General features: G+C 45.4%; 6 protein-coding genes, 2 long non-coding RNA genes and 2 pseudogenes across 17 annotated transcripts; 5 read left to right on the plus strand and 5 right to left on the minus strand.

Annotated features, from left to right (window-relative positions):
* Positions 1 to 3666: 3666 nt before the first annotated feature.
* On the plus strand, positions 3667 to 160029 carry PAK1 (p21 (RAC1) activated kinase 1). 4 transcript variants are annotated; one of them, XM_039462227.2, is made up of 16 exons: positions 3667 to 3717; positions 4339 to 4504; positions 91758 to 91965; positions 104398 to 104498; positions 105052 to 105199; positions 110156 to 110193; positions 127410 to 127532; positions 130476 to 130650; positions 132723 to 132786; positions 135742 to 135790; positions 141042 to 141154; positions 144719 to 144836; positions 148112 to 148211; positions 149260 to 149456; positions 152938 to 153075; positions 158233 to 160029. In XM_039462227.2, the coding sequence occupies exons 1-16, from the start codon at positions 3707 to 3709 to the stop codon at positions 158317 to 158319; spliced, it is 1836 nt and encodes a 611-aa protein (XP_039318161.1). In that variant the 5' UTR covers positions 3667 to 3706; the 3' UTR covers positions 158320 to 160029. The 4 variants fall into 4 exon arrangements, with proteins under 4 accessions (XP_039318161.1, XP_039318162.1, XP_010329111.1 ...); XM_039462228.2 differs by lacking the exon at positions 3667 to 3717 and having other exon boundaries at positions 3967 to 4504; positions 91755 to 91965; XM_010330809.3 differs by lacking the exons at positions 3667 to 3717; positions 4339 to 4504 and adding an exon at positions 73220 to 73458 and having other exon boundaries at positions 91755 to 91965.
* On the plus strand, positions 73465 to 87297 carry LOC141584805 (small nuclear ribonucleoprotein Sm D2 pseudogene; annotated as a pseudogene).
* Positions 160030 to 166997: 6968 nt separating the features above from the next.
* LOC120360960 (mitochondrial import receptor subunit TOM20 homolog) lies at positions 166998 to 175171 on the minus strand (annotated as a pseudogene).
* Positions 175172 to 201691: 26520 nt separating this feature from the next.
* On the plus strand, positions 201692 to 284664 carry GDPD4 (glycerophosphodiester phosphodiesterase domain containing 4). The gene is made up of 16 exons (XM_003942963.3): positions 201692 to 201963; positions 204035 to 204138; positions 221619 to 221712; positions 223905 to 223964; positions 229033 to 229131; positions 229203 to 229296; positions 230126 to 230203; positions 231035 to 231180; positions 231545 to 231627; positions 240213 to 240369; positions 256878 to 257099; positions 258188 to 258342; positions 265991 to 266138; positions 269932 to 270014; positions 271252 to 271304; positions 284057 to 284664. Exons 1-16 carry the CDS (start codon positions 201775 to 201777, stop codon positions 284413 to 284415), a joined length of 2124 nt encoding a protein of 707 aa, XP_003943012.1. The 5' UTR covers positions 201692 to 201774; the 3' UTR covers positions 284416 to 284664.
* On the minus strand, positions 284505 to 379487 carry MYO7A (myosin VIIA). 4 transcript variants are annotated; one of them, XM_074400415.1, is made up of 50 exons: positions 377960 to 379487; positions 377196 to 377862; positions 375173 to 375236; positions 361301 to 361414; positions 353536 to 353688; positions 345747 to 345931; positions 345049 to 345170; positions 344827 to 344969; positions 344458 to 344571; positions 343430 to 343583; positions 342382 to 342458; positions 341621 to 341740; positions 340760 to 340902; positions 339544 to 339754; positions 338884 to 339019; positions 336538 to 336644; positions 329303 to 329440; positions 327283 to 327441; positions 326743 to 326835; positions 324594 to 324688; positions 322937 to 323021; positions 322137 to 322355; positions 321609 to 321716; positions 320486 to 320695; positions 319958 to 320161; positions 319515 to 319691; positions 318967 to 319056; positions 317433 to 317560; positions 313021 to 313147; positions 312340 to 312459; positions 311581 to 311754; positions 310514 to 310741; positions 306636 to 306806; positions 303643 to 303760; positions 302756 to 302882; positions 301570 to 301853; positions 299742 to 299932; positions 298951 to 299075; positions 298181 to 298338; positions 297202 to 297355; positions 295848 to 296003; positions 295335 to 295440; positions 294151 to 294264; positions 292698 to 292785; positions 292414 to 292520; positions 289912 to 290097; positions 289324 to 289440; positions 288233 to 288316; positions 287301 to 287420; positions 284505 to 286675 (listed from the first exon to the last, which is right to left on the minus strand). In XM_074400415.1, exons 3-50 carry the CDS (start codon positions 375188 to 375190, stop codon positions 286586 to 286588), a joined length of 6648 nt encoding a protein of 2215 aa, XP_074256516.1. In that variant the 5' UTR covers positions 375191 to 375236; positions 377196 to 377862; positions 377960 to 379487; the 3' UTR covers positions 284505 to 286585. The 4 variants fall into 4 exon arrangements, with proteins under 4 accessions (XP_074256516.1, XP_074256515.1, XP_074256514.1 ...); XM_074400414.1 differs by having other exon boundaries at positions 377196 to 379487; XM_074400413.1 differs by lacking the exons at positions 375173 to 375236; positions 377196 to 377862; positions 377960 to 379487 and adding an exon at positions 365993 to 366064.
* An 82-nt stretch (positions 379488 to 379569) lies between these two features.
* Positions 379570 to 436747, minus strand: CAPN5 (calpain 5). 4 transcript variants are annotated; one of them, XM_074400418.1, is made up of 14 exons: positions 436569 to 436747; positions 416025 to 416224; positions 413090 to 413191; positions 407932 to 408063; positions 393111 to 393319; positions 391520 to 391712; positions 390108 to 390301; positions 389396 to 389473; positions 387434 to 387629; positions 386628 to 386750; positions 384882 to 385078; positions 383751 to 383866; positions 383087 to 383223; positions 379570 to 382146 (listed from the first exon to the last, which is right to left on the minus strand). In XM_074400418.1, exons 1-14 carry the CDS (start codon positions 436717 to 436719, stop codon positions 381964 to 381966), a joined length of 2211 nt encoding a protein of 736 aa, XP_074256519.1. In that variant the 5' UTR covers positions 436720 to 436747; the 3' UTR covers positions 379570 to 381963. The 4 variants fall into 4 exon arrangements, with proteins under 4 accessions (XP_074256519.1, XP_010329107.3, XP_010329106.3 ...); XM_010330805.3 differs by lacking the exon at positions 413090 to 413191 and having other exon boundaries at positions 387434 to 387594; positions 389406 to 389473; XM_010330804.3 differs by lacking the exon at positions 413090 to 413191.
* Positions 397611 to 407633, minus strand: OMP (olfactory marker protein). The gene is made up of 2 exons (XM_074400419.1): positions 400132 to 407633; positions 397611 to 400014 (listed from the first exon to the last, which is right to left on the minus strand). The coding sequence occupies exon 1, from the start codon at positions 402824 to 402826 to the stop codon at positions 402335 to 402337; it is 492 nt and encodes a 163-aa protein (XP_074256520.1). The 5' UTR covers positions 402827 to 407633; the 3' UTR covers positions 397611 to 400014; positions 400132 to 402334.
* Positions 429296 to 433018, plus strand: LOC120360972 (uncharacterized). Its single transcript, XR_012518000.1, has 2 exons — positions 429296 to 429804; positions 430034 to 433018. It is a non-coding gene; the product is annotated as an uncharacterized LOC120360972 (long non-coding RNA).
* Positions 436748 to 436849: 102 nt separating the features above from the next.
* Positions 436850 to 459187, plus strand: LOC141584806 (uncharacterized). The gene is made up of 3 exons (XR_012518001.1): positions 436850 to 437721; positions 440302 to 440351; positions 459128 to 459187. It is a non-coding gene; the product is annotated as an uncharacterized LOC141584806 (long non-coding RNA).
* Positions 459188 to 459282: 95 nt separating this feature from the next.
* Positions 459283 to 468803, minus strand: B3GNT6 (UDP-GlcNAc:betaGal beta-1,3-N-acetylglucosaminyltransferase 6). The gene is made up of 2 exons (XM_003942973.4): positions 468695 to 468803; positions 459283 to 463942 (listed from the first exon to the last, which is right to left on the minus strand). Exon 2 carries the CDS (start codon positions 463940 to 463942, stop codon positions 462803 to 462805), a length of 1140 nt encoding a protein of 379 aa, XP_003943022.3. The 5' UTR covers positions 468695 to 468803; the 3' UTR covers positions 459283 to 462802.
* Positions 468804 to 478626: the final 9823 nt, after the last annotated feature.

The raw sequence follows: 478626 nt of genomic DNA on the forward strand, positions 1-478626 counted from the left end.
TTATTTAGAAGTTTGGTGATGTCTTGTGACCAGAAATACGCCACAGGAACTTAACTCTTGTTAATATAAATTAACCAGCCTATGGTAAAAGTGGTTTTGTTATACATAGTTTTGCCTAAAGTTGCAGAACCCATTGATGATGTTAAATGAGGACTTACTGTATACACTTATCCTACTTATTTATTCCACTTCTAGCCCATCTCTGATTTCAGCTGCAGCTTTGGTGGACAGTTCCACTTCTCTTCATCCTGCTAGCATTTCCTAGCAAAGAGGAGTCACCTTTGATTGGAGATTGTATTAGTTTCTCATGGATGCTGTAACAAATTATCAAACACGAAGTGGCTTAAAACAATACACATTTTTTTTTGTTTAATTTTTTGAGACAGAGTTTCACTCTTGTCTCCAGGCTTAAGTGCAATCTCCACTCACTGCAACCTCCACCTCTTGGGTACAACCGATTCTAGTAGCTGGGAGCTAATTTCACATTTTTAGTAGAGACGGGGTTTCACCATGTTGTCCAGGTTGCTCTTCAACTCCTGACCTCAGATGATCCACCTGCCTTAGCCTTCCAAGGTGCTGGGATTATAGACGTGAGCCACTGCGCCTGGCCAACAGTACACATTTATTTATTTATTTTTTGAGACAGAGTCTCACTCCATCACCAGGCGCCAGGCTGGAGTACAATGGCATGATCTCGGCTCACTGCAACCTCCGCCTCCCGGGTTCAAGCAATTCTCCTGCCTCAGCCTCCCAAGTAGCTGGGACTACAGGCGCTTACCACCATGCCCAACTAATTTTTGTATTTTTAGGAGAGATGGGGTTTCACCATGTTGGCCAAGATGGTCTCGATCTCTTGACCTCGTGATCTGCCCGCCTTGGCCTCCCAAAGTGCTGGGATTACAGGCGTGAGCCACTGTACACATGTATTACCTCACAGTTCTGTAGTTTAGAAGTCCTAACAGATGTCAGTGGGCTAAAATTAAGGTATCATCAGGATACCGTCTCCTCCTTTCCAGAGGCCCTAAGAGAGGATCCATTTTCTTAACTTTTCCATTTTCTGGAGTCTGCTCCCAAAGGCTGGTGAGTCCCTTTCCCCAAATCCTTAATTTAGTCACATCTGCAGAGTCCTTTGCCATGGAAGGCAACCTATTTATAGTTCCTAGGGATTGGCATGTGAACATTTTGGATGAGCCATTATTTTGCCTACTGCAGAGATCATGAAAAGACAGTCCAGATTAGAGTCAATTTACTGGGTTATTATCCTGGGTTAAGTTACTTAATCCCTCTGTGCCTCAGTTCCCTCGTCCATAAGATGGGTGAGGATAACAACAGAATCTACCTTAGAGAATAGAGGTTTAAAGACAGTGTAAGTACTCAGAACAGTATCTGGCACATAGTAAGCACAATATGAACATTTATTAAATACTTTTTTTTTTTTTTGAGATGAAGTTTCGCTCTTGTCTCCCAGGCTAGAGTGTGGTGGTGCAATCTCAGCTTACTACAATTTCTGCCTCCTGGGTTCAAGCAATTCTGCCTCAGCCTCCCAAGAAGCTGGGATTACAGGTGCCCACCACCATACCCAGCTAATTTTTGTATTTTTAGTAGAGATGGGGTTTCACCATGTTGGCCAGGCCGGTCTCAAATTCCTGACCTCAGTTGATCCGCCCACCTTGGCCTCCCAAAGTGCTGGAATTACAGATGTGAGCCCCCACACCTGGCCTTATTAAATACATTTTGACAACATATTAATTCCTAGTATATGTCAAACACTGTTTTAGGTGCTGAGGATATGGATAGGAATATGACTTGCTGTCAAGGATCTCAAGAAATTAGATACACAGCCGGGCGCGGTGGCTCAAGCCTGTAATCACAGCACTTTGGGAGGCCGAGGTGGGTGGATCATGAGGTCGAGAGATCGAGACCATCCTGGTCAACATGGTAAAACCCCATCTCTACTAAAAATACAAAAAATTAGCTGGGCATGGTGGCACGTGCCTGTAATCCCAGCTACTCAGGAGGCTGAGGCAGGAGAATTGCCTGAACCCAGGAAGCGGAGGTTGCGGTGAGCCGAGATTGCGCCATTGCACTCCAGCCTGGGTAACGAGCGAAACTCCATCTCAAAAAAAAAAAAAAAAAAAAAAAAAAGAAATTAGATACACAAATGCAGTTATTACCGTAAAAGACATAGAAATACTATAGGATTATAGTTTTGTTAAGGCTTAGGGAAACTTTAGAAATATGAGTCGAATGAATATGAATATGAATGACATTTGAACTCAGCTTTGTACAATGAGTAGGTGTTGGTCAGCCAGATAAGTAGGGAAGAGCTCGTAGACATGAAGAAATGTGTATTCAAATAACATTAGTATTTCAGTGCATCTGGAGCAAAAAATAAATGGTGTGAGACAAAGCTAGAAAGGCTAATGTAAGCAGTCAGGTAGTAAAGTGCCAAGTTCAGGAGTTTGGACTTTATCCTGAAAGCAATAAAATCCTTTTTGTGTTTAAACAGGAACATCATCAGATTTGTGCTTTTATAAGGCTACTCAGGTAACCAGTGAGAAAAAGAGATTGAATTTGAAGAGACTAAAGGTTGCTTCAGTTGTTCAGGTGGCGTTAGCAGAAGACACAGGCAAGGACTTGAAAAATATTTAGGAGAATCTCCAAGACTTGGTGACCAACTTGATATGGATGTTGAGAGAGGAAGAATGGGGATCTTTTAGCATGTCTAGGTTCCTGGCTTAGGGGACTGATGAATGGTGGCTCATTCATTGACACCGGAAAGGAACATAAGAAACAATTTTTGGGGGGCAATGATAATAGTAATAGCCAACATTCTAAAGGGCTTGTTACTATTACTATGGCAAAACTCAGGCTTAGGAAGACCTAGTTAAGGTACTATTTACTATTACAGAGAAATTACAGCTTAGAAATGTTACGGTCTCATCACTAACATTTGAACAGCAAGGACTTGAAGCAAGGCAATCTGATTCCGGATTCTTAGCCTTTCTAATGCTGTCTTAGTTTCGCACATATTGAATCTGTAAGTATGGTGGTAATGCTGCTCAGGAGGTACTGGGAAACACATAATCTGAGCTCAGGAGAAAGAAATCTTTGGGTCGAAAGTACCCTGCAAAGTAGGGGGAAAAACGTGAAAGGAAGCGCATTTTTTTCCCTATGTCAGTTTACAATAGTTCAAACTTCTCCGTTTTCATTTCTTTGCGTTTCTCTCTCCCCCGCCCCCTCTCCCACCTCCTACACAAAGAAAATATAATGCATGTCTGGCTCTGAGACGACACGGCCTCGAATAGTTTACAAATTCAGGTCTTGACAAGCTCATAGATGCAGTGGTGCTTTGTCATCCTGAAGAAGACCCTCAGCCCTGAAAGTCAGCTGTCTTTTTCCACCCTGCCCACACCACTAGCCCTCCCACAAATCGTCCCCAAACCGGCTGGTAGAAACTCCGCAGGGCAACAGCCCTCCACCGACGGCGGACCGAGAAGAGTGACGCGACACGATGACGTCACGCAGCAGCCGGGTGATTCCCCAGCCTCCGGCGTTACGCGCCGATGACGTCATCCTAGGCGCTCGCCCTCCAGCCTGCCAGGGTTGGCCTCGCTCTCTCGGGTCGGTCCGGCCCTCCCCGCCCCCTCCCACCTGCGGGAGGCGGGGCGGCCGAGGCTCCGCTGCAGCCACTGCCGCGCGGGGGATGGGAGGAGGGTACGGGGAGGAGGAGGGGGAGGAGGAAGGGGAGAAGGGGAAAGGGCGTGGGGGGGGAGGAGAGGCGGTGGGGGGAGGAGAGGCGGTGGGGAAGGAGAGGCGGGGGGGAGGAGAGGGGCGGGGGGAGGAGAGGCGCGGGGGGAGGAGAGGCGGGGGGGAGGAGAGGCGGGGGGGGAGGAGAGGCGGGGGGGGAGGAGAGGCGGGGGGGGAAGAGAGGCAGTGGGGGAGGCGGTCCCGTCGGCGGGGCGGCGTACAATAGCGCGGCTGTGGGCGGGGGAGGCGGCCCCGCCGCCGCGGCAGACGGAGCCGAAGGCGGCGGCCGCACAGCAGACGCCCCCTCACGGCTTTCCCCGCACGCTCCCGCCCCTTTTCTCGCCGGTCACGCCTCCCTCACCGGCGCCGCGGTCCTCCTCCACAGACGCTTTCCCCCCGGACTCTTAGTCCCTTTTTCTCTAAGCCCCGCGCCCTCGGGATCCCCCTCGAAGAACTTGGTCTCCGCATCGAGTTCCCACCTCCCGCCTCGGAGGCCGTCCGAGTCCCTCGCACCGCGCCCCTCCGCCCCCCGGTCTCCCCCGGGTGCTGCCTGGCTCCCTCCCGACCCCATCACTCCTTCCCTCGCAGTTCCCCGGTCCTGAGGGGCTCCCCAGCGCGGGCGGCGCTGCGGCGGCTGGAGGGAGCAAGTGAAGCGGCCGCCCGCGCACACTCGCGCGCTCACTCCCGGCTTGGCGGCACCCACCCCCGGGAGGAGCAGGAGCAGGAGCCGAGCGGAGCGGAGCGAGAGCGGAAGGTGAGCGCCGGCCTCCTGCCCAGAACCCCTCGCTTCCCGGGCTGCCTGGCTGGGTCGCGGCGGCGCCGGCGGGCCGGCCAGAGTCGGGGTCTGGGCCCATACATCCCGCATTGCGGGGCCGGGCGCCTGGGCGGGCGGGGGCGCCAGGTAAGGGGAGGCGGGCGTCGCCCCGCGAGGCCGGCCGCTCCCGTCGGGCCCACAAAGGCGCCCAGTGCGCGCTGCAGCGGGGCCGCGGGGCTCAGACGCCGGGCGACTCTGGAGACCGGGGAGAGGGAAGGGGCGGGGCGCGGCCAGGCCAGGCTGGAGCCGCGAGGCCACGCGGGTCCCAGTCCGGGACGGAGTACCCCCTAACTTCGCAGTCCCGCAGCGCTCGCTCTGTCCGGCTACGAGGCGGCACAGCAAAGCGTCGCCCAGTTCCTTCTGCATGGAAAAATGACCCTCTCCAGGTTTGGACGGTCACCTTTAGGACTCTACTCTGAAAAATAAGGGCTGGTAGGACTTGACTCACGCAGCCCCTCCCCCACCCCGGAATATTCTGTAACTTGGGAAGTGAAAACCGGGAAAGGAGAATTATAGTTATTTTATGTTCATTATTCCGTTGAAAAGACATGATTGTTGTAGCCATCGCTATCCTGTTTCAGCAGTACCCATTACTGGGAGTGTTTTGGAAGAATACTTGAGAAATAATGGTTGTTGGATAATTGTTCTACTCTTTTAGAAACTGTGAACAGTGAAGGAAGGGTTCTGTGGTTACTAATAAAAATTCAGATTCATTAGTCTTGACTTTAAGAATTGTCTTGAGAAAAACCTTTAATTTTATCTACTACATTTTTGGGTTCTCTTTCATCTCTGTCAGAAGAAAGCAAGAATTAACAGTACAGAGACACTTCATCCATCCCTCTTACCTTGTGGCTTCATCTACTTCCTGTGTGACCTTGAGCAGGTCACTTCCAGCCTTAAAAGCTCCAAAAGTTTTCGTTTATACCGCCAAATGGGCAGGTAGCAGGCACCTACTCAGCTTTCAAGAGCTCACTGAAGAATTCCCCCACTGTGAAGTCTTTGCTGGCCTTCATCCTGTCCCTCCTCTCAAGCAGAACTGACCTCTTCCTATTGGCCCAGTGGTATTTCTGCCACAGCACTTGTAACATTTTGGTTCTTACTTGGAAAATTCTAAATCAGGTGCATATGAAATCCACCCCACCTCGACTAGAAATTCAGCCTCTCAAAAAGAGTTTTGGGAACATGGACGCTGAAAACTTCCCATACTTTCCCTGAAGCTTATCCATAATCTTACCTGCATGAGCTCTTGGATCTACCTTGGTAAATTTGCTTATTCAGTCAGTTCATTATCCAAGGTTACTGGAGTTTGGAGTGCTACTATGTTTCCGGCCTCTTGCTAAGGTTGTGGGGATTCAGAGTCTGTGAAGATATTCCCTGACTTCAAAGAGCTCAAAGTCTAATGGGTGAGGTAGACAAGTAAACAATGAAGGTCTGCCCTAATCTCTGGGGGACTCTGGTTGTACAGGTGGTGTGCAATAATTGAGGCTGCTGGACCTGTTTTACAAGTCTTCTCTTGGCCAAAGTGAATCCTGCAGGGAAGGTGACCCGCCTCATCCATAAGAGGGCATTTGATAAAAAGCTTGTTCAGTTCAGCAAACCACCATGGCATGTATGTACCTGTGCAACAATCCTCCAGGATGCAGGATGTGCACATGTACCCCAGAGCCCAAATACGATAATTAAAAAAAAAAAAAGCTTGTTGAGTTCAATTCAATATACATTTATTAAGTACATGTTTCGAGGCCCCATGCTAGATTTGAAGGAAGCAGTGCCTCAAAGGAAGATAGTGAATCCAGAAAGATTCCTGTAAAACAAAACCGTATCAGCGCCTCTTACCCCTGACTCTTAATATTCTGAAGATAAATTTCAGACTTAACATGGAATGAGAAAGGGATCAGACCACTGCCTGCCTTTGCAGCCTAACGTTCTGTGACTCCCCTACCACTCTCATCTTCGCTTTTGCAGGTTCTGCTTTCTCCCTGGAAGGCTTCCCTCCCACGCCTTACCTGCCTGTGGAGATGTCCTTATTGGGCCTCTGGGATGCAGTCCCTTAGTCTCCTTTTCCTGCATAGAATGAGTTGCTCTTCCATCCTCTGGCTCATGTACATACCACTTTTATGGCCCTCTATAGCACCCTATTGCAATTACTTGAGTTTGTGCCTTTTTTCAGTAGCCTGTGAATTTCTTGAGGACAGGGTGTGTTTAATTATACTGCCTAGTGAAGCTCCTGATACTGAGTAAGTGATTGAATGAATGAACGTATGAATGAACGAGGAAGTCAAAGCCCATGAAATAGGGATTACCTAATCCTTTGGAGTTAGAACAATTAGTTCACAAAGTGTGGTTCCTGGACCAGCAGCATCACCATAATCTGGGAACTTGTAAACAAATCAATGGGTTCCATCCGAGACCTACAAATGAAAAACTGGGGTTGGGGCCCCAAAATAAACCTCTTCTTTAATAAGCACTTTAATGATTCTGATACTTAGTAAAGTTTGAGAACCACTGGGTTAAAAGATCTGCTCTTGATAAAACCAGCACCCTGCCAGTCCTGCTGTCCCTTGTTTTACTTCCATAGCACTTACTGCATGACATCCCATCCCATCCCTTCCTAACCCTTCCCTCTCTTGCCAATAGAATGCAAGCTTCCTGAGAGTGGGAAGTTTTGTCAGTTTGCCCATTGCTTTAATCTCAGTGCCTAGCATAGTGACTGCATATAGCAGGCACTCAAGTATTTGTTGAATGAGTAAGATGATTTAGTCCTATGTATTGCCAGCTACTACATTGAGATTTTGCTCGAGAACAGTTCTCAGCATGAATAGGAACCACACTCCAATATGCAAATCCAAGGGGTTCCTAACATTTTTGGGGGATTTATTTTAGGTTGAGCTTTTCTCCTTTACATCTATGTGTTTCCAGCCAAAGCCTGCAAGAATTTTTAGCTTAGTCTTCTGTTTGTTTGTTTGTTTTAACCACGACCTGAAAACTGCTGTGGCTATATCCCAAGCCAGGATTGTTTCCTGGGAGTTTGCAACTTGGTTTTGTGAGTCTAACTAAGCACTCTTAACTTTTGAGTCTTTTAACTTAAAACTGGCTCTTCCTGGTCTCCTGTGGTTTTTGTCTTTCTCTAGAGATACTTAAAGCTATGCAAGGGTCTGTTTGACTCCACACAAAGGTTTCTCTTCCTTGTGAAGCTCCTAAAATGCTTTGTTTGTTTCACTTTCTTATTAGCCCTAAGATACCATGCTCAGTTTTCTCCTTTCTTAGCTTCCTTCTGGGAGAGTGGCTTCACTTATTCATCCATTTACTGATAAAATTATTAGTCCTTTCCACCATGTGTCAGCCTTACGCTGGGACAGAATATTCAGCTACATACAGGAGTGCAGCCCAAGTCTTTAAGGAGCTAGAGATAACATGACATGATACGATAAGTGCTGAAATGAAGAGATGAAAAAGGGATGAAAAATGGGGGTATATTATCATAAAGGTGGGAGAAAGCTGCCTATTTGTTTCCCTCAATTTAGGAATAATTTGTCAACCATCATTTTGACAGGCAGACTTTTAACAATTTTTAAGAGGTGATGGACTTTGTTGGGGAAAACTAAAATAAAAATCAAGGTAGAATCAGCAGTTACCAATTTGAGACATCTCTTAATTCTGTTGTTGCTGGGTTTTTTTTTTTTTTTTTTTTTTTTTTGAGACAGCGTTTCGCTGTTGTTACCCAGGCTGGAGTGCAATGGCACGATCTCGGCTCACCGCAACCTCCGCCTCCTGGGTTCAAGCAATTCTCCTGCCTCAGCCTCCCGAGTAGCTGGGACTACAGGCACGCGCCACCATGCCCAGCTAATTTTTGTATTTTTAGTAGAGACGGGGTTTCACCATGCTGACCAGGATGGTCTCGATCTCTTGACCTCGTGATCTACCCGCCTCGACCTCCCAAAGTGCTGGGATTATAGGCTTGAGCCACCGCGCCCGGCCTTTGTTGCTGGTTTTAATGAATTTTGTGATCCCTCTCCATGTTATTTTTCTAAATACTAATCAGAAAGTTGGATAAAAATATTTCCTTTTGGTATAGTAAAGAGAGAAGTTTAAGGTTATCAAAATAATGTATCTTGCTACAGTTTATTGTACATTTTTGAAAAGCTATAAACATGCATCTAAAAACAAGAGGATTTTGACTGTTTATGATAAAGAAATGATAAATGTTTGAAGTGATGAATATGCTAATAATCCTGATTTGATCATTATACATATACATATCAAAGTATCACTCTATCCTATAAATATGTACAATTATTACATGTGAACAAAAATAAAAGGAAAAATGCATTGATTCAAAATTGATAATATATTCAAACTTGAAAATAAAAAATTTAAACACATTCTCCCACATCAATATTTGCTCCGTGTCTTTTTCTATGCCCATCAAAAAAGAAAAAAATACATCTCTTCACAGATGTTGTTTTAATTTCTAAGGGGTAATGTTGTAATTTGTGGTGGGGGAAAATAAAACCTGAAAAAGTTAGACCTTTATTAGTGTCTTTGTTACTGTATGACCTTGTGGAAGTAATTTTTATCATTGTGTTTTGTCCCAACTGTAAAAGGGGGATAGTAATAGTGGCTACAGCTAGTTTACAGGGTCATGAAGCAATTAAAGTAATGACTATAAAGGAATCTTTGAAAAGTATAATTTATTAGTTGTTAGGTAGTGATAAACTTACAAAAATGGCTTAACATTATTGAACACCTGTACCAGGCCATACATGAGATGTTTAACATGTTTTTTGTTTTTTGTTTTTTTTTTTTGAGACAGAGTTTTGCTCTTGTTACCCAGGCTGGAGTGCAATGGCACGATCTCGGCTCACCGCAACCTCCGCCTCCTGGGTTCAGGCAATTCTCCTGTCTCAGCCTCCTGAGTAGCTGGGATTACAGGCATGCACCACCATGCCCAGCTAATTTTTTGTATTTTTAGTAGAGACGGGGTTTCCACCTTGTTGACCAAGGTTGGTCTCGATCTCTTGACCTCGTGATCCACCCACCTCGGCCTCCCAAAGTGCTGGGATTACAGGCTTGAGCCACCGCGCCCGGCCTTAACATGTTTTTTTAACCCTCAGAATAACTTTATGAGATGATTGCTTGTACCTCTGTATCATAGGTAAGGAAGCCTGAGAGTTATACTAGTAAAGAGACTTTATTTAAGATTTTGCTGCAAGCATGTGGCAGACTGACAATTCTAGTCCATGTCCACCTGACTCCAGCAGCTATGTACTATTTTCAGTATACAGGCGGCTTTTAATTTTTTTTGCACAGAGGATATAAGAATGTTTTGCAAATAAATATAGTGTGGTGAGAGTTACAGTTTCCATTTGATATGCTCTTTTTGTATATTAGAAAGCTTGGTGAAGACAGGTTTACATTCATTTACTTCTGTCATTCAGGAAAAACAATAACATCTTTACTGGATGTAATTTTGTTCAATTTTCATAACAGCCCTATGAGACAGGTATTCCTATTTTACAAGTTAGGAGGGTAATGATCATATTAATTGAAGTCTTGACTTGCTTAGAGGCACATCATTAACAAATGCCTGAATACTGATTTTAAACCACATTTTAAAATTCTAAGTATAGTACTTTACTTTGCCCCTGTAACATACTGCCTTTTAAACTCTATCAGATAAACTAAATTTTGGGGCACTAGACACATCCTTTTAAATTGCTTCCTAATCTCTTTAGCTTCTTCTCCCTAAGAAAACCCTGACTGAAGTCCACAGTGTGAACTAGAAAGGATAATTGCTGATAAAATTGATGGTTAAGACATTGCAGGCTTGGAAGATAATACATTTTTACTGAAGCTGCAGTATCAGGCTTTATCCAGTATTTAGAATCACTTGTGCCTGAATATTCCCTGTGTCATTTATTAACTAAATGTACATTTTTCTACCCTTGTTGTAAACCTTTTCTTTCATGAATATCTTCCTCTTCTCTCCCATCCTTTTAGTTTTTGAGATGGGGAAAGTCATTCATATGCTAGGCTTCTCCGGATTATCCCTTCTTGAGCAATAGTGTAGTAGTAAGTCTGGAAAATCCAGAGGTTCATTGATACCTCATGAGTTTGTGTGGTATTGATTGACTGTAGAATTCATCTAATTCTTAGTTATAAAAAGTCCATTATGTCTTGGCTTTTATTCCTAGAGTCAGGGTTAGGTAATTTGCATGCAGGATTGGGAAATCCATTCTTGTTTATGGGCTGCTTTCTTTTATTTTCTACTTTCAGCCCTCTCCAATATCCCTTTCCTTTTCAGACTGTAAGTACTGAGGCCGGCAACAGCATTTTCTCCTTTATAGAATCTGCCTTTTGAATCTTTTGAGATGGGAAATGACATTGACAGTATGTACATGGCTTCTACCCTCATCTGCCTGCTTATATCTTTAAGGCCCAGCTTTCCTTATTTCCTCCTTGATTCCCACAAAGCTAGGATTGATGTCTTCCTCATTGGAACCCTTGTTTTCACAGTACTTAGTGTATTACTGCACTTTGCAAGGGAGGGTATAGGGAAGAGCACAAAATTTGAAGTTAGACGAAGAGCTACTTGGGCACTTATTTAAATCTCTATTTGTTCATTTGGAAGAAATGATACCTAACTCACAGAGTTCTTGTGAAGAATAAATTAATAATATATGTAAAGTAAATTGTAAGATACTGAGCTATGTAGATGTTAGGTTGAATAGTTGCAATTTTTTTTTTTTTTTTTTTGAGACGGAGTTTCACTCTTGTTAGGCAGGCTGGAGTGCAATGGCGTGATCTCAGCTCACCGCAACCTCCACCTCCTGGGTTCAAGCAATAGAATAGTTGTAATTTTATGCCTATGATTGTGTATAGCAGTGGTTTTAATTTTGGCTATGCACTTGAATTACTTGTGAAGATGTAAAAGAGTTGCCTTGGCATCTCTATTTTGAAAGGCTTATAGGTGATTCTGATATGCAAAGTTGAGAAACACTGCCTTATATTACAATGTTTTGCATAAATGTCTTACGTAAGTATTATATGAAAAGTAATATTTTTATTGCCGTTTAAAGTTCATTCATTTGCTAAATACATATTATGCATCAGGCATTGTCATAGGTTCTGAATAAACATAAATCACAGCCTCTACCCTTGAGTTTATAGTTTCTTGGAGAAACAGATATGTACACAGACAATTATACTACATTGAGACAGAAATGACAAAAATATGGAGATAAGTGCAGGTGCTATGTGAACACAGAGGAAGGGCATCTGCTCCACTTGAGATAGGGGTGGCCTGGTAAGCATTCTTAAAGGAGGTGACATCTAATATGGGTTCTGAAAAATGAGTAGGAGTTAACCAAGAACAGTCAGGGAGGGGTGAAAACAAAGGGGAGATGATGGACTCTCTTGAAAGAGAGAGTGATATGTGAGCAGAAGATTTGAGAGCCCATCTGGGGAGTCTTGTGCAGTTTAGTATGCTTAGAATATAGGGTATAATGTGGGAAGGGTGAGAGCAGAGAGGAGGCAGGGCCCAGATGATGAAGGGCCTTTTGTATAATGTACAAAATACTTCTGACTTTATTCTTTGGACAATCCCCTGAGTTAGCTGGGACAGGTGTTGTTTTATATTCATTTGAGAGAAGGAAACACAAAGAGTCTATCTGACTTGCTGAGGCTATACAACACTGAGATCTGAAGCCAGATTCTTTTGATTCTTCAGTTCATCGTGCTTTTCTATTATGCCATAGCCATCTTAGACCTTTGCAGTGTTGCAGGGATCAGGTAAGCTCTGTGGATATATGCACAACAATTTGTAAGCTGTAAAGTGCTAGACTGATGTGGGTGAACTCATTTTACAGATGAGGAAATTTAGGAGCAGAGACATCAAGCTGTCATTTGAAGACATTTTTAAAAATTATTACAATGTAACCACAGCAAGTCACTTAATCATCCTGAGACTCAGTTTTCCTTAGCTGTTATATAGATATGTTGAATTTGATGTCAACTTCTCCCCTCAAATATTTGACAGTGATTCTTAACCTTCTCACCTTCTCCCTGCCCTCACCTTTTCCCTGTAATACAGTAGGACGTAGTCTATCAGTAACAGTATTTCATTATGGAAGTAGTTCCCAGTGGGCTAGAGGAACAAAATTTAAATTTCCAATTTGGGGGAGTGGGTGAAGAGGGACTTGGTATAGTTGGAGGAGCTCTTGGTTCTCCACTTACCTGTTGGAGAGTTACTATTAACATTTTATTTATTTATTTTTTGAGACAGTGTCTTGCCCTATTTTGGAGTATGGTAGTGTCATCACAGCTCACTGCAGTCTTGACCTCCCGGGCTCAAGCAGTCCTCTCACTTTAGTCTCTGAGTAGCTGGGACCACACGGGTGGGCTACCATGCCCAGCTACTTTCTGTATTTTTTTGTAGAGACAAGGTTTTGCCTTGTTGCCCAGGCTGGGCTCAAGTGAACTGCCCACCTCAGCCTCCTGATGTGCTGGGATTATAGTCGTGAGCCACTTTGCCCCTCCCAAGAATTATTATTTTATTTTATTTTATTTTATTTTATTTTTTTTGAGACGGAGTTTCGCTCTTGTTACCCAGGCTGGAGTGCAATGGCGCGATCTCGGCTCACCGCAACCTCCGCCTCCTGGGTTCAGGCAATTCTCCTGCCTCAGCCTCCTGAGTAGCTGGGATTACAGGCACGTGCCACCATACCCAGCTAATTTTTTGTATTTTTAGTAGAGACGGGGTTTCACCATGTTGACCAGGATGGTCTCGATCTCTTGACCTCGTGATCCACCCGCCTCAGCCTCCCAAAGTGCTGGGATTACAGGCTTGAGCCACCGTGCCCGGCCGAATTATTATTTTATAATATTCCCTCCCACTTACTTTCTCATCTCCAATTATCTGACCAGTCCAGAGTTTGAGATTTTTTTTGGCATCCAGGGTAGATTTTGCTTAATTCAAGAAATTATATATGTAATTTGTAAAGTAACTTAAAAAGAAAAAAGAACCAGGTGAGCAAAATGAGAAAACCCATAGTGATAGACTTTTGAAAGCCCGAGTTTCCTTTCCGTGTAAGATTATATATGTAATTTTTGTGCTTTACTGTTTTCAAAACCCTTTTATATAGAGTCTCATTTAACTTTATTCTTAAGGCATCATATTTTTATAAATGAGCAGAAGTTAAGTGCAATGAGTATATAGCTGGGAAGTTACAAACTGTAATCTTTAATTCATATTCTGTCTCCAAATCTTGTCACCTGCTCCTGATCATTTGGGTGCTGCCCTGACCAGTGGCACTTTTTAAAAGATTCCAGGTTCCTAGGAGAATGGTGGAAGATATTTACAGTTCCCTCTAACTCTTCGAAAAAAATCATTTTTTTTTCTATTCATTGATACTTGCTGGATAATTGACTTAGTTGACTATGTGGTAAAGATTCCAGGGCAGTTAGGAATGTCTGCTGAGTATATTATTCTTTGTGAGCTCCAGTAGAAGCATCACTCACACACAGTTTCAAGACAGCACACACACACACACACACACACACACACACACACAAACAAAAGCATGCACACACGCGCGTGCGTACACACACACACACACACACACTCTTTTACATATGTACCAATCCAATACAGCTGCTCCGTGACTTACAGTGGTTCTACTTAATGATTTTTCAACTTTCTGGTGGTGTCAAAGCCATGTACATTCAGTTGAAACCATGCTTGGAATACCCATACAATCACTTTCAGTGTAGTATTTAGCAAATTACTTGAGATATTCAGCACTTTATTATAAAATAGGCTCTGTGTTAGATGATTTTGCATAACTGTAGGCTAATGTAAGTGTTCTGAGTGTGTTTAAGGTCAGGTAGGCTAAGCTAAGATGTTTGGTAGGTTACGTGTACTAAATGCATTTTTGACTTAAAATATTTCAACCTAAGATGGATTTAACAGTACGTAACCTAATTGTAAGTCAAGGAGCATCTGTACAACTCTATAGTACTTCTATTTATCTATTTCTTAATTAGACTACACATATTTATTGATTTCTTCCTGTGTGCCAAGCATTGTACTTAGTATTAAGGATACAGTGATAAATAATACAGGAATGGTCCTTGTCCTTGCTGTTACCAAGTTTTACATTGCAGAAGGTAATACAGAGAAACGTAAGTAGATATACAAGTGTACAGTTGCAGGTTTTGTAAGTACTACAAAAGAGATAAAGGACTAATGTAGGGAATTTTGAAGTGATAACACAAAGACCTCATTGAGGAAATGATGCTTTTAAACTGAGATCTGCATGTTAAATAGATTTTAGTCATGTAGAACATGGGGGAAAAAGTCTTGTCAGGCAAAGGGAATATTTTAAATGTGGAAAGGCCCTGAGAGTAGGTGAAAGTTTAGAGATGTGCTGCTCACAGCTATTTAGCCAGTGAGGCTGTTGAGCACACTGGCTCATTTGGATAGGATGCACTGTAAGTGTAAAATACATATGAGAGTTTGAAGACAATATTGAAAAAATAATGTAAAATAACTCATTAACTTTTTATATTGGCTATATGTTGAATTGTTAATATTTTGAATATACTGGGTTAAAATGTATTTTAAAATTAATTTCACCTTTTAAAAAACTTTAAAATATGGCTACTAGAAAATTTAAGATTACATATGTGTTTAAGTCTAAAATTATCTTTTAATTGGATAATGCTAGTTTAGCTCAACATAGAGGAACTAAAAAAAGGCCGTTATGGCTGTTGTATAGGAAGTAAGAGTAAAGGGTATGAGATGATGTTGGAGTGGTAGGAAGAGACCTTTCAAAATGCTACCCTGTGTAATATCCTAGTTAATCCTGAGGGACTGAGAGGGGATTACGAAGTCTGATTTTATAGATGGAGACAATTAGTAATTGCCAAAGCCTCTCTTTTCCTCTCTAGAGTGCTAGAATGAGGAGATGAACAAGCACTTTTAGCATAATACCTTGGGAGTAGAATGCTCAATCTATTTCATTGTCAACTAAAACAATAAATATTGATGAAGAATAAATTGATTAATACAAGTTTCCAAGTGGTCTTGAGACTGCCTCTGGCTATCTGTGGTAAGTGGACTTCTCAGTCAATGACTGAATTTTTCATAAAAATTTTCCAGTAGGGTGACTCTTTCTGAAACTGTTGTATTTGATACTATATTTCTTTAATTTTATGTATGTTAAAACATTTTTAAAATAAAGTATTGGTGGGGGAATATACCCATATACTCATTATTTAGATTCCGTAATATTTTGCTGCATTTGCTTTATTGCATGTCTATATATCATTTGATCCATTCATTAACCTATCTTATTTTGAAGCATTTCAAAATAAGTTCCAGGTATCAGTATACCCTTAAACACTAACATTCATATAATTATTTGCTTACATGGAACTGTACTCTTGCTTGATGTTCTGTGGCATTATCTGATGAATATCTGTCTGCCCTACTAGACCCTAAGCTCTAGAAAATCATTTCTTTTTCAGGCATGGCACCTTCAAGAGAATGAGTTTTAACATAGTACCTTTTTGCTTGAAATAAAAAGCACCCACTCACTTTTTTTTTTCTCACTGTTATTTCCACAGTGCCTAACCTATAGTAGGCACTCAATGAATATTTTTTGATTGAGTGAGTGAAAAGTGGAGCCAGCATTCAAACGGTGGCCCATATCCCATATGACTTCTTTTTTTTTTTTTTTTTTTTGGAGATGGAGTATTGCTCTGTTGCCTCGGCTGGAATGTAGTGGTGCAATCTTGGCTCACTGCAAACTCTGCCTTCCGGATTCAAGCATTTCTCCTGCCTTAGCCTCCCGAGTAGCTGGGATTACAGGTGCAAGACACCACACCCGGCTGATTTTTGTGTTGTTTTTAGTAGAGCTGAGGTTTCACCATGTTGGCCAGGCTGGTCTTGAACTCCTGACCTCAAGTGATCTGCCCACCTCGGCCTCCCAAAGTGCTGGGATTACATGCGTGAGCCACTGTGCCTGGACCATATGACATTTTTACTAAGAACTGTTGTTTGATTTTCTCAAGTTCAAAGAACATTGAAAAAATGTCCTTTCAATATCCGGTGCTGGGCGATGAGAGGAGAGAAGAAACCTTACTGTGTTAAATGCTGCTCAGTGCAAATGCCTCTGACCTGAGTAAAAGTTGAAAGTATGTCCTGATGCTATCTAATGAGGTAGAAAATTCTTAAAGCTGATCAGCAGCTACTTTGCTACTCTGGATCTTTTTCATTTCCTGTAACCTGAGGAATTACATGTTACTAAAAAATGGCATTGGACTGACACCCTTGAAGGCCTATTTGCCATCTGGTGTGTCATCTCTTTTTAGTATTATCCAAGGCAATGTTTCAAAATTGGCAGAGTTCTTTTGGATTAGTATGGGTTTCTTTAAAGTGCCACGCAATTCTGATAAGGCTTAACATGTATAACGTTACTTTCTTCCATTAAAAATAACAGAGCTCTGTTTCACAAACTTGTAACATTATTGATCAATTTAAAATTTAGTTATGATGCCATCTTGACAAATAACTTTTCTGTTTCCTTTTTTGGTATATGTAAACATACATAAACATACACGTAGTTGTAATCGTAATGTAGACCTATGTTTGTTGTTTGCCTTTTTTTCTTGACTTATAAATGTTTCCCCATGCTACTCTTTAGTCTTCATTGTAAAATTTAAGATGATATCCCATAATTTACCTAAAACTACTGTATCAGTCAATGTTCCACTAGAGAAACAAAATCAGTAGAATAATTCTTTCTGAGGGAAACTTCAGTTTTGCTCTTAAAGCCTTTCAGCTGCTTAGATGAAGCCCACCCAGATTATGGAGGATAATATTCTTTACTTAATGTCAACTGATTGTAGATGTTAACCACATCTACAAAATACCTTCACAGCAACACCTAGATTAATGTTTACTTGATTAACTGGGGACTATAGCCTAGCTAAGTTGACACATAAAACTATCAGGCTTAGATTTTTCTTTTCCTATTATAAATTATACTGTAATTTTACCCATAACACTGCAGGTAGCTTTCCCCTTTCAAAGATTATTTCTTTAAAATAAATTTCTGTAGGTGGCATTACTGGATTAAGGGGTCAAAGACCTAATGGGCTCTTGATAGGATTTGACATTTGCAAACTGAAGATACTACTACAGCCTTTCTTTTGATGATTTCTTCAGAAATTGGCCTATTCAACTGACTCATTTACCTTTTCCACAAACCTAGTTTTCTGCCTGTGTTTTCCATCTCTGGAGATAATTGCATACTTTTCTTTAGGGTTGCCTTCAGTTTTTTCCTTATTCTCCTTCTGCTACTTTTCTTCTGCCCTTTACCTCTCTCTGCCCCCCACCCTCCAGACTTTACCTCATATACCACAGATAAAATAGAAGCTTCATATTCTTATTTGAAATTTACTTGGATTTTGCACCCATTCCTTCTTTTGCCCCTTCCTTTACAATGAAAGAAATGATTCTGATCTCTTGCCTCATCCCTTCTTTGCTTGCTCCTCCACATGTTTTTAGATTGTTTCCCATGGTCCTATCTTAGAAATCTCACTTTATGGCATTTTTTTTTTCTTTTTTGAGATGGAGTCTCGCTCTTGTCACCCAGGCTGGAGGGCAATGGCATGATCTTGGCTCACTGCAACCTCCACCTCCTGGGTTCAAGCAATTCTCCTGCTTCAGCCTTCCAAGTAGCTGGGAATATACACACGAACCACCATGCCAGGCTAATTTTTCTATTTTTAGTAGAGACAGGGTTTCACCATGTAGACCAGGCTGGTTTCGAACTCCTGACCTCATGATCTGCCCACCTTGGCCTCCCAAAGTGCTGGGATTAAGGGTGTTAGTCACTGTGCCTGGCCTTTATTGCATCTTTAAATGGTGCCTTCTACTGAGTTATCATAAGCAGCATTCAAACATTCTACTTAAAGGCAAATAATTTTTCTTTTCTTCACCAAAAAAAAGTGTTCCTGAGATTCCATGTCAGCTTCTAGATAAACCCTATCTCTGCTTTCCCTCAAAGCTAGTCTTTAAATAGCTGTTTACAACTTCTGCTTCCAGTACCTTACCTCCTATTTATTCTGTAGCCTACTCCCCTCCTGTCTACACAACTCCATCATAACTGTTCTTGCTAAGGCCATTAATGATGCTCATGGTGCCAAACTTACTCTAAAAAACAAACAAACAAACAAAAAACAGCCAAAAAAAAAAAACAAACCCCTCATAGCCACAGACATACCCAATAATCCTGTACCTCCATGCCTGGCTGGCTGGCTGACTCCTTCCTTCCCTCCTTCCTTTTCTTCCTCCCTCCCTTCTTCCCTTCTTTCTTTTTTTTCTTCTTTCTTTTTCTTTTGTTCCTTTTGATCTTTTTTTTTTCTTTCTATTCTACAGAATTTGAGAAAGTCTGTCTTGACTCAGGGCCTTCACACCGGTTCTTTTCCCCTGTTTGTTTTTGTTCACAATTCTGGCTTCTCCTTCTCTCGGTAAACACATATTCATTATCTACTGTAAACCAGGACCTTTCTAATTTGAAGAAGAGCCCCTCGATTTTCTTCTTACGGCACTTTGTTATTTTCTGCATTGGCATTTATAATGATTTGTGATTCTATATTTATTTGACTGTTGGTTATGTCTTGGCTTTCAGCTCCATGGAGTCAAAGGTCATTTCTTTTGGTCACTGTTGTACCTCATGACTAGTACAGTGCTTGGAACACAGTGAGGCTTGTAAATATTTGTAGAATGAATAAGCTCATGCTATCAGTCCAGTAGATTATCAAGCCTTGTTTGTTTTAACTCAAGTTTTTTTTTCCCAATTTATTTTTATTTCTCTATCCTGTGTGCTCTGATTTAGACTATAATCTCTCTTCCCTTGGATTTTAGTAACCTCTCAACTAATGTCCTGGCAACCAGTCTTTCTGCCCTCTTATTTATTCATTATTCTTCCTGGAGTAATTTTTCTAATCCTGTCACTGTTCTGCCCAAAAGCCATCAGTGTGTCTCCATTGCTTATAGGATAATATGTAAATTAATTATTCAGGGAACTTAACAATTTGACCTCACCTACCTTTTTAGCATCATTTCTTTTAACCCTACTCTATCTCTCTAAATAGGTGGTTTCAGTTTCATTCCATTTTGTGTCATATTACCTTCTTCTCTCAGCCTGGAATTCTGTTTTCCTCTATGCTTTTAACGCTCTTTATTGTTCAAGATGCAACTTGGATGCCAGTTCTTCCATGAAGGCTTCCCCAGTTCTCATCCTCCCATTCATGATTTTAAGTTTCTAGAAGGTAGTACTTTGTTTTGTTCTTTGCTATGTCCTCAGTATCTTCATCAGTGCCTAGCATGTAGTAGGCTCGTAATAAATATTTGTTGAATGATTGAATAAAATAATTTACTTTTGCACTCCCTCAACATATATTCATCAAATTTTCTTGAATTTTCATAGTACTTTCCCCCTCCTTTGCACTGTAATTAGTATTGAAGTTCCTTTGTTAACTATAGGGACTTATAAAATTAGCCCCACTCAAAACATTCCTCCCTGCTCGCCAGTAAGGTCTGTATAGTCACACCTCTTTGCCAGCAAGTGCTTTTCTAATAGTAGGATTATTAACATTGAACAATGTAATGCAAATAGATTCTAAAATGAATAGTGAAGAATTTTAGGAAGTTGAAATAAAGCAATATTGGATAATGGCCTGAATCATGCACAAAAAAATCACTGACAAATGAGGATTAGGTAAAGTTAGACCAGTTTAAAATTGAAGGGAAAATTAATGTGGGTAAAGACATACATAACAGGACATTTCAGAGGACGGTGATTTGAGTAACAAAGGATTAAAAGAGACCCTTGGGGAAAATTGATGAAGCTCTTGAATAGTTCTATAAAATTGATCCTCTTGTCAATATGTTTTGAAAGCCAAATGTGAAGTGACAGATGTTCTTTGTTCTAAGAATTAGCTTTGTGGAAAATATAACAAGTTTTATTAAATTAAGAATTATAAAAATTTTAAAATGTTTGTCTTGGTAAATTAAAGGCCCCATCAACATTTTAAAGACATTTACTAAGAAATTTTGGTTTCTTGTCATTAACTTTAAGTGGTATTTTTGGTCAGTAGTTATCCTCACATGACAAGCATCCCCTCTGTATATGCTCATTCCTCCATTAGATTTGATTCCCTGAGGTTGGGATTGTGTTTTTTAAATTATATTCCTATGATGGCTGCCTCAGAGTCTGGTACATCAGAGATGCCTAATAAATGCATAGGGATGAGAAGAAGTGAATAATAATTGAAGGGACTTGGTAAAGGTCCTTAAAAGGTCCTGTGTTGGTACAGAGCTTATACAGCAGGTGTATGGTAGCATTTGATTGTCATACTTTAAGAACAAAAGGAAAACCTCTCTTATTCTTCCTTTTGCCAACTTCTGCCTAGTGTGTACTTTAATATTCAGAATCTGTTCTCTGCCTCAATAGCCCTTATTCTCATTGTAATTCTTCCTGGAGATTGAGATGGAAATGAGAAAGGCTTTGGGCTGCTGCCTGGGGGTCCACATTCATGAGAACTTAGAAATGCAGAGGCACCAAATGCCATGCCTGACCTAGACAGCTTTAGGTCAGCCAATTATTGCTTTCCTGCCTCTCGCTTTGTTCCCTGTGCCTCTTGCCTCCTATCTGCTGGAGGTTTGTGCTACAGCTGTTTATACCAATTAATGTAATGCTAATGTGCCCCTTAATGAAGCCTTGGAAGCACATGGTCCCAGCCGGTGGGTAAGAACTGTAGAGCCACAGCCTTCAAAGCACCTTTTTACTAACAGTTGGACCAGGCACCTGAATACCTTTTGACATTGTTTTTGAAACCATGGAAACAGAAGTTGAACATGACTTTATCCTTGAAAGTCTAACAGCTCATTTTATAGAATAAGGAAAAGCAAACCACAGAGAGGATGACGTTCACGCCAAATTAATAATTCCAAACCTCACATTTCAACAAAGATAACATCTAAATATAATTTTCTCCTCTCTCTATATTGTGTAGCTGTTAAAACACTCTGCTACTGACTTAACTTTGAATCCTGTGGACCTGCCATTTCCTGACTGTGTGATCTGGTGGAAGTAGTTTTAATCTGTATAGTTTTGGTTTCCTTATTCTTAAAATGGTACTGATAACAGTACCTGCTTCATATGTTTGTTATTAGGATTACATGAGGTAGTAGGTGTAAAGCACTTAGCAAATTTTGGCACATAAGAAGTCCTCAACAAATGTCGCCTATCATTATCATCACAGAGTAGAGAAACTAAAATGATTTTAAATGACTTGTGCTTTAGTTTATAGCCCTGCCCTCAAAACCTTTGTTCCTAATTTTCAATTAGAATGTAAGCCTTGTGAAAGCAAAGAGCTTCCTTCTCCGCTTGCTTCTCTGCTGTCCTCAGCACCTAGATCAAATTTTAGCACATAGTAGATGCCTAATAAGTATTTGATGAATGAATGAATTCTAGGGACATTTTCTCTGAATAACATCTAGGTTTAGATACTTCAATTACTTGAAATTTTTTTTCTTTACAGTTGTTTATATTAATTTGCACTTAAAAATAATTTTTATGTTGTATCTTTGATCTTTTTAGGTATCCTTGTTTCTTTTTTTTTTTTTTTTGAGACGGAGTTTCGCTCTTGTTACCCAGGCTGGAGTGCAATGGCGCGATCTCGGCTCACCGCAACCTCCGCCTCCTGGGTTCAGGCAATTCTCCTGCCTCAGCCTCCTGAGTAGCTGGGATTACAGGCACGTGCCACCATGCCCAGCTAATTTTTTGTATTTTTAGTAGAGACGGGGTTTCACCATGTTGACCTGGATGGTCTCGATCTCTTGACCTTGTGATCCACCCGCCTCGGCCTCCCAAAGTGCTGGGATTACAGGCATGAGCCACCGCGCCCGGCGGTATCCTTGTTTCTATGTTGTAAGTCTTCAAGACTGGGAGACTGTGTTCTTTACTATGGGAATCTTTCTATAGCTTCTAGTATGGTATTTCTTTTTCTTATTTTTTTTTTAAATATATACAGTTTTATTAGTGCTTAGTAATTACTGACAACTAACTGTAAAAATATCTTTTATTCAACATTGGTTTTTTGAGCAAAAACAAATATGTGCAATGGCATCATTTTCAACTAGAAGAAGTTGTGAATTTGTAGGTGTAGGTGCAGTCCTTGGTGGCAAGAGACACGTTATTACTATTGGGAATGTTGATCTTTGCACTTGAAATAGCCCTGTCCTTTCTCCCTGTCCCTTTGTGCCAGATCACATACTGCTCATTCTTCAGGGGTCAGTCTCCTGTCAAGTCTTTCTTCCTTTACTTTTTGGTTCCTCTTTATGTAAATCTCTTCATGGAGGAAGTGGATAACTTTTGCATATGAGATGATTTTGAATAACTTTTGCAAATGGGCTGATTCTGAGGGAGGACTTTCCACACTGATAGAAGAGCTGATGCAAAGACATGGTAGGAAAGGGCCAGGTGTTATGGGAATGATAGTACATACTATATTATATTTGTCATGGCTCTTATTAATAGGGGCAAACAAAAGAGTATTCTAGGAAGTTTAAGCAAAAAGGATTTATTAAAGGATACCAGTGAGATTAATGGGATAATTGAAAAAATGGACCCAGGCTGGGCTTCCAGGAACAAACTACCCAAACTACATTAAATAACTGAGTCCCCAAGGATGCTGCTCTTTGCCAGAATCATGAACCTGTTGCTACAGTTGCTCGATAGAGAACTATGCTGCTGCCTCTGCTGCAGTTTGTTCCAGCAAAAGGGATGTCCTGTGCCAGTCTCTGCCCTCATCCAATTTAGTTCCGATCAGTATCTAGCCTGAGGGCATCTGATTGGCAGAACCTAAGTCACATTTATAAGGAAATCTGAGGAGTAACATTTTTTTCTTTTCAACCTCTGTAGTACCTGCTAAGCTAGAAAGGGGTTGGAATAGGTGTTGAGCAAAGCAGTGTATACATACATTGTGCCCTAGAGAATGTTCAGGTGGCTGTACCTTCTTCTAGTAGCAAATTGTCTATCATTGGAATTCTGTAAACAGAAATTCTGCCTCAAATTTGGCTTAAATCATGTTGGAATTTTTTTTTTTTTTAAATGAGACGGAGTTTTGCTCTTGTTACCCAGGCTGGAGTGCAATGGCACGATCTCGGCTCACCGCAACCTCCGCCTGCTGGGTTCAGGCAATTCTCCTGCCTCAGCCTCCTGAGTAGCTGGGATTACGGGCACGTGCCACCATGCCCAGCTAATTTTTTGTATTTTTAGTAGAGACGGGGTTTCACCGTGTTGACCAGGATGGTCTCGATCTCTCGACCTCGTGATCCACCCGCCTCGGCCTCCCAAAGTGCTGGGATTACCGGCTTGAGCCACTGCGCCCGGCTGGAATTTTTATCATACTTGTGTTACCTTTATCCACAAGCTGGCTTCCATCATGGTAGTAAATTGGCTGAAAAGACCAGCTGGGGAGGTGAGCTTCTTTATTTACCAGTGAATGAGAGAAAGAGACAGAAAGAGAGAGAGACTGACTTTTATTTCACAAAATGGACAAATTTCTTCTCTTCAGTAAAATTGAACCAATATAGATCACCTGCCCATCCCTGAACTACAAGAGTTTCTAGGGACATGCCAGGTGCTGACTGAGTAAACCTAGATCTGATTCAAGAACTAATTACTGGCAAGGAGAATGGAATTACCATTTTGGTTTGGATGTACAATCAGGACCTACCCTTGGAGCTTGGAATGGGGTCAACTTTCTCTGAGGACAGTGGTTCTTAAAGTGTTGTGTTCTGGGAACTTGTTAAAAATGCACATTCTTGAGCCACATCTCAGACTTATGAATCAAAAACTCTGGGTGTGGGACCCAGGAATGTGTGTTTTAACAGACCCTCCAGATGATTTTGATTTCATGCTAAAATTTGAGAACTGCTTTAGAAACTGGTTGATGAGGGATGAATAATTGATTTTAAAAAGTCTGGGCTCAGTTAGGAAGGGAGAAGAAGGGAATGGATGCTGGTTAGGCAGCCAGTAGCATCCATTTCAAAACTAGAAAGATGGATAGGGACCAGTTCATGAGGAATCTTGAATGTCTAGCTCACAAGGTTGTTGTGATATATAAAACTGGATAATGTGTGTCTGAGAGACCTGTACAATGAAGGAGACAGGTTATAATAAAGATAAAGTATATTGAACTTGGAGCCAGAGTTTGGGTTCTCACCCTGGTCTTTTTACCTCATTGAGCTTCCAACTCCCCTTCTGTAAAATAGGGAAGATAACCACTGGGGTGTTGAGACAAATATATGTGGAAGTGCCTAGTTCATCATTTAGCATATTTATAGATAAAGATCTACAGAATCTGAATGATGATACTTGGCTAAAGTAGTATGAATTTTATTTATTTATTTTTCGAGACAAGGTCTCATTCTGCAACCTAGGCTGAAGTACAGTGGCCTGATCACGGCTCACTGTAGCCTCAACCTCCTACCTCAGCCTGCCAAGTAGCTGGGACTACAGGTACATGCCACCATAACCAGTTAATTGTTTTGTATTTTTTTGTAGAGGCAGAGTTTTACCGTGTTGCCCAGGCTGGTCTTAAACTCCTGAGTTCAAGCAGTCTGCCTGCCTCAGCCTCCCAAAGTACTAAGATTATAGGCATGAGTTACTGCACCCAGCCTGATATTGGAAATCTTTGATCATATTCAGATCAGCTCTGGTTTAAATGCATGAACATGGGTTCTGCCTCTGCAGTCTTACCCTGGGGCATTATATGAATTATTTACTTCAGCTGTTACAGGGATAGTACAGTTCCTCTTGCTCTTATAACTAATATGTATTCAGCTTCCTGCGACCATACATATTTTATGTTCTGCTCTGGCACTATAATTCATTCCTTTTTATTTTCTTCTGTAAGGTAATTAAAATTTGTGATGCTATGCCCTTTTACTTCTTTTTGTTTGTTTTTTAAAAAAACTCACATTTTCTAGATGTAGAATACTTAGAAGTTCATGTTAAGTTTCAGAATCGGTTTGGACTTGCTGCCTTGCTTGATATATAAACTAGGATAAAGAAATAATTTTTTCAAATATTTATTATTTGAGACTGAATTTTGCTCTTGTCGCCTAGCCTGGAGTGCAATGGCGTGATCTCGGCTCACGGAAACCTCTGCCTCCTGGGTTCACGTGATTCTCCTGCCTCAGCCTCCCGAGTAGCTGGGACGACAGGCGTGTGCCACTCACCCGGCTAATTTTTGTATTTTTAGTAGAGATGGGGTTTTGCGATGCTGCCCAAGCTCTGGTCTCAAGTTCCTGTCTCAGGTGACCTGCTTGCCTCGGCCTCCCAAAGTGCTGGGATTACAGGTGTAAGCCACTGCACCCAGCCTCCGTAATCTTATATATCTCACTTCTTCCCTCTTCCTGTTTCTTGGCATGAAAGAATTTACATCTGGGGCTTTCATTTTTTTGTTCTATAATATTATTCAAAAGTTATTTGTAAATTGTTTAGATCTGATTGGATTTAGTTAAAGTCATAAGCCTGGTTTGCTGTAACTGAAGCAGGGCTGATGTGCCAACCTAGGAAGAAAGAAAGCTAGTGAATAGAAGTGTTGGGAATCCAGTGGAGGGAAAAAGGGCCCTACCATGAACACAGTGTTTACTCCTACGTGGCATGTTATTAGATGTGCCAACAGTGTTATTAGGTGGCTTATGGCTTTTTCTTTGTTTATATCTAGGGTGTTTGAGGAAGGCAAATATGAAATTGAATGGGTAATTTCTACTCTTTGGTGCTGAGCATTTTCTATCTGTCTATACTGTAAATAACCAGTCATTTTTTTTTTTTCTTTCTTTTAGAATGTTACTGCTTGGGTGACAAGGAAACTAAAGAAACTGCTTCTCATAGACTAGTTGGGTTGCTGGCTGAAGGTACCCTAGGAGATTTCTAATTCAATACGCTTACTTTATGGATAAGAAACTGAAGCCAAGAGAAGAAAAGTAACTCGTTCAATATTATGTAATAAGTTAGTTACAGAGTCCAGACCACATCTTAGCACTTCTGACTCCCTATTAACTATATTTTCATTACGCCTCTCTGCAAGGCAAGTGTAAGAGGAATTGTGGGGTAGTGTAAAGAGTGCAGATTTGAGGGCGTGAGATCTAGGTACAATCTCTGGCTCTGCTACTTATTGACCTGTTTCTCAGAAAGTAATACCACTTTCTTAAGCACCAGTTTCCTATTTGTAAAATGAGATTATGTTACTCTGCCTCAGAGTATTATCATTAGAATGAAATGTGAGATGCAGGGGAAAAATGAAATGAAGCCTTTAAAGTGGACATGGCCAATTTACTTATGAATTTTAGCTCCATCACTTATTAACTGTGTGATCTTGGGCAAGTCACTTAATTTCTGTGAACATAGTTTTTTCTTTGTAAACTGTAGCTCTCTTACAGGGTTGTTTTTAGGACATTAATATATATAAATATAAGGGAAAAGAAATCTTTTTCTCATTGCTATGTTCATGGCTGAGGCTCCTATAACAAAATATATTAACGAGAGAAAAGCATACAAATGTATTTAATATAAGTTTTAAATGACGTGGGAGCCTTCATAAGGAAATGGAGACCCAAAGAAACAGGCAAACTTGTGTATTTTTATGTTTAGGTTTGATGGAAGAAGTGGGTAGTCATGGAGAAATGTGATTGGTTATGATATAATGGTAATAAATAGGAAGGCCAGGCGCGGTGGCTCAAGCCTGTAATCCCAGCACTTTGGGAGGCCGAGGCGGGTGGATCACGAGGTCAAGAGATCGAGACCATCCTGGTCAACATGGTGAAACCCCATCTCTGCTAAAGTGCAAAATATTAGCTGGGCATGGTGGCGCGTGCCTGTAATCCCAGCTACTCAGGAGGCTGAGGCAGGAGAATTGCCTGAACCCAGGAGGCGGAGGTTGCAGTGAGCCGAGATCGCGCCATTGCACTCCAGCCTGGGTAACAAGAGCGAAACTCCGTCTCAAAATAAATAAATAAATAAATAAATAAATAATAAATAAATAAATAGGAGTCAGGGTTAGAGGGTATTTAGCAAGGCCGGTTTGTTCAGATTTTTCTTTACATCCCTGTGTCTTCAGACATAAGGATGAGCTTTTTCTCTGGGAATAAGGATACTTCTTGAATGAGAATCTAATGACTGCTTCAGGGAGAAGGGTAAGGAGAAGCTGAGAGTGAGAATACTTTCCTATTTCTGCTGTTTTCTCAAATGCTATGATGTCATATTTTGGGGGTAGCATGTCTTAAACCCCATTATAAAGCGTTCAGAATGGTGGTTGGAACATAATAGGTGGTCAATAAATGTTTGAGATATTTTCAGAAGACTTAGTTCTATCTTCTCAGAACTGTTCCCCTAAAGTCTTAAATATGTTAGAACTTCTTGTTCTGTGATTTTAAAGTGTTTTGTTGAGTTTGATTTCAGAGGCTGTAAGTGGTATAAGATATGAGCTTTGCTGTTAGTCAGATTTCCATTCTAAACTCCTGTGGCACATAGGCAAGCTCTTCTGCCCAGAGAAGGGCCTCTGGAGATGGCAGGTTTTGTGGATTGAAAAAGAGAAGGAGGAAACATGGTAACTGGGAAACTTGGGTTACTTCTGCAGGCAGCTGCAGCCCACTGAATAGCAGTACGTCAGGACGTTAGTGGTGAAACCATTTTTCATTGTGATCTCAGTCTCTGATATTCTAAGTGTCTCAAAAGCTGTATCCATGTCTAAGTCCTCTGCTGCTTCAACATCTGACCCACAGTAGATATGCCAATATATTTTTGATTGAAAGACTATCTATCTAAAGTGGAGAACTTCTGTGGCCCATAAAGTTCCATAAATCCCTAATGGCTCCTAATTATTCACTCCAGCTTCACCTTGCAGAGATATTGTATTTAACAAGGCTTTTCTAAAGTCTTTAATCATAAGGATTTGCAGGATTTCAGGTCTTAGGTTTTTTAGGCTTTGCTCTGCTGCCTACTTCCCTTTGCAAATATGATCAGGCCAGACAGCTGTTTCCTTCATCCCTAGTCATTGTGTGGGACCTGCCAGGTTCTTCTTTTGGGATTTTAATGCTGGGGTGGAGTTTGTGGTTTTAATGCACGAGAGTTGGGGAACATGAAATCCACATGATCAGGCAAACATCATTTCCTCAGTGGGTCCAGGGTTATGGGAAAACATAATGCTGGGATGTTCTTTCTTCCCCTCTACCCCTAGAATTGATATTCTTAGGTAAGCCATTAATTCAATAAATACATTCTTAGCAAATATACTGTGGATCAGACATTCTGCTGGGTGCCTTGATAATTATCTTTCCAAATACACAAGTTAACACTTTGAGTTAGACTGAGGGTGTTGCCTTCAATTTCACAGAAAGGAGTCTTAAGTTTAGATGAAAGGAAATGACTTGCCTTTGCTAGTAAAGGGCAGACCCAGGATTTGAAACCAAGTCTTCATGACTGAAAGATAATCATTGATTGTCATGCTTGTTTGCACTATCAGAATGGGATCTCCTTGAAGACGTTTGTCTGATTGAATCTTTTTTGCTCCCTGTTCTCAGCCCAGGGGCTGAAACAGAATTTTTTAAAAATTGAATATGTAATACATTGGAAAGTCCTAGATAGAATAGGGCAATTGGGGTGAGGGTATTGAGAAACTGTTTCCTAGTCTACATTATTTTCCTGGAGAAGCTCCAATCCTTAAGGTAATTTTTTTTTTTTTTTTTTTTATCCATGGGATTGAAAAGGAAAACATTATTCATTCCAGCAACCCATATGGATAACTAACACAGATATTATAATTCTTTAAAGATCTTTGTGTCTCATTGGGAAAAGAACACCTCCTTCACTGTGTTATTTTGAGGAAAAGTGAGATAATATAAGTAAAAGAGTCTACTTGAGCCGGGCGCGGTGGCTCAAGCCTGTAATCCCAGCACTTTGGGAGGCCGAGGCGGGTGGATCACGAGGTCAATAGATCGAGACCATCCTGGTCAACATGGTGAAACCCCGTCTCTACTAAAAATACAAAAAATTAGCTGGGCATGGTGGCGTGTGCCTGTAATCCCAGCTACTCAGGAGGCTGAGGCAGGAGAATTGCCTGAACCCAGGAGGCGGAGGTTGCGGTGAGCCAAGATCACGCCATTGCACTCCAGCCTGGGTAACAAGAGCGAAACTCCGTCTCAAAAAAAAAAAAGAGTCTACTTGAACTGGAACTTGTTAAGTTGTTTTCATACCTGGCTTTTCCTGCCCTATCCCCTTTTTGGGCTTTAGTTTCTCTATGGGTACAGTGAGATGTTGAACTGAATGGTCTTCCTGCTCTTACTTCCTTCATTAACATGAGAACAGATGATGCCTCTGATATTCTTAGCCCATTGCCCCTTTCTCTTTAAGCCCACTGCCTAATTTCCTTTAAAGTCTGTTGCCTGCTTTAGTTTTCTTTTTAACTGTTTCTGTGTGGGCTAGTGTTCCCTTTTGAGGTTGAATTGAATTGTGTAAGGCCTCAGGAAGTGGTGGAAGCACCTTCCTCAAACCTGGTTGCACCAAAGGCCCATCAAGTCAAGTCTTGTCCCCAAAGGGGAAGAGAAAGCCTGGGGTTCTTAGCCCAGGCTAAAATTGAAGGAGTTTCTCTTTTGAGCTTTCTGGGTAAATTTCAAAACTTACAGGAGGGACATTTTCTTTTAAATTCCAGACACTTCACTCTGTATGTCATTAATATTCTTTGGCCATTTTTGTATAATATCATTCTTTTTTTTTTTTTTTGAGACGGAGTCTCGTTCTTGTTGCCCAGGCTGGAGTGCAATGGCGCGATCTCGGCTCACCGCAACCTCCGCCTCCTGGGTTCAAGCAATTCTCCTGCCTCCGCTTCCCTAGTAGCTGGGACTACAGGCGTGCGCCACCATGCCCAGCTAATTTTTGTATTCTTAGTAGAGACGGGGTTTCACCATGTTGACCAGGATGGTCTCGATCTCTTGACCTCGTGATCCACCTGCCTCGGCCTCCCAAAGTGCTGGGATTACAGGCGTGAGCCACCGCGCCCGGCCAATATCATTATTTAATTTCTATCCACCTTCTTAAATCTGTCCCTTGGGTCAGACAACATGAATTCAAGCTCTCCTTCACATGACAATTCTTTATAATCACAATGGTGATTTTATTACTGTTCTCCTCCAGCTAAATATTTTCAAGAGTTTCTCAGATGACCAACTCTTTTTGCCTATTATACCACTTTTTTTTTTTTTTTTTTTTGAGACGGAGTTTCGCTCTTGTTACCCAGGCTGGAGTGCGATGAGATCTCGGCTCACTACAACCTCCGCCTCCCGGGTTCAGGCAATTCTCCTGCCTCAGCCTCCTGAGTAGCTGGGATTACAGGCACGCGCCACCATGCCCAGCTAATTTTTTTTGTATTTTTAGTAGAGACGGGGTTTCACCATGTTGACCATGATGGTCTCAATCTCTTGACCTCGTGATCCACCCGCCTCGGTCTCCCAAAGTGCTGGGATTACAGGCTTGAGCCACTGCGCCCGGCCATACCACTTTTTTCTCCACAAAAACTTCCCATGGGTAGGCTCTTCCTCATGCTGGTCTTACTTCTGGTTCCGTATTACCTATCACTTCTTTGTAAGTTTTCACACTAAGCCAAACATTCTTTCTCATGTTCCCTTAGCTTCTGTCATAGTTTTTTGTTTGTTTGTTTAACATGTTTTCCTTTGCTTGCTGTACTTATACTCAACAACCTTCCAGACCCAGTTCAAATACCTCTGTCTCTGATGCCTTCTCTGACACTATCCTCCTGTCCCAGGCAGAATTAATATTTCTTCCTTCAATGTTTATGTGTTACTCTGTTCTAATGTTTCTAATAAATGACATTATTTATTATATTATACTTGTTTGTAATGTGTTAAATTTTGTGTGGTACTGTATTGTAATTACTTGGTGTGTCCTGCCTCTCCTTAAACAGTTCTTCAAAACAACCCTTCCACAGTTAGAAAAACGTAGCAAATACCAGGTGGTCAATAAAAGAGGAAAGTAACATGCATTGAGTGCCTTACTGCTGTGCAAGTTGCCTAATAAATATTCTGAATCCTTACCACAGGTCTCTGACATATTTTCCCATTTTTTCCTGTATGAGTCTCCCATTTTACATATAAGGTAATTGAAGCCCAGAGAGATTAAATGATTAATTTCTGATCTCACAGCTGGTATCTGAGAGAATTGGTATTTAAACCGAAGTTTGCTGACTCCATAGCTTGATTTGTATTTGGAACACTGACTCTTAATTTGCTATTCTTTCTGTGCATATCAAAAACACATAAATTGAGTATATAGGTATGTTTAATGCAGTGATGGACATGAGTTCAAGTGGGAAGTATGGTGGAATGGGAAGCAAATAGCTGTGGCAGTCTCATAATTGTTATTCAGAAATAGCCCTAGATTTATTAATGCCTTAATTGCGACTGTAGGCAATTCTGTAATTTGGCATTTAAAAATGAATCTGTTTCGGCCAGGCGTTGTGGCTCACGCCTGCAATCCCAGCGCTTTGGGAAGCTGAGAACAGGAGTTCGAGACCAGTCTGGCCAACATGGTGAAACCCCATCTCTACTAAAAATACAAAAATTAGCCGGGCATGGTGGCAGGTGCCTGTAATCCCAGCTACTTGGGAGACTGAGGCAGGAGAATCGCTTGAACCTGGGAAGTGGACGTTGCAGTGAGCCGAGATTGTGCCACTGCACTCCACCTTGGGCAACAGAGCGAGACTTGAGACTCTTCAAAAAAAAAAAGGAATCTGTTTCAGCTGGTTAGCAGATGTAACAACACCTACCTTTGGGCATGTTCTATTCTAAAATGGGATGAAAAGCTGCTTCTCTCACACTACCATGGGCAAGGTGGATGAGCTCAGCTTTGACTTGAAACAGTGTCAGTGCTTTTGAAATTTTTTTCTCCTCCAAGCTTTGTCATGTTTTTGTTAGATGCTGATGACCCATCTTTTCAGAGCTATAGAATCAGACAATGGGAATAATAGGATTCTTATCCTAGCTGTTTGAACTGGCTCTCACCAGGGAGAGCCCAAACACAAAGGACATTTTTGGAGTTGGTAAAGAAGGCCAAAATGCAGACGTTGGGAAACACCTCTGCCTCCTTGTTTTGTGGCATGGGCTGCTGATTCATCCTATATTCTTTTTAAGTCAATTAATAGCGGATGTGTTATAGAAAGTTAACAAAAATAGGATGACCTGGATTCTAGCTCTTATCTCTATGTGGTTTTGGGTAAGTGGTTTATACTTCCTATGTCTTTATGTGTTTTAATCTAGTGATTATTTCCAGGTGAAGGGATCCTGCCTAGGGACCACGTATCTTTACTGCTCAGGGACTATGCAATGCAAGGCTCTAGATTACAGCTTCCTTTGCCCTTCTTCTTCTTCTTCTTTTTTAAAGTCACAGCTCTCCTATTCACTATTATTCTAAAAACTTTCTGAAATTTCTTACCATCTGATGTCCCTTCACCTATTTTCTTTATTGTTGAGGTTTATATCTCTTTTATAGCTTTACTGTCATTTTAGAGTGATTTTGGGAGGGAACATAAGTAAATGTGTTTTGAATCTGCCACCTTTAACTAGAAACAAACTTCAAAGGAAGTTAAAGGCATAGAAAACTAACGTTTCTTTTTTTATATCTAGAGTTATAAAAACTTTACTGTGAAAGTAAATGAGAGGATAGACTTTCCAATGAGAATGTTCTGGATTCAAATCTCGGCTCCATCATCTATTAACTATATGACCTTGGGTCTGAACTTTTTTTTTTTTTTTTTTTTGAGCCGGAGTTTTGCTCTTGTTACCCAGGCTGGAGTGCAATGGCGCGATCTCGGCTCACTGCAACCTCCACCTCCTGGGTTCAGGCAATTCTCCTGCCTCAGCCTCCTAAGTAGCTGGGATTACAGGCACGCACCACCATGCCCAGCTAGTTTTTTGTATTTTTAGTAGAGACGGGGTTTCACCATGTTGACCAGGATGGTCTCGATCTCTCGACCTCGTGATCCACCCGCCTCGGCCTCCCAAAGTGCTGGGATTACAGGCTTGAGCCACTGCGCCCGGCCCTTTTTTTTAAAATTGAGATAAGAGTCTTGCTGTGTCACCCAGACTGGAGTGCAGTGGCATGATCCTGGCTCACTGCAACCTCCGCCTCCTAGGTTCAAGCGGTTCTCATGGCTCAGCCTTCTGAGTAGCTGGTATTATAGGCCTGCACCACCATGCCTTGCTAATTTTTGTATTTTTAGTAGATTCAGGGTTTCTCCATTTTGGCCAGGCTGGTCTTGAACTCCGGGCCTCAGGTGATCTGCCTACCTAGGCCTCCCAATATGCTGGGATTACAGGTGTGAGCCACCGTGCCCAGCCTCGGTCCGAACTTCTTAATAAAGGATAGACCAGCACAGGCTAGCACAGAGACAGTTAGTCAAACATTTTACTATCGTGAGCAACAAATATTGTATTTCTTATCTGTTATATGCTTGTGCTGGACCCTAGAGATACAAAGATGACTAAGATTCACTTCCTTTCTTGGAGAAGCTCACAGACTAGTGGCAAAGAAAGAGAAAATAATACTTGAGCAACTGTTGATTGAACATGTACCATGAACTGTGAAATACTGGAGATATAAAGATGAATGAGACAGTTTCAACCCTTGATGTGCTTATTGTGTAGTAAGGGGTGGGTGGTGAGAAGGAGCCCTGTAAATCAATAACTAATACAACAGACAAGGGAGAATAGGGCATTTACCATAAAAGAGAGAGGAGTTGTATCTGTAAGTTGAAGATACCACTTCAGGATTATACTACATGATCTTTAAGCTCTCTCTTGACCCTAAACAGTCCATGATTCTGTATGTGATACATAGTATGTATCTAAAAAGCTCATGAAGAAACATGTAGATTTTTAAATAGCTCACTGCAGTGTATAACAGAATTATAGAAGTAGAAATAGTGATTCTCTGGTTATCATGTTCTAAAACAACAGTGGTTGTTGAACATTTTCCAGAAGGTGATCAAGAGAATGTTTCCTGAATACCTTGCCTGAGGTCAGTCTTTCCCTGAGAATGGTAGATGATACAAAAGAAGTATAAAATAGTGTTCTTGCCCTTGAGAAACTTTGATTTCATTAAGAGTGTAGCATATGTACACTAAAAATAAATTGAACAGTTCTACCAAATAAACTGGGTACAAACTTCAGTAGTTTAGAGAAAGGTGGCTGTATTAGTTTCCTAGTGCTGCTGTACCACAGACTGCGTTACTTAGAAAAACAGAAATTTGTAGTCTCTCAGTTCTAGAGGCCAGAAGTCTGAAATCAAGGTTTTTGCAGATATCCACTTCTGGAGGAGCTAGGGTAGGAATCTGTTCCTGGCATCTATCCTAGTTTCTGTTACCCTCTGGCCTTCCTTTGTTTGTAGATGGCTTCTTTTCCCTTTGTCCCTTTACATAATCTTCCCTCTGTGTGTGATTGTCTCTTGTGTCCAAATTTCCCCTTCTTAAAAGGCTACCAATTATATTGGATTAGGGTCCACCCTAATGACCTCATTTTAGCTTGATTGTATCTGTAACTACCTAATTCCAAATAAGGTCAATCCTAAGGTACTGGGGAATAGGATTTCAACATACCTTTTTTTTTTTTTTAAGACTCAATTTAACCCAGAACAGTAGGCTGGGTGGTCAAGAAAAGAACTTGGTTAGGTAGGATTTGGATTAGCAGAGAGAAGAAGAAATATTGTAGGATATATCCTTGTAGTATTCAGACTTCCGTCAGAGGACACTTGAAATAAATTCATCTTGGTGGAACCAAGAAGTTTTGAGATCCCCGAACAGGGACATTTGGAGGAAAAAGACAACTTCCATTTTTTACTTAGTTGTTTTTGAACATAGTATACTATTGTGGGCAGCTTTTCTTTTTCTAGAAGCAATTTTGTTGCTATATGCCACATTTCTAGTCATGATCATTAAGAAGTTGATTGCATGGTGTATAAAAATTTATTCTTAGGTAACAGAAATTAAATTATTTTAACTTACATGGCCATTCACAATAATAGAAGATGTTTTGCTTCATAAATGTGATGAGTTTACAAAGAGTTAGATGGCTTCACTCAGAGAATTTCACATTAGAAAATGAGGGCGAATCAGGACATTTCTTAATCTGTAGCTGTGGGGATTAGGGCAATAGTTTTAGAGCATGACCATACCCCGGAAGCTTAAAAATATAAGCTTCCTGATAGCCAGGTCCCACCCTGGACCAAATAAGTTAAATTTGGGGGACGGTGATTGGTATGGGACCCAGGCGTCAGGTTTTTAAAGTGCTCCAGGTTTACATACCAGGTTGCAGCTCACTGGGTTAGGAGAATAAGAAGGAAACTGGATTCATGTCCATGCTGTGACCTTTTGGCGATTCCCTAAAACTTACCAGTTTCAAGTACATCTTTTCTGAGAATAAAGACATCTAGGTATATTATGTCTGAGAATAAAGAAATCTAGGTATACTGTGTCTGGTAAGTTCCAGCTGTTTAATAACTATGGGCAAGTCACTGGAATTCTTTTTGAGACTCAGTTTGCTCATTTATAGAGTAGAGGTAATTAAAACTGCTTTCCAGGGTTGCTGTGAGATAAAGTATTTACAGATATTTCAAGATGCTTGGTAGACTCCAGAATATTATATACAGTAAATGTGAGGGATGTTTTATTTTCATTGACAGACAACTTGCTGAAGATATTACAGCTGCTTGGTGCCCTAGACAGGTTTAGAATTCACATCTTCTGAATCTTTTAATTTTCTCATTAGTTCAAAATGTTATTTAGTTTCTTTTTCTTTTATTAAGTTGTGTCAGAATGCCATCTGTTTTGGATACTTCCGGGTCCCTTGGTGTCATGAAAAGTTTACTGAATTAATGGAAAAAACCATGGTCTTTAGAGTTGCATGGATTTGAGGTTCAATCTTGGCTCCATTAGTAACCAAATCATTTTAACTCTTAAGTTTCAGTTTTCCTATATGTCAAATGGAGTATTAAATGGGAAATATTGTGAATGTACTTAGCGTTTTGCTTGATACGTAATAAGCACTGGCAATTGTTGCTTCTTGTTATTATAAGGGGCAGTAATAGAGGGGGATACTTACTTACATTACAGTTGGATAAGTATTGTAGTAGAGGCCTTTCCATTTGACTTCACTGAGCAGAGCCATTGACTTTTGGTAGCTGTCGGGAACAGGCTTGTTGGGTAGCCTTCCACAGTATTTTATAACAATCTTACTTCTACAGTCTTTATAACAATTCTCTACTGTTTTAGATACTTTTAGAAACTATTCTCATTTTATCCTCACAATAATCTGCAAGCAAGGTGATACCTCTGTATCTTCAATAAGGAAACCATGGGTAAGAGAAAGATGAAATGAACTGTACAAGGTCACCTTGTGAATGAACAGCAGAGACTGTTGTTGTTTAAGGAAAAAGCCCCAAGCCTTGAGGCTTTGGGTTTCATTTCAGCTGGACTTTTTGTTTCACAGTGGGGCTTTCTGATGTTAACCCAGGTAACTTTAGTTTGGTGGTGGTGTTAGTTATCTATTGTTGTGTAGACAAATTACCTGCAAAACTGGCAGTTTTAAAAAAATAAACATTTATTATTTCACACAGTTTCTGAGGGTCAGGAATCTTAGAGTGGCCAGGCCGGGTGGTCTGCTTCACTGTCTGTAATGGGGTTACAGCCAAACTGTTGCCCAGGACTGCAGTCATCTGAAGGCTCAAGCAGGCCTAGAATGAACTCCTAAGTTCACTCGTGTCGTTCATTGTTGGCTAGCCTCAGTTTCTTCCTGGTTGTTGGCTAAAAACTTCCGTTTTTTTGCCATGTTGGCCTGTCCATAGGGCAGGGCAGTTCACAGCATAGCAACTGGCTTCCCCAAAGAAGAGATCCGAGAGGAGAGGAATCAAAACAAGCTGCTGTGTCTAATGTAATAAAACTTCAGGAGTGACATGTCATCACTTCTGTTGTATTCTTTGAGTCACATAGACCAGCCATGTACGAGAAGACTCTATAAGGATGTAAATACCAGGAGGCAGGGAACATAAGGTACTATCTTAGAGGCTGGCTACCTCCAAGTAGTGGTTTTCACAGTGGTAGAAAAACTTTGAGACCAGGCTATACATATCATGTATTAAGGAGTTAACATTAATAAACAGGTTAAGATTCTATTCCATGTTCCAGGCATGGTGGATATGAGGAGAATTCCCATGTCTTTAAGGGATAGTTTCTGAGGGTTCAGGGAGCAGGGAATCCTTCTGAAGCCTTCTTGGTCTCATTTTTCTACTTTTTTTTTTTTTTAAATTTTTCTACTTTTTTTAAATTTAATTTTTCTAAGTCGATAACACAACCATGCCTGTTTTACCAGCAACCAGACACTTCAGTGAGGGTTGGGAACACAAGAGGATTTCTTTGCTGTTAGGTGCTACCTGGTGAAATTGTCCTTGCAGGTCTGAGCATTTTGACTCTTGCTTGTGGAGAAAATTGGCTGATGAAATTGAACATTTCCAATACTTGATGCTTTTAAAAACTCACATTCAATTTTATATGATCATCTCAAAAGAGTAGTGATGAGATGGGACATCAGCTAACCTTGAAGTTAGTACATCTGGGTTGGAGTTCTTGCTTTGCCACTAACTGATGGTGTGATCCTAAGTCATGTTGTCTCTGTGGACTGCAGTTTCCTTAAGTATAACAAGGAAGTGTTGTATTAGAGTGTCAGGGTTTTGAAGCAGAGCCTTACAGGCTACCTGGGTAAGGGTTGGGAAGTGGGAAGAGGCTGAAGAAGTAGAATTTACCTCCATTTCAGCGAGAGAAGCTCTGCCATTCATCTGCTGAAATTTGGCATTACTGTAAGATTTGATTGGGAAAAGAGGTGGAGAGACTTTTTGAAAAGCTTGGAAACCAATGTATTAAGTGATTGAATTCTCAAAGGGCTTCTCAGTGAAAAGAAAGGAGTTGGCTTTTTGATGCTGTTGAGCAAGGGATAGCCCAAGGGGTATAGAAGTACCCTCCTTTTTTTTTTTTTTTTGAGACAGAGTTTCGCTCTTGTTACCCAGGCTGGAGTGCAATGGCACGATCTCGGCTCACCGCAACCTCCGCCTCCTGGGTTCAAGCAATTCTCCTGCCTCAGCCTCCTGAGTAGCTGGGATTACAGGCACGCGCCACCATGCCCAGCTAATGTTTTGTATTTTTAGTAGAGATGGGGTTTCACCATGTTGACCAGGATGGTCTCGATCTCTTGACCTCGTGATCTGCCCGCCTCGGCCTCCCAAAGTGCTGGGATTACAGGCTTGAGCCACCGCACCCGGCTCCTCCTTTTCATAGATAGAAATGGACCTAGATGTCTCCTAAGAAATTTAGGCCTTATCCTCTGTTTTTTTTGTTTTGTTTTGTTTTTTTAAAGACAGTTTTGGGAGAGATGGGCATTAAATATCCTGTTTCTACTCCAACTGAAACTTCTTCAGGAACAGGATCCCAGTCTGGAGGCGTAAAGGCCTTCCTTTGAAAGGCAGAGTATGGAACAGGCCTCTTGGGAGAGGAAGGGTCAAGTGAGTTAGCAGCAGGTGAGAAGGGCTGGTCTTCTAAGTTGGGCGCTGCCTCCTTTGGATTGATTATTTAGATGTAAACATACCAGCCCTGTCCTATATGGATCCCCAAACCCGACTATCTTTTGAAGAACAAACTAATGGAGGAGGTAGAGGTGGGAGGAATTCAGATGAATCTTGCTTCCAGCAGCATAGAAGGTCTCTTGTTTTTTGGTGGCTTCAGTGCATATTGTTATTTCCCTTGCTGTAGACAGCAGGTCTTTACTAGCTGATTGAAGCTTATCTCTAACTATCTTTTCCCTGCTCTCTATTTTCTTCCTTTCCAAGTAAATATTCTATTTTGTAATAGAGGCCTGGAAATTAATGATTTAGTAGAACGATGCTAAGAGTTCTACTTAGAATCAGCAGAGCTGAGTCAAGTTCCAGGTCTTCTATTTACCTGTGTGACTATGGGCAAGTTTTTAAAGCTTTCTCAGTTTGTTTCCTTATTTATAAAATAGGATTGATGTGAAGATGAAAGGAGATAAGCATGTCAAGTATGATACTTGCCCTTAAAGTAAGTGCTCACTGGGTGCTAAGTATTTATTATTACTTTTCTTCTTTATTTTATTTTTTATTTTTAGAGATGAGAGTCTCACTGTTTTGCCAAGGCTGGTCTCAAACTCCTGGCCTCACACTATCCTGCCTCTGCTTCCTCAGTAGCTAGTATTATAGATGCAAGTCCCTGCATCTGACTATTTTTGTTCTCATGTATTCAAAAATTTAAGATAGATGCTAATTAAATTCTAAAAAATACCATTTTATAGCAGAGTAACAAAATCAGTACTGAAGAAATTTTTCAGATGATCTTGTGTAATATATTCATTTTATACTTGCAATTGGTACATTTTACACTTGGAACTGTTCAAGCTCAAGCTCAGAGTGAAGCAGTGAATGGTACGAAGTTACCCACTATCGATTAAGTTTATAATACCTGACTCTCTGATGACAGAGGTGTCTTAGACTAGTCTGGGTGACTGGGGCTGAGTTAAATATCGATACTAGGTTTCTAACTTTATGCTTTGAGAGCCATTAATTTGTGTGACCTGAGAAGCCAGTGGCTACCTTGAACTTAGGTACTGTTTAGTAGAGCCAATCTTACACCTTTCCACTCTCCTGAGAAATTTTCCCTGATATAGACCCAGAGACCTGATGGTTCTTGACAATTTAAGTTTCCTTGACAATTTAGTCCTCCTTCCCTCTCCATACATTAAAACAAACCAAGAAAAGAGAAGGCAAGTACAGTATAGTCATGATGTCTCTGAAAGTGAATGACCCATTGTACTGAGGTAGAGACATAGAAGGAGGGCAGGAGAAAGAATAGGACCAGAAAACTCCTGGGGTATTTTTTTTCTCTAGACGTCTGCTAAGGGTTATTCTTTCTGTAATTGTATGAAAAGAAAATTGTAGAATATTAGGGACTGAAACTTCCCTTTAGGGGCATCTAACACAGCTTTTACTCCATGTTTGAATTCTCTCTGCAAAGTTCCTGCCAGGTAGTTTTCCAGTATCTGCGTGTGTACTTCCATGTTGGCGAGCCCTGTACTTCTAGAAGCAGCCATTTTCTTGGTTAGATATTGTGGCTATCATTTTTTATTTTATATATACATCATTTTGGCTTTTAAAACTAGAAGTAGAAGCAGTCATTTTCTTGGTTAGATATTTTGGCTTTTTGGTTTTAAAAGCCAAAGCCCTAACTTTTAAAAGATAGGAGAGATAGCATGCTCCTCTATAGGGCTTCTAGTTTTAAAACTCGAAGCACTCATTTTCTTGGTTAGATATTTTGGCATTTTTGTTTAGTTTGGCTTAAAAGCCAAAGTCCTAACATTTAAAAGATAGAGGAGATAGCATGCTCTTCTATGGCTTTGAATCACTAGCCTCTCACATGAAACTGAAGCTCAGACAAATGAAATGATGTATATCAGACCATAGGGTGTGAATCTTCCACTCTGTCTCCAACTAAGAGGATCAGGCAAAACAGAGACCCAGGCGCTCAGTTCTAGTGCCTCAAATTCATCCTCATGTATTTGTGGGTGAGTGGTTTTTATTAAAATAATTTATGTTAGCCGGGCGCGGTGGCTCAAGCCTGTAATCTCAGCACTTTGGGAGGCCAAGGCGGGTGGATCACGAGGTCAAGAGATAGAGACCATCCTGGTCAACATGGTGAAACCCTGTCTCTACCAAAAATACAAAAAATTAGCTGGGCATGGTGGCGCGTGCCTGTAATCCCAGCCACTCAGGAGGCTGAGGCAGGAGAATCGCCTGAACCCAGGAGGCGGAGGTTGCAGTGAGCCGAGATCTCGCCATTGCACTCTAGCCTGGGTAACAAGAGCGAAACTCCGTCTCAAAACAAAAAAACAACAACAAAATAAAATAATTTGTTTTCATGGACTTGCAGAATGTAGTAAACTAGAAAGAAACTTACTGATCATATAGTCTATTTTCATCACTATTTTATAGATTAGTAACTGTGTTCCAGAGGTAAAGCCATCTGTCCAACATCATACATAGAGGTTCTGTGACCAAACTGAAGTTAGGACTGTGGTAGCAAGGCCTAGATGTCTTTCCATAAATAGCACTTTTAAAGAAGGTGTTGTCAAGCTCTTAAACTATGTATTTTTAAAATGCCTTGTGATCTGTGTACCTTGAGATCATCTATTGGGAGCAACAGCATTAGTTAAAATTACATATAGTTATCTGATATACATAATTTCATTTGTCTGAGCTTAAGTTTCATGTGAGAGGCTAGATTTAAGTCTAAAAATATCAAACTGTTCTTCAGCCTAACACGAGAAGGTAAAGTGCTCCATCCACAAACTTTATAGAGTACCTAAAGGAGCTCATTGTCTGCTTTGGTGGTAAGCCTTTGATACAATTTGGGTATGTGTCCTAGGCCCAAATCTCATGTCTAATTGTAATCCCTAATGTTGGAGGTGGGTCCTGGTGGGAGGTGGTTGGATCTTGGGAATGGATTTCTCATGAATGGTTTAGCACCATCCCCTTGGTGCTGATCTCATGACAGTGAGTGAATTCTCATGAGATCTGGTTGTTTAAAAGTGTATGGCACCTCTTGCACCCCTCTTTCTTGCTCCTGCTCTGGCTATGTGATGTGCCTATTTCCCCCTTTACCTTTTGCCATGATTGTAAGTGTCCTGGGGCCTCCCCAGAAGCCAAGCAGATGCCAGCATCATGCTTCCTGTACAGCCTGCAGAACCATGAGCTAATTAAATCTCTTTCCTTATAAATTACCCAATCTCAGGTATTTCTTTTTTTGTGGTTGTTTTTTGTATTTTTAGTAGATACGGGATTTCACCATGTTGGCCAGACTGGTCTCAAACTTCTGAGCTCAGGTGATGTGCATTTTTAAATTGGTTTATTTGTCTTTTTACTATTATTATAAGAGTTCTTTATATATCCTGGATACAAGTTTTCTATCAACGTATGTTTTGCAATATTTTCTCCTATTTTGGATTGTCATTTTACTTTCTTGATGCCATTATTTATAGCACAAAAGTTTTTATTTTTGATGTAGTCCTGTTTGTCTAGTTCTTTTGTTGTTTGTGCTTTGGTATTATGTCTAAGAAACCATTCAAGGTCATGAATATTTTCACCTATGTTTTCCTCTGCAAGTTTTACACTTTTAGCTCTTACAATTGAAGCTATGATCCATTTTGAGTTAGTTTTTCCATATGGTCTGAGGCAGCGGTCCACTTTCCTTCTTTTGCATGTGTATGTCCAGTTGTTTTAGCACCATTTGTTGAAAAGACTATTCTTTTTTCTTTGTATTGTCTTGGCACTCTTGTTGAAAAATAGTTGACCACAAACATAAACATTAATTTCTTGACTCTCAGTTCCATTTAATTAATCTGTATTACCATTCTTATGCCAGTACCATACTGTCTTGATTACTCTAGGTTTTTAATCAAGTTTTAAAATTGGGAAGTATTAGTCTTCTTTGTTCTTCTTTTTCAAGGTTGTACAGGTTTTAAACTTCTGGGGTTTTTTTAATGCTTTTATAAATGATTTTTTTTTTTTTTTGAGACGGAGTTTCACTCTTGTTACCCAGGCTGGAGTGCAATGGCGTGATCTCGGCTCACCGCAACCTCCGCCTCCTGGGTTCAGGCAATTCTCCTGCCTCAGCCTCCTGAGTAGCTGGGATTACAGGCACATGCCACCATGCCCAGCTAATTTTTTGTATTTTTAGTAGAGACGGGGTTTCACCATGTTGACCAGGATGGTCTCCATCTCTCGACCTCGTGATCCACCCGCCTCGGCCTCCCAAAGTGCTGGGATTACAAGCTTGAGCCACCGTGCCCGGCCTAAATGATTTTTTTATTTTCAGTTTTTGGATTGTTATTGCTGTGTATAGAAATACAGTTGGTTTTGTATCCTGCAACCTTGCTGAACTTTTAAAATAATTCCAACATTTTTTTAATATGGATTTCTTAGGATTTTCTATATACAAGATTATGTTATCTGTGAATATAAATAGTTTTACTTTTCTTTCTTTTTTTTTTTTTGAGATAGGGTCTCATTCTGCCACCTAGGTAGGAGTGCAGTGGTGCAATCATAGTTCGCTGCAGCCTTTATTTCTTGGGTTTAAGCCTTCCTTTATCCTCAGCCTCCTGAGTAGCTGGGATTACAGGTGTGTGCCACCACAACCAGCTAAACTGCTTTTTTTTCAGTGTAGGGGCTTTTACTTCTTTTTCTTTCTTTTCTCTTTTATTTTCTGTTCTTTATTTCTTCTTTTTTCCTGCCCAATTGCTCTGGCTAGAACCTTCAGTGCAGTGCTAAATAGAAATGGCAAGAATGGACAGCTGTGTCTTCTTCAGTTGTTTACCAGGTAAGTATGATGTTTAACTGTGGATTTTTCATAGATGCCTTTTTATCAGATTAAGGAAGTTGCCTTCTAGTCCTCATTTCTCGAGTATTTTTATTGTAAGAGGATATTACATTTTGTCAAATGCTTTTTCTGTGTCAACAGAGATAATCATATGGCTTTTTCTCTTTATTATGTTATTATGGGGTATTAATGAATTGTTTTTTTTGATATTAAAACAACCTTTCATATCTGGAATTATGTCTTACTACAGGTACTTGTTGAGCACCAACTGTTTAAGCATGTGGGAGTACACCGATAAGTAAGATGGGGCTATTCACTTTAATTGAGGAGAAAAAAAAAAACAACAACCCACACAGGCTTAAATTTTAGAGCACAAGTGTGGGATAAAGACCGTACCTTGTGTTAATGTGTGACAAACAGTTACCAAATGAACTTTAGAGTGACCTTATTTTAAGGCCATTCAGCAATTATAGGATTGGCATATTGATACTCTTTATGAGAAAAGTATATCCTTTCTCTTCTCCAGGTATCAGCTTCACCTTCTGTATGTGGGTAAGGTAGACTTCACCTTTCTAGTTATGACATGTGAAATTACTTGGCTCTTGTGGGGGCTTCCTTCACTTAGGTCCTTATGAAGAATGCCATTTTGATAATTTCAATTAGGTAGAAAGATGACTCTTCCTGTTCTGGTTCAGAGTGGGGAAAAGATGCTTTACTTCCTTAGTTGGACTTAATTGCACTTTCATCTCAGAGAAATGATTGCCTTCTCAGTCTACATTCTGGTGAAGGAGTAACTCTTAGGAAAGACATTTCCCTCAGCATCACATAACTCCTATGAGAGGAAAAGACCACTGAAGAGGGTATTAGGATATGTTTTTCAGGACTAAGCTGTATATTTAACTCATTGTTAAACATTGGGCAGTTCAATTCATTCTGTTTATACTTTGGTTGCCTTAATTATCAAATTAAAAAAAGAATAACACTTCTATTGCATAATCTCTCAGGGTTGATATGAGACATAAATTATATCCTAGATGCATACAAAGCTGTATGCATGGGTTATTTTCATTTATTTATTTATTTATTTATTTATTTATTTTGAGACGGAGTTTCGCTCTTGTTACCCAGGCTGGAATGCAATGGCGCGATCTCGGCTCACCGCAACCTCCGCCTCCTGGGTTCAAGCATTTCTCCTGCCTCAGCCTCCTGAGTGGCTGGGATTACAGGCACGTGCCACCATGCCCAGCTAATTTTTTTGTATTTTTAGTAGAGACGGGGTTTCACCATGTTGACCAGGATGGTCTTGATCTCTTGACCTCGTGTCCACCCGCCTCGACCTCCCAAAGTGCTGGGATTATAGGCTTGAGCCACCGCGCCCGGCCTTGCATGGGTTATTTTCAAAAGGTTGAGTTGCATAATGTAGCAGAAATGCAAATTATCATTGTAAATGTTGTAAAATAATGCAGATAATGTAGCAAACACTAGCAAAATGTTCCAAATAATGTAGCAAAAATGTTCTAAATAAAGCAGTGATCCTCAACCTTTTTGGCATCAGAGACTGGTTTCATGGAAGACAATTTTTCCATGGACTGAGCTTGGGGGGATGGTAATGGTTTCAGGATGATTCAAGTATATTACATTTATCATGGGATTCTCGTGAGGAATGCACAACCTAGATCCCTCTCATGCACAGTTCGCAGTAGGGTTTGCACTCCTATCAGACTCTAATGCTGCCGCTGATCTGACAGGAGGTGGAGCTCAGCTTTGCTTGCTATTCTCCTGCTGTGAGGGCCAGTTCCTAACAGACCATGGTATTGGTCCTGGCAGTTGGGGACCCCTGAAATAAATTACTATATTTTAGGCTCCTACTGTGTTTTTGGCACTTTTGATATGTACTTTAAAGATTCTTTTTCTAACACTTCACAACAATTATTTGTCCCCAATTAAGAGAGGAGGAATTCCAGTTCAGAGAGATTAAATAATCAGCCCAAGGGAAACAGTCAGGAATCAAAACTGAATCTAACTCCAGAGTCCATATTCTTTGTATTATATTTTGCTACCTTTTGGTAAAGAGATGTTTTTCTCTATTCCACTTGTTTTGGAAAGGTCTTGATAGTATCGGTCACATTGGTTCATTTTAAGAAAGGATGAAATTTGCTTCTGTTGACAGCCACAGCTTGTCCCCACTGTCTAAATAGTACTAGACTTTGGAGGAGACAGTAGGTCTGAGACTAATTTAGTCACTGGTTATTTGGACACTCATAGGACTGGGCCAAAATGGGAACAAGGACTCTTAGAATAACAGGGTCATTATCTCAGTATTGAAGGAACATCTGAGGTCATTAAACTTTGTTCTCATCAAATGAGGGAGTTTGGAATACGTTTTTCCTCACCAAAAACCTGATGTCCTTTAAACCTCGGCCTGACTTACTTGAAGGCTTGTTATCTTTTTTATTCTGTAACCCCCAATATTTAGTCACTACCAGACACGTAATCTTCTAATTCTTAGAAGAGTATTTTTCTTGGCACCACACAAGCTCTATATAGCAGGAAGGAAATATGAGGCTCAGAAAGAGTCTAGTCTCAGTCTTACCTTTAACTTCACTGTGTGACCCTGGAAAAATATCTTTCTTCTCTGTTCCCACTGCTGCTGCTGTATTCTAGATCTTCATCATCTGTTTGGTTTTTCATTAAAATAATTTTTTAAAAAATGATATAAAACTTAGTTTTTCTGGGCCATTTGAAAATGAGTTGCTGACATGACCCTCCATCAACCCCACATTATTTCCTATATATTAAGATGGTTGTGTAAGCACAATGCAACCATCAAAATCAGGAAATAAACACTGTTACATTACTATCATCTAAACCTCACACCCATTCAAGCTTTGCCAATTGTCCAACTGTCTTTTATAGCAAAAGAATATAGTTCAGAATCACATGTTACATGTAGAAGCTGTATCTTTTTAGTGTCCTTGGTCTTTCCTTAACTTTAATAATCTTGACACTTTTGAAGATTATAGGCCTATTATTTTGTATAATATCAGATATAGCAGGTGTTTTGTAGAATGTCATCACCAGTCTTACGTTATACATCTTTGGTAGTAAATATTACAGAACTGATGCTGTGTTCTTTTTATTGCATCTTTTTAGATGGTGATGGTTTTAGTTTGTCCCATGACTATTGATGTTCATTTCAGTGTCTTGCTTAAGATGGTGTCTACCAGCCTTCTCCACTGTGAAGTTACTCTTTTCTCTTTTATAATTAGTAAGTATTTTGTAGGCAATACTATGTAAATATCCCTTTCCTTGCCAAACTTTCAGTGTATTTAGTTATTTTTATCTGTATGGATTCATTTTATTTAATGGGTAATAATCTATTGCTAGCATTATTTGCTCTGGTGCTCAAATTCTCTCTGATTTGACCATAGGAGCCCCATTCGAGTTGGCCTCTGTCAACTTTTGATATGTCCCTATCATCCTTTGACCACTTCCTTGTTTTCTGGCTCAATAAGACATTTTAGGTTCATCTTGTACTTTCTCTATACCAGCTTTGGATTAAGCCATTTCACCAAGGAATCCTGTTGTGTTTTTTCAGTGTTAAATGGCACTTCGACTCCAAAATCTGGTTCCTAGATAATGCTTATTGTTATTGGCCCATTGCTGTTCCCAGGCCCTCTCATAGACATAATGAGGAAATGAGGTTCTGACATCCCCATCACAGGCCCTCCCCACTGTGTGGATGCCCTCTTTATCCTGCTTGGGCTTTAGTACCCTATACCAGGCTGCTCTTCCATGACAACTCTTTCTTAACTATGCTTGGCTTCTGACACACTACACCAGGGCACCCTTCTCACCTGATATGGATGCCCTCCTTGCTATACTCAGACTATGATATTCCACACCAGTCTACATCCCTGCCCCAAATGTGGATGTTCTTTTCACCCTGCTTGGGCTCTAATTCTCTTCACTAGATTACTTGTCTCTTTTTCCTCCCCTTCCTGATGGACTCACCCTGCTTAGGTCTGACCACATGTTGGGGTACTCTCATCATCTCTTAACTAGACTATTATAACACAAAATCCTCCTGATGTCCCTGTTTTCAATCTTCTTATACCTTTCACATTTCTGCTAGAGTGATCATTCTAAAATATAAGTCAAATATGTCACTGTGCTGCTTAAAACTTTGTGATAGTTCCCTTTTGCTTAGAGAATAAATTTCAAGTTCCTTGGGCTGGCATTAAAGAACCTCTGGTACTGGCCCAATGGTACCTTTCTGCCTCATTTCTTATTAATTCCTTGGTATACTGTGCACTCCAACTGTGGCCACTGGCTACTCCTTAGACATATCCCAGTGCATTTACTTCTCTGGCTTTTTGCCTTTATCCTCTACTCTGTCTGGCCTAGCCAACTCTCTTCACTATTTTGTAAAATCCCTCAGAGTCCTAGTTCAGATGTCTGCTATGGATGTCAGAGCCTGAATACAGTGAGGAAGATATCCGTAAGAGGAAAGAATTGCTTTGTGAAACCTCTCTGACCTCTATGGTTGTAAACGGTCTTCTTTTTTTCTACTTTGATGGAATATTAACTTCATTCTCCCTCTTTTCACAATAAGCTTTTTACATATCTGTTGCTTTTGATTCATTGGCTGCTCCTTGAATGCACTGAACACAGGGCAGTGTATCTAGTAGACACTCAGGGAGTGCTGATGGAACTTGTCAAGGGAATAAATTTTGAGTGGTAAAGTTACCACAACAGTGAATCTGTTGCTTACATTTGAAGTCCATTCACAGGTCCCACTGAGGTCTGAGAGGCTCTGACTATGAGAAAGGGTTTGAACTCTGGCATCATTGGGTCTAGATATCTGCCCTATGCCAGAGCTCTTTCTGAGAAAATGATACATTCACACTATTCTCCTCTTTAGTAAATTCCAAATATGTCCTTTAAAAAATTCTCTACACTTTCATCCTAAATAAGATAATTCCTACCTACAGGAATATGGGTATTTAAAGCTGCAAATAATAGCAGTGACATCATCCTACCAAGAAAACCTGCCTCAAATTGTCTGGTCAGCATTGTGACATGTGTCTCCTGAAAGCTTGTCTCTGCAAAGATACTCAGTCTGTCTCTGCAGAGACACTCTGAAGTGTCAGTAAAGAAGGGTTTTAGATTTTGTCAGTGACTTTGCAGTCTGCACTTTTTGGGGCTGTGTGGGAAGCATCACAGGCTAGGTTCCTTTAAGCATGTGGGGTTTCTGGAGAGAAAGAGAAAGATAGGAGGTTCCAACCCCACTTGCTCCAGCCATAGCAGCATCTTGAACCTCTCTTTTTCTGCTCATTCATTCTTCCAGACCTTTGTCCAGGTTTCTTTTTCTCTCCTGAGATTGAAGTGTCTGATTTCAAAGCCTAGTTTTTGTGTTTCATAATCATTGCACTGAATGGTTTAAAAAAAAAAAAAGATTGCTCATTTTGCTTTTCCTGTCAGGTTTTCAGTCTCATTAAAATAATTTCAAAATTGAGATCAGAACATTTTCTAGTAGACAGATTCAATTTGTGCCCCCACAGGGGTCGAATTACGGTGTACTTACCTACAAGCCTAACTATTATTTTGATTTGGCCTGAGATACAGTAGAATGTTCCCAATTTAAGATTAGCACTATTCCATCTGCCTAGTGCTAATTGAAACTGAGGAGGAAGGAAAGCTTTTATTCTATAATTGTTTGGAGAGCAGCATGGAAAACTCCTTAGAATGTGATGAACCTGAATTTTCTAATTCTAGCTCTGATATTTACTACGTTTATAAGCTTTGGAAAGTGTTAAGCTCTCTGTGTCCCAGTTTTCTTATCTGCAAAATAAGGGTAATAAAGCCAATTTTTTAAGGGCTATTATTAGGTAAATGATAAGCTTCTTGTAGGGTTGACTCTGGTTTTGACTTTGTCACCAACAGTGAGAGGCGGGAGTCATCAACCTAAGCATTGTCCCTGGCTTAGTGTATGCCAAAATTTCACACTAAAGCTACTTTTACTCCCATTATCTTATGTAACCTTTATAGTGTGATCAGAGAAAAAAAGATGGTGGTGTTGTTCCTGTTTGACAAATAAGGAAATTGATACTCAGAGAAGTGGCTTGACTGAAGACAGAGATCTCTGACTCCTAGTCTGAGACTCCTTTTGTTCTTAACCAGTCTTAGGAGAGGGCAGTGTGATAAAAAAGGCCTTCAACTGAAAGTCAAGAATGGGCATGGTGCAGTGGCTCAAGCCTGTAGTCCCAGCACTTTGGGAGGCTGAGATGGGAAAATCCCTTGAACCCAAGAGTATTTTTTCTTTTTCAGAAACAATGTGTTGCTCTGTCACTGAGGCTGGAGTGCAGTGATGTAATCATAGTTCATTGTAGTCTTGAACTCCTGGGCTCAAGCAATCCCCTTGCCTTAGACTGTCAAGTAGGATTATAGGCAGAAACCACTGCACTAAGAATATCTTGATTTTATGGTTTTAGCTAGGATAATTTGGGAAACCCACCTCAGTTTCTACTTTATTCAAACAGAAATATGAACTATTCTTAACACACTTTGGCAAACAATTATCGAGCATTTACTGTTCCTTACACTGTGCTAGGCCTGTTCCTTCCCTCAAGCTGCTTATACTTCACTAAGGATAACAGACAAATAGTTTAAGTGAAGAGTATAACAAATGTATGTGTGGCAGAAGATAATGGTGGCTGTGGTGGGAGTGGTCCAGGAGGGAGCCACAGAGATAGCTGTGTGGCTGGGCCTTGCTTCTGAGGAGAAATCTCAAAGGAGGATATGTAAGAATTAAGTTGGATAATGGGTATGAATGTGCTTTATTAGTTGCCACACAAATGTAACTCTTTACAACTGTCAATTCTTACAGAAGTTGCCTCTTTTCTAGAAACCTTGGCTGACTTAGTACACCATAGCTGAAGTCTAAACTTAATTAAAGTGAGAAGAAAGATTTTAGTAGCAAGAAAGATTGGGATTTCATTAAAAAAGAAAAGCAAAAACCTGTGTCTAAAGTTTTTGGAGTCCAGGAGTCCTTAAAATGGGGTATGTGTGCCTATTAAAATTGTCTTCTACTTTGATGACACAGTGGACCTCAGCTACTTTTGAGTTTATAAAGGACTTATTTATTATCACTTTTAAAAAAAACCCCACTTCTGCAGCTGCAGCATATTAGATATTTGAAACAGCCTTGCAAACAAGTACGTTTCCTATCCAGGAGGATAAAATGAATCAGGACAAGACAAAGAGAAATTGGGCAGCTGAGCCAAAAGATATGTCATGTTTTTATTTTTTTAGATTTGTTTCGGTTCAGTAGACATAATTATTGAGAGCTTTCTATGTGTTAGGCTTTGTATGAACTACTGAGAGAACAGAGATGAATGAAGCTTTTCATAAACAAAGGGACATATAGTCTGGCTGGAGATACAAGACACCTTAAAGGTGGAGGACCTACTCCATTGGGTGAGGACTGCATCAGAGATGGCAAGTTAGAAGAGATGACACCTGAAGATGAAGAGTTTTGGAGGAAATAAAAGGGGATAACAGGAGATAATTGTCTTCAGTGCAGTGGTAATAGCTTGAACAAGGGATTTAAATAGTACCTGGTACTTAAGGTGCCAACATATAAGAGAAAAATTCCTCAGAATTTAATGCTGGCGTGTAGTCACTGATAAGACTTTGTGTTGTCCCCTTTTTGAAGAGATGGTGAGAACGTTTTTAGTTTGTTAGTGTTAGTTGTAAGATTTTAGAGTGGAACATTTGTTTTTACTGTACAGTATTTTGTGTTCCCCATTTTATAAGTTTCATTAGGGGCAAAGATGCAATCCCCTAAAGGAGCTAATTTAGGTACTTAATTCCCAAGCTTCCTTGCTTCTGGGGCATAGGCAGTGACCTAGGTTTCACCAATCTGATAGGCCCAGACCACACTTGGATTTAGCACTTAAAGACATGAAAGAGAAAGTAATGGGAAACTTTTTTTTTTGATGTCAGAGGCAGTAGCATCCCCTGCAAGGTTGGGTTCCTGGCATTGAAGTGGCATTGGTGCTTGTGGTTGCTGCACTGAGGTTAAATTCTTGATCCAGACGTGACAGTGGTACCCATTCTGGCATCTAATGATCGGAAGTAGCTGCAGTGGTTTCCTCATTGGACTAGTTCTGTGGTGTCCTTTGTGCTTTATTTTGGAAGTTTAGCCTTAAGCCTATTTTAACAACCTTCACCAAATTTTGTGAGCCACCCAATATTCTTTCAGTAAATTGATTTTCACCAGATTCAGATTGTAAATTGATTTTCACCAGACTCAGAGTCAGGTGCTTACATCCAAGAATGCTTTCGAGTCAGAGGTCATCAGACTACAGCCTCTGGGGCAAATCTGGCCCCATTGCCTGTTTTTGTAAATAAAGTTTTGTTGAAACACAGCTACACATGTTTAATTACATATTGTCAGTGGCTGCTTTTGTGCTACAAAGGCAGAGTTGAATTTTTGAGACAGATGATAGGGCCTTCAAAGCTAAGATAGAGATAGCTGTGGGGCTGGGCCTTGCTTCTGAGCAAGGCCTTTGACTCTACTTTTTGCCTGTCAGCCTCACAAGCATCCATCAGCAAATTCTATCAACTATTTGGCTTTTTGCAGAATTTTACAACCCTTACCATTTGAACTTTTGCAGAATTTACCATTTGGCCTTTTGCAGAGTTTTCCAACCCTTACTTTAATAAAGGTTGTCCCTTAACAACACTAAAATGTTTCCTTCATGAGACAATGAGTGTTAATTAGTTTGAGTTTTATTTTATTTTTTTTTTGAGACGGAGTTTCGCTCTTGTTGCCCAGGCTGGAGTGCAATGGCGCGATCTCGGCTCACCGCAACCTCCGCCTCCTGGGTTCAGGCAATTCTCTTGCCTCAGCCTCCTGAGTAGCTGGGATTACAGGCACGCGCCACCACGCCCAGCTAATTTTTTGTATTTTTAGTAGAGACGGGGTTTCACCATGTTGACCAGGATGGTCTCGATCTCTTGACCTTGTGATCCACCCTCCTCAGCCTCCCAAAGTGCTGGGATTACAGGCTTGAGCCACCGCGCCCGGCTAGTTTGAGTTTTATCCTTTTATTTTTTTATTTTTTATTTTGGCTTCCAGGATGCTCAGAGCAAAATTTGGTCATGAATTACAAAGTATGGACTGCTGATACTGTGTTGTAATTTTCTCCTACCTGTATTCCATTGATGATTACTATTGTCCTAAGGGATATATGTTTGTGTGTGTGTATATACATGTATATTTATATTTGTAAGCACCTTGAAAGCCATTTTTGTAGTAGACAGGTTTTACTGTGTGGTTTTTTTTTTTTTTTTTTTTTTTTTGGGGAACTTGGAGTGATTGTATACCTTATTGGGAATATATCAAATTGTGAAGAATATTCTCAGTCTTCCTTTCATATCTACTTAGTATTGTCTTAATTTGCTCAGATCTTTTTCATTCTCATGCTAATAAGAGGAATTTATGTTTAGAGACCAGTGGCTAATAAGGAATTAATGTTTCAGACTAGTAAGAAGCATCTTTTCCTTGATTCTCTAGTATGCTTCTTGTTTGTATCAGTTAGAAATATTTTCAGCTAGGCCGGGCGCAGTGGCTCAAGCCTGTAATCCCAGCACTTTGGGAGGCCGAGGTGGGTGGATCACGAGGTCAAGAGATCGAGACCCTCCTGGTCAACATGGTGAAACCCCGTCTCTACTAAAAATACAAAAACTTAGCTGGGCATGGTGGCGCGTGCCTGTAATCCCAGCTACTCAGGAGGCTGAGGCAGGAGAATTGCCTGAACCCAGGAGGTGGAGGTTGCGGTGAGCCGGGATCGGGCCATTGCACTCCAGTCTGGGTAACAAGAGCGAAACTCTGCCTCAAAAAAAAAAAAATATATATATATATATATATTTTCAGCTATAAGCAGTAGAAAACCTAACAGTGATTTAAATATAAGATTTAATTTTCCTCACTTGACAAGGAGGGTGGAGACTTTTTGCTTGTACAGGATGGGATAAAATACCATTTAGAACCCAGGCTCTTTCTGTTTTTCTACTCTGCGAACGTTTTCCACTTTGTCACTCTGCCAAACTTCGAGTGTGTGCCTTCCACTCTTATACTTACGACCTCAAGGTTAGGAGGCTACTGCAGCTCCAGAAAGAATTTTTGAGAAAGGAAGGGTCGGGCTGGGCGTGGGGATCACAGAATTAGCACTCTACCTGTGTCCTATATTATAATTAAAGCAACCATTTTCCCAGAATTCTTAGGAACTTACTTTCCTGGATAAAGTTAGGGTTGGCAGAATTGGCATGGATAAAGGGATGAATGGATGTTGGTTAGGCATTTGAAAGTCATTTGACTTTAGTGATTTTTTCTTTTTTTTTAAAGACAGAGTCTCGCTCTGTAGCCCAGGCTAGAGTGCAATGGTGTGATCTTGCCTCACTGCAACCTCCGCCTCCCAGGTTCAAGTGAATTCTCCTTGCCTCAGCCTCCTGAGATTATAGGTGCCCGCCACCATGCCTGACTAATTTTTGTATTTTTAGTAGAGACAGGGTTTCATTATGTGTGCTGGGTGGACTCAAACTCCTGACCTCAGGTGATTGACCCGCCTCAGCCTCCCCAAAGTGCTGGGATTACAGGCATGAGCTACCGTGCCCTGCCTTTAGTTACTTTTTAATATGGATTTAAAAAATGTATTTGTACTCTGTGTGATTTTATAAAAATGTGTGCTGGTGCCTGTGTTTTATTGGAGCAGCCTTATTTTGGGCTGGAGATACAGTAGTAAATGAGGAGACACATTACTTTTCCAGTCTAGAGGTAAAAAGAAATACTATCAAATATTTTCAGTAAATTGAGTAGGTGTTTGAGAAGACTTCTCTAAGGGCCATGTTTAGGAGTCATTAAATCTGTTTGAGTGATTATAGGAAGCCTTTGTAGAAGTGGTGACAGTTAAGCTGGGTCCTAAAGGATAGGCCAAAGGGAAAACTTAAGGGGTTATGCAGTAACTTACTGCTGTATCTTCCCTGCTGAAGGGTTGACTGTCAACGTTAATACCTCAGAGATTGTCCATTTTATTTTTAGATACCTCTGATTATTATAATGTTCTTAAAGATTTCTCAATTTCTTCCTCCCTCCCACTTTGTCTGTTTTTGGTTGGGAAGGCAAAAGGTGATTTGTATGACATGATGAGAAGAGAACTCTTGGATAGTTACTTTAGGCCACTCTAAGACTGCATCCGCATTCCTTTGGGATTCTCTGTAGTTTTTTTCCAACTGGTCTTTGCAGCTCCATTTATTCCTTCCTTCCTTCATTCCGCCATTACTTGTCTATCACCTACTGTGTGCAAGGCATAGTTCTGAGGTCTGGAGATGAAGACAAAGTCTTTGCCCTTGTGGAGCATTTGTTCCATTGGAGGGAGCCAGCAAATAAGCAAATCAATGTCAGTTGATAATAAGTGCCAGGATACAAATAAAGCAGGATAAGGTGGAATAAAAAGTGCTGATAGAGAGTAGAGGGGGATTTTAAAATCATTTTATAAAGAATGATTAGAGAAGAATTCTCTGATGAAGTGATCTTTCAGCAGAGACTTGAAGGCAGGCAGGGAATAAGTCATGTGGATATCTGAGGGGAAATGTATTTTCAGGCATAGTTACCGTAAGGTACAAAGGCCTGGAGGTAAGAGTATATGTAGGCTGTTGGAGAAAGCTTTGGTGCCTGGAGCAGAGTGAGTGAAGTGGGGAGAAGTCAGAGATAAGGTCAATGAAGTAGCAGGGAAAGATAAGGGGAAGAGGTAGAGGAAGGTAAGATCATATAAGGCCTTGTAGGTCTTTGTAAGGACTTTGCCTTTTATGTTGAGATTGGGGAAGCCACTGGAAGAGTTTAATCAGAAGCGAGTGATGTGATCTGAGACATATTTTAAATGGATCACTCTGGGAGGCAAGAATGGATCAGTTAAGAAGGATGTTGAAATAGTCTAGGTCAGAGTTTCCCCAATAGTGGTGGTGTTGACATTTTGGGCAGGATAATTCCTTGTCGTGAGGGGCTATACTCTGCATTCTAGTATGTTTAATAATATTGCTGGCTCCCACTTACTAAATGCCAGTAGCACTTACCCAGTTGTTTTAATACAAAATTTCTCTAGACATTGCCAAATATCCCCTGGGGAGCAGAGCAAATCTACACTCCCCTCCCCAATTCTTCTTCCCCCTATTGAGATCCACTGTTGTATACCAAAGTTGCTGATGGTTTGGACCAAGGTGATAACAGTAAATGTGATGAGAAATGGTTGGACTGTAGAACTGTTTTGAAGGTGGAGTTGATAGAATTTGCTGGTGGATGCTTGTGGGGCTGATAGGCAAAAAGTTGGCTTGACAACTGAAAGAATAGGATTGCCATTTATTGAGGGGTTGGGGGAGGAAACACCTAAAGGAGGAACAGATTTTGGACCTGTTAAGTCTGACAATCAGCGGCACAGCTTTGTCTCCTATTGTCTTTAAAAATGCTTTTCTTTTTGAGGGGAAGAACTAGATCTTGTCATCTTTGCATCCATGGTGATTGGCATTCTGTCTGACATGTAGAATATATTCAATAAATGGTGAATGAATGATGAGATTATTTACTATTTCCAAGAAGGACCAAGTTATTTATTATTTTTTAAACAGCTCATACTTTTTTTCTCCTTTGGCCCTTTGTTTTTGTGATTCACTCAAGGGAAATTTCAATATCTCTGTGAAAATGTTACTCTTTCTTCCATACCAATCAAAATACTGCCTCTTCCCTGAAACTTTTCCAAGTTCTGCAGATATAATTAATGTCTCCCTTCTCTGCACTTCTTTGTCTTGTTTGAAATTCAAGTATACTTTGACTTATGACTGGTGGCTTTGTGACTGACTACCACTAAATAAATTTATTAATATCTTTTTTCATTTCCATCTTTCTTTTGCTTCTTTACTTAGAGTATATTTGTAAGCTACTATTATTATTTATTTCATACTCCACCTCATGTCTAGATCTAAGGTGCTCTAGATCATCATTACTGAAAGTACATTCCAGAGAAAGTGACCTTAACAGGTAACTGGCCTTACTATCTAATTACTACAAGAAAATATGGCATCTCAGATGTTTTATTTATTTATTTATTTATATTTTATTGCATTTTAGGTTTTGGGGTACATGTGAAGAACATGCAAGATTGTTGCATAGGTACATAGATGGCAATGTGGTTTGCTACCTTCCTCCCTGTCACCTATATCTGGCATTTCTCCCCATGTTATCCCTCCCCAACTCCCTACACCTGCTGTCCTTCCCCTAGTTCCCCACCACAGACCCCAGTATGTGATGCTCTGTTTCCTGTGTCCATGTGTTCTCATTATTCAACACCCGCCTATGAGTGAGAACATGCAGTGTTTGATTTTCTGTTGTGTCAGTTTACTGAGAATGATGGTTTCCAGGTTTGTCCATGTCCCTATAAAGGACACGAACTCATCGTTTTTAATGGCTGCATAGTATTCGATGGTGTATATGTGCCACATTTTCCCTGTCCAGTCTATTATCGATGGGCATTTGGGTTGGTTCCAAGTCTTTGCTGTTGTAAACAGTGCTGCAGTGAACATTTGTGTGCATATGTCCTTATAATAGAATGATTTATAATCCTCTGGATATATACCCAGTAATGGAATTGCTGGGTCAAATGGAATTTCTATATCTAGGTCCTTGAGGAATCGCCACACTGTCTTCCACAATGGTTAAACTAATTTATATTCCCACCAACACTGTAAAAGTGTTCCTATGTCTCCACATCCTCTCCAGCATCTGTTGTCTCCAGATTTTTTAATAATCGCCATTCTAACTGGCGTGAGATGGTATCTCAATGTAGTTTTGATTTGCATTTCTCTAATGACCAGTGATGATGAGCATTTTCTCATATATTTGTTGGCCTCATATATATCTTCTTTTGTAAAGTGTCTGTTCATATCCTTCGCCCACTTTTGAATGGGCTTGTTTGTTTTTTTCTTGTAAATCTGTTTTAGTTCTTTGTAGATTCTGGATATTAGCCCTTTGTCAGATGCGTAGATTACAAAAAAAGTTTCCCATTCTGTTGGTTGCCAATTCACTCCAATGATTGCTTCTTTTGCTGTGCAGAAGCTCTGCAGTTTAATTAGGTCCCATTTGTCTATTTTGGCTTTTGTTGCCAATGCTTTTGGTGTTTTAGTTATGAAGTCCTTGCCTATGCCTATGTCCTGAATGGTTTGGCCTAGATTTTCTTCTAGGGTTTTTATGGTGTTAGGTCTTATGTTTAAGTCATTAATCTATCTGGAGTTAATTTTAGGGTAAGGTGTCAGGAAGGGGTCAGTTTCTGCTTTCTGCACATGGCTAGCCAGTTTTCCCAACATCATTTATTAAACAGGGAATCCTTTCTCCATTGCTTGTTTTTGTGAGGTTTGTCAAAGATCAGATGGTTGTAGATGTGTGGTATTGCCTTCGAGGCCTCTGTTCTCTTCCACTGGTCTATATCTCTGTTTTGGTACCAGTACCATGCTGTTTTGATAACCGTAGCCTTGTAATATAGTTTGAAGTCAGGTAGCGTGATGCCTCCAGCTTTATTCTTTTTGCTTAGAGTTGACTTGGATATGTGGGCTCTCTTTTGGTTCCATATGAAGTTTAAGGTGTTTTTTTCCAGTTCTGTGAAGAAGGTCATTGTTAGCTTGATGGGGGATAGGGTTTAATTTGTAAATTACATTGGGCAGTATGTTCATTTGCACCATATTGATTCTACCTAACCATGAGCATGGAATGTTTCTCCATCTGTTTGTGTCCTCTCTTATTCCATCGAGCAGTGGTTTGCAGTTCTCCTTGAAGAGGTTCTTTACGTTTTTTGGGTGTTTTCATCCTTTTTGTGCTAGCTTCTTCCCATCTTTGTGGATTTGTTTCCCTGTGATCTTTGTAGTTGTTGACTTTCAGATTGGGTCTCTGAGTGAACGTACAGTTTGTTGATGATGAAGTTATTCTTTCTGTTTCTTAGTTGTACTTCTAACAGTCTGGCCCCTCTGCTGTGGGACTGCTGAGGTCCACTCCAGGCCCTGCATGCCTGAGAATCACCTGCAGTGGCTGCAGAACAGTAAGGGTTGCTGCCAGTTTCTTCTTCTGCTATCTTTGTCCCAGAAGGATACCTGCCAGATGTCAGTCTGAGCTCTCCTTTATGAGGTGACTCTTAGTATATATGGGGGTCAGGGAGCTGCTTGATGACACAGTCTGTCCTTTATAGGAGCTCAAGTGCTGAGCTGTGGGCTCCATTGTTCCATTCAGAGCTGTTGGACAGGTACGTTTAAGTCTGCTGCAGCAGAACTCACAACCACCTTTTTTTCCCAGGCGCTCTGTCTTGGGAAGGTAGGGCTTTATTTATAAGTTTCTGTCCTGCTGCTGCCTTCTTTCAGGGATGCTCTGCCCGGTGAGGAGGCAGCCTAGTCACAGTCTGCCAGCAGAGGCATTGCTGAGCTGCTGTGGGCTCCGCCCAGGTGCCGTGGGAACTTCTCTGCAGTCCTGTTTGCAGAGGTATAGTTAGAACTGCCTTGGCAATGGCAGCCTGCCTCTGTAATGGCAGATTCTCTCTGTAATGGCGGACTGCCTTGGCAATGGCAGGCTGCCTTGGTAATGGCGGACTGCTTTGGCAATGGCAGACCACTTCAGCAATGGCGGACTACCTTGGTAGTGGTGGACTGCCTAGGTAATGGCGGATACCCCTCCCCCACTGAGCTAGACCATCTCAAGTTCAGCTCTTCTTGCTGTGAAACTCTCAATCCGGAGCGTTTCAGATTGCTGGTCTTTGTGGGGTTGGGACCGGCCGAGCCTGATCACCTGGCTCCCTGCCTCAGACCCCTTTTTTTTTTTTTTTTTTTTTTTTTTTTTCAGTTAAACAGGTGACTCTGTTTTCCAGGCATTCCAGTCACCAGTTGAAATGATGCCCAGATTTGTGTGAGTTCTTGTGCGGAGACCCACCGCACCAGCTGAAACAACCGCGCTGAAGACTTGAGGCGCTTTTTTGCCCAGGAATCTCCTGGCCTGGCTCCTTGTTTCATTCCGCTTTTTTAGTTGAATGGGCAACTCTTGTCTCCCAGGCGTTCCAGTTGCCAGTTTAAATGGTGCCCGGATTTCCATGAGATTTTGTGTGGAGACCCGCTGCACTGGCTGAAATAGCCACGCTGGAGACTTGTGGTGCTTTTCTGCCCAGGAATCTGCTGGCCTGGCTCCCCGTTTCAGTCCCCTTTTTATCTGTTGAATGGGTGACTCTGTCTCCCAGGCGCTCCAGTCACCAGCTGAAATGGTGCCTGGACCTGTGTAAGTTTTTGTGTGGAGACCCGCCGTGTCAGCTGAAACAGCCACGCTGGAGACCCATGACGCTCCTCTGCATGGGAATCTCCTGGTCTGTGGGCAATAAAAATCTGTCTGGAAATGCGGCTACCACTCTCCTTCCATGCTCTTGCTGGCAGCTGCAATCCAGAGCTGCTCCTACTTGGCCATCTTGGATACCTCTCAGATGTTGTTTTAAATCCAACATCATCACTGTTGACTGATGATGATCATTCCTTGTACATTTAACTGGTTGTGTTGGGAAATTTATAATTTTCATTTAGTACATATATTGTTTTAAAAGTTATTTGTTGTTGCAAAAGAACCCAATAAAAACAATCATTTTCAAACCTTTTAGGCACTTCAGTGACACTAGCATCAGTTGTAAGCCATAAGATTGAAAGCTGTAGTCTCTAAACAAAACCAAATTTTTGAATTAATATTGATCATTAGATTTTACAATAGAGTTAGCAGGAGTTGCAAACTCATATGCCTACAGAGGAGAGAGAAATGACTTAAAAAGGCCTGGTTAGGCTTAAGATGACTACAGAGACATAACATTGCTGGCCAACGTCCATGGGTTATAAGAATAATTTGTTAATTATTTACTTTGAAAACCAGAGGACTATTTAAATGAAAGGAGTTATTGTACTTAAAACATGTTAACTGCTAACTTGTGTAACTTCAGCAAGTCATTTGAGATCTCCAGTATTTAATTTCTTTGAATGTACAGCATCATCTCTAAAGTTGCTTTTACCTCATTTGATTCTGTCAGTAATAAATAAAACTGCTGGCATCTTACCAAGATGCCTCAATTTCATAAGTATTGTGTTTCATCAGAGGGAACTAAACTTAGCCAAGTTTCCTATAGCAGCACCCACCATTGAAAGAGAGAGAGACAGTGTATGAGCCAGCTAGTTAACCAAACCAGCATTTGGTTTTTAGGAACTGAAATCTGAAATAGAAGATGTCTGAATTTGATCCTTCCTGCTGAAGATAGTAGTGGTTTTGCCTAATACTGTTCATAGATGTTTTGTTGCTTCATCTACCTGATCTCATTTATTTTGTTCAGTCATTTTTCTAGTGCAGCACTTTTTAGTTTTATATTTGCCAACTTCCCCTGTTAGTGGTGATTTCCTGGAGACATAGGCCATTTCTAGGTCATCTTTAATCCTCAAAATCTGGAACAGGCAAGAGCACATGATAGATATTTGAAAAATCTTTTAAGAGATGGCATACCTATTAGCTTTGTAGGTGGCAAAAACTGAAAGAGAAAACTAATATTTAGATGGTAGAGAGTGAACTCTCTGAAATGATGGGCTGAAGCCAGCAAGATAAAATTTAAGAGGAAGACAGTGAAGTTCTGCATTTTAACTCTCAAAGAAATGGCAACATATGGGCAGACTGGAAGAGACTTAGCATGATGCTATTCTTATGAAAATGGTGCTTTTGGCTGCCGAAGCTCAATGTCAGCCAAAGGCATTGCAGTGGATAAAAATCTAATGCAACTTTGGACTGAATTCTTGGAGGTATTAAGTACAGTTAAAGGAGGTGATAGTTCCACTATGTTTTACAGGAGGCAGACTGCACTCAAGAGTATCATGTTCCCCTCGGTACCAGGCAATAAGAGGATCATTGCAAACAGGGCTCTATTTAGTAGAGGGTGCTCTAGATCATCACTACTGAAAGTATAGTGTGAACTGTTCCCAGGCTACAATGAGGTAAGCATAGAAATTGAGATTACTAGACAAATCTAGCAGTTTGTCAGGGTAATTTTATGTCTAATGAATCTAATAAAAAGGAAGATGAGCTTTATCTTGTATGTCTTTGTTTCTTTCTCTTTTTTCCTTGATACTTTTTTTCTTTTTTCTTTTAATAGACTTTATTTTTTAGAGCAATTTTAGGTTTATAGAAAAATTGTGTAGAAAATGCAGAATTGGGCCAGGCGCAGTGGCTCACTCCTGTAATCCCAGCACTTTGGGAGGCCGAGGCGGGCGGGTCACGAGGTCAAGAGATCGAGATCATCCAGGCCAACACGCTGAAACCCCGTCTCTACTAAAAATACAAAAAATAGTGGGGCATGGTGGCATGTGCCTGTGGTCCCAGCTACTCAGGAGGCTGAAGCGGAAGAATTGCTTGAACCCAGGAGGCAGAGGTTGCAGTGAGCTGAGATTGCACCACTGCACTCCAGCCTGGTGATAGAGCAAGAGTCTGTCTCAAAAAAAAGAAAGAAAAAAATGCAGAATTGGCTGGGCACAGTGGCTCATGCCTGTAAACCCAGCACTTCGGGAGGCTGAGGTGGGTAAATCATCTGAGGTCAGGAGTTTGAGACCAGTCTGGCCAACATGGTGAAACCCTGTCTCTACTAAAAGAACAAAAAGTTAGCCAGGTGTGATGGCATGTGCCTGTAATCCCAGCTACTCAGAGGCCAAGGCACAAGCATTGTGTGAACCTGGGAGGCAGAAGTTGCAGCGAGCCGAGATTTGTGCTATTGCACTTCTGCCTTGGCAACAAGAGTGAAACTCTGTCTTAAAAAAATGAAAAGAAAATGCAGAATCTCTGTTTCCCCATTTCCTCTATTATCACCATCTCATTAATGTACAGTTGATGAACCAATATTGATACATTATTATTGACTAAAGTACATAGTTTACATTAGGGCTTACTCTTTGTGTTGTGTAGTTCTATAGGTTTTGACAAATCCATAGTATTGTGTATCCACCATTATAGTATCATGTAGAATAGTTTTATACCCTAAAAATGCCCTGTGCTTCACCTATTTTTTTTTTTGAGACGGAGTTGGGCTCTTGTTAGCCAGGCTGGTGTGCAATGGTGCAATCTCGGCTCACCACAACCTCTGCCTCCTGGGTTCAGGCAATTCTCCTGCCTCAGCCTCCTGAGTAGCTGGGATTACAGGCATGTGCCACCATGCCCAGCTAATTTTTTGTATTTTTAGTAGAGACGGGGTTTCACCATGTTGACCAGGATGGTCTCGATCTCTCGACCTCGTGATCCACCCGCCTCGGCCTCCCAAAGTGCTGGGATTACAGGCTTGAGCTATCGCGCCTGGCGCTTCACCTATTTATTCCTTAACCACTAACCCCAGCCTTTCAAATCCCTAGCAGCCACACCTTTTTACTGTTTCTATAGTTTTGCCTTTTTCCGAATATCATGTAGTTGGAATTAGCCTTTTCAGACTGGCTTCTTTTACTTAGTAATCTACATTTCAGGTTCTTCCATGTCTTTTTGTGGGTTGATAGTTCATTTCTTTTTTTACTGAATAATACTCCATTGTATAACATACCACAGTTTATTCATTAAATCTTGAAGGACATCTCGGTCACTTCCAGTTTTTAGCAATTCTGAATAAAACTGCAGTAAACATTCACGAGCAGCTTTTTGTGTGAACATAGTTTTCAACTAATTTGGGTAAATACCTAGGAATGCTATAATAAGCACACAATATGATGTTTTAGTCAGTAATGGACTACATATATGATATAGCCATCATCACATATTAATGCAACACATTACTCATGTTTGTGGAGATGCTGGTGTAAACAAACCTACTGTGCTCCCACTCATATAAAAGTATAGAACACATAATTATATATAGTATATTCTGCTTGATAATGATGATAAATGACTGTGTTGCTGGTTTATATATTTGCTGTGCTTTTTTTTTTTTTTTTTTTTTTTAAGAAAGAAAGAAAGTAAAAAAGAATGAAAGAAGAAAGAGGAAGAGAAAGAGGGAGAGAGAACGGGAGTCTTGCTTTATTGCCCAGGCTAGAATGCAGTCTAAAAATGGGTATTTAAAAACCTTTTTTATGCCAATAATTGTGCTTAACAATGGAGACAGGAAGGAATAAGGGAGGAAAATAACAAACAAGCAGCCAACCAATATTTCATATAAACCTGTGAAATGCTATGCAGTTACTGAGGGGTGATTTACTTCCAATTATGTAGTCACTTTTAGAGTAGGTGTGATGTGGTACTGAGAAGAATGTATGTTTTGTGGATTTGCGGTGGAGAGTTCTGTAAGTGTTTATTAACTTTACTTGTTCCAGGTCTCAGTTCAAGTCTGGGATACTCTTGTTAGTTTTCTGTCTCGTTGATCTGTCTATTATTGACAATGTGATGTTAAAGTCTCCCACTATTATTGTGTGGGAGTCTAAGTCTCTTTATAAGTCTTATGTCTCTGGGTGCTCCTGTATTGGGTGCGTATATGTTTAGGATCATTAGCTCTTCTTGTTGCATTGATCCGTTTACCATTATGTAATGTCCTTCTTTGCTTCTTTTGATCTTTGTTGCTTTAAAGTCTATTTTATCAGAGGCGAGAATTGCAACTCCTGCTTTTTAGTTTTATTTTTTTGCTCTCCTTTTGGTTGGTAAATCTTCCTCCATCCCTTTATTTTGAGCCTTTGTGTATCCTTGCATGTGAGATGGGTCTGGAAGCAGCATACTGAATGGAGTTTGGCTTTTTATCCAATTTGCCTGTCTGTGTCTTTTGATTGGGGCATTTAGTCGATTTAAATTTAGGATTAATATTAATATATGTGAGTTTAATACTGCTATTTAATGCAAGCTGCCCATTAGTTGATGTAGATTCTTCATTATGTTGATGCTCTTTACCTTTTGGTATATTTTTGGAATGGCTGATACTGGTTGTTCCTTTCTATGTGTAGTGTTTCTTTCGGAAGCTCTTGTAAAGCAGGCCTGGTGGTGATGAAATCTCTGAGTACTTGCTTGTTCACAAAAGATTTTATTTTTCCTTCACTTATGAAGCTTAGTTTGGCTGGATATGAAACTCTGGGCTGAAAGTTCTTTTCTTTAAGGATGTTGAATATTGGCCCCCACTCTCTTCTGGCTTGTAGGGTTTCTGCTGACGGATCTGCTGTGAGTCTGATAGGCTTCCCTTTGTGGGTAACCCTACCTTTTTCTCTGGCTGCCCTTAGCATTTTCTCTTTCATTTCAACCCTGGTGAATCTGATGATTATGTGCCTTGGGGTTGCTCTTCTTGAGGAATATCTTTGTGGTGTTCTCTGTATTACCTGGGGTTGAATATTGTCCTGTCTTGCTAGGTTGGGAAAGTTTTCCTGAATAATATCCTGAAGAGTATTTTCCAGCTTGGATTCATTCTCTCTGTCACATTCAGGCACACCTATCAAACATAGATTAGGTCTTTTCACATAGTCCCATATTTCTTGGAGACTTTGCTCATTCCGTTTTATGCATTTTTCTCTAGTCTTGTCTTCTCGTTTTACTTCATTGAGTTGGTCTTCAACCTCTGAGGTCCTTTCTTCTGCTTGGTCAGTTTGACTGTTAAAACTTGTGCATGCTTCACAAAGTTCTCATACTGTGTTTTTCAGCTCCATTAATTAACTTATATTCCTCTCTACATTGTCCTCATTAGCATTTTGTCAAACCTTTTTTCAGGTTCTTAGTTTCTTTGCATTGGGTTAGAATATGTTCTTTTAGCTCACAGAAGTTTCTTATTATCCACTTTCTGAAGCCTGATTCTGACGATTCATCACACTCATTCTCCATCAGGCCTTGTTCCCTCTGTTGCTGATGAGGAGCTGCAATCCCCTGAAGGATGGGAGGCATTCTGATTTCTGATGTTTTCAGCCTTTTTGCGCTGGTTTCTTCCCATCTTTGTGGATTTATCCACCTGTCTTCTTTGTAATTGCTGACTTTCAGATTGGGTCTCGGAGTGGGTCTCTTTGTTTTCCTTTGGCGGATGCCCCTCCCTGACAGAGCTGGACCTTCCTGGGTTCAGCTGTGCTTGCTGTGAAACTCTCAACCGTCAGCATTTCCAATTGCTGTTTTTTTGTGGGGCTGGGACCAGCCGAGCCTGATCACTTGGCTCCCCGCCTTGGAGCCCCCTTTTTTTCTTTTCCTGATTGAACGGTGATTCTCTCCCAGGTGCCCCAGTCGCCTGCCAAAAAGGCACCGGGATCTATGCAATTTCCCATGTGGCGACCATGCCAGCTGAAACAGCTGCGCTGAGATTTGTGGTGTTTTTCTGCCCGGGAATCTCCTGGTCTGGCTCCCTGCTTCAGTCCCCTTTTCAATCAGCTGAATGGGCGACTCTGCCTTCCCAGAGCTCCAAACGCCAACCAAAAGGGCACCTAGTCCCACATACTCTGCACTGAGAACCGCCGCGCCGGGACACTGGCAGAACAGCCGCGCCAGCCAAAAGAGTCACGCTGGCAACCTGTGGGGCTACTCCGCTGGGAATCTCCTGGTCCTTAGACAACAAAAATTCATCTGAAAGCCTGGCGTCCACTCGTTCTCTGTGCTTTCACTGGGAGCTACAATCCTGAGCTGCTGCTAAACAGCCATCTTGGATCTCTCTCCTTGCTGTGCTTTTTGTTGTTATTTTACAGTATATTCCTACTTACTAAAAAAAGTTAACTATAAAACAGCTTCAGGCAGGTCCTTTGGAAGGTCTTTCAGAGGAAGTTTTTGTTATCATAAGAGGTGACAGCTCCGTGCATGTTACTGCCCCTAAAGAGCTTCCAGTGGGACAAGATATGGAGGTGGAAGACACTAATATTGGCAGTTCTGATCCTGTGAGGCTAAAATATATGTTTGTGTGTTAATTTTTTTTTTTTTTGAGATGGAGTTTCGTTCTTGTTACCCAGGCTGGAGTGCAATGGCGCGATCTCGGCTCACCGCAACCTCTGCCTCCTGGGCTCAGGCAATTCTCCTGCTTCAGCCTCCCGAGTAGCTGGGATTACAGGCACGTGCCACCATGCCCAGCTAACTTTTTATATTCTTTAGTAGAGACGGGGTTTCACCATGTTGACCAGGATGGTCTCGATCTCTCACCCTCGTGATCCACCCGCCTTGGCCTCCCAAAGTGCTGGAATTACAGGCATGAGCCACCGCGCCCGGCCTGTGTGTCAGTTTTTAACAAAAAGTTTAAAATGTAAAAAAATAAAAATAATGGATTCAGTGGCTCACACCTGTAATGCTAGCATTTTGGTAGGCCAAGACAAGCAAATAGCTTGAGCTCAGGAATTGGAGACTAGCCTGGACAACATCGTGAAACCTCATCTCTACTAAAAATAGAAAAATTAGCTGGGCATGTCTGTATGCCTGTAATTCCAGCTACTGGGAAGGCTGAGGCAGGAGAATCGCTTCAATCTAGAAGGTGGAGGTTGCAGTGAGCCGAGATCACACCACTGTATTCCTGCCTGGGTGATGGAGTGAGACTCTGTCTCAAATAATAATAATAATGTTTAGCTGGGCGTGGTGGCTCAAGCCTGTAATCCCAGCACTTTGAGAGGCCGAGGCGGGTGGATCACGAGGTCGAGAGATCGAGACCATCCTGGTCAACATGGTGAAACCCCGTCTCTACTAAAAATACAAAAAATTAGCTGGGCATGGTGGCACGTGCCTGTAATCCCAGCTACTCAGGAGGCTGAGGCAGGAGAATTGCCTGAACCCAGGAGGCGGAGGTTGTGGTGAGCCGAGATCGCGCCATTGCACTCCAGCCTGGGTAACAAGAGCGAAAACTCTGTCTCAAAAAAAAAAAATAAAATAAAAAAATAAAAAAAAATAATGTTTTAAGAATACAAAAAAGCGTATAGAATAAAGCTATAAAGAAAATATTTTGTACAGCTGTACAGTGTGCTTGTGTCTTTAGCCAAGTGTTACTACAATAGAGTCAAAATGTGTTTTTTAAAAGTTAAAAGTTTATGAAGTAAAAATTTACAGGATGCTAAGGTTAATTTATTGAAGAAAGAAAAAAATTTTAAATAAGTTTAGTGCAGCCTAAATATATACTGTCTATAAAGTCTACAGTAGTGTACAATAATGTCCTAGGCCTTCCCATTCACTTACCACTCACTCACTGACTCACCCAGAGACACTTCCAGTCCTGCAAGTTCCATTGATGGTAAATGCCCTTTACAGATGCACTTTAAAAAAAAAAATCTTTTATGGCACATTTTTACTGTACTTTTTCTATGTTTATGTAGGTTTAGATACACAAGTAGTATTGTGTTACAGTTGCCTAGTATTCAATACAGTAACATGCTGTACAGATTTGTAGTCTCAGAAAGTAGGCTAGACCATATAGCCTAGTATTATAGTAGGCTGTATCATCTAGGTTTGTTTGTGAAAACTCTGTGATGTTCACATAACAATGAAATCACGTAATGACACATTTCTCAGAATGTATGCCTGTCATTAAGTGACACATAACTGTATTTAGCTTTCTAAGAAACTCCTAAATTGTCTTTCAAAGTGGTTGTACTATTTTGCATTCCCACCAGTAATGAACAAGAGTTCCTGTTGCTGCACATCCTTATCACCATTTGATGTTATCAGTGCTTTGGATTTTAGCCATTCTAATAGATGTGTAGTAATATCTCATTGTTTTAATTTGCAATTCTCTAATGATATAAGATGCTGAGCATCTTTTCATATGCTTATTTGTCATGTGTATATCTTCCTTGGTGAGGTGTCTATTCAGATCTTTTGCCCTGTTTTTTCTTTCTTTTTTTTCTCTTCGTGTTGTCATTGTTTTTTGAGACAGAGTCTCCCTCTGTTGCCCAGGCTGGAGTGCAGTGGCGCAATCTCAGCTCACTGCAACTTTCACCTCCTGGGTTCAAGTGATTCTCCTGCCTCAGTCTCCTGAGTAGCTAGGATTACAGGCATACATCACCATGCCTGGCTATGTTTTGTATTTTTAGTAGAGAAGAGATTTTACCATGTTGGCCAGGATGGTCTCAATCTCCTGACCTTGTGATCTACCTGCCTCAGCTTCCCTAAGTGCTGGGATTACAGGCATGAGCCACCACACCCGGCCCTATTATCGAATTTTAAGAGTTCTATGTATATTTTGATATAAGCCTTTTATTAGATGTGGCTTCTTTCTTCATTCTCTTAACACTGTCTTTTGCATAATAGAAGTTTTCAATTTCAGTCAAGTCTAACATGTCAATTTTTTCTGGCATGGATCTTGCTTTTGGGGCTGTACCTAAAAAAGTCATTGCCAAACCATCTAGATTTTCCCCTACATTATATTTTAGACATTTTGCAAATGCAATGATCTGTGATCCATTTTGAGTTAATTTTTGTGAAAAGCATGAAGTCTGTGTCTAGCTTCATTTTTTTTGGGGATGTGGATGTCTAGTTATAGCACAATTGAAAAGACTGTCCTTTCTTCGTTGCATTTCCTTTTCTCTTTGACAGTCAGCTGACCACATTTGTGTGGGTCTGTTTTGGGCTATTTACTTCAATTCCAGTGATCTATTTATCTGTTTTTTCACCAATGCCACATTGTCATTATCACTGTAGCTTTATAAGTCAGTCTTCCAATAGATAACAGTATAGTTATATCTATAAAAATATATTGCCTAGGTCACATCCCACACTAATCGACTCAGAATCTCTGCTGCGACTCTAGTATATTTACGTATATTTAAAGCTTTCCAGGTTATTCTGGTGGACAGGGAGAATTGAAAACCACCATTCTAAATCATAAAATCATTAACTCCTTGAAGATGTGGTTCTGTTCACTGATGTGTCTATACCCAGTGACTTGCACAAGATGCTTAAATAGTTGTTGAATGAACAAATGACTTAAAGAACTGGGAGTATTTATCTTTCATATATATGTATGTATTTCAGCATACATAGTTGAAAGCCTTTAATGTGACTTGCCCTGGAGGATGTTGCTCCTGGAGCAGAACTGGACATTTACAGAGAGGTACCTGGCTGAATGTGAGGAAACACTGCCTCGTAGTGCTAGTGGAAAGTGAGCTGCTTGTTCCTGCATATATTTCAGAAAAGCCTGGAAGACCATCTATAAGAGGATGCTACATGGGGTGGGAAGTTGAGTAAGATAAGATGCTATGATTATTGATTATTAGTTTGAAAAGCTGTGTCTAAGACAGAGGACTACTTCTGGCTCTCATTCACCCTGTGTAAATTGGGATGAAGGACAGGGTGTGGGGTTAAAAAAAAATCTTAAAACGACTTTGAAGCTGAATTCTCAGACTACAGCAAGTCTTCCGGTCTCTATTACTGACCAATTCTTTTCCTTTCCTTTCCTTTTCTTTCTTTCCCTCCTTCATTCTCTTCTTCTTCCTTCTTTCTTTCTCTCCTTCCTTTCCTTTTTTCTCTCTTTCTTCTTCCTTCCTTCCTTCCTTTCCTCCCTCCCTCCTTCCCTCCCTCTCTCCTTTGGAGATGAGTTTCGCTCTTGTTACCCAGGCTGGAGTGCAATGGTGCAATCTTGGCCCACCACAACCTCCACCTCCTGGGTTCAAGCAATTCCCCTGCCTCAGCCTCCTGAGTAGCTGGGATTACAGGCGCGCACCAGCATGCCCAGCTAATTTTTGTATTTTTAGTAGAGATGGAGTTTCACCATGTTGACCAGGATGGTCTCGATCTCTTGACCTTGTGATCCACCCGCCTCGGCCTCCCAAAGTGCTGGGATTATAGGCGTGCGCCACTGCACCCAGCATTTTTTTTTTTTTTTTTTAAATGGAGTTTCACTCTTGTTACCCAGGCTGGAGTGCAGTGGTGTGATCTCGGCTCACGGCAACCTCTGCCTCCCAGCTTCAAGGGATTCTCCTGCCTCAGCCTCCTGAGTAGCTGGGATTACAGGTGCCCACCACCACACTCAGCTAATTTTTTGTATTTTTAATAGAGATGGGGTTACACCACGTTGGCCAGGCTGGTCTTGAACTCCTGACTCCCAGTGATCCACCAGCTTGGCCTCCCAAAGTGGTGGGATTACAGGCTGAGTCACTGTGCCTGGCTGACCAAATTCATTCTTTAATGTGGGTATCCTCATTCTCTGTCTTTTCTGTCAAATTGGGGACTTCTGTTAGTTGGAACAGCATGAGTATTTAGGGCCTGGGAAGGGTGAATGATACTTAACAGGAGAAGCAGGTTCTCTCTTTCTTCATGGAGTTCTTTCCTTACACTCCCTGCAATTACACTAATTTAGGCACATTGAATGGAGATGTAGACATCTGTCAGGGAAAATGAATAAATACCATAAAGTTTCTCTCTAGCACACTTAATTCATTCTTCAGGCTTAATCCTGGTTACCTGCTCTTTGTTGGCAGTAGAAAGAGGGATACAGCAATTGATACAGAGATGACTAACGGTGGTCTCTTGTACATAGTATGGCAGAGAGAAATAAATAAGAGAAATAAATAAATAAGTAAACATTGGCTTAGAAGTTAGACCAGGGACAGGAGGGCTGAGCACTTACCAGATATGTGGCCTTGGGGAAGTCACTGACTTCTTTCACCCATTGTATTCTGTTTTCCACCAAGTTCTGCTGTTACTTCTTCTAAGTGTCTTTAGAAAATATGCTTGCTTTTTTTTATGTTATCTTACAATGTGTTAGTCTAAATCATTACCATTTTCTGTTGCCTCAATCTCTGAGAGAATTTATTAACTTGTTCTCTTATTTCCACTCCTACACCCTTTCTCCACTAAACAGCCAGTGATCTTTTAAAAAATGTAAGTTAAAGAGTTTGTCATTCTGCTTTCAAACCTTCCAGAGCCTTCCCACTGCTAAAACTTGTGACAAAAGCCTAACTCCTAATTATGACCCAAAAGAGACACCACATAATCTGACTTCTGTCATGTCTCTTAAGAGCAGGGTTTGGGAAGGGGAGAAGTGAGGTAATACTACCTCCTAGGGAGCATTTGCAAAGGTGTGAAGGTGTGTTTTATTGTTTCAGTAATTGGGAGGCACTACTAGAGGCACTACTAGTCTGGGCCATGTTGGTTTCTATAATGTGTTCAGCTCGGGTTCCTTCACAATGCCTGATACACAATAGTTGGTTAAAAAATACTTATTGTATGAGCCCACATTTTCCCTGGACCTCTGTTTTGACATATATGAATTGGTATAGTGCCTACGTCATAAGGTTGTTTTGAGAGATATATAGAATTTATATAGTACCTGGTACACAATAGTTCTTAATAAATGATAGCAGTGGCCAGGTGTGGTAGCTCACACCTGTAGTCCATAGTGTGGGAGGCTGAGGCAGGGGGATTGCTTGAGAACAGAAGTTTGAGACCAGCCTGGGCAACATGGCAGACCCTATCTGTACGAAAAATACAAAAATAACCGGATATGGTGGTGGGCACCTGTAGTCCCAGCTACTTGGGAGGCTGAGGCAGGAGGATCATCTGAGCCCAGGGAGGTCGAGGCTGCAGTGAGCCAAGATCCAGCCACTGCACTCGAGCCTGGGTACACAGCAAGACTCTGTCTCAAAATGATGATGATGATGATGATGTAGCAGCTGCTGAGCTTTCATTGCTTAGAAGCAGCTACAAGGGCCCACCTAGCTCTTCCTGGAGCATTAGAATTAGAACCTGGCACGTTGGGGGAGGGAGGAAGTGTATCTCTCTCTGAGGCCTAATCTGAATCCTAGGTCTGACTTGAATCCTAGAAGAGACTCCTCTATACTCAGCTGCAGAAACTAAAGCACAGAGGAGCACTGGTTGCATTCCTTGACTCTGGAGCTCACGCAGGACTCTGTCAAGCCCTGGAAAACCTGGCTCTGGAGAGAAATTACCTCTTGCTGGAGACTGGGTGTGGGAAGCTAGCCCTCTCCCCGCCCTTAGCGCTGCTTTGCAGAAAAGGAGAAGCGCGCGGCTTCCTCCCGCCTCCTTCCCTCCTTTCTTCCCCCGCCCCTTCTGTTTCACCAACCCCGACGCAGCGCCTTCGCTGCCGCCCTGCGAGGGCGCGAGCGTGCTGCACCTCGGGAGCTGGCGGCTGAGCTGCCAGGAGCCCGGAGCAGCCCAGCCCAGCCCAGCCCAGCCCAGCCCAGCCCAGCCGAATCGAGCGGAGCGGAGCCGTTGGAGTCCGGGCCTTGCGGGAACCCGGCTGGGCAGGGAGAGGTGCGGCTCTGCGACAGAAACAATCGCCAGAGATGCCGGGGCCAGCCTTCCCCACCAGGTAATGCTGGCCCTGCGTGGGCTTGCGTAGCTGGGCCAGGTTCTGGGGGAATCTCCGCCGGACTTCGGAGAGTGGGGACACGGACTTCAGTAGATTTTGAGGGGTATCTTACTTTCCTCTTACCTTCAGGGACCCTAAATGAGAGAAGGGGCTGAGGGCGTGGAACCTTTAGATGAGCCCACCCAGAGCTAGGCCTGCACTGGAATCGGAGCTCTGCTCAGGGAAGGGTGTGAAGGGGAAGCTGCGCCTTTGGGGAACTGCTCTGCCTCAGGAACTCTGCTCCTTTGCAAGCCCGCTTCTGCTTGGTGGCCAAGGTGATGTTTTCCTCTGTCTTGGCTTAGCTGCTGGCCTGCTGGGATTGTGGGGCTTTTCTCTGTTAAGAGGTTGAGTGAACTGGGAGACAGGCGACCTGGGAGGACTGATCCTATTCGGACCACCCCTTCAGTTGCCTTATCTGTGCAGTGAAGGACTTGACATTGTTACTCCGGCTTTTCAGGCCTTCAGAACATGTTTTGGAAAGATGAGCTGGTTAAAAACGCTAAAATGGGCTGCAGAGATGTCCCCCTCAACCCTGTAGAAGAGAAGAGAACTTGGGAAATAGACCATCCGGTTTTCCAGCCAGCCTTTTGAATGGCATCTTGCTGGCTCTTCAGAGGCAAGGCAGAGACCGAGAATGCTAATGCTTAGTGTGGTGCGGAGGTGTGTTAAGTGTAGGGAGGTGGGGTTGGGAAGTAGAAGGTCAAGGTATGTTAATGGCTCTAAACTGGCCATTTTTTCTGTCCTTAGGTATAAAGTTGCTTGAAACTAGACTCTCTTCTCTGGAGCGCCTTCCTTATTCTGCTAAGTTAATGACAGACCTGGCTGTGGTACTATCTTAATCACTATAATTCCTTCCTTCTTTAGTATCTGGCACCAAGAAGCTCATGTCAGGCCTGATAATAACCTACTTTGATTATTCTGGACCTCCTTCCTCCCCCCAGTTTTTTTCATGGCTCTACGTCTTCTTCCTCTCCTCACTTTTCTATTTTCTCCTCCTGATGATTTTTCCTGCCTTAGCCCTGCCCCCTGCCTACCTTTTCTCCCAGCCGCTCTTCGCCCTTCCTCCTCCCCTCGTGCTTCCCCTTTCCTATTTCTCCCCCTCTTAGCCAGTCTTTCCTTCCTTCTCTCGGATCCTCCTCCTCTCGATTAGGCTGTCTTCTCTTTTCTTAAAATTTCTGGTTAAGCTTTCTCATTATTACTAGGTTACTGGTTTTTAGGGACCTTCTACTGTGTTGGTGAGGTCCAAACGTTGTTTTCTACCTGACTCACTTGGAGCTTTTACCTCCAAATTCTATCTTTCCCCAAGTACCCTTCTCTCTCCTTACTGCCTCTGTGCCTTGCCTTGGCCTGCCAACAAGCAATCCTTCCTCCTCCAGTTATTTCCCATCTTCTTTTCTGGTGGTGGTGGGGCAGCAGGTAGGCAGTAGGTAATAAGCAAGATGTGAAGTGCGGGGCTTGAGTGGGAGGAGAGCAAAAATGTCAGGTAGTGTTGGGCAGAGGTTCAAGTTCCCTTTAGTGAGATGAGTGACTGGGAGGAGCAGAGACTCTGGCAGCTGGGAGGTAGTGCTGATCTGGAGAAAAGGAGGTAGCCCAGGGAAGAAGAGGGAGGGTAGCAGAGAGGGGTTAGAGGGACAGGAGGAGGAGGAGGCCTGGGGGAGAAGACAGTGCTCTTTGAAAAAGAGGGTGGCCTGGACGAGATAGGGGTTATTTGGGGTCAGGGTGTGTGTAGAAAGAGAAAGATTATAGTCTGGGAAAGAGGACTATATAGGTTAATTATCTTCCCCTTTGATGACCGGCTTTTTGGACTGATTTCTACTCAGCAATTTTTTTGTTTAGTTAAAAAATTTGAAAGAATTTACCATGTTTATCATGTTTAAGTGTACAGTTCCCATTTTAATAAGGACATTTACATCCTTTTCTCCTTCTTCATTTTCACCACTCCGTTTCCCGGCCTTTGGTAACCACCAGTCTACTCTATCGTCATGAGATGCACTTTTTTACCTCCCATATATGAGTGAGAACACGTGATATTTGTCTTCCTGTACCTGACAAAATGGCCTCCAGTGTCATCTATGTTGCTGAAAATGACAGGATTTCATTCTTTTTTATGGCCAAATAATATTCCATTGTGTTATATATATATAATACACACACACACACACACACACACACACACATTTTCATTTTAGCTGTTATTAATAGTGCCACAGTATTCATGGGAGTGCGATATCTCCTTCATATATTGATTTCCTTTCTTTTAGTTATATACCCAATAGTGGAATTGCTGAATCATATGGTAGTTCTATTTTTAGTTTTTTAGGAACTTCCATACTGTTCTCCATAGTGGCTCTATTAATTCACATTTTCACCGACAGCATATGAGGATTCTTCTTTCTCTCCATCCTTTCCATCATCTATTATTGCCTATCTTTTTCTTTTTTTTTCAGACAGGGTCTTGCCCTGTTGCCCAGGCTGGAGTGCAGTGGCACAGTCATAGCCTCCTGAAGCTTTAACATCCCAGGCTCAAGCAGTTCTCCTACCTTAGCCTCTCAAGTAGTTGGGACTGCAGGCACATGCCAACATGCCTAGTTAATTAAAAAAAAATAATAATTTTTTTTCTTAGAGGTGTGGTCTCCCTATGTTGCCCAGGCTGGTCATGAATTCCTGGGCTCAAGTGATCTGCCTGCCTTGGCCTCCCAAAGTGTTGGGATTACAGGCGTGAGCCACCATGCCCAGCCTCTGCCTGTCTTTTTGATACAAGCCATTTTTACTGGAGTGAGATGATATCACATTGTGGTTTTGATTTGCATTTCTCTGATGGTTAGTGATGTTGAGCATTTTTTTCATGTGCCTGTTGGCTATTTGTACGTCTTGTTTTGAAAAATGTCCATTCATATCTCTTTGCCTGTTTTAAAATTGGGTTACTTGTTTTTTTGCTATTGTTTGAGCTTCTTATATATTCTGGTTATTAATCTTTGTCAGATGGATAGCCTACAAATATTTTCTCCCATTTTGTGGGTTGTCTCTTCACTTCGTTAATCAACAGAATTTTTGTGAGCAGTGCCCTTAAAGTGGGGGAATTAGAGGGCAAGCAGAGATGAGAATGACAAGGTTGTGGTTTTATTGGTACTCACTGTCTACACTAGAATGTGGAATGTATGTATGTACAAAAAGCTTTGACTATTGCATCCACCCATTATCAAATATCTCTGAACCATCTGTTCTAAGCTAGTTATGGTACTAGGTTCCTAGGGATACAAAAACTGAAATTGGACTCAGTTGCTGCCCTCAAATGCAGGTCAAGGAATATGGAAGCTCATGTGGTAAGTATTGTAGAAGGAAGCACAAGGGGCTGTGATCATGCAGAAGGCAGTTTTGATTTAGCAGGACAGAGCTGGGACCTCAACTTAAGTTTTCCCTAAAGGTGACATCTGTTCTCTTATCCTCTGTTATCTCCTGAGTTTGTGTGTACGTACGGTATACAAAAGAGTTTTCCTATATCTTCTTTTCTGCCTACTTTTGGGGCTAGACTGGAGGTACTACTGACAGGAAAAAAAGAACAATCCCATGTGGTAGGTCTCTGTGCCATGGCCAAACAAACACTCATTACCTTGGAAGGGAAAAGGCTTCTTCCCTGTTAACTTCTGGCTTGAGGCCACTTGGGTGACTATGTGCTGAGCTCCCTCTATGAGTCATTTGATCTCTTCCTTCCCTTCTTCCCCGCTCCATTTTCTTAAATTCACTTTCTGGCAGGCTGTAGAGTTCAGAGATCAGATGCAGCTAGGCTAGGCATTTTTACTTCCACTGGCCTCTGTAGGATAGGGATTTAATGCCTCATAGGGTTGGTGAGGAGCAGATGAAATAATGAATGTGTGAAAATGCTTTGTAAAATGCTATATAGATGTTATTGTGGTTGTTCCCGAATGCATTTTCAAGCTGTGAAAAAATGCTCAGATGCTATAGCCTGAAAGCCTAGGGTTGCCACTGACAGGCAAGAGTAGGCACCCAATATAGACACCGAGATTTACTAGACCCTTTCTCTGCCCTCAAAAAACTCACAGACTAATGGAAGAGGATTGAGCCTCAATCCTCAGTGAGTAATGGAAAAGGAGTGGGGTAGATAGGGCTTTAGGGACTAGTGATTGAGCTTCATGGTCAGAGACCACGAAGTATGTGCCTTATTTAAGGTCAAACAGACAGTAGGTGGCAATTATAAAAGATACTTTAATGACTTATGATGTAACAAAAAAAAACGGGAGGGAGCACTTAAAAGTAGATTGGCTTCAGTTCAAATTCTGGTTCTACCACTTAACTGTTTACCTGATTTTTAATCTTTTTAAGCTTCATATATAAAAATGGCAGATATTTATACCTGCTTTGAGGGGTTATTATAAAGCTTAAAAATAATCATATAAAAAAGAAAAATAATTATATAGTAGGCACTTACTAGCTATACTTACTCCACAAGTCCCCTGACTCCTAAGGCCCTCTCTTCTGGATTCATGCAGCACCTGTATCTTTCCTATCACCACCCAGTAATGGCACTTATCATTTTGTATTGTTATCGTGGTTAATATCTGCCTTTCCCAGTAGTCTGTAAGACTTTTGAGGGCAGAGACAGGGTCTAGTAAATTGCTGTCGATACTGGGTGTCTGCTCTTTTATTTCCTTTGAAACAGGGTCTCACTCTGTTGCCCAGCCTGGAGTGTAGTGGCATAGTCTCAGCTGAGTTACTTAAGCCTTGTCCTTTTGGTTCAAGCAATCCACCCACCTCAGCCTCCAGAGTAGCTGGGACTACCGGTGGTGTGTGCCACTACACCTGGCTAGCTTTTGTGTTTTTTGTAGAGACAGGGTTTTACCTCATTGCCTAGGCTGGTCTCAAACTTCTGAGCTCAGTTGATGCACCCACCTCAGCCTCCCAGAGTACTGGGATTACAGGTGCACCTGGCCCTGAGTGTGTACTCTTGCCAAGTCCTATTTAGTTGCCAAGTATACATTGGTAAGTCTGCTGTGCTTACCAGTGTATACTTAGCAACTAAATAGGACTTGGCAAGAGTAAACACTTTTACAAAGCATATTATTGCTCCTTTACAAAGCTTATCATTTATTAAGGAAGATGTATAAGTAAACAGATATAAGTACAACTCATGATGATGCTGTGAAAACCAGGAGTTCCATTTGGTTTTGTTAGATTTGAGATACTGATGAGAAACACAAGTGGAGTTGTCTAATAGATAGTTTTTAGGCTGAAAGAGAGCTGTTTGGTCTATAGACCAAAAGTTGGACATCATCAATATATTAATAATACGTAAAGCCATGAGAATGGAGGAAATAAACTTGGGGAAAGTGTAGTGTATCAGTAAGGAAGATTCCGAGCAAGGAAGGTTCCAAGCCTTGGATGTGTGGATGGTCGCTGGAGAAGGAGGGTTCTGCAAAGGAGACAGTAACAGACAGAAAGATAGAAGGAAAACCAAGTGAGTGTTCTTCCCTAGAAGCCAAGAAAGTAGAGTATTTGAAAGAGAAGAGAGGTCAATGACATTGAATGCTGCAAAGATACTGAGTGAGGTGAGGACAGAAAAATGAGCTTTTGATTTGGCAAAATGGGAATAACTGATAATTGACAAGACTGCTTTTGATGAAATGGTGGATTGTTAGTCGGCAAACCGAAGGGGAGGAAGTGGAGATAGTTTAAGTAGACAGTTCTTTTGAAAAGTTTTGCTACAAAAGGGAGCAGAGAAATAAGTGGTGTTTAGAGGAAGATGTGGGTGTCAAGGGTGTGTGTGTGTGTGTGTGTGTGTGTGTGTGTGTGTGTATATATATGTCTGTCTCTCTGTCTTTGAATAGGAGACACCAAAGCTTGTTTATATTCACCCAGTATTTCTCAGATTAGTCCAGAAATTTAAATATCATCTTAATTTTTCCTTTTTTATTACATGCTATATCTAGTCTTTAAACCATTTGATTCTACCTTCAAAATGTATCTGTCTTTGACTTACTTCTCTCTCCCTATTGCCAGTCACCTGAGCCACCATTAGTTCTCACCTGGATTATTGTAATAACTCTCTAATGGTCTCTCCACTTCTGCATTGTTTCCTTGCCACCTCTTCTCCTCTGCTGCTAGAGCGGTCTGTTTAAAAACATAGATGAGTGCTCAGAACCCTTCAATGTCTTCCCACACTTGCTGCAAAAGCCAAATTGTGGCCTATAAAGTTCTGCACAGTCTGATCTCTGGCTACATCTCTGATCTCAGTCTGTTACCACCTTTCTCTTTGTTTACTCAACTTTAGTCTTGCCAATCTTTCTGCTGTTCTATATGCCCAGTATATTCTCATCTAAGACATTTGTACTTGTTGCTCCCTCTGCTTAAAATGCTCTTCCAGATATTACTGTGATTTGCTGTCTCATTTAATTGAGGTCTTAAGTAACCGTTTCTCAGAGAAGGCTGTCTTGATTATCTTCTCTTATGTACCATCCCCCATGTCCCTCCCCCGACTTGATCGTGTGTGTTTATTTGCTTATTTCTCTGTCTGCTTCTCTTCCTAGACCATAAACTCTGTGAGAACAGGGCCTTTCTTATTTAACTAGATTAGTATTGGCACATTGTAGATACTCAATAAATGTTTGTTGAGGGACTGAATATATCTAACAGAGAGGGAGAAAGGTTGGCATAGCTGAAAGAGGAGATTATTCCAGATGAGGAATGAAGGAATACAGGGATGAGAGAGAATTGGCTTTGGATGAGAGGAAGAACACCTCCTTCATTGTAACTGGAAGGGAGAAGGAGAGCATAGATGAAGATACAGGGAGGCACATAGATTTGGGGGTAGGAAGATATAGTTCTTCTGCCAAGATTTCTGTTTTCTCATTGAAAGTAAGCTCAATTGCTGAAGGGAAGGGTTAGTGGGAAATCCAATTGAATTCCCATTTGAGGTAAGATAATCATATTTAGGAAAAGTGTCTTAGTCTATTTTGGGTTGCTATGATAGAATACCACAGACTAGGTAATTTCTAAAGAAAAGAAATGTATTTCTTCCAGTTCTAGAGGCTAAGAAGTCCAAAGTACCTGCATTTGGTGAGGGCCTTCTTGCTGTGTCATTCCATGGTGGAAGGTAGAAGGGCAAGAGAGCAAGAGTAACAAGGGAAGGGGGCTGAACTCATCCTTTTTGGTCAGGAACCCACTCTCTTCATAACTAATCCACTCCTATGATAATGACATTAATCTATTCATGAGGCCAGAATCCACATGACCTAATCACCTTTTAACGATCTCACCTCTCTCACTTGCAGTAAGGATTAAGTTTCCAATACTTGAACTTTGGGGGACACATTCAAACCAAAGCAGAAGGTAATTATAACTTTCAAGTGAAAGCAGTTAACTGGATTTTGTAATATTCTCTCAGACATTTGGCTGCTTCAGTCTGATGACAGTTGGGAGAAAGTTGAGTTCAATTATCCCAGAGTTGGGATTTTGCCAGTTAAATTTTGGAAGGGCAAGGGGTTGGTGGTTTTTGATGTTTGAGTAATTTTGACGGGCTATGATTAGATAAAGAGGAAAAAAAGGCAGAGGACTGCTGGATAGTTTATAGGAGCTCAAATTGAAGTCAAAGAATTATAGTGGAAATTCTTGAGCAAGTGAGCTGCATGGTTGTATTTGGAGTATATATGCTTTATTCTAGATATTGGAATTGTTGCACATTTGGAGTATATATGCTTTATTCTAGATATTGGAATTGTTGCACATTTTGGTGATAAGGTCTTGGGTGTAATCATGAGAGTAATGGCTAATTTGGACTGGAGGTCAGAAAATGAAGTGGCCACCAGGGTGTTGACACGATCATTGTTGTGGCTGTTGAAGTCACCTAGAATGGTGACTAGAGGGATTCAGAAGAACACTGAACCAGGAGCTAAAGCCTTTCAGTGACCAGAAAGTGAGTAGCAGGCTGCAAAGACGTGTGATAGCAGGCAGTGGAAGCTACTCAAAGAAAAATAAAGGTTTTTACAAGAGGGAGAGAAATACATGGTTTGGAAATGGCACTGAAAATTAAAGGCAACACTGATAGATGGGTTGTGACAGGGAAAAAAGCCTTCAACTGAAAGGGCTTCTAGAGAAGCCTCTTCTGGGCATAACCAGGTTTCTTTTATGGTAAAGGAGCAAAGGAGTGTTAGCCAGTGGGAAATGAGAAGTTCCAGAGGGAATAGTAGAAGGGCTCCTGAGTCAGGATGGGGGAGGGAATTTGGTCAGGTTTGAGGGTTTACAGAAAAAATTGGAGATAAGAGTTTCATTTACTTCTGTCATGGATGACAGTGCAGGAAATCAGGACATGTTCAGGCAGAGATTGGCTGGAAGGTCAACCAAGAAGGAGACAGTACAATAGATTCCATTGTTTCCTGAGAGGTTGAAGGAGGTGGCCCCTTCGTTGTTCCTTCCAGCTCTCAGATTGTAAGGACCTCAACTTAAATCATTGCAGGTCATCCAATGGGAGGTTTGGAGGTTTGAAGGTGAAATTTGAATTTTTGCCTTAATTATCGGCAATAACTCAACTGGGGTTGCAGGTCAGGAATTTCCTAAGATGGTAGGCAGAGGATAAGACATATAATTATTGGTTTCTGGAAGTAACTCTAGTGACTGTAAGGGTGTTAGGAGTGAGGAAGTTGTGTAGGTGTGGATGGGGGTGGGAAGAGTTAGAGGTACAGAGCCAGCCTAAGAGAACTTCAGTCTCTCACTCTAAATTTCTCTGCCCTTTCCACTTCACTTTGCTGTCTCTCTTTCTATTCTAATTGTAGGAAGCCTCCAGGTATGGTCACTTGCTCATTCTGTCTCAAATTATGTAATTATTGTAGAAAGAGTATTTTCAAGAGAATAATCAGAAGCTAGTCATATTTTTGCCACTCTTTCATTTAGTGATCTTAGGTAAATTGCATACACCTATAGGTTCCAGGTTCCCATAAAATAAAGATTTTTATTTTATAAAAATAAAACTGGCGGATTCTTCAGGATCCTTTTAGCTCCCTCTTTTTTTTTTTTTTTTCTAGCTAACCCAGGCTGCCTTAGTCAGTGAACTTTGGATAATTACCAGGTGTGTGCCAGCTCTGTACTGGGTCAGCTCTGGGGATATAGAGATTAAACAAACTCAGCTTTTTTCCCGTGAGTTATTCATGACTTAGTGAGGACAAGCATGGATTATGGTTGATATGATGAAATTTGGAAATTGTTGCATGGAAGTGCATATAAAATGCTGTTACATTTCAGGAATAGCAGTAGTGGGATCTGTTAAATTTTGGGGAGAGATAGAGGTGAGGGGCTTCTGTGATGATTTCATAGAGGAAGTAAGTCAGGTTGGGCCTTGAGGAATCAGTAGGAGTTTGCTTGGTAGACAAGTTGGGACATTTTAGGCAGAGAAAACAGCATAGGCAAAGGCAGGAACATGAAAGCATACTAAGCTGGAATGACATGTTTAGGGAATAGTAGAGACAAAACTAGAGAGATAGGTGGGGGAAGGGAACAAATATTTACTGAACATTTATTTTGTGTCAGGCAGCATGCTAGGTGCTTTTATATATGCTTGTTAATTCTCATGATAACTCTGTAAAGTAGGTGGTCTTATTTGTGTTTTACATAAAAGGAAACTGAGGATCAGAAAGTAAAGTAGCTTTCCTTAACAGCCCAGAAACAGCCAACGGTTTTCCTTCCCGCTGCTCTAGCAGTTGTTGCTAAACCAGAGCAAGTGGCCCAGGCTGCATAGTGGGAGTGTCTTTGACATGTTAGAAGGACATCCCTCAGCAAATTCAAGACTGCAGCATTCCAGTCCCCTGCCAAAGAAAACCTCCTGGCACAATTTAATTAAAGATCAGATTCTCATAACCAGGCATCGGGGGCATACAGTACTCCCCAGTTCTGGATAGAGTGTTGGTCATGCCAGTTGCAGCTGCTCTGGGCTGTTGGGACTAAGAAGTGCGATTAGTGTCTAGAACAGGTTTTATTTCTTCTTCTCGAGGTAATATTAGAGCTTATCTAGTCCATTCCTTTGCCTCTAGAGTCAACAGTGTAGTGTGGTATAGTGGTTCTATCACCACACAGACCTAATTTCAGGTGCCTGTCTGCTGCCCACTAGCTGTACGACTGAGTGACTGGCAGCATCTCTGAAACTATGCTCCTTCTGACTTGCTTACTGTTACATCTTCAGCATGAAGTGCATAGCTTGTCAAACATTAGGTAATATTTGCACAAATGAATAAGAAAAATGATACCAAATGGATTTCCAAGTTTTCTGTAAACTACGAAGTGTGATCTAATGTTAGTGATTATTTTAAAAAGCCCCAAATAATACTAAAATCCTAGTTGTAAAAATGGTTAGTCCTGGAGGTTTTCTGAGGAAACGGTTTCTTAGAATTTTAACAACTCTGTTAGGTAGTGTAGAGGACTCCCTTAAACTCCAGGTCTCATTGTGTGACTTAGACTAAGCACCAGAATTCATTTGTCTTCTCTGGTGCTTAATCCCATTTTGTGAACTCAAGGCATCACTGAGTCCTCACTGCACATGGGTAGCAGATGGTCTCCTCCTCCAGGAAATACCTCTTTTCTCACTGTTATCTCTCCACAGCCTTGTTTTTTATTTAAAAGCCCCGTCTTTTATTTTTAACACGAGGCATTTATTGCACAGTTCTAGAACTGCTTAGAATGGACCATTTTTCTGACTAGTGCTGTATATGATGCAGAACATAAAAGATCTGCTGTGATCTGCACTGTCCCACTTTTCCAGTCTCCCACTTTAGTCGTTTATGTTGCATTCAGCCACACTGTACTCTCACATTTATGTTATTCTGTGCTCTAGATGCATCACCTTTCTCCATGAAAATCACTCACTCATTTATTGTTTCTTTTCTTTGGACCAAGCACTATATACCAATGGCTGGACCTATCCCAGACCAATTAAATCAATGACTCTGGAAGTAGAGTTCAAGCATTAATGTTTTCCCTCTCAACATTTTATTAGGAAAAATTTCAAACATTGAAAGAACCTCATTGTGAGTACTTGTGTACCCACCACCAAGATTCTCCTACCATTAACATTTTCATATACTAACTTTATCATATCTATTATATATTGACATGTATATTATATCCCTATGTTCATTAATCTTATTTCTTAAAATGCATTTGAAAATGAATTGCAGATATTAATATACTTCTCCCTGAGTACTTCAGCACTGGTGTAAAACTTCAGCACCAGCGAGCTTTAAGCAGAAAGCTCACAGGGAATTCTAATAGCCTAGAGTTAAAGACCACTAGTCTGACCTTTTTGTTCTTTAAGCTGCTACTCTTACTACCACCTCTTTTCTGAAACTTCACTGATCATTCAGATACAATTTAACCTTTCTTTCCTTTGTGTTTGGACATTTTGCTCTTTGTATTGTTCTACAGCACTATTCACAATTGGCCTAGCGTTTTGGTTTTCTAGGTCCTGCCCCTTGCTAACTAGATGATGATAGTCTCTAGAGTCAAGTCGTATCTTATTCATTATCTATCTGTCTGTCTGTCTACCTACCTGTCTTCTTTCATCTATTCTTGGTTTCTAGCATACATAGCACCTTACATATAAAAGTTTATTGATTTTAACTGCACTTGAATGAAGAATCTGCAACTGCAGCAAAAGGTGTACATAACTTTCACATGTGTTTACTTACATATTCTGTATTTATATTTTTTTGATTGGAGGAATAAGAATTCATTTATCTTCTCTAGTATTTAGCTCATGGTAGACATTTAGTAAATGTCAGTCAAGTCCAGCCCAAATGTGCTAATATGTTTTTATATTTGCCATTTGCTAGATTTGACTGAACTAATCATAAATCAGAAGTAGCAGAACACAAAGGAGCTAGAATTACCTCAAGAACAGCATAGTTGGAAAACCCTTTGGCGGAGAGTTTAAAGATGAGGTCTGATTAAAAAAAAAAAAACAAACTAAAAATAGACCTACCATATGATCGAGCAGTCCCACTGCTGGGTATCTACCAACAAGAAAGATACCGAAGAGATATCTGCACTCCTGTTGGTTGCAGCACTATTCACAATAGCTAAGATTTGAAAGCGATCACAGTGTCCATTTACAGATGAAAGGATAAAGAAAATGTGGTACATATGCACAGTGGAGTACTATTCAGTCGCAAGAAAGAATGAGATCCTGTCATTTGCAACAACATGGATGGAACTGGAGATTATCATCTTAAGTGAAATAAGCCAGGGACAGAAAGACAAACATCACATGTTCTCACTTATTTGTGGGATCTAAAAATTGAAACAATTGAACATAGAAAATAGAAGGATGGTTACCAGTGGCTGGAAAGGGTAGTGGAGGCAGTGGGAAGGCAGGGATGGTTAATGGGTACAAAAAAATAGAATAAATAATACCTACTATTTGATAGCACAACAGGGTGACTATAATCAACAATAACTTGAACATTTAAAAATAACTAAAAGTTTAATTGGATTGTTTGTAACACAAAGGATAAATGCCTGAGGGGATGAATACCTTATTCTTCCTGATGTGATTATTTCACATTGCATTCCTGTGTCTCATGTACTCCATAAATAAATACACCTACTATGTACCCATAAAAAATTAAAAATTAAGGAAAGATTAGGTTTGAGTTTTGCTGGGAAGGATAATTAAAATTTCTGCCAGTTTAAAGAAAGTTCTATCTGTGAGATCTTAGGTGATTTTTTCTTATACTCTGGACTTCAGTATTCCTTCTGTAACATTAGGCAGTCAAGTTAGATGAAATCCAAGGTTGCCTCTGGTTTTGACGTCAGGCGCATCTTAAAATCTTTAACTTGGTTCTGTTTTATACCAGTGACTGTAGAATCCAAGGTAATGAGTAGAAAGAGGTAGTGGTTGGTGAGCACATTCCTTCCCTGAATCCCTGTCTACTTTGAATCAGTATGTAAAGTACCTTACACATAGTGGCTACTTGAAAAGTGTTTTCTTTACTTTCTTTCTACTGTAGCACTGTATCTTTATGCTTTTTATAGCATGCCTCAAAAGAGGCACAAATCACTTCCCCTCTTTGGTTGCCTCTTGACCAGTGTTAAGTCTAGAGACTACATAGTAAGAAATATCAAATTACAGGCCATAGATGATGGGACTTCTACAGGGGCAATGGCTTATAATGGCAGAGCCAGGACTTAAACCTGGGTCTCCTGACTTTATTTCCAACCATCTTTTAAAATATTGCCCTACCGAGCAACGCGAAGGAAACAGAAGTGAACTGAGAGCATAGTGACCAACATGAGCCTCCTTAACAAGCCCGAGAGCGAGATGACCCCACAGGAGCTGCAGAAGGGAGAGGAGGAGGAATTTAACACGGGTCCACTCTAGACAGAGCTCACTCATTCTGTCAAGAATAACACTCGAGCTCATCAACTACAGCAACAATAAGAAACTCCTGGGCCGCGTGAAGGTCTTCAACAGGCACTGCAACATGGTGCTGGAGAACTTGAAAGAGGTGTGCACTGAGGTACCCAAGAGCAGCAAGGGCAAGAAGTCCAGGCCAGTCAACAAAGACTGCTACATCTCCAAGTAGGTCCTGCGCGGGGACTTGGTCGGTTATCGTGGTCCTGCGGAACCCGCTCATCGCTGGCAAGTAGGGGCCTCCTATCCCTACCCATCGACAGAAATCACTCCCCTATCCTATGGAGACCGCTGCCGCTGGTGTTGAGAATAGTAAAGCTCTGTGGTTTTTTCTAAAAAATAATAATAATAATAATAAAATAAAATATTGCCCTACCTTTTGAAACCTCACAGTGCTCTTGCATTAATTATAGAGTCATTCAGTTGATTCATAATTAATACTTCAATATAATTAGTTGCTCATAAATTATTAGATTCCCTGAGCCTCTGGGGCATTGGTAAAATGTGATCACTCTGTCTTTCTCTCTGTCTGTTGTAGTCATTTGTTGTCCAGGATGAATAGAAGGGTGCTATCTGAGCTGTCATAATGGTTGGCCTCATGCCTAGCTTTATATTACAGCATGTTGGGTTTTCATTCTTCAAAAACTTTGGTTTACACAGACTATTAGAAGATTAAGGTATATTTGCTCTCCTTATTCAACAGTTGAGCATGTTTCTTATTTTGGATCTGTTCTCCTGTAAACAAAATTTAAAATGGTATAGGTTTAAAAATGTGCTAATTGTTATGGTGAGTGTAGATATACAAAGTGACTATTGAGGGGATCAATGAGTGTAAAAAGAGGAAAGAGAACCTATAGGAAAGGGCTGGTTGGAGGACTGCAGGAAAACTGGAAAGTAGTATAAAACCCTAAGTTAAGTAAGTTTAGAAGGAAGTAATTAAGAAAGCACAAAATTGTGTTCTGAGTACAGGTCAAGGTCGGTCCTGGAAATGTTTGGCACTGAGAAAATAGATTTGGGGGGTCTTGAAAGAGTATTTCAGGTATTTAAAATTCTGTCTGGGGAAGAGATAGTGGTCTTTTCTGAATAGCTGTAAGATATAGGATTTAGTACTAACGGAAGTAAGTTTTTTCTTTGTCTGTTCATTCATTTGTTTATTCAACAAATCTTTATTGATTACCTATTCTGTGCCAGGCCTAGTGTTGTGGATCGAGAAATACATAGGACATAAACTTTGAAGTGTTCATAGTCTTAAGTCTAGCAGGGGAGAGGGGTGAAAGGGAAAGCAAATCTGTAAACAGTTTACTGCAGTGCAGTGTAAGAGCTTATTATAAGTGATAAATCATTAACTGAGATGATCAAAGATAGAATAAGCAGTCTTTGGAGATTTTAGATTTCCTGTCCTTGCAACTTTTCAAGCATACTCTGGATGACCTAGGTTGGAATGTAGTAAAAGAATTCAAATTAGATTCCAACACATATTTTAGGTTTTAAGTAATAATGGAATCTCTTTGAAAGTGAAGGTTTACCACAGAATTCTCCAAACATAGTAAAAGGACTGAGAAATGGAGAAAAGCCTGTATCAGGAAGGTTGGCAAAAGCTTTCTTGGCATAATCATGGGCTGTGGGCCTGAAATGAAGTTACATTCAATGAAGCTGTTGGTTGAAGGATCTGTGCGGCAAGGAAGGGCTTGACTAGGGTATCGGGTGGCTGCAGGGAGTGTAATTTTGGAACTGGCAGCCTGGAGTGGGAAGGTACACTTGAGAACTGAGACGGTAAAAGTTCTCTTTGGAGAGCTGAGGGACTTGAGTTACAGCTGGGAGGGAAAACAAAGGTAAATCTGAGAAGTGAAACTGGAAGAAATGGATAAAAAGCACATCACTCACAGAGTTAATCTACATTAACAAGATTGTTTTTGCTTACTTGATTTCTTTTGTTTAAAAAGAGAAGGAGCAGTTGGTTTGCCAAAGGTGGGTCAGGATGAATTATGCAAAGAAGTGGAGTTTGGCTTTGATGGATGAGTAAAATTTTTATCTGTCAGGGAAGGGAGAAATCATTGACAGACAGGAAGCACGTTGGGGGGTGTGTGTGTCTATGTCTGTGTGTCTGCGTGTGTGTGTATAAATAAGTAAGAATACTTGGCAAGTAAGAGGAACAGATTTCTGAGGCGTGGTTTTAATTATGCTGTGCTAGGTGTAGTAACTTAGTTTTAAGGCAGGTAGATGTCACATAGTGACCTTGAATTTTATCTGTGTTAAACTTCCTAAAGGCAAGATATATATCGCTATGCAAAGTTAGATTAATTAAAATATTTGAGTTCACTGTGAGCTATATAGTATATAAAGCATTGTTGAATGGCAAAGATGACAAAATAGGGCCCACTATTTGAAGAATATTCTGGATACTAGGGAAGACATACCTGTAAACAATTAAAACAGCAATAATAAAAAGAATAACCTGGAAAGATACCATTGCTTTGGGAACATGGAGGAGGGGGCACCTAACTTCTTGAAGTGATGACACGTTTCCAGATGGGTTCATCAAATAGCAATTGAATTAAGTCTTGAAGGATGAGTGAATTCATAGTTGGAACACAGGGAAATTGGTATTCTAGGCGGAGGTATCAACATGCACAAAGGGGTAGAAGTGTAAAAGCTATGGGATATTTGAAGAAGTTAGAGAAGTTGGGTGTGGATAGAGTATAAGGGAAATTAGAGGGAGTGGTAGTGGTGGGAATGAGACTAATGGGTGAGTTTGATCAAATAACAGAGGGCTTCCAAAGGCAAGCCAAAAACTTCAGCTTTTATCCTGAGATGTCAATGAAGGGTTTTAAAAGTAGAAAAGTAGTATGTTTTAAGATTACTGACAGCCCCTGGATAAAGGATTAAGGAAAAAACTGGATGTGGGGGGAATCAGTTCTTTATTCATTAGAAATTGTTAAAAAAAAAAAAAACCTCCTATAGATTTTATTTATAGTATATAAGTAATTGATGTCTGAAGCAGTGGTATTAAAATCTGACTGGCAGTGGGATCACTAATTTTCCAAATACAGAATTTAGGCCTTAATTCAGGCATTCTGAATCAAAGTTTATGAGGGAAAACAGGATATCTATATTTTTGAAAGCTCTTGGTGATTATTGTGCTGGTTTTTTGAACCCATTGTTCACTAAAGCACTGTTGCGTTTAACTCCAAGGAGCTTATATTTTAAGTAGTCATGGTTAAATATATAATTTCTACTGTAGCATGGAACACTAATGAGAAATATTTTTAACTCTGGATATATTCATATCTATCCATTGTCAAGGACATTTATTTATTTAGTTATTTATTTTAAGATAATATATTTTCATTAAAACTATTATATGTGATAGGGAGTTCCCCCCGCCATCTTTTATTATTTATTTATTTAGAAACAGAGTCTCTGTCACTTAGGTTGGAGTACAGTGGTGCAATCTCAGCTCACTGTAGCCTCTGCCTCCCGAGTTCAGGTGATTCTCTTGCTTCAGCCTCCTAAGTAGCTAGGATTTTTACAGGCGCCTGCCACTATGCCTGGCTCATTTTTGTATTTTTAGTAGAGAGAGGATTTCACCGTGTTGGCCAGGCTGGTCTGAAACTACTGACCTCAAGTGATCCACCCGCCTTTGCCTCCCAAAGTGCTGGGATTACAGGTGTGAGCCACTATGCCCGGCCTATCCATCTTTTAGATTTTATTCCTTCTGTTTCTCAGAAGGACTGTAGAATTTGCCAGTAAATTCTACATGTATAGGGCAAGATGGTTATTGCATTGACTATTTTATATTTAGAAGAAGAAAACCAGGCACAGTGGCTCTTGCCTGTAATTCCAGCTGCTTGGGAGACTGAGGTGGGAGGATTGATTGAGACCTGGAGTTTGAGATGAGCCTGGCCAATATAGCGAGAATCCTGTCTCTAAAAAATTTTTTTAATTAGCTGGGTGTGGTAGTGCATGCCTTTAGTCCCAGCTACTCTGGAGGCTGAGGTGGGAGGATCTGTTGAGCCTTGGAGTTTGAGGTTGCAATGAGCTATCATTGCACCACTGCATTCCAGCCTGGGTGACAGAGCAAGAATCCCGTCTCTTTTTTAAAGAACAAGGTAGAATTTTAGAGGAGGGAGATACTGGAGAGATTATATAGTCTCAGGGGTCAACAAACTTGTTATAAAGGGCAAGATAGTAAATATTTTAAGTTTGTGGACATGCAGTCTCTGTTGCAGCTACTAAACTCTGCCAGTGTCCGATTAAAAAAAAAAAAGCTATAAACAATTCATAAATGAATGGGTGAAGCTGTGTTCCAACAAAACTGTTTACAAAAACAGCAGCTTTGCTGACTCTTGATACAGTCCATTCCTAAGAGGGGAAGTGTAAGTTGTCTAAGGTTATAAAATTAGAGGTTGGCAGAGAATTCACTATGTGGAATGTGGTTAGCAGTTTTATTTAATCTTCACATAGGTGAATAAATGAAACCTAAGACGTTAAAGAATTTCTCTAAAGTTAGTAGGCGGTACTGGGATTCACACTTAGTTTTTGCTAGGCCAAATTTCTGCTTTCAGCTACATCATGGTGGTTTTCCATGCTCTTCAATGTCTCAGAATGGGAATGCAGAGAAAAGCAAGATATTGTGATTTTTCAGCAGTGCTTGGCACATAGTAGGCATTTATGCATTAGTAAGTGTTATTGACTGAATAGGTTAGCAGTATCATGGTATGCAGTGGAAGGCTTGAGCTGGGCCCTGAAGGAAGGGCTGTATAATCTGGATTCTTTGCATTTTTTTTTAACATATATTTCCTTTTGGTTAAAAATAATAAGAGAGTTATATTGTTATTTCTGATTCTAGTAGCTGCTGCTGGTGGTGACAATGTCAAATAACGGCCTAGACATTCAAGACAAACCCCCAGCCCCTCCGATGAGAAATACCAGCACCATGATTGGAGCCGGCAGCAAAGATGCTGGAACCCTAAACCATGGTTCTAAACCTCTGCCTCCAAACCCAGAAGAGAAGAAAAAGAAGGACCGATTTTACAGATCCATCTTACCTGGAGATAAAAGTACAGTATTTGATTTCTTCTCATCATTTGTATGCTTTAAAAAAATTATTTTGAGTTACCTGGATAAAAGATCTATCATCTTTGACTTAATTTTCCTTTAGTGCTTTTTATTCTAGTTAAATATTTTCCTTTCTTCCTAAAGTGGCTGAAGCCAAATGGAAAATAAACCTATTTTTATACTCTATTAACTATATCTGAGCAAAATTATAAGAGAATAATTATGCTCCTGCCAGATTTGGGACAATTTGAAGTGATTTATTTATTTACTTTTTAAGTTCATAAACTGTTTATGAAGTCACAAAATGTAAGAAAAATTGAAATGTCTTTATTTGGAATTTTTTTACCCCACAATTAGTTTCAATTGGAAATGTTTTCTTTCCAAAACCTTGATTGCCTTTTCTTTATTCTGATTTCGTAGTCCCACTTCCAGGTTCGGGGACTGTGTATCAATAAGAATGGCAAGTAACAGCTGAGAAAAAGATGCAGAGATAACTAGGATTCAGCATGAGTTTACTATGAATAAATTATACTGGGCAGGCTTATTTCCTTTTTATTGATAAAACCTCTATTAATAGAAGAGTAATCAGGATTTTAACAGTGTGTATGAAAAGGTCACCAAGATCCTTGTGGACAAGGTTGTAAAATAAAGGTTTTTGGTGTCCACAACAAAAGATGTCTTTTGTTTGATACCAAAAATGTTGATTTAAGTGGCTGTTGCTCTGGTAAAGTTCTCTGTATATTTGCTGGGCCCTGTTCTTATGGCATGCTAAAGATACTGGCTTTCTGTGTGTAAGTAGTTTTCATGAGCTTATAATTTAGATGGAGCTGAGTCACCACTTACCAGCTTTGTGATCTTAGGCATTTCAGTTAACTGCTTTGACCTTTAGTTTCCTATCTTTAAAACTGAGATATTAGCTCACAGAGTTGTTGTGAAGACTACATACAAAGTTCCTAATAGAGTACTTCCTACACAGAAGGTACTTAAATGTTAGTTCTCTCTTTACTCCTTTGTTGATGAATAGAAGCTGGGAGGCATAGCTAGTAGACTATATGGTAAAATCTGAACTTAGACACGTTTTTTATATATAAGCTTGCCATAGTAGAGCAGATACAACTAGCACAATGGTGAACTGCAGAAAATATCTCATGCCTAACTACAGATCAGGGGAGATGGTAGATGGTAGTGTCATTAGCCAAATAGAGAACACAGAAAGAAGGAATGAATTAGAAGTGTTGGTGATTGGAGAGCAGGGAAGATGATGATTTTGAACACATTGCATTTCTGGTGTCTTTATATAGATACGTCTTATAAGCAGATCTCCTATATAGTAAATGTTTGTTGTATAAGTAAAATGAAAAATATTAAGGACTTTTAATGAGTACATTGGGCTTGTATCTTTATGTGTATAAGTCCTATTCTGCTTTCCTTGTGGATTTGTGAGATTGGATAGAAAAGAAGGCCAGGCACAGTGGCTCATGTCTGTAATCCCAACATTTTGGGAGGGTGAGGTGGGAAGCTCACTTGAGCTCAGGAGTTTGAGACCAGCCTGGGCAACATAGCAAGATGTTGTCTCTACTTTAAAAAAAAAAAAAAAAATCTGGGCATGGTGGTGTGTGCCTGTAGTACCACCTGCTTGGGAGGCTGAGGCAGAAGGATTGCTTGAGCCCAAAATTTGAAGCTGCATTGAGCTACGATCATGTCACTGCACTCCAGCCTGGGTGACACAGTGAGATCCTGTCTTAAAAAAAAAAAAAAGTAGGCCTGGCACAGTGGCTCACACCTGTAATCCCAGAACTTTGGGAGGTCAAGGCAGGTGGATCATCTGAAGTCAGGAGTTTGAGACCAGCCTGGCCAACATGGTGATACCCCATCTCTACTAAAATACAAAAAATTAGCTGGGTGTGGTGGTGGGTGCCTATAATCCCAGCTACTCAGGAGGCTGAGGCAGGAGTATTGCTTGAACCTGGGAGGCAGAGGTTGCAGTGAGCCAAGATGGTGCATTGCATTCCAGCCTGGGCAACAAGAGCAAAACTCCATCGCAAAATAAAAATTAAATTAAATTAAATTAAATTAAAAAGACATGGGTAAGGTGCTTAACTTTGATTTCCTGACCAATTCATTCATATAGTAGCTGCCAACTTCCTTGGTACAAGGGGTATGATCTGAGGCAGTGGTAAATGCCCTGCAATCTTCTTTCGCATGTATAGCCACTTTGTTTATCCCCCAATTTAGATGTGTATTTAAAAAAAATATTTTATCTCAACCAGTGTTCTTGATCTCTATAAATAAACAGGCTTTCAGCCCAAGTGTCTACATGTGGTGAAAGAGGACTTTTTAAATGAAAAAGTTTAAATTGTTCTTGCTGACTCAAACTAGGAAGGTAATAAGATTCTCTTCCAGTAGGCATCATCAAAACTGAAAACATTTATCTTTTAAAGGGCACCATCCAGAAAGCAAAAACACACAGAAAAGAGAAAATTTTCCCAAATCATGTACTTTATAATGGACACATATCTAAATAATATAAAGAAGAACTATTACAGGTCAACAACCAAAGGACAAATAATTTTAAAATGGGCAAAATATCTAAATAGACATAGCTCCAAAGAACATATGCAAATGACCAATAAACACATGAATAGATGCTCAGATCATTAGCCATTGATTTCCAAAAAGTGGAAATCAAAACCATAATGAGATCACTTCACACTCACTAGGATGGCTATAATAAAAAAGATAATAACAAGTGGTAGTGAGGATGTGGAGAAATTGCAACCCTCATAATTGCTGGTGGGAATGTAAAATGGTAGAGCCTCTGTGGAAAACAATCTGGCAGTTCCTCAAACAGATAAACATAGAGTTACCAGCAGTACATGAATGTTTATAGCAGCATTCCTAATAGCCAAAAAGTGGAAACAACCCAAATTCCCATCAGCTGATGAATAGATAAAATGTGGACTATCCATATAATGAAATATAACAAAGACATGAAGTTTTGATCCATGCCATGATGTGAATGAACCTTAAAAATGCTGTGTTAAGTGAAAGAAGCCAGTTACAAAGGATCACATATAGTATGATTCCATTTTTAGGAAATGTGTAGCATTGGTAAATTCATAGATAGGAAGTAGATTAGTAGTTGCCTAGGGCTGCAGAGAGGGAGAGGCAATTAAAACTAGGAGGTGATTGCTAAGAGGGGTGGGGTTTCTCTTTGTAGTGATGAAATGTTGTAAAGTTGATTTTGGTGATGCCTTTCCAGCTCTCTGAATATACTAAATGCCATTGAATTTTACACTGTATGGGTGAATTGCTTAATAAGTGAATTGTATCTTAATAAAGCTGATTTTTGAAAAAGAAGATTTTTGTCTGAAACAGCAGGTGGAAGCAGAGCCTTCAGACATCATTGGGACCTGAAGGGACACTCTTATGTGCTAAATGGGAAAGTGGGGTTCTAGATATTGGGATTATAATCTTGGTTCTACCATAAATTGGCTGTCTGATTTGGGTCAATTATTTCTCTGTATATGTCAGTGCCTTCATCTAAAAAAGGAGAGAGTCAGAGCAGTAGGCATGTACAGTTTCTTTTGGCTTTGGAATCCTATAATTACATAAATGAGATATTGCAAAGGTGTGGCTAGATCAGGCTTGTCTGTATAGGTGAAAACAAACTAGGCCATTATAACATACTTTATTCAGTGACAGAGCTGTAGAAAATCCTAGCTGAGTAACCCTAGGCTAAATCCGATCCGAAAATACATCTCATAGCTTCAAGATCAAAACTACATCTCTATAGGTTGAAAGCATAGAGGTAGAAAACATACAGAGTTAGAAGGAGTTCTTGCAAAATGATCTAACAATCTTTCATCCTTTGGCTATAGATTTTCTATATTTGCCCTGGGCACATGGGTTTTAACGCCCCTTTGCTTTAAGACCCTTGATGGCTAAAGTTAATGCATACATCAAAATGAAAGAAGTCCGAGATATCTTTCTTTTATTTGGAGACTTTGTTCAACCAGTAAGCTGCTCAACTTAGTCCTAGCAGGATACACAGCAATGTTGGTAGTCTTTGAAGTGGTATGCCCTACATGTAGTATTTGAGCATTTATGCCAGCTGTATAGTTACGCTTTTTAATTTCTTTTAATTGCAGTATCCTCACTTCCATTCATCCTGCATCATTAGTAGGCTTTTGTCATTTGACATAGTAAATATAAAAGCATTTTCTAAACTAAGATAGAATATAAATATGAGGATTTTTAAAAAATGGAAACCTCTTTTTTTGATATCTACAACAACTCATTTTTAGTTGGGGAGGCTAAGGCTTAGAGAAAAATAAGTTGCTCAGGGTCTCACAAGTGGAAAGTGGGAGGGCTGAGGGTGGTACTAAGTCTTCCTAAATGATCTGTTCCGCTGTAACATAACTATCCCTCTTAGTTGTTCTCAACTCTGATTACACTTTGGACTCACTCATGGTGCTTTAAAAAAATACAGAAGGTTGGGGGTTGCAGTAGTTCACGCCTGTAATCCTAGCAGTTTGCGAGGCCAAGGCAGGCGGATCACTTGAGGTCAGGAGTTTGAGACCAGCCTGCCATCAGGGCAAAACCCTGTCTCTGCTAAAATACAAAAGTTAGCTGGGTGTGGTGGCGGGTACCTGTAATCCCAACTATCTAGGAGGTTGAGGCAGGAGAATTGCTTGAACCTGAGAGGCAGAGGTGGCAATGAGCCAAGATTGTGCCACCTGCACTCCAGCCTGGGCAACAGAGTGAAACTCCATGACTGCCCCCACCCCCCTGAAAAAAAAATTGGCCAGGTGTGATGGCTCATGCCTATAATCCCAGCACTTTGGGAGGGCAAGGCAGGTGGATTACTTAAGGTTAGAAGTTCAAGACCAGCCTGACGAACATGGTGAAACCCCATCTCTACTAAAAATACAAAAATTAGTTGGACATGGTGGCAGGTGCCTGTAATTCCAGCTAGTCAGGAGGCTAAGGCAGGATAATCGCTTGAGCCCAGGAGGCAGAGGTTGCAGTGAGCTGAGATCATGCCACTGCACTCTAGCCTGAGTAACAGGCAAAACTCTGTCTCATAAATAAATAAATAAAATAAAAAATACTGATGCCTGGATTCCATGCAGATTTTTGGAGTCAGAATTTCTAGAGGAGTCATCTTAGGTCTCTCAAGAAATTTTTGGGAGATGAGAAAGAAGAGTTGTCTGTGGGCTGTAGTAATGATTGAGATTTGAGCTGCCAGTGGGTAGAATGTCTTTGGGCATTACCTAATGCTGACCTCTCCAGCATGGTCTCAGTATGTGCCTGGGGGATGCATAAATGATTGGAAAGAGAAGTTGTAATCGAGGGCCTGTAATAGGTTGCTGAGTTGCAGAATTCCATGTGGGAAAGCCTGGTTCCTGTGGTTAGGATCTGGAGCCTTTGGTTTATTCTAAGAAGTCTTTCAGCATTTAGTTTGAAATCTTCTTCTGGCTGCATTTTCACAAGCAAAGTGGAATTCTCTGAGCTTGGGAAGAGTTTAGCAAAGTTAATTTTAACATTGGACTATGTCAGTGTTTATCTTTCCAAGTTTAGAATGTTTTACTGCCTTGAGCTCAGATTAGCTTAGTGGAGCCAATGAGAGGTGCTGCTTAAAAATAATTTTTTAGAATTGGCCAGTGATTTGTGCTAAAACTTTGATGGCTATACTGAGACATGGGATTTTGCAGTGTCAGCCTCATTTCCCATGCTATCAGAAAGCCAACTGGTCTAGGTCAAAGATAGGGTTAAAGTTGGGATGGGTGAGGTTGGAAGCTTCTTTTCCCACTTTATTTTCTCAATCCCAAGATCTCTAGATACATGAAATCAAAATGATTCTTTCTTCTTTCTTGTCTCAACCAGAGTTTCTCTATCTTAATGAATGGGTTGAGAAACCTAACAGTTTTTTATATTAATGACAACTCATGTTTGTGAAGTTCTTTAGTTTACAAAGCACATATATTTTCTGTAACTTAGTTAAATAATTCTTTTTTTTTTCTTTGAGATGGAGTCTCACTCTGTCTCCCAGGCTGGAGTGCAGTGGCACCATCTCAGCTCACTGCAACCTCCACCTCATGGGTTCAAGCAATTCTCCCTGCCTCAGCCTCCCGAGTGGCTGGGATTATAGGTGCCCGACACCACCCCTGGCTAATTTTTGTATTTTTTAGTAGAGATGGGGTTTCACCATGTTGGCCAGCTGGTCTTGAACTCCTGACCTCAGGTTATTCACCTGCCTTGGCCTCCCAAAGTGCTGGGATTACAGGTGTGGGCCACCACGCCCAGCCAAGAATGCTTAATATAATAGTAGGAATTCTTATTTAGATATAACTCTTTTGTCAGTTATAGATGTTATAAATATCTTCTACTGTGCTCTTACCCTTTATTAGATTAGGTAAATTCCCCTGTAATCTTAGACAGATGCTTGGCATGATGAGATAGAATTTTAATGTGATTAAATTTATTAATTATTTCCTTTCTAATGCCTTGTGTTTCTATTTTTGAAATCTTTACCTACTTAGAGACATGAAGATTTTTCTTTTCTTTTTTAAGACGGAGTTTCGCTCTGTCACCCAGGCCGGAGTGCAGTGGTGCAATCTCGGCTCACCTCAACCTCTGCCTCACAGGTTTCAGCAATTCTCCTGCCTCAGCCTCCCGAGTAGCTGGGATTACAGGCGCATGCCACCATGCCTAGCTAATTTTGTTTTGTTTTGTTTTTGTATTTTTAGTAAAGATGGGATTTCACCAAGTTGGCCAGGCTGGTCTTGAACTGTTGACCTCAGGTGACCCCATCCCCAACCTGCTGCACCTCCCCCCCACCCCCACCTGGCAAAGTGGTGGGATTACTGGTATGAGCCACCGTGCCATGAAGATTTTTCAGACATTAGCACATTATCTGTAAATTGTAATAGTTTTGTTTCTTCTCCTTTTCTTTTTCTTGCTTAATTGCACTGGTTAATATCTTCAGCACTTAGATGAATAGAATAGTACTGAAGATATTAACTTTAGTACTATGATGAATAGAATAGTACTGAAGATATTCACCTGGTGAGGAGGAATACCCTTCTCTCATTTTTAATCTCAGGAAAAGCTTTCAGCATTTCAGAATTAAGTATGTTTGCTCCAGCGTTTTTGGTAATTAGTTTTTATTAGATTAAGTAAACTCCCTTTTAATCTTCGTTTACTAAGAGTTTTTAATCACAATTGATACCACATTTCAACAAATGCTTTTTTCTGCATTAATTGATTTGTTTATGTATATTTTCTCCTTTATTTTCTTAATATGTTAAATTACATTCACTTTTTTAAAAATTGAAATATAATTCACATGCCTTACAAGCCACCATCTTAAAATGTGCAATTTCTTGGTTTTTAGTATAGTCATAAGATTGTATAGCCCTTACAACTAATTCCAATACATTTTAATCACTCCAGAAAGAAACTCCATACTCATTGCAATCATTCCTCATTTCTCCCTTCTCCCCCGGCAACCACTAATCTACTCTCTGTCTATGGCAGGCGTCCCCAAAGTCCCCAAACTACGGCCCGGCCCGCAGGCCGCATGCGGCCCCCTGAGGCCATTTATCCGGCCCCCCGCCGCACTTCAGGAAGGGGCACCTCTTTCACTGGTGGTCAGTGAGAGGAGCACAGTATGTGGCAGACCTCCAGTGGTCTGAGGGACAGGGAACTGGCCCCCTGTGTAACAAGTTTGGGGACACCTGGTCTATGGATTTGCCTATTCTGGACATTTCATATTAATGGAATTACACAGTTTATGTTCCTTTTTGACTGGCTTCTTTCACTTAGCATAATGTTTTCAAGATTCATCTGTGTCGTAGCATGGATTGGGACTTCATTTCTCTTTATGGCTGAGTAATAGTATATGGATATACCACATTTTATTGATCACTTGAGGGACATTTGGGTTACCTTCACTTTTTGACTGTTATGAATAAGCTGCTATGAACATTCACGTACAAGCTTTTGTGTAGACATAAGTTTTCATCAGATTCCTGCAAGACATACTTCTAGTCATCATAAAAAATTTGCTACAGCAGCAGCAGTCCCAGGGATACTATAGCCTTGGCATATGGAACCATTAGGATCCTGGGTTTGCTTTATTTTCTCCTTTGTGTCTTCCCTCAGCTCATAGGGCCTTCCTGCCTACAATTATGTGCTTTGTGAATCTGGTAAAGGTTTATGAAGTTTGGTTGACTTGCTGAGCAGGTGGAAAGCTGGGAGAAAGAGCACACTGTTTACTTCTCCTGGCCTCTGCTTACTCTGTTTCTTTTAGAAATGCCCTTCTCATCTCAGTCTGGTTAACTCATATTCATCCTTCATGACTTCTTTCAGGTATTATCTTCTCCAGAAAGGTGGTTTATTTCTCACCTTCATCTGTACACAGAGTATATACCATTGTCTTATTTTGCAGATTGAAGACTTGAAACTCCCAGAGACTTTCCCAGAGTCACCCAGTGAGTTAATGGCAAAAATAATACTGAATCCTTCTTCCTCTGAGATTCTTTCCACTGACAGAGATTTCTTTTAATTTCCTGACCTCAGCTGTTTAACTCCTGGGTTTGTGGTGATGAGCCAGTGAGACAGTGACTGTGGCAGAGCTTGATGAAGGACTGTACACATGTGAAGGGGATGATTGTTATTTCCAAGAAGGGATTAATTGGGTTCCAAGTGGCTCTGGAACTGCATGACTTCTCCATTTCTCTCTTGTATTCCTGCTTCTGGAATCCTGTTTTCTGCTGATGATCCCCAGCTGGTGAATACTCAGTCTAAATATTACATGGTACCAGGCCGGGTGCGGTCGCTCATGCCTATAATCTCAGCACTTTGGGAGACGGAGGTGGGTTTCCTCCTCACTTGAGGTCAGGAGTTCAAAACCAGCCTGGCCAACATGGTGAAACCCTGTCTCTACTGAAAATACAAAAAATAGCCAGGAGTCGTGGCAGGTGCCTGTAATCCCAGCTACTTGGGAGGGAGAATTGCTTGAACATGGGAGGCGGAGGTTGCAGTGAGCCGAGATTGTGCCGTTGCACTCCAGCCTGGGCAACAAGAGCAAGACTGTCTCAAACAAACAAACAAAAAATTACACAGTACCCAAACTAAATCCTGTCTCCTAGATTTATTTTCCCTTTCTTTTTACTTCTCTCCTCTCCCACTTCAGCCAAGTCATTGCTTTTTTTGTACTCCACATCTAATCATCTATGCTAAAAACTATTATTTCAGTAGGTAATTGATTCCAGTCAAATCTCAGTAGGGATCAGGGATATAATCAAGAGTGAAAGGCTTGATCTCCTGAACTACAATCATGTGCTCTGTGAATCAGGACAAGTCAACTTACTTCTCTGGGCCTCTTTCCTCAGGGAATGGGATTACATGGTCTCTAGAGTCACTCCCTAATACTTTATTTTTTTGAGACACAGTCTCAATTCTGTTATCCAGGCTGGAACGCAGTGGCGGGATTTCAGCTTTCTTCAACCTCTGACTCCTGGTTCAAGCTATTCTCATGCTTCGGCCTCCTGAATAGCTGGGATTACAGGCACGTGCCACTACACCCAGATAATTTTTGTATTTTTAGCAGAGACAGAGTTTTGCCATGTTGACTAGGTTGGTCTTGAACTCCTGTCCTTGAGTGATCCATCTACCTCAGCCTCCCAAAGTGTTGAGATTACAGATGTGAGCTACCATGCCCGGCCACTCCCTAATATTTTCTAGAGTGTTCTTGAACTAAGTAAACCCTGTGCTAGATTGAAATTCAGAAGTATAATGATTGTAATTAGAAGTGATAATTTTGGTCCTCAAGAACCTTCACTTTGGATTTTTAAATTTGCATGGAATCATATAAGACAGGAAATGACTAGATGCTTGGTGGTGTAGCAGACTCAAGGCCTTGGGAATTAACAGGAAGAAGAAAGGTCAGGAAATCCTTCCTGGAAAAAGTGGGACCTGAGCCAATCTTTTAAAGATGGCTGAGATAGAAGGAGAGGAGAGCATTCCAAACAAGGAGAAGAAAAAGTGAGCAAAAACTTGAAAGTGGGACTATTTGAGGTATATTCAAAGGTTGCAGAGTGAAGAGTGCCCAGTAGAAGCAGAGCTGACTTTAGCATTACCCTGTGTGTTCATGTATTAAATGATTTCTTTTCCCTGGAACTCTTTTCTGTGAACTACCCATGCTTTGAGCTAACTTTATTTTTCAGTCTCCTTTACCAAAGTTTCTTCTGCATTTGACAGTTCATGCCTGTAATGTATTATATAGTATATTAATTATATATAATAAAAATGTATAAACATACATAGATATTTAAAAAATAAAAATCTAAATAAAACATGAATATAATTGTACTTCTCTAAGTGACTAGATCAGAGGGAATTTAAAAGCAGTTCCAAAGCCCTGCCACTTGTTCCATGCATTCTGACTATGAGAAAGACAGATGGACTTACGTCATAAATGACTGCTTGACTTGGGGCCCTGGTATACCCCTTAGTCTTCTTTTTCTCAAAGCAGCTGCTTCTGAGAGGGAAATTGCCAAGTGCATAAATAGCTTAAACCCTAGCACTTGGCATGTAGGCAATGGTTCTCATTAAGAAACTGAAGAGTGAACCTTTGGAATCAGACCTGGGTTCAAATCCCAGCTCTCAGTAGTTGTATGAGTAAATTATTTAGTTTCCTCATCTGTAAAATGACAGTAGTAGTATTTTTCTCATAACATTGTAAGAATGACAATAGTAATATTTATCTCATAGGCTTGTAAGAATGAGGAAAAATACTATATTGATGTCTTGGTATGTATACATCTCAAGTTCTTAATGTCATTTCTTATGACACTGAAGTATGTTTTCCTGATTCAACTTGAAATTTATAGAGGAGATAAAACAGAATGTAAAGGACCATGGCTTGGATGCCAGACTTTTTGGCTTTTAATTACTTAATGACTGTAGGCGAGTCTGTTCCCAAATTTTCTAATCTGCAAGTAAAAATTGCCTCAGGATTGTGGTGATTGTAGATGATATGTATAAAATACCTATTTAAAACTGTAGGATGCCTTTTCAGGAAGGAATCTTAACTGCAGAGCTTTGAGAAGGCATAGCTTCTTGTTTTCATAGACTCATAGAATATAGGAGCTGGAGGGACCCTTAAGATCATCTAACTTGTCCTTGCCATTATTTAGATGAGAAAGCAGAGATCCTGCATATATATATCTGTGTGTGTGTGTGTGTGTGTGTGTGTGTGCGTGTGTGTGTGTGTATGCACTGTGGTGAGGTAGAGGTTAAACTGGCTTGAACTCTAGACGTTTTTTGTTTTTTCCTTCTCATTTTGCTACCTTTTATCAGGGTTATGCTAGGTCTGTGGAGGTTTTAGAACTTCAGAATGTCTTTTGGTTAGTGTGTTGAGCTCCCAGACAGCAGGGTTTTAAAATAAGGTTCACAGGGGCTGGGTAACAAGTGTTGTGGAAGTCAGGCTAGAGCTGCTGAAATGAACATTTATTCATGCCCTGGACAGAATTTGTGTGTCTTAGGCAGATTCTTAAACTCCTTGCCCAGTTGAGGTAAATGTCTGGTCATTTGTTCCTTTCTTCGATTACTATCTGGGCACCTACTTTGTGCCAGGTGTGTGCTATCCCCTGGGAAGCTGTGATTAATTTGACATGGTCCCTGCACTTAAATTCAATCTGTTGTGGAAGATAAACACTTATAATAGGCAATGACTATTACGTATATTGGGTACTGTGGGAACAGAGAGGGTAAAGAACCACCCAACCTAGAGATCAAGGAGGACTTCCCAAAAAAGATGACTTACCCTATATCACCTGGCTAGTTACTGGTAAAACCAGGACTGTTAACTCTGACAGATGTTCTTTTGCCTCTCCCTACTTTATTTTATTTTATTTATTTATTTTGATACAGGATCTCACTCTGTCACCTATGCTGGAGTGCAATGGTATGATCTTGGCTCACTGCAACCTCAGCATCCTGGGCTCAAATGATCCTCTTGCCTCAGTTTCCCAAGTAGTTGGCACTACAGGCATGCACCACCATGCCTAGCTAATTTTTGTATTTTGTGTAGGGACAGGGTTTGTCACATTGCCTAGGCTGGGCTTGAACTCCTGGACTCAAGCGATCTGCCTGCCTTGGCCTCCCAAAGTGCTGGGATTACAGGCATGAGCCACCACACCTGGCCATCTCCCTTACTTTAATTCAACAAGAAATTAAGGTTTTAAACATGCGTTGAGTATCTGCTCCAATCTGGGTCCATAATTGGGCTCTTCTATATATGTGAAATATTAATAGATAGACTTTGCCCTCTAAAGGAGACTACAGCTCAATAAATAACTAAAATAAGCCTGAAAACAATGATGTTCCTGTTTTTTATTTCCTTTTCCCTGTTTCTCTTGCAGCAAATAAAAAGAAAGAGAAAGAGAGGCCAGAGATTTCTCTTCCTTCAGATTTTGAACACACAATTCATGTCGGTTTTGATGCTGTCACAGGGGAGTTTACGGTAAGTCCTGGGTCACAGAAAAGTCTTTAGTCTTTTAGAGTTCTGGCTGTGCAGCGCTAGATTCAACCCTTTCTCATCTTTCTGTGTACTGTTAGATTCAATCCTTTTTCATCTTCCTGATGTGTCTTCCTGATGTTCAGGCCTCTCTTTGCCTGAGACCCTGATTACAATTTTCTTACGTTCATGAGAGGTACACTTTCATCTCCAAAATTGTATTCAGAGAAGCTTTCCATCTCCATTCCTAAAATAAACCTCTATTAAATGGCAGGCTGGGTAGCAGGCTCTGTGTGGAGCACTGATCATGCAAGAACAACATCCTATTCTACCATCCTGGAGGTATAGCCTGGTGAAGAAGCAGACATCTTAAGAAATGACTAATAAAATAAGAAAGGTATTGTAAAAGAGGCTTGTGTAAACTATGAGGGTATAGAGAGAAAGAAATGACTAACAAATGCATCTTTTGCTGCTGCCAAGTGTCAGAGTTAGCTCTGATGTTCTTTCAGGGTCCCCTGTGACTGTGCCTTCCTGTCAGCCTTGCATGTGTTTCTTATAGGGAATGCCAGAGCAGTGGGCCCGCTTGCTTCAGACATCAAATATCACTAAGTCGGAGCAGAAGAAAAACCCGCAGGCTGTTCTGGATGTGTTGGAGTTTTACAACTCAAAGAAGACATCCAACAGCCAGAAATACATGAGCTTTACAGGTATGAGAACTGTGTTCAGGGCAGTCTCAGCAAGAGATGGTTTTAATCTGAGTGGAAAAGCTCACATGCCTATTGGTTTGGGTGAGAGAAGAAAGTAGTGGAAAGAGTGGAAATGGCACTCTAACTAATGTGGAATTTTGGAATTTGACAGCCAAGGTGATGGACTTTGCATCAAACTTGAGTCTTCACTCTGACACTGCACATGTTTTTTTTTTTTTTTTTTTTTTTTTTTTAAATAGCATGGTATTATATAGAGAGAACACAGGCTTTGTGCTAGAAGGTCTAGATTCTGACATTTATTAGGTTCTAACAGTCACTTCAGTTTTTTGCACCTCAAAATGGGAATAATAATTCCTATCTCAAGAGGCTGTAGTAGAAATGACTGGGTACAGTGGCTCATGCCTGTAATCCCAATACTTTGGGAGGCCAAGGCAAGAATATAGCTTGAGGTCAGGAGTTCGAGACTAGCCTGGGCTACATGGCAAAATCCTATCTCTACAAAAAATATAAAAATTAGCCAGGTGTAGTGGTGAATGCCTGTGGTCCCAGCTACTTGGGAAACTGAGGTGAAGGAATCGCTTGAGCCTGGGAGGTGAATGAAGGTTGCAGTGAACAGGGATCATGTCACTTGCACTCCAGCCTGGGCAACAGACTAAGACCTTGTCTCAAAAAAAAAAAAAAAAGAAGTTATAGTGAGAAATAAGTGAGCTGATTGATGTGAAAGTTTTTTATAAGTTGTAAAACAGCACCATAGAAATGTAACTATCATTATCATCATTATTGTTAATATTATTATTAGTTATTTAATAACATTAATGTATGGCTTCCTTAAGGAACTAATTTTTATCAGTCAAATGAAAAAAAAAAAGGTCAATAATAATAAATATACTTTAGATGTGCCCTCGGTAGAAGGGACTATATTTTCCAGAGTGTTTTTAACAGTAGAATTGGGATTTGAACCCAGGTCTCCTAATTCCTCTACCAGCACCTTTTGAATGTACTACTTGCCCATAGTAATGTTACTTGGAGGCTTTCCTTCCACAGCAGACCTTATTTTGCAGGTGTGAAAGCCAAAGAAGGCCTTTCTAATGTGCTAAATTAATGGTGGGCTAGTCTTTTAATTTCCAGTCCAGTGCTTTTTACTTATATTGCCTCCTTCAAAGGGCAGTATTGTTGGGAAGGTGAGAACCAAGATGAACCAGCAAATTTTGAAGGATGCTTTCCCCAGCCAGTGTCTGGCTTGTTTCAAGGGCACAGATGGTGGAGATGACAGGTTGCAGCCTCACTCATGCTGCCATGGTGGTGCCCAGGAGAGGGCCATGCATGTGCCCAGTAGTATTTCCTTTCTCTCTTCTGGCCCACTGAGTCTGTCTCACTTCATCCATTGAGGGACTGAGTTATTTCAAGGCGGAATTGGGGTGGAGGGTTACTGTGTGGGAAAGTTTTCTAGTCAGGAAATTAGAGTCTATGTTAAAGGAACTTGTCATTGAAACATCAGATTAGAGGCTGTCTTTGAAAGCATCAGTGGCTAAGTCTTTGGAAAAATCTTTCTTGCATGTATGTATATAGATATGTGCAAGTGGCATGTAAGTATTTATGTATATGGAGGCATAGCCCCGTGGATTTGCATATATTTGGAATTAAAGCCCCCTTAAGTATTCATGAACAAAGTTAAAGTCCACTTAGGTATTCATGAATGAACATATGTATAAATATACACATTCAGGTAATTATGTGTATGTTCATTCGTGCATGCATATATGAATAATATTGAGTGTATATGTATAGATACATGTGCATATATCTACTTTTGTATGTACAAATTTGTACACATGTATATATATGTTTGCAAGAATTTTAATTTTTTGTAAGTTGGAGACTAGGGCCAACTCTAGGCAAAATTGTGTATTTGGCACCAGTGTTTTTAGGTGTCGTATCTCTCCTTTCCCTGTTTGCCATCCTCTCATACTATTCGTTATGATAATACTACCTTAATTTGTGTATGCTCATATGTGAATTACTTCATGTGATTCTTTTTTGTTTTTGAGACGGAGTCTTACTCTGTCACCCAGGTTGGAGTGCTGTAGTGCAGTCTCGGCTCACTACAGCCTGTGCCTCCTAGGCTCATGTGATTCTCCTGCCTTGACCTCCTGAGTAACTGGAACTGCAGGCATGCACCACCACACCTGGGTAATTTTTGTATTTTTAGTAGAGATGGGTCACCATGTTGGCCAGGCTGGTCTCGAACTCCTGACCTCTAGTGATCTGCCTGCCTTGGCTTCCCAAAGTGCTGGGATTACTGGTGTGAGCCACTGAGCCTGGCTCCCTCATGTGATTCTTATGATGGCCTTGGGGGATTGGCAGGGCAAGGGCTATTATCCTCATTTTATATACTCAAAGAAATTAATTAGGCTCAGAGTAATTAAATGACATACCCCAAGTGACTCAGTTGATACATGATGGAAATGGATTTTAAACTTGGGCTTTTAACCCCTTTGCTGTCTATAACCCAAGCACAACCCTCCATGCTAATTTTTTGGTCAAGTTTTCCTATTTTTTTAACACTTAATGTTTTTTTATACCAGTTAGTAGCTAATGTAATAGGGAAAAAGTAGACTAGATTGACAACTCAGCTGGGTCTTAGCCCTATTTTGCCACTGACTTATGTGACCTTGAACCAATCTCTTTCCCTTTGTGAACCTCATTTTACTCATCTGTAAAATCAAAGTGTTGGAAGTACTTTCTGTTTCCTCATTCTGTGCTTTAGAGTTTGCTATAGGTATATAGAACTTGTTAATCACCTTTAAAGGGAATGTTTACTTGTTTTTTATATGACATAAAAAGTATGCTTATTATCCAAATACCCAATCTTCAAAAATACTAGCAGTACATGAGGTTGGGGTAGTACAATGAAGGCATACTGTTGTACTCTCCCAAAGTTGATAGTCTTTTGGACAAGAAAAAAACAAATGAATTATGTTTAAAGTATATCCTGAATTGCTGGGCGTGGTGGCTCAAGCCTGTAATCCCAGCACTTTGGGAGGCCGAGGTGGGTGGATCACGAGGTCAGGAGATCGAGACCATCCTGGTCAACATGATGAAACCCTGTCTCTACTAAAAATACAAAAAATTAGCTGGGCATGGTGGTGCGTGCCTGTAATCCCAGCTACTCAGGAGGCTGAGGCAGGAGAATTGCCTGAACCCAGGAGGTCGAGGTTGCGGTGAGCCGAGATCGTGCCATCGCACTCCAGCCTGGGTAACGAGCGAAACTCCATCTCAAAAAAAAAAAAAAGTATATCCTGAATTTATTTTTCCAGAATACTGCTAGCTATTCTGGATTTGTTATAAGAACATGTTGTCAGAGCTTGCCTTATTTCATTCTTTGTGGGTTCATGATTTGCTGTAGGGTCAAAGAAGCTGTATTTAGCACTTTTTTATATTATAGAATTGGAATCTTGGACATTCTCTAGGCTTGGTGAGGAATATATTGGATTTGGTAGAATATTTCTCCTGCTTAATTCCATTAGTGGTGAATTGACAAAGTCAGTTTTTCTTGGACCCATAGGAATTAAAGAACAAACCTGAAGACATTATCTGGTTTTTAAACTTATTTTCTTGCTAAGATTTCCATTGGATCTCTCTTTCATATTTTATGAAGTCTAAGATGCCACTGATTGTAAGATACACCATTATTTATATACCAATCGAGGAAAATAAAGCTGCCAATTAAACTATAACATACTTTTGATTGTAGGACACACCTCTGTTTGAGAGACGTTAATATGAAAAAATGTACATCCAAGAATCAATGAAATATGGTAATTGCTTCATTGAGGGATCTTGATTCAGTTCTTAGAAAACAAGACCCTACCTTTAATTAGACTCGACAGGATTAATAACTCTCTTTTCCTCAACCTTAGTCCTTCTGTCCCTGTCAGCAGTAGATACGGATATAGAAGAATCCTTTAAGAAAGCTGAAGCTGGAGGCTGGCCATGATTTGACATGGATGGCTCAGGATGGTGCTGTGGATTCTTTCCTTTTCTTTTAGAGTGCATATTTTCTTGGCCATTTAAGCCTGACAGTGATATAGCTGATGATGTGGATTCAGTTCTAGCATAGTATTTAGAATGAGACCAGAATTCAAGTCTAATTCCTCTCTTTAACCTGTGTGTACCCTGGACAAATAGCAGTCATTTACCCCAACCACAGACCACATATACAATGGTGGTCTGATAATATTATAAGGGAGTTGAAAAATTCTTATCACCTAGCGATTGCTTAAGTTTAAAATAAATGTAGCATAGCCTAAGTATACACTGATAATGTCCTACTTAGGCCTTCATGGTTACTCATCACCCACTCACTGACTCACCCAAAGCAACTTACAGTCCTGTAGGCCCTGTTTATGGTAAGTGCTTATATAGGTGTATCCTTTTATTTACCTTTTAAACCATATTTTTTATTGTACCTTTTTTATGTTTAGATACACAAATACTTAGTGTTGTGTTATAGTTGCCTGCAATAACATGCTGTACAGGTTTGTAGTCTAGAAAGCAATAGGCCGTACAATATAGCCCAGGTGCGTAGCAGGCTATACCACCTTGGTTTGTATAAGTACACTTTATGATGTTCACATAATGACAAAATTAGCTGATGACACATTTCACAGAACGTACCCCATTGCGAACCCAGACACAACTGTACTTAACATCTCTGAACTTCAGTTTCCAAATCAATAAAAGTAGACATAATAATAGTACTCAGAGCCATAATGAGGATTAAAGAATGTGATATGTATAATGTGTTCAACATGATATCTAGCCTGTAGTACCAGTCACACTATTATTATTCTCTGAATCTGGCAAGTGCTTGACCAGATAGACTTCTTTTGGTCTCAAGAAAGAATTAACTGTAATTGTTTATTAACTAAGTCCCTTGTCTTTCTTCCTGTGCAGATAAGTCAGCTGAGGATTATAATTCTTCTAACGCTTTGGTAAGTATTTACTTTATTTTGATGTGGGCACATATGGAAGGTAAGGATCAAGACAGTGTGGTAGAGGCAGAGCCTGAGCTGGGAGGCACTCATATTAGTCAATTAGTCACTCCCCCACCCTTGGCCTCAGAATTCCTATCTACCCAATAAAGAAATAAGATACAATAAGTAGGAGGTATCCCTTCCAGCTTTAATGTCCTAGAAATTCTTTCTTTGTGATAATATTTTTATTTTTTATTTTTATGGATTCATAATAGTTGTAAAATATTCTAGAAATTCTAACCTTGGAACCAGAAGATACATTTAGACTCGGTTTTTTAATTTGTAGGTTTGAACTTTGGGAAAGTCAGTTTGCCTCTTTGAGTTTCAATTTCTTCATCAATAAGATGAGTATGATACACTCTGCCCTTACCTGGACATGTCTTCAGATACCTACATTTAGAAGAAAATTTCCTGTCTTTGGTCTATGGAATCTGCAAAACCAACATTAGTACTGATTGTTGAAGGGAGCAGATTTTATTCATTTAAGATCATTCATTCTGTCCTCTGAAGTTGTAATGAATGCTTTGACACTCAAAGGGATGTTGTAGAAATCATGAAGAATTGTCTGGGAAGTAAACTAGATGATCTCAAAGGTTCGTCTGTCTCTCTTAACCTACGAATTCTATTTTCCAGGTCAATTACGAGGATAAAATGAGAGTCCTATAAATAGTAAAATATGATGCATATAAGAGAATACTGCTCCCCCCCCCCCACCTTTTTTTTTAAAGAGATGGGATTTTGCTTTGTTGCCCAGGTGGGAGTGCAATGGTATGATCATAGCTCAGCATAAACTCAAACTCCTGGGCTCAAATCATGTTCCTGCCTCAGCCCTCTGAGTAGCTGGGACTACAGGCATGAGCCACCACACTTAGCTAATTTTTAAAACATTTTGGTAGAGATGGGGTTCTCATTATGTTGCCCAGGGTGTTCTCAAACTCCTGGCTTTAGGTGATCTTCCTGCCTTGACCTCCAAAAGTGTTAGGATTATAAGTATGAGCTACCACGCCTGGTTGCTATTTATTTTTTACATCTGATGGTGTCTCTTGTACATAAGTGGTTATGCCATATTGAATTACTTAACATTTGCAAAAGCCCTCGTTTATACTGTGCCAAGTCTGGTGTGAATAAGTGACATTACAGAGATGGTCAGACATGTCCCAATACCTAAGAACCTCTTAGCCTTGAGGTTGAAGACCTCAAGCAGCCAATTCTTCATGATTTCTGTTTGTGCTTGAAGGTACAGACAGACAATTATATTGCAGCATGCTAACCTTCATGAAGCCAAGGGCTGTCTCTGACTTGTTAATTGTTATATCCTTGACATCTGGCAAGTCTTAGCATTTGGTAAACATTTACTGAATGAAAGGTTGGATGTGTCAGAGAAAGCTTCCTGATGGTAAAGTCTGAGCTGAATGAGTTAGTTATTTAGAGCAATAATTAAGGGAAAATGCAGGTATTCCACACAGAAAGAGAATAGCATGCGTGTGGGCAAGGAAGTTTGAGAAGTATACTTGTACAGGGAACTGTGATGTAGTTTGTTATGACTAGAATGTGAATTGTGAAGGAAGTAGAGGTGGGTGATGAGGAGGAGTGGTAAGCAGGACAGATCATGTAGGAGTTTGACTTTATCTTAAAGGTGATGAGAAGCTTAAAGAACTTAAGCAGCGGAGTAGTTAAGTTCTAACACGATATCGAGCCATCATCAAAATACTTTGAACTATGCTTCCAGCAGAGGGGACTGGTTTACTCTGAGTCATTTTTATACTTATTGATTATAAAAAACAATATTCACACATTCAGTGCCTTGCAGCCTGTTGGATCCTTTCTTATTGACTCTGGATCCTCACAGAAGCTTTCTGAGGCAAGTTATTATCCTTGTAGATGATAAAACTGAAATGGAAAAGAGTTAATGGCAATAGGCATCTGATTCCCAGCCTATACTGCTTTCCCCTGATTTGTGCTGCCTTTCATCAAATGAGAGATGTGATTAAAAGATGGGGAAGAATTTGCAAATATAAGATCTTTAAATAGTAAATTATTAAAGAAGAGGCTTTAAGCTGAATTGTGCTTTGTGTCTCAAATGTCTTTATGCTTTTGTAGGAAGAGTGATAGCTATTAATATTGAGTGCCAACAATGTACTGTGTTAAGAACTTTACATATGTTAGCATGATGAGCATCACAGTTACCTGTGTGCAGAGTATTGTCATCTCCATTTCATAGGCCGAAAAACAGACTTTCCTGAAGACTTATAATTAAAACAACATTAGAACTGGGGTCTTCTGAATCCCAGTTCAGGATTCTTTTCACTCTGGCAAGGAGCAAAGAAAGAAGATGTCACTGAGGTCTTAGAAAGGAGACTGCAGTAAAGCTGTAGCTATGTTGTTTGTTATTGAGGAGAAAGAGCCCTGGGGTTCATGCCATATGGCAGGGAGGATAACACCTGCTTGGTAAAAACTTGTACTGGTTTAGTATTTGCAATTAAAACCACTAAGGCTGTCAAGGACATTTTTCTCCCCTAATTCAGAACATTTGTCCAGTACTAGCTCAGTGCTCTATATAGCCTTACTAGTTTTACATGGAGGATATGTTTTGTATTGTGGTAGCATGTCATCATTTTGCATATTGGTTTCACACAGATGATTCCATTTGTGAAATAACCAAACACAAATGCTGCCCAAGAAATTAAGACTCAGAAAGATTAAGTGACTCACTCCCTACCTTTGAATGATTTAGTAGTAGAAACCAACACAAAATTCTGCTCTCTTGAGCATTCGTATATTCATCATACCCTAAATATTGACTTAGTTTCTTCTTTATGCCAAAGTATAGGTGACACAAAAATGAAAGTGCACTGTCTTAATCCTTGAGAAAAAAAAATTAATGACAGACTAGGGAGATAAGGGCTGCAAGAGAATATGAGTAATGTATAATAGGGTCATATTTGATGGAATTAATTATTCTGCTCTGAAGTACAAGGAAGTTTGTTGAGTTTTGGGGCCTTAAAGCTTTGTTCATATAACAATCATAATCTTAAAGTCCCTTTTAGCTCCAAATTCTGTTATCTGTAGTTCATTGGTCTGAAATCTGACTCTAAGGTTCCATGGCATTTTCATGGCTGATTCTCATTTATAAAATGAATAGCTACTACGTGATAGGTTCTTTGAAGTCAAGGACTAGTAAGATCTTTGCTCTTGATTTCATAATTTTTGTGATGAATCACAACACGTAAACAAGGATTTATAATCTAGTGTTAGATAAACATTAGGTAATGAAACTAGGTACAGAAAAAGGCAGTGCTTTTCTGTCTGACGGACAGCATGTACAAAAGTTGGGTTAAGGATTCAGTATCTTAGGCCAGAGAGTTTGGACTTTGTGCTAGAGTAGAGGGAGAATTTTAAATAGAAGATTGATGTAGTTGGATATGTGATATCTAAACTAACATCTTAGAAAGAGTTCTCTGGAAATTGGATCAAGACAGTGAACTGAATCCTCATGTGCCCACCTCTCTTGTTATCTCAAATTGCTTAATTTTAGAAAAGATTCTTAAAAACCAAATTAAAAGCAATGCTCTAAACCAAAGCATGATGTAAATCAACAATTGTGAGGAATTCATGGAAGACAGAAAGCAGATAAGGTCAGATTGATCAGAGCAGAAGAAGCCACCACAGCTTAAAGTATGTGTAAGAGAAGATGCCTAGGAAAATGAAAGTAGCTCCAGAGAAAATGGACTGAAGGAATATATACAAGAAGCAGCAAAGAGTCATGAGTAATCTTCAAGGGTAAATTAATTAAATTCTACCTTTGAAACAGTAGGGGCAGCCTTCTCCTTACAGTGAGCAAAAGGCAGCAGATGCATTTGATTCTAAGCTAAAACCAGCTAATTTTTTGAAGAAAGTAAACTGTCAACGTGAGGAAAGCTCTTGCTGTGGGTATAGGGGCCTGAGAGAGAAACCGAGGGGAACCTGAGTTAACTGCAAAATTCTACCACAGATATAAAGAAGAAGAAACAGGAGAAGTAGCTCTGCAGTGAAGGAAAATACATTAGTTTTCCATCCTAAGAGTAAATTTCTCATACTTTTAATACCTGGGAGGAGAGGAATCTCTATTTTTCCATGCCTACATATCCTAAAGTAACACTTGCCAGTAACCATCTCTCCATAACTCACAAACAGATTGCATCAGACCTCCCATTCAGAGGAGAACAGTGGAGAAACAGACTTACATAAGTTTCAGAAAAACTAACGCTAATTACATAGACCAATCCTTCTTTCACTTATAAATATGAATGAATAGCCGAGGATCTCCAGACATTTGAGAGAAATGCAGCATTCAAGAGAAGGACCAAGATAAAGAAAGAAAATAAGCCACAGAGGAAATAGCTAATTCAGGAAATAACTTTTTAAAAAAATCTAATATGTTCAGAGAGGTTCTATAGATGTTGCATCTACAAAAACACCCTGCTATTAGAGCAATCAGAGGAGGAAAGAGTATTCTTAGTATTATAAACATATGAAATAAATTCACGTCCAGGCATGGTGGCTCATACCTATAATCCCAGCACTTTGGGAGGCCAAGGCAGGTAGATCACCTGAGGTTAGGAATTCAAGACCAGCCTGGCCAACATGGTGATTTAAAAAAATCTAATATGTTCATAGAGGTTCTGTAGATGTTGCATCTACAAAAACACCCTGCTGTTAGAGCAATGAGAGGAGGAAAGAGTGTTCTTAATATTAAAAACATAAGAAATAAATTTATATCCAGGTGTGGTGGCTCACGCCTATAATCCTAGCACTTTGGGAGGCTGAGGCAGGTGGATCACCTGAGGTCAGGAGTACAAGACCACCCTGGCCAACATGGTGAAACCCAGTCTCTACTAAAACATACAAAAATTAGCTGGGTGTGGTAGTGCATGCCTGTAATCCCAGCTACTCTGGAGGCTGAGGCAGGAGAATCACTTGAACCTGAAATGTGGAGGTTACAGTGAACTGAGATCATGCCACTGCCTTCTGGCCTGAGTGACAAAGCAAGACTTTGTGTTTAAAAAAAAAAAAAAAAAAGAGAAAGAAATAAATTTATAAGTATTAAAGAACAAATACACGTAAGTGAAGAGGGAGTTAATGATATAAAACATCGAAGATAGAAAATTTAAGAAATAAATGATAATAGAGAGTTGGTCAGGGGGATTCATGCATAATTAGAGAACAGAAGCAGTAGAGTAACAGAATAATCAAAGAAATAATAGAGGAAAAATTTCCCAGCTAAAGAAAGGCATGAGTCTTCAGATGAAGGGCCTATTAATGACCAAGTCAGATAATTGAAAAGAGATCAAGAATAAAGAGAAAAATTTTAAAATCTTTCAAAGAGAATACAGTTCATGTCCAAAGCAACATTAGTATCAGATGTCTCGTTAGCAATAGTGGGAAGAACAGCAATAACTTCAGAGGGATGAGGCAAATTGTTTAGAACCAAGAATTCTATACCTAATCAAACTAGCATTTAACTATAAGGTCAATATGAAGATATGTGTGGACATGTGAAGATAAAGGTTTACCACTCACAGATCACTTCTGAAAACCTACCAAACAGTAATAATAATTACCTCTGAGGTGAATGATGATTAAGAATACTCGCTTAAAAATATTTTTATTAACCGGGCACTGTGGCTCACACCTGTAATCCCAGTACTTTGGAGGTTGAGATGGGCAGATCACCTGTGATCAGAAGTTCAAGACCAGCCTGGCCAACACGGCAAAAACCCATCTCTACTAAAAATACAAAAAAAAGTAGCTGGGTATGGTGGCATGTGCTTTTAATCCCAGCTACTCAGGAGGCTGAGGCAAGATAATTGCTTGAACCAGGGAGGTGGAGGTTGCAGTGAGCCAAGATCATGCCACTGCACTCCATCCTGGGCCACAGAGCAGGACTGCATCTCAAAAAAAAAAAAGTATATATATGTGTGTGTGTGTACATATATATGTATATATATATATGTGTGTGTACATATATGTTTATTTTTATCCAAGTATTTGATTAAAAAGTCAAGTAGGGCTAAAAGCCTTGTAATAAGTAGCTGTCATTCTGGGATTTCCCTTTACCATTGTCTTGGTGAATGCAATCCCTTTGCATTTTTGTGTTGATACTCCTATTTTCTCTATGCCATGCCTACATTATTTTTTGTTCACTTTTGAATTTAGTGGAGCACATCCTCTAGTAACTTTGTGAAAGTAAGTGGAAAGTAAACATTTAATGATATCTTTCAAGACTCAGAGTGGAGGGTTCTCTATGCTACCCTCACGTTTGATGGAATTACAGGTTACAAATATTTTTTCATCAGAATTTGGAAAACAGTGATTGTACTTTTTTTATCTGGCTTTCGGTACTGCTGAGTCCAAAGCCATTTTGTTTCTGCTTCCCTGTGTATGACCAATCTTTTTTTCCACTCAGAAAGCTTTTAGAATATTCTTTGTCACCATTGCTTTGAAATTTCACAATTTTATTCCTGTTTACATCTATTTATACTGCAGGGAGCTTTGTGAACTCTTTCAGCTTGGAAACTCAGGCCCTCAGTTCTAGGAAATTGCTTGAATTATTTTCTTGATGATTTTTTTCCCCTTGTTCTCTCTTTCTGGAACTTCCGTTATTTAGATTTTGGACCTTTTAAACTGATTCTCCATTTTTTTTTTTTTTTAAGGATTTTCTTTATTTTCCTTGCTTTGGTTTTTATTCTGAAGAATTAGGAAACTTTTTCAACTTCATCTTTCAGTCAATTTAAGTTTTCATTTCTGTTCTCATGTTTAATTTCCAAGCACTTTTTTATTTAAAAAAATATATACAGCATTCTTTTTTTTTTTTTTTTTTTTGAGATGGAGTTTTAGTCTTGTTGCCCAGACTGGAGTACAGTGACATGATCTCGGCTCACTGCAACCTCCACCTCCCAGGTTCAAGCGATTCTCAAACTTCAGCTTCCCGAGTAGCTGGTATTACAGGCATGTGCCACCATGCCCGGCTAATTTTGAATTCTTAATAGAGACAGGGTTACACCATGTTAACCAGGCTGGTCTCAAATTCCTGACCTCAGGTGATCCACCAGCTTCGGCCTCCCAAAGTGCTGGAATTACAGGCATGAGCCACCACACACAGCCTAAAAGTAGAGCATTCTTGTTTCCAGAGTTGATATCTTTTCTTATCTCCAAGGAAGTTAATGATAGGCTTTCTTTGGGTGTTTTTTTTTTTTCTCTGTATTTGGTCTCTTTTTTCCAGGTGGCCCTTTGCCCCATTTTTCCCCCTTTTATGTTAGAGATTTTCCTTGCATATTTGATCATCCTTGGAGGTCTGCTCATATTTATGATTGTGATACTAAAAGGCTTACTAGCATTTTAAGCTCATTGGTAGTGGACAATTCAATACTTTAAATAAATTTATAGGGCAGCCATCACCTGAAAAAGTTCCCTGGTGCTCTTTTACCATTTATTCAAACTCCCATGCTCAGCCCTAGGAAACCACTGATCTGCTTTTAGTCTTTATAAATTTGCCTTTCTAGACATTTTATATAAATAGACTCATACAATATGTAGTCTTTTGTGTGCACCTTCTTTTACTTAGCTTTGAAGTTTGTCTATGTTGTAACATGTATCAGTATGGTGTATTTCATTTCTTTTTATGTCCAAATAATATTCAGTTATATGGATACACTACATTTTATTTCTCTTTTAATCAGTTGATGTGTACTTGGGTTTTTCCTACTTTTTGATCATTATGAATAATGGAGTTATAAACATTCATGTACAAGGTTTTTTGTGGTTTCATTTCTTCCAAGGATATATCCAAGGAGAGGAATTGCTGGGGCATGTGGTTAACTTTATGTTTAACCTTTTGAGAAAGTGACTTTTTTCCACTGTGCTGGTACCATTTAACATTCCCACCAGCAGTTATGAGGGTTCCATTTTCTGCACATCTTTGCTTGTTCCTGTTATGGTCTGTTTTTTGATTGTAGTCATTTTAGTGGATGTGAAGTGGTATCTCATCGTGATTTTATTTGGATTTCCTAATGTATAATGATGTTGAACATCTTTTCATGTGCTTATTGGCCATTTATATATCTTCTTTGAAAAAATGTTTTTCCTATTATTAATCTTGAATTTAATTCTACTGTGATCAAATCTAATATTTTATGTGATTTCATTCTTTTAAAATGTATTGAGATGTGTTTTATGCCCTAGCCTGTAGTCTATCCTGGAGAATGATCCATGTGTAGTTGAAAAGAATATGTACTCTGTAGACATTGGTTGGAATGTTCTTTATATGTTGGTTAGGTCAGTGTTGTTCCTTTATTCTTGCTGATTTGCCTTCCAGTTTAGTTATTATTGAGAGTGGAGTAGTGAAATCTCCAACTCTAATTAAAATTGCTAACTATAATAAAATTATCTCATTCTCACTTTAATTCCAACATCTCTTGCTTTATGCAGAACTGCTTTGTTAGGTCTACATGTTTCTATTGTTATATTTATAATTGTTATAATTGATAGAATTGGTATATCAATTGTTTTGACTTTTTATCATTATGAAATGTCTCTGTGTCACAAATGATATTTCTTCTCTTAAAATCTTTTTTTTGTATCAATATAGCCATTTTGACTCTTATGGTTACTGTTTGCATGGTATATATTTTCCTATTGTTTTGCTTTCAATTTATTCATGTATTTGAATCTGTAATGTGTCTCTTGTAGATAACATATAGTTAAATCCTGTTTTTCTTTTCAGTCTGATAATTTCTACCTTTTGATTGGAGTATTTAGACTATTCATATTAATGTAATTATTGTTAGGTTTGGACTTAATGTTTACCCATTTCCTATTTATTTTCTGTGTGGATTCTGACTTTTTCTATTCCTCTTGCACTGCGTTCTTTTTTAATAGTATTTTTGCTATATCACTTAAATTCTTTTTTAAACTGTATTTCTTGGTGGCTATTTTAGGTCTTACACATTTTAATTTATTACAATCTACTTCAAATTAATAGTAACTGAATTCCAATAAAATATATAAACTTTGCCCCAGTATATCTTCATTCCCTGCCCCTTCTTTGTGCTATTACTGCCATTCATTCATATACACAAATGTGTATGAATGTGTGTGTGTGCGCGTGTATGTACTATGTATGTTAGAAGCCTAACAATTGCTTTGTACATTGTTTTTTAAAGAAGTCAATGGAAGAAGTAACAAGTATTTTTTTAGAGTCTTTCATGTTAATTTACATATTTTCCATTTCCTCTGCTCTCCATTTTTACTTGTGGATTTGAGTTACTCTTTGATATTACTCTCTTTCAGTCTGATGGATTTCTTTCAGTATTTCTTGTAAATCAGGTCTAATAGCAATAAATTTTCTTTCTCTTTGTTAACCTGGAATGTCTTCATTTCATCTTCGTTTTGAAGGATAGTTTTGTTGGGTAAAGATTTCTTGATAGGCAATTTTTAAAAATTTCAACTGTTCGAATATGTCATCCCACTGCTGATCTCAAACTCCTGACCTCAAGTGATCCACCCGCCTCAGCCTCCCACAGTGCTGGGATTACAGGCATGAGCCAGCATGCCCAGCCAGAATCTTTTTTTGTTTTTTCTACTTGGGATTTATTGAGGTTCTTGGATCTGTAGATTAGTATTTTTTTAAATCAAATTTAGGAAGTTTTATCCATTAGTTCTGTAAATATTTTTTTCTGTTTCCTTTTTTTTTTTTCTTCCTCAGAGACTCTCATTATACGTATGCTGGTGTGCTTTATGTTGTTCCACAGTTCTTTGATGCTCTGTTTTTCTCTAAAATTCTTTACCTCAGTTGTTTATACTGGATAATTTCTTTTTTTTTTTTTTTTGAGATGGAGTTTCACTATTATTACCCAGGCTGGAGTGCAATGGCGTGATCTTGGCTCACCGCAACCTCCGCCTCCTGGGTTTAGGCAATTCTCCTGCCTCAGCCTCCTCAGTAGCTGGGATTACAGGCACGCGCCACCATGCCCAGCTAATGTTTTGTATTTTTAGTAGAGAAGGGGTTTCACCATGATGACCAGGATGGTCTCGATCTCTTGACCTCGTGATCCACCCACCTCGGCCTCCCAAAGTGCTGGGATTACAGGTGTGAGCCACTGCGCCTGGCTATACTGGATAATTTCTATGGGTTCATTTTCTTTTTTCTTTTGAGACGGAGGCTTGCTGTGTCGCCCAGGCTGGAGGGCAGTAGTGCAATCTTGGCTCACTGCAACCTCCACCTCCTGGATTCAAGCGATTCTCCTGCCTCAGCCTCCTGAGTAACTGGGACAACAGGTACATGCCACTGTGCCCAGCTAGTTTTTAAAAAAAAAAATTTTAGTAGAGATGGGATTTCACCATATTGGCCAGGCTGGTCTCGAACTCCTGACATCATGGTCCACCCACCTTGGCCTCACAGAGTGCTGGGATTACAGCTGTGAACCATTGTGCCTGGTCTCCATTTTCAAATTCATTGATTCTTCTGCCATTAGAGCCTCCTTGTTTATCTCTCTGGTGAGTTTTTTCATTTGTTATTTTATTCTTCAACTGCAATATTTCCATTTGGTCCTTATGCAGTTATTTCTACTGAGAGTTGATTCATTGTTGTTAGATTTTTCTTTTAACTCTTAAAACATGATTTCTTTTAGTTTTTTTGAATGTTTTTATTTATGAGTTGAAATCTTTATTCTCTAAAACCAACATTTGGGGACATTCAGAGATTTTCTATCGATTGCTTTTTTCCCCCCCAGCTCATGCTTTCCTGTTTCTTTCCATGTCTTTAATTTCTTGTTGAAAATTCAATATTTAGATAATATTCTGTACCAATTCTGGTTATTGATAGCCACCTCCCCCCAAAAAGTTGCTAGCTTTTTTATTTGTTGGTTTTATATTAACTTACTGGGGATAAATCTGTGAAATATGTCTCTATCTGTGGTCATTGATGTCTTTACTCAGTTGTTGTTGTTGTTGTGTTGTTTTGTTGCAGCCTGGCTTTCCAGAGGTTGCCTCTATGTTTGCTTAGCTGAATCTTCAGCCAATGATTTGACAGAGATGGTGCTCAAAACCTTCAACTCTGTAAGGCTTCTTTCCTCTACTGATGGATCTGTGTGTGGCTAGGGGAGTATATTTACTGTTTAGGCCTTTTTCAAGTCTGTCCCAGCTTTTACTTTTTGTTGGGCTCTTTTGAATCTTTTATGTGCATGCACACAGCCAGGCGTGTGTAACTAGCACACACGCCTGGGTTTTCTAGTGTCGGCTGTGCCTCTGAACAGCTTTAGGCAGAAATTAGTTTGCCCTGCTCAAGACTGTAGCTTCAGGCTAGTGAGCTGAGTGATTGGCCCCTGCCACTACCACCTTTGGAAGTCACTTCTAATGACAGTGTCACTGGGCCTGGGCATTACCCACATCTCTAGAGGAAAATAAACATTCTTGGACTATGCAGTTATACCCTGGTCTTCCCTGGTAGAATCCCCACACTTCTAGAGCTGGGGATGGGATGCACAGGAGCATCCCTTGCTGAGAATGTCAGAGATTATATGTGTGTGTATATATATATATATATATATATATTTTTTTTTTTTTTTTTTTTTTGAGACAGGTTCTCACTCCGTCACCAGGTGCCAGGCTGGAGTGCAGTGGCGCAACCTTGGCTCACTGCAACCTCCGCCTCCCGGGTTTAAGCAATTCTCCTGCCTCAGCCTCCTGAGTAGCTGGGACTACAGGTGCACACCACCACGCCCAGCTAATTTTTTTTGTATTTTTAGTAGAGACCAGGTTTCACCATGTTGACCAGGATGGTCTTGATCTCTTGACCTCCTGATCCACCCGTCTTGGCCTTCCAAAGTGCTGGGATTATAGGCGTGAGCCACTGGGCCCAGCTAATTCTTGCTATTTTTTTTTTTTTTTTTGAGACAGAGTTTCACTCGGCTCACCACAACCTCCGCCTCCTGGGTTCAGGCAATTCTCCTGTCTCAGCCTCCTGAGTAGCTGGGATTACAGGCACGTGCCACCATGCCCAGCTAATTTTTTGTATTTTTTTAGTAGACACAGGGTTTCACCATGTTGACCAGGATGGTCTTGATCTCTTGACCTTGTGATCCACCTGCCTCAGCCTCCCAAAGTGTTGGGATTACAGGCATGAGCCACCGTGCCCGGCTCTAATTCTCGCTATTTTTAACCCAAAGTTCAGGAGTTTATCAGTCATAAGCACTTCTCAGTGTTTTGTTGACCTTTGTTGGATTTCCAGAGAACTGAAATGGTTTTTGTCAATTTTATCCAGATTTATAGTTGCTTTTTGGGGAGAGGATTTGCCAGTCTTCTCTCTCTGCCATACCTGTCAGTCTACTTATAATATTTTTAAGATAATAAAACGATAAAAGACAGATTATTCCAGGCTGTAATAAAAGATGCATTCAAGAAGGCAAGACTGGGGGCCCAAAAAGCAGTGAGGAAGACTTGTAAAGGATTGCTAAAGGTAAGAGATCATGGTGTGTAAGTGAAAGCGGTGGTTGTGAAGCTAGGGAACAGAGGGTTTAATGGAAAGAACTTCTTGAATCCTGATATGGTTTATTTTCCATTTTACCTTATTGCTTCTCACGGAGTGGGAAAAGAATTTTATGTTTAGTCAGGTGTCATCCTTGGTCTCCCTATCCCAAGGAAGAGTAACAAGTTGACTTTGTTGTAGGGTCAGCATAGTCTTCCTACTGGGACAGAATGCTTAGGAAGTACACTCTGGCTACCATCTCCTCTCTGGGTTGGGTTGGCAAATTTCAGTGGCCATTTTCAGTCTATTTGCATGGTATCACTCCGAGCTGCCCAGAGCCTTGAGGTACGATTCCATACCTAGTCATTTTCCTCTTCACTCTTTTCCTTGACCTTAAAACTTTTATTTGATCAGGCAGCAGCCACCCAAAATTGCCTTAAGGTATAGTCTTATCCTTGACCATCTTAGCTGAACCTTGGAGCCTTCCCAAGGTTGTTTTTAACTGGCCTGTCTATACTGAGAGCTGGTTTTGATCATGTTGAAGATATAATAAAGCAAACACCATTTTTTATATGGTGCAAAAAATCATCAGACCTACTAATTTTTACTGTAGAATGTAGGTTAATGGTATAAGCCAGTTAATAGTACAGTTCTTCGCCATTTTGGTTTCTTCCTTCACAATCCTGTTCCCATTATCTCCACTTTTTCAATTCTTGAGTGCTCCAGTACTACTATTGGATAAGGCATATTCATTTAGCAATCCTATACTGAGCACTTTCTAATCAACTGGCCAACATCATTATCATAGCTAATATTTGAGTATTTTAAAAATGAATTTTATGTAGTTTTATCACATTTAACCTAACACTAACAGTAAAGTAAGTATTAATACTGGCTCTATTTAATAATTGAGGAAACCGAGACAGAGAGTTAATATCTTACCCAGAACTCATAGTTTGTAAGTGATAAAGGCATGAATTGATTCTAAGCTACTTGATTACAAAAACTATTATTCTATCCTGCCTGAGAAAACAGACAGTATTGGAGACAATTATAAAGTAGCCAGTCATACTATGTTACTATTTCTAATGAAGAAGAAAAAGAGAAAAGAAGGAAAAACAAACTAAAAATTGATATCAGTGGAAAAGTACATAAAGTATATTCCAACAGAGGATATTTGAGATCTATCACTAGAAGAACAATTGAGGAAATTTCAAGAAGAAAGAACTTAAAAGTAGGTGTATAGACAAAGAAGTTTCCAGTGTATTTCTTCCTTATTGTCGTCTGGTAGTATGCTAAAAATGTACATGTTTAAGCAAATGCCCAAATTGCAAGGACATAATCCAGGGTACTCTTCACACATTTCCATAATAAAGAAAATCCAAACTGGTGGTTGAATTTATATAGAAACACCTTTAAAATATTGTTGAGCCATTGATGCTATCTGAAGTTAAGATATAGATTCTTAAATTAGAACATTTGTATTCTACAGTGTTTGGTTCTAGTATCTTGTTTTTTAAAAAAAGTAGACAGAATCATAGATTACATTTAATACTCTTTGCCTATTTGCAGTAGAAAACTTGCCTGTGATGAATATTTTTGTACTTAAGGCAGTGAAAATGATATATTAATATATATGTATGAACATATGAGGAATAAAAGTGCTATTTATACAACATTTCAGGAAGTAATAAATTTGGTACTCTGTCTGAAAGCTTTGAGTACTCTCTCAGACTGTAAAAGAACTGAGAACCAGGAAACCTTGAGTCTGTTAGAGTTATAGGTGCAAATTTTCTTTGGTGCTTTTCACTATTTTGTTATAGGAAATTGAAGTTTATTGCCAATGATTAAAAAAAAAACCTTTTCTCTAATTTGTGAGAAAGATCTTAATAAAACACTTTAGAAAGAAAAAAAATGTATAGAGTACATCACTGTTCTACTCACAGTCCTCTAGTGGTTTCTTATTCTAGGTATAAACTCCAAAGTTGTTATTGTAGCCTCTCTGACTTTACATAATCTGATTCCCAGCTAACTTTCTGACCTTGTTTCTTTCCTTACTTCTCCTTACTTTGTTACAGCCACATAGGTAGAATTCCTAAGGGTTGTGGGAACACACCAAGCACACTTCTGTCTCAGAGTCTTTGAACTTCTTCATTTGCCAGGAATATTCTTTTCTCAGAGAGCCCCATGGCTTGCTCCCTTAATTCATTCAGGTCACTGTTATACGACATCTCATTAGAGAGGCTTGCCCATGCTATCCTATGTAAAATAGTATCTCCCACCCCCTCAACCAGTCTCTGCTCCTATATGGAGTAGACACTTTGGAGATTGTTTTTTACTCTTTTCTCCTCTAGAATGAATGTAAGTGATAGGGCCAGGGATGTTATCTGTTTTATTCTTTATTATAGCCCCAGAGCCTAGAACAGAGCCTGGCACACAGTGAATGGATGGATGGATGGATGGATGGATGGATGGATGGATAGATGGGTAGATGGATGATGAATTGGAATTTCTGGCTTTTGTTTAAAACTGAGATTTGTGGTATTAGACATAATGATAATTTAATTGATTCCTTACATCTCTCTAGCTTTTTCAGTGATTTTATGTTCACTTTGCCTCATTTCATCCATTCATTGGCCCTCTGAGCTTAGGCAGAAAGCTGTAGTCATTATCCCTATTTTATAAATTAAAAATGTGAGACTTACCAGGCGTCCCCAAACTTTTTACACAGGGGGCCAGTTCACTGTCCCTCAGACCGTTGGAGGGCCACCACATACTGTGCTCCTCTCACTGACCACCAATGAAAGAGGTGCCCCTTCCTGAAGTGCAGCGGGGGGCCGGATAAATGGCCTCAGGGGGCCGCATGCGGCCCATGGGCTGTAGTTTGGGGATGCCTGACTTAGACCCTTGCCCAAGGGCACAGGGCTAAGAAGTAAAAATCTGGGTAATAATCTAACTCTTTCTTTCTCTGACAGTTGTTATTATCACTGCCCAAAGCTATCACCTATGGAAAACAGAATCTTTTACTGAGGAAGGTGATGAAATCCCCTTCTCTACAGTTTTACAAAGCAAACAAACCTAGTGTTTATAGTATACATGAAGGGAGCCCCAGAGCTACCTGATGGTGAGGAGCCATGCTGAGTCAACTTTATTCCCACATTAGGTTTTTAGTTAAATTCTGTGAGTGGAATAGTGGGGAGAAAATAAATTAGAGCAGAAAAATATCAAAATACATATTTTGACAGGGAAAGAACCTCTATTGACTTTTGAACTGAAAGCAACTTAAGGTCATCACTCAGATTACACCACTCCTCTTCCTTCACATTCCTCAGGTGATTAAACTTCAGATTAAGAGGCCAGATTTATTGCCTGTGGTGACTACAGCTGCTTACATATGCCTGGCACTGTCAGTTTTTAAGTTATGCCTTGTGCTGAAGGCCCTGTTAAAATCTATGAGATTGCCAGTTTTTCTTACTTTAGTATGTCAAATGTGGTAAAAAACAGTTTCCCACACTCAGTAGCTCTAGTATATTATTCCTTAGTTCTTCCATTTATCCCATTATTCTGACTCTTGGTCTTCCTCTTAGGAGGCTCCAGGCGTCAGGCAGGAGGGGCCCTCATCCTCTGTCTATCTCCTATACCAGATGATCACTACTTTAGGAGATGGATCATCTTTTTCATCTTTGTACCTTTATGTCAACAGTATCTATCATAGTATCTTACTGAGCACAAAGTAGGTGCTCTGAAAATACCTAAAACTATTTAATTATATCAGTATATATTAAAAGATCCCTATTGCCTCTCTAGTTCTCTGCTGATCAAATGATAGAACCATTTGATCTCTATCAAAAACCTCATGTTTTGGAGGCATTTTGTCTCTTGATTCGTGTGATAAACAGTAATGGTATGCTGTTTTTGACTGGACCTATCCTAAAACCTGCCATTCTTGGCCCAGCTCTGTTACAGTTTGCATGGGGAAATCAGGTTGTCACAGATTGTGAGCAGATCGAATTAGTGGTAAATTCCATTCCAGGGAGAAGCTTAAGGAAATAGATAGTATCCAGTCTGGAGAGAAACTCACTGTCCTCTTCAGACAACCTGATCTTGATGCTGATGTTTTGTATCTTCAGGTTGAGGCAAGGACCCCTGATGATGTAATGGGTTCAGGAGATTTTTGCAAAGAAAGGAAAAGGACAGGGCAAGAGCCTGTTAAGACTGCCATTTACCCTATCAGGAGAGACTAAAAATTATAATGATAAATTTTGAAAAATTAGAAATTTTTGATCCCTTCCCTATATTTTATGCCTTATTTCCTATTCAGTATAAAGAGTGAAATTCATAGAATAAGAAGGTATTATGAGGTTGTCTTCAGGATTGGAGAAGAGGCAGGTAGAAAAGCTATAAGCTAGCTATAAGCTAGCTTCTCATTCACAATTAGGTTTTGGGGTGGGGGAAGGGAGCCCCAAGGGACTGAGTGGATAGTGATGGCTAAAAGAAGAGAGAGAAGCAGATTGAGTTCCTGAGACAAGCTACACAAAGGTGAGAGCTTGGAGGCTAACGTGAATTTCAGAAGGAGTATCAGGATGAGGTTTCTCATGGGGGTTTGGTGATCCTGATAGTTAAGTTCCAGGGCAGCTGGACCAGATGCATCTGGCTTTTCTTCTTTGCACAGAATGTAAAGGCTGTGTCTGAGACTCCTGCAGTGCCACCAGTTTCAGAAGATGAGGATGATGATGATGATGATGATGCTACCCCACCACCAGTGATTGCTCCACGCCCAGAACACACAAAATCTGTGAGTCTTTGGGAACCTGGCCAGTTTTATGATTTATTAGAGTGAGTGGGGAAAGGGAGGAGTTGGTACTGAGACCCAGAAGTTTAATATTCTGGTAGGGGTCCTTAGATTTTGGAGCTGGTGAAATCACTGAACGACCTTACTGAAGGTACTTTCTGTATGACTGAAGACAGGAAGTGGTGTATTTATTTATCATTGGTTTGCAAATAGTCCCAAAGTATCCTAGGTAATTGTTGTTTATACCAATCCAGTCTTGGTTTGCTTAGCCTGTTCTCCACAGATATGAGAGGAAGATATATATATATAGGATTGATGCTACTTAGTGCAGGACTAACATAAATTATTCCAGTCTCCAGGGAAGCAACAAATTGTCTTGCTACAGATCTTTTCTTCTCTGTTAAATGGGCAGCATTCAGCCTCTTAGAGCATTATTGATAATACTGAAAGACCCAAGAGAATTTATAAATACATTAGCGCTATTAATATGCTGAGCATCAGGAGTACATTTTGGTGCTGGATGTTGGCAGTGATTTCTGTTTAACTTCCTTTGAGGTTCCTGCATCTCAGAATAGCCATAGTGCCTCCACCTTTGCTTTGAAAAATCTAGTTCCTGTGCCCTTTACTTGATTTGGCATCACTGAGCATTAACCTACTATCAGTTGATACTCTACTAGTGTTTCTTTGTTTATGCTTTTTATTACAATGAGAGCTCCATGATGAAGGAATCATCTAGCACTTAACTTCTGTGATCATGAAATGAAAAAAAAAAAGAGAAAAAAGCTGCCTCTGTAATACAGCAGTCAGGGAGGTGTCCAAACAGTAATTGATTGAATGACTATTGGAGATGCTGTGTAGGAAATTCAAAGGAATTATATGACCTTTTAGGATGAGAACTTAGAATCTGTGGAATCATCTTCGCTGTAGTTTACAAAGTTATCTTAAGGAAAGTTGGGCTTCAGAATTGGAGAGTTGCTAACACTGATATGGTTTCTTTTGGTTTGTAAGCATGTTCATTTAAAACATTTCTTTCTCAGTAAGCCATGAACACCTCAAAGAGTAGAGGAAATCCATATATGTGTATTTCTAGTGCTTAACATAGTTCTTGGCACCTGCAGAGGTGGGTAAATAGCAGAGGGCAGTAAATATTGAATGAATGAATAGATTGATAAATTCAATCTTCATAGCATTTCTTTCTAAAAAGGTATTGTTAATTCCTAATTTATAGAAGAAGGAGCTGAGATTTGGAGAGGTGAATTGATCTGCCCAGTCTCTTAGTAAACTAAAGAGCCAGGATTTGAAAGCAGGTAATTAACCCCAACTCCAGGTTTTTTTCCACCATAGCATAGTGATATTTTTGTGTGTGCAAACCTGTGCTAGAAGCCAGAGAAGGAGACTATTAGAGAAAGAAAAGGCAAGCTGTCTTCAAAGAGACGTATCAGGACAGGCAAAAGAGGTCAAGGCATGAAAGTACAGATTTAGGTGCCTGGGATATAATTTGTCTACAGCTGCAAGAATAGAAAATTGAGAAATCATTATATTAGAGTAGTAATCAGGAAAGAAGCCATTGCCTCTGATCTTAGTGTCTTGGCTTATTGCTGTTCCCACTACATGGAAAGTTCTCTCCCATTTCCACCTATTAAAAGCCCACCCAGTCAAAAGGTAGCATGGTCAAGCAGTCCAAGGTGCAGGATTTAGTAGGTTTTGGTGTCTGTGGAGCCGTGGGTTTGAGTCCTGCTGCTGCCAATTGCTTTGCATCTTCGCAGATAAATGATCATCATAGATAAATGATCCTCTGTTCTTTGTAGAAGCCTATCCATCCTTCAGGATCCTGCTGAAGGATCCTGTTTATTCATTTATTCCATCAAATATTTACCTGAATCCTTGCTTTTTTGTAAGTGGTTAGTTGGAGAAACTCAGGAATGAATGACCCACATTCCCTGTCCTTATACAGCTTATAGACTATCCAAACAATAATTGTGATATTTTTATGATAAAATCTGATAAATACCTTGAAGCATCCCCTAGAGAAAGGAAATATAACTTAACAATCATTTCTGAACCTCAGTAGTATATAGCTTGCTCATTTCTTTATGACATTTACCCCTTTCTTGTAGTTATGATTTTCTCACCTCCTTTATAAGAATGAGAGGATGGAGTAGCATTTTGTACAGGGTGAGACAAGTAGATTCTCAGTAAATGTTTGTTATGTAAATGATGAATAGAACATTTAATATTTTTGAAAGATAAAATTTGAGTGCTTAATGTCTGTTAGGGATGATTCTGATTACCTCACATATTAATCAGTTTACTCCTACAGCAACCCCATAAGATAGGTGTCATTATTATCACCACTTTACAGATGAGGATACTGAAGTACAGAGAAGTTAAGTAATCTGCTGAAAGTCATGTAGAATGTAAAAATAAAGAGTTGGGGTTTAAGTTCAGGCAGTCAGGTTCCAGAGCCTGTGTTCTAAATCACCACACTGTAGTGCCTCTTGATGAAGAACAAAAGTAGTTCCTTCCCAGCAAGGGTTCAGGATGTAAGGAGGGAGTAACTCAATAGAAGTTGGTGTTGTGCTACTAATGCAAAGTGCTATGGGAATACAGGATATTTCTTTTAGCTTGGGGAAACATAAAATGTTACAGATGAAAGGGATACTTATCTAATAAAATTGTCTTTAACTAATTTCTTTTGATAGTTGTCTAGCCTATATCTTTAATGCTGAGACTCTCACTTCTATTGTGTACAGTGAGAGCAAGGAAGGCCGTTTTACCCAGAATGGATGGGCCTGGGCACAGAGGAGGAGTAATACAAATTTTGACATAGGAGAAAGGATGAGTTTATTGGGATTTGTTCTGTGGATGTTCTAACCTCACATCTAGGAAAGGTTCCCCTATGCTAACAAAGGCTGGCCTTGCCAAAATTTTGCACTAATAATGCAGGTATACACACGGTCTGTGATTGAACCACTTCCTGTCACTCCAACTCGGGACGTGGCTACATCTCCCATTTCACCTACTGAAAATAACACCACTCCACCAGATGCTTTGACCCGGAATACTGAGAAGCAGAAGAAGAAGCCTAAAATGTCTGATGAGGAGATCTTGGAGAAATTACGTAAGGAATTTGTAGCTTTCTGAACCTTTCTTTGCTCTATGACTAGTCAAGCACAGAGATGAGATTCTTGGTTGTAGGCTTTGTCCATGTGGCTGTCTGGCCATGCTTGGTATGTTAGCCACAGACTGCTTCTCCTCACCCTGTCCCTGCACCTCCCTTCCATGTCTCACAGCCCTGGTTGGATACTATGTTAGAATGGGGATGTGGTAGGAGAGTATGTGAATAGCTGACTTTAAGGGTAGGGCACCCTTTGCCCCTAGGCATGGATTAAAGAGATAACAAATAGTTTTTCTCTAATGAATAGTCTAGAATGCCATGTTGAGAAAGACTGAGGACCTAGTGGAAAAGGGCACTCTGATTGATTATTGATGTTTTGCCATTGACCTAGGAGAAGACAGATCTGCCATTCTGGTTTTAGGAAGAGGGAAAGGAAGTTAACATTTTATGAACCTGTAGTATGTATCAAATGACAAGCAAAATATTTTCTTGATTTTTAAAAATTTAATTCTCTTGTTAACCCTGTGAAGAAAAGCATTATGATCCTAATTTTTGTAATTAAGATACTTGAGGCTCGGGGAGGCTAAACATCTTGACCAAAATCACACAGCTAAAAAGCGACAGGGCTGAGGTTAGAACACACGTTTTTGTTCCTGTAACTAGAGCATATACTGCCTCTTGCTGTCAAGCGGAAACTTCGACTTTACTTTCCTTAGCTGGCAGAAATGGGGGTATGTTAGGGTAGCTTATTTCTGCATTTCAGTAAACTGCAGAAGAATTCATATTAGAAGGAAGAACTAGGTTGATCTGTGGGCTTGGAAGAATCATTTGATAAGGGCTTTAATTTATTCACTATACTTACTTCCAAAGAGGATTTGATGTGACTGATTTGGCGACATTTGCAAAGCTGGCATTGCTTTCCAAAGCCAAGGTTTCTAGTTCTCTAGTTCTTCCTGATTAATTCCTGTGTGACTTAAGAAAATTTTTTCACTGTTTTAAAAATTGCCCTTTTCTGGATCCCTCATAAAATGACAAAGTAAGAAAAGCCACTTATCTAGTCATCTATTTACTACTGTATACAGTCTTGTTCTCTAAACTAGACTTATTTTTAAACAATAATACCTAGAATTGTGGAAAGCAGACTTGGCCTGGGAGTTAGGACACTTGAGTTGAAGCTTCTGCCCAGCCACTGACTTGTGTCTTGGACAATTTTCTACTGTTCTCTAAACCTTATTTTTCTCATTTTTAAAATAGGGATGTTAATACTTGTCTCATTTGTAAATCAAATGAGGTAATTTATATGAAAAGTACCAATTCCTGGTACTTGGGTATTAATGGAGAGCACATTGGACTGGGAGACTAAAAACGAAACTCCTAATCTTAGCTCTGACACCAATTTGCTGTGTGACCTTGGGGAAGTATCTTCTTCCCTTCTATGGGCCTCAATTTCCCCATCCCTAAAATACAAGAAAAACCTCTGTGTCTTTGCACTTTGAAGTATTCTTTGTTATAAACCTCTTCTCTACTTTATATCTCTGGCTAACTTCTACTTAGTTAAAGTAGAAATCAGTCTATATATCCCTTTTCTGAAGCTTTTCTAGTCTCTCTCTTTTTTTTTTTTTTTTTTTTGGTGCCTCTTTCTGTACCCCTTTGTCATTTTTCACAGCAATTATATTTTCATGGAATTTTCATGCTTATCTGTCTTCTCCCATGAAATTGACCTTCTTGAGAGCAGGGATGCCTTGACTGTGTCACATCTCTTCATTCCTACCTCAACATATGGCTTGGTGCATATTAAATGAGTAAATATTTATTGAATGGATTAATTAAAAATGTATGATTAAATTTTTTAGCAGTTTAGAAATGGGATAGCTTACTATGAATCAAAGCAGTCAAGGAGATGAAACATTTGGTTGGGATTTATGGGGGAAAAGCTGAGGGCCTGTTTAGCATGCTTTTTGGCTATTGGAGGTAGTTCTTTAATCCTTGCCAACTCCAGGGGTTGGGGAAATGTGGGACCTTTTTTGTATCTTGATTTGGGAAAAAATGATTCATGGTCTCTGTTTCTTTCAAAGGAAGCATAGTGAGTGTGGGCGATCCTAAGAAGAAATATACACGGTTTGAGAAGATTGGACAAGGGTTAGTAGGGGCATTTTCTTTCCCTGGAAAAACGACTTCGAAGTGTGTGTGCTGGCATATATGAGTTTGCTTTTGTTTTCCCTCTGACTTGTTTTTCTTTCTCTACTTTACCGCTCACCCATCTGGAATTGTTATGTTAGGCTGACTTCAGATTTGGCAGAATTATGCTTAATATAAGAGATGTGCCATTAGCTGACCATGTTGCTAAAAATACCCCTTGCAGTGACAGTGAGAGAATGATTTTTTTTTCTTAGCACAAAACCAGCTTCCCAAATTACAACTCTGCTTTTCCAGATGAACTATGTTTGTCCTAGTGCTGAGATCTACCAGTACTTGTATAAAATGGAAGACCCAGAACTACAAACTCTTCTACTAGTTTTTCTAAGTAGATGTCAGAATTTATTGTCTGGCATTCATCCTTCTGTTATCTTGTATGCTGCCTTCAGTGTAATGAATTCAGCAAATCTTAACTGAGTTCCTCTTGTGTGTTAGGCATTATGCACCCAAGAATTTCTGAAAATAAGATAAAAGATTGCACAATATGGAGTTATGTTTATACAGTATTCTACAGTTCACATCTGTTACTTGCATTCATTGTTTAATCCTCAAAACAACTCTGGGCTTGAGTGGATCTCATTTTTTTCTGGTTCCACTGTTTTTCAGACTAGACAGGCTTTTGTGAGTCTGAACTGGTATAAGGTATTTAACACCTTGAGAAAAAATTATTTTGCTTACCTCAGAGTAATGTAGGATGGTATTTCCTTTAGGTAGTGAAATTGAGATATTAAGAATGTAGCAGAAATGTACATAGACAAGCTTAGGCAAGTCAGGTTTCTTCTCTGGACTTTCTTTCTATACAGTTAGGGAAGAGAGATTGGAAGAGAGATTGTAAATTGAGGGTGACTTTTTTTTTTTTTTGAGGTATTTATCTACAAGACCTATAAGCAGACAACATCTACACAAGTTCATTCCTTGCTTACTTGACAGGTCTGTTAGTGCTAAGGGAAGAATGAAATATTTATTAAGCACCTGTGCTGATGTTTCCACATTCCATAATTTTAAAATTATAAGTGCCACACCAATATGATGAATTGGTAATATTATAATTTTTGCTTGCTTTTATTTCTCTTTTAAGACCTTAAGATTCTTATTTTGGACTTGGAATTCATATGTCTAATTATATGTCTGTTCAAGTTAGAAATTATCAGGTTTTAGTCACCGGGCCTGAGTAGCTTTCTAGAACTTTACAATCATGGAGACAGTCCCCAGATGTCCAGTCCCCTGAGGCTTGGGCATGTTTGTCCTTTAAGAATAGTACATCTAGTAGGATTAGGAAGGAATGGAGATAGAAAGACAGATACCAGCTTTATAACAGAAGTTGGCTAGAGGCAGGATAATCAGGCAGTGAAGAAATAACTGCCTGTGTAAGTCATCCAATCCTTATTTGATAGCTAATATGTTATAATCACAGTTTCCAGGCGTGTAACTAGGGTCCCAACTAAAGAGTGATGGTTAGAGAGCTGGTGACCATAGTTTCTAGCTGCAAGACATGCTTATAAGTGACTTTTCCCCCTGGATTGACCTGACTTCTCCAGGAATTATAATTTCAGGGCTTGCCTAGGAAGCATTCTTGCAATAGAGCAGGATTTTAATTTTCTTCAAATTGCATTATATGTACCTAACATATGGCATATACAGGTACAAATATATGTTATAAATTACTTACATATAAATGTACAGGGTTTATGGTTATAAGCATAAAGTGGGGGTTTTAGTTATTTTGAATGGACGTGGTTACTTTCCTAGTATTATTTCTAGCATTTCTTCCCCCCTTCTCTGTCTGTATATATGAATGTGTATATACTTACATACCTATGTGTACACACATGTGTCTAGTGGGGTTGGTCTTACCTTGGGGGTGAGGTAGAGGTACTATCATATTTTCTGGGAGCATATATGTTTGAAGAGTATATTTAATATTTTATGTTTGAAAAATGAAAACTAAAAACGTCTTTTATAATACATACTACAGAAAACAAAATTCACATATCCTATTGATGGAATAAATGGTTGAAAAACATTATTTTATTTTAAAGGGTCATAGTATCCTATAATATCAGAGTGGGAAGGGTACTTTGAGATTACTTTAGATTATTCAATATGGTTCTTCAAGTGTTTATGGTTTTTTACTATTTATAGTTTTTTAATGTAAATTTTTACTAAAGATAGCATACATAAGCATACAACTCAATGAATTTTCAAAAAGTGAACACACCCATGTAATCAGTACCCAGATTGAGAAAAGGAATATTACTGACACCCCAGAAGTCCATATTTCTTTTTGATAAATATAAAAGACCCACCACCCCATCCCCAAACACATTCTGAAATTCTCTCCAGGGCCCCTTTCTCTTCACCTCTCACCCTGCAGTTGAAAATCATAGATCTAATCTTATCCCGTTTATAGATGAAGAGTTTGAAGCCACAAGAAATTAGAGCCACTTCCCAAGGGTGATGGAGGAGAGGAGGGAAGCAAGCAGGAACAGGAAATTAGTATATATTGAACATCCATTATATGTTATGCAATTGGCTAAGTACTTTACATGAACTAATCAATTGAAATTCTCTTATGTGCTCTTATGTCCACTTCACAAATGAAGAAAGTGAAGCTCAGAGAAGTTAAGTAACTTTCTCAAGATCCTGCCTAGTAGATGATACTAGGTAGAAGTACCAGGTTGGAATTCAGGTCTCTTGGCCACTAGAGCCTACATTCTCATTACTACCACTTATAGCTTCTTAAATATTAAGAATGGGAGGGCTGCAGGGAGAAAATTATTTTTACTGCTATTATTTTTGACACTCACACTGTCAGATTGTATGTAGAGCTGCATTTGACAAATATCACTTCGTTGAACACTGTGCTTTTTTCCTCTTTCTCTCCCACCTACTATTCAGTGCTTCAGGCACCGTGTACACTGCAATGGATGTGGCCACAGGACAGGAGGTAAGTATCCACTGCCCACTATTGCTCCTTCAGTTCTACTATTTCTCTTTATTTGGGATTAATTTTTAGCCCTTCTTAGGTCAATAGGAACATTTCTAGGTTTTTTTTTTTTTTTTTTTTTTTTTTTTTTGAGACAGAGTCTCATTCTGTAGTCCAGGCCGGAGAGCAATGGTGATCTCCCCTCACTGTAGCCTCCGCTTCCTGGTTCAAGCCATTCTCCAGCCTCAGCCTCCCGAGTAGCTGGGATTACAGACACCCACCACCACGCCTGGCTGATTTTTGTATTTTTAGTAGAGATGGGGTTTCACCATGTTGGCCAGGCTGCTCTCGAACTCTTGACCTCAGGTGAACTGCCCGCCTCAGCCTCCCAAAGTGCTGGGATTTACAGGCCTGAGCCACCGTGCCCAGGTGGAACATTTCTAGTTTCTTACTATAGTATACTAGAGCCAAATAGCAGGCTAACTTGATGAAACTTAAGGTTTGGACTAAGGTGACATAATTAGATGGAAGGAAGTGGATGGATTTGAGAGATACTTAGCAGGTAGGTTCAACAGGATTAGATGATTGACTGGATGTGAACATTACTTACAAATTAGTAATATTCAAGGAGAATGAAAAAAGAAATTGGATACTGCCTGACTGTCAAGTGGTTAGTTGCTTTATACACGTTTGGGGCTTATGAGAGAAACCTGATATAGAGGAGATTTAAACCATGTCTCTTGACTTCTGATCTACTGGTCCTACCTTTACTTTCCACTGAACAGTGAAATCCTCGTTTATTTGGAAGCGGCTTTTTGTCCCTCTCATTTCATTAAGCCAGAGAACTCTGACCGTATTCTAAAGGCTGCTGACCCAAGGTCTTATCTTCAGTCAAAGGAAGCTATGAAGGGAATATAGAGTACTTGAGGTTTCCTTGCATTCTAGTATTTGGTTGCAGAGGAGTGTCAGCCAGTGAACTGTGTGGATGGCAGCTGCCCAGAAGAAGTACTTACTTCAAAGAGTACTGGGACACAGCAGTTGAGAGAGGCCCCCCTCTTCCAGTGAAAATAGAGTTGGGCTTCTCTGAGGGAGGCTGCTTGAAACGTGTGTCTATATTTTTGGTGGTTGAAACCATGTGGCACCCTGGAGAAGTCACAGTTAATAGGGGTAACACATATCTCACTAGGCTCTCATGAGTTTTTAAAGTGTTAAAGCCAAATATTAAGGCTCTACTTAGGGTAAGCCAACTTTTAAAAATCATTATTACAGTTAAGGATTTATTCATTGTTCTTTGACATCAGAATCCAAAGACCTAGACGCTTATAAGCCTTTAGCTACTTAGATGACCTTGGGCAGTTATTTGACCTCTTTAAGCCTGAATTTTATATATTTATAAAATGTACATGATAAAATATTCACAAAAGTGTTGAAAGAATTCAGTAAAGCAATACATGTGAAAGTGCATTATAAACTTTATGAAGTACATACTCAACATTTATTCATTTTTACTCATATACATATGTATGTATTCCACAAAGCATTTGCTTTATGCCACACCTTATGCTAAGAACTCTGTGAAAGTTCTTAGACATTAAAATCATATGTAAATGTAAGAGACCATAATTTCCTTTGCGTACATATAAAAGTCTTGTAATATTGACAGGAATCTGCCTTAAAGTAAAAATAATGGTGAGGAAGGAAGGATAGTATTATCATGGCATTTTAATGATGGTGAATATGATGCAGAGTTAAAAAAGAGAAGGCTATACCAATCCTGAAAATAACTCTATGAGGTAGGTAATATTATTTCTTTTTTACTGCTGAGGAATTTGAGGCTCAGGGTGTATAAATAACTTCTTTGCAAAGTTGTACTGTCAGCAATTAGCAGGCACTGGATTAGAATCTTTGACTTTTAATCCTATGTGTTTTGGGCTGTAAGAGCACAACAGAGCTGAGGTTAGATACTAGAGTCTCTTGTCATGTTTCTGGCCTCTCAGGCCTTACAGCCCTTGACGGGAGGCAGGTAGGTGATGATGGTGGTTCCTGGAAGGCCTGGAGGCTGACTGTGTGAGAAGCTGGCCAGAAGAAAGAGAAATTTAAATTCATTGTGTGCCTGCCTTGTGGTTACAAAACTATGAATGGAAGGGAGTCCATCGGGGTGGCTAATGCAGTGTGGTCAGGAAGGCTTCGTTTCCTGCCCCAAGGAGTATAAATCTTTAGTGGAGTTGGCGGGATGCGCTCAGTCTCTGCCAGTGAGTGCTTACTGGGGGTTATCCAGCTTAGAAGGGCAGAGCTATTGTCTCACATATAGGAAGAATGTTAGTGCTGGAAAGTCTTCCACTTACAGATCCAACAATTATTTTTCAAGCGTGTTTTTAGAGAGAATGTGTATAACACACTGAAAGAGCCTTTGGAGTTACATGGACGTGTGGGCATTGGTTATGACCTTAGAATTTTCTTGCAGATCTTAGCCTCAGTTTTTTTACCTCAAAATACAGGTCATAATTTTTACTTTGCAGGGTTGTAAGGTTTTACTATGATAATATAAGTAGGGCATCTAGCACAGAGCCTGGCACACAGTAGCGGTGGGAGAGTGGTTGCTGTGCCAAGTACTTATTAAATACTTTATTGCTATGATTACCATTTTCATTGTTGTCTAACTTTATTGGTTAAATTATTTACTTATTACTTATATGTAATGCATTGGCCATTGTCTCACTTGGTATTCAAAGCAATCCTGAGAAGAGGAGAATCAAGGTTGAGATTAACTTCAGTGCATTGATAAAGAGACTGAGGCTCAGAGAGCTTGTGATTGGTCAAGGTCAGTAAGTGACAGTCGGGTCCTGAGCTTAAGTCCTCAGAGTTCAAGTCCAGATCTTTTTCTGTTATAGGAATGCTATCTCCTATCAGGTGAGGTCTGATTAGGTGAAGGACACTTAGCCTAGACCATAGCTAGGCCTGGCCGGACGTGGTGGCTCCTGCCTGTAATCCCAACACTTTGGGAGACCAAGGCAGGCGGATTACCAGGTCAGGAGTTTGAGAACAGCCTGATCAACATGGTGGAACCCTGTTTCTACTAAAAAGACCAAAGTTAGCCAGGCATGGTGGTGGATGCCTGTAATCCAGCTACTCGGGAGGCTGAGGCAGGAGAATCACTTGAATGTGGGAGGCAGAGGTTGCAGTAAACCAAGATCGCACCTTTGCACTCCAGCCTGGGCAACAGAGCAAGACTCCATCTCTTAAAAAAAAAAAAAAATAGAGCCTCCATGTTAGTAGTCTCTTTCTGCCTCTCCTCCCTTGTTGCTGCCAGCAGTGACCACTGTGAGGTTCATAAGCAGTGTCCCATCCTCCAAGATGGCATGAGTAACTCCAAAGACATTCTTCTGGCTCCAGTCCTTAATGTGTGTGATAAGGGCTAACTATACTTAATATTTTTAGATCAGCATTTGCTTTTCAAATATGGGGAAAAACTAATGCTTAGCTGTTACAGAGAGCTAGAGCCAGACCAGAAGCCTGACCTAACAGGAAACCCCACTCCAAAGCAATCCTTACTTGAGGCAGGGAATGGTGGTGATCAGATTTTTTAACAGAATTACTTCTATTCTTAATGATTAACTTGGTCTCTGCAGAAGACTGTCCATTCTTGACTTGAAGAAATAATAGAGTCAGGGACTTGTCACATAAAAGTTTGAATCATTCCTTGTTTATACTTCTTGCTGTTTCTGAAAAGACAACTTAGTTCTATTAGATGTTCATGTTCTTGTCTACTAAGCAGGAAAAAGAGAAAATAGCTCTAGAAAATGAACACTTAGCAAATAATTTAAAGTATACACCTATGGGATACAGGAGCCTATCGCTAGTTTTCTGTTTTTTTTGTTTTGTTTTGTTTTGTTTTGTTTTGTTTTGTTTTTAAAAAAAGAAAGTACTTACCAACCTACTGACTTCTCTGTTGCACTCTTCGTTTCTGCAGACATTTGTTGAGCACCAGCTCTATGTGTGTAAAACCCTGTGTTTGGCATTGGGGATTCTGGGCTTTCAATCACTACACACCTCTAACTAGTCATTATACATGGTAGCAAGTTGTAAGTTCCATAAGAGAGGGATAAATATGATCTTATAGGACTTTAAAGAAGGGAAAAGGCATATTGCGTTTGGAGAATGAAGTTTCCTTTGGCCTGATACAAAGCATAAGTAGCTTTTGTGGAAATGATACAGGCTATTCTAGAGGGAGAGAAGATTCTGAACAAAGGAAAGGGGACTAGATAGCAGGGAGAACATGGAGTGTTGTCCGTGAACACTCCTCTGTGAAGGAACAGAGCTGGAAGTAAGGTAGGGGCCACATCATGTGAACTTTGAATATTGTACTGAGAAACATTTCTAGACAACCAGGAGCCATGTAAGTTTTTGAACAAGGTTATTGTATATATACTGTGGGGGGAAAATTAATCTGGCTACATGTGCAAGGTAACTTGGCATCCCTTTTGAGGGTTCTAACCCTGATTTTGCTATTGAATAGCCGTGTATGTAAGTCATATCCTCTCTGAAACACAATTTCCTCATCTGTTGAAACATTAATAATAATTAGCACACAAGGTGTCTTTGAATATTAAATGAAATAACAAATTTGAGAACACGTTATAATAGTACCTGACACATAGACGGAATGGGTACCAAGTGCCTTAGCAACTAAAGTACACCTTACATTCATGGTGTGTGGAAATCTGTTTGTATTTCTGTAGATAGAGCTTTCGTCCTCTATCTGGCTTCTTTCTTAACCTGGTCAACTCTGATTTATCTTTCTACCTCAGATTCGGAAAGTCACCTCCCCCTTTATGAAGCCTCTGTACATGGCCAGATTGAAAGAGTTCTTGGCTTTTACTGTATTTTGTGTTTTGGTAGCATTTTTTATGAACCTCTGTTACAGCATCTCTTTTCTATTGTGAATTTTTTAAAGTATTTTTCTACACCAAAGTTTGATTCTGAAACTTTGGTGTATATTACAGTCACCTGGAGGACTTACTACGTCACAGAATTTTTGATTTAGTAGGTTTGGGGTGGGACCTGAGGTTTTTACTTCCAACAAGCTCCTGGATGATGCTGCTGCTGCCTTGAGACCTCACTTTGAAGACCACTGGTCTACATAAACAAATTGTGAATTACTTGAAGGCTAAGACTGTATCTTTGTTTCCTGAGTATTTAAGGTCTGGTACTTAGTAGGTGCTCAGTTAATGAGAATGACTTTGGTTGCACAATGAATATACTCTGATTTCAGGTGGCCATTAAGCAGATGAATCTTCAGCAGCAGCCCAAGAAAGAGCTGATAATTAATGAGATCCTGGTCATGAGGGAAAACAAGAATCCAAACATTGTGAATTACTTGGACAGGTATGGAGTGGTGGGTCTTATCAGAGGGATTGGGCCTTTGGGACTGATTGGTAGTGAAGCTGTTAGAGAAGAGGCCGGTGTCAGCACTCAGAACTGCCTCCATTTAAGAGCCTTCTGTGAGGCTGAGCTCTCTGAATTTGTCCCTGTGTAATGCTGGACACCTTTACTGCTAGAAAATCCTTCTGTGTTAGGCTGAACTCTACCACTATAAAGCTTCTAACAGTTGATCCTAGTACTGTTTGTTTTGCCTAAGGGAAACCTACCAGCCCATCTGCCTGAGTCAAAACATCTAGGTCCTTAACTCATTTTACATCCCAAATCTTTCCTTATTCTGCTCATCCTTCTGAATAACTCCTAGTTTGTTTCTATTCTCTTAAAATGCTGTGCTCAAAACTAGATGTTTTATTTGAGATCTGACCACTATGGGGAGAGTGGAACTCTTTCTAAACTCAGCATAGCTTAATGATTTCGTTCTTGTTTTATCTTTTAGGATGTCTGCTTACAAACTAAAATTTCTGATTTTTTTTTTACATGAACTTGCATTAAACTGGAAATGTAGAACTTTTTCACAATCTTCAATATGGCCCATTTTTATTATTTAAGCCCATGATTCTAGCTCATCAAAATTGTGTTTTCCAAAATAGTAAAAGTGGTTGTGGATAATATTTTTATTCGGCCTTACTTTGTACCAACCACTTTCATGAACAATATCTCATTGTGAGGTAGGGATTTTTATCCATATTTTACAGATGAGGAAACTGAGGTTTATAGATGTTAATAACTTGTCCAAGAGTAGTAAGACAGAAAACAGCAAAGCAGGGTTTTGAATTTGGATATTCCAAGCATCAGTATTAATGCCCTTTCTATTATATATGTTGTTTTCTCCAATACCTGAAAAAAAAAAAAAAGTTAAGCTTCTTGCCCAGGGTTCAGAGACATCATAGGTGGAGGTAAAATTGTACTGAATCTTGGACTCTGATTTCTTTACCTCTTATACTGCTTGACCAGCTACCTCTTCCTGTTACTGGTAGATTTCATAAGGGTGCCTTCTTGTTCTGCATCTAAAACACTAGTAAGTTTCAGTTTTCTTAAAGAAGAAAGGAGTTGAACTTTGATATTCCCAATAATGGAAAGAATAAAACCTTCTTTGAAATGTTCTTTCTCCTTAATGTGTGGCCTGACTGGGTCTGAACAATCCTCTGAAACTTAGTACCTTATCATCTCTTTCCGAACTTATTAGACAGAGATATAGCTCTTGGAAACTACCAAAGGCGACAGGGGTATTAGATTTTGGCTCAGGATATGGAAAAATGAAAGCTGTCAGTAAGAGTATGGCCTGACTCACATAATGGTGAGTTCTCCGTCAGTGGAGGCATCTACATAAGACCATGTTATTGAAGGAATTTGTATTCTGGGAGTAGGATTAAAAGACTTACAGATTAGTTTATTAATCATACCTTTACTGGTATTCCCAGAGGCTTTTACTCTGGAAATCAGAAGTAAATAATGCTATCTTTGCCCTCAAATAGCTGCTGGTTTGATATAGAAAAAAATACACCTCTGTAAGATCATAGAAGTTGCCCTTCACCTGAGCATTCAGTGAAGGTGTTGCAAATGAGAGTCTGTGGTTTTTGTGAGATGTCCCAGAGGGGAACTTCATCATATATGGATGAACTCCATCCATATGAGATGCTCTGGGGCTTTAGCTTTGAGATGGAATTTTTGAAAATATGCTGACACAGTGTATAGCCACAAAGTGTTTGGGACAAACTGAATCTTGTCTGTATTGTCTTAGCTTTGACAATGACATGTCGGGCCCAGGAAAACGGGATCTACTTTGTCAGTGGCCAGAGATAGTCACTTAGACCCTCATGTTTCTTCCCCTACTCAGTTCAGGTTGATAGTTGTCTTTTCTGTGTGTGATTAAGAAGCTGTAAATGTGCATTCTTTGTCAGGGAGGAAATAGGCTCATGCCTGTGGAGGACTTTTTATCCAATCCTGCATTGTCTTTTGGTTCACCCTGTCTTAGTCCCAGGGTGCTAAACTTTCAGAGGCTGGGTAGCTTAAAAATCACACAAAGTTATTTCTCACAGTTCTGGAAGTTGGGAAGTCTAAGATCAAGGTGCTGGAAGATTCAGGGTCTGGTGAGGGCCTGTTTTCTGGTTCCTAGATTTTGTCTTCCTGTGTCCCCTACATGGTAGGTCAAGACAGTTGTCGGTGGTCCCTTTTATAATGGCAGTAATTCTATTCATGAGGGCAGAACCCTCATGTTGTAATCACCTTCCAAAGGTCCCACCTTCTAATGACATTAATGATTAGATTTTCAACATACAAATTTTGAGGGACACAAACATTCAGACCATAGAGTTCAAGTCTCCATAGTCTTCTCTCTCAAAAGAGATTGTTGAAGAAAGACTTAGTCTGTCATGTTTATTTGTCATGGACATTAAAAAATTATAAATCAGAACACAGAGTTTTATGGAACGAGCACCCGATTAGTAGTTAAAAAAAAAAAAGGATTCAAATCTTACCTTTTGCTTGAGTGCGTTTGTTAAAATCTTCCTACAGTCTCCACATCTGTCCAGCAGTATTCCCAATATCAGGATGAAGATAAGATGATACCACACAGTTCAAGCCAATGCAAGAAGTGTCCAGCTTCTATGTCCAAGACTGGCAGGAGACTTTAGGGTTCTAGGCTTGCCTTGTTTTTATTCGTCTGACTCTATAGTAAGGCCAGATAGGCTAAGTGACCTTTTTATTTATCATGTAATAGGGCTGAGTGATCCAACCCCTGAGCGAAACTGTCAGTTCTAACTCATGTCAGTCTGTAATCTCTCCAGGGATACCTTACTAAGTGGTAGTCTTGGCTTATCAGAAGGCTTTGGCTCTTGCTAAATTCATTCCATTCTTGAATCACAGACATTCAAAATAGAGGTCAATTATCAGCATAATGACTATGTATACAACACTTGCAGCTTTTAAGAGACACTTATAAACATTATTTCATTTAGTATTTACAGTTACCTTTGATTCATTGATTTATTTAGTAAATATTGGCATCTGCTGTGCTGGACTCTGGGGATAGAGTTTTGAACAAGACTCAATACTTGCTCTCGTAGATCTCAGATGTGGTAGGACTCTCTGGGAGGTTTAGTAGCTCTCTCTTCTTTGGGTAACATGGACTCTAAATCCCATCTTTGTCCAATGTTTGGATGCTTCTAGAGGTGTGGGAATCATGTCAGTCTTTCTAATTTTAGGATGTCTTCCTTTGTGTTGTGATGAAATACAATTTTATCATATCATTTTAAGTTAGTGATCTTAGTTCTGCCCTCTGGGGCTTCACAGAACACACATGCTTGGTTTTCACCAGGAGCATCGTTGAGAGATTCGAAGTGAGTGATTCTGTCCCCCAGATTCTGCCTTTCCCTGAAGTAAAGAACCTTTTACTTTACTTTGTGCTAAGACGTAATTTTACTCTGTGTATAGACCTAGCCTTTGAAATGCAGTGCTGTGGCTCAGTGTTCTCTGATTGTTTCTACTCACCCTTGATCTGTATTCCTGCAGTTACCTTGTGGGAGATGAGCTGTGGGTTGTTATGGAATACTTGGCTGGAGGCTCCTTGACAGACGTGGTGACAGAAACCTGCATGGATGAAGGCCAGATTGCCGCTGTGTGCCGTGAGGTAAGGCCAAGGGCCAAGCTGTCTTGGGTAGAAAGCTGCCTCCATATTCCTGTCTCCTGAAGTTCCCCATTCAGCCTGGGCTCTGTGGAAGTGGTAGAAATTAGTGCTGACATTCCTGTCATTCCTGTATTGTACTTGTGTTTTATCATTTCTATAACCATGGTTTTTTCCTTTAAAGTTAACTTTATTCTACCCATTGTAGAAAAAAGAAAGTATATATTTTAAAATGTCACTCATAATTCCAATCTTAAAGATAACCGCTCTAAGCACATTATAATATATTCCTTTATCTCTATTATATGGGCATATATTGTAATCATTTTTATTCTGCTTTCTCGCTTTATTTATGTGCTATGAAGAAAATAAAGCAGAGTAAGAAGGTAGTGATGGAGGAAGTACTATTTTAGACAGGATTGTCAGGGAAGGTTTTGCTATAGATCTGAGTAAACATCTGAATGCTATATAAAAAGCAAGGCAGCAAAATCTAGGGTAAAATACTTGCAGGAAAATAAAAAAAGAAAACAAAGCTTAAATAGATACTCCCCTTTCTCCTCATTGGTATTAAATGTCTAGAATCAATAATAACACTGATTTAAGTAGACAAAAAAGCCTTCCAGAAGGCCTTCATGAGAAGCAGTATCCACAGAGAATAACCACATTTCATTTCCATTAGAGCAAAAAGATGAAGGGAATATTCAGACACATTGAGGATATTGGGTGTTTTGCTGATGACAGACTAGAACCTTCTGCGGGCCCAATAATGCAAAAGTAATTGTAGTTTTTGCCATTACTTAAAAAAAAAAAACAAAAAAGCCAAAAGCCACAATTGCTTTTGCCCCAACCTAAGAGAAAAGTTAGGAAATTAGGGAAAACATAGAAGATGAGATGAGGCTCAGAATTTTGTGGGGATGAGTATAATAGTGTGATTGGGGTTTGATGGCATAAGATCTGAAGGCATACTGCTGAAATTATGTAGTTGTATATTTAATCAGTATTAAGAAGAATAAAATGTGAAACCAATACAACCAATACTACCCTAGAAAATATGGTCACCTTTGCACACAACTTTAGGATCTAAAATGTTCACAAGTAATTAGAATTAATTAATGGAATTAATACCTTAATGCCAGGCTGAGATTCTTAGGGGTTCTGACATTTTTTCCTTTGTTCCACTACTAATGCAGTATTTCTTAACCTTCTTTTCATTATCTCCTTCTTAAGGAGCGTTTTTCCTAATCATACTCCCTGCCATTAAATTTTAATATCACAGATATATAGCTCAGCTGTACATACTGTGGCCCTTTGGAGGGTCACAAACCATTGTAATACCTAAGATTTTTTTTTACCCCACCCCCTCACCCTCAGGAACCAAGTTTCACTGGTGGAGAATACATGCATATGTATACTTTGGGAAATCATTTTGCCTCAAATTATTAATCTGTTAAATGGAAATTGCAGTGTTCACACTGTATAAACCTTAGGGTGCTATATGGATCAAAAAGCACTTGGAAAAAAATTTTAATACTGTATAATAGATGGTATTGCTATTCTTCAGTTCTAATAGAGATTATCTCCTTTTTAAAATGTCTTTATTGAGATACAATTCACCCATTTAAGGTAAATAATTCACGAGTTTTTAGTATATTCATAGAGTTCTGCAACCACCATCATAATGAATTTTAGATCCTTTTTATCACCCCAAAGAGGAAATTAATATCTGTTAACAGCCACTTTTCCTGTCCCCTGTCCTGACTCTCCCAGCCCTGTACAACCACTAATCTATTTTCTATCTCTGTAGTTTCCCTGTACTGGACATTTTATATAAATGGAATCATGTAATATTTGCTCTTTTATAATTGTCTTCTTTGACTTAGCTAGGGTTATGTTTCAAAGGTTCATCTATTTTGTAGCATGTATCAGTACCTCATTCCTTTTTATTGCCAAATAATAGAATGGACATTTGGATTGTTTCCATTTTCAGCTGTTATAAAAAAATTGTATTATGAACACTCATATACCAGTTTTTGTCTGGAGGCATATTCTCATTCTTTTGGGTATATTCTTACAGGTGGATTGCTGGTCATATGGCAACTCCATACTCAACTATTGAGAAACTGCCAAACTGTTTCTGTAGTAGCTGTTTTACATTCCTGCCAGCAATGTATGAGAGTTCCAATTTCTCAAGATCATTCTTTTTGATCATAATTTCTGATATCCTGAGACCTGGGTCTCCAGCCTTCTAAGAAGAGCACCTCTTACATTTTCAGGGAAAACTCAATTCTGGATATTGGTTTACTCTTAATTTAGCCATTGGTATATTCTTAGAAAGTAAAATATTAGGTTAGGACCATTTAAATAGTATTTTCCTGTTCGCTTTTATCTTAAGTGATTTTTAATTGGTAGAAGTTTCTTAAAAATTAGCTTTGGGTCAGTGAACTCAAATTATTGATTTAGTAGAAAAGCCGTGATGATCTCATCTGATTCCCACATTTTATAGATGGGAGAACAGAAGAGTGAGTTGTCCAGAATTATAGAGTCGGTGAGGTAGTAGCAGAACTAGGCATTTTAATTGTACCGTTGTGTCTCTTTGTTACTCATTCTGCCTGCTAAGTGGAGATGTTTTCCAAGATTCGTCTCTTTCTCCTATACCCTTTGCCACATTCAACCATTCCTATAACTTATATAAAAATTACCTCTTCCCAAATGACTTGTAAATATTTACCCCTGTATGGAACCTAAGATTCATAAATTCAGTTGCCTACTTTGTCTTCAGATGTCAAATTCAGCATATCCAAAATAGTACAACATATCTCCTCACCAAAATAAGATTATGCTGCAAACTTACTGTTTCTAGTATCATTTCCACATGTCTGCTTCCTCAAATATGACCCTTATTTGTTGTTTTCCTCCAGTCTGTCATTATCAGATCCTTTCCATTTTTTTCAGTAATTTCTTTTGGGCCTTAGGTTCTTTATCAAGGATTTAATTAAAAAAAACGAAAACAAAAACAAAATACATTGGAGGAACTCTTTTATTTAAGAAAACGATTTTAAGGTGAAAGGCAGCATGAAGTGTTAACAGAATGTTTAGCTAGGAGATGGAAGCCTTGGTTCTAGGTCTGGCTCTGTGACTGATTTGGGGCAAGTCCTTTTACTCATTGGGGCCTTACTTCCTTTATTTTAAAGTGAAGAGTTTGAATTAGCTCATTTTCTATTAAGTCTTCTATATTATATGTATGTCCTTTCTTTCTCCCCCTGCCCACATCACTTCAATAGTGTCTGCAGGCTCTGGAGTTTCTGCATTCGAACCAGGTCATTCACAGAGACATCAAAAGCGACAATATTCTGTTGGGAATGGATGGCTCTGTCAAGCTAAGTAAGTAGGAGCCTTAGGGATGACAATGCTTCTCTCCCTGTGGGGCCCTGTCTCTTGTGATATGGTAATCATATAATAGTAACTACAACATTCACCAGAGGGTCTTTATTATTTCATGGAAGATGAGGGCTGTTTTATATTCTTCTGTATTAATCGTAGGATACCATTTCATTATTTTTTCGTTCATTTATACATTAAACAACAACCACAAAAAACTTTGCTAAATGCTTACTCTGTGCTAGGTCCTAAGATGGGCACTCAGGAAACATTTTCCCTACCTTCAAGTTCTCAATCTAGTATGGAAAACATGTAATAGATAATTAGAATAAAGAGTTTGTGTAATTTCTTTCATTCAAGTATTCAGCAAACTTTTATTGAATGTCTAGTACATGCCAGCCCTTCTAGGGATATGAGGACAAGTAAGAAGACATAATCTGTACTATCAAAGGCTTCCTAATTTAAATAATTTTGTAAGTGCAATATAATATAAAAACCACTGCAAGTAAAACATTTTGTTCAAAGGTGTAAAGACCATTAGTCCAGACAAACAGGCTGTGTCATGGGTGGATGGGCAGTTTATTGAAGGACGACTAGCAGCGCTGGGTCTGGGGCATAAAAGCAGGGCCATGCCTAGTCATAGGTGATTGGGGTTTAAATCAAGGACTCATGCCCAAGGAATAAGGCAAGGGCCTAGTTGCCAGATTTGGGAATATGAGAATGGTTTTCAAGAACAAAGCAGAATTCGGACAAGCAATCCAAGACCAAAATAGGCAGCTTGGACTTTAAGTCCTTTGGTTTGAGGAGCGGTGGGAGGCCAGAGATGGTGTTTTCTTATATTCCTCCTATTTCTCTTCAGGATTCAATAGGAAATAGGCTAGGAGCTAGACATGAAGGTAGCAGTCAAGTGACTTTGGAGACTTTTGGACCAAAGATAGGAGAGCTGGGAGCCAGGCACAGCTTGTCACCTAAGTGTATACACACAGTCAACACTTACTGAAGTGAGTGTATATCCTAACTGTATAGTCTTTCTCTTATTTTTCTTTTCTAGCTGATTTTGGATTCTGCGCACAGATAACCCCAGAGCAGAGCAAACGGAGCACCATGGTAGGAACCCCATACTGGATGGCACCAGAGGTTGTGACACGAAAGGCCTATGGGCCCAAGGTTGACATCTGGTCCCTGGGCATCATGGCCATTGAAATGATTGAAGGAGAGCCTCCATACCTCAATGAAAACCCTCTGAGAGTGAGTATTCCTAGTCCTGTTTCAAGTTATTTGGGCTGTAGTCTTTAGTCCCAGGAAATAGGAACCCAGGCTGTTCTCTGTGGCTTTCAATCTGGAGATCCCTTTTCTGGATACAATTAGTCACTGTTGAACTTAAAGTATAAATGCTCAGGCCAGGCATGGTGGCTCATGCCTGCAATGCTAGCACTTTGGGAGGCTGAGGTGGGTGGATCACAAGGTCAGGAGTTTGAGACCAGCCTGGCCAATATATTGAAACTCCATCTCTACTAAAAATACAAAAAAATTAGCTGGGCGTGGTGGTGGTGCCTGTAATTTCAGCTGTTTGGGAGGGTGAGGCAGGAGAATTGCTTGAATCCAGAAGGCGGAGGTTGCAGTGAGCCGAGATTGCACCACTGCACTCCAGCCTGGGCGACAGTGCAGGACTTCATCTAAAAAAAAAAAAAAAACTGTTAAGTGTTCAAAGAAAAGGAATATTAGAAGTTACTCATTCATTTATTCAACAATTATTTGAGTCCCTATCAAGTGTAAGAAACTATTCTAATTATAATAAATTAATATGTAGTAACAGATGGTAAGTGCTGTGAGAAAAAGCAAAGTAAGGGAGTCAAGAGAGTAATGGAGGAAGAGGTGTGCTATTTTAGAGTACAGAGGGAAGTTTTCTCTCATAAGTTATTTTATTTTGCAGAGTTGGGAAGTCATTTGAAGGTTTTGAGCTGAGGAGTAATACGATCTGATTTATGTTTTAAATAGATCATTTGGCTGTTTTTATGGAAAATAGACTGTAAGAGACTATTGTAATAGTTCAGATAAGAGTGGTAGTATATTGGACTGTATCGGTAGGAGTGGAAGTGAGAAGTGGTCAGACTCAGGAGATGTCTTGAAGGAGTAGCTGACAAGATGAACTGAATATTAGAGAAAGAGGAATCAGCAACAACTGCAAGGTTTTTTGTCTGAAGTGCTGAAAAAATTCAGTTGCCATCTGTTGAAATGGTGAAGAGCATACTTAAGTGGGGTAATAAAGAGTTGGTTTTGAATGTGTTGATTTGAAATGTTAACTAGACATTTAAGTGGAGCTGGGAGTAGAGTTTGGCTTATGATTCTGGCGTTCAAGGGTGAGGGGTCAGGACTGTAAACATAAATTTATTAGTAGATGATATACAGTTGGCATTTAAAATCAGAGGTAGATGAGATTACTCACCGAGAGAGTGAGTACAGTTAAAGAGATTTGAGTACTGAGCTCTAGGTTACTCTACTGTTTACAGGTTAGAGGGAATAGGAAAGTAGACCGAGAGCAGAGAAGCGTCCTGGAGGTGAAATGTCCTGTAGACGAAAAGAACAGTGCTTCCAAAAGAGGGAGGAGGGTAGATTATGTGTCAAGTGTTGAATAAGATGAGACAGAGAAATGAACATTGTATTTGCCAATGTGGCGGTTCTTAATGACTTTGACAATCAGTTATCAGTAGAATGCTGGGGATGAAAGTCTAATTAAATTAATGAAAGTGGAAGAAGAGGACATTGAGAAGGCATGTATAAACAGGTGTCTTTTCTCTTAAAGGAATTTTGCTGGGAAGGGTAACAAAAATGGAGCACTATCTTAAAATGGAGCCAAGGGAGGGTTTTCTAAAAGATGATGTCTATGTGCTAATGGGAATGATGTGGTGAAGAGGAGGCAAATGGTCGTGTTAAAGAAGGAAGTGACAACTATAGAAGCAGTGTCCTTAAGTCAGAGAGAGGGATTTGATCAAGTACTGAAGTAGAGGACATTAGATGAGCATGGACAACGTATCCATTGTAACAGAGCATATCAACACAGATGCAAAAATAGGTTGGTGGTCTTGGTGTAGACAAATGTGAAATTTATTCTGATTGCTTTTATTTTCTCATTTATTCCCACCTCCCATCCAGTGCAGGAATTCCCTATGCACTGTTGCTGGTAGGTAGTCATCTACATGCTCATGTCATCCTTAGATACCTCTGATTATTGGAAATTGCTTCAGTGCACAAAACTGAACCTACCTTCTGTAGTTTCTACCCTTTGGCCCCAGCTTTGTCTCTGACTCCACATACAACATATTCTTCTCTGCCTTAGAATGGCCTTGGAGAGATTTGAAGATGATGATTGCTGTGGTATGTTAGAAATACGACAGAGTGATCTTAGACACTTTTTTTTTGAGACAGAGTCTCGCTCTGTTGCCCATGCTGGACTGCCATGGTGTGATCTCAGCTCACTGCAACCTCCGCCTCCTAGGTTCAAGCAATTCTCCTGCCTCAGCCTCCTAAGTAGCTGGGATTACAGGTGCGTGCCACCATGCCCGGCTAATTTTTGTATTTTTGGTAGAGACAGGATTTCGCCATATTGGTCAGGCTGGTCTTGATGGTCTCAAACTCCTGACCTCAGGTGATCCACCCACCTTGGCCTCTCAAAGTGCTGGGATTACAGGTGTGAGCCACCACTGCCTGGCCCTAGACATATCTTTTTATGTTTCTGAACCTTATCTATGAAGTAAGGATGATAATTCTTGCCCTATTACCTGGAGTTAATTGTGGCCATTAAAGTAGACAGTGCTTATATAAGTACTTTGTGAATTAAGTGCTGAGTGCTTGTAAAGATTTAGTCTTTTTTACTACGTTTTTCTTTACCTTTCCCAGAAGATGCTTCATATTAAGGGACCAGGGTAGCAACAGTTTTTACTTACATTTAACATTCCTCTCCTGCTAGAAGAGATCAGTTCTTGGATGACTGAGATGAATGCACCAGGAATAATGTCTGCCAGCAGCTGGGCAGATGTTTAACTCAACAGGCTAAATGGATAATAAACCCTTCAAATGTGTAAGCAAGAATAATAATAAGGCCAGGCACAGTGACTCACGCCTGTAATCCTAGCACTTTGGGAGGTTGAGGCGGGTGGATCACTTGAGTCCAGAAGTTCGAGACCAGCCTGGCCAACATGGTGAAATCCCATCTCTACTAAAAAATACAGAAGTTAGCTGGGCATGGCAACAGCCATCTATAATCCCGGCTGCTCGGGAGGCTGAGGCAGGGAGAATTGCTTGAACCCAGGAGGCGGAGATTGCAGTGAGCCAAGATCGTGCCACTGCACTCCAGCCTGGGTGATAGGGTAAGACTCTGGTCTCAAAAAAAAAAAAAGTATAATAATAAACCCTTAGGTCTGTAACATTTCATAAGTTTACAAAGTACTTTTAAATATACTATCTTATTTTTACAGACATATGAGATGGGCATTATCATCATCCCTACTTTACAGACAGGGAAGTTGGAAGTTCAGTGGCTTGCACATAGTCTCATGGCCTTCAAATGTTAAACCTGATCCTTAGGTCATACTCTTTCAAGTATGTATACACAGCTGCTGCTTTGCATCCTAGAGCATAAAGCAGCTGACTGTATTTCTAGAATGTGTATATGGAGAACAAGAGAGAACCTCAGTTGGAGCTCAAGGTAATTTACCATCTTTATTGCCAGGCCTTGTACCTCATTGCCACCAATGGGACCCCGGAACTTCAGAACCCAGAGAAGCTGTCAGCTATCTTCCGGGACTTTCTGAACCGCTGTCTTGAGATGGATGTGGAGAAGAGAGGTTCAGCTAAAGAGCTGCTGCAGGTAACCGTCCCTACGCAGGGAAGCACCAAATTTAAGGAATCACTAAACCAAGCCTTTTTTACTTCATGTTTGTCTGTAACGCACTGGATGTTATAGAACTAGGCTTCTCTTCTACCGTTTCCCACACTCACTCTGTTCCTACCGCCCTAACTTTTATCCCTGGGCCTTTGCCCATACTATTTTCTTAGCCTCTTCCTGTACACGTTCTCCTAGGCTCAGTTTACAGTCTACTTTCTGAGCACGTATTGAGCTTTCCATGTAGCTTTCTTGCTTTCTTTCTTTCTTTTCTTTCTCTTTCCTTTTCTTCCCTTTCTCCTTTTTCTTTTCTTCCTTTTCTCCTTTCCCTCTCCCTCTCCTCCCTTTGTTTTCCTTTTCTTTTTTCTCCATAGGGTCTTACTTTCTCACCCAGGCTGGAGTTTGCAATGACGTGATCTTGGCTCACTGCAGTCTTCCTCTCCTGGGCTCACTTAAGTGATCTTCCCACCTCAGCCTCCCAAGTAGCTGGAACTATAGGTGCATACCACCATGCCTGGCTAATTTTTTAAAAAACTTCTTTGTAGAGACGGAGTTTTGCTATGTTGGCCAGGCTGGTCACAAATTCCTGGGTTCAAGCGATCAGCCCACCTTGGCTTTACAAAGTGCTGGGACCACAAGCATGACCCACTGTGCCCAGCCTGCCTGTATTTTTCATTAGCACTTCCTATGTTCTGTTTGAATTAGTCTGGCAGTTTGTTTGAGTCTTGATGAGAAACAGCTCTCTAACAACCAAATCCTACGCGAGTTATATTTTGCTGGGATTGGCTCAAAGGATACATTTTTAGCAAAGGAACATTAAGTTTTATTTTTTGAGACAGGGTCTCTCTCTGTTGCCCAGGCTGGAGTGCAGTGGTGCAATCATGGCTCACTGCAGCCTCAACCTCTCCAGGTTCTGCTGATCCTCTCACCTCAGAGTAGCTGGGACTGCAGGCATGAACCACCGTGCCTGCCTAATTTTTCTATTTTTTTGTAGAGACAGGGTTTTGCCATGTTGCCCAGGCTGGGCTGAACAGTCTGCCTGCCACAGCCTCCCAAAGTGCTGGAATTACAGGCATGGCATGAGCAACCATGCCCATCCATGGAACATAAGTTTAGAAGATAATCTAGTGAGTGTGGCTTTTGGAGTCTTCACACTTTCTTCATTGGAAATCCTCAGATGATGGCATTAATACTCTACTTGTTGAGTAAGATTTTGCCAGTTTGTGGGAAAACTCGGAGTCAGGGATTTGCCGGGCCTTTTATTCTCCCACCTGCCTAAACCTGATAATTTTATATGGTTGCAGAAATTGCCTTTGGCAGGTCACATCATTTATATTTAACATGTATGTTTCAAGAACAATTTCTTACAACTAGAGTTATTTTATTATACTGCCCACTGTTGATTTAATAGTAAGTATCACATGCAACTTTATAAAGGCATGCACTGTCATTTACTTTTATATTATGAAGCCCAGGAGTGACAGAGCAGGGCAGGGCAGGACCTAGCATATTGCCCTGTGTTAAAGTTAATTATGAGTCTCTTTCCTACTGGATTGTAACCTATATTTTATTAATCCCTCAGTCTCATGTTTTACCTAGGACCTGACTCAGGATAGGTACTCAGAAAATATTTATTGAATTGAATGGAATTGCTGGAAGAACCTACATTGGAATATCACCTTCTGTAACATATTTAGCATCTCTTTGTAATTGAGGTTACTGATTATGGAGCATTGGCCTATTAGATAAGAGATCTGGGTTCTGCCATGTGTAACCCATTAGTCTCTAGTATCTGGTGGGACTACAAATCTCTTAGTACAATGTAAGACCCCTCTTCCTGTTCGTAAGAGTTGTATTCTGGAAATTGTAGGCACTGGAAAATGTGTAAATACTATATGCTAAGCCTGTGATTAGTAGAGAGGCCGTTGTTAATTAAGTACCAAATTACAGTTCTTGAAAAGTTCATGCCCTCTAAAGTTTTCTTCCTGATATGGTAATATAAATAGTAATAAATGCATTATATTGAATCTTTACTATATTTTAGGCACTAAACACTTTATATATTTAGGCACTAAGCACTTTATATATTAGCTTTCAAAACAACTCTTGTGAGTTGTAGGTTCTGTTATGCTCTCTCTTTTTTTTTTTTTTTTTTTTTTTTTTTGATGGAGTCTTGCTCTGTTTTCCAGGCTGGAGTGCAATGCCGCAATCTCGGCTCACTGCAACCTCCACCTCCCAGGTTCAAGTGATTCTCCTGCCTCAGCCTCCCAAGTACCTGGGATTACAGGCTTGCACCACCACACTCAGCTAATTTTTGTATTTTTAGTAGAGATGGGGTTTCACCATGTTGGCCAGGCTGCTCTTGTACCCCTGACCTCATGATCCACCTCCTTGGCCTCCCAAAGTGCTGGGATTACAGGCATGAGCCACTGCACCCAGCCAGTTATTCTCTCTCTTTTTTTTTCTTTTTTTTGAGACAGAGTCTCACTCTGTTGCCCAGGCTGGAGTGCAACGTTGCAATCTTGGCTCACTGCAACCTCCACCTCCTGGGTTCAAGCAATTCTAATGATGCAGTTTCCCCAGTAGCTGGGATTACAGGTGCCTGCCACAACACCCAGATAATTTTGTATTTTTAGTAGAGACAGGGTTTCACCATGCTGGCCAGGCTGGTCTTGAACTCCTAACCTCAGGTGATCTGCCTGCCTCAACCTCCTAAAGTGCAGGGATTACAGGCTTGAGCCACTGCACCAGCAGTTATTGTCATTTTTACAGATGAGTAAGCTGAGGTTTCAAGTGTTTGGTAACTTTTCCATGATAGCTGGTAAGTAGTAGATTCAGGATTTCAGCTCATTTGGCTCTCAATTGTGTATGCTCTTGGCCACTGCTCTTATAGGCTCAAAGAGTATCACAAGTAGAAAGCCCTAAGGGCTCATCTAGTCTGTTTTGTTTATTAGACAGAGAAGGAAACTGAGGCCTCCCAGTTCAGTGTTGGATCATGCTGCTCTCAACTTAGGGGAATTGTAGAAACATGTGATCTGAGAAAGCTGGCATTTTAACTTATGGATGTACATTGTAAATATTCAAAACCATGACTTTCAGATTCCTAAATCATAAAGGCTTCACATTTGTTTCTCCTATGAGAACACACTTGTGAACAGAAATGCATAGGATGATATATATATTAATTCACGTCTTCACAATTTAGCTAGGATCTTTTATTCCTTTCATAGTGATAGTAACTTCTTGTTCTCAGTAGCTCTTTATACTATCTCTGTCCCAACAGAAGTTGAAACCATTCTCAGCAAAGAATATTAGTATCTAATACTCTCTGTTGCCCAGGCTGGAGTGCAATGTTGCAATCTGCAATTGCTTGAACCCAAGAGGTGGAGGTTGCAGTTTCTCTCTCTCTCTCTCTCTCTCTCTCTCTCTCTCTCTCTCTCTCTGTGTGTGTGTGTGTGTGTGTGTGTGTGTGTGTACGTATACAGTATGACTAATCAAGGGAATTGTAAGTATGGCAGAAGAATCAGATATCCTCATCATTTGAGTTGAGTAGTTTGTTTACATGTTAGATTTGGTTCTCAGTTTCCTGGTAGCCAGGGCAGAAAAGAAAAGGAAATGTGATAGTTCTCACTCTGTCACCCAGGCTGGAGTACAGTGGCGCAATCTTGGCTCACTCCAATTTCCGTCTCCTGGGTTTAAGCAGTTCTCTGCCTCATCTTCCCAAGTAGCTGGGATTACAGGCACCTGCCACCATACCCACCTATTTTTTTTTAATTATTTTCATTTTTAGTAAAGATGGGGTTTCACCATCTTGGCCAGATTGGTCTTGAACTCCTGACCTCGTGATCCCACCCGCCTGTGGCTCCCAAAGTGCTGGGATTACAGGTGTGAGCCAATGAACCGGCCTAGTTCCTATATTTTGTATCAGATACAAGAGTCATCCTACATGTTTAAGACACAAAACTTTTTTACTAAATTTTTTTTTTTAGAAGCACCAGTTTTAGATAAGAGGCTCTGAGAATTACATAAGGGATTGTTAGGCTGGGCACAGTGGCTCATGCCTGTAATCCCAGCGCTTTGGGAGGCTGAGGCGGGTGGATCACTTGAGGTCTGGAGTTCAAGACCAGCCTGGCCAACATGGAAAAACCCGTTTCTACTAAAAATACAACTATTAGCTGGGCATGGTGGTCGGTGCCTGTAGTCCCAGCTACTCAGGAGGTTGAGGCAGGAGAACTGCTTGAACCCAGGAGGTGGAGGTTGCAGTGAGCCGAGGTCGCACCACTGCACTCCAGCCTGAGAACCAGAGCAACAAACCATCTCAAAAAAAAAAAAAAAAAAAAAGGAATTGCTTTTTTATAATAGCTTTACTGAAAATGTAGATGTAATTTTCATATAGTATTTTCTTCTAAAATAGTCTTTAACGGTTGTAGGTATGGCCCAAAGTACAGCCCAGTGAAAGTGTTTGGGAAAGGACCAAGCTACTGAAATTTTTACTAAATGAATTAGCATTATTGGATTTGAGGATAGAACAGTAAATTCCTAGATGAGTGCTCCTAAAATGCAGTATTGCAATATACTACTGGGTCATGATCAATTAATACCTTCCCCAAAGGTAATTATGATTCTGATTATCACCGTAATTTAGGCTTACCTAGGAAGAAATGGAATAATGCAATATGAACTCGCTTATATCTGGCTTCTTTCCCTTAATATGTCTATGAGATTCATCCCATTATCAGTGTACCAATTGCTTATTTTATTGCTATGTAATTTTTTATATAGTATTATATGAATATGACACTATTCATTTTTCCATTCTCTTGGACATTTGAGTTTTTTCTGGTTATAATCTTCTATGAATATTTCTGCTTGTATCTTTTGGTGGATATACAAACTCATTTCTCTTAGGAATATACCTAGGATTGGAATTGCTAGGGTATAGGGTAGATGTATGTTTATCTGTAAGTAGATGCTGCCAGTTTTCCAAAGTGATCTGTTTTCAAGCTGTCCTTCCATCTGGGGATGGTCGGAAGCTCTCCACATAGCACCTTGTACAAACAAGGATGCCCTTATGTCTTATAATAGTTACTAGGGAAGAATGGTCAATAGTCATGTGTCTTTTGCTGTTTTTCTCCTTTCTAGCATCAATTCCTGAAGATTGCCAAGCCCCTCTCCAGCCTCACTCCACTGATTGCTGCAGCAAAGGAGGCAACAAAGAACAATCACTAAAACCACCCTCACCCCAGCCTCATTGTGCCAAGCCTTCTGTGAAATAAATGCTCATTTCAGAAATTCCAACTCCTGATGCCCTCTTCTCCTTGCCTTGCTTCTCCCATTTCCTGATCTAGCGCTCTCAAGACTTTGATCCTTGGAAACCATGTGTCCAGCATTGAAGAAAACTGCAACTGAATGACTAATCAGATGATGGCCATTTCTAAATAAGGAATTTCCTCCCAATTCATGGATATGAGGATGGTTCATGATCAAGGGTTTATATGAATGTTTCTAGTCTTACTTCCATATGGCAAAATCCTCACCTCCTTCATAACCACCCCCACAATTAGTTCTTGACTATATAAATTTATGGTTTGATAATATTATCAATTTGTAATCAGTTGAGATTTCTTTAGTGCTTGCTTTTCTGTGACTGAACTGCCCAGACACCTCATTGTACTTGAAAACTGGAACAGCTTGGAAATGCCATGGGGTTTGATAATCTGCCAGGGACATGAAGAGCCTCAGCTTCCTGGACCATGACTTTGGCGCAGCTGATCCTGACATGGGAGAATAACCACATTTTTCTTTGTGTGTGCTTCTAGCAGCTGTTTGGGAGGACCTTGACCCAATAGTGTTCTCATGCTGTTTCTTGTGAAATGCTCTTGGCTATGTAGCACCTTTTGATTCCCTCCATACCCTATGCTGCTGCCCCCATTCTGTCCCTTGTTTATAACATTGAGAGGTTTCCTAGGGCACATATTGAGTGAGCAGTGTGAGAAGCCAGGGGAGAAAAAGTAACTACTTTTAGAGCAAGGCTGGGCATCAGCACCTGTCCAGCTCTACTTGTGTGATGTTTCAGGAACTCAGAATTTTTTCTATCTGGGATAAGGAGCTGAAAGATTAACTTGGATCTTCTAATGGTCCAAATCTTTTGGTCACAGGAGAGACTCTCCAAATTAGAGACTACATGTTAGTTCTGGGTGGATTTGGTGGACTGACATGATACCCTGCCAGCTGTGAGGGGACCCTGTTTTTAAGATGCATGGCCAACCTCTCTGCAAATGGAAATGCTTACACTGGGTGTTGGGGATGTTTGCTACCTCCTGCTATCTTTGTGGTTTTGGTTCTCCCACTATGGTAGGACCTCCGGCCAGCATTGTGGCTTGTCATGTCAGCCCCGTTGACTACCTTGTCATGCTCTGAGGTACTACTGCCTCTGCAGCACAAATTTCTATTTCCTTCAATAAAAGGAGATGAAAATATTCTACTTGGAGTATGCATTTCTTTCTTCTCTGTGTTCTTTCTTCCCTTTTCTAATTTGTTACATGAAATAATGAATAGTTTCTTTCTGAACCGTTGAGAGTGGTAAGTTGCAAATAGGATGCCCCTTTACCATTACATACTTGATTGTGTATTCTTTCTAACACTTTTATTTTAAATATAAATTAAGAGAAATGGTACAAAACCATTTGTATTGTTTAAATATAAACACACATGTATCCACCAAATCAAGAAATAGAACACTTCTATTTCTTGAACCTTCTCCATCTTGTCCTTCCCTTTCTCATTATAGCCCCACCCAAGAGGTAACCACTGTCTTGACTTTTATTGAAATATCTTTCTTGCTTTTCTTTATACTTTTATTATATTCAGGTGTGTTCCAATACAAGTAAAGTTTAGGTCTGTCAGTTTTTGAATTTTAAATAAACATATCATAATAGATATGTTCTTTTGTGCTTATTTTTTTCCACTTGAGATTATTTTTAAGATATATGTACCTAGTTTGTGTGTAGCTCTAGTTCACACTAGTTTATTAATTTATTATTGCGGTTGTAAGCGCTTGAGAGGAAAGTTTTAACTTGTCCAAGATGAATTCTCTGAGAACTGGCCTCCCAAAGGAGTTGGCTTTCTGCAGAGCTCTATCATAATGGACTACAGCCAACTGCTCAAGGCAGTCATACCTGGTAGAATTCTCAGGTGGCTAATCGGGGGTAATGGGTCTATCACATCCTACAGCTACAACAGTAAGGCTTGAACCCCAGCTCTTATCACATCAGAGAAAATGCTTCTCAAAGATGGCGCAGTGGAGCTAGAGGCCAGTGTTGTGTTGTGTAGTTTTACTTTTGGATCCCAGCACCTAATCATAACTGGAGAAGACATAGTGCTTCCTAGGTATGCAAAATATAATCCCCATGGCTCAATGCCTGGAGTCCTTCTCAGGAGTATGATACCTGGGCCCTACTACATTTCTTTGCCCCAGAAGGTGATGGACATTAGAGTTTCCACACTGTAGTTAATGTTCCTGTAATCACACGTATCTACGAATAAAGCAGGCTTCAAGGCCTGGAGTGTATATTGCCTCATCAGCTGCCCTCGTCCACTTGATAATGGCAGCAGTAAGTGGGTATTGGAATTGTGGGTCACTGACTGGTTGCAGGAACAAAGCCTGCCAAGCCAAGGAATTTAAGAGTTATATTCCTGAGAATGGAGATCTAGGGTTGTGGGATATCACCCAGGACGCTATTCCAAGGTTGTTTTTAAGAACCTCAGAGTCACCTATGAGAAGAGTTCCACTGCAGGAAAGGCTGAACTACTAGCTTCTCTAATGAACTTCCTGAGAATCCTAGATTCGCTGTGAACAAGAGACTTGAGATAGAAGTTAGTGATGATCTCTTCAGGGACAGAATTATGTGGTTACTAATGACCTTGGAGGAAGCTGTCTCCTAGGAGCAGTTTATTGAGAGTAAGGCTAGATCAGTACTATATGAGTTTAATGTGTGGAATGTGTCCCCTGGTGACATGCCCCCTTATGTAAAGAATGGCATATGACCTGATCTGAGCAGAGCCAATCAAATTGGACCCTTCCCTGATGTTCCCCCTTTGGCTGTGAGTGAGGAGCAAAAGCAGCTTGAGATGTCACAGAGTTACAAAGGTGTTGCTCTTTCCTATGGAGCAAAGACTGGGAAGGCCTAAAGAGGTGGTCTGTGTGAGATGCAAGAAAGAGATTTAGTACAGTAGTCCCCACTTACCTGCTGCGTCACTTTCCATGGTTTCAGTAACAAGAAGATATTTCACCACAGAACAAGAAGATATTTTGAGAGAGACCACATTCACGTAAGTTTTATTACAATATATTGTCATAACAGTTCGATATTATTATTGTTAATCTCTTATGATGCCTAATATGTTAACCTTTATTATAGGTCTGTATGTATAGGTTAAAAACATATACAGGATTTGGAACTATCTGTGGTTTCAGACACTTATTGGCGGTCTTGAACATACCTCCTGCAGATAAGGGAGGACTACTGTATAAGGCGTTGGCTCTTGTGATTATGGGGACTTACTCTCAGGATCTGCTCTGCAAGCTTGAGACCCAGCAAAGTTGGTGGCATAGTTTGAAGGTCCGAGAGCCAGAGAGCTAATGGTGTAGATTCCAGTCTGAGTCTGAAGGACGGAGGATGGGAGAAGGTCAATGTCTCTATTTAAAACAGGCAGAGAGCAAATTCAACCTTCCTTTGCCTTTTGGTTCCATTCAGTCTGCCAATAGAAGGGACGATGCCCTCCCACGCTGGGGAATGCCACCAACTTTCCTCAGTCCACCAAATCAAATGTGCACCTCTTCTGAACACACCCTCACAGACACAGCCAGAAGTAACAGTTAACTGGCCATCTGGGCATCCCATGTAGCAGTCAAGTTGACCCATAAAATTAATTGTCACCCTCCTTAACCCCAATTCTAGGTGGAGATAACCCTAGGGAGGAGACCAACCACGTTGACAGCTTTTTGTGTGTGTGTGTGAGATCATCATTTCACTCTGCCGCCTAGGCTGGAATGCAGTGGCGGGATCTCAGCTCACTGCAACCTCCACCTCCTGGGTTCAAGTGATCCTCCCATCTCAGCCCCGCAAGTAGCTGGGGCTACAGTTGCAAGCCACAGCCAGCTAATTTTTTTTTTCTTTTTTTTTGTAGAGACAGGGTCTCGCCATGTTGCCCATGTGGGTCTCAAACTCCTGAGCTCAAGTGATTCACCACCTTGGCCTCCCAAAGTGCTAGGATTACAGGCATAAGCTACCACGCCCAACCGGAGCTGACAGCCCTTATGCTATGAGGTAATGGCTTTTAGATTAAGGGGTCAAAAGTGATGAGATTGGTGACACCTGATGTTTTATTGGGGCAAAAACCCCCAAAGGTACAGGAGTGCCTCCATGCAGTTGCTGAAAGACAAGTAACAATTGGACTGACGGTTGACGGGTGAGATGTAGAGAATGCTAGATGATGGTATAGGTCATCCAGGGGACAGGAGTGATGAGAACCAAAGATTATGCCCCTCATTTTGAGATTGTGATGGCAAACTAGTAAGTCTGATAAGGACTGAGGAATCTCTGATGATCACCCCTCTGGATTCTCAGAGTTGTCTGATTTATTAGGTGTTAAGACAGAAGCATTGGTTGTCCCATGAACTCTCCAACACAATTTAGACTCTGTAGGAATGACTGTTTACTACCCATTCAGGCAGTGGAACATTCTTCATCCCCAGGTGTCTTAACACATTTCTGTATCTTTTACTGCTTACAGAGTATGAAGGCAAGAGAACCCCGGAACTCTACTCATAGACACTTGCAGCTGGTCTAATTCTATAGGTGTCCTGAATACATTTATTACCTGTGTTAGTTTTCTATTGCTACATAACAAATTACCACAAACTTTGTGGCTTAAAACAATACAAATTATGTACATCAGAAGTCTGCAAAGCATGGCTGAATTTTCTGCTCAGGGCTTCATCAGGCTGAATGAAATCGAGGTGTTTGTCCAGGCTGTGGTTCTTGTGGGCTGGGAGTCTTCTTCCAGGCTCAATGGTCATTTGTAGAATTCATTTCCTTACAGTTGCAGGACTAAGGTTTGCTTTTTTTTTTTGTTTTTTGAGATGGAGTCTCGCTCTGTCACCAGGCTGGAGTGCAGTGGCATGATCTCAGCTGCAACCTCTGCCTTCCAGGTTCAAACAATTCTCCTGCCTAAGCCTCCCAGGTAGCTGGGAATACAGGCATGTGCCACCACACCCAGCTAATTTTTGTATTTCTAGTAGAATCGGGGTTTCACCATGTTGGCCAGGATGGTTTCGATCTCAACCTCCTGATCCGCCTGCCTCAGCCTCCCAAAGTGCTGGGATTACAGGCTTGAGCCACTGCGCCCAGCCAATTAAGGTATTTTCATGCTAGCTTTCAGCTGGGGACTACTCTTAGCTCCTAGTGGATGCCTGCAGTTTCTTGCCACATGGCTCCCGTAGGTAATTCACAAAATGCACGTTTGCTTTCTTCCAGGTCAGCCAGAACATATCTCTCTGACTTTGCTTCTGCAACTAGCCAGAGAAAGCTTTTTTTTTTTCTTTCTTTAAGCCCTTTAATATTCACTTAAACAGTTGAGGCACAAGCAATAGTAAAACTGGATTTTTTACATTACAGAAAGATTCTGTATGATATCTGCATGATATACCAATTTTCTCATAATCTCTTCTGCAATAACATCTCATTACACTTTGGTGCACAGGTTGACTTAATAAAGTCAGAATGGCAGGCAGGAAGATGGTAAAATAAATTTACTGAGGGGCAAAAGGAACCAAACATTTACTGACTGCCTAGTGTGCATGCTCTACTTAAAATTTTACATACTTTACATAAATGCGAACCTAAGTTCTAGTTATCAGTTAACAGGTCAGCATTGCTACAGCCAGTATGTCAATTATTTAAATGTTCTTTCACTTTAAGTACAAATTGTGGAACAAAACAATGTATCTTTGCCCAAAGAAGCATGTCAACTGTTACAGGAATACATTATTTTCCATTTCCAAAGTTTTTGTTTTTAATTAAGTGTGCAATATTAGCACATGGAAACATTCAAGCTGTTTATTACTCCACTGAAATCTGGGTTGTTTTTTGTTGTTGTTCTCACCTGCTGAGCACCATTTGGCCAGCATCACTACGATGACCTGATTCTATCACCTTGTAAAACTTAAGATGGGAACGGATAGTGTTTGGCAGTTATATTTCTGGGAGAAAACAGTGCTGATGTTTTTTCTTTAACTTGACACAGCTAGCTTTAAAAAGTGGTACCTCATTTTAAAGCACCAAAGTTGTCATTTAAGTAAGAAAATGTATTTGGCTTAACGCGCTGTAAAATGAAGATATCACTGCCTTTTCAAGCATTACAGCAAAGCCAGTATGTCTAGAGCCAAGTGATACCCAGCTCATACCTCACTTCAGTTCCCAAGGAAATGGCGTTTCTACCCTTCCCAAGTCTAAGCTGCCCCTCACTCCTCTAACCAGCCCTCCTTTTTCTGAGCCCATTCTTTCCTTGCTGAGCTGCCTGCCCCTTGCTCCCTTTCCCACCCCTGTTCTGTCTCTAACTGCCCCTCTATATATGTTTGGGCTGGTGCCTAAGACTTCTTAGCTGCCTGGTTAATCACTGACCAATCACTACTACATTGCTTTGGATTTGGGATCTCACTAGTAAAACTGATTGACATGTTTGTACTGGTCATCCCTCCAAAAGAGCATCCCATGTCACCGATCACAAACTCTCAAGATACGCGAGAAAGTCCTCAAATGTGTTACCTAGTCTAATAGTAGAGGTAAGTTCAGAGATAAAGTGTGACTTACTCACGGCTGTGAAGCTAATCAGAGGCAGAAACTAAAACTGTTTCTATTTCCACTACACCACAAAAAACCCGAGGTTAACGATTAAGAAGAGTTGTAAGGGGGCACAGTGGCTCACGCCTGTAATCCCAGCACTTTGGGAGGCCGAAGTGGGCGGATCACCTGAGGTTGGGAGTTCAAGACCAGCCTGACCAACATGGAGAAACCCCTTCTCTACTAAAAATACAAAATTAGCTGGGGATGGTGGCAGGTGCCTGTAATCCCAGCTACTCGGGAGGCTGAGGCAGGAGAATCGCTTGAACCCGGGAGGCAGAGGTTGCAGCGAGCCGAGATCACACCATTGTACTCCAGACTGTACTCTAGGTGGCAACAAGAGTGAAACTCCACCTCAAAAAATAAATAAATAAATAATTTGTAAGTAAACCAAAATAAAATGCCTAGTACATAGGAAAAGTCTTTGGGATCTCCCACAGACTTAGACAGAATAAAGGCAATCTTTACAATGAGAAATGTTACTCAGTTCAACAGATGCCCCCACGTACCAAGGGTCCTTACTCAGTTCTGAAACAGAATCTGTGACTACGGAGAATATGTCACTATTTGAGAATAAGAGGTCCCACCTGCTCCATTCTTTTCAAGTCTTCAGTTACCAGGTTGCAACTTTAATCATTTAACAAGATGAATTAATCAAGTTGAAGTAGGATTAAGGAGGTACACTGAAGATAAAAGCAAAAGGCAACAAACATTTTTACAAGCGGATCATCTGTTACCTTAAAATTTTCAGGTTAATTTACAGAGAAGTGACAGAACCATATCATTTCAGTGCAAATCAACAAGATAGTTACACCATTTTTTTAAAAAGATCAATTCGGAAATGCTAAGTCAGGCAAGCATGCAAAATTCAGAATATAAAAAAATGCAAGGCCTGGTTGCCCACATACATACCTCAGGTTAAGGTGGATTTAAATATGCTCAACGGAACCCAGTGAATCAGACGGTGAAAGGAATACTTCAGTGGTCAGCAGACACATTCTCTCATGTAACAAATGGAAGAAAAGTGAACACACATGAACTGGCAAAGCTCACAAGGCTAGATTAGGGGTGTATGTAGATCTACTTCCTGGTGTTATTTGCAACTGTATACATTTAAAATACAAGGAGATAAACACCCAGAACACATTAAGCCCACTGATTTACACCAAACATTTCAAGACTGATACACAGAAAGAGAATGAAGTTGTTAGCACAGCACAGCAGCACACCTTATATATTTATGTCTAAGAGATTAAATGGAAAGAAATGATCACTAAAAAACTTTAATGCTCAGTTTTCACAAACACAATCAAGTCTATCAGATTTCTGGATTTACAACAAAATGTACAAGGCAAAAAAGTGTACATTCTTCAGTTTCTCCTATACTTTCTCGTTTTTTTTTTTTTTTTTTTTTGGCTTCTCTTTCAAAACTCAGAACTTTATTTTTAACATAAGCCATGTCATATGTACAGTTTAACTATATTTCAGGAATAAACAAAATCCATTATATTTCAATAACTCATAATGTATTTATAAAACAAAAAGTTCTCTATCAAAATACACTTTTCACTGGAAAAAATAAATAAAATAGACAAATGGATCTACACAAAGTAAACATTAACTGGTAGATTTCAGAGTAGTTCATAAAAAGGATATTTGCTCTTATTCCCCCAGAGCTGCTCAATTATTAATAATTTAAAAAATATTTTAGGCGGGTGGATCACGAGGTCAAGAGATCGAGACCATCCTGGTCAACATGGTGAAACCCCGTCTCTACTAAAGGTGCAAAAAATTAGCTGGGCATGGTGGCGCGTGCCTGTAATCCCAGCTACTCCGGAGGCTGAGGCAGGAGAATTGCCTGAACCCAGGAGGCGGAGGTTGCGGTGAGCCGAGATCGCGCCATTGCACTCCAGCCTGGGTAACAAGAGCGAAACTCCGTCTCAAAAAAAAAAAAATATATATATATATATATTTTTTTTTTAACTGAGATTTTATTCTGTTGACATTTGTTTCTCATTCCACATCATCTTCAGCCAAGCTCTGAGCACTTAAAATTCTCTAATTGTTGGCAGCCTAGTGAGTAGCATCTGGAACACTAGTGGTGGAGTTTGCTGTAAGACCCGCAGTAAATGCTGTGGCTGTCCACTCGCAGCAATTGCATTTGTCAGATCGTCTACACCCTTCTCATATTCACCTTGAGCTAGTAACTCTTCACCAACCTGTACTTCTTTAAGGAAGAATTTCTGAACAGCTTCAGCATCTTTAAGGTCAGGTAACTTGGAAAGCCCAGCTCTCTCCTTGGCAAGCTTCTGTTTCTTTCTTGGTTCTCAAAGCCTGTTCTTGAAGTTGGGGTCACTTCATCTTTTGCAGTCGAAGTAGATGCAGTACCCAATAAAAAGGGCCCCACATACACCAGCAGTGATGGCATGTTCCAACCCGCCATCTTCTTTTTTTTTAATTTTATTTTTATTTTTATTTATTTATTTATTTATTTATTTATTTATTTATTTTTTTTTTTTTTTTTTTTTTTTTTTTTCTTTTTTTTTTTTTATTGCATTTTAGGTTTTGGGGTACATGTGATGAACATGCAAGATTGTTGCATAGGTACACACATGGCAGTGTGCTTTGCTGCCTTCCGTCCCCTCACCTGTATCTGTCATTTCTCCCCATGCTATCTCTTCCCACCTCCCCACCCCCCGCCCCTCCCCCATTTCCCCCCAACAGACCCCAGTGTGTAGTGCTCCCCTCCCTGTGTCCATGTGTTCTCATTGTTCAACACCCGCCTATGAGCGAGAATATACGGTGTTTGATTTTCTGCTCTTGTGTCAGTTTGCTGAGAATGATGGTTTCCAGGTTCATCCATGTCCCTATAAAGGACATGAACTCATCGTTTTTGATGGCTGCATAATATTCCATGGTGTATATGTACCACATTTTCCCTATCCAGCCTATCATCATTGGGCATTTGGGTTGGTTCCAGGTCTTTGCTATTGTAAACAGTGCTGCAATGAACATTCGTGTGCACGTGTCCTTGTAGTAGAATGATTTATAATCCTTTGGATATATACCCAGTAATGGGATTGCTGGGTCAAATGGGATTTCTATTTTTAGGTCCTTGAGGAATCGCCACACTGTCTTCCACAATGGTTGAATTAATTTACATTCCCACCAACAGTGTAAAAGTGTTCCTATTTCTCCACATCCTCTCCAGCATCTGTTGTTTCCCGATTTTTTAATGATCGCCATTCTAACTGGTGTGAGATGGTATCTCAATGTGGTTTTGATTTGCATTTCTCTGATGACCAGTGATGATGAGCATTTTTTCATATGTTTGTTGGCCTCCTGTATGTCTTCTTTTGTAAAGTATCTGTTCATATCCTTTGCCCATTTTTGAATGGGCTTGTTTGTTTTTTTCTTGTAGATCTGCTTTAGTTCTTTGTAAATTCTGGATATCAGCCCCTTGTCAGATGGGTAGACTGCAAAAATTTTTTCCCATTCTGTTGGTTGCCGATTCACTCTACTGACTGTTTCTTTTGCCGTGCAGAAGCTGTGGAGTTTGATTAGGTCCCATTTGTCTATTTTGGCTTTTGTTGCCATTGCTTTTGGCGTTTTGGTCATGAAGTCCTTGCCTACACCTATGTCCTGAATGGTTTTGCCTAGATTTTCTTCTAAGGTTTTTATGGTATTAGGTCTGATGTTTAAGTCTTTAATCCATCTGGAGTTAATTTTGGTGTAAGGTGTCAGGAAGGGGTCCTGTTTCTGCTTTCTGCACATGGCTAGCCAGTTTTCCCAACACCATTTATTAAACAGGGAGTCCTTTCCCCATTGCTTGTTTTTGTCAGGTTTGTCGAAGATCAGATGGTTGTGGGTGTGTTGTATTTCCTGTGAGGCCTCTGTTCTGTTCCATTGGTCTATATCTCTGTTTTGGTACCAGTACCATGCTGTTTTGATTACTGTAGCCTTGTAGTATAGTTTGAAGTCCGGTAGTGTGATGCCTCCCGCTTTGTTCTTTTTGCTTAGAATTGACTTGGCTATGCGGGCTCTCTTTTGGTTCCATATGAAGTTTAAGGTGTTTTTTTCCAGTTCTGTGAAGAAGGTCATTGGTAGCTTGATGGGAATAGCGTTGAATCTGTAAATTACTTTGGGCAGTATGGCCATTTTCACGATGTTGATTCTTCCTAACCATGAACATGGAATGTTTCTCCATCTGTTTGTATCCTCTCTTATTTCGTTGAGCAATGGCTTGTAGTTCTCCTTGAAGAGGTCCTTTACGTTCCTTGTTAGTTGTATTCCTAGGTACTTTATTCTCTTTGTAGCAATTGTGAATGGCAGTTCGTTCTTGATTTGGCTCTCTTGAAGTCTATTACTGGTGTATAGGAATGCTTGTGATTTTTGCACGTTGATTTTGTATCCTGAGACTTTGCTGAAGTTGTTTATCAGTTTCAGGAGATTTTGGGCTGAGATGATGGGGTCTTCCAGATATACAATCATGTCATCTGCAAATAGAGACAATTTGATTTCCTCCTTTCCAATTTGGATACCCTTTATTTCTTTTTCTTGCCTGATTGCTCTGGCTAGAACTTCCAGTACTATATTGAATAGGAGTGGTGAGAGAGGGCATCCTTGTCTAGTGCCAGATTTCAAAGGGAATGCTTCCAGTTTTTGCCCATTCAGTATGATATTGGCTGTTGGTTTGTCGTAAATAGCTTTTATTGTTTTGAGATACATTCCGTCAATACCTAGTTTATTGAGGGTTTTTAGCATAAAGGGTTGTTGAATTTTGTCAAAAGCCTTCTCTGCATCAATCGAGATAATCATGTGGTTTTTGTCTTTGGTTCTGTTTATGTGGTGAATTACGTTTATGGACTTGCGTATGTTGAACCAGCCTTGCATCCCCGGGATGAATCCTACTTGATCATGGTGGATGAGCTTTTTGATATGCTGTTGCAATCGGTTTGCCAGTATTTTATTGAATATTTTTGCATCTATGTTCATCATGGATATTGGCCTGAAATTTTCTTTTCTTGTTGAGTCTCTGCCGGGTTTTGGTATCAGGATGATGTTTGTCTCGTAAAATGATTTGGGAAGGATTCCCTCTTTTTGGATTGTCTGGAATAGTTTCAGAAGGAATGGTATCAGCTCCTCCTTGTATGTCTGGTAGAATTCAGCTGTGAACCCATCTGGACCTGGGCTTTTTTTGGGTGGTAGGCTCTTTATTGCTGCCTCGACTTCAGACCATGTTATTGGTCTATTCAGGGTTTCGGCTTCTTCCAGGTTTAGGCTTGGGAGGTTGCAGGTGTCCAGGAATTTATCCATTTCTTCCAGGTTTACTAGTTTATGTGCATAGAGTTGTTTGTAATAATCTCTGATGATGGTTTGGATTTCTGTGGAATCTGTGGTGATATCCCCTTTATCGTTTTTTATTGCATCAATTTGGTTATTCTCTCTTTTCTTTTTTATTAATCTGGCTAGTGGTCTGTCTATTTTGTTGATCTTTTCAAAAAACCAGCTCCTGGATTTATTGATTTTTTGAAGAGTTTTTTGTGTCTCTATTTCCTTCAGTTCTGCTCTGATCTTAGTTATTTCCTGTCTTCTGCTAGGTTTTGAGTTTTTTTGATCTTGCTCCTCTAGCTCTTTCAATTTTGATGATAGGGTGTCAATTTTCGATCTCTCCTTTCTTCTCATGTGGGCACTCATTGCTATATATTTTCCTCTAGAGACTGCTTTAAATGTGTCCCAGAGATTCTGGTATGTTGTGTCTTCATTCTCATTGGTTTCGAAGAACATCTTTATTTCTGCCTTCATTTCATTGTTTATCCAGTCAACATTCAAGAGCAAGTTGTTCAGTTTCCATGAAGCTGTGCGGTTCTGAGTTAGTTTCTGCATTCTGAGTTCTAACTCGATTGCACTGTGGTCTGAGAGACTGTTTGTTATGATTTCTGTTCTTTTGCATTTGCTGAGGAGTGATTTATTGCCAATTATGTGGTCAATTTTAGAGTAGGTGTGATGTGGTGCTGAGAAGAATGTATATTCTGTGGATTTGGGGTGGAGAGTTCTGTAAATGTCTATTAGGTTTGCTCGTTCCAGGTCTGTGTTCAGGTCCTGGATATCCTTGTTGATTTTCTGTCTGGTTGATCTGTCTAATATTGACAATGGGGTGTTAAAGTCTCCCACTATTATTGTGTGGGAGTCTAAGTCTCTTTGTAAGTCATTAAGAACTTGCCTTATGTATCTGGGTGCTCCTGTATTGGGTGCATATATATTTAGGATCGTTAGCTCTTCTTGTTGCAGTGATCCTTTTACCATTATGTAATGTCCTTCTTTGTCTCTTTTGATCTTTGTTGCTTTAAAGTCTATTTTATCAGAGATGAGAATTGCAACTCCTGCCTTTTTTTGCTCTCCATTTGCTTGGTAGATCTTCCTCCATCCCTTTATTTTGAGCCTTTGTGTATCCTTGCATGTAAGATGGGTTTCCTGGATACAGCACACTGATGGGTTTTGGCTTTTTATCCAATTTGCCAGTCTGTGTCTTTTGATTGGGGCATTTAGTCCATTGACATTTAGGGATAGTATTGTTATGTGTGAATTTGATGCTGTCATTTTGATGCTACCTGGCTGTTTTGTTGGTTAGTTGATGCAGATTCTTGATTGTGTTGCTGCTTTTTTACCATTTGGTGTGTTTTTGGAGTGGCTGGTACTGGTTGTTCCTTTATATGTGTAGAGCCTCTTTCAGGAGTTCTTGTAGAGCAGGTTTGGTGGTGATGAAATCTCTGAGTGCTTGCTTGTTCACAAAGGATTTTATTTTTCCTTCACTTATGAAGCTGAGTTTGGCTGGGTAGGAGATTCTGGGTTGAAAGTTCTTTTCTTTAAGGATGTTGAATATTGGCCCCCAGTCTCTTCTGGCTTGTAGGGTTTCTGCTGAGAGATCTGCTGTGAGTCTAATGGGCTTCCCTTTGTGGGTAACCCGACCTTTCTCTCTGGCTGCCCTTAGAATTTTCTCTTTCATTTCAACCCTGGTGAATCTGACGATTATGTGCCTTGGGGTTGCTCTTCTTGAGGAATATCTCTGTGGTGTTCTCTGTATTTCCTGGATTTGAATATTGGTCTGCCTTGCTAGGTTGGGGAAGTTTTCCTGGATAATATCCTGAAGAGTATTTTCCAGCTTGGATTCATTCTCTTCATCACATTCAGGTACACCTATCAGACGTAGATTAGGTCTTTTCACATAGTCCCACATTTCTTGAAGATTTTGTTCATTCCTTTTTGCGCTTTTTTCTCTGTTCTTGCCTTCTCTTTTTATTTCATTGAGTTGGTCTTCGACCTCTGATATCCTTTCTTCTGCTTGGTCAATTCGGCTGTTGAAGCTTGTGCATGCTTCACGAAGTTCTCGTGTTGCGTTTTTCAGCTCCATCAATTCACTTATTCTCCTCTCTATGCTGTCCATTCTCGTCAGCAGTTCGTCCAATCTTTTTTCAAGGTTCCTATTTTCTTTGCGATGGGTTAGAACATGTTCTTTTAGCTCATTGTAGTTTCTTACTACCCATCTTCTGAAGTCTGATTCTGTCATTTCATCACCCTCCTTCTCCATCCGGTCTGGTTCCCTTGCTGGTGAGGAGTTGTGATCACTTTTAGGAGGAGAGGTGTTCTGGTTTCGGGAGTTTTCATCCTTTTTACGCTGGTTTCTACCCATTTTTGTGGGTTTATCCACCTGTTGTCTGTCTCTGTCCCAGGGAGTTGGAGCTTTATGAGTTTCCGTTGCACTACTGCCTTTTTTGATTTTTTTTTTTTCAGGTCGGACCCGCCCAGCTAGCAGCACGCCTAGCCTCTGCCTGCCTGCAGGGGCTTTGCTGAGCTGCTGTGGGCTCCGCCCAGTTGCCCTGAGCTCTTCCCTGTAGTCCTTTTTATATGGGCGTAGTTAGAACTGTCTGGGCAATAGTGGCCCCGCCTCTGTTATGGCGGACTCTCTCTGTTGTGGCAGGTTGCCTCGGCAACGGCAGCCTGCCTCCGTAGCGGTGGAGAGTCTCAGTAATGGCGGAAGCCCCTCCCCCACGGAGCCTGACCGTCCAGGTTCAGCTGTGCTTGGTTTGAAGGGCTCAACCCAGAGGGTTTCCAATTACTGTTTTTGTTTTCGTTGTTGTTGGGGGTGGAGGGGTGGAACCAACCGAGCCTGATCACCTGGCTCCCTGACTCAGAGTCTTTTCTTTTAAGTTGAACAACCCCGCGTTCCGGTCGCTTGTTGAAAAGGCGCCGGGATCTCCCGTGCTGCGACTCGCGGAGTCGGCTCGAACCGCGGCGCCGGCTCCTGGCGGATTTTTTGCCTAGGAATCTCCTGGCCTGACTCGCTATTTCAGATGAATGGGCTATTCTGCCGTCTCAAGGCTCTGCTCGCCAGCTAAGAGGGCTCCCAGACCAGTGGCTTTTTTACGGAGAACCGCAGCAACAGGGAGTGGTCACAGCAGCCGCGCGGGCGGAATCAGCCCCACGGGGGCCAAAACAGCCGCACCGGCTGGGACTGAGACGCTGGCGACCCCTCTGCCTGGGTATCTCCTGGTCTGTGGGCAATAAGAGTTCGTCTGGAAATGCGGCGTCCACTCACCCTCTGCACTTTCGCTGGGAGCTGAAGTCCTGAGCTGTTCTTAGGCGGCCATCTTGAAAGTCCTCCTCTATTTATTTATTTTTTATTGCATTTTAGGTTTTGGGGTACATGTGATGAACATGCAAGATTGTTGCATAGGTACACACATGGCAGTGTGATTTGCTGCCTTCCATCCCCTCACCTGTATCTGTCATTTCTCCCCATGCTATCTCTTCCCACCTCCCCACCCCCCCCGCCCCTCCCCCATTTCCCCCCAACGGACCCCAGTGTGTAGTGCTCCCCTCCCTGTGTCCATGTGTTCTCATTGTTCAACACCCGCCTATGAGCGAGAATATACGGTGTTTGATTTTCTGCTCTTGTGTCAGTCTGCTGAGAATGATGGTTTCCAGGTTCATCCATGTCCCTACAAAGGACGTGAACTCATCGTTTTTGATGGCTGCATAATATTCCATGGTGTATATGTACCACATTTTCCCTATCCAGTCTATCATCGTTGGGCATTTGGGTTGGTTCCAGGTCTTTGCTATTGTAAACAGTGCTGCAATGAACATTCGTGTGCACGTGTCCTTGTAGTAGAATGATTTATAATCCTTTGGATATATACCCAGTAATGGGATTGCTGGGTCAAATGGGATTTCTATTTTTAGGTCCTTGAGGAATCGCCACACTGTCTTCCACAATGCCAACCCGCCATCTTCTTTACAAGGTAGAGCATGGACGGTGGCGGCAGGGACAGCGAGGGAGCGGTGGGCCATGAACCCTTAGAGGGCCCTACTCAGACCCGATGCCTGCGGGCCAGAGACTCAGAAAGCCAGAGAAAACTTTTAAAGGGCTCCTGTGATTAGGTCAGGCATGCCTAGGTAATCCCTATTTCTAGATCAACTGATTGGGGAACTGAATTACATCTGCAAAACCCCTTCACCACAGTACATTGATTGAATGACTGGGAGAAGGTATGTGTACACACCAACAGCTGGGAATGTTGGTGGGTCATCTGAGAATTCTTCCCAGCAGTCCAGAATTCTTCCTGGACTCAGGCGTTAGGGGATGAGAAAATAACTGGGGCAGTACAACTGCACTGCAGAGACCTGAACCTAGATATTCCTTTCCACATCTCTGCACTTTTTCTTTCCTGCCTTGATTCTCTTTGGTAGTTGGGAATTCTGCACAGTGCCCTATGCCAAGAGTGGGAAGACACCAGCCTGAAGGCACTGCTGTCTCATGGCTATCTAGTGGCAGCCCATCTATCTGAGGTCACACTAACACCTTTATCCTGCATTTAATGTTATTATATACCTTGCCACATGGGCACTGTGCTAGCTTGTCCTCACCCTTAGGTGCAAGTAAATGCAGTCCAACTACTAAGAGACCATATGAGAAGAAGATTGGGGGTGATGGGGCTACCCCTGTAGGTGACTGTACTGGGCCAGATGTTACAGATTTTTTTTCAGAAGAAGATCCTCACCAGAAATAAGGGAACATCTGAAATTGCAGGAGATAAGTGGAGAGCAGACGCACTATCTTGTGCTTGGATCCTTCTGGGAGGATCGTCGCTCAGGCCATCCCAAATTCTTCCGGGCATCTCTGATCAGCTGGCAGTGGCTCCTTTGCTAACCTGTCACAATACTGGATCAGCTGTCAGTTACTACACGCAGCAGGGAGAGCTGGACACATTCTAGTGTTTCATAACATTTTACTACTTCCAGCTTCCTATCCTACTCTCTTGAATTACACTACGCTACCCAGTTTCCACCTGCCTGTGAAACAGTGGACTCGGGTCTTCCTCTGGCAGACTCGTCCTCTTCCTCTTGGGATGGCACAGAATTCCTGGTCATTGAGAAATGCTTGGAAGCAATCCAACAGGCCTTGGTTAGTCCCTGTCCAAGCCCTGTAACCCTGATGGTTGTCTTTACTCCACGGGGTGGATGCATGCATGTGCACAGACACGACTTTGGACTGGACAGTGTATCTCTCCTAGGCTTTTTTCCTGTGTGGTCAAATGGACTTCACTTGTTTCCCTCCAGGGACCAAGACCTACAACCCTGAGATGAACACTCAGTTGTTTCATGTTTTCTGGGATCCCCAGGCTCCCACAGCCACAATCTGGCCTAGATATGAAGGAGAAAAGTTCCCAGTTGCCAGTCAGGGAGGAGGACTAGGAGACACAGTGTAGTCATATTCTTGGTTGGGAGTAATCGAAACTAAAGACAATAATAGCAAATCTGTCAGTCATTCTAGGCTAAACAGCTAATGGGACCAGTCTAGCCACCCAGTGGATTAGCCTGGACTACTTAACCAGGGTGGTTTTATTTTTATTTATTATTGCTGTTGCTGTTAATGTTGTTATTTTAACCAAAGTGGATTTAGACCACAGAATTGATCTTTATAATCTGACAGCCAAAGGGTGGTCTGCGTCCTAATCTACACATCTTATTGTTTATGGGTCATGATTAGCAGTAAGTAAAATAATCAGCATTCCATATACAGGAAAAGGCACATGGTTATCTAATGTACTCCTCTTCTCTTGGCTGAGTCTGGGCTCCTTTAGCCCTTGATTTACGGTAGAACTATTCATGGCTTTCCCTGTTCCAGTGATTTTCAAAGTGTGGTTCCTGGACCAGCAACATTAGCATCAACTGGGAGCTCTTTAAAAATGCTAATTCTCAGGGCCCTCTGTGGATCTGCAGTCTGTGTTTTAATAGGCCCTCAAGGTGTTTCTGATATAGCTCAAGTTTGAGAACCACTACCGTAGTTGCTGTATTAACCATTCTTTACAGTTGCCTATAGGTTGAAGTAGCATATATTACTGATGGAACAGGGTGTGATGCATAGAGGCCACATAGAGATTGGAGGTGGAGAACTGCAGTGGTGGAGAAATACTGTTAACGTGGGCCTTCCCTGCAGGCTGGCCTCCCAGAAAAGGAGCTGGCCTTCAAGCTCCATGGAAACTGGCTACAGCCAAATGCTTAAGGCAATCAGTCCCACTAGAATGCTGACCAGGCCACCTGCCTGCCATAACAAGACATGGACTTTTGCCCCCTATATTGTCAGGAGAGAGCCTGTGCACTCCTAATAAATGAAGCGGTGGAACAGACCAGAAGCCACGGTTCTACCAGCCACATCATGTATCTGTTGGATTGCTGCCCTTGTCAGGCCAGCCATTCTTTGATGTTTCACCTTCTACTCAAAAACGTGAAGAAATAGCCTTCCTCACTGACATTTAGGGGCTTGGTGGATGAGGAGACACTACACCATCATATTCACGCAAGGACCAGGCTCTCTTTCATTCCTGTGTGCTGACTCCACAGCAGATCTCCACACCTGCTACTGACCCAAAAAATGTTGAAGGGAAGATAATATAATTCTTTTTTGTACCCATATAAATTCTTTCTTTTTTTTTTTTTAGACGGAATCTTGCACTGTGGCCCTGGGCTGGAGTGCAATGGCACTCCATTGTAACCTCCACCTCCTTGGTTCAAACAATTCTCCTGCCTCAGCCTCTGGAGTAGCTGGGATTACAAGCCTGTGCCACCATGCCTGGCTAATTTTTTGTATTTTTACTAGAGACAGGATTTCACTGTATTGGCCAGGCTGGTCTCGAACTCCTGACCTTGTGATTTACCCGCCTTGGCTTCCCAAAGTGCTGAGATTACAGGTGTGAGCCACTGCACCTGGCCCCCCATATAAAGTCTTAGTTGAGACATTCTCCTTAAAACCAAAGTCAGATTTACAAGAGAAAAACCAGCAGAAGTTTGACATGTGCTGACATCATATGGGAGAGGGCTCAGTTCCAAAGTATCTTTCTCAAGGCAGTGGCTTAGGAGCCTTGTTTAAATAGCATTTTAACAAAGAGTAATAAATCCCATAGTGGCAAGACAAAGGAGAGCACAGTTGTCATTTAAGAGGTGTGAAAATGTGGGAAAGTGGCAAAATCTGTTCCCAGGTTTCTCTGGTGCCTGCTGGTGCCCTCTCTGGGCAGATAAGCACATGCTGTTTATAGTAAGGAAAGATTTATGTTCTGCCATCAGGCCAGTAGAAGTTGAGACAGAGTGTTCCTCTGTGTTTTCAGTGTCTTTGACTTAACAATTCTCAATATTTTGGGGAGAAATATGTTGGTTTCCTTCAGTGCTATTCTAGAAAGCCCAGTACATGTGCTGTCTCATCTTTTGGCTTTGTTTGCTCCATGTTATTCAATTATATGAATATGTTAATATTTTGCATTCTTCTGTTGATAAACATTCGGGTTGTTTCCTGTTTGAGGCTATGATGAACAATGCTGCTATGAAGGTTGTCGTATATTTATCCCGATGTATTAGAAGCACAAATTTATATCTAGGAGAGTGCTGTGGTTTGGATATTGTTTGCTTGGCCTCAGCAAGTCTCATGTTGAAATGTGATCCCCAATGTTGGAGGTGGAGCCTGGTGGGAGGTGTTTCGATCATGGGGGTGGATCCCTCGTAAATGGCTTGGTCTCATTCGGGTGGGACTAAATGAGTTCTCACTTTTAGTTCCCGTGGGAACTGGTTGTTTAAAAAAGCCTGGCACCTTCCTCCTCCCTCTCTTGCTTTCTGGCTCTGGCCATGTGATCTCCGTGTGTGTCTTCTCCCCTTCCCCTTCCACTGTGAGTGGAGGCAGCCTGAAGCCCTCCACAGAAGCTGATCCTGGTGCCATGCTTCTGGTACAGCCTGCGGAACCAAGGGCCAAATACACTGTTGTTTTTTTTTCCTTTAGAAATTACCCAGCTTCAGATATGCCTTGATAGCAATACAAAACCCAACTAAGACAGAGATCTTGGGTCTCTGGAATTACTGAATCATCACAGGGTGTATATTTCTCCAACTTTTAAGATAATGCCTAAGCGTTTCCCAAAGGGATTGTACCAATTTACAGGTGTCACTAGTATGGGGGGATACCTTGCTCAACATCCTTGCTAACATTTGATACTGTTAAACTGTTTGATTATAACCAACCTAATGTGTGCGTAATATTAATAGTATTTCATTGTGCTTTTACTCATTTGTAAAGTGCCATTTCAAATATTTTCCTCATTGTTTCTATTGTTACCTTTTTGTGTGTATTTTTTGGTTAAAATTCTTTATATATTTTGGATAATTATCCCTTTTCACCTATGTGTTGTAAACTCTACTTTGTTGTTTGCTAAATTCAACTTTTTATTTTTCAATAACTTACAGGTTCACATGCAGTTGTAAGAAATAACAGAGAGCTCTCCCACCAATGGTAGTTTCTTTAATGGTAATGCTTTACCAGTTTCCTCCAATAGTAGCACCTTGCAAAACCACCGTACAATATCTTAAGATACAGCCAAGATTCAGAACATCTCCATCACCATGAGGATCCCTCATTTTGCCCTTTTATAGCCATACCCACGGTCCCCTTTCCCCCACTCCTTCCTTATTTCTTTCCTTCTACTTTCTTCAGCTTTATTTTGCTCTTCTTTTTCTAGGTTCTTGAGGTAGAAGCATATTGTTGATTTGAGATTGTCTCCTTTTCTAATGTATGCATTTAATCCTATAAAATTCACTCTCAACATAGCCTTAGATGTGTCCCACAAATTTCATGTTGTATTCACTTTCATTCAGTTCCATATATTTTTAAAGTTTATACTGAGACTTGTTCTTTGACCTCTATATTATTAGAACTGTGTTGTTTAGTTCCCTAATGTTTGTAGATTTTTCTGTTATCTTTCTGTTATGATTTCTAGTTTGATTCTGTGGTCAGAAAATACATTGCATGATTTAAATCAAATTTGTTGAAGTTCAATTGAAGGCCCAGAATATGATATATCTTGTACATGTTCCATTAGCACTTAAAAAGAACCTACACACTGATGTTGTTGGGAAGAATGTTCCATGACTATTAATTAGATCTTGTTGGTTGATGTTCTGTTTTTCTATATATTTCTTGATTTTCTGTTTCCTTGTTCTATCAATTGTTGAAAGATGAGTGTTGAAGACTTGAACTCTTACTGCGGATTTGTCTATTTCTTCTTTCAGTTCTATACATATATTTTGCAATTTTATTGTTCGTTGTACACATATTTAGGGTTGCTGCATCTTCTTAGTGGACTGACCTTTTTATCATTATATGATAAAATAATGATATTTATGTCCTTCTATGTTTCTTATAATTTTCTTTGCTCTGAAGCCCAATTTATCTGAGATTAATGTCACCTCTTCTGCTTTTTTAAATTTATGTTTATATATATAACTTTCTTCATCCATTACTTTCAACCTGTCTATATTATTATCTATGAAATGAGTTTCTTATGGACAGCATATAGTTGGCTCATATGTTCTAGTCTGTATCTTATACTAAGGAAGTCACACAAAATCAGACCATGTATCCTGATTTTTATTTATTTATATTTATATTTTGCCTTTTCCACAAAGGATTTGAGAAAACCTATAACAAGCGTATCTACAATGAAACAATAACAAGTAAATACAGGTAGAAAATCAGGACCAAGAAAAAGATGAGCATGAACATGTTGATCACAAGGATTAAGGTATTGTTATACTTAAGCTTACATTTGCAGTCAAACTTTCTGTCAAAGTACCAAGATAATTTGTGTTATCACAAATTAACCAAGATAATTTGCATTATCAGGACAGAGAAGGAATATCCCAGTTACTTATGACCCTAGACCAGCACTGTACAATACACTTTCTGCAATAATGGGTTCTATATCTGCATTGTCCAATATGGAAGCCACTAGCCCCATGTGGCTATTAAGCACTTGAATTGTGGCTAGTGACTAAGGAGCTGAATTTTAAATTTTATTTACTTTTTATTAATTTAAATTTAAATAGCTAGTATATTAGCTATGTAACTAGTAGCTATATTACTAGTCCATTATGTGGCTACTGGACAGCAAAGGTCTAAAGGAGATAATGCAGTATTGTGTAATTGGAATCAAGTGTGCTGTGTAATTTAAATTTGGCTCTGTCACAGTGTTTGTGACCTTGGAGAAGCTTCTGAGCTCCAGTTTTCAGATCTGTAAAGTGAGTATAATAATAGCACCAGAGTCAGACATGGTGATAAGCACCTGTAATCCCAGCTACTGGGGAGGCCGTGGTGGGAGGATTGCTTGTGCTCAGGAGTTCAAGACCAGCCGAGGCCACATGGCAGGACCCTGCCTCAAAACAAAACAGTATCTACTTTCGTGGTTCTGAGGAAACAGTAATGTAAGTAAAGCATTGAATACATTCCCTGGCACATGGCAAACACAGTTCTGTTTTAGAATGCTTGTAATTACCTGGTTTGTCAGCAGACTATGACAGCTCTGACTCTTTTACTGGCACTGAAAGGAAGGTTTTAAAGAAGAATCAATAACTGGGAGTCTGAGCTGTGCTTAAGCATCTTAGTCAATAACTAGTTTCTGGTCCACAGAATCAAACACTGATTTTTTTTTTTTTTTTTGAAACAGAGTCTGGCTCTGTCACCCAGGCTACAGTGCCATGGTGAGATCTCGGCTGACTGCAACCTCTGCCTACTGGGTTCAAGTGATTCTCCTGCCTCAGCCTCCCTAGTAGCTGGGATTACAGGTGTCCGCCACCATGCCTAGCTTATTTTTTTGTATTTTTAGTAGAGACAGGGTTTCAACAGATTGGCCAGGCAGGTCTCGAGCTCCTGACCTCAGGTGATTCACCCGCCTTGGCCTCTCAAAGTGCTGGGATTATAGGTGTGAGCCACCATGCCTGGCTCAAACACTGATTTTTAAAAACTTGTATCCATTTGAAGTTGCTTGAGGGTACTTTGTTAGAAAACCTGGACCTCTTTTGTTTTCCTTTCAAGCTGCTGAGGGATTAAGCACCTAATATTATCTCTTTCAGCTTGTATTTCAACTTTTCTTCATCATGAGTATGTTAAAAGCAAATGTATTAATTTCAATGACTTTTCACTTAAAAGGAGATTCATTACTTTTAGTAAAAGGGACACTCCTTGAAACAAGAATATATGCATTTGACAAAGATAATGTCCAAACTTTGGGTTTGATACACTGCTGGTGCCCTGTTGACTAGGGCCTGGCAAACTTCAGATGCTGCCAAGAAAGAGAAATCAGAAGCTGGCACCCAACAGTGAGGTGACATATGCTTCCACAGGTCCTGAGTTTATCCCTTTCTTTATGTCACTTTTATCATTGTGTAGATTTAGGTAACTGCCTCTTAAAACAACCCTTGACCAGGCTGGGCGCAGTAGCTCACTCCTATAATCGAAGCACTTTGGGAGGCTGAGGCGGGTGAATCACCTGAGCTCAGGAATTAAAGACCAGCCTGCCCAACATGATGAAACCCTGTCTCTATTAAAAATACAGGCTGGGTGCAGTGGCTCATGCCTATAATCCCAGCACTTTGGGAGGCCAAGGCGGATGGATCACAAGGTCAAGAAATCAAGACCATCCTGGCCAACATGGTGAAACCCCGTCTCTACTAAAACTACAAAATAATTAGCTGCGTGTGGTGGCACGTGCCTGTGGTCCCAGCTACTCGGGAGGCTGAGGCGGAAGAATCACTTGAACCCAGGAGGCAGAGGTTGCAGTGAGCCGAGATTGCGCACTCCAGCCTGGTGACAGAGTAAGACTCCGTTTCAAAAAACAAAACCAAAAAAACAAAAATGAGCTGGGTGTGATGGTGGGCACCTGTAATCCCAGCTATTTGGGAGGCTGAGGCAGGAGAATTGCTTGAACCTGGGAGGCAGAGGTTGCAGTAAGCCAAGATTGTGCCATTGCACTCCAGCCTGGCTAACAGAGCGAGACTCTGACTCAAAAACAAACACAGCAACAACAAAAACCCTCAACTATCCATTCTGCAATCCAAGGAGTCAGTGATAAAATTGCTCTTAAAATAATGAGAAAGCGGCCTGGAACGGTGGCTCAAGCCTGTAATCACAGCACTTTGGGAGGCTGAGGCGGGCGGATCACCTGAGATCGGGAGTTCGAGACCAGTCTGACCAACATTGCTAAACCCTGTCTCTCCTAAAAATACAAAATTAGCTGGACATAGTGCTGCATGCCTGTAATCCCAGCTATTTGGGAAGCTGAGGCAGGAGAATCACTTGAACACAGGAGGCGGGCGTTGCAGTGAGCCAACATCATGCCGTTGCACTATAGCTTGGGCTACAAGAGCGAGACTCCGACTCAAAATAATAATAATAATAAAGAGAAAGTTACAAAGGATAGGATAACTATTGCCTAGGCTTCAGGCTGCAGGGAAGGTTGGATTGGCTGTGTTTTTATAACATTACTAAGAAGCCCCTCCTATACACAAAGGCCTAGGAGAACATGTGCCATTTTAGATGTTTAAAGAGCAAATGGTGTGTGTATGTGTGTGTATGTACGCGCAAATACATGTTTGCAAAATATTTGAAATAGGCCTTATGGACTACAGCAAATTGCAAACTCTCTTATGTTATTTTTCGCAGAATTCTCCATATGATGATAGTGTAACAATGATCACTAAAAAACCCTTTCTCTGAAGTTGGTTTGCTCCTTATGGAAACTATTAGTCTAAGAGACCCTACTCTCCAGACTAGAAGCGGGAGTTTTAAAGAAATGACTAGCTTACTTTCAGTTTGCAGTTTTGAAAGAGTTCTTTTTTCTAAACTGAGTCCTAACAAAATCTTATTAGAGTTCATTACACTTTTTGCCCAGGATTAGACAAAACCCACAAGACTTTAAACAATATTTAGTGCAAAAGGACAATTTAATTAGCTGAATAATGAGCCTACAAAATTGAGTCAGTTCTGTTGGCTGTCAGGACAATAAAGCTGGGGAGAAAATCTTTCCTAGATATTAGTGGGAACCTTTGGTTTTCAAGACACCACATCAGGTTCTCAAGCCTACCTTCATTACTGATTTTTAACAGCCAGGGCTGAAGTCTCCTACAGAGATTAATTGAATACTTACATACTTTTTGAAATAAGAATGCTACAATTCGACTTATTCGATAAACTCTTTGGCACCCCTTTTTATATTCTGTTTTGCCTGCTTCCGTTTTGTCTTGCTTTTTGATATACCTTTAAAACCAGGAGTAACAGGATCAGGCCTGTATTCGCTCAAACTTGGGACCAGCTGTCAGAGCTTGTTTCACTCTGTTGATAAGAGATGAGGGAAAGTCTCTCAAGAGGCAGTCAGAATGGAGTTTCAAAACAAAATCTTCATATCACAAAAGACTGTTTAATCCCTTGATTGGCACTGAGTGGGTGCCAACAGTTTAGTACTGTTATGTCAAGGGTTAAGCTAGGGTTCAGAATGGAAGTTAGAAGGGAGAGGGTAAATATCTCAAGGTTCAATCGACTTTTCTCCCTCTACTCTATCACCGACCCATCATCCAAGTTAACAGTTTCTCTTCGGGATATTACCAGATCCTCCTAATCAGTTACTGGGAGGCACACTCCAGAGAATTCAGCTGGGCCAGAAAAGATGCAGCCTAACTGCCTAATACACTTTAAGGGTTGATGGGTCTGGAGCTTCTGGCTATTTAAGTAACCAACCGATTGACTGACATGTGCCAAGCAAAGAGATAAGTTAGAATTGTCTCTCCTGCAGGTAGATTACAATTAGAAGGGGGAAGCAGAAACGAAAACATTAGCGAAATAAAATAGCCAGTTATAGTCAATGTGGTAGTACGGTAATAAGAGGTTTATTTGCAGGGATATATAGAACACACAGGAGAAGGTAGTTAATCAAGTCTGGTGGTGAGAAATAGGGGTAAGGATGAACAAAGAAGGCTTCCTGAGTTGCGCCTCACACTAAGAGAAGGAGTGTTAGCCAGGTCAAAGCTGGGAATGTGTAAATCTGGTAGTATGGACAGCATGAATAAACATACAGAATGGTGTAGGGGAGTAGAACAAGAGGTTTGCTTGGCTGGAGCGTCACTGTAATTGGGGGTGGAGGAGAGTTGGGGGCAAGATGAGGCTGGAGAGAAAGGTGAGATCCAATTTAAGGAGCTTTAAATATAGGAATGTGTTTTAGACATAGTCCGATTTGCATTTTTAAAAGAGTAACAGCTGGTCTTACCTTGGAGAGGTAATCTGGAAACAGGGAGGCTCTTTGGGAGTTTGCTGCAGTAACTATCTTAACATAGTAATATGAAGCTGGTTGACATGTACTGAGATGATTAGGGCCTAGGGGGAATTGAAATGCAATAAGATAATGACTAGGAGAAATAGGAAGTATCTAATAAGCAGAATTGGGTAACTCTGTGTAAGGTAGAGGGTTGGGAGTTGCCAAGGAATAGGAAGAATTGAGGATGAGACATCTGTTTCAGATCTTGCCATTTAGTGATTTAGAGCCATAGAAGATGGAGCAGACATGAAAGAAAGATAATGAATTTAAGTTAGGGTTTACTGAGTTTGAGGTGTCTGCAGCAGGACATTCAGATGAAGGCCAGTAGCTGGCAGTGGAAGATAAAAATCTAGAGCTCAGTTAGAGAAGTGGCCAGAAACAAACACACAAAAGCAAAAACAGGCCCATTGTGACCCTTTGAATGTTTGAAATGGGTTTAAAAAAGGTAAGGCAAAGTGGCTACGGTTAAAGGGTACAACAAATATATAGTTAGAATAAACAGGATCTAGTATTTAACAGCACAATAAGGTGACTACAGTTAGCAATAATTCATTGTACATATAAAAATAACTAAGAGTATAATTGGAAATAAATGCAAAGAAATAATAAATGCTTGAGGTGATGTGATTCTTTTTTTTTTTTTTTTTTTTTTTTTTGAGATGGAGTTTTGCTGGAGTGCAGTGGCACGATCTCGGTTTACTACAATCTCTGCCTCCCAGGTTCAAGCCATCAAGCCATTCTCCTGTTTCAGCCTCCCAAGTTAAGCTGGGATTACAGGCGCCTGCCACTGTGCCTGGCTACTTTTTTGTATTTTTAGTAAAGACAGGGTTTCATCATGTTGGCCAAGCTGGTCTCAAACTCCTGACCTCAGGCAATCCACCCACCTTAGCCTCCCAGAGTGCTGGGATTGCAGGCGTGAGCCACCATGCCTGGCCTCCTGATGTGATTCTCACAAATTGTATGCCTGTATCAGAATATCTCATGTACTCCTACTATGAGGTATATAGATAATATACCTATTATGCACCCATAAAAATTTTAAAAGGTAGAAAAAGTCATTAAAAATATAATAAAGAGGTAGCCTGGATGTGGTGGGTACACGGCTGTAGTCCCAGCTACCCTTCAAGTTGAGGCAGGAGGCTGCTTGAGTCCAAGCTTGAGGCCCAGACTGGGCGACAAGACTTTGTCTCTTAAAAAATATATAAATAAATAAATATATATAGATGTATACATATTTATACATATACATCTATATATAATTGCATCTACATACACATAGTTACATGTATACTCTCTCTATATAATTGCCATATATATGGTAATTTTATGAATAACTAGGATAGAAAAAATAGTTAATGCCTGAACTAAATTATTAACAAGGACTAAACTTACAGTTAAGTCCTTTCAGTAAGAACCAAACCAAACCAAAAACAAAGAGAGCATACCTTACCGGACATTTGAAAGGTGGGGCTCTGAGCCAAGGCTTGGGGTCCAGCCTTAGCTCCAGCCCTGCTCTGGCACAGAGTGCCCTTGGCCACGCCCACAGCCCAGTCAGGCCACGCCCACAGCCCAGCCAGGCCACGCCCACAGCCCCGTCAGGTCACGCCCACAGCCCCGCCAGGCCACGCCCTCCCGCCCAGCGTGCCCCGGGCTTCCGCTCCCGCCAGGCGTCCATCTTAAGAGACGTTGGTCTCCTCAAGCGTGAAGCTTGCCTTTGCGTTGTGTCTGGGAGGTCTCGGTAAGTAAATGTGCCCAGTTCCCTGCTTCCAGCGTCAGCAGCCCCGGAAACAGGAGGTTCTGTTAGTGTCATGAGTCGGCAGCCAAATCTGAGGCCCTTTGACGCGTTCGGTCTCTCCGTGGGGTCGTCTGTGTCCCCTCTGGAGGTTCGCGGGCCTGGACCCTCCGCTCAGGATCCGACAGCAGCGGCTCCGTGTGTTTTCTCGTTTTCTGGTTGTGCATGGCGAAGGGGGTAAGACTGCTTCGACCATCCCCATCGCCCCTGGGTTTTGACCTCACGAGCAGGGGCATGGCAGTGTCCTTTACTGAGATGAGACAGACTGCAGGAGGGATGGATTTTAGAGGGAAAAAACGTCAGGGGTTCAGTTTTGGACATACTGCTTTTGAGGTGCCTGTGAGAAATTCAGATGGAGCTTTCGGCAGACTGTCGGGTATCTGAACGTGGAATTGAGAGAAGAGCTCTGGGAAGGAAACGGTGTTGATTGATCTCACCTTAAATAATAGGAATTTTCGTGTAAACTTGGCTACCCTGGCTGGTGCGTAGACACAAAGTAAAGTATCTGCAGGTGTGTAGACAATGGTGGTGGTAATTATTCTGCTGAAAAACCTGCCTTTTATTCAGTAATCGACGCAGCTTACCATCCTCCCGTAGAGCTTTTGGTTCATGACGTCTGTGCTTGGACACCCCAATATTTGCAATCAGTCACACCAAGTTCTAGATGGATGCAGTTTAGCCATTAACCAATTGAAAGATTTTTCTCATTTCCATTGTGATTATTTTTCTTTGACCCATGCTTAGGTTTTTGTAAATGTGTTTAATTCCCAAATGTGGAAGTTTTTAGTTATGTTTTCCTTCCTGATTTCCAGTTAAATTACACTGTAGTTAGAAGATATATTCTTAAGATGTCAGTTCTTTAAAGTTTATTAAAACCAGTTATGATCATTTTTGATAAATGTTCCATGTCCACTTGAAAAAAAAAGGACATTCTGCATTTGTTGAGTACAGTGTTCTATAAATGTTAAGACTAGTTTGTTAATCGAGTTTTACAGTCATTATATCCTTACGGACCTTTTTTCTGCTTATTCTGTTCTTTTTTTAAAAGGTGTGCTTAATTTCCCACCATGATTGTGCATTTGTCCATTTCTCCCTTAGAGACTAGGTAATACCTACAAATTGCAAATCAAAAAAAATTTTTTTCATCATTATGAAATGTCCCTATTTGTCTCTAGTACTGCTTTGATACCTCAAGGTTATCTTTGCTGGTAATATAGAGAGGTAGATTATATTATTTGACTCCAACTCTTCACCCTTCCCTTAGTTACATTCTTTGTGTTCCGTGTAACTTTACTGTGCCCACCTACCATGAGGTGACCTGCCCTGATTTTTGACTTTGGGCTCAACCATGTGAACAGACATCCCATAAGGCAGAGGGTTGAAATAGACTTGCGTTTGGGACTTTTCTTGAATAACTTCCATCACCATGAAAACATACTCAGGTCAACCTGGTTGAGTGACACATGAAGCAAAGCCAAGTCATCCCAGTCATTCTAGCTGAGGCAGAACAGATCAGCGGAACAGATAACCCACTAGCTTAGATGTGTAAGCAATAAACTCTTATTGTTAAATGTGGCTAAAACTTTGTCTCTGGTTGGTACATGGCATTATCCTGGCAATGAAAAACTGATGCATATAAAAGGTATATCATTTTCCATTCTTTTACTTTCAGTCTCAGCAAACGAAGCTCTTGAACATATAATAGGTTTTTATTTTAATACAGTTAGACAGTTTTTAAAAATTTGAGCATTTAGGTTTAAATCTGGCATTTACTATTCCTTTCCATTTGTTTTCCTGTATTCTTTTTTAAACTTCATTTTGCTTTCTTTTGGAGTGATCATTTGTTTTATTCTACATCCCCCCTCTATTAGCTTTTCAAAAAAGCTTATTTAATGTATGACTGGATAAAATAAATTGTATATATTTTAAAATATACTCTTTATTTAAGATTACTATGGAATAGAGGATGAATTTGGAAGAACAAGACTGGACACAGAAAGATCATTTAGAATGCCGGGGAAATACTGAGGATGAGGACCTGAGTGGGAACACTGGCTCTGAGTGAAACTATGAAACTAGATCATCTCCAAGTTCTCTATTGGCTCTGTGGATCTGTTATTTTAGGCTTTAAGGGGAAGACCAGGGTCACCTAGAAAGTGACTCTGGTAGGCGGACTTACGGTCACCCTGAAGATGTCCAAATTCTAATCGTCAGATCCTGTGAATCACAGAGTCTTGCCCTGACATAGTAAAAAACACTTTGAAAATGTAATTAAGAGTCTTGAGATGGGGAGATTGTCTGAATTCTCCAGGTAAGCCCAGTGTCATAACAAGGATCCTTGAAAGAGGGAGGCAAGAGAATCAGTCAGAGAAAAGGAGATGTGATGATGGAAGCAGAAGACAGAGAAACTTGAAGATTCTACAGTGCTGATTTTGAAGTTGAGGAAGGGGCATAGGCCAAGGAATGCAGGCAGCCTGTAAGAAGCTGGAAAAAGCAAGTTTATGGATTCTCCGTTAGAGCCTCTAGAAGGAATACAGTACTGCCAACACTTTGACTTCTACCCAGTGAAATTCATTTTGGACTTCTCATCTCTGGAACTATAAGATGATAAATGTGCATTGTTTAAGCCACTGAGTTTGTGGTAATTTGTTACAGTAGCAGTAGGAAATGAATACAGTGGTTTTCACAATTTTTTGGCTTATGAGAACATATTCATTTGTTTGATAAACATTTATTGAGTGCCTACTCCATACCAATAGGGATACATCAGGGAACAAAAAAAAGGCCTTATCTTCCATGGAACACACACTTTAGGAGGTAAAGGCAGACAACAAACAGTAAATATCCTAAATTAACTAAATTATATAATATTTTCTTTTTCTTTTTTTTGAGACAGAGTCTCACTCTGTTGCCCAGCCTGGAGTGCAGTGGCGTGATCTCAGCTCACTGCAACCTCTGCCTCCCGGGTTCAAGTGATTCTCCTGCCTCAGCCTCCTGAGTAGCTAGGACTACAGGTGCGTGCCACCACGCCCGGGTATATTTTGTATTTTTAGTAGAAATGAGGTTTCACTGTGCTAGCCAGGATGGTCTTGATCTCCTGACCTCATGATCCTCCACCCACCTCAGCCTCCCAAGTGCTGGGATTACAGACATGAGCTACTGCGCCTGGCCAATATTTTATTTTCTATAAAAAAAATAAAAAGGTGAACACAGTGGAGATTTAGAAGGAGGGAGTAGGTTGCAGTATTAAATAACGTGGTTAGGTTTGACCTTGTTGAGAAGGTGATATTTGAGCAAGGAATTGAAGGAGGTGAGGTAACTACTTTTGAGGGTGAGATAGTCTTTTGGGATTTCTTCTTTCTTTGGGCAAATTAATTGGGATGGAGTACCTAATTCTTATATTGGGGATGCTGATGGTATTCCATTGGGCTGGTGAGAAGCTGTGGGGTGGTTAGTGTTGCCTAGCAACTGCTACCTCTGGCCTCTGTCTCATAAGGAAGGTCCAGGATGGGAATGTATGATATTCTGGGTGAGAGGAATTACCTGGTTTTCCTATGAGGCCAGTGTAAGAACTAAACACTGATTTTTTTTTTTTTTTTTTCTGAGACAAAGTCTCGCTCTGTTGCCCAGGCTGGAGTGTAGTGGTGCAATCTTAGCTCATCACAACCTCCACCTCCCAGGTTCAAGCGATTCTCCTGCTTCAGCCTCCTGAGTAGCTGGGACTACAGGTGTGCACCACCATGCCTGGCTAATTTTTGTATTTTTAGTAGAGATGGGGTTTCACTATGCTGGCCAGTCTGGTCTCAAACTCCTGACCTCAGGTTATCTGTGCATCTTGGTCTCCCAAAATGTTGGGATTACAATCATGAGCCACCATGCCTGGCCTGATTATACTTTTCCACTGTCACTTAAAGAGGTTTGCAAGGAAATGGAAGGCAAATGTATGTGCCCAATTCCCTTTCTTTTTTTTTTTTTTTTTTTTTTGAGACGGAGTTTCGCTCTTGTTACCCAGGCTGGAGTGCAATGGCGTGATCTCAGCTCACCGCAACCTCCGCCTCCTGGGTTCAGGCAATTCTCCTGCCTCAGCCTCCTGAGTAGCTGGGATTACAGGCACGCACCACTATGCCCAGCTAATTTTTTGTATTTTTAGTAGAGACGGGGTTTCACCATGTTGACCAGGATGGTCTCGATCTCTCGACCTCGTGATCCACCCGCCTTGGCCTCCCAAAGTGCTGGGATTACAGGCTTGAGCCACCGCGCCCGGCCCTTTTCTTAAACTGAATCTCCAAGATCTTTTTATTTCAATCTGCTTTAAAAAAACAAAAACAAAAACAAAAACAACAGCAACAAAAAACTGTAGGTAGTCTTTATTTTCCCTGTCTTTTCACCTCCCTCCTGAACTTCCAAAATGTCTTTCTTTATGCTCTAAGACTGAGTTAATCACTCTATTCTCCATGCTGCCTAGTGCATTGTACAGATGTTTATTCTAGACGTTATTACATTATACTCAATTGCTAATGTACATCTCTCCCACTGTATTTAAATCTTGTCAATAATAGGAGCTTTGACTTATTCATCATTTTGCTCTTGATGCATAACCTAAGGCTTGGTTATTTTAGTGCTCAAAGTGTGCTGAATGGATAAAGGTAATCACTATATTGAAAACCAACATTCAGTTTACAATATTTCCAGAACTAAGTTCTTCACTTCTATTGATTCAATCAATAATCCCCACAAACCATATTGGTACGTACCATTATCATCCACATTTAAAGATGAGAAAACTGCAGTACAGAATGCTTACATAACTTGCCTAAAGTTGCACAGCGAAATATGGCAAAGCTGGTATATGAAACCTAGGCAACGGGCTTCAGAGCAGCTTTAAATTATGAACTGTTTTAAATATACAGGAAAATATAACCCCATATATTTATAATTGTTAACATTCTTCCAATATTTGCTTTATCTTTTAGATGAACTATTTGAAAGTGAATTGCAGACACTATCCATCTTACCTGTAAATACTTTGTGTGAAACTCTAAAAAAGGAATTTTTTTTACATAACCATACCATCATTTTCACACCTAAAATTAACAATAATTTACTAAACTAACTGTAAATAAGTTAATATCCAAATTTCTACCAATTTATTCCAAAAAGTCTTTTCATGGGTTCCAGTCAAGATCCATACATCAAATCATATAAGAAATTTCTAATTAAGACAGAATTTATATACACTAAAATTCACCCTTATTTAGTGTATAATTCTGCAAGTTTTGACAAATGCATATAGTTGTGTAAGCACACCACCATCAAGATATAGGACAGTTTTTCTCCTAATCTGTGGCCTGCCTTTTTATTTCTTAAGAATGTTTTTTGAAGACTAGAAGTTATTAATATTGATGAAGTCCAGTTTATCTGTTTTTTCTTTTATGGATTATGCTTTTGTTGTTATACCTAACACATCTTTGCCTAAAGCAGGGACACAGATTTTGTCTCTGTTTTCTCCCATAAGTTTTATAGCTTTAGGTTTTATTTATTTATTCATTTAGAGACAGGGTCTCATTCTGTCACCCAGAATGGAGTATAGTGGCACCATCATGGCTTGCTGCAGCCTCAACCTCCCCCGCTCAAGTGATGCTCTTGCCCCAGCCTTCTGAGTAGCTGCAACTACAGGTGTGAGCCACCACATTTGGCTAATTTTTGTATTTTCTATGAAAATGGGGCCCCACTGTGTTGCAGAGACTGGTCTCAAACTCCTGGGCTCAAGTGATCCTCCTGCCTCAGCCTCCCAAAGTGCTGGGATTACAGGCATGAGATGCGACAAATGGCCAGCTTTAGATTTTATGTTTAGGTCTGTGATCCATTTAATTTTTACAAAGAATGCAAAGTTGTCAATTGAGGTTCATTTGTTTGCAGATGAATATCCAGTTGTTCCAAACCATTTGTCAAAAATCTGTCCTTTCTCCTTCCTTTGTAATGCTGTCAAACATAAATTGACCATATATATATGGGCCTTTTTCTGGAACCCATATTCTGTTTCATTGATCTCTATGTCTGTCTTTTTGCTGATTCCACACTGTCTTGGTAACTGTAGCTTTATATTATGTCTTGAACTCGGGTAGTTTGAGTCAAAATACATTGTTTCTCAAACTTGTTTTGGCTATTCTATTTTCTTTGCCTTTCTGTATAAATATTAGAATCATCTTATTGATTTCTACAAAAAAAGTCCTCAGAGATTTTGATTGGAATTGTGTCGAACCTGTAGATCTGTTTGGGAAGAATTGAGATTATAACAATATTGAGTCTTCTAATCCAACAACGTAGTACTTAGATTAGAAGACTCAGTGTTGCTATGAGTCTTTACTTGAGTCTTTGATTTCTTTTATCAGTGTCTTATAGTTTTCAGCATACAGATCCTGCACATATTTTTTTAGATTTATACCTAAGTATGTGTTTGTTGCTATTGTAAATCATCACTTTAATTTAAAATGTTTTTTTTTTGTGGGGGGATGGAGTCTTGCTCTTATAGCCCAGGCTGGAGTGCAATGGTGCAATCTCAGCTCACTGCAACCTCCACCTCCTAGGTTCAAGCAGTTCTCCTGCCTTAGCCTCTCAAGTAGCTGGGATTATAGACCACGCCCAGCTAATTTTTCTATTTTTGGTAGAGATGGGGTTTCACTATCTTGGCCAGGCTGGTCTCGAACTCCTGACCTCAGATGATCCACCCACCTCAGCCTCCCAAAGTGCTGGGATTACAGGTGTGAGCCACCGAGCCTGGCTTAAATTTAATTTTTAAATAAATGTTTCATCTTGGAATAATTTTAGATTTACAGAAAAATCAGATAACACAGACAGTTCTTGTATACTCTTACCCAGTTTCAGTTTTCCCCAGCATTATCATTTTACTATGGTTTATTTGTTAAAACTAAGATAACATTAGTACATTACTGGTAACTAAACTTCTGATATTATTCAGATTTCACCAATTTTCCCACTCATCTTTTTCTGTTTTATGATGTAAATAGTGATTTAAAAATTTTACCTTCTATTTGTTCATTTGTAGTCTATGAAAATTTTTGATTTTTGCATATGGTTCTACCTTGCCAAACTCACTTATTAATTCTAAGAGCCTTTTTGTAGAATTCTGGAGATTTTCTACATAGATAATCTTCTTATCTGGAAATAGAGTTTTATTTATTTATTTCTATTCTTTATGCCTTTTCTTTCTTTTTCTAGCCTTATTGCACTGGCTAGCACTGCCAGTACAATGTTAAACAGGATTGGTGATAACAGACATCTTTACTTTATTTCTGATCTTAGGAAAAATCATTTAGTCTTTAGAAAGCAATCAGTCTTTCACCATTAAGTGTGAAGTTGGATCTTGGCTTTTAATATATTCTCTGTATAAAGACATAATATTTGCCTTTATTCCTAGTGTGCCTAGGGTTTTTGTCAGGAATAGAGTTAGAATTTGCTCAAAAGTGTTTTATGTATCTATTTAGATGGCCATGTAGTTTGTCTTCTTTAGTTTGATAATATGGTTAATTAAGTTTATTGATTTTTTTTTTTCCCCAAAACAGAGTCTCACTCTGTTGCCCAAGCTGGAGTGCAATGGTGTGTGATCTCAGCTCACTGCAACCTCCATCTCCAGGCTCAAGCAGTCCTCCTGCCTCAGCCTCCTGAAGCTGGGACTACAGGCATATGCCACCACACCAGCTAATTTTTGTATTTTTTTGTGGTTACAGGATTTGGCCATGTTGCCCATGCTGGTATTGAACTTTGGGCTCAAGTAGTCTGCCTGCCTCAGCCTCCCAAAGTTGTAGGATTGCAGAAGTGAGTCACCATGCCTGGCCCCAAGTTAATTGATTTTTAAATGTTGAATAATCTTTGCAGTCCTTAGGAAAACTACACTTGGTCAGAATGTATTGATGTATGGTAAGAATTTTTGCATCTGGATTCGTCAGGGATATTGGTTTGTACTTTTCTCATGCTGTCTTTTTCTGTTTTTGGTGTCAGGATATTAGTCACATAAAATGCTTTGGAAAGTCTTCCCTTCTCTTCTAATGTAAGACTTTCTATAGAATTGGTATTATTTTTTCCTTAGATGTTTGGTAGAATTCACCAGTGAACCCATTTGTTTTTCTTTTTCTTGATGGGAAGACTTTTTAACAACAAATTCAATTCAATTGATAGATAAAGGGCTATTCAAGTTTTCTATTCCTTCCTGAGTGAACTTCAGTAGTTTTTGTCTTTCAAAGAATTTGCCAGTTTCATATATCTATAGAATTTATGGGAATGAAGTTGTGCTAAATTCTTTATTGTTACTCTTTTGGTATCTCTAGGCTCTGGGTGATAGTTCTCTCTTATTCCTGATATTGATAATTTGTATTTCTTTCTTTTTGATCTCCTTAATGATCCTGGTTGGAAATTTATTAGTTTTGTTGGTCTTCTCAAAGAACCAGCTTTTGATTTCATTGACTTTTTTCCTATTTTTCTATTATCTCTTGTTGTTACTATTCCTATTCTTCGATTAACTTTGTGTTTAATTTGTTCCACTCTTACTGATTGTCTAAAGATGGAAACTAAGGTCATTGATTTAGAAAATTTTGTTGTTTTCTAATATGGGCATTTAGCATTATAAATATCCATCTAAGTACTGCTTTAATTATACCTTACAAATGTTTCTATGTTGTGGTTTCATTTTTATTCAGTTCGAAAGGTTTTAATTTCCTTTTTGATTGTTTTAATCCAGAGTGACTTAGAAGTTGCTATTTAATTTAAAAATATTTAAGACTTTTCCAACTATCTTATTATTATTGATTTCTAATTTAATTCTAGTATTTTCAGTTCTAGTGTTTTTCAAGTCTACTCTATCCTGTTTTACTATTATTGAGAAAAGCGTTTTGAAATCCCGGACTATAATTTTGGGTTTCTCTGTTTCTCTTTGGACGATCAATGAATTTTGATTTATGATACTTTAGGGTTTTTTAAAAAAAAATTTTGTAGATTTATTAATAAAAATGAGAATATAATCAGATACCAAAACCACATCAAATATGAATAATTATATATTAACTCTCAAATATGTAAATGTCTATGCTGATGGAAGAAACAAAAGGAAATATTAGAGTTTCTAAAAATTTATTTTTATTAATACATAATGTGTATACTTATTTTTTTATTTTTCTTTTTTTTTTCTGCCAGAATTCAAGTGGAAATGTGTATACTTATTTATGGTATACATGTGATATTTTGATACACGCATAGAATGTGTAATGGTAAAATCAGGGTGTTTAGGATATCTATCACTTTGAACGTTTATTATTATTTCTTTGTACAGGGGATATTTCAAATCTTCTAGCTGTTTTAAAGTATACAATATATTGTTACCTATAGTCACCCCACTATGCTATTAACCACCAGAACTTACTCCTCTCTAACTGTAGGTGTGTACTTATTGTACTTATTAACCTACCTTTCTTCATCCCCTCCCCCCCAACAGATTTCCATGTCCTTCCCAGAATCTGGTAATTATCATTCTATTCTCTACCTCCATAAGATCAATTTTTTAAGCTCCCACATGAGTGAGAATATACAATATTTGTCTTTTTGTGCCTGACTTATTTCACTGAACATAATGACCACCAGTACCATCTATACTGCTGCAAATGACAGAATTTCATTTTCTTTTTATGGCTGAATAGTATTGCATTGTATATATAAGCTCATTTTATCTGTTTGTCCATTGATGGACACTTAGGGGTGGTTCTCTATCTTTGCAGTTGTGAATAGTCCTGCAATAAACATGGGGGTGCAGGGATCCATTTGATATACTGATTTCCTTTCTTTGGATAACTATCAAGTGGTGGGATTGCTGGATCATATGATTACTACAATATTTTAGTTTTTTGAGAAATCTTCATATTGTTTTTATAGGCTGTACTGATTTATGCTGATGGGATCATAAATTAGAGTGTAAGCCCTCCATCTTTGCCAGCTTCTTTGTTTTTTGCCTTTTTGATAATAGCCCTTCTAACAGGGGTAAGATAATATCTCATTGTGGTTTTGATTTGTGTTTCCCTAATTATTAGTGATGTTGAACATTAGCTATTTGTCTTCTGATGAGAAATGTCTATTTAGGTTTTTGGCCCACTTTCTGATGGATTTTTTTTTTTCTTTTGCTCTTGAGTTATTTGAATTCCTCGTGTATTCTGGATATGTTTCCCTTGTCGGATGAATAGTTTGCAGATATTTTGTTTCATTCAGCAGTTTATCTCTATTCTGTTTGTTGTTTCATTTGCTGCACAGAAACATTGTAGTTTAAAATAGTACCATTTATCTATTTTTGTTTTTGTTGCTTGTGCTTTTGAGATCCTAGCTATAAAATATTTTCCTATACCAATGTCTTACCTTTCTCCTGTGTTTTCTTCTAGTGGTTTTATAGTTTCAGGTTTTACATTTAAGTCTTTAATCCATTTTGTGTTGATTTTTTTTTGTATATGGTGAGAGATAGGGTTCTAGTTTTATTATTCTGCATATGAATATCATTTCCTAGCCTCATTTATTGAAGAAGGTGTCCTTTCTCCAATGTGTGTTCTTGGTGCCATTGTTAAAAATCAATTGACGCCGGGCGCGGTGGCTCAAGCCTGTAATCCCAGCACTTTGGGAGGCCGAGGCGGGTGGATCACGAGGTCGAGAGATCGAGACCATCCTGGTCAACATGGTGAAACCCCGTCTCTACTAAAAGTGCAAAAAATTAGCTGGGCATGGTGGCACGTGCCTGTAATCCCAGCTACTCAGGAGGCTGAGGCAGGAGAATTGCCTGAGCCCAGGAGGCGGAGGTTGCGGTGAGCCGAGATCGCGCCATTGCACTCCAGCCTGGGTAACAAGGGCGAAACTCCGTCTCAAAAAAAAAAAATCAATTGACTATAAATACGTGGATTTATTTGTGGGTTCTCTATTCTTTTTCATTGATCTATGTGTCTATTTTTGTGCCAAGACCATGCTGTTTTGGTTACTATAGCTTTATAGTATGTTTTGAAATCAGGTGTTCTGATACCTCCACCTTTGTCCATTTTGCTCTGGATTGCTTTTGCTATTCAGAGTCTTTTGTGGTTCCATATAAATTTTGGATTGTTTCTCCTATTTCTGTCAAGGATGTTATGATTGTTTTGATATGGATTGCATTACATCTGTAGATTGCTTTGGGTAGCATGGTCATTTTCACAATATTACTGCTACCAATCCATGAGTATGGGATGTCTTTTCATTTGTCTGTCCTCTTCAGTTTCTTTCATCAGTGTTTTGTAATTTTCACTGTAAAGATCTCCTTTTTAATTTCTGATTTTGTTTTTTGAGGGGTCTTTTAGTGGTTTATCAGTTTTGTTAATCTATTCATTGAATTCTTTATGTTGTTTTTTAGTTTCTATTTCATTTAGTTCTGCTCTAATATTTATTATTTCTTTCTACTAATTTTGGGTTTGGTTTGTTTTTGTTTTTCTGGTTCCTTGAGGTACATAATTATTTATTTGAAATCTTTCTACTTTTTTTTTTTTTTTTTTTTGAGACGGAGTTTCGCTCTTGTTCCCCAGGCTGGAGTGCAATGGCGCGATCTCGGCTCACTGCAACCTCCGCCTCCTGGGCTCAGGCAATTCTCCTATCTCAGCCTCCTGAATAGCTGGGATTACAGGCATGCGCCACCATGCCCAGCTAGTTTTTTGTATTTTTAGTAGTGACGGGGTTTCACCATGTTGACCAGGATGGTCTCGATCTCTCGACCTCGCGATCCACCTGCCTCGGCCTCCCAAAGTGCTGGGATTACAGGCTTGAGCCACCGCGCCCGGCCCTCTTTCTACTTTTTGATGTAGATTTTTACTGCTGTAAATTTCCGTCTCAGCATTGCTCTTGCTGTATCCCATAGGTTTTAGTATGTGTGTTTTCATTTCATTTGTTTCAAGACTTTTTTTTGTTTGTTTTTCTTCTTAATTTCTTTGTTGACCAATTGTCAATCAGGAGTATGTTGTTAAAATAATTTCCATGTTTTTTTACAGTTTCAAAAATTTCTCGTTATTGATTTCTATTTTTTTTCCCATTGTGATCAGAAAAGATACTTAATGTGATTCAAATTTTTACAAATTTGTTCAGACTTGTTTTATGGCCTAACATGTAGCCTATTCTGGAGAATGTTTTATGTTCTGATGGGAAGAATGTGCATTCTTTAATTGTTGAATAAAATGTTCTGTATATATCTGTTAGGTCCATTTGGTCTTTGTTTTCTTCCAGCACATTGAAAGTTTTTCTTTCATCCCATCCTCTCCTAGAGTGTAAGATTTCTACTGAGGAATCCACTATTAGTCTAACTGGATTCCCTTATATGCGACTTGATGCTTTTCTCTTACTGTTTTTGGAATTCTCTGTCTTTGACTTTTGGTAGTTTGACTATAAAGTGCCTTGGAGAAGACCTTTCTGGGTTGAATCTGTTTGGGGATCTTTAGCTTCCACTATCTGGATGTCTGAATCCCTTGCAAGACTTGGGTAATTTTTGGTGATTATTTTATTAAATAAGTTTTCTAGGCTTTTCCAAAATGTCATGTAGGGTTTCTTTATTTTTTTTCCCTCCCTCATTTCCTTCTTTCCTTTCTCTTTCTCCTTTCTTCCCTCCCTTCTTCCCTCCCTCCTTCTCTTTCCCTCCCCTCTCTCCATCCCTCCCTCCTTGCCTGCCTGCCTTCTTTCTTTTGTTTCGAGATGGAGTCTTGCTCTGTTACCCAGGCTGGAGTGCAATGGTGTGATCTTGGCTCACTGCAACCTCTGCCTTCCAGATTGAAGTGATTCTCCTGCCTCAGCCTCCCAGGTACCTGGGATTATAGATGTGCACTACCACACCTGGCTAATTTTTGTATTTTTAGTAGAGACGGGGTTTTGCCATGTTGGCCAGGCTGGTCTTGAATTCCTGACCTCAAATGATCCACCCACCTTGCCTTCCCAAAGTGGTGGGATTACAGGTGTGAGCCACTGTGGCCTGCCTGCCTGCTTGCCTGCCTGCCTGCCTGCCTGCCTGCCTGCCTGCCTGCCTGCCTGCCTTCCCGCCTTCCCGCCTTCCCTCTCTCCCTCCTTCCCTCCCTCTCTCCCTCCCTCCTTTTTCCCTCCCCTTTTCCTTCCCCTTCCCTTTCCCTTTTTTGAGATAAAGTTTCACCCTTTGCCCAGGCTGGATTGCAGTGATGCATCTCAGTTCACTGCAACCTTCACCTTTTAGGTTAAAGTGATTATCCTGCCTCAGTCTCCCAAGTACTTGGGATTACAGACAGGCACTACCACGCCCAGCCAATTTTCGTATTTTTGGTAGAGACAGGGTTTTACCATGTTGGCTAGTCTGGTCTCAAACTCCTGACCTCAAATGATCCTCCCACCTCTGCCTCCCAAAGTTCTGGGTGTGAGCCACCATGCATGCATGGCTGGCTTTCTTCCTCCCTTCCTCCCTTCCTCCCTTCCTCCCTCCCTCCCTCCCTCCCTCTCTCCTTCCCTTCTTCCCTCTCTCCCTCCCTCCCTCCCTCCCTCCTTTCCTTTTCTTTTTCTTTTCTTTATCCCCTTTCCTTCCCCTTCCCTTTCCGTTTTCCCTTCCCCTCTTATTACCCTCTCCTTTTCCCTCTCCTTTCCCCTGTCCTTTCCCTTCCCCTCTCCCCTCCCCTCCCCTCCCCTCCCCTCCCCTCCCATCTATTTTCCTTTCCTTTCTCTGTTTCTTTCACCTTAGTGGGTTATTTCAAATGACTTGCCCTCGGGTTCTGAAATAATATCTCCTTATTGAATTATCTCATTTGATTTCTGAATTGTTTTTCTGAATTCTTTTTATTATTTATCAGTGTTCTCTTGTATCTCACTGAGTATATTTAAATTGTTATTTTAAATTATTTGTAGGCATTTCACACATTTCTTTTACATTGGAATCTCTTGCTGGAGAATTATTGTTACTCTAAGTTGTCGTGTTTCCTTGCTTTTTTGTTTCTTGTGTCCTTATGTTGGTATCTGCACATCTGCTGTAACAGTTGCTTTTTCTAATTTTTTGGATTGGCCTTCATAGGGGAAGATTTTTTTTTTCTGTAGATTTATCTATAGTGTTGGTTGAGTAGGGCACTTTAGCTTTGATTCTGGGTTCATGTGGTAGTATGGTCTCCCTGGCATTTCTTTGGCTGTAATCAGTATCCTTGGTGTCTGTGATTTTGTTAGTGGTTTAGGTTGTGGCCGTTAACTGAGGCTGTGGTGAGGCTTTGCTGGCAATGGGGACATCAGGCAGGCCAATCCTCAGGCCCCAGTGGTGGTGGTAGCAGGCCAAGTGTTCCTGTCCTTAGGCCCCTGACCAGTGTACATAGGCAGTGGTGTTAGCAGGTCTAGGTGGGCCAATTTTTAGGTCTCTAGGTGGCTTGCTTGGGTACTGACAGTGTTAGCAGTGTGCTGGGAAGGTGGGTGGGACCTTGGAGCCCTGGGGAGCATATGTGGTATCAGTTATGCCAGTAGCTTTCCCAGGTAGCATGCACTGGTTCTAGCAGTGACAGCAATAGGATGGATGGGTCAGTATGTAGGTACCCAGGTCGCATATGTGGGTAGGCATTGGTGGTGGTAGTGGTACCAGGTGATGTTGGCTTGCCGGCAGGACCCTTAATGATGTACACAGGTGCAGGTCGTGGTGGGTGCCTGTGTTCTTAATGCCATTGTGAAGCCACATGCTATATATTTTGTTCTTTCTATCTCTGAAATATTTTTTGCTGGCAAAGGAAAAATAAACATCATATTTCAGTTGTTGTTTTGAAGGTTTCATTATTCATAACTGAAGCTAATCCTAACTGATTCCATATGGGAGAGGAAAGAAAGGGAAGAAACAGCCAGCTGTGTGTCTGTCACTTATTAGTCAAGGATTCTATTTTCATATACCTCACTTGGGCCTTTACTTTCTCAAGTTATTTCAACAGCATGTTGCAATTTACAAAGCACATTTGTATCTATTATCTAATTTGATTCTTTCAGCATCTATTAGTTGATGAGGACAGGGAATATGGTCCCATTTTAGAGGTAAGAAAAGTAAACCTAGAATGGTACAATGATCACAATAAACAGCCAACAAGTTAGTGGGAAAGGTAGGATGAAGCTCTATTCTTCTGCCCCAAATCCAATATTTTATCCTTTATTATAAACAGTTTTTAAAAAATTCATCTATCATTGATGAAATTTTCTGTAGAATGGTGGGATAAGGTACATTAAGGGGAGCTACAGATCCTGATTATTTTATTTGTCTTTCCAGCCAAACGGTTGAATCATGTTTAAGAAGGTCAACAGGATTGAGCCCAAGAGGAACAAGACAGGAAAACCAAAAAAGCTTAATTCATGGATTTCACGCATCTCCTACCACCAATGCTATGTCACCTTCCTTACTGGCTGCTATAGTTGCCAGTGGAAATTCAGAAAATGGGAAAAAGCTAAAGTTGGATTTTGTTGCTGCAGTTGGGTACGGACTGATAAGGAGCTGGACCACATTTTCTAAGATGTGGGGAGCATAGGCTGGCCCCTGGCCTCATGGGTGCTCTTTACAGTCTCCAGGACTGGGGATGCTAGGGCTCCATTTCTTTCATAAAAGTACTGCACCAATGTTAGACTTACTAAAACATGTACTTGCTTTCTTCATTTTCTTTCACTTTTATTCTTCACTTTTCCTTACTATCTCTCTGTCATTCATTTATTCATTAATTCCCTTTTGCATTTATTCATTCAGTAAATCTTGAAGAAAAAGTGAGGTTGGGTACAATTAGATATTTTTGTCTAGGGATTACAGGGATGCCTTAATTGTAATTTGCTCTCCTCTGTGAATTTCTCTTCTCAGGAGAAAAAAACAGCAAAGTGGGCAACAAGGTCCTCCTTTATTACTGGTCAAGCTAGTGCCTGGTTTTCCCAAAGGAAGAGCTCTAGTAAGCCTGAGTGGTGGCATGTGGCCTAGCCTCTTTTAGGGCATCTTTCTATTTGTAAGCCATATGTTGGGACCCTTTGGTGAGCTACGTGGTTTAAGAGATTAAATGATCAGCACATTGAAATGAGAAAAGAAGAGCGAAATCATGTACCTTTACTTATTTGTAAACGTGGCCCAGCTAGGGTCCTAGAATCAGACCAATTAAATAATGAATTTCTTATACCTGAGGTGGGGAATACAAGGAAAGGGGTAGAAAATGGGAGGTTTCCCTGGAGTAGGCAGGAATGTTCTTCTGTTCCCTGTATCTTTCCTGCCCAGATATTTGGCCTCTATGTTAGTCACTGGAGATAATATGAGTGCTTCAGGCATGGTTCCAGCTCTCAAGGAATTCAATCTGCTGTGGGGAAAGATAAGTACACACACACACACACACACACACACACACACACACACAAAATCTCTATATAGTAAGAGAAGTGCTATAACTGTATGTGCATGTGCACAGGCAGGTACCAAGGGTAGGGCCAAAGATCACTATTTTAGAAGGTGACGGGTGATTAAGAATTGGATAGGTAGAGAATTGGGGATAGTGGAAGAATTGGCATTGGAGGAGGAACCAAAGGGCATAATGAATTTGGAGATTGATATAGGTTATTTTAGATGAAGGAGAGGATATGAATGAAGAAGTGAGGGGAAAAAAAGCTAGAGAGGGAGATGGGTCCAATGTTGTGTGGTTTTAAGAATTTGACCTCTGCCATGTGGGGAATAAAGAATCCCCAAAGACTTTAAGTTGGTGATGTAGTCTGAGCTGTGTTTTAGAATGATTATTTGATTCTGTGAAGGACATATTACTGGAAGGGACAAAACTAACATAGGGAGACTTCTTTGCCTTCAAAGAGAAAGCAGTACCTCCTCCATAATGATAACCTCCATTTTTGGCTTTGAGCTTACACAGATCTGGGTTCTAGTCCTGCCACTGCCACTTCTTAGCTGCGTGATCTTGAGTCAATTATTTTACCTCTCTGAGATTTCTTCTGCAAAAAGTTAGTTAATGCCTAACTCATATGGCTCTAATGAGAAATAAATCAAATGAAGGTAGCTTGTAAAATCCCTAGCATTTTACTGGAACAAATAAGTACTTTAAAAAAAATTCATTCTTTAACTCTGATTCCTCTTTTCTTCTGCAGTGGGGTAGATTGATGACTAAATAAACCGATTAATGATGAATGAATTAATTACTCAATAAATTAATTACTAAACAAAACGTGGTAACTGGAGAGGCAGATGAATTCAGTGGATGATTGTCTAGAGTCAGCTACATTCAAGAAACTATGCTATGTATTGGTAATGCAGAGGTGTTCCTTTTCCTCAAAGAGGAAGCAATGTAGCATCTGATAAAACATATAAATGTGTAATTCCAGTTCAGTGTAAGAAAGATTATAAATAGGTTTATACAGGATTTGGTAGGGGTAAAAAGAAGAGAGTGATCACTCCAGCCTCAGGAGGGCAATACATGGCAGTTGCATCTATGATGACCTTTGGCAAGTGTATATAGAAACTGCTGAGGTAACAAGGATAAATGGAGCTAAGTTAGATTTCTTTTTTCTCTTCCTAGAAAGAGCAATTATTTTGCCCGTGCCTGATAATTTCATTTGTCTTGTCTGTGATGTTGCTGTTACTGTGGATAGAAACATCCAACGAATACTTTAACTTTGACTGGTGAGTTTCACTTTATGTACTTTATTTGTATAAGGGCATTTTGGTCTGATAGCCATCTGGATTCTACCTCAGGTTGAAAAGATCTGGTGGCATAGTAGGGAAGGCAGACAAAACTGGGCTTTCCTCAGCTTGTGGGTGAGAGACCTGCCTTTGGGGCTGGGGTAGGATACTTAGCACCCTAACCTGTTGTACTTTCTTCCACTGTACTCAGTCTCACACTTAGACCAAACATGGCTCAGTGGGAAGCTTCATGCTTCCAATGTCCACAGTCCTTCTACTCAGATAATGTTTGCCCGGTATCTTTTCTTTAGTCTCTTTGTCTGAGTTACTGATACCTACACTAGTTGGTCTTCATGATCTCTGCCTCTGAACCCTGCCTTCTCTGCTGCTTCTATACCCTCTTCCTTCCCATATTGTTCTTAAGGGGCTTCCTAGGATTCTGAACACAGTGACAGGTATCCCTTCCCAGCACCCTGTCATGGCTAAACTCCTACTCCGGGACTGTCCCCACCCTTTTAGTTTTTCTGGCTTGATGTCTTCTAACCTTCCTGCAAATCTTTTTTTTTTTTTTTTTTTTTTTGCATTTTAGGTTTTGGGGTACATGTGATGAACATGCAAGATTGTTGCATAGGTACACACATGGCAGTGTGCTTTGCTGCCTTCCGTCCCCTCACCTGTATCTGTCATTTCTCCCCATGCTATCTCTTCCCACCTCCCCACCCCCCACCCCTCCCCCATTTCCCCCCAACAGACCCCAGTGTGTAGTGCTCCCCTCCCTGTGTCCATGTGTTCTCATTGTTCAACACCCGCCTATGAGCGAGAATATACGGTGTTTGATTTTCTGCTCTTGTGTCAGTTTGCTGAGAATGATGGTTTCCAGGTTCATCCATGTCCCTATAAAGGACGTGAACTCATCGTTTTTGATGGCTGCATAATATTCCATGGTGTATATGTACCACATTTTCCCTATCCAGTCTATCATCGTTGGGCATTTGGGTTGGTTCCAGGTCTTTGCTATTGTAAACAGTGCTGCAATGAACATTCGTGTGCACGTGTCCTTGTAGTAGAATGATTTATAATCCTTTGGATATATACCCAGTAATGGGATTGCTGGGTCAAATGGGATTTCTATTTTTAGGTCCTTGAGGAATCGCCACACTGTCTTCCACAATGGTTGAATTAATTTACATTCCCACCAACAGTGTAAAAGTGTTCCTATTTCTCCACATCCTCTCCAGCATCTGTTGTTTCCCGATTTTTTAATGATCGCCATTCTAACTGGTGTGAGATGGTATCTCAATGTGGTTTTGATTTGCATTTCTCTGATGACCAGTGATGATGAGCATTTTTTCATATGTTTGTTGGCCTCCTGTATGTCTTCTTTTGTAAAGTATCTGTTCATGTCCTTTGCCCATTTTTGAATGGGCTTGTTTGTTTTTTTCTTGTAGATCTGCTTTAGTTCTTTGTAAATTCTGGATATCAGCCCCTTGTCAGATGGGTAGACTGCAAAAATTTTTTCCCATTCTGTTGGTTGCCGATTCACTCTACTGACTGTTTCTTTTGCCGTGCAGAAGCTGTGGAGTTTGATTAGGTCCCATTTGTCTATTTTGGCTTTTGTTGCCATTGCTTTTGGCGTTTTGGTCATGAAGTCCTTGCCTACACCTATGTCCTGAATGGTTTTGCCTAGATTTTCTTCTAAGGTTTTTATGGTATTAGGTCTGATGTTTAAGTCTTTAATCCATCTGGAGTTAATTTTGGTGTAAGGTGTCAGGAAGGGGTCCTGTGTCTGCTTTCTGCACATGGCTAGCCAGTTTTCCCAACACCATTTATTAAACAGGGAGTCCTTTCCCCATTGCTTGTTTTTGTCAGGTTTGTCGAAGATCAGATGGTTGTGGGTATGTTGTATTTCCTGTGAGGCCTCTGTTCTGTTCCATTGGTCTATATCTCTGTTTTGGTACCAGTACCATGCTGTTTTGATTACTGTAGCCTTGTAGTATAGTTTGAAGTCCGGTAGTGTGATGCCTCCTGCTTTGTTCTTTTTGCTTAGAGTTGACTTGGCTATGCGGGCTCTCTTTTGGTTCCATATGAAGTTTAAGGTGTTTTTTTCCAGTTCTGTGAAGAAGGTCATTGGTAGCTTGATGGGAATAGCATTGAATCTGTAAATTACTTTGGGCAGTATGGCCATTTTCACGATGTTGATTCTTCCTAACCATGAACATGGAATGTTTCTCCATCTGTTTGTATCCTCTCTTATTTCGTTGAGCAATGGCTTGTAGTTCTCCTTGAAGAGGTCCTTTACGTTCCTTGTTAGTTGTATTCCTAGGTACTTTATTCTCTTTGTAGCAATTGTGAATGGCAGTTCGTTCTTGATTTGGCTCTCTTGAAGTCTATTACTGGTGTATAGGAATGCTTGTGATTTTTGCACGTTGATTTTGTATCCTGAGACTTTGCTGAAGTTGTTTATCAGTTTCAGGAGATTTTGGGCTGAGATGATGGGGTCTTCCAGATATACAATCATGTCATCTGCAAATAGAGACAATTTGATTTCCTCCTTTCCAATTTGGATACCCTTTATTTCTTTTTCTTGCCTGATTGCTCTGGCTAGAACTTCCAGTACTATATTGAATAGGAGTGGTGAGAGAGGGCATCCTTGTCTAGTGCCAGATTTCAAAGGGAATGCTTCCAGTTTTTGCCCATTCAGTATGATATTGGCTGTTGGTTTGTCGTAAATAGCTTTTATTGTTTTGAGATACGTTCCGTCAATACCTAGTTTATTGAGGGTTTTTAGCATAAAGGGTTGTTGAATTTTGTCAAAAGCCTTCTCTGCATCAATCGAGATAATCCTGTGGTTTTTGTCTTTGGTTCTGTTTATGTGGTGAATTACGTTTATGGACTTGCGTATGTTGAACCAGCCTTGCATCCCCGGGATGAATCCTACTTGATCATGGTGGATGAGCTTTTTGATATGCTGTTGCAATCGGTTTGCCAGTATTTTATTGAAGATTTTTGCATCTATGTTCATCATGGATATTGGCCTGAAATTTTCTTTTCTTGTTGAGTCTCTGCCGGGTTTTGGTATCAGGATGATGTTTGTCTCGTAAAATGATTTGGGAAGGATTCCCTCTTTTTGGATTGTCTGGAACAGTTTCAGAAGGAATGGTATCAGCTCCTCCTTGTATGTCTGGTAGAATTCAGCTGTGAACCCATCTGGACCTGGGCTTTTTTTGGGTGGTAGGCTCTTTATTGCTGCCTCGACTTCAGACCATGTTATTGGTCTATTCAGGGTTTCGGCTTCTTCCAGGTTTAGGCTTGGGAGGATGCAGGTGTCCAGGAATTTATCCATTTCTTCCAGGTTTACTAGTTTATGTGCATAGAGTTGTTTGTAATAATCTCTGATGATGGTTTGGATTTCTGTGGAATCTGTGGTGATATCCCCTTTATCGTTTTTTATTGCATCAATTTGGTTATTCTCTCTTTTCTTTTTTATTAATCTGGCTAGTGGTCTGTCTATTTTGTTGATCTTTTCAAAAAACCAGCTCCTGGATTTATTGATTTTTTGAAGAGTTTTTTGTGTCTCTATTTCCTTCAGTTCTGCTCTGATCTTAGTTATTTCCTGTCTTCTGCTAGGTTTTGAGTTTTTTTGATCTTGCTCCTCTAGCTCTTTCAATTTTGATGATAGGGTGTCAATTTTAGATCTCTCCTTTCTTCTCATGTGGGCACTCATTGCTATATATTTTCCTCTAGAGACTGCTTTAAATGTGTCCCAGAGATTCTGGTATGTTGTGTCTTCGTTCTCATTGGTTTCGAAGAACATCTTTATTTCTGCCTTCATTTCATTGTTTATCCAGTCAACATTCAAGAGCAAGTTGTTCAGTTTCCATGAAGCTGTGCGGTTCTGAGTTAGTTTCTGCATTCTGAGTTCTAACTCGATTGCACTGTGGTCTGAGAGACTGTTTGTTATGATTTCTGTTCTTTTGCATTTGCTGAGGAGTGATTTATTGCCAATTATGTGGTCAATTTTAGAGTAGGTGTGATGTGGTGCTGAGAAGAATGTATATTCTGTGGATTTGGGGTGGAGAGTTCTGTAAATGTCTATTAGGTTTGCTCGTTCCAGGTCTGTGTTCAGGTCCTGGATATCCTTGTTGATTTTCTGTCTGGTTGATCTGTCTAATATTGACAATGGGGTGTTAAAGTCTCCCACTATTATTGTGTGGGAGTCTAAGTCTCTTTGTAAGTCATTAAGAACTTGCCTTATGTATCTGGGTGCTCCTGTATTGGGTGCATACATATTTAGGATCGTTAGCTCTTCTTGTTGCAGTGATCCTTTTACCATTATGTAATGTCCTTCTTTGTCTCTTTTGATCTTTGTTGCTTTAAAGTCTATTTTATCAGAGATGAGAATTGCAACTCCTGCCTTTTTTTGCTCTCCATTTGCTTGGTAGATCTTCCTCCATCCCTTTATTTTGAGCCTTTGTGTATCCTTGCATGTAAGATGGGTTTCCTGGATACAGCACACTGATGGGTTTTGGCTTTTTATCCAATTTGCCAGTCTGTGTCTTTTGATTGGGGCATTTAGTCCATTGACATTTAGGGATAGTATTGTTATGTGTGAATTTGATGCTGTCATTTTGATGCTACCTGGCTGTTTTGTTGGTTAGTTGATGCAGATTCTTGATTGTGTTGCTGCTTTTTTACCATTTGGTGTGTTTTTGGAGTGGCTGGTACTGGTTTTTCCTTTATGTGTGTAGAGCCTCTTTCAGGAGTTCTTGTAGAGCAGGTTTGGTGGTGATGAAATCTCTGAGTGCTTGCTTGTTCACAAAGGATTTTATTTTTCCTTCACTTATGAAGCTGAGTTTGGCTGGATAGGAGATTCTGGGTTGAAAGTTCTTTTCTTTAAGGATGTTGAATATTGGCCCCCAGTCTCTTCTGGCTTGTAGGGTTTCTGCTGAGAGATCTGCTGTGAGTCTAATGGGCTTCCCTTTGTGGGTAACCCGACCTTTCTCTCTGGCTGCCCTTAGCATTTTCTCTTTCATTTCAACCCTGGTGAATCTGACGATTATGTGCCTTGGGGTTGCTCTTCTTGAGGAATATCTTTGTGGTGTTCTCTGTATTTCCTGGATTTGAATATTGGTCTGCCTTGCTAGGTTGGGGAAGTTTTCCTGGATAATATCCTGAAGAGTATTTTCCAGCTTGGATTCATTCTCTTCATCACATTCAGGTACACCTATCAGACGTAGATTAGGTCTTTTCACATAGTCCCACATTTCTTGAAGATTTTGTTCATTCCTTTTTGCGCTTTTTTCTCTGTTCTTGCCTTCTCTTTTTATTTCATTGAGTTGGTCTTCGACCTCTGATATCCTTTCTTCTGCTTGGTCAATTCGGCTGTTGAAGCTTGTGCATGCTTCACGAAGTTCTCGTGTTGCGTTTTTCAGCTCCATCAATTCACTTATTCTCCTCTCTATGCTGTCCATTCTCGTCAGCAGTTCGTCCAATCTTTTTTCAAGGTTCCTATTTTCTTTGCGATGGGTTAGAACATGTTCTTTTAGCTCATTGTAGTTTCTTACTACCCATCTTCTGAAGTCTGATTCTGTCATTTCATCACCCTCCTTCTCCATCCGGTCTGGTTCCCTTGCTGGTGAGGAGTTGTGATCACTTTTAGGAGGAGAGGTGTTCTGGTTTCGGGAGTTTTCATCCTTTTTACGCTGGTTTCTACCCATTTTTGTGGGTTTATCCACCTGTTGTCTGTCTCTGTCCCAGGGAGTTGGAGCTTTATGAGTTTCCGTTGCACTACTGCCTTTTTTGATTTTTTTTTTTTTTCAGGTCGGACCCGCCCAGCTAGCAGCAAGCCTAGCCTCTGCCTGCCCGCAGGGGCTTTGCTGAGCTGCTGTGGGCTCCGCCCAGGTGCCCTGAGCTCTTCCCTGTAGTCCTTTTTATATGGGCGTAGTTAGAACTGTCTGGGCAATGGTGGCCCCGCCTCTGTTATGGCGGACTCTCTTTGTTGTGGCAGGTTGCCTCGGCAACGGCGGGTTGCCTCGGCAACGGCAGCCTGCCTCCGTAGCGGTGGAGAGTCTCAGTAATGGCGGAAGCCCCTCCCCCACGGAGCCGGACTGTCCCCGGTTCAGCTGTGCTTGGTTTGAAGGGCTCCACCCAGAGGGTTTCCAATTACTGTTTTTGTTTTCGTTGTTGTTGGGGGTGGAGGGGTGGGACCAACCGAGCCTGATCACCTGGCTCCCTGACTCAGAGTCTTTTCTTTTAAGTTGAACGACCCCGCGTTCCGGTCGCTTGTGGAAAAGGCGCCGGGATCTCCCGTGCTGCGACTCACGGAGTCGGCTCGAACCGCGGCGCCGGCTCCTGGCGGATTTTTTGCCTAGGAATCTCCTGGCCTGGCTCGCTATTTCAGATGAATGGGCTATTCTGCCGTCTCAAGGCTCTGCTCGCCAGCTAAGAGGGCTCCCAGACCAGTGGCTTTTGTACGGAGAACCGCAGCAACAGGGAGTGGTCACAGCAGCCGCGCGGGCGGAAACCGCCCCGCGGGGGCCAAAACAGCCACACCGGCTGGGACTGCGACCCTGGCGACCCCTCTGCCTGGGTATCTCCTGGTCTGTGGGCAATAAGAGTTCGTCTGGAAATGCGGCGTCCACTCACCCTCTGCACTTTCACTGGGAGCTGAAGTCCTGAGCTGTTCTTAGGCGGCCATCTTGAAAGTCGGATCGCCCTTCCTGCAAATCTTACTTGTTATTTGGTATTTGGGGGAGAAAAATTTGTTCAGATATGGCGCTTTTAAAAATGGAATACAGTTATATTTTCCTTTATAGAAGTAAAACATGGTTTGTTATTTTATGTGTAAAATACAAAATGTTAGAAAATATGGCCTATGTTTATTCTCATTCTTGAGAGATAATCACTTGGTATATTTTTCTATGCTTATTTTTATATTATGCTCATACTGTATACATAATTTTACTTTTCATTTTTACTTAAAATAACTGTAAGCATTTTAACATTTTAAAGCTCCTAATGAATATCATTTAAAAATGGTTTAAAAATATTTCATGACAGATGCTATTATACACTTAGCCATTTAATTACTAGGCATTATAAGTGTGTCCAGTTTTCTTGTTTTTATAAACTAGTAATGCAGAGAAATCTTTGTATTCTGACTAATGTTCCTAGAATAGATTCCCACAAGGGGCATTATTGAGTCAAGAAGAATAAACATTGTTAAAATTCATTATGCCCCAAAATTAGCCAGGCATGGTGGTGTGTGCCTGTAGTCCCAGCTACTTGGGAGGCTGAGGTGGGAGGATCTTTTGGGCCCAAGAGACCCTCTGCACTCCAGCCTGGGTGACAGAGCCAGACCCTGTCTCAAAAAAAAAAAAAAAAAAAGAATTCATTATGTCTCTTGCCAAAGTACTTTCTCAAAATTTTATAGCTATTTCTGTTTAAAACAGAGCTGTATGACAGTCAACATTAAATATTCTAATATTGTGAAAGTTTTTTCTTGATGAAATTTTTTTGTTTTAATTTGAATAATTTAGTTTCAGAACAAGTTTATTTAATTTCTTTTCTTTTAAAATTTATTTTCCTCTGCCTACTTATCCATTGGGGGTTATCAGTTAGCCTTCTCATTGGTTCATCTGCAATTTTATTTATGGGCCAGTTTCTGAATTATTCCGCAGAACTTGTATTTCAGTTTAAAATATAAATACTATTAGATAATTCATTTCTTTATATTTATAAATTTTAAAATACCAGCTCTGAGATCCATAGTTGACAAGGTTTATGCAAAGTCTAATATCCAAATCTTTCTGCCTCTCTCCCCACCACTTGAGTGGTATCAAAGACCTGGGGCTTACCACAAGACAGCAAAAATAGTGTGGTAGTGGTAAGAGGAAACTCTGGTTATCAAAATGACACCGGTCCCTCTGGTCATTATTACTTCCATTCCACAGTGCCTCAGTCGAGCACTTGTCCCTAGCCACTTTTTGGAATCGCTCTTCCAGGCATTTTATAGAAATATTCCTCACAACAGGCTTTTACATTGACCATAAGCATGGCTTGGAACCCTCACCATTGTTCCCAAGACTGAGATGCCAACTGGCCAGCTTCCATGATCTTCCTTGTAGCCATTTCCCATTTGTGATCATCTTCTGCCAGGATGTAGCATGTAAGTCAGTCACAAGCCTGAGTACCAATGAAGTCTTTGATCCTAGGGCAAAGTTGCAGCATAGTCTTTCATTTTCTTCATATGTTTTTAACTTGAAGACTATTTTGTATAATAACTAATATAGCTATGTTAGCTTTGCATGGTTTATCTTTTCTATACTTTTTTTTTTAACCTTTCTATATCTCATGTTTTGGAAGTTTCACTGATAAATAGAATATGGTTGAGTTTCTCAAATTCAGTTTGGCGATACTTTATGTTCCAAATTTAAAAAAATCTCTGAACTAATATAATCACTAATATATTTTATTTGAGCTTACATCCATAATCTTTCTAATGCTATTGTCATATCAGTTCTGTTTGTTTTTTTTTTTTTTTTTTTTTTTTTGAGGCAAGGTCTTGCTCTGTTGCCCAAGCTGAGTACAGTGGCATGATTTTGGCTTACTGCAGCCTCTGCCTCCCAAGCTTGAGTGATCCTCCCACTTCAGCCTCCCAGATAGCTAGGACTGCAGGTGCAAGCCACCACACCCAGCTGATTTTTGTATTTTTTTGTGAAGACAGGGTTTCGCCATTTTGTCCAGGCTGGTCTCAAACTCCTGAGCTCAAGTGATTTGCCTGCCTCAAACTTGCAAATTGCTGGGATTACAGGTGTGAGCCAACATACCCAGCCCTGTTTTTTTTTTCTTTCCCCCCTTTTCTTGCCTTATTTTATATTAAGTATTTTTTTATTACTTCATTTTTTCCTCTATCAACTTAGAGGATATACCCATATTTTCTCTCCTACTCACTCTTGCTTTTTTGTAACTATCCTGGAAATTACAACATGAAATCTTGACTCACCAAAGTTTTATATTAATTAGATTTTAACATTTTTTTCTGGACAATACAAGGATCTTGAAACATGTTAACTTCATTTACCTCCTTCTGACTTATAAGCCATTCTCATCATGTATTTTTATCCTACATAATTTTCTAAACACATACGACGTTATTGTTATTTTGTTTGTATAGTTCATATTCATTTAGATTAACCTGCATATTTACTTTTTTAAAAATTGCTCTTTATTTCATCATGCACCTCTGATCTTTCATCTAGAATCTTTTTTTCCCTGTATAACGAATAACCCCTAGGTGTCCCATAGAAGGTGACTTTGTTAGGAAGAGGAGAGGCCTGAGCTGTGTACGCCATCAAGCCGGTGCCTAGGGGGAGCAGACTAATAATGTCTGTTCACACATTTAGATGCTTCAAAGCTATGATTCATTCACCCACAAATCACAAACTGGAAAAGTTTGTGCTTATTTCTAGGAGGTAACCCTGGAAGGTTCCAAATCAAAGTGTATTGCGTTTATAAGATTACCTTCTCACCTGTAGCCCTATGAAGTTTACGAGAACTTCCTGTACCTCAGCCAATTCTTCTAGAGAAAAATTACCCCAAAGGCCACACTGTCTCTGGATTTTCTTCCTTTTTTGGATCTTGGCTCCATAGTTCTTTACTGTCTCGTTTATGTCTGATGCCTTCATTTAGATTTTTCAAAACATTTTGTCTAGCTTTTCTAGTTGTTCCTCTTAGCTAGAGAGAACAGAATTTTCTGATAGGGTAACTGTAACTTCCTGTCTGTGTGTTGTCTCTCTATTCCTCACTATGTGAGAGTTCCTTAGGCTTCCACCATCCATGTGTCTTTTTTTTCTCATCTACAGTTACTGTCAGCTGACAGTTGGTGATGCTGATATAAAACATTGCAATGTATATTACGGAAAGGTGCAAGAAAGTTGCATCTTACAGCTGTGAGAGGCAAGAAAGGAGTCCTTGAAGGTTTCTTTAAACATTGTGACAGAAACTTTTAGATGAGTAGGTTGCATTGACCCGCCCCAATAAATCTGTCTTGGTTGAATGAGTAGGCCTGCATCCAAAATGGAGGTGTGATTATGCTGCCAGAGGGTTATAACACAATGGTCCAGAGTAGAGACAACTGCTTAAAAATACTAAGGCAGAAGAAGCCTAAACTGGACATGTTCATGTTGAGTAAGCCTACCGCATGGTCATCAGCATTGTATATTCCCAGCTTAAAGAAGTAATGGCCAAGAAAGATTTCCTTTTTCAATTCCCACTGATGTTCAGTCAGTCACATAAGCAAACTCCTCCTCACTCATTTCACTCCCTTTTTTCACACCACTACCACCACCAAGAGTAAGTATAGATGACTGGGATAGGAAGGAGTAGAAGAGGGAGAGAGAGAAAAACCAGTTCTTTTTTTGCCTATAATCCATAGCTGGGGGGTGAGAACTTCACCTGAGTTTGGTGAGAGGGCACTGAAGTAAACCAAACTAATAGTAATACTTATATATGATCGGATATCCAAAAGAAAACCTTTTAGGTTACAAGGGATTAAAATAAAATATCAATATGGCTAGTAAAATGATGAGAAGAAGTAAGAGTACCATGAAATGACAAACCTTAAGTTTTCCTTATTACATGGAAAGCAAAGTCAATATCATGATTTGGTTAAACTGATTAATTCTTTGGCTACCTCTAGAGTGCTATTAAGGCCAAATTTCATGTTTTTTTATTTCAAAAATTTTTTTTCAAAATCTCTGATTGTTTTGATAACTACTTGTGCTTGGGTTAAAATATCCTATTCTTGTTTCATGGATGTGAATCCTTCCTTTACATCATGGAAGATCTTAAATATATTTTTATTTATTTATTTATTTTGTGGATTTTTTTGTGATTGTTCTATTAATTATGTTTTCCTGGGTCCAAGTTTTTCTATTTGTTGGCTTCATGAGGTTCATTTGTTGACATCCCTTACATGATTTCTGATTCTTGATTGTTAGCTCATCTTCTACAGAGTACTTTTCCCAGTGTCTTGATCTGGGATACCTTTTGCTAGCAAGGCTGTCTGCCTGTTTACTTCCTCTTAGTATATCTAACAGTCCTTGTGCAAGGAGAATTTCCTTTCTAATTCCTATTAATGTAGTTATATGTTCACTAACCTATAGTTTACATATTAAAAAATAAAATTTCTCCAGGTTTTGTTTGAAGAGGAGGTAATTTCTGTCTTCTTGAGATGAAGATTTGAATTTCTTTGATGTGTAATATGTAGACCAAGTATAAAAGTGTTTCTCCTAACAAATCATTAGCAATTTTCTCTCATATGCTACTTTAGGAACACAAAAATTGGGCTTTTTTTTAAAAAATAGAAAAAGTCTTATTTGGAAATTTTTTATCTTATTTTATTGCATTTTAGGTTTTGGGGTACATGTGAAGAACATGTAAGATTGTTGCATAGGTACATACATAGCAGTGTGTATACATGCCTTCCTCCCCTTCACCTGTATCTGGCATTTCTCCACGTGCTATCTATCCCCAACTCCCCATCCCCCACTGTCCCTCCCCTATTTCCCCCCAACAGACACCAGTGCGTGATGCTCCCCTCCCTGTGTCCATGTGTTCTCATTGTTCAACACCCACCTATGAGTGAGAACATGTGGTGTTTGATTTTCTGTTCTTGAGTCAGTTTGCTGAGAATGATGGTTTCCAGGTTCATCCATGTTCCTACTGGGCATTTGGGTTGGTTCCAGGTCTTTGCTATTGTAAACAGTGCTGCAATGAACATTCATGTGCGTGTGTCCTTATAGTAGAACGATTTATAATCCTTTCGATATATACCCAGTAATGGGATTGCTGGGTCAAATGGAATTTCTATTTCTAGGTCCTTGAGGAATCGCCACACTGTCTTCCACAATGGTTGAACTAATTCGTATTCCCACCAACAGTGTAAAAGTGTTCCTATTTCTCCACAACCTCTCCAGCATCTGTTGTGTCCAGATATTTTAATGATGGCAGTTCTAACTGGTGTGAGATGGTATCTCAATGTAGTTTTGATTTGCATTTCTCTAATGACCACTGATGAAGAACCTTTTTTTATGTGTTTGTTGACCTCATGTATGTCTTCTTTTGTAAAGTGTCTCTTCATATCCTTTGCCAACTTTTGAATGGGTTTGTTTGTTTTTCTTTCTTGTAAATCTGTTTCAGTTCTTTGTAAATTCTGGACATCAGCCCTTTGTTAGATGGGTAGACTGCAAAAATTTTTTCCCATTCTGTTGGTTGCTGATTCACTCTAATGGCTGTTTCTTTTGCTGTGCAGAAGCTATGGAGTTTGATTACGTCCCATTTGTCTGTTTTGACTTTTGTTGCCAATGCTTTTGGTGTTTTGGTCACGAAGTCCTTGCCTACGTCTGTGTCCTGAATGGTTTTGCCTAGATTTTCTTCTTGGGTTTTTATGGTGTTAGGTCTTATGTTTAAGTCTTTAATCCATCTGGAGTTAATTTTAGTGTAAGGTGTCAGGAAGGGATCCAGTTTCTGCTTTCTGCACATGGCTAGCCAGTTTTCCCAACACCATTTATTAAACAGGGAATCCTTTCCCCATTGCTTGTTTTTGTCAGGTTTGTCAAAGATCGGATGGTTGTAGATATGTTGTGTTGCCTCCAAAGCCTCTGTTCTGTTCCATTGGTCTATATCTCTGTTTTGGTACCAGTACCATGCTGCTTTGATTACTGTAGCCTTGTAGTATAGTTTGAAGTCTGGTAGTGTGATGCCTCCCGCTTTGTTCTTTTTGCTTAGAATTGACTTGGCTATGCAGGCTCTCTTTTGGTTCCATGTGAAGTTTAAGGTGTTTTTTTCCAGTTCTGTGAAGGTCATTGGTAGCTTGATGGGGATAGCATTGAATCTGCAAATTACTTTGGACAGTATGGCCATTTTTCACAATACTGATTCTTCCTAACCATGAACATGGAATGTTTCTCCATCTGTTTGTGTCCTCTCTTAATTTCGTTGAGCAGTGGCTTAGAGTTCTCCTTGTAGAGGTCCTTTATGTTCTTTGTTAGTTGTATTCCTAGGTACTTTATTCTCTTTGTAGCAATTGTGAATGGCAGTTCATTCTTGATTTTGCTGTCTTTAAGTCTGTTATTGGTGTATAGGAATGCTTGTGATTTTTGCACATTTGACTTTGCTGAAGTTGCTTATCAGTTTCAGGAGATTTTGGGCTGAGATGATGGGCTGTTCTAGATATACAATAATGTCATCTGCAAATAGAGACAATTTGACTTCCTCCTTCCCTATTTGAACACCCTTTATTTCTTTTTCTTACCTGATTGCTCTGGCTAGAACTTCCAATACTATATTGAATAGGAGTGGTGAGAAGAGGGCATCCTTGTCTAGTGCCAGATTTCAAAGGGAATGTTTCCAGTTTTTGCCCATTCAGTATGATATTGGCTATTGGTTTGTCGTAAATAGCTTTTATTATTTTGAGATACGTTCTGTCAATACCTAGTTTATTGAGGGTTTTTAGCATAAAGTGCTGTTAAATTTTGTCAAAGGCCTTCTCTGCATCTATTGAGATAATCATGTGGTTTTTTTGTCTTTGGTTCTGTTTATGTGGTGAATTATGTTTATAGACTTGTGTATGTTGAGCCAGCCTTGCATCCCTGGGATGAATCCTACTTGATCATGGTGGATAAGCTTTTTGATGTGCTGTTGCAATAGGCTTGCCAGTATTTTATTGAAGATTTTTGCATCTATATTCGTCATGACCATTGGCCTGAAGTTTTGTTTTCTTGCTGAGTCTCTGCTGGGTTTTGGTATCAGGATGATGTTGGTCTCATAACATGATTTGGGAAGGATTCCCTGTTTTTTGATTGTTTGGAATCGTTTCAGAAGGAATGGTACCAGCTCCTGTTTGTATGTCTGGTAGAATTTGGCTGTGAACCCATCTAGACCTGGGCTTTTTTTTGGGTGGTAGGCTCTTAATTGCTGCCTCAACTCCAGACCTGGTTATTGGTCTATTCAGGGTTTTGACTTCTTCCTGGTTGAGGCTTGGGAGGATGCAGGTGTCTAGGAATTTATCCATTTCTTCCAGGTTTACTAGTTTATGTGCATAGAGTTGTTTGTAATAATCTCTGATCATGGTTTGAATTTCTCTGGAATCTGTGGTGATATCCCCTTTATCTTTTTTTATTGCATCTATTTGATTATTCTCTCTTTCCTTTTTTATTAATCTGGCTAGTGGTCTGTCTATTTTGTTGATCTTTTCGAAAAACCAGCTTCTGGATTTATTGATTTTTGAAGGGATTTTTGTGTCTCTATCTCCTTCAGTTCTGCTCTGATCTTAGTTATTTCTTGTCTTCTGCTAGGTTTTGAGTTTTTTTGATTTTGCTTCTCTAGCTCTTTCAATTTTGACAATAGGGTGTCAATTTTAGATCTCTCCTTGCGTCTCATATGGGCATTTATTGCTATATATTTTCCTCTAGAGACTGCTTTAAATGTGTCCCAGAGATTCTGGTATGTTGTGTCTTCATTCTCGTTGGTTTCGAAGAACATCTTTATTTCTGCCTTCATTTCATTGTTTATCCAGTCAACATTCAAGAGCCAGTTGTTCAGTTTCCATGAAGCTGTGCGGTTCTGAGTTAAGTTTCTGAATTCTGAGTTCTAACTTGATTGCACTGTGGTCTGAGAGACTGTTTGTTATGATTTCCGTTCTTTTGCTTTTGCTGAGTGATTTACTTCCAATTATGTGGTTAATTGTAGAGTAGGTGTGATATGGTGCTGACAAGAATGTATATTCTATGGATTTGGGGTGGAGAGATCTGTAAATGTCTATTAGGTTTGCTTGGTCCAGGTCTGAGTTCAAGTCCTGGATATCCTTGTTAATTTTCTGTCTCGTCGATCTGTCTAATATTGACAATGGGGTGTTAAAGTCTCCCACTATTATTGTGTGGGAGTCTTAAGTCTTTTTGTAAATCATTAGGAACTTGCCTTATGTATCTGGGTGCTCCTGTATTGGGTGCGTATATATTTAGGATCGTTAGCTCTTCTTGTTGCATTGATCCTTTTACCATTATGTAATGTCCTTCTTTGTCTCTTGATCTTGGTTGGTTTAAAGTCTATTTTATCAGAGACGAGAATTGCAACTCCTGCTTTTTTTTGCTCTCCATTTGCTTGGTAGATCTTCCTCCATCCCTTTATTTTGAGCCTTTGTGTATCCTTCCGTGTGAGATGGGTTTCCTGGATACAGCACACCAATGGATTTTGACTTTTTATCCAATTTGCCAGTCTGTGTCTTTTGATTGGGGCATTTAGCCCATTTACATTCAGGGTTATATGTGTGAATTTGATCCTGCCATTTTGAAGCTAGCTGGCTGTTTTGCCCATTAGTTGATGCAGTTTCTTCATTGTGTTGATGCTCTTTACCATTTGGTATGTTTTTGGAGTGGCTGATACTGGTTGTTCCTTTCTCTGTTTAGTGCTTCTTTCAGGAGCTCTTGTAAAGCAGGCCGGGTGGTGATGAAATCTCTGAGTACTTGCTTGTTCACAAAAGATTTTGTTTTTCCTTCACTTACAAATCTTAGTTTGGCCGGATATGAAATCTGGGTTGAAAGTTCTTTTCTTTAAGGATGTTGAATATTGGTCCCCACTCTCTTCTGGCTTGTACGGTTTCTGCTGAGAGATCTGCTGTGAGTCTGATGGCCTTCCCTTTATGGGTATCCTGACCTTTCTCTCTGGCTGCCCTTAGCATTTTCTCCTTCATTTCAACCCTGGTGAATCTGACGATTATGTGCCTTGGGGTTGCTCTTCTTGAGGAATATCTTTGTGGTGTTCTCTGTATTTCCTGGACTTGAATATTGGCCTGCTTTGCTAGGTTGGTGAAGTTTTCCTGGATGATATCCTGAAGAGTATTTTCCAGCTTGGATTCATTCTCTTCATCACATTCAGGTACACCTATGAAACGTAGATTAGGTCTTTTTACATAGACCCATATTTCTTGGAGACTTTGTTCATTCCTTTTTGCCCTTTTTTTCTCTAATCTTGCCTTCTCGTTTTATTTTGTTTAGTTGATCTTCAGTCTCTGATATCCTTTCTTCTGCTTGGTCCATTCGGCTGTTGAAACTAGTGCATGCTTCACGAAGTTCTCATGTTGTGTTTTTGAGCTCCATCAATTCACTTATATTCCTCTCTAAGTTGTCTATTCTTGTTAGCATTTCATCAACTCTTTTTTCAAGTTTCTTAGTTTCTTTGCATTGGGTTAGAACATGTTCTTTTAGCTCACAGAAGTTTCTTATTCCCCACCTTCTGAAGCCTGATTCTGTCAGTCCATTACACTCATTCTTCATCCAGTCTTGTTCCCTTGCTGGTGAGGAGTTGTGATCCCTTGTAGGAGAGGCATTCTGGTTTCAGGTGTTTTCATTCTTTTTGCGCTGGTTTCTTCCCATCTTTATGGATTTATCCACCTGTCATCTTTGTAGTTGTTGACTTTCTGATTGGGTCTCTGAGTGAACATCCAATTTGTTGATGATGAAGTTATTTCCTTCTGTTTCCTAGTTTTCCTTCCAACAGTGTGGCCCCTCTGCTGTAGGACTGCTGAGGTCCACTCCAGGCCCTGCTTGCCTGGAGATCACCTGCAGCAGCTGCAGAACGGTAAGGGTTGCTGCCAGTTTCTTCTTTCACTATCATTGTCCCAGGATACCCACCAAATGTCAGTCTGAGCTCTCCTTTATTAGATGACTCTTTGGATATACGGGGGTCAGGGAGCTGCTTAAGGAGACAGTCTGTCCTTTATAGGTGCTCAAGTGCTGAGCTATGAGCTCCATTGTTCATTCAGAGCTTCTGGGCAGGTATGTTTAAGTCTGCTGCAGCAGAACTCATAAACCCCTCCTTTTTTTTCCCCCAAGGTGCTCTGTCCCAGGTAGTTAGGGCTTTATTTATGAGTTTCCATTGTGCTGCTGCCTTTTTATCAGGGCTGCCCTGCCCAGCGAGGAGGCAGCCTAGTCACTGTCTCAAATTGGGCTTTTTTTTTTTAAGGGCCTATATCTCATACACAGAATAGAGTAATTAATATGGTGACTGTGATTGCAATTATGTTCCAAAAATGCATAGGCGCATGGACAAGGAGCCTACAACAGTGTAAAGTATTAGTTTTGTTAAGGCAGTCAACTTAATGGGATGATTTGTTTCTCTTTTGGTATTTCAAAATTTCTGTATTATATTATTTTTTAAAAGATGACATAATGTTAAAATATGTATTCTAAATAACTTAAAATCCTACTGTGTTTACAGACCCCATGAACATTTCCAATTGCCTACAGGACACAACTTTAAAACTCCTCAAATAAATATCCCCAAAAGCTGCTGTTCACAAACTGCTTCTCTTTTTATCTCTCCATTTTCTTATGCCTCATCTAGTCTGGTTTTGTCCCATCCTTAACACAGATGCTACTGATTTCTGCAGTATTTTAAGAACTGAAACATTTTTTTTTCAGGGTCACTTTTCTAGGAACAGGCTACTGGTTTTTCTGGTCTATTTTTGCTCTGAGTTTAGCTGGGATCCTGACCGCCTACTCTTCATTGCTGTTGGTGAGTAATGCTTCTCATTTCTCCCACTTCTTTCCTGAGTAGCCTGATGAGGTGCTCCTGCCCATGGTATAGTATCTAGTTGGTTCTGGGGCTTTCAGAACCTAAGATCACTCTTGTCTTAGAATTGGGGTTTACATTAGCTAGTTGAATTTTAGTCACAAGAAATAGAACATGGAAGAAAAGCCTATTCTATTAGAGGATGTGTCGTGCCAATTTGGCCCTTTGAAAGAGTAACAGAACATCCTTTTTCTGTTTTCTTATTTCATAGCCTATCCTATGGTTCACTCAGTATTGTCACTTTAGATGCCCATAGCTTCACATCCGCAGTATCTTTACTTGTCTCATGTCCCATCTGAAAATCAGTCTTTCTGGGCCTTATAAAAATTTGCTAGTTTGTTAAACTTGTTCCAGTGTACAAATGCTAGTCACCTAGCCCAGATGCAAAGTACCTTTTAGCAAAAGCCTTTTGGCAATAGTGTGACCTTGCTTCTGTTGCTTGACATAGTAGTGTCATATAGTGTGAGAAATTTATGCCAGGTAAGAGAAAAGTTTGTGGAAATGGAATGATAACTTTAGACAGTTAGAGTTTTGCAGTGCCCATTTATACATAGGGCAGATAACTTTCTCTGATTTCACCATTCCTTTCTCTATGGAATTCTTGTCTGATACAGAAGAACCTAGCCCCCAAATCTATTGCTATTTGCACGAACTTTTTCTTTCAACAAAACTTATTATATGAGCAGAACATTGTGAGAAGTGCTGAGTATAGAGAGATCAATAAAAACTAAGCAGTTTCTGTTTACATGCACTGCGCTTCATAGAGGTAGGTATGAGATATAAGTTACCTTCCTTGTCATTGGAGTGGAATCTTGAAGGGATGTTAGATTTGGACATACAGATATGGTAATGAGGAAGAATATTTTGGGCTGAGGAAACTTCATGACTATATCAGCAAGACAGAAAATATAGAATGTCTTGCTGAGAGGGAAAGGTCAGTTCTGTTAGTATGTAGGGCATAATGAAGAATAATGGGAAAACATGGATGAAAAGATAGTTTTATGAGATTTTGGAAGGCCTGGGAAAAAAGGCTAAGACATTTGATATAAATCAGTTTTCTTAGGAAAATTATTCTCAATATTGTGGTTTGGAGGGTGGCTATAGGCAGAGAGACCAATTAGAAACTTTTCTTTTTAATGGGGAAAATGCAGATGAAGGATGTGCTGTAGGCCAAACTCTGACCAATGAATTGTACCATTTTTATGCACAATAAACATGAAATGGTATAGTTAGGTTCTAAGGTTGGAATGAATTCTAGTGTCCAATAAAGCAACATATTTTAACAAACTTTCTACTCTACCCTACCTCTTTTTGGGTACATACAATGGTAACAATAGTGAAAAAGGAGGGATACCTGGATTCTATTTCTAGCTTTATCTTTAGATTACTATGTAACCTTGGCCAAATCATGTAACTCTTCTGACCTGTTTCATTTTTTTCAAATGAGAATGATAATAATATTTAATAAACTGGTATAATACAGGGCTAAGTAAAGAACAGATGAAATCTACATGAAATTATTTTGATAAAGAGGTAAGTGCCTTATACATCAAATTATCATTAATATACTAGGCATCTGAGGACTCCAGTTTTCAGTTTCCATCTTCACACTGACTTGGTGACTGGCTAGATTTAGATTAAAATCCAAGATTTATTGAATCTATACGTGTTAACAACAGTGGTTGACAGTTGTAACAACAGCCCTGGTTCCCCAAAACAAGAGTCCTTGGAAGAGCTGCCTCCTGACCTTTGTTCTCTTACAAGTGAGTCCAAGTAATAACAGCAATAAGGTTTCTCACAGGGAAAAGAAACGGGCAATAACTCAGGAAGATCATTAGTGTGGTAATTGCTATGAAATCTTTGAGGACATAACACGGAATTCTTCCTGAGGGTTCAGGTGAAAGTTATAAATAGGAGGTGAGATTTGAACTGGCTTTGAAGAGTCAGTGGCATAGGGAGAGGGAGCTTTTTCAGTCAAACAGCATGGAAAACTCCCAGTCTAAATAAAGTACAGGTATAGTAACAAGTGAGTGTAATACCAGACTGTGAAAGGAATTTGGAACTATAGGAACAGTGCTTTGGGTGGCAACTTGGTGATTTCAAAATAACTCTCTTTTTCTACTTTTCTTTTGCAGTTACTTGGATTTTTGTTGCTTTGGGAAGGGATTGAACTATATCTGCACTTGTGTCATAAGGTAGGACATCTGAGTCTGCATGGGAAACCTTAGACCAGGACTGAACCTTAGACCAGGACTGAACATGCTCCTTGATACTCAGTGTTGTGTACAGGGTTACCCTCTCTATTATTGTTCTCCTTGTAGTGAAGAGATTTGCTTGCACCATTATAACTGAAATAATTAAATTTCTAACTGTTGCAACTGATTTATGGAAGGAGCTGAACCCGAGCTGAACCCATACTTTATTTGTTCTCACTACTTCATATTAAACTCAATCTGTAGCCCTGTTCTTCTCATTCCAGTAAAATCTTAGGCAAATTCCATTAATTTCCCAATACTTTTTAGTCACAAGAATACTCTCATTTCAGTGATTAAAAATTTCAGTTCATTGTAATAATGTAAGCTCCAACTTTATTAACCTTAAAATGTTTCTCCTCCTCTATTCGGGCCTGATCCAAGCCTGAAGCCCATAGCGGTAGAGAGGGCATGGTGATCCTTTTACCTTTTTTCCACCTGAGTGGGGTCCAGGGGAGAGGAGATGGAGAAAAGAGCACAGTCGGACAAGGAAAGGGAGGAAGGGAATCAGGGGTTGATTTCTAGGTAAATGTACAGTTGCCTCTTTCCCCCTGCACTTTTTCTATGTGTATTTTCAGAAATCCTGCTGCGAACCTTGACTGTAACTTTCTTGGTGGAGTCAATGCCTCTCTTCCTATAGCTCCCTGAAATTTCTTTTCTGAAATCCTTTTGACCCTCTCTTGGGTTTGGCTATCTTTAAAATAACACCAACATGATTTCTTTCATGAGGTTCATATCTGGTCCCCAGAGGACAGTCAGCTTTGCCCCATCATCTGCAGATATGCAGCATATTTGATATAGCATCCTTGTTTTATTCTCCCCTGGGCTTGAGCAGCTCCAGTGACAGCCTCTTGCTTTTCTATAGACTTTTTCAGGCATGTTTTTAAAAAATTGATACATAGTAATTGGACATATTTGTGGGATCCATGTAATATTTTGATACATGCATACAATATATAATGCTCAAATCAGAGTATTTAGGATATCCATCATCTCAGGCATTTATCGTTTTTTCATGTTAGGAACATTTTAACTCTCCCAGCTATTTTGAAACTATTTTTTGAACTATTTTGGAGCTATTTTATATTATAAATTATTGCTAACTGTAGTCACTTTACTGTACTATCAAACACTAGAACTTATTCTTTCTATCTAACTGTATGTTCTCATTAACCAAACTCTCTTCCTTTCTTCCACTCTGACCCACCCTTCCCAGCTCTTGGTAACTATCATTCTATTCTCTGCTTCCATGAGATCAACTTTTTTAGCTCCCAAATATGAGGGAGAACACCAGGCATAGTGTTGATACCATTCCTTGTATTTCCCCAAATCCAGAAACATTTCATACTCTTGAGTGGTACCCTTAAGTCTTGAATTAGTCCATCTGCATTGCTAATAAAGGAATACCTGAGACTGGGTAATTTATAAAGAAAAGAGGTCTATTTTGGCTCATGGTTCTGCAGGCTGTAAAGGAAGCATAGTACGGGCATCTGGTCCTGGTGAGGGCCTCAGGAAGCATATGATCATGGTGGAAGGCAAAGCGGGAGCCAGCCTATCACATGGCAAGAGAGGGAGCAAGAGAGAGAAGGAGGAGGTACCAGGTCCTTTTAAACAACCGGATCTCATGTGAACTCACAGAATGAGAACCCACTCATTGCTGCAAGGACAGCACCCAGCTATTTATGAGGGAAGCTGTCCCTATAATCCAAACACCTCCCACTATGCACACCTCCAGTATTGGTGGTCACATTTCAACGTGAAATTTGGAGGAGACACAGGTCCAAACCATATCAGTATCCTCTTACTCAAATGAGAAGTATGAACTAGAACTATAAATTTAGAGTTATTAGGATAAATGGAACTTGAAGCCATGAGATCTTCTAGGGAAAGAATATAGATTTGAAAATTGAACAGATAGGCCATATTGATGGCAACATCTATTTTGGAGTTGGGGCATCTTGACAAATTAACCAATACCAAGAATCCCTATGAAAACATTCTGATTACCATTTCAGGCTTGCGTCTGTTATAAAAACTATCTGTGCTTATGTTGCCTGTGCCAGTTAAGTACTGCTACTTGGCCTCTGCCACAGCGGAAGCACATCATCGCCTTTGAAATCAGGAATCCTACTTGAGTATCGGCGTCTCTCACCTTGTTTCAGGCATGGAGGATGGCCAGCACAGTGCTTTCCAAGGACGCTGACGCTTTCCGCACCAGTGTCTTCTGAGACCTCCCAAAGAACCCGATACAGGGAGTAGGATAACTGATCATAGGTGATACCACTCTAGTACCTTTTCTTTTCTTTTCTTTTTTTTTTTTAATGAGACGGAGTTTTGCTCGTTACCCAGGCTGGAGTGCAATGGCGCGATCTCGGCTCACCGCAACCTCCGCCTCCTGGGTTCAGGCAATTCTCATGCCTCAGCCTCCTGAGTAGCTGGGATTACAGGCACGAGCCACCATGCCCAGCTATTTTTTTTTTTTTTTTTTTTTTTTTTTAGTATTTTTAGTAGAGACGGGGTTTCACCATGTTGACCAGGATGGTCTTGATCTCTTGACCTCGTGATCCACCCGCCTCTGCCTCCCAAAGTGCTGGGATTACAGGCTTGAGCCACCGTGCCCGGCCTCTAGTACCTTTTCTTAATAAATCTTTTATTATTTCTTCTATATTATACCCAGAAATTACTGGCATCCCAATTTCATTGAGCATAGGCTACCAATGAGCCTAGGCTTCAGATAACCAAACAATTAGAACCTCTTTGAATTGCTTAATACCTGGATTCTCGGATATTAAATCCAGAATCTCTGATAAGTACACCCATATCAATAAATTTAGTCTGATCTAAAATTATGTTCTCTTTTTCTTATCTAATACCCTTAGAGTTCATTCCCACACATATTCTACAGGATTTTTGCCAATATTGGTTAACAGAATCTTCTTTTCTAAGCCTTCATCTTCTGAGGCATTCTGGGATCTATTCACAGAGTCTGAAGGCAATGAGAAGTGCCAGGGGGATTATTAAGAGTTGGCATTCCCTTGGAAGTCAACTACCTTGGTTGAGTCTTCAGGTCTTCAAACAAGGAAGGACAAGGCTTATCAGATTTGTGAGGAGAGACTGATTTTATTGGCAAGGGAGTTTTGTGGGGCTTGGAATTTCAGTTTTGTTGTACTCAAAATAAATCGAGGAAGAAAAGCGTTTGCACCAGGCCTAGAATCCCTTCCCCTTCTACCTACAGATGCCCAGAAAGAAGCAAATGGTGTCAACGCAAACTCCTTGTAAACATGCTAATAACCTGACCTTTTGGTAAACACACTAAAGGTATTTGTCAACTCCTTATCAGCAAAAATTTCGAGCAGGATGCACCTGGATATATCCAGATTGGTTTTATTGTAAACAAACCTGGACTATATAGGTTTGTGTGGTGGAAGACATGGCTGGCTAGAGTTATATGATTAATGGAGTATAAAATAATGATGCTCCATAACCAAAATGACTCCTGTGAAGCGATGTTTCTTCATAATTTGCTCAAAGGCATACCTTACATTTTAAGTCTAAAACCAGAATGTATACTAATACAGGAGAGGAAAGACCCTATATGAGTAGCTGCATTTGACATGATCATATCTATTCAAAATTTTTTATTTTTATTTTTTTGAGACAGTCTTACTTTCTTGCCCAGGCTGGAGGGCAATGGCATCATCTCGGCACACTGCAAGCTCCGTCTCCTGGGTTCAAGCAATTCTCCCATCTCAACCTCCTGAGTAGCTGGAACTAGAGGTGTAGGTCACCATGCCTGGCTAATTTTTGTATTGTTAGTAGAGACGGGGTTTCACTGTATTGGCCAGGCTTGTCTCGAACTCCTGGCCTCAGGTGATCTGCCCGCCTCAGCCCCCCAAGGTGCTGGGATCATAGGTGTGAGCTGCCACTCGCAACCACTGGAAAATCTTTTATCTGTTTCCTATGATTGCCTATATCCTTTAATTCCATAGTGAAGTTTGGTGTTGGATAAGATCTGAGATTCTTATGAGTCTGGGAATTCAACCTTTGTGTTGCGATGCATTTAGTTTCCTAATAGGTTGTTTAACATTTTTGCATCTATGTACATAAGAGAAATTGGTCTATACTTTTCTGTTCTTATAATGTCCTTGATAAATTTGGTTATAATGTTTTGTTGGCTTCATAAGATGTTAGAAAGTATTCTCTCTTTCTCTATTCTCTGAAAGAGTTTGTTAAAGATTGGAAATATTTCCTTCTAAAATGTTTTAGAATTTATCATTTAAGTCAGCAAAGAGTTGTGAGAGACTTAATTATGGATTCAGTTATTTTAGATGTAAAGATTATGGAAAGGAGAGAGCTAAGTACTGTCTATAGGGCAGCACAGATGTAGGAAAACTATACATTTGAAAGGGAGAAAGTTAAAATTAGGTCTTTTTGGCCTCAATGTTCTTTCTGTATGAAGTATACAGTGTTCTGGCAGGCAGATTTTTCATCTGTTTAACAAATACTTATTGGATGCTTACTATGTGCCAGACATTCTGTAGGACACTGAGGATGTAATCATAAACAATACCAATATTATCCTTGACCTCATGAAACTGATTGTTTGGGAAAACACATTGAAAAGACAATTAATAAATATTATTTACCTATAATTGTACTGAGAATACAATTGAGGTCTAAAGAAATGGTGAAGATTTGTAATGGCAACTGTTGAAATTGAGTAAGAGATACCAAGCAATGTTGAGGACCCAGCTGAGGCTAGAGATAATAAATTAGTAGTGGTAAATTAGCCGTGTAATTTTTTCCAGCCATGCTGTACAGCAAAGACTTAGAAGCAAATAAGGTGAATGATTGGTTCCATCTAATACGGGGATTTGCAGGATGGTGAGATTAAAAGAATGATGAAGCAGATAAGGTCCCTGACATTGTGAAGACACGCGTACAATTCCTAAGGACAGTTCTGATCCAAGCCTAGTGCTTGAAGTCAGGAGATTTTTTTCTGTTTCCCTAGATCCTGATTCTGCTAGTGATTCTTCTGTGTGTCATTTTTCTGTTCATTATATGCAAATTCTGGAAAGAAAGGTGGCAGGTAGCTGGGCTGTCACTGCAGGTAAGCATCATCCTATAGTTCTAGCACTAGCTGTCTAGATGTGCCCAGCCTGACTTTTGGCTTTCTCACAGATCTTTTCTCCCTACATTCACCTGTTCAGCATAACTGTGATGGTTATCCTTTCCTGGCCTGTGGCCTTCTATCTGGCACGTTTGGAAAGAGAAGGTATGTCACATAGGGCAGAACCTTGCCTGTTCTCTTCAGCTCTGGCTTTGGCTTGCATACTCCACTCAGGAAACGAGAAGCTTGGGAACTCTGCCCCGCGCCTCTTTGAAATTCCTTTAGTTTGTTATTCAGGCATGTTCCCGTGCTCTCACTCACTACCTCACAGGGCCTGCCATAGTACTTCTATGGCCAAACAGAACTTCTTCTAAAAAGGGATTCTTCTTTTAGAAAAATAAGATCTTTCTCTGCATTATTATGCACTGACTGTCTGAAGATGGCTGGTAGGAGACACAGTAGAGACCATTTTAATTTGACTTGACCAGAGTGCTGGTACAAGTCACAGTTCTTTCCATTTATATTCAACTAGTACTAGGTCAGAGATTTCTGCTTATATCCAAGTAACTCAAAGAAGTCCCCTGTGAGACCATGTCATACCTGAGGACTTAGAGCAGAAGGTTAAATGTCTGTCTCTGTCACTGGTTTCCTCTTCATTCTTTGCTCCAATGTAATGGAATCAAAAGAACTGGATCTGTACACTAAACTGTTTTGAGAATGGAATTATCTTTCACCACTCTTATAGATAAACCAATAGGACTTTCTTCTCTCTGGGTCTCCTTTTTACTCTTGGTTAAATAAGGGGTATTTGCTTTCTGACCTGTGGGGGAATGCAGGCAAGAGAAAGACTGCATAGATAGTGATGCCATTATGTGTTTATATAGATAGATATATATGCTTGTATGTAGAGAGTAAATTTTAGAAAGTATTTCTGGGGCAAAGGCTTAAAGGGGACAATAATGAACTCTTTTCTTTTTCACTTTCTGAATTTTAGTTAGAATGAGAAGATACAGGATGACACATTCTGAGAAAAAAAGACTCAAGAAATGTAATGTAATCACAAGGTTAAGAGGTTAGAGCTGGAGACTGAAATTTGAAAGTCACTAAAGCGTAGGTGGTAACTTAAAAATGTACAAATGGGTAAAATTATCAGAGGTCTAAAACAGTAAGTCTTGGAGAATGGCTGGTCATCACAGGCCTTGTGTACAGGCTCTATATATGAATGTGTGTGTGTGCATGAGAGCGGGGGGATAGGGAGGGAGGGAAGGAACAAGAGAAGCAAATCACTAATATTTATAGAGAAACTGTTGTGAGTCAACACTGTCATAACAACTCTGTAAGATTGGCATAAGCAGCAAGACAGCCCCATTTTACAGAAGAAAATGAAGATTCAGAAAGGTTAAGTAAGTTGTCCTTAGTCACACAATCAGGAAGTGGCAGAACTCGGCTTTAAACGCAGATTTCTGTCTATTATAAGTGCCCTTTCCACTATCCTATACTGCCTTAAATAAATACAAATATTTTAGGATGATCTTTACATGCTCTGGGGCTTTCTTAGAATCAGCAAAGCTCCTCCTCCTCCTGAGAAGCTGCTCCTTAGCATTCCTTCTCCTTCCTTTCCTTCCTCATCTGTCCCCTGTATAGTTGAGTCCTCTGTCAATTTCTAGTTCCAATAAAGTTGCCTCAATATGTCATGTATTATATTTGTACAGTTCTATACTTTTATATCCAAATGCCTGAAAGTAAGTAGAAATGTCACAGAAATACAAAGTAAATTAGCCAGTACATAGTCAATGAAACCCATGGACTAGGGATTTACTCAGGCTGCTGCTCTGCTTGGGATGATTTTCCATCCCTCTTTACCTTTTTTTCCCCTACTTATCCTTCCTTCCAAATTTTTCAGGTCTACAAGTGGCTGTTGGATTACCCTTTCTTCTGATCCTTTTATGTCTCTATTTGATGCCACTGGGTATTAATTCTCCCTGCATTCAGGAGAAGGAGAATTTGGGACCCAAGCCAACTTTCTTTGGACATAGAGGTGCACCCATGGTAGGTCTGAGCATGATGAACATGGGTGAAAATAGGTTTGTATAGGATATGTGGTTGAGAGAAAACTGAGAACCCCTGGAGAGGAAAAGTGATTGCACTAAGATGGCAACAGTAAAGAGTTCATTGTAAAGGTTGGACTTGAATCCAGGCCACCTAACTCCCAGTCCGTTTCTCTTTACTGAGCCCATTGACATTGCCTCAGATGCACAGAGTCCTAGCATCAGCTTGGAGACAGGGTATACAGGAGAGCTGAAGGAGCCAAGCTCTGCTCCCCAAAGTCCTACTGGGCTCTGCCCCTACCATAAAAGGAATGCTGAAAAGAGAGACTCTGAAGCTTAGGGCGTGATGTCCTTTTCTTCTACAGTTGGGGCCTGAGAATACCATGATGTCCTTTGAGAAAGCTGTTGAACATGGAGCCCATGGACTAGAGACTGATATATTCTTAAGGTAAGAAAGCACGGAACTGGGGTCGGGGGAAGAAGGGGTAAATTCAGTGCCGTGGAAGAGAACCAGCCTGGTCTGAGGTATAGAGAGAGAGTAAGCCCTGGGAGGTTTCTCCTGTGTTCATAAGGCATATATGCACATACTACACAGGTGAATCACATCTCATAAACCACACTTCTGCACCTCCATGTTTTCAATGACAGGGTTACGAATCAAATACACTCGATACAGTCTTCATGCATAATTCAAATATGGCCCATTGCCAATCATGCTTACAACTTTATGTACTACCTTATCAATTTATTTAACATCCCTGGGCACTTATTATATTCCAGGCTTTCTTCTGAGTGCTTGGGAGATGCAAATAAATAAGATATAGTCATGCCTAAAAGATGTTCCAACTAGGAAGAAGAATTGGAATGTTTACAGATAACTACACAATAAGGCTATTGTAGCAAGAACCTTCCAGAGAAAAATAAGTATAATGAACCTCAGTGGAGGAAAAGGTCACCTCCAATTGTGTGAAAAAAAGAAAAAATATTTATATGCTCAAAGTTGTGTTTTGAGTTGAGCCTTGAAGGAAAAATACTCTTTTACCAAACGGAGATGGGGAAGGAGAAACTTCCAGGGACCAGGGAATTCATTCTGAAAAGTTTATGCTATGTGTAAGACCCTATGAGGAGAATGAAAAGACAAGTGTGAAACTGGGAGACAATATTTGTAAAACATATCTGGCAAAAGACTTGTGTCTAGGATATAGCAACCTTCAAAACTTAACAGTAAAATGAAAACAAAAACAAATCAGACAGAAAACAAATCAGTTAGAAAATGGGCAAAATACCTGTGTAGATACTTCACTGAAGAGAATATACAAGTAACAAATACATGAGAAGATGTTCAACTGCATTAGCCTTTAAGACACTGCAAATTGAAACTAACACTACTCACCTATCAAAATGGCTAAATGACAAATACAGCAAGAACACTAAATGCTGGCAGACAAACTGAATCACTCATAAGTTGCTGGTGGAAACATAAAATTGTATAGCCACTCCAAGTCAGTTTGGCAGTTACTTACAAAACTAAATACAGTCATATCTCACTTAATGATGAGGATACGTTCTGAGAAATGCCTTGTTAGGCAATTTCATCATTGTGTGAACATTGTAGAGTGAACTTACACAAACCTAGTTGGCATAGCCTACTGCACACCTAGGCTATATGGTATGACCTGTTACTCTTAGGCTGCAAACCTGTACAGCATGCTGCTGTACTGAATAATGTAGGCAATTATAGAACAATGGTAGGTATTTGTGTATCTGAACATATCTAAACATACAAAAAGTACAGTGAAAATAACGATATAAAAGATAAAACATGGTACACCTGTATAGAGCAATTACCATGAATGGAGCTTGCAGGACACACATTAGCCTAGGCTTACCCAGGGTCCGGATCATTAATATCACTGTCTTCCACCTTCACATCTTGTCCCACTGGAGTGTCTTCAGGGACAATAACATGCATGGAGCTGTCATCTCCTGTGATAACAATGCCTTCTTCTAGGATACCTCCTGAAGGACTACCTGCAGCTGTTTTACAGTTAATTTTTTAATATATAATATAATGTGTATACTCTAAATTAACAATAAAAAGTATAGTGTAGTAAACATATAAACCAGCAACAATTGTTTATTGTCATCATCAGGTATTATGTACTATCTGTGGTTGTACATGCTACAGATTTGTTTTTGTGTGTGATTGGCGGTACAGGTTTGTTTACACCAGTAGCAGCATCAACACACAAGTAATGCATTGTGCTACAGTATTATGATGGCTATGAAGTCACTAGGTGATAGGAAATTTTCAGTATCATTATAATCTTAAGGGGTCCATTGTCATATATGGGGTCCATCCCCTTAAGAGATTCGTATCGGGGTTTCTTGATACCATTTCTGTGCCATTTTCGGGACTGGTTGTATGTGGTGTGGTTCTTGGACTTGGCCATGTCTGCACCTAAGCCACGCTTCCCGAAGTGCCTAGGACCAGAAGCCTTTTCTCTCTCGTTGCCCAGACTGGAGTGCAATGGCACGATCTCAGCTTACTGCAACCTCCATCTCCTGGATTCAAGCATTTCTCTTGCCTCGGCCTCCTAAGTAGCTGGGATTACAGGCGCCCACCATCATGCCCAGCTAGTTTTTTTGTTGTTGTTGTTTTGTGTTTTTTTTTGAGTAAAGATGGGGTGGGGGTGTTTCATATATTGGTTTTGAACTCCTGACCTCAGGTGATTCACCTGCCTCAGCCTCCCAAAGTGCTCGGATTATAGGTGTGAGCTACTGTGCCTGGCCTCTGTATTATTTCTTACAAACTTATGTGAATCTACAGTCCTCACAAAATATAATTTAAAGAAAAGAATCCCATTAGCTTTTTTTTAAAAAAATTATAAAGTGATTCTAAACTCAGAAGATGATTTATTCTGACATTTTAAAACTTTTCTAGACCCTATATCCTGCTCCAATTTATGCCATGTCTTCACTTTCTTTTAAGCAACATTCCTCCAAAGAGTGGTTCATACTGCTATAGAGGATCAACACCTCTTGTTAGTCTCTACCCTTCTAGGTTCTATGGCTGGTCTATAAAGTAAATTGACATAAGACAGATTAACAGGAGAAAAATAATTTTAATTATCTATGTACACATGGGAGTCCCCCAAAAACTTGAGACTCAAGGAAAAGGCCAGATGATTGAAGATTCTATAGTTTTCTGAGCCACAGAAAGGAATAGGGACTTGGGGGAGCAGTGACAAATTGTGGGCAGATAAGGGAAGAAAATGTATGGTGAATAAAGGTAGCCTTATTATACAGATGTAAGTCTCTTAGTAATAAAATGGTTTCAGGGCAGCTCTCTTCTTGGTACAGATACTTTTGCTAATGAAAATTGCCTTTATAAATATAAATTTTCTTTACAAAAGGGCAACTTTTCAGTGCTTCTCTTCTGTCTGCAGTTTCTCAAAATAACCAACTCAAAATAATCAATATACCAAAGCAGTATATATTGGGGTGGCATATTCTGATCTCCTGTGGTCATATTTTAGGGTGAGTGTCCTGAGCCCCAACATTGCCTTTCTTTGTCTTCTCTCAATTCTCCCACTTGTTTTAGATAACTTTCAACAATTTCTGAGCCTATCCCAATCAGGCTTCTTCCATATCACTTCTCAGAGCTCTTACTAAGTTATCAGGGACCTCAAACTGCCTAAACATCATAGTAGATTTTCAGTTTTCATCTTAACCTCTCGGCATTTTGAGTAGCCCTTCATTTTTGAAACACTGTTTTCGTTTGGCTATTAGAATACCATACTCTCCTGATTTTCTTCCTACTTGGCTATTTCCTATGTGACTTCTTTTGCTGGTTCCTCCTTCCCTTCTTGCCCTTAAAATGTTGGAATTTTTGAGATTTGTGAAAAAATAGTTGTATAGGATTTCTGATCCCTACCCCAAGTTCACCCCAAAATGAATTTGATAGTGCTTATCCCATTTGATAAATTGCAGCCATGTTGTTCTTAAATGTGAAACAGGTTTATGTGAAACCTTCATTTGAATGTGTTATTTTAAAGAAACATTTGAAAAGGTGGAGGTATTTTTTAAACCTCAAAAGCAAGTAATGTAAACAAGTTGTTTCCATCTGAGAGAAAGCCTGTGGGAGGTTCTGAGAAGATCTGTGCAAACCTTTCGGCTGCTGTTATTCCCAGTCCTCTAATAAAATTTTTAGTATAAAAGCCCAGTCAGCCATATACCTCTCTGGAGAACAACACTGAACTGAGTTTTCTGGGGATTGCCGAAACACACAGATCCTGAAGAAGTGTTGACTTCCTTGTGTGGGCCGATAGGAGAAATCTAGCCAACAGTCATTGGAAGTCCATGGAGGCTGAGTTGGAGAGAAAGTAAAAGAGCCCAATAAGCTTGTGTGTGCTTATTGCCCCTATTCCCTCTCTGCTAACTCAGTTTCCACCTAACTTTCTAAGGGAAATAAATGTAAATGCCACACCTAACAAGCACGTGTGTGATAACTAATTTTTCCTGGTATTGCCTACCTTTAGCATCCACGATGAACAAAATGTCAAAAATTTCAATGAAGATGTGCCATGCCAAGCCATATAAGAATCTGAGGCAAAAGGAAAAATTAGTATACTATCTTATCTTCATTTAAAATTTAATATTTTGTTTATAGTGGATTTTTGCATTGGTTTTGATTTTTTAAAATATTGCATTAAAATAGTATTTATCTTGCTTATTAGTTTTTGGCACCCCTTTAAATTTTAGGCCGATGGCAAGTGCACTATGATTTTGTTAGTCGTTTTCTCCTTTCCTACCTCCTTTTGGACTAGTGGAGCATTTTTTAGAACTTTATCTCTACTAATGGATTATTAGCTATCCCTTTCTCTTTTTTTTAGTGGTTGAACTAGAGTTTACAATATGATCTTTAACTTATTTATCCCTTTGAGTGTTATACATTTTTGTGTAAAGCATGTCTTTTAACAGTGCACTAACATTTCACCCCCCTCATAGTATGACCTGGTGCGATCATGAACCTCATTATGTGTTGCTATTAATTTTTGCTTTAAACAGTTAATTCTGTTCTTAAAGAAATGAGAAAAGGTTTTTATGTTTACTGGCACTATTTATTCTTTCGTGTAGGTCCAAGTTTCAAATTGTATCAGTTTCCTTTTTGCCAAATAATTAATTAAATATTTTTTCTTTACAGGAAAGGTATGCTGGAAATGAATTACTCTTTTTGTTTATATGAAATATTTTAATTTTCCCTTCATTTTTTGAAGAATATTTTTGCTGCATATAGAATTCTAAGTGACAGTTGTTTTCTTCAAGCATGTAAAAATTCATAATTTTCTGTCTTATGTTTTGATGAGAAATCTTCTGGATGCTTATCTGTATTCCCCTCTACATATACCCATCTCCGGCCCCAGCTACTTTATTTTTTTCTTTTTGCAGCAGAGAAAGAGGTTTAATGATAGGGTCACCAAATGAGGAAATAGGAGGAAGCCTCAAATCCATCTCCCTGAGGAGTTTGGAGCTAGAGTTTTTAATGGTTTTGGAGTGGGCTGAAGTATAGAGATTGTTGACTGGTCAAAGAGTGCAGGGTGAAGTCAGGGGACAGGGAGATGAAGAAACTGTATTCTCATGCTGATTCTGTTCCTCTGTGGGGGTCTTCAAACTGGTCCACATCAGCTGGATTATGGGATCTGAAAAACATCTTAAGCAATTCTTAAACAGAAGCCTGTGATTCTGATTTCAGAAATCCTATCTATAGAAACAGTGGGGATACAATCGGTCAATGTCAAGTGACTTTCCTATACAAGGAAGTGGTTCAAAGTGCAGCCTGATTAATACATAATAATAGCTGTATTTCTGTCCAGAATTCTTGTTAACCCTGTGAGGATGATTTGACTTCAGTACCCCCTTACCTTGTTTATCCGTCAGTCCTGAAGTGTGATCATTAAGGAGGAATTGAGCCATGACTGCTTTGGCTGCTTTCTGCTGACAAGGGTCAGGGAGGCCATAATTAGGATTTGAGGAATGAAACTGCTTTCTAGTAGCCTGTAAATGTTCTTGAGTGCCAGGTATAGGCTTCTGATTCTGCACAACAAAAAAGTGCTTTTGTTACTAGTCCCTGTTGTCTGTTGGGACTAGAAAGAAGAGCAAGATGATGATAATGATAAGAGTTTGTAAGGGTAACTAAAACCAGTTTCCCATTCCCTTAGGAAGTCAGCTAAAGACATCATCTAAGAATCTGTGGTGCACACCTCTCATAACCATGTAGCTTGTTTGGAAATGTTTTCTATTCACAACAAGTGGTATTAGCTATTGCACAGATAGCCCACTTGTTTTGCCAAAAGGAAATCGAATGTAATTTAATTATTTAGAACTGTCTGGACCAAAAAGCTTAAACTATTATGCCTAGCAGACTTCGTCATTTCAGCATATCAGCATACCACATTTTGGGTTTAGGTTTCTGAGCCCCAACATCCTCATCTGAAGCTTCCCTAGAGGTTTCACACACTAAAATCTGAGTTAGTGGGAAAACTGAATTAATAGCTGAGTGGTAAAGGATCGCCGTAAACCAGTTTCCTAATTCTGGGAATAGGCCAGTCCCATTAAACAGCTATGTCTCATGTAAGGAGATAGTATTGCAAATGAGCTTTCAAATGGAAGAAAACCAAATATTAATGTTTGGGGAAATTGATAAACCAGTTTCATGAGCGTCTGAAGGGCAATCAGTTGAAGTGTCTAGATGTTAGATTTGGCCGGGCATGGTGGCTTAAGCCTGTAATCCCAGCACTTTGGGAGGCTGAGGTGGGCAGATCAACTGAGGTCAGGAGTTCGAGACCAGCCTCGCCAACATGATGAAACCCCATCTCTACTAAAAATACAAAAATTAAGCTTGGTGGTAAGTGCCTGTAATCCCAGCTACTTGGGAGGCTGAGGCAGGAGAATCGCTTGAACCCAGGAGGTGGAGGTTGCAGTGAGCAGAGATGGCACCACTGTACTCCAGCCTGGACGACAGAGTAAGATTCTGTTTTAAAAAGAAAAAATAGATGTTAGACTTAAAGCATCTTCAGTTAACATGGAAACAGGCAGTGACAATCTGATAGCTTTTTTTTTCTTTTTTTTTGAGGTAGAGTTTTGCTCTTGTTGCCCAGGCTGGAGTGAAATGCCACTATCTTGGCTCACCGTAACCTCTGCCTCCCAGTTCAAGCAGTTCTCCTGCCTCATCCTCCTAAATAGTTAAGATTATAGGCATGCACCACCACACCTAGCTAATTTTGTATTTTTAGTAGAGATGGGGTTTCTCCATGTTGGTCAGCCTGGTCTTGAACTCCCAACTGCAGGTGATCCGCCCGCCTCGGCCTCCCAAAGTGCTGGGATTACAGGCATGAGCCACCTCGCCCAGCCTCTGACAGATTTTTCTTGCCTATAGTTTATATATCACAAGATATACTTGCAGGTCCTCAGGAAAAAGTTAGCAGTGATTTCATTGTCTAAGTCAGAAAAATTGAAAGAAAATGTGACAACATTAGTTTGGACACTTTTAACCAGGAAAGAATTCAGGATTCAGTTCAAATCTTCATCAAATTTTGAAAAAATTTTCAATTTTACTTTTTGAAATTTTTTTTCTGCACCTCCCTTCTTTATAAGGACTCCATTTACACATATATAATACTGCTTGATCATTGCGTTACAGGTCACTGATGCCCTATTCTTTTTTGTTTCGGTTTTCTTTCTGTGCTTTCATTTGGTTAGATTCTAATGCTGCATCTTCAAATTTGTTGTTCTTTGTATGACCTGCAATATCTGATCTGTTTTAAATTTCATGCAGTGAAATTTTCATTTCAATTATTATATTTTATCTCTAAATTTCCATTTTTTAATATATTGTATGTATATCTTTATGTTCATGTTTTTCTTTACATACCTTGTTTACATCTTTATAATTTTGTTCTACATTGTTTAACACCCTTGTCTATGAATGCTGTCATCTCTTTTACTTTTTTAGTTTGTCCCTGTTGAGTAATTTCTCTTGCATATGGTCACATTTTCCTGTTTGTTTACATCTTTAGTAAGTTTTCATTATATACTGGACTTGTAGTTTTGCATTGTTGGGTGCTGTATCTTGTATCCTTTAAAGAATGTTGGTAATTTTCTTGCAGATAGTTGTTACTTCCAGACTAGTTTGTCCTTTTCTTTGGAGGATTGTTTTTAAGCTCTTTTTTAGAGGATTTAAAGTGGCTCTAAAGCCCTTGTAGTTCTAAATTATCCCCTTTTCTAAGGTGTGATCTTTTGGAGTTTCTAAAGAATGCCTATGTAATAATTGAGGACTCTCCTCTCTTGCTGGATGGAACTTGAATGATTCATACCCCTGTGCAAGCTCTGATTGTCTTAGAACTTTCTGGTAATTTTTCTTTTCTTAGAAGTTGTTCTTGCTAAGCCTTGATAGTTTTACTCTGTACACATACAGATTGATATTTGATCATACACTTATGGACTTTTGCATATTTTCTTGGAACTGTGTCTTTGTTTTTGCATAACTCTATTCTTTATGGGACTCTAGCCCACAAATTCTAGCTGTCTTGGCTCCCTGCTTACTCTAATCTCTTTCTTCTCATTTCAGCAAGACAGCTAGGTCCCTTTTAGGTTCCCCAAGCCTGTATTGCCTGCTTAGTATGGTCCTGGAACCTGAGGACCTTGCCTTATCCCTACCTCCATTCACTTTACTTTCAGGCCACTAGTGTACCTGCTATTTTTCTGATGCCAGAAAGCACCTGGATAGAGAAGCTATTCTTTCACCATCACTAATGTGATCATATATCATGAAAGACTGATCAATCCCTAGAGCAGAAAAATAATGACATCAAAGTGTAAATGACTGATACTTAGCCCTTTTCTAAGATTTGAGAGGGAGTAAGGAGCCCTAGTGACACTTACGACCTTGAAGGACTTTCTGGGGAGCCTGTCTACCAAGGTAGCTAAGTTCAGCCTGTCTACCCCTGCCCCTCTTTTCTACCTCTGCCTCAGTTATGATCATGTGCCTTTCCTCATGCATGACTTTGACTTGAGAAGAACAACCAATATCAGGGAAGTTCAGCCAGAATCTGCCTTCCAGAACCCCGCCTTCTTCAATTGGGATTTCCTATCGACACTGAATGCAGGCAAATGGTTTATAAAACCAGAGGTAAGACACCGTCATCCCAAATTCCACAAACCTGCATTGAATTCGTTTTTTGTAAGAGATCATGTGCTGCTCCTGAAGATAAAGGCCACTGATGACGACAGGCAAGTATACACATGATTTCATTCCAGTTTGGTAGCAGGACTATAGTATTGGCAGGAGGGCATCTTCACTAATGGAGTGATTCTGATTATTGCTTTCTACATTTACAAGTTTGAAGAGAAACTTGTAAACTTACCCTTGTCTTATAATTTCTTTATACCCAAATATTTCATAAGCTTTTACAGTGTGCCTAACATGTACATAACATTTTCCTGGGTAAGGCAGACTGGGACACATATTTTTTATTTTTTCTTCTTGCCATTCAAGAAATATTTATTGAGCACCTACTGGTGCTACGCACGTGGAATATAATGGTGAATAAGCACATATCCAGCCTTAATGGAGTTTATAGGCTATTATAAGAAACAGACAGTTACAATACATTGTGATAAGTGCAAAACTAGAGTTAATTTCAGGTTGCTTCAGGAGCACACAAGCATGTCTTCTAACTCAGTCTGAGGAATGTGAATGGGAGATTCTGGAAGGAGATGTATAGACTAATAATGGATGTGGTACAATATAAAGCATGTGCTGTGCTGAGTGCAGTGTAATTTTGAGGTAAGAATGAATGGTTTCTCTGGAAGAAGTTGGGGAATACTTTATGCACAGCTACCATTTGAGGTGAGGGAAGGTCATTACTAAGGAGAACCAAGGGCAATAATGATGATATGTTTCAGAGATTATCCTGGAGCATGAGGGTATATGTGTGTGTGTGTGTGTGTGTGTGTGTGTGTGTGTGTGTGTGTGTGTGTGTAAGAAGGAGAGAGAGGGAAGGATGGAGGAGAGAGGAAGGAAGGAAGAGGAAGTAGATGAGATAGATTGAGAGAACAATCTGGAAAACATATTGATGGGAAATTGTGGCACTGCTTAAATAACAAAGAGTTTAGAATAATCCCTGAGTGTTTTTAAATGGGTAAAAAGTCAGAATTGCATTTGATAAAGGTCAACCTGCTTTTACAAGATAGATTAAAGAAAACAAAACAACCTTTGTTTTCCAGCTTATTTTGTGGCCAAGAATTCATGTGACCTAGGTTCTGTCCAAATCGATATACTCATTGAGACTTTGCTTTTGAGAATAAACATCTCAACAAGATACATAGCAGGCATCCATATTGCTAGCATATGTGACAGCAAGAGATAGCATGGTATGAGGGTCAGCTGTGGTAATAGCATTCTTATATGGTAGTAGTGTAATTAGAAATATTAAGGGATGTTTGATTGTGTACTAATGGAATGGAATTTTATTTATATTTAATGTTAATCCATAGGCTGTTTGATCATGTTTCATGTAAAATAGGGAAAAGTGAAGAATTATGTACTGATGGATTTATCTACTGTGTTAGTCCATTTTGTGTTGCTATAAAGGAATACCTGAGACTGGGTAATTTATAAAGAAAAGAGGTTTGTTTGGCTCATGGTTCTCCAAGCTGTACAAGCATGATACCAGCATCTGCTCAGCTTCTGGTGAGGAAGCTTTTATTCATGGCAGAAGGTGAAGGGGGAGCAGGCATGTCACATGGCAAGAGAGGGAGCAAGAAAGAGAGAAGGAGGTACCAGACTCCTTTAAACAAACAGCTTTTGCATGAACTAATAGAATGAGAATTAACTCATTACTGAGTGGAGGGCACCAAATCATTCCTAAGGGATCTGACCCCATGACCCAAATACCTCTCACTAGGCCTCACTTCCAACATTGGAGATCACATTTCAACATAAGATTAGGAGGGAACACACATCCAGACTGTATCATCTACTGAGACTCCACTTCAGATTCACTGTATTAATTAGTATTAATATAAGAAATAGCTGAAAGTGGATTTGTTATTACTGTAGTTGCTCAGAATATTTGTCCTTATAGGAGTACATAGCCTATAAATGCTATTTGCTTATATGAAAATAATGTGATTATGCTGATATTCTAGGTTTCTGAGTATATGTAGCTTCTGCAATATGTCTCATTATACATAGACACATAAAAACTAGAGGTTCTCCATTAGGATGTATATATTGAATTAGTTAGCCATAGTTAATATTTTGGCAAAGGTGTGTTCTAGATGAAAAGGCTATTATTTTATCTGATATATAATATATGGCTCATAAAAGTCTTATTAGGATTTATAGAGTTAAACTTACTCCCTAAAATTGAGCCAAAGTTTCATTAGCCTGAGATATTTGATGGAACAGTAGGGTTGATGAATTTTAATTAATGGATGATTTTTCTTGGTGGTCTTTATTGGAACTTAGTGGTCGTTATTGTTGAAAGGCAACAACAGTTCTCATGTCAGCGGTCATGGTTAGCTACTCTGTGGGAACCATGAATTTAATTTTTTCATAATTCTAAGTACATTCAGAAACATTTAATGCTTAATAATTTAGTAAATAGCATCCTTATTTTGGATTTTTATTTTTTATTTTTTTTTTGAGATGGAGTTTCACTCTGCCACCCAGGCTGGAGTGCAGTGGTGTGATCTTGGCTCATTGCAGCCTCCACCTCCTGAGTTCAAGCGATTCTCCTCCTGCAGCCTCCTGAGTAGCTGGGACGACAGGCACCCATCACCATGCCTGGCTAATTTTTTGTATGTTTAATAGAGACAGGGTTTTACCATGTTGATCAGGCTGGTCTCGAACTCCTGACCTCAGGTGATCCATCTGCCTCAGCCTCCCAAAGTGCTGGCATTACAGACATGAGCCACTGCACCTGGCCTTACTTTTGGTTTTCAAACATTTCTTCGAAACTGTCTCCTGTTATGAATGTCTTGCATTAGTTGTAAGTGATAGAGTTGGATCTGTTATTGTAACAAATTTTGGTGAATTTTTTTAGGATTAATAGCTCTATATTAGCATGTTTAGGGTGTTTGAGTGCTTTGCTTATAGCATTTAGTTATGCTATTACAATGGCTACTGAAGAGCATCCTGAAACCTGCAGTTCACATATGGTTATCCAGGGGACTTTAGGTTTGATCATGGAGCTTTCTTTGCTTTCATGTGATATGGTTAGAAGGTAGTTAAAATGGTGTTATCATGTGATTTAAAATATTTGGAGGTTTGGGTAGTTTTTTCATAGTGAAGAAATTGATTGAAAAGATTATTCTGATGATTATTGGTTGGGTATGATTATTGATTGATCATGGCAGTGAATTGGTCATTATTTATTAATATATTTATTAGTCTTGAGATTATTGTGAAAATCAGGTTGTTAATCCTATTGATAACAATATAAGAATAGATACAAACATTCTGGAAGTTGATACTGGTAGCTAAACTGAATTCCTGTTTCTCCAGCCCAACCAACACTTCCATGGAACTTTCTTATATCTTTTTGTGAAAGTATAATTATTGAAATTGTAAAAATATAATTATCATGCAGATACATAGCATGAATACAAGTTTTATTAGCACATTAATGAGAGAAGAAGGATGACAAAACCCACTCAAAGAGAAATGACAGCAAGATGTTCAACTAGAAAACACTAGCACTCATCCCTTTCAAAAAGACAGCCAAAATAACAAATAAAAAACCATATTTTAATGAAAATAATAAAGGACAGCACCAGAATACATTAGAGGAGTAACAGAAATCCTGTTGGGGACAGAAACTCAGGACAGCCACATAGAGAATGAAAGGAAACACCAGGACTCTACCATCCCATCCCCCAACTGAGATCAGCCAGGAACCAGGAGGAACTTCTCCCTATGGTGAAAAGGTAGGCAAGAGGTTCTCGGCAGCCCCAGCAATACTTTGGACATATTGGGGTCCCCTGCAGTCCTCGTAGGCCCTAAGTCCAGCTGGGGTAGCTACCTAGAGGCATACGACTATGCTCCCCTCAGGGAAGGAGCCAGCTGTGCCTGCCCCATGGCCTACATGTCTACTGTGTTATGCCATCTTGGAACTGGAACAAATGCTGGAGTGTCTTGCTCCAGAGGTGAATAGCCACAGCACTCCTTCATTGCTTATGGCTAAACTACTGGGGAACCACCCCAACAGAGTGGCCTAACATTCCCAGACCAAGCAACTGTTACATCTTTCCCTGTGGATCCAAGCAGCAGATAGAACTGTTTCACCTACCTTTGGGCTGGATATGGAGCTGTGCACCCTTCCTGGGGATGTGGTGCTTTGATAGAACAGCGCCATCTACCTCTTTCAGACTTGACTATGCCATGCCCCTGGGGTCCTGAGTTGAAAGTGTGCATTGCCCTCTCAAAGAAAAAGTACTTTGTCAGAGCCCTGGGTGGCATGGAAATGGTGCCTGGGCTGTTAAGAACAGTCAGGTCCCCAAGGCCTAAGTAGAGTGGCACATCAGCCCTTGGAGAATCAATGTCTTGGCTTAGCTGAGCAACTGCACATTCTGTGGCTGAGTTAACATAGTGCTCTTCATCCCAGGGAAACAAAGTGGTGTCTGAGAAGAGATATTCCATGGGCCCTACAGGCCAAACAATTGTAGTACCCTGCTTCCCTGGAGCTGGACTAACTAACTCTCTAGAGTCTAAGCTGCTGAGATAGTGCTATCCCTAAGGAATAGAGTCACATTGTGCTGCTTCTTACTCCCCAGGGCCCAAACAACGGCCATTCTGGGGTACTTTATGCTGCTGCTGCACTTAGCCTCACAGAGGCTGGGATACTGCTGAATCCTACCATCTTAGAGTCTAGTGTCACCACTACATGGTATCTCATTCCCAGGGACCCAACTTGCTACTGAGCCCTGTTGACTCAGCCTCCCAAATTATAACCATACCATGTACTCTAGACTTAAACCTCCAGAACACACATTTTTCCTTAGAGTCAGGTCTGGGCTATTCCCTGCCCAGCAAGAGTATAATCACAGCTACAGCCTAACTCCCTGAACTCAAGCTGCTAGGGTTAGAGTCACATTCTGGTGGTTTGGGCGACCTATGTCTAACCCTGTCACAGAGAGTGAAAGGTTCACAGAGAGGCTGGACAGGTTCGTGAAACTCTGATCCTAGGACTCTGCCAATCTGATCACCTGCACCCGGAATCCAGTGCCATGGCACCTGCTTGTAGGCCATGCCAGACCTGACACCAAGAGGGATTCCCTCAGTGAAGTCTCCTCATTGTAGGGAAAACAAGAATTGGAAGACCCCAAACACCCCGTGGACCAAGGACATTAACAACATACACCTGTGCTGTTGCAACAACAAATTTCCACACACCCCTAAGCCACTGAGATGCCCACTGAGTTATTGTTGATATTGAATGCAGCCAGAGAAGCTACACAGAGACTATACCAGCACACCTACCCAGAAACAGAGTCACCATACCCTTCTCAACTAGTGCACTAAGACCCAACTGCAGGTGAAAGTCTTTCTCTAGAAAAGCCACTCTAGAAAGTTTGGAAGAGGTGATTATTCTACCAGATGCATAGACATTAGCACAGGGACACAAGAAATGAGGAAGCAAGGAAATATGACACCACCGAAGGAACATAATAATTCTAGTAATAGACCTGAATAAATAAATGAATTGCTGGAAAAGGAATTTAAAATATTTAACTTAAGGAAATTCAATGAGATACAAAAAAATACAGAAAAACAATTCAGCAAAATTAGGAAAACAATTCATGATATTAATGATAAATTCAACAAAGACATAGATACAGTAAAAAAGAACCAGCCAGGTGTGGTGGCTCATGCCTATAATTTTAGCACTTCGGGAGGCCAAGGGAAGTGGATCACCTGAGGTCAGGAATTCGAGACCAACCTGTCCATTGTGGCCAAAACCCATCTCTACTAAAAACCCAAAAATTAGCTGGGCGTGGTGATGTGTGCCTGTAGTTCCAGCTACTTGGGAGGCTGAGACAGGAGAATTGCTTGAACCTGGGAGGTGGAGGTTGCAGTGAGCTGAGATCACACCACTGTATTCCAGTCTGGGCTACTGAGTGAGACTCTGTCTCAAAAAAAAAAAAAAAAAAAAAAAAAAAAAAAAAAAAACAAAATGAACACCCTTGCAACTGAGTAATCCAAGTACCAAAATAAAAGAATAAAACAATACAGTACAGAGCTTCAACAGGAGACTTGTTCTAGCAGAAGCATCTCTGAGCTTGAAAGTGAGTCATTTGAAAATTAACCAGATAGAAGGGGGAAAAGAAAATTGAGAATGAAAAAAAGTAAAGAAAGTCTACAAGATAGAACACTATTAAGCAAATAAGTTTTCATATTGTGGATATTCCCAAGGGAAAGAGTTGGAAAAAGGCATAGAAAAACAGTAGCTTGAAACTTCCCAAATCTGGGGAGAGAGGTGGATAGCCAGATCTTAAGAAGCTCAGAGGTTCCCAAATACATTCAATCCCAAAAGGTCCTCACTAACGCATATTTTAATGAAATTGTTGAAAGTCAAAGACAAATAATTCTAAAAAGAGCAAGAGAAAAGTATCAAGTCACATATAAGGGAATTGTCATTAGACTGACCGCAGAAACTGTCGAGACAAGGGGAGAATAGAATGAGGTATTCAAAATACTGAAAGAAAAAATATTGCCAGCCAAAAATACTTTACTCAGCAAATCTATCCTTCAGAAATGAGGGAGAAATTGTCTTTCCCCGACAAGCAAAAACTGGGAAATGCAAAACCACTAGACTAGCCCTACAAGAAATATTCAAGACATCCCTGAATCGGGAAGCAAAAAGATGATAATCACCATTATGAAAACATGCAAAAGCATAAAACTTATTGGTAGAGAAGATACACAAAGAAGAGAGAGAGAAAAAAATCAAACGTATTGTATTACAGAAGGCCATCAAACTGAAGTGAAAACAAGAAGAAAAAAAGAATATACAAAACAGAAACAATGACAGAGAGAGAGAGAAAATAAAAAGAGGAAAACTTTAGGCCAATTATCCTGATGAACACAGATAGAAAAATCTTCAACAAAATGCAAGCAAACCAAATCCAACAGCACATTTAAAGGATCATATACCATGACCAAGTAGGATTCATTCCAAGGCTGCAAGGATGATTCAACATAATACAAATCAGCAAGCATGACACATGACATCAACAGAATGAAGGACAATAACTATATGATCATCTCAATAGGCATAAAAAAGCATTTAATAAAATTCAACATGCCTTCATGATAAAAATCCCCAACAAACGAAGTATAGGGTAGCATACTTATACACAGTAAAAGCTATATATGACAAACCCACAACTAACATTATACTGAATGGAGAAAACTTGAAAGCTTTTTCTCTAAGAACTGGAACAGAACACTTATTCAAGATAGTACTGGAAGTCCTAGCCAGAGCAGTTAGGCAAGAGAAAGAAAGAAAAGGCATCCAGTTGGAAAGGAGGAAGTCAAATTGTCCCTGTTTGCAGACAACGTGATGTTATATGTAGAAAACCCTAAAACTCCGCCAAAAAACCTATTAGAACTGATAGATTCAGTATTGTTGCAGGATATAACATTAACATAAAAATCAGTAGTGTTTCTATATATCAACAACAAACCAGTGGAAAAAGAAATCAAGAAAGTGATCCCATATACAATACCTGGCCCCTCAAAAAATACCTAGGAAAAAATATAACCAAGGAGGTGAAAGATGTCTGCAAGGGAAATGATAAAACACTCACTGGAATGGAAGATATTCAAGTTCTTATCAGCCAGATTAGAGAGAGACTTTTTTGGCCGTTCAGACCATTGAGTGAAAACCTTGGAAAGGTCATACTGCAGTAATAGAGCTAAACTAGCCCTAGGTTAAAGGGTGTCTTATACTCACTAAAGATAAATAAAAATCAAACTGGCTAATCATTTAAATTCCTGCCAAAACAAACATCAATATGCTTTAAAGGAAGACAGTATCAAGACCTCCAACATTATAACATCACCATGTCCAGCATCCAATAACAAGATTATTAGATATAAAAAGAAGCAGGAAAATGTGACTTAAAACCAGGAGAAAAACTCATTTAAAAATATCTAAAAAAGATAGCTCATAAAATTAGCAGAAAGAGACTTTTTAAAAACTATTGCAGATATATCAAGGATTTAAAGGAAAGCAAGAACATAATGAGAGATTATGTAAGCTATAAAAAAGGAACAAATAGAATTTCTAGGACTGAAAAACTATAATATCTGAAATTAAACTATAATATCTGAAATTAAAAATTCACAGGATGTTCATGAAAAATATTGGTCTGTAGTTTTCTTATAATGTCATTATCTGGATTTGGTTATTAGGGTAATGCTGGCCTCATAAAATGAGTTAGAAATATTCTGTCTTCTGCCTAGAGGAGACTGTGTCGAATTGTTACTATTTTTTCCTATGAGTTTGGTGGAACTTAACAATGAACACACCTGGGCCTGGAGTTTCCCTTGTGGGGAGGTTTTTATTTACAAATAAATTTCATCAATAGATGTGGAGAACATTCAGGTTGTCTCTTGAGTGGTTGTTGATAGTTCGTCTTTTGAAGAATTTATCTGTATTATCTAAGCTCTTGAATTTGTGGACACAGAGTTGTTTATAATATTCATCTATTATCTTTTTAATGACGATGGGATCAGTGGTAATATTCCCTCTTCATTCATTCATTCACTATTTATTTACTAAATAACAAATGGGATCTCACTTTGTCACCCAAGCTGGAATACAGAGGCATGATCATATCTCACTGCAGCCTCAAACTCCTGGCCTCAAGGGATCCTCCCACCTCAACCACCCAAGTAATTGAGACTACAGGCATGTGCCACCATGCCCACCTAATTCTTTTCTTTTCTTTTCTTTTTTTTTTTTTTTTTTTTTTTTTTTTTTTGTTGTTGTTGTTGTTGAGACAGTGTCTTGACTGTCTTGCCCAGGCTGGTCTCAAACTCCTGGGCTCAAGCAATTCTCCCACCTTGGCCTCCCAAAGTGCTGGCATTACAGGCATGAGCTGCCATGTCTGGCCCCTCTTCCATTCTTTTTTTTTTTTTTTTTTTTTTTTTTATTGAAGCAGAGTCTCATTCTGTCATCCAGGCTGGAGTGCAACCGTGTGATCTCAGCTCACTGCAACCTCTGCCTCTCAGGTTTAAACTATTCCCCTGCCCCAGCCTCCCATGTAGTTGGGATTACAGGTGTGCATGACGATGCCAAGCTAATTTTTGTATTTGTTGTAGAGCTGGGATTTCACCATATTGGCCAGGCTGGTCTCGAACTCCTGGCCTCAAGCAGTCTGCCCACCTCGGCCTCCCAAAGTGCTGGGATTACAGGTGTGAGCCACTGTACCTGGCCTTATTCTTGATTTTGGTAATTTGTGTTCTCTCTCTTTTTCTCTGTTCATCTGGCTAGAGATACATAGATGTATTGATCTTATCAAAGAAAGGGTGATTGGTTTCACTGTTTTAAAACTTAATTTCATTGATTTCTACTTTCTGAAAGTAAATAAAACTTTCTTTTGCTTGGTTTCGTTTTATCTTCTTTTTCTAGTTTGCTAAGGTGGAAGCTATAATCTGATTTTAGTTTCTTTTTTCAGTTGTAAGCATTTAATACTATATATTTAATAACTTTAAGCATTGGTTCAACTTCATGTTGCAGATTTTGATATGTTGCATTTTATAATTTTTGTTTAGTTCAAAATGTTTTTAAAATCTTACTTGAGCCTTCTTTCCTGACCCATGGGTTATTTAGAAGTGTTTCTTCAAATTTCTAAATATTTGTGGATTTTCCAGATATCTTATATTGATTTCTAGTTTAATTCTGTTCTTGTCCAAATACACACTTTGTATGATTTCTGTCCTTTTTTTTTATGTATTAAGATTTATTTTATAGTCTAGAATGTGGTCTGCCTTGATGAATGTTCCAAGTGCAAATGAAAAGAATGTATATTCTACAATTGTTGGGTAGAGTGTCATTAGGTAAAATTGGGTAATAATATTGTTTAGGTTGTCTCTATGTTTATGAATTGTCTCCCTATTTGTTCTATCAATTACAGAGAGAGGAGCAATTAAGTCTTCAAATGTAATTGTTGACTTATCTTCTTTTCCTTTCAGACCTGTCAGTTTTGCCTCATGCATCTTGAAGCTGTTATGAATGTATACATTTAGCATTGTTATGTCTCCTTGGAGAATTTACCCCCTTTCCATAGTGTGTTGCAAACAGAATAATGACCTCCCAAAGATGCCCATCCCTTAATTCCTGGAACCTGTATAAATGTGTTACCATACACAGTAAAAAAGGTCTTTGCAGATGTGATTGATGTTATGGACCTTCAGATGAGGTAGGATTATCTGAGTGGGTTCAGTATAGTCACACAAGTCCTTAAAAGCAGCGAGTCTTTCCTAGATGTGGCCAGAGAGATGTAACAATGGAGAAGAGGCAGAAGAAATTTGAAACATGAGAGGGATTCAACATTCCATTGCTGGCTTTGAAGATTGAGGAAGGAGGCTATGAGCCAAGGAATTGCAGGTGGCTCCTAGAAACTGGGAATGGCCCTTAGCTGACAGATAACAGGAAATGGGACCTCAGTCCTACAACCCCAAGGAGCTAAATTTTGTCGAAACTCAGAATTAGCATGAAATGGATTCTCCCATAGAGCCTCCAGAATGGAACACAGCCCTGCCAACACCTTGATTTTAGCCAAGTGAGACTCATAAAGGACTTTTGTCCTTTTACAATGAAGAAAAGACAGTTTATTCAATAAGTGGTGTTGAGAAACTAAACGTCCATGTGCTGAAGAATGAAATTAACCCTTATGTCACATATACACAAAAATCAACTCAATATAGATGAAAGACTCAAACATAAGGCCTGAAACTAAAACTACTAGAAGAAAATACAGGGAAAGTTTCCACAACCTGGTCCAGGCAATGTTTTTTTGGATATGACAAGTGGAATTACATCAATCCAAAAAGCTTCTGCACAGCAAAGGAAACAATCAATAGAGTGAAGAGACATCTACAGAATGGAAGAAAATATTTGCAAACCAAATACCTGAAAATATATAAGAAACTCAAACAACTTAATAGCAAGAGAAAAATTTTGTACTTTAAATGCACTCTCTCTTGGCCTACAAGATTTATGCTGAGAAATGCACTGATAGCCTTTTTGGAATTTTCTGGCATGCGAAAGACTTCTTTTTTTTTTTTTTTTTTGAGACGGAGTTTCGCTCTTGTTACCCAGGCTGGAGTGCAATGGCGCGATCTCGGCTTACTGCAACCTCCGCCTCCTGGGTTCAGGCAATTCTCCTGCCTCAGCCTCCTGAGTAGCTGGGATTACAGGCATGCGCCACCATGCCCAGCTAATTTTTTGTATTTTTAGTAGAGACGGGGTTTCACCTTGTTGACCAGGATGGTCTCGATCTCTCAACCTCGTGATCCACCCACCTCAGCCTCCCAAAGTGCTGGGATTACAGGCTTGAGCCACCGCGCCCGGCCTGACTTCTTTTTTATTGCTGCTTTCAGGATCCACTTTGTCTCTGAATTTTGACAGTTTGATTACAATATGTCTTAGTGTATTCTTGTTTGGACTGAACCTAATTGGAGATTTTTGAGCTTCTCGTACTTGAATATTTATGTATTGTCCCAGCTTTGGGGAGTTTGGGGCTATTACTTTTTTTTTTTAATATGTCTTTCATTATTTTCTCTCTCTTCTCCTTTTTAGATATCTATAATATGAATGTTTTCTCTCTTGATGCTATCTTCAAGCCAATAGGCTTTCCTCATTCCTTTTTATTATTTTTCTCCTCTGACAACATATTTTCAAATAACATTTCTTCAAGTTCACAGGCCCTTTCTTTTAGTTGATAAGTTCTGCTATTGATACTCTCTATTGAATTTTATATTCATTTCAAAATGTGTTTGATTTTTTAAAATAATTTCAATCTCTGTTAAATTTCTCATTTTGTTCATGTATTGTGTTACTGATTTCATATCACTTCTTGCAAGGCATATCAACTGGTAACAAATTCACTCAATTTTTATTTGTTTAAAAAAGTCATTTCTTCTTAACGTTTGAAGGGTCATTTTGCAGGGCACTGAATTTTAGGTTGGTAGTATTTTTCTCTTAACACTAAATATTTTACTCCACTCTATTCTTGCTTGCATGGTTTCTGAGGAAAAGTCAGATGAAATTCTTATCTTTGTTCCTCTATGAGTAAGATATTTTTTCTTTTTTTTTTCAAAATGTTTTCTTTATCTTTGGTTTCTGTGGTTTGAAAATGTTGTACCACAGTATAATTTTTTAAAAATTTATCCTGGTTAGCTTTCTCTGTGCTTCCTGTATCTGTAGTCTGATGTCTGACATTAATTTGGGGTAAATTCTCAGTCATGACTATCACATATTTCTTCTTTTTCTTTCTTCTCTTTTTCATATTACCATTGCACATGTGTTACACCTTTTATAGTTGTCCCACAGTCTTTGCAGATTCTGTTTTGATATATTTCAGTCTTTGTTCTCTGCTTTTCAGTTGATGGAAGTTTTTATTGATATATCCTCAAGCTCAGAGAACCTTTTCTCAGCCTTTTGATATTTGATAGTTTGATTATAATATGTTTTGGTATATCCTTATTTGAGCGTAATTGGAGACATTTAGATTTCTAGCATACTAATAGACTAGATTAGGAAACTAGATGTCTAGTGTATTAATAAGGCCATCAGCCAGGTACAGTGGCTCACACCTGTAATCCTAGCACTTACGGAGGCCAAGGCAGGCAGATTGCTTGAGCCCAGGAGTTCAAGAGCAGCCTGGGCAACATGGTGAAACCCTGCCTCTACCAGAAAAAGAAAATAGAAAAAATTAGCCAGGCATGGTAGAGTGTACCTATTGTCCCAGCTACCCAGAAGGCTGAGCTGGGAGGATCACCTGAGCCCAGGAGGCCAGTTCTGCAGTGAGCTGTGATTGTACCACTTCATTCCAGCCTGGACAAAAGAGTGAGACCTTGTCTTAAAAACAAAACAAAACAACAAACCATCATTCTCATTACAGTGGTTTTTTTGTTTTTATCTCCACCATTTCTTTTTTGTTGGTTCTTAGGATTTCCATCTCTGCTTACATTGTCCATCTGTTCTTCCATGCTGTCTGCTTGATCAGTTAAAGCCTGTAGTATATTACTCATTATTTTAAATTCTCAGTCTGATAATTCTAACATTCTTGCTATGTCTGGTTCTGCTGCCTGCTCTGTCTTTTAAAATTGTGTTTTCTTTTGTTTCATTTTTTTGCCTTTTAGTATGCCTTGTAAATTTTTTCTTGATAGCTAGACATAGTATAACCACGTGAAAGGATCTGCTATAAATAAGCCTTTAGTAATGTGGTGGTTAGATAGGGGTTGGTGCGGGGAGCAAGAGCAAGTGGTCTATACTCATATGATTAGGTCTCAGTCTTTTAGTGAGCCTGTGTTTCTGGGCCATGAACTTCACAGGTGCTTCTACATTTCACCACCTTCTAGTCCCCCTTAGATGGTACAGGATGGTACCTAGTAGGCTGGACTTAGGTGATTCTTTTCCTCCAGGTCAGTTAGGCTCTGATAAAACCCTAGCAAGTTAGTCTCTGGTTAAATAATTTCTGTTAAGGGAAGGCATTGTTAAGAAGCAGCGTGCTCTGGCATATTTCAAAATGTTTTCTTTTTCCTCTCTCTGCCAGAAACATGAGGAGATTTTTCTCCAGTGTTTGTAAGCTCCAGTTCAAACTACTGGTGCTAAAACTCGCAGAAGTGGGGGCCCTCCTATAACTTGGTATCCCCTTGAATTTTTTAACTCTCAGACTTGTCCACACTAAGCCTCCAGGAATTTGTCAATGATGGTTCAAGTTTTCCTACCCCAGCGTTGGTTTTCTTAGTGGTTTCCATTTATTAGTCTCATTGTGGTAAACTGTGATTTATCTCCTTTCACCTGTCTGTCTCTCCAATTTTATGGGCAGCAGTTTGTCCTGTGTCCTAACCTCTATTATAGATGCAAGACGAGTTGTTGATTTTTCATTCTGTTCAACTTTTCTCTTGATGTTAGGATGAAGTGGCATCTTCAAAGCTACTTACATGTGGAACCAGAAGCCAGAAGTCTATTTGGTTATTTTTTGAATCAATATAGTAACGTTCATAGAAGCTGTAATTTGATAATGTGCAATGAACCTTCTGGGGCTTCTAAAAACGGTTTGTTCATAGTACATTTCTTCTGGTGGTTCTTTTTGCAAAGTAGGTTCCTAATATTTCAGTTTAGAGGGGAGAAGTCAGGAGTTTGAGACAGGCCTGGCCAACATGGTGAAACCCTGTCTCTACTAAAAATACAAAAGATATTAGCCAGGTGTGGTGGCGAGTGCCTGTAATCCCAGCTACTTGGGAGGCTGAGGTAGAAGAATTGCTTGAACCTGGGAGGTGGAGGTTGCAGTGAGCCAAGACCACACCATGGCATTCCAGCCTGGACAACAAGAACAAAACCCATCTCAAGAAAAGTAAAAACTAAAAATAAATAAATAAATGTATAGGTAAAGTACCATAGAGCAGAAAAAGATTTTCTTCTGACAGTGATCTCAAAGTAACAGTTTTATGTTGGGACGTGGCAAAAGACAGGATTGTTAGATATTCCCACTACTTGAGTGGTTTTAGTACTCTGGTGATGTGATTTTTGTTTATAGTAATGCAATTAATGGTAGTTGTAGTGGTACCCATATCAACAAGAAAACTGTACTGTTATTCATATGTAGTGAAAGTTCTCATCAGAATTGTCTATTCAGTGGAACGTTTACTTGATGTGACATCCCTGAACAGGTTTAATTGTCCTTCTGTTTCTTAACTAATATTACACATTGGCTCTTCCAATAACCTTTCTACTTGTAATATGTCTACACAGAGGCATAGAGAACAGATAACCTTTTGATCTTATTTTTATTAGAGGAACCAGATATTTCATCTGGAGAACCAGAAATTTGTTTTCATTTCCAGCTTGTTACTTCCTATGGCTTTTTGAAAACATTCAGACACATGTTGGATATAGTCTAAACAGGCATTTATTCATTCAAGTTTTATTTTTCAGGCTCTCTCCTATTTTATATACAGAAAAAGAGGCACAATGTACTTCAGCTGTTAGGCCTACCCCCATAATACTATTTAAACTCAGTCTATTTTTGAACTCTTGTATTGGTTAATATTTACCATCTTTGTTATTTTGAATTTTTGGGCTTGTGTTGGTCTTTCCCATAAATTCTTTTAACAATTTTTCTCACAAGAAGGTTTAACAGTTAAGTGAACCAGTGGTTTAGCTCTGGTAGTAGCTAACAAAATCTTGAATTCTGAAGCATATTTCTATTTTCCCGAGAATGAAGAAAACTATTAGTTTTGGTTTTTAATCAGATCTAAACTATGGTTTAGCTTAACTTCAATGGTCTGCCTTCTGGCCTAGCAATTTCCTGGAGATACTGTGAATGTGATTGTTTGTTTCCCAAGAAAAATGTACAAAAAGGCAGCTTATTTAGGAGGTCAGAGGAAGAAGAAGAAGAAATAGGAAAGGTGTGAATGACAATGAAGATAAAGTTGTATAGAGAGAAAGAGAGATTACTTGAGTCTTGAGAAAAGGTGAGGTAGCTATTGCTTTCTTCTCCCGAGAGGTAGCCTTTTATCACTGCCTTCACTCAAATGATCTAAAAACTGGCAAGTGATGATAAAAGTTGCCATCTATTAAATTTATTGTAGCGAACATGTATGTTCTCCCATGTGTTAGATGAAATGCTGTGCATTTCAACGATTATATGACAGTTCCTGCCAAGAGGGAGTTACACTCCTGTAGAGTCAGTAGAGAATGAAGGAACTAATATGAATTGTATACTTTTCCATTTATGTACCAGACATACTCCCAGACCCTTCAAACATTTTTATCATATTTAATCTTCAAAATAATCCTAAGAAATATGTAGGTTGTTCTTTCTCTCCTCTATTTTGTAATTTGGGCAATGATGACTTGGAGAATTTAAATTGTTTTATTACCAAGGTTGCATAGCAAGAAACATAGTGAGCCAGGACTGAACTTTAATGTACTAAGACATGGACAAATAACTATAGAGCCAGAATGAGATACACAGTTACAGAGGCATAAAAATGGGCCATTGGGTTTTAAAGCCATTGAAGTCTCTTTATCTTTTTTTTAGAGATAGGGTCTCACTCTATTGCCCAGGCTGGAGTGCAGTGGTATGATCATAGCTCACTGCAGCCTCAAACTCCTGGGCTCAAGCAATTCTCCTGCCTTAGCCTCCCTGTAGCTAGGACTACAGGCATGTACCACCACACCCAGCTAATTTTTAAGTTATTTTTTTGTTTTGGTTTGTTTTGGTTTTTGTAGAGACAAAGGTCTCACTCTGTTGCCTAGGCTGGCCTTGTATTTCAGAGGGCCTGGTGAATTGAATGATAACGGAGCAACTGAGGTAGAGCTGCATGTAGGGCTACATAGGAGGAGAACTGGAACATGCTTTTGATGTATTTATTAATATATTTATTTCTAGCTTAGGCCATTCTACAATATGAAACCTCTATCAGAGGCAGATAAAGAAAGAGCAAGAAATCAGTCAATTCCAACACTAGCTGATTTGTTGACACTTGCAAAGAAGGAAAGAAAATTTGTGATATTTGATCTTCGTAGCCCTCCACCAAAACATCCTCTCAGACACACATTTGTCCGCCAAGTAGTAAGCGTGATCCTTGCCTCTAAAATTGAGCAACATCTGGTATGTCTTTCTCAGTATTTATGATACTGGTTGGGAGGTGGGTAGCATGTCATAGGAGCACAGTAGTTGAACTTGGCCTACCTTGTAGATCTTCCCTGTGATCCTTAGGTAATTTTACATGGAAATGAAGATTGTTACTTATACAGCTACATGTGGTAATCGAGGAATGACTCAGTTCAATTTACCTCAGTGGGGAAAACCATTGAGGCTGTTTGCTATTCCAAACCAAACTCAGTACCTTGTTAAAGAGTAATATGTATAATAACTATCTAATGTGACCTGTACCACACCAACATAGATCCATTAGAAAGAGCCTTGGTAACATTAAGGCTTTGAAAACTTGGCATGATGGATGATATAGAAAGCAGAGCTGGGTCTTATTTGAGCAGAGATTTGCTCGTGATGTTTTTCAGAAGCAACTCTCTACATTTAGGCAGTCAGTTGTTCCAAATCCCATAAATTCTCAGAATATGGGTGTGCTATGAGTGAAACAAATACGTCTTGTTACAAATGGAAGCATTTCATAGATAAGTCATAATAGCATCCCTGTTGGCAGGAAATGACTCTTCTCAAAGATGATTTTTTAAAATAAAATAAAAACAGGGCCTCCCTGTATTGCCCAGGCCTGTCTTGAACTCCTGGGCTCAAGGGATCCTCTTGTCTCGGCCTCCCAAAGTGCTAAGATTACAGGCATAAGCACCACACCCAGCCTCAAAGATTATTTTTAACATCATTAACTAGAAGAAATGTTTTTGATTTTCACCATTCATCCACATATGTCAACTAATCTACTTTGCTTGTATGAGTCTTTGTGTATACAGTAGGCCCTTGACACTTGATGTTAGCAGGTAAATGGACAGGGTCGTGAGAAAACTCAGCTCCTAAGTAGCCCTAGTGAAAGACCCATTATAAGAGTTTATTAGAAAATGGTAGGCCATGTTGACTCTTTCACCAAGGACTAGAATCTCCCTTTCTATTCTCTGCAGAATACTACCTGTGCTGGAATGGAGCTCCCTCCATTGTCTATGGGGCTGTTTATATCTGAACAGCTGATTATCTACTGAAGGATTTCTTATTTCTCCTTACAGATTTTTTGGCTGCCAACTCATGATATGCGATATGTCAGGGCTATGGCTCCTGGTTTTCAGCAGGTGGACCGTTTTGTATCCATTGAAACCCTTGCTAAAAAAAATATCAGTATAATAAATGTTGACTACAAGAGGTTGTTCCCTAATGGGTTAAGGTAAGTGTTTGACCACATCTCTCTTGGCACATATTGCCTTACACAAAATACACATTCTAACTAAACACTTAACTTCCCCTTTCGATCACAGAATTTCTTTGTGGGCTTATTTTTGAATCTCCTACTTTCTTTTTCCTACCCCTTCCTCCCTCCCTACCTATGCCAACAAACATTTATCAAGTGTTGAATATGTCCCTGGAACATAGACTTCAGCCTCTCTTGTGTGCTCTAATCTCTCACCATTCAGCACACTTTTTTTGTATGCTTGGCATTTTTGTTTTTATATGAAAGGCAGACGTTGAAAAGTCAGAACTCAAAACGTTGTTTATTTCCTCCTACCATTACCAGATGGATTGCAGTACCTTGTAAATGGCTTTGTGATCCAGATAGCCATATTTCTGGAAGGGATAATTAAGAATATAACAAAACCATTATTTAAAAATGTAAAAATAGCTAATCATGAGAAGAAACTAAAATTATTAACCCCTGTATTTATAAAAGTACAATTAGAGACAAATTTTCAGAATTCAAAGCTCCTGGGAATAAAATGATAACTTTTCCAAGCTTATCTGTTATTAATCATGCTTAATTTAATCCATATCTCCTTTGTCTTAGATTTCAGGTTAATTTTTTATATGATTCTAAATGCTTTAGAGACAAACTCTTTCTTGGGGAGGGAGGGAAGGAGGGAGATAGATAAATAGATAATAGATTAGAAAGAGAGAGAGAGATAATAGATATGTAGAGTCTCCTTTGGATTTCATAAAAGGCTGTTGCATACATCTCTGTTTCTGTTCCTGCTTTTTCTGCTTTTCTGGCCATAGGTTGATCATGATCATATAATAATGTCTTTTTTTCTTTTAGCATTGGAAAATTACATATGTTTTACTCTCTAATTCCCATTCAGAAGATTTTTCTTTACACAACTGCTCCTCTATTTTGAGCATATTTCTATTTTCTTCTACTTTTTTTCAAGTAGAAAATGGCTCTAGAATGATTTCCTTCTCTCTTAATCCTGAGATTAATCTAGTAGTTGAAAAATAATTATGACTTCCATTTATTGAGCTATTAATATGTGTCAGGTTCTATATTTGCTAGACCTGGCCTACCCATCAACTACTCTGGTCACTTTGGACAAGTTTCTAATTGTCAGTTTTCCCCTTTGTAAATTAGAATAACAGTGATACTGAGTGGTTAAAGGTTTAGTGAGATTCCTTGCCACTTTAACTGAGAGTGCCTTAAATGCATTATTTTAATCAAAAGTATATGAGTACAGAGTTACCCTCTGTTTTATTTGTGATGCTAGAAAGTTTTTTTAATGTTTTAAAGAGATTTTTTAAATGTGTAGTATTTTTAGTTGACATGATAATTGTGTATATTTATAGGGTAAAATGTGATGCTTTAATGTAAGTATACAATATGGAATGATTAAATCAAGCTAATTAACATACATGTCACATCTTTTTCATGTTAAGACATTTCATATTTACTCTCAGCTATTTTGAAATATACATTATTATTGACTATAGTTACCCTGCTGTGCAACAGATCTCAAAACATTCCCTCAGCAACTGAAACTTTATGCATTTTGACCAACACCTGCCCTCTCCCTCAACCCTTTGGTAACCAACATTCTACTCTTTGGCAACCAACACTAGCCTTTGGTAACCAACATTCTACTCTCTTTTTCTATAAGTTTGACTTTTTTTTTTTTTAAATGACAGGGTCTTGCTCTGTCATCCAGGCTGAAATGCAGTGGCATGATCATGGCTTACTGTACCCTCCATCTCCTGGGCTCAGGCTATCCTCTCACCTCAGCTTCTCAAGTAACTGGGATTACAGGAACATGCCAACACATTTGGCTAATTTTTAAATTCTATGTAGAGACAGGGTCTTACTCAAGCAATTCTCCCACCCCCACCTCCCAAAGTGCTGGAATTATAGGTGTGAGTCACAGTACCCCACTGTAAGTTTGACTTGTTTGTATTCCACTCATAAGGGAGATCCATCTCCTACCTCTACCTCCCAATTTTCCCACCTCCACCTCCCAAAGTGCTGGAATTATAGATGTGAGTCACCGTACCCCATTGTAAGTTTAACTTTTTTGGATTCCACATATAAGGCCATGTCCTGAATGGCCTTTATTGTAATTTGGTATATTCTTTCTATACATAATCTGTTGAGAGCTTTTATCATGAAAGGGTGCTGAATTTTGTTAAATGCTTTTTCTGCATCTATTGAGATGATCATATGGCCTTTGTGTTTCATTCTGTTAATGCAGTGTGACACATTTATTGATTTGCATATGATGAACCCTCCTTGTATCCCAGGGATAAATCCCACTTGATTATGGTGAATGTTTCTTTTATGGCACTGTTGAATTCAGTTTGTTAGTATTTTGTTGAGGATTTTTATGTCTAAGTTCATCGGTAATATTGGCCTGTAATTTTATTTTTTTGTAGTGTCCTTATCTTGCTTTGGTATCAAGGTAATGCTTGTCTAGTAAAGTGAGTTTGGAAGTATTCCCTCCACTTTAATTTTTTGAAAGAGTTTGATAAAGATTGATGTTAGTTCTTCTTTAAGTGTTTGGTGGAATTCAGCAGTAAAAGCCATTATGTCCTGGGCTTTTCTTCGTTGGTAGACTTTGTATTACTTTTTGAGACTCCTTGTTATTGAACTTATAGTGGTTAAAAAAAAAAAACAACTTTAAATAAAAAAATGTATTGAGGTGAAATTCACATAACATAAAATTTTAAAGTGAACAATTCAGTGGCACCTAGTACATTTACACTGTTGTGCAACTGCCATCTTTAGTTCTAATGCATTTTGATACTGGAAGTTTTTATTTTCTCTCTTTTTCTTGGTCAGTCTTGCTAGGGGTTTATGAATTTTATTAATCATTTCAAAACACTGAATTTTGGCTTCATTATCTTTTTCCTATTGTGGCTTTACTTTCCAATTTCATTGATTTCTGCTCTTTATAATTGTCATCTTTCTACTGACTTCAGTTTTAATTTGCTGTCCTTGCTAATAGATGGCTTTTTCAGTGTAGATAATTAGGTGACCTGTTTTAGATCTTCTTTCTAATGTAGACATTTAAAGCTATAGACTTACTTATTTTTTATTTTTATTTTTTGAGACAGGGTCTTACTCTGTCACTCAGTTTGGAGTGCAGTGGCATGATCTCGGCTCACTGCAACCTCTGGCGTGGGCCGCTGTGCCTGGCCTTAAAGCTATAAATTTACTGTAAGCATTGCTTTAATTTTCTCCCACAAATGGTGTTAATATATTATTTCTTTGTTATCATCCAATTTAAAAGATGTAAACTTTTCTCATTTCTCATTTGACTCGTGGATTACTTAGAAATGTATTGCTAACTTTTTAAACATTTGAGGATTATCTAGCTACTTTAGTTATTGATTTCTGATTTAAGGTTATTGTGACCAGAGAACAAACCTGTATAATTTCAACCCTTATAAATTTTATGGCTTAAATTTTTAAACTATTTTATGGCTCACCATATGGTTTACTTTAGTGAGCTTTCCATGTCCCCCTGAAAATTATGTGCCCTCTTCGGTTGTTGGGTTTGATATTCTATAAATGTCAGTTAGTTCAAGTTGATTGATAGGCTTTTTGAAAATTTCATATTCATTTTTCTTTCTTTTTCTATTGAGCTGATACAAAGGATTAGATTGTAGATCAAACATACACATATCAGATAACTTACCTACTGTCGATATTTATCTTTAAGTTCAAGAATGTAGCAGGTAATCAAGAGTCTCAGACAAAGCAAGGAGAGACATTGATTGTGGCTGTGCAGGTATCTTCCTTTATTGGACACATACTCTGTGGCCCAGAGTAATAGATGAGGCCCCCAAGTGAGTTTGTGCAGGGTTAACTCACTCATAAGGAGAGCAGTTGAGTCATGAAACATCTCTATTTGATAGTCCCAGAGAGTTATCTAGTTTATGTATCATTCTCCAGGGATCCATGCCTCATAAATCTGTTCTAGGCTTTTTACACAATATGTAATAAAGAAAAACTTAATCAGGAACATCCTTTTAAGAACATTATATATAAGGCCACTCTTCCTAGTAAATATTATTATTTTGTTTACTAAAGATCTAGTTACTGTGTTGAAGAGGAGACTTCTCAGACTTTTCAAGATGAAAACTTCCTTCTTTCTTCTGGGAGAAACCTCCCCCCGCCCCGCCAAAAAAAAAAAAAAAAAAAAAAAATGAATGGTTCCTTATACTGACATCTGTCAGTTACCAATATATATCCAATTATATATATCTGTCAGTTACCAATATATATCCAACTGTTAATATATCCAACTGTGATTGTTGATTTGTGTTTTTCTTTTTTCCTTCTTGTATTTTGAAACTGTTTTATTAAGTGCATTTGCACTTAGAATTATTAGATATTGGTGAATTGGCCCCTTCATTATGAAATGTCCCCTGTTTAAGGTAATTAATCTTATCTAAAATTTACTTTTTCTGTATCAATATTGCTGTGCTGGCCTTCTAATAATTTGTGTTTGCTCAATATGTCTTTTTCTATCCTTTAGCCTTCAACCACTTTGTATCTTTTATCAACAAAATTTTGTCAGTTCTTTTATATCTAGTAGGACAATCTCTGACTTTTAATTGGAATGTTTGGTCCATTAATATTTAGTTCACATATTAATACAGTTGGGTTTACATTACCATCCTGGTTTTTTTTTTGTTTGTTTTTTTGTGGTGTTTTTTTTTTCTTTTTTTTTTTTTTCTATTTGTTTTTTCTATTCCTTGTGGGGTTTTTTGGTCACTTCTTTTCTCTCTTTTTATTTTTTAATCATTTTTTGGTATCTCATTCTATCTCTTCTATTGTTTTTTAAGTTTTTGTTGTTGTTGTTGTTAGAGACAAAGTCTTGCTCTGTCACCCAGGCTGGAGTGCAGTGATGTGATCCTAGTTCACTGTAGTCTTGAACTACTAGGCTCAACCAATCTTCCTGACCCAGCCTCCAGAGTAGTTAGAACTGGAGGTATATGCCACCACACCTGGCTATTTTAAAAAAATTTTTGTACAGACAGAGTCTTGCTCTGTTGTGACGCTGGTCACAAAATCCTGGCCTGAAGCCATCCTTCTGCCTTGGCCTCCCAAAGCATTGGGGTTATAGGCATGAGTTGCCATATCTGGCTCCAGCTGACTTTTTACATCTTTGGATTATTTTTTACTGATTTCTCTAGGAACTATAGCTGTGCAGTTACTCCAGCACTATTTTTTGAAAAGACTATCTTACTTCCATTGAATTGCTTTTGCACCTTGGTCAAAAATCATTTGTCACCTTTGTTTGAGTCTATTTCTGGATTTTTGTTTCTGTTCCATTGATTTATGTGTCTATCTCTCCTCTTATACCACACTAGCTTGATTACTCTAGCTATATAGTAAGTCGTAATATCAGGTTGAGTGATTCCCTCTCACACTATTTTTTTTTTTCAGATTATTTTAATTATAGTAGGGCTGTGCTTTTCCATATACATCTTAGAATCCACTTGCCTGTTTGTACAAAAAACCCTTGCTGGAGTTTTTATGGGCTCTTCATTAAACTTACAGATCAATTTAGGGGAGAATTGGCATCTTTACTACATTGAATTTCTAATCCATGAACACATATGTCAGTCCATTTGTTTAAGAAAGTGGGCAAAGGATAGGAGTAGACATTTCTCAAAAGAAGACATACAAGTGACTAACAAACATAAAAACATGCTCAGCATCACTGCTCATCGGAGAAATACAAATCAAAACCCTGATGAGATACCATCTCACACCAGTTAGAATGGCTATTACTAAAAAGCCAAAAAAATAACAGATGTTGAAAAGGTTGTAGAGAGAGAATGCTTAGACACTGTTGGTGGGACCTCAGATTAATTCAGCCCCTGAGGAAAACAGTTTAGAGATTTCTCAAAAAATTAAAAATGTAACTACCATTTGACCCAGCAATCCCATTACTGGGCATCTACACAAGGGAACATAAATTGTTCTACTAAAAAGATACCTGTTCTTGTATGTTTATTGCAGCACTATTTACAATAGCAGAGACATGGAATCAATGTAACTGCTCATCAGTGGTGGATTAGATAAAGAAAATGTGGCACATATACACTATGTAATACTATGCAGCTATAATAAAGAATGAAATCATGTCCTTTGCAGCAACATGGATGTAGCCGGAGGCCATTATTCTAAGTGAATTAGTGCAGAAACAGATCAGATACCACATGTTCTCACTTACAAGTAGGAGCTAAACGTTGGTTACACATGGACATCAAGATGGAAATGATGGACACTGGGGAGTCCAAAATGGGGGAGAGAGTGAGAAGGGCAAGGGTTGGAAAGCTACCTATGGGGTACTATGTTCACTATTTGGGTAGCGGGTCTAAACCTGTTTTTATTTAGTATCATGTGATATAGCCATGTATTAAACCTGCACATGTGTCTCCTGAACTTAAAATTTAAACAAACAAGAAATGTGATTGGTTTTTGAGTTTTGGTTTAAACAGGCAAAAATAAGTTACTTTTTACTATTTTTTCCTCATTTTATTTTAAAAATTTGTCTTTATGTTGTTTGTAGGGATTGGCTCATAGATAATTCTAACATGTTGGGTAACTAATTGCTAGCACCTCTCTGTTAAGGAGGCACTATTATTATTTTACAGTTTCTACACTGAGGCCAAGAATTCACTAAGCTTGTATATGAGAGAGCTGGGATTCAAACCCAGGCTTCTACAGAGCAGTTTCCAATATGCCATACCATTTCAAAGTTGAAAAAATTTTTTGAAGGCACTTACGTGGTATGTTTTCTGAGAAATCGAATCCCTGAAAATGACAACTTAGCTAGAATTACTAGGTGTTCCTCCACTTATTTTCTTCCTGTCTCTATAAACAGTGCACAAGTATCCACTGACATATAGTACCATAGGAAGAATTAGGTTTTATTCCTCCTATTTTCATTACTTGCAATAATTCTTTATATTTAAAACTTAATAAGTTCACCAGATTGGTACTCATTTATTTATTTTTTCAATTAATATTTGTGGAGCCTGCTGTTATGCTAGGTACTGAAAATCCAGAGTTAAATAAGATACAGTCTCTGCTTTTATTTTGCTTAGAGTCAAGTAAAGAAGACTGAGAAGTGGGCAGATCATTTGAGCAGGGGAGGATAAGTGCTCTGATAGAAGTGAATATGTAGGTGCTGCTACACAATACCATGCCAGAGCCAGCCCATATCAGCTTGTTATTAAATATTCAGAACCTACAAATTGATTCTACCAATGGTTGCTTGCAATTAGCTATGGTAGGAGTGTTTATAACATGGAAATTTGCAAATGCTATATTAGGGCTTTCCTTTTCTTTTTCCTTTTCCCCATTCTTTGTTTCTTTTTTTTTTTTTAATTATGTTTTCTTTCTTCCTTTTTATTATTCTCCTTAGGACATCTGGTTTACCAGCACACCACTGTTGCTACAGGAGCAGAGGTGCTAAATCCAATCCTTTATCTCATTGTAGCATGAGCCCACCATGTCACAAACCTGGTGGCTGTTCCCCTTTTAGATGATGAGAATGAAAGTTGGTCTAAATCCACTGTGGGTTCTGTTTTTGTTCCAGAGATTATAAAGCAGCTAACATCCATATCAACTTATATACCGTCAATGAGCCTTGGCTTTTCTCACTGGCGTGGTGCTCCAGGATTAACTCAGTGACCACAGACAACATTGGGATCCTGAGTCAGCTTAATCACCCTCACTTCTTCATGGTGAGCTGGTTGTCCAGATTGTTCTTCCAGGCTTGGTACAATAGCAGTGCAGGTCCCCCAGCCCTGTGTTGCCCACAATGCTGTCCCCTAGGGAGCCACTTAAGAGCACAGATTTCTATGAATATTGGAGATGTGGTATTTTCCATTCTCTCACACAGATCCTTCTTGGATTTTCAGGCAAAATTTAGTATTGTTATAACAATTGACATTTATTGAATCCTTACAATGTGCTTTACATGCATTATGTCATTTTATCCTTTGAATTGGCCACTTATCTTCATGAGGAGACTGAAGCTCGAAGATATCTGTGCATGTGGTCTCGTGAGGTAGGATTCAGAATGAGGTCTGACTTCAGAGTTGAGTTGTTGTAGCCCCACCTTTGTAAAGGCATGGCAACAATTGACAACAGCATGGAGAGTGGGCAGAAAACCAAGCCTATTTGACTCCGAAGTGGAAACTGTGTGCCCTAACAAATTGCTTTTGAAGAGGGTAGCCAGTGTCTGGTTGCCTGGTCTGATTGCCTGTTCTAGGCCTTCTGCTGCTTATTGCCAGAGGCTTGAGGACCTGAAGACATGGTTTACAATCCCAGCCAAATCCTATCACTCACTGTCTGTGGAGGGAGCCCCCAGCCAACCAGTTACTGCTGCAGAACCTGTTCTTATCTGTGTAAAAAGTAGGTTGACTGAGTGGGACACAATAGCATACAGCGGAAAACACTTTAGTTTTGCTCCATTGATTCTTTAAACCTGGTCTGTGATCTAGGCCTTTCTCTGCCCTTGAATGAAATTTCACTCAGGTCCTGTGGCTTTTCCAAACACTCTTAGATAACGTTTAAAAGTTCACTTTTAGTCATCAAAAAGCCTCACTTCAGAATTAAAGTGTCCAATCCCAAGTAATAACCCAAACTCCAAACAGTTTTGAAATTTAAAGCCGTTGACAGAGAAACCTAAGAGGGGAGGGGCCTCAAGTTACCTCCTCCATATCTCCACCCTCACTGGCCTGGGCATCTGACCTGTGCAGGGTCAGAACCAGGAGAGAAGGGATCAGGGTCAAGGGCACAGTCTTACAGGGTCAGTACTGCACCCAGGCCCTCTGGTGGAAAGGAGAAATTGCTAACTTCTTACCCTGGGGACTTGGGCAGCTTTCTAGAGATGACCCTGAAGGCAGGTCACTTGGCACAGGTGGAGCCTTTCCACCCATCTATTCCCATAAAACTCCCCTTCATGTATATATTATGTATTTTTCTTACATTTTTAAATTCAGTTATTATGAAAATGCCTAATTTAGAAAGCAGCATACCCCTCCATAATTCTATTCCCCGAATCAATAATGTCTTAAAGTTGTCCCTTTAGGAGATACTCATTTACTTAAATGATGCTATTTCTGAATGCATTTTTTTCATTTTAATATTCAAGTTGATGATAAATCCATGTGATTCAAAATTCAAAAAGTATAAAAGGATATATGTAAAACAAACAAACTTCCTTCCATGTCTGGCCTGGGCATTTTTAAAGGACCCAATACATGGTTCCCAGCCTATGGCGTGTGTCATTTTATTCAGGGAGGTGGGACTGGTATCCCAGAGGTCTTTACAGGCAGCCCACACTCCAGAATTAGACTGATTCAGATCTAGATTCAGATCTTGGCTCTACTACTTACTGTGTAAATGTGGAAATATTAGTTAACCTATTTGTGGTTTTTTGTTTTTACTTTTTGTAAATTGGGGATAATAATCGTGTAGTAGAAACCCTTGTGTCCAACATAATTTTGTCTGATCATTGGTCTCATAATTGAGAAAATTGAAGTGAGAAATCATTTTAAAATGTTATATACTTTATCAGTTAGCTTTTAATGCTTAATAAAAATCTCTAAAACTTAGTGTCTTAAATATTTATCTTGTCTCAATTCTAGTTGATGGCTAGGTGGTGCCTCTGGTTTGAGCCAGGTCAGCTGGGCTGGATAGTCTAGGATGCCTTGTTCATTTGTTGAGAGGTGCACCAGGGATGACTGAGTTTCTCTTCATGTTGTCGCTCATCCTCAAGATGGCTGGCTGGAGTGTGTTCACCTGGTAAAGACAGGTTCCCAAGAGCAAGAGAGAGCAAGCCCCAAAGCACATGCACTTTTAGGTTCTCCCAGTATTGTGTTTGCTTAGGCTCCATTGGCCAAGGAAAATCACATGGTCAAGTTCAGATTCAGGGTGGGAGAGAAACAGACTTTACCTCTTGACAGGGAGGTACAGCTAAGTCATGTTATGTAGGGGCCTGCATGTAGGTTTGAAAGGAATTTTGTGGTCATTTGTATAAACAGTATGCCACACACATACCTCACAAATTTTATTTTAAAATACTCATTCACCTTTTGACATAGCCATTTCTTTGAGGATATTTCAGCTGATTGAGTTCTATTTAAACATCCAAATGAACTAGTTATGATTTCTAATTGTCCTTTCTTTTAAACACTACAAGAACTTAAAGTCATTAGGAGAATCAGTCTGAATGAGGAATCCACCTAGGTTTTTATAATCCCCCAAAGGCTTGTAGTGTTTCACCTACATGTAATCTAATTGCAGTTTATTCTTTAATGATCTATTTTGTCCTTACTGAGTTTTTCAAAGCATTTGACTTAGTTTCTTTGAAAATGATACACTTTTGTCACTCAGATCTCACAAATTTAAGCAGTATCTAATTAGATTGCACTGTTAACAATAACAAGTTTAGTTGACTTAAGCCATTTGGGAAACAAAGACAACTGATTCTTTGTGAACATTCTACTCATCTGGTAGGCCTCCTGGAGCAAGCAGCTGACTACAGCAGCCCTCAGTCAATATTTTTCCCAGAGGGGATTAAGAGCCTCAGTTCAATGGAAGTTGGTTAAGAGTTTCTACTAGTAGGGCTATTGTGAGGCTTAAATGTGAAAATACCCCTGAAGTGCTTAGAACACCTAGCTGGCTCCTGTTAATTGCTCACTGTTAGTTGTTGTTATCATTTATCATGATCATTAGTGAAGGGAAGGGAAGCTCAAGGGAAGACCTTGGGATAGGGTGGAGAGTGGCCTGAGAAAGGATAAAATGTGTCAGCCCTAATAGCATCAAGTAAAATTGGAGAGGCAGCAATGGAGCTGGAAAGGAAGCATCAAACTCAATGAGAGGACCCAGAAGACAGACCTCTGGGAAATAGGTGACTTGGGCAAGGAGCATAGAGGAGGGGCATGTAGGTAAGGGGGAGTTATACTTGAGTCTTAGTAATTGTAGTGTGATGCTTTAGAACAATGGTTCCCAAATGCTGGCTCAAAGACACGCAGCTTCAGCATCACCTGGGAGTGTGTTAAAAATGCAGACATTCTCATTCCTTAGGTCTCTAGTGAAACCCAGAAACCTGTACTACTAAAAGCCGCCCAGGGAGGCTTGGCTGTGTAGCCAGGTTTGAGAAGCCATGCCATGAAAACAGCACTAGAAGTCAAAAACCTGGACTGTGGTCTTGAGTCCAGAATAGGCTTGTGTGACTTTTCTGAGACCCCCTATGCCTTCTGTCTTGAGAGATGAAAGGTGAAATGAAAGATGTGAAGTGTTCTGTTCCCTCTAGAACCCCCTGCATGTATAAGGGTGACTGTTAGGACACTTGCAGGGACTCTCTGTGTTTGAGAATGCCACATCAATCAAGGTTCCTTGGCTTATCTATCCCCTCTTCCTCTCCTCCTCCAGCCTTGGCAGCAAAGCAAGGGACTTAGACCATATGATCCAAAATCCCTTCTAACTGTAAAGTTCTTTCACTATGGTTTGTTTTATGTTTTGCAGACACCAAGGTCCTATATGTTCATGTGGCTCCTTGCAGATATCATTTCTGTACTTTTTATTATTACCATATTTTGTTTTCACTGGTAAGTATATATTTATAATTTTAAATAAATTTTTTTCCAAAATAAAATAAATGGATTCTTATAGGAAATTGAGAAAAATAAGTTATACTCTTCCCATAATCCCACATGGCAAGACGGCATTTATAATCTGAAGCTCTCTTCTCATGCTGTCTATGGTTCCTCACATCCCTTTGACCTCCCCAACACAAGACAGTATTTTCAGGATAAGGACTGTCACTAAAGCTTAGTCAGGCCTATTACTGTGGATCCAATGTGAAGCAGTTGAAAGGACAGGGCTTGAATATTGCCCAGAACAAGTGCCTCCATCTTCCCGCCTTTCATGAAACTGGGTATAGCAATGTGCAAAGAGCAAGTTCATGAACCAGGAAGACTAGGTCTTAGCCCTGGCTTTGCCCCTTAGTTACTAGGTGACCCTGAAAAAATAACTGCTCCTTTCTGGGCCATAATCAATTTTTTTTTTTTTTTAATGGAGTCTTACTCTGTCACCCAGGCTGGAGTGCAGTGGCACGATCTCAGCTCACTGCAACCTTCACCTCCTGAGTTCAAGTGATTCTCCTGCCTCAGCCTCCCAAGTAGCTGGGATTACAGGCACCTGCCACAACACCTGGCTAATTTTTTTTTTTTTTTTTTGAGATGGAGTTTCGCTCTTGTTACCCAGGCTGGAGTGCAATGGCATGATCTCAGCTCACCGCAACGTCCGCCTCCTGGGTTCAGGCAATTCTCCTGCCTCAGCCTCCTGAGTAGCTGGGATTACAGGCACATGCCACCATGCCCAGCTAATTTTTTGTATTTTTAGTAGAGACAGGGTTGAACCGTGTTGACCAGGATGGTCTCGATCTCTTGACCTTGTGATCCACCCACCTCGGCCTCCCAAAGTGCGGGGATTACAGGCTTGAGCCACCGCGCCCGGCCCAACACCTGGCTAATTTTTGTATTTTTAGTAGAGATGGGGTTTCACCGTGTTGGCCAGGCTGGTCTTGAACTCCTGACCTCAGGTGATCTACCCGCCTGCCTTGGCCTCCCAAAGTGCTGGGATTATAGGCATGAGCCATCACGCCTGACCCATAATCTTTTTATCTGTACAAGAAAATGACATTTGAGAATCCTTGCAGGCAAATGCTATAAAATGGTAAGTTTCAAGATGAAATGGGGAAGAACATCCTGTAAGAGAAACGTTAGAGGAGACCATGGTTCTTTAAACCCCTTCATTTTTCATGGTTGGTCTGCTTCCTTCTAGGCGGAGAGAGACTAAAAAAGAAAAATTGCTTGAAACCTCCAGAAATTCCACAGGTAAAGTTAGAGGCCTAGCTCACTCCTGTCTCTTCATGCCTACTCATTGCTTCCAGGAGACAGGGGCTGCTTTTCATGTCCCCAACAAGAGCTGAGGGTGTTTGGAAAGTTGTGGGTGGGGTAGGGGCAGGGACCAGGGGAAATATAGGCTGAGCACAGATTCTGGAGGACTCTGTACATCAGGCCTCAGATTTTCAATTTCATCCTCTAAGCAATGAGGCCCCCTGGAAGATTTCAAGCATGGGTGTTTACTTCTTCATATATTCACATGTCATATAGCCACTAAGTCCATACTTTGTGCCAGGCACTTAGAGAGGGGCTAAAGATAACTGAAGGACGTCTGTGGAGGGTGGCTGGAGAGAGGGGAGGGGCTGGCCCTCAAAGAGCAGTGAGGAAGCAGATAAAAGTATAGCCGTTGACATCATTGAGCCAGGAATCTAGGTCCAGGACAGAGTGGCTGCCATGCCCATTAGGGGGAAGGTGCTTTTTGGGTGTCATTTGTGGGTGATGTATGTTGGAGGCTAGAGGAAGAAAACCTCAGCAGTTCTGGAATTGCTAGACTAGAGTCAAGTCACTGTATATTGGCAGTTAGGAGATGGCAAGTGAGTATCACACAAGGAAGCCATATGTAAAGGGCTAAAGAAGTGAACTAGGCCTAGTAACAGGAAGGGATGGTTTTGAAGATGATCACACAGTGATTTGCTAGTTTTGGAAGCCAATTCTGTGTCAAACGGAAATCAACTAGGAGGCAGAAGACTGTGTGATGTGGGATATAATTTCCTTCCGAAACTCCTGGAGACTTAAGTAAAGTTGGAACAGTCACAAAATCATGAGTTAATTTAATTTCTTATGGACAATGGTGAAGCTCTTGATAATTCCATGTACCACCTGGCAGATGAGTGGAACTGATACAACACTTAGGTTTGCAGGAATAAATCCACAGGGATCATGAAAAACTAAGTTTAGAAATTTGAATATATTAAATAGAAGGCAGTGGTCTTTGATATGCTGTGAAGCTGAAGGTTTAAGCCGAGTTTACCCAGATCTCTCTGAGGCAGGGAGATCTAAAGTTATATGAGTTACAAGTTACAAGATTCCAAGTTACACGGAATTTAAGATCACTCTACTGGCTATGTTAAGAAGTCTGAAGCTAACTAATGATTCCAGCTATCTTAGGATTATATCAGCAGTTGTTCCTTAGTAAGCTAGGGCTGACATAACAAAATAGCATAGACTGGGTGGCTTGAACAACAGAAATTTATTTTCTCACAGTTCTGGAGGCTTGAAGTCCAAGATCAAGGTGCTGGCAAATTTGGTGAAGAGCCCTAGTGAACACTGTCTTCTTAGCTTGAATACTGATGCCTTCTCACTGTGTGTTCACATGGCCTTTCCTCTGTGTGTGCTTGGGAGAGTGGGATCTCTGGTCTCTCTTCCTCTTCTCATAAGGACACCGGTCCTATTGGATTAGGGTGCCACCCTTATGGCCTCATTTAACCTTAATTACCTCCTAAAAGGGCCCTGTCTCCAAATACAGTCACCCTGAGGGTTAGGTCTCTTGACATATGAAATTGGAGTTGGGGAAACATAACTCAGCCCATAACAATAATCCAGCCAAGAAGTGATAGAACCTGGGGATGAGAAGGAAACATGGTTGGGAAAGAAGTTTTGAAAGTAAAATTGAAGAACTATATAAACCTAGATAAAAGAGGTGGCTATAATGCCTTAGAAAAAGTACTCCGTTAACTTGACCTTACCCACTACCATGTTGAAATGGTGATAAGAAAAGGTGAGTAGAAAATAAATTGAGGATTTTCCCTGTTTTTAAAAGCTCTTTGTTGCCTGTTACAGAAACCAGTTTTTGTTGATCTAAGCAGAAAGAAAAGGCCTTGGAAAGCTATTTGGGTACCTCGAAGAGATACCTAGAAGGTACAGGACCAAGTTTAGAATCAGGGAAGGAACAAGGAAGACTAAAAAGAAGCCAGGACCTCAGCCATAACCACAGCCCAGATCCATTCAAGTTGAGGAGAATGGAGCCTCGTCTATTAAATACAGAGTTCCATACCATCTCCAGGGTGGGCATGTACTGCTGCATCTACTGATGCCGTGTCCACCACCAGAAGGCATTCATTGCCTCTCTAGTGTGAGGGAATATTTTTCAGCAATTTAAATGAGTCAAGTTTGTTGTCTTTTGTCTTCGGTAGTTTCTTAAGCAAAGTTTTCAGTTTTCTTACTCCTGTTCCTCTGTAACATGTCTTTTTTTCCTCTGGCTACATTTTACGATTACTCCTTTTATTATTGGTTTTTAGTAGTTTGATTATGGCTTACTTTGGTGTGTGTGTGTGCGTGTGTTAGAAAGAGAGAGAGAGAGAGAGAGAGAGAAACTATCTTGCTTAGAGTTTGCTGAAATTCTTAGATTGGTTGGAGTATAATTTTTATCAAATCGGACATACTTTTAGTCTTTATTTCTTCAAATATTTTTCTGCCCCTGCTGGGATTCTGGTTACACATATTAGACATGTGTATTATCCCATAGGTTACTGAGACACTGTATTTTTGTTTGTTTCTTTTCTTTTCTTTTCTTTTGAGACGGAACCTTGCTCTGTTGCCCTGGCTGGAGAGCAGTGGCATGATCTCAGCTCACTGCAGCCTCCAACTCCCAAGTTCAAGCAATTCTTCTCCCTCAGCCTTCTGAGTAGTCACATTTAAATAATAATTTTTCTTTATTTTGGATATATTATATTGCTCTGTGTACTAGTTTTTTGTTTTGCTTGTTTGTTTAGAGGCAAAGTCTCACTCTTTTGCCAAGTCTGGAGTATAGTGGCATGATCATGGTTCACTGCAACCTTGAACTCCTGGGCTCAAATGATCCTCCTGCCTCAGCTTCCTGAGTATCTGGGACCACAGGCACACACTACCATGACTGGCTAATTTTTTCAAAAAAATTGTAGAGATGGTATCTCACTATGTTGCCCCAGGCCGATTTCAAACTCCTGACCTCAAGCAACCCACTTGCCCTGGCCTCCCAAAGCACTGGAATTACAGATGTGAGCCACCATGCCCAGCCTATGTTAGTTTTTTATTGCTGTATTTTAAAAATTACTTCAAACAGCTCAACATTACAAAAATTTATTATCTCACAGATACAAATTTATAAAGGTTAGACAGTTCCTTTACTTAGTCTTTCAAGGCTAAAATCAGGGTATCAGTTGGGGCTGCAATCTTATTTGAAGTTTATGGTCCTCTTCCAGGCTAACTTCTTGTTAGCAGAATTAAGTTGCTCCTAGTTGTAGAAGTGAAGTCATCTCTGTTTTCTTAATGGCTGTTAGCAGGGTTTAGCTCTGAGCTTCTAGAAGTGATTCTCAAGTCCTAACCATATTGTCCTCACAAAATGGCAGCTTACTTCTTCAAAGCCAACAAGAGAATATCTCTCCAGTCTGCTATGATGAAGTCTATGTAATGAATGTAATGTCATGTAATCATTGGAGTAATTATCCCAGAACCTTTGTGATATAGCGTAACCTAATCAAGAGAGATAACTATCCTATCATAGACACAGGTCTCACCCCACTCAAGGGAAGGGGATTAGATAAGGGATATAAACCAGAGGTTGGGAATCTTTAGGGTTATCGTAGAATTTTGCCTCCCATGCCATGTCTTCCACTTCACTTATCTTATATAATATCTAATTTGCTGTTGATTTCAATCAGTGAAGTTTTTATTTCAAATATTGTATTTTTAATCTCTAGAACTTCCATTTGGTTTTTTTATATCTCACCTTTTCCCCCTCATTGTGTTCATGTTCCTTTAAATATTTAAACATAGTTATAATCATTGTTTTAATAGTCCTTTCTGCTTATTCCATCACCTCTGTTATTTCTGGCTCTATGTCGTTCTCTCTCGTGTGCTCTCTCCTTTTTATTTTATTTTATTTTTTAATTGCATTTTAGGTTTGGGGGTACATGTGAAGAACATGCAAGATTGTTGCATAGGTACACACATGGCAGTGTGGTTTGCTGTCTTCCGTCCCCTCTCCTGTATCTGTCATTTCTCCCCATGCTATCTCTTCCCACCTCCCCACCCCCCGTCCCTCCCCCATTTCCCCCCAACGGACCCCAGTGTGTAGTGCTCCCCTCCCTGTGTCCATGTGTTCTCATTGTTCAACACCCGCCTATGAGTGAGAATATATGGTGTTTGATTTTCTGCTCTTGTGTCAGTTAGCTGAGAATGATGGTTTCCAGGTTCATCCATGTCCCTACAAAGGACGTGAACTCATCGTTTTTGATGGCTGCCTAGTATTCCATGGTGTATATGTACCACATTTTCCCTATCCAGTCTATCATCGTTGGGCATTTTGGTTGGTTCTAGGTCTTTGCTATTGTAAACAGTGCTGCAATGAACATTGGTGTGCACGTGTCCTTGTAGTAGAATGATTTATAATCCTTTGGATATATACCCAGTAATGGGATTGCTGGGTCAAATGGGATTTCTATTTTTAGGTCCTTGAGGAATCGCCACACTGTCTTCCACAGTGGTTGAATTAATTTACATTCCCACCAACAGTGTAAAAGTGTTCCTATTTCTCCACATCCTCTCCAGCATCTGTTGTTTCCAGATTTTTAAATGATCGCCATTCTAACTGGTGTGAGATGGTATCTCGTTGTGGTTTTGATTTGCATTTCTCTGATGACCAGTGATGATGAGCATTTTTTCATATGTTTGTTGGCCTCCTGTATGTCTTCTTTTGTAAAGTATCTGTTCATATCCTTCGCCCATTTTTGAATGGGCTTTTTTGTTTTTTTCTTGTAGATCTGCTTTAGTTCTTGGTAAATTCTGGATATCAGCCCCTTGTCAGATGGGTAGACTGCAAAAATTTTTTCCCATTCTGTTGGTTGCCGATTCACTCTACTGACTGTTTCTTTTGCCGTGCAGAAGCTGTGGAGTTTGATTAGGTCCCATTTGTCTATTTTGGCTTTTGTTGCCATTGCTTTTGGCATTTTGGTCATGAAGTCCTTGCCTACACCTATGTCCTGAATGGTTTTGCCTAGATTTTCTTCTAGGGTTTTTATGGTGTTAGGTCTGATGTTTAAGTCTTTAATCCATCTGGAGTTAATTTTGGTGTAAGGTGTCAGGAAGGGGTCCTGTTTCTGCTTTCTGCACATGGCTAGCCAGTTTTCCCAACACCATTTATTAAACAGGGAGTCCTTTCCCCATTGCTTGTTTTTGTCAGGTTTGTCGAAGATCAGATGGTTGTGGGTATGTTGTATTTCCTGTGAGGCCTCTGTTCTGTTCCATTGGTCTATATCTCTGTTTTGGTACCAGTACCATGCTGCTTTGATTACTGTAGCCTTGTAGTATAGTTTGAAGTCCGGTAGTGTGATGCCTCCTGCTTTGTTCTTTTTCTTAGAATTGACTTGGCTATGCGGGCTCTCTTTTGGTTCCATATGAAGTTTAAGGTGTTTTTTTCCAGTTCTGTGAAGAAGGTCATCGGTAGCTTGATGGGAGTAGCGTTGAATCTGTAAATTACTTTGGGCAGTATGGCCATTTTCACGATACTGATTCTTCCTAACCATGAACATGGAATGTTTCTCCATCTGTTTGTGTCCTCTCTTATTTCGTTGAGCAATGGCTTGTAGTTCTCCTTGAAGAGGTCCTTTACGTTCCTTGTTAGTTGTATTCCTAGGTACTTTATTCTCTTTGTAGCAATTGTGAATGGCAGTTCGTTCTTGATTTGGCTCTCTTGAAGTCTATTACTGGTGTATAGGAATGCTTGTGATTTTTGCACGTTGATTTTGTATCCTGAGACTTTGCTGAAGTTGTTTATCAGTTTCAGGAGATTTTGGGCTGAGATGATGGGGTCTTCCAGATATACAATCATGTCATCTGCAAATAGAGACAATTTGATTTCCTCCTTTCCAATTTGGATACCCTTTATTTCTTTTTCTTGCCTGATTGCTCTGGCTAGAAATTCCAGTACTATATTGAATAGGAGTGGTGAGAGAGGGCATCCTTCTCTAGTGCCAGATTTCAAAGGGAATGCTTCCAGTTTTTGCCCATTCAGTATGATATTGGCTGTTGGTTTGTCGTAAATAGCTTTTATTATTTTGAGATACGTTCTGTCAGTACCTAGTTTATTGAGGGTTTTTAGCATAAAGCGTTGTTGAATTTTGTCAAAAGCCTTCTCTGCATCAATTGAGATAATCGTGGTTTTTGTCTTTGGTTCTGTTTATGTGGTGAATTACGTTTATGGACTTGCGTATGTTGAACCAGCCTTGCATCCCCAGGATGAATCCTACTTGATCATGGTGGATGAGCTTTTTGATATGCTGTTGCAATCGGTTTGCCAGTATTTTATTGAAGATTTTTGCATCTATGTTCATCATGGATATTGGCCTGAAATTTTCTTTTCTTGTTGAGTCTCTGCCGGGTTTTGGTATCAGGATGATGTTTGTCTCGTAAAATGATTTGGGAAGGATTCCCTCTTTTTGGATTGTCTGGAACAGTTTCAGAAGGAATGGTATCAGCTCCTCTTTGTATGTCTGGTAGAATTCAGCTGTGAACCCAAATGGACCTGGGCTTTTTTTGGGTGGTAGGCTCTTTATTGCTGCCTCGACTTCAGACCACGTTATTGGTCTATTCAGGGTTTCGGCTTCTTCCAGGTTTAGGCTTGGGAGGATGCAGGTGTCCAGGAATTTATCCATTTCTTCCAGGTTTACTAGTTTATGTGCATAGAGTTGTTTGTAATAATCTCTGATGATGGTTTGGATTTCTGTGGAATCTGTGGTGATATCCCCTTTATCGTTTTTTATTGCATCAATTTGGTTATTCTCTCTTTTCTTTTTTATTAATCTGGCTAGTGGTCTGTCTATTTTGTTGATCTTTTCAAAAAACCAGCTCCTGGATTTATTGATTCTTTGAAGAGTTTTTTGTGTCTCCATTTCCTTCAGTTCTGCTCTGATCTTAGTTATTTCCTGTCTTCTGCTAGGTTTTGAGTTTTTTTGATCTTGCTCCTCTAGCTCTTTCAATTTTGATGATAGGGTGTCAATTTTAGATCTCTCCTTTCTTCTCATGTGGGCACTCATTGCTATATATTTTCCTCTAGAGACTGCTTTAAATGTGTCCCAGAGATTCTGGTATGTTGTGTCTTCGTTCTCATTAGTTTCGAAGAACATCTTTATTTCTGCCTTCATTTCATTGTTTATCCAGTCAACATTCAAGAGCAAGTTGTTCAGTTTCCATGAAGCTGTGCGGTTCTGAGTTAGTTTCTGCATTCTGAGTTCTAACTCGATTGCACTGTGGTCTGAGAGACTGTTATGATTTCTGTTCTTTTGCATTTGCTGAGGAGTGATTTATTGACAATTATGTGGTCAATTTTAGAGTAGGTGTGATGTGGTGCTGAGAAGAATGTATATTCTGTGGATTTGGGGTGGAGAGTTCTGTAAATGTCTATTAGGTTTGCTTGTTCCAGGTCTGAGTTCAGGTGCTGGATATCCTTGTTAATTTTCTGTCTGGTTGATCTGTCTAATATTGACAATGGGGTGTTAAAGTCTCCCACTATTATTGTGTGGGAGTCTAAGTCTCTTTGTAAGTCATTAAGAACTTGCCTTATGTATCTGGGTGCTCCTGTATTGGGTGCGTATATATTTAGGATCGTTAGCTCTTCTTGTTGCATTGATCCTTTTACCATTATGTAGTGTCCTTCTTTGTCTCTTTTGATCTTTGTTGCTTTAAAGTCTATTTTATCAGAGATGAGAATTGCAACTCCTGCTTTTTTTTGCTCTCCATTTGCTTGGTAGATCTTCCTCCATCCCTTTATTTTGAGCCTTTGTGTATCCTTGCATGTAAGATGGGTTTCCTGGATACAGCACACTGATGGGTTTTGGCTTTTTATCCAATTTGCCAGTCTGTGTCTTTTGATTGGGGCATTTAGTCCATTGACATTTAGGGATAGTACTGTTATGTGTGAATTTGATACTGTCATTTTGATGCTACCTGGCTGTTTTGTTGGTTAGTTGATGCAGCTTCTTGATTGTGTTGATGCTCTTTTACCATTTGGTGTGTTTTTGGAGTGGCTGGTACTGGTTGTTCCTTTATATGTGTAGAGCCTCTTTCAGGAGTTCTTGTAGAGCAGGTTTTTGGTGATGAAATCTCTGAGTGCTTGCTTGTTCACAAAGGATTTTATTTTTCCTTCACTTATGAAGCTTAGTTTGGCTGGATAGGTGATTCTGGGTTGAAAGTTCTTTTCTTTAAGGATGTTGAATATTGGCCCCCAATCTCTTCTGGCTTGTAGGGTTTCTGCTGAGAGATCTGCTGTGAGTCTAATGGGCTTCCCTTTGTGGGTAACCCGACCTTTCTCTCTGGCTGCCCTTAGCATTTTCTCTTTCATTTCAACCCTGGTGAATCTGACGATTATGTGCCTTGGGGTTGCTCTTCTTGAGGAATATCTTTGTGGTGTTCTCTGTATTTCCTGGATTTGAATATTGGCCTGCGTTGCTAGGTTGGGGAAGTTTTCCTGGATAATATCCTGAGAGTATTTTCCAGCTTGGATTCATTCTCTTCATCACATTCAGGTACACCTATCAGACGTAGATTAGGTCTTTTCACATAGTCCCACATTTCTTGAAGATTTTGTTCATTCCTTTTTGCGCTTTTTTCTCTGTTCTTGCCTTCTCTTTTTATTTCATTGAGTTGATCTTTGACCTCTGATATCCTTTCTTCTGCTTGGTCAATTCGGCTGTTGAAGCTTGTGCGTGCTTTTCACGAAGTTCTCATGTTGTGTTTTTGAGCTCCATCAATTCACTTATATTCCTCTCTATGCTGTCCATTTTCGTTAGCATTTCGTCCAATCTTTTTTCAAGGTTCCTATTTTCTTTGCGTTGGGTTAGAACATGTTCTTTTAGCTCACTGTAGTTTCTTACTACCCACCTTCTGAAGTCTGATTCTGTCATTTCATCACCCTCCTTCTCCGTCCGGTCTGGTTCCCTTGCTGGTGAGGAGTTGTGATCCCTTTTAGGAGGAGAGGTGTTCTGGTTTCGGGAGTTTTCATCCTTTTTGCGCTGGTTTCTTCCCATTTTTGTGGGTTTATCCACCTGTTGTCTTTGTAATTACTGTCTTTCAGATTGGGTCTCTGAGTGAGCTTCTCGTTCGCGGATGCTGAAGTTACTTCTTTCTTTCTTTCTGTTTTTTTTTTTAAGCTTTCCTTCTAACAGTCTGGCCCCTCTGCTGTAGGACTGCTGAGGTCCTCTCCGGGCCCTGCTTGCCTGGGGATCACCTGCAGCAGCTGCAGAACAGTAAGGGTTGCTGCCAGTTTCCTCTTCTGCTATCTTTGTCCCAGAAGGATGCTCGCCTACTGTCAGTCCGTTCTCTCCTTTATGAGGTGAGTCTTTGGATCTATGGGGGTCAGGGAGCTACTTGAGGAGACAGTCTATCTTTTATTGGGGCTTAAGTCCTGAGTTGTGAGCTCCGTTGTTCGTTCAGAGCTGCTGGGCAGGTATGTTTAGGTCTGCTGCAGCTGAACTCATAAAGCACTTTTTGTTCCCAGGTGCTCTGTCCCAGGGAGTTGGAGCTTTATGAGTTTCCATTGCACTACTGCCTTTTTTGATTTTTCTTTCAGGTCGGACCCGCCCAGCTAGCAGCACGCCTAGCCACTGCCTGCCCGCAGGGGCTTTGCTGAGCTGCTGTGGGCTCCGCCCAGCTGCCCTGAGCTCTTCCCTGCAGTCCTGTTTATATGGGCGTAGTTAGAACTGTCTCGGCAACAATGGCCCCGCCTCTGTTATGGCGGACTCTCTCTGTTGTGGCAGGTTGCCTCGGCAACGGCGGGTTGCCTCGGTAGCGGTGGAGAGTCTCAGTAATGGCGGACGTCCCTCCCCCATGGAGCCGGACTGTCCCGGTTCAGCTGTGCTTGGTTTGAAGGGCTCGACCCAGAGGGTTTCCAATTACTGTTTTTGTTTTCATCGTTGTTGGGGGGTGGAGGGCTGGGACCTACCGAGCCTGATCACCTGGCTCCCTGACTCAGAGTCTTTTAAGTTGAACGACCCCGCGTTCCGGTCGCTTGTTGAAAAGGCGCCGGGATCTCCCGTGCTGCGACTCACTGAGTCAGCTCGAACTGCGGCGCCGGCTCCTGGCGGATTTTTTGCCTAGGAATCTCCTGGCCTGGCTCGCTATTTCAGATGAATGGGCAACTCTGCCGTCTCAGGGCACTGATCGCCAGCTAAGAGGGCTCCCAGACCAGTGGCTTTTGTACGGAGAACCGCAGCAACAGGGCGTGGTCACAGCAGCCGCGCGGGCAGAATCCAGCCGCACCGGCTGGGACTGCGGCGCTGGCGACCCCTCTGCCTGGGTATCTCCTGGTCTGTGGGCAATAAGAGTTCGTCTGGAAATGCGGCGTCCACTCACCCTCTGCACTTTCACTGGGAGCTGAAGTCCTGAGCTGTTCTTAGGCGGCCATCTTCCCAGCATTCCTTTTTATTTATTTATTTATTTTTTTAAGAGGCAGGGACTCATTCTGTCACCCAGGCTGGAGCATAGTGGTGTAATCCTAGCCCACTGTAGCCTCCAGCTCCTGGGCTCAAACAGTCCTTTTACCTCAACCTCCTGAGAAGCTGGGACTACAGACAGGCACATGCCACCGTGCCTAATGTTTGTTTTTTTTTTTTAAAAAGAGATGTGGGTCTCACTATGTTACCCAGGCTGGTCTTGAACTCCTGGACTCAAACAATTTTCTCTAGGTCTATTTTTATTAACTGATACTTCTGTATATGGATCACATTACCCTGATTCTTAGCATGTCCAATATTTATCATTATTTACCATATAAATTTTAAAATATTTCACTGGTTAATTTTAAAATAATTTTTAAAAACTTTATAAGATAAATACCAGTTTTTGAAACAAAATGTCAGTTCTATGAAACAAAAATAGAGAAGTATGGAGTTGTACATTTTTATAAATCTAATGTCTGGATTAATAGATGACAAGAATTCTCATATCTGCTTCTGCATTTAGTCTCTTCACTGTCACCTGTAATGTGATCTCTGGAAAACTCCACCATACACTGATGAGAGGATGAAAATGAAAATGGCAAATAACATATTAATGTTATTATGAAGATAATTTGGGCCTCATGAACCCTCGAAAGGGTCTCAGAAACCTCCACACATCCCTAATGATACTTTGAGAACCGGCTGATCAAAATTTTCATATGTATCAGCAAAATGGTATACATAATGTCCTCTTCCTGAGGATATTCATTATTTCAGGTGATTGGAGCTTCTGTAGTCATAGTCCTTAATAATTTTGTGCTCTAATTTTTAAACTATATACTTAGCAATAGTTTAAAAATAAGAGCACAAAATTATTAGTTATTTGATGAAATACATGAATATAAATATTGAAGAAGCTCAAGATAATCCAAGTAGGATGAACTGAAACCCACAAGACATATGAGAATAAAACTGTCAAGAGAGAAAAAGATACAGGAACTTACAGTAAAAACCTGTAAAGCATGTAGAAAACAAATAGCAAAATGACAGAAGTTTCTCCTTATTAGTAATAACATTAAATGTAAATGGACTAAACTCTCCAGTCAAAAGATGGACATGGGCAAAATGGATTTTTTAAAAAACCATCCAACTGTATGCTGCCTATAAGAAACTCATTTTAGATCCAATGACACAAACAAATTGAAAGTGAAAGGTTGCAAAAGGATATTCTATGCAAATAGTAACCAAAAGAAAGCAGGGGTTGCTATACTAATATCAGAAAAAATAAACTTTAATCCAAAAAGCCTTTGCAAAGGAAGGCATATGATTGATCACTGAAAACTACAAACTTTACTGAGAGAAAGAATACCCAAATAAATGGAGCAATATATCATGTTCATGAATTAGAAAACTTAGTATCATAAAGATATTGTCATGGAATTGATCTAAAAATTCCATTCAAATTCAATAAAAATTCCCTTTTTCCTATAAAGCTGACAGAAAAAATGATGCTCATGTTTGTAACTCTTTCTTCCAGACTGAATTACACTTGGGTTAAAAAAAAGCTTTGAATATTTATAACTAAATTTTTTTTAAAAATTAAACTAATAAAAATAAAAGGCAAATCTAAGCAGAAAACAAAATAAAAACAAAAAACCTGAGTTCTGAGCTTGCTTCTTTGGATTCTCACACTCTTCTAGATTTTGGCCACACAATTTATCTCTATATTGTAAATGCCTGGATAATTTTAAGGTGTTTTCTTGTTTTTGCATATCATCCAGTTTTTAATTTGTCTTTGGCAGGAAGATTGGTCTTGATCTCCTAGCTCTATTATTTGAAGTATCTACCATGTATTTTTTCTCTGTTGACAAAAATTATTTATTGAGCATTTACTATGTGACAAACACTTCTGAGCAGTGTATATATAGTGGCAAGCAAGACAAAGTCTCTATCCTTAAAGTCCTCACTTTAATTGAGGAGGTATTCATTTTTCTAAACCAATTTAATGGCTGTGGAATACATGAACCCTAAGCAAATGTCAGTCTTTGCTTTCTGAGCCTCATTTGGTAGACTCTTAAGCCCCAGCCTCAGGCTGAATTGGAGGGTCATTCTGAAGCTTGTACAAAGCCTGAAGTAGAGGGGAGAGCTTGAAGGAAAAAACCCGAAAGGCTACAGGAGCGGCTAACACTTAAGAGAGAACTTGAATTTCACACATGACTGGCAGAGAGTGAAGGGACATTTGAGGAATCTGTGTTTGTCTTTTCTACCCCACAGATACTCACAGTGGAAGTGAGAATGAGAAAGATTTGCACAAATCCGTTAAACCTCCTGCCCGAGTTGCGGAACGTCCTTGGACTCTAGCAGCCCTCCCCCCAGCTTTACCCAAGAGTGGAAAGGAACACCAAGGCCATTCCAGTTTTGCGGCAGCATCCAAGACACTGGTACCTATCAAGAACGCGGTCACACCTCTGAAGCCTGCCAAGCATTACATTCAACCACCAATACCCACCACGGTCTTTGAACTCACCCAAGCACCCACCAGACAGACTACTACTGCATTGCCCACCCCAGAGGCAGATAAGCCAACAATGCCCCCTGTAGAGGTCCCCTATCCTGAAATAAGAGACCTCTAAATGTCCTCATGGCTGAATACGCCAAAGAATCATATGTCACAATACATTACACTGCATCTGACGTACCCTCCTGTGAGATGTTTCCAAAGCAGCAGCAGCCACATCTTGCCCGCTTCTTCCTCTTCTCTCTCTGCAGTGGTGGGAAGTGGTTGATAAAGGCACACAGAAGGGCCGTTGAGGCTCTCAGGAACCATTCTGCTCTAGCCTTTCTATCAATAATGCATCTCAAGGGGCAAGGGTAAAACTGTTGTGTGTGATCTTGGAACTGGAGCTGGTTGCTCTCTGTCAAGTTTTTCTCGTCCTAACACCTCCATAGTATTCCCTGCTAAGGGAGTGACTGTGCATATAAATAAAGGCAGCCTCTCAGGAAGCCAGAGGTAGTGGTGTATTTCTTTGGACCCCTCTGTGATCAACCAGGGTGATGAAGGCGGGGAGATGGGGCAACAGTGATGCCATCTGAGTGATCTCATTCTCTAAGCCAGAGAACGAGAGGCAGCATGGTCAGGGACAAAACATCTCATCCCCATCACACATTATCTGCTCTAGTGTGCAGTGGGATACTTCCTGATAGCTTGTGGTTTGCTGATTTCCCAGTAAGATGATGGGCAGAATCCATGCTCACTCGATAGCTTTCGGCCTTGAGGGGAAAACAGAGCTGAGAACAAGTATCTGAAGCCCCTTCTGTCTGTGAGCCCAAAGTTAGAAGCAGCAAGTTGAGCTTTTCCCACTTACACATCCTTTCTAGGCCTGAGCCTCCCCATCTTTCTGATCGTGGTGTAAGGCAGACAGCCACAGCACCTTCCTTCTGTTTCAGACTTCTCCTGGGCTACCCGTGGAGCTGTGTCCTCCAACAGCCACAACCATCCCAGAAAGCAGGGTTCTCTGGTTTGGGGCCTCCATTTACACACACCAGCTGGTCCTACAGTAACAGCTGGGGAGATCAGGCGCACAGATGCTGATGACCCAGACACTTGAGTATGTGAAGAGAAGTAGGACTGGGCCCTGCTGAAGTATCATGGGACCAGAAGGGCAGATCACAAACCCTACCCCCAAGGGGATTGTTTACTGTCACTTCTCTAGGTGCTCATTTCAGCCACAGCCTGAGGATTCCCCACCCCTAAGTCACACCTTCCCTGCCTGGAGCCCCTACCCACAGATAACTGCAGTCATGGCCAAACCTGGTTGTCCCATGCTGGTCACACAGCAACATTTTACAAGCACCCACTAGACATGAGCATTTATCCCAAGGCAGCATTGTTCTTGGGGTTCTTGGACATGTCTTGATGAGCCAAGATGTTTTTGGCAGGTGCAAGGGCCACTGTGGCTCCACTGGCCCTACTTATGGCCCAGAAGCTGATTCCTGTAGACCCTCAACCCATGCACACTTAGGTCCCCGCCTCCCAGCACGATGTCCAGCATTTCCTCCCTCCCTGCCCCAATCTCAGCTGGTCCCTTTAAAGCACATCTTGAACTCAAGCTCCCCAACCCCCAAACCAGACCAGCTTGTTCCCAGCAGGTACAGACCAAGGAAGTCATGTAGGCTGCTCTCCTGCAAGGCCCTGTCCTGACCCCACATGCCTTCCCCTTCCACTTCCCCTCCCCCAGCAAAGACGCTGTCGGGCCAGAGAATGAAACATGCTTTATGCCCCGAGGTGATCAGAGGAGACTCGAACAGGGGGCCCAGCACTCACACAGCAATATATAAAAGTGTTCTGTCTCCCTCATCCCACCTGCAGATCCAGTCCCTTCAGTTTCAGAGTAGTCAATGCGTATTTGGTTTGGTTGGTCCAAGTCTGGAGAGCTAGGTTGTCCTCTTGATTCCTCTGTCCCACTGGTACACAGAAAGTCAAAGGAAGTTGCATGGTGGGGCTGGTATGAGACAGGAGACGCATCTAAGGATCATAGGCTCTCACAACTGGGAAGGCCACAGCAAGCTAGGACTAGACCAACCCAGGCGCCAGAGGGGTGGATGGCGGGAAGTTCTGCATCCCAGAGAGACGCTTCACTGGAAGAACATCAGAGGCCCGGTCTGTACGGTCAGTGGTGGCTGGCCAGCCTAGCCTCTATGCCAGGATGGCAGAGGTCTTCCCCAGCTGCAGGGGTAGCTGATGGGCCTGAGCCCGCTCCTGCCTCGAGAGCAGACGCGGAACCAGCACCTCCCCCTGACTGTTCACTTGCCGCTCCTGGAGCCCCGCTGTTTGCTCATGGCTGTAAGCATCTGGCTAATGTAGGAGGTCAGGAGGTCATCCATCTTATAGCCCTGGAAGCAGGGGCGAGAAGATAAGCAGAGCACATGGTGGGATGGGGCCAGCCACTCAGACCATAGCACAGCTCCCAGGAATCTGCCATGGGCAGAACCTAGGACAAAGGCAAATCCCTCCCACTCAGGGCTCATCTCCCGTCTGCACAGTCGAAGGGTTGGAATCATCCAGCCAGATGGCTAAGGTTCGACACTGTTATGACCCCACGTTAAGCCCCCAGCTTGTGGGTTCCTCGAGTCATGGATGCCTCCCTCCAGGAGTGACTCTACTGGCTCTCAGCTGAACTATGCCTTGGATGGTTGGGCTCGGTCCAGGAGGTCTCATTGTTAAGGGTTCCACTGTGGAATTCGGGGGCTAAAGGGCTGTCCCCACAGGCTCAACCCCCAGATACTGAAGACACTCAAACCAGTTGTTGAGTGAGGGGTCTGTTCCTCAGCCCCAGATTAAATCCCTTCCCCAGACCTAAGTTGAGCCTCAAACTGACCTGATCTTGGCCCCAGCCTGACCCTTGCCCATGACCCCAGGCCCAGTAACACACTCCTGTGTTTGTTCCAGGCCCTGGGAGGCTGGCTAAGCTGCAGGCAAGGCAGGGAGCCCACCAGGCCCAGCAGGACGCGCCCTCACCAGTGACGTCTCGCAGAGCAGTTTGCTCCCGCGCACCAGGTTCCCGATGGTGATGTGGAAGTAGGTGTTGCCGCTGCTCCAATTGGAGATCTTGGTGAAGGGGTGAGTGGTGAGGATGTCCTAGGGGAGCAGAAAGGGCATGGAGAGGCACAGCCTGGGCCCTGTGGCCTCACTTTCCTGCACGCACCTTCGCAGAAGGCCTTGGGCCCTCAGAGGAGCCCACGGCCTGAGGGAGCGGCCAGCTCTGACGTGGAGCTTCGGTGGGAAGCAGGTGCCTTCCCCTCCACACCTTGGTTTGGACATCCAGGGAAGTCTAGGAGGCTGTTGGGCACTTGAGGCCAGAACTGGGAAACTGGGGGGCCTCAGGGAACTAACACAGAGGCCTGGATGAGATGGTCCAGGGAGAGTTTGAGGAGGGAGCCAAGAAGACAGGGCAGAGCCTTGGAGAGCGTGGCATGCAGGAGCAGACATGAAAGGGTCAGAGAAGGGATGGCCAGGACACATGAGAGCCGGGAAGGCGGATGCCTGAAGCCTACGGAAAGATGGTGGTCGCGAGTGCTCTTCACCACCTGTCCCGTCAGACCCTTGGGTGTGCAGCGGGCTGCTCTGGCCCAGAAACAGATGCACAGTCACCCCTGCACAGCCGGCCACCCCGCGCTGCATGGGCAGAGCATCCAGTGACGATGAAAGGCCAAGTACTAAAAAGAGCTTGGATTCCATAGGAAGGAGTTTGTTAGTAACTTCAGGAGAGTAATTTTGGTGGAGCAAACATTGGGTACAGTCCCAGCAAATGCTGACAGCTTTTGCAGCCAGGTGGCAGGTGGATGAGCCCAGAGATGGTGGCTAGGACGGCTCGCGGGGTTCATTCCGGGACTGTGTCTGGAGTTCAGGCAGAGAAGCCTGCACCCACTCGCCTTCTTGTCCCCGCTCACCTTCGTTCTGGGATCGATGAGGCTGACCCCATACTTGTTGATGGCAATTAGGAGGATCTCAGGGAAGTTTGGCTCTGTAGTTTGCTAGAAAAAAAGATGAGGAGCCATCAGATGGGACCCAGAGCGAGAAAAGCATTCGGGAACAGGAATGAAGTCTGGTCCCAGCTGGGGTAAGGCCAGCTTCTCCTGTTGCCTGTGTGGTACTGACGGCCCTGCCGTGACCTCATGGTCTCCACCTCCGCCGGGCCCTCAGTGCTACCCCCCATCTCTATATGGGTCCCCTGGACCATACCCTGCTTTGTTCTCCCTCTCAGCTCAAAGGCATCCCATCTTTAAAAAGCCTCCTGAGCCCTGCACCTGCCTCCAGCTACCCACCTGTTCTTGCGGAGCAGAGCTTCTCAAAAGGCCTCCCGTCCTAGCTGTGTGACCAGAGCACCCCCGCCCTCTCACACCAGCCTCCTCACCATTCTCCTGCCTCCATCCTGCCCCTCAGAGCCCCCTTCCACCCAAACCTGAGCGGCTTTCTGGCCATGTCACCCTGTGTTCAAAACCCTCCAAGGTGGGCCGCCCCTGCAGGAAACCCAGCCCCTCAACTGCTCGCCACGCTGCTGCTCACCACAGCCCGCTCTCACTCGCGCCCTCCGCCCATCCACACTCCACTGCTTCCATCTCCCGCCCAGACCTGAGTTCTCACGCCTCCAGGTCTTCGTCCATGCGGGCCCCCTGCCAGGCGCACTCTTTCCAGGGTCTCCTTGGAAAGCTCAGACACCACCTCCTCTAGGAGCCTCCTCAGCCCCGCAGAGCCTCTCAAGCTCTGCCACCTCGGCAAGGGCTCCCCGCTGTCACAGCACAGGCCGACCCCCATTACCAACAGGCCTGCCTCAGCTGCCAGGCTGAGCTTCTGGTCCCTCTGTCCCCAGGACTTAACCCAGCTAAGACACTAAGCCAGGACAAGGCTGAGGGTGCTGCCCTCCTTCCTTCGCCAGGGCAGGTGCCCAGGGCCACGGCTGTTTCTCAGTCCTGGGGAGGAGTCTCTGTGCCTTCTCCGTGCCCCTTCCTTCCTCCTCTGCTCCGAGAGGCCCACAGTGTACCTTCACCTCGAAGAATGCTGAGCCAAAGGTGGGCCACTTGAAGATGAGCTTCAGGAAGGCCAGCTTGGCCTCCTCCTTGGACTTCCCCGCATGCTTGTTGAAGTAGGCGACGATGGACTGTGGGGAGTGGGGGTCAGGGCTGGGCTCAGTCCTGGGGACAGGCCTGCTCAGGGCAGGCCTGCTTAGAGCTGAGTCCTCCCCCCACCACCCCTGCCCACTCTGGCACCGTCTGGCACCGTTAGGACCAGGCCTAAGATGGAGACCTGGGGCCTGTGAAGGGCTCTCCCCATATGTCAGCTAATGGACTCCAGACCCCCCTTCCGACCCCCAGGCAGGCAGACCAAAGAGTATCAAGGACAAGCAGGTCACCATGGTAACCAGGACAGGGCAAGTGACTGCCAAGTGGCCACTGAGTTCTTAGCATGGAGGACTAGAGGATAAGGCAGGATAAGGTTGGCGGCCTGATCATGTACAGGAGCCACAGATGCACCTCCCCGGACTGCTGGCCAGCACCTGCCGCCTTGACCCCTGGGGTGCCCAGAGGCCCATTCAGGGCCCCTCCATTCCCACTGCCCACCCCATGCTCACCCGCTTCCAGTCATCCGGCGAGACCTGCCGGATAAGGTCCTGGGGCACCAGCTCCCGCAGCAGCTTGGGGATGCTGGGGAAGTAGGACTTGTCCTCCTCGAACTTTACCCTGTAGATCAGCGCCCCCAGCTGCAGCACCTCCTCCCGCGTGCACTTGTGGTAGCCTCGGAGATACTTGGGCAACTCCTGCCAGAGACAGAGCAGGTCACAGGTGTGGAGGGACCTGGCAGAAGTGGGCTCCTTTCCCACCACACCAAGACCCCCAAGGCCAGGGTCTACTAACTTACCCCGCATGTGGGCCCACCCACCTCCCCAGCCTCAGCTGAAACTGCTCCCCCAGGGGGGACGGCACAGGACAGGGACAGAGCAAGTGTGCCTGCACAGACTCAGCACTTGGCAGTCGGAGCTCATGCCATGTCTATTACCTCATTTCCCCCCGTGACAGTCCAGCGAGGCGAGTGGCCCCATTTCAAGATGAAGAGACTCAGAGTGACCAGCGGGGGACCCTGAGACTGTTTCATACCCCTCACCTCCTGGGCCCTTCCTCCTTTGGAAGAGCCTCTCAATCTGGCCTCTTTGCATTGGATTCTCTTGAGACCATCTGCTTTCAGCAGCAGCAGAGGCCCTCCCACCCCCTTGAACTTCCAGACCCAAAGCCAGAGGAACTAAAGCTGGAGAATGGGCCCAGAACAGAGATGAAGCCTCTGAAGGGCTGTTGCCGTCCACAGGCTCCTGGAGCCTCAGGATCATCTTATCCACGATTTCAAAGATAGGGAAGCTGAGGCTGTCCTGCGGACACACTGTTGGTCAGAGACCTGAGTCAATCATTTCCATCTTATATACGCATCCACGCGGTTATGGGTCTATCTACCTGCACGTCTCCCTCCATCCATTTCCCTCTGTCCATCCACTCATCCATGGACTCACTCATCCACCCACTCACCTACCTACTCACCCATTTACTCACCAATATCCACCCATCAATTCATTCAGCATTCATCTGCCCATCCATCCGTTCACTGAGCCGTCAATTCGCCTATTCACCCATCCATCAATCCAACAAGCATGCGTTGAACATCTGTGAGCCAGGCCCTTTAAACAACAATGCCTACCCTCCCTACACTCATGGAGCTCGTAGTCTCAGGGCAAGAACAGACATCAACAATCATTCCAGACAGACACATAATAACAACCTTCAGAGGAATTGTTCACAGTGCTAGAAGAGACTATAACAAGGTGACCTAATGTAGGCTTAAGGACAGGGCAGACTTTAAGATAAAATGGCTGATCCCCTTAGTAGCTGAGGCAAGGAGGTGGGGAAAAGCAGTCCAACATTACAAAGGCCCCATGGCACACTCAAGACATGGAAACAATCCAGCCGGAGTGAACTGAGCCAAGGAGAGCCAGGTACAAGGCAAGGCAGCAGGAGCAGGTCGTGGCACCACCAGGCAGGCCATGGTCAGGATGAGGGTTATGCCCTAAGAGCAAGGGGAAGCCACTGGGGGGATCTGGAAAGCAGGATGACCGCCCTGTGGAAAAAGGCTGGAAAAGGGCCCAAGACAGATGAGGAGAACAGGGAGAAGGTCGCTGGCCCGGTTGGGAAGGTGGTGATGGAGAGACGTGGGGGACTTGAGAGACATCCGGGAGGTACAGTCATCAGGTAAGTGATTTGGGGTATGGGGGAGGAGAAGCAGATGTCAAGGCTGACTCGGGGGAACTGGCAGTCAAGGGGGGCAGCATGGGGTGGGCGGGGAGGGCATAGGGGAGAGGCAGATCCCAGGTTTGGATGAGGGTGGTCCTTCTCACGCCCTGGTCAGTGTCCTCTCTGCCACAGCAGCCACCATCCCTGCCTCCCCTGCCCTTCCATGCATCCTGTTTTTTCCAGAATGCTAAGCAGGCTGAGCCCAGAAAAGGGCACTAACGTGCAGTCATGAAAACCTGGAATCAAACCCCAGGTTTTCATGACTGCAGGTTAGTTCCATCAGCTGTTCCATCAGCTGTGTGATCCTAACCGTGGCACCTCGGCCTGAGTCTGTTTGTCCCTCTGTCACATGGGGACAACACGCCTGCTTTTCGGGGTTAGCTGGGAGGACAGAATGAGAGAAGAGGGCCAGACACATAACGAAGGCTCGACATGCAAGCTTCCCTCCCGGCTCCCTGCAGGTCCCTGCCTTAGAAACTGTTTGCACAGAGGCCTAGGAATTAATTACCCAGTTACAGCAGCAGAGTCTCCAAGTCAGAGGACAGCCCTGCACTGAAGGGGGGGGGCCTGAACAGGTCATTGGAAGCTCAGAGGAGGAACTGCCAAGCCCCTAAGGGCCGAGGACTCAGGAGACACAAGGATCAGGAGTTGTGCCATCCTCTGGCTCCAGCGGTCTTGGCGGGAATCCCATTGAGGTCAGGCCGGTACAGGCCCCACACCTGGCAAGGGCAGTGGGTCCCTGCTTTCAGGGCCAGAGTACAGCAAGGCTAGCCGTGCATGAAGGCAACTAGAGTGCCCACCTGGTAATAGTGGAAGATGGAATCAGCCATGGGGTCCTTCCCTGGCACCGTGGTGGTCCACAGCTTCTTCATGAAGAACACCTGGTAGGTGAGTGAGGGCACGATCCCTGCAGCACAGGGCAGTCGGTCACCCAGAGGGTCCCCACACAGACAGGTGCTCACGTCCCACACCCAGCCCCAGTCCCAGAGGAGGTCCTCGGGCCCAGGCCGGCCTCACAGCACAGCCTTGAGCCTGCACCTCCCTGCTCTGGGCCTCAGACGGTCCCGGGACCTGGCCTCATTACCGTCCTTGATGGGCCGAGCTTTCTTTATCCAGTCTGTCAGGTGCCGAACGAAGTCGAAGAAGAAGTCATTCTCAGGCACGCTGATGACCTGGGGATGGGGCCATTGAAGCACACTCACTTTAGTTCAAGCAACACTGAATCTTCTGACCTTCCCACCTAAGGCCTGTCTGGCAGCTCCTTCTCACGGAGGACTCCACGCCCCACCGGAAGGGGTTTGTGTGTGTCAGCCCCACCCTGCCCCATGCGCTGTTGAGTGTCCCTAGGACAGCCTCCTTCTTTTTCTTCTTCTGAGATGGAGTCTCATTCCGTCGCCCAGGCTGAAGTGCGATGGCGTGATCTCAGCTCACGGCAACCTCCACCTCCCTGGTCCAAGCAGTTCCCCTGCCTCAGCCTCCTGAGTCGCTGGGATTACAGGCACATGCCACCACGCCTGGCTAATTTTTTTGGGCATTTTTAGTAGAGATGGGGTTTCACCATGTTGGCCAGACTGGTCTCGAACTCCTGACCTCAGGCAATTGGTCCGCCTCAGCCTCCCAAAGTGTTGGGATTAAAGGCATGAGCCACCGCACCTGGCCAGAACAGCCCGCTTCTTGCCGGGAGCGATGGTCATTCCATTCAGTGCCTGGAACACTGAATGCTGCCTTAGGCCCAAGGGAAGCTGGCCAAGAATGCGGCCCAGCCCCTGGCCTGGACATTCTCTGGCATCCGTGTCCAGCTCCTCCCACAGACTCTGGGCCCCCCTGGGTCTAGGACCTCAGCAGGATCACCTCTGGGTCCCAGTGTCTGACACAGACAGTCACAAAGTGAGGAGACAGACACAGATGCATGTAAAGCCATCAGTAGGCAACAGGATGAGGCCCTTAACTCGGTCAAGGAAGCTTTCCCGCGGAGGGGGCTGTAGTGGGGGCTGTAGCTGGGCCTGTAAGACTTCCAGGGACAAAGGTATTGGCAGAGGGGTGATGTCAGAAGGTGGCAGGGGCATGAGCTTTAGAGTCCCACCCACCTGGAGCTCAGTCCCTGCTGGGTGACCTTGGACAAGTTACCTAACCTCTCGGAGCCCTAGCTCTGTGATCTGCCAAGTGGGGATGATCACACCTTACTTCAAGGGTTAATTTGCCCCAGCATGGCAGTGAGGGACGAGTCAAAGCAAATCTGGAAAGAAGATGTGTGTGGGGGCAGGGTGAGGAGTCTGGTGTGTCAGAACACACAGTGCCCGGGCACGTGCCCCTAAGAGGGTCTGGGCACGTGCAGTGCCTCGGAGGAGAGAGCTGGGGGCAGCCACTCCACATCAGGGGAGGCTGTCGGGATGGGAGAAGACGGCCGGACGCCAGCGCCCTCTTCCCTGTCTCCCCTGGCCTCTCCGTCTTCCCCCTGCTGTCTATAGTTCTTACGGCCCCAGCAAATTTCCCAACAGGTGGGCCGGTGGCAAGTAGGTAGATGGCGAACCACTCACCTTGTCAGCAATTTTGACGAAGAGGCTGAATCCCTCCGAAGACTTGAGGAGCAGCCGAGTGGCGATGTTCTGGCAGAAGTCCTTGGCCTTGGTGCTGGACTCCACTTCGAAGGCCTGGGAGGGGTGGTGCGCACTGGGCTCCGGCAGGACCTTTCCCTGCACCTGGTCCTCTGGGGCTTCTCTGGCTGGGCCTCCTACACTGAGCGCCCTCCAGGGCCAGACACCCTCCCGTGGGCCCAGAGCAAGGCATGGCATTTAACAAAAGGAAAAGGTTGCTCCTGTCGGGGCCTTCCCCGGCCTCCTCCTCCCGACCCTTCGAGCAGACATGGCCTTGGTGTCCAGAGTCCTGGGCCAGGCTCTACACGCCTGAGTGATGGCGGGGGGTCCAGGGAGCATAGCAGGAAGGGATGACTGGAAGGAGGAGACTCGACGAAAAGGAAAAGCAATCCCAAAAGCAGAGGGGAAGGCGGCCCGGACCGACGGGTGGCTTGAGCGTCTGGGGAAGATTAGATGGAGGGAGGAGGGACGTCTGGAGGGACAGGAAGGGATTTTAGGAGATCTTTGGTCCTTGCAACTGAAATCCTCTCCTGGTATTTGTGAGTCTCCAGCCTCAGGCAAGTTTCAAAACAACTCTTCAAATGAAAAGTGCATCTGAATGAGACACTGTGTTGAGACAGGCAGGGGCTGGGGACCATGGGGGCAGCGTGACTGCAGGCGTGACAGGCCGATTGGACTTCTGGCAGATGGGACCAGGATGGAGGGACCCTCAACCACCTCAGGTGGGGAGGGAGGAAGGGGTGTCGAGGTTCTGCCTGCAGGAAAGTGGGCTCAGGCGGCAGGGAAGGCCTGAACCTGGGGCCCAGCGGGGACCTGCACAGGGAGGTGCAGAGCCAGCTCAGAGGGAGACGCGCTGTTCTCCAAGGCAGGTCCTCCTCGGAGAGAGGGAGGAGGGGGCCCTTCCGAAGGAAGCGGCTCCAGGAAGCAGGGGTTGGATCAGGGATCAAGGGCTCCTGACCTGGGGAGGCGATGGCCTTCTTCCTGGGCCCTGACTCCACTAAGGGGCAGGAAGACGAGGCAGCAAATGGGGGTTGGTAGGGGAGAAGCGTAAGGCCGCCCTTGGTGTCCACCCAGGAGGCCCGGCCCCGTCCTGGGCATCGGTAGAGCCGGAAGCCGGCGGCCCTCACCTCGTCGGTATCGTCGGGGAAGTAGACCTTGTGGAAAATCTGGGTGGTCTTGTGCTGGATGGCCTCCACCTCCACCAGGTGTGGGGGGTACTTCCGGGACCCATTTCTGAAAAGGGGGCAGGGGCAGCAGCGGGCAGCTGTGTGGGACTGTGGAGACCAGGGACTGGCATCCTTGGAGGCAGACACCCCCAGTTCTGATCCCTGCCTGCCACCTCCTGCGATATGACCAGCCACTGAGCCTCCCAGAGCCTTGAGCTCCTCATCTGTAAAATGGGACGAGGGCTGTGGAGGGGACCAGCGAAGTGAAGGATGCAAGTGCACTTGGAGAGTATGAGGCGGGCAGCGGCGGGGCCTGCATCTCCATCTAGCTGGCAGCTGAGGTCCCCCAGGGGTGGGCGCCAACTGCTGGGTTGTCCTCATCCCCAAGGGGCTCATCTCACTAGCCCAACGTGGCCAGGAGCCCGCCCCAGTGCCTGCCCCTGCCCCTGCCCCTGCCCCTGGCAGCCGCTGTACCTCAGGGCTTTCTGGAGCCGCTGCAGGCAGTCGATGGCGAGTGGGCAGTGCTTTCGGGACTGCAGGAAGCGCTGCACGTGGGGCAGGAGGATGTTGCTGGGTGGGAAGAGGCCCGTGCACAGCCAGAGCAGCTCCCAGCCCCGCTCCTCGCTGTACCTGTAGGAGGAGGTGTGGGATCCAGCAGGGGCAGCCGCCGTCAGGAGTCACAGGACCTGTGCACCCCTGGGTGAGGGGGCCACACACCCCTCAGCTGCTCATCACAGCAGCAGCAGCCCTCCCTGATCCTTCCCCTGTTTTAAGGACCTCTCACCCTATCTACAGGCCCCTCTCCCTGACAGCCAGATGCAACTAGTGCTACTCAAAGTGTGCCCAGCCCACTGCGCCAGGTTACACTACTACCGGTGCATGTGGATAGCAGGGGCTTGTGCCAGAATGAAAAGCTGCCCGGTTACCACGCACACTGCTTCAGCTGAGGCTTTTTGTTTGGTTCCATAGCAAGACTTTCTCTATGAAGGAAGCAGTGTGATTTATATTCTGGCGGAAGCTCTTTGATTTACCTACACTTTAAGTATCGACGAGTTAGACCAGCCCACCCCAGGATACTTCAGCCACCACTCTGAGCTTCTTGGGCCTGACAGTGGGAAGTTTGGAGGGCTTCTAGGAGGAGGTGGCATTTGATCTAGGCTTTGAAGGATGAGGCAAATTACAGTATGCAGAGAAGGGGCTGAAAAGTTTTCCTGGGTATGGGCGCAGCAAGTACAAAGGTTTGGCATCATCAAAAGAGCTGATGCATGGTTTGAAAATGGATTTGTGGAAGATGCAGAGGGTGACACAGCTGGGGGGAAGGCAGTGGGCTAGGTGTAAGAAGAAAGGCGGAACTTCTCTCAGGCTCTGAGAGGAGCCTGTGCCTGACTTCCTAATCCTGCCTCGGGCTGCCCCAAGGGGAGGAGAAGGTGGCACCCTTTGGGCATTGTGCCGAGCACCCAAACTCATGAGAGTTTTCAGCCAGTGCTTCCAGTGGACAGCCGGCCCGGCCTGCAGGGGACACTTGACTGTGCTGGACCTGCAGGCAGATAGCAGGGTCTAGGCAGGGGAGGGGCACCCAGAGGAGGCTCCAGCCAAAGCTTAGGAGGAGCTGGGTCTCTTCCACTTAGAGGACAGACTCAGAGGAAGACAGCCACCACCTCCCAGTTCCTGCCAGGCCCTCCTTGGGCCTTGGGGCCAAGCTAAGATGTGAGGGGCCCATGGGCGGCTTCTGGCTCTGCATGAGGAAGGACCGAGTCCCGGCAGAGCCAGTGGCTGCCTCCGGAGCGGCTGGGGCCTGCCCCTCGCCTGCCCACGGTGCCTGGCTCACCTGATGTGGTTGTCAGTCAGCTGCTTCAGGATCTGCACATACGCCTCGTCCTTCAGGGGCTCAGCTTTCAGGGCGCCCTCAAAGATCTGGTCGGTGAGCTCGTTGACGGAGCGCGTCCTCTTGGATGGGTAGTCACCCATGTACTTGAGCACGGGTGGGGGCTGTTAAGGAAGCACTGGCCTGCGGTCTGGAGGCCCCACTCTCCACGGGGCCTGCCTCCCTGGAGCTGTGGCCCTGGCCTCAGGCTGCGCACTCACGAAATGGGCGTGATCTGCCCCACCCGCTTGCCTCCTACTCACAGTCACCAGCCCCACATCCCAAGCCCTCACAGCAGCTGGGATGGACTGCCCAGATGGCCAATCTGACCATGCCATTCCCTGCCCAGCGGCTCGCCCTGACCTTGGGACACAGCCCAAGCTTCCTCCCAGGGTCAGGAACCCTGCCTGTGCACCGTCTTCCCATCCTCTCTGTGCTGAAGCACCAGAGCCTGGAACAGCCCTGCTCTGTGTGCCTCGGGGACTTACCGTTGCTCCCTCCCTCTGGAACACTCCCCACCCCTCTCCCCTTTGCCTGGCTAAGTCCTTCTTAGCCTTCGGGCCTCAGCCTAGATACCACTTTCTCTAGGAAGCCCTCCCTGCCCCCTCCAGGATGGGTCAGTTTACAGCGCTGCCCGGTCTGGTCCATCTCGGCGCCGATCTGGATGTGCATGTGGCCCCACGAGGCCAGGGGCTGGGCTGGTCCCTGCGCTACCTCCATGTCTGGCCCAGCATAAGGCACACCCAATCTACCTGGCACCCAGGTGACAGGGTCAGAGGAGATGGTGGGTGAGGCAGCCCCTTGCATAGCAAAAGGTGCCAGGGAGGGGGTCCTCTATCAACCCTTCCCACGCCACAGCAGGCCCGCAGGAGGAAGGCGGTGTGCAGACAAAGACCCTGCCCGGTCCCTGGCTCCCCTGGGTACAGCCCCAGGGCACGGATATCAATGAAGGCCAGGCAGGCCTCCTGCGAGAGCTCCTCGCTGCCCAGGAGCTTCTTGAGCAGCGCCTGCTTGAGTGGCTCCCGCGTGTGGCTCCACAGCCGGTCCTTGCCTCGGGCCTTGGACACCATGACGCGGCTCAGCGTATGCTTGGGTGGGGGCCTGCCACAGCACAGGGACCGTCAGCAGTGGCCCTATCGCCAGCAGCCCTGGGGAGAAACCCCCAGGTTGTGAGACCCCACCCCCGCCCACACTCTGTGCCGGAGACTGAGGGTGGGGATCAGGCCCTGCTCTTCCCTGCCCTGCATGTGTCTGGAGACTAGTCACTGGCGGTGGCTGAGCTGTCCTTTCTCAGCTGTGAAACAGCGGCGGGAACACCCCAGGCTGTGCCCCAGCCTCCCCCGCCACCCTGCACCCCTGCAGAGCTCAGTGCACACTGCTTCCTCCAGGAAGCTTCTCACTCCGTCCTCATCACAGTGTTGGGCACACAGAACCCCAGCTGCCTGCTTCCTGCCCGCTTCCCCACCAGGACTGAGTCTCTAACGCCCGGGACCAGCCTGGGGTGGATGCAGTGACAACTCTTAAACGAAAGAAGGATACGTCAAGACACACAGGATGGGTCACCTCCGGGAAAGAGGAGCCCTCCAGCCCCCTCTGATCCGGCCCTGCTCACAGGCGGGGCTTCACAAAGCCACCCCAGCACGCAATCTGAGGGTAGTGGAAGCCTACAGCTCCCAGCTCTGTGGCCCCCAATCCTTCCCCGGGAGGCATCACCTGAAGTAGTCATAGGAGAACTCCTCCAGCGTGTAGGGCTTGGCGCGCACCTCGGGCTCCGTTGTTCGCAGCTGCAAGAGCCGGACAACATCCTGCCTCTGGTCGGGAGTCATGGTGACCAGGGCCTAGGGGCCAGGAGACAAGGGGGCTCAGGTCAGCTCTGCACTTGGACCACCAGAACCAACATGGTATACCCTTGAGCCTTTGGGACTCAGGGAGACTCTCCAGGGGGGTGGACCCCGTGCTCCATTCTGACCCTGGGAGCCCCATTCCTCCTTGGGGTCTCTGAGGTCCCTGCTGCCTCCTTCGTGCTGAGCTAAGGACCCTTCCCTTGGTGTCTGATCAGGTTGGGCCAGTCTGAAAGACTGGACGAGGCAGGAGGACATGGTGTGACAGCCGCCTTATCCGCTGAACCTGGCTCAGGAGCCACTAGGGAGGTGGGGCTGTGAGTCCCCAGAGTTGCTCTCAAGGTGGCTCCAGAAGAAGCAGGGCCCAGCCCTGCCCCAGCTGTGGCCCTACTGCCTGTTCAGACAGTGTGGGGGATACCGATCTTTCCAGTCCCTGCCCCTGGCCCCACCCCTTGGCCATTCCTCATCTGATGCCATTTCTAGGCCCCTCCCCACCTGGCACAGGTTTGAGGGCTGCCCCAACTTTAAATGTGTGGTCCCGTAAGATCCCAAGATCATCTTCACAGATGCACTGGACCATTAACCTATTGTACCTCTGTGGGGAGTGGATGAAGAGGGGTCTCTTTACCACCCCCCGCCCATCTGCCACCCCAGGCCACATACCACAATCTCCCGCGGTGGCATGGTGACAGTGGGCATGACGTACACACAGTCAGTGGGGAAGTCCCCACGCTGCTTGGTCCTCTCATTGATGCCATTGGCCCAGCCTGAGTTCATGACCTGCTCGCCCGTGTCGTGGTCCAGGATGATGAGGTCTCCCTTGGCAAAGCTGAGGAAGCCTGACTCCTCACCTGCTGCAGAGCAGAGGTGAGCAGGACCGCGGGGCAGAGACAGAAGCTGAGTGGGAACATCTTTATTTTGGTTGACGATCTATCAGCCGCTACTTCCCACCGAAGAACTGAGGTGTTGTCATCCGTGTCTGCCCATCTGCCACTCTGCCTCCACCTTGTCCCAACTCCCCATACAGACGCCACCACCTGAGTGGGCCACTCTCCCACTCAAAAGCCTTCCACGGCTCCTCATTGCCTTTGGGAGAAAGCCCCGCACTCCCAAGCCCGTTGTGAGTGAGCCTCCCGGACTCCTTCCGCCTCGCCCCTCCTCCCTCTCTGCGCCTGTCCCCAGTCAAGCTGTTTGCAGCCCCCCGGGCAGGCCGGCTTTCTCCTGCTTCTGTGCTGGCTTCAGCTCAGCTCTCTGCCCGCTGCGCTCTGCTCACATGGGCTTCCTTTCTCGACCCCAGTCTGCATGGGGCCTCTCCTCCAGGCTCCCGTGGCTCTGGGCTTCCCTGCTCACGGCACCGTTCCAGGCTGTCACTGGCTGCTTCCCACCCTCCTCCCCACTGAGGACAGGGTGGGATCCATTTCATCTTCATCTTTCCCACACTCTGCCAGGACCTCAGTGGCCTCAGGCAGGGTAGTTGTTACTGCTGTTATCACTTGAAGATGGTGGGTCTTTTGAGAACACTGAGAAGGACCCCTGATCTAACTTGGAGAGGGGACAGGAGATGAGTATTGAAGAACCAGGAGGAGGGAGGGAGAGGAGGCTCCCTGCAGGGCACACGTTGAAGGCACAGGCTTCTGCAGGGGAAGGATGCGAACAAGACCCTAGCAACCTTGAGTGCCAAGGCCATGGGACATGGTCTGTGATATGGTTTAGATATATGTCCCCTCCAAAGCTCACGTTGAAATTTGATCTCCCTATGTTGGTGGTGGCCTAGTGTGAGGTGTTTGGGTCACAGGGGTGGGTCCCTCATGAACCGTGTAGTGCCAGGCTCACAGTAATGAGTGAGTTCTCACTCTATAGAGTCCCTGCGAGAACAGAGAAGAGCCTGGCACCCCCTCCGCTCTCTCTTCTTTCCTTCTGATACAGGAACCCCTTCTCCTTCTGCTGTGAGTGGAAGCTTCCTGGGGCCTTCGTCAGAAGCAGATGCTGGCCCCTTTCTTTCTTTCTTTTCTTTCTCTTCTATTCTCTTTTACTTTCTTTTCCTTCATGAGGTCTCACTTGCCCAGGCTGGAGTGCAGTGGCACAATCACAGCTCACTGCAGCCTCCACCTCCTGGGCTCAAGCAATCCTCCTACCTCAGCCTCCTGAGAAGCTATGACTACAGGCACATGCCACCACACCTGGCTAATTTATTTAACCTTTTGTAGACACGGGGGTCTCACTATGTTGCCCAGGCTGGTGTTGAACTTTTGGCTTCAAAGGATCCTCCCATCTCAGCCTCTCAAAGTACTGGGATTGCAGGCATGAGCCACCGTGCCCAGCCAGCACCATGCTTCTTATAGTGCCTGCGGAACTGCGAGCCAAATAAACCTTGTTTCTTCATAAATCTCCCAGCCTCTGGGATTCCATTATAGCAACGCAAACGGACTAAGACAGTCTGCATGACACCCTGAGCCCCAGTGCCAGGCAGCCCATGCCAGCAGCCACTCACCGGGGTTGGGGTTATCCTGCAGGGCCACAACATACTTAGATCTCTTCCGGAGCCCCTCCAGGAAGGTGACCACCAGGTCACGAATGTCCTCGGCGTTGCTGGAGGTGAAGGTGTATTCGTCCCCCTTGATGGTGGCCAGCGTGAAGCTGGGGGCAGTCATTTTCGCTCCCCTGCAGGACCAACACGGAGCACAGGGCCCCGCTGGGGTCAGTCCTGCCCAGCCTGAGTGAGGCGCAGCACAGCCAAGATCAGAGCAGCCCAGTGAGAGCCAGACACGGCACTCCCTGAAGGAGACCAAGGCCAGTTGAGTCAGACATGGCCCAGCCAGCAGGGGACGTGGCCCAGCTCAGCACATCTCAGGCTAAGTCAGAGCTGGCCTGGCCAGAGGCAGGCATGGCCCAGAGGGAGACCCGCACTGGCCTGGCCCACTTCTTCTTTGCCTGTCTAACTTCTACTCACCCTTTAAATCTCAGCCTACATGCCACTTCCTCCTGGAAGTCCTCCCTGCCCTCCCACAATCCTCATCATATCCTGCTTTAAAATGGCCTGTTCAATGTCTGTCTCCCCTCTTTGACTGAAGATCCAAGAGGACAAAGACGACTTGTCACCACTGCATCTTATGTATCTGGTCAGAGCTGGACCAGTCTGACTCCAGCCCCTATCCGACGCAGCCCAGAGACACTGCTACAAGCCCCAGACGGTGTGGGAGGAAGCCACCGCACTGCTGGGAATGCCAGGCAATCCCAGCAACCCGCCCACCATCCCACCTTCGTGCACCGCGCTTTGCAGTTTATAAAGGGCTCTCCCATCTATGACTGCATTTCTTCCTCACCACTGTTATGGGAAGAAAGTATTAAGACTCTTGTTTCAGGAACGAAGACATAGAGGGAATCCTACACAGACCCCTGAACCCCAGGCCAAGCTCTTTTGTACACACTCGCCTGCCCCTGACTGTCCTGACCAACCGGTCCTGTCTCAGAACAGCCTTCATGTGCTGTGAAGCCCACGCCCGTCCTTCCAGCAAGAGGAGGTGCCAGAGAGGTCTGCACAATGCGGCACAAACTGCCCAATCACGTGCAACCGGGGCAGGCCACTTCCTGTCTCTTCGCTTCCTGTGACCCGCAGGGAAGCTTCGGTCCCTCTCCTTCCCCGCTGTCTGTCTGCCTCTCCATGCGGCCCTCCTCACCTGCTGCTGGACACGGCCATGATCTCTGGGAAGGACAGCTCCAGAAGGACCTGCTCCTGCTCATCCACAAAGTACACGCCTGTCCAGTTGACGGCCACGATGACGTCATTTTTGGGGAGGCTGGGGCCTGGGGTCCAGACCAAGGCACTGAGAGGGAGGCCCCCTGTCCCCAGGCCCAGCCCTTCCCAATCCTGCTAACAGCCAGGCAGGTGGCAAGGGTGGCAGTGCACTGATTTCCATTTACAGATAAAGAAACTGAGGCTCAGAGAGCACAGACTCCCACGTGGCAAAACCCAAAGAGCAGGCGAAGAGAGTGCTGAATCAGGAAGCTGGTTTGGGGCCCACTCCTGCCATTGATCTTTGCGCAGCTTTGGGCAAGTCCCTGCCCTGCACTAAAGTGAGATCTGGGGAGAGGCTGGACTGAGGCCCAGGGTTCCCTCTGGCCTTGGTGCTTGGTGGTTCTGTGAACAGCAGCATCAGCACAGGGCCTGGCACAGAGCAGGTGCGCAGTAACAATGGCCCAAGGGCGGCTGAGCCAGTGGCCTGCGTGGGTTTGTATCTGCTATTCTTGACTTCATGGAGTCGGCCCAGCAGGGCCATCCTTGCCTGAACTCTGGGTCACCCTGTTCTGTACACAGTACGTGTCTTAATGATTCAGTCCTCACTCAGTTTTTCAATCCAGTGTGCTACTGAGCACATAAGATGTGCCATGGGGTCGCTACCGGGTGTGGGGAGGCAGGACTCACACAGCCGCATTGACCAGAACAGACCAAGCAGCCCGCAGGCTGGAGTTCCACTGACAGAGGCCCTGGCTCAAGCCACTTCCCTCCCCTGTTGTGGGCTGAGCCACAGAGCCAGGGACTGGGAGCCTCACAGGCTGGGGGTACCTGAGAATTTGTAGGCTTCATAAAACCTGGAGAAGAGCAAGGGCCACTTGAAGCGGGCATAATTGACCACATCCTCTTTGACCTTCTGGGCATCAGTTCTCCTCTGGGCATAAATCCCCTAAAGGGACAGAAGACAATGTATGAGTGAGTTTGCTCTACAAATCAGCAGCCGCTGCCTTCCAGCCAGGAGCAGCCTGGGGTTCTCGCACCTCCTGTGCATGGTGGCCTGGCCCCGCTCCCATCTGTCTGCACCCACCCTGTTCCACCTTTCTCATTCATCAACATCAGTGAGCACTTGTGAGTGCCACCTCTATGCCGGTGCTGGGGCCCAAAGTCAGAGAAAATACAGCTGCCCCTCCAGAAAGCTCCCAGTTCAATAGGGACAGGGAAGCAAGGATTCCAGCCAGAGCATGTGGGAGGCCCAAGGCCCCTGGTCAGCAGGAGGCATGCGCAAGGCAGACTGGGAAGAGAGGGAATGGGGACACAGCGTGGGGAGCCAGGTCCTGGGGACAGAGTGTAGCCACAACTGCAGGAAACCGATCTGGCAAATCTGGGAGTTAGATCAGTGTGCCAAGGGGGAACTGGAGCTTGGTGGTGAGGTGGGCCGTGAGGGGTGCTGCCACGCTCTTGGTAAGATACAAGGCCAGACACAGTGGCTCACGCCGGTAATCCCAGCACTTTGGGAGGCTGAGGCAGGCAGATCACCTGAGGTCAGGAGTTTGAGACCAGCCGGGCTAACATAGTGAAACCCTGTCTCTACTAAAAAATATAAAAGTTAGCCAGGCATGGTGGCAGGTGCCTGTAATCCCAGCTACTCAGGAGGCTGAGGGAGGAGAATTGCTTGAAATTGGAAAGCAAAGGTTGCAGTGAGCTGAGATCCAGCCATTGCCCTCCAGCCCGGGGGATAAAAGTGAGACTTTGTCTCACAAAAAAAAAAAAAAAAAAAAAAAAAAAAGATACAAAGGCACCAGCATTGTTTCTCTAAAAATATTCTCCCAAGCCCTAAGGAGAACTCTGGGGTGTTGGGGTGACATTGGAGGGTCAGAATGAAAGCCTGGCCTTTATCGTATGTAGACACAGGTGTAGATAAGGGTGCATGTGTATGCCAGCTCACAGACAGCCCCATCTCCACCCACAAGAGAGGCCATGAGGGGTGCCATCCTGAGAGAATTCAGAGGCAAAGGGCTCGATGTCACCAACCCAAGCTCAAATGACTCAGAGAAAAGAATACATATGTAGGCAGAGAGACAAATCACAGAGCAAGTGCAGCTGTCACCTGGCGAATCTGGGAAGTGACATGCGCGCTGCGGTCCTATTTTTTTGAATGTGGAACTTCTCTGCACATTCGAAATTATTTCAAAATAAGATGTTTTCAAAACACTTCTCTGTTATGGACTGAACTGTGTGCTTCCGTCCCCAGCCCCACCATATTTGCATATTAAAGTCCTCACCCCCAGCAACTCAGAATGCAAGCCTATTTGGAGATAAGGTCTTTAAAGAGGTCACTAATGAGATCTTTTGGGTGGGCTGTAATCCGATATGACCAGTGACCTTTTGAGAGGAGAATATGTGGACACAGAGGTGCATGTGCACATGTCACCATGTGACGACAGATGGAGAAGACTGCCATCTGCAGGCAGAGGGGAGAAGCCTCAGGAGAAAGCACCCTGTGGACACCTTGATCTTGGAGCTCCAGGCTCCAGAACTGGAAGGAAATACATTTATTCCTGTTGTTGAAACCACCTAGTCCGTGGCACTTGGTTATGGCAGACCTAGAAAATGAACACTGCACCCTCCCGCCCTACAAAAACTGTGATTCCCAAATGAAGGGCCTGGCCCAGGGCTCCAGGACAGGAGAGACCCAGCTCAGCAGTGGGCTCCAAAGGGCAGAAACCATGTCTGTTCTACAAAGGGCTGTGTCTCCGGGTCCTGGTATGATGCCCAGCACATGGCAAGTGCCCAAAATAAAATGAATGCGTAATGACAGCACCCCACCCGCATGCCACAATGGCAGTGAACCCCAAGGGAGTCCTTAAGGAGGTGGGGGTGGAGGCTGCAGCAGTTTGAGAGGCAGCCGGACAGGCTGCAGCGGGTGTCAGCACATGAGAACCAAGGGAGAGGAGGTGGCTGAGGATGAAGAGCAGGGCTCTCACTTGAGGGGCACGGGGGTGGCAGGGAGGACACACTTCTTCTCTGAAGGGAGGCTCAGTGGGGTGAGGGCCTTGGGGAAGCAGGCCTGGATGAAGAAGCTGGCACAGGGAGCACTCAGGATTCAGGGGGGCAGAGCCTGGTGGGGAGCTGACCAGAGAAGGCACAGGATCAAGTGGAGGGGGTGGCACAGAGCTCCCAGGTGAGGACAGACGCCTCGAGGTCTGTGGCGCCGTCAGACTGTGGAGCCCTAGACTTACGTGCAGGGACAATTCTCTTGCACAGCCAGTGCCATGGAAATGAGGCGGCCTTGGGTCCCCTGCCAGCAGCCAGTGCCCCACCTTCTCCCCATCTGGACACCCCTGCTCTACTTGGGCAGGTCCTTAGCTTGGGAGGGAACCACTCGTGGCTGGTTATGGGCCTGGGCTCCAAGCAAGGCAGTCAAGGGGGCCTGTCCCTAAAGCTCCCCAGGCAGGAAGTTGGGCTGAAGTTCTTTTAGGAAGAAGGAGGTGCACTTCCTGAAGCTGTGTCTAGCGCCCACCGCCACTCCTAAGCCCCGGAAGCTGCAGCACCAACAAGCGGCTGGCACAAGACCAGGAAAGGGGGCCCCGATACCTGTGGCCCCCACAGAGGCTGCAGGGTTAAGTGTGATCCCCTCTGTGTGCCTGGCACACAGATGGCAGGAGAATGAGTGAGCTGATGGCCAATGAAGGAAGGGCCACTGGGAGGCTGGAGGTCAGGTGCCATCCCATCCCCCGGCAACCCCAGCAGACAGCTTCAGGTGAGGACCTTCTTGGTTGCTTGGGTCCATGTCCCTTCTTTACGACTCCTCCCAGCCCTTCTACCTTCTTGTGGGCAGCAATGGCCAGCTGGGCCCACTTCTCCAGCGTCTTCAGGGGTGTGATCTCACGGTCAGGGATGTAGGTAGGTACGAGGTTCAGGAGGCGCTCCAGGATCATCTCAGAGCCATAGTCTACAAAGTACTGCTGGGAGGCCAGCTCAGCCAGGTCGTCCTCCTAGGTTGGGGGAGGCTTCAGTCATGCATTGGCCCGGGCCCTCCAGGAAGCCCTTCTAAACCACCAGAGGCTCCAGGCCCCTCTTCTGGCCCTGCCTCCGGCAGCTCTCAGAGCCCGGCCTTTGGGACCCAGGCTTCTCACTGATTCACCAGGGAATTCTTGTCTGCTCAGAGGAACCATGAGCTCCCCAAAGGCAGAGCCACACCCTCACTTTCTCCTGGGTCCCTTTAGTGCTGGCATGGAGCTGGACTCTGCCCAGGGGCACAGGAAGTGACCCAAAAAGCAAGGCAGCCCATCAAGTAGCCATGGCACACTCAGCCCGGTGAGACAGTGACTGGAGCCGGCAAACGGCAGAAGAGGAAGTGACTGCCTTGGAAAATGGGAGACCTGGGGCCTGCTGGAGGGTCAGAGTGAGGGAAGTGCGTCACGGTGACTGCCTCTATCACCATCGTTAAGCACTGGGGGGATAGTTAAAGTGGTTAACAGCTGGCAGGAGCTACAGCAGAGGGTTCAGAGAGCCAAGTGGCCACCGGGCATCTGCCCCTTCTCTGCCTGGCCTGGTGTACAGCAGCCCCAGTGATGCCTACCTAGGGCTCCGCAGGCCTCCAGCAGCAAGGGCATAGAGAAAAGCTCTTGGAAGCCTTGAAGGCAATAGGTATTTTCAAACTAGCTTGGAATATTTCAGAATTTTAGCAACTGACGTGTCTCTACTAATGCATTCTGCCTGAATATTTGCTTCCCACCACCGTTATCACCACCATTATGATTTTTCTTTTTTTTTTTTGTAAACCAAGCAAAAGTTTTATTGGGGCAGTACAAGTACACTCTGGGAGAGAAGTGGGCTGACCCTGCTGGCAACACCCCATGACATTGTGCATTGTGATCATCTATTGCCTCAGTTCTTTATCCAGTTCTCACCAAAGTTTGGGGGACCCTCCCTTACTGTGCTTAATGCACATGCACGGGAACCAGTGATCAATACCAATCCTATCTAACGGTGGCACTGCTTCTTACCGCCACCCCAGGAGTCAGTTTTGCACTCATTGTGCCTGCTCGGCTCTCAGGAATTCCCCTTTCACCGTTTTCCTTCCTTATCAGGATCTAGTTAACGACATTCTGATAGCTCAACCATGGAGTGAGTACTGGGCATCCTAAGACATGTTCCGGGGGATTCTTTCCAACATGGATACCTCCTGCTGGTACCTGCTCGTATCGGACTGTCTACTCTTACATTTCTCCCTCAAGGAGCTGGGATCCAGAAATCTTTTGGGAGATGGGGCAGAGGTCATTCTCTGTAGCTACTTCCTGCGGAAAAGGGCCATCGAGGGTCTTCAGGGTCCTTCCTCCTTGCTTGTCCTCTTTGAAGCAAGGGAAGCAGCGCTGGATGATGGAGAGACAGGTGACAGGTGTTCCCTGCCCAGCATGTCAACCAGCACTGGCAACACTTCGTGCCCTCAAGGAATCTGGGGATGCCTTCAGACAAAGCTTTCACCATGGAGAATACCAAAAACGTGGTACTTCTGCCAGCATTATGAATGTGGTGACTGCGGCATGGAGTTTGGGCATATCTCACAACTTAATGGACATCAGAAAATCCATCAGGTAGGGGAAGCCCACAGATGTGGTGAAAATACAAAGGACTTTAGGCATCGCTTATCATTTACAATGCTCCAGAGAATTTGCATGCTATATAAGCACTTTGAATGTAACCAACGTGGTGAAACTTCTAACAGACTTTCAAAGATTATGCCACATTAGAGCACGCACAGTGGACTGAAGCCATACAAATGTGATGTACGTCAAAAGGCCTTTCTCTCATCCCTCACTATACATTAGAGGTTTCATGTTGGCCAGGGACTAAATCTGACTCAGCATCAAAAAACTCTCACTCAAAAGAAGCCCCTTTTCCTGTAACTTTTGTGGAAAAACCTTTTGCTATTTCTCAGAAGAAACTCAACATCTATTAATTCATACTAGAAAGAAATATTACCCCTGTAATTATTGCAAAAAGGAATTCAATCCATACTCCAAATTGATTCTACATCAAAGAACTCATAGAGGAGAGAAACCCCACAAACATGATGTCTGTGAGAAATCTTTTAAAAGCATCTCAAATCTTAATAAACGTCAGAAAACTCATACTGGAGAGAAGCCCTTTTCCTGTAATGAACGTAAAAAAGCCTTTGCCCAGCGCAAGGATCTTGCTTGCCACCAACAAATCCATATTGGAAGGAATTTTTTTTTTTTTTTTTTGAGACGGAGTTTCGCTCTTGTTACCCAGGCTGGAGTGCAATGGCACGATCTCGGCTCACCGCAACCTCCGCCTCCTGGGTTCAGGCAATTCTCCTGCCTCAGCCTCCTGAGTAGCTGGGATTACAGGCACGCACCACCATGCCCAGCTAACTTTTTGTATTTTTAGTAGAGATGGGGTTTCACCTTGTTGACCAGGATGGTCTTGATCTCTTGACCTCGTGATCCACCCGCCTCGGCCTCCCAAAGTGCTGGGATTACAGGCTTGAGCCACCGCGCCCGGCCTGGAAGGAACTCTTTTATTTGTAGTAATTGTAAAAAGACCTTTGCCAGGATGTCAGATCGAACACAACATCGAAGAATTCACACAGGAGAGAGACCTTACCAACGTATGACTTGTGAAAAAAAAAAAACCTTTAAATATCAGCCAAACTTGACTAAACATCAGAAAACTCATTCCTTAGAGAGGCCCTTTACATGTGATGAATGTCGAAAGACCTTTCACCTTAACTGGGGACTTAATCACCATAAAATAATTCACACTGGAGAGAAACACTATGAATGTGGCGAATGTGAAAAGCGTTTTAACAATAATTCAAATCTTAATAAACATAAGAAAATTAAAAAAGAAAAACTACCACCACTACCTCCACCATCACCATCATCACTAACGACACTGTTACTACCTCAACCCACCATCGCCATCATCACTACCAACAACACTATCACCACCATCATCACTGCCTCCACCATCATCACTACCAACAAGACCACACCATCTCCACCATCACCATCAGCACCAACAACACCATCACCAACATCATCACTGCCTCCACCATCACCACCATCATCACTACCAACAAGACCATCACTACCTCCACCATCACCATCAGCACCAACACCACCACCACCACTACCTCTACCTCTACCAATGTTACCGCCAGCAAGCATCCCCTTGATTTCCATCACCTGCTTTCTCATCCATCCATCACAATCGCCAATGGAACTATAGCAAGCATTACCATTACCAAAAACAAAACAACCGCCTAACTCCTGTCCACGGAAGGAGAAAAAAGAATACACATTTGCAAGTTCTGATCTCAGGGAATGGCTATCTTTCTCATTTAGAGCAGCGCTCACCAGACCCACTCAGAGCAGTGCAGCAGGTGCTGAGGCACGTCCTCTGCAGCAGCACAGTCAACCCAGCAGTGTGGGGGGCTCCTCCACCGGCGGAATTCAGGACATTCCTCAGAAGCCCTTGCTCCCGCCACCTCGCCTCTCCTGATGACCCCCGCGAGGTAGGCCGTGTACACTCAGGAGCCTGGAGAGCGCCTGCCCGCAGTCAGGCTCGCCTTGGCCTGAGCTCGTGATGGCTCACAGAGGAGCACTCGGCCCAGGCGTGGCAAACAGGCGGCTGTGAGTCCAGCCCGCCTGGCGGAAGATCCGCTCCCGCTCACCTTCTCACATCTGTACTCCCCAAACTTGACTCCTCGCACCACCTGCTGGTAGATGAGGTTGGTGGCCACGTTGTCCTCGGAGGGGCTGTGCCAGGGCGCGAAGACCTCCTTGCGGAAGAAGAGTCTCCAGGGGGCGTTGCGCTCCTGGGCGCCCTGCTCCTTGGCGTACTGCTCGCACTGGGAGATGGCGTCCATGACGTGGTCGCTGCCACTGCCCAGGGAGGACACCTGCGGGCACAGCGGGGAGGTGAGCAGGCACGAAGTCAGGGAAGGACTACGAGGAGCCTCGAGGTGCCGACGGTCGGTTCAGACGGAAAACCGAGGCCCAGCGAGGGGCAGGGACGCGTGCGGGGCGCACGGGAGGCACACCAGATCCTGGCTCTGGGCTCTGAGCCCACCATGGCCTTCCTAGCCTCAGTTCTGGGCACCGGGACGTGCAAATTCCCATTTTCTAGCGGAAGCCTTTTGGGAAACTGGACAGAGTCTCCCTGGAAACATAGGGGCATCGATGAGAAAAATCCAGACAAACTGTGTCCAGTCACAAGGTGCGTCCCTGGGCGTGCGGGCTGCGGGCGTGGAGGCGGGGTGGGGTCCTCTGCTGCGCACGGTGTTGCCGGGGGTGGAGGCAAAATCACCCAAGCCCCACGTCCCGCTCCCGCCTCCGAGGTGTCTGCGGGTTGCCCTTGTTCCTGCTGCTCGGGGGCAAGTGTGAAGGAACTCCCGTTTGCTGAGGGGTCTCTCCATCAGCCGCCATAGCAACCGGACAGGGAATTGCATTTCCACTTGCACGCGAGCGCTGCGCAGGCCTCCCATCAGCCTGTGCCGTGCCCCTCCTCCCGCTCAGGAGAGGATCACCGGGCCTGGGCACGCAGGACTGAGGGCGCCCTACTGCTGGGCTTTCCCTCTGGTGCTGGGGAGCTCTGGGCCGTTCTAAGGAGTCGGGCAGAGCCAGTTAGCGCGGGCTCGGGGAAGTCGAGGTGCTCCAGGGTGAGTGGCCCCGGCCAGTAGGTGGCAGCACCGGACGACCCGGAGTGGGGCTGGGAGGAGGCGATTGTGGGAGGCCATACCTTGTCAAACAGGGCAATGTAGAGGGAGAACCCGAAGCGGTCCTTGAGAGAGATCTTGTCGGCCAGCGCGTTGCAGAGCTCCTTGGCGGTGGTCGCTGAGTCCGTCAGCAGTGTCTTGGTGGTCCCGTCCATGAATGTCACGGGCAACATGATTGGCTTCTTGGACTTGGTGGCCTGGAAGTGCCCCAAGAGGGTTTGTGGGGCTTGTCCCTCTGGACTCTGGCTCTCTGCTTTCTGTGGGGTGGGAGCTTCCCTGGAGCCCCAGGCCCCAGCACCTCACTGGGACACTGTCTGTCCCTGTCACAGGTGTCTAGGGAGCCCTGCTGTGCACCCCACCCCAATGGGACCTTTAGAACCCCTGAGCCAGGGCCTGGGGTTGAGAGGTCAGGACTGCCATGGGCCAGGGGCCTCTGCTTCGTATAACCTTTACCATGCGGCAGGTGAAGCCATTGAGACACAGAGGGACTCTCCCTTGCCCAAGTCACCTTGACCATAAGCCCAGCAAATGAAGTCCCTTATCCTTTGGGAGCTTTTCTGCTCCCATGGGCCTGGGGTTCCAGAACTTGAAGGTGGGTGCTTGAGGAACCAGAGTCCCGAAGCAGAGAATGTTTCTGGGGCACCCGAGTGCACTGGACACACACAAGCACACACGCACTCATGCACATGCACGCATACACACACATACACACACAAGAGCACACACGCACAGGCACACACAAGCACACACGCACACAAGCACATGCACACACGTGCACGGACCTGCAGCTCCAGCCAGCTGGGCGGCTGTGTTCGTGTTCCATTGACAAAGGTCCTCCTCAGGCGCTCCTCACAGTACGGGGCGTAGCCCGGAGGGCCCCCATGGATGAAGTTCCGCAGGTACTGCAGCCAGAGCACCCGCTGAAGCAGACCCACTGCGGCCCCAGGGCTCGCCACGTGTTTTGTGAGGGCAGCCTCCAGGCCCACCCCGCCACTGGGAGGCCACTCCTCCAGGCCAGGCTGCTTTCGGTGGCTTCCCTACCCTCACACCTCCATTGCCTATTTCCAGGCACATCTGCAGTCTCCCCAACCTCCCCCTAGCTCAGCCGAGCGGCTCCTCCCGTACCCCTGTACAGCACCAGCCAGTTGGATTAATTCTGCCATGACCTGCTCCACTCTGACCCCAGTGCTCAGGTCCTGCCCCAAGACAAGGGTGCAGAGGTTCCAGGACATGCTCCTGTCAGACTCAGCGTCCTCTTAAGTAGAATGGGGCTGAGGGGAGTGTGGGGCAAAGCGGTGGCTTCCCTCAAGGAGGAGGTGCTAGGAAGATGGGGCCCAGCGGGTGGGGTGGCCAGGTGGGCCTCGTGACCAGGCCCTTTGGAGCCCCTGGCTCTTGCTCTCCCCACAGTGCTGGGACAGGGCCTAGCTCCCCTTCCCACTCCAGGACGCCAAGCACTTTCCTACCTTGACAAACTTCTCGGAGGGGGCGAAACAGCCGACACAGAGAGACACGAGGATCCAGCCCCGGGCGTAGCTGCTCTTGGAGGGGTTGTGTGTCAGCTGCTTGCTGATCTGGCAGTAGATCTCGTCCCTGGACAGGCAATGGGGCAAGGGAGAGGGAATCACCCAGAGAACAGCACCGGCCCCTACCTCCTCCCAGCAGCCGGTGGGACACCACATAGCTGTCCCCTCCAATTTGCCAAGACCACCCAGGAGGAGGCAGAGTGACGCCAGGTGGCAGCGTAGAGCCCAGGCTGGGGTCTGACTTTGGAGACAGGATCATTAGGCATAAAGCACATCTCCAACTCCAATCCAGATCCCACAGCCAGGGTCCCACCACCCAGGGTGGTGAGTATTCTGCTCGGGACTCAGCGGCCACAACTACTGGTGATCATGCTGATAAGGAGCACAGTCCCTGCCTCGCCTCCTTCCTGACCAGTGGTGGCCCAAGCAGGTGAGTTCGCCTCTCTGACACCAGCCCATAGACGTTGGCAGCAGGTGCAGCTTCTACCCATGGCAATGGAGACAGCAGAAAACAGGAAAGGCATCGTGGGATGTCAATGGGGGATGGAATGAGTAGAAACTTTGTCTCTGGTATATTTCTGGGATGTTTGAACATTTAAGCCAATTTCTGTACTGTTTGAATGCATGACTTTTGTAATGGGAGGAAAACAATCAAGGTATTTTTTGGTGTTCATTTTAAAGGAATCCTTACAAGACTGCTGTGAAGATCAATGAGCCAAGGCTTATGACGCACCTAGCACAGTGCCACGTGCAGTGAGCCCCTCATAAATGCCAGCCGCAACTACTGCCGTCCTTGTTTTTGGGAACGGTTCTTCTCTTCTGCACACTGGGTACTCTAAGACTGCAGCTGCCTGTTCCAGGACAGGGGCAGGAGCCATGACGATGCAGTGACCGCCAGGGGGCACTCATTGCTGCTCTTCTCTCTCAAAGGACAGGGCTGGGATGACCTAATTCAGTGGCTCACCAGTTTTGAGTTGACAATTTCAAAGTAAATTCGGAAGTTACCCATTTTATTTAATCAGGATAAATGAGAACATTTGTAACACCCACAACCTGCCGACTATCTAGATCCCAATTATTTCATAAACAAAGGTAATTTTAAATATTCCAAATGTAGGAACGGCAAAATCTCAGAGCAGTCCCTTAAAGAAAACACGTTTAGCTTTAGAAACATCCCTCCTTTTCCCACCTTGCCACAGACTAGTGAAATGTTATCACCTGCAGCTGGGAGTCCCCATTCACTTTACAGATAAGGAGACTGAGGCCAAGAGCAGGGAGGGATTAGCCGTGCAAGGCCCTTCAAAGAGCTGACACCCTAGCCTTTGGACTCTTGGTTCAGGGCTCCTGGCACCGTGTTTTCTAGAAGTGCCAGCTTTAGCTATGATGGGGAGATAATTTGGAGGCAAATTCTTGCCCTGGAGACATGCCTGCAGCAGCTGCTTTTTCATCCTGTTGGCGGGTGACCCTGGGTGGTGTGGCCACCTCTGGTGAAGTAGTGATTGGCCTTGAGGAGCAATAAAAGGGGGGCCTGGCAAGAGGCAGGAAGTCAAGTGACCCCTGGGCAAGTCTCTTCCCCACTCTGGACCTCAGTTTCCCCATCAGGAAAGTGGGGCTCGATCCCCACCCCATCCTGCTGTCCTCCCAACCAGCACACACACATTCATAGCATCAGCTCAGCTCTCCCGACTGACCTGTCCTGTGCAGAGACTGTTCTCAGAAAAGTCCTAGCCCTCCACCTGAGTTGATTTTTTTGGTGGCTCCTGGTGACTCCTGGGTCTTCCCTTCAACTCCCCAAAACCCCAGGGACCTGGGTAAAGGCCTCTCCTGGGTCTAGGGGGAAGGAAGCACTTGCAGGATTCCCAGGCACGCAGCCCACAGTAACCCTGACCATGGGCCCGGGGTGGGTGACTGCAGGTGAGCTGGCGGCAGGGGGTTAAAGCAGGAAATGCGTGTTGGATGATGATCAAAGCTACCATCCACAGGGCGCTTACCATGCTCCAGGTCTTGTGCTACACACGTTTCTTAGCTTTATCTTCCCACAAGCCTGGGCATGAGGTCACTACTGCAGGCACACCTCTTTTCCCTGTACTTCACTTTCTTACACTTCACGGATGTTGCGTTTTTACAAATTGGTTTATGGCCACCCTGCATGGAGCAAGCCCACCAGCCCCATTTCTCCGACAGCATGTGCTCACTTCACTTTCTGTCACATTTTGGCAATTCTAGAAATATTTCAAACTATTTCATGATTATTAGATTTGCTATGGTGATCTGTGATCCGCAATCTTTAATGTTCCTATTGTAATCGTTTTGTGCATCATGAACCATGCCCACAGAAGACGGCAGACCCAACTGATAAATGTTAGGTGTGTTCTGACTGCTCTACCGACCAGCCATCCCCCCACCTCTCTCCCTCTCCTCAGGCCTCTCGACTCCCCGAGACACAATCATATTGAAATTAGAACACCTAATAACCCTACGATGGCCTCTGGGTGTTCAAGTGAAAGGCAGCGTCACACATTTTTCACTTTAAATCAAAAGCTAGAAATGATTAGAGAGGAAAGTATGTTGAAAGCCAAAGCAGACCAAAAGCTGGGCCTCTTGGGCCAAGCAGTTAACCAAGTTGTGAATGCAAAGGAATAGTTCCTGAAAGACATCAAAAATGCTACTCCAGTGAACACACACGATAAGAAAGTGAAACAGCCTTATTTGCTGATATGGAGAAAATTTTAGGGGTCTGAATAGATCAAACCAGCCACAACATTCCCTTAAGCCAAAGCCTGATCTAGAGGAAGGCTCTAACTCTCTTCAACTCTGTGGAGGCTGAGAGAGATGAAGAAGTTGGAGAAGATAAGTTGGAAGCTCACAGAGATTGCTTCAGGAGGTTTAAGGCAAGAAGCTGTCTCCAAAATATAAAAGTGGAAGGTAAAGCAACACGTGCTGATGGAAAAGCTGCAACAAGTTTTCCAGAAGGTCTAGCTAATACCATTGATGAAGGTGGTTACATTCAGTAACAGATTTTCCATGTAGATGAAACAGCCTTCTATTGGAAAAAGATATCATCTGGGCTTTCATAGCTAGAGAGAAGTTAAGTCTTCAAAGGGCAGGCTGACCCTCCTGTCAGGAGCTAATGCAGCTGCTAACTTTAAATTGAAGCCAATGCTCATTGACCATTCCAAACATCCTTCATTCCAGGGCCCTTAGGAATTATGTACAAGGAGAGTAATGCTGTTTTCATGGCTGCTAATGCAACATCCATTCCGTAGCCTATGGATCAAGGAGTAATTTTGGCTTTCAAGTCTTATTTAAGAGATACATTTAGGCTGGGTGCGGTGGCTCACACCTGTAATCCCAGCACTTTGGGAGGCCAAGGCGGGCGGATCATGAGGCCAGGAGTTCAAGACCAGCCTGACCAACATGGCAAAACCCTGTCTCTACTAAAAAAAAAATACAAAAATTAGCTGGGTGTGGTGGCAGGTGCCTATAATCCCAGCTACTCAGGAGGCTGAGGCAGAAGAATTGCTTGAACCCAGGAGGCGGAGGTTGCAGTGAGCTGAGATTGTGGCATTGCACTCCAGCCTGGGCTACAAGAGCAAGACTCCATCTCAAAAAAAAAAAAAAAAAAAAAAAAGACATTTTGTAAGACTATAGCTGCCATAGATAGTGATTCCTCTGGTGGATCTGAGTAAAATCCACTGAAAACCTTCTGGAAAGTATTCACTATTCTAGATGCCGTTCAGAACATTCATGATTCATGGAAGGAGGTCAGATTATTAACATTAATAGGAGTTTACAAGAAGGGGATTCCAACCTTCATGAATGACTAAGGGGTTCAACTTCAGGAGGAAGTAACTGCAGAGGTGGTGGAAATAAATAGCAAGAGAACAAGAATGAGAAGTGGGGCCTGAAGATGTGACTGCGTTGCTGCTATGTCATGGTCAAACTTCAGCGGATGAGGAGTTGCCTCTTATGGATGAGCAAAGAAAGTGGTTTGTTGAAATGGAATCTACTGGCGAAGATGCTGTGAACATTGTTGAAATGACAACAGAGGATTTAGAATATTGCATCAACTTAATAGATAAAGCAGCAGCAGGGTTTGCGAGGATTGACTCCAATTTTGAAAGAAGTTCTACTGTGGGTAAAATGCTGTCACCCAGCATTGCATGCTACAGAGAAATTTTGTGTGGAAGGAAGAGTCCATGTATGCAGCAAATTTCACCGCCGTCTTATTAAGGAACTGCCACAGCCATCCCAACCTTCAGCAACCACCGCTCTGAGCAGTCGGCAGCCATCAGCTTCAAGGCAAGACCCTCCAGGAAATAGGAACAACTTTTTTGCATCCCAGCACTGACCGGAGCGCTGGCCGCAGGATGCCGTTGCCAATGATGAAGTGCAGCTTCTCCAGGTTGGAGGTTGGCCGGTCCTCCAGCATGCTGTTGCCCTGCACTGTGGACTCCCCGTCATGCAGTCTCTTGGTCACCTGGTCCAAAGGGCAGGACAGGGCAGGTGAAGTTAGGGGCGTTGCCTCTGCCAGCCAGGGCACCAGCACCTGAGGCTGCCTGCTCCCCACAAAGCAGAATCTAAGGAGCGAGCAGAAGAACCGGGCTCCCTACCACTGTCATCACCCCCACCACGTGCACAGCAGATGCTGGGCCAATAACTGGCCCACACAACCGGGGCACACTGGCCCAGTGCCACCTGCTTCTGGGGACAGAGCTCCTCTGCCGTGTCCTCAATACCCTGCACCCCAGGGAGGTCCTCTCAGCTAGCACACGGACCTGCTCCTCTGACTCCAAGCAGGACCCTTATCTCTCTGGGGTGGCCCCCACACACAACTGTGGCACCCAGAGTATCCCTCAGGTTCCAACCACCGGTCCCCATCACCCTGCCACCAACACCCTTAGCCCTGATGCGACCGGCCTCACACCGGTTCTTATGCGATGCTTCTCTCATCCCACACAGCCCACAGCACAAGCCCTGAGCTCTGTCCAGAGGATGGAGTGAGTGAGAGTTGAGTGGCAGGAGCGGCTGCTGCAGACGGGGAACACCATGGAAGGCCCTCATGTTTACTGAACACCCTCAGCTGCCATCTCCACCATCTTCCCAGGACCCCACAGAGTGGCCACTTTCTTCCGTGGGTCCCTTGAATACTGAGCAGCAGAGATGAGATTCAAATCTGAGGCCACGCACCTGCAAGGCTGGATGTGTGCCTCGGGTGGGGACAGGACGAGGGCAGAGGTGAAGTGGAAGCCCCTGACTCTGCAGTGGAGAGCTTGGGGAGGCTTCCTGGAGGAGGTGACCCCAGGCAAAGAAAGGGGGCGTTTCAGGCAGAGGAACTGGCATGTGCACGTGTGGGCTGTGAACGCCTTGGTTTGTGTCTGTCTCTCCCCTGCATCCTCCCCTGCCACACAGACACCAGCCTGGACAAGCCCAGAGCACAAGGGCTGGGACTGTGCCCAGAAAAGGCAAGGTGACTGAAGAATGAATTCAAATAAATTAATGCCGCCCATGCTCCGTGAGCACTCCTGTCCCACAGAAAAGCTCCCATGCCTCTAAGAGCCTTGGACTAAGTGCCTCGGGTCGGCGCCCTGGCTGAAAGTGTGCTCCCTCTCACCTGTGCCTTATGGCCTCTCCTGCTCTCAGTGCCCCTCTAGGAAGCCCTTCCCTACCCCAACCTGAGATCCCACCTTCTTCAGGCACTCCTGTCTCCCTGATCACCCACCAACCCACCCACGTTGTCCCGTCCCTGGCCAGCCAAGACCCCTGAGGATAGACAGTGTCCACTCCTGCTCCTGCTCCCGGGGCCCCCCAGCTCAGCTGTGCTCCAGTCTAAGCCGCCTAAGGCAGCCACCCGTGGGCTGCCAGACCCCCAGAGTCTGCTCTTACCTCCTCTGTGAGCTTGGACTTCTTTTTCAGGGTCAAATGCACCAGCTTGTGCCTCACACTGCTCTTCTTCTGGCCCTCGAGGACCTGGGCCTGCAGGACCAGCAGGGATCAGGGTCAAGTATCTCAGCAGAAAGCGTTGACGAGACCCCCTGAGAGCAGGACTATCTGGGGACCTTCTCGCCTCCGCATGAAGCTTACAGGGTGCCCCCACAATGCCACCCACCACCCGTTCACCTCTACCCTTGCACCCCCACCAGCCAACTGGCAGTCAGGAAAACTGAGACTCAGAAAAACATAGTATAGGAGCTGCCTCCAACCACACAGTCCCTGTCCGCTCTGCCATGAGGCCCCTCCGTTATGGTCAGCACTTTATAAAAGTTTCACACATTTGTTCCCACAAGTGGACAAAAGAGGGTGGGAGGCAGGGTCGGTGAGGCAAAGACGAATTATAGGAGCCTTTTTCTGCAGAGGAGCCCAAGGCTGCCAATGCCAGCAGCCTTCCCCGTCAGCCTGGGAGGGACATCAGCCAGAGGTCACCTTGGCCTCACCTCGCCCTCGCCCTGCAGGGCCTGCAGCTCCCTCTTGTACGTCTTCTTGCCCAGGGTCTCATAAATCTTGGTCATCACAGGGATCTTCTCGCTGCCGTCACTCATGGCGGTGTGGTACTTGGGCTCAGGGAGGTCCCCCATGAACCGGAGGATGGTGATCCAGACCGCCAGGGCTGCCTGGGGCAGAGCGTGCATGTCAGGGGCCAGAAAGGAAGACATTGCTAAAGCCATCAAAATGAACTGGTGCTTTGGGGAGAGCGCTGACCCCCTACTGCATGGTCAGGCCTCAGGCTAGGCGCCACAGTGGAGACTATAGTCAGACCTCGTCCCTGGCCCCCAGGGATCCACCACTCTCAGCACCTACAGCCACCACCAGCAGCAGAGTCCACAGCCCCAGCTCTGGCCCTGTCTAGCAGTGACCTAGTGTGGCAGGCAGGCCTCACCAGCTGGTCCCCCTCATCGTCATGGTAGAGCAGTGGCTGTTTGAGTGGCCGCCGGGTATAAGAGTGTGTGGTTGTCCCCTGGAAGTAGGTAGCAGCAAACTTGGCAAATTTATACTCAGAGAGGTCCTCCTCATCCTCGTCAGGCAGGGGCAGGGCTGCATCCAGGTCCTCCTCCACCATCTCCCTCCGCCCTCGCTCCAGGTCCTGAAGGAGACAAGAGGCATGCCCTGAAGTCCCAGCTACTTGGGAAGCTCAGGCGGGAGGACTGCCTGAGCCCAGGAGTTCAAGGCTGCAGTGAGCTGTGATCATGCTACGGCACTCCAGCCTTAGTGACAGAGTGAGACCCCATCTCCAAAAAAAAAACACCTTGCGAACGGCCTTGGAGAGGGCCAGGCCCTGGGCCAGGTCACCCTGCTCTCCACTGCTCAGAGGGGCTGGGTAGGGTTCAAGTCCAAAGGCACAGGAGGAGGGAGGATCAGCACAAGCAGCATGTGGGGGCCTCTGGAGCCCCTATCCCCAGCCTGGTACCTCGAAGCCACTAGGTGCCTGGCCCTCCTGGCCTGGCAGGCCGCCTGAAGTCCCCAGGAAGCCAAACATCTTGTCCACCATGTCTGAGTGATTGACAGGCTCGTGGCGGGCCCGTTCCATCTGCTCCAGGAGCTCCTTCTTCCGCCGAGCAGCCTCCTTCTCCTTCAGCTCCCGCTCAGCGTCCTCACGAGCCAGCTGGGCCAGGCGCTCCTGGGCGGTGGGGGTGACACAGAAGACAGGGGGTCAGCCCCCAGTGCCACAGCCTCAGGGAACAAGCTCTCCCTGGGGAGCCCCTGAAGCAGCCAGAGCCTCAGTCCCCCACCTCCTGCCGACTGGGGAGAATTGGAGCGTCTGACTTCCCCACCTCTGTGCCACTCAGAGGCCTCTCCACAAGCCAAACAGCAATCCTGCCCATCCTTCAGGGTTCTCGGGGAGCCACCTTCTCCAGACAGCCTGCTCCATGGGGACCACACCAACCCAGACATCCCAGAGCCACTGGCTTGAGGCTCTAGGCCAGTGCTGCCCAGCAGAAATATAATGCGAGCCACCCATGTTGTAGCCACGTTTTAAAAAGCAAAAAGGAATAGGTGGGATTAATCTTAGTAATACATTTTGCTTAACTCAGTATTTCCCAAATATTATCTTAGCCTGTAATCCACATTATAAAAATAATACTGAGATATTTTATATTCATTTTTCCCCCACCAAGTCTTCAGAATCTAGTGTGTATTTCACACTTAACAGCACTGTGTCATTTGGACGGGCCACGCCGCAAGTGTTCACTAGCCACTGTGGCTGGCGGCTCTCTATCGGGCAGCGTTGGCACCCTTGTGCCATTAGCTGGCTGGGGCTTTTATCAGGGTGCTGTCTCTCAACTAGAAAGAGGCTGCTGAGGGCCTGGGCCTCTCCCTCTGGAGCCACCACAGCCCTCTGTCCTTTTGCATGGCACAGGGCCAGGTGCCCAGCAAGAACTCGGGCAACGTTGGCCAAGCGGGTCCAGTGCAGCCACTCTGAAGGACGCGGAAGGAAGGCTGAGGCGCCAGGCGACAGATGAGCAGTCAGCCTCAGGCAGGGGACAAGCCAGTGCGTGGACACCTGAGGCGCCCGGAGGCTCTCGGCCCACCTGATGCTTGCGCTCGGCCTCCTCCTTGGCCTTCTTGGCGCTCATCTCCTTCCGGAGCTTCTCTTCCTCGGCCAGCCGCATTTTCTCCGCCTCGAGGCGCCGCAGGTACTGAGGGAAGGGGCATCCCAGGGGCACGGAAATATGTGTTGCTGTTGTCACAGGGATTCCCGCCAGCTCCACCCAGCCCCACTCTGAGTTCTGGAGCTGGGCATGACTGCCAAATAATTTGGCAGATAGGACAAGTGAGGCAACCAAGAAATTCTCTAGGTCACCCAGAGGGCTGGAGGCACCACCTACAGCCTGGTCAGATTTGCCTCGGTCTCCCAGAGATTCCCAAGGGTGACTGGGAATCTGTTGGCTGGGAGGATGGAAATGAGGGTCTGGTCCCAGGTCTGTGCACTCCTCAGAGCAGGCATAACCACAGGTCCCCTCCCTAGGCCCCGCTTCCTGGCCAACACTTGAGGGTGACGCATGGACACCTCCCTGCCAGGGCTCAGAGCTGTGGGTGCTATGGACTTGCTCCCTCACCTCGGCCCTGAGGCGTTGGTGCAGCCTGCGGGCGATCATGCCCCGGGCATAGGCCTGCACAGTGAGCACAGCCCAGAGGCGGTGGCGGAAGGCCTTGCGCACCAGGTAAGCGCGGCAGCGGGCCTGGAACTGAATGATTCGCTGGCGGGCCAGGCGGTACTGCTGGTGCAGCTTCCGGGAGCGGTGCAGGGCCTGCAGCCGCAGGAAGCCCAGACGCATCTGCAAGGACAGCCACGCGATGCTCAGAGCCTGCTGTCCCCTTCCAGGTTGACCCTGCCTGCAGCTTTCATGGCATTGGCCTCCACTCTCAGAGAAGCACCCCCAGATTAGGGCCTCCCCATTGTTAGAAAGTTCTGTCTCCTCTCAGGCAACATATTTTTAGGAGGTGACCTTGACTCTCCCTGATTTGGGGTCCCCCTGTGAGAATCCCAGATCAGGAGCGGCAACTAACAGTCTGCTTCCCAGCCAGCCCCCACAAACTCTAAGCCCAGCTGCTGCGCAGAGGTCCATGTGACCCAGCCAATCCCAGCCCCCTCTGAGATCTCTAATAATCCCAGAGTGCTCCCAACCCCCCAAAACACTCCAGAAGGAGAGCAATAACATTGCTGGCCAGTTGGAAGAAGCCACAAGAGCCAGATCCAGACTTCAGGCTGGAGGAATGGTAGTGGCTGGCCAGGGCGGTGGCAGGAGGCCAACGAGGCCAGGCTGTGCTGCCTGGGTGCAGGCCAGTCCCGCTGCCATGGCAGCAAGGCTGGGTTCAAAGGCCTGTTGGGGCAAGCGCAGCCCGTGGGGAGGCTCACCAGCCCGTAGTTCTTCCTGCAGTTGTGGCCCCGCCAGTGCCTCTGGATCAGTGTGGCAGCGTTCTTCAGCTTCAGGAAGTTAGACCTGAAACAGCAGCAGTGCTGCAGGTGAGTCTCAGAGCAGTATCCAGAGGCAACCAGGGTACAGGGGGGTTTGGGATCCAGAGGGCACGCTGAGTCCCAGCTCCATGACTTCCTGGCTATGTGACCTTGGGAAAGGCATATAACCTCTGTGCCTCTTGGGCAAGGCCCATAAACTCTGTGCCTCAGTTTCCACATCTGTACAATGGGTAGAATAATGCCTGCCCTGCCTGCCTCACAGGCCTGTCACATAAGCCCATGAAGGTAGACAGTCAAAAGGTATTTGTTGAATGAATAAATGTATGAACAAATAACTAACTAAAATAATATGAAGATTAAAAGCTTCGAATAGTCTAACTTCCTCATTTTATACATGGGACCACTGAGACTTGATAGGTTAGTACTAGAGCCCCTGTCTTCTGACTCTATGTGAGCTCAGAGCTGTTCCTCCTGCACACAGCCGGCTGCTTCTACAGGAGAACAGTCATCTTCAGCCTGACAGAGGACAGAAACCACACGCAGACAGTGGGGGTCTGCTGAATGTAGAAATAAATAAAGGAAAAGTGAAGGTTAGGTATGTCAGTGTGCAAGTGAGCCAACAAGCCAATGCTTAGAGACACACATCAGCAAATGAGCAACTGTGGTAGTGGAGGTGGGTGGATGGATGGATGGATGGGTGGATGAATGGATGGATGGGTGGATGAATGAGTGGGTGGGTGAGTGGATTGGTGGATGGGTGAGTGGGTGGGTGAATGGCTTGCTGGCTGGCTGGGTGGGTGAATGGATGGATGGATGGATGGATAGGTGTGTGGGTGAATAGGTGGGTGGATGAATGGATGGATGGATGGATAGGTGGATGGGTGGATGGGTGAATAGGTGGGTGGACAAATGGATGGATGGATGGGTGGATTGATGGGTGAGTGGGTGGGTGGATGGATGGATAAATGGATGGATGGGTGGGTGAATGGATGGATGGACAGATGAATGGATGAATGGATGGATGGGTGGGTGGGTGGATGTGGGTGGGTGGGTGAATAGGTGAGTGGATGAATGGATAGCTGGCTGGATGGCTGGAAGAAGGAAGAGACTGACCATATGAACTACAAAGCGGTGGGTTGTGGGATTTTTGCAGAGCTTGACTCACACTTTGGAGTCAGTCCTGCATATTTGTGAATTGTTGCAGGTGTACACATATCCCTTACATAGAATATGAGACACATTTTGCATTAATAATTTATAAAATCTCAAATTTCCTCTTTGCAAAATTTCATCAGCATCTGAAATGAACAGTGGGCTCACACATGAGCCTCATGTATCTACATGTGCATGTGTGTATGTAGGTGAATATATTGCATTATTTGGCTTACATGGCACAATGGGCCCATGTAAACCGTGTAGCTATGTTCCTCTGTGTTTCCATGATCGTGTGTGCATGCTATGCGTGTATGCACTTGTTTTACGGGTAAACATGTTTTTCTTTTCCTATTGTTCATGTGGGCAGAGCAGAGGTGAGGCAAGCACCACATACACGCCTGAGTTTGGGCTGAGCTGGAGAGGACCCGTTGGGAACACGCACCTGTCTTTGAACCCCCGGATGACCTTCTGGAGGAGGATGACTCTGTCAGTGATGGCTTTGTCCCGCTCCACTTCCAGCAGCATGTCATGGTGGTCCTAGGAGGCAGAGCTCCTGAGCAGTGCCCTATAAGATCTCCTCTACCACCTGCTCAGTCCCAGCTGGGCCTCCCTTCCTTCATTGGGATCCCAGGTCTAGAACTCAGTTGGGCCATCTGAGCTCCCAGCTAGCTTTGGCTCCTGGGGCAGCCTCCCACAGCCACCAGGACAGACGGGGTTGTGGCTGTTTCCTAGAGGTCCAGGCAGTACAAATGGAGCAGAAGGTGCCTAATCTCTCTGGATGGGGTTGGAAGGCTTCTTCCCTATTGCCAATCTGCCCGAGTCCCCTGCTTCTAGACGTTTCTGTCACATCAGTCTCTCACCTGGGCCAGGCTATTGCCATTCCTCTCCTGAATCTTGGCAGCTGCCTCCTAACCGAAGGTCTCCCAGACACCCTGGATCCCCCTCTAGCCCTCCTTCAGAAGCAGCCAGAGGGACCCTCCTCAACACAACCTGAATGGTGACCCTACAGTGACACATGGTTCCCAAGGCCAAGCCTGGGCTCCTCACCCTGGCACTAAAGGCCACCAATGATCCAGGCCCTGCCAACTTTTCCAGCCGTCTCTCCTCACCTCTGAGATCCCAACCCTCACTCTAGCTGGACAAAACTTCATTGGTTCATTTAATACATAAGAAGCGAATGTCTCCACGTGCCAGCCCTGTGCTAGGTGCTGGGGAGGGGAGGGGGCTGCCACAATGAACCAGGGAGACATGGCCCCTGACCCTGGGGAGGACAGAGTCTCATGAGGGAGCCACATCCATCAGATATTCATGGACACACAGGGCTTGGACAGAGGAGATGCTCAGCCAAGGCATTCTGAATGAATGAATGGATGAATGAGCATGTTCGGACTTCCAAAACCATGGCCATATCGGAAGAGCCTAGCAGTGTAAGTCAGGGGCTGGTGGCGCTCCTCTGAGTTCCCTGGCACTAGATGCCATCGTGATTCCTGCCTTCCCCACTTTGCCCACACAGGGACTGGGCATCAGCCCCTCCCAGGATGGAAGCCCTGCTCCCTGCTTCCTAGCAGCCTGGCTTCGGGCAACTCACTTCTCTCTGAGCCTGTGAAATGGGCGTAATACTTCCTTCTCCACAGGACTGTTTCAAAGAATAAATGAGATCATGGATGAAAAGCCCCCATCCAGGGCATGGAACACCAAATGTGCTTTCTGGCTGACAGCTGTGGGAGGCACAGGCAGGGAACATTTGTCACATCTTGACCATGAGGAAATGCAGGTGCAAGGAGAGAAAGGGCCTTGGCCCAAAGCCCCTTGGCTGGAGAAGAATTAGAAGAGGCCTCAGGCTCCCTCCAGTTCAGAGCTGGTTCTTGTTCCTCCTGTAGCTGTCCTGGAGTGACCAGACCCAACCCCCAACACCAGAGGAAGGAGCCCTGCCCTGTCACCCGGGACAGCCAGAAATCTAGTACCACGGAAATGCAAATGGGGAAGCCCAGCGCGTGGAGCTTGCACTGTCCCTGCTGCGGCTGCCCAGCCACTGCCAGCTCCCACCGTCTCTCCAACGCTGTAACTCCACGACTCCTGCACGGCCCCGCTTCCTGCGTCCCTCCCCAGCTGCCCAGGCAGCAACGGGAGCTGAACCCCCTACAGAGTGATGGACAGGTGGCATGCTGCAGACCCCAGCATGGGATGGACCCGGCCCAGGCAGGAAACCATAGGAAGGAAGCTAAAGATACACTCAAGAGACCTCACACAGGCATACCCCAATTTACAGATGGGAAAATGAGGCTCAGAAAGAGCCCCGAGGCAAGCAGCACCCCTGCCTCCCTGCCGCGGGCCTGAGAGACAGCTCACCCCTGGCGTGTGGTTTCTAACCTGTGGTCAGTGCTCTGACCCCGCTCCCAGGTGGTAGATGATCTCAAATACCAACTTCCCCTTCCCCACCGGAGAGGCCAGATCCCACCCTGCTCCTCCAGCCATACCACAGCCCAGCAGGAAGGATCTCAAAGCACTGCCTCCCTCTCTCAAGCACCCCACCCCACATGACGGGAATTCACAGCCTCCCTAGGCAGCCCAACGAAGGCGTCCGTGCTTACCTTCAGAAAGATCTTGGTTTTGCCGATCTGCCAGTCATCGTGGGTGCCCAGCACAGCCTCAGCCATGCGCTGGCACGTCCCTCGAAGGTCTCCCTGGAGTGGGGGTGGGGTACACAAGGGAATGGGCCAGTGGGAAGGCCTCTGGAGTGTCCCCGAGGCCAGGAGGCAGGGCTCTTTCCGAGCTCTGCCCCTGACTTGAAGTGTGACCTCAGCTGGTTCCTGCCTTCTCTGAGCCTGTTTTCTCCTTAGCTCAGCTGGATGGTATGATTGCAAAATCCTTTCTCACAACTGACATCCAGGGCCTACATGGCAGGCCTGGTCTTGTTCCTTATACCACCACGTGTGAAGTCGTCCCCAGCTGGACACAGCAACTGAAGCCCACTGATTCGTTCCCATAAAGGACCCCCGATCTTCCATGCTGCACCTGAGAGGCTGAGCAGATGTCAAGCCCCACCCATGGTCCCGATAAGAAAATTGGGGCCTTTGCCCAGCTCGAGCTGGGACCCTCCCCTCCTGCCCTCTGTGCACCGAGCCCTATACCTGCTTGTAGGCTGGCTTCACGCCCGGCAGCAGCACACGGTACCGCTCCACGAACTCCACGAAGCTGTAGCGGATGGGGTAGCCGGCTCGGCGGATTCGGATGGTCTCCATCATGCCTGAGTACCGCAGCTGGCGCACGCACAGGTATCGGTCGAACAGCTGCCGGACACACAGCCAAGGGTGTCAGGGCCAAGGCTCCTGCTGGGAGGCGGCCCTGCTGTGCACTTGACCAGCCCAGACAAAGCCTCAGAAGGCCAAGGCCCCATGGCACAGGAGTAGCAAAGCCGGGACCGGCACCTGGATCTGCAGCTCAAACCCACAAAATAGCATAAAGTGAGGCCTGTCATGGTGGAGCTGTGTGCTTTGGGAGCACAGAGATGACATAGATTAATTCCCCTTGGGACACCCAAGGTGGCTTCCTGGAGGAGGCATCTTTACCCCCCTAACCCTGACTGGAGGGGGAGTATTGCAAGGTTGGAGGAGGAAAGCGTGTGCAAAGGTGTGGAAGTCTGGAAGCACAGGACTTTGTTGGGAACCCTGGGGGAGCTAGAGAGGCTGGTCCAGGCCAAGTTACGGCTGTACAGGCAAAGGGTGCTCTGCACAGCCCCAGGGAGTACCTTCCACGCTGCAGCCATTGTAGATCTGTAGTTATTCAGACAACTGGCTAGCTGCCTTCAGGAAGAGGCACGTTTTTTGAAGGGCCCCGGGGTTTGGGTGGTGGAGGGGCCGGGGAGAAAATGTAGAAGGCAGGTGCTGGGCTGCGGGGCTATGTTGGGGCCTCATCCATGGATGATGGAATCCAGGGAAGGTTTAGAGCAGGGAGAGACTGGGCCAGGTCTGCATTTGAGAACAGTGTTGTTGGGGGCCGGGGGAGGCAGGACAGGAGGCCAGGGAGGCAGGAGAACCTCGAGGAGGCTGTTGCAAGGCCCAGTCCACAGATGCTGAGGACTGGGCTGAGAGAAGATTCCCACTTCAGAGCCAGGGGAGACTGTGCCCAACCGCCCTGGTCTCAGGCCCCTGAACCCCCTGCATTAGAGGGAGAGCTCACTGGAGCCCTCTGCGACCCTCAGGCCCCCGGAGACCTGAGTCCTAAAGGGGACAGACCTCGTCCACTCTGGGGAATGTTTTTCAGGCAGGGGACAGCGGGAGGGGACAGCGCTTGCAGCTGTCAGCTTCCGCAGCCTGCTTCCTCTCCCTCCGGGCCACTTTCCCTGGCCTTCCTTCCCTCCCCCCTCCCCCAGATCCCGAGGCCCCAGCTTCCCCCAAGCTTCCCTGTAGGCCTGGGGTAAACAACCCTCCCAGAGCCTGTGCTGGGGAAGGAGAGGGCTTGCAGCGAGGTGGTCCCAGCCTGAGCCCCTTAACCTCCCTGAGCCCCAGTCCTGCATCTCTAACCTGGACCACCAAGCCCCTTTCTCACAGGCTATTTGAGAAGACTGAAGGGGGCTGTGGACTGACAATCCAGCCTATGCCAGGCACACAGAAAGGGCCCAACAAATGTTATTCAGAAAAGTCAAGAATGAGGATATCCCAAGCAGCCAGAGGGATGGGGGAGGCTTCCAGGAAGAGCTATGGTTGAGCTGGGCCGAAGGAGAAGGGGGCTTTCAAAGAAGCAGCCCCAGCAAGAACCACAGCTGCCAATCACTGAGCACTTGCTGGGTGCGGGCATCTGCAAGCATTACCGCATGGAATAGCCTCAGGAGGCAGGTACGGTCAGTCCCATTTCCATCTATGAGGAAACTGAGGCATAAAAGAAGAAAGCGCCTTCTCTGCAGTCGCCACTTGTAAGTGGTAAAGCCTGGATCTGAACCTGCCGCAAACCCCCTGCAGAGTCTAGGCTCTTTCCAAGGCACCTGCTAATTCCAGTAAATAGGGGACCCTGTTTCATAAGTTCCCTGGGTGCCCCTCATTCCCCAAAGGGACAAAGTCTCACATCATTCACTCGCACCCTACCCCATTTTTGACTCAGCCCCTCCATATCACCCCAGACTCCACCGGCCAACCCCAGGCCAGGGCCACTCACCATGGGTTTCTTGAACTCATTAGGCTTGATGCATCGCACGAAGAAGGGCTGGCAGGCACCCAGCGTGCGCATCAGCAGCTCCAGCGACCGCTTGAACTGACTGCTGAGTGTGGGTGAACGCTTCCTGGTCTCGGCGCCCTGGGGGGACGGACGGCAGCAATAGGAGGGGCTGTGCCTGCCCCAATCCAGCCTCCCAGGAGCCGCCCAGTAGGAAGCCGGAGGGGAGGGCAGCGGGGTCAGGGTTTGAGGGACAGGGCAGCATTCAAAGTTTTCCTGCAAACTGTCTCTCCCCACAATCTGGGCTGGAGCATGGACCCCAGACACTCCCTCTGGGAAGCCTTCCAGGATTTCCAAAGGTACCACCTCTGGGCCAGGAGGAAGTGAACCCTGCAGGAAGATCTCTGCACTGGAAGTTGGGAGCCTGCCCCAACCCCTGGTGCGCTGGATGACTCTGAGCAGGGGGTCGTCCCTCTCTGAGTCGCATCCCCCTTTCCCTGTATAAAGGAGTAATCGGACTTGGTCACCTCAGGACCCTGAGGTCATCTCTAGAGACAGGGGTTAGACAAGCCTAGATTCAAGCCCTGGCCCGCCACTTTCTAGCTGTGCGCCCTTGGGCAGGTCACTAAATGGTGTGGAGCCTCAGTTTCCTAAGTGGAGGTGATGCCATCTATCCATCTGACCAGGCTGTGACAAGGATCAGAGGTCAGGGCACGTTTCAGTAAACAACCTCGGAAGGTAGTGCCGCCTTCTGGGAACCTGTGGGCAAGCCCGAGGAGGAGGGGCAGGAGCTGCTGTGACCTCTCTCCTCCTGGGCTTAGCCGGCAGCAGCAGGCTGGGGGCAGGGCAGGCCTGGCTAATCCTCCTAAGAAGGCACACAAGCTGCTTCCCCCCAACCCCTGTCCCCTCGCTGTGGCACTGACACACCCAGGGGTGCTGTGCTCCAGCAGCTGCTGCCTGGGTGCTCCCGGCAGCCAGTGAGCCCCCTGTGCCTCCCTGCCCTACTGGGGTTCCCTCAGAATACTGTGAGATGAGGTCGGGGAAGGCCTGAGCTGCAAACAAACAGGAAGCCAAGCGGCAGGACCGATAGGAGCTGGACACAGAGACCAGGTTCTGTTCCAAAGCGTCTTGATGATTGTCTTCCTGGCCACTTTCATTTGGTTGAGAATTTCTTATTGTATTTGATTTGACTTCATTTGATTAATATCGTAAGATTTAAGATTTTTTTTTTTTTTTTGAGACGGAGTTTCGCTCTTGTTACCCAGGCTGGAGTGCAATGGCGCGATCTCGGCTCACCGCAACCTCCGCCTCCTGGGTTCAGGCAATTCTCCTGCCTCAGCCTCCTGAGTAGCTGGGATTACAGGCACGCACCACCATGCCCAGCTAATTTTTTGTATTTTTAGTAGAGACGGGGTTTCACCATGTTGACCAGGATGGTCTTGATCTCTCGACCTCGTGATCCACCCGCCTCGGCCTCCCAAAGTGCTGGGATTACAGGCTTGAGCCACCGTGCCCGGCCAGATTTAAGATTTTTAATGTCACCATTTCATCTGATATCCTGCAGCATCAAAAACCAGGGGTGCAGATGTAGATGTGTGAGGTATTTCGGGGGACAAAGGTGTTATGCCCATACTAAATTCAGGTAATATGCCACCAGACTGCGATGAGGCCTTTAAGAAAGAGCCAGTGCCTGCTATTCTGAAATTGGCACTGCTTTCCAATTTCGTTTTATTTGGAATATATTCTAGGATTTTGCCCAGAGAAGCTGGGGAGTATTTGCACTGCAGTAGGGTGATGGTCAGATCTGTGGCCCCTGGGGTTGCCCTGAACTTGATCCAGCAGCAGCACTGGGTGACCCCAGTCACTGGAGGGGAGCTGTCCAAGTTGGGCTGTACCCAGCCCTGACATGAGTACATGCATGCATGTGTGCACATACAACATACACACACCTCGGCATGCACATACACACACCATAGGAGTACACGCATACCACCACATGCACACACACATGCGCACACACACACGCCTGTCTCTGGTCTTGGTCATCACAATATAACTCCTGCTTTCTGCCTGTCTTCCTTGCCAGGCTGGGAGCCCCATGAGGACTGGCCGGGTCTGCCTTTCTATGGCTGCATGGCCAGGGCCTGCCTGGCACAAGTAACAATCAACACTTCAATGTACTGAAGTGCTGTTGAACTGGTTCCTAGTGACATCCACGCATTCACAGAAACTGTCCACCTTCCTGTTGCTCCAGCCAAACATGTAGTAACTGTCCTCGGTGCCTCTTCTGTCACATCCAGTATATCTGCAGATCTTACTGGCTCTACTTTCAAAATATCTCCAGACCTGACCCCTTCTTACCACTTCCTCCACAGTCAGCCTGGTCCCAGCCACCAGCATCGCTCTCAAGTTCCTGTGGCAACCCCCCAACTAGTCTCTTTGCTTCCATGCCCCACACTCCATGCCACCCTCTGCTCGGACTGGGGAGCTAGAGAAGAGGAGAGAGTAGAAGAGCCCAGAGCCATACCTGTGTGGCCACCCTACAGCACAGGGCCTTCAGACAGGGACTCTCCTGGGTGCCGGAGCCTCAAGTGCCTGAGATCCCTCCACTCTCAGTACAGCAGCCTGAGTGAGGCTGCTAAAACAAAATCACATCCCTTACCCATTCAGGACCCTCACTGGCTCCATGATTCACACCGCACAAAGGCCCAGTGCCCCACAGGAGCCTGTCCCGGGAGCCTCTGGCCTTTACACCACTTGTTCCCTCCCCTCCAGCCCCTCCAGCCTCCTCACCCTGCCTGGGATGTGCCTGGGATGCAGGCAGAGGCTTGCAAAGCACCTCAGGGCATCTGCGCTTGCTGTCCCCTCTCCCTGCAAAGCCCTTCCTCAGGAATGTGGCTGGGCACATTCTTCCTCACCTCCTGGCTCAGCTTCTCAGGCAGGCCTTTCCTGACCCCCCACTGAAAATCACAGAGTCCCACCACCACACTCCTCCCTCCTTAATCCTTCCCCATGTCGCATCTCACCATCTGATATACTGCAGCTTTTATTTATGTATTGGCTGTCTATCTATTTTTATTTTTGAGACAAGGTCTCACTCTGTCACCCAGGCTGAATTACACTGGCACGATCTTGGCTCATTGCAGCCTCAACCTCCCAGGCTCAAGCCTCCCACCTCAGCTGGGACTATAAATGTGTGCCACCATGCCCAATTTTTATATTTTTGTAGAGATGAGATATTGCTATGTCGCCCAGGCTGGTCTCGAACTCCTGAGCTCAAGCAATCCATCCACCTTGGCCTCCCAAAGTGCTAGAATTACAGGTATGAGCTACTGCACCTGGCCTTGGCTTTCTAACTATCTGGTCTTCTGCTGGAACTGAAGTTATATAAAGACAGAGACATTTTCTGTTTTGTTCACTGTTACATCCCCAAGACCCATGACAATGCCTGGCATACAGTAGGTACTCAATAAATGTTTGTAGGTAGCCATCTGGGTTTCTGACTTGGTTTTACTTCATTGAGGGGAAAGGCTGTCCTTCCTGGTAATTGCTGTTTTCTGGGATAGTCTGCAGATGGGGATGGAGTCAAGGAAGTGAAAAGCCCAAAGGCCAATGTAAAATGCTCCCCAGAAAGGATCTGAGAGGAAGACCCCAGAGGGTGACATGAAAGGGGCCGGGAAGTCTCAGGCAGGAGGCCACCTGCATAGAGTGAACATGGGTCCCTTGGACTCCAGGCCCCAGGGTATGTGACTGGGCTTAGGCATTAATCAGAGGGTGCTCAATGTCCTGGAAGAGCTGCCTTTATCACAGCTGGGCGGGGCCCTTCGCCAGCAAGGGCTTCGGTGAGGGAAGGCAGATGTAGGAGCCAAAGGATGAGAAATCGGGGACCTGCCCACCCACGGTGGGAGCTCCGATCCCTACAAGAGGTGGCTTGGGCCGCTAGCACACTGTCGTTGAATAAACTGTGACTCAATGTCTCACAATTAACCAAGCTGATTTTCATCTTCCTTTCTTTCAAAAAGCCATCATGTTTCCAGCGGTTACGAAGTATGTTTTCTTTCCTAAGATGTGATGGAGCCAGCACGGTACATTTTTAAATATTAAAATGATTTTTTAAAAAGCAAGGACTGGGAAAACTTCACTTCAGTCCTCACTTGTTCATGACCGCGGACCAGCTCCTCTCTGAGGGAGACCCGGGCTTGAATCCCTGCTGTGTCGCCAGTTGTGTGACCTTGGCAAGCAACTCGGCCTCTCTGGGCCCCAGTTTCTTTTTTTTAAAAAAATTTTAGAGACAGGGTCTCACTCCATCACCCAGACTGGAGTGCAGTGGCACAATCATGACTCACTGCAACCTCCAACTCCTGGGCTCAAGGAATCGTTTTTTCTCAGCCCCCCAAGTAGCTGTGACTACAAGTGCTTACGACCATGTCGAGCTAATTTTAAGTTTTTTTTGTTTTTTGTTTTTTTTTTTTTGAGACGGAGTTTCGCTCTTGTTACCCAGGCTGGAGTGCAATGGCGCAATCTCGGCTCACCGCAACCTCCGCCTCCTGGGTTCAGGCAATTCTCCTGCCTCAGCCTCCCGAGTAGCTGGGATTACAGGCACGTGCCACCATGCCCAGCTAATTTTTAGTATTTTTAGTAGAGACGGGGTTTCACCATGTTGACCAGGATGGTCTCGATCTCTCGACCTCGTGATCCACCCGCCTCGGCCTCCCAAAGTGCTGGGATTACAGGCTTGAGCCACCGCGCCCGGCTAAGTTTTTTTGTAGAGACAGGGTCTCATTGTGTAGCCCAGGCTGGTCTTGAACTCTTGGCCTTAAGCAACCCTCCTGCCTCAGCGTCCCAAAGTGCTGGGAGCATAACTGCAAGCCACCACTCCCAGCCAGGGCTCCAGTGTCTTCACCTGTAAAGCGGAGTTATAGTCACTACTCGCCAGTTTGCAGTGGGGAGTCAATGAGGTGATAAACGTAGGGACTTAGCTCATAGCCTGGCTCAGGAGAGAGGCCTAGTGGATGTAATTGATATGCATCGGTCACTGCTGTCTCCTAATTCTCTGCTCCTAACACTTCTGGAGTGACCCATTTCTGGAGACTCGGGGCTCCTGCACTTTGACCTCTCCATGATTTCTCAGTAAGTGGGTTCTAGTCGCAGGAGCAGGAAACGTAAAGCAGAAAACATCATGGAGTGTTCCTAGATGCCTCCAGGAGCTTTGAAAAGAGAGGGGAGAAGAACGGGTAGGAGGGGAAGATGGGGTTCAACCAGAGTATGACTGAAAGCAGGAGGAATGAGTGGGTCCACCAACTGGGGCCGGGGGACCGTAGGAGAAGAGGAAAGAGTGGGAGAGGCCAGAGCCATGTGTGTCTCAGCAGTGCGGCCACCTCCAGCATAGGGCCTTCAGGTGGGGACTTTCCCGGGTGCTGGAGCTTCAAGTGCCTGGGACTCCTCTCTCAGGTCAGCCCTGCGTGCACCCCAGCAGTCGGCCAGCCTATGGTGTTGGCCTTTCAGGGGTGACTGGGGGTGGGGGCTGTTCCAGGGCTGATCCATGGGCAGAGGGGAGAGGCCACCATCCAGAGAAGCTCCTTGCTCCTGGCATGCCCTGTCTACTGCCGGCGGTGTGTGGATTGTTTTAGAACTCTGCCAGGCAGGCAGGCAGGAAGGAAGAGGGGCTCAGCATCAGGCCAAAGTGGAAGGATGTCAGCATTTGGCAGAGGAAATAGAGGGCTGAGGAGGGAAAAGGAGGCCAAGGGGTTGACAGCACAATGCTGTCGCTAAGGGATGCCTGGCACCTTTGGGATCTAGAGAACCGTGGGAGTCACGGCCTGAACCAGAGCGCAGGATACACCAGGGCTGCTGTTTCAGGCTGAAGGAGGTCCGGGGAAGGGTGTCTCCTAGTCCCAGCTCCCCGTCAGAATGCTGCCACCTGGAATGAGTCATATTCCCTCTCTCAGTCTCAGTCGCTCGTCTGCAAGATGCAGAAAATGCCACCTGTGCCTCCTGCCTTGCAAGGTTAGCTGAGGATCTGACCAAAGCGTGGCCGTAGGCGCCCACCAGGTCCTGGTGGAAGGATCAGGGATTGATGCCTCCAAGGGGCCTTCGGAGATCTGCTTTTGAGTCCCTGCTCTGCCCCTGGCTCCCAGAGGACCCTGGGCAAGCCTCGTTCCTCTCCTAGGACTCAGTTTCCTCCTTGAAGAAAGAAATGCCTGCTGCACACGTAACTCAAAAACCAAACACAAAAATCACTCCACAAACCACTCCAAACAAAACACACTCCAAAAAAAAAAAAAAAAAAAAAAAAGAAGAAGAAGAAAACGCCCTGCCCTTCCCCCAAGCCTCAGCACCATGAGGGCTCAGGATCAAGCCCCACCCAGGCTGCTGAGGCCTCTCCCGCCATCCTCAGCCCTGGGCTGGGATCTTTTACCTTCACAGCAGCCGCTGAGTGGCGCAGAGTGCCCGATGAATAACCACAGAGAAACTACAACAGGAACCACGGTGGAGGGTGCCATGGGGAGAGGAGGGGCAAGGAGAATGTGGCGGGTCACAAAAGCACGCAAAATCCACTACCAAGAGAGGGGGACCCTCAGGCAGAAGTCTGGGGTCCTGGAAGCTCTGTGATGCCTTGGTGGTCCTGAGGGCAGAGGACAGCCAGGCACCTGGACAGGCCTGGATGGGGCAGGGGCTGTCTTCCCCGTGAGGCCTTCCAGGCACCCTCCAGGAAGCCATGGGGACAGGAGGAAAATACGGAACAAAAAGGCAGGCGACCCTGCAGGAGAAAATCCACTAGACTCTCACCCTGGGGCCTAAGGAAAGATGGAGAGGGGCGTTCTCCCACGGTCTGACGGGTTCTGGGGCTGGTACAGACAAGCCCTCTGTGCCAGCTTATCTGAGTGCCCACACCCGCCCCACATCCTTCAGGCTGCACGTACTCCTGCCCGTGCTCCTTTTAGCGGCTGGATTCCAGGGGTTGGACCCCCACAGTAAACTGAGCCCTGACCGGTTCTGCTCCGTGACCTCTCAGGTGACCCTTCTCTGGGTCTTGCACCCCAGCCACATCCCCCAATTAGAACAATAAGAGGACCAGATGGGAGCACCTTTGAGGCCCCTCCTGGAGCCACAGCAAAGCCCCATACCGATTATGTGGCCAGAGGGGCTCAGCTGAAGCTGTTGGGCAAGGGCAGGGCCTAGGCCCAGGCCTGGCCTGCGGGGGCCTATCCCAACAGCAGAAACCGCTCCCGGCTTACCATGGCGACGTCGGCCTGGAAGATCTGCTTGATAAACTTGTTCCTGGAGGAGTGCACCAGCTGGATGATGTCCCCGTGCAGGGTATCCCGGTTCTTTTCCAGGAAGCCTGCAGGCAGTAAGCAGCAGTCACACCTCAACAGCTCTGGCGGGCCCTCCGCAAACCCACCACGTTGGAGCCAGGAGGCCTCTCCATATCCACCTGGCTCAACCACATCCATTTCATGGTGGGGGACACTGAGGGGAGGGGACAGAGACTTGCTCAACACCACAGAGAAAGTGAGGGGCCACCTCCCCAGCCACACAGCTCTCCTCTTCCAGGGGCGGTTCAAGAAGGGCAGGCAGTCTCAGTCTTCAGGAGAGAGCGGGCCTCCTTCCTGACCAACTACCCCAAAGCCACCAGGAGCCTTCTGAACTAAGATATTAAACGGCCTTGTTAAGTAAGTGTGTCACCTGGCAGAGAATGCAATGTTGATCTGGCACAGCTAATAGTAAAGGAACTCATTAAAACCACCTGTGGTTGGGTAGTATATTACGTTTTACGAAGTCCCCTCACAGACCCCTCTATGTGGGCCAGGTAGGGATGACCTCCCCAACCCCAAAAGGGAGAAAACTGATGCTCAGAGACGCTCAGTGAGTTGCCTAAGGCCATCTAGTAAGCCATGGGCAGAGTTAAGACTTGAACTCGGGACCTTGGTGCAAAGGAGTCTTTGCACCCAGAACCCAGGACCCCCGGGAGCCTAAGGAGATTCTCCTGCACCACACAGACCCCAGAGGAGGCTGCCACTCCCAGGGGCCGAAGAGTTAGAAACTGGTTAATGGGGAGAGGTTGCTGGAGTGGAGCAAGAGATGGGGTGCCCTGGGACTGCAGATGCCTGAGGGGGAGTGCCACTGCAGAGACGTAGGCTGCCCATGAATGGCAGATGGCAGAGACCCCGTGCTAGGCTGCCCACCTGGCACCTGGGGAGGGGTGAGTTGCAGGGGACACACATGAAGGGAGGGTGGGCTTTACACTTGGGATGTCATGGGGTTCTCACTAAAGCTCTGACAGACTCACTATGTGATCCTAGAAAGACCCCCATTCTGGGACTCCCGTTTCCTCAACTGTTGGATGAGAAGGAGGGTGCACTCAAGCTTGCTTCTCTTCAGAACACCTAATACCCCCCACTTCATAAACCCACATCAATAAGATGCTGTACTGAAACAGTTCTTTGTGAACTAGAAAATGCTGGTGGAAGTCTGTCCAGTCATTCAGTCTTGATTAAAATCTTAGGCTAGCCATTTCCCTTTCTGGGTTTCAGTTTCCAATTCTGCTAAGGTAGAACGATGTTCCCTCCAGACCTACTGTTCTATAGTTTTATAACTCAGCACAGAGATTACTCAATTTTCACTTCTACCTTCAGCAACAGCATGAAGCCTGGTACATAATAGATGCTAAGAGCACGTTGGTTGGAATGAACCGAAAAATACAGTCTTCTCTTACTCCAGATGAACGACCAATTGGTTTGCACTACAGTCCCTCAAACTTAATGTCTGCTTCCTCCCTTCCAACAGTAAGGTTGGATCTCACGGGCCAATATTTTAAGGGAGTCTGAGCCGCCATCAGATTCTACCACTGCAGCATGGCTCACTGATACACTGCTGACTTCCGGACCTGTTCAGCAAGGGAGTAAGAAACAGATGGATTACAGCATGTTTGCTTTGAATTTCTTTGGCTTTTTTAAAAAATCAATTTTTAATTTTGGGGGGTACATAGTAGGTGTAGATGTAGATATTTATGGGTTAATTGGCCTTTGACTATGGGTGGGACCCCCTGAGGCTGTATGGCAGGGCTCAGCGTAGACACAACCCGTAAGTTATGCCAATTTGAGGTTGGCCCTTCATACCAGGGCAAATGGGGAGGGATTGGTAAGGGCAGTTTGCAGTCTTTTGACAAACTCTATAAGAATTCCAAGTGAGATAAGCCTGTGTTCTGACCACTATTCTTAACTTCCAGCTTTAACATGAACCCAATTGCATGTCCCCAGAAGAAAATTCACAGACAGAAAGTAGAACACAGGTTCCGGGGGGCTGGGGGTAGGGGGAGGATGAGGAGCTATTGCTCCATGCATGCAGAGCTTCTGTTTGGGGCGGCGAGAAAGCCCTGGAAATAGCGGTATGGACACACAGCGCTGTGAAGTACCTAGTGCCACTCAATCTAACACTTCGCCGTTTTAGTAAAGTTTATCTATATTTTACCACAACTTTAAAAAAATCTTTAAAACTCTGGATGTCTTATTCTGGGCTGGGGAAGGGGAAGGCAGGGGCACAGGCAGAGAGCAACAGACAGCCGGACAGCCCCCCCGTACCTTGGGTCTCATAGTAGACAACGCCTGCAAAGTGATTGATGCCAAACTGGGTCTCGTGGTTGTTCTTGGGGGGAATGTAGTTCATGTTGAGCTTGTGCTGGGAGTTCAGCTTGTGCAGCATGGTGGTGTCTGTGCCCTGCGGGAGCGGAGAGGCAGCTGTGAGCCCACCCTCTCCTCCACGGGCCTCGCTGCCTTCCCTGCCCATGTCTTTGCATTCTGTCTGTTCTTCAGGAGCTTCCCCTCCCTTTATTTCTACCTCACACAGGAGCTCTCTGGGCCCCTATTTCCCCATCTGTTAAGTGGGTGAACTGGAACTACACAGCCTTGGAAGTACATTCCAGTTCGGACAATCTCTTTCCCATGATTAAAATCCTGGGTGCAATCCCCTCTCTAACTCCCCAACTATGAGATACATTCTGTGTCCTCAGCACCCATTCTGTGCCAACTGCATGCTTAGATCTTCGTTGCCTGGCCCAGGACCCCGTGGACTGTAGGTGATTCCCAGATGGCAGCTGACAGTATTTGAATTGGCCCCAGAGCCACCTTGAGAGGTGGGTATCCTTTGTTCTATTTTGCAGATGAGAAAAGCTGGGGCTCAGAGCAGGGAAGGAAGCTGCGTGCTCCCAAGCCCCTGGGAGGCGGCAGCAGGACCAGGCCCACCTTGGGGAACTTGCTCTCCTCGTCGATGAGGGAGATGATGTTCATGGGCTTGTTGGCGATCATGTCCAGGGCGTCCTGGTTGTCGGTGAACTCGATGTGCAGCCAGTCGATGCTCTCCAGGTCATACTCCTCCTGTTCCAGCTTGAACACGTGCCGTACAAAGAACTGCTGCAGATGCTCGTTGGCGAAGTTGATGCAGAGCTGCTCGAAGCTGCAGAGGCACAGGGATGGGGTCACGGTGCGGTTCAGGCCCCGGATCTGCCTCCACCTGCAGCGTGGCCTTCCAGCAAGCTGCTTCCACAGACTCGAAACTCTAAGGCGAAGGTGAGTGTCAAGTCCACCTCCCTCCAGGTGCAGAGGAGGACATGGAGGCCCAGCAAAAGCGAGGGACTTGCCTAGGGTCATTCTGTGAGCCAGAAGGAGAGCTAAGGCTAGAACCCCGGGCTTAGGACGCCCCCTTCGGGACCCTTTCCCTTGTGTGATCAAGCCCTGGGGAGGGCTGGGGATTGGCAGGTGGGCACCCAAACCCCAGGCAGATAGCTTGGGAGAGGAAGAGCCCAGACGCTGGCTGGTGGGCCATACAGGGACATCGAAAGTGGCCTCAGGAGGTAGGAAAGGGGCCGACAAGATTCGACAAACAGAAGCCTGGCCGCAGACATGGCCAAGCCACATACACAGCCCCGTGTGCTGAGTGTGGGTGTGTTGGTGCTGGACGAGGGCTTTGAGACATCCAAACAGCACAGGAACTGACATGGCTTGCCAGGTCCCACAGCAGGAAGTGGGGCAGCAGGACCCACCTGTGCCTGATGCCACCCATCAGCCCCTCACATGGCCCCTAAGAGGCAGAGAATCCCAAGGGTAGCTGAAACCCTAACACAAGCATGGCTCAGGCCCGGCCTTCCTGCTTTGAGGCACCTTGCAGCCTGGATCTGGGCAGAGCATAGTGGCCAGTGGGGACTGGAGACCAGAGGTTGCCTCCCGAAGTGTTCGAGATGTGTGCAGCTCCCACACCACCTCCGCCAGGCTCAGCTGGCCTTGGGGAGGGGAGGGACACGAGGGCATGGGAAAGAAGGGGAGAGGGTCCACCAGGATGATGGAACAGCCTGGCAGAGTGTGCCAGGAGCCAACTAAGTGTGCTTCACAAGGGAGAGGCGTGATCTTCCTTATGTCTGTATTGGGGAAGGAAATTCCCACGGAGCAGAGCCCCAAGCGGTACCTGTTCACAGCAAAGTTCTCGAACCCAAAGATGTCCAGGAGGCCAATGGACCTGCGAGAGTTCTTCACATCCTGGGAGGGAGGCTTGTAAATGGCTGCATTGATCTTATCCACGATCCACACGAACAGCCGCCCATAGATCCCCTGAAAAGCAGCGATCGGCCACTGGTGCCAGCCACACCCTCCCCTGGGGGACAGGCCAGGCTCCTGGACCCTTCGTGGCCTCGCTCCAGCCCTTGCATGGATCAAAGCACTGTGTGAAAACTTGAGCTGTTCCCTCTGCCTGGAGCACCCTTTCCTGCTTGAACAGTTCCTACACATTTTTCAAGGCTCTGTTGAGATAGCAGCTCCTCTCTGAGAAGCCTTCTGTGATCCTGCAGCAGGGGAAGGAGCCCTCCTTACGGCTCTCATCTCTCTGTCCAACCCTGTTTATCTCTGAGGTCCCCGAACCCAGCCCAGGGCCTGGCGTGGTGGGTGAAGGCTCGATGACTGGCAAATATGTGGCTATAGAAATAGGAGAGGCTGGAGGCTCTCCTACCTGACCCAGCCCCGCTCTTCTGTGTCTTCTGCAGAGAGACCAAAGAGGGTGTCCCGGGGCTGGGAGCAGCATGGCTGATCAAAGCAGGCCAAAAGCCAAGGGCCTGGGGTGGCCAGAGCTGGGAAGGCCCTGGAGGAGCACAGGGGCCAGCCCTCTCAGGCTGCATGGGCACCTGGGACCCGAGGAAGGCTGACTCTGGACCCGGGCAGGCAGGGGTGGCAGCTCAGAGGTCCACCCACCTCCCAGGACTCCTTGGCACCTGCCCATCAACAGCCCGACTTCCCGAGGGGTGGGGAGAGCGGCGGCCCCTTCCCTCCAGCCCACCTTGACGAAGGCATCGCGTACGTCCAGCGCCTGCTCCCTGCTCAGTGGGGTGGACACCGTCTCCCCGCGGGTGATGAGGGTGCGGCTAGTCAAGCAGCTCATCAGGTCTGGGGGGTTCACCTGGTGCAGGCGACACTCCAGGTGCTCACCCGCCTGCCTGCCCCTCCCTCCACCCATACCCAGACCCCTCCACTCTCCAGCACCAGCCTGGCCCAGACCACCGCCTCCACTAAGCACACCCGCCCCAGGGCCTAGGGACAAATCCTCCCCACCCATGGAAATCTGCCCCAGTCCTGCCTGGAAGGAACTTCTCTCTCCTGGACAGCCAGGCTTAACTCCCTCCAGCATGTCACCCGGCCCTTCTAGGACCAGCCCTGACTCTGGCTTTATTCATCCCAGTTTTCCAACCCTAGTAAGTGTTTGCTAAAAGACAGACAGACTCAATGCATTTGACCTATGGACACAAGTACCCTTTGCCCACATGTGGAGACTGAGGCCCAGAGGGCAGGGATGACTCACCCTGGGTCACACAGCCCAGGTCATCACAGGGCCCTCCCCTGCCCCATGCCATCCCCAGGGCAGCTCCTCCAGGACCCATGCCTAGCATAGGACCTGCACACAGTTGCTTCTCCATATTGGACAGAACTCTCCCAACTAGAGGGTCCCAGCAACATGGTTCCCACATCCCAGCCACCAGGGACGGGGAACTCAAGCCTTGAGAGGGACAGAAGCCGTGGCAGGGAGAGAGGCCGGGCACTGACCTCAAGCAGGGATGCAGCTGTGGCCAGCGACGGGGAGAAGATGACCTCACAGGCGTCCAGGTTTTCAAACGTGCGGGCTATTGGCAGCAAGGGGCACAGCATCAGGGGAGGAAAGGTGGGTAACAAGAGCAAGGGGACAGTCCTAAGAGGACCAGGCTGCCACTCCTGCTGCAAGAGTCCTGCCCTGCCCAGGAAGGACATCGGCACTGTGATTAAATGCTTCCCTGGGTCAAGGTGTATTTGATGAATGTTCTTACCATGAGTCTGCTGGCACCATCAGGGTAGGAACCATGTATGCCCCACACATGGCACCATGCCTGGCATTCGAGGAACAGAAACTGGCCGTCGCAGCTCTCTCCCCACTTCCAGGGCTTTTGACAGCAGCCCTGACTCCTGTTAGATAGGCTTGGATATCACCTTTCCGGACATGTGCTCTGCTCTCTCAGGCCTCAGGACCTTTGCACAAGCTCTTCCCACTGCCAGGTTACCCTTCTCTGTGTCTCTTAGTCTTTCAAGGCTACTAGACTGTGATCTCCTTAGTGCTGGAATCATTCATTGCCTGAGTGCATTTCCTGGGGCTCCTACTCTTCCTGGGGACCATGCTGGGAAGCAGGAGAAAGAACAGAGTGGGACCTGCCACCTGCCTCAGGGCACCACCTCCCAGCCTGGCACATAGTGGGTGTCCAAGAGTGAGTGAACATGTTCCCTTCCCTAGCCTTCTCCCTTTCCAAAGATGGCTATTCAGTCATTCACACCTTAGTATGAATTAGTTCAAGGATTTACTCTCTCTCTAAGACATTCGACTTTAAAGAATAAACCAAATTTGAAATGGGTCTTAAAGGGTCCATAGTCAACTCCCAATATACTTTAACTCTACATCTCCGTGGTGGAATGTCAGCACAGTGACACCACACCCAACACCGATTTGGGAATTCTTCCCAGCTTTCGTCCCAAAGAGGGTACGTGCCGGGACAGAAACTGAGCTGCCAATGCCACGTGGGCAGCAAGGTGCATGGGGTGGGGCAGGGCAAGTGTGGCGCAGCCTCACCCTCATACTGCAGGTTGCCCAGGTGCAGGATGGCGGCCAGGAGCTTCGAGATCTCCCAGTTCTCGGTGTCAGTGAACATGAGCACCTTCATGGCGGAGCGGATGTTGGCGTACTCCTGGCTGTCCACCCGGCCCTCGCAGGTTATGCAGTTACCCTGGTGGGTAGAGTAGGAGGATAGGGTGCAGGAGGACGTCAGCGTACCTCCAGAGGGGCAGTGCCTGGGTGCCTGCCCAAAAGGCCCTTTCTGCCTGACAGGCCAGTCCAGCACGGGGCCCCAGGCGCTGACCTCACCTGGTGAGCACCATAACTCCTCCAGAAAGTCTGCAGTCTAGAAAGCCTTTCCCAGGAGCTCATTCTCCACATCTGGGGGTGCTGACGCCCCTTCTTCCCATGAAGAGGAGCAGGCAGGTCACTGATGCCAGGCCTGCCCCTGCTGTCCACCTGACAGTCACAGCACCTAGGCCCTACTAGGCTCCTGCAGTCCCCCAGGGATACCCACGCTCAGGGACTCAACCCCCTCGCCAGGTACAGCCTGGTGTAGACAGAGGAGAGGTAACTGCATATAAGCCGGGCATCAGTGGGGGACACACCCCGTTCTGTGTGTGTCTACAAGATGTGTGTGTACATGTGCACATGTGTGTGCCAACCAGCTACAAGAAAGTCCAGGGAGACCTGTCACATCTACAACACACACACACACACACACACACACACACACACAAACACACGCACGTCCATGTGGCCTGGCCCAGCCTAGCCCAGGCAACCAGACGTGGGCTCTCCCCATGGCTAAAGGAGTGGTGGTCCCCAAGCCAGCCTGCTGTGTGCAGGTGGTCCCCAGCGTCCCCCACTTGTTGCTTGGTGGCAGCAATGGCCAGGGGCCCACTTCTCCTTGGTGTCCAGACAGCAGCAAGAAGCTAGCACCTGAGCCCTGTGACCAGTGAGCCCCGAAGGCTGATCTGCAGCAGCCAGCTCCCTGCAATCCTAGGATGGGTGCCCCCCTACCCAGGTGCCCACCTGGGCCTCACCATGGCCAAGTAGTTGTAGTCGGAGGCCTGGCCCAGGCCCAGCTTCTTCTTCTGATCCTCACTCATGCCCTCCAGCATGCAGTAGAACACGTGGTAGTTCCTTTCATCTGGAGCCTGAAAATGTGGGCACAGTGTTGGGGCCCAGGGAAGGAGGGCAGGAGGAGGCCATCAGGAACTAGCCTGGGGTGATGGTTTACTATTTTAACAAATAGCTCTCGTGGAGAAACCCATGGCTGGGTTTCACAGTGGGATTTCAGGTATGCACGTAAGCAGGCAGCCACACCGGCAGGTGGGGGAGCATCTGGACCACGCAGACCCCGGAGGCCAGGGGCCTGGATCTACTCCCACCTCCCTGGGGCTTAGACCCACCTGGCGACAGACGCGCGACTTCTCCAGCAGGTACTGCTCAATCTTGGCGCCCTCGATGGCTCCCCGCTTGTTGAAGTGGATGTCGATGTACTTTCCGAAACGGCTTGAGTTGTCGTTGCGGATGGTCTTGGCATTCCCGAATGCTACGGAGTGAGTAAGGTGTCATGGGCAAGCCCGCCCCTGTCCCACTTCCTGGTCTCGCCCTCGGAGCCCCAGTCCTACCTTCCAGAATGGGGGTGGCCTCCAAGACCTGCTGCTCAATCCACGAGTGCTGCCCACTGATGGCTGCCAGGAACTGCAGGATCAGCTTCGTGCTCTCTGTCTTCCCGGCCCCAGATTCCCCACTGCAGAGGGAGGGAGTGGCAGGACCTGTCACAGTCCACAGGGACTCCCCACCTAACTGGAACTCAGCCCCACTTGCCCCCATCCACCAGCTCCCCCAGCTGTAATACTGGCGGACAATATGGACCCTCCAGGGCTGGGGCAGGGCTCAAGAGCTCCGTGCACTACCACACTCTCCTTCACCTTCATTCAGACACAAATGCCCCTGCATCCCTACTTGCCATAGAGCTCAACACTGAGGTTAGAAGCTCAGTCAATGCTTTGTCTTCTACACTCTGCCCAAAGAAAATAGGAGCCTGAGATGTCAACTGACCATAACTTGACAGGAGCCATCAGTAAACAAGGCTGGCCTCAAAAGCCAGCACGAGCTTTGGTAGCATAAATAGAGATTCAAGACTCAAGAAGGGGGAGGTGATTCCCTACATTGTTACATAACATTGAGTACATAAGATCTGGTTCCTTAGGAGCTTGATGGCCTTTCCGACAGCACAGGCAATCCCTAGAGGTATTATCAGGAGAGCAGAGCTGGAGCTCTAGGTCCTAAGCCTGGAGCTCCACTCAGGTGCTGGGCTGCCCACCTGATGATGCAGCACTGGTCACGGCTATTGCGTTTCATGTTAAAGTAGCAGTTGTCAGCGATGGCAAAGATGTGGGGGGGCATCTCCCCAATCTTCTTGTTGGTATACTGGCGGATGTGCTCTGGTGAGTAGATGGAGAGCAGCTGGTAGGGGTTCACAGCCACCAGGATGGAGCCTGTGTACGTCTGCAGGCAGCAAGAGATGGGGAGCTCGCTGATTCCGTATGGGAGACTGTGACTCTAGAAAGCTCTTGGGCTCTGCCCTGCTCTGGTGCTCTGGAGGGAAGAGCCCTGGCTCTGGAGTCATGTGGATGGACCTGGGGCCAGAATCCAGCCTCCTTAGGAGCCGGGGCAGGTCTTCCATCTAGCACTGGTTCTGGCTTGGAGTTAGGGCTCAGTGACATTAGATGAAGAGGGAGGTGGAGTCTCTAAGCCTCCTCTTTAACTGTGAAATGAGTGTAACTGTGAAGATTAAAGAAGTGATATCTTTCAAAATTCACAGCACACGGTGGATACTCTGCAAATGCTGGCTCCCATCATCGCCGCCAGGCTCTGTCACAAACTTTCGGAGTGAAATTAATCAGTGGGACCAGTCCAGGCGAGGCCAGGTTGGTGAGGGAGAAGGACGTGGGAAATGAGCTATAAAGAGCTGGGCTAAGTGGCTTGGGGACTGAGTGGGCCACACTCTCTCCAGCACTGCTCCAGGACAGAGGGAGACGGTGTGCTCTGGGGGACAGAGCACCTCCAGCCATCCTGGGCAGCTCAGGCACACGGGCCAGGTGTACCTCGGAGAGCCTTTAGTGGGGTTCTCTGCTTGGGCTCTTCTGTTGTCTGTAGGCAAGGCTTCCTATTGTGGTCCTGGGGTCCTGCCACAGGGGACAGCAGCTTGGCCCTCCTGCCACTAGGGCAGGGTGAGGTACTCGGGGTTACTTCTCCTTCCTCCCGCCCCATGCCTCAAGTTTGAAAAGGTCATCCAGGCCTAGACCATAATTGGCAATGGATGTATTGATATCTGGGGCCTGGAGAAGCTGAAGAAAAATGTACAGAGGAGGTGAGAGCCCACCCTCCCACTCACGGCAGAGCTGCAACCATGCCCCAGCAGCCTCAGCCTGTGGTGGCCATGCAGGGAGAGTGTGGCTGCAGGCACCACATGGTGAGGGAAATGGCCACCCTGGGGTCAGGTGGGGCCAAGACTCAGGTTCCAATCCTGGCCTTGGCTGGCCTGCACCAGGAGAGTTGGCCAGAAATTGCCCTTCTCTGGGCCCAGGAAGACTTTCCTTTCCCACCTAAGCCTCTTCCTCCAAGCAGCCCATGGAGAGAAGCACTCGAGCCTCACTGGGCTGATCCACTAACTGCCACGAGAGCCAGGCAGGAAGAGCTGGGGTGGAGTGGGGGCAGGAGGCTGGAGGGGAGCAGCCAGGCCAAGCGCACAGCCAAATCAGACCTGAGCTGGAGCCAGCTCTCTGTGCCACACTCACCCGCCCTCCGCAGCTGGTCTGAGGTTGCAAAGGGCAGAGCAGAAGAAAAGGAAGCTGTCAGTGGGGAACAGGGGCAATAACAGCATTCTCCACGAACAGCGCCCATGTGGCCCAGGGCTGGCCGACTTCTCAGATCAGGACCAGTGGACCTCTAGCCCCCCAGGCCCTGCCCCAGGACCCCTCAGCCACCATCCCCTAGAGCTCGGCCCTGCCCAGCCCGTGGGAACCGGCTAGATGCTGGTGGGAACCTGCACCGGACTAGGAACCAGCCACAAAGAATGTCCTTTTACAAACCTCAGTTAGTTCATTTGTAAAAGGGGAGGTTAACACCCACCTCCCTTGGCTGTTGTAAAGGCTGCAGGGCAAAGACATAACTTTTGCCAGGCGCCTGGTACATAAGCATTACCTTCCTTTCTTTCTTTTGAGGCAGAGTCTCGCTCTGTCACCCAGGCTGGGTGCAGTGGCTCAATCTCGGCTCACTGCAACTTCCGTCTCCTGGGTTCATGTAATTCTCCTGCCTCAGCCTCCCGAGTAGCTGGGATTCCAGGCATGTGCCACCACGTCCAGCTAAACTTTCTTTTTGTTTTCTTCCTAATAATGTGATGCTCAGCCATCGGCTGGTGATCCCCACACAGCACAGGCTGATGCTATGCAGTCATCCAATCACCCTTTACTGAGACACCCGGGAAGGCTGGGGTGTGAGGTTCCTGACGGAGACACCTAGATTTCACGTGGTAGGGGTGTAGTGGAGGGAGAGCCGGGGGGCCCACCCGTGGGTAGTGAGCACAGAGCGTGAAAAGGCATGACATTTGGGAGGTTTGCTGGTGAAAGGTCACCCTGGCAGTTGTGGAGGATGAATGGCGGTCACCCAGGCTGGAGGCAGAGGCTGATTCAGACCTAATGCACCAGCCTCCAGGAGGCGGTCAGAGCCCAGGGGAGCGAGGCCCTGGGAGCAGGCTCTGTGGCCACGTTCAGGGCATGGGCAGTCCAGAGAGGGACGTGGGGGATGCTGAGACACTGTGAGAAGCTGTCCCAGGGCTGGGGCCGGGTCTTCCCCGACCCACGGCACCCATGGCTTTCTCCACTCTGTCCACAGCCCAGAGGGCCCTCCTGTGCACAAACCCTTCATCCCTGAGCCTCCCGATATCCCCACTTTATGCCACCAGCACGTCCAGACCAGAGCTCCCCATTCCCTCCAACCCTGCTCTCTCCAGCCTTACCGACTTGACCAACAGCACCACCACAGGGCAGGAACCCAGGGAGCCCCTGGACGCCCCTTCCCCCTACCACCCCCACTCTCCATCTGCATTCCGCCTCCCCGGCCAGGCCACCCTCGTTTCTCAGCAGCTCACTGCAGATGCCTCCCCACCAGGCTCCCGGCTTCCACACTCACCCCGACAACAATCCATTCTCCACTCAGAGCCATGCAGGCTTTAAAAATCTAACCACGTCACCCCCTGCTGAAAACCCTCCCGAGGTTTCCCACGGCCTCAGGACAAAGTCCAAATCCTTTTCCTGCCCACAAGGCCCCCAAGCCCGGGTCCCTGTCACCCTCGTCAACCTCATCCCACAACCAAGAGGCTCCGGTCACATGAAACTTTCAGTTAAAAGCATCACACCCCATCTCTGCCATCTCAGACCAGGGACACACTTCCCCTACTCCTTCACCCAGATAATTCCTTCTCATCCTTCAGTTCCAAGCTGAGATGATGCCTCCTCCAGGAAACCAGGCACCTTCCTGTACAATCATGAGACCCACAGGTCTCCTTCAGTGTGCCCACCTGACTCCTCTACAGCTCCAGTTCAAGGCCTCCTTCTCCCCAGGCCTAGCACCATGCACGGCACATAGGAGATGCTCAGCAATGTTTGCTGAGTAGCCAAAAGAGCAACTACCTCCGTGGGCGGGGAAGTACTGGGTGAACAGCAACCACTGGCAGCCACAGCAACCAGCAGGGAAGGTAGTGAGAGGGACAGGCCTGTCCGCAGCACTGAGGCCGCCCCAGCCATGCTGATGGGAAGGGTGGCCAGGGGGCAGCCAGTGGAAAATCACAGAGCAGCATGGAGGGATGCTGCCATCTGTGCAGAAGAAAATGAGTGAATTGGTATAAATGTATGTATGTATCTACCTAGCTACATCCCTAACTACAAAATAAATAATAGAAACGAGGCCTCTTTCCTCAGTGAGGTGGATTCTCTCCAGCAAGAGGGTGAGGGCGAGGGCAAGCCCTCCCGGGCCCAGAACTTTGCAGTTACCACTCTGTCACCGCTATTACTCCTCAGAAGGCCTGTAGAGGTCACATCCCCACTTTGCAGATGAGAGAAATGAGCCTCCGGGAAGTGGGGAGCCTTGCCAAGGTCACACAGCAGATGTGTGGGGAGTAGTGGGATGAATGAGAAACCCTGGCACCAGCGCCCCAGCTCTGGCCTCTCCACCTGGGCTTCGCCAAACCCCAGGTATGCACCCACGGGACCGGTAGAGCCAGTAGCCAGGGTCTCCGGAAGAGGAGGCTGGCCACCGCTGGCAACAAGACCCTGGCCCTCTCCAGGCCTCAGTGCCCATTGGTCCTCCAAGGTCTTAGCACTGTTCCCTGCACCCTCTGGCCTTTCTCTCTGCCTCTAAGGGTTCAGGTTGGCAGAGAATGAATGCCCAGACCTCCTGTCCAAATCTCTAGTAGCAAAACCTGACCTGTGGAGCTACGGGTTTGGTGGGGAGAGAGAAGGACTTTCCCCAAACCAGGAATACAGCATATGTGGTCCCTAGGGGTCCCCAGGAGGAGCTCATGGAGCCTCTCTGAGGCCACAGAGATGCAGCAGGAATCAATTTCACCTCCTCCAGGAAGTGCCCAGGACTGTCAGCTCTGGGGAGTTCGTTGGCATTTAGCATGCCATGGAGAACACATCCTGGGACCCACAGACCTTCCCAGAGTCAGAGAAGTGCCCACTCCATGTAGTCTCCCTGCTGTGCTTGAGGAAAGGCTGAGGCCAGAGAGGGACAGGGATATCCCCAAGGCCATATGCCGACTGGACACCAGCCTCCCACCTCCCAGATGAAGGCTCCAGCCTCTGCTCAGCATTTGGAGCCCTGGGTCCCCACCAGCCCTGCCACCCATGGCGGGGACAGTCCTTGCTCTCTGGGACCATGCAGTGAGGGTTGCTAAGTGTTCTCTGAGGGCCTTTCCCCATTCTGGAGTGCCTGGGGCTGATGTGTGGCCCTGGAGTACTCTCTTGGGCTCTGGGGACAGGGGAGTTGGAGGCAGGCGAGCCCCAGACAGACAGTCGGGGACAGAGCATCCACCGGCCCAAGTCTGTGAGCTGGCCATGGTAATCAGAGGAAATCCTGAGTGCACGTGCTATGCCCAGGGTAACCCAATCCATGAAGGGACAGGCGGTTGCCATCGTTAGGGACAGGTATAGTGTCCGGGTGGGACGATGGCCCGGTTGCTTCTTCAAAGCCCTGCTCTAATTCTATCTCATCCACCAAGTCACAGAATCATGAACTCAGAGTCAAGGAAACCTCCTTGAATCCTGCAGTTCTTGAGCATGACTCTCCTGTCCAAGAGACCCTGAGAATCTAAGGTCCGCGGGCTAATGGAGCTGAGGCTCTTGCAAGTGCCACAGCTTGGTTTCCCGGCCAGACATCCTGGACCAGAAGGCAGCTTAGACACCTGCCTGGACTCCTACCCCATCCCTCCACAGGGGACGGCCCCGCTTCCTCCCTCTCACCCAGAAAAGGAGTCAGAAAGGTTATGGTGAGAACTGCGAATGAGGCAAAGGGTTCAGATCTGGGGCTCTCTGGAGAACCCATAAATCGCTGAAAGGATCGTCTTTGAAACCCTCCTGAAGGATATAACATCCAAGCCATCCTCTGCTGGCCGCCCATGGGTCAGTTCGCCACTCTCCTAATTTTACAAACAAGACTCACGGTGCCCACGGTGTCTGAAGTTTTTTTTCCTCCCCTCTCCCTTATGAATCCTGTTTCTGTCTTTGTTCCTCGATGCAGCTGACCTACCGACTCCCTCGCGTGAGGCCCGGCTTACCTGCGCAGTGGCTCACCTGCATGCTTCATGCCCCTGAGCTATGCAGACACACTGGTCTGCAGGGGCCCCGGCGGGACAAATCCCGTATTACCCAGCTCCTCCCCTGAGATGGGGTCCTCCGCCGCCTCCTCCTCCTGATGGGAGAGTGGGCCTTGGGTTCAGGCCTCGGCATCGGGACAATGACAAAAGCATCGGCTCTGGCAGTGTCCTGCAGGGAGGTGGACAGGCTCCCTGCCCACTTAAGGTTAACACTGCCCAGGCCTGGGTCAGTGGCCACAGAGAACCCCAGGACTCACCAGTGGCCACTTGTCCTCCAGGGAGAGGAGCAAAAAGGGGGTTGCCAAGAAGTGGAAGGCAGACACCAGTGGGTCCTTGTGAGATACAGCAGGTGGGTGTCACTGCCCTGGGCTCGACTTCTGGCTCCTCCCCGCTGGCTAGGTGACGCTGACATCTGGAGGTGTCCTCCATGCCCTGCCCCTCTGAGTGCAGGTGAGGCCTGACTGAGGAACAGGGTGAGAGAGCCTTCTTCAGTGCTAGAGGGCTCCCTGCAAAAGTCGCTTCCTGTGCCCCAACAATGGATGGCAAGAACCGACACGCAGTCTCTCCTCTGGAGCCTGACCTAGAGTCAGACAGTGGCTGAGGAACCTCTCTGGCAGCTGAGGGGCCATAATTCCAGGGGCTTCTGAGAGGGACTGGACCTCTGGCCCTGAGAGCTCCTTGCTGTGATTCTTCAGTGACAATACCCGGGGCTCCCTGAGACTTTTCCAGCCTGGGCCCTGGCATCCCTCATGGTCCTGACAACCTGAGGGACACTGTGCCTGCTGATCACTCACCAGCATGGCCCTGCCTCCAGCATCTATTCACACAGTGCCCCCTCCTGAATGCCAACTCTACCAGCCAATCTCATCCACCTCCAGAAGCTCAATCACAACTCCTGCGGACCCCGTATCTCCCCCAGTAATGCCCCTATTACCAGCCTTCCCTGGGCCTGTGCCCCAAGGTAATCAGGCTGGCCCTGCCTTGGGGGGTTCCCTCCTGCTCCCTGCCTGGGGGTTGCACATCCTTGGTTTCCTTTGCCCTTGGGCTGCTGGAGAATGGGGCTGGGTCAGAGGCAGGCAGTGACCACAGCACGGCACATCTCTGGGCCTGGCTAAACCTTGTGGAGCCTCAGTTTCCCTGTCTGCAACTGGGCTATTGGGCTAGAGCAGCAGTTCTCAGAGTGTGGCCCAAAGACCCCTAGGGGGTCCAAGACCCTTGCAGGAAATCTGCAAAGCCAACTACACATCTGAGACCAGATTTTCTTCCTACACTTCAGCCAAAACATCACATCAGAATGGACGTGAAGCAGAGATGAGAATCTGGTTGGCTTTATCGGGCCAGACATTAAAGAGATTTGAAAAAACCTGTAAAACAATGCTCCTCTTCTCATCACTTTTTTTTTTTTTTGGGGGAAATGTAGTCATTTTTAGTAAAAATGTTGTTTATATTATAACGGATTTATTATGGTTACTCTTAAAAAATTAATGAATGTTTCTAAATGTCTCTGTTTTAATTTCTAATATGGCAAATATCAATAGATATAACCCAGTATACAAAAGTCCTTTGGAATCCTCAATAAGTTTTAAGAACATAAAGGCTTCCTGTGACCAAAAAGTGTGAGAACCTCTGGAGTAAATGATCTCCACAGATCCTTCTTTTTTTGCTCTTCTTTGACCTCAATCTCTGGAAATCTGCTCTGTCCCGTCTGGAGAAGACGTCTTTATTTGTCCTCTTGAGTCTGAAGGGGGAGGAGAGTGGTGTGTGTGCCTCTAATATCAAGGTTTGGGGGGTGGACGAACAGAGCATGTTCCCTCCTTTAGCACACTCCTAAGGATATCCGTCTATCCCTATCCATCCTCTCTTGGCCCTGAGGCCTGATGGCAGGTCCCGGTCCCTTAGCAAACACCCAGCCTGCGCCTGGGCAAAGCACCAAGCCTCTCACTGACTCCGCCCTGGCCTCCCAGGGGTTTCAAGGCCTAGAGAGGCCCGTGAAAACTGTAGTATCAACCGCTCCCCTCCCCAACCACAGACCACACAAGCCACGGCCTAAGAGGATGAGCCCCCCGCGACGCGCGGCTGCGGCCAGGTGAGCCCCAGCAGGGGCCCCAGGGTCCAGCTGTACAGCGGGCAAAGTCTCAAGGGGCGGGGCGCGGCCGGAGGTGAGGTGGGCGTGGCCGGGGCGTGAAGTGGGCGGGGCGGGGAGGCAGGACAGGCCGGAGGGCGGGGCGGCACTCACGTAAATGAGGTGGTCCCGATAGCGGATGAGCAGGTTGCGCAAGATGCCTGCCTCGTTGAGGTCCCCCAGGCGGATCATGTCCTCCACGCCGTGGACCGACGTGGGGTGCATAGGCTTGATGTGTGTGGCGTTTTGCGGGGAGATCCAGTGTTCCTGCGGGGAGCCAGCGACCAACGTCAGGGGGCTCTCCGGGGGCCCAGGCTGCGCACTGCAGGGGAAGGGGCGGGGTGGGGGTGCAGGGCGGGAGCACGGGGTCTATGCCAACCCCGGTAAGGGCCAAACACCATCAATTCTAACAGGGTTAAGTCTTTCAGGCTGATACCAGCCACCTCCACCCTTCAAGGATGGCTCCTTCTCTTAGGGGAGTCTCTTGAAAATCTAAGAGGTGGGCAGGGCAGGGATTTTGGCCCTACTTGACTGCTGTCAGTAAGGGGATGAGAGTCCCCCAGGCCCTTTGCAGGTTGCAGTAGAAAGGGTAATAATTAGAGGTAGACAGACTCGGTCTCAAATGCAGATTCCAGGGGGAAGAAAAGCCATTAAAAAGTGATATCAGATAGTGTCAAGAATACCCCAACAAGTGTATGTGGTGGAGAGTCATGGGGCAGCTGCTTGAGATGGGGTGGTCACCACCCCTCTGAAGAGGTGGCATATGAGCTGAGGCACGAAGGAAGAGAAAGAGTCCACTGTAAAGATTGGGGGAGGGGACGGAGGCTCCAGGCCCAGGGAACAGTAAAGCAATGCCCCAGGCTGCAAAGGTTTGGCATGTTCAAGGGAAAGCCAGAAGGCAGAGTGTAGCAGTGGTGATGGGGAGTCGCGGACCCACCCAGGAGGTATTTCCCAGGGCTTGCTGATGACCTGTGGGAGGAAGGGGTGTGAACTCTCCGGACCTGTGAGCTGAAGTGGAGGACACAGGTTGGCTGCCTAGCTCTCCCTACTCTGCAGTGTTCCTCAGCTGCCCTGTGGTGGCAGATGGGTGAGCATTTGGGAAGTGCACCGGCTCTTTCAACAAACTGGCAGAGCCCTGGCTTCCTCAGAGCACTGGGAGTCTCCCCACCCCTTGAGGGTCTCTAGCACCTTTGCACAATCTCAGACTCTCAGGGAAGTGTGGCCACACAGCCCTCCCATCCCCAAATGCCAGGACCCAGTAGCCTCAGGACCTGCCTTTTGGGGGAAAAGGGGACCTTTCTGCCACCTCCCAGCTCACGCCCTGAGTCTTGCTGGGCAGATGTGATGCACATACCATGTCCCCCCCACCTGCTCCTCCTCTGGGTCCCTTCTGGCATACCCAACCCCAACAGCTGGACACTAGCACAAATCTGGACATCGGCTCCCCCCAGCACCACCCCAGTCCAACAGATCACCCAGTCCTGCCCATTCAACCCTCTAAAAGGCTGTGGAGAGAGAGATCCAAGATGGCTGATTACTAGCAGCTCGGGATTGTAGCTCCCAGTGAAAGCACAGAGAACGAGAGGATGCCACACTTTCAGACAAATTTTTGTTGCTCACGGACCAGGAGATTCCCAGCGGAGGAGCCCCACGGGTCACCACCGCAACTCTTGTGGCCGGTGTGGCGGTTCTTGGTGCTGAGTAAGCGGGACTGGGTCCCCTTTTGGCCGACGTTTGGAGCTCCAGGAAGGCAGAGGTGCCTATGCAGCTGATCAAAGGACAGACTTGAGAAGGAAGCCAGACAAGAGATTCCCGGGCAGAAAAGCACCACTAATCTTAATGCCGCTGTTTTGGCCAGCGCAGTGGGTTGCTCAGATTCCGGCTCTGGGAATCAACAAGTTGGACATCCACTCAGAAACCTAATTAGAAAGTCGGTAATCACAAAGATGACAGACGAATAGATTTATAACGAAGGGAAGAAACCAGCCTAAAAAGGCTGAGAATACCCAGAATCAGAACGCCTCTCCCTCTACAGGGGATCACAGTTCCTCATCAGCAACTGAACAAGGCCTGATGGAGAACGAGTGTGTTCCATTAACAGAAGTAGGCTTCAGAAGGTGGATGATAAGAAACTTCTGTGAGTTAAAAGAACTTGTTCTAACCCAATGCAAAGAAACTAAGAACTTTGAAAAAAGGTTTGATGAAATGCTAACAAGAATAGACAATTTAGAAGGGAATATAAGTGAATTAATGGGGCTGAAGAACACTATAAGAACTTTGCAAAGTATGCACAAGTTTTAACAGCCGAATTGATCAAACAGAAGAAAGGATATCAGAGGTTGAAGACCAACTTAATGAAATAAAATGAGAAGACAAGATTAGAGAAAAAAGGATAAAAAGGAATGAGCAAAGTCTCCAAGAAATATGAGACTATGTGAAAAGACCTAATCTATGTTTGATAGGTGTACCTGAATGTGACGAAGAGAATGAATCCAAGCTGGAAAATACTCTTCAAGATATTATTCAGGAAAACTTTCCCAACCTAGCAAGGCAGGACAATATTCAACTCCAGGTAATACAGAGAACACCACAAAGATATTCCTCAAAAAGACCAACCCCAAGGCACATAATTGTCAGATTCACCAGGGTTGAAATGAAGAGGAAAATACTAAGGGCAGCCAGAGAAAAAGGTCAGGTTACCCACAAAGGGAAGCCTATCAGACTCATAGCAGATCTCTCAGCAGAAACCCTATAAGCCAGAAGAGAGTAGGGGCCAATATTCAACATCCTTAAAGAAAAGAACTTTCAACCCAGAATTTCATATCCAGTCAAAATAAGCTTCACAAGTGAAGGAAAAATACAATCTTTTGTGAACAAGTACTCAGAGATTTCATCACCACCAGGCCTGCTTTACAAGAGCTTCTGAAAGAACCACTACACATAGAAAGGAACAACCAGTATCAGCCATTCCGAAAACATACCAAAGGGTAAAGAGCATCAACATAATGAAGAATCTACATCAACTAATGGGCAAAACAGCCAGCTAACATCAAATGGTAGTATTAAACTCACATATATTATTATTATTCTGAAATTTAAATCGACTAAATCCCCCAATCAGAAGACACAGCCAAAACCCATCAATATGCTGCATCCAGACCCATCTCACGTGCAAGGATACACAAAGACTCAAAACAAAGGGATGGAGAAAGATTTACCAACCAAATGGAGAGCAAAAATAAATAAATAAATAAAAGGCAGGAGTTGCAATTCTCACCTCTGATGGAATGGACTTTAAAGCAAAAAAGATCAAAAGAGGCAAAGAAGGACATTACATGTTGGTAAAAGGATCGATGCAACAAGAAGAGCTAACGATAAATATATGTGCACCCAATACGGGAGCACCCAGATACGTAAGACTTATAAAGAGACTTAGACTCCCACTCAATAATAGTGGGAGACTTCAACATCAATATTAGACAGATCAACAAGGCAGAAAATTAACAAGGATATCCAGGACTTGAACTCAGGTCAGGAACAACTAAACTTAATAAACATTTATAGAACTCTCCATTTCAAATACACAAAATATACACTCTTATCAGTACCACATCACACCTACTCTAAAAGTGAAGTAAATCGCCCCTTAGTAATTGCAAAGCATTTCACAGGTTTAAATGAAATATTGGTTGGCTGCTTGTTTGTTATTTTCTTCCCTCATTTCTTCCTGTCTCCATTACTAATCACAATTATTGGCATCAAAGAGGTTTTCAATACCCATTTTTAGACTGCACTCGAGCCTGGGCAATAAAGCAAGACTCCCATTCTCTCTCCCTCTTCCTCTTCCTTCCTCTCCTTCATTCGTTTTCTTTCTTTCTTTCTTTTTTTAATATTGCTATTCCATAGATGCTAAACAAGATATTTCATGTTCTCTGTAATGAGGCATGACGTAAATAACAATTTCAACGGTGAGCACTTGATAAGTTATAAATCATCTTCCAATGTAAGAAGACATCCTCACTCCCCTTTATAATGTTTAAGCTAGAACACAGCGTGTCTGTAAAAAAAAAAAAAAGAAAAGAAAAGAAAAGAAAAAAGAAAGAAAGAAAGGGGGGAACATTCCAAATGTATAGGAGAAGAAGGGTATAAGGAATGTAGCCCATGCTGTTTTGAAGGACTCCACATGGGGGAAAAAAAAAAAAAAAAAAGGCTGTCGAGTGAGCAGTGCCCTCTTCGCCACCCTCAAGCCCACACCCTGATCGAGACCACCGTCTCTTACTGGCCCATCCCCAGCCTCTTGCTGTCCCCACCTTACCTTACCTCCACCTCTCCCATTCAATCCCTCATCCCCTGGGCCTTTCCTCAGGCACACTCCTGACCCTGTCACTCTGGGGCTGTCAGCCCTTCCCTGACTCCCCCGGGCTCCTCAGTCTGGCATCAAGGGCCAGCATGCGCTGGACGAAGGGACCCCTTAACCTCCATCCCAGCTACCCCCGGTACTTCCTAATCAGAGAACATGGGTTCCATGCCCCCAGAGGCATCCGTGACTTCACCCCACTGTTCCCTCTACCTTCTTTCTCCTCAGCCTTTGAGGCTTGGCTCAGAGGTTTCCCAGTTTCTGAAGCCTCCCCCGAGAGTTCTGGCTACCCTCACACGCTCCACCTGTGTGGTCAACCCTGCCCCCAGGGCCACACCTCAGGCCACGGTGCCTCACACAGGGGCCGGGCAGGGAGCCTCTGATGAGACAGAGGCTGGCTTGTGACTGCAGGGGACCAGGTCTGAATGAGAGGCAGAAGTCATTCAGGAGAGATCCCAGAGGTCCCTCATTCCAGCCCCCTCACTTCACAGGAGAAAACAGTCTCAGAGGAGGATGGCAGCCTACCCAGGCCCCCAGGGAGATCAGGGGCTGTGTTCGGCGGAGCCCCCCACCCCAGTTTCCCCGACACTCCACGGCACTTCTGGGCCAGCAGTGCTTTAGCACATGGCAGGTTCTCACGCAGCCTCCCCAGGATAAGGGGGCAGGTGCTGACGTCGGGAAACCTGCCTGGACTTTCCAGTCCCGTGTGGAACATTCCGCCCTCCCAGGCACCCTATTTCTTATACAAGCTGATCCCACTGGAAAATCCCCCCCAGCTCACCGTCCCAGCTCCCTGCCTCTATCCTAGACCCCAGTGTGGACAGGAGGGGACAGAGCCCCTGAGCAGACCATCTGCGGTCTCCACTTGACCCCAGCCTCAGGTCCCCACATCCCTCCCCATGACAGTTCAGCACACAGGTGGACAGTGCTCAGCCATGGCATGACCCCAGATCTGGAGCACATCAGTTTACCCTCCTGAGCCTCCACACCCTGAGTTGTGAAATGGGAATGAGAGCAAGGATCGCTTCTTCCCAGGGTTGTCAAAAGGATTGATGGATGTGATCGCAACCACCCTTTGTTGACAGCTTCCTCCTGCCGCATCTGTAGAGCGCTGGTGCCTGGTACATGCTCAGCCAGTGCTGGCCTTTGTCACTCTACTGCCTTTTGATTTACAGTTGCTCCTCCAACAACCCTAACAGAGAATCACTGACCCCATTTAACAGTGATGAGTCAGACTCAAGAGGTAAAGTGACTTGCCCAGTTAGGAGGCAGAGCTGCACTGCTCCCACTGTTTCCTGCGTGGGATGACTCCCAACAGAGGCCAGCTCCCCGCAGGTCAAGGTCCACAGGCACCTACCAGGGGCCAAAGTGTAACCAGGGCAGTAGCTGAGGCCTGGCCCTGAAGGAATGCCAGCAACTGGAGGAGGAGAACACGGTCAATTCAGGGACCAGGGATGCCTTTGGGAAAGAGGTGGCCTGGGATTGAGCAGGGAGAGCGTGCTCCCTGGAGGAAGGGAAGGAGGGGTGTGTCTGGGAACAGAAATGGCTCAAAGGCAAGACACTGGGGTTCCAGTAGGGACTGGAACCATAACCTTTCATTAATCACTCAGTGAATCTTTGCTAAGAGCCTTCCCAGGGCAGACCCTTCGATGAACTCTGGGGAACCAGATGGGACTGGTCTGGTCTCTGCTCTCAAGTTGCTGGGAGTCTGTGGGCAGATAGAGGGGTAAGAGACGACAGCCCAGAGTGGGGAAGGATGGGGATAAATTGGGGGTGGGAAAGGCTTATAAAGGAGGGGTCTGGAAGCCCTGGGGATCCAATGCCATGGACGCAAACTCCAGCCTCCCGAACTGCCCCTGCCAGCCAGTCATGCCCACCCCTCCTGCAGCTCCTACTCTCAGGGCCTGGGTGGGGGAGAAGTGGGAGGGGAGCTTGGAGATTCGGTGACACAGTTACGGTACACCATCTCACATGCAACATGACCCAGGTGAAACGCAAGCCTACAGACAGAGTCCCTAGTCCCCACCCTGGGGGCTCTGGGCAGGTTTACAGGCCATCTGTGCTGCCAGCCAGGCCGTGCCTCCCTGTCTGTGGCTGCACCCTCTCAGAAGCTTCCTAGAGGGTCCTTGAACTGGAGCCTCCAGAACAATACAGCCCAGGGGCTAAAAAGGTGGTTAGCAGAACCTGAGCCCCAAAGTTGCCGCTGAGATAACACTGACATGGGAAACTCATGTATAGAAGACAGAGGTCCTGGGTTCTAATCCCAGCACCATCACTTACTAGCTGTGTGACTGGCTCCACGGTCCCTCTGTGTGCCTCAGTTTCCTCATGGGATAACAGTTCTTTCCCTCCCTGTCTTCCACAGTTGACATGAGAGTCCCAAGACAAAACCTGGGTCAGAGGCCCTTGCAAACCCTGGGCGGGGGGTGCACCTGAGGGCTGCAGGGATATCTGGGATGCTCCTGCCCACTCCACGTCGGGTACCTGGCCTCGAGGGTCCCGAGCCCTCCCCCTCATCCCCAACAGATCCTTGGTTTCAAGTCCCTGCACCCTCTTTCTCTTGACTATCCTTCCTCAGTCCAGGAGGCTAAGACAGGGACTCAGTCCAATTCTACGTCCCCAGCCCCTGGCACGCCACTGGGCACAGCCCACATTATGGCAGAGCTGAATCTCCCCGGCTTCTCCGTATCCCTGCTAAGCTGCACCTGCATGCTCTGCACTCCATCTGCAAATCCCCAGTGCCACACACACACATGTGCACGCATGCTCAGAGGCCCCAGAGTTTCCCCTAAGGGCCCTCACATGAACCAGCCACCTTCTCCAGGGCAGGACCCTGACTTCAGACCTCCCCTTCCCTCCTCAAGGCTCCACCATCACTGCCAAGCAAACTTACACTTCCGGGATTCCTTTCCTTCTGGGCCACAGATAAAGGGTTAATCTGTGAGATCAATTTCTGGGGCAGTGTCAAGGTGGTTGGTGGATTCATGTGATGCCAATAACCCAGCACAGCAAGGCTGTGGGCATTCATTTAACTTTCAGATTAGCGCTGACTTCACTGAGGTATTCTACATGTGTGATCTCACTTAAGGATCAACAGCCCTGTGAGATATTTATTATTATCCTCATTTTACAAAGAGGAAACTGAGGCTCAGAAGGGAGGGAGACTTGGCGAAGGTCGTGAAGCTAACTTGGACGAGATAGGATTTGAATGCAGTCCATCTGCCCCCAAAGCACCCCTGTGTCTGAGGAGTTCCTAGACTGCACTCCAACCCACCATACACATCTCTAACACCAGGAAGAGTGGACTGAGGTGTCTATGGAAACAGAACAGGTAGCCTGAGGCAGGCAGGGGGTTCCCTCTTGCTGGGGTAGTGAGGAATCATGGAGGGGGGCATCTGAGAGGCAGAAGTGGGGGCCCAGGCACTGCATCCAACTCCTTCAGATCATTTCCCTGCCTCAAGGCAGCTGTCAGCCCGTACTTCCCCCAAGGCATGGGGCGGGAGGAAGGAGGAGACTACTCACATTGCCTTCATCATCCACCACCTGGATCTGCCCAGAGTCGCAGAGCTTCACCACTGCCCCGATGGGCACATCGAACTCCTGCCCCGATCTCAGGTCCATCCACACATAGTCCCCCTGTGGGCAAGAGAGAATCCCAGGCCAGGTGAGCAGGGAGGGATCGGAGCCCCTTCCAGGCAGCCCTATATTCCTCTGCTACCACCAGAGGCTCTGGGCCAACCACAGAAGAGGGAAAAGAAGGGGACTCACATTTACTAGAAGCCTTCAGGAGCAGGGCAGGCCCTGGGCTGGGCATCCATGCAACGTCATCAATCCCTCCTCTAGAGCAGCCATGTTCCCATTTTACAGATGAGTTAGCAGAGGCTCAGAGAGAGCCAAGGCCTCTCGAAGCCCAGCTCTTTCCACAGCTCTACAGCCTACATGTGTATGACAGATTCACAGGGGTATAGGCAGAAACACCAGACCACTGAAACCACTTCCTCCCTGTGTAACATGAGGTGACACCAGAGGGCACCCAGACTGTGGGTGAATGCTGCAGCCTCCTTCACCTCCAGGGCCGATTTTCATCATCATCATAATGGGTTCCTCACAGGGACACCTCCATGTTGGGCCTTAGATAAGAGTTCAGCCATGCTGTCTTCTGGCATGTGGGGAGAGCCCTGCAGCATCTGGCCCAGCCTACTCACTCAGTAAGGGCTCATGAGAGCCAAAGTAAAACCCCAAGTCAGAGAAATGGACTGAGAACAACCACGTTCAGCACTGATGGATTCAACAAACATGTATTGACTACCTACGGTGTACAAAGCACTGATTAATCTAAATGCTGGGGATGAGCCATGATTATGGAGTCTACATTCTAGTTGGAGGTGACAAACAACCGAGCAAATAGATCAGCACGATCACTTTGGATACCAGTGAGTGCTGTCAAGAGAACAAAAAAGTCAATGGTGGAGAATGATGGAGCCAACCAACCTAGATCCAGTAGCCAATAAACCGCTCCATGGAGCTGTTTATTGGCTGACACCTGAAGGGTGACAAGCCACCAGCCTAGAGAAAAGCAAGGGACAGTAATCCTGGCATAGGCAGCAGCACGTGCAAAGGCCCTGTGGCAGGGAGAAACAGCCAGGAGGCAGGGCCTGATGAGCGAGAGGGAGCTCAGAGAAGTAGGTAGGGTCCAGGACACAGGCCCTCTGTTGGCCTTGGTATACAAGTTTAGATTTTCTTCCAATCCTAATAAAAGTATTCTTTTTGGGGTGGTACTCAAACTCCCTAGGCGTGTGGGAGAACTTAGACATTCTAATAAGAATATAACTTAATACCAAGTCGCTAATAAAAACGTAGCCGCTAATAAAACTGATCACAATGAAGTAAACCCATGGGAATGGTCGGACGGAATCTGTTCTAGGCTAGGAGTCAGGAGACTGGGTTTCAGGCCCTGCCTGGCCTTGGGTGAATCGCTGAGCTCTTCGCACCTCAATTTCCACATCTCTCAGTGAAGGCTGGACTCAGTGAGTCTAAGACCAACTCATTAGTGTTTCAGCCTCATCTTGTGCCCATGAGAACCAGCTACAGTCATGCATTGTTTAACATCACAGATGAGTTCTGTGCAAACATCGTGGAGCCATCGAGTGTGCTTCACAAACCTGGACGGCGCAGCCCACTACACGCCTGGGCTGGATGGGGCAGCCGCGGATTCCTAGGCAGCAAACCTGTACAACCTGCTACTGTACCAAATACTACAGGCAGCTGTAATCCATGGAACGTATTTGTTGTGTATGTAAACATATCTAAACATACACATAAAAGGTACAGTAGAATATGGCGTTATCGTCTTATGGGACCACTGCCATCTTCCAGCCACAGCTGGCCCTGTGGGTGCTCTCTTTATATGAATTGGAGGTTGGCACATGATAGAGTCAGGCTAGTGCTAAACCCAAGCTTCCTCCCAGAAAAAGTAAGAAAAATTGGAGAGGCTTGGGAGCGGAAGAGAACTCCTGTTTACTGAGCATTCAGTGAGGGCCTGGGTTCCACAGGCTGTACCCCATAAACTGCCCCATGTAATCCTCACAACTGCTTGAGACCCAAGCCCCAGCTGCACTCCCGGACCCTGGGCTTACCCCTGACAGCCACCCCACACTGGGTCTGCTCCCCTTCCCCAGTGGTTTGGAGCTCCCCAGGGTGGGGCTCGGTCTGAGACCCTCATCTGTGTCTCCCCGGAGCCAAGCACAGAGCAGGCCTCGGTGACAGAGAAGAGGTGAGGAGCGTGAGTGAGCACATGTGGGCAACAACAGCGCATGGCCAGGGGACTGTCTCCAATTTCTCTCCTCAAAGAGGTCAAGAAAAGTGCCCAGGGTCACATAGCTGTTTTATGGCAGAGCCAGGACTGAAGCCCAGTTCTGACAAACCCCAAATCCAGGGCTCTTTCCTGACATTCCCCAGGCCCAGCCCCACACGAAGCTCAGTGAGCAAAACAGGAAGCACTGAGAGGCTCCTTGCCCCAGAAGGCTGGTGGGTCTCCGAAGGCAAGCTGGAGACGTGGGCTGAGGGCAGCCGGAAGGCAAGGGTCTCTCTGAGCCACCTGTATCCCCCAGCTCAGTACAGAGCCTAGCACACAGAAAATGTTTCCCCTGAGAGAACATAAAATAACCAAAATCAAAAAAACTTCATGTGAGCAGGAAATGGAGATTCCGAGAAGCTGAGTGAGGCACTCGGGGCCACACAGCAAGCAGATGTGACTAGAACTCGTCTTACCTAGGGCTGTTACCAAGAGGGCAGTGACCAAACTATCTCTGCTCTAGGTCAGACTTGAGGAAACAGTTTCACAAGGCAGGGGAGGGACTTCAGGGAGAATTCTGGGGTCTTAGGACTTCTGTCTTAGGACATCAGAATGCAGGCAGGTTGTTAGGATCCTCATTTTACAGATGAGGAAAGTGAGGGGCAAAAAAAAAACAAAAAAACAAAAAAACAACAAAACAACAACAACAAAAAACCCAACAAAACAAAAAAACAAGGAACCTGGCCACAGTTACTCATCAAATCAGTGACTGACAGGATTGTTAGCATCTGGAGGACAGAGCCAGGACCCGAACCAGGGAGGGGTAGGAGTCACTGGCTCAGAGGGAGAAGGAAGGGAGGAAGGAAGTCACGAAAGAAGATGAAGCGTCGGCCGGGCGCGGTGGCTCAAGCCTGTAATCCCAGCACTTTGGGAGGCCGAGGCGGGTGGATCACGAGGTCGAGAGATCGAGACCATCCTGGTCAACATGGTGAAACCCCGTCTCTACTAAAAAAAAAATACAAAAAAAATTAGCTGGGCATGGTGGCGCGTGCCTGTAATCCCAGCTACTCAGGAGGCTGAGGCAGGAGAATTGCCTGAACCCAGGAGGCGGAGGTTGCGGTGAGCCGAGATCGCGCCATTGCACTCCAGCCTGGGTAACAAGAGCAAAACTCCGTCTCAAAAAAAAAAAAAAAAAAAAGAAGATGAAGCGTCATTGCAGGGCAGGAGGGAGGCGAGGAAGGGGAACCGGGCTCCAGGTAGAACCCTGCCACCCCCTGCCATCCCCATGGCTAGCCCCAGGCAGCCCCTCACTGCATCTGGCCCCATTCCTACACCATGTTGCGTGAGAACTGTACACACTGTGAGGGGCCTCGCTTGCTCTCATTCTGAATGAAGCTCTCGTTTGTGACTGGCACATGCCTCAGTGTGGCTGTGTAACATGGGACAAGTCCCAGCTTCCTGCCTGTCAAATATGTGACTGGGACAGAGGGTCTTCCAGGCCCGGCCAGCTATGCAGATTCCCAGCTCCAGAGTCGTGACTTCATAGAACGGGTCTGTTCAAATGTTCTCAGGGGTACCCCAAATCCCCTGTGGGACCTCCACCAAGAAAAGCCAGCACACACCCACAGTGAACACATAGGAGATCCGGCTTCTAGTCCCAGCTCTGCCACCAATGCTGTGTGTCTTTGGATGAGGCACTCAATCTCTCTGGGCCTCAGTTTTCACCAGCCTTGAAATGGAAAAGAGTCAGTGCATGCAAAGATGAGAGACCCATGATGTTTTTTCTGTCTCCCGTCCAGGCATTAAGCTGGTCTCGGGCCAATGACAATTTCCCATGGGGCTTTAGCCCTTTCTGCCTCTTCCTTCCTCTGGGACCAGGCCTGGGGCCAGTCTCGTGTTCGTGGGGTGAAAAGGAATCTGTTTCAGGACATTTTGCCCCTCGCTGTCTTCATGATCACTCTGCAACGCTGGTTTTATCCCCCTATGTTCACAGAAGGGAAATGTGAGCCAAGCACCTTGCCAGTGTCTAGTTGCTCAGCATAGTTTGGGGAGGAGACTGGAGGGCCATGCTTTCCTTCACCCAGCAGTCAGCCAGTCCACAAACTAAGGCTGGGGTCGGTCTGTGCACCTGGAGGTGCTCCCTGCTCTGGACTCCAGCAAATGCAGGAGGCCCCTGCTCAGACCTGGCCTGCCTGGCTTGGGTTTCCCAGATGCGAAAGCTCCCCTCCCGGCAAAGGGCAGCGGCGGCCAAGTTCCCACCGGAGGTCAGAGCCGCAGGTGGCATCCTAGGGCCGCAGTCCACGCACACCCTGACTTAGCGACCCTGTCTGTGGCCCACCGAGCTTCTAACGGGCGCGGAAATTGAGGCCAGGGGCAGGGCGCCCTCCGCCTCCCCTCTCCCCTCCCTGCCGGGGCCTCACCGGCAGGACGGCGTGGGTCTTGAATGCCTGCTTCAGGCTGCGCACCAGCGCCCACTTGCCGGGCTGCGGGACTTGCGCGGGGTCGGCGGGGGGCTCCATGGCGCAGCGACGGCGACTGCGGCTCCGGCTCCGGCTCCCTAATTCAGCTAATCCCGCGCGCGCCGCGCCCCCCCACCCCGGAACCCTAAACCGGGCCATCTGCCGCGGGCCCATGGCAACCGCGGCTTAGGTGACGCCCGCGGGCGGGACGGCGAGGGGGCGCCCGCGCAGCCCGGCCTCCTCCGTCTCGGCGGAACCCCCTACGCCCCCACTTCGCGGGAATTCCAGGCGGCTTCCCTGGCACCGCGGCGGGGGCCCGGGATAAACGCGGCGCCTGGCACCTCACCCCGACGGCAGTTTTGGAGAGTATCGCTGTCTTTTCTATGGAATAAAACACCAGCATGTTGTGGAATGGAATACGGTAAACTCAGGGTGTTTTTAAGACTAAACGGGCGATGCACCAAAAATATTTCTGGCTCCCTGGCTGCCTCTGGGGAGTGAGGGCAGATGAAAATTTTCCCTGTGTCCTCCTCCCCCAGCCCCCCCGCGAGGTCAAATAGCAGACTAAGTCCATCCTGCGTAAGAGGCCTCGGAGGCCCGGTGTAGGGTCCCCTGCACTCCCCAGGACAGCTGAAACACCTGGATGGCTCAGAGCGCTCCCTGCAAAGACGTGAGCTGGCCTCCTGTGTCCTGGCAGCCACACAGGGCTGGGCCCAGGCGTGGATGCACGCTGGGCTGTGAGCCAGAGGCCACCACCCCATCCCCAGGGCCGGGAAGGCCCAGGCCCTGAGACTCCCTCCAATTCCCTCCTTGTCGCCTCACCCTGCCTGTCATTGTCCTCCTCCCCTCTTTCCTCTTTTTCTCTTCTCCAGGTCTCCAGTCTGCATTTGTGGCCCTTGGCATTGTCTACTATCCTGGAAACCAATTCCCCCCCCCCCCCGCCCCCAATAAATGAACAACAGCACAGAGTAGGGGCCCGGGACTGGGGGCGGGGATAGCAAGGAAAAAGACGTGATGCCTCGCACAGGGGTCAGAGCCACCCGGGATGGACCCGGTTCTACCCCACTCCGTGTCCAAGTCTTGGGGATCCAGGGCTCTGCCGCCCAGCACAAAGCTGACTGATCAGTGATTCCCACTCACTTCCTGTGTCCTCTCAGGGCCACTGATCTCAGGAGAGGTCCTTCCCCGAGTCAAGCTGAAAAGGAGCACACCTCTCTCTCCCCGCCCACCTGCAATACACTGGAACCGGGCCCAGACCTCAGACACAAGGAAGTGCTGCCGGTGAGCTCCCAGGTCTTCTCCCATGGGTCCATATAAGCGACTTCCACTGAGTACAGGCTCACACTGAAGTACAGAGGATACTGTTAACAAGACATGTCCTCGGAGCTCTCAGCCTGGTGTGGTAGACAGACCCAGATGCTGATAAGGACAGTACCACCAGATAAGAGGCAGATCAGCCCTGGAAAGACAGGATAGCGTGGCCGCTGAGTCTGGACCCTGGAGTCAGATGGCTGAGTTTCAATCCCAGCTCAGCCACTCACAAGCTGTGCTACCTTGGGCAAGTTCCTCAACCTCTATGATCCTTCCTTTCCTCATCCGTCAGGTGACAAAATGACGGTGCTTCCACATGCTTGTGAAGATTTAACAGGTTAAGGTACATAATGCACCTAGATTGCTGCCTGTTAGAGCAAATGTTACGTGAGTGCCAGTCGTGGTTAGCAAAGGGAGTCATGTTAGGGGTGACAGCTAGGTTTTATCATTTTTTAGGTGGACATTAGGTAAAGGGCATCCCAGGAAGAGGGAACAGCAAACTCAGAGAATCAGAGGAGAGAGGAAGAGATCCTAAAGTAGGTCTGGTGGCTGGCGGCTGAAAAGAGGTCCCCTTGGGGAGACCCTGCCAGGCTCTAAGAGCCTGATCTTGTCTGGTTCCAGACAAGCTACTGAAACCACCCCTGAGTTGGAGGAATAGGCCTGTTCTCCACAAGGGGCAAAGACAGAGACTCTTGAAAGCAGCAACAGAGAGGTGACTCAATCTATACAACACATCCTTAATATAAGTCTCAGCTGATTTCTCATCAGAAACCATGGTGGCCAGAAGGCAGTAGGAGGGCATATTTAAAATGATGAAAGAATTTTAAGACTGTCCAGAAAAATGTGTATATCTGGCATAACTATCCCTCACAAAGGACGGAGAAATCCCACATAAACAAAAGCCGAGGGAGTTTCTCACGAGTTGACCTGCCCTATAAGAAATCCTAAAAATTAAAAGACCTGAAACAACAATAAAACAAACAACCCACTTCAGAAATGGACACAGGCAGGAGTTTGAGGCTGCAGTGAGCTATGATTGCACCACTATACACCAGCCTGGGTGACAGAGTGAGACTGTGTCTCCAAAACAAACATAGGCATAGGACTTACGTAGACATTTCTCCAAAAAAGATATACAAAGAGACAAGAAGCATGTGACAATATGCTCAACATCACTTACCATTAGGGAAATGCAAATCAAAACCACAAGGAAATACACTGCACATCCATTAGGATGGCTATTACAAAAAAAAAAAAAAATAGAAAAGTATTGGCAAGGATGTGGAGAAAATGGAACCCTTATGCACCGTGGGTGGGAATGTGAAATAATACAAATGTTTTGAAAAACACTATGGCAGTTCCTAAAAAGTTAAAATGAGAATTACCATATGGCCTAGCAATTCTACTTCTGAATATATCCTCAAAAGAATTAAAAGCAGATTCTCAAAGGGATCTTTGCACATCTATGTTCAAAGCAGTATTAATTATAATAGCTAAAACGTGGAAACCACTCAAGTGTTCCTCATTAGATGAATGAATAAACAATGCGTGGTACAAACACAATAAAATATTACTCAGCCTTAAAAAGGAAGTAAATTCTGACACATGCTATTAATACAACATGGATGAACCTTGAGGATATTATGCTAAGTGAAGTAAGCCATCACAAAAAGACAAATAGTATATAATTACACTTATGTGAGATACCTAGAGTAGTCAGAATCAAAAACAGAAAGCAGAATGGTGTTTGCCAGAGGAGGCGGGGCAAGGGAAATGGGGAGTTATTATTTAATGGATAGAATGTTTGTTTTACAAGATGAAAAGAGTTGGCCGGGCGCGGTGGCTCAAGCCTGTAATCCCAGTACTTTGGGAGGCTGAGGCAGGTGGATCACGAAGTCAAGAGATCGAGACCAACCTGGTCAACATGGTGAAACCCCGTCTCTACTAAAAATACAAAAAATTAGCTGGACATGGTGGCGCGTGCCTGTAATCCCAGCTACTCAGGAGGCTGAGGCAGGAGAATTGCCTGAACCCAGGAGGTGGAGGTTGCGGTGAGCCGAGATCGCGCCATTGCACTCCAGCCTAGGTAACTAGAGTGAAACTCCGTCTCAAAAAAAAAAAAAAAAAAAAAGATGAAAAGAGTTGCAGAAATGGTTAGTGGTGACGGTCATACAACATTATGAATGTATTTAATGCCACTAAACTATGCACTTAAAAGTGGTTAAATGGGGCCGGGATGGTGGCTCATACCTGTAACCCCAGCACTTGGGAGGCTGAGGCAGACGGATCACCTGAGGTCAGGAGTTAGAGACCAGCCTGACCAATATGGTGAAACCCTGTCTCTAACTAAAAACACAGAAATTAGCCGAGCTTGCTGGCAGGGACCTGTAATCCCAGGTACTCAGGAGGCTGAGGCAGGAGAATTACTTGAACCCGGGACGCGGAAGTTGCGGTGAGCTGAGATCACACCACTGCTCTCCAGTGTGAGCAATAGAGGGAGACTCTGGGTTAAGTGGTAAACGTTGTTATATGTATTTTCAAACAATACAACATTCGCAAAAAGAATTGGAGTACACTAGACAGTAATGCAAAGCCATACCAAAAAAAAAAAAAAAAAGAACACTGATAAAGGCACTTACATAGATAAATAGAAAAGCCATTATTTAACCAGGCACAGCAATAGGTGCCTGTACTCCAAGCCACTTGGGAGGCTGAGACAGGAGGGCTGCTTCAGCCTGGGAGTTCAAAGCTGTTACACACCATGATTGCCCTTGTGAAAAGCCACTGCACTCCAGCTTGGGCAACATAGTAAGACTCCATCTCTTAAAAACAAAACAAACCAACAGGAGAGAGATCCAAGATGGCTGATTACTAGGAGCTCAGGATTGTAGCTGCCAGTGAAAGCACAGAGAACGAGAGGACGCCACACTTTCAGATGAATTTTTGTTGCTCACGGACCAGGAGATTCCCAGCGGAGGAGCCCCACGGCTTGCCAGTGCGACTCTTGTGGCTGGTGTGGCGGTTCTTGGTGCAGAGGAAACGGGACTGGGTTCCCTTCTGGTCGACGTTTGGAGCTCCAGGAAGGCAGAGTCGCCTATTCAGCTGATTGAAAAAGGGACTCAGGAAGGAAGCCAGACCCGAGATTCCCAGGCAGAAAAGCACCACGAATCTTAAAGCCGCTGTTTTCGCAGGTGCAGTGGGTTGCTCAGATTCTGGTGCTGGGAATCAACAAGTTGGAGGTCCACTCAGAGACCTAATTTGAAAGTCGGTAATTACAAAGATGACAGGTGGATAAATTTTAGATGATGGGAAGAAACCAGCGAAAAAGGCTGAGAATACCCAAAATCAGAACGCCTCTCCCTCTACAGGGGATCACAGTCCCTCATCAACAAGGGAGCAAGGCCTGATGGAGAACGAGTGTGTTCCATTAACAGATTTAGGCTTCAGAAGGTGGATGATAAGAAACTTCTGTGAATTAAAAGAACATGTTCTAGCCCAATGTAAAGAAACTACGAACCTTGAAAAAAGGTTTGACGAAATCCTAATGAGAATAGACGATCTAGAGAGGAATATAAGTGAATTAATGGAACTGAAGAATACAACACGAGAACGCCGTGAAGTATGTACAGGTTTTAACAGTCGAATTGATTAAGCAGAAGAAAGGATATCAGAGGTCGAAGACCAACTTAATGAAATGAAAGAAGACAAGATTAGAGAAGAAAGAGTAAAAAGGAATGAGCAAAGTCTCCAAGAAATATGGGACTATGTGAAAAGACCTAATTTACGTTTGATGGGTGTACCTGAATGTCATGAAGAGAATGAATCCAAGCTGGAAAATATTCTTCAGGATATTATTCAGGAAAACTGTCCTAACCTAGTAAGGCAGGAAAATACTCAACTTCAGGTAATACAGAGAACACCACAAAGATATTCCTCAAATAGAGCAACCCCAAGACACATAATCATTAGATTCACCAGGGTTGAAATAAAGGAGAAAATTCTAAAGGCGGCTAGAGGGAAAGGTCGGGTTACCCATAAAGGAAAGCCTTTCAGACTCACAGCAGCTCTCAGCTGAAACCCTATAAACTAAAAGAGAGTGGGGGTCGATATTCAGTATCCTCAAAGAAAAGAATTTTCAAGCCAGAATCTCATATCCAGCCAAATTAAGCTTCATAAATGAAGGAAAAATAAAAATTTTCACAAACAAGCAAGCACTCAGAGATTTCATCACCACCAGGCCTGCTTTACAAGAGCTTCTGAACGAAGCACTATACACAGAAAGGAACAACCAGTATCAGTCATCCCAAAAACCTACCAAAAGGTAAAGAGTGTCTCCATAATGAAGAATCTGTATCAACTAATGGGCAAAATAGCCAGCTAGCATTAAACAACAATATTAAACTCACAAATATCAATATTAATCCTAAATGTAAATGGATTAAATGCCCCAATCAAAGACACAGACAGACAAATTGAATAAAAAGTCAAAACCCATCGGTTCACGGTATCCAGATCCATCTCATAAGCAAGGACACACAAAGACTCAAAACAAAGGGTTAGTAGAAGACTTACCAATCAAATGGAGAGCAAAACAAAAACAAAAAAATTAAAAAAAAAGAAAACAGGAGTTGTAACTTTCATCTCTGACAAAATAGACTTTAATAGTAACAAAGACTAAAAGAAACAAAGAAGGACATTACATAATGGTAAAAGGATCAATGCAACAACAGGAGTCAATGATCATAAATATATATGCACCTGATATAGGAACACCCAGATACATAAGATGAGTTCTTAATGACTTATAAAGAGACTTGGACTCCCGCACAATAATAGCGGGAGACTTTGACACCACATTGTTAATATTCGACAGATCAACGAGATAGAAAATTAACAGGGACATCTGTGATTTGAACTCAGACCCGGAACGAGTAAACTCAGTGAATATTTATAGAATTCTTCACCCCAGGTCCACAGAACATACATTTTTCTCAGTATCATATTACACCTATTTTGAAAGTGACCACATAGTTGGAAGTCAATCACTCTTCAGCATTTGCATAGCATTTCACAGACTTAAATGAAATATTGCTTGGCTGTTTGTGATTTTCTTTCCTTATTCCTTCCTGTCTCCGCTGTTAAGCACAATTATCGGCATAAAAGAGGTTTTTAATACCTATTTTTAGATTGCATTCCAGCCTGGGCAATAGAGCAAGACTCCTGTTCTCTCTCCCTCTTTCTTTTTCTCCTTCTTTCTTTCAAAAAAAAAGAAAAGAAAAATAAAGCCCATATCTGAAAAAAAAAAAAAGAAAAAAAAGAAAAAAAAAAAAAAAACAAACCAGTATTGTATTCTTGGTCTCTAACTACTTCTTTTTCTTTTTTTCTGTGTAATTTAAAAAACAAATGCCTAACATAATGATCAATCTATGTTAACTGGCATACAATGTACAAAAATGTAATTTGTGACAAAAAACAACATAAGGGGGAGAGAGGGAGCTATAAAGGAACCTAATTTTTAGTTATTAGTGAAGCTAATTTGGCCTTAACTCAAACTACATTGCTGTAGATTTAAGATGTTATCTGTAGGCCAGGCACAGTGGCTCACACCTGTAACCCCAGCCCTGGGAAGCCAACCAGCTCTGCAGTTCCACAGGCTGAACCCAGTGGGCTCCATCTCGGGCTTTGCTGCTGCTCAGTGAGAGGACCTTGGGCTGGTTACTCCTTCCTGAGCCTGTTTCTTCATATGCAAAATGCAGATTAAAAACCTCTTTTCAGGCCCAGTGTGGTGTCTCAGGCCTATAATCCCAGCACTTTGGGAGGCCAAGGCAGGTGGATCACAAGGTCAGGAAACCGAGATCAGCCTGACCAAAATGTTGAAACCCCATCTCTACTAAAAAATACAAAAAGTAGCTGGGCGTAGTGCAGTCACCTCTAATCCCAGCTACGTGGGAGGCTGAGGCAAGAGAATCACTTGAACCTGGAAGGCAGAGGTTGCAGTGAGCCGAGATTGCGCCACAGCATTCCAGCCTGGCAACAAATCAAAAACAAAACAAAACAATACCCTCTTTTCCCACAGCTCCTCTTGTGAGGCCAAAATGCCACGTGCGGCTCTATGAAAATGCTGCTTCCTTCATCAGCTTCCCTGGTCTGCCTCTCCCCTCCTCTCTTCCTGCCAGTTCCTTCCCTCTCCTGAAAGATCTACGGGACATAGTAGGACGAAGGCTGTCCCTCATGTCCAGGGCTCGTCGGGAGGCCCCAGGTGGGCAGAGAAAGAAGGACTGTGGGCCAGGCTCTGGGGTGTGCAGAGCAGGGAAGCCTCCCACAGGAAGAGAGGCCACATGGAGGCCTGTGTAGAAGTCAGCCAGGCAAGCACTCCGTGGACCTTTCAGAACAGGGAGGGACGTGGCTGGAAGAGAGGAGCAGAGGGGCAGACCAGGGAAGCAGATGAAGGAAGAAGCATTTTCATGGAGCTCCACATAGCATTTTAGCCTTGCTGTGGCAGCCGTGGGAAAAGAGGCTTTTAATCTTCATTTTACATGTGAGGAAACTGAGGCTCAGGAAGGCTGAGTCACATGCCCAAGGCCCTCCCACTCATCAGTAGTGAAGCCCAGGCTGGAGCCCGCTGAGCTCGGCCTGTGGAACTGCAGAGCTGGTGAGTTCCCTAGGGCTGGGGCTTTGTTCAGGACTGAAGCAGCAGCTGTTTTCAGGACCAAGGAGGTACTTCCTGCTTGAGGGCAGGCAGAGCAGGGCTTCACCTACAGATACCTGCTCCCAGCAGAGGCCACCCACAGCCGGAGGTGGGTCAGCGTTCAGAGGGGCAGCAGGGGCGGCGGTGGTGAGGGGGTCCCTGAGGGAAGACACCCTGGAGGGCTACGCGGGCCCAGACCCCGGCACAGAGCAAACATTCAGTGAATGGACTTTTCCTCTCCTAGATCCTGCCCATCTCTAATGGGTGTTTGAGCAGGCTCTCAGGCCGAGGGGCTTTCCAGGGGGTCTCCTCCAGCCCCTGAGATGGAAGAAGGCCTGTCCTGATGCTGCCCTGAAGCGGGCCTCTCACTCACACACAGAGACACATACACACGCACACACTCACATGCAAACATGCTGGGCCGTCGGTCTCAGGGCGGCCAGGCAAGGCTGAGCCATTGGCCTCTGGTGACCCTGGAGACCAGGAAGCTGCTGGCCAAGCCCCTGGAGCACACAGCCCACAAGCCCTAGGACCTGCTGCCAGGCCCACCTGGCTCAGGGCCCACATTCCTGGCTCCTGCTCTGGAGACCAAGAGCTCATTAGAGCCTCAGACTGATCACGGGGAAGGGCTGAGGGTCAGAGGCTGTTGTGGCCCTGAGTTGGAAGCGGGGCTGGAGGACTCAGCCCAGGGCAGCGGCTCTGCTTCTTCCCATAAAACCCCAGGGGTCTCCAGCTCAGTCCATGTCACCCCCCCCCAGTCACTGCCCCCCAAGGCCCTCAGGATAAGTTGGGCTCAGGGCCCTTCCTGGCCTGGCTTCAGAAGCCTTGTCAACCTCCTCTCCCCTTCGCCAGGGACCTTCCCATCTCTGGGCCTTTGCGCACATTGTTCCACTGCCTGGGATCCAGAGATGTGAGTCAATCAAATCATGTCTGCACAGTGGGGTGAGCCAGGGAGAGAAGGAAACACCGGCTGGCACATCAGAGGGAATGGGTTTCCGACTGGGCCTGGAGGGCTGGGTTTCAAAGACTAGGCAGGAATTTTCCAAGAGAACACTGTGAGGAGGGTGTCCCATGGGTAAGCATGTGGATGCGGGGATACGGGATGGGGAGGACAGGCCACCCAACGAGGTGGGAGCACTGACCTGCTGAAGAATCACCATGGTCCCAAGTCAGGAGCCCCTGATGCCCACTCGGCCAGGCACCGTTCTGCAGGGAGAGAGACTATGTCATGCCTCCAGGCAGGCCAGCCCTGGCAGCCTTGAGTCCGGCTGGGGTCACCTGGGCTCCTCCCAAAGCCCCAACTCCTCCTCCCTCAAGGGAACCCTCTTTGGCTTCTCTCCCTCTGGCCACCGCCCAGCCCGCATGACCTGAGCCTCAGCCACCGTCACCAGCTCCACCACCCAGAGCAGCTGAATTCTTCTCTCAGCCCCAGTCATTCAGAGATTCCCAAAGGTCTCCTAGAAAGCAGCAAGTCTGGCCCCACCAGACCTACGCCAAAGAGGCCCAGAGAGGGACCAAGACTTGCCCAGGGTCACACAGCTGGCCAGAGCAAATTTAGAACTAGGATTTAATCTCTGGCACTCAGCTCAGGGACTGCCCCAGGAGTGTGGGTGACAAAGACAGGCCTGAATGCAGGGGAGGTCGTGGGCTGGGCATGACTGCTCACGGCACACCCCACCTGAAACCTCTCCAGAGCACCCACTGCCCTCAGGATGGCTTTGAAGGCCCAGCACCATCTGCCCCTGCTGATGCCTCCACCTTTTCTCTCACTGCTCACTCCCTCTCCTACCCTTACCCTTGGACATCCTCAGTGACTCACTGCTCCTGAAATACACCAGCTCTGGCCATCTCCTGGCCTTTGCATACCTGGCCCTTCTACCTGAAATTTTGACTAATGAATTTCCACCTATGGTTCATGGCTCAGTTCAGATAGTACCTCCTCTAAGAAGCCTTCCCTGACTACCCCCAGGCTGCCAAAAGCCTCTATACTACCCTTGATCCCATCTTGTCTACATGCATTATGTTGTCAGGGCAGGGTCTGCCCCACCTCTGCCCCCAACACTGGGGAGTTGATTCAGGGCAGGGCGTGGCCGGTGGGAGAGGGTCTGAGCCATAGCAGTCTCTAGCCTTGGCCAGCACAGGGCCAGGCCCAGAGATGGGTTCAGGAAGGACCTTAAAAGGCAGCCCCAGCCTACAGGCCCTGGGCTGAGGCCCCTCTGGCTCCCAACCCGTCCCCTAGAATGCGCATCAATTTTTCACAAGGGCCCATTCAGAGCCACTGGGGCATTTGATCCTCTGCCCACAACACTGCCTGACACCTGAGCCCTGACCCCTGCCCTGGAGCTCTGGGACACAAGCGGTCCTTCCGAAGACCTGAACTAGTCTGAGTGCCTGGTGGGGACGTGGATTCAACGGGGCCAGCAGGCAACTGCCACCGGGCACTGTGTCTGAAGATGCTGCCGGGCTGTGGAGCCAGCACCTTACACCAGCGTGAGCCGCAAGGCCGGGGGCAGAGCCGGTGCTTTCACTAGAGATGCTTGGCTCCAAGGGATGCAGGAGAGCGGTGAAGGCCCGGAATCCAAGGGCCACATGTTAAAATGACAAGACATACATTTTATTTCTAGAACCGAGAACTAGACCACCCTCAAGTTAATTTCTTTTCACACTGACCGCAGGGGCATAGACTGTATTTCTATTTCTGTCTATGCCTGATTTTACCTCTTCCTCACTACAACCCTGGCTGGTGCGGCTTCATACTCTCATTTCACAGATGGGACATTTGGGGCATAGAGGCAGCAAGCGCCTTATTTAAAACCAGAGATAAAGAATGTCAGAGAGAAAGCAAAGGACACAGAGAGAGCGGACTCTCCTCTCTCTCTGCCTAACCTAACCTCTCTGCCCCTAACCCCAGTCCCAGCTCACAGAAGATTCGATGGATAACATGCCCCTTGGCTCTTGCTTCCTCCAGAGGACACACGTCCATCTTCCCAGGCTCAGGACAGTTTCATTCAGTGGCTGTGGTGGCTAAGCCCTCAAGAGTGACAAGAAGCCCAGTTCCAGGAGCAAGTGGCTGCGGGGCAGAGGCTCTCGAGGTAGCTCAAGTCCATGACCACTCCACATCCAAACCCCTCCCAACCCCCAGGACAGTGGGCAGCCCATCCTTACCTGGGGCTCAGCTGCCCACTCTCAGTGACCTGCCAACCTGGCACAGCTGCCACCTGCACAGAGCACTCGGAAAGCTGGGGTCACGGGTACAGGACAGTCTGCAACACGCGCCCCCTCTTCCTCTGTCTGGCTCCGAGGCTTGCCGTGGGTCTCTGGGTCTTTCCTTTCCTTGTCGTCTCTCTGTATGTGTCTCTTGTCTGTCCCTCTCTCTCCTGCCCAGAGCGGCTGTCCAGCCAGCACTGCCGCCCTCCCCTCCTCACTCCAGAGCCTTCTCCCAGGAGGCGGAGCCGGAGGGGGCCTCCAAGGTCTGGGTGCGGTGACATCAGCGTGGGGGATGGGCCGTGCTGGGGCTGGGACTAACGTCCAGAGGCTGCCCACGGCTCTGTGCAGAGCACTGGCTGCCGACGAGGAGGCAGGTGGTTGGGATCTGTCTCTGGCTGTGCTGCTGAATGCACCAGACTTGGGCCCGGGCCCTCCAGGCTGGCTTCAGTGCTCCCTGTCGTTTGCAGGACACTGCCTGCTGCTCAGCACCTGGGCAGGAACCCCCACCTGATCCTGACTTGGTCGCTGATGTGTTGGGGGTCTCAGCCCCGCTGCTCTCCTCCGGCCCCTTTGCGCTTTCTCCAGCCCCGTTTGGATTCCTCCTCCTCGACCTGGCTGTCTGGGACTTTGAGAGGGAATGGTCAGGCAGAGCGTGGCAGGAGGGAGAGTGCTGAACTACCCCTGCCTTCTGCGCCTTCTCCCTCCTGCACACCCACCCTTACCTCTGATGTGTGTCCCCGGACGCTCGTCAATGCAACACTGTCTCCACAACCTGCTCTGGAGGATGGGGGACAAATGTTAATTCTGTAATCATCCAGAAACTTTGCCAAACCGGCTGATGAGGAGCAACCCCATAAGTGACAGCGACACATACAAACTGAAGTGAAATCTGTGATTTAAAGGGGTAGGGGGACCAAACAAAGAGGAGCACACGTCTTTGGTATCAGCGTTGGCAAGGATGGTGACCTCGTGAGGCCCTGTGGGGATCTGGCACTTTCTCCTTCCCACCCTCGGCAGCCCCGCACCTGTTGGCAGCCCCATCATGCAACTCTCCAGGGCTGCTCAGGGTGGCAGAGGGACGTCTCTTTTGGGTCCCTAGCCTCCGATAACTGGGGTGTGTCTGCAGGGAAGTCGCCCAGAAGGTGGGGTGGGGGCTCAAAGGGGTGCTATAGCTCACCAGTGCCACCTGCTGGTCACAGCCCCCCTCCCCGCCCCCAGCTGCTTCCGCCAGATGAGCTGAGCGCCACTGGAAGTGACCATGATGGGAGGCAGCCTCTGTTAGGGCCTTTGTCCCCTCAGGCCCGACGACCCTTACCCAGGAAGACCGCACAATGCTGTCTTCCCCTTAGCCTGGTGGGCCTAACAGGAGTCTATAAGGTCCTGGAACACAGTCCCCACCTGGGATTTACACCTGCTGCCGAAACCTAGTATCGGCCACTCTTCAAGTCCCCATCTCCATCTTCCCAGGCTGGGCAGGCCAGTGGCGTCAGCCCTACACGGTGGGAAAATGAGATCCCGGGGGAGCACAGGGGAGCCCATGGCACATGGCGGGCAGCAGGGACAAAGTGCAGTGAGCTGTGGGGATAGGGTAGAGAGGCGGGCAGGTTGTGGGGGACCAGGTGCCCTCCAGACACCAGGAGGACAGCTACATTGTGCTCAGCCACGCTATGAGCCAGGCACTATGCTGAGTAGATCACATGGTTTGCAATGCCCACCTCTCAATCCCGTGAAGCAACCGAGGCACCTCGGTTCACTTTGCCCTCACCCTGCACTCACCTCCCGTTCCCCAAGCCCAGTTTTTCATTGAGTCATCCACTCTGCCTTCAGAATCATCCCAACCCTGCTTCTTCCCACCGCCACGCCAGCTTCCTGGCCTGAGATGCCTGTGTCTGCCCTCAGCAGCCTCCGCTCTGGCGCCCCACACCTTCCTGTGCCCCTCAAGCCCATCACGTCTTCCCAGCCCTTCATGGACTTATCAGGGACTAGGCCGTCTCTAACCCAGCAGGCCCACCCTGCCCCATCAGCAGCACATGGTGCAGTGTTTGTCATGACCAGAGTATTTTTTTTTTGTTCCCTCTGCTTGTTTATAGACTGTTCCAGAGCAGGGACTTCTAGGTCTGGTTCCCCACATCCCTGGTGCCTTGGCACAAAGCCAGCCCTATGCAGATCTGCTGAATGAAGGAATGACTGAATGATCCCCCCAATCTCAGCTCACAGATGCACCAGGCAGGCAGTGGGGCCTTCCCTCTGACCAGAGGACAGTCGCCCAGGCCTGTGGAGCATTCCTGCATTGTCCCTTCCGCCCAGAGGGACAGAGAGACACAGGAAAGTCTTTCTGGAATTGTGGTAAGATTTATTCTGAGAACAGAACAGGCTTCCTGTTCCCCAACAGTGGGTCCTGAGAAGAGGGAAGCCCAGGTCTGGGTGGTGTGGGCTGGAGGCCCCACCCATCTGCTAATGGGGACTCTCAGGCCCCTGTGGGTGCCTATAGTGAACAAAGCAATTGCTCTCCCCGGCCTCCCTTACCTGCCCAGCCCGCAAGGTCTCCTGGGGACCAGAGATTCCTGCATAGCCAGGAGCCAGCCTGGCCTACCTTAAGGGGCAGGAAGCAAGGGCAGCACTGCAGAACCCGTTCTGTCAGGGGGTGGGAGGCATGGCCTGGCCCCAAGGCTAAAGCCCACAGGTCTGCCACTTGGTCTTGGTGTGCCCTTGCATCCCAGGGGACATGGCTGAGCAAAGTCCCATGTGTTAGCTTGAGGCTCAAGCTGGCTCACTTCTCCACCCCCTACCCAGGAGCCTTGATTTGAAATAGACGTCAAGAAGTGGTGATTACATGAACATATACATAGTGTGTGCACATACAGAGATACATAGAGAAAGCGGTATTATTTTGCCCTTACTCAGCACTTGGTAGTAAGAGCGCGGACACACTCTTGACTTGAAGAGTGGCCGGTACTAGGTTTCGGCAGCTGACACAATGGTCCCACTTTGTTGAAGGGGGAAATCGAGGCACAGGAGGTTTAAGTGACTTGCTCCCGGTCATGCACGGAGTCCCGGCCCCAGGCCCAAGTTCTTGAGGGGAAGTCCCGGCTTTCCAGAAAGAATGCTCTCGTCCTCCTTGTCTTTCATTTCCTGGCCCCTCGTGTGGCCTAGGGCCAAGGTCTAGGAGCAAAGCCAGACACAGAGTGAGGAGGCAACGTCAGAGAATCCAGCACCTCCAGCCAGAACACGGAACCACACAGCAGGATCTGGAGTCGAAAAGTCAGGTTCCCTAAAGGAAGTCCCAGCGAGGACACAGGACTTCCTGTTCTTGAATTAACTGCACTTTTTCATTTGCTACACCTGGTCTGGAAGCCCAAGAAGGGCACAGAAGAGATCCCAGGTGGGTCACAGCGCCAACACTTACGAAGAGGTCTCCAAGAGCACAGCTGCCAGCCTGCAAATGCCCACGCACAGACATCCTCTGCGCCCACCTCCAGACCTCCTGTGAGAAGAAGGCCTGCTCCCACAACAGTGGGATCAAAGTCACAGCAGAGGACCAGAAATACTGGAGCCAAGAAGAGAAGTGGAGATTCAGCTTCCAATGTTCCTTTGAAAGCCCTGATTAAAATTGAGATTTTTAAAACAAAAAGAATATAAAATATTGAGGACTAAAAGGAACATTTTGGCCCGGGCAGAAAGGGCACTGTGGCCTTCTAGGCTGCATTTTGGGGGAATGTTGGTGGGGGGCTGTGGTCAGGTGATGGGGCTCCCTATCTCCTGCCAAGCCCAGTGGGTGGCCTGACTCCAGCGGGCCTGGCGCCACACACCCGAGTCCCTTCTTCCAGGAAAGCTGAGGTCTTACAGCAGAGAGACTCTGGGAGCACGTGTCCCCTTCTGGTCCCCAAAGCCCCTCCACCTGCCTGCCCCCTGGCCCACCAACGCAGGCATGCTCCTTGAAGCACTGGGCAGAGTCAGGAAGACGCCCTTCCTCACCCCCACTGACACCACCCCTCCAGGGACCTTAACCCAGGGGCTGGGAATGGAATCAGGAGCTAGAATGAGCAGGCAGCCGCAGCTGCCCTGGGTAACTGCCTCTGAGAGGACCTGAGGATAGAGGGGAGGCCCAAGGCAGAGGCGGGGGAGGGCCCCACTTCGCCTGTGGCCTCGAAGGTGTCGTTTATTCATTTGGCAAATCTCCACTGAGTAAGGAAATGGATGGGTGAGTGGCTGGGATTAGAGATTGAACAAATGTCACTTGCATTTTTCCCAATTCCAGCCTGAGCAGGAGCCGAGTCCTTTCAAGGTGGGAGAAAAACCCAGTATTGTTGATGGGAAAAGTGAGGTCTGGGAGGCTGGGTTGGGCCCAGGACTCAAAGGGCAAGAACAGGGCTTGGGGATGTGGCAGTTTGTGTGTAAACAAGTGACGTCTTCTTGGCACTCCTTGGCAGACAGCAGGGCCTTAGCAAAATGTTTTCAATGGCTAGAGTCCCTTAGCAGTGGTGACAGTTGAGGTGGGGAAGACTATATTAAATCTCAGGCAAGGAAACACCTCCACGAGAAGGGAATGCTTTGGGGCTCTCAGGACACTGGGGCTGAGAGAGGGGCAGAGACTTCCCAAGATCACATGGCAAGTCAGTGGAAGAGTGGCACAAGGACCCCAGCGTCCTGGCTCCCAGGCTAGACTCAGGCCCAGTGGGGACATGCAGATGGTGGGAACTGCTGGAGCCAGGTAGGTGGGCAAATGTCAGACAGCCATGAGGGAGGTGCTGCTGAGGATGTGTACGGCCACGGTGCCTGGCAGGTCGCTGGGCTGCCGGCTGTCTCGGTCCCGGAGGTGGAGCGTATGCAGGGGCTGGAGGTCGTCCGGGTCAGCCTTTAGGTGCACCTGGCCCAGAAACTCATCCTTCAGCACTCGGTGGTTCCAGACCTGGGAAGAGACAGAGGATGGTGGGAGGGGCTATCTCCCAGATCAGGATTATAGTCTATGGGGGGGCTGGTGGTGGTGGCAGGGCCTTGAAGTTCAAGCCTGGCTGAGGGGCAGGAGCTCTGGGCTGTCTGCCTCCCCACAAACTGTGGGCAAGCTGGCGCCCCTTCCAGAGTCTCAGGCTCCTCATCTAACTAAGCTCCCTTCCATGCATACAGTTAAATCTGTTATTAGCTCCACTACTGATCTTGGGTGAACTTGGACAAGTGATACACCCACTGCCCTAGTTTTCCCATCTTTAATATGAGGGTTGAATCAGCTGCCCCTCTCCAGCCCTGAGACCTATGGGTCTGTGATTTGATCCAGGGGGACCCAGTGTTAAGAAAACTTGGATAAGCCACAGTGGCTCCCACAGGGGGACCCAAATGTTTGTTTACAGATGCTGTCTCACCGAGAGAGATGCTAACCAGAGCCTGAGGGACAGAGGGCACCCTACTACTGAGAGAAGGAAGCCATGCGGAGGACACCAGCTGATGCCCCGCCCGGGCTCTTGGGAAACAACCACCCCCACCACGTGGCATCTCAGTGCCACTTTATTTCCCCCATGGGAGAATGGGAGGGATAGTTCCCAAAACTGGGGGTGAGGTCAGCAGAGATGACCACTGTCCCCAGCCAGGATACTGACCCTACTGGGTCTCAGGACCACACCGGCTAATCCAATTCACCTACCTACAGAGGGACCTTGGAGTGGCAAGAGAGCTCCCAAGGCCACACCAGGGGTCAGGGACAGACAGACAACCAGAGCCCAGCATGCCTGGGTCCCTGTCAGAGGCTCTTCCGCCTCTGAGCAAAGTCCCATGTGTTAGCCCGAGGCACAAGCTGGCTTAGTGGAGAAGCCTCAGGCTGGGAGCCTAGGAGTTTGCCTCCAGACCAGGGGACTCACCTGGACAGTGATGGGCTGGCTCGGCTTCTTGCGGTAGAAGATGCCTTTCACATTATACTCAGGTGATGACGCGCCCTTCTGCACAGCGGAGCGGACTTTGTCCCCCTCACACTTGATGATCACGTAAGAGTTAGCCCCTAGGGAGAGGGAGTGGGAGAGGGGGTCAGGGTGGGTCGGGGGCTGCGGCAGGGCCAGATATCTGCAAGTGAGATGCCCACCTGGGCTCGATTATTCAGATGGAGAGACTGGAACCTTACCCACCTCAGGGCCCCTTCATTTCCAGAGACAGGATGGCCAGCAGGGGCACACTGGCCATCTCTGGCCTCCATACCTTTACCCACACTGCTCCCTCTGCCCAGAGCACCCTTCTCCCTTATCCCCTTTCATCAATCAGGCTTTGTATCTTAACACCTCCTCAGCCTGGACAAAGGCCGCTCCCTCCAGAAAGCTTTCCCTGAGGCCTCCTCTCAGCTGGAAGCCTCCTGAGAGCAGAAGGTAGACCTTTTCCTCTCTGTGTGCCCGGCATCAGGCATCACCCCAGAAATGGCCAGGCCTACAGTGCCTCTGAGAGCAGGAGAGCTCTGAGGCTGGTATCCATGCTGGCAGGGAGAGGCCATGGGGCAACTGGCAGGAGGGCTGGGGGACTTTCCCTGGGAGAGCTCACCTGTTGGGGAGTCCTTGAGGCCAGCAGCCCCCAGGACATGTACCTGGGTCACCAGCTGGGGGTAGCCACAGAGAGAGCTCCAGCAGGTGTGTGGGGGCTCGTCCAGGCGCAGCTCCCTGATATGGAGCAGCGGGGAGGAGGGAAGTGATGGAGAAGAGCCAGGAAGACAGGGGTGAAGAGGGGGTTCAGGAAGTGGGGAGGGAAGAGAAGCAGTATTTAGCCCAAACTTGATTTCATTTAGTCCTGGGAAAATCCCCATGGGCACTCCCCAGCTGTCCAAGTCATAGGGGCTTCCTGCCTTCTCTATCCCTATCAAGGGTGCTCTATCCTTCCCCTGGGGAAAGGCAACTTGCTCGGTACCTGCTGTGTGCCAAGCCCTCTGTGGGAGATACAGGTGATTCCTAATCCTCGCAAAGCCCCAGGAGACGGGTGGCTATGATGATGCCCATTTCACAGCTGCGGAAGCAGCAGGCTCACCCAGGTGAAGGGCTTGCCCAAACAGCTGGAAAGTGGAGGAGCCTGGGCCGGCACGTCCCTTGGCTGTCTGGCTCCACATGCCACAAGCTGCCTCCTGGGTCTGGCATGAGGGCCCCGTCTCACCTGCCTGGGGGACACTGAGCCTGGGCTGTATATCACAGTGGAGGTCAGCACAGGACACACAGGGTCTGTGCCCTAGCAGGGATAGAAAAGGCTTCAGCGGTCCACTGGACCCCAGGGCCACCCCCATGCGAGAGGAAATTGTGACCAGACCCAACCCTGGAACCAGGGCCCGACTCCGCCACTGGCTGCATGGCCTCAGATGACACTTCCACCCTTGATCCCTGAATCTCACTGGTAAAGTGGAGGAGTCAGGCCTCCTGCTCAGGGATGCGGGAAGATCAAATGAGATGAGTGAAAGCTTCTTTGTCAACTATAGAGTACAGTGCCCATGTAAGAAACTGTTCCTAGTCAGGGCCAGGGATGCTGGGACAGGGGAACAAGGGAAGAGAAGGGAAGGAGACGGGCCCTGGTATCAGCCCAGGGTGGCTGGAGGCCCAGAGACACTGAGCATCTCTGAAGCTGAAGGTTCCTGGTTGGCCCAGTGTGGACCTCACCCCCACTCATGCTGGCCCCGGGCCCATCCCCAGGTACCGGCAGTTGGAGGGCACATCAGTGAAGACTCGGAGCAGGAACTCGCCGGTGTGGCCTGGCTCGAAGGTGGTGGGGATGATGACGTAGCGGCCCTCGGGCTGCTCGGTGCGCAGGAAGACGCTGCGCGAGTTGATGTAGATGGAGCTGGCGGCCTTGTGCTGCAGGCTGTGCATGCGGTACTGGCGGTTCTCCTCCACCTGCGGGAGCAGGAGGGGCTGGGCACGTGGAGACACACCCTGCGACACCCTGGCCTACCCCCTCTCCCCCTCAGCACCACGGAAGGGACCACGGAATCCCTTTATATGAAATGTCTAGAACAGGCAGATCTACAGAGACGGAGGTGGATTCGTGTTTGCCCAGGGCTGAAGGGAGGAAGTCTGGGAGTGGGTGGTGATGGTTAAAGGGAGCAGGTTTCTTCCGAGGGAGACGAAAATGTTCTACAGTTGATTGTGGTGATGCTTGCACAACTCTGGGATCACACAGAAAGTCATTAGATTGTATACTTTAAATGGCTGAATTGCATGCTGTGTGAATTATATCTCAATAAAAACTACTTAAGGAGGCTGAGCGCAGTGGCTCATGCCTGTAATCCCAGCGCTTTGGGAGGCCAAGGTGGGAGGGTCACTTGAAGCCAGACATTCAAGATTAGCATGGGCAACCAAGCAAGACCCCGTCTCTACAAAAAACCTAAAAATTAGCCAGGCATGGTGGTGTTTAGCTGTCGTCCCAACTACTAGGGAGACTGAGGTGGGAGGATCGTTTGGGTCCAGGAGTTTGCGACTGTAATGAGCTATGATATTGCCACTGCACTCCAGCCAGGGTGACAGGGCAAGACCTTGTCTCTTAAAAAAAAAAAAAAAAAAAAAAAAAAAAAGAGGGCAATAGGAATCACCCTGATAACAGTGTCAGTGGGGTTTCCGACTGTAACAGCACAACTAAGTACCAGGAGCTGCAGAGGTCACAGCACATGTCCATGAAATGACACTGCCAGCTGCCAGGACCTGCTTGACTGTCCTCGAAACAAGCGTCACGATATGTTCTGGTCACACTAGTGAAGATCATCACATGCCAAAGTCACAACAACATGTCACAACACGCTAGCACACAATGAATGTGCCAGCACAAGGGTGTGAACAGACTGCTATGGTGGGACCAGGCACATCAGACACTGAGGACTCAGCACGGACCCAGCCCCTGCAGGTCCCTGTGGTTTTGTTACGTTCTCCAGGTCTGACAGGCACATGGGGTCCCACCGTGCTGACTGTCACCACACACTGGGCATCAGAACACGTGGAAGGCCTCAGGTTCCAGGCCAGGGAGTGTGGCCAGGGGTGACCCCATCAGGTTGTGCTCAAGGATGCCTCCTCCTGATACCAAGCAAGCCCTCCAATGCAGGAAGTCTGAGGGACTGCAAAGGGCTCTGAGCCCTGAGGGGGAGCACAGGGGCCCGGCAGATACCCAGGACCTCCCAGGGCCCGGCCCCAACCGCCAGCAATCCTCCGCTTCCTCATCCACCAAACATCCCAGGCCTGGGGGTCTTAGGCAGAAAGGAATGAGGCTGAGCAGGCTGGGCCCTCTGTGAATATTCTAAAGGGCCTATGTCACAGCATCCTCACAACATCTGCCACTGCAGCCGCTGTGGCCCGTGACCAAGGTGTTCTAGAGTGTTCTTCCCCAGGCATGGGCAGCCCAAACTCCAACTCCCTCCTTCGCCCCACCCACAGCAGGGGGCCCGGCGGGCCTCACCTTGTAGATGTCAAAGCCGATGGCCAGGTTCTCACCCTTGCCCTCCCGGCGCGTAGACCGCTTTGGCCGCTGCTGGATGCAGATCAGGACTTCATCTTCTGGTTTCTTGACATCAAAGATGTACTGCAGGTGTGGCCAAGGAGACGGAGAGAGAGAATGCAGTGAGACCACGCCAGGGATGGGCTGGCTGGCTCCCGGAAGCTGGGACTCCAGAGCCTGGACCAGTCACAGCACCGCTCTGCACCTTGGTCCCTCTGCCGTGAGATGGGCCTACCAGGGCCTGCAAGGTCTCCCCTGCACGAAGGCCAGGGAGATTCAGTGCCATGACGGCTGCTCCGCGCAGAGCCTGGCACACAGGTGGTGCTCAACAAAGGCACACCAAGCATGAGGGGAAGCGGTGCCATGGGTCAGACCGGGGAGGCTGTGGGAAGAGGTCCTCGTGGGGAAACCCAGGCCAGCCAAATTCCCCAGGAAGGGACAGAATTGTGCTGTTGAGGAAACAAAGGGGTTGAGTCCCCAGCTCAGCCTCTAAGTGTCCCTGTAACTCAGGACAAGACACCCCTATGCCCCTCAGAGCCACAGTGTGCTCATTTTTACCACCTGCAGGTTAGATTGTGAGGCTGGTGGCTTCATGACCGCCAGCTGGGACCGATGTGCCCGACTAACCCCCACTGTACAGACAGGTTTGCTGAAGCCCAGGGAGGCACAGGCATTACCCAAGGTCATGCAGGAGTCCCTGGCAGGACAGTGGCAAGGCAGCTGCACCCCCCAGCAAGGGCAGGGTGGGGGTCCCTAAGAACGCCCACCTGTGGGTTCTGGAAGAAGGTGTCCTTGTGGTTGATGCAGCCGCCACTGCGGTTCTGTCGGGGGTCCTCATGTGGCATCCAGGCACCATGCAGCCGGGCCTCCTCCCACGTCTTGTGGATGCTCAGGTAGGACGTGTTGATCAGGCGGCACTTGATGATGTCTGTGAAGTACCGGCACACGTCCTCGAAGGTCATCCTGGACGTGGGGAGGGGGTGAGCGGGGTACCTCTCCCACACCGCCCCAGACCCCTGGCCCCCTGCCCACCCACCTAATATCTCCATATGGCCCAGAGGTGAGAGAACACAGCTGGCTTTGAGAAGGGAGCTAAGCCCACACAAGGGCACAGGCATGGCATTGCATGGACCCTTAACCTCTCTTTTGACCGGTTTCCTCACCCGTAAAATGGGGCTAAATCTAACAGCGGGTGCCCGTCTCAGAGCTAGTGAAGGAATCAGGTAATGCAATCCAAGCAGGCAGTGCAGCTTTCAGCAGACTGTGAATCGTGTTAGTAACTACTGTCTGCTGCCCTCTACAGTTTATAAGGCACGTTTTCACCCATGATCTTCCGTGGGAACCCCATGGTGAGCGTGCTGTGGTGGCCAGGGTGTTGCTACGGTCACTGCACACTGTGAATGCCTCCAGGGGCTGGTGGGGACAGGGGGCAGTGAATCAAGGGTGAACATGTAAGAGAAAGGCCTTCAGAAGAAACCCTTTCAAAAGACAAGGGGTTCTTCCATGTTTTTCTCTGCTGACCCCTGAGCAAGACTGGCAAAGTGGCCTAGGTGGCCTCCTGCAGCGGCTGACCTGACACCTACAGAAGGTCACTGGGGTGGCAGGACCATTGCCATCTGCCCCTGGCCTGCCTGGGTGCCCTCACACAATCCAGCATACACAGGATGCCTGTACCCCTCCAGGAAGTGGCTGAGTCTCCCTATCAGGTTCTGTGACACAGCCTGGCCCACATTCGGAACTCATGCAGGTCAAATGAATGCAGGATGAACCCTTTTTATTACTGGGGTTTTTCTTTCTGGTTTTGAAACAGGGTCTTGCTCTTTTGCCCAGGATGGAGTGCAGTGGCCAATCATGGCTCACTATAACCTCAGCCTTCTGGGCTCAAGCGGTCTTCACAACTCAGCCTCCCGAGTAGCTGAGACTACGGGGGTACACCATCACACCCAGCTAATTTTTCATTTTTGCAGAGATGGGGCCCCATTATGCTGCCCAGCTGGTTTCAAACTCCTGGCCTGAAGCAATCCTTCTACCTCAACTTCCCAAAGTGTTAGGATTATAGATGAGCCACTTTACGCAGCCAATTACTGGGCCCTTGAAGCTGGGCTGCTGTCATCTTCTCAGCTCACCCATGTACCCTCTCAGCTCCCCTCTCAAACCCAGCTGTGTCCCCTCATCTCTGCGCCAGGTCTCCTTCCCTGCCCACCAAGGGCTACTCTGTACCTCAAGTCTCAGCTTAGGAGCCAGCTCCCCTGTGAGTTTCTGCTACCTACTTTCAGAAATCAGGCTGCCAGGGGGCCCCTGGAGGCAGGCTGCAGGCAGGGTTTCCTGTAGCGGGGCTGGGCATGGCCCCAGTGCTCCCGGCCACACCACACCGCTGGTGCTGGACTGACCCTCATGCCTTCTTACCCTTGCTGGGGAGATCCTGGTAAGCCCACCTCTTAGCCCCCCGACTGCATGCCAAGGGCTCAGTCTGGGTGCCACAGCGGCCCCAGGACCCCTCAGTTTGGCAGAGGGAACTGTAGGGATGAAAGGGCCTGTTACTGCCCCACTAATTGTACAGAGGAGGAAGCAGGCTCTGAGATGGTGTGACTTGTCCAAGGCCGCACAGCAGGTTGATGATGTGGCAGGCAGCAGAGGCCTGGCTCCTGACTCACCACCTGGTGCTCCCTGCCAGGCCCGCGGGAAGCCCCCCCCCCAGCCCCAGCCGCCCAGGGCACACACACACTCACCAGAACTCACCGTCGTCCTGCACCGTCACACCCATCTTCTCCCGCTCACTCTTGCTCACTTTCTGCCACTCCTCCGAGCTGGGGTGCAAGGGCCAGGGAGGAGAGAGGGAGCTGTGTGAGAGGCAGGCCAACCGGGCAAGGGCGAGGAGGCACAAGGGGCAGTCCAGCACCAGGCCTCCAGCGTCACGGTGTGGCCAGGGGTACTGGGGCCATACCCAGCCCCTCTCCAGGAAGCCCTGCCTGCCTCCTCCCACAGGGGACTGTGGGCTGCCACCGTGCCAGGGGCTGGGAGGTCTGGAAGCGAAGCTGCAGTCTGGGGGGAGGGGGGCACCACCCCCAGTGAAGAGGGCTCCTTCACTTAGCAGCTGGGCTCCACTCCCATTCTGGTCTCACCAGGGACATGAGCCAAGCACTGAGGGTTCCCCATTTGCTCAGGGCTGTGGCCTCCCTCCCTGCTCCCCTCCCTCGTCCACTCACCAAGCTGGTCTCTATGCCTCCCACGGGTCACCTCACCCCCAACCCCAGGCCTTTCTTGCACTCAGTCCATCACCCCATACACTCACTCCAAAGTTATTCTCCCTTCTTCCTTCCTAGTGTCATTCTCTCCCAGACCCCTTCAAGGCCCAGCCCCGATGCCACCTCCTCCAAGAAGCCCACCATCCTTATCCAAGCCCTCATGCCCTGTGCCTGCACCCCCATCCCCAGGCCTCACGTGTCACTCCAGGGTCCATTCCACTCCCGCTCGCCCCAGGGGTTGCGCAGGCGGATCATGTCCAACTTCTCTGATTTGAAGAAGGCCAGGAGGCCGTGGCCCAGGCGCACCTTGCGCACATCAGTGACAGCGTACGCATGGCCCTTCACCAGGCCGCACGCCAGGCGGGCCTCCATGTCAGCTGCTGTCATTGCCTGTGGAAGGACACAGCTGCTCAGAAAGGCCACACTGGAACCCAGGCCAGGGACTCAGGTGCTGGAGGGCCAGGAGGCCGCATGGGACCTAAAGGAAGGGACGGGAATTGCAGGGATGGGGCAGCGCTGTGTTCACAGACCTTTACAAACCCCCACAGTGCAGCAGTCTCAGTAAAGAAAGGCATCCACGGTGGGTCAGCCCAGGGCAGTGCTGGGGCCGATGTGCACTGGCTCGGCTGATTGTTAAATATTCAGGACTTTTTTTTTTTTTAAAGACAGAGTTTCGCTCTTGTTGTCCAGGTTGGAGTGCAGTGGCGTGATCTTGGCTCACCACAACCTCTACCTACCGGGTTCAAGTGATTTTCCTGCCTTCGCCTCCCAAGTAGCTGAGATTACAGGCGGCCACCACCACGCCCAGCTAATTTTGTATTTTTAGTAGATAGGGTTTCTCCATGTTAGTCAAGTTAGTCTTGAGCTCCCAACCTCCAGTGATCCACCTGCCTCGGCTTCCCAAAGCACTGGGATTACAGGTGTGAGCCACCATGCCTGGCCAGGAATATTCTTAATAACTGGCTGTCAAACATGGGTAGCCGGGAATCAGCAGTGGTGTGAGTATTTACACCACAGTAATTGGCAATTGCTACAAAGGGCTTTTTACTTTGCTGCAAGGGAGTTTACCAGCACACCACAGGGTCTGCTGAACTTGGGTTCGAGCTTTGCTTTCTTTCTCATCCCAAACACGAGCAATTAATGAAATCAGGACCACCCTCAGGTGCACAGACACCCACAACCCAAGAGGGTCAGGAAAGAAGTTTTGGTTGAACAGTGTGGGAAAGACTTTTCACAGCTTAGGCAGGCGTCCCCAGACTTTTTACACAGGGGGCCAGTTCCCTGTCCCTCAGACCGTTGGAGGGCCGCCACATACTGTGCTCCGCTCACTGACCACCAATGAAAGAGGGGCCCCTTCCTGAAGTGCAGCGGGGGGGGCCGGATAAATGGCCTCAGGGGGCCGCATGTCCACGGGCCGTAGTTTGGGGACGCCTGGCTTAGAAGGTCTGGGCAGGCGGTTACACCTTCCAACCTCTCCTCTCCTCCATGAGGCTGAGGGTCTGGAGAGTTAGGAGCTGACCTGAGCATGGGATGTCACAGCTGTCTCCCATCTCCATCAGTGAGGGTGAAAGGGGCGGGGGCCGCCTCGGGGACCTGCTATGTTCTCACCTTGATGGAGGCACTGATGAGACCACCCCGGCTGTGCACCTTTAACATGCGCTCAAAGAGCTGGTTCCTCTTAGTCTCATCGTTGGCAAAGTCACCCTCAGTCAGGTCGATGGGCTCCGAAACTCCACCGGTGAAGTCCACCAGTGCGTCTGCTGTGTTGCCTCCGTCCAACGCCTGGTAACAGCCTGCCAGCCTGGGAAGCAACGCGGAAAGACTTCCCAGCTCAGCTCCCCAGCCAGCCTGTACCCCTTAGCTCACAGGGAGGGGTCAAACAACCTGTTCCAGTCTCACAGCAGGCCACAGGGGAGCCAACGCTAGAACCTAGTTCTTCACGCTTGGGCCAAGATTTAAGGCTTAAACTCCCCTTAGCCTTAGCGGCTCAATCTTAAAAAATCAGCTGTCCAAAAAAAAAAGAAAAAAAAAGCGACTCTTGTCAAAAGTGCCGCCAGTGGGCAGGGAGGAGAGGAGTTACTGTTTAATGGGTGGAGAGCTCCTGCTGGTGAGGAGAAGGTTCTGGGGATGGCGCGTGGTGATGCCCACAGCGCTGTGATCGTAATAAATGCCACCGAATTGCATGTTTCCACGTGGTTAAAATGAGAAGCATGATGTTTTGTATGTTTTACACAATGAAATTGTGTTTTTTTAAAAAAACGAAAACCAAGCAAGGCCACTGGGTCGGCTCCTCTGGAGTGAAGAGGGGCCTGCCTCCGGGTGGTGGACACTCAGGGGCCACCAGGGGGCTGGCTTCCCTTTCTTAGGATCGAAAGTGGAACCTGCCCGTGTGTTTTCTTGGGTTTGTCTTTGAAGTTGGGAGTTTTTGTCTTTCCTTTTCCTCGCTCTCCCTTTCTCTTGCTCTGTCTCTCTCCCTCCTTCCCCTGACCCCTCCCCACATTTTTCCAGCAAGATTGACAAATGGGCCTAGCACGAGGAACCCCCCGGAGGTGGCGAGGCTGGCCTCTGACCCCACTGCCCCTTCTCCCTCCAGCCTAGGCCCATCCCTGGCCTGCAAGGGCCTGGGCAGGTCACTCTTTCCCAGAGCCTTACACAGCTCGGCAAACCTTTGCTTGTGCCCATTCTATGCTGGGCTCTGTGCCGGGCACCGGGGCACAGAAGCAGAAGGCACGGAGCAGAAGGAGGGGTCGGCCAAGACAGAACGGACGGTGGATGAGAGGGAGGCCCAGCAAGCCTGGAAGGTGGGCACGTAGCCCACCCGCACAACCAGCCCCAGCTCAGCTACCACACCCCCAACCAAGGCCCCAGCCAGGGCATGGCAGCAGGAACCTTAGAGAAAGGTCCTGAATGTGAGTGCTGGCTCTGCCCCCAGCAACCTACAGGATGTTGCCTGGGCCTCGGTCTTCTTTCCTTAGAATGGGAGTAACCAACATTCCTCTCCACAAGGGGCCCAGGCTTCCACCCCACCCAGCACAGGCTCAGCCGACTATGCCCTCAGGCCTAGAGGTTGAGCATGCCGTGTGCCTGCACCAGCCCTCACCTCTCTGTGCCTAAAGCCCTGGCTAGTGGAACACCATGAGGAGCCCCTCCAGTGCCACCCCCCGGGCCTCCCACCCACCTGCCTGCTGCTGGCACCTACTTGGCATAGGCCTTCTCCACCAGAGCGCACCAGAACTCATTGCGGGCGTTGGAGTGGCAGTAGATGAGCTGGTTGTTGACTGTGGGCAGCCGGTCATCAATGACCACATCCACCCATTCCCCAAAGCGCCAGAAGCGGAAGTGGAAGATGCCCGCGTAGGCGTCGGGCTTTTCGGGGTCCCATTCCTGCTCCTTCCAGTCCGGGATGACCTAGGTTGGGGGAGCGGGGACAGGATGGGGGGACAGTGAGGGGATGTCTGGCTTCCTGAGGAAACAGGTGTGCATGCCTCCAGCGAATCAGAATGGAAAGGAATACCGGCTTCGGGTTCCCACTCTGCCACAAGCCCATGGGAGACCCGGTGAACCCTCCCATCTCTGGGCTCAGGTTCCCATCTCTGTGGGGCTTGGAGGCTCCCTTGGCCTCCTTCCAGCTGTGTTGTTCTCAGAGTGTGTGAGCTTCCCTCTCTTTCTCGTGCCTCCCTGCAACCTTCCCAAGACTTCTGTCTACATCCACCGCCAGCTCCTGCCTAGGGACCAGCGTCACCATCCACCCATCCAGCCACTCCGAGGCTGGCAGCCCTGCCGGCTGCTTCATTTCCCTCCCTCCATCCAATCAGGCCGATCCGAGCGCCTCCAATCTTCTGAAATCCGTCTCCTCCTCTCCATCCCACTGGCACCACCTTGGCCCAATGCCCCATCTCCTCACCCAGGGACACGGTAACTGACCACAGCTACAACTGCTCTGGCCCCACACAGACCAACCTGGGCCTGTCACTTGCCTAGAGAATAAGATCCAAACTCTCAATGCACTCCCCCAGCCTCATTTCTCTGCCTCCCCCACGGCAGCCCCCACCCCTGCTCACTGCTCCCTTCTCCAGGCTCTTCCTCCTTCTCTTCACCCAGTAGACTTCCATTTGTCCTTTAGGGACCATCCTCTTCCTCCAGGAAGCCCTCCCTGACTCTTCAGATTAGGCCAGGATCTCTATCTCAGGCTCATGGCCCCTGGCATTTCTCATCTGAGATACTTACCTTTACCAAGTTACAATTAAGTAACTGTAGCTCAGTGTCTGATGTTATCACTGGAATGTCAGTTCTCTGGGGGCAGGGCCATAGAGGTATTGTTCTCTGCTATGCAGCCAGCACATAGCCCAGGGTCTGGCCCAAAGAGAATGCTTTGACTGAATTCAACATGCATTGACCGAATGAATGAATTCAGAGACACTGATTGGGACACTGGCTGAGGCATCGATTCTATGACTTATGAAGCACCTGGGAAATGCCTGTGACCACCATGAATTATCTCCATTTAATTCTCACAGTAACCTCTGAGTAGATGACTATTATCCATCCCTACTTGACAGGTGACAATATTGCGGCCTAACTCATCCAAGGTCACACAGCTAGAACATGCACACGTGCTTTGGAGGCAGATCAACCTTGATTTGAAGCCGGGATTCAAACCCAGATCTGTCTGCCTCTGAATAATGAGCTCCTTGGCACTATGGACCACTCTGCACCCAGTCCCAGGCTGGACGCTGACAACCAGGTGAATCACATGGTCCCTGCCCTCAGGAGGCTCCGAGTCTGGGAAAAGAGGTAGGCACCCAGGCAAAGTGCTGAAGCTACACAGGGTGCCCGCAGGGCTGTGCGAGAAGGGAGTGCCGGACCCTGCTCAGCAGCATCCACAGAGCTGGCACAGGGCGTCCCCAAGCAGATGAGGACAATAGCTGCTACCTGGGCAGAGAAGGGAAAACCCCTTACTCTGTCAAGTCAGGGTGCATAACCCCTAGCCCTGCTGGGAATGGGACCAAATAGAGCTGAGCCCCATCGGGACCATAAGTAGCTCCTTTTAGAAGAAAACAACTCCAGGTATAGGGGTTGCCCTGGCACCTAGGCAGAGAAACCAGAGGTATACCAAGAGGCCGGCACTCACATGAGTGTACAGACTTCAGCCAAAAGCCGCTTCCCACTGTACGCTCATTAAGGACGCTTTTGTTTGCGTGTCTCTTACCATCAACAGGGATGTTAGCAAAGGAAAAAGCTCCCTAACGGGACATGTGAGACCAAGAAAATGAAAATGCTAACTGCAGCGAGAGGTATTACTGCCCTAATGGAGCCCTGCTGGGTGCCAGGGCCAGGGCCAGGCTGCTCATAGTAGTAGCCTCACGACAGGCTGGCAGAAGGCTGCCCGCGGGCACAGTGAGGGAGGCAGGGTTCAAACCCAGGACTTCCCAGTCTGGCCCACTGTCTGGAATCCAGCAAGGGCTCAACACGGCCTGTTCCTTTCCCCACCCCCCTAACCCCCCATTTTCTGTCAACTCTGTGCGCTTTCTAAGTAAAAACACCCTGACTCCTGGCGCTCCCTCCGCACTTTGCTTTCAGGACAGAGAGCTGTATCCAAAAAGGTCCCATGGGAGGCCAAGGCAGGTGGATCACTTGAGGATAGGAATTTGATACCAGCCTGGCTCAACATGGTAAAACTCTGTCTCTACTAAAAAAGAATACAAAAATTTGGGAGTGGTGGCGCACGCCTATAATCCCAGACACTCAGGAGACTGAGTCATGAACTCGGGCGGTGGAGGTTGCGGTGAGTTGGGCAACAGAGCAAGACTCTCTCCTCATAAAAAAAGAGGAGTTCCATACAGGGTGGGGGTTACCGTTCCCACTGAGCAGATGGAAAGGCTGAGGTCCAGGGAAGAAGCAAGATCTGCCCAAGTGCACAGAGTGACGGGGGTCCTAAGCTGAGAACACGGGCCTGGCCCACTGCCTTCACCCCGCTTTTCCTGCTCCTGCCCTGCTCTGAATGCTCTGGACTGCATGGCTGGGCGGAATGCCCGGACCTCAGGAGGATCATGAGTCAAACTTGAGCCTTGGCCCTGAGCCCTCTGTGGCTCAAGGAACTGCTAATGAGGCTCCAGGGCCTGGAGATCCAGAGTCTGGAATCCCTGAGGGCCTCCATTTCGCCTCCTGAATCACAGCCCCTGCACTTGGCATGGGGTGGGCCCCAGGCCAGCCTTCTCACCGCTCAGCTGCTCTGCTGTCAGCCAGGATGCTGAGCGGGAGGGAGACTGTCCAGACAAGTGTGCTCACACGTGCACACACACCAAAAACCTCCCACGCCATGCTGGAAGTCCAGGAAGCCAGCATAGACTCCTGGGGCCATGTCAAAGGATTCAAGAGTTTCCTGCTGTCCAAAGATGGGCTAATTTGAGCATCAATAAGGGCAATAATGTCAATAGATTAAAACACATCCAATATGTTCAAATTCATGAGATCAGAACGACAGAAAAACAATTATCGGAGGAGGATAGGGAATCAACTCATTTTTTTTTTAAACTGGAAAATTACAGGAAATGTATCCTGTCTTTGTAGACAAACTGTACCAGATGGTAATCAAATAGAGGGAAGTCTTGAACTGGAAAAGAATTCTAGCTCGTAAATAGAAAGGAATCATGGTATTTTACAACCACTGAAGAATTAACGAATTTAGGCAGTGGTCACCAATGGCTCCTAACCTCACAAAAAAGAAAGATAACCAGCCACGATGTGTCCCCTGAATGAACTACACATTTTCCATGATGCAGCTGTGACCAAAAAAAAAAAAAAAAATCGCTCCTAAACCTAAATTGGCCAACATGGTAAAATTCTGTCTCTACTGAAAAAGAAGACAAAAATTAGCCGGGTGTGGTGTCGCATACCTGTAATCCCACCCACTCAGGAGGCTGAATCATGAGCTCAAGCCTCTAGAGCTAATTCCCAGGTTACAGGAAATGCAGCATGTTAAACGCCACCATGAAGACGTAGTCACAAGACCCACACCGTGGGAAACCCCACAGGACAAACGGCCCAGTTTCTTTGCTAGATAAATTACTAGGAAAAAATAAAAGACGAAAGAGCAATCAACCAATTGCAGTTAGGGACTTCTGTTTGGATCTCATTCAAACAAACTGTAAAACCTATGCATATTTATAGTACACGTTAGGAATTAGAACAACTACTAGATATTTTATATTAAGGGATTATTTTTAAAGAATTCAGTTGAATGTTGGTATTATGGATATATTTTTTCTGAGTCCTTATCTTTCAGAGATGCATCCAGAAATATTTACAGATGAAATGAGATGCGGCCTGAGGAAGTGCAGGGGAGTGTAGAGGAAATACGGCTAGCCACGGGCGGCCAAGAGTGGAATTGAAGGGCTGGATGCAAGGAGTCCATCAGGCTGTGCTCTCTACCCTCTCGCTGTCTACAGTAGGAATTTCCCATCACCATGGACACCAGCCACCTGGCTCGGCAGTCCTCACTCTCAGCCTCATCTCTCGAACACTCCCTCCTTTGGGTCCCATCTACCATGACCACCAAACACCCGTACCACTTCAAGTCACCTCTGTGGCTCCCTCTGCCTCCTTCCCTTGTCTCTTAGAGGCTAGCTAAGCAGCGGCTTCCAGGGCCCTCCTGCTGAGCCACCCCTCCCCCACCCCCCACCCCCAGCGCAGTTGGGCAGCCCCTCCTCCTGGCACCCCAGCATGGCTCTCTTTTTCCTGCCCACTGGGAGGAGCTCCCTGGGGACAGGGGCCAAGTCTGACGCATCCCCAGATCTCCGGCACCCAGCACAGGGCCTAGCCCAGCTCCAAAGCTGGCTGGTGTCTTCTTGGGAGGAAAAATCCCCCACACTGGTCACGGTGTGGCCCTAACGGGCTGGTGACCTGTACACGCTACTTAATACCACATTACTAACCACTGACTTCACTTTCAACTGGGCCTCCTCTGAGTCTGTCTCCTCACCTACCTACGCTACCTCCAGGACTGTTACGAGAACTAAAGGAGACAGGCTTGGAGCTCTTTCATAAACTGTAGAGTGCTGTGCACACGAGGAGTCATCTGTGTTGGTGTACACATGTCGTGCCTTCACAAGGTCCTGGTCAACCTTCTTCCCAAGAGGAGAAAGGAGAAGCTCCCCACCACCCCCTGGGTGCTTATGAGGCTTTCTGACTTGGGCCGACCCGGCAGCGAGGTAAGGACAGGTGGGATCTGCACCCTCCCTCATAACCACCTAGGATGTGATTCACTAATGGCCACCCACTGCAAAACAGGCCCAGAAAGCTCAGGGTCCCACCCGTGGGTACACCACAGCATCCCTCGGCTCCTGGGTTTTCCCTGGAGACTCCCACCTAGACCATGAGGCTGCACTCAAATCCTCCCAGGGTAGTGGCAGACAGGCCTCTGCCCGGCTGTGCGACACAGAGGAGCCCAGAGAGGGAAGCTGGAGGACCTGCCTGCAAAGGTGTGCGTGTGTGGAGGTGTGTGCAGACTTGAGGCACAGGGAGGGGCTCTTCACATCTCTGCCTGGGACCCCAGAGGGCCAGCGCAGAGCGTTTCTGACCCATGCCAGCAGGGCTGTGGAATGGGGACTGCAGGGAGGTTTCCTGTGTAACTCTAGCTCGTGAGGGGAACGACGGGCCTTTGTGAGTCCTCAAAACTAGTGGGTCCCTGGTTCTATTAGATTCCTCAACTTCTGATTCCAAAACTCTCAAACTCCCAGAGTTTCAGATGCCATGACTGCAGGAGGCCAGGGAAGCGGTGAGCACCCCTGTCTTCTCGGAAGAGCAGAGCTCTGCTACTCTCCGCTGGAGACCAGGGTGTCGACACACCTCAGAGCGGCCACAGCAAGTCCTGCTTATGTGGCAGCTGAGACCAGCCTTGGGGCAGCCGCCCTCCCCCAGACCTCCAGATGCTCAGCAATAACGTAAAGGCTACCGGTGCCCTCAGCTGGGCTGCTCTGAGGTGGTGATGGTGGCAGAGGAGGACACACGTCCCCATGGCCGCTCTCTTGGACCACAGAGCCAGGCCAGCTCCTGCCCACACCTCCGCCCCACACCTGCCACCATCGGCACTGGCCTGTGATGCCTCAGGCAACTCACTCCGGCTCTCCACAGGTTCTCCTGCACCTTCACCGAGGGGTAACTCAGGTGAGACCGTGTGTCTATGGGGATGGGCAGTAACCACGGGCAAACTCGGAGGGAGAGTGACCGTGTGAGGGCTCCGGGAAGCTCAAGCAGTTTGTGGACATTCGCCCATTTCACCCTCACAATAGCCTCAAGGGATGTGCCATCACCGGCCCCAACGCACAGATGAGGAACAAGCTCAGAGGTCACCCAGGGCCATCCAGCTGGCAGGGTGGGACAGGCTACGTTGCTCCCCGCGCTGGCTCTCTCTGGACACAGAGCTCTGGGAAAGACAGGTCTCTTTCCCTGCGGTTTCTCGTGGTTTCCAGGGAAAATAGGTCATTTGTTATTCCCTGCCCTCTGGGGGTACAGCCAGGCCTCTGCTGCTGTCCCGAGGTTGGGAGGCTGGATTCTTCTGTCTCGGGCACCTCCAAGAGTGGCTGGAAGGCAAGCTCGTGGAGGTGTCAGGGCAGCAGAGAGCCCTGAGAGATGGGGGGTGGGGTACAGGGCTGGGGAAGGGTTCTGCGAATGCTGTGAGGGGTGTGTAAAAGGGAAACCGGGCAGCGGGGGGCAGCAGCTACTCTGAGCGGAGGATGAAAGGGGCTGAGAGACCCGAAAGTGGCAAGGTGGGATTTTGAAGCAGGGCTCCCTCCCAAACAAAACCACCGGTGAAGCCCCCAAGGCAGGGCTTGACTTGGTCTCCAGGAAGGGACCCGCCCAGCCCCAGCCTCAGGTGGGTGGGGCCCATCTCCCTGGTACATCCTAGGGACCAGTGTCACGGGGCCAAAGGTCCACAGGCCCAGAGCCTAGCCCACCCACACCTGCGCCCACGCCCCGTGTGACCTGGGCAAGAGGCCTCTTCCTCTGGACCTCAGTTGTCTCTGTCCAAAAATGAGCGAGTCTGAGGGTGGCGCTGGAAGGGCCGTCACAGAACCAGGCTGTTCATTCCGGAAGGTCTGAGGCTGCGAGGGGGTTAGGAGCTACCTGAGGATGTACAGCACATCCGTGACAGAGACCAGACCAAAGACGGCACAGACCTGACCCCACCCCACCCCTCAAGACCCTGCCCTTCTGCCTACCCCCTGCCCAGTGGCCCTGCAAGGCAGGGAGACTCCAGACGGCACCCGGTTCAGTGTCTTCCTACTCCAACCCCACCAGGGTGGTGTCCAGATGGCACCTCCTCAGCACAGCTCTCTCCACGCCCCACACGGAGGCAGCTCCAGTGCTACAGGAGAAACAGCCAGGGCGAGTGGCTCCTGGACGGTCTCAGGAGATTCAGTGAAGGCCCCGATTATTCCAGGCCTCCTCCTTGAAAGCTGGCAGGGGCTGGGGGCTGTGGGAAATGGCCAGGGAGCGGGTGCCTTGGGGCTGGGAGGGCTTCTGGAGGGGAGTGGGGCTGATGGCGAGAGACCGCACACCACCGAGGCCAGGGCACGGGCTTTATTGGGGACCTGCGTCGGGCACAGCAGAGGCACTCAGGCCCCAGGACAGATGGGCTGGGGAGATGGGCGGTCAGGACTAAGAGGGTCCCAGAGGTGCAGGGCGAGCTCAATCAAAGAGGCAGAAGGGCAGAGCCACTGTGCACGGGCCTGGCCTCCCCACATGGCCAGCCGGGACTTCTTCAAGCCTGTCCTGAAACAGATCCCAGAGCTGGGTGAGAAAGGAGCTGCGCTCAGCCCGCAGCCACTCCCACCCACAGATTCTCAGCTCCAGCATGCCTTCCCAGCCTGCACGCCTCCAGCATCCCCAGCCGCAGCAGGCAGCGCTGACCCTCCCACCCTCAGTGCATCTGTTCCAGGACCCCAAGTTCCTTGACAACTCTGCTTCATGAGGGGGAAATATCTCGGGCACATCCCTGACTGTCTGGGGACAAAACAGGGCTGGCCTTAAGTCAGGGTCCTGGGGACAGTGGCTTCCCTGGGGACAGTGGCTTAGCTGTACCTGGCTGATGTTAGGTGCAGGTCAGGCACTCCCCCAAAAGGGGGGCTCTCTGGGCCTGTGCAATGTGAAGGGGAATTATTCTTGGAGCCAGAGCTGAATCTGATGAAAGTTGTGCCTCAGTTTCCCCATCTGTTTGGTGAGTGAATTGCACCCAATGATCTCAGAGGTTAGCATTCTGCTAACACACCACTGCTACCTGCAGTCTGCTTCTAACCATCAGACATCGTAACTGCCCACACCTTCCCCCTGTCCCCCTCAGCTGCTCCGAAGAAGCCCAAGAAATGACAACAGATACTGCATCAGGATGAAGCCCTTGCCTTCCCTGACCTGCAAGCTCGAAATAGCCTGACTCCCCAGCAAGGGATACTTGAGGGCCTGGAGAACCCACTCCCTCCAGCTCCAGGGCCTGGGACCCTCCCATTCAAATTCCCCCAGGCCAAGGAAACCCCCTTTACTAACCCACCCCCTGTTTCACTGTCTGGACTGCTGTCTCCCAGCTCAGAAAGCCCCGGGGCCAAGGTCCTGAGGACCAGGGCCCTGTTAAGAGCCACCCTTAACCAGCAGCAACGACCAACAGATAATCTCAAATTGCACCTGTTCCCTGGGCAGAAATAGGCCCCTAGAATATATCCGTGTGCACACAGCACACACTCTCTCTCTCATGGACACGTGTATGTAGAGACAGACCTCTGTGTAACCTCCCACTTCACTCTCCACACTGAAGTCAGACCCAGAAGAGCCAGAGCTGGGCCTACACCGCCTCCAGGGAGCCAGCCACTCTCCACTCCCCGAATCCACCCCTGCAGCAACCCTGCCCCACATCCTGAGGACTGTCAAGGCGTTATGGGACCAGCAGCCCAGAAAGAGGCTCCAGCAAAGGGCACCAAGGCAAGGGGGCAGTGAGTGCCGGCTTGCTGGACTCCCTCGGGAGACTGCCCCGTCACCTCCGTCTCCCCGACCCTGGAGGAAATGGATGCCAGGTTTTTCAATCTCTGTCTCTTGTCTCTCTTGGTCTTTCTCAGTCTCCGTCTCCCACAGTGAAGCAGAGAGAAGGCAGATGGCCCTGGCCTCCCCGTCCAGGCACACTGGCCTGTCATCTACAGCAGTGCAGTGGCTGGTCCCGCTTCTAGACTACAGAGCCTTGGAGTCTTCCTCCTGTGAGCCAGAGTACTGGCACCAGGCAGAAGCAGAGGAGGAAGGGCATGGGACTCAGGGGGCCTCTGGGCAAGCTGAGGACAAGCTGAGCAGGGAGAAGAATGGTCCCCAAAATACAGGGGGATGGAGGCAGGGGAAGGGGAGAGCGCAGGTGGGCGAGGGGAGGGCAGGAGCCGACAGCTGCCATCAGAGCTGGTTAAAAACCACGGAGGCCTCGAGGTTGGCGGGCTCCACACCCTCGCCGAAGGTGATGAGGAAGTACATGACCTTGCGGATCTTGGCCAGGTCCGACAGGCGCTCCCCAAACTCCAGGGCATCGGCCTCGTTCCAATCCATGGCATCCGAGTCCTCCCTGCGCCAGAAGATGGCAGCGGGGTCCAGCAGCTGGCGCGTCATGAGGTTGGTGAGGTCGGGCGTCCAGTTCTGCGAGGTGCCCGTGATGGTGACCTTGCCCGGCTTGTCCAGCACAACGTTCCAGCGCTCAAACTGCAGCCGCTGCTGCTGGGTGAAGTCCAGGCGGTACACGAACTCTGCTGGCCGCAGCAGCTTCTCCCCATCCTGGCGCTTCTCCCCACGCTGCTTCAGGCTCTCCACACGTAGCCGCATCTGCCTGGTCAGGTCCTGGTCCAGGACCAGCGGCATCTCCAGCGGCAGCTGCTGCGGCCCGTCCTCTGCCATGGCCCAAGTGCTGCTGCCACCAACGCCAAGGACTTAAGTGGGCTGGAGCCTGGGGCCGTGGAGAGAAGAGGCCACCAAAGGGGGACCCCACCTATTCTTCTGTCCTTCCCTCTTCTCCTCCCTTCTTTGCCACTGGCCCTTCCCAGCACCACTCTTTTCTCAAAATGGGGCGTGTGTGAGGGGCAGGAGTCCCAGAAGCGATAATGCAGGCCCTGCAGGCAGGCAGGAAGGTGGCAGGCTCCTTGGGGACCAGGTTGCTGATGTCAATTGCTGTGGCAACCACCCTGACTACCAGGGCCAGGCTGGGCGCTGGCTTGTTTGTGAAGATGGAAATACTTCGTAAGTGCAGGGATGGGGAGGGTGGTACGGAGCACTCCTCACTGGAGGCATACAGGTTGGAGAAGTCAGGACCAGAGAGGGCTCAGCGACTGGAGATCTGAAGTCACCCAAGCCAAACTTTGAAGCCACCCCTGACGCCTGCCTCCCCCTCACTCCTCCACGCCCAATCACCAAAGCCTGTCGATTCTGCTTCCCAAACACCCTGGGAACCTTCCCCTACAGTCCCACTGCCAGGATCACTGCCCGGGTCCACATCCCTCAACCTGACCCGGGGGTCTCAAGATTTCATGAGGATCAGACTCAGCCTCAGGACTTAACACACAGATTGCTGGCCCCCCTCCCAGAACTCCTGGTTTATCGGGGCTCTGTGAGCCTGAGAATCTGCATTCCTAGCCACCTCCCAGGAGACATGTTGTTGGGCCAGGGACTGTGCTTTGCGCATCACTGACCTGGATGACACTGGCTGCTGGCCCTGCCGCAGCCCCACACCACGGCCACCACAGGACCAGGCTGCACTTCTACTCAAGCCCCACCAATTGCCCCATGTGAATTAATCCTGTTTCCCCCAGGAGACTTGGGGCTGAGGAAGAAGCTGGCAAATGTCTATATCTCCAGGGCCCAGGGCGGAACCACGAACTCAGCCATTATATTGGGCAAATGAAAGAACCGGGGTGCGTGAGGAGCTGGAGTGGGGGAGGTGGTGGAGGTGGGAGTTGAGGCGAGGCTGCCGCCACAACACGCCACACATAGGCCAAGGTGTAACAATGGAAAACAATCTGAAGGGTCTAGTGGACCACAAGCCCGGTCAATTGTGAGACAGTGGCTAATCAATCAGTGGGAGCCTGGACTATTTGAACAGCAGAGGGGCACCAAAGGAGACAGAATACCCGTCCTGTTAAAACCACACTGCAAACGCTGGGGTCAGTTCTGGGGGTCACTGGCAGCAATTCTCCCAAGGGTATTTGAAAGAACCATACAGCTAGATAACAAACTGCCTGATCCTCACAGAACCTTTTGCTTTGTAGCTGGAGGGGCAGGGGAGAGAGGAACGACTTGGCTAAGGAGCTACCCTGGGAGGCTTCCCTTTCCTCTGCATGGGAGAGCCGTGTCTATGTTCCCAGCATCACACTCTGCTTTTTATTTGAGCAGTTGCTTAGTTTTTGCCTGTGACGCACATGCCCTGAGTGGGCAGGAAGTGTGTCGGGGCCTGCCACACAGAAGGCCCTCAGAAATGCTGAATGAATGAATGAATGAATGACACTGACAAGGGACAGATGATGTGATGGACCATGGCCAAGGCCAATGCCAAAGGAGGGTGGACAGGTGGAGAGACAGCACACAGGTACTGGCCAGGGCCAAAATGAGGAGTAGGGGCAGGTGTGCATCAGGGTTGGGAGTGAGGAAGATGCCTGGAAGGGGAGGTCAGAGAGGCTGAGCCTTTGGCTGAAGACCTCCAGGGAGAGAAGTCCGGGGCCCAGGCTGTGGCCGTGGCAGGCTAGCAACATCCTTTTTTGTTGTTGGATTGGAAAAAAGTAGAAAAAAGACTAGAAGGAAGCACAGAAAACCCTTAACACTGGTTGTATCTGAGGAATGAAAACCTTAAGTAAGAGACTGCACAGCCTTGTACTTTTTCAAGCCTTCCATCCCTAGTACCCACTATGGCTCTCAGGGCGTAGCTGGTGCTCCATCCACGTGCACTGAAGGCAGGAACTGCTCATATAACCGGGGAAGGGACAGAGTGGAAGGCACTTTTAAATGCCCCCACGGGCCCCTCCCAGGCCTCACCTAGGGTTGCTCTCCCCCAGCACTCCCTCCTAGAGACACCAAGCGTGCGACTGGGACTCTGGTCGCTTCCCTGCTTTTTTTTGGCCAGGAGCCTGTCTGCCTCCTCCTGGGCCCAGGCCTGGCCCTATGACTCACAGCAGGCATCAGGTCTGCCCATGTGCCCAGGGCTGCCGCAGGCTCCAGAGAGGTGACCTCACAGCAGACCCTGGCTTAGGCCGGGCCAGGCCCAATGGCAAATGTTCAATCAAACTGTCACATCCTGATTTCAGGTTCCTAAAACTGGTCACCTGAAGTCCACTGCCCTGCCCTCGGGGAATGTACCATTGAGTCCGGAGGCTGAAATGCCCGCATCAGGGACCCCATTGGAGCAGGACATGAGGCCAGAAGATGTCTGGCAGAACAGAGAAACAGGTGGGGTGCCTAAGACGGGGCTGGGGAGGGAATTGAACAAGCGCAGAGAGTGCGAAATGCAAGAGCTTGCCTTCCTCTGGCCCCTTTAGTTCTCTCGACTCTGGGCGCTTGGAAAGGTCAGTTTACACTGAGGACAAGAGCGGGAAGGTGAGCTGACCGAGGTCACAAAGCTAGCAGGGGACCCGGCCGGATTCAAATCCAGGTCAGGCTGGCTTCGAATCTTGTGAAGGGTAAGGGTGGCTTCCTGGAGGGGGCATGTGTGTTGCGGGCGTATGTGTCGAGGGTGTGACGCTCAGTGTGTCTGAGGCTCAGAATCCCCACGTGTGAGGTGGGGTGGGGGGCAGGGGTACAGCTCAGGCTGGGCAGCCCCTGCACTGCCCTGCCATGGAGAAAACAGGGAGGCTCTGCAGGGCAACAGGCCCAGAAAGTGAGGGGTGACAACAAACAGAGCCCAGTCAGCAGGGACGAGGGAGGGAAGGTGCAGTAATGAGCTCCCCAGGGCCCCCAAGTCTCCTTCCGGGACCCATGGGCTAGCACCACAGCAGCACCGGAGGCAGAGTGCAATTAGCCAGGAGCACCCAGACCCACCCCAGCCTCCCCAGGACCCAAGCTGCTGTAGGAGATCAGCCTCCTGGCCCTAGCAGCCTCCCAGACCAGCCAGGCCGGGTGTCCCAACTCCCTGCAACAGGAACCTTTAGCTCACAGATAAACACAGGCCTCAATGGTAGGCCTCCTGCCTGCAGTCCTGGGCCCTTTCTTCCTCTAGTTCGAGGTGGAGCTGTACCAGGAAACACCTGGGGCCAAGCCCAGGACAGGACACACAGCCTCCCACCAACAAACAGCCCCAGGAGAGGACCCGGTGCACCAGCCCCAGCGCCAGGAGGCCCTGGGAGGTCTGGGCAGCAAGGCCGACGTGGAGCTGCTAGGTGGCAGGTGAGTCCAGCAATCTGGAAAGGAGCTCTGTTCCCAAATCTCTCCCGAGCCTTCTCTACTCCAGGTCTTAGGGGCTCAGCAGGGACATATGCGCTGGGCCAGTTCTGCCTATGGGGAGCTCACCTCACTGGGAGAGGTGACAGATAAACAGGCAATTACAGGGTAAGGCAGGAGGTGGGGGCAGCCCCACAGGATCCCCATGTGCCCCTTCAGCCCCTGGCTGAGTCCTCATCTAGCACAGGGTGGGTGGCCTCTAAGGCAGGGGACCTGGTTCTGGGCTCAGAGAAGCAGGTGGGAGCCTCAAAGCTGGAGACTGAGGCCCAGCCCTACACCCAGAGCACAGAGCCAGGCTCTCTCTAGGCCTTGAGGCGCAGGAGTGAAATGAGCTCATGGGTGGCTCTTGGAAGCCCTCCTGGCTCAGATGCTCCACGAACACCCACATCCATGTGCTGCAACTGTGGCCCCTGCCAAGGCCCCAGGGCCAGCTGCTCCTACCCCAAAGGACCACTGGAGCCAGGCCCCAGGGATGCCCACCCTGGAGTGGCTTTGAGAGGTCACACCCTGTTCAGCAGACTCAAGAGCAAGACACCTACCAGAGTCTCAGCCTGCCCAAGGGCACCGCTCCCTCTGATGGCCAAGGGGATGAGGAGAAACTGTCTTGCACAGGAGCACCCATATGTCCTATGATGTTAATCATCGTAACGCTGGTAGACACAGCCACCGTTAGCCGAGCACCACGCCGCACAAGGCACGCTGAGTGCAGCATCTAGTCCCACCCTCACCACTCCCGGAGAGACAGCTAGTCCGCCTGTCCTGATTTTGCCGATGAGTAACCTGAGGCCAGCGCCAAAGCTACCAAGTGGTGAGGCTCACGGCCAAGCCTGAGAGATGCAGATGTCCAGTGCTCCTCAGCCCCACTGCCAGCCCCTCCCAAGGGATGGCAGAAGGGCAGGGATGAGCAAGCAGCAATGACCAGAGTCCCCCTGCAATCCCTACCAATAATTCTGCAGGGAGCCAGGGTCTGCCTCCACTCCAGCCTCCCCGCCTCCTGTGCACTGAATCTAAGACCCCGCTGCCTAGTGTGGGGATAGGAGGTCGGGTTACAGGAACAGAGCCCATTCTTTCCTACCCAAACCCTTGGGCCCTGGTTCAGAACACTGGCAGCTTGGAACTGGGAGTCGTGACACTAGGGATCGCCAACCCACCGTTGCTGAACAACTGGGAAAAGTCAGGCCCAGAGGAGGACAGCGAACAGCCAAGTCCCACAGCAGGTCTGTGTCTGTCACGGTCTCCTGAGCCCCGTCAGTGGTGTCTGCACGCTAAATGTGATGCACACAGCTTCCACATTTCACAGGTATGTATTCATCTGCCAAGTGTCCACAACGGTGGGAAGGGGACACATCAGAACGAGCTGGGGAGCCACACCGATTCCCAGCGCCTGCCCCTGGGGTCCCCAGCTGGAGGGGGAGGGAAGGCAATTCTGACGCTCAGCCAGTACTGGGGGCCCCTCACCCCATGCCTGGCACAGGCTTTCGAAAGTCTTTTGCCATGTCCCGCTTCCGCCTGTCTGGCAGTGAGGGCCTCCGGGCTTCGTTCACACTCCCCAGCACCCGGCCCCACCCTGCCCCAGGCCTCACCTTTTGCCACAGGGACTCCCGGGAGGCAAGTGACGAGCAGGCTGCCACAAACCAGCAGTTGCCAACCTGGCCCTGGTGCAGGTCATGGGAGCTGATGCCATCCACAAAGAGGCGGGGGTCCTCGCAGATGTCCTACGGAGAAGGCGAGGGGAGAGCATAAGGGGCAGAGGAGCACGTGGATACCCCCCACGGCAGTGGAGATTCACCTGCCTCCCACCACAGCCTTGGGGCCCCATGCAGCCCATCTGCTCCCCACCCCAACTGCTCTTGCCTGGGATGCCCTCCACCCTTTCTGGCCAAAGAGCGCTCTTCTGCTAAATGTATGCTGATGACGAACCTGTGGGAGGAGGTCGGGGTGCCGGAACTGGGGCACTCCCTTCTTCCTGGCCACTGAGCCCCTCCCTGACCAGCAAGAGCTCCATTTCCTTCCTTCCCCAGAACCAGCAGCCTGAGTGCCCACCCCCACCAGCCCGCAGGGGTCCAGTTCGATCAAGTGGGGTGGCGTTTTGGGCATGGGACAAACACCCAAATCACATGTGGGGAGCACAAAGTGAGGGGTCAGTGGGGAGCGGTGGGCCAGGCCCCGAACAGCACCTCCTTCACACAGTCTCATCTGATCTGCCCACCCAAGGAGCGAGGAGTTACCATTGCATTGTATGGGCGAGGAATGGAGGTTCAGAGAGGGACTGTGACTTGTCAAAGGCACACACAGCAAGCAAATGCTCAAGTGGAGCAAAAACTCCTTTTTTCTTTCTTTTTCTTTTTCTTTTTTTTTTTTTTTTGAGACAGTCTCATTCTCACCCAGGCTGGAGTGCAGTGGCGCAATCCCAGCTCACTGCAACCTCCACCTCCTGGGTTCAGACAATTCTCCTGCCTCAGCCCCCAAATAGGTGGGATTACAGGCGTGTACCACCACACCCAGCTAATTTTTATATTTTTAGTAGAGATGGGGTTTCACCATGTTGGCCACGCTGGTCTCGAACTCCTGACCTCAGAGGATCTGCCTGTCTTGGCCTCCCAAAGTGCTAGAATTACAGGCATGAGCCACCGTACCCAGCCTCCATTTTTATTTTCTATGGAGACTGGAGGGCATGACCCAAGGGGCTGCTCCATGAGACACAGCCAGGGAATCCAGCCAGGGCAGCTGCTGGGCGGGGAATGATCCGTAAGCAGCTGGCCGCTCTCAGACCCAGCCCACCCTAATTTCTGGAAGCCCCTTGCTCTGTCTGCCAAGAGAGGCAGCCCAGGAGGGCTCCAGGACCAGCTGCCCTCTGCACCGATGCTGCCCAAGGAGCTGTGCTGGGCTTTCCGCCTCGCCCTGCAGTGGGAGTGTCTTCCTTCAAAGCCCCTGAGACAGTGCTGTGAACGGGAAATGCACAGGCTTTGGCTTCAGACCGGAAACCGAATTCCAGCTCTTTGCTCTGGCGAGCTCTCCGGGTCTCAGCTTTCCAATTTACAAAGTAGGAACAATGATTTCTTTATGTTGTTGGATTTGGGGTTTTGTTTTTTTGGTTTTTTGTTTGAGACAAGGTCTGGTTGTTGTCACTCAAGCTGGAGTACAGTGGCACAATCATAGCTCACTGCAGCCTCAAGCTCCTAGGCTCAAGTGATCCTCTGGCCTAAGCCTCGAAAATAGCTGGGACTATATAGGCCAGCACCACTCCATTCAGCTAATTTTTAAATTTCTTGTAGAGATGAGGTCACTATGTTGCCCAGGCTGGTCCCAAACTCCTGGTCTCAAGCAATCTTCCCACCTTAGCCTCCCAAACTGCTAGGATTACAGGCAGGAGCCAATGTGTGTAGCCAATAATTTTGACTTTGCAAGGAGGAACGAGAGTTGTAAAGTGCCAGCCCAGGACCTGACCCAAAGCGAATGAAGGTCTGTTCCAATTTTCAGCTGCTGGGAAGCTATGCCCAGACCTCTATGGGTGGCTCCAGCACCAAGAGACGCACCCAGGAAGGGTCAGCTCACCCTGTGTTCCTGCAGCTGTGAGCATCCCACCCCCAGGCCTGATCCCCAGCCCTGGCCCCTCCTCCTCTTCCATCTCCTCACTGAGCTGAGAGGAAACAACTCCTCCCCAGGGGGTCATGGGTATGGCGGAGGGTGGGGACAGGCAAACACTGAGACACGCTTTTCATGTACCAAGCACCCTGCTGGGACCACAATCCATCCTCACCATGGCACTGAGAGGTGGGCAATATCCCTTTTCGCAGTTGAGGGGAAGTTGAATACCATGCCCGGGCCACACAGCACTGGTAGGTGGCAGCAGCCCTCTGCCAGCCTCCACTCCAGCAGGCACTGCTGAGCTAGTTCCAGCCCAAGAGCTACTGCAGTCCTACCACAGGCGGCCAGCAGGGGGTGGCAGGGGCAGGAAGACAGAATTCGAATGCCTGCTCCCTATGTGCTGGCTGTGCAACTTCGGGCCTCACCTGTGCGGAGGAGATCATAGAAACAGCTCCTGCTGTATGGCAGGGCTGTGCAGGGAATCTCCAGATCATGGGCTGGAGCAGGTGGCAGGTGAAAATGGGGCAGAAGGCCCCTAGTTCACCAAGGTGGGACCCTACTGCCCCCTCTGCCCAGGAGAACTGGAGTTTTAGAGGGGCAGAGAAAGGGCTAGAACTCCCCTGAGGGCATGAGCAGTTCCTGAGACCCGGCCCTCTTTCCAGTTGGCACCACAGGGTGCCCCAGGGCCAACCTGCATGATGGCTTCTGCAGAGCACAGGCCTAGGAAGCCCAGTGAGGTGGCCTGCTCTCATCCATCCCCAAAGGCACCCCCTCAGGAAGCACAGGCAGGAAGAAGGGACTTGCCTCCCCACCCACTGGCCTCCTATCTTACCTCCCAGCCCTGGCCCACACCCCACACCCAGTCTATCCTCTGAGCCAGAAGGAGTTATGACTCAGCATCTGCTTCCCTGAGGCCAGTAGGGCAGGCAGATCAGGGAAGGGAGAGGGGCTTCCATCTACCTCATACCACGGGAAGAGAAACAGCTACCACCTGGCATCACCAGGGTCTAGAGCAAGAAGTGACTCAGGTGTCCCTCCACTTTGGATCCTCCCAGCCAGTGTCCTAAGACAGACACATGACTGCCCCATCCCACAGAGGAGGAGGCTGAGCCCAGGACAGGGCAGTGAGGTGCAAGGCAATTAGGTAAGTAAGTGGACCGATCTGAGAGGACGCCCCAGGTCTGCCGGGCTCCAGAACGGGGTCTCCCCACACTGAGCACCACAGCTAGGGCAGACTCAAGGGGCGGATTTAACCAGATCTGGGCCCCAGAACAGGGCTCTGGCCCCAGCCTCTTCTCCAGTCCTCGAGAGACAGACCGAGCTCAGGAGTCACGATTCCCAGATTCCATCGCCCTGACTTGCTGTGGCAGACCAGGGACCTGGGGGCAATCGTGCAGCCTAGGAGGGAACAGACAGAGCAGAAGGCAGCAGGCATGTTCCCATTGCCAGGAGAGGTCAGGGTCACCAGCTCTAACCAAGAGAAGCCACCTGAGGTTGGTGGCACCTGGAGTCTGCTCTGGAATCCAGGCGCCACCTTGGGGCACCTGGAAAGGAACAATAATAGAAATAGCTCACAATAACTGGGCACCTGCTCTGTGGCAGGCCCTGTGCAAAACAATCCTGTGAGATAGGCACTGTTGGTGCCCCCTTCTTATAGACGAGGAAACCAAGGCACAGCAAGGTTAAGTCACTTGCCCAGGGCTACACAAGAAGAGGTGAACTGAAATTCAAATTCAGGCAGTCTGGCTACAGTCTCCAGGTGGGCTTGGTTTTATGGGTAACAAAGTCACCCTTCCTTCAGCTGTCTCCCTGCACCTGTCCTAACCCAGCTTACGGGGTGTCTCACTAGACAGCAATGAGACTAAGGGGTCAGGAAAGCCCAGGCCCTCACCCCTGCCACCGTAGGGCCAGGCTTCTCAAGCCCAGTGTTTGTCCTTCCACTTTTCCTGGGCCACTGGCTGGACATAGGTCATAGAGTGAGTCAGAGAAGGTCTCTGCCCACTGGCAGGACCCTTGAGAAGCAGCCAGGCCCTGATCCTCCATGTGAGCAGAGCTGTGACAGCAGGAGCCAGAGAGAAATCAGAGGAGGCTGCCTGGAGGCAGTGATGCTGGCAGAGCAGGCATGGAGAGTGCTGATAGGCAGGGAGGTTGAGGAGGGAAATGGGGACTCAAAGTGTCCTGAGGCAGACGCTGCCTCTGAAACAGTCCTCAGGTGCCCAGCCACCTGTGCTCCCTTCAATCCCTGTCCATACTCGCTGGGTTTCCTTACGGTCCCCACCACCAGCCTTCGAGCTCCCAGGCAGGGCCCAGGCCTGACTTTGCCCACATCCAGGCTTAGCAAAGCCTGGCAGGTTCCACTAGGGCTGCGGACAAGTCCCTGGGAGGGAGGGAGGGAGGGAGGGAGGACAAAGTGACCTACAGTTTTGGGCTGTACAGGAGTTGCCCCTGAGGGCTGGGGGTTGACCGCTCCTCGGGTCAACACCGCTCCAGGACAGCCTTCTGCACCTGCAGTCACCGCTCCCCTGCTCAGCACCTCCCAGCCTGTTAGACCAGCTCCACCTGACAGGCCACAGCCCAGTCCTCCTCCCGCCTCCCTCCTCCCGCCTCCCTCCTCCCTCATGGCACAACAAGAAATTCCGGTTTCTAGTCCTGGTGTACAAACGGGAATACGGCAAAGCAGTGGACTGGATCCACGCATCCTGGCTGTACCTGCAGAGGCCCCCTCCACCTCTTCACCCCAGTCACCCCGCTTCTGGAATCTAGAATCACGGAAGGAATCAACCAGAGAGCAGGAATGAGCCCCATCTCTGAGCACATGCCCAGAAGGGGGTCATTCCTGGGCAGGACAGCTGGGTGTACCACTGCTGCCAGGCTTTGCTGTAAACTGCCTGTTCCGTGGTATGGGAAGGCCTTATGTTCAGGGATTGAGGGTAGAGCCATCTCCAGGAAATGGCTTGATGGGCAAGAGTCCCAGGGGCTGGGTTGGGGCAAGGGTCCCCGAGGCTGCTCCAGGGAATTCCGGAGGTTCACTGGAACCTCCCTGTCCCCTCTGCGTTCCATCAAAGGACCTCCAGGCTCATCCCCAGGTGTGGGAGAGATAGTGCTCTGGATGAGGGGCTGCTGCCACCACAGGGGTGACAGGAGGCCGCCTACCAGGGCCCTGGGCCTGAGTGAGGAGGAAGGACATCCCGAGCTCCCCATTCTCCACGCATCTTCCCAGCCAGGCCTGTGAGGGGCCGGAAAATGGCCCCTGTACTGGAAAGATCAAAAACACCGCGAACCTGCAGGCAAAGGGTGTGGGCTGAGGCAGGCGCCCAGGGAGGGACCAAAGGGGACAAGACCTGGTCCCACCTGCAGAGTCAGTAGGAGATGGGACGTCCCAACCAGAGTGGCTCTGGGTCCCCAGCACAGGGTTGCCAAGGAGAAGACGGGCGAGCGAGGGGACCTGTCTGTCACCTGCCTCGCATGTATATGACACCACAGATACCTCAAGTCTTTTCCGTTTCCTGAAAGCCAGCAAGAATTATCCTTCCCCAGTTGCAGATGAGGAGACTAAGGTGCAAGTAGGCGGGACTTGTTCAAGGTCACACTTCTAGTAAGGGAGGGCCAAGGCTCAGAAACCAGCCTCTGCATTCCATTTGAGAGGCAGGGAGGCTGGGACGTGGCTGAGGAGATCCTCCTAAAACAGAGCAGCCTTGATAAGGACCAACTCGGAGAAGGAGCTGGAAGGGAGGAACGGGCTGCAGCAGGGCTTCCCATTCGTAAACAGGCGGTCACAGATGAGACTCCACGAAACAAAGCTGCCTGAGGCCAAAGTCCACTCTCACTGGCAAGCGGCTGGGCTGGGCCTGCCCCACCACTGAGCCAAGCCTGCCTGACTTCCTGCTCCACACACCTCCCATCCTGTTGGTGGGGCAGAGGCTGCGTGTCCCGCAGGCCCGTCACCAGCCAGCAGGCAGTGCCCACACACACGGCATAGGAAACTCAGGCAATGCCGTGCGCCATCTACCCCAGCCTGGCCTGAGCCCCCACAGCTGCTGCCCCTTGGGCCCCACTCACACAGCTGTCTCAACACAGGCCACCACACGCTCTCTGTCACCTGTCCCCACATCTGGGTCAGGGCAGCTCTGCGTGTCTAGAAAGGGCAGGGCACCAAGTGTGCCGGCGAGGAAGGCCACGAGGGAAGGAGGTGTGTGTGGCAGGGCTCCTGAACCCGCAAGGAAAGGGGCTCAGAAAGGGCAGGTGACTCCCCTGGGTCACACAGCAGGAGAGGACTAAGCAGCCCAGCCTGGCATTCCCTCCTCTCACCGCAGCAAGCCCAGCCTGCCCCTGCCAGGCCTCACCAGCCTCTTTCCAGAGCCATGGACCTAAAATGTCTGGGCAATGGCCAGAGGACAGGAGGGAGTCAGGACGGGGGGCAGCCAGGGGATGGAGTGGGAGGAGGGCGGGGAGATGGAGTGCCCACCCCTCCTCCCCACAGCCAAGGCCTCACAAAGGCCCTTTGAGGCTGGCTCCCTCCCCACCTAGTTGACAAAGGAAGAGAGGAAGGCGTGGGAGAAGGAGCCCAAGAGGCAGAACTCTTGTGTCCAGGCCAGGAGGCTCCTGGGCCTTCCAGAGAGTCAGTGAGGGCCAGAGATTCTGTTGCAGCTCTTGGGACTGAGGTCAAGGGCATCAAGGGCCCTTTATCTCGTGCCAGGAAGGTGGGGCCCAGGGAGGCAGGACTCCTGGGTCCTCAACTACCCCTGCTAGTAGCTTACGGGCAATCCAGGACACACCCCTTCCTCTCTTGGAAGTCCCAGTCCAAGAACATCTACAGAGATTTTTCAGTCCGAAGAAACTTGAGATCACAACCTGGGAGAGGCACTAGACAACTGCATCGCATTTTCCCAAAAAGCACACGGATCAGAGGGAACTCTGGAAAATGCAACTCTGACCCCATCGCAGGCTGCTGAAAGCCTTGCCTTCGGGGTCCTCACAGCACACACAGCGAGGCTGAGCACCTTGGCCCCAGACCCGCGATCCCAGGCAAGGGCCTCCACAGGCCCACATGAGCCCGAGGGGCTCCAACCTGTGCGTTTCTGTTCCCTCTGCCTTTTTCCACCCGGCCCTTCGGGCAAAAGCCTCATCAGCCTTCACCTCCAAGATGTGGCCGCCTCTGATTACCGGGCTGCGGGAGTCACAGCCTCTTCCCGGCCCCGAGCATTCTTGGGATAGCACGATCTCCTGCACTGAAGTCCCCTGGGGGATGACCCTCACAGCATCACCAGCGCAGCCCGGGAGGCCAGGGAGGGGCCTGGGCAGTGACCTCCCTTCACCCAGGCCACCAGGGACCCTACTCTGCAGGACCCACAGACAAGCAGCGGAACCCACCCTCACAGCCAGGAATCGGGGTTCAAGGCGATGAAAGCACACCACGAGGCCAAACGTTTCTGTATAACATACTCCAGCCTCAGGGACCAAGAGCTGCGGCCGGAGAGCTGCAACCTGGTCATTATCAGCACCCATGGTCAGAGCTCCCGAACTGGCGGCCAGGCTGCGTGCGGAACTTTGCATGCACTACACTTCTTTCAATTCTCACAACCACCCTATGAGGTAGGTACTGTTTGTTTGTTTGTTTGTTTGTTTAACTATTACTGATTAATCATCATAATGATTACTTCTCGTTTCTACCGCAAACGACTATTTCAAAATCATTCTGAGAACAAGCAGGAAAGTCAAGTCCTTGCATGTGGATATCGGTCTACATTTTACTACAAAAGGCCATATCCGTATCACCCCATTTTTATTCCAAAAATGACCCTCAGTGGGGCTGAGGTTACTGCCCCGCTTTTCCTTTGAGGAAGTTGAGGCCCAGCGAAGGGTGAAGGCCTGGCTGGGCCTCAACCAATCCAGTAGCGGCCACAGGATTACGGCCCATCCTCCGAGCTCCCCATCCAGAGCAAATCCCACAGTCTCGGCACCCTCACTTTCTTAGCAGCCTGGGGCTGGGGATGCCTCTTCTCACCACCCGCCACGTCCCTGCAGACCCACGTCCCTGCAGACCCAGGTGGGCCTGGGCCTGCTCCCCCAGCTGGGACAAGACACTGACCTTGGGCCGCTTCCACCTGACAGTGGGCCCTGGCGTGCCCTTATAATAGAGCGAGTCATCAGTGGCTGGGAAGAGGGGGTCCTCGAAGAGCACCTTCCTACGCAGGCAGTCCCGCCTCAGGGCCGAGTAGCTCTGGTCCTCATAGGGCTTCACGCAGGAGAACATGGTGGCCCCTGCCCCAGGGGAGGGAGGAGGAACACCTGGACAGGAAGGCAAGAAGACTGTCACTCACGGAGTCCCCGCGTCCCGGCTGTACACCGGCTCCATGCGCTTACTCCCCCGCAGCCCCATCCCACAGGCAAGGAAGGCTCAGAGAGGCCAGGAGCCTACCCAAGGTCACACAGCTGGTAGGCAGCAGACTGGGACAGGCGCCGACCGGCCTGACTCCACAGCCTGGATTCTCGTGTTTCTGAAGCTCAGAGGTGATACCAGGCCCGAAGGCCACACAGAGCTCAGGCCGGGCCCTGGCTGGGCCCACCTCCTCGCCTCCCTTTGTCTGAGCGGCCTTCCACACACCTCCTCAGACAGTTGGACCAGTGGCCAGCCCTGGCAGCTCCCTGGCTGGTGTACCTCCCACAGGAAAGCAGGGTGTGCCTCCGGGTTTCCCTCCCCACCTCTGGAGCGTGACACCTTTCTGCCCGTCTTGGGAAAACCTTGCCCCAGGCACCCCTCTTGCCATCATTCATTCATTCCCTCCAGCCATCCCACACCATGCTGCCTTTCTCACAGCGCCTCGGGAATAGATGTCTCCATTTCTGTAGGGAGCAGGCCCATGGCTCCTTAGCCCACCCTCCATTCCCCAGGGGCCCAGGTGCACCCAGCCAAGCATCCTGAACTTTGCATCAAGGTGCTTACCAAGTACGAGGACACAGACCGGACCAACGTGGTCAGGAAGATCTCCGGGCAAGGAACTGCGGCTGGTGGGGCCTGCACATCAGGCGTAGTGACAGATGCTCAGATGCCAAGCACCTGAGTGACCACCCCAATTCTGACCCCCCTCCCATCCATCCAGGCTGCAGTGCCGCCCCACAGCCCCTGATCTACTCTTCCTCGGGCCTGCGCAGGGTAATGGTGCAATCCTTTTGAAGTAAAGACCACAATTTCCGGAGAAGAGATCCAAGCTGGCTGATCACTAGCAGCTCGGGATTGTAGCTCCCAGTGAAAGCGCAAAGAACGAGAGGACGCCACACCTTCACATGAATTCTTGTTGCTCACGCACCAGGAGATTCCCAGCGGAGGAGCCCCACGGGTCGCCAGCGCGACTCTTGTGACCGGCGAGGCGGTTATGCCGGCGCCTTGGAGCATCGGTTCTTGGTGTAGAGTCAGAAAAGCACCATCAATCTTAACGCCACTGATTTGGTCGGCGCAGTGGGTTGCTCAGATTTCGGCGCTGAGAATCAATAAGTTGGACGTCCACTCAGAAACCCAATTACAAAGACGGTAAATGCAAAGACCACAGATGGATAAATTTATAACGAAGGGAGGAAAACGGCCAAAAAAGGCTGAGAATACCCGAGATCAGAACGCCTCTCCCTCAGCAGGGGATCACAGTTCCTCATCAGCAACGGAACAAGGCTTGATGGAGAACGAGTGTGTTCCAATTACAGGAGCAGGCTTCAAAATGTGGATAATGAGAAACTTCTGTGAATTAAAAGAACTTGTTCTAACTCAATCTAAAGAAACAAAAACTAAAAAAAAGTTTGGCCGGGCGCGGTGGCTCAAGCCTGTAATTCCAGCACTTTGGGAGGCTGAGGCGGGTGGATCACGAGGTCAAGAGATCAAGACCATCCTGGTCAACATGGTGAAACCCCGTCTCTACTAAAAATACAAAAAAATTAGCTGGGCATGGTGGCACGTGCCTGTAATCCCAGCTACTCAGGAGGCTGAGGCAGGAGAATTGCCTGAACCCAGGAGGCGGAGGCTGCGGTGAGCCGAGATCGCGCCATGGCACTCCAGCCTGGGTAACAAGAGCGAAACTCCGTCTCAAAAAAAAAAAAAAAAAGTTTGACAAAATGTTAACAAGAATACACAATTTAGAGAGGAATATAAGTGAATTGATGGAGCTGAAAAACACAATACGAGAACTACCTGAAGTATGCACGAGTTTTAACAGCCGAATTGATCAAGCAGAAGAAAGGATATCAGAGGTCAAAGACCAACTCAATGAAATAAAACAAGAAGACAAGATTAGAGGAAAAAGGATAAAAACGAATGAGCAAAGTCTCCAAGAAATATGGGACTATGTGAAAAGACCTAATCTACGCTTGATAGGTGTACCTGAATGTGACGAAGAGAATGAATCCAGGCTGGAAAATACGCTTCAGGATATTATTCAGGAAAATTTTCCCAACCTAGTAAGGAAGGATAATATTCAACTCCAGGTAATACAAAGAACACCACAAAGATAATCCTCAAGAAGAGCAACTCCAAGGCACATCATCGTCAGATTCACCAGGGTTGAAATAAAGGAGAAAATACTAAGGGCAGCCAGAGAGAAAGGTCAGGTTACCCACAAAGGGAAGCCTATTAGACTTACAGCAGATCTCTCAGCAGAAACCCTACGAGCCAGAAGAGAGTGGGGGCCAATATTCAACATCCTTAAAGAAAAGAACTTTCAACCAAGAATTTCACATCCAGCCAAACTAAGCTTCATAAGTGAAGGAAAAATAAAGTTTTTTTCTGAATAAACAAGCACTCAGAGATTTCATCACCACCAGACCTGCTTTACAAGAGCTTCTGAACGAACCACTGCACATAGAAAGGAACAAACAGTATCAGCCGTTCTAAAAAATACTAAAAAGAGCATCAATAAAATGAAGAATTTACATCAACTAATGGGCAAAATAGCCAGCTAATATTAAATGGCAGTATTAAACTTACATATGTCATTATTAATTCTAAATTTAAATCGACTAAATCCCCCAATCCATAAACAGATGGCCAATTTGAATAAAAAACTAAAACCCATCAGTATGCTGCATCCAGACCCATCTCACATTTAAGGATACACAAAGACTCAAAACAAGGGATGGAGAAAGATTTACCAACCAAACAGAGAGCTAAAATAAATAAATAAAAAGCAGAGTTACAATTTTTGCCTCTGATAAAATAGTCGTTAAAGCAACAAAGATCAAAAGAAGCAAAGAAGGACATGATATAATGATAAAAGGATCAATGCAACAACAAGAAGAGCTAAAGATCCTAAATATATGCGCACCCAATACAGGAATACCCAGACATACAAGACTAATAAAGAGACTTAGACTCCCACACAATAATAGTGGGAGACTTCAACATTATATTAGACAGATCAATGAGACAGAAAATTAACAACGATATCCAGGACTTGAACTCAGATCTGGAACAAGTAAACGTAATTAACATTTATAGAACTCTCCACTTTAAATACACAAAATATACACTCTTATCAGTACCACATCATATCAACTTAGAAGTTTAAACGAAATGTTGGTTGGCTCCTTGTTTGTTATTCTAAAAAAAAAAAAAAAAAAAAAAAAAAAAAACACACACACACACACACACAATTTCCAGCACAGCCCTGAGGGAAACCGAGGCAAGGTAGGCTGGCTGTGAGAGTGACATCTGAGAGCAGTGCCAGCCCCAGCAGCACCACCTGCCTGCTGGGTGACGTTGAACAGACCACGTGAACTCTCTGAGCCCATTTTCTCTTCTCAGTAATGGGACTTATGCAGGGCTGCTGTGCCCCTGGAAGGAGCCAACCCATTAACTGAAGGCTGAGGAGCCTGCTGAGCGGGCCAGCGGGAAGAGGGGTGAGGGAGAAGGGGCCAAGACACTCCTCAGTCCCAAGAGATGCCCCATTTCCTGGGCCAGAGGTGCATGTGTACTTACTGCCTGTCAACAGTGCCAGTGGGCACATGGCTGCCAGCTTTCACAAAATGCAACTGCGGCTCAGTGGCCGTGTGACCCTGCTGCTCATTCAAGGAGCTGGGGCCTCACATGGAGGGAAGAAGAGAAAGGAGACACAGGAAGGGAAGGAGGTGAGCGCGGACAGTGAGCATGGGCACAACGGGACAGCAGAGACGGCAAGGGGGCCATCGTCCCTGCCTTTCAAGGGAGCTGAAGGCAGCTGTCCCCTGCTCTGCACCCGAAGCCACTTCACCTTCTGCCCCCATATCCGTACTGAGCCTGCTGGCGAGGGCTGCTGTGTGACCTCAGGCCAACCACTTAACTTCTCTGGCTGCCCCTCTGCCCAGGGAGACCAGCAGCCCTGCCCCCTCCCACCCATTCCCCCTGCCTTGGAGGCCTGAGGGAGAGAGGGGAGGAGCCCACAGAGCCAGCTCCAAGAGCATCCAAGAGCATCATCAGCACCAGGGGAAGGGTTTCCAGCAGGGTCAGCTCAGGAAGCAATTTAAGCTACAGGAATTAGATCAGAGAAGCTGAAAGCAGGAGCCTGGAAATCAACTCTTGCAATTCCAGCATTTCCGAGTGTAGAGGGCCCAGAGAGGGGCTCGAATTGGCTCAGGTTGCACAGCCAGGCTGGTAGAGAAAGAGGGTCTGGCTGCTCTCCCGGCCAAGAAGGGGCCGATGCTGCTGGGAGGGTCCACTCCTGGAGGCCACGAAGGGAGAGCCTGTCTAGGCCAGGGGCTGCACAGGGCCAGGCTCGGCTGGCTGAGGGTCTGATACCCACGTGCCATCCCTCCAGCCTCACCCGCCTGCCAGGCTGACCTTGGCCTACTTATAGGAGGTTTTCTGGCCCCAGCCCTTGCGCAGACTGCCCCTCCGCACCCTCCATCTGCCCCAAGGTCACCTCCCACTGTATCTACGGGGCCAACACCCCCACAGGGTCAGCTCTCCTCTGCTAGCTCCAGGCAGAGCACCGCAGGCCACAGACGGACCAGGAGGCAGGAAAGCCGCTCCGCCTGGGCCTTTTCTTTCTGAACCTGAGCTTAGGGCCGTAGCCCTTCCCGTCTCCCCAGTGTTTTCAGCTGTTTGGGCGCAGCACGACCCCCGGGCGGGGTTCAGGGCCATCCGAGCTTCCCAGCTGCCCCGTGCGCCTGCCCTCTTCCCTTCTGCCATTCTCCACCCTGGTCTGAAGCTCCAGGGCTCGGAGCTGCTCGCAGCTCTCACAGAGCCATTTCCTCAGGGCCTCTGCACACCATCTTCCTCTGCCATCCTGGTGCCCCTGGGATGGCACCCGTTACACTGTACCCCATCTGCGCACGACTTGTCTGCCTCCCCAAACTGCCCTACGCCCCTCCAGGGCAGGAGCTGTGTCCAGCTCCTCCCTCTATCGCAGGGTCCAAGGTGGCACCAGGGACTGAGGAGCCGTGCTGCGTGAACCAGCAGAGGTGAAGGCAGGAGGGATTCCTTCAAGAACAGAAAAAGGCTCAGAGAGTGGCGGCAGCTCCCAAGGGGAATAATAAGCTTTCCACATCACAGCTGCCAGCATTCAGGTCTGCAGCAGCGGGACCGGCCCCTTCACCCTGGCGCAGGCTGGCTCTTCTCTCCTCCCCTTCCTGATAGCTGGGTACCAGCTGGTGCCCACACCCCTGCTGCCTGGGCTGCAGCCCTAGCACCTTCTGCTGCAGCCCAGCCCTTCTCCAGTTCCTGAGACTTGGCCTGAGCCCCCACTGCCCATGTAAGCTGTGAGGGCCTGAGCAGGCCACATCGCCTCGCTGCTCTGCCTGGTCTGTGTCTAGAAGAGACAATGTGCCAGAGCCTCTGAGCCACTGTGAGGAGCACACAAGACCCCACCAGGCAGAGCAGCTCTCTGAATCCTTTAATGCTCTGCGCCCTGAGGACCAACAATCTCAGGCAATCGACATCTGGGCTTCACCCATGATGTGTCCAGGCGTGGAGGGGCTGCAACTACTTGGGGTTCCTGTCCGAGCTGGTCTAGTGTGGCCAACAGATGGAAGGCAGAATGAAGTATGTGTCATTCAGAAGTTCCAGCAAGAGGAAAGCAGGAAGCCTCCACACAGTCCTGGCCACAGAGGCAGGAGAGAAAGGCCATTCCAGGCAAAGGGAACAGTTCACACAAAGGCTCAGAGGCACGAAAGACATCTTTATTACCACATCAGGGCACCCCCTAAAATGAGCACAGTGTTCACCTGGGCCCTGCTTTGGGAAGCCCTGCTGGGATACAGAGTCTGGAGGCTTGGGATCTGCCTAACAGGCTGCAGGCTCTGGACAAATTCCTTGATGCTGCCGTCTGCAAAATGGCTTAGCTGGCCGTCATGTCCAGGGAAGGCTCACTGGTATCAGCCCTCCTCCTCCTGCAAGCAGGGTGGCAGTGAGTCAGACCCAGCCTGCACAGCAAGGCCTTTGTGGACAAAGAGTGAAGGTTCTGAGTTGGGTCAGAATGAGGGGGCTGGGAGAGCTCACCAGGGAGCTCCAGGAACCCAGTCTTCTGGCAGGTCAGTCAGATCTGAGTGTGTGTCCCAACTGTACCATTTAGCTGCTATGTGTCCTTGGGCAAAGTGTAAACCCCTCTGAGCTGCTGTCAATCAGCAAGCCTCCTTTGAGCCCTACTGGGTTCCAGCCTGTAAGGTGACAAATGACAGAAAGAAAGTGGCATCTGTTTCTGAGAAGCTCGGTCTGTCCTCACCTGGGACATGGTTGGTACCCCTCTTCCAGGAGGCTGTGTGGCCTAGTCTGCTGTTCTCTGGACCTGCTGGAGGTGGCAGGGACAGTCTGGCTGTGTACAGGATAAGGCCTCATTTTCCAGAGGGCCATGCTGCCCTGGCTGCAGGAGGAGGAGTGCTGATACCAGTGAGCCTTCCCTGGACATGACAACCGCCTGTCAGCTTGTAGATGGGAACACCAAGGAATTTGTCTTTGAGAGAGAAGCCAAGGCCAGGCTCCAAAGCTGTTTGGAGGGGCAAGTCACTTACATCTCCGAGCCTCCAAGAGATGGGGTCATGGAGCCAGCATCAGCCCCGGGGGTATGATAAGAACCAAGGACACAGCGAAGCCCAAATCTAGCAACAAGAGGGCCTCCAAGTCAGCACGGGCCTCTAAGCCAGCACACCAAGGGCCAAGAATAGGCAGAGCCATTTGAAGAGAACACTACTTACACTACTAAGTAACAAGGCTGATCACAGAGCTCACTGGGCACTGTCTCACAGACCAGAGGAACAGTATAGAAAGTTCAGAAATAAGCTACAAGTATAGGGACACCTGACATATGACAAAAGAGACACCACAATGCACTAGGGAAAGGACTGATCTTTTCAATAAACGGTGCTGGGTCAGTTGGCTATCGATAAGGAAAAACAGTTGTCTTACCCCTACCTCAAACCGTATACAAAACTAATTCCAGATAGAGTTCAAATCTGAGAGGTAAAACAATAAAGCTTTTAGAAAAGAATACGAGAAAGAGAGTATATCCAAATGGCCTAAAAATGGAAGAAAAAGTGCTCAACGTCACTAATCATTAAGGAAATGCAAATTAAAACCATAATGAGATACTGCTATACCCCCACTAGAATGACCAAAGTGAAATACACACACAGACACACACACACACAATCCCAAGTGGAGCTCTTATGCATTGGTGGTAGGAGGATAAATTGATGTAATCACTTTGTAAAACAATTTGACTATATCTACTAAGGCTGAAGAAATAATATAATCATGTGTTCATATAATCTAGTAACTCCACTGCTAAGAACATGTCCAATAGAAATGCAAGCTTATATTCACCAAAAATCATGTACAAGAATGTTTATTGCAGTAGTATTTGTTAGAGCTGAAAATCAGAAACAAGATAAATGTTCATCAACAAATGAATGAATTAATATGTTGTTGTATATTCATATAATGGAATACTAAAGATTAATGAAAATGGACAAACTGTTGTTGCACACAACACTATGGATGGATCTTACAAGCATATTACGCAAGAGAAGTAATATTACATGATTCGATTTAAATACAATTGAAAAGCAAGGCTAGCATTACCCCATTACCAAAGCCAGATAAAGACACTATGAGAAAAGAAAATTACAAGCCGATATCTCTTATGCACATAGATGCAAAACCTTCAACAAAATACTAGCAAGCAAGCTGGTATGATGGTGCATGCCTGTAGTCCCAGCTACTCAGAAGCCTCAGGTGGATAGCAAGACCCAATTTCCGGAAAAAAAAAAAAAAAAAAAAAAAAAAAAAAAAAAAAAGCAAATAATTCAGAAGCACATTAAAAGGATCATTCACCATGATCAAGTAATATTTATCCAAAGAATGCAAAGAGAGTTCAACATATGCAAATCAATAAACATGATGCATAATATTAATAGAATGAAGGGCAAAAATTGATCATCTCACTGAATTTAAAAAAACATTTGACAAGATTCAACATCCTTTCATGATAAAAACTCTCAACAAAATAGGTATAGAAGGAATACACAGAAGTCAGTAGCATTTTTATACATTAAAAACACATTATTCAAAAAACAGTCAAGAAAACAATCCCATTTACAATCGTTACTAGGAAAAAAGAAATGCTTAGGAATAAACATAACCAAGAAGGTAAAAGACCTGTACACTGAAAACTATGAAACACTGATGAAAGAAACTGAAGACACAAATGAATGGAAAGATTCTGTATACATGGATAAGAAGAATTAGTATTGTTAAAATGTCCATTCCACCCAAAACAATCTACAGATTCAGTCCAATTCCCTATCAAAATTCCAATGACATTTTTTGTAGAAATAAAAAACAATCCTTAAAATTCATACAGAACCACAAAACACCCTGAATAGTCAAAGCAATCTTAAACAAAAAGAACAAAGCTGAAGGCATCACACTACCTGACTTCAAAATATACTACAAAGCTATAGTAACCAAAACAGCATGGTACTGGCTCAAAAATGGACACATAGACCAATGGAACAGAACAGAAAGCCCAGAAATGAATACATACATGTAATATGTCAATTAATTTTCAACAAAAGTGCCAAGAACACACAAAGGGTAAAGGATAGCCTCTCCAACAATTGGTGTCGGGAAAACGGGATATCCACCTGCAAAAGAATAAAAATTTTCCTGTCTCTCATCATATGCAAAAATTGACTCAAATGTACTAAACACTTAAACATAAGACCTGAAATTATGAAGCTACTAGAAGAAAACATGGGAAAAGCTGTTATGACATTGATCTGGACAACAATTTTTTAGATATTATCCCAAAAGCACAGACAACAAAAACAAAAACAGATAAAAGGGGATTACATAAAGCTAAAAATTTTCTGCACAACAAAGAAAACAATCAACAGAACGAAGAGAACCTACAGAATGGGAAAAAATGTTTGCAAACTAGGCACTGAACAAGAGTTAATATCCAGAATATAGAAGAAACTCAAACAAATCAATAGCAAAAAACAAACAAACAAACAAACAAACAAACAAAAAAAACCCATAATGATCTGATTATAAAATGGGTAAATAATCTGAATAGACATTTCTCTAAAGAAGACATACAAATGGTCAATAGGCATATAAAAAAAATGCTCATCACTAATCATTAGGGAAATGAAAATCAAAACCACAATGAGATATCACCTCCCACCTTTTGGCTTTTATAAAAAAAGACATAAGAGGCTGGGCATGGTGGCTCATGCCTGTAATTCCAGCACTTTGGGAGGCTGAGGTAGGTCGATTACCTGAGGTCAGGAGTTCGAGACCAGCTTCGCCAACATGGTGAAACCCTGTCTCTACTAAAAATACAAAAATTAGCTGGACGTAGTGGCACACACCTGTAATCCCAGCTACTCGGGAGGGTGAGGCAGTAGAATCACTTGGACCTGGGGGTGGTGGCGGGAGGCAAGGTTTTGGTTAGTTAAGATCACACCACTTCATTCCAGCCTGGGTGATAGAGCAAAACTCTATCACACACACACACACACACACACACACACACACACACACACACACACACAAAAGCATGTTATCTTATTAGAAAAAAAAAATACATCTTTTACAAAAAAGAAAAAAAAAAGACAAAAGTGTGACATCTTATTAGAAAAAAATGAAAGGTACATCTTTTATAAAAAGAACTTTTAAAATCTTTTTATAAAAGATATGTTTTTTATAAAAAATACAAAAGATAAGTGTGGGTGAGGATATGGCGAAAAGGAAACCCCTGTACACTATTGGTGGGAATGCAAATTAGTACAACCATTATGGAAAACAGTGTAGAGGTTTCTCAAAAAATTAAAAATAAAACTACCTATGATCCAGCAATCCCACTACTGGGTATAAATCCAAAAGAAGTGAAGTTGGTATGTTGAAGACATATCTGCACTCCCATGGTCACTGCAGAACTATTCATAGTAGCCAAGATATGGAATCAACCTAAAAGTCCGTCAGTGGATGAATGGGTAAAGAAAATGTGGTTGTATACTACAATGTAATACAATTCAGCCATAAAAAGAAGGAAATCTCATCACTAGTAACAACATGGATGAATCTGTAAGACAATATGCTAAGTGAAATAAGCCATGATCTTACTTATGTGTGGAATTTTTTAGAAGTTGTACTCATAAAAGCAGAAAATAGAATGATGGTTAACAGGGACTGAGGGGTGAGGGTGGGGAGGGAGGTTACAGAGATGTTGGTCAAAGGACACAAAATTTCAGTTAGATAAGAGGAATTAGTTCAAGAGATCTGTAAGTTCAAGAAATCTATTACAATATCGTAACAATAGTTAATAACAATGGATTATACTCTTGAAGATTGCTAGAAGCAGATTTTTTTTTTTTTTTGGAGTCTCACTCTGTTGCCCAGGCTGGAGTGCAGCAGCGTGATCTCGGCTCACTGCAACCTCCGTCTAATGGATTCAGGCGATTCTCCTGCCTTGGCCTCCCAAGTAGCTGGGATTACAGGCACCTGCCACCACACTCGGCTAATTTTTGTATTTAGTACAGATGAGGTTTCACCATGTTGGCCAGGCTGGGGTCTAGCTCCTGACCTCTAGCGATCTGCCTGCCTCAGCCTCCCAAAATGCTGGGATTACAGGTGTGAGCTACCACGACTGGCTGAGAGTAGATTTGGAGTGTTCTCAGGACGAAAAAGTATGTGAGGTAATCAGTGTGCCAATTAACTTGATTTAGCCATTCCATAATGCATACACCTTTCAAAATATTTCATTGTACACGATAAACATTTACAATTTTTATCTGTTAAAAATCAGTTTCCTTTTTAAGTAAAGCAAAGCCAGCATAACTCATCTACAGTGCACAGAAAGCAGGACTTGGCTATCTTGGGGGCAGTGACTGGAAGAGGTGTGAGAGAGCTCTCGTGTTCTGGTGAAATTTCCTGATCTGGGTGGTGGTTCCATGGGTGTGGTCCCTGTGAAAATCCCCTGAGCTCTACACTCATGACCTATGCACCTGTCTGTAGATCAGTTACCTATGCTTCAATGAAAAGGTAAACAAAAAAAGCCAGCTCGGTGGCCCTGGGAGGGAGGGGTGGCTGAATGCGGTGACACACGTCCCAGCAGGTCCAGGTCCTTCATGCTGTAACCCTGTCCAGCTGAACACTACATACCTGGGGGAAGGGAGACCGAGTGGGAAAGTGCCCCAGGCTGGGTCTGAGCACTAGCCTTTGTCACATGCAGGCTGTGTGACCTTCTGCGAGCCTCCTCTGATCCTCAGCCTCCTCCTCTAGCTCTCAGGGTGCTTGAGTGTCTCAACACTCAGAGCATTCCACAAGAAGGTCCTACAGGTGTATGGCACCCAGACACCCCAACTGAGCATGCAGCTGCAAGGTTTCCTCTGCACCTGGGAAGGGGAGACAACAGCCAAAGACCCTACCTGGGGGATGTTTTCAGCCCTGAGGAGGGCAGCATGGTCCTTAGAAAAAAGGGGAGGGAAGGGGTGTGGGGCAGGGATCATGGATGAGGCTGCAGGACCCCGCCAGAGGCCCCAGGATACCAGGTGCAGGAGTCTGGTTTCATGCTAAGGTGAGGGGGAGTGTGAAAGGGTGCTGAACAGGGGAGGGATCTGGTCACAGCTGTCTTGGGGAGCCCCATCTGGCTGCCACATGGGAAACAGACTAGAAAAGGGTAAGACTAGACCAGAAGCACCAGAAGAACAGCCACAGGACTTGGACTGGCGTTCACATGGCAGGCTCACATGCGGATGCAGAGGATCTGGGTTCCAGAGCCAAGTGAGAGAGAGGCTCAACTCTTCCCGGTAGCCAACCAGCAGTGGGGGTAAAGGGAGAACACAGAAATGCCTGATGGGGGTCCTTCCCCTGTGATCCACTGCCTCATACACCACAGTGGTGGCCAGCACAAAGCACAGGCCTGGCAGAGTGGGTGTCACCCAGTGCTGGTCAAAGGAGCCAGTGATGCACTCACCCATTCCCAGCCGATCAAAGCCCCCTTCTCCCACCTCCCTTCCTCAACTTCTTCTCCCCTCTCGAGGGAAGACACCCCCCACTGCCACCCTTTACCATAGGAACAGGGAAGGGCTGAACAGCTAGGGCTTCATCATTCAGGGGACACAGTCAATTCCAACTGGCACATCTTTGCTGATGCCCATTCTGGGCTGGACCTGAGCTGACTGACGAGGAGGGGGCCAGGGGAATGGTGGTGGCCCTCCGAGATGGAGTCTGAGCAGGGCCTGAAGGATAGGTACGGGGAGAGGGAAAAGGTAGGAGGGCACTGGGTGGGCAGAGCCTGGGGGAAGCTGGCAGGACCAGCTCTGCAGGGCTGGGGATGCCAGGAAGGGGGGCATTGGCACTTACTGGGGCACAGGGGAGCCAGGGGCAAGACTAAGGGTCAGATGCTGATGCAGTGACCCGGGACTGAAGTGCCCTGGCTTGAGCCACAGCAGGGAAGGCCAGAAGCCAGAGGGGCCTGGAAAGGGCAGAAATTTCATTTGGTGGCTGCCTGGTTATTTGTGTTTTTGATTTTGTTAATGTGTTTATCCCCTTCTATCTCACACCCCGTCCTCCATCTGCTCCTAAGTCACCATCTAATAAGATGCTTCGAGTGTGTCTCTTTGTCCTTTCGTGGGTGTACTGTGACCTCCCAGGCCCCTGTCTCTCCGATGCGTCATGTGCTGAGGAATGGATGGCGGGATGTGGAGGGAGAATGTGCTGTGGAGGGAGGGCCAGGCTCAGGGCCATCTCAGGCTCCCCACCTCTGGGCCACCCAGAGCTCTGGGCTCCTGGGTGCTGGCGCCAGAGCCAAGGCAGCCAGGCGCAGTGAGTCATTCCAGCCACCACCAGGCGAGCTGGCACCAGGGCTAGGAAATCCTGTCTTTCTTCTCCCCTCCCCTCCCCTCTCCTTCCCGTATCGTTTCTGTGTCCAATCCATTCTCCACCCAGCTGTTGAGTGATCTTTCTAACATAAATCCCACCAGGCCTCTCCCCTGCTGGGAGACACAGAAGGCCTGACGGGCAGGGGCAGGCGTGTATGGGGAATGGGGTCTCTGGCTGGTCCTGCAGCTGCGATGTCCCCCGGCGGTGCATGCGAAGGCTGTGCTGGCTGCAGGCCTGGCTCTGTGTGACCCTGACTGACTCAGACGCCTGACTCCGCAGCTGTCCCTCATCTGGGAATCAGGTCCCGCCCAGGGTGCTGTGAGCAGGAGGGAGCATAGCCAGCAGAAGCCGCTGTTGTAAGGAGCACCTGTAAGCAGGCGGCCAAAGGAGAGGAGCATCTTACAGGATGTTCTAGCTCGGGGGTTCCTGTAGGCCTTGGGCGAGACAGGAAGAAGCCGAGGGCCTGGCCATACCTGGAGGTGGAGACTTCGCTGGGCAGAGAGGACAGGCCCAGGCCCAGCCTCGGGTAAGCAGCCCACCAAGGTTTTAACACGGAAACAACCACATTCGGGAAACCCACAGTCCCAGGCAACCTAGTGCAGTGGCTGCTCTGCCTTGGGGCTCCCAGCCCAGCAGAGCACCGGGTCCTGCAGAGAAAGTGCTGAGAGTGGGCAGATGCAGCTGGGCGTCTCCGTGCGGGACACTTTCTCTTATGGGGGTGGGGTGGGGACTATGTACTCGCTCTCTCCCCGCAGGGAAGACAACCTAACAAAATGGGACTTGATCAGCTTACTGAAACCACCTCTGCCTCGCTGTGCTGCAGGAGCCCAGGCAAGCCCCTGCCCTCTTTGGCCACAGGCTCTCGCCATTAAGTGATGGGGAGGGGAACAGGACGCATCCTTTTTCAATCTGGCAGATCTATCACCAGGACAGCCTTTTTCTCCACTTCCTGCACAGGCAGGCCCTGGACTCAAGTCCCTACACCTGTCTCCAAGACTCAAGGTTTGGAGACTGGTGAGACAGTACCCATTACTCACATTGGGAAACAGGAGTGTGCCATTCCTCAGCGCAAGCTCCTGCACAACCTCAGAAGTGAGCTGTGCTGTTCTCGTTACACAGAGGGGAGGCAGAGGCTCTGAAGGGAGAGAGGGCATTAGGGGCAGAGGCTCAAACCTGTCCCATGTCAAAGTCCTGCTCTGCCTGGCTTGCCACCCCTCCCTGGAGCAGTGACCCACTCTCCAGCCCTGGGTGTCCCGCTCAGGTGTGTCCCCCATTCCAACTTCACTCGTACACCTTCCCTGTGCCTGACCAAGGGGCAGTGAGGAGTCAGACGGCGGGGGGGGGGGGCTCTGCCCTAGAGGTCAGCCTGGTGATGTTGACAAGGCAGTGAGATCTGCTCCCAAGAGGAGTGACTCGTTCACGCCGGGCAGGGACGGCTGCATGGACGAAGGAGCATTTAAGCAGGATCTCAAAGGTAGACGGTGATTTCAAGAGATGGAGGAGGTGGAAGGTTTGGGGAGGAGACAATATTCTGGGAGGAAGAAATCATTTAGGCAAGTCGGGAGGACCGGGTGCAGGGGAGAGGGACGAGGAAGTCGAGGCATATTGCTACCGCTGGGTTGTGGCCAGCCCTGAAAGCCAGGCTAAGAACTCAGGCATGAGATGGGGGGGGGCGATGATTTATGAGAAGATCAAAGGGAAAGGAGGCCCAGGACGCAGGCAGGGAGGCCAGGCTGTAGATGGGCCCCTAAGAAAACAGCGGGGCCCAGTATGGCGTGGCCTTGGCCATGGGGATGAAACAGACAGAGACCCATACAGAGGCAGGTCAGCAGCAGGCAGGCGGGGGCTCTGGATTTGGCTAGGGTTCTTCCCGAGGCACCAAGGGGCTCACTGCCTCGTGCGATGGCAGACCATGACAACCCCTCGAGCGATGGCAGACCACATCTCACCCCCTCGTGCGATGGCAGACCACGTCTCACCCCCTCGTGCGATGGCAGACCATGACAACCCCTCATGCGATGGCAGACCATGACACACCCTCATGTGATGGCAGGCCACGCCTCACCCCCTCGTGCGATGGCAGACCACATCTCACCCCCTCGAGCGATGGCAGACCACGACACCCCCTCGTGCGATGGCAGACCACGACACACCCTCATGCGATGGCAGGCCACGTCTCACCCCCTCGTGCGATGGCAGACCACATCTCACCCCCTCGTGCGATGGCAGACCACATCTCACCCCCTCGAGGGATGGCAGACCACATCTCACCCCCTCGTGCGATGGCAGGCCACGTCTCACCCCCTCGTGCGATGGCAGGCCACGTCTCACCCCCTCGTGCGATGGCAGACCACGTCTCACCCCCTCGAGCGATGGCAGACCACGTCTCACCCCCTCGTGCGATGGCAGACCACGTCTCACCCCCTCGAGCGATGGCAGACCACAACACCCCCTCGTGCGATGGCAGACCACATCTCACCCCCTCGTGCGATGGCAGACCACATCTCAACATCTCACCCCCTCGTGTGATGGCAGACCACGTTTCCAGGAGAGCAGTGTGCTGGCAGCACTTCCAGGCCCCCTGCACTACTCTAAGCCACTTCCTATTCCTGACCACGGCCACCTTGAATGCCAGCACCTGCTCCCCATGCCCAGGCAGAGGGCAAATCAGAGCCTTAAGATGTCAGCTTGGGCAACATCCTGTCCACATACCTATCCTCAGATGGGGAGTCTGAGGCCACCGAGGGGCAAAGCAGTTAACCTCTTCGTGCTTCAGAATTCTCATCAGTAAAATAAAGTTATTTCCTGCTCTACTGGCCCAACCTGCTCACCTTACCCCACATACCAGGCAGGACTTGGCCGTAACAGGCCTTAGTATTCTCATCTGCAAAGCGGGACTCCCCAGCTCCATCCAAAAGCAGGACCTCCCATCACCCCTTGTAGAGTGATAATGAGCATCTAATGACTCTGCAAGGCCCTGGGCCTATTGTGTGAATGTCTGAAATGAGCTGCACTCCACCCTGAAAGGTCCAACATGCTGTCAAATGCAGGCAGGGTCCAGACACCAGGGCCAGGGTCCAAACACCAGACAACAGGCCCTACCAGAGATGCCCTTCCTCCAAACATCTCTGAGCTCTGGCTACCAGGGGCTCAGGCTGGGGCACTGGGGCCAGGGCTATAGCAGTGCCCAGTCCCCAAGGCTCCCAGCTGGTGGGGAGACAGACATTTAGAGTGACCTCCTGGGGTAACAGGACTGTGACTGGGGAAGCCAGCCTCGGTGGGCACTGGGGTGGGGGCAGGGGCTGGGAATGGTGCCTGAAGTGATGCTGCAGTCAGCTCCTGGGGTGGGCTGAATGATGGCCCCCAAAGATACTCCCAACCAAATCCCTAGAACCTGTGAATAACACAAGGGACTTTGCAGATCTGATTAAGGATTGCGAGATGGGGAGAGACGACACTGGCTTATCCGGGCAGACCCTGAATGTAATCACAAGTGTCCCTGTAAGCGAGAGGCAGAGGGGATCTGCCTGTAGAGGAGGAAAGGGCAATGAGACAGCGGAAGCAGAGCCTGGGGCGACGTGGCAGTAAGAAATTCCAGCAGCCACCCGAGGTTGGAAGAGACGGGAACGGAACCTCCCTTGGATCCCACAGAAGGAGCCAGCCTGGATTTTAGCCCCATTAGACTCACAGGGGACTTCTCACCTCTGAAACTATAAGAGCATAAATCTGTGTTGTTTTCAGCCACCAAGTGTGGTAATTTGTCACAACAGCGATAGGAAAGGAATATGCTCTTGAATGATGCTGTTCCTGAAGAATAGTAATGGGAGCCGGTGGGGGGGCGGCGGGGGGGTCATGGGGCCCCACCTGCCTCTCCTGCCTGGAGAAGCCTGTGAGGGAAATGAAGTTCTTACACCCTGAGCTGCTCCACTGTACATCAAAGTCACCCCACATCAGTTTCTTAGTTACTGCTGTAACAAATCACTTGGGTCCCACCTCGCTCTGACCCGCAGAAGTTACACAGCAGCAGGGAGCACTAGCTGAGCAGGGGCTGGCTGAGAGGGGCAGGTGGGTCAAGCCAGTGTACCCCCAGCCTTCTGTTCACCATCCCCGGGGCACGCCCTGGCGGTAAAGGGCAGCTGGGGACCAGTAGATGGGCTTTGGTATGCTCCGGCCACCAGTGCCTTCTCCCACATGCCCACTGTGGCAGAAAACTATCCCTGGGAAAGCTCAGGTCCCTGGAAGCACACATGGAAACAACCAGAATGCGGAGCAATAACCCAGGCCCTGGTGGGTGAGCACACATCATCCACAGCTTCCCTGTCCAAGCCTGAGGCTGGCTTCCTGAGACATCCAGATTCAAACGGCAACGGGACCTGGCCCATTTGCCTTTGGTGAGCAGGGAAAGGCAAGGCCTGAGGCCACAGTTGAGTGAGCCGCTCTGCCTGCAGTGAAGCAAGGCAATCAATCCCAGGTTGTCTCCGCCAGCCCGGAAGAGGGGCTCAGAGGTAGGCAGCAGGAAGGCCAAGCCTCAGGACCACGGTGGGCCCAGGAAAGTTTTGAACAGGGACCAGGGAAGGAGAGGCAGAAGAGGTGTCAGAGGGCACTCGAGGGGTGCCTGGGAGGGGCTCTGAAGGCACTCGAAACACTTTAATCGATGGGGACAGAGACAGGGCAGGTGAGAAGCCCAGCTGCAGAGAGATTGCTGCCAGCTGTCCAGGAGGCTGCCGGGGAGGGGTGGGGGGTGTTGCAGAGCCCAGGGCTCACTGCTGGGCTTCCTGTTCAAACTGGGGTGCTCCCAGGTGCTCAGTCCTTGCCTCTCCTCAGGAGCTAGAAGCTTTTGGGGAGGCCAAGGGACTTGGTCAGGCAGGTAGAGACCCCTCCCATAAGCAGTCCTTCTTACCCACTAAAGCTAAGAGAGGCTTCTGCTTCAATAGGAGAGGCCTGCTTCCTTCCACCCTTGTTCTCCCAATGTCAGCCCCTTGTCCCCAGGGAAGGAGCTAAGTGATGCTGACCACCAACTGCTGCTAGTAATGATGGCTACCCGACACCATGTACTTAGAAAGATGTGCTCAGTGACACGATCTAAGTTCATCTTCATCATCCCGCACATCCCTGTGAACAGGCAGCTCGTATCCCATTCCACCCATGAGAAAACTGAGACAGAAAAGGAGAGTTCTCGGCCTCAAGGTCATAGGCAGGTAAGAAAGTACAGAGATGGTCTCAGTCAGAAAAAAGATCAGACACATGATTTAGGCCCCGTAGGTAGTAGAGGGTACCCACTGAGGATGCAGGGTGGGGGGCTCCTGTTTGGAGACCAGGACTCTAGGGCTGACCTGAGAGCCTGCCAGGAAAGCAGGTGCAGAAGCAGCCAGAGACAGCGCTGGTCTGGGAGCAGTGTCCCAGATGTCACCCCAAAAGCCCAGAGGCATCTCACAACCACTCTGTCCAACAGTCAACTTGTCAACTTACGCCCAGCTTGCTCCACCTCAATGGTGGTCCCATCTCACAAAGGCAGCCTCGCCCACCTTTCCCCAGCACTGGGGCCCTGTGCAGACCCTGGGCACCTCTGCTCTGGGAACCTTTACCAGGGCCCCTCGTCCCTGCCAAGCCTAGCCCTGTGTGGAGAGCAGAGGAAAGCAGAAGGGAGAGCCCTCTCCCTGCTGTGGCCTCCTCCTTACAGCCCTCAACGGCAGCCCACCCACTACTGTAGCCAAAAGTGACCCTTCTCGGACACACATCTGACCTACTTAATCCACAAGCCACCCCGCCAGCATGCGTTTTCACAAGGCCAGGCTTTTACTCATGCTGTTCCTGGGCCTGCAATGCCCCTGCCTTTTCTTTTCCACTTGGTGGACTTCTTTGAGACCCAACCCCAACAAATCTGCAAGTGAACTCATCCCCAGCTCCCGGGCACCCATCAGTCCCTGTCTTGTGCTCCCAGCACTGGGTACAACTCTGGGTGGGGCCTTATCTGTGGACCCACTGCCTATCTCATCAGAAGAGAGGCTCCTCGTGGCAAAGATGCCGCCTGAGCACCTCTGTGTGCTAGCAACCAACCTGGCCCGGCCTGCAGCAGCAGTGGGGTCCAGCATACCCTGCCCAGGAGGCAAAGGCGGCCAAGCCACCCCACCCCTGGACCCTGGAGACAGAAGCAAGGAGCAGCCCTAGGACCCGGGGAGGTGTCAGTCCTCAGAGAACACAGCGGTTCCCCCAGCAGGCCTCAGACTCATCCATTTGGCAGAGCCTCGCCCTCTCTTCCAAGAAGTCTGCCCAGATCTCTCTCTCCCCTGAGTCCTGGGAGTCACCCTCAGTACTTTTCTCTCCAAACCACAGGTATAGGAAAGAGACTCTGGGCTGAGAGAAAGGTGGACCTGGGAGATTCAAATTCTGGCTCAGCAGCCCTGAGTGGGCAGCTGACTTCACCTCTCTGTGCCCCACTGTGCTCATCTGTATAGAACTTGGAGCTGAATCCCATCACATTGAATGACTCAGAGAGAGAACGTGGCACCTGTTAATGATCTTTGGTCCTACCTCACCTCTGGTCCCCTAGGCCAGTCTTTCTTCCGAGACCCTCAACCCAGAGGAACAGAGGTGGGAACTCTGAGGTCTGAGAAACCAAAGATCCATTCCCTCCCAGACCACCCTCCCACACTCCCGCAACACACACACACACACACACACACACACACACACACACACGTGCGCGCACCCTGCAGTCAAGGAGAAAAGCTCCCATTCAACCTGAGGAGAAGTGCCAGGAAGCGGATAGGCTGGGACAGCAGGCGCCTCGGCCCTGCCCCTTCCCCAAGTCTGGGTTGGGTAGCACCTCAGAAGGGGTTGGTGGATTACAGGGATGAAAGAGGGGTAAAGGAGGGAACAGAAGAGGGGAATTGTAAAGACGAGAGGAAGGGACAGTCTAGCCCCGGGTGTTAGGCGCGCCCAGCGCTTCCACACTAGGAAAACGACTTGGAAACACCCAAAGGGAGGTGAAAAAAAAGCTCCTCGCCGGGGGTGGGGGTGGGGACTCCTCGCCGGGGGTGGGGGTGGAGAAGAGTCCAGGGGGACCAGGCGGATCCTCCAGGCCCCCGCCCCCAGCCTACGCTCAATTCCTTTCCCCCCGGGCCCGAGAGAGATGCAGCCTCGCTATCGATTCGTGGTCCCGGAGCACACACTGGCCCGCGCTGCACCCGCGCACGCCCCTTCGAAACACATACACACACACACACACACACACACACAACACACAAGCACACGCGCGATCGCACACACCTCCCTCCGCCCGCCTCCTACCGGCCGCGCCGCCGTGGGTCCAGCCGGGCTGCCGGGATACGGACACGGCGCGGGCGCAGGAGCGGAGGCTGCAGCCGCTGGGTGCAGCGGCCTCAAGCTCCGGCCCGAGATCCAGCAGGGGCTGGCCTGGGGCGGGGGCTGGCGCTGGCATTCCCCAGGTTCGGCCAGCCCGGCCCCGCCCCGCCCCGCCCGCAGACTCCGCCCATTGCGAGCTGGGGGCGTGGTCTAGCGCGGGGCGGGGCGGCGGCCGGGTGCGCGCATGCGCACTGATGCCTCGGGCGGCCACCTCGAGGGGCGGTGGGTTCCAGCCCGGAGGTTGAAGTGGAGCTTAGGGTCCCTAGCGGCACGCGCCGCCCCTCTCCGTTCAGTCGGGTCCTCGCTCTTCCTTCTTCCCAGCCTATCAGTCCGCGGTTGGGGCGCATCCCCGGGGCCAGCCTCCAGAGGGCCGGCAGCACTACGAGGGATCCGGCCGGGGCGGAGGTGCAGCCCCCACGAGGGCAGGCCGGGGAAGCCGCTGACTTGGGGCCCGCGTCTGGTACCGAGGGCCCGCAAGGGCCGGGGTAGCTGCCAGGACAAGAACTTGATGGGGGGCGCGCCTCCCTTTCCATGCTCCATCTTCATAGCCGCCCCAAGTTTTCGGGTGGAGAAGAGGGAGCCCTAGGCCCCAGGGAGCCTCAGAGGGCGCCTGTCAGATGGGAAAACTGACCCCGCCCGTGTTGAGCACTTAATCTCTTGCAGCGACGGGCTCCTGGGCTCATGTTTGACTGTCTGTGACTGGCTCCCAGAAGGTCCTGGCATAGTGCCAAAATTTGGTTTCCTGATCTGTAAAATGGGGACTATAATCTCTACCCACCACGGCGGTTTGGGAACTCAGATAGAGAAGGTTTAGGGGTGACCAATTCTTGCCTACGAGCTCAGGGATGCCACCTTCCCCCGCCCTGAGGCAGCAAGACAGACGCCCATCTGATCTGATGGGCCCATCAGCCCACTTGCCAGTGGAGCATCTCAGGCGCCCTCATCCTCCCCCTTCAGTTTGCTTCCCAGTCTTCCTTAATGATTTCATCAACCTCTTGTGTTACCAAAACAAGCTTGGGTCCGTCCACCCAGTGCAGCGAAGCCGAACACTGACATCAGGATTTGCACCTGCAGAAAGGTAAGCATTTATTGCAGGATGCCAAGCAAGGAGAATAGGCCAGCTAATGGTAAAGACCCAGACTCCCCAATGGTTTATATGTAAGGTTTTAAAAGGTGGAGAGACAGAGCTTATATGCAAAGTCATAAATAAATACTCTGGGGCTATACATTGGCTTGGCCCAAAAAGGTGAGATATTTTGAGGCAGGGGACTTACAGGTCACAGGTGGATTCAGAAATTCTGTGATTTGCAATTAGTCTAGGAAGCAAGACTGTCTTACAAACCCGGGGTTAACAGGTAGGTAGTAATGTTAAGCATTGGCCTGTGGGTGTGACTCTACAGAATCCTTGGGAAGAAATTTAAAACAAAGAACAGCCCTCAGTTTCCCCTTATCTGAGGCCTAAGTGACAGCTGTGAAAAACAATTCAGGGACATAGGTCAAGATGTTATCTTTAGTTTCTGTAGGGAACCAGACATCTTTGGCGCTAACTTATTTGGTTGGCCCTTGTTTTAAGCTACAGTTGCCTTCTTGCCTATCAAGGTGCTCATTTACTTCTCAAAGCTAGCTGGCTGCCTGGAATTCTCCTTGAAGGGACTCACGATTTTCCTTTATTTCCACTGAGAGGAGTCCCTGCCTCACCTCACTCTCAGTCACCCAGACTTCTCTAGCTTCTCCCCAACCTCCCTGCCTCTGTCCCAGGCCACCCAGATCCTTCTCCCCTAAAAGTAGCCCCAGGCACCTCAGAAGCCTGCTCTCCAACCAAAGAAGACTTTCACATATGCAGATGATGAGACTCCCCACCCATAGAAAAGTGTTCCAAGACTGCACCCCATCTGACTCCCCCACATCACATCCCCTAACCTCACTCCACACCCTGTCCTGGGAGCAGCAGCTTCACCATCCCTTCAAGGGTCATTTCAGGGGCTCTACTCTCCCCACCTGAAACCTTGCCCATGCTGATCTGTGGCTGTCTAAAGGGCTCTTCCACCCCTCCTGTGCCCCAGCATCCCGAAGCTGTCTTGCTCAGTATCCACCCCTCCCTTATGGCCCTTCACTCAGGTAGTGTCTCTCAGAGTTGCTAGTGGGGCCGGGGTTTCCCCTGTGAGGCCAGAGCTCCCAGAGGGCAGAGACCAAGGGTCATTTTCAGGAAGATAACAGCACTTGGTAGATCTGGGCTGCAGTCCTCGCTCTGCCGGTTACTGGCTGTGTGATCTGGGGAGGTTGTCGATCCTTTCACAGCCTCATTTTCCCTGTCTGTAAAGTGAACTTCTGCCTGGAGTGTGTGATGACCAGGTACAGGCAAGTCATGGGGCTCATTAAAGGCCTGGTCGTGTAGGATATTGGGCAGCACTGTCTCTGAGCTGGGCAACTCCCGTGTGTTCCAAGGTAGAGCTGAGAGTTGTGTCTGAGAAGGTATGTTTGCTTCAGCCCACAAAGCAGTGGGGTTCAGAGGATGCTCAGATCTCCTTCTGTATCTCAAAGCGCTGGAGCCACAAGAGGGTGTCATGCAATAGTTGCAAGCATGGACTCTGCTTGAGCTGTTTTAGCTGAGTGACCTCGGACAAGTGACCCAAACTTACAGGGCCAGTCTCCTCTCCTATAAAGCCAGCATAGCAACACCCACACCGTGGAGTTGTTGTGGGGTTAAATAGGCCATGTGGAGCCCTCACGGTGGCCCTTTGCTTGGAGTATGAGCTCAGCATGTGCTAGCTGGTGTTATTGTCATCTGGCCCCAGCCACTCATTTTGTGAAGACACTGGGTCCCAGAAGCAGAGACATGTACTCATTGCTGGTGAGAAGCCCACCTACCCTAGAAGGTTAGTGCTGGAGGGGTCCAGTCCTTTAACCACCTCCAGTAGCTCCACCTTCTCTGACAGGTGACGAAAGAGGCCTAGAGAGAGTGACCTGTGCAGGACAGTGACCTGCTGGCCGGGAGGGGAGAGCATTGGCCCTCTTCTTGCAGGGAGAGAGATCCCCAAGATAAGCCAGGAAGAGCCAGATTTGCCCAACAGGTTTGGGGAAAAGGTGGGACTTTGCTGATGCTCTGGCCCCAGGATCGTGCTGGTCGGTTTTTATAAACTGAGTCATCTAATGGTGCCATCACAGGGCCCGATGTGGGGGTGGACTTCGCATTTCTCATAACAACCCTCTGCAGCAGCTCTGATTAGTCCATTTTCCAGATGACAGGACTGAGCCTCAGGGAGATGCCCGGGTCACACAGTTAGTAACTGGAATCCAAACCGACACTGTCTGACTCCACTGTGGCCTTTCCTTCCCCTCTTCCTATCTCCTCCAGGAAAAGATCTCCTCCACAGGCTCCTTGGCATGCAGTCCCACCTCTGCTTGGATGCCACTGTAACTGGGGACTCATTTCCTCACAGCACAGCCCTTTGCCCTCTACTCGGGAGAGCCTTCCATCACCCAGAGCTGATCCACCCCTCTCTTCCTGGTTCTGCCAGACTCTATACCCTCTATCTTCTTAGTGCTTAGAGACAGAATCTGCCCTGCCAGGTCAGAAAACCCCCATCTTCACCGCTCTTGTGTGTAACAGGATTTCCCAGGTGAAACTCACAATAATGTACTTTTTAAATCCCAACAGACCTAATCGCCAAGCTATTGTGTGAGAATCCTAAAGGAAGCCATGGCATGGTGAGTGGCTCAAAGTGGAGGCTCCTAAGGCTTGGTGTCGCAAGGGGGAATATTGAAAGCTACTATGTTAACCAGTTCATTCCTTTCTCATCTGGCGAGCTCAGGAAAGGGGTCAAGATTGCAAGGTGAGAAGGTCAGTCAGACACAGAACTTTCAGTGGGGAATAGTTGCGAATGGTGCTCCCCTGTGTAATGAAAACTGGGAGCTCACATGGGACTCCATGAAGCGGAACAGATGTCATGGAAATTGGGATATCGAGATAAGATGACCTCTGAGTTGCTTTCAATTCCATCCTTCTCTGAAACACTGCTTGTATTTTGTTACTATTCTGGATATTATTAAAAACCAGCCAGACTAAGGGGATTTATTCCCAGAATGCAAGGTTGATTTAATATTAGAAAAATCCATCCATTAATAGCATTGCATTAGTTTCCTAGGGCTGCCATAATGACAAGCTGGGCAGCTGAACCAACAGAGATGTATTGTCTCACAGTCCTGGAGGCTAGAAGTTCAAGATAAAGGTATCGCTAATTCTGATAAAGGTATCATCAGGATTGGTTCCTTCTATGGGATCCAATTCAACATACAACAAGCATGTACCATATGAATGAAGCTAAGGAGAGAATAATATGCTCATTTATTTCTCTATAAATGCTAAGAAAGCGTTAACAAAATTCAATACCCATTCATGATAAAAGACACTCAGTGAAATAGGAATTAAAGAATATTTTCTCAACATGATAAGATATAGTCCTATAAGCCAGCATCTTATTTAATCAGGAGACACTGGAAGCATTTTCACTAAGATCAAGAACATAGTGTTGCAGGAGCAGCCACGGGAAACAGATCTCTCGGGCACCGAATATTGGAGGAAGGAGTCTATTTGGCTGGGAGCAAGGTGGCATATTTGCCTAATATCCAAGCTCCCCTAACAAAGGAAGGTTCCTGGGCCGGGCGCGGGGGCTCACGCTTGTAATCCCAGCACTTTGGGAGGCCGAGGCGGGTGGATCACGAGGTCAAGAGATCGAGACCATCCTGGCCAACATGGTGAAACCCCGTCTCTACTAAAAATACAAAAAATTAGCTGGGCATGGTGGCACGTGCCTGTAATCCCACCTACTCGGGAGGCTGAGGCAGGAGAATTGCCTGAACCCAGGAGGCGGAGGCTGCGGCGAGCCGAGATCGCGCCATTGCACTCCAGCCTGGGTAACAAGAGCGAAACTCTGTCTCAAAAACAAAACAAAACAAAAAAACAAAGGAAGTTTCCTTCTTTATATAGGCTTATAATTTAGATGTTACACGTGGAAGAATCTTAGGTTTATAGCTTAACATATGAAAAGGGTCTCTGTTTACAGTCTTAGGAATTACATATGAAAAGGGTTTCAGTTTACAGTCTTAGGAATAAAAAAGGGGAAGTTTACAGTCTTAGAAAAAGGGAGGTTGATCTGAGATGCCTGGGTCTCCCTCTTCAATAGCAAGGGCCAGGCATGGTGGCTCATGCCTGCAATCCCAACACTTTGGGAGACTGGGATGAGAGGATTGCATGAGGCCAGGAGTTTGAGACCAGCCTGAGTGACAAAACGAGACCTCATCTCTACAAAACAAAAAACAAAAACAAAAAAGCCAGGTGTGGTAGCATTTGTTTGTAGTTCCAGCTACTCAAAAGGCCAAGGTGAGAGGATCCCTTGAGTTTGAGGTTGCAGTGAGCCCTGATTATCATGCACTCCAGCCTGGATGACACAGTGAGACCCTGACTCTAAAAATAAAAAGAGAAAGAATGAAAGAAGAGGAACATGGCAAGGATGCCATTGTCTCCACTACTATTCCGTGTTGTACTACAGGTATTAGCCAATGCAATTAGACAAGAGAAATCAATTAGAGGCCTAAGAATGATAAAGAAGAAGAAATATTTCTATTTACAGATGGCATAGTATACCTGAAGAATCCCAGAGAATCAATGATAAAACTAATTCAAATAGTAAAGGAGTTCGAAGTAGCAGAATACAAAATTAACATGTAAAATATAATGGCCTTTATGTATAAACCTATATGAAGAATTTGTTTTGTTTCGTTTCGTTTTGTTTTTAAACAGAGTCTCACTCTGTCATCCAGGCTGGAGTGCAGTGGTGCGATCTCAGCTCACTGCAACCTCCACCTTCTGGGCGCAAGTGATTCTTACGTCTCAGCCTCCCGAGTAGTAGGCGTGCATCACCACACCTGCTAATTTTCTAATTTTTAGCAGAGACAGGGTTTCACCATGTTGGCCAGGCTGGTCTCAAACTCCTGACATCAGGTGATCTGCCCACCTCGGCCTCACAAAGTGCTGGGATTAGAGGCGTGAGCCATTTTGCCCAGCCATGAGGAAATTTTTAAAACATTTTTGAAAGACATGAAAGGAGAACAAATGGGAAAGGATTCATTGTTTGCACAGGACAAGTCGACATTATAATGGTGTTAGTCCTCCCTAAGTTAAATTTAAACTCCATCGAATCCCAATAAAAGAACCAGGAAGGTGGCTGGGTGTGGTGGCTTATGCCTGTAATTCCAGCACTTTGGGAGGCCAAGGTGAGTGGATCACGAAGTCAGGAGTTCAAGACCAGTCTAACCACCATGGTGAAAACCCATCTCTACTAAAAATACAAAAATTAGCTGGGCATGGTGGTGCATGCCTGTAATTCCAGCTACTCAGGAGGCTGAGGCAGGAGAATCACTTGAACCCAGGAGGCAGAGGTTGCAGTGAGCCGAGATCACACCACTGGACTCCAGCCTGGGTGACAGAGCAAGACTCTGTCTCAAAAAAAAAAAACAAACAAACAAAAAAAAAAAACAGGTATTTTATGCAGATAGACATGTTGATACGAAAGTTCAAATAGAAAAATAAACTTGCGAGAACAGATAGGAAGACAGTAGGAAGACATTGGAAAAGAAAACCATGAGAGAAAGCTAGACTTGCCAGACATTAAAAAAAATAAAAGCTTCTGTAATTAAAACTAGGGTGGTTCTGGTACATTCATAGACAAATTGGAATAGACTAGAAAATGTAGCATTAGACCCAAAACATCTCTACCCTACTGATTCGAGACGTTGCCTTTGCTACACACTAAACATAGACTTTGCAATAGATGGTGCTGGGACACCTGGGAGCCATTTGGAAAGAGATAAAATTAAATCCTTATGTTACACTGTCATATTTTGTATTGCGTTGCTATAAAGGAATACCTGAGGCTGGGTATTGGCTCACAATTCTGATGGTTGGAAAGTTCAAGACTGGGCATCTGGTGAGGGCCTCAAGCTGCTTCCACTCATGGTGGCAGGTGAAGGGGAGCTGGTGTGGGCAGATTTCACACAGCAAGAGGGGAAGCAAAAGAGAGGGGAGAAGGTGCCAGAAGCTTTCCACAGGCAGCCCTCCCAGGAACTAATAGAGTAAGAAGTCACTCACCCCCAGGGAGGGCATCAATCTACTCACAAGGGACCACCTCCACGAGCTAAAAACCTAAAAACCTCCCATCAGACCCTACCTCCAAACCTAGGGATCACATTTCAACATAAGCTTCGGAGGGAACAAACATCTAAACCACAGCATACATCCGACAAAAGAAGAAAATGAATGGATTAAGGATCTAAGTGTAAAAAAGCCACCTGTCTTAGTCAGCTCCGGCTGCTGTAACGAAATACCACAAACCCCCAAATCCAATGGTAAAGTGAGGGGAAAGGCACCAGCAGGTAATTAACCAAAAAAGATATTAAAATGGCCCTCAAACTTATGAAAAAAATGTTCAAGGACACTGATCATTAGATTGAAGCAAATCATAGCCACAGTGAGATGCCATTTTTCACTTTTCAGGCTGAACAATTATCATAACACATTTGGTTCACCAAGTTTTAGGGAAACAGGCACTCACAGCTATTGCTGGTCAAAATACAATTTGGTACAATACTCTCTAGGGGAATTGGCAGTACCTAAGAAAATTACACACACATGTACTTTTTAACCTGAGGCAATTCCACTTCTTGGAATCTACCCGGAACCTATACCTCCAGCAGCCTGGAAATACACATACAAAACCTTTCTCATTGATATTTTATTTATCTGTGTATTTATTTATTTATTTTTGAGATGGAGTCTTGCTCTATCGCCCAGGCTGAAGTGCAGTGGCGTGATCTCAGCTCACTGCAAACTTTGCCTTCCTGGTTCAAGCAATTCTCTGCCTCAGCCTCCCCAGTAGCTGGTATTACAGGTGCATGCCACCACGCCCAGCTAATTTTTGTACTTTTAGTAGAGACAGGATTTCACCATCTTGGCCAGGCTGGTCTTGGACTTCTGACCTCATGATTCATCTGCCTCAGCGTCCCAAAGTTCTGGGATTACAGGTGTGAGCCATTGCGCCTGGCTGACATGTTCTTTTTGATTGCAAAATACTGGAAACAATCTATATACCCGCAATTGGGACAGTGGTTGAATAAACTGTAGTATATTCAGGCAATGGAGCACTAAACAGCTGTAAAAGAAAATGAGGACAAGCACATTGAATTGATACAGTGTGAATCCCAGAACACACACGGAAGAGAGAAGACAATATAAAAACATACACAGATGTCTGCTCATCTATGCAGAGAAATACAAGAGGGAAACATCAGAAATGGATGAGAATGTTACCTACAGAGACAGGTGGAAAGGACTGGAAAGACGTGGGGACTGGGATAAGATAGCAGGGAAGTGGCCGGGCGCGGTGGCTCAAGCCTGTAATCTCAGCACTTTGGGAGGCCGAGGTGGGTGGATCACGAGGTCGAGAGATCAAGACCATCCTGGTCAACATGGTGAAACCCCGTCTCTACTAAAAATACAAAAAATTAGCTGGGCATGGTGGCACATGCCTGTAATCCCAGCTACTCAGGAGGCTGAGGCAGGAGAATTGCCTGAACCCAGGAGGCGGAGGTTGCGGTGAGCCGAGATCGCGCCATTGCACTCCAGCCTGGGTAACGAGCGAAACTGCGTCTCAAAAAAAAAAAAAAAAAAAAAAGATAGCAGGCAAGTGGGGAAGTGACATGTCTCTAACTATGTATTTTTTACTTTTATTATTGAGATATCATTTTTATATCATAAAATTTATCCTTTAAAGCATAAAATGCCATTGTTTTTAGTGTATTTACAAAATTGTGCAACCATCACCACTATCTAATTTCAGATCATTTTCATCACCCCAATAGAAACCCCATAGCCAGGCATTCCCCATTTCCTCCTCCCCTTATCCCCAGCAACCTCAAATCTCTATCTCAATGGATTTGTCTATTGCGGGTAATTCATGTACTGAAATTATACAATATGTGGTCTTTTGAGTCTGTCTGGCTTCTTTCTTTTTTTTTGAGATGGTGTCTCACTCTGTTGCTAAGGTTAGAGTGTTGCATGATGACAGCTCACTGCAGCCTCAAGCTCCTGATCTCAAGCAATCCTCCTACCTCAGCCTCCTGAGACTCAGGTAGCTGGGACTACATGTATGTGCCACTGTGCCCCACTAACTTTTTAATTTTTGTAGAGACAGAGTCTTACTATGTTACTCAGGCTGATCTACGGCTCCTGGCCTCAAGTGATCCTCTTGCCTTGACGTCCCGAAGTCTGGCTTCTTTCTCTTAGCATAAGGTTTACAAGGTCCATCTATGTTGTAGCTTGAATCTGTACTTCATTCCTTTATAGGGATGGATAATAGTCCAAATATTCCATTGCATGAATATACCACATTTTGTTTATTCATTCATCTGTTGATAGACATTTGGGATTTTGCCATTCTTTGGCTACTGTGAGTAATGCTTCAAATATTCATATGCAAGGTTTTTTTTTTTTTTTGAGACAAGGTATCATTCTGTGGCCCAGGCTGGAGTGCAGTGGCACAATCATGGCTCATTGCAGCCTCAACTTCCCAGGCTCAACTGATTCTCACACCTCAGCCTCCTTAATAGCTGGGACAACAGGCATGCACAACTATGCCTGGCTAATTTTTATTTTTATTTTTTTGGAGATGGAGTCTCACTGTGTTACCCAGGCTGCATGTGCAAGATTTTGTGTGGACATCTGTCTTCAGCTCTTTTAGGTATATGCCTGGGAGTGGACTTGATGGGTCATAGGGTAACTCCATGTTTAACTTTTTGAGGAACTGCCAGACTGTTTTCCCAAGTGCTGGGAGTGTCCACCTAAATCCTCCTGGTAGGCCCTGCAAGCTCCTGCTGTAGCCCCCTCAACACTGGGAGTGAGAAAATCCTGCCCAAGGCCCCAGCCAGTGAGAGAACTGGAGCCAGGCCGGCACCTGGGGCTGCTGCCTGCATATTGCCAAAGAGGGGCGTCTGGGTCCCCAGGATCCCTGGATTCTCCAGTGTTCCACAGGCCAGCAGCAGCTGGCAGGGTTCAGGAGTGAGTGTGGGTGGGAGGGGTGCCCATATCCTTCTTGCACAATCTGAGACCCACAGGCAACCTCACCTGCCCTCACCCTGCCCCTAGGCTGCTATGTGTACACATGTCCCCAGTTTCCAGCTGATGGGGCTCTGACTCTGATTCTGCTCTGGGTTTCCAGTTCTAAAACTGCCTTCAGAAAAAATTATAACAATGAGAAAATTATGCCAGTAAAAGAGACCTGACCCAGCTGACTCCATCTTGCTTCTAACCTCCAAGCTGCCTTGTTCATTTTGGGGTATAAGAACTAATTTTGGGAGAAAGTTAGTTTATAGTTTAACTTTAAAACCAAGATAACAACAGCTCTTTCCCAACACAAACCTCCTTCTTGCCTAGGGACCAGCCAACGTGGTGTAACCCTGTCTCTACTAAAAATACAAAAAGCAGCTGAGCATGGTGGCACACACCTGTTGTCCCAGCTCAGGAGGCTGAGGCAGGAGAATCACTCGAAGCCAGAAGTGGAGGTCACAGTGAGCCAAGATTGTGCCACTGCACTAAGACTGGTGCTTGGATTGATAAACTGGCTTATCATGTCTTGTGATCCCCAATCAGGGAATGACTCAGTGCAAAAGGTTGGCTTTGACTCTGTGATTTCATGTCTAACCCAACCAATAAGCATTCCCTACTTCCTGGCCTATCTACCGAATTTTTCTTTAAAAATCCCATTCTCCAAGTTTTCAGGGAGACTGACTTGAGTAATAATAAGACTCTGATCTCCTGTTCGGCTAGCTCTGTGTAAATTAACCTCTTTCTCTATTGCAATGCCCTTGTCTTGATAAATTGGCTCTATCTGGACAGTCCACAAAATGAACTTGTTGGGTGGTTACAAATTAGCACTAAGGAGGTGGGGTGGGGGTGGGGGGCATATGACTCAACTGGGTATACAAGGGGTCCTGGCTGGGTCATAAGATATTTAGGCCCAGAGGAGGGGTAGATTTGGCATCTCCTTGGGCCTGGGGACAGGGGCCCATTTGCTAGGAAGCTTTGGTTTTCCCTGAAGGTTTCAAGTATTCTGGCCTAGAGGGGTGCTGAAGTGTGGGAAGGAGTCCCTGCCCCACCACAGCTGGCCCCTTGGGCTCCCATTTGAACAGGGATTGGGTGGAGGCTGCCCGCAGGAGTCTCAGGCCACCCAGACAGCTGTGCCCCATCCCCGAGAGTTTAGGGGCAGGGAGCTCCCTTTTTCCCACTTCTGTGCAGAGCCCAGCATTGCTCAGAAGGGGCAGGGTAGTGCTTCAGAACACTTCAGCCTGGACCCAGCAGTGAGGACGGAATGGGTAAAGGAAGAGAACACAGGGAGGGGCCTGGCTGACACCTGGCACAGAGCATTTGGGAGATACTCAGGGTCCTTACCTCACCTGCATTCTGGGAAGCTATGGGAGGCATGGGGTAGGGTCAGAGGCAGTTGAGGTGTGGAGGACTCTCCATGCCCCTAGGTGCTTCCACAGTCTCCTAGGACCACTCACTCTCCAGGCACAGGTGCTCAGATCTTCTCCAAGCTCCAGGCCCAGGGGCCCTAGTCTACCAGATCCCTCCACCCCAATCACCCCACTCCAAGGGCCAGAGCCAAACCAGCCTTCCTCTGAGCTCAGAAAATCACACCCCATCCCTATCCCCTACTTTCCAGGGACCAGCCCTGCAGGTCCAAGATTACTTCCTTATCTCCCCTTCTCCTCCCTCCTGCCCCACAACACACCAAGGCACCATGCCTTTCCAGGCCCTGCTCCTGTTACCCTTGGACCCCTCTACTTCTCCCTTCCCGCAAGAACTGGTACACCCCTGCACATACCTTCCTACCATCCCCAGGGCTCCCCGCCCCAGATTCCTCTACCACAGCAGCGCATGAACGTGCTCAAATCCAAATCCAATCCTTGATTCTATTGCTTAAAACTCTCCGCTGGGCATGGTGTCTCATACCTGTAATCCCAACACTTTGGGAGGCTGAGGCAGGTGGATCCCCTGAGGTCAGAGGTTTGAGACCAGCCTGGCCAAGATGATGAGAGCCTGTCTCTACTAAAAATACAAAAATTAGCCAAGCATGGTGGTGGGCACCTATAATTCCAGTTACTTGAGAGGCCGAGGCTGGAATCACTTGAACCCAGGAGGCGGAGGTTGCAGTGAGCGAAGATCACACCATTGCACTCTGCACTCCAGCTTGGGTGACAAGAGAGAGACTCTGTCTCAAAAAAACAAACAAACAAAAACAAAAACAAAAACTCTTGAAAGCAGGAGTCAAGAATCACACATGACATTTTAAAAACTGATGTCATCCCTGTGTTCTTGGGAGCATCAGAATTAATCTTCTGGAAAGACTGCTCTTCTGCTGGGAAAATAGGTTAATGGAGCTGCTATTTGTTATTCACAGACTAGGCTGAGTCTGGGCTGCTGGGAGGAGGGGCCTACATCACAACAGAATTATTCCATAAGTGACTGTCCCAGGGTGCTGAGGGGCATCTCTAAAGACACAGCGGTAATGTTGATTTAACCCTAAAAGATTGTAAGTTTTCCCTGCAGCCCAGGGGCAAAGAGAAGGGTGACCCTTCAAAGCAAGTGGTGTTTCCTATTGTCTGGCTTCCCTGGCACACAGCCCAGCTTTGGGCAAGGGGACGTGTCTATAGGGACGAAGCGGGTTGTGTCCTTACTTTGAGGAATGGGGTCTGTGGGGTAGCCTCCGCCTCCAGATTGAAAGGCAGACACGGGATCGGTGTGACCCACTTCCCCTAATATAATCAATAGTATAGGCATGACCTGCTTTTTCGGGCTGGAACAAGCAAGGGCCCCATCCCCCAGAGTAGCAGATCATCCAATTTCTCTGTATTAGAGCCCTCCATCCAATTATAGAGAAGAATGCAATAGAGAGCGTGCTTCCTCTGTCCACGGGACCAGTAGTGCTTCCAAATCTCCACAAGTAGTGCCTTATGGAGATGTTACTGGAAAGCAGTCCTAATCCAGACCCCAAAAGAGGTTTATTGGATCTCAAGCAAGAAGGAATTTGCTGAGAGTCCACACAGTAAAGTGAAAGTAAGTTCCTTAGAGAAACAAAGAAACAAAAGAATGGCTACTCCACAGGCAGAGGAGCAGCTCTGAGGGCTGGCTATTTTTATGGTTATTTCTTGACTATATGCTAAACAATGGATGAATTATTCATGAGTTTTCCAGGAAAGGGGTGAGGGTTTTCCCAGAACAAAAGGCGCCTCTTTCTTTCAGACCATACAAGGTAACTTCCTGACGTTGCCATGGCATCTGTAAACTGTCATGGGGCTGCTAATGTTTATAATTAGTGTATAATGGGCAGTGAGGGTGACCAGAGGGCCTATTTGTTGCCATCTTGGTTTTGGCAGGTTTTGGCTAGCTTCTTTACCGCATCCTGTTTTATGAGAGAGGTCTTTAAGACCTGTATCTTGTACTGACTATGGAGTTCTAATTACGGAGGGGGAGTCAGGCTGGAGGGACCGAGGAAAAGCAAAAGGAGAAAGGAGATAAGCTCTAAGTCTGCGTTTCTTCATGGTCCAGGACACATAGCCCTCCTTCGCAAATCACTCACACTGTTCCTGTGCCCAGCTATCACTAGACCCTGATAGAAAATGCAAGTTATCTCACTGCAACCTTGGCCTTAACAGTACTGCACAAAGCCCTCTCCAGCACACAACACGAGCATCTTCCTGTAAAATACCCAGCAAGCCTTTGTCTCCTTGCAGTCAGCTCCCCTCTTGCCAACCTGCCCATTGCTTTCTTGCAATGTATTCTCCTACTTTCTTTAATAAATCTGCCTTTCTTTACCTACAACTGTCTTGGTAAATTCTCTTTACTGCCCACATGACACCAGCCCCAGATAATCACTACCCGAGACACCAAGACACCTGATCTCCTATCTCATCTTGTTACTGAGAATGCCTAAGCTCCTGGGGATGCAGCCCAGCAGGTCTCAGCCTCATTTTACCCAGCCCCTGTTCAAGATGGAGTCCCTCTGGTTCCAATGCCTCTGACAGAGAGAACTGGAGAATGGGCTTCTGTGCCCCACCTGGGGAATGTAGCTGCCAAGGTGTTGTGGGGAGGTACCCCAAGTGCCCTTGGGTGTTTCAGCTCTGGGTGGAGCTCTGTGGGTCTGCAGTGGGCTGGTCAGCTAGGGCCTCCCAGTGCCTTCGCTTCCTGGGTCCTGTTTGTTCAGCATTTCTTGAGGAGCCTGTCTTTCTCTTCCTTCCCCATGCACTCTCCTTTGGGAGACTTTGAACATGTCCCTGCTTCCTCCCCTCCCCCAGCTTCCCAGCCTGGTCTGGGCTTAGAGAAAGTCTCCTGCTGGCCTTCTCCACATAGGGCTTCCCAGGCTGATTTGGTGCCAGGTACAGAGGCTGATGTGCCCACTCCTTGGTCCTTGGCATAACATCACCATCACATCCAGTTGTTGCTAAGCCCCGCTCTGGTTTAATCGCTTTATTCCCTCTATCCCTATTCCCATTCCACTCCTGCCAGAGCCAACCAATCCAAGGGGTTTAATGTGCTTCTTTTTTTGCATGTGTGCTTGGGTAATGTGTCTTCTTTTTTTTTTTTGAGACGGAGTTTCGCTCTTGTTACCCAGGCTGGATTGCAATGGCGCGATCTCGGTCCACCGCAACCTCTGCCTCCTGGGTTCAAGCAATTCTCCTGCCTCAGCCTCCTGAGTAGCTGGGATTACAGGCAAGCGCCACCATGCCCAGCTAGTTTTTTGTATTTTTAGTAGAGACGGGGTTTCACCATGTTGACCAGGATGGTCTCGATCTCTCGACCTCGTGATCCACCCACCTCGGCCTCCCAAAGTGCTGGGATTACAGGCTTGAGCCACCACGCCCGGCTAATGTGTCTACTTTATTTACATAAATATAATTTTATCTCCTTCTGTTTCTTACTGTTGCACTGAGCACTGTTCTTAAAATCCCTCCTTGCTGCTATGCATAATGTACCGTTGGCTCTAATGATGGTGCAGCACTTTTGCTGTGGCGTCTCCCCCACAGCTTACTGTCTGCTCCTCAGGGGGTGGACACCCAGGTGGCTGCCAGCCCCCTGCCACCTGGAATCACTCTGCAATGCACATCCGCCCACATGCAGCTTATGAGCTCTCCTTGGAACACCTACCTCAGAGTCCTGCTGTGGAATGGCATGAGACACATGGGCCACCTAATTTAACAACAAAGGCAGGATATTATTCAGAATACCACCCCTACCCTGTTCCCCATTCCTCACTGACCCATATCTGCACATCCTTGCCAACGCTTGGCATTTTTAGGTCTTTCTAATTTTTGCTCATTCGTAAGTGCAGATATATCTCATTGTCTTAGTTTGTCATTTATTCCGGTCATTCACAATTTTGAGGATCTTCTCACATGCTGTGAAAGCGGGGCATTTCCTCTTCTGTAAATATAGTGTGATGTTGGCCTCCTTTGCCCACACTCCTGTTGGGGTTTTGGTTTGTTTATCCTGGATATTGATGCCTTGTGGAGTTTAGACAGTGTATGTGTCTCTCCCACTGTTAGCCTCTATTATCTTTGTCCTTGTTTGTCATTGAACAGAAATCTTTAATCTTGATAGAGTCACATTCAAACTTCAGGCCAGGAGTGATGGTGCAAGCCTGTAATCCCATTACTTTGGGAAGTTGAGGTGGGAGGATCACTTGAGCCCAGGAGTTCAAGACCAGCCTGGGCAACACCGTAAAACCTCATCTCTACTAAAAATATAAAAATTAGCCAGGCATGGTGGTACACACCTGGAACCCCAGCTGCTTGAGAGGGTGAGGCTTGGAGGCTGCAGTAAGCTGTGATCATGCCACTGCACTTCAGCCTGGGTGACAGAGCAAGACCATCTCCAAAACAAACAAATTATATGGTTTATGACTTTAAAATTTTGTTTGAAAAGCCCTTTCCCACACTGTTAGAGACAGAATGCTTCTTCCTAGGTACTGCAAGGAAAAATTAGCATTCAGACAAAAAAGTTTTCTCAGCAAGGCAATTTTACTTTCTGAAGAAAGGGTACTGCTCGTTAACCATTTTGCCACAAGAGTACAATGAACAAAGGAAAGGCAAGCATATTTATTCCTTACGCATTGGATTCTTATTGCTGTGTCTGATCTCTGTGGGTTAGAGCCAGACCTCACAATCTAAACTAAACCTGATTGGCTAACAACTTAAAACTTTTCTAAATAGGTAAAGGCAATGGAGAACAAAGGAAAAGAGAAAGTTGCTTGCAAAAGGACTTAGAAAAGTAATAACATTCCCAAATAAGGAAAGGGCATAGGCTGCAATCCGGGACATGCCTGTGAGCATGTCCAGCATAAACATCTTGGTTAAACTACAAGGACATAGAATGCACTTACTCCCTTATATCTAACAGCTACATGGGATAGGGCTTAACAAAGAGTTACTAGAAAAAGCAAGAAGGCTTTAAAGAAAGTTAGTCTTTACAAGAAACTATTATTTCTAACATTTTTTGTTATTATTCTTTAACAAGAAGGGAAACTTTGAAGAGGAACTTTTTTAAATTTTTTTTTTGAGACGGAGTTTCGCCCTTGTTACCCAGGCTGGAGTGCAATGGCGCAATCTCGGCTCACCGCAACCTCTGCCTCCTGGGTTCAGGCAATTCTCCTGCCTCAGCCTCCTGAGTAGCTGGGATTACAGGCACGCACCACCATGCCCAGCTAATTTTTGTATTTTTAGTAGAGACGGGGTTTCACCATGTTGACCAGGATGGTCTCAATCTCTTGACCTCGTGATCCACCCCCCTTGGCCTCCCAAAGTGCTGGGATTACAGGCTTGAGCCACCATGCCTGGCCGGAACTTTTAGCTTTCTACACACACCTAGGCCACACGATAGTCTGTGATAGTTTCTTCCATCATCTTTAGGGTTTCACATGTCAAATTTAGGTCTCTAACTCAGCTAGCATTGATTCTTGAATGCAGCATTAGGCAAGAATCCAGTTTTATATTTTCCATTGAGTGAGCTAGTTTTCCTCACAGCATCTACTCCAGAGACGTCATCTCCCTACATGTTCTGTTCCCACAGAGGCAGCATCTACCTCTGAGTTCACGCCTTTGTTCACTGGACTGTTCTTTTATTTGTACTAGGCTTTTTGTCTCACCACAGCTTTGTGGTGATATTTGTGATATCTAGTAAGGCAAATTTAGCTCTTATATTTTAAGAGTAATTTTGCTGTTTATTTACATTTTAGAGTAAGTTTATTAACTTCCTAAAAAAATCCAAATGGATTTTTTTTATTACAGTTGCTTTGAATTTAAAGATGAATTTGGGAAGAATGGATATCTATAATATTACATAGTTTATTTTTATATTTCTATTTATGGATTTAAAGTAACAAATAAAATTGTACATATTTATCATGTGTAACATGACATTTTGAAATATGTGTACATTGTGGAATGGCTTACTCAAGCTAATTAACTTTTTTTTTTTTTTTTTTTTTTTTGAGATGGACTCTTGCTCTGTCACCCAGGCTGGAGTGCAGTGGTTCTATCTTGGCTTGTGGTAACCTCTGCCTCCTGGTGATCCAAGTGATTCTCCTGCCTCAGCCTCCCAAGTAGCTGGGATACAGGCACATGCCATCACACCTGACTAATTTTTGTACTTTTAGTAGAGATGAGTTTTCACCATGTTGGTCAGGCTGGTCTCAAACTCCTGACCTTAGGTGATCTGCCAGCCTTGACCTCCCAAAGTGCTGGGATTACAGGTGTGAGCCACTGCACCAGGCCAAGCTAATTAACATTTTTATCACTTTACAGACTTTCTTTTATAGTGAGAACATTTAAAGTCTACCTTCTTAACAATTTTGAAGGATACAGTACATTGTTATTAGCTGTGTACAATGGATCTCTTGAACTTATTCCTTCTGTCTACCTGAAATTTTGTGTTTTTTGACCATCACTGCCCCATCTATCTATGCCAGCTCCTGGCAACCACCATTATACTTTCTGCTTCTAGGAGTTTGACTCTATTATTTCACACATAAGTGATGTTATGCAGTGTTTGTCTTTCTGTGTCTGCTTTATTTCACTTAACGCAGTGCTCCCCAGGTTCACCCATGCTGTTACAAAGGACAGGATTTCTAGAGGCTGTTTTAGAGTTACTCCTTTTTGTCTGTTTTATTCAGAGCATTGTCTATGTCTTTTATTAGAGTTTATTTATTTTTTCACCCAAGGAGGGCTTATACAGTCACTTAATTCCCAGATGCTTTCTAGTTTTTGTTGTTATTGTGGTTGGGATTTTCTCCCAATTTTTAATTCATTCTTTACAATGTCAGTCTAGGCTGGGCACAGTGGTTCACGCCTGTAATCTCAGCACTTTGTGATGCAGAGGCGGGAGGATGGCTTCAGCCCAGGAGGTCAAGACCAGCCCTGGCAACATAGTGAGACTCCATCTCTACAAAAAATTTAAAATTAAGAAAGTTATCTGGGCTTGGTGGTGCACACCTGTAGTTCCAGCTACTCAGGAGGTTGAGATAGGAGGATCTTCTTGAGCCTGGGAGGTCGAGGTTGCAGTGAGCCCTGATTGCACCACTGCACTCCTGCCTGGGTGACAGAGTGAGACCCTGTCTTAAAAAAAAAAAAAAAAAAAATCAACTTATAGAAAAGTTGAAAGACGAGAACAATGACCATTCTTATGCCCTTCACTTGGACTCGACTCATAAATTGCTAATGTTTTGCTATATTTGCTTTATGCCCCTCCCCTCATTCACAAACATTCCTTCTTTTTTTTCTGAACCATGGGAAAGTAAGTTCCAGACATCATCAATGGTATATATATATTATATTATATATATATATTTTTTTTTAAATGACATTTTCTAGTTGATTATGGCTGGTATAAAGAAATGCTGTGGTTGTTTATTGACGAATCTGGCAATTTTGTTGCTACACAAAAAAATATATTTTTCCTTTCTTTTCTTTTCTTCCTCTTTCTTTCTTCCTACTTTTTCTGTTTTTGAGGTGGAGTCTTGCTCCGTCATCCAGGCTGGAGTGTAGTGGCGTGATCTTGGCTCACTGCAACCTCTGCCTTCTGGGTTCAAGTGATTCTCCTGCCTCAGTCTCCTAAGTAGCTGGGATTACAGATGCCCACCACCATGCCTGGCTAATTTTTTTTTTTAATTTTTAGAAGAGATGGGGTTTCACCATGTTGGTCAGGCTGGTCTCGAACTGCTGATCTCAGGTGATCCTCCTGCCTTGGCCTCCCAAAGTGCTGGGATTACAGGCCTGAGCCACCGCGCCCAGCCAAAACATTCCTTGTTGTTGTTTTTAAACTATAACCACAATTAGAATTATATTTTCTATCAAGATCCTATACCTTTACTCTCTGTAATTCACTTGATATTTCTATTTTGCTCTTTTTAATTTTTTTATATGTGGGTTTCAGACTCTGAATTGATTTCAGGACCCACACATGGGTCTCAGTTCATGGTTTGAAAACTACTGCTCAAGACTAGAGGCCTGTGGTCTGGGCTCACAGGCAACACTCCCCAATGACAGGCCCTGGCCTTGCTACACGTCTTCCTCTGGCAGGCGGCTGTAGCCCTGGCCGACTGAACGCAGGGGCCCAGGGGCCGACATTCAAACCCCTCACAGACCGCCCTCTCCAGGGCTGGATTCTGAGCGAGGGTCACACCTGGGCTTCCTCCTCTCCTGCAGACCCGCTGTGTGGTGCTAGGCTGGCCACCACTTCTCTCAGGACCCTCTTTCCCATGCACGGAAGCTGGGCAGGGAGGGCATTTCTCAAAACCGTTCAGGCTTGGACTTCCTGTCTCTCCATAATCATATTTTCGTTTTCTTTTTTGAGATGGAGTTTTGCTCTTGTTGCCCAGGCTGGAGTGCAATGGCATGATCTTGGCTCACTGCATCCTTTGCCTCCTGGGTTCCAGCGATTCTCCTGCCTCAACCTCCCAAGTAGCTGGGATTACAGGCATGTACCACCACGTCCGGCTAATTTTTGTACTTTTAGTAGAGACAGGGTTTCACCATGTTGATCAGGCTGGTCTCGAACTCCTGACCTCGTGATCCACCCGCCTCAGCCTCCCAAAGTGCTGGGATTACAGGCGTGAGCCACCGCGCGTGGCATTATTGCTCTTTCTTCAGGGTTTGGGGGAGTGAGTAGGTGTGGCATTGGGGTTGGGGAACCTAGACGGGGCCTTGCCTTTGAGCTCTGCCCTCCACCCTGCCCAGTTCCTCGTGCAGCTGAGATGGTGGGGGCCAGGATGCTTTCCTCCCACTGAAAGCGTGAACAGGGCTATGGCTGGTTTATTTTCTCCTCCCTGGTGTGTGTTCTATTTTCAGTAAGTTTTAATTGAAATGTGGACTCAGGGATATTGTGGGAGATAGAACACTCCCAGGTGCCCCAGTGACTAGACGGCCAGATTGCTGTCTGCCTTCTTTCTTTGAAGCTTGGAGACCCAGCCTCTGGCTTTGTACAGGGCTAGCCTGTGGACTCTGGGAGTAGTGGGCCCAAGGCAAGGTGGCTGGGGTGGTGGTTAGGGCCCAGGAACGGCAGGCAGGAGGCCCAGGCCCTCAGTCCTGGATGCCCAGGGTCTCTTCTCTACCTGGGCACAGCCTCCACATCTTTCAAGTTGGGATGATAATCACGTTTTCTGGTTTCAGTGAGGACACAAGGAAATCAGGAGCTTAGAGTTACTTTATGACATGATGTCTCTCTACGTTACTTTGTGTATTTTAAGAAGCATCTTAATACAGCCAGACACAGTGGCTCATGACTGTCATCCAGGACACTGGGAGACTGAGGTGGGAGGATCGCTTGAGCCCAGGAGTTTGAGACCAGCCTGAGCAATACAGGGTTAGTGAGCCATTAGTGATGAGTGAGTTGTGATCTATCGCACCACTGCACTGCAGCTTGGGAGACAGAGTGAGACCTTGTCTCCAAAATAGATATATATATATATACACATATAAATATATAGATACATATTTATGTATATATAATTTTAATATATATTTAATATATATTAAAATTATGTTAAGATATACATATATTAACATATAAGATACATATTATGTTAAGATATATAAAATGTAGGCTGGGTACAGTGGCTCACACCTATAATCCCAGCACTTTGGGAGGACAAGGCAGGCGAATCACCTGAGGTCAGGAGTTTGAGACCAGCCTTGCCAAAATGGTAAAACTCTGTCTCTACTAAAAAGACAAAAAATAGCTGGGAATTGTGGTGGATACCTATAATCCCAGCTACTTGGGAGGCTGAGGCATGAGAATAGCTTGAACCCAGAAGGTGGAGGTTGCATTGAGCTGAGATCATGCCACTGCACTCCAGCCTGGGTGACAAAAGTGAGACTGTCTCAGAAATATATAGAGCGATATATAGATTAATAAAAAGATTAATAAATTGCAAATAAAGTTATACATATACATCTTATATAGCTCTATATCTTATAGATAAGATACCTCATATCTAGAAGACATAACGATAGGTAAGATATATCAACATAATTTTTAATTATTTTCTTGCATATCTTGTTTTAGATTTAGTTGACACTTTAAAAGAATGACTTCTCCTGACTGCTTGTTGCTACTAGAAAGGAATTAAATAGATTTTGTTTTGTTTTGTTTCATATTTTTGAGACAGATTCTCACCCTGTCACTCAGGCTGGAGTGCAGTGGCACTATCAGGGCTCACTGCAGCCTCGACCTCCCGGACCCAAAGGATCCTCCCACCTCTGCCTTCCGATTAGCTGAGATTACAAATGCCACCACCATGCCTAGCTAAGTATTCGTTGTATTCGTTGACGGGATGGGGTTTCACCATGTTGCCTGGGCTGGTTGCAAACTCCTGGGCTCAAGCGATCCACCTGCCTCAGCCTAGATTTTTGTATATTGATTTTTTTAATCTAGAGAAGTTGCTACTTTTTCTTAGTAATCTAGTGTATTATCTGGAGGGTTTGTGCGTGTCTGTGGTTATTGGGGGCTCTTCTGTGCAGACTAATATAGTTCTTGAAGAGGTGTACTGCCCCCTAGGGAGAGATTTGGAAATTTGCAGGGGAGTTTAACTTTTTGTTAGGCCTAAGAATTTACATAATCAATATGAACATTTTTAAGGTATTTTTCTTTTATTTACCTCATATTACAATTAAAGCACTGTATTGGTTTTTTGAAAATATGTGTGTGGAGGTGTTATATTATCTAAGTATTTCATTTCAGGATGGGAGAGTGGCATTAATTTGTTACAGAAAGGAAAGTTGGATCTGATAGGGTTCTAAACTTCTGAGATTTTGAAAAATTTCTTTCTCTGTTTCCAATTATTATATTTCTGTATCTTTTCTCGTCTTTGTGTGCTTTCCAGTCCTGGACAATTCCGAACAGAAGCAGTGAAGATGGGCACAGCTCATCTTGCTCCGAACATTAAGTGAAATGCTGTCAAATGCTTTCACCTCTTACTAAGATTTTCTTTAAAATCACTAATGGATGTTGAATTGTAATAAACGTCTTTCCCATGCCTCTGAAATGCTCATATTTCTCTTGATGCAATGCACCGCATTGACGGATCGTCCTGTCTTATTTACATAGTCTGGCTGTTTTTCTAATGCTAAACCCCTCTGGAATTTCTGGGATAAACACACTTCCGTCCTGATACATTCTCCTTTTTACCTGTCACCGCATTTTGTCTGCTAGCATTTTGTGTAAGATTTTTGTTTTCATCTAGGTTCCTGAGATAGGCGCATCGTCTTTCCTGCTCCTGGAGTCCTTGGGGGTTTGAGCCTTTTGAGTGTCAAAGTCAGGCTGGTCTCACTCGGGAGCCCGCGCTGCGGGGCTGCTCGGTGGAGTTCGGGTGCCTGCGGGATCCGAGGGGCGGGGCGCGCCCCCTGGCGGCCGTGGGCCGCATGAGCCGGATGAGCGGGGCGAGGGGTGCCAAGCCAGGGCTTCGGAGGGCGATGCGCCACGTGGCGCCCGATGCTGCCGGGGCTGCGCGCGTACTGCAGCCTTCCCTGGGCCTGGGCGCGAGTGCAACCTACAGCAGCCAGGTGGCCAGGACCCAGAGTCACTCAGCCCACCCGTGACGGCGGCTTCCCAAGCCTCGGAGCCAGCAAGGTCCTGAATCTTCATCTCTAGGAATAGAATGGGGATAATCCGCTTGTCTGTCAGGGAAATGGGAGGAGGCTGTAAAAGCACCTTTTGTGTGATTTTGTGTCAAAGCACAATTTGGACCTTCCAGAGGACCCATCCTCATTCTGACCTCAGCATTCTTGTTTTTCCCGTATCTTGTAAGCACTTGACAAATGGCAGCTAGGGGCGGGAATTCAGAATCAATGACACTCAGTGTAGTCCAGAATGAGAGTTCCCATCGAGGAGGCCTGTGTGGAAGAAGCACTCTTGTTCATTGATTCATTTTTGTGCATTCATTACTGTTGATTTATTCCACAATAAATATTTACTGGGCACTGTGGCCAATAATAACGGCCCCCCAAAAAGTTGCCCATACCCTACTAAATACCTGGAACCTGTGCCTGCTACATGTTACATACGAATGTTCTATGTTGCATGTCACCATGTTACATGGCAAAGGGAAGTAAGGTTGAGGCAGAATGAAGGTTGCTCATCAGAAGACTTTAAGATAGTAAGAGAATACCAGGTTATCTGGGTAGGCCCAGTGTAGCTACAGGGTCCTTAGAAGTGGAAGGTTGCATGCTCCTTCTGAGAATCTACTGCCTGATAATCTATCACTGTCTCCCATCACCCCTGATGGGACCGTGTAGTTGCAGAAAAACAGGCTCAGAGTTCCCGCTGGTTCTACATTATGGTGAGTTGTATACTTATTTCATTACATATTACAATGTAATAATAACAGAAAGTAAGTGCACAATAAATATAATGCACCTGAATCTTGCCAAAACCATCCCCCACATCGGTCTGTGGAAATACTGTCTTCCACAAAATGAGTCCTTGGTGCCAAAAAGGTTGGGGACTGCTGTCCTAAAAGATGCAGTCTACACCACTGGGACAGGTGGCACACATCCACTCATCCATTCACCTCAAAATCATTTAGGAGTACTTGTTATGGCTTGCTCAGAAAAAAAGACCAGCAAGGGACAAGTGGCTGTGGCTCCTGGAAGCCCATGGCAAGGGCTGCAGAAAGATCAGTTGGAATTGCCACCTCCTCCTGCTTCCTTTGACCTCTCAGAGCTGCTGCCAGTAAGCCAGCAGAATGACAGTGCCCTCCTATGTGGCTTACGGAGGATTTACATGGCCCTGACATGGAACATTACTGTGGAAAGTGTGTTAGTCCATTTTCACACTGCTATGAAGGATGCTACCTGAGACTGGGTAATTATAAAGGAAAGAGGTTTACACGGTTCTGCAGGCTTAACAAGAAGCGTGGCTAGGAGGCCTCGGGAAACTTACAATCATGGCGGAAGGTGAGGGGAAAGCAGACAGCTTCTTCACAAGGCAGCAGGAGGGAGTGTGAGCGAAACGAGGAAGTACCGCACTTTAAAACTATCACCTAGGCCGGGCGTGGTGGCTCACACCTATAATCACACTTCGGGAGGCCGAGGCCAGTGGATTACAGTGGCGGGGGGTGGGGGGAGTGAGCGGCAGCACGTGGAACCGGAAATGCAGGACTGAGGAGTCTGGTGTTTGTCCTGAAGGCAAGAAACATCCTCTGGCCAGTCTTCTGACTCGCTGCCAGGGTTCTTTCCTCCCTGAAGGCGAGTCCTTGCGTCCATCTTATATAGTTGGGACCTTGCGGACACACACTTCTGCCTGCCCTGAGGCCATTTCCTTGATTTTCCGTATTGCCAAGATGACTGGCAGCTGTGACTGCTTCAGGTCAGGACCACAGCCTGGTTCTCAGAGCCCGGGTCACCAAGTTCCCAGGAAGCCCTGCACATTCTCTTAACCACTATCCACCTGTTTCAGATCTCCCACCTCCCAAACACAATTCTACACACCTGCCTCCACAGCCTCCCCAACGCTGGCCTCCATGTTCCCATCAGCGTTTCTCCACTTTGAACTCCCCGGAACTCCCTGTTGGGTTGTCCAAGGCCCACTGATCCTGAGGCCCAGACCCCAGCAAGGAGCCTGTCTCTGACCTGTGGGGGTGAGCATTGGCGGGCTGGACCCAACCAGGCCATTCACTTTGGTGGGGGTGAGGGTGGAGGGGATCAAAACGTGGTGCTGTCTGAGAATGACGTGGCCCTGGATGAGTCACTGTCTGACCAGGCCTCTGGTTTCCACTTTGATTTCTACCTCATGGGGTACTGAGACAGCTGTGAGAGGAAGTGTCAGAGTGTGCGTGTCAAAGTCATGCTGGCCTCACTCGGGCCGTTGGGGGCCCGCGATCCGGGGCTGCTCGGTGGAGATCGGGTGTGTGCGGGATCCGAGGGGCGGGGTGCGCCCCCTTGGCTTCCACTTTGATTTCTACCTCACGAGGTACTGGGACAGCTGTGAGAGGAAGTGTCACATGCACCTCAGCGCCATGTGACTGACTTCTGAGGGGGAGAGGGAAGCGGGATCCACCTGACGACTGTCGGCCCAGCTCAGCTCCACTCACTTGTAGAGGAAATGGTGGAAATGGCAACTCACATTTGTAGGCACGCGGCAGGGCACGCTGATCCTCGCTCCCACATTCCCAGGTATCCCTTGTTCCATTGCCCACAAGGACCCGAGTGTGGGAGCCAGGTGCCCGGGAAGGCTTGCGGAGGGGGCGGTGGAGCTGGGTTTTCGAGGATGAACAGACATTCTAGCCCAGTGGTCCTCAGGTCTAGCTGCACATTCGAATCACCGGAGGAACTTAAAAAACACTTAACACGTTTTGGGTCACCCCAGACCAATCAAATCGAAACTTCAGGACATGCAGCCAGGATGCAGTTATTTCCCGCATCCCTCACACCCTGCTGATTTCAGGGTTTCAGGTACACAGAGCTGGGCAGGACGGAAGGTACCCAGGGTGGGAAAGCTGCCTTCTCAGCACGGACACCGTCACGGGTGGAGGCCCGGGGCTGAGGCCACCCTCCCGGCCTCAGGAGACCCGGTGTCCCCGTTCACAGCTGAGCGTGGGGCTGTGCAGCGCCTTCCACATGAGCAGCATCTCGTAGGGTGCGAAGCGGTGCACCAGCAGCAGCTGGCGGTACATACAGGGATCAAAGGAAGGCTGCCGCGCGCCAGGCAGCTGCACACCGAAGGGCCGGATGCCCTCGTGGCCGCTGGGCTCCAGGCCGGCGCGCTCCAGACACATGCCCATGTAGGCATCGTCGATGGGGAAGAGCGGGGTGTGGCGGGCGGCCAAGCGCAGGGCCCGGGCCGTGGCGCCGGACAGGAGGAAGCCGCCACCGCTGCAGTACACCGGGTAGACGGGCCCAGGGAAGAGCTGCGGGGGCACGAAGTACTTGCTCCGGCTGTCGCGGATGGGCACGGAGCCCTGCATGAGCTGGCCGCAGAACAGGTGGCGGCCGGGCGGCTGCGCCCGCAGGAAGCGGAGCACGTTGGCGGTGTGCACGAACACGTCGTCGTCGCCGCTGAGCAGGAAGCGCGCGTGCGGGCAGCGCGCCGCCAGCCAGTCCAGCAGGTGCACGTGCTTGAGCGTGAGGTTGAGGAAGGTGTCGGCGAAGGCCCACTGCAGCACGTCGCCCTGCTCGCGCGCCTCCAGCGCCACCAGCGCCGCCAGCCGCTCGGCGGGCGCCCGGTCCTCGGGTCCCGGGGTGCCCAGCAGGAAGAGGCGGCGCACCTGCAGCCCCTCGTAGCTGCGCTCCCGCCCCCACGTGCGCCGGATGAGCTCGCGCCGCTCGTAGTGCGCAGGCGCCGACTTCACGGCCAGGAGCAGGAAGACGCCGCCGCCGCCGCCTGCGCACTTGGCCGGGGCGTCCCAGAGCAGCGGGAAGCGGCGGCAGTGGCGGTACCGCAGGAAGTCCTGGATGCGCGCGGGCAGCTGCTCGAAGTCGGCCGTGGCGTTGGCGGAGGCGTTGGCCAGGCACGGGGGCGCGGGGGCCGGCACCGAGGGCGGAGCGGCAGCCGCGGGGGCGGCGGCGGGGCCCTGTGGCGTCTCCTCCTGCGGGGACCTCGGGGCCGGGAGGAGCCGCTGCTGCAGAGCCAGGAAACTCACGCCCACCAGGAGGCAGGCCAGCGTCTTGGGATTCAGGGACCTGCGGCAGGGAAAAGCCATCTGTGGGGGAAACCGAGTCAGAGGTGAGCCAGAAGTCGTCTTTGACACCGGCGGGACGCCACCCGTACCCCGTCATCTCTCTCCCAGAACCTTGTTAACTTTGCCGTTAAGTGGTAAAAAGGAACCAAAATCCGAGATTCCGCTGACTCTCTCTGACCTTCAGATCTGTGTCTCTCTCTGCCTCCTGACGACTCCGCCCCACAGCTCGTCACTTGGCCGCTCAGCGGACTCATCGTGTGAGTCTCCGTCTTCCCCTGAACCCACACCCTGCTGTTCCCGCCTCCGTTCACCTGGCTACTGCAGCCAGAAGCCCCAAACTTCTTCCCTGTCCTGAGCTGCTACCCTCTGTCCGCATCCTCCATCCTCTCCACCTCTGCCTAGCCCGCATCCTCTCTAATCTCTTCTCGTTGTCACCCGAGTCGAGGAAGTGTGAGGTGATAGCACTGGCCTGAGACCCAGGGTTGAATTCTGCCTTCCCCACTTCCATCTGCACTGTCTGAACAGTCAATTCCCATGTCTGGGTCTGAGTGTTGTCGTCTGTGACAAAAAGTTAGTGAATTACTACTGCAGAGTTGTTGTGAGCATGAAATGAGCATCAAGTGGCCAGTGACTGAGTGACATGCGTGATAGGACCTCATGGGCGACGTGACCTCCGTGGAAGCCTCTAGCTCTCCCTCCTCATTCTACCTGCTGACAGGATTTGCTGTTCCCAAACATTCACCCTCAGCCCCTTCCCTGCAGGTGGCCTGTCCAGGTGCACCTCAGGCATAGCCTTCATGAAGACCCCTAGGGACAAATCCCAGGTCAGAACAACCTTTTCTGTATTTAACTGTGCCCTGCTGAAAATTCAGCACAAGTAGTTCTGCATCTCAGACCATTGCCTTTTTATTTATTTATTTGGGACAGGGCCTCACTGTGTCACCCAGGCTGGAGTGCAGTGGTGCCATCATGACTCACTGTAACCTTGAACACCTAGGCTAAAGCAGTCCTTCCACTTCAGCTTCTGGAGTAGCTGAGGCACTCTACAGGAGTGCGCCGCCACAGCTGGCTAATAAAAAAATGTTGGGGGGGTAGAGACAGGGTCCCACTATGTTGCCCAGTCTGGTCTTGAACTCCTGGGTTCAAGTGAGCCTTCCACCTCAGCCCCCAAAGTGCTGGGATTACAGGCATGAGCCACTGTGCCCTGCTCCCACTCCCTCCTTGAAACAGACTTCACCCTCTCCTGCCTTTCCTCCTTTCTCTTTGACTATGTTTCTCAGTTCCCTTTGCTGAATCCCCCCTCTCTAAGGACCTTCTCTCTCTTTTTTTTTTTGAGACAGGGTCTCACTCTGTCGTCCAGGCTGGAATGCAGTGGTGTGATCATGGCTTACTGTAGCCTGCACTTACCAGGCTCAGGTAAGTGCAATCCTCCCACCTCAGCCTCCCGAATAGCTGGGACCACAGGTGTGTGCCACAGTGTGTGGCTGATTTTTTCTATTTTTTTATAGAGACAAGGTCTTGCCATGTTGTCCAGGCTGCTCTCAAACACTTGGCTCAAGTGATCCTTGCGCCTCAGCTTCCCAAAATGCTAGGATTACAGATGTGATCCACCGCACCTGACCTCTCTAATAATAACCTTTCATAGTGGAAGGTCTCTACGGCTCTGTCTTAGACACTCATTTCACCTATGTCCAAGATGATCTCCTTCACCGCTAGGACCTCCGAGCTCTAGAGCCACATGACCAACCAGCCCCCTGACCTATCAGCTCCGTGGCTGTCCACAGCCACCCTGGATGCAACTTGAACTCTCATCTTCCTCCCCCGAGCTGCCCTAAGTGCTGCCATCCACTGGGTTGTTCAAGCCAAAAATCTTCCTTGACTCCCTCATTTCCCCACACAAGCCCCATCGATTCTCTTCTACATTTGTTTTTAATCAACCCACATGCTGCCATTCCCTCTATCAACAGGCTGATCCAAACTCACATCCCTGCCTCACATGAAGTAGTGTCCTGCCTGGTGTCCCCACACACTGTCTTGCTCTCGGCCGACCTCCCCCTTCCTGCAGCTGGAGGAACCTTTGAATTTTGCAGGTTTATGTGCCACTCCTCATGCTCTTTTCCTTGGCTTCCCTGCGATCCACCGGGCAGTGCTCTCAGGCTGCCAGACCTCTTCCTACCTCCGAGCTTTTCTTTGTGCTCTCCCCCTGCTGGGCTGACTTCTCCCTCCCTCCTCTCTTTGCGTAAAGACAGTCTCTGCATCCACTTGATAAGGCATATTCTTGGGGAAGTTTGAATGAAGCTCAAAGGAGACCAGGTAGCCTGTTAGACATTCCAGCATAGGACTGTTTAAAGGTTATCTTCCCTCCTAGGCTGTAAACATTTTAAGGGCAGAGATTGCACCAGTGTTGTTCACTGTTGTATCCCCAGTGCTCTCCATAGGGTGGGAGGTTAGGACAGCAGAGTCGTAGGAAATGCTGGCTGCCTGGATTTAAACTCCACTGCCGCTGCTTTCTCGTGTCATGCATTTGAGCATGTTGACTTAAGCTCTCAAATACCTGCCTCTGAAGACTTTACTGTGAAGACCAAATGATAATGTGTGTAAAGAATTCATTATCATCCTTGGCACATAGTATTCAGTAAATATTAGCTGTTAGGATTATCAAGGTACCAATAAATATTTGCTGAAAGACTGCTTTTCCAAAAGTATGTGCTCAATAAATACTTGCAGGTAGTTTGCACATAGGTGTTAACAGATTGAACTCTGCTGCTTGTGTGTTACAGTCCATGCACAGTGTCTACCGAAGAATGGGCACAAAGCAGCATTCAGTGAAAGAATGGGAGCAGCTAACTACAAATGCAAGAGTGAGAGCCTTCCAGAAGTGTCAATGTAATCACCAAGTGCTGATTAGAAATATGACATAGAGTATTCTATAGTGTATCTTCACATATTCCTGCCTCAGTGTTAGAAGCACTATGAGAAGCGGGCCTGTGAGATAAGCTCTGTCTCTTTTACCATCAGCTGTCTACTCAGTGCATAGTCCTGTGCCTGGCACATTTGAGGAATGCAGTATTTTTTTTTTCAATGAATGAAGGAAAAAAAGAATGAAAACAGAATTTGGAGTCTGAATAACTGGATTTGAGCGCCAGCTTCTTTCCTGAGTTAATCTCCTAGGTGTCAATGCCCTCATTCGAAAAATTGAGAAACTTAACACTCATTTTTCAATGAAATACGGAAAGAATTCTGGTTATGCTAAAGGAAAAAAATTACTGCTACTTAAAATTAAAAAGCATCCCCCCATCATTTCTACAAAGAAATATAATCTCCTTAATAAAACAATAAATATCGTTTTTTCAAATAAATTTGCATTTACTTTGATAAAACTGAATGAAGATCCTGGATCACAGCCAACTTCCGCTGTAAAGTCAAAGCTGTGGGGCCAGGCGCTGAGCCAAGGGCGGTGCTGGCTTGCTCAGCTCTGTTCTTGGATGCCGCACTCTGCATCCTGGGGGCTTTGACTTGCGGTGAAGCATTGGGCATTTCTCTCTACGGTTCTTTTTGCTGGATCCCCTTGTTTCCCAAAGTAGTCCTCAGGCATCCTGGAGCCCATGCACCTTAAACTCTCCCAGCCTCTGCTGGCCCTGATCCCTTGTCTCTCAGGACTCAGCTCAGATACCACCTCCTCCCGGTCACCTCACGGTTAAGTCCGGGTCAGCAGAACCTGTCTCCTTGTTGGTGCCATGACTGCCGAGTAGCACATTCGGTGAAGAGAACAGATCCGCCACTTGGTCCACCCCTTTGGACCTCAGGTTCCTTGTTGGTGAGCCTTTGGGCAAGTCCTTTATCTTAGTGTCTCAGAATTATATGAGTTAATTCATGTAAGGCATTCAGAACCATGCCTGGTATGTAGCAAGCACCAGAATAACACAAGCAGTGGGCTAACACAGGAGACCATCTTTTTATGGATGAAGTCTAGACTTCTCGCACAGTATGGTATAAAGTTCCTCTTTATAAACCTTATAAAGTTCCTCTGTGATCCCCTAACTGCAGACCTTTCTCACTCTGTTTATTACTCCACACATATTAAGACATCCATTTATTGCTTGCCTTTAGAATGCTGTTCACTCTGCCTAGAATTCCCCCTTCTTTTTCTTTTTCTTGGCTCACTGCAACCTCTGCCGCCCGGGTTCAAGGGATTCTCCTGCCTCAGCCTCCTGAGTAGCTGGGATTACAGGTGCCCACCACCACGCCCAGCTAATATTTGTGTTTTCAGTAGAGACGGGGTTTTACCATGTTGGCCGGGCTGGTCTGCAACTCCTGACCTCAGGTGATCCACCCACCATGGCTTCCCGAAGTGCTGGGATTACAGGTGTGAGCTACTGCACCCCTCCAGGAATTCCCCCTTCTTTTCCCAGAAACTATTTTGGTCATTCCCTCCTCTGGTTTGTTGCTGAGAGATGGATGGCTGGAATACAGATTCCAGGGACACCCACCCGCCCCCTACTATCCCAGGGTATTCCTGGAGGAATATTTGTATAGCAGATTTCACAAGCCAAAAAACCTTTTATTCTCTGTTAGGGCTTTGACCCCAAGCCCCAGCAGGAAGCCCTGACCTCTGGGGTCTGCACTGGGCCTGTGCGGTCGGGGCTGTTTTGTCCTCGTTCCTTTCTCCTTGGCCTTCCCCTGTTCTTTCTTGGGACTCTGTTGAGAGGGGAATGGGAAGAAGGAAAAATGCACCTCCCTCCCGATAGGTATAAGCCCAGGCCCCCATCTTACCTTCAGTGTCTGAGAGAGAAGTGGAAGGGAGCCATCCCCAGCCTGGGACCAGCCTTTAACCCCCTTATTTCACACACTGAGATTCCAGCCCAGGCCTTGGCTTTGTTCACTTGACTTGAATCTGACCAATCCGTGCCATCACCCCTCCTCCTTAGGGATACGATGAAGAGGGGGAGGGCAGCTACAGGCTTCCTTAGCTACCAGTGACTGCCTGCTTCCTCTTTAAGCTCAAATGTGAGTGTGAGTCAAATGAAGTCTCCTTGGGGGAGGATGTTCTCAGTGCAGTGTTGTACCTGTGCTCCTGGAGAAGGTGCATCTTGTCTGTAAAGACAGTGCGTGATGACAGACCTCACGTGGAGGTCTCCTGTGAGTAGCCTAGAAAAGTGTATCGTGTTCCTTCAGAGGCAGAGGCAAATTGCCTGAAGGGCTGTTGAAATAGGCATGGTTAGCCACCTCTGTAAGAGCATTTATTAGTTGTTGATTGAATGAAATCAGTTTAATTTTAATACTAGGTATGGGGGTCTAATGGATGGGACCACAATGTTGAGTTGTAATGATCCATCAAAGGTACCATATATACACATTTATATATTTAAAATACACATTAAATTTAGATACAGTACCTTTTATATATTAAAATATAAATGCATAGTAAAATGTATATACATAAAAATATATATGTTTTTCCAGATTTGAACATAGGCAAAATTAGGCTGCTAAATGGAGAGTAGTGGAGGGATAATCACTCTTTAAAAATAAGGTTTTATATAGAGTTTTAATCCGTGAAGGGCCTGCTTTAACTTACATTGGGCCATATTAACTATAAAATGGGGGCTCATGGGGGTCCCATTTTATCAAGCCAATTTGCAAATGACAAAGAGACACTTTAATTTTATTATTAATATTCAAACAGGGTCTTACTGTATCTCCCAGGCTGGAGTGCAGGGGCACTATCCCGGTTCCCTGTAGCCTCAACCTCCTGGGCTCAGCTGATCGTCTCACCTTAGCCTCTTGAGTTACTGGGACTATAGGCACACACCATCACACCTGGTTAATTGTAGTTTTTTTAGAGACGGGGTTTTGCTTTTGCCCAGGCTGGTCTTGAACTCCTGGGCTCGAGTGAACTTCCTGCCTTGGTCTTCCTAAGTGCTGGGATTACAGGCACGAGCCACCATGCCCAGTCTAATTTATTATTTATTTTGTCAAACCATCTGTGTTCAATGGAAAGCATTTTGTAGCAGTGGGTATATGACCATGAGAAATTTAGGCAAGACTACACTTAAATTGAGTCATACACATGTAAAAACTTTAATATGTAGTTAACCTCTCAAGATTATAGGGTCAGAGTGTTTAAATTAGTGGGATACCCAGGCATAATTATAATTTGAGGCCCAGTATTAAGTCCATGAATTTTTGACATTTAGTGCATTTTTGCAAATGTTAAGTTAGAACCTATGTTATAGAGGCACAAAAACCAGTAAGTGCTGTTTTTAATCTTTTTGTTATATAAATTCTTTAGTATGTAAATTAGCAATTTTGAATTTTCAGTTAAATCAAATGATGGAAAATACAGCATATACACAGTTTACCGTGTGTGTGTGTGTGTGTGTGTGTGTGTGTGTGTGTGTGTATTTATTTTATTTATTTGAGATGGAGTCTCACTCTGTTGCCAGGCTGGAGTGCAGTGAGTCGATCTCGGCTCACTGCAACCTCCACCTCCCGGGTTCAAGCAATTCTTTTGCCTCAGACTCACGAGTAGTTGGGATTACATGCATGTGCCACCACGCCTGGCTAATTTTTTTGAGTTTTTAGTAGAGACGGGGCTTCACCATGTTGGCCAGGCCAGTCTCAAATTTGTGACCTCCAGTGATCGATCCACCTACCTCAGCCTCCCAAAGTGCTGAGATTACAGGTGTGAGCCACCATACCCAGCCTATTTATTATATATTAAAATATGTATATAATTTATTTATTTATATGCAGTATATTATAGTTTATATATAAATTATATGCATTTATATATGTATAATCTATACATACCTTTTATTTTCCTCTATATCTAGGAGTTTGTTCATAAATCAATACATAATCTAAGGCTAGCATTGTATTTCCTAGACTTGCTCTTTGCTCAGTACCTAAAGTTTAAAGTTCCGGGCTGGACACGGTAGCTTAGACGTGTAATACCAGCACTTTGGGAAATGATTGCTTGAGCCTAGTAGTTTGCGACTAGCCTGGGCAACATAGTGAAACTTTGTCTCTACAAAAAAAAAAAAAAATCAGTGGGGTGTGGTGGTGCACACCTGTAGTTCCAGCTGTTTGGGAGGCTGAGGTGGAAGGGTTGCTCGAATCTGGGAGATTGAGGCTGCAGTGAGCTATGATAGCACCACTGCATTCCAGCCTGGGCAACAGAGCGAGAGAGAGCGAGAGAGAGAGCGAGAGAGAGCGAGAGAGAGCGAGAGAGAGAGAGAGAGAGAGAAAGAGAGAAAGAAAGAAAGAAATTGATCCTTTTTCTTGGCGTTATGGCTACCTAAAGCACCAGTCTCTCTTATTTGATTTTTGTTGTTGTTTTTAAGGCTTTTAGCCACCAGAAGCTGTGGGTGTGACGTTCAGCCTCTAGTTGATAAGATTTGAGAAGAGGAAGGAGGAAAGGGGCCCAGTGTCTCTAGGAAGGAGACACTCTCTGGGATGGCCTCCACTGCCAAATTACCAGTCCCTTTTTTCTCCTTTTAAGTAACATTTTTAAGAATGGCTAGCATTTCTAGGTAATTAAATAGGAGGATCTCTCTCTCTTTCTCTCTCTCTCACACACACTCTATCTCACTCTCAACGTTTGCCCAACAAGCTCTTGGTGGTATCAAATCACCCGTTATTTTGACCTTACAAATTGTTACTGGAAAAAAGTTGGGAGGGCCCTCCAGCATACTGGATCTACAGGCAGCTGCTTCCCTTTCCAGGGTGTCCTAATCGACATCTCAGGGGTCGGGGTGGGGACCAGGAGGCTGGCCTCAGCAGCCCTGACTCTTGGGAGGTGCCGTGGGACTCCAGTGAAGTGACCCCACCAGGGGCTAGGGCTAGGCAGTTAGATCCTTTCCCCTGTCTCCACTCACTGACACAGAGAGCCCGGTGTTGAATCACCCCTTTCTGACTGTTCCTCGGGGGAATGCTGCTTTCCTAGAGCTTGGTAACCCATGTCTCTCAGTAGTGAGACGGAGGTAGAGCTGCACTGTCCTGGCTGCCTCACTCTGGCTGGACACCAGGACTTCGTCATTTATAGCCAATACAGTCCTGACCACTACTGAGACTCTGGGTCATGGGGACAGCGTGCCTGGCTCAAGGGGCAACACACCCCCAAAACAGTGGCCCACTGTTTAGGATTCTCATATTCGTAGGAAGGGAGGCTGATGGAAGGGAACCCCAGCTTCCTTGCCATAGAACCTGCCCTCTGACGGCTGCAGGGGAGCCCAGTGGTTCAGAGGTTGTCTGCAGCCACTGCAATTTCAGGTGACGCCCCAAGACAGCACCGACAGCAGCAGTAAGCAGACAGCAGAGCAGCGTGATGGAATGGCAGCAAGCAAGGTGCCACCCAGATCCCACCAGGCTGTGTGATATGGAAAGTTAGCAACTCACAGCAGACAGACTTTGGGGTTGTGTCCCAGCCACAACTACAGTCCTGCCAACTGCTCCAGTTGTTTCCAATGAAACTTCATTTTCTCTGTTCACTTAGCTGGCAGCTGCTAGAGACAATGGCTGCCTTAACAGCGATAGAGAAATGTGAACAGTTTCATTCCAAACAGCATCTTCATAGCTTAGTGGACATTCTGTGAGAATGTTCATCTCTCATCTCTCAGGCTCCTCATTCCTCTTACTAGTTTACAGGGGGAGGTGCCAGATGAAAGAAGAATGAAGGGGGAAAGGGGTAGGAGGAAGAGAGAGAGAAGGAGAGGGACTGAGCGTAGGTTTCCAGTGGGGATGGTGAGGTATATCTAGAGGATGAGGAAAGCCCTAAGACTCACGGGCAACTTCCTGGTGGGTGAAGGACTGAAAGGAGCTGATTAGGATTAGCAATGAAATCTAGGAACAAATGAGGGCAAGAGAGCAGCCCCAGGGAGGGACACGACCACTTTCCTCCCAGACTACGCCCCGCTCATGAGAGTCCAGGGCCTGGCACAGAGCAGGTTGATGAATGAATTTTGTGAACTCGTTTTCTCCAAGCCACCTAAAAACTCACCTTTTCTTCTTGGCAGATACACCTTTTGGGAAATTTGGGAATGATTTGAAGTGGGGAGAAAGTTAAATGGGGTAAGGTTATTGGAATAAAATGAGCAGATTTTAAGACAAACAGCTCTGACCTCTCCAGGAAATTTCTGAAATGACTAGGGAGGAACTTAGTGAGATGTGTGTAGTGGACGTGTGTGCCAAAGGTGGCTTCCGAAAGGTGTGTACTGTTCAGAGACAGATCAACACACTTTGGACGCCTTTTTAGCCTTCCCCTTTACAATGGGTGGGTATTTTGATCTAGCAGAAAGAGTCTCAGTCCAGTGTGTGTTCTGCCACGCCCTAGTCTGAAAAACGGGTAGGATAAGGCAGGAAAACCTGTCTCCACCTCCAACATAAACAGGTTTTGTGGCACAGGCCAGCACCTGACTACCAGGAAGGGGAGAAGGCTGGACAGTCCCTTGATCCAGGCCACACTGGTCAGTGAGAGAGGGCAGAGGGGTTGACTCCTCTCGTTTGTCCAGTTTTCAGGTACCCCTGCAGGCCCAAGCCAGGCACTCATACAGGAAAGGCACCGTTTAGAAACTTGTGATTAGATTCACACTACACCATGGTGCTAACCGCTAAGACAATCCTACATTTTATAGATGTAGAACCCAAAATTTAGTTGTGACTTGGCCACAACCAAACAGCTTTTTAAGGACCAGGCTCCTAAGCCAGATCTTCAGACACTCTAAAAGGAGATAACTTGTCTAACATCAAGTACCCTGTCAGAGTTAATGCCAGTGGTTCCAGCTTGGAACCTGCTGTCTCAGTGCAGTGTCGTATCAGGGTCACTGCCTTCTACCCCTCGGCCATGTAGCTATCTCTGCCGACAGGCGCTGTGTCTCCAGTCCAGCCACAGACATTCAGACTTTGAGGAACTAGAACCCAGGCCCTCACCCAGGCTTCCTTTCCAAGTGACTGGTGATTGTCTTTGGTTTGAGATGCCCTTGTCTTTCAAAATTCCTCTCTGTAATCCTTACATCGTTTGGTTTCTAGGACTCAGTCTGAGACCCTGTTTCCTTTTGTGATCTCAACCACTCCCATTTCAATTAATATGCATGTCTGTGATTCTTAAATTTACATCTTCAGTCCAGGTATCTCAGCTGAGCTCCAGATCCACATTTATTATCCTGAAGCTCTTTGCGAGGACTCACACCAACTGCAAACTATCTCCACTACCACTGTCCCCCGTTCTCCCTTTATCTGGTATCCCTACATCCATATTGGCTCCCTCTAATCTATTCTCCATCTTTTCCAGAGCTTCCCAAATTCAAATTCTTTTTTTCTTTCAGAGATGATGTCTCTGTTGTCCAGGCTGGAGTGCAGTTGATTTTAGCTCACTGCAGCCTGGAACTGCTGGGTTCAAATGATCCTCCCACCTCACCTTCCTGAGTAGCCGGAACTACAGGGGAGTACCACCACATCTGGTTACCTAAAATTTTTTTTTGTAGAGATGGGATCTCGCTGTGTTGCCCAGACTGGTCTCAAACTCCTGGCCTCAAGCAGTCCTCCCACCTTGGTCTCCCAAAGTGTTGGGATTACAGGCATGAGCCACCGCACCAGGACAACCAAATTCAAATTCGTAAGATGGCTTTCAAAACCCTATGTGACGTCATTCCAACCCATCTCTCCAGAAACTCACCTCTGGCTCCCTCTGCTGTAAACGGCCTTTCCCCCACCTTCCCTAATACCTCTCATCCTTCAGTTCTTGGTATAGATATTCACCTTCAGGAATGTCTTCCCTAATCCAGCTCCCTTGCATTCCCTCCTAGAACACTCTTTACCTTTCCTCATGACACTCATCCCAAATGTAATTGGCACAGTTATTTATGAGACACTAAGTGCCATGAGGGCAGGTATTTGTCTTATTTTTCACGGTATTCCTAGCACCTAAAATAGACATTCCAGTTTGTTGAATGGATGGCACATAGTAGGGTTCAATAAATGGAACCCCCCCCCCCCCGCCCATTTTCTCTTTTCTCATTTCCTTTGAGAATCAAGCCTTATTTTGGGACTAGACCACCCTATTAAGTGAGACAGGTCTTGCTTTCTGTCTCACCTAGGAAGACCCACTTGAGGTAGACTGCATTCCAGTCCAGGGCAAAAGAAAGAAAAAAGAGCTGAAAAGACCACCCAGACCACGCTAGAGAGAAGCCCAAAGTCAAGTCTGCAAAATTTGCTAAATCAAATAACAGATGCCTGTGTTAGGCAGGTGTGTACTGTTCAGCGTGAAATAAAGCCATTCACACTCCTTTTCAGTTATTTCCTCATAAAGCACAGCCCAAATGGCTTTGCAAACTCATGTCTGTTTTGTCAGGTAAAGGTTCCTGGTTCGCCTCTTGCCAGCATCCGTTGATAGAGGCAAGGCTGCCCTACCCTGACACACAAAGGAGGAACTAGCTGAAGAATCAACCATGTGGTCAACAATGAGTAAAACCACCATTCCAGCAGGCTTGGCTAAGAAAGCTAATATTTGAAAAGCTGTAGTTTGAGGAACTAGATGAGTTATGGAAAATTCTAATTTGTTTACATCTTGTAGATGGTACTTTGGTTAAAGTTATAAACCACAGACATACATGGCTTATGCAGGACCATTTTTTCTGTTTCTGATCTGTCCCTCTTCATTGTGTGAAGCTGGACAGTTCATGTGTTTACTTCACAGCTCCTGAAGTTGAAGATGCTGTATATTTAAAGATATAAATGTTTAACTAAAAAAATTATTAGCTTTTACCCTTGTAACATACTTAGGCTTGGAGTAGAAAGGTACCATAGTACAATGGTAGAAGTCTAATGGCAAAGGCCCCCGGATAATGACTGGACGTCATTTCCATGAAGACGATTACTGCTGGCCTATACTGCCAGCTTAAGCAAACTGGAAAAAGATGTGTCCTCTGAGCTGCAACCCTATCTTTAGCAGGCTGAGCACAGACTAGATTTCAGCCCCTGATTCACCCTCCTTCCTCTCTCAACTGGGTGCCTTTGTGTAGTACATAAACTCTCTAATAACACATGGTAGCCCTGCCTTTATATAAATGTATAGATTTAAAAAATATAAATCAGGGATAAAATGCTACCGGTAGTCTTATTTAAAACAATATCATTTAATATTTTCACCTATGAGAGGTAATTAATGCTGAAAGATAGATAGTCTCCATTATAGCAGACTAGAAAAAATACATTATCCTACTGTTTTCTAGAAAAATGATTATGGCATTGGTACATCAAATGGAAAAAGTGAATAAGCAGACTGAGATTATCTGAAAATGTTAGTTGCTTATAAGATTCAGTACAATGTATATGTTTATTAAATAATCACTACTAGAACAAACATCTGCAACAACTATGAGGTTAGGAAGTGCTATATTAGCTTGAACAGTTTATCTGTTGGTCACATTGATAAGTGACTCAGAAATATTAAAAGTATGGAAACGCATGATGGTGAACAACAATGCCCCATCAGTACATTAAGCAAAAATAGGTAATGGCATCTATATCTCAGAACAGACTCACTTACTTATTAGTATGCATAATTTAGCTCTAAAAAGAAAAACCCAAAAGCCTGGACTGACTGTGGAAAGAACTTTGAATTTTTCCTTTTAGAAAGTTAAAAAAAAAAAAAAAAAGTGTACATGACTACCACAGTGTGACAACTACCAAGTGGCACATTTTATATGATATGAGAAAAAATGGTCAAAAGATCTCAACTTTCTGGAAGTCAACTCAAAAGCGAAGGGCAACTAGCATTTTTGGATTTTATAGAATAGAATGAAATTCCCTTTATATTGAAAACTAAATCATGGACCTTGCTCATAGTAATTTTTCTCAAAGGTTTAGGCACTTTGCAATAGGCTATTGCCAATCTAGAAAAACTGATATGAAAAAATAATTCAGTAAATATTAAATACAAATCATGTGATTACAGTCAACAAAAACATGAGATGTCTTATGTAACAAATTTTCATTCTTACAAATACACACTAGAATCACCTCGCAGAGACATATAGTTGGGCAGTGCCACTGTACTGTACCACTGTGCCATTTGCTGACAGTCTAGAGCAGGGCACGCAAACTCCCCAGCCAGAGAGTAAACATTTTAGACTTTGCAGGAACATAGAGTTTCTGTTGCATATTCTTCTTTGTTTAAACATTTTTAAAGTGTAAAAACCGGCTGGGCATGGTGGCTCACGCCTGTAATCCCAGCACTTTGGGAGGCCAAGGTGGGCAGATCACTTGTCAGGAGTTCAAGACCAGCTTGGCATGGTGGCATGTGCTTGTAGTCCCAGCTACTTGGGAGGCTGAGGCAGGAGAATCACTTGAACCTGGGAGGGGGAGTTTGTGAGATCCTGCCACTGCACTCCAGCCAGGGCAACAGAAACACTGTCTGAAGAAATATAAATAAATAAAATAAAATAAAAAATAGAATAAAATAAAATATAAAAACCATTCTTAGCTTGCAGATCATCTAACTGCAGCCTGGATTTGGCCCATGGGTTACAGTTTACCAATCCCTGATTTAGAGCCTTGTGATATGATGACACATTTTTATCATTTACTTTTAGGCACAGATGATCTCTGAATGAATACTTACAGGGAATCATATGTATATGGTTAAAGATTTCTCTAATAAATATGGTTGCTGCAATTTTTAGAGTTAATTCTGCAAACTCCATTAAAAGTGATGATCTACAGATATGGCATTGCCAGAAGTTTCAGAAGCTTATGACAATTTTGTGAATATTTAAGTTACCAATGATTAAATTCAGTTCAAGTATCAGCACTATGTTCTTTAAAGCAATGAAGCAGGTCTTGTAAGGGCTGGAAAGGAACTGTATGCAGAGCACAGTGAACTGTGGCTGGTGCTATACTGACTGGCAGCTGCTGAGCTAAACAGAGTGGGGGAATTTTAGGTTACTTTGCAGCCTGTAACTGAATTTCTTGATTTGGATTTTAAGGTTTTCTATTAAAAAAAATTACTGTGGCTGGGCACGGTGGCTCACGCCTATAAACCCAGCACTTTGGGAGGCTGAGGCAGGTGGATCATAAGGTCAGGAGTTCAAGATCAGCCTGAACAACATGCTGAAACCCTGTCCCCCCAAAAAAAATTATTGTGACCAATCTTCTACACTAGTTGCTTTTCAAAACAGGTAGTAATTAGCTGAATTTAATGATAAAATGAAGACCTTGAGAAATAATACTCTTTAAAGTACATGAAAATAGGCAATCAGACTGTAGACTGTGCCTTGTTGAAACTTGTCTCTTACAGTTTTCCACTTTTCTTTTAACAGTGTCAAGGTTTCATACCCAAGGCAAAGGTTTACTGTCCAAAGTCAGAGTTTTACCTTCAGTTTGAATTTCAAGTGAAGAAGTGTCCATATCTGGGTATATGAAGCTGACTGGGCTGGTAATTTTGGAGAAATGCTGAAGTCCAGTGGAATGCTTCCAAGAACCTCAACAACACTGGCAGCTCCCTCATGCAACAATTACATAGTTAGATTTTTTAACAAGTATTTTCTTACTCTTATTTATTTTGAGACAGGGTCTCATTCTGTTGCCCAGGCTGGCTGGAATGCAACAGTTAAAAGACAGTATTGAAAATTTCTAAGCCAGGCGTGACGACTCATACCTGTAATCTCAGCACTTTGGGAAGCAGGGCGGGCAGATCACAAGGTCAG

Source organism: Saimiri boliviensis, chromosome 6 (assembly GCF_048565385.1).
Source record: "Saimiri boliviensis isolate mSaiBol1 chromosome 6, mSaiBol1.pri, whole genome shotgun sequence".
Lineage (NCBI taxonomy): Eukaryota > Metazoa > Chordata > Mammalia > Primates > Cebidae > Saimiri > Saimiri boliviensis.

Coding starts and splice junctions, on each gene's coding strand:
- PAK1 (XM_039462227.2), top strand. Junction 104,499..105,051: donor CTGTCACAGGGGAGTTTACG/GTAAGTCCTGGG, acceptor TGTTTCTTATAG/GGAATGCCAGAGCAGTGGGC. Junction 144,837..148,111: donor TTGCCGCTGTGTGCCGTGAG/GTAAGGCCAAGG, acceptor TCACTTCAATAG/TGTCTGCAGGCTCTGGAGTT.
- GDPD4 (XM_003942963.3), top strand. CDS start 201,775: ATGTTTAAGAAGGTCAACAGGATTGAGCCCAAGAGGAACAAGACAGGA. Junction 231,628..240,212: donor GAGACTGATATATTCTTAAG/GTAAGAAAGCAC, acceptor CCTCTGCCTCAG/TTATGATCATGTGCCTTTCC. Junction 257,100..258,187: donor CTAAAATTGAGCAACATCTG/GTATGTCTTTCT, acceptor TTCTCCTTACAG/ATTTTTTGGCTGCCAACTCA.
- MYO7A (XM_074400415.1), bottom strand. Junction 327,442..329,302: donor ATGAGTTCAAGAAACCCATG/GTGAGTGGCCCT, acceptor TGTGTCCGGCAG/CTGTTCGACCGATACCTGTG. Junction 312,460..313,020: donor CCTCCGAGAAGTTTGTCAAG/GTAGGAAAGTGC, acceptor CTCTGGCTGCAG/TACCTGCGGAACTTCATCCA.
- OMP (XM_074400419.1), bottom strand. CDS start 402,826: ATGGCAGAGGACGGGCCGCAGCAGCTGCCGCTGGAGATGCCGCTGGTC.
- CAPN5 (XM_074400418.1), bottom strand. CDS start 436,719: ATGCCAGCGCCAGCCCCCGCCCCAGGCCAGCCCCTGCTGGATCTCGGG. Junction 390,302..391,519: donor TCATCAGTGCCTCCATCAAG/GTGAGAACATAG, acceptor GTCCTTCCACAG/GCAATGACAGCAGCTGACAT. Junction 382,147..383,086: donor GCCAGCCCATCACTGTCCAG/GTGAGTCCCCTG, acceptor GTCTCTTCCCAG/GTCTGGAACCACCGAGTGCT.
- B3GNT6 (XM_003942973.4), bottom strand. CDS start 463,942: ATGGCTTTTCCCTGCCGCAGGTCCCTGAATCCCAAGACGCTGGCCTGC.